Consider the following 576,716-nt stretch of genomic DNA (forward strand, 5'->3'; position numbering starts at 1 on the left):
ACCTGTATTTGCATATTAAAAGGCTAGGGTAAGTGGCCAGTTTTTTTCGTGGTCTGCATAAATGACACACCTGGTCAAACAATCCCCTGGTCCCTATGCAAATAAGATATCACCTCCTCCAGCCTCCCAATATAACTGATGACTTTTCTGCTGCACACAGGGTTTTTCTCTCCGTTAGGAGCACCCCTCCTCTGTCTCCGTAAGGAGGAGCTTTTTTCCTTCTTTCTTGCCTATTAAACTTTCCGCTCCTTAAAACCACTCCATGACTATCCAAGTGGTTTATCAAATCGGTGGTAGACAAAGAACTTTGGTGTTTCTGCAGTCATCACAGCCAAATCAATGGGGTCATCTCATTAGCATAACAAAGACATTTCTAATAGTCACAAATTTCAAGAGATTTTGAAGCTCTGAACTAGGAACCCAGGAAAATGATCAGCAATTTTTTAATTATTATACCACAGACATGATCTGCATCACAGAGGTGATCTGTATCTTTGAACATCAGCTTAAAATTTCATGAGCTTTTACAGCATACCCCACTAATTTCTAAATTATTTAAAAAATATTTTTAAATTTTAATTTATTTGTAGAGATTGGGTCTCTCTTTATTGCCCAGACTGTCCTTGAACTCCTCCTGGGCTTGAACTTCTGGGCTCAAGCAATTCATCCGCTTTGACCTCCCAAAATGCTGGAATTATAGGCATGAGCCACCACACCTGGCCCCTCAGAGATGTTTATATAGCTGGGCATGAATATAATTCTTGTGTGTGTATCAGAGTAAAATAACATTCTTTAGCTTGTCTTTTTGGAAACAAAGTAATGACAAGGAAAACTGAAGTAAGACTAAGTTACCTGAAGACTAGTTTATCAGATGCTTAGTTTGGGCATTCATATGGTTAATTATTGTATCTACTACATTGATGTGCTTCATGTTTAACTGCTGATTCTAGGGAAAGACAAAAGCTTCTAGCCACAGGTAACTAGAGGCAATGTTGAAATAGCCTTGTTTCATTTCAATTCCACTCTTTTGTGTCTTTCTGTCTATAATTTCCCTGCCAAAGAGTTGTGTTATCCAGAAGTAATGTTAGCAGATGTACATGACTTTATAATGACTGCTCAGCCATAGTCAGCATTTATGTAAGTTGCATTTCTACTATATAGGGCTTTCTGCCTTGCCTGCAGCTGTTACAATTACTGTTGCTGCTAGTACTCTTAAATTTTCATCTTGTATTCTTTAATCTTTGCAATCCCCTTGCTTTTGCATATTATTTATGCTTTTGAATATGAGATTGTCTTTGTGTTTGTTGCTCTTTGCAATTGATGTGCTGCATGGTCTGCACAGGGTTGTTTCTCCGAGATAGTTGGTTCACTGGGCAGTGTTTCTCTATTTATGCTTCTCTTTTGGCTAGGCCTTGGGGCTTCTGGTTTTCTGACTTCTTGGGCTTCTGTTTCTGAACCTATTGCCCCTTTTGACTTCTTGACGAATAATGAATTTGAACCATAACTTCCCTTAACCAGTTTATCTTTCTGATCATCTCTGACCTTTGGACCTCAGTGTCCATCTGGACTTTGTAACTGGCATTGTGGGAGTGATTTTTTATTTGTTTCACATACTTGGAGGTCAAAAGAAACAGTGGAGATTGATTCCTATATTCACATTAAATATTTTCCATAGTAGCCACTTAAAAGCTTCAAGCTAGACTTGCATCCTAGCTGCTTCTGCCATCGTCAGCATTTTCCTATTCTTTAGTTGCTTCCATATCCTTGACTATATACTATGTTTATTGAACATATGTTATGCCTGTCTAGACCCAGTTGGTTTGATAAGGATTTTGATGACATTGAAAATTTGAAATCAATTCAAATTCCACAGAAATCTATTTTCCTTTTTTTATTACCACGTGATAGCCTCCTTCATTTTTCTAAAATTCAAGGTACATCTTCATCAGTATCTCTCATCTTGGGCATTAATTAGCATGTCATGATACAGTAATTGGTACATACTTGGAAGAATGCCAGTAACATTTCAGGGAGGCTAATAAATCTGTCCAGATATTTTGAGTTGCAGTGAACAAAAAATCCAACTCAAACTAGTTTAAACAATAAAGTGAATTTAATGGCTCATTTAACTGAAAAGTCCAGGAGTAGGTGGGTTTCAGGTACAGTTTGATTGGGACTCTAGCTCCCTTTGTCTGCAGTTCCATTAAGTCTGCAATTTCTCTTTATTCGCTTTGCCCTTATGCCGACTTTCTTCATGGTAGCAAAATAGTTACAGCAGTTCTTGGTCTCATCTGTTTGCACCACAGCCTCAAATGCCCTGTGTCACTCTGAACTGGTTAAGTTTCTTGCCTTCTTCTAAAGGCTTCTCAGAATCATATGGGCATATGACCTAAGGAAATCAGGGGCTTTGGGATATAAAATGGGGAGCACACCCTGGGGGGACAACCAGCAAGGTAGCCGTGCAGTCACAGTTCTCAGTCACTTTGAAAAGAAAAGTTAAAAACCACTGAAAATAAATGAGTCACTCTAGCTAACTGCAAACTGCTGACCCTCAACTTTGCTTCAGTCACTAACTGCTGATTCCTCTTTAGTTCTTTCCAAGAACAACCTCCTTGTGACTCATCCTTAGAAGAATGACAAAAGGAACAGGCCTACCTGTAAGCCCAAGAGAGACAAAGTTGGAATGACTACCAGATGCACCAGTCATGGGTGCCATCTTATTTCTCATGTGGTCATTGTGCTTTCATGACATTTGGGAAAAAAAAAAAAAAAGTAGAATTAGTTGCAGAAAGCATAAGGACCTGTTGTATTCGTATGAACTTTTCTTGTAGTTTTACTCCTGGTGGGAGGGCAGCCTCCATCTTCACAGAAGTGGATCCTCTGATGGGCTGAATTTTGCTCCTCCCCTCAAATTCTTGTATATTGAAGTCCTAACCCCAATACCTCAGGATGTAACCTTACTTGGACATGGGGTATTTAAAAAAGTAATTAAGTTAAAATTAGGTGATTAGGGTGGGCCCTAGTTCAATATGACTAGTATCCTTATGAGAAGAGGAAATGTGGACGCAGGCACGTACGAGGGAAAACAACGTGGAAAGGCAGGGGGAAGATGGCCACCTGCAAGCCAAGGAGAAAAGCCTAGAACAACACACTCTTCCTTCATGGCCCTCAGAAGGAGCCAACCCTGCCAACACCTGAGCTCAGACTTCCAGCCTCCAGACCTGTGAAAAAATAAATTTCTGTCGTTTAAGCCCCTCAGTTTGGGGTGCTTTGTTAGGATGGCCCTAGGAAACAAATACAGGTCCCAAAAAACTCTTCAGTTTGGCCATATTTCCCTTACCTCTAGAGACTAACTTCTAAATATCAGTTGTTTTCTTGACAGCAATCATTCAAGGTGGGTGAAGAGGGTCTGACGGGGCAGGAAACCTAGTGAGAATTACTCGGCTGTTGAGGGGAACGCAGGTCTGCCGGTCAAATCATCTGTCCTCTATGAACTCAATTTCTTCAGTGGAAGAAACAGAAAAGCAACTCTTGACAGTCAAGAGTTGGCCTGTCACCAATGGCTAGACTGTGATGGTGTCTTGTTGAACATAAATAACTTTACAGAATGTTCTCAACAAACAAGGCCACTGACAAAATTATACTTGATTCCTGACAGCATGCAATCCACAACAAATGCCTGCTTCTTGGAATACCCACACTCCGGCCCCCATAATGACCCAACACAACCCCAAATGCTACAACCAGTCCTTCTACTGCTTTCTTAGGGAGATGTGTTTCCCATAGCATGCTGGCTCACTTGAGACAGTGAGCCAATAAACCTAACTCTGTTCATAGTTGTCTTTGAGACATTAACAAGATTTTCGACTTTATTTTATATATATACATCAGTCAATGGGGTACCCTCGCCCCCCACAGCTGAGCCAGCACAGCTTATACAGTTTAATCCAACTCTTACAACATTGACTCTTATTTTCATTATCATTACATGAACAATTACTAACTTTATTATCCTTGAATTTTTTCTCTTTTCATTTAATTTGGAATTAATATAGAATGTAGTAGGGGAGAGGAGGGGTCCTTTTCAAAACAGCAATAGTGGCCAGATACAATAGCTCATGCCTATAATTCCAGCATTTTGGGAGGCTGAGGTGAGAGGATCACTTTAGCTCAGGATCTCACTGTTGAGATTACAGTGAGCTATGATCGCATCACTGCGCTTCAGTCTGGGTGATAGAGTGAGACCTTGTCTCTAAAAACAAACAAACAAACATAAGCAATAGTTATGATAAAAGTTGTTTAAGAGTAAAGGACTTCAATATACATTAATTTGAGAGGAGGGACAAAATTCAGCCCATCAGAGCTATAGCGAGTTTATTTAGCTGCTTATGAGAGTGGAATGAATGTGATCCTCCCACCTACAAATAGAAGAGGTCAAGAATGTGCTTAATGTCTTATTCCCAAGGTAGTGCTTGAATGTGTTGGTTTAAACAGCATTCTGGATGCCCTTTAGGGTTTTCTGTGAAATCCTAATGAATGAGTCATTTTTGTGTAACTCATTTTTATCAGGCCCCATCAACCCGAGTGCTGCAAAACTTGGGGCATGGTCCCATCTGGGAAAAAATTGTACTCCCAAATATTGCCGCTAGGATTGACAATTGCTACACCTGTTTTGGAAAGTAATGTCAATTTCTATCTACAAAACCAAACAAAAACAAACCCAGCCAGCCCTCTCCCAGGGACAGAATCCAAGGAATGAAGCTCAATGGCAGGTGAGGGGTATGCAAAGGGTGTTCTGCCGCCCCTGGGCAGTGGCTCCATGCAGGAAACAAAGTGTGTGCTCAAATAAGCAGGCAGCAGAGAGTTTGTGAAACATTCTTACACCAGAATATTTTCCACACATTGAAAAATTGAGTCTGGTCTACAACAGTGACTTGGAAGCACTTCTCCTATGTTGAATTACATATGAAAAGCAAGAGGTGTAAGTGAAAACACTGTAAAACAAAGGTAAAAAATTCATGTTTCCATGTGATTAGGAGAAAGATAAGAAAGATAATGATGATTATTATTTTAACATTGGTTGGTTTGCTTGGGAAAGGGCAGAGATGGATAAAGGAGGAAGTACAAAGAAGAGGGCAGAATAAACATTTTAATCGTTATTAAACTTTTGAGCAAATGCAAAATTAAAAGCAGGAGGAAGAGGAAAAGTGGGAGTGGGGTGGAGAACTCAGCAATAAAGATCTCCAAGCAAAAGAGAAGACATCCAGGGGGGACCTTGGCAGCAGGAAACACACAAAATAATCCTACCTAAACTATTCCTTCAGACTCACTACTAAGTTAGCACCACTTCCTTAGGAAAAATTGGGGATTTGTCCCTCCCCTCAAATTCCTTATTTGAATTATACCACTTCCTGTGTAGCCTTTGTGTTTAACTGCATACAAATTTGTAGGGCAGCCTATATAATCAAGAAAGATCAGTCAGGAGAGAGTATTTCCCTAGTTCTATCCTGATGACAAATTTAGAAACCTTACTTCCTTTAATATTTCCCCTTCCCAACTGTAGCCAGGAATCCCTAAGTCAGAAGAATGTCTGGGTGTTGGAAGGGACTCTTAAGACCCTGCTACATCCCATCCTCTCCCTTCCAACACCCCCTGCTACATCTGGGCCCACTGATCCCCTCAACAGAGCAGGAGAACATCATCTTTGACAAACATCACCATTTTAAGTTCCAGCTCCCTTTCTAGCCTCTTGCATTTCAAGGAAATCACTTCTAACTACAAGCAGCCAGAAAAAGCAGACAGTAAAGCACAGATAAAACAGCTTGGGCACAGAGGAGGGGGGAAAGTCTCTTGGGTAACTGCCATACTTCACTCTCATATAATAGGACCCAGTAAAACAGTGGGCCTTAGTAAGCACATTCCTTTCCCTTCAGGTGCACTAAGATAGGGAAGCTAAAAGTAGACTCGAGGTATGCCCATAGCTGCAGAAAGATGTATGAAAACAAATACACAGCTCTCCCTTTCAAATAAGCACATCAAAGAGACAAAAAACAGTCCAAGCCTCGAGTAAACTCTCCCACCCTGAATCCTTAAAAACTATTAGTCTGTAAGAAAGTGGGGCTCTAACCTAACTTGGCCAAAAGCCCCTCTCATATTTGTTTTCTAAAATAAACTTGTCCTTGTTAACTGTCAAGCCACCCTTCATGTTTCTTTCCTCTTCCTTTAATTGTTATACCTCCCACATCTGTGTTTAGTCACCACTGGAAACACTTGATGCAGAGAGAACTGGAAAAGAAGATCCAAGTCAAGAAATCTGCCAAGGGGCCTAGACTTTATGGAGTAAAGGCCAAACCTTGAATTGTTCAGAACAGAGGATGGAACCATCAAGCAGCAATGGGGTGGGAACTGAACTGACACAAGCATATTTGGGGAACAAGTCGAGAATGCTTTGCTGAGTGATGTTGCTGATGTCACTGGGGCTGGCAGCTCAGTGGTGTGCTGGTCAGGGAGAGAGTGTGTTAAGACAGTTAAAAGGGGCAAGGCTGACATGGACAAACTCATATTTTAAACCTGACTTGAGTGGTCTTGGCATGCAGTTTCCCAAGTGTTTCTGCTCTTGGAGTGAATCACCCTCATTGTTCATCTGAACTGGACATCACTTGCGTTATACTTGGAGTCAAGTCGTTCTTCTCCTAATGGTGCCAGATTCAGAACTGGACTCCTGCTTTGGTCTCCCCTTTCTGTTTCTATATTGCATCCTTTCTCATTCCCAGGTTTTCTCCAAAGTGTGGAACCCTTTCTTGCTCTTAGATGCTTACCTTTGTGGAGCCAGAATCCTGTTCTAATTCCTAACCCAGGGCTGTGGTCCCTGGAAGCAGAGCTTGTGGCCACCATTCTTTCCAAGTACCCTGCCTTGGATTCTGCCTTTGTAGTCTTGATTCATCTATGGGTAGGGGAGCATCCTAATCCTTCATCATCTTCAACTTCACTTTCCTACTTCCACATTTCTGATGACTTGCTTGGAGATTGCTGTCAACTCTGGACAAACATGTATTGCCTCTTAGTCTGAACTTCTGACATTAGCCCCAGAAGTGGAATTCTTTTCTAAGATGTGAATTTGGTGCTAGAGGCCAGCTTTGCTTTCCTGCTTGATCATGCTATCAGGCCCTCACTGTGGTCCCAGTCAGCACCCCTAAGCCTTCCCCTACTGGAGAGAGCTGACATGCAGTGAGCTTCCTCAGAATTGATGAGTGGCAAAGGTCCCTAGACTGATCCTCCTAAGGCAGGACTTCTTTGGAGGATTGTAGTCACTACATAGTGATGGGTTGTATTGCTATAAAAGGCCCCTTTCCTTTCATTCTCCCTCTGCAACTTTTTCCCTTAAAGTAAAAATGGAACATTTATTGACAGACTTTCCAAGGGATTAGCTGGCCTGCCACTCAGCTAGACCCCAGGGCTTTAAACCATGCCAGTAGCACTTCAGCACTGCGTCTCTCCCTAGCCCCAGCTCTGCTTAGTTTCAAGGAAGACAGTAGATACATGGGCCTTTGAGTAGAGGAGACCAGAAAGAGAAAGAGTGATTCTCTTTCCTATGTTTATATTGAAAAGACAATGTGTTAAGGGCAGGTGAGACACTGAGATATTTTTACTAGGATCTTGTGGAGGAGGTGTGTTTTTTTCATGGAAAATGGAATGCCAGATAAGGTAGACAAAAGTGGGCAAGAGAAAAACAGAAATAAAAATAAAGGGGATCTGGCAAGATGGCCAAATAGGAACAAATCTGATCTGCAGCTCCCAGGAAGACCAATGCAGAAGGCAGGTGATTTCTGTATTTCCAACTGAGGTACCTAGTTCATCTCACTGGGACTGGTTAGACAGTGGGAGTGAAGCCCATGGAGGGCAAGCAGAAGCAGCATGGGGTGTTGCAGCACCCAAAAAGAGTGCAAGAGGCCAGGGAACTTTCTCTCCTAGACAAGAGAAGCCATGAAGGACTGTGCCCTGAGGGACAGTGCTATCCAGCCCAAATACTATGCTTTGCATATGGTTTTTGCAACCCACAGACCAGGAGATTCCCTTGGGTGCCTATACTACCAGGGCCCTGGGTTCCAAGCACAAAACTGGGCTGCTGTTTCAGCAGACACCAAGCTAGCTGCAGGAGTTTTATTTGTACTTCAGTGGTGCCTGGAAGCCCAGTGGGACAGGACCGTTCACTCCCCTGGAAAAGTGGCTGAAGCCAGGGAGCCAAGTGGGTCCCACCACCTGGAACCCAGTAAGCTTAAAATTCTACTGGCTTGAAATTCTTGCAGCCAGTACAGCAGTCTGAAGTTGACCTGAGACACTTGAGCTTGGTGGAGGAGGGGCATTCACCATTACTGAGGCTTGAGTAGGTGGTTTTCCCCTCACAGTGTAAACAAAGCTGCTGGGAAGTTCAGACGGTGTGGAATCTGCCACAGTATGGCAAAGCCACTGTAGCAAGACTTCTTCTCTAGATTTCTCCTCTCTGGGCAAGGCATCTCTGAAAGAAAGGCAGCAGCCCCATTCAGGGCTTATTGATAAAACTCCCTTCACCCTGGGACAGAGCACCTGGGGGAAGGGGAGGCTGCAGTTGCAGCTTCAGCAAACTTAAACATTCCTTTCTACCAGCTCTGAAGAGAGCAGCAGATCTCCCAGCACAGTGCTCGAGCTCTGCTAAGGGACAAACTGCCTCCCCAAGTGAGTCCCTAACATCTGTGCCTTCTGACTGGGAGACACATCCCAGCAGGTGCTGCTCTGGGATGAAGCTTACAAAGGAAGGAGCAGGCAGCAATCTTTGCTGTTCTGCAGCCTTCACTGGTGATACCCCGGCAAACAGGGTCTGGAGTAAGCCTCCAGCAAACTCCAGCAGAGCTGTAGAAGAGGGGCCTGTTAGAATGAAAACTAAGAAATGGAAAGCAATAACATCAGCATCACCAGAAAAGGATGCCCAAGAAGAAACCCCATCCAAAGGGCATCAGCTTCAAAGATCAAAGGTAGATAAATCCACAAAGATGAGGGAAACCATCAATGTGCTGTATTCAGGAGACCCATTTCATGTGCAAAGACACACATAGGCTCAAAATAAAGGGACGGAGAAATATTTACCAAGCAAATTTAAAAAAAAATAAAAAGAAAAAAAAGCAAGAGTTGCAATCCTAGTCTCTGATAAAACAGACTTTAAACTAACAAAGATCAAAAAAAAAAAAAAGAAAAGACAAAGGAGGGTATTACATAATGGTAATGGGATCAATGCAACAAGAAGAGCTAACTCTCCTAAATATATATGCACCCAATACATGAGCACCAAGATTCATAAAACAAGTTTTTAGAGACCTACAAAGAAACTTAGACTCCCACACAATAACAGTGGGAGACTTTAACATCCTACTGCCAATATTAGACAGATGAATGAGACAGGAAATTAACAAGGACATTCAGGGCTTAAACTCAGTTCTGGACCAAACAAACCTAATAGACATCTACAGAACAGTCCACCCCAATTCGACAGAATATACATTCTTCTCAGTACCACATAGCACTTATTCTAAAACCGACCAAGTAATTGGGAGTAAAACACTCCTCAGCAAATGCAAAAGAATCAAAGCTATAACAGTCTCTCGGACCACGGTGGAACCAAATTAGAACTCAGGATTAAGAAACTCACTCAAAACCGTTCAACTACATAGAAACTGAACAACCTGCTCCTGAATGACTACTTGGTAAATAATGAAATTAAAACAGAAATAAGTTCTTTGAAACCAATGAGAACAAAGACAAAATGTACCAGAATCTCTGGGACACAGCGAAAGCAGTGTTTAGAGGGAAATTTATAGCGCTAAATGCCAACATCAGAAAGCGGGAAAGATCTAAAATCAACACCCTGACATCACAATTAAAAGAACTAGAGAAGCAAGAACTTCTCTAGGCGATTTTACAGGGGATATGTAGTCAAATTAACCAAGCAGAGCCCATTAATTTCCCATCTTGTAGAGTCCCCTGAGGAGCTCCTTGGTTAAAATCTATGTGACTTTAAGTTATACAAATGTTTTGCTCAGGGAATGACTTTTTTCCAGTGAGTGCCTTCCTCTTGCTCATTGCAGTGCTGTCCTTCCCATCACCAATTCCTCTTCTCCCACCAACTTGAGAACACCAATTCGGGAAGTTCTTAAATAGAACGAGCTATCTTTTCTGAATTGTCTGGAAGTTAAAAATGGGGTGGGAGCGTCGGTGAGGGGAATTGGGGAGTGAGGAGTAAGTGAGGAAAAACTTTTAGCATGGTTAATAGGTCAGGAGAGCAGCACAGAGTGGGAACTAGGGATGCCCAATCTCTGCAGCAGGATAAATGGGCTCCTGGGCCCTGGTAGAGGGTTCACTTTTGGAAATGAGTAGAGGCAGTTTGGCCTCAGCAGCATTCAACATCCTCCCCCCACCCCACCATTTTTTCTCCAGTTTCAGATGACTATTTAATTTGTAAATATTGTACAAATTTTAATAGTTTAAATTGTGTATACAGCCAAATAAAAACTTGCATGAATAATTGGTGGGTCTTATGTCACAGAATCAGAATATTGGGCTCCTTCTTGCTGTGGCTGTAGACTTTAGAATGGCCTGGAATCTCTAGGAGTGAGGGTTGCCATGTAAGCCATCACTATCCTTGGGGACACTGTTGACCATTAACTGATTAGGAGGATGTGCCTGTAACCAGGTGTTCCAGGTTCTTGGGCCCCCTGCCCCAGGAATGTGGGAGGAGGCCCTGGAGGTGCAGTGGGCTCATTTAAGTAAATATTGGACCCAAAGAGTTTTGCAGAAAAGTGATGTATTAGGAAGAGAGAGAGAAAGAAGAGAGAGAAGTAGGGAGAGAGGCAGAGAGAGGGAACTTTCACACTATCATGGGAGGGGATCCAGAGATGGAGTCCACAAAGGTAAGGGACAGGGGAACTTTTAATCTGGGAGTTACTCCCACCCCATTCAAGTTCTTGTCCCATGAGAGGAGTTCTTTCAAACTTCTGCTGGGGTGACTGATCTTTGACTTTGATATTGAATTGGCTGCCATTTTCGCAGGCTTTCTAAACAAAGGAAGCTCATCTGGGTGGTCTACCTTCCCTCGTGCAGGAAAGTTAGACAAAGAACTCTAGGCTCCCAGATAGGGGGCGGGTGGATAGAGGTATGGCACCGGGATGTTCTTGCATTTGAAACCACGCCCCTGTGGACCTGGGAAGAGAGGTTAACATAGTCCTTCAGTCCCCTCCTGAAGAGGAAAGTCAAATAGCTATTGGGACACAGGTGTTGATTGCTCTTTAGCTACTTCCTGCTTAATTGGGGCATAGAAGGGGCCCTGCAGTTAAGGTTTCCTCTAGAGGGGAGTCTTTTAGGGGTGCAGGTTGATCTAGAGGTCCATGATAGAGCTTATGACCCAAGGACATCCGGGGTTGCAGTTGCAGGATTATTTGTGGCCTTATGGTTTTAATTCTAGAAGAAACGAATGTAACAAGAAGGTTAAAGATGAGAAGCCCAGAGGCCAACAAATATGGAATGGTTATAAATAGGCCTAGGAGAGGACAGAGCCAGGACAGTCAGTGGTAAAACAAGCTCCATGATACTGTTTCTTGAAGGATTTTAGCCCTGTGTTGAATTGATCCCTGAGTTCTTTAACTTTGTTAACTTAATTGATTTACAAAGTAGCAGCATTTCTCCCTAGAAAGAGACAGGTTCCCTCTCTTTCCCAGCTGTTAGCAGATTTAGGGCCCTTTTACTTTGAAGAGGTATGGCAGCCAAAGAGTTAAGCTGTTTTTGCAGAGTGAGCTGCCTCTGCAGAGAGAATTAACAACCTTCTCCATGTCATTATTTGGCTCCTTAGATAGCTTACATTAAAACTGAGTAGGGTCGTAACTTTCCTAATGCCAGTACCAAGGTTTTCTATTATTCTGGCTTTCCCCCCCAATATTGAAGTGATAATTGGAGTTTGAGAGATAGCAAAATTAAGAGTGATAGTCCTGTTAATGCCAGGATGTACATTAGACTCATGAATAGTTACTTTCCTGGGGGTCCTGTTGGAAGAGCAAACATATATCCTCTAATAGCTCGCAGGTATATAAAGGGTCATCTCCTTCCGGAACTTCAGGCTGTGGAGTGGAGGGCCTATGGTTTTCTTGAGGAGGTGTCCAAGGCTTCAGTCGACTGTGATGAATTCAAGAGTTAATTTCCACCCACTTAACTGCCATTGGGGCAGACAGAATAACCGAAAATGGTCTTTCCCAAGATGGGCCTAGAGAAGGGAGAGTCTGAGGGGAGAGACTTAACAAGCACCAAGCTTCCAGGGTAGAACAACTCTTTCCCTTTTTTCCTAAGGTGTCCTTTAGGTAAGGTTCTAAAAGCCTGTTGGTACTTAGCCAAGGAGGTTATATCTTATTATATCTGCTGTTTTCTTGTCTAATACAAGATTGTTAGTAAGAAAGGGCCATCCATAAAGCATCTCATAGGGTCTGAGGAGAGTTTTGAGCCCGTAAGAGTGCTATTGGTAATAGAGAAGGCCACAAGAGGTGGGTTTCCTGTGCCAGTTTCTTTAGGTGTCTCTTAAAAATTTTATTCATTTTTTCTACCTTTCCTGAGGACTAAGGCCTCCAAGCACAGTGGGGATGATACGTATTCCTAACACCCTGGAAATTCCTTAGGTTACTGCAGCTTTGAAGGCAGGGCTGTTATCACTTTGAAGACAGCGAGGGAGTCTGAATCTAGGGATTATTTCATTGATTAGGACTTTTATTACCTCTTGGGCTTTTTCTGTTTTACAGGGGAAAACCTTAACCCAGTTTGTGTTGGTACCTATGCATACTAGCAGATATTGATATCCCAGAGACTTAGGCATATGAGTAAAGTCCATTTGCCAGTCCTCACCTGGGTAATGACTGGCTCGCTGTTCCCCAGGAGAAGCTTTGCGATGTGCCAAAGGATGACTTTTCTGGCATATTTTACATCCTTTGACTATTTGTTGGACAGACTTGAAGACACCTTTTTCTGAAAATATAGATTTGGACATTCCATGTATATTCTCTCTACCCATATGGAAGGTTAGATGCAGGATTTTAAGTACTTTCCACCAGCTGGCAGCAGGTAGGAGCACTTTTCCTTCCTCAGTAGCTAGCCATTCTGAAGGAAGTTTATGTCCCTGGGAGACTGCCCACACTGCCTCTTCTGATGAGTATTGAGGTTTAGTTCCCTGGAGAGGGTTTCCCCATGTTAAAGGTCTTTCTATACATTCTTGTCTAGCTGCCCTTTTTGCTTCCAGGTCAGCTTGGCAATTGCCCTCTGCTTCCTTCTCACTTCCTTTCTGGTGACCCCAGCAATGTAAGACTGCTACCTCTTTTGGATCTTGAACAGCTTATAATAAGTCTAAAATCTCCTTATGCTATTTAATGGGAGTTCCTGCCAAGGTTAAGAACTCTCTTTCCTTCCATATGGCAGCATGAGCATGCAGAACGAGGTACGCATATTTGGAATCTGTATATGTTTACTTTTTCTTTTCCTTTCCTAATTTTAAAGCTTGAGTGAAGGCTACCAGTCTTGCCAAGTAGACACTATTCCCAGGAAGAAGGAAATTACTTTCAAGCACTGTTTGATCACTGACTACTGCATGTCCTACTCTTCAAACTCCATTTTCCATAAAGGAACTTCTGTCAGTGCATAGGTTTAAGGTCAGGATTGGCTAGAGGAGTATCTAAGAGATCTTCTCAAGCTGCATAGTTCTGAGCTATAACCTGCTGACAGTCATGTTCTGTGTCTGCTTCTTCTTCAGGAAGAAAAGTAGCTGTGTTGAGGGCTGCACATGTGTGCACTGAAGTACAAGCCCTACAAGCATTAAGGCCCAATATTTGAGTAAGCGTTTGTCAGACAGTCATAAGCCTCCTTTAGAGGCCAGAATTCCAGCTACGTTATGTGAAGTCCATACAGTTAGATCTTTTCCTTGCACTATTTTCATGGCTTTTGAGACCAGTATAGCCACGGTGACTATGACTCACAAGCAGTGTGGCCAGCCTTCTGCTACTGCATCAACTTCCTTACTTAGGTATGTCACCAGTTGTGGCGTGGTCCCCCACGTCTGGGTGAGAGCCCCCAGTGCCACTCCTGACTCTTCCATAACATATAGGGAGAAGTTGTTCCCTGTAGGAAGGCTTAGAGCTGGAGCCTGCAGTAGTGCCTGCTTTAGAGTCCAAAAGGCTTCCTCAGCTATAAGGTCTCATTGTATTAGATGGGTGTTGTTGGCTTTTTGTGTTTCCTTAATCAGAGTGTGTAGGGGTTTTGCTTTTTCACCATATCTGGGAATCCACAATCAGTGAAAACCAGTTATTCCCAAGAATTCTTGCAACTCTTTTAATGTTTTTGGATGGGGGAAAGCCAGTATGGGTTGGAGATGTTCTTTGTCAAGGATCTGAGTGCCCTTAGACAAGACAAACCCTAGGTATTATACCTTTTGCTGACAAAGTTGGGCTTTTGGCTTGGAAACATTATATCCACAGGTGGCAGAAAGTTTAGGAGGTCCTGGGTGGCCTGCTGACACTGGGTTTCCAAGTTTGCAGTTAAATCATTCAGATACTGAACAACCAGAGTACCCAGATGTGAAACACTGCTAAGGTTATGGGCAAGAGCCTGGCTTAACAGGTGGGGGTTATCTGAAAATCCCTGGGGTAACACTTTCCAAGTGAGCTGAGAACTCTGGTCTAAAGGGTTTTCAAAAGTGAAGAGAAACTGGGAGTCAGGATGTAACGGTACACAGAAAAAGGCATCCTTAAGGTCCAGGACTGTAAACCATTGTGCTTCTCCTGGTATTTGAGAGAGCCAAGGTGTAAGAGTTAGATATAGCTGGGTATAAAGGAATTACAGCTTTGTTAATAAGCCTGAGATCTTTTACCAGCCTCCATTGTCCGTTACATTTTTGTACTCCTAAAATTGGAGTATTACAAGGGCTGTTACAAGACTTTTCTAGACCCTAGGCTTTTAAGTCCTTTACAATATCCTGTAGACCCTTTTTGGCTTCCAATCTTAGGGGGTACTGTTTTTGGTAAGAAAAAGAGGTGAGATCCTTTAGCCTTATTCAAATGGGGCATGCATTTTTTGCCCGTCCAAATTGTTGGTTCATTGCCCAAACCTCAGGATTAATCCCTTCTTTAAATAATGGGCAGCAGAGAGGGATCTCCTCCCTGATGAGATTCATATAGATAATGGCTCCTGCTCTGGCTAACAGGTCCTGCCCTAGTAAGGGAGTGGGACTTTCTGACATGATGAGGAAAGCATGAGAGAAGAGCATATCTCCCCAGTTACAGCTTAGGGGCTGAGAGAAATATTGGGAGACTGCTTGTCCTAGGACTCCTTGGACAGTTACAGATTTGCAGGACAACTGTCCAGAACAGGAGAGTACAATGGAGAAGGCTGCGCCAGTGTCCAGGAGGAGATCAACCTCCTGGCCCTTTATGGTTAGCTTTACCTGGAGCTCACTGAGGGTAATGACTTGTGCTGGCACTTGCCTCAGGCACCCTCAGGCCTGCTGTTGGGTCATCTGGTTAGCCACCTCAGGCCCTGGGAACCTTCATCCCCTGGGACGGTGTGCTTTCCAGTGATCCCCTTGGTACAGTGGGCAAGGATGAGGTGGTGGTCCATTTCTCTGGGGAAAATTTCTTATAAAGTGTCCCATTAGGCCACAGTGGTAACAAGCTCTGCCAGACTGGTGGCTAACCAAAGGCTTTCCCTCTTTTGAGTGCTTGGGTCTGCTTGCCTTAAGGCCATGACTAGGACAGTGGCTTTTCTCTGGTCTCTCTGGTTTCTTTCAGCTTGTTCCTCCTGGTGTCTAACTATAAAACACTGAGGTTGCTAGGTTTAGTAATTATTCTAGACTCTGTTATGGCCCCAGGGCCAGCTTCTGGAGCTTTCTCCAAATGTCTGCTGCTGACTGTGTAATAAACTTGTCCTTTAGTATTAACTGACCCTCGAAGGAGTCTGGTGACAGGGGAGTATACTTTTTTAAGGCTTCCCATAATCACTCAAGGAAAGCTGTTGGGTTTTCTTCCTTTCCCTGAGTTATGGTGGATAACATTCCATAGTTTATGGGCTTCTTCCTAGTTCACCTTAATCCCTCAAAGCAGGTTAAGAGGTGCCTAAGACTCCAGTCCATTCTGAGTCAGGATTCCATTGGGGGTCCATGCTAAGGACTGTTTGTCTACCTGTAGGAAATCTATCTTTTTCCTCTGGTGTCATTTGATCATGTACTTGACTAAGGTACCAGGTGTCCCCAAACTCTTGAGCCACTGCTAGAGCAGCTTCTCCCTCATTACTGGTTAGGATTTGATTAAGTAATAATAAGACATCTTTCCAGTCTAATTTGAAGGACTGACTCAGGCCCTGCAGAACGTCTATGTACTTGTCTGGGTCATCTGAAAATTTTTCTAAGTCTGCCTTGATTTGCTTTAAGTCAGAAAGTGAAAAGGGCATGTACACCTTAATCGGACCAAATTCTCCTCATACTGCCTGTATAGGGCAGAGTCTGGGCATCCTAATAGCCTGAGATGCCTTGGCTGTTTCAGCCTCCCCTGGCTCTTTTTGGGTTATTGGAGCTGAGGAAGTCTGATCAGCATTGGAGGAGGCAGGAGCCCCAGAAAGTCCTAAATGTGGGGGTAGTCCTGAGGAGGGGTTAGTAGGGTATGGGGTACAGGTCTTACATGACTGAGGATTATTCCTTAGAGAAAAGAAAACTTGTACATCGGGGACCTTAAACCGTTTACTTTCACCCTTACAAAACAGATCTAATTATAGAGTGGCGTCATAACCTATACTTCCCTTAGGAGGCCAGATTTTTCTACTTGGCAGACGATATCATGGCCATGCTGTTCAGCAGAGAAAAATGAGCCACTTCTTCTTTAAAGATTTGTGTCAATTGGTCCCAGTTCTCCAGGATGCATTTTAAAGGAGACTTTATCTTGGGAAGGTAGCACTCATCTGAAATCAAACACAGAAATGTCTGCATCCCTGGTTTTTAATTACAGTCACTAGGTCTGGGGCATCCCCCATTTTATGGTGCCAACCCTGGGGTGTCCCCCAGTTATGGCACCTCATAATGTGCCCAAGATGCATGATCATCTGTTTGGGGCCTCCCATGTGCTGGGCTTAATCATGCTTACCAGTATCATGGGTACTCACACTCACTGTCTACATGCTGTTAGTGACCACCATAAAGACATGTGGAATGCTGGGATGGGTGGTTTGTACCAGTGAGTACCTGAACCAGGCCAGTGATGCTTGAGTGATGGGTACCAATATTCCCTAGCAAGAGATACATTAATATAGGCCTGGTTATAAAGCTGCCCTAGGAGTATAAACTTCGAGGGAGGGACCTCTGAGCACACAATTCAAAGAAGGCAGGGCCATGTGGCTGAGGCCAGAAACAACACCCTCAGGACCTGACCCTCCTCTCCACCCCCACTTTCCATTATAGGAAAATGCCCTAGGATTGTGGGACGTATAATTAACTATTTGAGCCTAGGACCTAGTTTGACCATGGTTTCCTAGATGTAGAAGTTTGCTGTAGGGAGAGCCAATCCTAAGCAAGACAAATTGAACATCATTAGATTTTGGCACCATTCAGTTGGATTAGGAAATTTGCGGGTGACAAAAAAATACAATATCCTATAGCCTCCAGCTTCTGGACTCCCCAAAATGTTCCCCTATTTAAGCCCCTATCAAGCCTGACTTTACTGGGGATTTGAACTGGCAGCCTTATGGTTGCCAGCCCCACACCTTAGTCACTGCACTAGCAGGCAGCTCCTATGCCAAGGGCTGCCAGGAAGAAGTCTGTCTTACAGAAGTCTGGACCCAGGAGGTGTGGGTCCAAAAGCATAAAGTACTTGCCCCTGTGATTTTGAAAGCCAGGTACATCCCACACAGGTGGAGCCTGCAGCCTCTGCTGTGCATGTGGCTTGAGGAAAGGTGCTCACCCTCATGGGGTGCCCTGGTATGCCATGGTGGATGCCAGGAACATGTATGCACGTTGGACTCCTCCCTTAAGCATTGCCTGAATGAAAAATGCTGTGCCAGGGCTGGGGGGAACCCAGCCCGCACCTGAAGGCCAGGAAGGCTCTCCTGGCACAGCATGGCCCTGCGCTCCCAAGGCAACTTTAAATTCCAGCAGCCATGCCATTTAAAAGTGGGTCTCACAGTGTGGGTGCCACCCTGCTCCGTGGGTTCAGCTTATGGCCAAGATGTGCACAGCTGGCAAGCCAGAAGGCCAGACACTCCAGGTCAGTGGGTTGCCCAGGGGAAATACCCACATGGTGCACCCCAGAGGAGCCCCTGTTTCTCCCTGCCAATCTGTGCCTGCCACACCGGTGACTGCTGCTTTTAACAGCCTGGGCCCACCTCTGGGGCTGTGCACAACGGCTCCCATGGTTCTACACAGGTCCTGTCTCCAGGACTGCTCTGCGGTTTCCATGTTCCCAGTTTATAGCTGGGACATGAGACCAGTGAGTGAATGGTTGAGGGGGAAGCACTGCCCCAGGGAGCAAATGGTATGAGTGCCAGCATGGTGGGGGGGACACCCAGGGGCAGGAGCCCTGGGCCTGGCCTGGCCATGCCCAGAGAAACAATAGAGAAAGGGAGGGAGTAGGTTTGGAGAAAGGTGGGCACTTTCTCCTTAATGGATTTTAGAAAAGTGACAGGACAGATTTTAGCAAGTGGGAGGGGTCTGATTGCACTCACCACTCTGAAATAACACAGTTTCTTACACCGTTTTCTCCTGGCTGGCTCGCCAAAGATGTAACTGGGTGTTCCAGGTTCTTGGCCTCCCAGCCCCAGGATTGGGGAAGAGGCCCTGGAGGTGCAGTAGGCTCGATCAAGTAAATATAGGACCCATAGAGTTTTGCAGAAAAGTGATTTATTAGGCAGAGAGAGAGAGAGAGAGAAAGAGAAGTAGGGAGAGAGAAGAAGGGAACTCTCATGCTGTCAAGGGAGGGGATCCAGAGATGGAGTCCACACAGGTGAGGAGCAGAGGGACTTTTCATCTGGGAGTTACTCCCACTCCATTTAAGTTCTTGTCCCATGAGAGGAGTTCTTTCAAACTTCTGCTGGAATGATTGATCTTTGACTTCGATATTGGATTGGCTGCCCTTTTCATGGGCTTTCTAAACAAAGGAAGCTCACCTGGGAAGTCTAACTTCCCATGCACAGGAAAGTTAGACAAAGAACTCTAGGCTCTTGGATGGGAGGGTGGATAGAGGTATGGCGCTGGGAAGTTCTTGCATTTGAAACCGCACCCCTTGTGGACCCTGAAAGAGAAATTAACATAGTCCTTCAGTGCCCACTTTGCATGTGGAGAAACAGCCCAGTGCTCAGTGCCCTGCCTCAGGTCAAAGACTAAGTTGGGGAGCCAGGAATTAAAATCTGTCTTAGCCAATTTGGAGTAGGTTGGGGTCTCTGGCTTTTCCATTCCTTTGGATTACATCATGTCTCTGAATCAACAGCTTTTTAAAATGAGCTTTGTTCTCAATTTTTATTCCCTTCTTCAACACTACATATGATTGGTTCACTGGCTTCCATGCTGGAAGAGTACTTACTAACACTGATGAAAAACAAATCAAGTTCTTTAAGGTATAAAATCCATTTCAAAGGATAGTCATGGCAAGTGTCACTTTTAAGTCATAATTTCTTTTCCTAAGTAATGTTCTATTTAAAAACAGACTTGATACTTAAAGAGTTAACATTTTCAACACTCCTTTTTTTTTTAATGTACTAAAGTTCCTTTAACTGAGTGCTTCAGTAACATGGTTTGCTTTTCAATTTGCATAATCCTTTAGTTTGCACAATCCTATTGCTAAAGAGATATTGAAACTATGAACAAGAAATAAATAGGTTTCACTTGAATTATTTAAAATAACAAGGATTTGGGAATCCCTTTCTTTAGAATTAAAGTATGATTTCAATGCTTCAAATAAAGAACTCTCTAAACTACATTTTAAAAAAAGAACCAATAGCTTTTCAAAATGCAAAAGAGTTGAAGAATACTGAATGCCAACAAAATCACAAAAATTCTTTAATTACTCAGTTTGGATAGCACAAATACAGAAGAGAACAATTTTATGACAACTTTAATACCAATAGGAAGACATTAGCAGCTTTGCAAGCAGTATTACACAGAACATGAGCAGGACACCCAAGACCCTCTGTTGCCTAATCCATGCTTTGTTTTAACTTTGAGTAAACATTGTTTGCACACTTATACAAAGATCCACCAAATTTTTATTTTATTATCTCTTATCAAAAGCAGTAATTTTTTTGCTATTGTTTTCAAACTCTTATTTGCAAGGATTTTTCTGGTAATAAACTTACAAACAGCCTTTTTCATGAGAAAAGGGGAACATCTTGTCTATATTATAAATACTGTGTGTTTTTGGCTATGCTGTGAAGAGGTGAGGCACTTAGATCTTTGATAATAATATGTATTTATAAATTGAGCTACTACTTTTTAATAATTATTTTTGCAGTAGATTTTGTCCTAGCACTTGAAAGTTTGCCTATAGTTTTGGAAAACACTTCAGTAGTATGTTCACACCATCATTTAAACAGCAAGATTACTGATAACATTCAGTGTGGAAAGCCATTCCAACCTCTGCCATAATTATTTTATCTTCTTTGTCTAAATTTCTGTAAATAAAATTTTTCTTGCTTTATCACTCTCTTTTGTCCTACAAATCATACATCTCTGTTTAGTCTTTAGCCTTGCTTTACTAGTTTATACACGATTTTGTTCTGTAAAAGGGCCATATATACAAATCCTGAAGGAGCCTAGAAATTAATGGAGGAGACAGATAAATTTAGTTTGTCAGTTTGGGGTAATGTATTTGGGAAACTTATAGGCAGAAGTGTGGTCTTGGGCAGCCACAAGGTAGACCTCTGCACTGCAACCCCCAGACCCAGAGCTTTACCTTGGGGAAAGCATACGTGCTCTAGAAGAAATGTGTAGGTGGTTATGGATATCATAGCCTATGATTTCTGCAGCAGCATCAATGGTTGTTTTAGAGGAAACTTACAGTGAATAGATGTTACTAATGAAGAGTAATACATAAACTAGACATTTTGAAGGTGTTCCTGGACTCAGAATTAGTCAGAAGTTACACAGCAAGATTAGCATTTAAAATAAAGTCACTGTTGCCATTGATTTTCTACTATTCTTGATGTTGAATGAACAATTGAAATATGCATAAAGCACTTAAAAATGACTTATTCCTCATGGAACACATATTCTTTATTCAGAAAATTTATCACAAAATTCACATATGCATTTTGGCATTTTGGGGTTTAAATATACAGTCCCTGACTTAAGATGGTTGGATGATTTTTTGGACTTTATAATGATGTAAAGCAATATTCATTCAGTATTAATCATATCTCAAATGTCCCATACATTTTTAAAATTATACTTTAAGTTCTAGGGTACATGTGCAGATTGTGCAGGATTGTTATGTAGGTATACACATGCCATGGTAGTTTGCTTCAGCCATCCCCCCGTTACCTACATTAGGTATTTCTCCTAATGTTAACCCTCACCAATCTTCCCACTCCCTGCTATTACCCCAGCCCCCCACCCCCAATAGGACACAGTGTATGATGTTTCCTTCCCTGTGTCCATGTGTTCTCATTGTTCAACACCTACCTGTAAGTGAGAATATGTGGTGTTTTGTTTTCTGTTCTTGTGCCAGTTTGCTGAGAATGATGGTTTCCAGGTTTATCTATGTCCCTGCAAAGAACATGAACACATCATTTTTATGGCTGCATAGTATTCCACGGTGTATTTGTGCCTCATTTTCTTTATCCAGTCTATCATCGATGGGCATTTGGGCTGGTTCCAAGTCTTTGTATTGTAAACAGTGCCGCAATGAACATACATGTGCATGTGTCTTTATAATAGAACAATTTATAATCCTTTGGGTATATAACCAGTAATGGGATTGCTGGGTCAAATTGTATTTCCATTTCTAGATCCTTGAGGAATTGCCACACTGTTTTCCACAATGTTTGAACTAATTTACACTTCCACCAACAGTGTAAAATTGTTCCTATTTCACCGCATCCTCTCCAGCATCTGTTGCCTCCAGATTTTTTAATGATCACCATTCTAACTGGCATGAGATGGTATCTCAATGTGGTTTTGATTTGCATTTCTCTAATAACTAGTGATAAAGAGTATTTTTTCATATGTTTCTTGGCTGCATAAATGTGTTCTTTGTAAAAGTGTCTGTTCATATCACTTTTAAAAGTGTCTTTGCCCACTTTTTGATGGGGTTGTTTATTTTTTTCTCATAAATTTGTTTTAGTTCTTTGTAGATTCTGGATATTAGCCCATTGTCAGTTGAGTGATCACAAAAAAATTTTCCCATTCTGTTAGTTGCTGGTTCACGCTAATGATGGTTTCTTTTGCTGTGCAGAAGCTCTGAAGTTTAATTAGATCCCATTTGTCTCTTTTGGCTTGTGTTGCCAATGCTTTTGATGTTTTAGTCATGAAGTCCTTGCCTATGCCTATGTCCTGAATGGTATTGCCTAGGTTTTCTTCTAGAATTTTTATGGTGTTAGGTCTTATGTTTAAATCTTAAATCCATCTGGACTTAATTTTTGTATAAGGTGCAAGAAAGGGGTCCAGTTTCAGCTTTCTGCATATGGCTAGCCAGTTTTCCCAGTACTGTTGGTTAAATAGGGAACCCTTTTCCCATTGCTTGTTTATGTCAGGTTTGTCAAAGATCAGATGGCTGTACATGTGTGACGTTGTTTCTGAGGCCTCTGTTCTGTTCCATTGGTGTATATCTCTGTTTTGGTACTAGTACCATGAATGTCTCTCAAAATAATAAAGGCTATTTATAGCAAACCCACAGCCAATAGCATACTAAATGGGCAAAATCTGGAGGCATTCCCCTAAAAAACTGGCACTAGACAAGAGTGCCCTCTCTCACCACTCCTATTCAATATAGTATTGGTACTTCTGGTCAGAGCAATCAGGCAAGAAAAAGAAATAAAGGGTATTCAATTAGGAAAAGAGGAAGTCAAATTGTCTCTATTTGCAGATGACATGATTGTATATTTAGAAGACCAGGTTGTCTCAGCCCAAAATCTCCTTAAGCTGATAAGCAACTTCAGCAAAGTCTTGGGGGTACAAAATCAATGTGCAAAAATCACAAGCATTCCTATACATCAATAACAGACAAAGCGCCAAATCATGAGCAAACTCCCATTCACAATTGCTACAAAGAGAATAAGATACCTAGGAATACAACTAACAAAGGATGTGAAGGACCTCTTCAAGGAGAGCTATAAACCACTGCTCAAGGAAATAAGAGAGGACACAAACAGATGCAAAAACATTCCATGCTCATAGTTAGGAAGAATCAATATCATGAAAATGGCCATACTGCTCCAAGTAATTTATAGATTGAACGCCATCCCCATCGAGCTACCATTGACCTTCTTCACAGAACTGGAAAAAACTACCTTAAACTTCATATGGAACCAAAAAAGAGCCCACATAACCAAGACGATCCTAAGCAAAAAGAACAAAGCTGGAGGCATCACGAAACCTGACTTCAAACTATACTACAAGGCTACAGTAATCAAAATAAACATTGTTTTTGACTTCAGTACAGCATTCAGTAAATTACATGAGATATTCAACACTTTATTATAAAAGAGGCTTTGTGTTAGATGATTGCCCAACTATAGGCTAATATGTAAGTCAATTTCATCTATGTTATCTATTTTATTGGCATACAATTGTTCATAGCACTCTTGTAATCCTTTTGATTTCTGTTAGGATGGTAATAAAGTCTCCACTTTAATTCTTGATTTTTTTTTCCCTCTTTCTCATTCTCTCTTCTTTTAATCAATCTAGCTAACAGTTTGTCTTCATTTTTTAAAGTAGGAATGGGGTCTCACCATGTTGCCTAGTCTGATGTGAAACTCCTGGCCTCAAGCAATTCTCCCACCTCAGCCTCCCAAAGCTCTGAGAATGCAGATGTGAGCCACCATGTTTTGCCAGCCAAATTTGCCTATTTATCAATTTTTCCAAGAATAAACATTTGGTTTTCGTTGAGTCTATCATTTTTCTGTCTTCTATTTAATTTATCTCTGCTCTAATCTTTATTATTTTTTTCCCTTCTGTTATTTGGGTTTAATTGCTTTCCTTTTACTATTTCCTTAAGATTAAAGTTCAGTTTGTTTGAATCTTTTTTCTTTTCAATGTGAGCACTTACAGCCATATATTTCTCTCTGCCTACTGCCTTTGCTGTATCTCATAGGTTTGGGTATGTTGTGTTTTTCTCGAAGTATTTTTGAGAAAATCTCTCTGTAATTTCTCTTGTTTTTTTTTTTTTTTTTTCATCCATTAATTATTTAAAAGTGTGCCATTTCATTTCCACATATTTCTAAATTTCCTTCTGTTATTGATTTCTAAGTTTATTCCACTGTGCCAAAGAAGATACTTCGTATGCCTTCGTTTGTTTCACATTTACTAAGGCTTCTTTTGTGGATTAACCTATGGTCATCCTAGAAGTTGTTCCATTAGCACTTGAAAATAATGTATGTTTTGCTGTTTGGTGAAATGCTGTATATATGTCTGTTAGATTTAATTGGTTTAAAGTATTATTCAAGTCTTGTTTCCTTGTTTATCTTTTGTTTAGTTGTTCAGTATTGGTTTTTTTTTTTTTTTTTTTTTTTTTTTTTTTTTTTTTTTTTTTTTTTGAGACGGAGTTTCGCTCTTGTTACCCAGGCTGGAGTGCAATGGCGCGATCTCGGCTCACCGCAACGTCCGCCTCCTGGGCTCAGGCAATTTTCCTGCCTCAGCCTCCTGAGTAGCTGGGATTACAGGCACGCGCCACCATGCCCAGCTAATTTTTTTGTATTTTTAGTAGAGACGGGCTTTCACCATGTTGACCAGGATGGTCTTGATCTTTTGACCTCGTGATCCACCCGCCTCGGCCTCTCAAAGTGCTGGGATTACAGACTTGAGCCACCGTGCCCGGCTGGTTTTTTTTTTTTTTTAAGACTGGGTCTCGTTCTGTCACCCAGGCTGGAGTGCAGTGGTACAATCTCTGCCTCCGTGGTTCAAGTGATTCTCCTGCTTCAGCCTTGCCAGTAGCTGGGATTTCGGACATCCACCACCACATCTGGCTAATTTCTGTATTTTTAGTAGAGATGGGGTTTCACCATGTTGTCCAGGCTGATGTCAAACTCCTGAACTTAAGTGATCCACCCACCTCGTGCTTCCAAAGTGCTGGGATTACAGGCATGATCACCGTGACTAACCATCTTCAGCTGTTCTGTTACTGAAAGGACACTTTGGATTTTTCAGCTTTTTAAATTTAACTGTCTATTTCTCGCTTCAATTCTATTAGTTTTTGCTTCATATATTTTGAGGCTCTGTTATTGAGTGCATATGTTTATAACTGATATATATCTTGTTAAATTGACCTTTTAATCATTATATAATGCCCTCTTTGCCTCTTGTAACATTTTTGTCTTAAAGTCTACTCTGTCTGATGTTAGTGGCCACTCCAGCTCTCTTTGGGTTACTATTTTCATGGAATATCTTTTGCTGTAGTCTCATTTCCAACCTGTTTGTGACTTAAAACCAAAATAAGCATCTTGTGTGTAATTGGGAAATGTTCATTCTGTTAATATCTGCCTTTAAATGAAGAGCTTAATCTATTTTTTAATGCAATTACTGATAATTACTTCTGTATTTTATTATTGTTTTCTAAATAGCTTACATATTTTTTGTTCCTCAATTCCTCTGTTATTCCCTTTTCTTGTTTAGAAATGTATTTTATTTCTTTTTTTCCTGTTGTCTGTCAGCGTGCACAGAAAGATAAATTTTCTTTCTTTCTCCTTCTTCTTCTTCTTCTTCTTCTTCTTCTTCTTCTTCTTCTTCTTCTTCTTCTTCTTCTTTTTTTTTTTTTTTTTGAGTCAGAATCTTCCTCTGTTGCCCAGGCCAGAGTGCAGTGGTGCGATCTTGGCTCACTGCAACCTCTGCCTCACAGGTTCAGGCAATTCTTCCGGCTCAGCTTCCCGAGTAGCTAGGATTATAGGTGCCTGCCACCATGCCCAGCTAATTTTTGCATTTGTGCTAGAGACGGGGTTTTACCTGTCAGATTGGTCTTGAAATCCTGACTTTGTGATCTGCTGGCTTGGCCTCCCAAAGTGCTGGGATTACAGGTGTGACCCACCACATCCAGCCACAGAAAGATTTTTTTTACAGTACCGTTTTGATTCCCTTCTCATTTCTTTTACCATGTATTTTCAGTTATTTTCTTAGTGTCTGCCCAGGGGATTACAGCTAACATAATTTATAACAATCTAGCTGAAATTATTATCAATTAAAAAAATTTTTTTTTGAGACAGGGTCTTGACTGAAGTGCCGTGGCACAATCTTGGCTCACTCAAACCACTGCTTCCTGGGTTCAAGCGATCCTCCCACCTCAGCTGGGCATGTAGCTGGTACTACAAGGTGCATGTGCCACCACGCTTGGCTAATTTTTCTATTGTTTGGTGGAGACAGGATTTCACCATGTTGGCCAAACTGGTCTTGAACTCCAGACCTCAAGTGGCCTGCCTGACTCAGCCTCCCAAAGTTCTGGGATTACCGACATGAGCCACCACATTCAGCCTCAATTTATTATTGATAGTGCATGAAAATTTTGCTCCTATATATCTCGGCTCCCTCCTTCATTTTGTTACTGTGGGAAGAGGTGAAATTGGGCTCCTTACCACTTTTATGTCTTCAAAATAACCAGTGATTACTATCAGCATATATATGTGATTGTCACTAAGACATACAGAAGTAGAGAGGGAAATCAATAGGCTCTGGGAGTTAAAAGTTTCTGTAATTATTAACTCTAAAAGCAGCAAAGCTGTAACAAGATATTTGAGGTTACTGTTCATAGTATCTAGGATTGAGTTTCACTCCAAGTAATTGAAAATTTTACTTTTAAAATTAGGCAGGTTCTGGGGGCCTATGATTACTAACTGGTTCAGTAATTCATCAGAACTTACATAACTCAGCATCAAATTATACACACTGCTAAGGTTTATTCCAAAAGATACAGTGCCAGAACAGAAAAAAAAATACACATACAGGTGAAGCCTAAAACACTCAGGAACAGGCTTTCATGCTTCTGCATGGGTTACATGGACACATTTTTTTTCCCCAGCTTTGAACAGTGGAGATATATGCAAAATATCTTTACCCAGAGAAGCTTGCTTGAGTCTCAGAATTTAAAGTTCTTAGAGCTGATCACTCAGGCACACTTCTAGTTTAAACCTGCTATGTAAGCACTTGTGTTGTGAGCCTCAAACCAGGCACCAGGTATACATCATAAAGGTTCATATTTGCTTTAAATGATGTTGATGGTTTAGTACATCCTGCCCCAGTGTACTGGGCACAGAATGAAATCATTTGTGAACATTCCAAGGTTTAGTTCTTAGAGCCTGGCTCCAGATATACTCAGAGATAAACCAGAATTAAGCAAAACAGATTTGTTGCACTGACTCTTTTCCTGCAAGGGGTTACCATTCTGTGTGTCTTAGGGGAAGAGTGTACAAATGTAACTCAAACAGACATCCTTCGAAATTAAGAAAACTGAAAAATGAAGTCGTATATATGTATAGATTTAGCAGCTGAAGTTTCCAGGCATCCGACAACTAACTCCAGTTGTCCATTATCAGAATATAGCAAAACTCCTACTTCCCCTTCTTGCAACTGGGCTTTCTGCCAATTTCCGACCCTCTAGGTAGAAATCCCTAAATAAACGGGAAGACAAGGAAGCACCTGAGCTCTAAAGGTATCTCCTGAGATTGTCTGAGTAGAATCTGGGCAGTGATGACAGTGGGAAGCCAATCGTCTTGGGTCCATTCTGAAGTCTCGCCCTTCCCAGGACTCTGCAGCTTGAACCTGGTGCAGCTGCCCTCATATTAAGGGAGTTGAGCAGTGTCCCTGGAGACGCTGCCCACCTTAGGCCAGAGGAGCACAACATCACACTTTAGGTAGGCTTGGTCTCTGCCTTCCTGTCAAATTGCTGCCCCTAATACCTTAGGCCAGATGCCTCCCTCCAGGGGGAAGTCACCTCTCTCTGTTCTTTAGGAGCAGCACTGCTGAGACCATTTTCCCTCCTCCCCCTGCTGGTCTGGACAGGGTCCATCACAGGGCTTCTGCCTCTACCTCCACTGGATGACAAGGACAAAGTCAAAGTCCTCTAGCTACCATGTGCAGTTTGTTACCACCATCTTCCCCCTTCTCCCTAGGAGGCCAGGCAGGAGCTGGGGAAGGTCTGTGTTTCCTCTTTTCCTACCCTGGAAGCACTGTGCTCTTGTGGACTCTTGCTCTTTCCCTCTTAGACCTCTGTGTGTTGGTAAGCAGCTTCCAAGCTGGGGCCTGCTAATCCCTCCTGATAATCCTGCCTGTGTGTAGTCCCCTCCACACTAAGTCATGGCTGGCCGTGTCACAGACAGAATCCTGAAGAAATGACACTGTGTGATTACTTAGTCTATATTATAAAAGATATCGAGGTTTCTGCTATGTCGTCTTGGGATCACTCACTTTGGGGGATGCCATCTGCCACATGATGAAGACACTGAAGCAGTCCTAGGGAGAGGTCCGGGTGGTAAGGAGCTGAGGCTTCCAGGCAACAGCCAGGATTAGTTTGCCAGCCACCTGCGTAAGGCACTGTAGAAGCTGATCCTCCAGCCCCAGTCAAACCTTCGGATAACTGCAGCACCACCTGATGTCTTTATTACCATCTCATGAGGGACTCCAGGCCAAAATCACTTAGCCAAACTGCCTCCGAATTTCTGAAGCATAGAAACTGTGGGAGATAAAAGATGTTTATTGTCTTTTAAGCTGCCAATTTTGGCTAATTTCACAGCAACAGGTGACTGATACTTTGCCTCATAACACATGCGCTATGGCTTCTGCCTCCTCCCTGGAGCAGCTCTGCTCCCAGCCCCAGTCAGATGCCTCGTCTGCATCCCCAGGGTGTTTCCTTTCTTGGTCACTTTGTCTAATGATCCTCTCCCTGATCTTCTTCATCCAACTCTCATAAAACCTTGGGAGTTGCTGTACAGTTTATTTCCCCATCCAAAGTTTCTCTTTGGAGTGGCTGAGAAATAAAGTCTTAACTGAAACACTCCAAAATTACCCTTTTCTTTATACGAAGGATCTAATAACATCTATTAAGCACTTGTTTATACTCCAGAATCTTTGCTATGTGTTTTCTAAGAATTGCCTTAATCAGTCCTTAAAACAATTCTGAGTATGCCGTCTTTACCTTCAGTGTTTCATATAAGAATATAAAAGTTTGGGTAGGTTAAATACCTTGAATCAGGTCACACAGCCATACACTGTGGCTATGCCTCCTTCCTCATGAACTCTCCTTAGATCTGGTGTGTCCTGATGCACATCTGAAATGTCATCCTTTTGAAAATATATTCTCTGCTTAATTTTCTTTGGGCTGGGTCTGCTGTCTATTCAATACAATTGACACCAATTCTCTAGCTTCATCTGTCTTGGAGTTGAGTCCATGGTGACCACGAAAAGATTCTCTGCCCCTTGAACAGAGAATTTTCCTCTGTGGGATGCAGGGCCCCTTAGCTAGTCTATCTTTGCCGTACAACAGCAGGACTGGTAAATGACTCACCTTGACTGCCACAAAGCCATATCACCTATCATCAGCAGACACACATCCCACCCCCAGGTGGGGAATTGTCAGATGGTGTGATCTTCACAGGCTGGCTGTAATGTTTCTTGCATTTCCTGACTACTGTTTCATAGCATCACACAGGTATTGTGGGGAGCTGCTGCCACTGACAACTTCAGACCTACTGAAGTAGATTTTTTTAAAGCTGCAGATGGGTGTAGCCCTTGGAGTTTTTGCCCCCAATGTCTATCTCAAAATAGGGGTCCATGAGTAAGTAGACCTTCTAGAGATGTGAATGAAATCAGCGTCATTGTTCCTGGTGTCATTGTGTCTATAGATTCAGGATGTTAGAGGCGGGCTCTGCAGTCTTTTTTGTTTGAGGTAAAGCATAAACAGCAGGTCCTGGAGGGTCTAGCTGTGGCTTGTCTTATGGGTGGTGTGAACCATATTGGAATTTGGAAGCCTAATGGCCAGCCAAGCCCATGGACTGAACAGTCTCTTCCTATGCATGCTGTAATATTCAGATATGCCTACAGATTCTTCAGCGTCTTCCTGGTTCACGGCACTTAAGCACCCTTGTCAAAGGGATCCAGACTTTCCTAGGTGGAAGGAAGAAAATCTACCCCATATAATTAGTTCTATAGAATGCTGAGGGGTAAATATATTAAGATGGAAGCAGAGAGAGCATATAGGATACCCATATTAGATCTAAGATCTGTGAGTGTTTTAAACCTACTTGTGGTATACTCTCTTCATCCCTTTTGTTTCCTTGTGTAGGGCCTAGAAAGATTGTCTTTCTAATGCCCTTTTGTGTCTGACTAGGATTTATGCAGCCTGGTATCCTGAAATCCCTTCCACTTTGTTCTGTTGTGATTTAGGGTGTAGTTCTTTCTGGAATTCTTTATCCTACTTGTTTTGAAGTTTTTATGTACTCTTGTTTGCTTTACTCCTCCTTACTGTAAGGATGCTAAAATAAGAAAGAAGTTGAATTGTGGAGAAAGACTGAGATTTTGCAAGTTTTAAAAGGAGTTCACACCCTTATTGGGCTGAAACACTGCACCATTTACTCCTGTATCATCACTGATGTTAAATCAAGTTAAGCCCAAAGCTGTCTCCTTACACATTTTAAGTTTGGCCGAAAGGTTTCTCTGTACAGCATGAACTGTAACCTAAATGTAGTTATAAACAAGACTGTAGCCTCATCATGTGCCATACAACAAGTCTTGGCCAAAGGGGGCCAGCTGTTTAAACCATGTTCAAATAAGGCACAAGCCAAGCCGTAACCGATCTGGTCGTTTCTGTACCTCGCTTCCATTTGCTGTACTGTCTCTTTCCATTTTCTGTCCATAAATCTTCTTCCACCACGTGGCTGCACTGGAGTCTCTGAGCCTACTCTTGCTCAGGAGGCTGCCAGATTTGTGAATCCTTTGCTCAATTAAACTCTGTTAAATTCGGCTAAAGTTTTTCTTTTAATGTTGGCCATCGTGAAACCAATAAAATCTGCTGAGAACCTAACAACTAGATTTCTTTTTGTCTTTTTCTGTTTTGTTTGTTTTTCTTTTTTGATCTTTTTTTCTTTTCTCCATTTTCTGGTTCTTCTTTGTCTCCTGGCTTAAATTTCTAGCATCATAAGGGGAAATATTTCTTTTTCTGGTATGACATTAGAAATTTGGTCTGTTTAGTCCATCTCATGCTCTCTGTGTTCTAAAATATCTTTCAGTTTTCAGTCGCAATTTGAAAGCATTATTAGTCCTGGTTATACAGATGTGCCTAGGATGTGACTCAGGTAAACCTTTCCATATTTGCTCGATTTCACTTCTGAAGCATCTCACTGGTAATGTCCAGCCAGATCTAAAAGCATCTTTCCCTGGAAGTTCTTCCTGAAGACCCCTTTGGTTTTCAGAATTAGTAGCGTTAGCCTACCCAGTCAGCCATGTGCCAGTTCTCCCATTCGAAAGATGCCTGTTGCTAAGGAATTTATCTCTTGGTAAGGTCTGATGAATTAATTTCACAACCATCTCTCTCCAGAAGTTGTCTGGTGAAGTTTTCTATAACGTATGGTTCTTGGTAACTCCTACACCCCTCCTACCCCTCTCAGAGACACAGCCTGGCTTATGAACAAAAGGCTGCAGCTCTTCTGCTAACCACCATGGATTTTAGTGGGTCTAGCTGACATCTATGCCTGGTCTTCCTGAGAAGTAAGGTCAGGAGCAGTGAGGGCAGTTGAACTTAGGCTGAGGGCTCTGTTTCTGGTCATCAGGGGAAGTACTGTAGGATCCATCAGCTCAGGCTGCTAATCTGGCCCTATCATCTCTGGACTAACTGGGGTAATGCAGATGGGCGATGTTGGACGACTGGAAGGAGGACTCAGGTAGCCCCTGCCAAAACAAAAGAGTTGAAGCATCAAAACATGCTGTTTGGCTGACATTAATGGCCAATATTTTAAAACCTTACATATCCCCTTGCCAGTTTATAGCTCTTAGATTTTTAAATATTTATTTTTTCACATGCAAATATACTTAGTGTTGTTTATATTAAAAATTCGAAGAAGATCCTATATACAACATATAAACAGACAAGACGGAAATCTACTAAAATGTTAGTGATTAAAATCTCTAGGTGGTGAGAGTATAAATGATTTTATTCTTTACAGTTTTCTTAGGTTTCCAAATTTTCTCCCAAATGAATGTGATATTTTTAGATTCTGAAATGAAAATGTAAACATAAGATTTCCATTTTCATTGTGACTATGGTGAGGCTTTTTTTGTACTTATCCTGCATTCCTTGAAATTTTCTCTGAAGAGATTTATGTTCTTATTGAAACTGTAAATTTTATAAAAATAGCTTTGTTTATGGTGTGTTTCATTGTACAGATATTTTTCCATACCATTCTATATGCTTACATTTTATACATATATACGCATGTATATATCTTTTAGTTCTTTTTTCAATATAAGTACAAATCAATATACTTTATATCATTTTTCTTACATATTGGATTTAAGATATTTTTCCAGTCACTTTTAGGTCTTTAATATTTCTGGACTTGAATGTAACGCTTTATGGATCTGGCTTTATTGTCCAAATGGATAGCTATTCATGCCAACATCATAGATTGAAAATACCATCTTTTCTGCAAATATGTGAAACCATTAGTAGGCATAAATCTTTCTTTGCCATAAATACCTGAAGTATAGGATAGAAAATGAACAGATATGCCACATACCTTTAGTATTAAACACATGACTACAGATTCACTTTTTTTTGTAGGAAAAAAAGGCCCTCATGTTTTTCACACTTTCACAAGGCTAATGATTCATCTTTTCTCCTGATGACAGTATGTAGAGTCATCAAATGCCCTTGACCTTCCAAGCCACAGTATCCTCTGTGTTCCAGAGGGGCCTCTGCCAGCCTTCCCAAAGAAGACCCTTTTGTGAATTCATTCTGGAAATTTTACAAAGCCGATAAAATTATTCAGTGCCGACTCAGTTTTTCCTAGAGTGTTCAGCATTATTTATTAATAAAATACTTATACCCTGTTAGGTAAATGTCCTCAGTAAACTAAAAATGTTTATTCTCCGGGAAAATTATACTGGAACCACAAGCAGTTTCCTTAAACTTTTTCTCTGTAGACACCTTAACTTGTGAATACAGTTTAACCGATTTGTAACTGTAGACCTAAACTGCCTTGTCACTGATATAGCTGATGAAGAATTATGGGAAGAAAATATCCTGGAACCTTCAGTTTCCGTGGAGTTGGGGCGTGGGTGATGAATCGAGAGCAGGTGGTGTATTCATTCCCTAATTGGCATGCAATCACATTGCATTCCAAGACTACATTTCTTATAGGGTTCTGCTTTACAGATGCATAGCTGCTATGTAAAAACAGAATGTTTTATAACCCTCACCAAAGTATAATTTGAAAATACAGTTATGTGAGTCAAAACAAAATCACAAAGGGAGTTCAAAAACATTTTGAACTGAATGATAATGAGAAAACAGCACATCAAAATTTGTAAGGGGCAGGTCAAGCAATACTTAGAGGGTAATTTTATAGGTATAAAGAAGGAAGAATTCTTCCCTCAGACTGGAAACTGCAACATCAACTCTGCCCTGGATCCCAGCCTGATGGCCTGACCTGAAACTTTTGGACTTGCCAGTCCCCACAGTCATGTGAGCCAATTCCTTAAAATAAATCTCTTTCTTTCTACACAAATGCGCACACACACTACTGGTTCTGTTTTGCTGGAGGACTTTGACTAATACAGATTTTACTACAGAGAGTGGTTCTAGGGAAACAGAGTCTTAAGGTTGAGTTTCTGGATTGGTTCTGGGGTTTTGAGAATTGATTCTCTAGTCTGATCAGATTTTAAGGCACTAATGACTCTATTTCCAGTAGCAAAGAGAATAGTGATCGTTTATAGCATGTGATGATAGAGATACGTAAAATATCACTATTGAATATGCTTAATTAAATATAAGATATAAGACTATGAGTAACCAGGTATGTGATACCTTAGAACATTTTTGTTAAACTAATGAGGACAAGATTGACTGGTTGCTCTGAATGTCATTGGACGATGTGGCGAGAGAAAAGGATGAGCTCAGGGATTCGAATTTTCAGCTTAAGCCTTACATAAATGATTTGAAAGCTTCTATGTAAGTCCTGAAAGAGACCTTTATCGCCTGTAGCTGCAGGGCTGAGATTGCTGAAACCCACAAAAATGATGGGGTGTTTTATCAAAGTTCCTCTACTTATTATTAGCTGTATAGCTCTGGTTTGGGGATGCAAGTCCATTCTCTGCATGCTTATTTTTAACTGCTGTGTATTATCTAACCTAAAGATAGCATGTAAGGTTAAAAAAAAATGGGGACTTTTGCCTTGATTTCACCTCTTACTGGCTTTGTGGCTCTGGTATGGTCTTAGTGAAACAGCTTCCTCATATATTCAAGATGATGAAAATATGCTAAACTTACAGAATTATTGCAAGAAAGAAATTGAGGGAACATTTTGTTAACTGTAAAATATTAATACACAACAAGTAACTCTTACTATATTATAAAATTAATTTGTAGTACCTTGCATTAGAGAGCTTGTTAGAGGCAAATATATACTCATGGTTTTGCATGTCGTCCGGGCTCAGTGGCTCACACCTGTAATTCCAGCATTTTAAGAGGCAGAGGTGGGAGGATCACCTGAGCTTAATTATCAGCTTAAGCCTGAAAATTTAAGACCAGTCTGGGCAACAGAGAGAGACCCTGTCTCTACCAAAAAAAAAAAAAAAAAAAAAAAAAAAAGTCAGGTGTAATGGCATATGTCTGTAGTCCTAGTTATTCAGGAGGCTGAGGTAGGAGGATTGATTGAGCCTGGGAGATTGAGGCTGCAGTAAGCTGTGATTGCACCATTGCACTACAGCCTAGGCAATACAATGCTATCCCATCTCAAAAAAGAAAAGGAAATGTTTGCATGCCAAAGACATTTGTAAGGCACAGGAAGAAATTTTGAAGTAGAAATTGGCCCAACCATACCGCCTGTTAAAAGTCCCCAAGATCCCAAACTCTACACCATGTAATTAGCACATATTCAGAAGCTTTTGGCCCACGCTGGAAAATTATATAAGAAATAACAGCATTATTTTCACTCCTCTAGCCATGTCTGAAAATAATTATTTTTTAAAAATCAAAACTTTTTTTCTGAATTTGGAAATAATATAAACTTTATGGCTTCAATTCCTGCTATAACTTCCCCACAAAACAAAACAAAAATCTATGGCCTTAATTTGCTTATGCAATGAAAGTAGAGAAAAAAAGTGATCATTGTCTCACTGGTCTGAAGCTGATATCAGGGGGCTGTTCATCCTGCCCGAAAAAATTGCAGTGCAAAACCAGCCCCACAAAGAATTGAACAGATAATCCAATGGACACTCCTAAATCCAAGGAGCCCAGGCCTCCACGTCCCCTCCCCTAACTGTACTCCTACTAAGCCCCCACGAAGCATTCCTGGCCATGAGTCAACCAGAAAAGACCAAAATACCTTTTCTCCCCATGTCTAAACCCATATCAGACATTCCCAATCAAAGGCATAAATCCTCTTCCCAACATCATTTGTCTCGTATGTTCCTTACAGCACACGCATTTCTCTGAATCCTCATAACTTGACTATGAGCAAATATGCGGTGTTTCCAATCCATTCAGGCAACCCAGAGACTCTCTTTGTCTTACTCTAATGGGCTGATTGGATGACAATATTGTCAGGCTACATGGCTCTCTCCACTGAAAGCAGAATGGCAGTCCTCAGATACCCTTTCTTTTACTCCATCTGTCCTTATCAGTGTCCCATGGCACGTGTTTTGCAGGATCAGCTGTGACACGGTGTGCTGCCATGGGATGGAATGAGCAGGACTGGGGCCTAGGGAATAGAAGGAACCTGGCATCAGAATGGTCAGCTCTAGCTTGCTTCTTTTAGCCCAGTTTCAACACCCTTTCACTTGGCACAAAGATTTGAGCATTTGCGGGTAGCCTTGAAGTTACCAAATTACACATGTGACAGGGTGAGGGCCTTCCCTCCGCCACCACTTCCCCGCCTTGCACCTGGGAGGAAGAGGGTCTTTCAATAAAACAAGCAGAGTGACCTCCCTTGAGGTGTAGTCAGTGGAGAAAGCAGTGCTGCCATGTAGATACCCTACTCTATGGATTTGGAAAGAACCAGGCATGCTTTTGCAGAAGACTGAGAACAGTGGGGTGCAGGCAACCAATGGATGGAACCCAGAGGGCAACAAGCATCCACTCATCCAAAGCAGACTGGAAGACTCACTGTTTGGCAGGAGCAGGGAAGACCCACTGGACCCAATCCCCTCAGCTCCACATCTTCCTGAGCAGCTTTGTTTTCTTTTTGGTAATGCACCTTGTCACTCTGTGGGTAGCCTGGCAGGCTTCCCATGCCCACGTCCAAATAGATCCCAAAGTCTCAAAGGTCATCTTTCCCTCCCCCTGCCCCACCAAGTCTCCAGGAGCACAGCACTCAATTGTCCCTCAGGAAATGTGAGTCATATTCAGTTACTAACCTGTTGTTACCCATGAGATCACAGCCAGTGATGCTGTTGGGAGTATAAAACCCTGACATTTCACCGATGGCACATATCTAGGCAGGCCCACAGCCAACAGTTCTCTGGCAGTGCCTGGGCATAGGGTAAATACTCACAAGCCCACCAGCAATCTACCAGCACACCTAATTCCCACCCTTGTGTCCACTTGCCAAGAAATTGACCTTTTGTTCTTGGCTCATCTGATGAAGAATGGTATCTCCAGTTTGGGTTGAAATCTACATTTCTTTTATTGTGAGTGTGTTTAACATATTTTCAGAAATACTTGTATATTTCAATTTATACTTTCATTGTTAACATTGAAACTGCTTAGTTTTATTGTATTTATTTTTGTGAATTCTATTTATGTTACATAAGATACTGACTCCCATTTCTGGTAGTAATAACAAATTTCTTTCAAAAATAAAATTTTTACCTAAGTTTATTTAAGTAAAACAAGTGAGCTGATTTAAACATAGATAGCAAATTTCCATTGGAAAATATGTATTGGGTACTTACCATGTTCTAGAGAGTGTCCTAGAACCTGGGATCTAGCACACACAGAAGAATCCCTGCTTTCATAGACCTTAAGCTTTAGTGGGGAAGAAAGCCAGATACTAAAGGAATAAATATGTAAATGGCAGGAGGAGCAGAGGCTGAAATCAGGAGACTGAGTTCTTTTTTTAAAAATCTGGTTGTCAATCAGTCCTGTAATGCCAGTAATGTGTAAGAGCTCAGGAAGCCAGGAGTCAGGCCCAGCGCAACTGATGTGCTGCTTAGTATACATTGGCATTGATGGTATCATCCAAGAGATGTGACTTCACAAAAACATTTCATTCTCATGTTAATTTCCTTTCCTTTTCCTCTGTGATCTGTCAGACAAACCAGAGTTAGAGTCAAGACGAGGGGAAATCTTCCTTCAAATGATGAACCTGAATCCTGCTAAATGGTCTGTTGAGAGGCCTGGTTTGTGGAAGGCATACAGAATCACACAAGTGTTTGTGTACTGGCTCCAGAGCTTGACTGCTTTCTTTATTCCAGGCTCCTGCTTCTTGCATTCTGGTTCTCTGACTTCAGGAAACTAATCTCTCTGAGCCTTAACAGACTCTACCAAAATTGAAGAAAATAATTGTCCCTCTGTGAGGATTCAACCAGAACATTCATGGAAAGCAGTCACTACAGTCTGGAAACATTGTAAATTTAGCTAAGCAAATGTTAGTATTAACCATTATTGCCTATAATGAATTTCTTTCTTAGAATTTATGTCTGAACCTAAAATGAACTTGGAAGAGGTGAAACTCTCCTCAAAAATAAAAGTGTCTGCTAGGTATTTTCTAAGTCACTTGTTTCAGAATACAAAAGCAAAAAAAAGAAAAGTGATGGACTGGGTTGAGTAATGCCCTTCCCAAATCCATGTCCTTCCTGGAACCTTAGAATGTGAACTTAATTGTAGATATAATTAGTTAGGATAAGGTCACACTGGAGCAGGATGGATCCCTAATACATTGTGATGTATATCCTTTTAAGAAGAGAAGAGGAGACACTCAAGGTAGAGGCTGGATTTGTGCTGCACAAGCCAAGGAATGCCAAGAATTGAAGCAACCACTGGAGGCTGGGTAAGAAGCATGGAACAGATTCTCTTTCTGAGATCCTTCCCAAGAAGGAACCTGTAAATACCTTGATTTGGACTTCTGGTATCTAGAACTATGAAATATATTTTGCATTTCTGTTGTCCTAAGCTACCTAGTTCAAGATACCTTGCAATATAGCAGGCTGACATGGTTTGGGTCTGTGTCCCCACTCAAATCTCATGTAGAATTGTAATCCCCAGTGTTGGAGGTGGGGCCTGGTGGGAGGTGATTGCATCATGGGGATGGTCCTTCATGAATGGTTTTAGCATCATCCCCTTGGCACTGTTCTCCTGATAGTGAGTGAGTTCTTGTAAGATCTTGTTTAAAAGTGTGTGGGACCTTCTCCTCTTTCTCTGGCCATGTGAAGCTCCTCATTCCCCCTTTTGCCTTCTGCCATGATTGAAAGTTTCCTGAGGCCTCCCCAGATATGAAGCAAGATGTCAACATCATGCTTCCTACACAGCCTGTGGAACTGTGAGCCAATTAAGCCCCTTTTCTTTATAAATTACCCAGTTCAGGTATTTCTTCATAGCAATGTGAAAAGGGACTAATACATAGCCCTAGAAAACTAATACAAGTGATAATCCATGTATTTTTAAAATAAAATTTCCTCCTTTTTAAAGTTGTAGGGTATCCTGGAAAAAGCATAGGCTGGAGAGTCAAACGGACCTGACTTTTAAAGATTTAAAAGGTAAAGATTTTGGCTTAACTTCTTTGTTTGTCTCATACTAAAATCTTGGATTTTAATGCCATTTATTGAATTATTTATTTGCTTTATATTAAAACATACATAAAAACTTTCAAAATAACAACATTACTACTAATAATAAGACTAGTGAATACCTTATAAAATTTCTCTGCAGTTCATCATTAGGCTATATTCCTAGTGAGCTATACAGTCAAAGCAATGCATTTTAAAGTGAATTGAAATAACTTTTCTTTTGTAGTTATGCCAGCAACCTGAAATAGAGGTGAGTAAATTTGTTTCAATTTGTTTTTCATCTTTAATAACTGCATTTTTTTCTGTTAGATTTAAATATTTAAGGTTACGTAAAACATTTACCAAATTCCAAAGTCAAAAATTTAAAAATAAGATCTATTTGGGGAGGGGTACCTTCCATCCTATTCCCTCCCCAGTTCTCTTAGTAACAATTTTAATTAGCTTCTGGTTTATCTGGTTTATTTTTTAAAAAATTAGGTAAATGTATACACACACAACTACATACATACATATATTCCTCCTCTCTCTCACACAAAAGGTAGGACATTTTACACACTGTTTCTTCACTTGCTTTTTTTTTTATTGTACTTTAAGATCTGGGGTACATGTGCAGATCTTGCAGGATTGTTGCATAAGTACAGAAATGCCATGGTGGTTTGCTGTCTTCATCCCCCTGTTACCTACATCAGGCATTTCTCCCAGTGTCATCCCTCCCCAACCTCCCCACTCCCCACTGTCCCTCCCCTAGTCCTCCCACCCCCAAGAGACCCCAGTGTGTGATGTTCCCCTCCCTGTACCCATGTGTTCTCATTGTTCAACACCCACCTATGAGTGAGAACATGCAGCGTTTGGTTTTCTGTTCTTGTGTTAGTTTTCTGAGATTGATGGTTTCCAGATTCATTCATGTCCCTATAAAGGACATGAACTCATCGTTTTTGATGGCTACATAGTATTCCAAGGTGTATATGTGCCACATTTTCTTTGTCCAGTCTATCATTGATGAGTATTTGAGTTGGCTCCAGGTTTTTGCTATTGTAAACAGTGCAGCAATGAACATATATGTGCATGTGTCTTTATAATAGAATGATTTATAATCCTTTGGGTATATACCCAGTCATGGGATTGCTGGGTCAAATGGTATTTCTATTTCTAGATCCTTGAGGAATCACCACACTGTCTTCCACAATGGCTGAACTAATTTACACACCCACCAACAGTGTAAAAGTGTTCCTATTTCTCAACATCCTCTCCAGCATCTGTTGTCTCCAGACTTTTTAATGATTGCCATTCTAACTGGCGTGAGATGGTATCTCAATGTGGTTTTGATTTGCATTTCTCTAATGACCAGTGATATGATGTCCTCATAAATGTCTTCTTTTGAAAACTATCCATTTATATTGTTTGCCCACTTTTGAATGGGTTTGTTTGTTTTTTTTTTTTTTCCTTGTAAATCTGCTTTAGTTCTTTGTAGATTCTGGGTATTAGCCCTTTGTCAGATGGGTAGATTGCAAAAATGTTTTCCCATTCTGTTAGCTGCTGATTCACTCTAATGATTGTTTCTTTTGCTGTGCAGAAGCTCCTAAGTTTAATTAGATCCCATTTGTCTTTTTTGGCTTTTGTTGCCATTGCTTTTGGCATTTTAGTCATGAAGTCCTTGCCTATGCCTATGTCCTGAACAGTATTGCGTAGGTTTTCTTCTAGGGTTTTTATGGTGTTAGGTCTTATGTTTAAATCTTTACTCTATCTGGAGTTAATTTTAGTGTAAGGTGTAAGGAAGGGGTCCAGTTTCAGCTTTCTATACATGGCTAGCCAGTTTTCCCAACAAGATTCATTAAACAGGGAATCCTTTCCCCATTGCTTGCTTTTGTCAGGTTTGTCAAAGATCAGATGGTTATAGGTGTGTGGTGTTGCTTCCAAGGCCTCTGTTCTGTTCCACTGGTGTATATTTCTGTTTTGGTACCAGTACTATGCTGTTTTGATTACTGTAGCCTTGTAGTATAGTTTGAAGTCAGGTAGCATGATGCCGCCTGCTTTGTTCTTTTTGCTTAGGATTGTCTTGGTGATGCAGGCCCTCTTTTGTTTCCATATGAAGTTTAAAGTGTTTTTTTCCCAGTTCTGTGAGAAAGATCATTGGTAGCTTGATGGGGATAGCGTTTAATCTATAAATTACTTTGGGCAGTATGGCCATTTTGACGATATTGATTCTTCCTAACCATGAGCATGGAATGTTTTTCCATCTGTTTGTGTCCTCTCTTATTTCCTTGAGTGGTGCTTTGTAGTTCTCCCTGAAGAGGTCCTTTACATTCTTTGTTAGTTGTTTTCCTAGGTATTTTATTCTCTTTGTAGCAATTGTGAATGGGATTTTCCTCATGATTTGGCTCTATGTTTGTCTGTTATTGGTATATAGGAATGCTTGTGATTTCTGCACATTGATTTTGTATCCCAAGACTTTGCTGAAGTTGCTTATCAGTTCAAGAAGATTTTGGGCTGAGGCAATGGAGTCTTCTAAATATACAATCATGTCATCTGCAAATAGAGACAATTTGACTTCCTCTTTTCCTAATTGAATATCTTTTATTTATTTATTTTTTTGCTTGCCTGATTGCTCTGGCTAGGACTTTCAATACCAAATTGAATAGGAGTGGCGAGAGAGGGCATCCTTGTCTTGTGCCAGTTTCAAAGGAAATGCTTCTAGTTTTTGCCTGTTCGGTATAAATAATATTGGCTGTGAGTTTGTTGTAAATAGCTTTTATTTTTTGAGGTACATTCCATCAATATCTAGTTTTTGGAGGGTTTTTAGCATAAAGGGCTGTTGAATTTTGTCAAAGGCCTTCTCTGCATCTATTGAGATAATCATGTGGTTTTTGTCTTTGGTTGTGTTTATGTGGTGGATTATGTTTACAGATTTGGGTATGTATGTTGACCCAGCCTTGCATCCCTGGGATGAAGCCTACTTGATCATAATGGATAAGCTTTTTGATGTGCTGTTGCATTCGGTTTGCCAGTATTTTATTGAAGATTTTTGCATCGATGTTCATCATGAACATTGGCCTGACCTGAAGTTTTCTTTTTTAGTTGTGTTTCTGCCAGGTTTTGGTATCAGGATGATGTTGGTCTCATAAAATGAGTTAGGGAGGATTCCCTCTTTTTGTATTATTTGGAATAGTTTCAGAAGGAATGGTACCAACTCCTCTTTGTACATCTGGTCAAATTTGGCTGTGAATCTGTCTGGACCTGGACTTTTTTTGGTTGGTAGGCTATTAATTGTTGCCTCAACTTCAGACTTTGTTATTGGTCTATTCAGGGATTCAACTTCTTCCTGGTTTAGTCTTGGGAGGTTGCAAGTGTCCAGGAATTTATCTACTTATTCCAGATTTACTGATTTATGTGCATAGAGTTGTCTGTAGTAATCTCTGATGGTAGTTTGTATTTCTGTGGAATTGGTGATGATAATCATCAAAGACCAGAATGCCTCTTCTCCTCCAAGGGATCACAACTCCTCACCAGCAAGGGAGCAAAACAGGATGGAGAGTGAGTTTGACAAATTGACAGAAGTAGGCTTCAGAAGGTAGGCAATAACAAACTTCTCTGAGCTAAAGGAACATGTTCTAACCCAACACAAAGAAACGAAATCCTTGACAAAAGTTAGACAAAATGCTAACTAGAATAACCAGCTTAGAGAAGAACATAAACAACTTGATGGAGCTGAAAATGAAAAACACAGCACAAGAACTTCACAAAGAATACACAAATTTCAATAGCTGAATCAATTAAGCAGAAGAAAGGATATCAGAGATTGAAGATCAACTCAATGAAATAAAATGAGAAGGCAATATTAGCAAAAAAAGAGTGAAAAGAAATGAACAAAGCCTCCCAGAAACATGGGATTATGTGAAAAGACCGAATCTACGCTTGATTGGTGTACCTGAATGTGATGGGGAGAATGAATCCAAGTTGGAAAACAGTCTTCAGGATATTATCCAGGAGAACTTCCCTAACCTAGCAAGGTAGGCCAACATTCAAATCCAGGAAATACAGAGAACACCACAAAGATACTCCTCAAGAAGAGCAACCCCAAGGCACATAATCATCAGATTCACCAGGGTTGAAATGAAGGAAAAAATACTAAGGGCAACCAGAGAGAAAGATCAGGTCACCCACAAAGGGAAGCCCATTGGACTCACAGCAGATCTCTCAGCAGAAACTCTACAAGCCAGAATAGAGTGGGGGCCAATATTCAACATCTGTAAAGAACTTTCAACCTAGAATTTTATATACAGCCAAACTAAGCTTCACTTTCTTTTTTAAAACAGTACCTCCCAGAGATCCCTGCATGTTACCATACATAGAGAAACCTCAGGAGGGCCCATGAACTCACATTGAGCAGCTTTATTTTGGACTAGGAATGTGTGGCTTGGAGGAGGGGCATTGGGAACAGAGCTGTCCTCAAAACTGGCTGGTCTTGCTTAGGGAAAGGCACCATTATAGTTCACAGCCTGATTGTTTCCAAGAATGGGGTGCAAGGGAGTCAGTGTGGGAGCCGCTGATGCCAGCCTGCCTGTGTGCGGATTCAGGGGGTGTGAGTGTGTGTCCCCAGCATGGGCCACTTGTGCCTGGTGGGGCCAGTGGAGGCTGGAGCGAGCCTATTTGTGTCTACTTATAGGAAGACTTTATTCTAGGGGATAAAGGGGAAGGTAGTTATGTTAGAGGTGACCCTGGAACAAAATTGTGGCTGTGTGGAGGGCAGGGCACTCCTGAGGACCACATGGTGGCTGTTTTAGAATTTATCTCTTCCCCAGACATATGTCTAGTACTTGGGGTCAGAGAAGGCAGTAAGTAAAAGCTGCCAGAATTTTCCCATTGCAACCTCTGCTCTAGGACCCTGTTCCCAAAATGACAACATAAAGGGAAGCCATATTTCCTGGATACTGTCCCCACATGCCAGCCTTCCATCCCACCCAAGGGGCTCCTTGTGGATCAGACAACGCCCAGTGGGGAGGCAGTAAAACTGCTTATGTGCATATGGGTGAAAACCCAGGTCCCTTGGGGTTGTGTCAGTGTGACAAGAAGGAGGGACTTCTTAGGCCATGTGGGAGGTGAAGGAAAACCAAAATGAAAGGAAGGAAGGGAGGAAAGGGAAGGGAAGGAAGGGAGGGAGGGAGGGAGGGAAGGAAGAGAGGGAGAAGGAAGGAACGAAGAGAGGGAAGGAGGAAGAAAAGAAGGAAGAAAGGAAGGGCCTTATCAGGGGCCTAAGGCTTGGAATAGACAGGTGAGGCCCAGGCCAGGTAAATATGAGCTATTGCCTTTACTGGGACTCTTGAAGAAGTACTCAGACTGGGGAGTACTGGGAAGCATGGGGGACACTGTAAATTAGTTTCCCAAATCATCCCATTTCTCCCTTCTCAAACCCCCACACAGCAGTCATGCCCTGTAGTGTCCTGAAAAGAAAGGACTGACTCGAGAAGCTTCAGGGTGCCACCCTCAGCTCTGACATTTTATGGTTCCATGATTTCTACAAAACACATTGAAGTGCCCCTGAGAACAGACTGTGCCTCTCCACAAAATCTTGAGCCATGGATTGTAAGATTCATGCCCCAAGCCTCGTAATGTTTGTGCCCCAGGCCTCCATAAAAACAGCCTCTGTAAAGTTTGCCAAGGCCCCCAGGCTAGTCCTGTCTTGGTAGCATGATGTATACGCATGACTTAATAGTTGTGTAAACTCTGGCTAGGCCATTTGGAGGCCTGGGTCCTCTGCCATTGAGAGCCATGTGCACTTGGGCAAGTCAGTTAACAAAAGGAAAGCTGCCAGCCAGATGCACACGGCCATGTCAAGCTCCGCAGAGCCACCGCATATGGGAATGGTCTCTCTTGCTAAGGGGTCAGCCTCTTATGCTAGGGCCAATGGTCCAGAAGTAGCAGAGTAAAGCCTGAAGCAGCTTATGGCTCCACTCTTATACTGAGAGCCTAGGACTGCAGAGACCCCCTTGGCAAACACAGATGCCACCGCCAAACCGCTGTGCATATGTGCATCCTTCTCAGAGTCCTGTGACTGCTGGTTTCCTCATGTTCCTTCTGTGGCCCAGCTGCAGAGACACTGGTTGTCAGCCCAGCCTGCCTCTGCAGGTCTTCCTTCATGCAGCTCCTCAGGGACAGTTTCCTTAGTCTGGCCCCAAGGAAGCTGGTACACCTACTTTGTGTCCTTGGACCTCTCATATATCCTATTGATAGCCTTGAAGGAGCACCCCCACAGAATGCTATTTGGGATATTACTGTATGGAGCAGCCTAGCGGTCCCTCTGATTCTGGAGAGGATGACAGTCCTGTCCTGTTATGCTGTCTGCAAGGGTGAAGCCATTGGGGAAAGGGCTGGGGAAGGATTCAGGAGGTAGGAAATGTGGCTGTGAAAAGCAGCCAGCAGTGGCTAGATGGGGCAGCAGAGAGGACACCACCTCCCTTCCAGACCTTGTGGCTGCTTTGGCACATCCTTACATAGTTCCTGTGGTGCCTCTCCCTACCCCACGTTGTGGTTCAGATATATGGGACCTGATCCCACTTGAAGCCAATCCCGGTCCTTTCCCAGAGTTAGTACAATTGGAAATGAGGAAACAGCAAGGTACTTTCTGATGGCAGAGGCTGAGGAATGTGAGGCTTGGGAACTGTTGGCTTCTGCGCTTTCTGGCTGGTGGAGGAGTGAGGTCTGACCTGAGACCTGGGCTTATGGAGAGGGTGGTCAGAGACAGTGAGAGAGAGAGAGAGAGAGAGAGAAAGAGAGAGAGAGAGAGAGAGAGAGAGAGAGAGAGAGAGAGAGAGAGACTGGTGGATTTGGATTTTGGAGCAGCTTGCCCCAGTTGTTTGACATCAGCGACACTCCTGACCTTCTGTAATTAGGATATACACATCTAAGCTGAATTTCATGAGCCAATAGATTTCCATTTTGTTACAGAGAATTCAGACTGTTTTTTACTACATTCTTGCATTGCTTAACGATGGGGTTATGTTATGAGAAATGTGTTGTTAGGTGATTTTGTCATTGTGTGAACATCACAGAGTGAACTTATACAAACCTTGATGGTACAGCCTATTACACACCTAGGCTACAAACCTGCACAGCATGTTACTGTATTCAAATACTATAGGCAATTGTAACATAAGTGTAAGTATTTGTGTATGTAAACATAGAGAAGAAATAGCAAAAATACAGTGTAAAAGATAAAAAATAGTACACCTGTACAGGACCCTCCCATGAATGGAGCTTGCAGGACTGGAAGTTGCCCTGGGTGAGTCAGTGAGTGAGTGGTGAGAGCCTGGGAGGGCCTTGGACATTACTGCACACTGCTGTAGACTTTAGAAACACTCTATACTTAGGCTACACTAAACTGATGACAAAACGCTTTTCTTTCTCCAACAATAAATTAACCTTAGCTTGCTGTGACTTTTTACTTTACAGTAAGATTACTGTAACTTCCTTACTTTATAAATTTATATTTTTTAACTTTTTGACCATTTTGTAATAATATTTTAAAACACAAGCACATTGTACAGCTATACAAAAATATTTTCTTCATATCCTTATCCTTTAAGGTTTTTCTATTTTTATAATTTCTTATTTTTTACTTTTTAAGCTTTTTTTGTTAAAAATGAAGACACAGGTTGGGCACAGTGGCTCACACCTATGATCCCAGCACTTTGTGGATCACGAGTCAAGAGATCGAGACCATCCTGGTTAACATGGTGAAACTCCATCTCTACTAAAAATACAAAAATTAGCCAGGTGTGGTGGTGCATGCCTGTAGTTCCAGCTACTCTGGAGGCTGAGGCAGGAGAATTGCTTGAACCCAGGAGGCAGAGGTTGCGGTGAGCTGAGAGCACGCCATTGCACTCCAGCCTGGGTAACAAGAGCAAAATTCCGTCTCAAAAAAACAAACAAACAAAAAAAAATGAAGACACAAAGACACATTAGCCTAGGCTTATACAGGGTCAGGATAATCAATATCACTGTCTTCCACCTTCACATCCTGTCCCACTGGAGAGTCTTAGGGGCAATAACACACATGATGATGTTGTCATCTCCTAGGCTAACACTATCTTCTTCTGGAATCTTTCTGAAGGACCTGCCTGAGGCTGTTTTACAGCTAACTTTTAAAAAAATAAGTAGGAGTACATCTAAAAGAATGATTAAAAGTATAGTAAATGCATTAACCAATAACATAATTATTTACCACTACTATCAAGTATATGTACCACTTGCACATAATTATATATGTTAGACTTTTATACAGCTGGTAGTGCAGTGGCTTTGTGTTTTTATTAACCTGGGCTCTATGGATCTGATCACAGTAGTTTGTTGACCAGCAATACCACAAACAAGTGAGTAATATGTTGGGCTATGACTTTAATACAGCAGTGATGTCACTCGGTGATATAAATTTTTCAGCTCCAATATAATCTTATGGGACCAGTGTCATACATGCAGTCTGTTGCTGACTAAAAACGTTGCTATGTGGTGCATGACTGTATTTGTAACTGAGAAAGTCCTGCCTAACATAGTCCAGGGAGCCGCATTCTATTTTTTCTCTCTCTCTTTGTGTATATGTTTCTGACTCCTTTGGAGTAAGTTGCCCTTTTACCCCTAACTACTTCAATTTGCACTTAATAACAAGAACATTCATTTAAATATCCACAGTACAACAATCAAAACTATAAAGTCAACATCGATGCAATATTATATAATCTATGTTATTTACATTTCACCTATATTCCCAATAATGTAGTAATCCCCTGTGTAGCAAGATTGAGAACCATGAAACCTAATCCCATGGTCTGAGCCCTGGCTGCACAATAGTAGAATCACCTGGGGTGGAGAGGAGCTTTTAAAAAATACAGATGCCTACCTCTAGAAATTGGATTTATTGGTCAAGTCGTGTGTGTTTGTACATCTGTGTGTGTGTGAAACTGAGCCTTTTTTTTTTTCCACTAGGTTACTCTGATATACTGTTAGTGTTGAAACCATTGATCTAAGCCAGTAGTGGTCACCTCATTTCTTTCTCATTTGTCAGTTCCCATTAGTTCTGGGTGGCTATACTGGGTTGAAAGTGTTTCCTGAAAGTTCACATTCACCTGGAATTCAGAAAGTGATCTTATTTGAAAATAGGGTTTTTGCAGATGTAATCAAGTTGGGGTGGGTCATATTGGATTAGGGAAGGCACTACTTCCTATGACCGATCTCCTTCAAGAGGAGGGAGACACAGAGACCCACAGAAAGGAAGACCATGTGATGTTGGGGCAGACTGTGAAATGATGCTGCTATAAGCCAAGTAATACCAAGGATTGCTGGGAACCACCAGAATCTAGAAAGAGGCAAGGAAGGATTCTTCTGTAGGGCCTTCAAAAGTAACAAGGAGCTGCCGAACATTTCAGATTTCTAGCCTCCAAATCTGTGAGATAATTAATTTCTGTTGTTACCTTACCAAGTTAGTGGCAATTTGTTACTGTAGGAAAATAATACAGTGGTCAAGGGACCTAGTTAAGCCAAGATGGCCCAAGGGCAATTTTACTGGGTCATTTGACAGCTTTTCCTTCCTATTAACAAAAGATTCACAGAACTGTGGTAGTCTAGTGTTGGCTGCTGGGGGCACCTGGGAGGATTACACTTCTCTGGCTTTTGGAGAGAGATGTGGCATGTAAACAGATTCTTTTGGTATCTTCCAGGATAGGTTAGATCATGCTTTATACTTCTGAGTGTACCTTTAGAAGTCCATGGGTGAGTCAAACCATGCTCTCATCCTCTGACGCAGAGACCAGTGATGCTTCAGATGGGGGTTGCTCAGATAAACAGGGCCTGGGAGTAAGATGGTTTGCTAGGACTCCCAAAATCTGTTTGCTACAGGTGAGACTTGATTCTATTCTTGCCACAAGGGGCAGGAGAGTAGAGTTTGAGGTTCTTGGATTTTAATTGGCTTTTGTTACTAAATAATATTTCTCAGTTTTATCTTTTACTAATAGAAGTTGTGAAGCAGATGCCTCTTCCAACCCTAAAAGTCCTTGAACTTGTAGATTCTATTCCCTTCTATCAATGGTTGCAAACTGGTCAATTCTTTTGTAAGCCCATCTCTTTCTTATAGCGTCTTGTCAAACTCAGGCAAAAGCAGCCAATATGCAATGCTAACCTTGTGTTTTCAGCATTTTCTCTTGGAATGATAAGTTCCAAGTTAGGTATGCTTTTGTCAAATGTTCGCCTCTTCATAAAAGGAACCGTCTTCAATTTTGGTCAACACCAGTGCTTTGGTCAACAGCATCCTCCTTGCCCCTCCCAGCCTCTAAGCCAGTGTGCCTATTTTAGTTTTTTATTTCATCAGCAACATTCTTCTAGTATCTTCCACGATTGGCTAGGTAACAAACAATCCTCAAAAAACTCTTCGTGGTTGGCCAGGCGTGGTGGCTCATGCCTGTAATCCCAGCACTTTGGGGGACCAAGGTGGGTGGATCATGATCACCTGAGGTCAGAAGTTCAAGACCAGCCTGGCCAACATGATGAAACTGTATCTCCACTAAAAATACAAAAAATTAGCCAAGCTTGGTGGTGGGTGCCTGTAATCCCAGCTACTCAGGAGTCTGAGGCAGGAGAATAGCTTGAATCCAGGGGGAGGAAGTTGCAGTGAGCCAAGATCATGCCACTGCTCTCCAGCTCAGGCAACAACAGCAAAACTCCATCTTAAGAAAAAAAAAAAATCTTAGTGGCTTCTAAGAACAGAGGTCTTTTTTTTTTTTTTTCCTCACTCAAGCTAACATTCACTTGAAAGTTAACTTAGTAACCTATCTTTTCAGTTTATAGGTCTCTGGATCAAGAGGAGCCACATCCTGACTTAACGCAGGGACCACTTTGTATCCCCCAGGGGCCTCAGACTTGATGTTGTGGAGGTGTGGGGCTTTGGCTGCCTCCCTGGAAGGGTGGAGAGAGTATTTTGCCTGTGGAAGGGAGAAGGTGACCAGAGAGGCAGACTGAATTGTCAGTATCTCTCCTTGCAGATGATTTTGAGTGTTGGCTTCCTGGGCATGTCCAGGGTGGTACTTCCGTTCCCCCACAGAGTCAGGAGTGAGCTGCTTTGTCCACTGGATTGTGAGTAGAAGTTACGTGTGTCTCTTCTACCTGAAAGCTTTAAAAGCCAGTGTGGCCACACAGTTGTGGCCATTTTGTCAGGCGGGACCTGGAGTGAGGGGTCACGGAACAGAATCCTCAGGTAGCATGAGTGAGAAATAAACTCTTGTCTTTTTAGGTGCTAAGATTTGAGGGTTGTTGGTGACCAAAGTGTATGCGAAGTCATTTTAGGGTTGGTACCATTACGCTATTTTGGCTAATATTGAAAGAAACACTCCTCTTCTGCTTTGCACAGGGTGGTGCTTGGAGCTGCAGCAACCATCTTATAACTGGGAGAAAACAAGGTTAAAAAAAAAAAGGTAAAGACTGCATATGGAGAAAGAATGGTGGAGCAGAAAGATGCCAAGGACCGGGGTCCCTGAGGCAGCTTCATCAGAGTAGCCCTTAGGGCTTTCCTACTGCCAAGCTACCTGAGGATTCTGTTCCATGATCCCTCACTCCAGGTGATGTGAGAAAACAAAGCCCCCTTTTATCATGGATGGTTAGGTATTATTACTTGCAGCTGTCTACCATAGACTGGGCAGTGTGGGGCTTTGGCTGCCTTCCTAGAAGGGCGGAGAGTGTATTTTGCCTGTGGAAGGGTGAGGGTGACCAGAGAGGCAGAGTGCGTTGTCTACCACAGCTGCAAGTAATAATACCTAATCACCCATTATAAAAGGGTGTGGTAGGCAGCGAATGGCTCACCAAAGGTGCTCGTGTTTTAATCGCTAGTACCGGAGAATGTGTTGTCTTAAATGGCAAAAGGGAGATTGCTGGTGTTATTCAGTTATGGATCTTGTGATAGAAGACTATCCTGGATTATTCCGACGGGCCCCATGTAAACAAGCCTTTTTAAGAGGGAAGTAAGAAGGTCAAAGTTAACAGAAGATGCATCAATGAAAGCAGCTTGAAGTGACGCATTTTGAAGACAGGCGAAGGGGCCAGAAGCCAAGAAATGGTGATAGCCTCTAGGAGCTAGAAGAGACAAGGAAATAATTTTTTCCCTGGAGCTTCGAGAAGGAACCCAGCTCTGCCATCACCTTGATTTTAACCCTGAAAGATCTATTTTGGACTTATGACTTCCAGAAATGTAGGAGAATAAATTGGTGCTATCTTAAACCACTCACTTTTAGGGAATTTGTCACAGCAGCCGTTGTAAGCTAATACAGATGGCATCCACTAACCCCATGACAGCAGACTACACCAGCAATCCTTATCTCCCCAACAAAGTAGTCTCTGGAAGGAACAGCTGCCATTTCCTTGAGTAAAATTAAAAGGAGAATCAATAAGGTATATGTGATTCACACAGCACAGAGGAAGGAACATTTTCCACTTGGATTATAACTCATTTCCCACCAGCCACAACAACAAAAAAAGGGGGGTCCTGGGAAATGATTATCATGTTCAGGTTGATCGCCTGGTCATGAATGCAGCTCCCAGCTACCCTGGGCTGCAGTGCTGTAGACCTGGGCCACCTTTAGATTACAGTGATATTAGAGTTCACAGTAATGCCCAATTCGGCGAAGAGCTGAGATACAGCTGAGGAGGGGCCAGAGCTGGAGCCAGGCTATCTTGGGTTGTTGGGGCCAGGCAAAGTGTCTTGAGTGGGTCAACTGGTTCAGTCCTAAGCAGCCAGGCCTCTGGTGCCCAGGTCCACCGGACCGGCACCCCTTCTAGGGATCTAATATTTGCTTTTTGTAGTCCACAAATCTGGAGGGATAATTGACCACTGGACGACAGAGTTTTGGTTCCTCGGAAAGGCGAGCGGAGGCCACCGCAGGAGCGCCCACTCTCGCAGGACCTCGTATCCAGGGAGCCAGGGCAGGGCGGGGCCGGGAGGGAGGAAACAGGAAGGTGAGGAGGGAGGAGACGAGCGCGGTGGGGTGGGGAGAAAGAGGGCGTGCGCTCCGGGCCCCACTTGCCGGGAGCTGGAGGAGGCGCGGAGCGAAGCCGGCCCCGCCAGCCGTTCAGAAAAGCAGAAACCCGTGCGCTATGGAGCCGGCGCCGAATTTGGGGCTCGGGGACTCGTCCCTGCACCGCCACCTGGACGGCGACTTCTGGAGCCTTAAGAACGAGCTGCGCAGGCTCGTGGGCGGCTGCCCTCTCTTCCGGCAAAGGTACCGCTCTGTGGCTGTCGCCCCTGCCCGCGCCCTCGAATCCGCCGAGCCTGTCCCCTCGGTCCGCGGCGCGTCGCTGCGGACACCAACCCCGGGCAGGGCGAGGTGGGGTGTGCGCTGCGCCTGTGGGCCAGGCCCCTTCGTCACCTGCAGACGACGGGCTCTCCGCCCCAGATGTGTGGGCGCAAACGGCAGCCGCCGACTTCTTCAGCCCCCTGAGAGGTGTTCCTCGCCTCCGGAGCTCCCTCCTCCACGAAGTCTGGTGCAGGGCTCGGCCTCGTGGTGGCAGGCGCGGTGTCGGCTGAGAAGGTGTGGCTGGAAGATCGGCCTTGCTTGTTTGTAAACCTGTTTCTTGAGTCCCCACCCCGCGGCGTCCTACCCTTGGTGGGGAGAAGGGGACAGGAAAACCAGGATGGGATGGGCGCACAGGGATGGAGTGGCCCTGCCTAGGGCATGTCTGGGCGTCGGGGTGGGACAGACTTACAGGGCCCCCTCGGAGTGCAGGTGTACAGAGTGGGCAGCTCCAGCTGGGCAGTTTGGTTTTAAGAGGAGCTCAGGTCTTCCTCAATGTCATCCGATGCCAGGACAGCTCTGAGAAGCAGGCAGAGGGGTCAGTGCAGCTCAAATCTGGAGATGGAGAAACAGCTCAGTCACTGGACAGTCAGGACCAGACCTCAGCACTCGTGCCTCCTGTGGGCTCTCTTTTCCATACCCATTTCAGTTAGTCTAAAAAACACAGTTAGAGCTTTGGAGTTCTAGCTTGAGAAAACCCCTATTGAAAATGTCAGTGCATGCCTGTGGAGGATTAACTGGTTAGTCATGCCCACTTAGCCCTTGTTTAATTTATTTTGCGGAAACGCGAGGGAAGGAGATGGCTTGAGTAATGTCAGGCTGTTCTTGGAGAATCTGGGGTTCTCCAAGTGCATTGGGGTTACCTAGTGGGAAGCTGGAGGCTTAGGAAAGTTGAAAAGTGACAGGTGTGGGATGCTGGGTGTTGGAAACACCCAGATGATCAGTGCCGTAAAGAAAAATTAGCGCTGAGACAAAGGATCTTTCAGCAACGCAATTTCTACTTCCTGGACTGTAGGAAGCGTACTCTCACTAGCCATTTTGCCACAGAGTACAATGAACAAAGGAAAACACACAAATTTATCCCTTAAGCATTTGTGGTCGTCCTTACTGCTGTGTCTGATCTCTGTTGGTTGGGGCCAGACCTCACAATCGAAAATAAAACCTGATTGGCTAACAACTTAAAAAATTTTAAAACAGGTAAAAGCAGTGGAGAGCTGGGACATGCCTGTGAGCACATCCAGCAAAGATATCTTGGTTAAAGTACAAGGACATAGAATGTATTATGTGCCTGTAAGCATGGCATGTCTAACAGCTACAAAGGATAGGGCTTAACAAAGTTATTAGCACACTTACTCTTTATCAAGAAAGGAAACTTTAAAAAGGAACTTTTCTACTTCCCACACTAGGTTTGTTCATCAGTGTCTCCCCCACTTTTCTTTCCCTCTCTCTCATACATAGTTCTTTAAGTTATAACCAAAGTGTGGTAGAGGGAGCCCTGGGGGTACCCAAGAGCATTTCAGGAGGTTTATGAGTTCAGACTGTTTTTATAGTAATACAAAAAATAGTATTGGCTTTTTCACTCTCATTCTCTCAATGGTGTATGGTGGTGGTTTCCAGAGACTACATGATGTGTAGTATTCTAACAGAAAAATGCAGAAGCAGATATGAGCATACAGCTGCTTTTCCATTAAGACAGACATTAAAGGGATTTGTAAAAATGTAGGACAATACTACTCTTGATAATGTTTTTTTAAAAAAATATTTTCATAAAATATACTAATAGATTAGTTATTTTCCAATGAATTAATAAACATGTGAAAACTTTTCTGTTTTAATTTCTAATGTGGTAAATATCAATGGATATAACCCACCCAAATAAAAGCTCTTTGGGGACCTCACAATTTTTTTTTTTTTTTTTTTTTTTTGAGATGGAGTCTGGCTCTGTTGTCCAGGCTGGAATGCTGTGGTGTGATCTTGGCTCACTGCAACCTCCGCCTCCTGGGTTCAAGCAATTCTCCTGTCTCAGCCTTTCTAGTAGCTGGGATTATAGGTGCCCACCACCATGCCTGGCTAATTTTTTGTATTTTTAGTAGAGATGGAGTTTCACCATGTTGGTCAGGCTGTTCTTGAACTTCTGACCTCAAGCAATCCACCTGCCTTGGCCTCCCAAAGTTCTGGGGACATCATGATTTTTAAGCGTGTTAAGAGGTCCTAAGATCAATGTTTGTGAATGACTGTTTTAAGTCATACTGAGTTCAGTCACATCCTATTAGACACACATACCCTCCTAAATTTCTCAGTCTTTTCACTTTGTTCCTGGGCTGTCACCTCTTTGTCTTTCAGTTTAGATAACGACAGTTTAAAAGATGGAACAGAATGGTAATAGCCAAACTACTGATTTGGGCCAAGCAGAAGGCACTTCCTTGTGAATTCCATAGGGACGGAGCAAAAGGCATGTCCAGATAGAGGATCCAGTGCAGCAGTTTATTTCCTGTGTGACTGCTGTCCTGTGACGTTTTTCCCCCCTTATTGACTTTATTTACATTTGCTCATCTACAAATTGCAGATAATATCAGTGCTGCTGTGTTATGAAGCTTGAATGAAAAACTGTTGAGTGGGCATGGAGTAAACACTGGTTGTGGTAGGATTCCAAAATATACATGCACACAAAGAAAAAGCGCAAGTCCCATTACCCAGACAACCATTTTTCCATTCTTTCCAGTTCTTGTTTATTTACTTTATAATTTCAGAGTTGTAGTAATGGCATGGACAGTATTTTGGTTTTTTTCCCCCTAAATGGTTAGATTCTGACATCTGTCTGAAAGCTCATATTGTACTTTCAGATTTTATCTCAGCCTATGTTAGAAGACAGTGATCTTGATTTCTGGATGTTTTAACATTCTGCTAATGTAAAATCCTCTGTAGGAGGTGACAAAGAAAACTTCCCTGAGGTGATTCCAGATCTCCTGTCACTTGTCCTCACCTTACCCCAAACAGGCCTTTGCAGGTAAAGTAGGTTTAGGGGAGAGGGTTATGGCAGCACAGTTGTGAGTGCTGTGTGTACATATTGAGAAGTTTGTACAGGGCCAGGCAATTTCAGGACATAAGAGCCCAGGAAACAGTTTTCCTCCAAAAGAGGTTGTGCAACTTCCTACACACGCGGTGGGTGGCCACTCTCCTCAGAGTAGGAGTGAACTCCCAGAGTGCTGGCCATCAGCTTCCAGGGGCAGTGTGGGCACAGCCCAGCTTCCCCTTCTAAGGAGCTTCCCCTGTCGCCCAAGGATGAGCCTGCTGGGCTGAGTCCTCGCTCCTTACTCTTCACTCTGTGAGAGTTCCGCAGACTTCGGGAGCACCCTGGCTGCTATGGCTGTCCCTGTCCTATGGTGCACCTGACCAAGTGTGCTGTTTGTTGTGACAGCGGGAGCATTCTGGGTGACTGGCAGCTCCTCATTGGGGTTTGCGGGGAAGGTTAAAAAGCAATATCTGAAGTGAGATACGCTTTTGAGATTTTTCTGAGTTTATTGGCGAAGGGAAGTTCTCTCAGAGCCTGGCTGGCAGAGGTAGGCACAGCACACACCTCTCACCCAGAGAACTGAGAAAGCCCCTCCACAGGATTCTGTTCTCCCAGGGCTTTCTCACACCCTTCCTCACAGCTTCCTTCTCCTCCCACTTGTAGCTCCTGGCTGCTTCCTTCTCCATTTCTTTCTCTTTCTCCCCTCTCTTTCCTTCCCTAGAGCAATGCACATTTCTCTTTCTGTTTTGTATGTTTAGTTTTTCCCCACAAGTGGTTCATGAACACGTTCTCAGTGGGAAGATTTGAAAGTTTCTTAAAATGTTTCCTCCTACAACCATTTTTTTATCGTGGCAAAATACACACCATATAAAATGGATCCTTTAACCATTTTTGAAGGTACAGCTCAGCGGCATTAAGTGCATTCACATTGTTGTGCAACCATCACCACTGTCCAGCTCCAACATATTTCATCTTCCCAGTCGGAAACTCTGTACCTGTTAGACACTAACGCCCCACTCCCCTATTCCCCCAGCCCCTGGCAACCGTCATTCTGCATTCTGTCTCTCAGCATCTGGTACCATATAAGTAGATTCATATAGAATTTCTTCTTTTGCAACTGGCTTACTTCACTCAGTAGAATGTCCTCGAGGTTTATCCATGTTGTAGCATGTGTCAGAATTCCCTTCTTTTTGAAGGCTGAATAATATTCCATTGTAGGTATAGACTACATTTTGATTATTCTTTTATCTGTTGATAGACATTTGGTCCCCTGGACACTTTTACTACTTTAGTGTGGTTGTTTTAGTGTCTTTTACCATGTTAGTGTGATTTTCCCACTTTTTCGATTTTTCTTTTAGTTCATACACACATGTGCACAGCACTTTGTTATATAAATAGGCTCTCACTGTATGTTTTGATCTACAGCTTTTTCTTTTAAAATTTAACTTTTATTTTCACTGATGTAATCTATGGAAATATTTAGTAAAATTATACAGTTAGGTTTATAATGAAAAACAGCCATTCCCTGCCTCACTTCTCTTCATTCCTCATTCATTTTCTTCATGGGCCACCACTCTCAATTCTCTTACTTCATTCTTATGTAATTTACCTCCATATTCCTAAATAACATTTCTAAAGGGCTACCTCCTGGTTATATAGAAAATGAATATTTCTCACTACAGCCCCATTTTCCTTTTCCTATTCTCTGAAAGTCACCATTTTTACCTATATCAGTATCCAGTGTTCACATTGTTATGGTTATAAAAATATTATTTCCAGCCATGCCCTGTGGTGTACCGTATTTTATTTTCTTCAGTCACAACCTTTTTATTTCTTCAGAGATAAGCATCTCCTTTATCCATTTTGCTTAGTTTTCTATAAACTCATCACCCACTGACCTCCACACTAGACAGATATGAAACAGAACAGATAAAACAGATTTGTTACAGAACAGAGCAATTCCACTCCTCCTAGTGTGATCAAACCTGTCAGGTAATTGGCTGTTCATCCCCTCCTGCCCCACATGGGCACATTCATCCTGGAGGCCTCCTTCAGTGGCTTCAGTCTGGTGCCTCTTCACCACCCCCTTGGGAATTTTCCTTGCATTTCTCTTTGGTCAAGTCACTGTTTTCCCAGGCTTTCTCTTTCTTGGTTACCCTTCGTAGAAGCTCAGAGAGGACTACAGATTCATTAAGGCTACTCGGGTTGAGAGGTGTGGTTTATGTCACCTCCCCTTGATCTTGGGTAGCTTTTATGACTGCTTTGATCAACAGAAGATGGCTGAGATGACAGTGTGCTAGTTTCCAGACTCAGGCCTGAAGAGACTAGGACCTTTCACTTCCCTTCTGTTGAGGCCCTGAGCTTCCATTTAAAAAGTCCTACTTGCCTGTGGCTGCCATTGCTGTGAGGAAGTCCAAGCTGATGCCTGTTGAGAGGCTGCGTGGAGAGAAGTAAAGAGATGCTAACGTTCCCAGCTGCTTCAGTGCACAGCTGTTCTGCAATGGGACCTCAGACACTGGAAAGCAGAGACAAGCCATCCCTACTTGTTTCCTGTGCAAATTCCATGGAATAATGACACACTGTTGTTTTAACTTGCTGAGTTTTGGGTACATTTTTGCATAGCCATGGATAACCAAAACAATCTATCATCTAATAGCTTCCTAAGAGAGGGTACCTGGGAATGAAGTTTTTGAAATTTTTTAAGATTTTCGTGTCTGAAAATGTTTGCTGTTGGCTGGAAGTTTTTGTGGGTATAGAATTCTAGACTGGAAATACAATTTTCCTTAGATTTTTAAAGGTACCATGCCATTACTTTCTGTATTCAACATTAGAATGAACAAATCTGACCCTTTCTGCACCTTGATCTGTTGTGTATGACTTGTTTTTGTCTCTCCCTTCTGAAAGCTTCTTTTTGGCATTGTCATATGTATTATAGAATTTCATGATGGGGTGGCTTGATGTGGGTTCTTTTAGTGTACTAGGCATGCAGTGGGCCCTTTTAATGTGGTAACTTGTGTTCAGTTATCTGCATCTGCCATCTGGAACTCTTTTTGCTCACATGCTATATCTCCTTGCCTTATCTTCTAATTATTTTTCCTTCCTTTTTTATTTTCCATGTCTTATCTTTTGGTTCTGCATCCTGGTGAGATTTTCTCAACTTTATCTTCTAACTCTTCTTGAGTTATTTTTAAATATCTGCTGTCATATTTTTAATTTTCAAAAGTTCTCTGTTCCTTTTCAGTAGGATCTGTTCTTGTTTTCTGGTTACAAAAATCTCTATTTCTGGGAATAGTTGATAGTAATTTTTGAAGTATTCCCTTCTATTCTCTGCTTTGTCTCCGTTTTCTTTGAGTTCCTTTATTCTGTATGTATTTTTGACCTTTTTTTTTTTTATGTTTGAGGCTTTCTTTAAACATCAAGTCAGTCATGGATGTTTGTTCACAATATGAGAAATGTGAACAGAATGCTGGTTGTAAATGGACGGGGTTTGTTAGGCCCAGGTTTTTTTGATGACAGAGTAACTCCTTTGGCTGGTCAGTATTGGTGTGTTGTTTAGGACGGGGTTAATTCCTCCAGTGATGAATCTTTTAGTCTCCTGAGAGGTGGATGCGTGGAGAATGAGGGGGAGATCCTAGTCCTCTGTCTTGGGACCTTAGAGCCACATAGGCTTTCCATGTACAACATGAGGTTAGTTAGAAAACCATCCTCCTTTCTCAAGACTTCCATTTGTATACTTGATTTTGTTAGAACAAATTGCTTGATGTCATATTCTGGGAAATGGTTTAGGGTGTCCAATCATGGAGGCCACCCCACATGATTGGCTGCGTCCTGTGTATTGGTAAGTGGTAGCTCTTGTTGAGAGGTCTCCTACTGGCTCTAGTGTTCCCCATGTAGATACCACAGTTACCCTCCCATGCCACCCTCTCCTAACCGTAAGCCCTCAGGCTTTGATGGATTTGGAGGGGAACTTGAGGATGCAGCTGCTTTCAGAGGTGCACGGAACCTCCACTTCCCAAGCATTTATACAACCCAGTGGCACCAGCTAGTTGGCTCCCTCAGCCCTGTGAACTTAGCATTCTCTGTTCTGCTAAGTCAGTTACTACTTGCCTGTTCACTGTCTAGCTGACAGTATGTTGCTGTTATCTTTGTGGAATGTCAGTTTCTCTTGAGTTCTTGATAGGTCCACATGGTTTGGTTTTATCCCATAAATCATTTTTTTATTGCCATTTTTTTTTTTTTTTTTTTTTGAGATGGAGTTTTCTTCTGTCGCCAGGCCGGAGTGCAGTAGTGCAATCTTGGCTCACCGCAACCTCTGCCTCCCTGGTTCAAGCAATTCTCCTGCCTCAGCCTCCTCAGTAGCTGGGACTACAGGCACGTGCCACCATGCCCAGCTAATTTTTGTATTTTTAGTAGAGACAGGATTTCACCATGTTGGCCAGGATGGTCTCAATCTCTTCATGTTGTGATCCTCCCACCTCGTCCTCCCAAAGTGCTGGGATTGTAGATGTGAGCCACCACGCCCAGGTTATTATTGCTGTTTTTATGGGTGATGAATATCCTTGTTTAAATATGTTCTGATATTTAATTTGTGGACCTAAATTTATGTGTTAGTGTAGATAGGATTGTCTCATTCTTTTTAAAGCTGCATCAGTTACGACTGTGCCATAATTTAATTATGCCATGTCCCATCGATGGACACTCAGGTTGTGTCGAGTTCATGTTATCTTAAACAATGCTGCAGGGAGTACCCTGGTATTCATGGAAGAAATTTCTCTGGATTAGGTTCTAGAGGTGATGCTGATGGAACAGAGGTATCTGCATGGAAAACACTGACCAATATTGCCAGATCATCTTCCAAAGGCTCCCGTTTTATTGCTCCCAAGACTATATGAGGCAATTTCAAATCCAGTTTAATTGTGGGTATGTAGAGCCTAATCTAAACCCCAGTGTTCATCATTTAAGATACTGCGTCAGGCCCTGGAGATGGGCTGGTGAGTGGTGAGGTGGGCCGTGACTTTCAGGAGCTTCTGCAGCACATAAACAATGACTGTCCTGTGACACTGGCAGCCTGCAGTCCCACAGTCACCTTTGGCATTCTCTTCTCCACATTAATATATATAAATATCCCAGACATCCTATTTTCTACCATTCCAAGAATTTCAAGTCTCCAAAGGAGCACAAAAAATATTTTGGCACATCAAAGGTGTGCCTTTTGTATTTGCAAACTCGAATGTTAAGTTTTATGAACATTCACTGGATGTGGGGTCCAGACTTCCAGATAGGCAGTTGAGAGGGCTAAGGATGCTCCACAATATGGCCTCTGTCATATTATGAGGTCAGGGCCTCTGTCAGCCACATTTAGGGACCTGATTCTGGGGAATCCACTGGCCCTGTCCTTTGGAAGCTACAATCTAATGTGGCCAGGTCCGGTAGGACACTGGGATGTCACTGTGTTTGGATCAGGCATCCCCAAATTTTTCACACAGGGGGCCAGTTCACTGTCCCTTAGACCGTTGGAGGGCCGCCACATACTGTGCTCCTCTCACTGACCACCAATGAAAGAGGTGCCCCTTCCTGAAGTGCGGCAGGGGGCTGGATAAATGGCCTCAGGGGGCCGCATGCGGCCCATGGGCCATAGTTTGGGGACGCCTGGTTTGGATGTTGGAATGTGGGGATTTTTCACAGTGAGAACCCTGTTGGGTTGTGGCTAACATGGACGGTTGTCCTTGATCCTATCTAGGGGCCACAGAAATATAAGCTGTTTATGTTGGAGGGGACCTTGCAGAGCTTGACCTTTTTTGAAGGGGGAAACAAAGGCTCAAGGAGGAGAAGTGACTTACTGAGGTGTCATTCTCTTTTTCCCATTAAAAAATGTAAATATCCCAGACATTTCTGGGATGTAGAATGGCTCGGAGTGGCAAAGCCAAGAATAGGACCTCTGGGCTTCTGCTAAAGCAGTGATTTCCAGTGTGTTTATCTGGAGTATGATGGTGTTGTGTTATTTTAATAGGGCTGCTGTAATAACGTACCCAGGGTGGATGGCTTAAATAACATAAATGTAGGCTGGGCACGGTGGCTGACGCCTGTAAGCCCAACACTTTGGGAGGCCAGGGTGGGTGGATCACGAGGTCAAGAGATTGAGATCATCCTGGCCAACATGGTGAAACCCTGTGTCTGTTAGAAACATAACAATTAGCTGAACATGGTGGCACACACCTGTAGTCCCAGTTACTTGGGAGGCTGAGGCAGAAGAATTGCTTGAACTCGGGAGGTGGAGGTTGCAGTGAGCTCAGATTGTGCCACTGCATTCCAGCCTGGTGACACAACAAGACTCTGTCTCAAAAAACAAAACAAAACACCAGAAATGTATTATCTCTGAGTTCTGGAGGCTAGGAGTCCAAGATCAAGGTGTCAGTTGTTGCCAGCAGGGTTGGTTGCTTCTGAGGGCTGCAAGGGAGAATCTGCTCCAGGCCTCTCTCCTGGGCTTGCTGGTGGTGTCTTTTTTCCTGTCTGCACATGGTCTTCACTCTGTAACTTACCAGTCAATATCTGAATTTTGGGGGGAGCAGGGGACACAATTCAGCTTGTAACAGGCAGTGAGTATGACAGAGTAAGAATAAGAATTTACGCACGTGTGTGTGTGTGTGTGTGTGTGTGTGTGTGTGTGTGTGAAATAGACCTCAGTTGGAAAGTCCTTTCTTGAGAAATGCTGGATCCCCAAGCCCAGCACAGTGATTTTCACTGAGTAGCATATCAGAGAGGCTGTGCTGAGTAGATGGGCAGGAATGAAGAGGTAAGAATCAAAACCCTCAGGGCTGGGAGTAATCCTAAGGAATTTAGTTTAACCACCCTCTTATCTGCGGTTTCCTTCTGTGCTATATTATACACAAGTGCTCAGAGAAAACACAGATTGAAGATGGGTGAGAAAGCGGGGGCAGGGGGTTCGCTGGTGGTTTTTCAAGTGTCTGCCACCAGCCGTGAGAGAGGAAGAGAGGGTGATGGCACATTTTCCTGAGAGTCTCACAAACCTGCAAGGGATAGCATTTTTCCAGTCCCTGTCACACTCTGTGCCCCTTAACTGTGTTAAAATTGGAAGACATTTAGTCTTCCTATTTTAGTCCTGGAAGGAAACACAGCATGCTGAGGAAAGGATCTGAGCTGGGGAGAGGGTCCCAGGGATGAGGGCAGCTATTGCTGTCTTGTCTCAGATGCCTCCGCCAGGTAAAATCATGGCAGTCTGTGGATTGAAACATAAATCAGAGGAGAATAAAGCATGTTTTTGATATGGGGAATTTTGTAAAGGATTTTTAAGTATTTGGAGACCAACTCCTCCCAGGTTCAGCATCAAGACAATTGCTATAGTGCTGCCTTGTACTCCGTCACATGACTTTATGAAAGGGCATTGTCAGCCTTTTAGATCACTTTCCTCAACCTTAAATGAATAATCGTGCACTAGAAAAATTATTGTTGACTATGCATAAGGAAAGTTTTCCTTCTTCTTCTTTCCTTGGCAAGAAATTTGGGAGTGATATATTATTATATTAATAACTTGCTTTCCTGAATGGGAGGAAAGTTTTGGTGCCCCTGGCACCTTGGGTCCTGATACCATTGAGTGGCAGAGCTCCTGGGGCCCTTCCTTACCACACTTGTCTGAATGCTGCAACCCCTTCTACAACATAGACCATGAAAAGTGAAGGACAGAAGGTGGGTGAGTTTGGGGAATTCTCTAGTTTTCTTTTGTGTCATACCAAGGCTTGGGGCTTTCCTGAACTCTCAATAATAATAGCATCATAAAATGTTTTGAGCGCATACAAAGATAACACAAAATGGTTTAGACTTAAGACCAGAAACTGTAGATCTACTAGAAAAAAACAAAGGAAAAAAGCTTCTTGACATTGGTTTGGGTAAGAATTTTTTGGAGATGATCCCAAAGCATAGGCAATAAAAACAAAAATGGATAGATGGGATTGGATCAAACTAGAAGAGGTGAAATTCACATAACATACAATTAACCATTTTAAAGTGTACAAGGCATTTAGTGTGTTCTCAATGTTGTGGAACGATTGCTTCTATCTCGTTCCAAAACTTTTTCATTACCCCAGAAAAACATGCTGTACCTATTAAATAATCACTCCCTGTTCACCCTTCGCTTATTTCCTTGGCAACCACCGTCTACTTTCTGTCTCCATGGAGTTGCCTATTCTGGACATTTCATGTAAAAGGTTATAATAGGTGACTAGTCGTATCTGGCTTCTTAGCATGCTTTTGAGGTTAATTCTGGCTGTGTACTTCTATACCTATCAACTATATAATATCAATACTTCAGTTATTTTTGTGGTTGAATTGTGCTGTGTTATATGCATACATCAGACAGATAATTTCCTGTACGGTGTGTTTTGTCCCAGGCCAGGTGGGAAGGTGGCAGTGGGCTGAGCCTTTTGGCTCCCCAGCCCCTACATTTTTTCTAGAATATGTTCCCTTTTCTTAAACAGTCATAGTGACTGTTCTGATTTATTTTCCAAAAATTTACTAATTTTTCCAGTAACTAACATTATGAAATAAGACTGCAAGGGTTTGGAAACAAAAAACAAATCCAAGTTCAGAGACTCAGGGAGAAGGGCTGGGTGGAGGTCTGTGGGTGCTGCCAGGCCTCTGGTGGGGTACAGGAGCCTCAGTTGACCAGGACTGAGGCTGGTAGAAGAACCAATGCACCGCTCAGAGCACTTCACACCCTTCCTTTGCGATCATTCACAATTTTTGTGTCTCTGCCCAACGCTTTTGGAATTTTTCCTAGCCCTTAGAACTCCACTCACCTGCCTTCCCTTGTGGTGCCTTCCAGGTCAGCCATGTTGTCACAGGGATAATTTGTATCCTTGTGAATGTGCCTACACATTTCTCCTCTTCTGCTCCTCCCAGTGAAATCCCACTGGCTGACTTGGGGCAGTAGACAGAACCTTCTATTCTATCCAGTGATTTCCTTTTGGGGTGAAATGCTCAGTCCTTTTAGGGGACTCTCTTTCTGCTGGGTACAGTTGGGGTGCTGTCTCTGGGGCCCCCCGGGCACTGACCCTGCACCCTGCAGCAAATGTCCCACTCCCAGACCCTGCCTGGCTGATAACTGCTCAGTGGATAGAGAGAGAGAGAGAGAGAGAGAGAGAGAGAGAGAGAGAGACAGAGAGACAGAGAGAGAGAGAGAGAGAGAGAACGAACAGACAGATAAGAAAATAAGAAAATGAGAGAGAGAGTGCAAGAGAGCACTGTTAAGTGAACTGAACTAAGCCCTTGCTTGTAGAAGGCCAAGAGACCCAGTGGTTCCACATTACCCTCATGGGGCTCTGGGCCCAAGGAACATAGTTGGCGGCATGATTTTTTATGTTTTATAATTTATTTGACTATTAAAGGTAGTAATAATAAAATTTAGAAAGGGAATTATTTTGGCAAAAAATGTAGAGAGGACAGAGTGAGGAGGTGGGATCTGCAGAGTCGGACATAAATTGTGTCTGCTAATCTAATTTGAGATGTTCCCTTCTCAAAAAAATTTGAGGTGAAGGAAATGGTGAGGTGAGATGATTTCTTTTGCTTCCTCAGTAGGCAGCGTATCGGTGAGGTGAGCACTGTCCTCACTTCATGCCCCCTCCCATGTTACCTACAACCTTCTTTCACAGTCAACCAGTCACCTAACACCCCTCCCACACTGCCAGAGGAACTGACTTGTAACCCCTGGAGGAAGCCACTCAGGCATAGCCACCCTCTGGCCACAGGAGTTGGTTCAGAAACAGTCATGTGACCTGACTGTAGTCAATGAAATTTGAAGAGGAGGTTTTTTGGTATGCTGGGAAAAGACACTTTCTCGCTTACTTGAGAGATTTGTCAGAGGGACACACCCTCTCATCCTGGAGAGGGTGGAGTTTGAGTATGAAGCTAGCCGTGCAGCCATTTTGTCACTTTGAGGGAGACCACCCTTAGGATAAAGTGATCCATGGAGGCAGAGTAGACTGACAGTAGGTTTTGGGGACACACTTGAGCCTCAGAATGAAACCTGCCCTGAAGCCTGCCCTAAGTTTGCCTTGCCAGTTCCCCGAGGGAGCAACTGCCCTTTACCCTTCAGGCCAATGTGAGCGCATGTGTTTTCTGTTGCTTGCAACCCTAAGCACTGTTATTAGCATAAGTAGTTGCTCTTGTTTCAGTTGCCGAGTCAGAAATGCAGCTCACAATGGCCCCAGGTGCGGAGGCTGGAATCCAGGTGCTTGGGTGGCACTTTCTCAAATCCCCTGCCCTGCTTGCTCTCCTCCTGTCCAGACAGGCCCTGTCCACCTAAGACAGAGCTATGTTGCATATGCAGCAGCTCAGCAGCCAGGCAGGAAGAGAGGGACCCTTTTTGGTTTTCAGCCTGACTGACCCAGCTGGCCATTGCCCTTCCTTATAGTGGTCACTGGGGCCAAGAGCAAGGATTAGCCCAGTCTAGTCAGTGTCTGTCCATACCAGAAGGGGTGGGGTTCGCCAACCAGCATCATGTAGTTTGGGGAGGAGTGGGTGTCTGCAAGGGAAAATGGGTGATGCAGCTCAGGAAAGGGTAACAGATGCTGTCCCTTCGTCTCTGGACCATTCCAGGGACTGAAGTAATGTCACAGATGAGAGCCTGGGAAGCCGCAGGTCAGGCATTTCTGCCTTAAATGGAAAGTTAGGTGGGTTCCTTCCTTTGCTATGACTTTGATCCGAAGGTCAGCAATACCTTTGTTTTTCTGGGAAGACTTGCTGACTGATTCCAAATGAAAATATTTCCCACGCAAGGAATCAATGTCTGACTAAAGAGATTAGGGCGTCATCAATACCCATTCCTCACTACTTCGAAGGTGGCTGCAATTCTGAGGAAATCTGGGCCAGATTTCTAGCTACAGCCATTCTTACTGTGTCTTGAGACTGCAGAACTTTGATCTGCACCCCAGATAAAGTGGCCACCTCTGCCCCTTTCTCTTCCTGCAAGGGACTGGAGAGTCTCCGGCCACCTCCTATTCCTGTGTATAATTTTTATTTTTCTTTACCCTGTTGCACTGAGTGTTGATAGTATCTCTTCTCTAAGTCTCTTCTCTGTGTCCTCTACCTTACAACGTCAAGGCTGGCAACATTTATGCTGTGTTCTCACTCTATAAATAAAGCTTTGCCAGTGGGTTGAAGCTAGGAGTTGAGAATGGTTCTTACCAAGATTACAACTATAGACAGATGCTGACTGCTGAGCTGAGTAGGGGACTCCGACTGCTGTCCTTCTCTTCATAACAATACCTTTATGTAACATATACAAACCTCTGGTTTTTGTGTTTTTTCCCCAACACTGTCTATGCGCTTATTGTGAATGCTGCAGACATCATAGAGACCCCCAGATCCCTGCTGTTCCCTCTACCCCTCCTGACAGCCATGGGAGAATACTTGACTCAACCTTTCCTTGGTCTCTCAGTGATCTCAGACCCTAAGATCCAACTACAATTCAGATTGTAGTTGGCTCTTGAGGGAATCACCGTATCCACCTTCCTACTTCATTTACTTGTAAATGGACAAGTAAGTGCGTGAATGGCTCCCAGATTCCAGCATGGTACCCGGCTCCTGGCATGTTGCCTGCCTCAGTGAAGGTGCTTTCTCTACATGTTTGTTGAATGGATTTGTTGTTGAAGATGATGAGTTTTCACTGTAGACTCCTGCAGAATTTGTGCACAGTCATGCTCTACTATGAAGGAAATAATGTATACAGTGGTCCATTTCCAAGACAAAGTACCTTAAATTGACTTCGGTCAGCAAACTACAGAAGAAACAGTATATACTAGGTTCCTGCTTAAATAGCGGATGCCTGCTTATAGGCCTCCCCTGTTCCCCCTCTTCTCCCCCTGCCCTTTAGTTGCCTTCACCCAAACTAAAAAAGTATAGTCTAAGATGAAAGTTTACTAGTTTGCAAAAGAACTCGCTTTGTCTGTTCTTATCAGCCTGCCCAGCTACTTAGGTCATAAGTCAAATATACTTGAAAAGCCCTGAGCTAACTAGGATTGCAGTGCACTGTAGGCTGCAATAAAATGCAGCAAGACAATCCTAAAAAACCATCTAAAGCCTCTACCAAACAATCAGTAGGTGACGTCCGGGAAGATTATGACCCCATAGCCTGTGAGGAACCAGCGGAGAGGCCTGCATACTAGGGGATACATTGCTTGTTGAAACTATGCCGGGTGTGCCTGCCTATCAGACACCTGATCTTGCAAGACTGTCATTAAAAGTCTCACCTTTGGCTGGGCGCAGTGGCTCACGCCTGTAATCCCAGCACTTTGGGAGGCTGAAGCGGGTGGATTACGAGGTCAAGAGATCGAGACCATCCTGGTCAACATGGTGAAACCCCGTCTCTACTAAAAATACAAAAATTAGCTGGACGTGGTGGCGTGTGCCTGTAATCCCAGCTACTCGGGAGGCTGAGGCAGGAGAATTGCCTGAACCCAGGAGGTGGAGGTTGAGGTGAGCTGAGATCGCGCCATTGCACTCCAGCCTGGGTAACAAAAGCGAAGCTCCGTCTCAAAAAAAAAAGTCTCAGCTTTGCTGTTCTCTGGGTCTCCGAGTCCATTCTTTGGGTTTGGATGGGTGAGTTTGTTTCTTACAACTAGAAACATCCTTTGGGTGACCAACTGCACACATGTATATGACAGCCAGAAACAATGAGCCCGCAAGCCAGCAGACTCAGCCATCCCATCAGCAGAATGCAGCCTCAGGAGGGAGTCAGGCCTGGTTATATCCATGGGCCACAGGACTGGGTGCCCCTCTGGTGTGTTCAACAGCTGGGGCTGCACACCCACTTTTGTTTTCTCAACTAGCCTCTTTCATGCCATTCTAGCCTCAGTGCCTCCTAAATCCACCCTATAAAAATAACCATCCCTGTTTCAAGCAACAAATCTCATTTCTAAGCTGATCACTTTCCTGGAGGTTGGGACCCTGTGATGACCTGAAACAATCAGACCTGCCCTGGGGCTGGACAGTGGAGTGACCTCAGAATCCTGGCAGGGGAGAAAGAGCCACCAGCAGTACCTGCCACAACCAACATACATTTACCTAGTGAAGGAATATTTGTATGTATTGTTTTTTTTTTTTTATGTCTTGTATTGTTGTCTTAGGAGACATCTGTTTGCATCTCTGCTCATATGGCCCTATTTCTCCCTTCACTTCCTGCCTGCTTCCCTCCAGCCCTTTCTACATTGCTACCTCCTCCCCATTCTCTCCTCCAGAGGGCCTCCTCTCTCTGCCCACAGATACCTCACTTCTTGGCACATATAGAGGGATATGGTTCTCATTCTGCCTTCGTGCCACCCCTGCAACTCATCCTGACAGTAAGTACAGGTAGTTACTGGACTAAAGGCTTTCTTCTGCAGAAAACAACCATGTCATTCTTCCAGTGGGAGGTGGCAAAGCCCCGGACACTTGGGGCTTAGTGGTAATGTGAAAACTTTCTCTCCATGCCATTCTCGGACACTCCTGTTCCTCTGTCTTCTAGAGTCTGAGCTAGAGTCTGAGATCTCTGAGGGGAGGAATGGCCCAAGGTATCCTGGATTCTTCCTATTTAGTGTGGTTCAGGTGCCTATGGAAAGCTCAAGTAAGGAGGCAATGAAACAGGAAAGATAGGAGAAAGGAAGGCTGGAGAAGGAGTCTCCCTTTTCTGCACTGCACTCCCTGTAGAACCCAAGATACAGGGTGCGGATTGGAAGTGCCTCATTGGGGATTCTTATCAGGCTTTGTCTCTGGTGCAGGGGATCTTTTCTTCTTCTCTCTCCCTTTTTTCTATCTCCTGAGTCTTTCTTCCTGCTACCTTTATGGACTTTGCCAATTAGCAATTGTACATTTCCCTGGCTGAGTGACTTCACAACTGAAATTAAACCACAGTACTTAGAAAGCCCGTTCTTCTTCGCATTTTCTCAACTTCCCTTGCTGGTTCAGAGCTTGCAGTCTTTGCCAGTTACCACAAGATGATTCAACAGTTTCTGTTTCCATTCACTGTCAGTTCATCAGGCTGTGTGGGTGGCTCCTGGGGGTGGGGTGAAGGCTTCAGCCGGAGGAGGTTGAGCTATGGGTGCAGCTGTGGTGTTTACTAGAAGGCAGATGGTTTCTTTGCTCTCTGCCTTTGGGGATTTGTTCTTCATACCCACTTGTCATTTGTGTGAGTGCTTGGCTGTGGTTTCAGCTCATTGGTGTTGGACATAAAGCGTTTTTGATTCTTGCCATTTCCGACAAGAAGAGAATGATGTGGGGAATTATCGCGGGCTGAATTGGAGGTGTTTCTGGAAGCAAACTTGCAAAAGAGACCAGGGAAAAGGGGTAGGTTATTAAAACAGAAGCATGCTCTTACAGCAGCTTGATTTTGAAGTTCATGCTGATGCTTCATTCCAGAATCTCTGTGCTACCTGGAATCATTTCATGGTCAAAGGGTAGACATCAAGGGTGTCCTTGGCCATGACAGCATTCAAATTTGGTATCTGAAGATGTGTGTTCCACTTGATTTAGATTTTGAGAAAACTACTGTTTTAAAAAATGTTTCTAGTTTTTTGTTTTCATTTTTAATGCATAAAGGTCATTTTGTTGTTTGTGTTGCCTTGGGTATTCTTTCTTATTTAAACTTTTTATTTTGGAATAATTTTTTTTTTTTTTTTTTTTTTTTTTTGAGACGGAGTTTCACTCTTGTTACCCAGGCTGGAGTGCAATGGCGCGATCTCGGCTCACCGCAACCTCTGCCTCCTGGGTTCAGGCAATTCTCCTGCCTCAGCCTCCTGAGTAGCTGGGATTACAGGCAGGCGCCACCATGCCCAGCTAATTTTTTTGTATTTTTAGTAGAGACGGGGTTTCACCATGTTAACCAGGGTGGTCTCGATCTCCTGACCTCGTGATCCACCCGCCTCGGCCTCCCAAAGTGCTGGGATTACAGGCTTGAGCCACCGCGCCCGGCCTGGAATAATTTTTAATGTATAGAAAAATTACAAAGCATAGTACGGAGAGTTGCCATATACCCTCCCCTATTGTTAGCATCTTACACAACCACAGCACATTGGTCAAAACAAAGACCGCACCATTGACAGGCCAGAGGGTAGGTGGTGGATGGCTCACATCTGTAATCCCAACTCTTTGGGAGGCTGAGGCAGGCAGATGACATGAGGTCAGGAGTTCAAGACAAGCCTGGCCAACATGGTGAAATCCCATCTCTACTAAAAATGCCAAAGAATTAGCCAGACATGGTGGCAGGCACCTTTCATTTCAGCTAATCAGGAGGCTGAGGCAAGAGATCACTTGAAACAGGGAGGTGGAGACTGCAGTGGGCTGAGATTGTGCCACTGCACTCCAGCCTGGGTAACAGAGGGAGACTCCATCTCGGAAAAACAAAGCAGCATCTATTAAACTATGGACTTTGTTTGGGTTTCTTTAGTTTTACTACTAGTGGTCGATTTCTGCTCCAGGATCCCATCCAGGATGCCACACTGGGTTTTGCTGTCACATCTCCTCAGTGTCCCCTGGTCTGTGACAGTTCTGCCTTTCATGCTTTCCATGACCTGGCTCTTTTGAAAAGTTCTGGTTAGGTGTTTGCTGAATGTCTCTCAATTTGGGTTTGTCTGTGTTTTCCTCAGGACTAGATTGGGATTATGGGTTTTGGGAAGTATACCCTGAGGAAGTGCCCTTCTGGTCACATTGTATTAGTGAGTGCGTTCCGTCAACATGGCTTATCCCTGGTGATATTTGTAGTGCTTTTCAGGTTTCTCCACTGAACAATTACTTTTTCCCTCTTTGGAAGCCAGTCATTCAATCCATCTAACATTCAAGGTGGGTGAGTGGTTAGGTGGGACTAGTTAATTAAGCTCCATGTTCTGGAGGACAGAGTATCTACACAAATTATTTCTTATAGGAGATTGATCTCTTTCCCCCTAGCTACTTATTTATTAAATCATTTACTTATATTAGTATAGACTAACATGTTTATTTTATATTTTGGGTTACAATCCAACAGCACATTTTTGTTGCTCAAATTATTCCAGCTTTGGCCATTGAGAGTTTCAGGCTCATCTTATATTTTCCCTGCCCCTGTCCTGGAATCATATAAATGTATGATTTGTATGAACTCCAAGGAGCCCTAGTTTCTTTTATTTGAGAATAGTATTAAGAAACCAGAGTTTGTGCACAAAGTTTTTACTGAAGAAAACAATGGCCCTACCGTAATTCCCTTTCTGATCATCTACTTTATTCCACTACTTTATATACACATATATATAAATTACATATTATACATATTATATATAAACATGTACATATACAAACATATACATATTATGTATAAACAAATATACATATATTTGTGTGTATATATGTGTTTATATACATATATACACACATATATACATATATACACATATATATGCACATATATACATATATACACACACATATATATACATCTATTATTATTATTATTTTATTGCATTTTAGGTTTTGGGGTACATGCGAAGAACATGCAAGATTGTTGAATAAGTATACACGTGGCAGTGTGATTTGCTGCCTTCCTCCCCCTCACCTATATCTGGCATTTCTCCCCATGCCATCTACCCCCCAACTCCCCACCCCCCACTGTCCCTCCCCTATTTCCCCCCAACAGACCCCAGTGTGCTCCCCTCCCTGTGTCCATGTGTTCTCATTGTTCAACACCTGCCTACGAGTGAGAACGTGGTGTTTGATTTTCTGCTCCTGTGTCAGTTTGCTGAGAATGATGGTTTCCAGGTTCATCCATGTCCCTACAAAGGACACAAACTCATCATTTTTGATGGCTGCATAGTATTCCATGGTGTATTTGTGCCATATTTTCCCTGTCCAGTCTATCATCAGTGGGCATTTGGGTTGGTTCCAGGTCTTTGCTATTGTAAACTGTGCTACAATGAACATTCGTGTGCATGTGTCCTTATAGTAGAACGATTTATAATCCTTTCGATATATACCCAGTAATGGGATGGCTGGGTCAAATGGAATTTCTATTTCTAGGTCCTTGAGGAATCGCCACACTGTCTTCCACAATGGTTGAACTAATTTACACTCCCACCAACAGTGTAAAAGTGTTCCTATTTCATATATATATACACATATATACATATATATACACAAATATATATACATACATATATATATACAAATATATAAAATTATTTTTTTGAGACAGGGTCTTGCTCTATTGTTCAGCTTGAAGTGCAGTGGTACAGTCATGGCTCACTGCAGCCTTGACCTTCCAGGCTGAAGTGATCCTTCCACCTCAACTTCCTGAGTAGCTGAGAGTACAGGTGCCCTGCTAATTTTTGTATTTTTTTGTAGAGATGGGGCTTCGCCATGTTGCCCAGAACTGATGTTGAACTCAGCTCAAGCAATCCACTTGCCTTGGCCTCCCAAAGTCCTGGGATTACAAGTGTGAGCCACCGTGCCTGGCCCCAACACTTTATATGTAAAAATTTAGGCCAGGCACAGTGGCTCATGCCTGTAATCCCGGCACTTTGGAAGGCCAACGTAGGTGGATCATGAGTTCAGGAGATTGAGACCATCCTGGCTAACATGGTGAAACCCTGTCTCTACTACAAATCAAAAAATTAGCTGGGCATGGTGGTGCGTGCCTATAATCCCAGCTACTCAAGAGGCTGAGGTAGGAGAATAGCTTGAACTCGGGAGGCAGAGGTTGCAGTGAGCTGAGATTGCACCACTGCACTCCAGCCTGGGTGAAGTGCAAAAAGCAAAACAAAACAAAACAAAACAAAACAAAACAAAACACAAAAAATTTAAACATGCACAAAAATGGAAAGACCTTGACATTGAGCAAGTTTATATCTACTACCTAGATTCTGCCATTAACATGCTACTATACTTGCTTTGTCATATATTTGCCTGTCTATTGATCTCACTATTCGCCATATCCCATTTTTGGGTGCATTTCAAAATTACAAACATAAATACTCTTCCTCCTAAATAACTCAGTGTGCATACCACTAACATGTACTGAACAAGACTTCAATATGCATCAGATCTTTTCAATTTGCTGTAAAACTTCATACAGTGAAGTGCAAAAATCTGAGGTGTACATTCTCAGCATTTTGCCAAATATATACACCTGTGTAACCCAGCCTCTATCAAAATACATAGAACATTATCATCTCACCCCAAAAAGTTCTCTTATACCCTTGCCAGTCCACCCCTGCCCCCACCCTCCTGGAGGTAACCACTGTTGTGTGTGTTTTTTTTCCCCCACTATTGGTTAGTTTTGTTTGTTTTAGAACTTATTATCAGAATCACACAATTTGTTAACTCAACATATTTTGTGTTATGTTAATTTAAGCCTGTATAAAGATGAAAATGAATGGATCACAACTACAACAGATACTAAAGATGACTCTGATTAGCCATGTTAAGTGAAAGAAGCCAGACACAAAAGAATACATAGTAGATAATCCCTTTTATTTATTTATTTTTTTGAGATGGAGTCTTGCTCTGTCTCACCCAGGCTGGAATGCAATGGCGCAATCTCGGCTCACTTCAGCCCCTGTCTCCTGGGTTCAAGAAAGTCTCCCTAACTGGAACTAATTAGGCGTGTACTACCACACCCAGCTAATTTTGTATTTTTAGTAGAGACAGGGTTTCACCATGTTGGCCAGGCTGGTCTTGAACTCTTGACCTCAGGTGATCCACCCACCTTGGCCTCCCAAAGTGCTGGGATTACAGGTGTGAGCTACTGCACCTGGCCTATTTCTTTAATATTCAAAAGAAGCAAAAAATATGTTGGCCGTGGTGGTGTACTCATAGTCCCAACTACTTGGGAGGCTGAGGCAAGAGGATCGCTTGAGGCCTGGAGTTCAAGACCACCCTGGGCAGCATAATGAGACCCTGTCTCAAAATAAATAAATAAAAGAAGCAAAAAGTAATTTATGAAGTTATAAGGCAGGACAGCAGCTAGCACTGTGTAGGAGAGAGAAAGTAGTGATTTGAGGGGGATCTTGTATGCTGGTTCTGTAATGTGATTTTCCTTGGCTTGGGTGTGGATTACACAGTTGAGGTTACTTTGTGGTAATTCACTGGGCTGTACATTTATGACTCATGCCTTTGTTCCTGTTGCATTGTATTTTGCTAAAGTGCTTTAAAAATAAGATACTCTGAATGCTGGGAAGATGGCCGCCTAAGAACAGCTCAGGACTTCAGCTCCCAGTGAAAGTGCAGAGGGTGAGTGGACGCCGCATTTCCAGACGAACTCTTATTGCCCACAGACCAGGAGATACCCAGGCAGAGGGGTCGCCAGTGTCGCAGTCCCAGCCGGTGTGGCTGTTTTGGCCCCTGCGGGGCTGATTCCGCCCGCGCGGCTGCTGTGACCACACCCTGTTGCTGCCTTTCTCCTTACAAAAGCCACTGGTCTGGGAGCCCTCTTAGCGGGCGAGCAGAGCCCTGAGATGGCAGAGTTGCCCACTCATCTGAAATAGCGAGTCAGGCCAGGAGATTCCTAGGCAAAAAATCCGCCAGGAGCCGGCGCCGCAGTTTGAGCCGACTCCGTGAGTCGCAGCACGGGAGATCCCGGCGCCTTTTCAACAAGCGACTGGAACGCCGGGTCGTTCAACTTAAAAGAAAAGACTCTGAGTCAGGGAGCCAGGTGATCAGGCTCGGTTGGTCCCACCCCTCCACCCCCAACAACAACGAAAACAAAAACAGTAATTGGAAACCCTCTGGGTTGAGCCCTTCAAACCAAGCACAGCTGAACCGGGACGGTCCGGCTCCGTGGGGGAGGGGCTTCCGCCATTACTGAGACTCTCCACTGCTACGGAGGCAGGCTGCCGTTGCCGAGGCAACCCGCCGTTGCCTGGGACAGAGACAGACAACAGGTGGATAAACCCACAAAAATGGGAAGAAACCAGCGCAAAAAGGATGAAAACTCCCGAAACCAGAACACCTCTCCTCCTAAAAGGGATCACAACTCCTCACCAGCAAGGGAACCAGACCGGATGGAGAAGGAGGGTGATGAAATGACAGAATCAGACTTCAGAAGGTGGGTAGTAAGAAACTACAATGAGCTAAAAGAACATGTTCTAACCCAACGCAAAGAAAATAGGAACCTTGAAAAAAGATTGGACGAACTGCTGACGAGAATGGACAGCATAGAGAGGAGTATAAGTGAATTGATGGAGCTGAAAAACGCAACACGAGAACTTCGTGAAGCATGCACAAGCTTCAACAGCCGAATTGACCAAGCAGAAGAAAGGATATCAGAGGTCGAAGATCAACTCAATGAAATAAAAAGAGAAGGCAAGAACAGAGAAAAAAGCACAAAAAGGAATGAACAAAATCTTCAAGAAATGTGGGACTATGTGAAAAGACCTAATCTAGGTCTGATAGGTGTACCTGAATGTGATGAAGAGAATGAATCCAAGCTGGAAAATACTCTTCAGGATATTATCCAGGAAAACTTCCCCAACCTAGCAAGGCAGACCAATATTCAAATCCAGGAAATACAGAGAACACCACAAAGATATTCCTCAGGAAGAGCAACCCCAAGGCACATAATCGTCAGATTCACCAGGGTTGAAATGAAAGAGAAAATGCTAAGGGCAGCCAGAGAGAAAGGTCGGGTTACCCACAAAGGGAAGCCCGTTAGACTCACAGCAGATCTCTCAGCAGAAACCCTACAAGCCAGAAGAGATTGGGGGCCAATATTCAACATCCTTAAAGAAAAGAACTTTCAACCCAGAATCTCCTATCCAGCCAAACTAAGCTTCATAAGTGAAGGAAAAATAAAATCCTTTGTGAACAAGCAAGCACTCAGAGATTTCATCACCACCAAACCTGCTCTACAAGAACTCCTGAAAGAGGCTCTACACATATAAAGGAACAACCAGTACCAGCCACTCCAAAAACACACCAAATGGTAAAAGAGCACCAACACAATCAAGAATCTGCATCAACTAACCAACAAAACAGCCAGGTAGCATCAAAATGACAGTATCAAATTCACACATAACAATACTATCCCTAAATGTCAATGGACTAAATGCCCCAATCAAAAGACACAGACTGGCAAATTGGATAAAAAGCCAAAACCCATCAGTGTGCTGTATCCAGGAAACCCATCTTACATGCAAGGATACACAAAGGCTCAAAATAAAGGGATGGAGGAAGATCTACCAAGCAAATGGAGAGCAAAAAAAGGCAGGAGTTGCAACTCTCATCTCTGATAAAATAGACTTTAAAGCAACAAAGATCAAAAGAGACAAAGAAGGACATTACATAATGGTAAAAGGATCACTGCAACAAGAAGAGCTAACGATCCTAAATATATACGCACCCAATACAGGAGCACCCAGATACATAAGGCAAGTTCTTAATGACTTACAAAGAGACTTAGACTCCCACACAATAATAGTGGGAGACTTTAACACCCCATTGTCAATATTAGACAGATCATCCAGACAGAAAATCAACAAGGATATCCAGGACCTGAATACAGACCTGGAACAAGCAAACCTAATAGACATTTACAGAACTCTCCACCCCAAATCCACAGAATATACATTCTTCTCAGCACCACATCACACCTACTCTAGAATTGACCACATAATTGGCAATAAATCACTCCTCAGCAAATGCAAAAGAACGGAAATCATAACAAACAGTCTCTCAGACCACAGTGCAATCGAGTTAGAACTCAGAATGCAGAAACTAACTCAGAACCGCACAGCTTCATGGAAACTGAACAACTTGCTCTTGAATGTTGACTGGATAAACAATGAAATGAAGGCAGAAATAAAGATGTTCTTCAAAACCAATGAGAACGAAGACACAACATACCAGAATCTCTGGGACACATTTAAAGCAGTCTCTAGAGGAAAATATATAACAATGAGTGCCCACATGAGAAGAAAGGAGAGATCTAAAATTGACACCCTATCATCAAAATTGAAAGAGCTAGAGGAGCAAGATCAAAAAAACTCAAAACCTAGCAGAAGACAGGAAATAACTAAGATCAGAGCAGAACTGAAGGAAATAGGGACACAAAAAACTCTTCAAAAAATCAATAAATCCAGGAGCTGGTTTTTTGAAAAGATCAACAAAATAGACAGACCACTAGCCAGATTAATAAAAAAGAAAAGAGAGAATAACCAAATTGATGCAATAAAAAACGATAAAGGGGATATCACCACAGATTCCACAGAAATCCAAACCATCATCAGAGATTATTACAAACAACTCTATGCACATAAACTAGTAAACCTGGAAGAAATGGATAAATTCCTGGACACCTGCATCCTCCCAAGCCTAAACCTGGAAGAAGCCGAAACCCTGAATAGACCAATAACATGGTCTGAAGTCGAGGCAGCAATAAAGAGCCTACCACCCAAAAAAAGCCCAGGTCCAGATGGGTTCACAGCTGAATTCTACCAGACATACAAAGAGGAGCTGATACCATTCCTTCTGAAACTATTCCAGACAACCAAAAAGAGGAAATTCTTCCCAAATCATTTTATGAGACAAACATCATCCTGATACCAAAACCCGGCAGAGACTCAACAAGAAAAGAAAATTTCAGGCCAATATCCATGATGAACATAGATGCAAAAATCTTCAATAAAATACTGGCAAACCGATTGCAACAGCATATCAAAAAGCTCATCCACCATGATCAAGTAGGATTCATCCTGGGGATGCAAGGCTGGTTCGACATACGCAAGTCCATAAACGTAATTCACCACATAAACAGAACCAAAGACAAAAACCACATGATTATCTCAATTGATGCAGAGAAGGCTTTTGACAAAATTCAACAACCCTTTATGCTAAAAACCCTCAATAAACTAGGTATTGATGGAACGTATCTCAAAACAATAAAAGCTATTTACGACAAACCAACAGCCAATATCATACTGAATGGGCAAAAACTGGAAGCATTCCCTTTGAAATCTGGCACTAGACAAGGGTGCCCTCTCTCACCACTCCTATTCAATATAGTACTGGAAGTTCTAGCCAGAGCAATCAGGCAAGAAAAAGGAATAAAGGGTATCCAAATTGGAAAGGAGGAAATCAAATTGTCTCTATTTGCAGATGACATGATTGTATATCTGGAAGACCCCATCATCTCAGCCCAAAATCTCCTGAAACTGATAAACAACTTCAGCAAAGTCTCAGGATACAAAATCAACGTGCAAAAATCACAAGCATTCCTATACACCAGTAATAGACTTCAAGAGAGCCAAATCAAGAACGAACTGCCATTCACAATTGCTACAAAGAGAATAAAGTACCTAGGAATACAACTAACAAGGAATGTAAAGGACCTCTTCAAGGAGAACTACAAGCCATTGCTCAACGAAATAAGAGAGGATACAAACAGATGGAGAAACATTCTATGTTCATGGTTAGGAAGAATCAACATCGTGAAAATGGCCATACTGCCCAAAGTAATTTACAGATTCAACGCTATTCCCATCAAGCTACCAATGACCTTTTTCACAGAACTGGAAAAAAACACCTTAAACTTCATATGGAACCAAAAGAGAGCCCGCATAGCCAAGTCAATTCTAAGCAAAAAGAACAAAGCAGGAGGCATCACACTACCGGACTTCAAACTATACTACAAGGCTACAGTAATCAAAACAGCATGGTACTGGTACCAAAACAGAGATATAGACCAGTGGAACAGAACAGAGGCCTCAGAGGAAATACAACATACCCACAACCATCTGATCTTCGACAAACCTGACAAAAACAAGCAATGGGGAAAGGACTCCCTGTTTAATAAATGGTGTTGGGAAAACTGGCTAGCCATGTGCAGAAAGCAGAAACAGGACCCCTTCCTGACACCTTACACCAAAATTAACTCCAGATGGATTAAAGACTTAAACATCAGACCTAATACCATAAAAACCTTAGAAGAAAATCTAGGCAAAACCATTCAGGACATAGGTGTAGGCACGGACTTCATGACCAAAACGCCAAAAGCAATGGCAACAAAAGCCAAATGAGACAAATGGGACCTAATCAAACTCCACAGCTTCTGCACGGCAAACGAAACAGTCAGTAGAGTGAATCAGCAACCAACAGAATGGGAAAAAATTTTTGCAGCCTACCCATCTGACAAGGGGCTGATATCCAGAATTTACAAAGAACTAAAGCAGATCTACAAGAAAAAAACAAACAAGCCTATTCAAAAATGGGCAAAGGATATGAACAGATACTTTACAAAAGAAGACATACAGGAGGCCAACAAACATATGAAAAAATGCTCATCATCACTGGTCATCAGAGAAATGCAAATCAAAACCACATTGAGATACCATCTCACACCAATTAGAATGGCGATCATTAAAAAATCGGGAAACAACAGATGCTGGAGAGGATGTGGAGAAATAGGAACACTTTTACACTGTTGGTGGGAATGTAAATTAATTCAACCATTGTGGAAGACAGTGTGGCGATTCCTCAAGGACCTAAAAATAGAAATCCCATTTGACCCAGTGATCCCATTACTGGGTATATATCCAAAGGATTATAAATCATTCTACTACAAGGACACTTGCACACGAATGTTCATTGCAGCACTGTTTACAATAGCAAAGACCTGGAACCAACCCAAATGCCCAACGATGATAGACTGGATAGGGAAAATGTGGTACATGTACACCATGGAATATTACGCAGCCATCAAAAACGATGAGTTCACGTCCTTTGTAGGGACATGGATGAACCTGGAAACCATCATTCTCAGCAAACTGACACAAGAACAGAAAATCAAACACCGTATATTCTCACTCATAGGTGGGTGTTGAACAATGAGAACACATGGACACAGGGAGGGGAGCACTACACACTGGGGTCCGTTGGGGGGAATGGGGGAGGGGCGGGGGGGTGGGGAGGTGGGAAGAGATAGCATGGGGAGAAATGACAGATACAGGTGAGGGGAGGGAAGGCAGCAAACCGCACTGCCAAGTGTGTACCTATGCAACAATCTTGCATGTTCATCACATGTACCCCAAAACCTAAAATGCAATAAAAAAAAAAATAAAATAAAAAAAGTAAAAATAAGATACTCCTTCGTGTCTATCAGTTTCGTGTGTGTGCGTGACACTACTGAGTATATTAACTATTACTGATATGTAACAAATGACTCCAAAATTTAGTAGCTCAAACCCCAATATATATTGTCTCACACAGTGTCTGTGGGTCAGGAATTTCAGAGCGTCTTAATTGGGTGGCGCTGGGTCAGGATCTCCCATAAGGTTGTGTTTAGGTTGTTGGCCCTGGCTTGACTGGGGCTGGAAGAACCACTTCTACAATGACTCATTGATATAGTTTGGATGTTTGTTCCTTCCAAATCTCATGTTGAAATGTTATTCCCAATGTTGGAGGTAGGACCTAGTGGGAGGTGTTTGGGTCAGGGGGTAGATTCCTCATGAATGGCTTAGTGCTGACCTCTGGGTGATGAGTGAGTTCTCACTCCATTAGTTCACTTGAGAGCTGGTAGTTTAAAAGATTCTGGCACCTCCTCTTCTCTTTTGCACCCCCTCTCTTGCCATGTGACACACCTGCTTCCCCTTTGCCTTCCACCATGAGTAGAGGCTCCCTGAGACCTCATCAGAAGCTGAGTAAATGCTGGTGCCATGCTTGTACAGCCTGCAGAACTGTGAGCCAAATAAACCTTTTATTCATAAATTACCCAGTCTCAGGTGTTCCTTCATAGCAATGTAAAATGAACTAATCACTCATTGACAGGGTTATTGGAAGGAGATCTCATTTCCTCTCCAGGTGGGCTATTTGTAAGGCTGCTTAAGTGGCCTCGCATCTTGGCAACTGGCTTTCTCCAGAGCAAGTGACCCACAAGAGCTCAGTACAATGTTTTCTAGGTAAATATATGTCATTTATTGTGTATCAGCAGTATGTTCCTTTTTATTGCTCAGTACATTCCATCCTGTGAATAGATCATAGTTTACCTATTCTATTGATGGACACCAGAGCTATTTCCAGTTTGGAGCCATTATGAATAAAGCTGATATGAATATTCTTCTATGACAATTTTTGTGGGCATGTAATTTTATTTCTCTTGGGTAAATGCCTTGGAATTTAATTGTTGGGTCATGGGATAGGTATATGTTTACTTTTATGAAATCTGTGAGATCTTTTTCCAAAGTGGTTTTACCAATTTACATTTTCATGACAAAGTATGACAATTATAATTGCTCCATGTCTTTGTCAAAATCTGGTGTTATCATTATTTTTAAAAATTTAGCTGTTTGAATAGGTATGTACTATTATTTAATTGTGGCTTTAATTTACATTTCTGTGATGCCTGATGATGTTGAGCACTTTCTTGTGTGCTTGCTGGTCATTTGTGTATCCTCTTATGTGTGTATGTGTATAGTTCTATGATTTTTTTTTTTTTTTTTTTGATATAGGGTCCTACTCTGTCAACCAGGCTGGGGTGCAGTGGCATGATTATGGCTCACTGCAGCCTCATCCTGGGGGCAGGTGACCCTCCAATCTCATCCTCCCAAGTAGCTAGGACTACAGACATGCACCACCATACCTGGGTAATTTTAAAATTTTTTTGTAGAGAAGGGGCCTCTTGTTGTCAGGCTGGTCTGGAACTCCTGGGCTCAAGCAATTCTCTTGCCCTGGCCTCTCAGTGCTGGGATTACAGGTGTGAGCCACCAGGCCCAGCCTAGTTCTATGAGAGTTTATTCCCTATGTAGTACTGTGTGACCAACACCATAATCAGGGCACACAACATAACAAAGAAACTCCCCTGTGTTTTCCCTTCAGAGTCAGACTTCCCACAGCCCTAACCCCTGGCAGCCACTGACATATTCTCCATTACCGTAATTTTTGTCATTTTGAGAATTTATAAAATTGACATTACATAATATGTAACTGTTTTGAGATTGGCTTTTTTTCACTCAACACAATGCCCTATCCAGGTTATTGTGATCTATCTAAGTTGTGTGTGTCAGTGGTTCATTCCTTTTACTTGTTGAGTAGTATTCCACTGTATGGACGTACCACAGTTTGTTTATCCATTTGCTAGTGACATTTGGATTATTTCCAGTTTTCGATGATTGCAAATAAAGCTGCTATAAACATTCATGTACAGGTTTTAAAAATAATTTTTGTAAACAAAGAATTTCTTCTAGGGTGTATACCTGGGAGCGCGATTGCATGTGAAAAGTCTATGTTTAACTTTATAGCAAACTATCGAACTTTTCTAGAGTGGTTGTTCCATTTTACATTCCTGCCTCCAGTAAATGAGAGGTCTAGTTGTTCAGCATGCTTGTTAACACTCGGTATGGTCAGCATTTGTTCTGTCACCTTGCTGGGCTTCCTGGAGAGGTCTCTCTCTCTCTCCCCACTAGTATCTTTTCCCTCGGTTCTTGCTGGTGGCCTGCTTTAGCTCAGAGGTTTGCAGGCTTGTTTTTTGTCATGGGACCATTTTACAACCTGAATCCTACACAGAACACCAATAGGAAAGTCAGATGACAGTGGAGTTGCTGAGCAGAGCTGGGCGCTCTCTGGACCTCATCACTGCCCCAGCAGCTGTCCCCAGATGTCCCTCACATGTGAGGCCTGACTCCCACCCCCAGCACTGGTGCCATGAACCTGGGGCCTCTGCCTGCAGCCTAAGGTCTAGGAACACTAATATTTGCCTGATCTCCATTTCTTAGATGCCTAAGAAGACAGAAAAGAGACATTATAGCTGAGCACATGTCAAAAAATCAGTTTATGATTTTATATGCCATTGTTAAACAGATGGTATTTGAGGAAAACTACCAAGATTGCTAAATGTGGCTAGGTTTATGTTTGAAAACAGAAAATACACAACTATGCCTGTTGCTTAGGGGATTGGAGTATAAGGACATGTTTCTAAAATCCTGATTTTTCCATGGCAGATTGTCACCTGTTTGCTCAAACAGTGTTAGCAATTTAGATATTATTATGATAAACTGATATTCAAGCTTTCAGCTAGGGAGTTGCCAGAATACTTTTTTATCCAGCTTTAATTTCTTTGTGAATTTATTATAGGAACAGTTCAAATGAGGAGCATGCTCCATCTAGTGGTTGTTTTTAACTGTACAATTTAAAATAAAATTGAAACATTTATTTAGAACAGGTGTTATTTCAACTTGATTCAAAAGTCAGAAAACATTAAAAAAAAAAAAAAACCCATACTGTTTCCCATCTACTCAGTTTTCCCACCTCCACCTCATGTATCCAAAAGGTAAAAACTGTTAGTTTCTAACGTGTCTTCAAAGAAATTTTACAAAATACACACGTATATAAGCAATGTGTGTCTTGTTAATCAGTATTTCTGCCCACATAGCATTATTCTCATCCCGGGTAGGGCATTTTGGGAGTGGGAATGAGAATAGACCCGTAATTAAAATGTCTAACAGCCGGGCGCGGTGGCTCACGCCTGTAATCCCAGCACTTTGGGAGGCCGAGACGGGTGGATCACGAGGTCAAGAGATCGAGACCATCCTGGTCAATATGGTGAAACCCCGTCTCTATTAAAAATACAAAAATTAGCTGGGCATGGTGGCGTGTGCCTGTAATCCCAGCTACTCAGGAGGCTGAGGCAGGAGAATTGCCTGAACCCAGGAGGCGGAGGTTGCGGTGAGCCGAGATCGCGCCATTGCACTCCAGCCTGGGTCGCAAGAGCGAAACTCCGTCTCAAAAAAAAAAAAAAAAAAAAAAAGTCTAACATGTCTCTGTTGAGAAATTTATTTGATATAAGGAACTCGAGTGTTAATAGTTGAGAGCTGTTTAGTAATAGCCCAGTTTACTTAAGGCCCCCTTTTTTTTTCCCCCTGAGGTGGAGTCTCCGTCTGTTGCCCAGGCTGGAGTGCAGTGGCACGATCACCGCTCATTGCAACCTCCGCCTCCTGGGTTCAAGCAATTCTCCTGTCTCAGTCTCCTGAGTAGCTGAATTACAGGCTCCCACTACCATACCCGGCTGATTGTTTCTATTTTTAGTAGAGACAGGGTTTGTTCATGTTGTCCAGGCCAGTCTCCAACTCCTGACTTCAGTTGATCTACCCGCCTTGCCCTCCCAAAGTGCTAGGATTAAAGGTGTGAGCCACTGTGCCTACCCCAGGCCTGTTTATTTTATAGCTTTTGATCATTTCTTCAGCTCTTTTGGCCGATGCATGTATTATCTGTGCATTAGTGGCTTTCATCTACAGATGTATTATGTCTTACTTTTATGCATGGATTGCACAAAATCATTACTAGGATGTGACGCCTGTGAGATGTTTATTGTTATGAGCAGGAAGCCTTGCAATGTGAGCATAGGTGTGAATTTTGGATTTTAAAATAGATGAATAACAACTATTTTATAGTAAAGTTATTGAAATGGAAATTTAAAGAAATAGCTAATAATTTGTGTTTCAGAATCTTCCCAGTAATCTACTTCATGGAACCCCACAGGCTGTGCTATCTAATTTTTGTCTTTTTGAGGTTTCTCTTGATTCACATTTTTTCTTTTTGATTACAGAATTTATAATTTAACACATCTAAGAGTGTGTATGGAGTGTATATATGTATATATACATATAATGCTCCATAGCTTGTATTGTTCCATAATAATGCATACTCCTAACATGTGTGAAGACATTCAAAGGACCATGTTTCTAGAAGAATTGCCGAGTCAAAAAGTAGGTTCAGAGCCAGGATGGCAGTGTGCACTTGAAGTTCTAGCTACTCAGAGGGCTGAGGCAGGAGTATTCCTTAAGCCTATAAGTTGGAGTCCAGCCTGAGCAACATAGTGAGACATCATCTCAAAAACAAACAACAAAACCCCCAGATGTAGATTCATTTCTAATTTTTATTGATATAATCTAATTGCCACATGTAGAGATTGTACCAATTTATACCCTGCCTTCCTTCTTCCCTCCCTCTCTCCTCTGGGCTAGCATATAAGGGCATCTGTTCCCCACAACCTTACCAACCTTGAGAGTGTGTTATGAGACTGTCTGGACTTTGTTCATTTGACAGGCAAAAACTGGTATGAGTATAATTTTAATTTGTGCTGCTTTTATTACACCTGGGAGCAGGGATTTTAAAAAGATGCTTAAATGCCATTTGTATTTCTTATTTTGTGGTGTGGACCATCTGTTCAAATAGAGCGTCCACTTGGTCTGTTTGTAATGAACTGTAGGAGCTCTTTAATTAGGAGGATTGGCCCCTTTGCAATGACACCAGTAACAAATATTTTGTCTCAGTTTACATTTGTTCTTTAACTATCTTTATGGTGTTTTTCGTCATGCAGAAATTTTTGTTATTAGTCACATTTATCAGTCTTTTCTTTATGGCTTCTAAATATTGTGTTACATTTAGAAAGATTTTTTGAATTAAAATTGTGAAATAATTATTCATGTTTTAATACTTGGTGGTTTTATTTTTCTTCATGTAAATTTTTGATCTATTTGGAATTTATTCTGGTACATTGTGTGAAATGGGGATCTGACTTAATTTTCTTTTCCAGTTGGCTACCCAGCTAAAAGTTTCAATAATGTTTGTTTTTCCTGTGATTTAATATACTAAGTTCGTCTTACATATATGAAATTTCCATATATAATTACTTCTGTTTCTCAATATTCTATTTTATTCTATCGGTCTATCTGCCTGTTTTGCATGATTTGAGTTACTAAGGCCTTATCACACATCTTTTTAAAAAAAAATTTTAAATAGAAATTTGCCCTTTTTATTTTTGTCTTCAAATTTTTTTTTTCCTTTTTTTTTTTTTTCTGAGATGGAGTTTCACTCTTGTTACCCAGGCTGGAGTGCAATGGCGCGATCTCGACTCACCGCAACCTCCGCCTCCTGGGTTCAGGCAATTCTCCTGCCTCAGCGTCCTGAGTAGCTGGGATTACAGGCACACACCACCATGCCCCGCTAATTTTTGTATTTTTAGTAGAGACAGGGTTTCACCATGTTGACCAGGATGGTTTTGATCTCTTGACCTCGTGATCCACCCGTCTCGGCCTCCCAAAGTGCTGGGATTACAGGCTTGAGCCACTGCGCCCGGCCTTCTTCAAATTTTTTTTTTTTTTTAATAAAAAAATTGTATTTACTTAGAAGCATTCAGAATGTCAACAAAACAGCTGCAACTTTTTTTTTTTTTTTTTTTTTTGCAATTACAGAGTGGTATTCAGTTAACAGAACAACAATTATTTCGTATAAGCTGCATCAGAGACCACTGAAGATGAAAAAACTACCATCCCCATATATAACTAATTTGTGCTGTGCACCAACAAGAACCTGCTTTAAATTTCCATGCCAATTTACAACCCCCATACTGTACCAGGCAAGGTTAGTGGCTATTGAAAATACCAACAGGACAGGGCTATCTAAAGACACATTCGGTAGTGTGTTAACTATACAAAAAAAGACACTGTACCGTTTAAAAACAAATCTTACACAGCCTTACATTTCCATTTTTTTCTTTAAAAGGAGTGAGTTGTGTACAGGGGGGTTAAATGCTTTATAGACAAGAAACAAAACTGCGCTAGAACCAACTTATTCATCATCATCATCTTCTTCTTCATCTTCATCTTCTTCATCTTCCTCTTCCTCCTCGTCCTCTTCATCTTCCTCATCTTCCTCCTCCTCCTTCTTTTTCTTGCTTTTTTCAGCCTTGACAACTCCCTTTTTGGCTGCATCAGGCTTTCCTTTAGCTCGATATGCAGCAATATCCTTTTCGTATTTTTCCTTCAGCTTCGCAGCCTTCTTTTCATAAGGCTGCTTGTCATCTGCAGCAGTGTTATTCCACATCTCTCCCAGTTTCTTCGCAACATCACCAATGGACAGGCCAGGATGTTCTCCTTTGATTTTTGGGCGATACTCAGAGCAGAAGAGGAAAAAGGCCGAAGGAGGCCTCTTGGGTGCATTGGGATCCTTGAACTTCTTTTTTGTCTCCCCTTTAGGAGGAGTATAGGTTTTCATTTCTCTCTCATAACGGGCCTTATCTACCTTTGCCATATCTTCAAATTTTCCTTTCTCTTTAGCAGACATGGTCTTCCACCTCTCTGAGCACTTCTTAGAAAACTCTGAGAAGTTGACTGAAGCATCTGGGTGCTGCTTCTTATGCTCCTCCCGACAAGTTTGCACAAAAAATGCATATGATGACATTTTGCCTCTCGGCTTCTTAGGATCTCCTTTGCCCATGTTTAGTTATTTTTCCTCAGTGAGGCACAGAGTCGCCCAGTGCCCGTCCGGCTCTCATTTGCCACGGCGCTGTCTCTATGGAGCTCAATGTACTGCAATGGCTGTGAGAGCGGGAGCCAGACGCAGCCTCCTCACTCTCTCCGCTCTGTCCAGATTTTTTTAAGTTCAGGGGTACATGTGCAGGATGTGCATGTTTGTTACATAGACAGATGTGGGCCATGGTGGTTTGCTATACAGATCATCTCATCATCTAGGTATTGAGCCCAGTATCCATTAGCTATTCTTCCTGATGCTCTCCCTCCCTCCAGCCCCCTACTGACAGGCTCCAATGTGTGTTGTTCCTCACCATATGTCCATATGTTCTCATCATTCAGCTCCCATGCATAAGTGAGGACATGCAGTGTTTTTGTTTTCTATTCCTGCATTAGTTTGCTAAGGATAATGGCTTCCAACTCCATCCATGTTCCTGCAAAGAACATGATCTCATTCCTTTTTATGGCTGCATGGTATTCCATGGTGTATATGTACTACATTTTCTTTATCCAGTCTATCATTGATAGGCATTTAGGTTGACTTCATGTCTTTGCTAATGCAAATAGTGCTGCAGTGAACATAGGCATGCATGTATCTTTATAATAGAATGATTTATATTCCTTTGGGTATATACCCAGTAATGGAACTGCAGGGTCAATTGGTATTTCTGCATTTAGGTCCTTGAGGAATTGCCACACTGTCTTCCACAATGGTGGAACCAATTTACACTTTTACCAACAGTGTAAAAGTGTTCCTTGTTCTCTGCAACCTCACCAACATCTGTTGTTTTCTGATTTTTAAATAATTACCATTCTGACTGATGTGAGATAGTATCTCGCTGTGGTTTGATTTGCATTTCTCTAATGCAGTGATTTTAAGACTTTTTTCATGTTTGTTGGCCACATGTATGTCTTATTTTGAGAAGTGTCTGTTCATGTCCTTTGCCAACCTTTTAATGGGGTTGTTTTTGTTTTTTGTAAATTTGTTTATGTTCCTTGTAGACTCTGGATAGTAGACCCTTGTCAGATAGATAGATTGCCCATTCTGTAGGTTGTTCACTCTGATGATAGTTTCTTTTTCTATCCAGAAGCTCTTCGGTTTAATTAGATTCCATTTGTCAAATTTTGCTTTTGTTGCAGTCACCTTGGGCACTTTTATTATAAAATATTTGCTCATACCTATGTCCTGAATGGTATTGCCTAGATTTTCTTCCAGGGTTTTTATAATTTTGGGTTTTATATTTAAATCTGTAATCCATCTTGAGTTAATTTTTATATGTGGTGTAAGGAAGGGGTCTAGTTTCAATTTTCTGCCTATAGCTAGCCAGCTCTCCCAGCACCATGTATTAAATCAGGAGTCCTTTCCCCATTGCTTGTTTTTGTGAGGTTTGTTAAAGATCAGATACTTGTAGGTGTACAGTCTTATTTCTGACGTCTTTATTCAGTTCCATTGGTCTATGTGTCTGTTCTTGTACCAGTACCATGCTATTTTAGTTACTATAGTAACTTTAGTTACTATAGTTTGAAGTTAGGTAGTGTGATGCTTCCAGCGTTGTTCCTTTTTGTCTTGGCTATCTGGGCTCTTTTTTGGTTCCATAGGAATTTCAAAATAGTTTTTTTTTTCTAATTGTGTGAAGAATGGTAATGAGAGTTTAATGTGAAAAGCATTGAATCTATACATTATTTGGTGCAGTATGGCCATTCTCTAATGGTTTGTTTGCATTTTTGTCAGTAGTGATATCCCCTTTATCATTTCTGATTGAGTTTATTTGATTCTTCTAACTTCTTTATTAGTCTAGCTAGTGGTCTATTTTATAAATTTGTTCAAAAAACTAGCTCCTGGATTCATTGATTTTTTTGAAGGGTTTTTCATGTCTCTATCTCCTTCAGTTCAGCTCTAATCTTAGTTTTTTTTCTTGTCTTCTGCTAGCTTTGGGAGTTTATTGCTCTTGATTCTCTTGTTCTTTTGGTTGAGATGTTAGGTGTTAACTTCAGATCTTTCTGCTTTTTGATGTGGGCATGTAGTGCTATAAATTTTCCTCTTAACAATGCTTTAGCTGTGTCACAGAGATTCTGGTACATCCTCCTTTTGTTCTCATTGATTTCAAAGAACTTCTTGACTTATGCCTTAATTTCGTTATTTACCCAAGAGTCATTCAGGAGGGCGTTGTTCAGTTTCCTGTAGTTGTGTGGTTTTAAGTGTATTTCTTAATCTTGAATTCTAATTTGATTGCTCTGTAGTCCGAGACACTGTTTGTTATGAGTTTAGTTCCTTTTCATTTGCTGAGGAATGTTTTCTTCCAAATATGTGATCAATTTTAGAATAAGTACCATGCAGTGTTGAGAAGAATGTATATTTTGTTGTTTTTGGGTGGAGAGTTCTGTAGATATCTATCAGGTATACTTGATCTAGAGCTGAGTTTAGGCCCTAAATATCTTTGCTAATTTTTTATCTTGATGATTTGTCGAATACTATCAGTGGAGGAGTAGTCTCCAAGTATTCTGCGTGGGAGTCTAAGTCTCTTTGTAGGTCTCTAAGAACTTGCTTTATGAATCTGGGTGCTCCTGTATTGGATGCATATATATTTTAGGATACTTAGCTCTTCTTGTTGAATTGAACCCTTTACCATTATATAATGCCCTTCTTTGTCTTTTTTTAATCTTTGTTGGTTGAAAGTCTGTTGTTGTTGTTGTTTTTCCCAGAAACTAGAATTGTAACCCCTGATTTTTTTCTGTTTTCCATTTGCTTGGTAAATTTTTCTTTATCCCTTTATTTTGAGCTTGTGTGTCTTTGTACGTGACATAGGTCTCTTGAAGACAACATACTGATGGGTCTTGGCTTTTTATCCAGCTTGCCAATCTTGCCACACATCTTATTGTCTGAAAAGATCATACTTCCCTGAGTTTAGAGTTTTCCTATTTTTCTTTCTTTTTATATATGAATTTTAAAATCACTTGTTGGCATTGTTATTTGGGTTACGTTTAATGTATGAATTAACAGAAGCATAATTGATTTTGTTATGATATTGTCTTCTTTTAAAAAACATGGCACACATTTCTGTTTGTCCAAGTCTTCTCTTGTGTTCTTTAGATGTACTTAGATGAAAGCTTTTTCTTCTAAGTTCTGTAAATTTAAAAAATGTATTCTAAACTATATTTTTATTTTGTTTTATTTCTTTTGCAAGTGGGATAGTTTCCTTCATGCATTTTCGAACTGGTTTTTAATGTATCTTTATAAAAGCTATTGATTTATTGTGTATCCTTTGTTGAATCTCTTATTTTTGTAGGAGTTGTTAGTTCATTGTCTTAGGAGCTTCCAGGTGTACAATCATATTATAGTTAGCTATAATGCAGTATATAGTAGCTCAAAATGACAGCTGTTTATTGCTGTTCATGCACCTGTGCATGACTGGGAGGACCTTCTGGTCTTAACTCATTCATGTATTTTAGTCAGCCGTGAATTGGATAGACAGTTTCTTTGACCTTGGTTGGACCCGCACGTATATGAGGGTTGCCTAGAGGTAGGTTGGTGTAGGATGGTTTTGGCCAAGACAAGTGAGCTGTTCTTACATATCGCTTACTTTATATTACCCCCAAGCAGGGTGGTATAGGCATATTTTTAGCTTAATTCAGGGATATTCCCATGAATATCACAGGATATGATGTATTTTTTTTTTTGCATTAGCATTCCCGTGGAGCAAGACAGATAGGAAAATGCATAAGCACTTACTTAAGTGTTTGCTTTTCTCAGGTCTACCAATTTAAACAGCCAAAGTATGTTGCATTGGCTAAGCCCAGATTTAAGAAGTAGGAAAGTAAACCCTGCCTCTTAAATGAGAACTGGAGTGTCAAAGGGCAAGAGTCAAGGAGAGATGAAGCACAGGTGTCATCAATAAATCAACCTGCTACGTGCATCTGCAAATAGTAATAGTGTTACTTGCTCCTTTCCAATTTTGATGTTTCTAATTTTTTCCCTTGTTTGATTGCATAGGCTAATACCACCAGAACAATATTCAACAACAACCTCTTGTGGTTGTTGCTTTCAAAGAGACAGCTTTTGGATTTATTAGTTATTACTTTTTCTGTTTTCTGATTACTTTTTTTAAAGAAAAATTTATTCTTTTTTTTTTTTAATTTAATGTGTTATTTTTTCCCTAGCTTCTTTAGTCAGCTGCTGTAGCAATTGCTGTTGACACCCAAGATCCCTTTACTAGGCTTGCATACCCATCTACTGGTTCTGAGAATGTTGATTAATATCAACCCCCAAATGAACATTTCTCCTTTGAATTGTCACTGATTATGGGAGTTACCTTCTCTGAAAATACCTGAGGTTACGCTTTCTCCTTGGGAGTACCTTGCAGTAAATGACTAACTAAGAGAGTGGGACAACTCTGTGATGCCATTTATTTTCCAGAGCTCCCCATGGAATCGGGCTGAGGCTAAACTTTATCTGAGCTTACATCTCTGCAAGCTCCCAGGTGGCCTATGTGCTCTAAAGGCCTGCTGTCCACATTGATGCCTGCCATCCTGCTATGCACCCATACCGCCAATTGCTGATGGTTTGCTTCCCCACCTGCATTTGTAAGGATGGTTTGTTGTTATCCCAGAAACTCTAGAACAACTCTGGCCTGGCCAAATCAGTTAACTTCTCTGCTGTTTGGTGGGCTGAACCATATCTTTTCTAGTGAGATCTGTATCTCTTCCAACTTTTCCCCTTTTTTAGGTGCTCTCTCTCAGTGTGAGGTTACCATGTGGAGTTTCCCTATATGTTAAAGTGATTATTTTATCATAGTAATACTTTGTATTAAACTTTATCTATTTAACCTATTGCATGATTTCTATCTTCTGATTGGTCCTAGACTGCTACATCTTACGACTTATCAGTTTTTGTTTTATATATTTTGAGGCTTTGTTGTGTGGTATGTACACATTGAGGATTGTTATGTCTTCTTTGTGGATTGGTCCTTTTATAATTATAATGTCTTTTGCTGTCTTTAGTGATGTTCTTTTTTCTGATGTCTACCCTATCTGATATAAATATACCGACTTCTATGTTTTCTTTTTGATTAGTATTCACATGGCCTTAACTTTTTTCATCTTTTAGCTTTCAACTTGCCTATGTCATTATATTTGAAATGGATTTCTTGCAGATAGCATATTTTTAGACTTTAAAAAAATTCATTTTACCAATCGTTGTCTTTTAATTGTGGTATTTAAGCCATTTAAATTTAGGGTAATTATTGATATGTCAGTGTTTAAATCTGCCACTTTATTATTTGTTTTTTCTGTTTCTCATTTATCTGTTTTTTTTTGTTTTCTTACCTTCTTGTGGGTTATTTGAACATTATTTTAGGATACCATCTTGACTTATTTATTGTGTTTTAGAGTATATCACATTCTATATTTTCTTAGTGGTTGCTTGAGGGTATTACAGTACATACATAACTTATCATAGTTTACTAGTGTTGTGCTACTACTTGAGTGAAGTATAGAAACCTAACTTTCATTTAGGTCCCTTTACCATTCCAATTTTAAAATATAATTTTTTGGTCCTTTTTTTAAAAATTTGAGACAGAGTCTCACTCTGTCACTCAGGCTGGAGTGCAGTTGTTTGATCTTGGCTCACTGCAACCTCTGCCTCCTGGGCTCAAGCAATCCTCCTACCTCAGCCTCCCGAGTAGCTGGGACTACACAGGCACACCACCACATGCAGCTGACTTTTTTGTGTTTTTAGTAAAGAAAGGATTTTGCCACATTGCCCAGGCTGGTGTCAAACTTCTGGGCTCAAGCAATCTGTCCACCTCAGCCTCCCACAGTGCTTGGATTATAGGCCATGAGTCACTGACCCTGGCCAAACTGTTTGAAGTGTTTCTTCAACCTACACAGAGCACCACATCGGATGGTTTTATAATTTTTGCTTTAGACATTAAATATTATTTCAAAAAGTCATGAATTAAAAGAAATCACTAATTAAATGGTGGGATATTCTATGTTCATGGAGAGGAAAGTCAATATTGTTAAGATATCAGTTCTGTCCAACTTGATCTATAGATTAAATGCCATCACAATCAAAATCTGAGCAAGTTATTTTATGGATATCAACAAACTGATTCTAAAGCCTAGTAGGAGAGGCAAAAGACTCACAATAGCCAATACAAAACTGAAGAAGAAGAACAAAGTTGGAGGACTGATCCTACTGGTTTCATGACTTACTACAAATCTACAGTAATTAAGACAGTATAGTGTTGATGAAAGAACAGACAAATAGATAAATGAAACAGAATAGAAAGTCCAGAAATGGACTCACATAAATATAATCAACTGACCTTTGAAAAAGGAGCAAAAGCAATATAATGGAGAAAAGATAGCTTTTTCAACCAATGCTTCTATAACAATGGGACATCAGCATACAAAAAACCCCCGCATAAATCTACACATAGACCTTACACCCTTCACAAAAAGTAGCTCAAAATGGATCACAGGCCTAAATGTAAAATGTAAAACCATAAAACTCCTAGAAGATCTAGAAGAAAGTCCATATGACTTTGTATTTGGTAATGGTTTTTTAGATACAACACCAAAGCCATGATCTATCAAAGAAAGAATTGGTAAATTAAATTTTATTAAAATGAAAATTCTCTGCTCTGTGAAAAACAATGTCAAAAGGATAAAAAGACAAGCCATGGATTGTGAGATACATCTAATAAAAGACTGTTATTCAAAATATACAAATAACATTTTAAACTCAACAATAAGAAAACAACTTCATCAAAAAATGGGCCTCATCAAAAAATGGGCCAAAGACCTTAATGGACGTCTCACCAAAAAAGATACATAACAGGCAAATGAGCATATTAAAAATGCTTAACATCATATGTCATTAGGGCAACACACATTAAAACAACAATGAGGTGCCATTACATGTCTGTTAGAAAGGCCAAAATCCAGAACACTGACAACCCTAAGTGCTGACAACAAGAAGTCTTATTCATTGATGGTAAGAATGCAAAATGGTGTAGCTATTTTGGAAGACAGTTTGGTGATTTCTTACCAAATGGTTCAGTAATCATTTTCCTTGGTATTTACCCAAAGGAATGGAAAACGTGTGTGTACACAGAAACCTGCACATGGATATTTATAGCAATTCTATTTATAATTTCCCAAACTTAGAAGTAACCAAGATGTCAATCAGTAGTTGAATGGATAAATAAATGGTGGTACCTCCAGGCAATGGAATATTATTTAGGGCTAAAAAGAAAGGAGGTATCAAGCCATGAGAAAAACAGAGACTTAAAGGTATTTACTAAGTGAATGAAGACAATCCAAAAGCCTATATACTGCATTATTTCAACTGTATGACATCTTAGACGAGGCAAAATCTATGGAGACAGTAAAAAGATCAGTGGCTGCCAGGGGTTGGGGGAGGCATGGCACAGAGGATTTTTAGGGCAGTGAAGCTACTCTGTATGATACTACAATAGTAGATACATGTCATTATAAATTTATCCAGACCCACATAATGTACAATTCCAAGAGTGAACCCTAATGCAAAGTATGAACTTGGGAGATAATGATGGGTAATGTATGTTCATCAGCTGTAATAAATATACCACTCTGGTGGGGCATTTTGACAGTAAGGGAGGCTATGCACAAGTTGGGATGGGAACTATATGGGACTCAGTTTTACAGTGAGCCAAAAATTGCTCTAAAAACAGTCTACTAAAAATGCATAATAAGTAATCTAGTTTACAATGTTTTTACTCATTCTTATGTTCTTTCTTTTCTGAACGTTCTATCCTTCTTCTCCTATCATTTCCTGTCTGTTTAGAGAACTACCTTTAGCCATTCTTTAAAAGTCACGTTGCCGGCAAACATTCTCGTAGATTTTTTTTTGCCTGAGAAGGTTTTTATTCTTCTTCTTTTTCATTCCTGAAGGATATCTTCACTGAGTATAAAATTTGTCATTGACAGTTATTTTGTCTCAGTATCTGAAAAATGTTAAGCTACTTACTTCTGGCCTCTATAGTTTCCAGTGAGAAATCTGCTGTCATTCCAATTGATTTTTCCCTATAAGTAATGGATCATTTCTCTCTACCTGCTTTCAAGATTTTTTCCCTGGCTTTAGTTTTCAGAAATTTAATTACGATGTTTCTTGACCTGGGCTTCTTTGCAGTTAGCCAATTATTTGCTCATCTTATTGAACCTGTAGGTTCATTATGTCTTTTACCAGTAGTGGAAGTTTTTAACTATTATATGACTTCCAATCTCTCTCTTTTTGCCTTCTGAAACTGAAGATAGGCATGTTGGCTCTGTTGCTATTGTCTCAAATATTCCTGAGAAATAGTTGCCTTATTTTTCAGTCTATATTTTCTTTGTTGTTAAGATCGACAAATTCTATTGATTTGTGTTCTAGTCTGTAATAAAATATCTTAGATCATGTTGCCTTTAAATAACAAATTTGTTTTTCATGTTCTGGAGGCTGGAAAGTCCAAGATCAAGATACCAGAAGCTTTAGTGTCTGGTGAGTGTTTTGATTTCTCGTTCATAAACAGTGCCTTCTTGCCATGTCCTAACATAGTGGGAGGAGCAAGGCAGCTTTCCGAGACCTCTTTTGTAAGGACATAAATCTCATTCATCAGGGTGAAGTACGCATGACCTAATCATATCCAAGAGCCCCTACTTTCTAATATAATCACCTTGGTGATTAGGATTCAACATACGAATTTTGAAGGACTTACATTTAGGCCACAGCAATCTGTCATCAGATTTGCTGATTCTATTCTGTCACTATTCTATTCACTGATTCTATCACCATTCCGTCATCTATGCTGTATTCTTGACTTCATCTAGTGAGATTTAAAAAATTTGGTTAAGCCAGATTTTAAGCCAATTTGGTTATGCCAGGAGATGAGCAGTCTTGTGGTGAACATACTTAACAATTACTCCGTTAATTCAAAGGTGTGATTTTCATATTTTTCAGTTCTACAATTTCCATTTTATTCTTTTCTATAACTTTTACTTCTTTGGTACAATTTTCTGGGGTTTTCCCCCATTTATTTCAAGAGAAATTATAATTGCTTATCGAAGCATTGTTATGATGGTTGCTTTAAAATCTTTATCAGATAATTCCAATGTCTGATTAATCTTGGTGTTGGTATCTGTTGATTTCTTTATCATTCATGTTGTGATGTTCCTTCTTGCTGTGATGGTTCCTAGTAAAGTCTTTGTATGTGTTCTGATGGTTCTTGGTATGATGTGCAATTTTTTTTATTGTGTCCTGGACATTTTGGATATTTTATTATGTGGCTCGAGACTGATTGAATATTTTTTAGCAGGGAATCCCTTGTTGAGGTATATTGGGATGTTCAGATAGCCATGTATATTCAGCTTCCTGTTGAGCTGACTTACAGTTGTTGAAAATGTATGGAGTAGGGCCGGGCGTGGTGGCTCAAGCCTGTAATCCCAGCACTTTGGGAGGCCGAGGCGGGTGGATCACGAGGTCAAGAGATTGAGACCATCCTGGTCAACATGGTGAAACCCCGTCTCTACTAAAAATACAAAAAAAATTAGCTGGGCGTGGTGGTGCATGCCTGTAATCCCAGCTACTCAGGAGGCTGAGGCAGGAGAATTGCCTGAACCCAGGAGGAGGAGGTTGCGGTGAGCCGAGATCGCACCATTGCATTCCAGCCTGGGTAACAAGAGCGAAACCCCGTCTCCAAAAAAAGAAAATGTATGGAGTAAAAATTCAGCTCCCCTCTTTGGCCCTGCTGACACCTACTCAACTGAAGTAGGGCATTGAATCTCACTGCCTCAGTTGTCTTCAAATGAGGATGTGAGATCATCCCCTCCCCACTGGGCTGAGCTGCCACAAGGAAGGGGGAAGTTGAAGGCTGACCCACATCACTTTTTGTTAACAGTTTGGGATGGAAGCTCAGTTCTCTTCTGGGCACTAATGACATCAGGGAAGGAGAGGAGTGAATCAAGTGCCAACTGACCCTCTCTCCTATCACCTCCTTTTCCCCTTGTCAATACCAAGCAGGGGTGGAGTCTCAGCTTCCCGTTGGATCCCGCTGATGGGGTGTTGGTGTGAAGCAGGGTGTGACTAGACTTACCTCGCATCTCCTTGCTAGGCCTTGTTATTGCTGGGTACAGATGGCCACCACTGGACTCCACTAATGTTACCCTGGCACCACGTGCTTTTGCTGGGCAGGAGATAGAAGATCAGCCCCCTACTCGGCCCACCAAGGTGTGCACCAGGTAGGGAACTCAGATGCTCCATCCGCTATGCAAGTCAAGAGGTGGAAGATGAACTTCCCTTTCAGCCTTGCGGAGAGGAATTGGAGCATCCCCTCCTGCTTTTGGAGGATTATGGGGTGGAGAGGAAGAGCAGTGTCCCACCGAAACTGAAGGAGAGGAAGACGGTTGTGTTTTGCTCCGGTGTTTTTCTGTTGTAGGGTGGGTATCCCCAAGGAGGTTTTCTATTGTTAATCCATCCTTTTCATATCCTCTAGCTCTGAAATCAAACCTGAGTGAGGTCGTCCAGGCTCAGGCTGTGCTTTTCATGAAACATTTTAGGTGGCTAAGGAGGAACCTCTCCTTCTATGTCAGTTTAGGTTCATTGAGAAGTAGGGGCCAAGATGGGGTTAGATGTCAAGAAATTTAATGGGAGAAAACACCTGTGAAGGATAAGTGGGAGGGAGCTAGACTGGTGGGGAGAACCCTCAGAACAAAGGCAGTCAGGTCTGGCCTCCTCGAAAAGAGAAGGGGAGGAAAGGTTTGAGCAGGGAAAGGCTCAGACCACAGTGCAGTGATGACAAAGTCTCTGCAGGAAAGTGGGGGTTCCAGAGCAGGTCATCTCCTGGGCAGGCATGGCCTGACTCTAGAAACTTGTGAAGGTCAACCATCATTAGCTGGGAGCAGCCAAGGGATGAGCAGCCTTGTGGTGAACATACTTAACAATTACTCTGTTAATTCAAAGGTGTGGTAGCTGGAGGCAGGTACTCTCAAAGGCAACCCTGAGCGGCAATTCTTACAGCCACCACGGTCCAATTCTTGTAACACGCAGGTCACTCCCTCTTCCCCATCTCCCAAATACTGCTTTAAGTCACCTCAGACAATCTTCAATGCCCTGCAGAGCAGGAGGTGCTGCAGTCTTGTTTTAAGATGGTCTTGCCCGGGTGTGGGGGTTCATGCCTATAATCCCAGCACTTTGGGAGGCCAAGGCAGGTGGATCACAAGGTTAGGAGTTTGAGACCAGTCTGGCCAATGTGTGAAACCCTGTCTCTACTAAAAATACAAACAAAAATTAGATGGGTGTGGTGGTGGGCACCTGTAGTCCAGCTACTTGGGAGGCTGAGGCAGGAGAATCACTTGAACCCAGAAGGCAGAGGTTGCTGTGAGCTGAGATCGCACTACTGCACTCCAGCCTGGGCAACAGAGGGAGACTCCATCTCAAAAAAAAAAAAAAAAAAAAAAAAAAGATGGTTTTGTTTTCTCAGAAAATCCTTCCTTCTCTCCCTCTCTGTGATGGCTGTATTGAACACCCAGTCTGTGTAACACACAGTGTGCACAGTATCAAACAAGCGCTACAATGGACACAGCTTCTCTAGATGAGCCTGGGATCAAAGCATCCACAGCTTCCTCTCAGTCACCAACTATTGGCTGTCTTATTTTGTATCTGTTCTTCACAGGTATGATTTAAGTTTGGATGAAATGAGAGCTTTGACAGTTCAGAGAGTGAAGTTTACCATGGGTCTACCTCTGTTCAAAGGTGCATTTCAGGATCTGGTAAGTGTCATTGTTATTTTGGTATCCTCATGTGTTTGTATGTGTGTGTGTGTGTGAGAGAGACAGATTTTTTTCTTTACAACTTTCATTTTAGGTTTAGAGGGTACATGTGCAGGTTTGTTACATGGGCAAATCACACATTGTGGAGGTTTGGTATACAGAGTATTTCATCACCCTGGTAGTGGGCACGGAACTCATGATAGGTAGTTTTTTGACCCTCACTCTTCTCCCTTCCTCCTCCCTCAAGTAGGCCCCTGTGCCTATTATTTTCTTCTTTGTGTCTGTGTGTACTCACTGTTTAGCTCCCACTTATAAGTAAGAACATGAGGTATTTGGTTTTCTGTTTCTGTGTTCATTTGCTTAGACATTTTGCTTTGTTCGCTTTTGTGACTTGCTAAGCCTGTTGATCTCATGCTGAGGGCAGCTGACAGACACTTCTCAGTGGAGGAGAGTGCCTTCCTCAGGCCCTTTTTCTGCCCCACTCCCCCTAACCTAATGAACCCTTCCCTCGACCCACACGTTCACTTTTCCAATCTCACAGGCTAGGGAATAGGAGTATCAGCAGAAGTAATAAAATATTTGTTCACAAAACCAACATAATTTTAGGGGTAAAGATAAATAGCTGGGAAATAGAAATAACTCATTTCAGGGGCTTTTAAGGCACTTTAGACTTAGCCAAAGTTTATGTCTCATTTGTCTAAAAATTGTCATTCTAAATTATTATTTTAGTCAATTTGGCCTCATGAAAAAAGAAAGAAGAAAGAAAAAATACATGTTAGTGAGTTCCTTTGTATGTCAGTATCAGGAGTGATATATTTTAGCCAAGTTCATTCAGCTTCATGGCTTTCTTAACATTGGACATGGGAAAAAAATATATCTCAGTGGGACTTGGTGGCTCACATCTTATATCCCAGCACTTTGGGAGGCCAGGGTAGGCTGATGGAGTTCAATACTAGCCTGGGCAATGTGGTGAAACCCTGTCTCCACAAAAAATACAAAAACTGGCCAGGCGCAGTGGCTCACGCCTGTAATCCTAGCACTTTGAGAGGCTGAGGCAGGTGGATCACTTGAGGCCAGGAGTTCGAGACCAGCCTGGGCAACATGGCAAAACATCGTTTCTACTAAAGAAAAAAAATTACAAAATTAGCCAGGTGTGGTGGTGCATGCCTGTAGTCCCAACTACTTGGGAGGCTGAGGCAAGAGAATGCCTTGAAACAGGAGGCAGAGGTTGCAGTGAGCTGAGATTGTGCCACTGTACTCCAGCCTGGGCAATAGAGTGAGACTCTGTCTCAAAAACAAACAAACAAACAAAACCAACTAAACAGAACAAAAACTAGCTAGGCATGGTGGTGCCCACCTGTACTCTGGCTACTTCTGCGGCTGAGGTGGGAGGATGGCTTGAGACCCAGGAGGTTGAGGCTGCAGTGAGCTATGAACGTACCACTGCACTCCAGCCTGAGCAACCGGAGTGAGACCCTGTCTCAAAGTGAACAAACAGAAAACCTAACACCACTTCTCCTGTGAGACCCCCGCTAGGGGAGGAGCCTGAACTGGGGTAGCTGCAGATTGGCCGCAGGCTGAAGAGCTGATCCTCTCCTGCAGCAGCCCACTACCTCTCTCCCTGCCCAGCAAGTTCTGGGAGGGAGAGTCTGAGGACTGAGGGATGGGGCCCTCCCAGTTCAGGAGACCGCAGGGGTGCCTTTCTTTGTGGAGTGTAGTTTGGAGCTAGTGGGGGCCTGGGATCCACACTTGAAAGGAGATCCTTCCCACTCCCTGACAGCCCCACCAGTCTTTGGTAGGTTGTCTAAGGAGACAAGGACCAAACCTGGAATCTTCTCAGGAAGGAATTCCAGGCAGAGCCTTGGCAGCACCTGCACTGGAGTACTGCAGCCACCTCCATGCTGATGAGGGCACTGCACTGTCAGCTGAGCTGGGGAGCGTGGGGCAGGATGTTCACTTGGCACAGGACAGCTCCCACATGGCAGAGTGGAGTGTGCTTGCAAAGTGTAAAAAATCATTTCGTACCAAGCAGTTGGCAGAGATTTTCAAGCTAGGAAATTGCCTCTTGATGGAACATCCATTTAGAGCTGTGAACACAACCAAACACACACACACACATGCACATACACACACACACACACACACACACACACACACACACACACAAACCCAACCCTCTTTGCTGTCAACCACTCTCTCTATCAGAGCCACCTCCAAGCACATTCAGCGTGGGGCTGTTTGAAGGTGAAATCTTGGCCTGTGGCCAGTTTCTTGTTTCCTTAATCAGCCCAGCATGTCTGTGGCTTAACTTAGTGTCAATACTCAAGACCTGGATGTGAGAGCTGATCCCTTAATGAGGCTTGCTAATTGCATCCTGACCTGCTGAGTCTGAAGGATTAGCCTCTGTAATCTCACTCCTGATGAAGCGTGTTGAGCTCTGGATCCAATTATATTCCCATTTTCCTGGCTTGCTTAGTGGCCTTAGGCAGCCTGGACAACTCTCTGTCCTGAGTGATTAGATATGATTCCTCTAGGAGGCACAGGATTGGCCCCAGACGATCCCTCCAGTTCATTTCTGTGAATTATCTCGGGCTGTTTGGCACCTCTCTCTGTGTGAATTCGCAAAAGCCAATAAACTTGAAGGAAATGAAACTGGCCATCAGTGCGGCAAGCTCATCTCACTGGGTGGATGTCATGAGACTCAGCGGCACATCTGTGTTTGAAGGCTCTCAAATTCTACCCTGTAAACAGCTGGAGGAGCTGTCCACATCCAGTAATTCTAGAAGAAGTGTTACATGATTCATCCTGCCTCTTAATAAAACGATTGAGTCATGGCTGTCCTGCCTGCTCAGGGAGCGTGCAAGGCCTGGATGTGTTTTTTTCCCGGGCCCCCCTTTTGTGTTGCTCTTCACTTTTGTGGATGACCCGATGAGCTCTGAGGCAGAACGCAGTGTGTAGTGTGTAATGATGATGTTCTAGGGGACAAATGAGGAGGGAGTCTCATTCACTCCAGGTCTCTATGGACAGTCTGCAGGCCAAGAGTAAGCTATTAAAATATTTCTACACTGTGTTTTTTCTCTGCCATCTGTAATAGTTTTGAGACGTTTCAATAATTTTAAAGGGAAGAAACAGTATGAGTCTGATTTCACAGTGTGCATGCACACACACACACGGATACACACACACAGTATCAGCACCATCATTGCTCTCAGTGCGGACTTCTCCTGCACCTGTTTCTAGTGACATCACCTTTGTGCACCTCAGCCAAGAGGTCTCTTGTTCCCCTGAAGTTTCCAGAATTGGATCCTGGGTTGAAGGAGTCACCAACTACCTCTATTTCCAGATGCAGAGACAGAAGACCCAGGTCTTAACATGTACTTTGTGTCAGTGTCTTGTCCTGCATGGGGGACAGCTTCCTCAGAGATGCTCATCCCTGGAAGCTGACAAGCTGACAGCCTGCACTGATCTTCACCTTACGTGACAGCTCAGGTTGACTGAGTACATGCTCTGTGCCAGTCCCAGCACTAAGAACTTTAAATGGATGATGTCATTCAGTATTCACAACATCCCTCATGGCATTCTCATTTTACAGATAAGTAAACTGAAGCCGAGTAATTGGCCTGAGGTTAGTTATACATTTAGTGAGCTGTATATATAAATGACTAGTGAACCAGGGGTTCAAACCCAGGTGCTCTGCTTCCTGAGCCCGCATCAAACAGGTGGTGCTTGTCCCTGGCTGCACAATAGAATCAGCCAGACAACTTTCAAAACTCCTGCTGTGAAGGCTTTTGCTCAGGCCAATCAAGGCAGCCTTTCCATCTCCCAGGTGGCCCACTGTGTGTCTGGGGTTGATGACTGCTGCACTATGCCTCCTTCCCTGCACCCTATCTCCCCAAAATTGTTCCCATTAAGCATTTGGTCCCTACTATTCAGGGTTTGGGGCTGGCTCAAAGGGAAACTCTATCTCAACATTACCTTTCCCCAGTGAGGAGCTAGCTGGGATCAGGCTGCTTTCAGTGTAGTGCAGGTTGGAGACATATATCTGGATAATGAAGGACCTACCCATGACTTCTTCCCCCCAACACCCTACAACCATTCTCTCTCTCGTGCAGAGCTCTGGTTTTTATCGCCATGATTCGCACAAGTGAGGAACATAGTTGCACCATCATTATCTAAACCAGTGGTTCTCGAAGTGAGGTCTGAGGACCCCTTTGTGTCCCCAAGACCTTTTCACGTGCTACCTGGAAAGTATGTTCAACTATGTGCGTGTGAGACACAGAATATTTGTCATAAACCTCAACCAAAGCAACGTATCACACAAAAGCAGATACAAAGGTGCAGCTATCTTTTACTGAGCCAGATATTAGAATGATGTGAAAATGCCATTCTTTTCATGGATTTTTTTAAAATTCTTATTTTTCATAAAAATTATGCCATATACACTAATATAATTATGCCATATACACTGATATAATTCCCAGTTTTAATTACTAATATGGTAAATTGATAGCTATAACCTGGACAAACAAAACTTCTTTGGAATCCTCAAAAAAAGGTCCAGGGACCATAAAGTTTGAGAGTCACTGATTTAAATCATCCACTATTTTCTCAGGAAGCTCAGTCTCAGCAGATCAGAGGGGAACTGGTAGAATATTGGTTGCTTTATATTTATATTACATATATTAGGATTATTGTATTTATCAGAATTTTTGATAATCTCAGTTTGAGGCGTTTTTGTATCTAGAGAAATAGCAGCTAAGTGATCAGATCTAAAATGGAAGAATGTTCTAAGGTCAGCTCACCTTAAAAGGTGTTTGGGAATGAGGGGGAGGGTGGTTACTTTTCTACTCAGATACTTTTCTACTCAGACCCTGAGCAAAGAAACAGCCTTTCCCAGGAAGCATTTACATTTAAGCCCTGAATGTGTTGCGTAAAAGGAGCTGAGCCAGGAATCTGCCAAGAGGCTGAAGATGTCTGTCCTGTCCCAGTTTCAACCCACCCAGGCCCTGCGCTGTTGCCCACCACTTCCAGTGCCAGTCCCAGTGAGTGCTGCAGACTGTGACTGCTGTACTCCCCCACCCATCCCAGGACTGGCTCCTGACCAATGGACAGAGTCTGAGCTCTTGGCTCTGCCGTCCTGGCCTTGGCTCCCCCTTGGCCCTCTGGCTTCTGTTTGTACTGGAACCCAGGCTTCTCCTAGTGGGCTGTGACAGGCTCCCCTGGCTCTTAGTCCTATGTGCTGTCTTTGGCAGGCATCCCTGTCCCAGCTCCAGCTCCATGGACTTGGACACTGGCCACTTGGCCAGCACTTCGGTGGCCAGCCCTGGCCACATGGGATATCTTGGAGGATTTGGGCAGAGACGACAGGACAGAATGGTCTGTTTATAGAAATCCCTCTGTGTAGATTGGCACCTGAATGCAGTTGTCATCTGCAATAGCCACAGGGATTACTTGAAAGTGGGGCATGCCAGGGAGTGAGCTGGAGCTGCCCTGGGACTCCAGTGCAGCTGGAATCATGGTACTATTTGTTTTTTGACACCATTCTGCGTTTTAAAAAAACCTCTTCATTTTAAGCCTTTATTATTACTCATGCAGTGAAATACTATGTAAAAAAATGATAATTATTTCTTGCTACCTTTTGCTAAGTCCCTTCCATGTGCCAGCTAAAGTGATTCATTTGTTTTTTAAGTTATTTATCGAGCAGCTGTGGTGAGCCAGGCATTGCTCAATGGGCAGTGAACAAAGCAGGCAGAAATTATCTGTCTTGATGGAGTTTACTTTTCAGTCTGGGAGGAGTCAGACTATAAACTAATAAGTACATTTCTAGTATATCAGATGGTGATGGATGCTGGGGATAAAAATTGTGGGATAAATTGGAAAAGTGGAAGTAAAATAGTCTCTGTGAGCAAATGACAGGATCTTTTATGTAGAAAACCCCAATATTCCACAAAAAGTTTGTTAGAACTAATAAATTCAGCAAAATTACAAGATAAAAATCAACATGCAGAAATCAGTTGCATTTCTATATATTAATAATGAAGAATCCAAAATGAAATTGAGAAAACAATTCTACTTATGTTAGCATCAAAAAGATAAAATACTCAGGAACAGACTTAACCAAAGAGGTGAAAACTTGTACATGGAAAAGTACAACATTGCTGAAAGTAATAAAAGGATATACAAATACATTGAAAGGCATCTGTGTTCATGAATGCGAAGACTTAATATTGTTAAGATGTCAATACTACTAAAGCAATCTACAGTTTCAGTGCTATTCCTATCCAAATCCCAAAGATGATTTTTGCAGAAATAGAAAAACTCATCCTAAAATTCACATGGAATCTCAAAGGACTCTGAATAGGCAAAGCAGTCTTGGAAAAGAAGAACAAAGTTGGAGGTCTCTCACTTCCTGATTTCAAAATTTACTGTAAAGCTACTGTAGTCAAAACAGAGTGGAACTGGCATAAAGACAGGTTTAGAGACCAATGGAATTGAAGAAAGATCCCCTAGAAATAAAACCTCACATATGTGGTCAGTGATTCCTGGCAAGGGTGCCAAGACCATTCAGTGAGGAAAGGGCAATCTTCTCAACAAAAGATGCTGGAACAACTGGATATCTACAAGCAAAAGTATGATGTTGAAAGTTTACCTTACACCATATCCAAAATTTAACTCAAAATGGATTAAAGAGCTAAATGTAAGAGTGAGAACTAATAATTCAAATAAAACATAAAGGGCTTCATAACATTGGATTTCGCAATGATTTCTTGCATAGAACACCAAAAACACAGGCTTTTGAAAAACATAGATAGATTTTCAGAATAAAAATGATCTAATTATTGAAAACAATTTTAAAAGACACTTTAGTAAACATTTGTATAAAAATAAACTGGACTACATCAAAATCAAAATCTTGTGTGTGTCAAGGGACACTATCAACAGAATGAAAAGGCAATACATGTAATGAAAAAAAATATTTGTACATTATATCTCTATTAAGGGATTGATACCCAGAATACACAAAGAACTCCTACAACTCGATAAGAAGAAAACCAAGCAACTAGATTAAAAATGGTCAAAGAGTTGAAGAGATATATCTTCAAAAACATACAAATGGCAATAAACACATGAAAAGATGCCCAACATCACTAATCATTAGGGAAATGCAAATAAAACCCCAATGAGATACCACTTCACACCCATTAGTATGGCTGTTGTCAAAAATACCTGGAAAAGAATAAGTGTTGGACAGGATGTGGAGAAATTGGAACCCATGTGCATTGCTGGTGCTGATGTGGGAATGTAAAATGATGAAGACTCTGGGAAAGGCAGTATGGCATTTCATTAAGAATCAAATGTAGAATTACAATGTAGACCAGAAATTCCACTTCTTGGTATATACCTCAAAAGAAGTGAAAGCAAAAACTCAGACAGCTATTTGTACATCCATGTTAATAGTGCCATTATTCCTAATAGCCAAAAGGTAGAAATAACCCAGATGTCTATTGGCAGATGAATGACATAATGAAACATACAAAACATGTATGTAATACATACAATGGGATATTATTCAGCCTTAAAAAGGAAGGAAATTTTAACACATCCTATAACATAGTTGAACCTGGAAGACATTATGCTGAGTGAAACAAGCCAGTCACAGAAGGACAAATAGGGTACTTACATGAAGTATTTAGAGTAGTCAAATTCATAGATATTGGAAGTGGAATGGTGGTTTTCCTAGCTCTGAGGGAAGGGAGAAGTGGGAGTTAGTGTTTAATGGGTACAGATTTTCAGTTTGAGAAGATTAAGAAGTTCTGGAGAAGGATAGTGTTGATGGTTGCATAACACTGTGAATATATACTCAGAGCCAGAGAATTGTACACCTAAAAATAGTTAAAATAGTAAATTTTGTGTTGTGTATATGTTGATTATTTTAAGTCAAGATGTCAAGGTGTTCAGGAGAGTCAGAGGGACAGCTAGGGGCCTCATGATGAGGTGACATTGGAGCAGATGCCTAAGAGGTGGGGAAGCGACACAGCTGGAGGTCAGCGAACAGCATCCAGGCAGAGGGAACAGCAGTTACAAAGAGTCTAAGGTGGGTATGTCCTGGGCTTGTTAATGGAATCATAGGTGCCATGTGGTGTGAGTAGTGTGAGTGAGGAGGAGAGAGGTGGTGACAACCAGGGAGATGGTGAGTCCCTGGAGTATGAAAGGCCTTATGAGGTATTTGATTTTCTTCAGACTGGATAAAATGGAAAGCCTTGGAGGGACTGAGTGGAACAGGACCTGTCTGACTGGGTTCCCGGCTGCTGGCTTAGGAATATGTTATAGGAGAGGCAGGACTGCAAACAGGGAGCTGAGCAGTTAACAAGGAGAGAGGTGGTAACTAGCTGGGACCACAGTGACTGCAGTCAAAGTGATGAGAAGTGGCAGGAATGGGGATTCTACTGAAAAACAATAAGTAGATAGACACTGATACATGGAAGTGGAGTGAGAGAGAGGAAAGAAAACACGATTCCCTGGTGTTTGGTCTGAGCAACTCAACTAGAAGGATGGGGTCACCATATACTGCGGTGGGAAGCCTAGAAGAGATGTGATGTTAAATCTGAAGCTAGTCTTTAGATGTGATCATCTAAACATATTTGAGATGTTTAGGGGCAAGGTACCAGGAAGCCATCAGCATGGAGATGAATTTAGAACCGTAAGGCCCCGTGGCATGAGTGTTGACAGAGAAAGGGAGACCCAAGAGCGGAGCCTGGTGGGAAGGACCAGAAAGGAAAGTGGAGAGGAGTAGCTATAGAAGTAGGGGACGAGTGGAAGAGGGCTCATAAGCCTTTTACATACTTTACTCCATTAAATGATTGTGTAGCAAATCCATAAAGTAAATATGGTGCTTGTCTTACAGGTCAGGAGACTGAAATGTAGAGAGCAAAGGTAACTTGTCTTAATTTCAGTGGTAAACAAAGCAAAGGCGAGATTCAAGCCAGTTAGCCCAATTCCACAGCTGTGTGTGGTGAAACTCTACACTGCAGAGTCTTTCTGTTGTGATGGGGAAAGAGGAGAGGGATGGGAGGATTGAGTCTTGTAACTCAGGATCTTCCTGAGTGTGAACTGTCTGGTGGGTCAGGGGCTAGAGTGCATCCATCACAGGGAAGTGGCTCTAAGAGGGGCCATTAGCACGGGCAGCCCTCCTGGGTGAGCTGGGGTTGACACTGACCACGGAGGCTGCATAGAGCCCAGCAGGCAGTGACCTCCTGTCTGTATGTGGGGTTGAGGGAGGCTGTCCTCATGACAGCACCTGGGGAGAGGCCACACTGCTTCAAAGGGTGAGACAGGTGTCCTGTTTGGGGGCTGTCCAAACATAGAATGCGGGTGGCATTAGTGCTTTCCAGTGGCTGCCTTCTTGCCACAAGACAAAGCTTGTTTTGGGCACGTGAGTGGAATTCAACCATCAGAAGCTCCCAAAGGGACTACCCAGCAGGCAGGAGTTTTGTGCAGGTGGAGAGGGCAGGGTTAGGATTCATGTTGGCAGCAGCGGCCATGCCCAGTGGGGGCTGTGACTTCTGGGCCACACTGAGCCTGAAACACTGCAGTTTTTTTTTTTTCCTTTGGTTCCTGGCACTGGGGCCAACTTGGCTCTTATCAGTGTTCCAAGTCTGCTTTTCTACCTTCTACTGATGCTATGAGGCTTGGATAGATGAGTCAGTTATAGACAGACACTATACAAAGATGCACAAACCATCACTGGGAAAAATGCTGAAAAATTTCTCACTATCCAAAGTAATATATGTTCATTACAGAAACATTAAAAATACAGGTAAACATCCACCCACAATTGCAAAATTCTTTTGTCCAAAAATAACTGGTAACAGGCTTACATATGCCAATCTGGTCTTTTAAAATATATTATATATGTATTTATACTTACATGGTTTATTTAAAAAGCATATGGAATGGTTATAATACAGTTTTCTCACCATCGTGCAATGGTTATGGGTTTCTGATTTTAGAGTCAGAACAGGGTTCGTGACTGGCCCCTTCACTGAGGAACTCTGTGGCCTTGGGCTAGTTTCTGCATTCTCTGCATCTCAGTTTCTTTCTCTGCAAAGTGTAGATGATAGCAATATTTACCTTAAAGGGTTGATGTGAGGCTCAAACGGCGTAACGCATGTTAAGTTTCCAGACAGTGTTTGGGCACATAGGAAGTGCTGAATGAACGCTCAGTGGTAGTACTGCTTGACCATCGAGTGTTTAAGTAGTCCTGTGACATATTTATCTCTCACGACATAGAATAATGGGAACAATATTTGCTCATGGGCCAAAAATTATAAGCAACCATTAATTTCCATTAAAATAAATGTAGAATGCTGCAGAAAAGTAAGCTTGTACATCAAGCTGGTAATGTCAATAAGATATGTTCATTCCACCACTATCAGTCAATTCTGTAATTACACTAGTAATTAGAAAAACTTTCAAGGTAACTAGGATTTGGTAGTAAGCCTGTGCTATCAAGGGAAGAGGTATTAAAGTTGAGGTAAGAATTTGGAAAATCCTACACTGTCAGGGTCCTGCAATAATGTCATGAAGAGAAAAATATCCTTAGAGTCATGAGAATGTCACCTTTCATCATTTCTACACTGGGCTTTCCTGGAGTAGTCAAAGGCTCTTGAAGAGAACAGAAGTACATGGATATACCCTTTGTTACAGAACACTCCCAGGATCTGTGCAGCTGGCCTACTATGTGGCCCCAGGAACCAGCAAGGAGAAAGAAGGGCCAGACATAGGGGATTTGGTGAGAGGGTTAGATTTTCTTGCAGTGGTAATTGGAGTCATTAGAGGTGTTTGCTACGATGCGGGGAGGGAAGAGGGAAAAAGGAACACAACGTGATGCTTATTTAACAAACGTTGTAGTACCTTGATCCAAATTTACAGATTGATTCAAAACATATATGGAAATGCAAAGGACCTAGAAGAGTTAAAACAATTGTAAAAACCTGTAAAGTTAGAAGACTCACTACATGACTTCAGCACTTACATTACAAAGCTGCTTAAGATCATGTGGTATTGGCATAGGGAAAGACAATGAGATCAATGGAATAGAATGGCAAGTTCTGAAAGATACTCACATATATGACCAGTTGAGTTGCCAAGGCAATTCAGTGGGAAAGCAGTGTCTTTGCAATAAACGATGCTGGAACAACTAGATAAGCATATAGATTAACTTTCATCCCTACCTCATGCTACACCAAAACTAATTTGAGGCTCTTTAGACACCTGAACAGAGACTTGAAAATTACTACATTTGTAGAGTAATAAAGGAGAATGTCCTATTAGGATAGTCAAGGATTCTTGGAGGATACTCAGAAATCACTTGAACACGTTCAAGAAAATATACTGATGAATTGGTCTACATTAAAATTAAAAACTGCTGTTCATCAAAAGACATCATTAAGAGAATAAAAATGCAATGTACAAAGTAGGAAAAAATCTGTAATGCATATATTTGATAAGAACTTATGTCCAGATATAAATAATTTGTACCCATACTATATAAAAAATCTCCAGAACTTGATGATAAAAAGACAGATAGCCCAATTTTAAAAACTAGGCAAAAGACTTTAACACTTACAAACGGCTGTTAAGCAGATGGAAATGTGCTCAGCATCTCTGGTCACCCGAGAAATACAGCTCTAAGCTATAGTGAGATAACATTATACTCCCTCCAGAATAGCTAAAAATGGAAAAGATGGACAATGCTGGTAGAATGCAGAGAAACTAAACTCTCATTCACTGTTGGGAGGAGTGTAAAATGGTACGATCATTTTCAAAAACTGTTTGGCTGTTTCCTACAAAACTAAACCTACACTTTAACCCCACACTTGCATTCCTAAGGATTTACAAAAGAGAAACAGACACATGTCACCAAAAATATTTGTGCGTACATGTTTATGTCAACTTTGTTCATCAGAGCCTGAAACTGGAAGCAACCCAAATGTTCACTAAAGAGTTTCATTTAGACAAATCATAAATTATTCATAGATGGAAACCATTCAAACAGTGAACTATGGATATCCTTAGTTTAACACAGTTGCCTCATTTGCATGGAAGAAGTCAGACCCCGAAGAGCACATACTGTTTCCTACTTGTGTAATTTCAAGAACAGGCTGAAACAGTGAATGGTGATACAAAGAGAAGTGTTAGGCTGGGGGTAATAGTGGCTCACACCTGCAATCGTAGCAATTGAGAGGCTGAGGGAGGAGGATTGCTTGAGACTAGGAGTTTAAGACCAACCTGGGCAACATAGTGAGACCCTTGTCTCCAGAAAAAAAGAAAATTAGTTGGCTGTGATGGCACACCTGTCATCCCAGCTACTCAAGAGGCTGAGGCAGGAGGATCCCTTGAGGCCAAGAGTTTGAGGCTACAGTGAGCTATGATCACACCACTGCACTCCAGCCTGAGCTATGAAGCAAGACTCCATCTCTAAAAAACAAAGAAAGAGAAGAGAACAGTGGTTGCCTGTAGAGGTGGGGACTAGCTGCAGAGGGGTGTGGGGACGCCTGCTGCGGGGAAGGGAATGCCCTGTGTTCTTGATTGATGTGATGGTTACACAGGTAGATAATTGACCATAACTCATGCGCTTAAGCTCTGTGCATTTCACTGGCTGTAAATTTTACTTTAATAATAACTAATAATAAAAAGCTCATAGTGCCTGATGTTTGGGGCAGGGTAGACACAGGAGGCCAGTCAAGAGGCTGTTATTATAGTCCAGGGCACAGGAGTGTGGTGAAGAGATGTTAAGAAGTGGCCAGACTTGGGGGGCTTTTGGTGGGAAGGCCAGGGCTGGTTAGCCCAGGAGGCATAAGTCTTGGTTAGAGCCAGCTCTGGATAACTGAATCTTTGAAACTCATTTATTTGCGCATTGTCCACTGACCTCTTCTTTGTAAAATAATTTGATGCTAGTTAGAACAAAGGACATGTATTCAGTAAGGCTGAGAATATACAACTAAAAATTGAAGCCAGAAGATAGAAGAAGCAAACATTTCAGTTTGGGAACTGCTATTAGAAAATGAAGATTGAGACCTCTCTGTACCCAGAACCCTCAGCCAGCAACATGACCTAGGCTGTCCACAGGTTGCAAAGGAAGTCGTGTGGGCTAATGTAAGGAAAGACAGCTCAGACTACATATCCAACCTGTTCTAAGTCATGGTGGTTTTAGTTGAGAAGTATATATGTCTGTTAGAGACTACTCTGTAAAAACATACACTTTTGCAGAATTTATAACAGATTATTACATCACAATGGTCTGTTACATCAAGTGCTCTTCAAAGAAAGGGGAGTGTTTTAAGAAAAGCTATCTTCTCTGTTTGAGGCCGAATTTATTAAGTATAAATGTGAATAGCTCTAATTTAGGATAAACTATAAGCTTGGGTATAGTATCCATACATTTATGGAATTATTATTATTTAAAATCACTACAAAGTTACATGCTACTATGGAGATTGAATTTGCTTTGAATATATTAAGTGTAAATGAAGACAGCTATTGATACAGTAGAATTGCTGCAAAAAATAAATGCAGAAAAGCACATAACTGTTGATTGATCATTATCATTATAGAGCATTCAGTTAGTGCTGCCATTTCAATGAGAGGTGAAACTTATCAATATTAGACATTCTTTAATTAAGAACAAGCAATCAGAAATAAAATAAGAATGAAAGAAAATAGGGAAATTATGTGTGAAAAAGAGGTTAAAAATACAGACCAGTAAGGCAGTCATTCTTATTAAGCCTATTCTCAGTTCTGGAACTTTGGTTTGGCATCTTGAAATGGATTAGTACAAATAATGCTGAAATCAACATCAGAGAATTAATGGCGAGCTCCTATTGTCATTTCCCATCAGATCTAATAGCAAAGGTCACTATCTCCTGCAGAGAAAAGAAAGGGAAGTAATTGTCATAGATAATTTGTAATGCTCTATGGTGGCTAAATTTCAGGTTGATTCTTTAGTAAATGTCCTTGCAATTATTTCAAATGGTGAGTAAAAATGACCACAGTTGAACACTGTTAATAGCAAAGTCATACACCTGCATTGACAGTGTACACGAAGAGAATGAAATATGAAGAAAGCTATGAATGGTTGGAAATTAAGGGGACAATGCTCATTCCTGATGATTTTGGTTTAGCTAAAACAGAGCTGGTGGCAATGAAGGGTTTCTTGTGATGATTCTAGAAAGGGTGACTCTCAGAAAGATGAACTGGGGGGGCCCAAGAGAGGTTGACGTCAGGTGCTCTTTGGGGACAAGGCTGGTGGTGAAAAATCGGGCCAATGAGGAAGGCTGGGCCACTCAGAGTCCCATGCCTTCCTCCGGCTTAATAATGAGGAGCAGGGAGGGCTGGTGGCAAGATGTGCTGATGAAAAACCTGAAGCTCTGGATTCCGATACTGGATACTGCTCTTTGCTTACCAGGTGACTGTGGTGAGACAAGTCATTTGACCTCCCTGAGCCTGGGATTTTCTATCTGTTATGTGACGTCAGTCTTTTCTGTCCTGTTTTAGCCTCCCAAGTAGGGTTGTTGGGAGAATCTGTGCAACAAAGGACACTTGGGCCCTCTAAAAAAGTCTGCAAATATCTGCTTTAGTTGTCTTTTATTATTTGTTGGTAATAACTTCAGCAGTGTGAGCTGAAGCTGGAGTCATGCAGGGGTTTATGCTGAAGCCTGGAGATATTTTAGGAAAAATCAATACAAGATGTATTGAGTTGGAGCCATGATAAGAGTCATCAATCTTGACAGCCTGCTGTTTGATCAAATTAATAATGCTTGAGAGAAACATCGTAAAAATCTGTGGGAGGGAAACATCTAGAGTGTGTTTGGAATAAGAGCTTTAGCCAATGTGGAAATTGAAAGACATCCAAGGAAGGTTAGTTATCATCCTGCTGCTGGTGGAGCAGTATACACACACACACATACACACACACACAGACACACAGACACGCACGTACACACATGCATACATGGACACGTGCACACAGACATACGCACACACATGTACATACACATATACACATGGGTAACAAGCACCAGATTTTTTGCCTGGGTCTCAGAAGAGACTGGCAAACAAGAACAACTAGTTCTGATTTCAACAATGGACAGCTGCACTTTGACCACTCAAGGGCCCACCACCTTCTAAGGAAATGCTGGCTGCCTCTGAATTTTTAAAATGAAACATGTACAGTGTTTTTGCCATGTCTCATTCGTCACTGGTGGAGAAGAGTATGCTCGTATAACCTTGGGATTTGTTGCTGTTGTGTACAGTGAGTGATGAGAGGGAATTGGGACCTCATAATTTTTAAATCATCAAAGCCCTGAGATGGTCTACAGATGCAAAGTAAAATTACTGCTTTTCCTGTGTCCAGAATGCTCTCGGACGTTCCCAATCCTCCATCCTTACATCAAGATTGTCACTGAAGCTGGGTGCCATGGTGCATGCCTGTAGTCCCAGCTTCTTGGGAGGCTGAGCCAGGATGATTGCTTGAGCCCAGAAGTTCATGTACAGCCTGGGCAACATAGTGATACCCTGTCGCTACAAAAAAAAAAAAAAAAAAAAAAAGAAAAAAAAAAGATTGTCAGCAGGGTTCCAGCCAGGTGTTCTCTGTTGGTTGAGACATCAGTGCAGAGAGGCTGCGGGCTGTGGCACACATTGGAGGAGCTGGAGAGAACCGTGGGGGTGCTGGCCTGTAAAGGGAACACCAGGAGCTAGGAGGGACAAACCTGGAGAAGGCAAAGCAAGGCAAGAGGTGAGTCAGTCACAGGCTGGCCTCCATGCAGATGCAGATGACTATTGTATAAGAAGAGTCATTAACACGAACATGGTTAGAGACCAGAAAGCCACATTAAAAAAAAAAAAAAAAGATGAAAATGTTTACTTCAGTAGAGCGATGGAATTATTTCTTAATTCAAAAATTGCTTTGATTGTGTTTATTTTTTCATTATAAAAGTAACATGCATTTATTATAAAGACTGTGAATTTAACAAGTCAGAAAACCATAAGGAAACCTGGATATTGAGTCTGTCATGTTTTTAGGCAGAGAAAACAAAGAATTTTGTCAGCCGAAGCCTCGTCATAGGAGAAGTCCTTTCCATGGCGGACATGGCCACAGGAGTGAAGGTGAGAGGTGTTGGCCACCTGCCCTGCACCAACTCATGCTCGCTTTGCATGCCAAGGAGTGAAAACTATAACTACGTGAACTCTCTCAGTCTATATAGTGGCACAGGTGTTGGTAAAATGGCATACCTCAAACCCCATCCCTGGCTGCTTTTTTTTTTTTTTTACCATTATATCCTATCCTGTTTTTGTTTTTAATTTGCTTTTCTTCTTTGTACAGTTTCGTTACATTGTGTCAATCAGTTATTTTCCTTTGTCTTAATTTTATAAAAACAGTATCATAATCCCTTGTCATTTTCTTTTTTCACTTGAATATTATTGCTAAGATCGATCCATATTGTTGTGTATCCCTGTATTTACTAAATTTTAAAATAAAAAACCTTTTTATTTTGAAATAATAAAGCTCACAGAAAGTTACAAAAATAGTACATCAGGTCATGAGAACCCTTTAGTCATGGTGACATCTTATATAGCCGTAATGCCATGTAAAATCAGGAAATCAATATTAGTACAGCACTGTTAAATAGGACGTAGACGCTATTCAGATTTCACTAGTTTTTACATGCACTCAATTTTGTGTGTGTGCGTGTGTGTGTATAGTTTTATGCAGTTTGACCCCATATGTAGATTCATGTAGCCACTACCACAATCAAGATATAGAACTGGAGGGGTGCGGTGGCTCACGCCTGTACTTTGGGAGGCCGAAGCGGGCGGATCACCTGAGGTCAGGAGTTTGAGACCAGCCTGGCCAACATGGTGAAACCCCGTCTCTACTGAAAATACAAAAATTAGCCAAGTGTGGTGGTACATGCCTGTAATCCCAACTACTTGGAGGGCTGAGGCAGGAGAATCATTTGAACCCAGGAGGCAGAGCTTGCAGTGAGCCCAGATCATGCCATTGCACTCCAGCCTGGGGGACAAGAGTGAGACTTCATCTCAGAAAAACAAAAAAAGAAAGAAAAGAAAAAAGAGATAGAACTGTTCCATCATCAGAAAGAAACTTCCTGGTGCTACCCCTTTACAGTTTCATTTGGCCTCCACTCCACCCCTGTCTTTTGGCAACCACTAATCTGTTCTCCATCTTTATAGTTTTGCCATTTGGGGAATGATATAGCAATGGAAGAATGTTTCGACCACTGTATAATATTCCTTTTGTGTGAATATACCACAGCATTTGTTCATCCACTTTCTGATGTTGTTTCTAGGATTTTGGTAATGTGAAAACTGCTGCTGTGAATACTCTTGTCCATGTCTGGTGTTGAACATGGGTAAAACCTTTCCTTAGGTATTCAACTAGGAATGGAATTGCTAGTTACAGGATGAATGAATGCTTAACTTTAAAGAGTAGTGTTAATCTATTCTCCAAAGTTAGTGCATCAATTCTCATTCCTACCAACAGCATGTAATCGGATTCTGTAGATCCATATCCTCTCTCATACTTGGAATTCTTAGACTTCTCCATTTTTGGCAAATTTTTATAGAATGGCATCTTACTGTCTTGAGGGAAGACAATTATCTTACATCCAGCTTACCAAAGATGGTGAACAAAATAGCTCAGGTGGGTGTGTCTCCTGCGGCCACTCATGCTACCCAGGCCTTCCAGCAGAGAGTCATTCTTGGGGGCCTCCTTTCCCTCCCTGGACACCACTGGGTCTCAGAATAATTTCTCATATCCAAACACCCAGTCCCGATGTCCCCAAAGAGGAAAAATTACACCTAGAACATGAAGACGAAATGATCGGACAAGAAGCCAGGTCAATTGGCAGTGAGTCCAATATGCTGGTGATTTCAGTTTGGTGTAGACATTGTCTATGGGTAGGTAGGAATTAAAAACAAAGGAATCTGTGAGGGTCGTCTTGGGTGGGTGTGTCCACCATCAGGTTTTTCCAGGAAGACTAGGCTTTTGTGATTTCAGCCAGGCATGATCTCCCTTCCCTCTTGGATGGGTTGGCTGTGGCTTTCAGAGAGAGCAGTTAGCTGAGATGCAACATGTAGATTCCCTCTCAGAAATACCAGAGGATTCTCATCCAGATTCCTATGATCCCAGTTTGTGCTTTTACCATACTGCACCCCCACTCCACCCTGCCACCTCCCTTCTCTTTAGCAGGCCTCTGTGGATTGTGACCATAGGGATAGCTCCACAGGTGGTGGCAGCTCTCTGGGTAGGGAGCCCTCTCCTCTGGTTTCCAGGGTCTTGCACTGAGCTTAGTCCATGGAGTTGCAAAGGGAATGTCTGAATGAATGAGGGAAGGGGCAGCATGTGGCTTAAAGCAGACTTAAGAAGCATTTTATCCAATTGCAATGTGTGTATCCTATTTACATCTTGGTTCAAACAGCAAACTATTTGTAAAAAAAAAAAAAAAAATTGTGTGTCAGTTGGGGAAGTCTGAACATTGGACATTGGATGATATTAGAGAATGATTACTAGATTTTGAGGTGGGCTAATGGTTTTAGGGCTATGTTTTAAAAAAGAATCTGCATCTTTTACATACATATTGGAAATATTCAGGGAAGACCTAATATGATGTCAGGGATAAACATCAGGATAGCCTGGGGTGTAGGAAGGGGAAGTACATGGGGGTGGCTGGGGGGAGGGAGATGAAGAAAAATGGGCCATGAGCTGGCCATCTTTGAGTTCATTGCTTCTATTTTGTTTGATTTTTTTCCATAATACATTTTTTTTTTTGAAACCTTCTGAGTATCCTAGAAGGAAATTGGCATGGACTTAAAGAAAAAGTTGTTTGAAATAACTCTGTGCACACTCCACTCTCCTGTTTAAAACCTCTTTTTCCCCATTACGCTTTAGAAACATCCTCTAATCCTTGATGTTGCCTATGGGTCCTTGCAAGTGTGGCCCTGGTCACGTCTGTTCCACTTTCCCCTTCTTCTGGTTCCCTTTACCCACCTTTGGACCACTTGCTACCAGCCCTAGCTTAGTCTTTCCCCTCCTTCACCTGGCTGACCCCTATTCATTCTTCATGTCCCAGCTAAAGTGTCCTTCCCACAGGGATGCCCCTCTCAAGCCTGCAACTTGAGTCCCATCCACTCGCTGTCACCTGTCTTTGCTTTTTCTAGTTTTCTGCCATAACCTGTACCCATTTTGAATCTATGTATTTATTCATGGAATTACTTTATTTCTCTTACTACCACTAGAGGGAAAACTCCTTGAAAACTATAACCCTTACACAATACTTGAGTATTAAATATATACACAAAAACAAAACAATATGGTGGTTTCTCAAAAAGTAGGACATAAAAGTTACTGTATAGCTCAGAATTCCATTAACTGGATACACACTCCGAAGAATTGAAAGTAGGGACTGAAGTAAATACTTGTGTGCCAATGTTCATTGCAGCATGATTCATGATAGCTAAAAGCTGGAAACAAGCCACATTTCCATCAACAGAGAAGTGGATAAACAAAATGTGGTATATACACATAATGGAATATTGTTTAGCCATAAAAAAGAATGAAGTTTAGACACATACCACAATGTGGATGAACCTTCAAATTGTTACGTGAAATAAGCCAGACATAAAAGGACAAATATTATATGAGTCTGCTTATATAAAATATCTAGAATAGAAAAATTCGTAAAGACGGAAGGTAGATTAGAGGTAATGAGAGGTGGGAGGGAGGGGAGAATGGGAGTTATTGCTTAATAGGTACAGAGTTTTTGTTTGCGATGATGAAAATGTTTTGGAAACATTTGTGATGGTTGTACAACATTGTGGCTGTACTTAATGCCACTGAATTGTATGCTTAAAAGTGGCTAAAATGGCAAACTTTATACTATATATATTTTGCCACAAATAAAAGTAACAATCAAAAAATATTAACCCTGCTGTCCCACACATCAGTAATTGTAGGCGATTTTTTTCTTTTATTTTCCTGGAGCTTGGAAACCCTAGACAATTAGAGGAAACTATAGATTGTGCAGCCCCCAGGAGGACTGTGGCTGTCTTTTCCACTGGTGATGGAGGAGATGCCAGGAGGGCATGTGGTATGCTGGAAACAGATCCTGTGAGCTCTGGGTCAGTCAGGGGTTCCCTAGATGCCGCTGCCAGCTCAAGGAGCCACTGTCTTTCACAGGAGCTGGCTGTCAATCTGAGAAAGAGGTGTCAGCATCAATTTATCAGGATCAGCTATGCCCTGCATGTTCAAGCCCCTTTTCTCTCTCTCGGTCTGTTTATCCAGTGGCTTTGCATTTCCCTAAGTACTTTGGACAAACTCATTTGTACTCACATAGTCAAGTGCTGGCAGGGCCGGGGGCTGGCTCCAAGAGTGGCTCACAGCGACAGGGGTGAGCACACTAGCGAGGTACCAAGGAAAAAGATGGTCTTTATTGGTGCTTTGAATCCCCACTGTAGCTTGTGAGCCAGCCCAAGTTTCCTGCCAAAAACATGGATGCAATCTGGAAGGACTCTAACTAAGGCTGAAAGAAACCAGTCATGCCTCCTTTCCTGCTTCTCTGTGAGTGTCTCTTTTCCCTTACTTGAATCATCCTACTATCTGTCTTAGCCTGCTTGGACTGCCATAACAAAATACCATGGGCTGGATGGCTCAAACAGCAGAAATTTATTTTCCCGCCTTTCTGGAGGCTGTAAAGTCTGAGATCGGGGTCAGGTTCTGGTAAGGGCTCTTTTCCTGGCTTGCGGACAGCCACCTTCTCATTGTGTCCTCATTGGTGGAGAGAGGTGCTGGTCTTTTTTCCTCCTCTTTAAGGGCACTAATCCCATTATGGGAGTCCTATCCTCGTGAGCTCATTTAACCTTGACCATTGCCCAAAGTTTCCATCTCCAAATACCATCACATTAGGGTTAGGGCCTCAACATATGAATTTTGTGGGGAAAAAAATTCAGTCAATTTCTGGGGTCCCACTGTCTAAAAAAACACTTCCAGTTTTCTATTTGTGGAAATTTGCTCTTGGAATCAGGAGATTCTGAATACACTTGAAGTCTCTTTAGGAGACCCTTGTTGGACTGTTGTGTAGGAATGGCCTGGCCTATTGCAGCCAGGAAGCCAGCTGGCTTCCTGCCCGTGGGATAGACCTCACTGGTCCATCATGGCAGGAGGACACTCTGTAAAGATGGCATTGCTAATGCCCATTCATAGGCTGTGTGTAGATTTAGATCAGTAATGCCTACAAGGATCCCCATGCCAAGCCTGGCTGGCAGCAGGAGCTTCATAAGTGGTGGGGACCGTAACCTCCTGGGACGTGGCTGGGGACCCAGCCCCACAGTCTTCCAGGTAGTAGCTCCGTTAGTGTGTTGAGGTGCAACCAGCCTGCCTTCCCAGCTCTAACCCAGCGGATTTCCCTTCCATTTCAGGACGTCTCCTTTTACTCTTTATTCAGAAGCTAAGAAGCCCTGCCCTAGTTCCATCCTTTAGCCTCTGTGAGCTATCCTGGCTGCACCTCCCAGCCCTCAGCTAGCTTGCACTGCGGCCTCTGGAGGCTGCCGCCGGCCCTCATTGGGCATGTTGTGACCATTACCTCATATGCTCTATGTCATAGCTGTCCTTTTTCTTCCCTTGACAAGTGAGAAAGGAGAGAGAGGGGCTTTCTCAAACAAGATGGGTGCATGTTTGAAACTGGAGTTTTCATTAGGTGTCTCCCCACCAACTCTACTTTTTCTCTCTTATCATTGATTTTCACAGTCTCTCTCAGAGCAAATGGTCCTCTCTGTGTCCTGTTCCCTGAGGTCTGCTGGGGGCAGGACGCTGGGTAATCTGACAGGAGTGCCGCAAGTGTCCTCCGAGAGGACCCTTGTGACACTCCCAGGTGATGGGTTGATGCCTACCTTCCATCAGCCTCAGTATTTCTGTTTCAAGGAGTCCATCCCCTCCTTCTGGCCCCTCCCAGCCCCTTCTCCAAGCAGTTCCACTGCAATCAATAGGTCCTCATCCTCCTGAAAACTCAGGTTACAGACCCAGGTGTCCTCCAGAGTCCTTTCTTTCCTTCTCCCAAATCCATTCCACCAGCTCCGCCTCCAGAATCTACCCCGAATCCCTCTACTTCCCCACTTCCCTGTCTGTCTCCTTCCTGGCCTGTGGGCTGGAGCCCATGCTTCTCCCAGGAGGCACCTGCTGAAAGTGTGTCAGGCCAGGGAGCCCTCCAATTCCCAGGATCTCCTCCTGCATTTGGCCTGGCTTGGTTGCATTACCTGCCATTCAGAGGATATGGATTTTCTGGGAAATGAACCCCACACTTTACCTGACTGTATGGATTGAGGTCATGCAGACGCTGCCTCTGTCAACTGCTGTAGTTTCCTGCAAACTTACAGGTTCACTTCCACAGCCCAGGGTGCCAAGACATTTCATGCATGGGGCTTTCAAAATGTGGCTAAAACACTCTAGGTTTTTTTTTTTCCCTCTTCCTAAAGAGGAGGAAAGGATTTAAAACTTATAAAAGGAATATGTTGTCAAGAGTGTATTAGGCACCAGCCAAAGAGATTTAGAGGTAGAAAACCTAACTTGTTTTAGTTTTAGAAAAATAGATTTTAAAATTTAATTCCTAAGATAACAGTTTAGGGAAAAACATGTACCATTTGGGTTGCTTCCATTTCCCATGTTGGAATTAGTAATGCAATTTGCAGTGCCCGTGATGATTCTGTAGAGAAGTGAGCTGAGTCATCAGGGTGTGAATCACCTTCCCAGGATAAATTATGATTCTCCAAATGAAAAGCACTTCACATGTCAGATGAGACTAGTGAAATTCATCTGTCCTGATGCCAGAGCATGTTAGCTGGTCCGAGCTGCTAGAATTGATCAAGTACCATTTCACAAAGTTAATACCAGGTCGTTCATACATGTGGGGAATGAACAGAGAGCTCATCTAGATGCAGTGGCCCCAGGGAAAAAAAAAAAGCCCACTCTAACCTTGCCTAAGCAAAAAAGGCACTTATTGGCTGCTGTCATTCAAGAGTTTAGGGTGCAGCAGGCTTCAGGTCTGGGTGTGCAGGACCTGGTCTCTCCCATCTCTCTACTCTGCCTCCTTCCCCCAACCTGGTCCTAAAATTTTGGCTTCACTCACCAGCTCATGGCTATGTGGCTCCAGGCTTCCATCCTCCAGATTCCATAGCATCAGAAAAGAGTCCTTTTCTTTCACAATAGCTCAGCCTTGTATCCTGGCTTGCACTCCAGGTGGACCCAACCAGATCACGAATCCATCCTGAGAGCTCCCAACTCATCCTAAAGCTGGGGGTGCTGTCAACATCATCCACAAACCACTTGGACAGATTGTAGGGGAGGAGGGCTCCCCAGGTGAAGATTAGGGTTGTATAGCTAGGACAGGAAAGGAACTCTGACCTGCAGACACAGCAAATGTCCCTACGTTCAAGTTCTTCTGTCTTTGCAGTCAGTCACCCTGCTCCTTCCAAATGGCTGTGCTCAAGCTACTCTGCCTCTTCCTGTTTCTTTTCCTTCTCCTTCTCATCCTCATCCTTTTTCTCTTCCTCTTCCTCTTTGTCAGGGATACTTTTCCAGGGTTCACAGAAGACTAGGCAGGCTGGGCATGGTGGCTCATGCCTGTAATCCCAGCCTTTCAGGAGGCTGAAGTGGGAGGATTTCTTGAGCTCAGTAGTTTGAGACCAGACTGGGCAACATAATAAAACTTCGTCTCTACTAGAAATTAAAAAAAGATAGCCAGGTGTGGTAGTGTGTGCCTGTGGTCCCTAGTCCCAGCTACTCAGGAGGCTGAGGCAGGAGGATTGCTTGAGCCTGGGAGTTTAACAGTGCTATGTGAGCTATGATCATGCCACCGCCTTCCAGCCTGGGTGAAAAAGTGGGATCCTGTCTCTTAAAAAAAAAAACCAAACTAAAAACCCACAAAAGACCAAGCAAAGGGCTTGGTGGTTGACTCACTGAATCCTCATGGCCACCATATGAAGCACTATTAGGCATTAGGCAGCTTGGGTTTCAGCCTCAGTCCTTCCCATGTTCTGAGGGTGTGGCCTTGGGTAAGACACTTTCCCTCCATGAATCCCAGTTTCCAGAATTAAATTGTGATGATGATGGTTTCTCTCCAGGGTTGTTGTGAGAGTCAACAAGCTTGTGTGTGTGTAGCTCAGTAAGCAAGTACTCTCACCATTCATTTATCAGATGAGGAAGCCGAGGCTACTATGTCTTTGTCCAAGATCCTCCAGTCAGTGAGTAGCTGACCTGGTATTAGAACCCCGGGCGCTCATCCCAAGCTGCGTGCCTGCTCGTTCTGCAGCATTGCCTCTTCCATTCTGCCTTCCTGAAAGGAAACACTGTTTCTCATGGCAGGACTCACCTCACAGACAGGGGTCAGCATCGAGGGTCATTGCACATGCACTTGTTACATGTCTTCTCCCTCAGGCCCCAAGCTAGATCATGAGAGGATAAAGCAGAATCATTCTGTGTTTCAGAGCACATTCACTTGATGGGGGGGATCTGGGAGGCCTGAGGATAGAGGACTGACTTTCTGTGGACTTGGGAGGGCCTCTCCAGGAGAGTGACTCATGAGCCACGTCGGCAGAGAGAAACAAGCTCACCAGGCAGTGAAGAGGAAGAGCAAAGAAGCGCGCCACTTGCAGGGCTTACGTAAAGCACAGGGAGATGAACAGCTGCTTCCTGAGGCGTTTGGCCATGGATTTAATTGCCTTTAGATTGTTGGTTGTTGCTAATGATGGTTTGTATTGTCCTTGTTTCCAGTGTGGAATAATTTATTGGCTATTTGGTGGTGCGATCAGGAATCTTGGCAGCCCCGAACATGTTACTAAGTGGTTTCAGCCACTCCAGGTATGATGTTTTCCTCAATATTGGTCTTCTATGGAGAGCCTTAAAAATATGTAGTAGATAGATATGCATATGCATATGTTTGAAGAAAAACAAAATAAAACAGAATTTGTGTCATCAAAAATCTTGTTGAGAATGAAAATTCCAAGACTGTCTTTTTTATATTGCATTGAGCCTGTCATGTTGTTAAACTCACATTCGCTATCATCAGACTGTGTTTTAATAATTTTCTCCCACCCACGTCTCTCTCTCACCATCTTTCTTAATGGTATGGGAGGTCTGCATTTGGAGCAACTGTCAGACCAGCTAATTCCCTTCTAACATCTGGTAAACTACAGGAGCAGAAATACACTGGGATGTTTGCAATGACCGAGAGGGGCCATGGGAGCAACGTGAGAGGGATCCAGACCGAAGCCACCTTTGACCTCTCTGCCCAGGTGAGGAATCTGTCCTTCTCCTGCCATCCAGGGCAGCAGAAAACCTGGACTGAACCAGATCTCCTTCTTTCTGTGTCCAGCTTCACACTCTGTGTGTGCTTTCTGGCCAAGAGAGCTGAGATTCAGAGTAAATGACTATGTGTTTTAATAGAGGTGGATATGTGCTCAGCCATCATGAACCCAACACCAGCCAACATTTATATGGTACGTTTGAGGCACTGGACACTGCTCCGACACTTTATGTGCACTTGTGAATGTAATCCCTTGTCATAACTCCTAGAGAAGAACACGAAAGCCATTTGGTTAGCCTTTCTTAACAGCAGCAGGAAAGGACTGGAGGAGAAGCCTGTGTTGGTTCTCTCCGTTGTGCCATGTGTCAGGAGGGCACTGACTGTGCTGGGGCTGCCTTAGCAGGAGCTGAGTCGTCTGTACTGGGATCATGTGCTGTCCCTCACCTTGACCTGCACTGATATTTTACATGACAACAGAAACAAGAGTGGCACCAAACAATCTGATTATTCCACTTTTACTACGTGTGGTCCGTGCTACGGTTTTTCCTTTTCATTCTTTTCTTTCTCTTCCTTTCCCTTTCTTTTTCTTTTCTTTGTTTTTCTTCCTTTCCCTTCCCTTCCCTTCCTGATAATTAAAAAGATGTTAACTAAGTCTCTCTACATTATCATCTGTGTCCATAGTGGCTCACAACGTATCGTGGGGACGCTGCTCTGTGACCCTCATGCCCATCTCTTTAACTCCTACACCCACCTCCTGCCCCACTGCCAACGTGGAAAAAGAAAGCACCTGTGTACTTATCTCACTCTTCTTTATAGTTTCTGGCTTAATATTGGGTGTTCCTAAGAATTACAAAGGGATAAATACATGTTGAGGTTCTTTCCAGAAATGAGGCTGTGTCAGTCTGTGTGTGCAAGCACGTGCCTGAGCATGGCTGCAGGTGCTGCCTGGCTATGCGGCGGCTCCGCTCCGTCTATTCTTTGTTTTTGCAGTTTGTCCTTGAGTGTGTGGATTTTTGTTAGCAGAGTTTCCTGACCCGCGAATGCTGGTTCGAGGCGGCCAGTGTCTGGAATGACAGACTCAGGGGCAGGGTTTACTGGAGGATGCCCTTCTTTTCCTCCTGCCCTGATGTGAGTTCTCTCCAAAAGCCATGATGTCCAAGATCATAGTAAGAACAAGAATAAGCACTGCCCTACACTGACCACTCGCGAAGCACCATGCTCTGTGTGAAACTCCCTCTGTGTAGTATTCTGTTTCCTTGCAGCAACAGTCCCAGAAACGCAACATTAAACTGATCCTGTTAACTGAGCATGGATATGCCAGGCACCAGGCTAAGCAGTCCATGTATAACATCATTTCAAATGTTCTGTGGTCTTATAAAAAGGTATTATTGTCCCTACTTTACAGATGGGGAAACGGAGACTCATAGAGGTTAAGCAGCCAACTCTGGCTATGCAGTTAATGAGTAAGTTAGGTTCAGGTGGGACTGCCCTCAGCGGCTTGGCTTTTCTGCCAGTGGCGGCATGCTGACCTAACATCCTTTGGCTTTTGGCTGGCCAATTTTTTTCCCTCTCCCAAAGCCATGGTATTGAGGTCACCTTGCTGTCATTGATGGGGGAAAACACCCACTGCTCTTATTTATTTGTTTCTTTTTACAATGATTGCTTTTTTCACAAAAATAATTTCCTGTGTTGGTCCCATTTTCCCCAAACAGCATAAATGACTTAGCTACCTAGTGTGCCTCAGCAGCTGCCACTGCCTGACAGGGGACCTGCAAAGTCTCAATCATAATGACGAGGGGCCTCTGGTGAGCACTGTCTCCCGTGGGGCTGGGAGAGAGAACAATCCCATCATAAACTCATGCCACCGAGAACTGACATAGCAGGGAATGGATTTCTCCCTTCATTGGGTTCTGTATTTTCCCCTTCATTTCCCTTTCAAAATGCTGGAGTGTATTAAATAAGTGTTCTCTCCCCCAGGGATCATTTAAACCTCTTATATATTTTGGTTTTTCATTCCTGTGGGTTGGTTGTTTTACATTTATTTTTGGGAGGTAGATTGGGAGTAGTATGGATAGTTTAGACATAAGAGACAGTTTTATTTTTATGCTTTATTCTAAATAGCCTAAATAAATGAGGTTATGAACTCTCTGGCCAAAGGCATCATTTTCAGTGCCTACAACACTGACCATTTTGCTGGGCTTCAGCAAATAATTACTACAGAAACTGACACACGTAGTGTGCATTATTTAGATGCAGCTTTTAACACCAGGGTTTTGGCTGATGCAAACTTTCCAAAGCAAGCATTTTGCCAGAAATGACAAATCTCCTTTCCCTGGGTGTAGCAGATGTTTATAGGGACGGGTGGACTTTGCTCCCTTCCCCATCCCACCACATCTTTTCTGCCAGGCCAGTGTTTCCTCTACCACTTTCCTTTCTTACCTGGGTAAGAAAGCATGCCCCCCACCCACATGGGTTGTATTTTTGTTACTGTTAATTTTCACTGCACTCAGCCTCAAGTAATGCCTCTCCTTAAGAAGCCCTGGCTGCCCTGATGAGACAAGGATGGTCTCCAGAGTCTTCTCTTAAAAAGATTCAGCGTGTCCATTTATGTTTCTGAAAGGCCCTTGCACATGTTAGAAGTTTCCCTGTGCAAACATATTTCAGAGAATGTTTTCTTAGGCTTCAAGACTGTATTTCTTGGCCAGCAGGAATGTGTTGTCTATATACTTTATAGTCTGAAATCTGAGATAATCTTTGCATGATCAATAACTTGTTGATTTAGTTCAGTCACATCTTCAATATTGTCAACTCCAATTAAATGTGCAGTTCCACTCTCTACCATTTCCTCTGGGCTCCCACATTGCCCCAGGTGCCCTGTATTCAGAGCTGGCAGCAGGGCCAGTTCCTTTTTGGCAAGAGGCTTAAAGGTAACCCACGTGGCAAGGGAGATTGGGAAGAGCCAAGAAGTGAGGGGGGCCATTTCCACTGTGACCTATGTTTCGGCTTCCAGAGCGTAGGAAAGAGAAGACGGAGTTTTGAGCCAAGCCTGAGAACAAAATCCTTGCATTTTCTTCCTGCAGCATTATGACCAGTGTTAGTTTCTGACTGTTTTGAGCTGGAATTCTTGGACATATTCAGAAACAAACTGCATGGTACATTCTAAAATTTTTCCCTCTTAAGAAAGAGACTCATTTACAAGTTCTTCTGTTTTAGGAGCTTGAACATGTGAACCTCTTTTGGGAAAGTTTAATTATGGTATACATTGGTCAGGAAAATCGAGAGGCTTTTTCAAAGGAGTAAATGAGGGATTTCTTATTATAAAAATAAAAATTGTTTGGGCTGATACTCTAAGCAATGGTGGAAATAAGTCATGGCTGTCTATCAATCTTGCTGTGTCCACGCATACAGTTTTGGCCTTTGATTACTTGGTTTTCATTTAAACAAAGACCCATGTCATGGAGGCAGGAAGGTTCGGAGCCTGGGAAAGAGTGAGGAGCCAAGAGATTTGCCCAGAAGGAGTGAACACCAGTAGACAAAATGCAACTCACAGATCGGGACCCTGGGACAAGCCATCTAAGGGTCCAGATCATTGGATGTTCCATCCTTTCTTAGAAGTCTTGCAGGTCGGGTGAGGGGTGTGGAGAGCTGAGCATAGACCACCAGGGCTTTCTGAGGTTTTGGTGTTAGATGATTTGAAGGTCAAAACTTTGCTATGAAGAAGTCTAGAGAGGTAATTGAAGAAAGACTTTGTACATTAAAGCCAGGCAGGCTCAGCCAAATAGCACACATGTCAGCCCGGTATTATAAAGAAGAGAGACTGGGAGGGAGAGAACAAACACCTTTTAAAGATTGAAAATTGGCAACTTGTTTTCTGGACTGGATTGTTCCTTGAAAAATCACTTTAATCTCCAGCCATTTTCAAAGTTGCGGTGGAGGTGAAATAAGTGAATTGAGATGATAGCACAGCCAGCCGCCTTGGTTTCAAGACCTGGAGCCAGGTGACCTTCCCGTTGTCTTCTCTTTTGCTGTGAAATTCCCTGAAAACGGCACCCTGGACAGTGTGGGTCTGTTTTCACAGTATTCATTGCCTTGAGCCAGAGAGTTGAAATGATCCATGGGAAAGGAAACACTGTTGCTCTGCTGTTTCTGTGTAGGAGTTTGTAATTGACAGGCCGTGTGAAGATGCCGAGAAGATGTATATTGGAAACGCCATGTATGGAAATTATGCAGCTGTCTTTGCCCAGCTAATCATAGATGGAAGATCTCAAGGTTTGTCACTAACATAGACAACTAGAATAATTATCTTCACTAATACTATTTACCAAAGTTGCTTTTATCTTGTAAATAATTCAGTACTAACTTTATCTCCTAAATATGCATGAAGAAATTTATCTGACATTATATGCTCTCATGTGTGTTGCACAGTTGTAGAACTGAATGAGTCTGAGGATCACAGAAATTTTATACCATTCCAGGAAATGAGTAAAGCTATAGGAAGGAGAGCTCAGTAATGATCTCTGTGTCTTCCTTAGGGCCCCACTGTTTCATCGTTCCTGTCCGGGATGAAAATGGAAGCTTGTACCCAGGAGTGACAACTATCGATATGACATACAAGGAGGGTGAGTTCCCAGGTGACCCCTCTCCTGTGCTCACTCTTTCTACCTGCTTCCCACCCTACTCAAGGACACTCTGACCTACCTTATATCACTGAAACAGTGAGCGTGGAGAAAACTTACCCAGGGAAGATGTCTGGATTTTGAAGCCTCATGAAGTCTTTTATGTAGAACTGTTCAGGAATGTTGCAGATTGCCTTTTATGAATGTGCATTGGTCTAGTTTTCCCCCACCTTCTCAAATTTCCCAGTAATGAGGCAGTTTTGCCCACAACACTGTTCTATCTTCTCTCTCCTTAGACTTGGGGGCTCTCAGAGGGGTGGCTGCAGCTCTCTTCTTTGCACCCCTGGCCACCTATTTTAGGAGCTTAAACATATGTGCTTATGAGGCCCTTGATGAGTCCTGTTGACTAATTCAGTGACTTAGTTTGCTAGGGCTGCCATAACTGGGGGGCTTAAACAATAGAAGTGTATTGTCTCACAGTTCTGGAGGCTGGAAGTCCAAGACAAAGGTATCAGCAGGGTTGGTTCTTTCTAAGAGTGGTGAGGGAAGGATTTGTTCCAGGTCTCTCTCTTTGGCTTGTAAATGGTTGTCTTCATGTTAACCTGATGTTCTCCCTCTGTGCATATCTGTCTCCAAATTGCCCCATCTTACAAAAGACAGAAGTCATTTAGATTAGAGCCCACCCCAGTGACCTCATTTTAATTTGACCACATCTGTAAAGACTCTATCTTCAAATAAGGTCACATACACAGGTATAAGGGTTAGGTTTTTAACATATGAATTTTGTGGGGACACAATTTTACCCATAGTGCTTGATGAGATCAGGACATGCCTGTATGTTCCAATGACTACTCATAGCCAAAGTCAAGCCAAGCCAAGGAAGGGAGTCTGAGAGAGAAGAAAAAAAAAGAGAAGGAAGAGCAGAAAGAGAAGAGGAAAGAAGTGGCCCATCCTTTGTTGGAAGGGACGGTCCCATCCTGGCCCTTAGTGTTTACTGCCCACTGCCACAGCTGCAGGCATGGCTGCAGGTGGGTTTGTGAGGGTTTTAGATGTATCTTCCAGGGGTGACTGAGGCCTTGGCTGGGCTGGGCTCCTTAAAAGTGCCTTGCACGTCAAATGTTGCTGAGAGCAGAGCAGTAGGCCAAGCTCTGTGAAGTTGTGCTAGACGTTGAAAACACTGGCAACAGCAGAAAGTCTCTGGTGTCCTTGTAAGCTGCTAAATGCAAGTATGTCCTTGTCAAGGGGTGAAGTTCTAAAGAAAGACATTTACTAAAGACAGATTCTTTTCCCCTAGATTCGATCTCTGTTAAGTTTTCACAAACAAAGAGAAGACCCCAGACTCTGGCAGCTGTCTTTAGGAAATGTGTCTGCCAGATTTCAGGACCACCCCCTACCCACCCCATCCCCCTACCCCCGCATCACTTCCCCCACTTCCTGCTGTCTGGGCTCTTTTCTCTTGTCTTGTAGGCATTTGCTGTCACCAGTTTGCCCTGTGTGCAGATGAGAGAACCCTGGGAGGGAGGAGGGATTTGGGCACTTGTTCCCCATTCCTGGGGAGAGCAAGCCTGCTTCCCTGCTTCTGTCTTCAGCTTCCCATTCTTTCAGTTGCTTGGAACTCCCCCTTTCTTAATCACAGTCACTGCTCGGGAGGTAGATGTGCATCCTCCATATCCCCAAATCACGCAGGCTGCACAGAAGGAAAGCCCATTCTCCATTCTTCTCATTCTTGCTAGAGAGGAAAGGGCCAGGCTGGTGGAAGAAACAGGTATAGCTCATCAAGGAAACAACATCCCCATGCCCACCCAAAAGGAAAAAGCACCAACAATTCTGAAAGTAAAATAAAGGGCTTTGTATTTTAGTGGAGACAGATGTGGAAAGTAGTAGGGAAAATATTTCTGATGCTGCATAGATTCCCCCTTTCTGTTCTTTCCAGGTCTGCATGGTGTGGACAATGGGATTTTAATATTTCACAAGGTTCGGATACCCAGGAAGAACCTGCTGGATAAGTGAGTAGTTTCGCCTTAACTCAGGTCTATGGTGCAGATGATCTCACTGCTCTCCAAAGTTGGCTTTGTTCTTGGGTCTCATGGGCTGCATGTTTGGGCTGTTTTCCTGTAACCACCCTTACAGGTTTGTTGACAACTAATTGGAAAAGATAGATCTGCAGACAGAAAAAAATGTAAAATTATTCAACATGCTATTGTCCAGATATAATGACTGTTACATTTTAATATACATCTTTCCAGACTTTTCTCTATGCCTATATGTCTAAAGAGATGTCAGATTTTTACTAAACAAGAGCCACTTCTAGATTCTATTTGTAAAATAATCCATTATTTCCATTTAACATTATATAGCAAATGTTTTTATCAAACGCTAAGAACACACATGCATTATTATCTTTAGTACTACTATGATAGACTGTTAAATAAATGCTTTACAAGTTACATCATCAATTTCTTATTGTTGGGCATTTAGGTTTTTTCCTTTTTTTTCTGCCAATTATAAACAGATGGGTGCTATTGCTTCCTTTGTGAGTGGTAGGGGATAAGGCACTATCTTTCAGCTCCCAGGTGTGTTCTGGAAGTGGAGCTCTAGGGGTTAATGATGTTCCCTTACTGAAGCTAAGAAACACCAGGTACCTTTAATTTTCTCAGCAGCGTTTCACACATCCAATAAAAATCCTGTGCCATAGTCATGTTAAATCGGTGACAAAGCCCCAATCAGGGTGCACACAACCAGCTGTCTTCCTGCCTCCCTATGGATTTTCCTTGAATGGATTTTACTCTTTTTTTTTGTTACCAGTAGATAAATGTTGTAGTGGATGCCAAAAGCTTAAGAAAATTGTATGGGAAAAAGTCTTAAAATGATTGGTACAACAAACCCCCATGACACAACTTTACCTGTGTAACAAACCTGTACTTGTACCTCTGAACTTAAAATAAAAGTTAAAAAAATGGAGGATGAAGGAGTAGAGGATAGAATAGTGGTTACCATAGCTGGGGAAGGTAGGAAGGAAGAGGGGACAGGGAGAGGTTGGTCAGTGGATACTGTTATAGTTGGATTGAAGAAGTAAGTTCTGGTGTGATACCGGACGGGTGATACAGGTAACAATAATGCGTTGTATTTTTCAAAATAGTTACAAGTTTTGAATGTCCTCATTTCAAAAAAACAATAAATGTTTCAGATGATCAATATGACAATTACCCTGATTATATTATTATACAATATATACACATATCAAAACATTATACTATACTCCATCATGTATAATTATTATATGTGAATTAAAAATAAAATAAAGCAAAAAGGAAAAGAAAAAAATTTGTTTTTAAGTTTAATGAGGAAAGAATAGTGTTTTGGACACACGGTGCTTGGACAAACTAGATAGCCATGTGCAAGAGCATGAAGTTGGACCTTTACTTCACACCATTTACAAAAGTCAACTCAAAATGGATCACAGACCTAAATGTAAGAGCTAAAACTACACAACGCTTTGAATAAAATACAGGTGTACGTTTTTGTGACCTTGGTTGAAGCGATTTAGTTAACCAAATTCTGCTTCACATTTTCCTCCTGTGAATTGATAGGAAATAAAATAGAAACAGTAAAAGCATCTTCACAGTTATCCTGGTGGGTGCTAAAGCCCCCCAGCTCCCATCAGAACCACCAGCATTTATATGGAAATACAAGAAACTCAGAATAGCCAAAACAATCTTGATAAAGAAGAACAAAGTAGGAGGACTGACACCTGTGATTTGAAAACTTACTACGAAGTAATCAAGACAGTGTGGTATTTGCATAAGGATTGATGTATGGACGTTGGAATAGAATGAAGAGTGTAGAAATAAATCCTTATAATTACTGTCAATTAATATTCCACTGCAAAGCCAAGACAATTCCATGGGGAAAGAAGAGTCTTTTCCACAAATGGTGCTGGGACAAACTGGCTAGCCATGTGCAAAAACATGAATCTGGACCTTTACTTCATACCATATACAAAAATCAACTCAAAATGGATCACAGACCTAAATGTAAGAGCTTAGAAGAAAATACAGGTATAAATTTTTGTGACCTTGGTTTAAACAATCTATTACATGTGGCACCATAAGCACAACTAACCAAATTAAAAATATAGTGGGCTTCATCAAAGTTATAAAAATACTTTTTTGCATCGAAGAACACTATGAATAAGGTGAAAACCTACAAATATATCTGATTTATAAATCATATATATTAATATCATAAGGCTGTAGTATCCAGAATATAGAAAGAACTATTACAGCTCAAGAGTTAAAAAGGCAAATAACTCAATTTTAAAATGACTAAAAACCTGAATAGACATTTCTCTAAAGATTTACAAATGACTGCTAAGCATTTGAAAAGATGCTCAACATCACTGCCATTAGGAAGAGACAAATCAAAACCACCACGAATGCCACTCTGCACCTAAGATGTCTTTTTTTTTTTTTTTTGAGATGGAGTCTTGCTCTGTTTCCCAGGCTGGAGTGCAATGGTGCGATCTTAGCTCACTGCAACCTCTGCCTCCTGGATTCAAGCAATTCTTTTGCCTCAGCCTCCCGAGTAGCTGGGATTATAGGCATGCAACACCATGCCTGGCTAATTTTTGTATTTTTAGTAGAGATGGGATTTCTCCATGTTAGCCAGGCTGGTCTTGAACTCCTGACTTCAGGTGATCCACCCACCTCGGCCTCCCAAAGTGCTAGGATTACAGATGTGAGCCACCACACACGGCCAATGTCTCTTATTAAAGGGACAGACAATAACAAGTATTGGGGAGGATGGAGCAGCTAGGACTGTTGGTTATACATTGCTGGTGGGGCTGCACAATGGTGGCATCAACTAGGAAAACAGTTTGGCCATTCCTCAAAAGTGTAAAGTTAATCATTTTATGACCCAGCAATTCTACTCCTAGGTACGCGTAAACATTGTCTACAAGAGAATTGTAAATACATATCCACACAAAAACTGCTACACAAATGTCCATAGCATAATTATTCACAATAGCAAAAAGGGGAAAATAGTCCAAATATCCATCAACTGAGGAAATAGGAAAGAAAACATGGCATATCCGTACGATGGAATATTATTCAACCATGAAAAGAATTGAAGTACTGACACATGCTATGACATAGACGAACCCTGAAAACATTATGCCAAGTGAAAGAAGCCAGACATCAAGACCACATCTGATATGTGAATTTTTTTTCCCAGAACAGGCACCGTAGAGAAAGTAGGTTAATGGTTGTCAAGGGCTGGAGGGAGAGGAGTATGAGGAGGGACTGCTAGGAGGGTGGGGTTTCTTTTTGGGGTGATAAAATGATTCGGAATAGGATCATGGTGATGGTTGTACAATTTTGTGGCTATAAGAAAATCCATTGAATTGTATACTTTGAAGGGAAAAAAATTATGGTATGTGAATTACATCTCAGTTTTAAAAAAATGGGTCAGTGTGCGGTCTCCACAGTCAGGCTCTGGTGCGGGTTTAATGTCTCAGGAAACCACTACCTCCCATGAGTCAAGCCTTTCTCAGCATCTCTTGGAGGGGACTCCCCCTGTTCTTATCTGCTTTCTGTCTCAAGGGGGAAGTTCCAGGATGGGGAAATCCTAGCGCTTCCCTGTGTGCACATGGGAGCCACCTGACTTCTTTTCTAGTGGTGCTCTGTCCTGCTTTTTTGTGAAACCCTACCTTTCTTTTTCACAGGTTTGGTTCCGTGGCTCCAGATGGCCAGTGCCGTTCTCCTATCAGGAATAAGAGCGCAAGATTCAATGCCATGCTGGCAGCACTGACCCCTTTGAGAATAGCTGTGGTTTTCCAAGCTATGGGTGTCATGGAGGTAGCTGACTCTGATTTGAATTTATCTACTGTTAATTCTCTCATGGCTCAGGAATGAGTAACAATTTCAGGAGCTGAGCTTCTCGAGCCACGATTGGTATAATATGGCCAGGGTTCCTGGTTAGATGCTGAGGAGTGCCAGGTGTCCATCCACAGGGAATATTTCTACGCCCTTCTTAAGAGGGGGTCACACCCATCTGGATCCCAGATGTGTGCTGCTAATCAAGGGGGTGGAGCACAGGCGTTGTGCAGGAGAGATGACCAGGGAGAACGGGATGTTCAGAGCAAATGCATTTGCTGGAGAAGCAGCTAAGGGCTGGCCCGTGTGGGCAGAGGTCGGCATGTCTTGGCTGAGTTCACCTAGGAGTGTTGATCCTCTTGTGTCTGTATAGGGTGTAACGTTTTCCATCACAGTCTGGAGGCAATGAGGCCAGACCTCCAGGAGCCATCTCTGCCTCCCCAACCCTGACTCTCCCATAAATTGGTTCGGACAGAGGAGCCTGGAGAGCAAAGCTCTGGAAGGGCCTCCTTCTCCGCTCTAGGGCCCCAGGCTACTTTTTTCTCTGGGCCTTCTCTGTCTCTGCATGAAGGAAAAGCCTGCTTTCAGTAAGTTCCACTGAGCTTGGTGAAGCTGGAAGAAAAATTAAGACTCCCCAGGAATATACATCTGGGGCGTGAGTCCAGCTTTTCCATCAAGAAGGAATAAATTTCATTCACCTGACTTTAGGCCTGACATCAGCCCACAGTCATCTGAATAGCAGGAAAATCTTTCTTTACTCGCTTCGAGGTCGGCCACGCTTCACAGACAGTCTGCCCTGACCCGGGCTTCCCCTTACGGTGGTGTTTCCTGCAAGGGGCCACAGCTGTGGCCATCAACATGTGTACTCGGGCCTGACTTCATGCCCGCTGGTGCACCCCAGTTCCTGTGCTTGTTTTGTGGTGGCTCTTTAAGTGGGGCCGGGTGGGTTTTCTGAAGTCCCACGTCAGGAGGGGCCCAGGTCCCTTGGCTGAACTGTCTGATATTGAGTGAGACCCCAGAGAGCCTTGTGGTGAAGGTACCAGCACAGACAGCATCAGAGTGCCGAGGAAAACTGGTTCCTCAGGTCTGCAATAGAAGCCGTTTCAGCCATCCTCAGGACTCCAGAGAGAGGCCAAAGTAGGAAAGCCAGGCAAGCCTAGAACCGCATGAAAGGGAAGATTGGTTAAACGTCGGATGCAGGTTTAGCTGAAGCCATGATAGCAGTCTCTGCACAGTATCCCCTCTAACTGCAGGAGCCTGTAGACCGTCCTGACTGAGGGGCCCTCTGAGGAGAGTGCTGGCTGTGTCTCAAAAACACATGGTGGTCAGCGGCCAGGGAGGCTGCTAGGAAACCCTGCGCTCTTGCTGGTTTTGGAGGGGGCGAAGATGCATGAAGGACGTCCAAGCCACCAGCAGCTCTGCAGGCTCATTGAGGTCCAAGGTGGGGTTGTGTGGGGCAAGGCATGGGGTGGTGCAGATCAGACCAGGCAGGGATGGGGGCCTTCGGGGAGGGCCTTGGTTTTAAATATCACCAGATCTGGAGTGGGTGGGGGTGATGTCTCAGGGAGAGGAATCAGAATGGTGATTTTGAAAAGGTTCGTGTTCTCCATTCTACTGAACATCATCACAGGCCAGCCCCTGCCAGGCCCAGCAGGGTCTTAGGGGCCACATTTGCATCAGTTTCTTTACTGGTTGTCTGACGTGCAGATTTCATTCCTGGCAACATGGAGGCGTGATCATGATTACGGGCAGGAAAGCTTTGGGCTCAAGTCTCATCCTGGCCATGACCAGCAGTGGGGCCATGGACAGGCCATAGCGCTCTCTAGGCCTCAGTTTCTTCATCTGTGAAATGAGTCTTAGGATGGTGGTGAGGCATGAGTGAAGAATGTGTGTGCAGTGCTGGTCCAGAGCAATGCTCCATAGCTCATGGCTATTATTCGTGTTGCTGTCGTTGGTGCTGCTGCTGCTGCCGTTGCTATTACTGGGAAGACAGGAGTTGGCTAAAGGAAGGGAAGACGTGGGCTTTCCCATGAAAAAAAATGCCTGGTATCCTGGCCTCCAGGTAACAAGGCAATATGCAATGTTTTGCAGAGGTGCATAGCGTCCTTTGAATTCCCAGGTGTCTGAAGCAAACCGTAGTAACCCGGAATCAGCACCAGCCCTGCCCATTAAGACCTTGCCAGGCGATGGGATTGTCAGGCAGTGGGAAGACCCTGCACAGAGCCCAGCAAGGCTGAGACTCTGCCTGGTCCAGGCACCCTGCTGACCACGACCCGCGCTGCTGTGATCTCATCTCCAGCATCTCTGGTGAGGATGATCTCACCGGCCCTCTTGGCAGCTCTTCCTCTCCTATGGCTCAGACACATGACATATGTTTTCCCGGCTGAAACCTAAGATGGTCCTTCTCCTTCTGCTCTTGCTGAAGAGTGGAAAAACGGATCCCTTTCTCCTATATGCATTCCTTGTGTATTAGAAAACTGTCACCGCGGCTCCCCACAGTGACATTCACTTAAGGCTGAGCGTGCCCAGTCATTTTAAACTTTGCCCAAATGTCTTATTTTTCGTGGTTATCTTTCATTTTCACAGCATTCCTCAGAACTTTTGGGTTTTCTCTTAAAGCTTTGACATACTGATCATCATCTAATTTGTGTCAGAAATACCAGGACAAATGAAATGATTAGCAAGAGCAGGAGGAAAAGGGAGTGAACGTGTTTGGGAGGGCTGGGAGTGGGGGCTTGGGAGACCCCTGCAGCCTGTGCCAGGAGGCTGGGAAGCCTTTTCAGAAGGAGGAGGAAGCTGGGGTGCCTGAGGGAGTGAGAAATGTAAATGAGGTCTAGCCCATTCTCTGGGGTTGATTTTGCACAGAGGTAAATATTTTAGCTAAGACAAGCTAATCCAGCAAATTGGGTGCTGCACGGTAGCTGGGTCCCACCGCCATGACGTATGATTCCACAGCTCTGGGATGGGGTGGAGAATCTGTATTTCTGGGTTCCCAGGTGGCACAGCTGCTGTGGGCTCTGCTCCTTAAGACTCCTGCAGAGAACACATGGATATGGTTGTGAAACCCCAGCACTGTCTCAGCCCCCTGGTCACCCTCTGGGCCTCCAGGATCAAGGCCCAAGTTCTGTTCCTGTATCCAGGATCCTTCGTGACCCTCACTGCACCCCCTCTCTCCATTGTCCTCTGTCCCTCTGGCCTCATTTCCGTCTTTCCCCTGTGTCACTGTAGGAGGGGGCTCACACGTGCTGCCATCCTGCTGGGGAGGCCCCCCTTTTTTATGTGCATTTCAGAGCTTGTATGACTGTCCTTTCTTCACAAAGGCCTCTGTCTGTATGTGGTTCCTCTGCCACCTGTTCCCAAGGCACTGGACTCCCCGCTTATAGCATTGATTACAACTCGTGTGTAACAACTCATGTGTAATAGGTGGGTTCTGTCTCCTTCACTAGCCTAAAAGCTCCACGCAACCAGGGCCCTGCCAGCCTCATCCACTGCTGTGTGTTCAGCTTCACACACAGAGCTGGGCACATAGTCGATACGTAGCACATAGGAGTTGAAAGAGTGAATGAGGTCTGAATCAGGATTCACATCCAAAGCCCCTGGTGTAGCTCTTAGTAGAGGGAAGCCCTCAGTACGTGTTGGTTCTTGTGCTCCCACATCCCAACCCCCCTGCCAGTTCCATGTTGTGGGAAGGAGGATGTTGCTGCGTCTTTGATCTAACTCCATTTGGCCCTTCTGTCCAGAACCAGGAGTCTCCTTTCTTTCTTCCTCTCTGTCCCAGACACTGCTCCCCACAGTATGTGCTTCAGGTTTCCTCACTCGTGCACTGTACTGTCAGCAGGCACTAGGGTCATGCTCACCTACACTTGGCAGGGTGGCCCTGGTGGTCTGGGAGTGTGCTCAGGGCTGGGGCTGCAGAGTCACAGGCAGCAGCTGAGCTGCGGGGCCGCACGCCGAGTGCAACCAGCATTCTGGGCTGTCTTTTCAGGCATGTGGGTGCTGGGCGGCAGGCACACTCAGGCAGTCCTGAGAGCCTGAACGACCATCTCCAAGTTGTACAGGGTGCCACATGTGAGTTGGGGTAGCTCTTCCCATCCTCAGGAGCTGCAGGGAGAGCAAAGGGAAGAAACTGGCTTCAGGGGATTCTCAGAACCGGCGATAGACACGCAATTTTTCCCTATAGGGTGCATTATTGGGTATGAGTGACAGGTCCCAGCAAGGCATGGGAAAGTCTCTCCTGCTGTTGATGGGGGTTTGCAATGGGATACTGTGTCCTTGAGTAACCTTTTTGTGACCACCTGACTGCAAGGGTTCATGGACGATTCCAGCAATGAAGAGGAGGTTGAGGGCATCCAAGTTGCCTTGAGAGCCAGCAGGGGTTGATCGGTGGCCAGCATGGGCCCTTCTCACCACACAGGGAGTAGCGGTGTGGCTCTGTGGGCCTATGCTGTGTTGAGTGGGCACAGCAGGCTGCATACTGCCGCTGCTGTGGGGTCTTGCTTGGGGTTGCCCCTTCACCCAAGCTCTGATACAGCGCCAGAGAGGTCCCAGTATCGGTAATCCTCACCGGGGTGTCCAGCTCCTAGTCATCTGCCTCTCCACCACTCTGCCTGTGTACTTTAGCTGCTGGCTGGAGCTTGGCAGATCAGCAGGTGTCAGAGAATGACGTTCTATCTGTCCTAATGGCCATGAACTGGGTGCCATGACACTTCCTCCTGAGCAGGTTACTCAGCCTCCTCACATTAATAATTTCAATGTTTGTAGCTACTGCCATAACACGACCAGGCTTTAGTCTGTTTTTTTTTTTTTTTTGCTTGGAGGTCACCTACTCTTATTTTCTTCTGGAATCATTTTGTGTTCATCTATTCTTGTCATCGATTGCTCTCATTTTGTATCATTACTAACACAACTTTTAGTGGGTAAGGAGTGTGGTTTTTTTTTAAAATTTAGTCTCAGTGCAAGACCTAGTAGAGCCCTACATGTCCTGGAAATCTTTTTACCCTTCTATCCTTCCTTCTATCTATTGCCCACCCATCTACCCACCTGTTCATCCACCTGTCTCTCTGTGTCCATCCACCTATCCACCCATTCACCCACCACCCATCCATCCCCTCATCCATCATCTATTCGTCATCCATGCGTCATTCATTATCTCTCCATTCATCCATCATCCACCCATCTGTCATTCACCCATCCTTCATCATTTATCCCAACAATCCATTTATCCCACCCATCCCACTAAAAAGATTCTGAACTCGAGAGTGATCAGCTCATGTATAATTTAGTAGTTAAAGGGAGTGTGTTAGTCTATTCTCACACTGCTAATAAAGACATACCTGAGACTGGTTAATTGATAAAGAAAAGATGTTTAATTGACTCAAAGTTCAGTATGGCTGGGGAGGCCTTAGGAAACTTACAGTCATGGCAGAAGGGGAAGCAAACACATCCTTCTTCATGTGACAGCAGCAAGGAGAAGGGCTGAGCAAAAACAATCGGACTTCATGGGACTCACTCACTATCACAGGAACAAGATGGGGGAAACCGCCCCCATGATTCAGTTATTTCCACCGGGTCCCTCCCATGACACGTGGGGATTATAGGAACTATAATTCAAGGTAAGATTTGGGTGGAAACACAGCCAAACCATATCGGGGAATTATGGAATGGCCTAGAGAAAACCAGTCACCTACCTGATGGACACCACACTTCACAGAAAATCCCCATGCAGGAGTGTGCAAGGACAGGCCAGAGGCATTCACCATCCTCAGAGCCTGCCTTTTGTCCTGCAGCAAAGGGGAGAGTAAGGAGCGTCTCTGTAAGGTCTGCACAGGGACTCAGTGTGGGGACTGCGTTGAATGGGATTGGTGGGAATGAAAACCCTCTGATGTGAGCACAGTGAGACCTCTGCCTCCTCGGAAAGTGTGGCATAACAGAGGGTGATGTAAGGGGAGGCTATGTAGGACATTCTCTAAAGTAATGTCCTGAAAATGTGTGGTGTTCACAGAATGTGTTTCCCTGATATTAATAAGGCAAAGCTGACTGGCTCATTCTGTTGACACTTTTGTGATGTGGCCAGGCTCAGCCATCTGCTCAGATGGAGCATGGTGTTGGGGAGTTGAAAGTGCAGCCCATCCGTTGCAGTTTTATACCTTTCCAGGCATCTTGTGTGTGTTTTGAGAAGCAGGGTTGCATTGCTCCTCCTGTTCTGCTAAGGCTGATGTTATCCTTTTTTTTTTTTTTTTTTTTTCTTCATCCTCTCACACACACAGATGCGGGGAGAAGGGAATCAGGACCTGCTTCCTTGCTGCAGAAGTCCTGTGGGATGAAGGCTCTAGCCTGAATGATCCTCAGAGAGGCCATCTGTGAAATACAGATTGTCTCCTCATGTAGAAACTTCCTGGACTTGACCACCAGAGGTCACCAAATACCAATAATGACCTGCAGATTCTGTTTTCTTTGTGTTTATTTACTTTTGTCTCTAGGAAGTGGGGAGGTTTTTGCTATTGTCATCAGTTTATTTAGCTTCTCATCAGGCATCAGTGTTGATTTTTAAAAAGTGTCAACATAAGAAGAAGGATGCATGAGCTGAGTAATTGTTGGGCTCAAGACCAAGATTGTGAATAGGATGTAGAGTTATCTTGACCACTCTTCAGGATGTAATTTGACTCCTAAATGTCTTTAAAACTTATGATTGCAGCATTTTGGGTGGGTAGAGAATGGCTAAATAACGTTTGTTTTCTGTAGCAGTTGTTTACATATTTAACAACTGAAATTTAAACATTTGTCCTTTCTGTAAACCGTTATTTTAGGTTCAGGAGTACGTGAGAAGGCTTGTTACATAGGTCAACACATGTTATGGTGGATTGTTGCACAGATGGTTTCATCATCCAGGTATTAAGCCAGCACCCAGTAGTTATCTTTTGTGCTCCTCTCCTCCTCCCACCCTCCCGCCTCAGGCAGACCCCGGTGTCTCTTGTTTTCTTCTTTGTGTCCATAAGTTCTCATTAGTTAGCTCCCACTATAGGTGATTAACATGCGGTATTTGGTTTTCTGTTTCTGCATTAGTTTGCTGAGGATAATAGCCTCCAGCTCCATCCATAAACATTTCTCCTTAAAAGATACATCTACCGCCCTTTTCCTCAAAGACCAAAGAGCCAGAGAGTACATAGTAAGTACATAGCGCAGGACATGTGTATCTGAAATGGACATTTGAAAGAATTTCCATTTTGAATTTGCTTCAATTCTGTGAACACGTGTTGAACGCCTTCCTCTCAGCACCGTGGATCATGCCAAGAGGTGACGGAGATGACCTGGAGCAGGTGTATGCCCCCCAGGGATTCATGGCACATCTAGGTAACTGCAACGCTACAATGCTATGAGGAGCCTCTGTGGTTGCAATGGCAGGAGGAGACACACAGCAGCGGGTACTGAGAGTAACATGCCATAGAGAGAGAGTTGTGGGGTTTTTGTGGTCAGAGTCCAGTGTATGTCCTTTATAGAAGCTTTTCCAAATGAGAACTCTGGGTCTCTGGCACAAAGACCTAGGGCTGACATCCAGCCCTTCCCCAATTAGTAGAATATCTGGGTCACATTCACGGATGGGCAGCCAGAAAGCTGTCTGTGGGGCAAGGAGTTTTTTTCTGTTACAGGAGAGGAAAGTCCTTGGGCATCTCTCTCCATTTGATGTGGCCCATGAATGTTAGATGCTTGTGGCTGTGACGTTTCAAGGACAGAACTCCCTTTAAGTAAGTCATCAGAGTCTACACAGGCATTGTAGGAAACCCCAGCTTCCTCAAATGTTGGGTTATGGCGGTGGCAGCTGTGAGGGACAGTGCGATGCTGCCACAAGTGTAGACTGTTTCCTAGTGCCCCAGCCTGGGTTCTGCTTGGGGGAGAGGCTTGCCTTCCTCGGCTGTAGCAGCCGGCTCACCTACAGCAGGTAAAGCAGTGCCCAGGCCGCAGCTGTGAGGAGCTTCATAGGCTTCACTCCCTGGAAGCCCTGTTGGCTGCCTCTGGGAAAAAGCATGGTCTGTGCCACCTGGGAGGTCAGATATGGATGACTGATGGCTGGCCTGCTGTCCTTAGGAGCTTTTCCACCTGAAACTTGATAGTCCATGTAGCACAGTGCTTCCGTAGGTCACTGTCCTTTTCTCTCACTCCACATCTCATTGCTCCATTCCTTTGTTCCATCCTGTAGTGGATTCCCACAGAGAAAGGCAATAACAGCTCAAGCCGTAGTCAAAACTCACTTGTATAGCGTGCTTCCTGTTCAGGGACGGTTTTCTGAGCACCTCACACATGATTGTTCATTTTGTCACCAGAGCAACCTTGTGAGTTGAGTGCTGTCCTGATTCCTATTTCCAGATGAGAAACTTGATATATAGGAAGATGTAACAGTTTGCCCAGAGCTTTCTGGGCCTCGCAGTCTGGTATTCCAGCATTGGGGTCTGGCACTTACCCAGTGCTGGAGTGGCTTTGTAGTCCTAAAGACAGATGTTCTTGGGATAAGCCCTGCTCACTGGCATTCCTTGAACCCTTTGTGCATGGTTGTATTTGCCTTGGTTAACCAAACCAAACCAAAGATTTAAAAAATTTGTTGTCCACATTGAAAATGTAAACACTTCACTCAGACTGGGATTTGGTAGATGCTAAATGGTTAGTGGCTGGGCAAGAATCCAGGTCTCCTTCCCCACTGTGACCTGAGGCCTGGCTTAATTTTTAGTGTTATTGTTGACTTTGCCTCACAGCTATGTGTCACTGTGGTTCTGAGCACTGTGTGCTGGGAGCAGGAACGAGAGGGAAAATGGGTTGGTCAGCCTTTTCACTAATGACTTTTTATGGGGAAAAGGGTCATTTAGAATGAACATTTTTTAAGTGTGTCCAATGGAATTTTCTTTAGCTTAGTTTAATGGAACGATTTTTGAATACCTCTGCCTACCATAATGAAATTTAGTAAGCAAAAAAAATTTATAATTCCTTAAATAAATTTTAAAAAGTGAACTGGGCCATTTAAATTTGCCACCACAAAACCCTTACAGGCTCTAAGAAGAGGAGCAAAATGATGGTTAGTGGAATATTTGTGGGTTATAACTTTCTGTGTTATTGTTATAAGTTTGTTATTAAGGCCAGGGCTATGAAGTGTGGTTCACTGTAGAACCATGTGGCATATGAGGATCATATTTCTTCTTTAGAAGTCTAGTGTCAAAATATCGTTGTAATTTGAACAACAATATTCCTAGCATCAAGGTCAAATGGAATCACTTTTCTTGTACTCTTTAGATTACCCAGAATCATATCATGTTTTTGTTTGCTTGATATTTTGGTTATTGTAACTTTTTAAAGCTTTTTGTTTCTCCTGGAATTTCTAATTGCCTTTTTCTTTTTCTTTTTTTTTTCTTTTTTTTTTGGTTAGGAGAAGAAACATATGCATTCATCACTGTATTAGTCTGTTCTTATGCTGCTAATAAAGACATATCCAAGACTGGATAATTAGTAAAGGAAAGGTTTAGTTGACTCACAGTTCTGCAGGGCTCACGAGGCCTCAGAAAACTTACAATCATGGTGGAAGGGGAAGCAAACATGTCCTTCTTCACATGGCAGCAAGAAGAAGTGCTGAGCAAAAGGGATAAAAGCCCCTTATTAAAACCATCAGATCTTGTAAGAACTCACTCACTATTATAAGAACAGAAATATGAGGGTAACTGCCCTCATGATTCAATTACCTTCCAATGGGTCCCTCCCACATCATGTGGAAATTATTATAACTCAAGATGAGATTTGGGTGGAAACACAGTCAAACCATATCAATCATTATAGTAGTAATATCTTCCAGTTTCTTGATTATTTTGTCTATTGTATGAAATCTATTTCATATTCTCCTTTATTAATTTGTATTTTACTAATTTGGCCTCTATCTGATGCTCATTAGTTTATTTCTCAATTTGTACAAAATTCAAATGAGGTGCCTTGAAAACTTCAATACAGGGATCTTAGAAGGAGGGGATGTTTTTCATATTTAAAATGTATGTGCTGCCATGTCCTCAGTAAGAAGCACAGTCCCCTGCTTCTGTGAAGATATGTGGCCTTTCTAGATTATTACATGGTTTAGAGTGGGGAGAATCTTGCCTACATCGTAGGGAATTCTCTCTGGGTCAGGCTTGATCTGAGTTTGGAGAGGCTGGAGCAGAAGGAGGTAAACTGAGGAGCAGGCATTCTCTCTGCCTGCAAGGTTGACCCTGAGTGGGATACCCAAGGGTTTCTGTGGAACTATATTTATTTGCCACTCATCAGACTCCAGGGTAAGAAAGTCTTGCCTGGGGTGCCTGACCTCCAAAGCTTGTCAGTGGGTATGTCAACTTCAAGAGGATAGAACCTGTGTCTTCTTGGTTATTTCTGGATATAGAACAGGGCCTGGTACTTAGTAAGCATTCAGTGAATGGATGGATGGATGATGGGTGAGTAGATGAATGGATGGAAAAATGCATATATAGATGGATGAATGGATGAATAGATTGATTAATTGATGGATGGAGGGATGGATGGGTAGATGAATAGATGGGTGAATGGATGGAAGAGTGGGTAGATGAATGGATGGGTAGGTGGATGGATGAATAAATGGATAGATGAATACATAGATACATGGATGGATAGATGGATGAATGGATGGATAGATGGGTGGGTGAATGGATGGGTAGATGGATGAATGATGGATACATGGATAGATGTATGGATAAATGAATGGATGGGTAGATGGATGCATGGATGGATGAATGAATAGATGGATGGATGGATAGATGGATAGATGGATGGATGGAGAGAGAGATAGATGAATAAATATAGTGGTAAAAAGAAGGCTTATTTGATGAAGAATAAGTCAGTCCAGATCACAGCCCTGTGGAGATTGGGTATGGGTCATCTGGTAACATTTAAATGTATTAAGGGTCCTGGAATCTGAATTGAATCTTTAGGAAAAGAAAAGTATTTTCTGTTTCTAATGTGTATATGGAGATCTTTGGGACTTGCCCACCCCAGCATATTTTCAGTTCAGGCAGGCATGTGTCTGGGCAGTGACTATTTTGTTTTTATTTCCTGCAGTGCTTACTTGCTCCTTGGCTCACCCTTGCAGATTGCTCATGGCTAAGTCTCCTGGGTCTGATGACATTGTCAGTGTGACTGGAGTGCTATTCTGGGTAGATGATACGTAGGACTGGGGATGGTCTCCTGTTCTCTAAAGACAGCCGTGTAATAGGATTAAAGCTTCAGAGAGCAGCCCTGGCCTAAAGTGTAGAGGAACTGAATTAAGGGGAATTTTAATGAATCTTATACTCCAGCAATACAGATCCAGTTGCAGCTCCTCAAACAGGCCACCCTGGTCACCTCTGGGCTCAGCACAGATTGGCCCCTCTGCCCATGACTGTCCCTGTCTTCTTCTTTTGCTCACCAGTTACCTGGGCATGGATGTTGCTTCCCTGGGAAAGCCTTATGCCTTTGGGGGCTTTTCTTAGTGCCTGACTTATTCCAGCCCCAAGTATTTACAGTCTGCCTACTTCTCCCTTAGCTACAAGAAGGCAGGAACTTCACACAGTGCGAGGTACACAGAAGGCCCTCAGTAGCTGTCTGTGAACTGAATTCAGCCCTGCACCCAGCCCATCACAAGCATCTTTGTTCTAATGTGGTCCAGGAGGAGAGAAGGGAGCTGCCACGTGCTGATGGTCTCCCGTAGGCCAGGCTCTTGACGTTCCATGTGCGTGTTCCCATTCAGTGCTCACAGCAGCTCTGCCAGGATTCCAGTTTCACAGCTGAGGAAACAGAGGCTCCATGAGGGAGGCAGCTTGGCGAGGCAGGCATCACTTCATGTGGGCAGTGCAGTGTTGTGCCCATCTGTGTCCCACTAGGATGACTTGAGGAGTGACTCAAGGATGACGGAATGACTTGAGGGTACCACAGAACCCTTCTTGTGAAAGACCCTTCATTTGGAGGCTGCACTGAAGAAGGGGTGCTGGACGTGTTGGAGCCTCAAAGTGCAGCATCTTCAATTTCTGGAAACTTCTGTGCTTCTTGCTTAGGCAACTGTGCGTCCTCTGACCTTTGGGCCAACCTGGCCCATGAGAGCTTCCAAGGATTTGATCTGTCCCCAGGGTCATGGGGTAGCCTGCGTCTCATGCTTTATTTTTCTTTCAGGGACATCTTAGGTCAGATAATTAGGGTGATGGGCATCAGCTCCAGAGTCAGCCTGTTGGGTTGTGTTTTCTTCATTAACTTTTATCTGGCAGGAGTATTGGAGAATCAACTTTTTAAAAAAAAATTTGCATATCTCATTTCCTTGTCTAATTAGTGTTGTGAGAATGATGTCCCAGTTTTCATGCTTGAATAAGTAGCTCATGGTGTAAGGCGTAAAGGGCTGGCTCACTGCGGAGCGTTCCCTTTCTTCCGTTTGCCGTCTCATCCAAGCTTTGTTTCAATCCATGCTCTTCACTTTTTGTTTTTTTTTAAAGTACTAATTCCATCAAGGTCAATGTGGGGTGGATCACCTGAGGTCAGGAGTTCAAGACCAGCCTGGCTGTATCTACTAAAAATACACAAAAATTCGCCAGGTATGGTGGCACGTGCCTATAGTCCCAGCTACTCGGGAGGCTGAGACAGGAGAATCACTTGAACCTGGGAGGCAGAGGTTGCAGTGAACCAAGATCACACCACTGCATTCCAGCCTTGGTGACAGAGCAAGACTCCGTCTCAAAAAAAAAAAAAAGTATACTCTTTGCCTATGCTCCGTTTTAAAGTAGAATTTTAAAAAAGACAAGGGATGGGGGAGATTGAGGTTAAATGTGACATGACCCCACTTTTACATATGACCTTACAAATCCTCTGGTTTATTCACTGCAGCTGGACTAAAGGCATGTAAGCCTTATAGGATGGAACATAGAAATTCCTTCCCTTGAGGGGTTTTCAGTCCTATTGGAAAAGCAGAGCGTAGACCTGAAATGATTCTGTGCCGATGTCAGCACCCTGGGAGCACACGGAAGCTCGTAATCAGCCAAGGCTAACTCAGCTACAATGCTGTAGCTAGAACTGGCCTGTTGGGCAGGCACAAAAAGGAGAGGCTGCATTCTTAGAAGTATAATTTTCAGAACACTGGAGGGCATAGTTCTTTTCAGCACCTAAAGTACTGTCTGCTTCTGGGCTTCGTTTTGAAAGAGACACCCAGGCAAATGAAGCCAGTCTGGAGATGATGTCCAAGACAGTTGAAGTGTTTTTTTTTCCCCAGACAGAATCTTGCTCTGTCACCAAGACTGGAATGCAGTGGCGTGATCTCAGTTCACTGCAACCTCTGCCTCCCAGGTTCCAACGATTCTCCTGCCTCAGCTTCCCGAGTAGCTGGGATTACAGGCACACGCCATCATGGGCTTCTAGTAGAGACAGATTTCACCTTGTTGGTCAGGCTGGTCTCGATCTCCTGACCTCGTGGTCCACCTGCCTTGGCCTCCCAAAGTGCTGGGATTATAGGTGTGAGCCACCACACCTGGCCCCAGCTGAGGGTTTTGACATGATGCCAGGCTAGGAATTGCTGGAGTATGTGTGGGTGTTAAGCTGGGAAAAGAGACCCTGGGGAGGAGAGGCCTGATAGCAACTGTCCGATAGATCGGCGCAGTCGGAAGCGGCTGGGAAGGTGGTTTGGATCAGCTAATGAAGAGATTTGGTTGCTTTGCTAAGGATTCTGCAGTTTATTCTGTTGGCAACAGGGGGCTACTGGAGGTTTCTAAGGAAGGAAGCAATGAGATTCATCATGGCTCATGAGCACCTTGGTTAAACATGGAAACTGCCTAGGAGGAACAGGTTTAGGAAAGGAGGCATGAGTTTGCCAAAGTATCAGGAAGGGTGGAGGCTCTGGGAGGCACTGACCGAAGTTGGGGAAGTAGGTGACATTGTGCAGGAATGGGGAGCTATGAGGGACTCTGGACAAAGCCTACACTTAAAAGATGAGCCCAAGAGGATTATGGGGAATGCTAGAGGTGGGTCAGAGAGGCAGGAGGACAACTAGGAGATCGTAGCTTCATAGAAGCCAGGAGGAAGGAATTTCAAGATGGAATGCATGGTTGGTAATCCTATGGAAATCATTCCATTTGAATGCCAGACATTATGCTAATCACTCTGTGCACATCATTTTCTTTAATTCTCATAGGAGCTTTACAAGGTAGCCAATAATACTGATATTCTATAGAGAAGGGGCTGAACATCTAGGAGACAGTGAAGGATTGAATGTGGGCTTCAGTGTGATACAGGCCAGCTTCCCCTGGCTCCACCTCTGCCCTGCGTAGCTATGTGAACTTGTACAAATTACTTAACCTCTCCAGGGCCCAGCTTCCTCTTCTTTGAACTAAACACAACGTCCTTGTCTCCTGAGGATGCTGATGGGATTCTGCTAGCTTGGTATCATTGTATGTAAAGTCCCTTGCACTGGCCTGACACTCCATAGACTTCTGTGTGTGTGGTTATTTCCCAACATCCCCTAGTTGGTAAGAGGCGGACGTGAGATCTGAACCCAGGTCTGTGTGGGATCATAGCCTATGCCTGGCACTGTAGCAACAGGAGCACATCTGAGCCCAGATGGGAAAGAAGAAGTGAGAGGGAGAGGCTGATGCTGCTAGGAAGAGAAAGTTAACCGAAGGGAACATCACAGGGGGCGCAGAGGGTGTGATATTAAACATAGGTGGAGAATGACTCTGAAACCAAAGCAAGTATTTTTTCCTAACAGACAGGAGGGACAGAAAGTCTGAAGACGGGAGGAGATAGAGAAGAATTTTCAACCAGGTGCAAAAAAGTTGAGGTTGTCCCAGCAGATGACTTCTGTTCTCTGAGGATTGCAGAGATAGGATGAAGGTCTGAGGAGAGGGAGTGGCGGTGGGACTAGACACTTAGGAAGAAAAGGCTCAATCTCCACAGCCACCAAGAGCAAGAGAGTGAGGAGGATAGAGGCCAGAAGAAGGAGGCTTGTGAAGACCATTGTACCCCTGGTCTTGAGTGGCATACCTCGTTCTAATTTGCATTTATGGCAGTGCCAGGCAATGTGAAGGTACAATATGATTTGTACCTGAAGACAGAGGTAGGTAAATAGGATGGTTGGATTGGCCCAGATTTGGAAATTCACCAATTGGGTTGCAGAAGGACAGGATGTGGCAGTGAAGTGACAGCTGCTGGGAAAACTCTAATCAAAAAAGCTCAGGAGATGAGGGTGGGAGAAGGTATAGGGAGGGAGACTGTGGTTGGGAAAAATGTCCTCCCTTCTGCTCTCATTGGATACCCGGAGTGTGATTTGGACCTTCCAGTGAACAACATGTATGATCCACCTTTCGATCTCATGTCCCAGCAAATATGAGGCATCTGTATGAAAAACTCTATGGCAAGAACAGCTGTCATACCTCCTAAGTTCTACCCAAACTTTAACCTCAAGCACAATTCACTGAAACTGGGCTCCCAAAGCCCATGGTACTGTGGTCACGTGGCAGGGAAGACCCTGCTGTTCCTTAGTTTGATGTCATTCTTTCCTGGATGTTGAAGGGGTGTAAGTGAAATATTTACAAGGGTAAGATCTCTTTTGAGGAGCCATTCAAGATACTTTCTCTCTTCCTTCTTACCTATTCCTGCTAGTTTCTATTCAATAATGAAGGTGCCAGGAGCTCAGTAGATCTGGAAGTCTTGAAGAAGCAGTTCCTGAACAGGCTTGTCTGGGCTCCAAAGAAGAGCTGGACCCCCAAATGCAGCAGGGCTCAGCGTTGCCTCACACCTGGGTAGACGGAGAGCCCTTCTCTGGGTGTGACTCAGAATTTGACACCTTTGAAAGTAAGAGGGACATCACTGAAATCTTTGGGGCCGAGCAGGTGCCCTGTCCATCTCTTCACCTGTCCCAGGTCAAGTAGTTGCTGACTTAAAGTGTCCAAAGAAAAATTTGTCCAGGTTCTCTACTCTAAAGTCATTCTTTTTCCCTCTTTTCATATGATCGGCCCACACTTCAGATGTGGGGAGTCATGTTCCACCTCATCGAGGGTGGAGTATCTGCAGAAATTATTTGGAATTCTTTTGCATGGGAAATTAGTCTTTTCTCCCTCATTTACTTATTTATCCAAACACTTCTTTATATAGGTATGTACTCATGGATATTTAATTTGTACTTTGGGTTATAATCTAATACTACTTTCTTCTGTTGCTCAAATTGTTTCAGCTTTGGCTCTTGGAAGCTCTTTCAATTGGCTCTGTTATCTTGGACATTCTTCTGTCATTGTGTTTGTGTGTGTGTATGTGTGTGTGCACGCATATGTGCATGTGTGTGTATATGCATGTGTGTGTATGTGCATGCGTGTGTATGAGTCTATGCATGTATACATGTGGCCGTATACAGGACGCCCCAGGCTCATCTTGTGTTTTGACTGCTCTGAGCCCTAGGATTAATCATTTCCCTGGTTCCTTTTATTAAAGAATGTTTTGAGAAACCCAAGATTTGGGTGCTAGGTGTTTCCTTCGTGTCCGGGATGTTGTTACTTCTAGGCCTTTCCAGTTGTTAAACCAAGGAAATATATGTGTATAAACCAACCTGTGAACATAACTTATCTATAAGTATGTATTCATATTAAGCTAAACATGAGTTCATACACATCTCAACTCTGATCCCTTTACAGTAGGGCATTCTAGCCCTTCTCCTTGCTTGTCTGTAGCCTCCTCCAACAGTGAGAAACATGGTTCCCACCATCTACCAACTATTTACTTAATTATTCAGTTCCAGCATTCATGTATGCCAGTTTTAGAATTTTTCAGTCATATTCCATGGCAAACAAGTTTATCATCTAGATTACAGTGCTGATGTGCAGTTTACTTTGCCCTCAGTCTTACTGCATTCCGTTCCAGAGTTACTTAGTTCAGCACCTTTGTTTCTTACCCCCTTCAGTGAGTGAGGTTGTTTCATACATTTGTCGTAAGTTACATTCTTTTATCACAGTCTGCATTCCATTCTGGGACCCCTCAATGTTTAAATGTTTTTTTTTTTAATTGCATACATTAGATTTTACCCTCTGTGCTATAACGCTCTAAGGGTTTTGACAAATGTGTAGTTTCACGTATCTCCCATTAAAGTATCATACAGAGTAATTTCACCTCCCCCAAATAATACCCTATGCTTTACCTATTTAGTCCTTCTCCCTCCCCACACCTTTGGCCACCCTTGATCTGTTCACCATCTCTATAGTTTTGCCTTTTTGAGAATGTCATATAAATAGAATCATACAGCATAGCCTTTTCAGACCGGCTTCTTTCACTTCGCAATATGCATTTAAGATTCATCTATGCTTTTTCATGACTGGATAGCTCATTCTTGCTATTGCTGAATAATATTCCACTGTAGAGATGTACCACAGTTTTTTTATCCACTCATCCATAGAAGGATATCTTGGCTGCTTCCAGTTTTCTGTGATTATGAATAAAGCTGCTATACACATTTGTATGCAGGTCTTTTGTGAACATAAGTTTTTAAAATCATTTGTGTAAATATCTAGGTGCACTATTGATGGATTATAAGGTAAGACTACGTTTAGCTTTGTAAATGGACAAACTGTCTTATGTTTCACCACCAATTAATGAGAGAGTGCTTGTCATTCTAGATCCTTGCCAGTTATGGTATTGTCAGTGTTTGCGATTTTAGCCATTCGAATAAGTATGTAGTGGCACTGCATTGTTGTTTTAATTTGCATTTCCCTGATGACAAATGATGTTGAGCATCATTTCATATGCACCTTTGCCCTCTGAATATGTTTGTTTGAATATGTTCAGATCTTTTGCCCCCCCTTTTTTTTAGTTGAGTTGCTTGTTTTCTTATTGTTAGTTTTAAGAGTTCTTTGTATGTTTTGGATATCAGTACTTTGTTAGCTATGTGTTTTGCAAAGATTTTCTTCCAATCTATGGCTTTTTATGCTCTTAACAGTGTCACAGGGCAGAAGTTTTTAATTTCAATAAAGTCTAATTTGTTGACTTATTTTTTCTTTCATGGATTGTGCTTTTGGTGCCATATCTAAAAATACACTGCAAACTCAAGGTCATATAAGTTTATCCTTTGTTTTATGGTTTTGCATTTTACATTAAGGCTCTTGACCAATTTTAAATGAATTTTATTTGAGACATAAGGTCTGTGTATATATATAACTATAATCAACTGAGTTGATTATATTTATGTGGGGATATTTCTGAGTTCTCCCTGCTGTTTCATTGACTTAGGGTGTATATTTTTTCTCCAATTTCTTGCTGACTTGATTACTATAGTCTTGAAATAATCTGAAGTGAATTCTTCTACTTTGTTCTACTTCAGCATTATTTTTTGACTTTTTGTATAAATTTTAGAATCAGTTTGCCAATATCTAAAAAATAACTTGGTGGGAACTTGATTGGGATTGTGTTAGGGTCTCAAAAAGTGACACCTTAACAACACTGAATCCTCTAATTCATCAATCCAGAATATTTCTTCATTTATATCTCCTTCGATGTTCATTTTTAAGCCTCTTTTTCTCTCTTTTGCGTAATTTATGTTAATGCCTTTTCAAGCTCACTGAATTTTCCTTTTTCATTTCTATTTTGCTGTTATGCTTATTCAGTGAACTTTTAGTTTCAGATATTTACTTTTTCATTCTAAAATGTTTGCTTGTTTCTTGTTTTTATCTTCCATTTCTCTGCTGAGATTCCCTATCTTTCCATTAATTAGAACATGTCTTCCTTGACCTCGTGGAGTATGGTAATAATATGCACTTTAAAGCCCTTATCTAGTAATTCCAACATCTGGACCATCTTCGGGTGGGCGTTTACTGATTGTCTTTTATCTTGGGAATGGGTTACATTCTCCTGATTCTTTGTAAATGAGTAATTTTGGATTGTGTCCTGTACATTGTGATTGCAGTTTTTCTCTCAGAGTTTTAGCCATTTACACTGCACTGGTCTTAACTGTGACCTGCTTTCCGGTCACAAATCAGGAAAGAACAATTAAAAAACAGGAAGGCTGCTCTGTGCCACTCTCCACTTCAAATCTGGACTCCGCTCAATACTCTATGTGCTTGGTTCTACTCTCCAGAATCTTCAGTATTCATTTTTCTTCTTTTGGCCTGACTTTATCATTGTTATTCATGGGATGGTTGGTCTGGAGGGGGCTCACACTTCTACCCCAGAAGAGGACATCCTCCTGCTTTTTTCACTGAACACTATTTCTTGGAGATTTTTTTCCGAATTAGGATACAGACAACATCGTTAATTTTTTTTCCACACACAGGGGACTTCAATGTCCTTAATCTTTTTAATAGTGCATAGTAGTCTACTATACGCAGATCCTTCTTGGTAAGTACTTATGCTGTTTGCAAAGTTACTTTTTAGAGACAGACCGCATCAAATGTCCTTGTACTCCATGCAGTGCTTTGAGGCCTTAGTGGATAAATGTCTGGGGCCCTTGGCTACAGTGGAGATTTGTCTTGGAATCCTGAAAAATACTCATTTCTTTGAGAGTGGCGTGATTTCTTCATCCTTCTGGTTGACTGGAGGCCTGGACCATGTTTCTGAGCATATCAGCAGCAGGAAGGCACGGAGGAGAGAAGAGATAACGAGGGATACTGAGTGTTCAGAGGTCTTAGTGATTGCACCAGATTGTTCAGCTGAGAGGAGCTAGGCCAGTTTGATACAGAAGGACCGTGACAGCCCCAACAAACCCCTCAAAGCTCAGTGGCTTTATTTAATTGCCTATTTCCAAATTGATTTTCTATTAGCAAATTATAAAAAGCCTCTTTGAATAAAAATATTGCACATTAAAGGAAAGCTTTGTCTTTTTGCTGCCCTCTTCCCCAGTTCCTTTTATGCAAATAGCTTTTCGGGATCATCACTGAGTGTCCTTTGTTCACATACTTTAGCATCTCCCTGTTGTCTCTAGGGTTAAAAGTTCCTAGTATTTAGTATTGTGCTCAAGGCCTGCAAGATGCCAATCCCAAATATCCCCTGGTATTCAGTCACCTTCTAGCTGCGTGACCTTAGGCAAGATAGCATGTTCTCTGAACCTTTATCACCCCATCTACAAAATGGGAAGAGTCATGCTTCCTTCTCAGAGTTGGTGGGCTTAAGTGGAGTGATGTTTCTGCAGCACTGGGCACCATGTTTGATGTGTAGAAAGTGTCCAGTGGATGCCATCCATAGGTTTGTTATTGCCCAAACTTCCTGCCTGACTCAGATTCTAATTTGAACCTTGTATTTCAGATGAATTAAATGGTCAGTTTCTGCACAGAGAGAAGCATATTTTGTTGGTGTTGGCCACTGATTCATAGCAATGCAATGGCCATATTGATGTTAGCAACATGTCAGATTTTTTCTTTTCTGTCCTTAGAAGACATCCAGGCATCCTTCTGAGATTTGGAGATGTTGCTTTGCTATTTTCTTTCTTGGTTTACCCACCCCCCTCTTCTTTTTGTTTTAAATAGCAATTAAGATTTTTGGTATACATTTCATCTGGTGTACAGTTCACCTGTACACCAGAAGATCCTAGTCTCTTCTCAGCTGGTTGGAAAGCATCTCCCACAGTTGGGTGCTCTGGTGCAGATGGGCTCACTCTCTATGGTGAGATGTGGTGTGGTGGCACCAGAACATGGGCCTTGGCGATGGCTCTTCTGCTGGCTGCCCGAGCCCAGGGGGCAAATACAGACTTCATGTGACTTAATATGCACAGACAACTACATAACCACATTAGAGAATAGAAATGAAAGAAATACAAACCTGCTAATTTTAACCAGCCTTCCCTGAGCTCCTGCTATGGTTCTGGCACTGGATGGAAGAGGCACAGCTTCCACAAGTTTGCAGAATGGTGGGAAGGGTTCTGTATACAGGCACTGACACCCACGTATGCCCTGCAGAAGTAGCCAGAGGAGGGATAGATAAAAGCCAGGGTGAGGCATGGACTCTCCCACGTCATGATGATGTCTAGGGGGTTTCTAGGATGAAGAGGAGTTTGAAAGGCAAATAAAGATAGAAGGGCATAGCAGGTGAATGAGCTGGCATGTGGTGGGCCATGGAACAGTGCACTGCATTTGGGGTCTGGGTCTGATGTGGTTTGCAGGATAGCAGTGGGGAGGTGAGGTGGCCCTGGAGTCTTGGCTTCATTATGTGGCCTTTGAGAGTCCCAGAGGGTTTTCAGTGTGATTCAGTGAGATCAGCTCCAAGTTCTCAGCTGGACGAAGGCAGCTCCTTAAGAAGCTCTTTCTGAACTTCCTGTGAGAGGGAGAAGGCAACACTCTCAGGGTATCATCAGATGAGTTAATGGAGAGGAACAGAGCAGCTTAGCTGGAGACATCAGCTGATCCTAGAAAGGAGGTTGGGCATGGGCTGAGGATGAGGGGAGGAAATGAGGGGAAAGGGAGTCACCTGTTTTACTTTCGACGTGGCTGTCACCTCCATGCAGATATGCTGATTGCTTCTGTTCTGGCTTTCCCACATTATATTACATCCCAAGCATCTTTCTCACGTTGCTAAATAATCTTCTTAACTGCAATTTTTAATAGCAACAAAATATTGAGTTAAAAGCCTTATTATTGACTTTATTATTCTCCTGTTATTATTATTATTTGAGACAGGGTCTTGCTTTGTCACCCAGGCTGGAGTGCAGTGGCATGATCTCAGCTCACTGTAACCTTCACCTCTCAGGTTCAAGTGATTCTCCTGCCTTACCCTCCCAAGTAGCTTGGACTACAGGCACATGTGATTGTGCCTGGCTAATTTTTGTGTGTTTTGAAGAGACAGTGTTTTACCATGTTGTCCAGGCTGGTTTCAAAACTCCTGGGCTCAAGCAATCTGCCCGCCTCAGCCTTTCCAAGTGCTGGGATTACAGGCATGAGTTACCACACCCGGTCTGTTTTCCTGTTATTAGTAGATATTTACATTATTTCAATTTTTACTTTTATACACTGGGTTCTAGTGTGCATATTTGGATTTTCCCTTCTTTTACATTACGTCATTAGGGACAACCTAAAGGTGTCAATACCATCCTGACTCCTCCATGCATATTGTCAAATTGTCTTTCAAAAGAGCCATGCTGATGTGTAGTGCCACCAGTTGTCTGTGAATGCACTCTGCTCACTTGCGGGCGTTGACAATCACCAGGCTGTTTTTTCTAGACTGAGTTCCTGTAAACATCAACAATGACTAAGAGACACAGTGTGAGCATTGTGCTATCCATGTGCTGAGCATTTTACATATGTCATCTCATCAGCCTTCTCAATAAGCCTGTGAGTAAGGAGCAATTGTAATACCCGTTAGACCCAGGAAATGGAAGCACAGAGAGATTGAGTCATTTGCCCAAGATCACATGGTTATTAAATGGTGGGCAGGGGTTGGAATTAAGGATGTTTCTCTGGAGGGCTCTGGGGAATCACCCACGTGTACTATCTTGCTATTCAAATGTCCATTTTGGGGGTTTTGGTTGAGGTTGAGTATTTTCCTGTATGTTTGATACTTGTTCTATTTTCCTTGTTTAGTGACTTTCTTTTCTGTCCTTTGTATTTTTATTTTTATCTTCCTCTTTTTTTTTTTTTTTTTTTTTTGAAATGGAGTTTCACTCTTGTTGCCCAGGCTGGAGTGCAGTGGCACTATCTCGGCTCACTGCAATCTCTGCCTCCCGGGTTCAAGCAATTCTCCTGCCTCAGCCTCCCAAGTAGCTGAGATTACAGGCATGCACCACCATGCCCAGCTAATTTTGTATTTGTAGTAGAGATGGGGTTTCTCCATGTTGGTTAGGCTGGTCTTGAACTCCCGACCTCAGATGATCCGCCTGCCTCGGCCTCCCAAAGTCCTGGGATTGTAGGTGTGAGTTCTATCTGCTGAACAATTCACACCCCATCCCCACCCCAGTTTGGAGTACCAGTGCATGACAGTGTAAGTTCAGGTGGTGAGGGTCTAGGTGGCAGTCAGCAGTGGTCTCCTGCCTCACTGATAGCCATGGGGTGCACTGATCTTCCCTTAGCTGTGTCACTTGACTGGGTTACTCACTGGGAAGTTGGTTCTTTCTCTTCAAAGGAAGAGAGAGCTCCTTGGAGAATTGTCCTGGAAATATTTAGAAAGCTCAGGACGTACTATCACCAAGGTAGTGTCAGGTAGTGACAGGCCATAGCAGTATCTATAAACTGTTGAGGGTGCGTTACTACAGTACGGTGGCTGCTGCTTCTCTATGTCACAGTGACCACACTTCTGTGGGACTCTTGTCTAGTTGTGCCCTGCCAGGAGCCTGGTCTGAGGCAGGGGGAGGAGGAGGAAGGCGTCCTTTATTTTCCTTGCTGAGTGTGTGTGTGTACATATCTGTTTTTGCCTCCATCATATCCATCACGTTAGACAAATTCAGTTCTCTCCCTTCAAACCTGAAGTCACCACCTTTAGATTAAACTGACCTAAAGAACCAAACCATGAAATGGAGCTATTGTGAGCATGTGTTTGGAGTGGGAGTGAGAGAATTATTTATAGAGATTGCTTCCTTGTTCTCTCAGTGTTTTCTTGAGCCCTCCTTTTGAGCATTTGTTCTTTTCATTCCATGTGAATATGAATGGAGATGGAACATATTTTAACCTGTCCCTGACAAAGCACTTGTGTTTCAGGCTAATAAAGACAGCATCTTAAGAGAAGAATTGTGTTCAGGTACACAAAAAGTCAGTGTGGTTCATAGCATTTTGCAATATAAGATTTCCCCCGTATTTTTTCTTTAGTAGAAATTTAAAATAATTATTCACTGTTACCAGCTTATCTTAAAGCATTTACATCAAACATTAGAGAAGAGAATAAAATATTAATGAGTGAAAGACTTTTTCTACCTCATCTCCTATATAACAATTTGGTATTCAGTCTTTCAGATTGCTCTCCATGTAATTATGTATGTAATTACCTAACGTCAGGTTTGACTCAACACGTATTGTACACATCTATGTTATATCTGCAGTTCCTTTCTTCCTCCCTCCCTCTCATTCTTTCTTTCCTTAAAAATACATGTCTTTTTCCACAACAAATCTACTGCACTTAAAAAGAAAAAAAAAAAAAACAGCTATGATTATACTTCATAGAAAGCTTAATCTTAGCCTGTCTTCTGTATTCCCAGTAGAAGGCTCAGGTTTTTTGGTTTGTTTTGTATACATTTTTATTGGTAAAGACTAAATAGAGAAGAAGATAAGATACAGCTATAAAAAAGGGGTTTTTAGCAATATTTGACAAAATTCAGCACCAATTCATAATTAAAACCCTCAGATAAATAGGAATAGAAGAAGGGAGTTTCCTCAACTTCATAAAGAACATCTACAAAAATCCTGCAGGTAACATTATATTTAAAGATGAAATACTGAATACTTTCCCCCTACAACTGGGAACAAGGTAAGGATATCTGCTCTCACCATTCTTAATCAACAAGTGCTGAGAGTAGTAGCCGGGACAATAAGGCAAGGAAAGAAAATAAAATGATAAAGATCAGAAGAAAGACATAAAACTGACCTTATTTGCAAATTACATGATTTCTTACATGGGAAGCCCAAGGAAACTACACCCCACATACACCTCCTAAAACTAATAATTAAGTTTCAGAAGGTTGTAGATAAGCACACAAGAATTAATTGCATTTCCAAATATTAGCAATGAACACAAATAAAAAATATAATTGCTAAAAAATACATATGATTAACTGTAGCAAAACATGTATAGATTTTGCATGCTGAAAATTATGTAATGATGACGATAAAAACCAAAGAAGATTCAAACAAATGGAGACATGTACCATGTTTATACATTGGAAGACTCCACCTGATAAAGATGTCAGTTCTCTACAAATTGATATACAGATTTAATGCAATTCAAAATCACAGCAAGGTTTTATGTAAATATATCCAGGGTTATTCCAAAATTTATATGGAGGGCTAAAGAATAGATAAACAATTCTGAAAAAGAAGAATAAAGTAGGTAGAATCAGTCTATCCAATTTCAAGATGTTTTATCTAGCTACAGAAATCAAAAACTGTGTGGTACTGGCACAAAGATCTACAAATAGATTAATGGAGCAGATTAGGCATCCCAGAAATAGACCCAAACCAATTGCCCAATTGATTCTTTACAAAAGTGCAAGAGCGATTCAATGGAGGAAAGATAGCCTTTTCCACAGTGCTGGAGTAACTGAACACCATACGTGAAAAAACAAGCCTAATACAAGTCTTACACCTTACATAAAAATGACTCAAAAGGCGCTACAGATTTAAACATAAAATTTAAAACCATAGAACTTTAAAAAAAAAAAAAAAAAAGAAACCAGCCTGAGCAACATAGTGAGACCTCCTGTCTACTTAAATAAATAAATAAAATCATCTAGGTGAGATGGCAGATACCTGTAGTCCTAGCTAATTGGGAGGAGTTTGAGACTTCAGTGAGCCATGATCATACCACTGCACTTCACTCTGTGTGACAGAGCAAGACTCTGTCGCAACAAAAAGGAGAAATTCTTTGAGGCATAGGGCTAGACAAATAATTCTTAGACATAACAGCTAAGGCTTGATTCCTTAAAGAACAAACTAGCAAGTTGGACTTCATCAAAATACTCTTTCCCTCTGTGAAATACCTTGTTTCAAAGATGAAATGACAAGTACAGACTGGGAGAAAATATTTACAAATCACATATCTGACAAAGGATTAGTATGTAGAATATATAAAGAGCTCCAAAACTCAACAGTAAAAGCTGAGCAGTCCAGTTATAAAATGGGTGAAAGAGATAAAGAGACATTTCACTGAAAAGTCATACAGATGACTAATAAGCACATGAAAAGATATTTAACATCACTATCTATTAGAGAAATGTAAATGAAACCCACAATGAGACATCACTACATACCGATCAGAATAACTCAGATTTATAAACTGATAACACCAAATGCTGGTGAGGATGTAGAAAAACAGCATTACTCATACATTTCTGGTGAGATTGTCAAGACTTTGGAAAACAAGTTGGCAGTTTCTTATAAAACTAAACGTGCAACTGCCATATAACTGAGCAATTGTACTCCTGGGCATTTTTTCAAAGAAATGAAAATGTATTTTTTTTTTCACAAATACTTGTTAATGAATGTTTATGCCAACTTTATTCATGACTAATCACTCAACTGGAAGTAACCCAGATATCTTTCAACAGGTGAAAAGTTAAACAAACTGTGATGCATCTATACCACAGAACACTACTCAGCAATAAGAAGGAATGAGCTATTGATACACGCTGTAACCTCAATGAATCTCTAGAGATTTTTTCTAAGAAAGTCCAGCCCTAAATGTTACATCCTGTGTGATTATATTTACACATAACATTCCTGAAATGACAAGACTATAGAAATGGAGAACAGATTAGTGGCCACCAGGGGCCAAGGAGTGGGCTGGGGAGGGAGGAAAGTAGGTGTGGCTACACATGAGGGTTGCTTGTGGGAATAGAGTTATTCTGTGCCTTGGCTGTATGAGGGGAGTATCCCAGTTGTGATATTGTGCTAAGTTTGTGAGCTGTTACCATTGTGAGATACTAGATAAAGGATACCTGGGATCTTTCTGTATTATTTCTCTGTATAATTTCTTAGACCTGCATGTGAGTCTACAAATATCTCAACATAAACAGCTTAATTTTAAAAAATTATTTATTTCCCTGCAACAGATTTCCTGCACTCTTTTTAGCAGTTGCTGTTGTATTTCATGTACTGTCTCATATGCTTGGGTGGAGGGTTCCTGTTTTTTTTTTTTTTTTTTTTTTTTTTTTTTTTTTTTTTTTTTTTTTTTTACTTTTGTGAATTTTGGAGGGTAAGAATTAGATCGAGGAGAAGGTAGCTGAAAACTAAGAAGGAGAAAAAGTATTTTTTTGTATTTTTAAAACTCTCTGCGGGTCATACATTGAAAAGCAATGTCCTTTCCTGGGTTTTGACTCTTGATTGTGACAGGGCCTGGGGATGAGAGTGGTCAACAGGCTGAGGTGAGGTCTCTGAGCTGCTGTGACTGACAGCCCATCAGTGGCCTTGCATGTTCCTGTATGTAATGTCCCCAAATCCACCTTGGAAATGGTCTAACGTTTTTGTTACTGACCGTGACTGAGGGTGTCATATTTATCTCCCTTGGTCCATTCACTGTTCCTTTCTTTCTCTTTGTCCTCTTCCTCCTCTTCTGGATGAATCTCCTCTGACTTAATAATCAACAGTGATATATGCCACGTAATAAGAATCACTTAAGTCATTATTTACCACTGAATGTTCCAGAGTGTGAGGTATTCTGGGACGTAAGAGACGCACAGAATCCATAGCCATTGTCATGGTAATTTCTTTTAGGTAGTTCAGCTTTCTAGGAAAACACAGTGTATGGCTTATTCATTATTATCCATTAGCCAGCCCTTCATTATCAAGAGAAGCAAAGGAACCAAAGTGCATAATTACTTGGTTTGAAACCTAAGGCCTAATAAAAATGTATTCATCGACAAGCTGTAAACACCAGAGAGGAACTGCCTGGAGTGAATTCAGTGGTTCCAGAGTTGGGTTAGCAGCCTTGCGTGTGGGGCGCACACACACACGAGTAAGCAGTCCTGTCCTGCCCTAATCCCAGTTCACTATGACAGATGATGTCCACTTAATATGACAAAGGTGACAGCCGTTGCTCCTGAAGCCCATAACCATTGCTAGGTTCTTGCTCGAGAACTTCCTACCTGCTGTCCCCTGGTTAGAGTTACCTCTCTGGAGGGGAGGTTGAGAGCAGAGGGTCCTGCAACCACTGAAGCCCCAGGCTTATGGGACTCCATCCCCGGAAAACACCCAGCAAAAGGGACCCAAGGTGCCATTGCTGCAGAGACAGCAACTCAGGACTCACAACTTTTCACGTCTGGTTATGTGGGAGACAACGCAAGTCCTTAAGTGAACTCTGCGCTTTTCAAACAGAGCTGTAACTTTTAGTCCAAAAAGTAGTGCCTGGGTCAGTCTCTTTGTAGGGAGCAGTGAGGAATAGCAGCATAATGCGTCTGAAATTTTCAGTCATTTGGGACCTAAAGACTTAAAAACAACCTGTTTCCTTAGGTTAGTGAAACAACCACTGTTTAAGTTTCAATGTTGGTTCTATATTGATTTCCATTGATTTAACAACTTGTCTTGTATATCAGCTTTTGAAAATTTCAGATATGAATTACTGGGTTTCCAGCAAATCTAGAAAGAGCCTACATATGATATTTATCTCTTGTTTTTTTTTTTAACTGAAGTGTGACTTTTTCTTTTATTTCTTTAGTTTTTTTTTTTTTTTTAATTTAATATCAAGGGATCAAGGAAGGGTAACATCGTAAAGTACACTCCATAGTGAAAATACACTGCTGCTTTTTCTCCTCTTCTCTGTCTTGTTGTGTTGTTCCTCTTTTGGTGGGATGACGGAAAGGAACACAGAAAGGTGAGGGTGCTGCAGCCTGGTGAGGGACCACGGCTCGCCCTTGGCCTTGAGGAAGCTGGCTCCGTCCTTGCTTACCAACAGTACTGTGCACTTCAGCAAAGTGCAGACACCTCTCCCTGCTGGTCTCCTATGAGCACCAGGAGGCCTCATCTCCTCCAGACCTGCCAGTGGGCCTGAACTCGTAGTGATCATGATGATGCTTGAAGTTGAGTACAGAACATTGAAATGATCGAGAGGACATAAAATACAAAAGGCATTTTATGCCTTTTTTTGGGCTGTGTCATCATTATCTGGCAGCTAATAAAAGCTTTGTCAGTAACATGGCAGGTTGCTCAGCTCTTTCCGTACAGCATCTCATTCAGTGCTTCTCAAACTTGACTCTTGTAGGACCAGGTAAAATATCCAAGTCTGTGACTCAGTAGGTCTGGGTTTGGGCCTGATAATTTGCATTTCTCACAAGTTCCTAGGGGAGACTGATACTGTTGGTCCTCATTTTTGAGGTCAAAGTAAATCTGCCTAAAACAAGCTTATGGAGTAGGTAACTTTATCCTCATTTCACAATGAAGAAGCAGACTGGAAAGGTCGGGGTTTGGCCACAAAGTTTACTGTTACTTCCACCAGCATCTCTAAGCATCATTAGCTTATCAGCAGAAATAGCAAATGCCTAAGAAAGTCCTGGGAAGACATCCGTGGCGGAAACCCAGTGAGCTGTGGTGGGTGTGATGGGGTTTGAGAGTCAGGCCCATGGAATCAGTAAGATATGGGGTGATGCCTGGGGACAACCAGTCCTGGAGGGGGCTATGGGGATGGTGTGCTAGTCTTGCTTGTTATCATGAGAGAGCAGTGCTAGAAGGAGACCTGGGAAGCGGTTACCGAAATCTGTCCTGTGGATCACTTTCTTCCAGTCCTCACATCCTTGCTGCCAGCATCTCATGGCTCTGTTTGAGTTGTATTCTGTGCTTGCTATGGTCCGGTTTAAGAGGTATTGTGTGCTTGTGGCAGCCCTGTTTGAGTGGTATTCTGTGGGTGCTGTGGCCCTGTTTGAGTGGTATTCTGTGGGTGCTGTGGCCCTGTTTGTATGGCATTCTGTGGGTTCTGTGGCCCTGTTTGAGTGGCATTTTGTGCACCCTGTTTGAGTAATATTTTGTGTGTGCTGTGGCCCTGTTTGGGTGGTATTCTTTTCATGCCATGGCTCTGTTTGTGTGATATTCTGTGGGTGCTGTGGCCCTGTTTGAGTGGCATTCTGTGGCTGCTATGGCCCTGTTTGAGTGGCATTCTGTGGGTGCCATGGCCCTGTTTGAATGGTGTTCTGTCGGTGCCGTGGCCCTGTTTGAGTGGTGTTCCGTGGGTACTGTGGCCCTGTTTGAGTTGCATTCTGTGTGTGTCATGGCCCTGTGTGAGTGTCATTCTGTGGGTGCTGTGGCCCTGTTTGAGTGGTATTCTGTGCATGCCATGACCCTGTTTGAATGATGTTCCGTGGGTGCCATGGCCCTGTTTGGTATTCTGTGCATGCTATGGTCCTGTTTGAGTGACATTCTGTGGGTGCTTTGGCCCTGTTTGAGTGCTATTCTGTGTGTGCCTTGCCACTGTTTGAGTGGTATTCTATATATGCCATGGCTCTGTTTGAGTGGTAGTCTGTGGGTGCTATGGGGGCCCTGTTTGAGTGTTTTCTGTGCATTCTGTGGCCCTGTTTGTGTGGTAGTCTGTGGGTGCCGTGGTCCTGTTTGAGTGGTATTCTGTGGGTGTCATGGCACTGTTTGAGTGGTTTCTGTGCGCTCTGTGACCCTGTTTGAGTGGTGGTCTGTGGCCCTGTTTGGGTGGTGGTCTGTGGCCCTGTTTGAGTGGTATTCTGTGTACACCATGGCCCCGTTTGCATGGTATTCTGCCCTTGTCATGCCTCTTCTTCCCTTCATGTTCCTTTTTCCATATTTTCTGTGAAAAGGGGATAGGAACAGTAAAACTATACAGAAGAGAAACAAATACCGATTTCTTGTAGTGTTTATTTTGTGATGTACAATTCTCTAGGCCTTTGACATGAAAAAAGGAAAAATAAAGAAAAACCTTCCCACAAGTTTGGGAAAGGGAGGGAAGCCTTGGAAGAAGTAGGCAGGCTCTTTCCAGATTTGTCACCTATGCATAGATTCAGATCTGTCGCCTACATATAGATTCAGATCTGCAGACCCATGTAGAGGGTTGGCAGCAGGCAGGGTGCAAGGCAAGTTGCAGGCGGGTGGCCCCCTGGCCAAATCCTGTTGACATGTTTTGCTTGGCTTGAGTCATATTTGAAAAACATTAAAATTAGTTTAAAACATAGAAATTTTCATAATAAAAACTCCATTTTCCAGCTTTCCTTGAAGAATTGGGATCAGGGTGCTGGTGGCTGGTGTCAGGGTGCTGGTGGTTTGATGGCTGCCTCCGTGAAAAGACTTGGCTCCTAGGTCATGGCCCCTCCAGCATGGGGCAGGGGCCCTGGGGTGTGCTGCTGTACCTAGCCTAGAAAGTTCTGGACTTGGACTCGGACCTGGGAGACTGGGGCTGATGCTTCCTGGTTTCTCCTCTTCACATGCTCCTGGCAGCCATGTGTGAGAGAGCACATCTTCAACAAGAGGCCCAGGGTACCTGCAAAAGATCAGGTTCCCAGTGACATTGGGACACAGGGACCCTTGGTCAAGTGGGCATTTGGGAAGTGGTGCTTAGTAGCAATCGTGCACGTAAGGGAATCTCTCTGCTGCCTTTAAGGTAGAATAAACCATTTCTTTCTTTTAAAAAAATTACAATGTGTTTTTAAAATGTGTTTTTAAAAATTATTATTATTTTACAAGATCCATGAAGTCTACGTGGTGCTTTATAGGGCATATCTGGCTACAGCTGGTGTACTTCTGGGTGTTTTATGGCAAATTATTCTCAGATTACCCTTTAATGCAGGAAGGTCTGCCTGTTGTCTGAGCTCCCTGGGTCATATGGAAACCCCTCTGACTTGATGCAAAACAGCTGCCTCAGTCAGCTGTTCCAAAAAAGGAGCATTTTCAGGCTGAAGCAGCAGGAAAAGTTTTGAAATGTTGAATTACTCTTTCCTTGCCATTAAAATGTGATTTAATTTTGATACTAACAAATTGTGTAAATCTAAAGCGAAGTACTCAGAATGGAGTTTGTTAAGTGTGTTCTGGCATTACTTACAGTATGCCCTGGGGGGACATTCCCCAGGGAGGACAGCACAAAATTTCACTGACCTCCATGTCTCAGGACCTCAGCCTGGCTGGGCGAGGGTCAGGGGCCAACCCATGGGCCTCCCCCCTCTCTCTTCTGGGTCCCTGCTGAGATAAGCAACAAAGGGGTCAATTGTCTGAGGCCTCCTTTTGTCTGAGGAGCTCCATGAGCCTCTCTGAATGCCAAAGTGTATCCATGTGCATGGATGAGCACATATGTATGAGTGTGCATGTGTGCATATGTGGTGATACACACGTGTGTGCATGTGTGCATATGCATATGTGTATGCACATGTGAATAGACATGCACACAAGCACTAATAGACTGCATATGTGCATGTGCATGTCTGAATGTGAACGAGTATACGTGTATGTGGCTGCATGTGTGCACACGTGTGAATGTGCATGTGTGCGTGCATGTGTGTGCGCACACAGGCAGTGGTGAGGCTTAAAGAGTTTTTGAGTTGCAGATACATGAGAGCAGGCGAGGGACCTTTGAAAGGATTGACCAGATGATGGAGGTTCATTCCTAAGGTAGAGGAGGAAAAGCATCTCATCTCTCAGGAGATCACACAGTTGCCTTTACCTGGCATTTGCTATGGCACAAAAAGCCTAGAGATTCTCCTGCCTCCCCTGCTTTCTCTGTAGGAATGAGGAAGAGCAGGCATATGGAAGCTTCTTACACAGGTCATTTGCCTCATTGGTCTGTTGCAACCTGAGGTTTCAAGGGAAGACCCACAAGAACTTTTCTACACTGTTCCAGCTTCTGTTCAGGCCTTCCTCATTGGACCCAGTGCATTCTATGTGAGATTTTGGCCACGTTTCCAGAATGACTGTGAAATATGTTCCCATCCATCTTGTACGTGGTTCCCATGTAGCATGGGGGTTTTCCCCCTTCCCCAGTTGTCCTGTGCCCTTGCAGGGCCTATTCATGCAGAGGCCTGCCGGGAGCCCTGGCTGCTCTGTCGTTTGGTTTGAGCCATTCCTGTCCACTGGAGTTTCCTTGATTCACACCTTCTTCCTTAACAAGCTGTCCTTTTAAGAATGACAATAAAACATATTTTATTCAGAAGCCAGGAAAAGACTCATAAAAACGCTTCATTGAAATTCATCTTTGTGAAAGATTCATCTTGCAGCCCCCTTTAACCAGCACAGCTGTCACGAGCAACTTTTTCTGTGTGTTTTTTTCTTCTTGTCCTTCCCACCCCATTTCCTCTCCCTACTCCAGCAAGGGCTTATCTTTCGACTGTGGAGAAGCCACCAATTAAACTGTACTCCAAAGCTTATCAAAATATTCAGTCAGTAAAATTATCTTATAATTAGCCTCACTGTAAGCCAGAACGTTTTAATCCCAGGAAACGTAAAGTTATCCGGCATGTGAAATCTGTAAATTGCTCATCCTGACCTTCTGGCTACAGTTTCTGCTTTTCTTTCTTTCCCAAAGTAATTTCTTCCTTGTTCTTCAAATTCTTGATTGTCTCTGAGGCATCTTCCTCTTCTGTTTGCTTAAGTTTCAAAGAAAACTTACCCCAGGTTGAGATAGAGAATTGAAAAATTCAGGTGAATCAACCTGATTTTATATATTTCTTGCCTTCACTTTTAGCTGTTCTTTTTGCAAATATGAGCCTCTGATTGCTGATGGCTCGTCCTTGTTGGTCTCGTACTTTGGATGCCTGCAGTGATATGCATGGCTGAATTTTTCTGGAGCCCTGCTATTCAAACAGCATCTGGGGGTTCTGCAGGATGTAGAGCTGGGCAGGGGTGTTGGACTTTTTTTATTTCAGCCATTTCTCTTCTCATAGCTCTCTCTCCCCATTCACCCTCCCACTGCCAGGGGACCCTCCTGTCATCTTGCACCACCTGGGACAGCACCATGAATGTTATGTCCCCGCCCCAATCCTATTCAGACCAGCATCAGAACCATAAATGATGTTTGGGGATCTTAAGGTGGCACTTAGACTTCAGCTACAGAAATGATATTCAGATGATGTTAGGTTCTTAACTATTGTAAGCTTCTTAAACCAGTCTTGCTGTAGGTATGAGTGGGCTAATGAGATTTACACAGGCATTGTTTGACCGTTCATTGCTTCTTGCATAACAGAATATTTTCGAAGTTCCCAAAACTCATTGAAAAATTAAATTTTGGAATGTACTAACATTTTGATAAATGGAGTATTGCCTGCATGTAGTGTTACTAGTGGTAGTTATTATTTACAGAGTTTTTCCTGTCTGTCACACAGTAGTCATACATATACATACACCAAGATACAAACACACAAATATATAAAAATTGCTTCATCTTTACATTCATTCTGTGAGAAAGTAATTATTTTGCCCATTTTACAGTTGGGAAAATTGAGGCTCCCACAGTTTCGATAACTTGCTGATGCAACTGAACTTGACTGGCTGGCCTGACTCTTGCTATCCCTTCTGTTAACTATCCAGGGCCCACGTCATGTGATTTGACCCCCACTTATGCTTGAGAGGTTTCTGCATACCCCCTGCAGAGTAAAGAGGAGATCACAGTTCACCTCAACCTCCGCTTGTTGCTGTGCCCAATAACTGAGTGCACCATATCTTGATGTCACATGTGAATTTCAGGCTCAATTTATTTGCTGACCTCAGAGCTGAGACTTGCCGGCCTTGAGCTTACAGGATCGGTGTGAAGGCTGTGATGATCCCGTAGGGAGACTCTGGTCCAGGTGGCCTGGGCTCCACTTGGTGCTCCTAGGGTAGGAGATAGAGAAGGGACCAGCTCCCAGGACCCCACCATGTGTGGCTGTGTTCCCCTAATGCCACCCTTGGAATCGCCGCATGCTCCAATTCCATCTTTTTGTGACTGTGTCTCAGAGGAAGAAGACCCATATTTAGGAAGGCGTTTCTATTGAGAGACACCTCCTGTCTAATCCACAAGTAAATACTTTACGCCTCTTTAAGTCTCTTTAAAAATACAAATTTTCTTTAGGAACTAAGTTGAAACTAAATATGTCATTAAAATTTGTTAATTTTGAAACATTAACTGTAGGAAATTTTAGGAAATCTTTAAAGCATAATTGTGTCAAGTTAATTTTCTTGTGAATTCTGCATATTCTTGATATTACTTAATTTGTTTTTCTCTCTTTTTAATTACAGCTTGGGTTGACGATAGCCATTCGCTACAGCCACAGGTAAAGGTTTACCTTTCTGTTTCTTTTAAGAATTATCCTTACCAGTTTTTAGCTCTTGGTTTGCTGAAGTCTCAGGTTTTGAGCTTTTTTTTTGGTGGCTGCTTCCCTGTGATGTCAGTGTCACAGATGGAATTGTTCTAGTTGCTTGATTGGCAACAGCATATTGCTATTTAGAGGAATGAGGTCTTGTGAAAACGTGGTGGTAGATAGCACATTTCTTTTTTTTTTTTTTTTTTTTTAAAAAGGGATATTCTAGGTCATGACACAGAAGCACTATCTGGATAATGTTCTCATTCTTAAAAGAGTGAGACACTCTTAGCATGTCCCTGAAAACAGGAACACCCTGCATGAGAGGTGAGTCCCAGCAGAGAGAAACCCAGCAAGAGTTTGTATGTGAAGCCCCAGCCACCCACTCCATGCTGGGCCTCTCTCTCTGTGTCTTAGGATGTCTGACAATGGCAAAAAGCCCTATTTTTGTCTTGCTTCATGATTTCTACCTTGGTCTCAACTGTATCACACCGATGAAAAATGTTTGTTTTTTGTGTTGGTATCAACCTTTTCCCCTTTGCATGCGTCAAAATGCATTGAGATGTTAAAGTAAGATCCAGCTCTAGCGGAGGGGTGATAAGCAGGGTCCTTCCTGTCCTTAGGAAAACTGTGCTCACAGCCTCCCAAAGTGCCACTCTCTGGTCATAGGCTTTGGGCTTGGAGATATCTGCTCAGCTGCCCATAAACAACCCAGAGTCACCTAATTTCAAAACAAGTTTTCCTACTAAGAATGCTCATAACAGGGGTATGCATGGTTTCAATATACATGTGAATTGGGCAATTGTAGGCAATCCCTGAGACCTAGAAAGCTGCAGGGAGCCATGTAGATTACAGCAGGAAGAAAGCAGGAGAGTTCTCAGCCCTTGGAATGAGACTGTGGGAAGAAAGTACTCATGTGGGACATTTCTGGAGACTTGTGAAAGAAACTGCTTCAGAGAGGCTCAAGGTCATGGAAGGGAAAGAAATATATTTTCCTGGCCCATTGCTAGGTACATGGCTGAGTCCCCATAGAAAAGTCAGATTAACTAGAGAAAGCATGCAAATTTATATTTAATATAAGTTTTACATAACATGGGAGCTCTCACAAGGAACTAAAGACCCAAAGTAACAGAGGAACCTGTATGTTTTTAATGTTAGTTTGATGGAGAAGTGGACAGTTGTGGAGATGGATAATTGGACAAAGTGGGTATGATCTAATGGTAATAAACTGGGCGGGAGATTGAGAACTTAACAAATTTAGCCTGTTTGTTCAGATTCTTCTCTGTGGTCCTGTGTCTTCAGAGATAAGTATTTCTCTGGGTGTATGGAGACTACCTCTCGAATGAGTTTTATGGCTTGTATCAGAGGAGGAGGGGAAGGGTAAGGTGAGAGTGACCTTCTAGCTTCTGCTGTTTTCTCAAATGTCAAGGTGCTGTTTTCTCAAATGCTGAGGTGCCTCATCAATTGCTTGTGTGTTTCCAGTTCTATGCATGCATGATGCATGCCCATGACAAAAGTGTGGCATCCTGCAGAAGGATGTTTTTCCCTTGTAAGCCCAGCTAGGCTCCTGCAGCTGCTGAGGCACATAGCTACGGCACACTTAGGAGGAAGTATGGTACGCACACAGACCTCTAACCCTAAAGCCAACTGTGTGTGTGGCATAGTGGGGTATGGTGGGTGTGAAGTGCTCTCTCCAGAACTTGGAGGAGCCTGTTTTTCTAGAATGTTCTCAAGGTAGACTGCTTCAGAAAGAAGACAGCCAAGATCTTGCTCTGGTTCAGAGACAAGCATGCTCTTCCCCATGATGTCTCACTATGTTGCAAGCGCTGGTTTTGAACTCCCAGACTCAAGCAATCATCTTGCCTCAGCCTCCCAAATTGCTGGGATTACAGGAGTGAGCCACCATGCCTGGCCAATGGAAGCTTCTGAGAGGAAGTAAGTCTTAAACCATCCTCGTTCCTCTAAAGCGTGAAAGTGGCAGGAAGCCCAGCTGACTCGGAGATGCCCCTGATAGGCTGATAACAAGCGTCTCTCAGAACACATAGTCTTTAAATTGCTGTCTGGCATTGCTGTGGAGGAGAGGAAGAATTTGGGGAGAGCATGGAGGTGTGGGGTGGATCCTGGCTGCTTCCGATTGCTTCTGTAGTCCTACTAGTTCAACCTTGACCCCAAACTTAGAAGCTTCTCCTCAAACAAGCCCTGCAGAGAATTGGACAGAATGCAAGGAGGAAGTTAGCAGCTGTCTGTTGTACATGAGTTTGTCTCTTCAGGCTCCAGCTCCAACCTTTTGTGCTCTCCTCTCAGCAGGAGCTATCCTAACACATGTGGCTTCCCTGCTGTGTTTCCAGGGTTGTTTGTCTCCAAGCTGTCTTTACCACCTTTAAGGTGTCAAGTGCAGAGCACTTAACAAATATCATGGAGTTACGTAAGTGCCACAAAAAACAAGCAGTAAGTGGGAGAAGTGACAACTGAAGGTGATGAGATTGAGGAGAAGGAAAGTGAAGACATCTGTGGAGGCTCCCTTGCAAGTTCCAAGGTCCTTCACCATCTCCCTTGGGGTCTGGGGACCAGGGAGTAGGTGGTGGGCCAGTGAAGCCAGTATTCACAAAAGGCTGCCCTCAGCAACTGATGTCATCTGTAGAGGAGTCTGAAGACTTTGGGAGCACAAAGACTGATTAGACAGTGATTGCAGTAACTCAGAGACAGCATGAGGACTTTCTAGGCTTGGCTGTGCCTCTCACAAAATGTGAGCTGTCAGACGATTCACACTAGCCAAACTGAGGGAGTTACTGAGGAGCATGTGATCTGCTTGAGGACTGACACCTTCAGTACTGCGGAAATGGAGAAGGGATGATCAAAGGGTTGTGTTTTCTAAAAATTACTTCTGAAATATAAGGAATTCTGATTTTAAAATTCTGGAAAGTACAACAGCATTTGTAAATTTGTGGTGGGACAAACCTACCTTCTGGAAAATCCCCATTTTCCCAGAATTGATGACACTTCGTGAGGCGTCACTGAAGAGCCGTTGGCAGGTCAGGCCTCTTCTTCCCCGTGGGCACAGGAGGAACTGACCTTTTCTCTTAGAAGCCTGCAGGTCACCGTGGCTCTTGTTTTTTTTTTTTTTTTTGAGACAGAGTCTTGCTCTGTCATCCAGGCTGGAATGTAGTAGTGTGATCTCAGTTCACTGCAACCTCTGCCACCTGGGTTCAAGTGATTCTCATACCTCAGCCTCCTGAGTAGCTGGGATTACAAGTGCCCACCACCATGCCCGGCTAATTTTTGTACTTTTAGTAGAGACAGGGTTTTACCATGTTAGCCAGGCTGGTCTTGAACTCCTGACCTCAAGGGATCCACCTGCCTTGGCCTCCCGAAGTGCTGGGATTACAGGCATGAGGCACCATGCCCGGCCACTGTGACTCTTCTGCTCCTTCTTATTCCTGGCCTTTCCACCTACCTCTCCCCTCATCCAGGAGGAGGGAGATGAGGGATGTAGGTTTCTGGTTGAGTTCCCTCTTTAAAAAGCCTATTTGCTTGTTTGGACTGGCTAAAACTTCTATCCTTTTGTTGATTACTTTTTATGTGTGTGGTGAAATTTGCCTAACATAAAATTAGCCATTTGTTTTAGTCTGTTTGTGCTGCTCTAACAAAATACCACAGACTGGGTAATGTATAAAGAAGAGAAATTAATTTTTTCACAGTCCTGGAGTCTGGGAGGGCCAAGACGAAGGTGCCAGCAGATTCAGTTGTCTGGTGAGGGCCTGTTCCTTGCTTCCAAGGTGTTGCCTTGTTGCTGCAGCCCGGGGAAGGGAGGAGGGCTGTGTTCTCACGTGGCAGAAGGGAGCAGTGCAGAGGGGAAGGCATCATAAAGCCTCTTTGTAAGGGTCTTCATCTCATTCATGAGAGAGGGAGCCCGCATGGCCTAATCACCTTTTAAAGGCCCCACCTCTTAATACCATCACGTTGGCCATTAAGTTTCAACACCTGTTTTTGGGGGAACACATGCAAACCCTAGCAGCACTTTAACAATTCCGAAGTGTGTAGTTTAGTGGCATTAAGTACATTTTCACTGTTGTGCCATCAACATCACTGTCTATCTCCAGAACTTCTTCAGCATTGCAAACTGTAACTCCATACCCATTAATTAAATAAGAAATTCCCTTCCCTAACCCCTCTCCAGTTCCTGAAAACCACCATTTGACTTCTTGTCTCTGTAAGCTGGACTATTCTAGGGACTTTATATTAGTGGGATAATATAGTATTCGTCTTTTGGTGCCTACCTTGTTTTACTTAGCATAATTCTTCAAGACTCGTGCATATTGTAGAATATACCGGAATTTTATTCCTTTCTAAGGCTGAATAATATTCCATAGCATGTATCGGCCACATTTTGTTTATTCATTCATCCAGCAGTGGATGCTTGGAACGCTCCCACCTCTTTGTCATTGTGAATAATGCTGCTATGAATTTGGATATACAAGTATCTCTTTGACACCCTGCTTTCGATTGTTTTGGGTACATGCCCAGAAGTGGAATTCCCAAATCACAGGGTAATTCTAAGTTTCAGTTTTTGAGGAGTGGCCATACTGTTTTCCTATCAATTATCGTTTCCCTTGTCATGTTGACCCAGAATTCAGATGCCAGAGTTGAGGGCTTTCTAGGTCTTCTTTGTATGGGCAGGGATACCTTTGGCATCAAGATTTGGGACTTTATATTCTAATGACCAGATCTACTTCCAAATTCTAACAAAGATATCGGGACCAAGAGAGATGGTGAAGAAAACCCCAGCAGACTCCTTTAGAAGATGGGAGAGGGGATGAAGGAAAGCAGGACAGGAAAACGTGGTTCCAAAATGACAGTATTGGAAAGATGGGTTTACTCTTGAAGAAGAATGGATTTGGGGGTCTTAAAGGAGATGAACATGGGGAAGAGGGAAAGAGGTCACTACAATTCTATAACCTTGGCCAGCTGGCAGTACCTCTCAGGCTGCTGCAGACACAGAGGGGCAGGATTGCGTCAGAGCTAGAGGGGCTCCTGTGTGGCGATCGAAGGCTTGAGGACTGAAGGAGGCCTGATTTTGTTTGCATGCATATACAGCGGTGCTTCAGCTGTTAAATCTCCTTTATTCAAATGAAGAGTGTTCAAGGTGAGACCATCCCCCTGCATGTGAGCCTAAGTGTACACACACACACACACACACACACACACACACACACAGTCTAACACTTGCTCACCCCAACCACTTCCACTGCTGCCCCCAGATAACTCTTGCTAGAGGAGTTATTAAAGTTATTCCAGATCTGTCTCTGGTATAGAGGGGTGTGTGTGTGTGTGTGTGTGTGTGTGTGTGTGTGTGTGTGTGAGAGAGAGAGAGAGAGACTTCATGTGGGCATGTAGGCAGGGAGCTGAAGGGTCAGGAAGTAGGGAAAAATCATATTTTGATGGTATAAATGTACCAAGCAATGACAGCCTCCGCCATGATTGCCTGTGTGTTTAACAACAGGTCCTGCTCATGTTTCATTTATTATCATGGCGTTTTAATTTATTTTTGTAAAGTCAAGCCATTTTCACAGAGTGGAAAATTGTCTCTTGATGTTCATTCCCCACTGTTTGGCTTGAGGTTTTGGGGTGGAATCCACACAGTGGTGACAGCTGGGTTACCCCCAGAAGTGCCCTTTGCAGATAACAGCTCTCAGGGCCCCATCACCCACACAGTGGGGAACAATTTCCCCACTGTGTGGGTGTTTTGTTTTTTTCTTTTTCTACAAGATTGAAAGAGAGTTTAGATGTTCTTCCTGCCTGACCCAGTGCAGCAGAGTGAAGCAGGCTGCTCCCTCCTGGTGAGTACCCCTGGGCCGAGATGAAAGAGGAAACCGGCTCAGAGGTGAGCATCTCACCTTTGGCTCTCGCTTGTCTGATACTGGAGAGAACATGTGAACTAGCACCACGGAATTTTTGCTCATGCCCCTTACGCCTGTATTTCTAAGAAGAGCTCATGAGAGTGGAGGATGAGAGCAGTGAACTAGCTCCTAAGAGAATGGCTTTGCTTTGTTTCTGTTAGTTATGTTTCTTTAATAAACGAGGAAGGAAGCAAATTTTCCATTTGGTTCTGTGATGCTTACATGCAGGTCCACAGAAGTGTGACTCTTAAGCAAAGTCTAAACGCGGTTCTTTCGCACGACTGACTTCTTTCTACTGGTTTCTCACCTAAGAAAGGCTAAATTTGGTATCCCATTCAGGGCTGTGCCCAAACCTAATATGGGAGTTACAGTCACCAGCCCCTAAGAGGCTCTGGCATCCTTCGAGGGCTGGACTAGGAGAGAGAGTTGGGGAACCTGCGTGCGATCGGACTGCGCAGTATGACTGTCCCTGACCTTGTCTATTGGGGGCCCGCCCTTACAACAAAGTACAGACCCCAGGTGATTGAGCAGTCATTCTGAGACTGTGCTCGTGTTTTTGTTTAGAATGAGCCCAGATGGCCTAGCAAGAAGTGAAGGGGGTGTGTACTTCTGTGTTCTGATTTAGATTAGAAGAGGAGTTTGAAGTTCATAGATGAATCAGAATCCTTATTGAATGGACAGGCAGCATCAATAAGCAAATGAAATTGCCGTCTTGGAAATACAAAAGGGAGGAGAAGACCAGAACCACAGCCATCAGGCCTGTTGGATTTTGATTTCAAGTGTTGGCATATAAATACCTAGCAACTTCCATTTGGGGCTGGTTTGATCTTGTGGAGACAGCTGGGGAGACTGATGTTCTCCAAATTTTGTGAAAATAAACAAAAATGCCTTTCTGCCCTTTTTTCCCCTTCCAGGGAATAGTTGTTTCTGTCACTGGGACTCTCTGGTCGACTGTTCCATCTGTCTTTTTTTCAAACTTCACAGTGAGGCTCCAACCAGATATACACAGGGTTGCCAAGAAATTATTCAACCCCAATGGTATAATCTTAAAACAAAGCCTTCTTTTGGATGGTTGTGTTCTTGATGACCTTAACACAAAATATTGCCCCTAAAGGGTGGCCTATGAATATTCATGAGGAGCCCAAGTCGTATGCTTTTCCTTGGCGAGACCCTTGAGTACTGAGGGTAGTTGTTGGTGTCTCATGGCAGTGCTTGGCATGGGGCTGTGGATTTGCTAGGAGAGGGGTAAATGCCCTTCAGGGTCCAGGGGTTAATGTAGCAGATGGATGTGTCTTTCTGTACCTCTCGTATTCCCTTTAGTCTTCTCTCTCCTTTGGGTTGGTAGCCTTGTCCTTTCAGTGCCTTCTGCTCTGACCACATGGCCATTTCCCAGTCAAACCTGCTCATGGCATGTCTGCTGCCACACCCACAGGGTGGTCTCCAGGGAGCCTCAGATCTGACCACGCCCCTCCCACTAAGAAGTGGTTTTCTTAGTGGGCTTCCCTGCTTAGGAAGCAAAATCCTGACCTTTAGCATGGGATTCAGACCTCACTCCCAACCCCTGTCTCCTCATGCTGAGCTTCCTGCCACATCCACCCCTTGCTTTTGCTGTTTCCCATGGAGGATTAACTTCCCTTCTCTCTTGCAGACCAGTGAACTCACCCTCCAACAGCCCCCTTTCATCGTCTCCTTTTCAGATCTATCAAGGAACCGTGCTCCATGCTCTTTTCTATTGCTGGGTCTCAGGGCTGCTTCTCAGGTCAGAGCCCAGCTCTATGTCTTCTCCTTCCTGTCTCCTCAGGGAGCAGATGGGAAAGGCAGGCAGCATCCCTATTCCCTCCACACATGCCCCTCTACATCCTTTGAGCCAAGGCCATTTAACAAAGCCATACTATGTCCACAGGTCTGGGAGGAACTGGTTCATCTTTCTTGAATGATAGCCTCCTGAAAAATGACCCCTCCCTTACTTTCAAAAGACTAAGACACCCACATGAAATTGATTAGGAGATTCAACACAGCTCAAATTAAAATCGCAGTAAGATTTTGTGTAGAAATTGGCAAGGTAATTCAAAAATTTTTAGGTAAAGGCAAAAGAACTAGGCTGAGCACCATGGGTCACACTTGTAATCCCAGCACTTTGGGACGCCAAGGCAGGTGGATCATCTGAGGTCAGGAGTTTGAGACCAGGCTGGCCAATATGGTAAACCTGGTCTCTACTAAAAATACAAAAATTAGCTGGGTGTGGTGGCATGTGCCTGTAATCCCAGCTACTCAGGAGGCTAAGGCAGGAGAATTGCTTGAACCTGAAAGGTGGAGGTTGCAGTGAGCTGAGATCGTGGCACTGTAATCCAGCCTGGGTGACAGAGTGAGAAAAAACCAAAACTAACAACAACGGCAGCAAACAGAACTAGACCAGCCAAGCAATTTTGAGAAAGAACAGAGTCGGAAGACTTCCAGTACCTTGTTTTCAGATTTGCTGTAAAGTTGCAGTTATCAAGAGCAGACTATAGGACAGGTAGGCAAAAGGACAGGCATATAGGCCAACGGGACATAGGAAGAGGTCGGGAGTAGACCCCACGTGTAGATTTTCCACAAAGCTACCAAAATAATTCAGCGGAGAAAGGATAATCTTTTAAATAAATGGAGCAATTGGACATCCATATAAAAACTCAAAAACCAAGAAAATCCCATACCACATAGCATGTAGCATGTACAAGGAACAAAGGTGGATCATGTCTCTAAATGTAAAACCTAAAACTGTAAACCTTCTGGAAGCAAACATAGGAGAAAATCTTTGTGCTCTTGGGTTAGAGAAAATTTTTTTCAGACACAGAAAGCATGAACTATCAAGGAAAAAGTTGGCAAAAATGGATTTTACCAAAATTAAAAACATCTGCTTTTTGAAAAACACTGCAAAGAAATAAGCCACAAATCGAGAGAAAATATTGGTAAAACACATATCTGATAAAGGAGTTGTATCCAGAGCATATAGAACTCCTACAGCCCCTTAACAAGAAAATAAAACAACCCAGTTTAATAAATGGGCACAAAATACTGGAACTGATTCTTCACCAAACAATATGTGTAGATGGCAAATGAGACCATGAAGGGATGCTCAATTTCATTAGTCATTAAGGAAATGCAAATTAAGACTAGAATGAGATACCATTACACATATATTAGAATGGCTTAAAACCTCAATGCCATCAAATTGCCCCTCACCAGACCTCCCAACGCAAACACAAATGCAAAAACACCCTGATAATATGAAGTGCTGATGAGGTCGTGGAGGAACTGCAGCTCTGATACATTGCTGGTGGGAGGCGAAATGGTACGGCCACTTTGGAAGTTTCTTATGATGTTAAACATAACTTTACCATAGACCCAAAGATTCCACTCCCGGATACTTAAATGAGAGAAAGGAAAACATTTGTGCACACCAAGACTTGTGTGCAAATATTCATAGCTTCTCTATTCATAGCCTCAAACTGAAGACAACTCCAAATGTCCTTCCAGTGGGAAGTGGGTAAACAGACTGTGTCACTTCCACATAGTGAGATACTACTCAGCAATAAAAAGCCATTCTGCTAAGTGGAAATGGAAAAAGCTGAACTCAAAAGTGCCCTTACTGTGTGATTTCATTTGTGTGACATTCTGGAAAAGTGCAAACTATAGGGAAGAGACCTGTGCTCGCCCGGGTGGCGGGCAACCTAGAAAGCAACACGAGGATTTTTGGGGGGTGACGGATTCTAAATCTTAATTATGGTGACATGATTCTACGTGTTTTCCAAAAGACATAGAACTGTGACACCGAAAATGGTTGAATTTTATTGTAATTAAATTCTACTCAGTAACTTGAATTAAAGAGAGTTAAGGTAGGGGAGTCTCTCGGGCACTTTTTGTGGTGAGAACACCTTGTCTGAGGTCATGTTGACAGTTTTTTCAAGTGCTTCTGGGTATGGTATAAGGGGTTTCTTCGTGTGGAATTATCTTGTTTTACATGCCCAGGATAAGGCCTTTGAGTTCACATTGAGCCACGTTATCATTTTCAATGAAGGCAGGTTGCAAACTGTGTGACTGCACTCAGTTTAGCTCGTTCCTATTTCTTTCTTCCTTTTTTTGTTTGAGATGGAGTCTTTCTCTTGCCCAGGCTGGAGTGCAATGGAGTGATCTCGGCTCATTACAACCTCCACCTACTGGGTTCAAGCGATTCTCCTGCCTAAGCCTCCTGAGTAGCTGGGATTACAGGTGCACACTACCACATCCTGTTGACTTTTGTATTATTATTATTTTTTTAACTAGAGCGAGTTTTCACCCTGTTGGCAAGGATGGTCTCAAACTCCTGACCTCATGATCCGTGCGCCTTGGCCTCCCAAAGTGCTGGGGTTACAGGCATGAGCCACCGCACCCAGCCCAGCCCATTCCTCTTTCTAAGGCTTTCTATGTCAACAAAGGTGCAGTCAGGTCTTCCATCAGTCCTGGACGCTCTGGACCATGTGGTGCTTCAGTGAGGCCCTCTTGCTAGGGTGGTGCAGCCCGAGGCACTCGGATTTGACGTGTTTCACTGCAAGGTGGCTGCAGAGCAGAAGCGGTGCTCTGGTCTGTGGTCCCCAGAGCCCTTGAGGGTGCTGGGATAGCATCCCTCCATGAAGTGCAGGTGCCCGAGGTCACGTTCCCAGAGGCATCGCTCATCTCAACCATCTGGAAAACTCACTGACCTGTGGGCCTCTCCCAGAGACCCAGAAAATGGGGGTTTGTTTTCAGACCTCACCATTCTGTCCCAGCAGCAGAGGTGAACATGGCCAGGGTCACTCCAACTCCCACTGGGTTGAATGCTGCTGAGTGCAGGGCAGAGAGCAGGATGGAGAGAGAATGAGCTTGGAGGAAGCCCCCAGCATATTCCCTGGAGTGCTGAGAGGAGCTGCCCTTCTGCCAGGACCAGGGGAGGCCAGCTCTATCAGCAAGGGACCCCTATGGGTGACTGTCCAGGCTGGTGTTTGTGACAGGCCTGCCAGGCGTTGGGAGGCACAGGGCGAAACTACCGTGGGGCTAGAGTCCATTGCTGCCTTCTGCATGTTCCCTTCAGTGGTGCTGTGTTGCTCTGGCCCAGTGGATCGCGAGACAGTGAGCCTGCAGCTGGTGCCCACCCATTTTATGAGGCAGTAGAGGGGGGTCTACCAAGGTCTTACTTGTATTTCTGTTGAGAGGGAAACCAGGGAGCTCTCTGGTTGGGCTGCGTGTTGGGGCCCTGGCTCCCTGGCTGATATTCTGTGGCCTGACCTGCAAGCCTGGCTTCAGGCTCTAGACTCCCTCCTGAAGGGTGTTTCTTAAGTTTGAATGAATGGCTTAAATTGGCAAGATGTAATCCAGGGGGTCTGTTAAATTAGCCACAGAAAGTTCTAGATTTGCCTCCCTCCGGTCACCAAGATACTGTATTTATAGGCAATTTTTGATGTATGAATTACATTTTGGCCTCTTAATGTGGCACAAACTACTTACAAATCAAGAACATTCTATAGCCTCTATATCACATGGAGGATGGGCCTGTGGGGGCACCGGGACATCCCCTGGAGGGGCAGCAAACACCCCGTCCGCCGTGTCCAACGCAGATGGAGTTGTGTTGAGGCCGCCTTTTTTTCTTTTTCCTGAGGTGGTTTATCACTCAGATTCTGCTTCCTGTTGAGGTTGGTAGAGCCTCAGGTGCCATGCAGAGAAGTCCATCTATAACCTTCCATTCTCTGGTCTTTCATGAGGCAGATGTGACTGCTTGTCCAAGTGCTGTACTCTGTTGTATAAGGCAATGCTCACTGTCGTTAGAGCCCATGGTGGGTGAAGATGGTATGTGGGTGCTTGGAGCGGAAAGAGAGCCACATGTATACACTCACACGTCAGCAGCCGTGGGTCTCCACAACGTTTCTCCTCTAGAGAACAAGCTGCTTTGTCTGCGTCCCCTCTAGAGCCGGCAGGTACTGGGTCCCGAGCGCCGGGCCTCGGGCAGGGTGGTCCATCTTGTGGCTATTTACTTAATATCTTCCTCCTAGACCTACGCTTCCAAACCATGGTGATTTTTGCCCTCCAGAGACATTAGGTGACATTTTTGGTTGTCCAGACTTGGGGAGGTTACCACTGACTGGCAGCTGTGGTGGAAAGGTCAGGGATGCTGTTAACCACCCTAGAATGCCTGGTTTACCTACTCACAACAAAGCATAATCTGGCCCAAAATGGGAAGAGTGCCTGGGTAGAGAAACTGCCTTGACTGAGAACTCCTGACGGTAAGCACAGTATTTATTCCTCTTTCCATCTTCAGGGCCTGGCAGGTATCATGAGCTCAGTTGGCCTAGGCTGAATCAAATCAGTGCTTCATAGGCTCACATGCGTGTTGGTTTTTGTGTTGATAAAATACTCTCAATATTCCCTGAGAATTTGTGTTCTATTTGTTTGCTTGTTTAAACATAGAAATTAAATCAGCTTTCAGTTAGTCATACTAGTGGATGAGAGAAAAGGGTAGTTCCTCCAAAATGGTAGATCCCCCAGAATCCACTTACCGTTGTCTGTGCAACGATCCAGAGACACAAATGCATAGTAGGACTCTCACCCACTAGAGCCAGCCCGAGGCCCTTTCTTGTTTGGTTTGCAGGCATGGGGAGGGTGTGCTCTGCCCTCCAGGCTCTGCAGCATGAGCTGGCGCCAGCTTCTGGGGGGAAGAAGAGAGGGGAAAGAAGAGATTTGCAGGCACACCGTGGGTAGAGGATAGCATTGTTGGTACAAATTCCAGACATCTTCTGCCTGTAGCTCTTTGTGATTGTCCAGGCAGAACCTACCGCATCTCCATGAAGGAGGCAGGATGTGGAGGTTCCATACCAGGTGCACTTGGGGATTCGAACTCAGGCCTCTGACTCTCAGCAGAAGACTTGTTCCCCAAAGTGTGTCACCAACACTACCCAGGGTGCTGGGATGGTTCCCTAGGGCTCAGAGCCTTGATTCAGCCCCAACCTCTAGGGAGGGTGCTTGTTTGCTGGCCACCAGCAGGGGGATGAAGTGGTGTTTGGAGAGGGTCAGGGCTGGAATGGCGCGCCATGCTCACGGAAAATTTCCTTGCTTAAGTAATGACTGAGAGCATTAAGGAGACTTCAGGTCGGGGGGATGATGTGGCAGAGGCCACTGAGACCCACCACCTGGCAGAGATCTGGAAAGCTCTTGTTCAACCCCACGGAGAGGTGGCCAGAGGGGCCAGTTTCTATTTCCTCCCTTGAGAATGAGAAGGGGACAGTGGCCCCTGTCCTCTGGCATAGAGTCAAGGAGCAGAGATTACTGCTCTGCTCAGCCTGGTACCTCACCCCCACCTTCTGTGGCATCTGTCCCACCTAAAAGACCAGCAGATGTCCCCGGGGAGGAAGCTACCTACCTGTGCTTTAAGAAACTCTTCCAGTTGAGAGAAATGACCTACCCCAAGGGACTTGTCTTGCTTGAAAGGACAGCTTTGAGAATCTTCTTTTAAATCACATGTTTTCTGCTATGAGTGTAGGTAGGAAGAAAGGAAACATTAGGTGCTGGAGACAAACTGCTCATAGGGAGGAGAATTCTGTTGTTTCATCCTTTGTACTTGTTACATCTCTTTTATATACCAGAAAGCAAAGGTGGAAGAAAAAAACAGTGATTCTACCAGTTGCCAACAGTTAATCCTGACCTTAAAACTGTCTTGATGTGGAGGAGACATCAGTGTGCAATGCTTTAGATGACCTACTGCTTAAATGCTTCCTCGTTTAACTGTCATAGCCCCTAAAATGGGTGTTACTAATTTCGTTTTAGAGATAAGGGCACTCATACTCAGAGAGGTTGAGGGGTTGTCCACGTAGCCACTTAATGAAGACCATGTTCTTTCTAGCGTCTTAGGAATCTCTGTTGACCTGGGCAGAGCTCTGAATAAGAGATACCATTTGAGAAAATGCACCAAACAAATCAAAAAGCAACTTTACAAGAGAAGATACAAAACTGTACCTGATTGCTTGCCAAAGAAATAAAATATATGATATGTACTGTGAAATACAGCAATTTCCCTTTATCCTTTATCCAATGCTTCACTTTCTGTGGTTTCAGTTACCTGCAGTCAACCGTGTTCTGAAAATATTAAGTGAAAAATTTCAGAAACAACTTCTTAGTTTTAAATTGTGTACCATCCTGAGTAATGTGACAAAATCTGAAGCCATCCTCCTGCATCCCATCCTGAATGGAATCCTCCTCCCGTCCAGAGTACCCACCCATTAGTCACTTAACTGTCTCAGAGATCAGGTGGATTGTCACGGTGTCACAGTGCTTGTGTTCAAGTCATCTTTATTTGACTTCATTATGTCCTCAAAACACAAGAGTCGTGATGCCGGCAATTGGGATATGCCAAAGAGAAGCCGTAAAGAGCTTCCTTTAGGTAAAAAAGTGAAAGTTCTTGACTTTGTAAGAAAAGAAAAAAAAAAATCATGTGCTGAGGTTGCTGAGATCTACAGAAAGAAGGAGTCTTCTATCCATGAAATTGTGAAGAAGGAAAAATAAATTTGTGCTAGTTTTGCTGTAACAAACTGTAAAAGGGACAGCCACAGGGTTGATAAGTACTTAATTACGATGGAAATTACATTTGTGGGTGGAAGACATGGACAGGAATGTGTCTGGTTGGCAGTTGAGTTCAGTACTGTCCCTGGTTTTAAACATTCACTGGGGTCTTGGATTGTATCACCTGTATATAAGGGAGATCTCCTGTAAAAGACAGAAGACCCTGTATGCTAAGAGAATCTGTAATGTAAATCTCAACTCTTGTATGGATTCCAAGGACATTGATTTTACTAAGACTCTGATGATGCTGTTAAGACTCTCTGCTTTGGGGTCTCATTGATTCTTTCCTTCATCCACCAAACAGTTATTTTGTATCAGGTAGGATGCCTTTAGCTATGAGGAACCGGAGACACTGGCTTAACTATTTTAAACAGGAAGTGGATTGTCTTCTCTCTTAATGATTCCGAAAGGGGGCAGTTTCAGGGTGATTATTTCAGGGGCTCAGTGACACCTCAAGGATCAGAGTGGCTTTGATCTTTCTTCTGTGCAACTCAGCATGTCAGTTTTGTCTTTGACTGACTCCCTCATGGTCACAATATGGCTGCTGAGGTTCTTGCTCTCACATGTGGATGTGTGAGATTTAGAAGAGGAGGACCCATGTTTTCTTATATGTCATTTTTTTAAGCAGTATGGAAACTTTTTTTCCAGAAACCCTTCAAGAGACTTTCCTTCATCTCTCATTGGCCAGATAAACACATCCATCCATTCTTAAGGCCATCACTGGCAAAAAGCATTGGGTGACTATGATTGGGTTAGTTAGTGGCTCCGTAGTGGAAGGTAGGTTACATGAGCAGACTTAGGACTCTATTACCAAGGATGGGGGGAGGAGGGGTTGGGCCAGCAACTGGAAATGTTGCTACACATTTTAAAAATATTTTTATTATGGAAAATTTTAAACACGAAGGAGAGAAGCATAGTGAATTTCCTATTATTTGTCTCTCAGTTTCTATGATTCTCAACATTTTGACAGTTTTAGTTCACCACCATCCTCCCTTTTAATTTCTGGCTAGAGTACTTTATTTATTTATTTTTGATAGAGTTCTTATTGATTGATTGATTGAGGCAGGGTCTGGCTCTGTTGCTCAGGCTGGAATGCAGTGACGTGATCTTGGCTCACTGCAACCTCTGCCTCCCAGGCTCAAGCCATCCTCTCACCTCAGCCTCCTGAATAGCTGGAAACATAGGCCTGTACCACCAAGTCCAGCTAAATTTTATATTTTTTGTAAAGACAGGATTTTGCCATGTTGCCCTTGAACTCCTGGGCTGGTCTTGAACTCCTGGGCTCAAGCGATCCACCTGCCTTGACCTCCTACAGTGCTGGGTTTACAGATGTAAGCCCCTGTGCCTGGATGCTGGCTAGAGTACCTTAAAGTGCATTCCAGACATATATCATTTTTTAAGGCGCTCTGGACATATATTGAGTACCTGCTATCTGCCTAGTTACCGCCAAAGAAGATATCTGTTTCGGGGATGAGAAATTAGTGAAAACTCACTGGTACTAGCTAATTTTTGCTACAAAAGACAGAATTCCCTGAAACAAAGGAAAAAGGCAATATCCAGGAAATGGCGTTTTCTCCAAAGCTTTTGTTTGTTCTGGCTGCATCTGGAGTCCTTGTGATGTTAGAGAACAGGTGTCCTGGGAAGTTCGGGTGGGGGACAGGGGATCCTTCCTGCCCCTCCCCCCTGCGCCAGACAGAGGTGGAGCTGAGTGGAAGTTCAGCATCTCGTTTGTCATTTCCTCTCTCAGGCTGATGAGGCCAATGCTTTCTAAGAGTGGGTTTTGGTTGGGTGACACCTGTTTCTGCATGTTAATAGATTTCTGGGGTAAGATAAAGCTTGGTGATGTCACCTGCAGGTGTGTGAGCCTGTGGTAGCGGTCTGCTGCTTGACATTTGTTTCACAAGGCGTTGCTAGCTACATCTGTCCTCAGCTGTGAGAGTGTATGCACCAGCAGGCTGAACAGAGAGATGTTTGTAACCAGAACAGAGAATCAGATGTAACAAGCTGACTCTGGGCTGGGTTGCAAACACATGTATTTTCCCTATGGCGTTAGCTGATTTCATTCAGTTATGGAATGAAATATGGAAAAAAATGTTATTTCTTTAAAATATCACTGTGGCAGGCAAAGTATATTTCCATGCACCCTTTTCTGAGTTTCATAAGCCCCCTGTTTTATTACAGGTTTAAAAGACCCCTCTTCCTCTGTATGTCTGAAACAGGAAGACTGCCTTCTTATTTACCTTCAGTTTAAAAATATTTAATCCTTTGAAGAGAGTTTGCATGCCTCGTGCAAGGCGGTATCTTTGTATGTAACAATAAAATTTGCCACTCACCTACCATGCTTCTTCATTTCTATATGACAATTAAAGGTCAAATTGCAAAGTTGAATCAGTTATAGCTCTGTGTTTAGGATACGTTCAACCTGAGCTGATTTTATCTGCCTGGGTTTTGTAAAATGTTAGTATTTCCATAGTGAGTTTAAAAACAGAAACCTTTTGCATAACCATATTTGAAAAATCTAAAAACAAAGAAAAAGAGAAAGAGAATGGAGTGATGATATGCAATGATGCCATTTGACTGGACACTTGTGTAGCCTGGGGGGCTTTTGTGGCAGTTACACCGCTTCTGAGCTCAGCTCTCTAGAGTGTGTAAATGGTGGTTAGGTGTGCTTTGTTTCATGTGCTGTGCATTTCGGTGCTATGTGACAATCCACGTGACCCCAGTACATTTTATTTGACATGCACAGCTGGGTCGCTGGAGGATAGTCCAGGCCGTTAGAAAGAATGCAAAAGAAAACACAGACAATCTATTCATCAGAACGCTATGAAAGGGAGACTTATTGGGGCAAGCTCTGGCAAGAGCACACCTGGAGGAAGGAGAAGGAGGAAAACCAACTGGGCGCCTAGGGAGAAGGGCGGAGAAAATGCAGCTGCTGTTGACCGCGGCCAGCCGCATGGTGAAGGGCTTTGCCAGTGGTGAAACCTGATTCCATTTCCAACTTGTGAAATTGTATTTTAGGATGCTCTGCAAACAAGAGGGTTGGATGGTAGACATGAGGTCTTATTTGCTGAGGGGTCTTTACTCACCAGGCGCTTGGTACCCCAGCAGGACCCTGGGCTAAGGAGCGTGGTGCTCACTTTGCCTCTGAGGGCAGAAGTTCCTGACCTGTGGGATCAATGCTAGGAGTCCCCAGGCATCCCTCAGACTTACCGAAGAGAGAAGAAGGATCCTCAGGAAGGATCCTAGAATCCTTGGGAAGGCATTTCCTGGTCCTTCTTCAACCACAAAGATGCCCAAATAACCTCAGCCCTGTTCTCATAACCTACCTGCTCCCAACTCTGTCTTTTCCTTCCTACTTCCTAGCTGTGGAGTTGTCACCTGAATAGCCTTGTTTTATTTTTGAGTTGGAGTCTTGCTCTATTGTCCAGCCTAACTGCAACCTCTGCCTCCCAGGATCAAGCAATTCTCCTACTTCAGCCTCCCAAGTAGCTGGGACTACAGGCACCTGCCACCACACCTGGCTAATTTTTGTAGTTTTAGTAGAGATGAGGTTTCACCATGTTGACCAGGCTAGTCCCAAACTCCTGACCTCAAGTTATCCACTCACCTCAGACTTCCAAAGTGCTGGGATTACAGGCATGAGCCACCAAGCCCAGGCTTGAATAGCCATTTTCTAATCCTGTGTAGAGACCCAGGGAGAGGTCCTACCTCAGCTACAGTAAGCGACTGGGGTGTCTGTGCATCACCTTGGTCATTTGAACCTCTGACCGTCAGGCATTCTGAGTGTAGCCTGGACTGAGACATTGGCTTGCTGTCTCCAACTTGCTCACTGGTCCTTGGGAAAAGATCAGTGTGTGTACTCAATTCACCGTGATTGACCTTGGTGCAGAACATGGAGTGCCAGGGGTACCCAAGAGCCTTCCTTTCTGGCCAGAACTCTATCCAGATCTTTAGTGCAGAGACCAGAAGCTAGAGAGAGAGAGAGAGAGAGAGAGAGAGAGAGAGAGAGAGAGACAGAGAGAGAGACAGAGACAGAGACTTGAGTTCATGTCTAGGTGATCCGGGGCAAGTCAAGCACATGCACAGAAGGGCACTCAGGAAGTGGCAGCCGGGCTTACCTCCATCTGGGAACCACAGAGGGAGCTGGTGGTTTAACATGGCTCCCTATTATCCACTGGTTCCCCGTTCTCCCAGACTGGAGTCCTGCAGGAAGTGAGTGTTACTCTATTGAGCCGAAGTCCACAATAAATCCTACAAGAGCTTCTAAGAGTAACAAGGCATATGTCTGTAATCTCAGCTATTTGAGAGGCTGAGGCATGAGAATTGCCTGAACCCTGGAGGCAGAGGTTGCAGAGAGCTGAGATGCTGCCACTGCACTCCTGCCTGGGCAACAGAGTGATACTTTGTCTCAAAAAAAAAAAGGGGTTTCATTTAAGTATTGGTTTTTACAAAATCCTGACTCCCAAATCAAACAAGTTTCCAGACTCATTAGGCATTTTCAGAAACCTTCCTTTTTGCCTGATTATAAAGCTCAATGGAAATTCTAATCATATTTAAAACAAAACAAAACAAAACAAAACAAAAAAACAAACCAAAACAACAAAATCTTGACAAATACTGCTTGACAAGATTGATTTATAAACAACTAGTACTAAAAACCCAAACCACTGGAAATGCATGTGGCTTTTCCTGGTAGGACAGAAATTGAAGGTGCCCACGTGGTTAACTGAGCTCTGGAAAGACCTGAGTGAATGCTGCTCCCTGTCGGCTTTCAAGGCTTTACTTGTCCCATTCCCTTCACTTCCCCTCACGTAGGTATTGCTTCTGGACCTGGAACGGAGAAACTCAAAATCTAACCCCAGCTATGTTATTAAATGGCGAACCTTTAAATTCACACAGGGTAGTTGATGGGAATTTCAAAACAACGGGGTTAAATTCTGCTTTTACAAAGATGGAACAAAAGCTCTCTGTCTTTTGGAGGTCACTAATCCGGTGTTTGCACCTTATTGTCAGTGCGTAATGTCTGAAAAACTTGGAATTATTTCCAATTAGTGGGTTTCAGTGGATCTTGCTCTCTGAGCTGTTGACCCTTCGTGTTTGTTTAGCAGGATTTTCTCACCGGGCTGCACCTTGCCCAGCATTGTTTTGCTGTCAGAGGGTCTGAACGGCTCTGGGTGACCCCCGCAGAAATGTCCGTGTCGTGTCGTGAGACTGGGGGAGCTGTTGTGAATTTTGTGATGACAGATGGCGGAAGCATAAAAGGCACCTCCACGGGCTTTGTGAAAGAGGATTTGCGCTCTCAGAACCTTTTTTTCTCTCTCTGTTCGGGAGGCACTTCTGTGATTGCTGACAGAGCTGCAATGCTGCCTGTGTAGAATAGTGGTGGGGCCTTCGAACCGAGAACACTCACGTGTTGGCAGGCACCTGCTCACTGGGCCACTTCTTCCTTCCCTGTCCCCATAGCCAAGCCTCAGACAGCCTGAAGGTCTCAGCCATGTGCGCTGTTGGAAAAGTTGGTGCTTCCCTGGAAGCTTGGCACCCCAGAACACTAGCGTTTAATTTGATTAGGATTTCACCTGATTTCTGGAGATTTCAGGACCAGAGTTATCAAAAGGGAGAGCATGAAGCTGAGTGCAATGGCTCACACCTGTAATCCCAGTGACTGGGAGCAGAGTAGGGGTTGGAAGCTGAGGCAGGAGGCTCGTTTAGGGACAGGAGTTTGAGACCAGCCTGGGCAACATAGCGAGACCTTGTCTCTAAAAGAGTAATTTTAAAAAATTAAAAAGAAACAGAAGAGAAAGAGAGAGAGAACAAAAAGGGGTTCTTTGGTGCTGCTTATGAAATGGGCATTTGTGATTGCTGCCTTCTGGGCTCTGGCTGAGACACAGAGGTTGGTAGAAGGTCACTTGCATGTGTTGGGCAAAAGCCCAGAGGGATACAAAAAGAAGGAATAACAGTTTTAAAATTGGTGCAAATGGCTAAATCCTGCATGTGCCCCTGGCCAATCACCCCCTGGACACTCATTATAGCTCCCTCAGCACCCCAATGGGGACCCTCATCATGGCTGAGTGAAACCCCAAAGGCTCCCAGCAGAATTGCTCTCTGAAGGGGCTGTGGCCAGCCTGGAAGGGTTAGTGGACCTCTGTTGCCAATATTTACCCATTAGTAGAAATCCTGGATTTCTGGCTTGTTTGGAAAACTGGGCAGTCTTGTGGCACCTGGGGCCCTTATCCCACAGGGAGCCACCAGCTGGGGCCCTGCAGCAGCTACCACCTTCAATGCACCCACATTCACTAGGTTCTTAATTTTACTTACACCTTGACTGCCTACTCATTTCCTTGATTAACCCCGTAGATGTTTCAGTTTGCAAATCTCTGATTTGTTCTAATTCTCTCAGAGAAACTGAAATGTAAATATGTAAAAAGGACCTTTAGAATCAATTCCAATAAGGTAATTCAAGAAGTAGAAAATGTTTCGTGAAACAAAGATGTTTCTCTCCATTATTCATAATATACAAAACTGGAAACAATACAGCAACGGGAGAGGCTTAACTACATGACGATGTGTTCTTCTGATGGAGTATTACATAACCATAAAAGTATTGCTCATGTAGACTTTTTAATAACATGGAGAGATGCTCATGATATAATATTGAGTTAAGTTTTAAAAGCTCTACATGACATTGCATGTGCAATATGCTCTGTTTTCCAAAATATAAAAGTTCTATGCGTAGAGGAAGACTGGAACAAAATTTGCCAAAATATTAGCAGTGATTGTTTTTTGGTGATGAAATTATCTGTGATTTTTTTTCTTTATTTCATTCTGGGGTTTCCTCCTTTTCTACAATGAATGTGCATAGCTTTTGTGTTCAGGAAGAAAAGTTAAAAAAAAAAAAAAAAAGGAAGAAACAGAAGTCCTGAAGATTATGTGATTTTCCCTGAACCCCCCAGCTGCTTGGTAACAGGGCAGGACTAAAACCTAAGTTCCCCGTTTCTGAGATGGGTGGGACTCATTCCATTTATTAGGGCCAGGCTGCCCACAGCTGTGCACCTGGGGTTTATGACCTCCAGAGTTCTCACTCCCAGCCCATGTGCTTTGAGTATGGTTGTCTTTATAGGGGGAGGGTGCATATATTATTTGGGTCCTTCTTTTTGCCTTTAATTTCTCTGTCACGAGCAGTCTTTAAGAACCAGACAGCTGTGCCTCTTGCATAGAAATTGAAGCGAATACAGGCATTTCTGCTAGTTTCACAACTCATGTGACTTGTGGGCGTATTTCCTTGGGGGTGTACCTAGGCTAGAGCTTCTCCAATTTCTGTTTTTCCTCCCTCTTCTGCTTCTTCTCCACTAGGGAGGAGACGTCAAAGCCATTTAGATCCCTTCACTGAGGCACAGAAGTGACACTATCCTTAGAAGAGCCCCTGACTATACCCTGTTGACTTCACACCGAAAATGATCCACGTTTCAGCAGGTGCCACGAGAGCCAAAGACCCGAGTGCCCTTTCTAACGCCTGCCACTCACTGCTTTGGTGACTTTGGTCAAATCTGTACTTTCCCAGAGCATCGATGGGAAGCGGAACATTTTTTGCTGAACGACTTTCTGCAGGGCCCGTGGAACAGGCCTGATAGGAGACACTCAGTAAAGGTTTTCATGGTCCTTGAAGGGGAGGAGTCCCTAAAACTGAACACCAGGGCTCTCCATCCACCAAGGGCAGACTCAGGCTTCACCAAGCTCATAGGGACCTGAAGCCATTTGTTCCTCTACATCCAGAAACTCAACCATCCAGTGATCCACCCTGGTAGGCATGTCCTTGGGAGGTCAAATTCTCTTTGAGGCTTGCTGAATTATGGGATCTTTAGAAGTGCCTTTTGGCTAAGGGTCTATAAGCTTTCTTATATGCTATATCTTATCTCTTATATTCCTGCATGGGGATAGCCTTTCCAAAGAGACCAAATGCTCCCTTACTTTAGCCATGACAGTCTCTCCCAAGAAGAGAGAGCTTTGCTAACATTTGCCTCGAAGATTTGGCCTTGCCTGCCTATGCTGTCGAATTAGCCAGGCTTTCACCAACTGTAATACAGTCTACTTCTTTGCCCTGTGCCTTGCAAACAAGTCAGCTCAACTGATTGGAACTCTGGGGTTGAGTGGGCTGCTGTTTTCATCCTGAGTAGCCTCATATCCAGGATGTCAGGCTGGTGTCTCCCTGGAATGTCCCGGCCAGCCAGGCTCACTGTGATCCGACACCTGTTGGCCCAGGTTCCCCAGCAAGTGGGTTGATGTGCAGGTGGGAACCCAGGGAAGCTGGCACATGAGAAGTGACAGGCAGGCTGTTGCCTGCCAACTTTGCCAGAGTTTTGTTTCTTATGTATTTCTGTATGGTGGATGATTTCTGTTTTTCCATGCGTTTGAGAGGACTTCAAAAAATCAAGGCCTTCAGGAGAATTTTCTAGTTGCTGTGAAAATGAATGCCAACAACTGGAAATGTATGTATCAATATCCAAAAGCCTCCGCTTACCTGCTGCAAAAAATGCAACTGCATGTTTTCAGTTTCAAATGTTGAAGGAAGAGATGGACCTATGTATCAATATCCAAAAGCCTCAGCTCGCCTGTTACAAAAAATGCAACTGTATGTTTTCAGTTTCAAATGTTGAAGGAAGAGATGGACCCCTTTGCCTGGGGTCCCTGTCATCTGGCTGCCTTGGATTGCAGTGGAGCACGCGGCAGGTGTGTAGGGTGGGGTTGGGCTGGAGCCAGCCCTGAGGGCTGCCTCCTCAGATCTGCCTCTCAAACCCTTTCGTTTTTACTTTGCCTTAACTTTGCATTTCTCAATCTTTGAACTATGGCCTAATTTCACATTCTGAAACTATGCATGGGTCTCAATTCTGTGAAGAATAGGATGTTTCGAAGGAGTGATGAGTCATCTTTTATTTCAAGCCAATGAGAAGCAGCCAACCCAAGAGGTATTGAGGGAAGGAGCATTTGTGATATTTCAAGGTAATTTTATCTATTTTTAAGTTTTATTTTTAATTTTACAAGGAGCACATTCTTATTATAAACCTCAGAGTCCATGCTGCCTCCTCCACTCTGCCCCTTGCAGAGGCCAGCACTGCCATGGATTTAATGTGTGCATTTCCAGGTGATTTATGTGCATTTATGTAGGTGTGTACAAAGAGACAAATATGTAGTTTTATTTGCATGTTTATTTTTGCATGTAAATGATAGCATAATCCATACCTTGTCCTACAACTTGTTTTTTTTTTCCCCTCAAAACTAAATAAAGATTTGCCTTATTTTTAACTGCTGACCCCTATTCCATGGTAGGTTTATTTAGCTTTATTTACCCTTCCTGATAGACAGAAGATAGATTGCATTTCTCAGTGTGTGTCAGTGAAGCTCTGTTTCAATGATAAAATGAAATACACTTTTATTTCCTTCCCCAAGTGGTAAATACTATTTTTAAAAAGAAGGAAACACAAAAGGAAAAGTGATTTGGAAGGCAGGGAGGTCAGGCAGCTTGCCCACCACTGGAGCGTCCCGGCCTGTGGCGTGCTGCGTACCTCATTTGTGGCCAGCGGGATGTGGGGATAGCAGTGTCAGGGAGGGGCCATGGGGCAAGCCAGGCCTGGGGTGGGAGAAGCACTGCTTTGGAAGTCCCACAGCTGGAGGCAGGAGAGGAGGGGCCGAGGGCGGGAGAAGAGCCTGGACAGTGGTATTAGAAAGGAGTGTGTGGACTGATGCCTGCTCTCAAAAGCAGGGAGGGGAACCCGAGGGAGGGGACGGACTTTTGAAGGGCTTCTCAGGGTGATGAAGTAGGGTTAGCTCAGACTCAGTTAAGTGAGTCATTGGGAACAAAGGCATGAAGACTAGATAGAGCCACATGCCCAGGGAGGAGGTGGACCAAGCAAGGCAAGGTGAAGCCAGGGATAAGATTTGAATCAGGAAGATCAGAGAAGAGGAAGGATCCAGAGGTCTTGGTGAAGACAAAGAACTGCTTTGGAAGAGGGGAAGTACAGGGGAGATGCCAGTGGAGGGAGCCAGGGGCAGAGTCGTAGCATTGCTTGGGTGACTCAAACAGTGGTGAAAGTGTTTGGGTGGAGGCAGAAACTCGAGGCACCCCTGGGTCCATTTGTCTGTCTCTGTGTTCACTCGCTCACCCATTCATGCAGTCACTTGGTAGCTCACCCACCTCCCCACCTCCACGCTCACTCACTCACTGACTCACGGAGCATAAACAATGCCCCAAGCACAGGCTGGATGCTCGGGAACCCGCTGTGCTAGAAACAAGACTCCTTTCCTTTGGGGCCTCCTGTCTGGTCTGGTTTGGGAGAAAGATGCACAAAGATGAAGTGCAGAAGGGGCTGCCCCAGAGTCTGGCCAGGGTACAAGGGGCCACAGGGCTTCCCCGTCTGGCTGTCTGATGCATCAGGGCAGGAAGGCCCTGCAGACATTGGTCAGGCCTTCAGGGATAGACTGTGCTTGGCTGAGTGGAGGCGGGAAGGGACAGCATTCCTGTACAAGGGTCCAGCAGTGCCCTGGGTGCTGGGAAGTTAGGTGTGACTGGAGAATAAGGTGCTGTGGGGATTGGGGGATGAGGGAGGTGAGGAAGGGAGTGGACAGGAGTGAAGCTTGGATGGGCATGGAGCTGGGCTTCTGTCTCTAGCAGATGTCAGTATGTTAGCCGGTGAGGACTAGTGCCTGATTGATTTCTGGATGAAGAGGCCTGGGGGTGTGGTAATGGGTATGCTGGAGCCAGGAGGCTGAGGCAGGCACTGACTGGGGACATAGCTCCTTCTGCAGCTTTCTGTGTCTATCCATCCTTCTGTCTACTCTTTGGCGCTTCCAGAGAACTTGTTCTTTTCCAGACTGTGAAAGTCAGTAACTAATAAGACGTGGCCCCTGATCACCAGCATCTGTAGGCTGCTGAATGGTGTCTTGGATAAAGTATGGGTCGTGTATTTTTCATGCATGTTGAATCAATCAGTCTGAAAGGAAACAAAGTTCTATTTGGGCAGGGCTCAGGAAGGTGAGAAGGTCTGGATGGGGACTGGAGAGCCGATACGGACTTCTTTTGAATTCCAGGTGTCAAACGAGTCTTTGCATTTTAGAAATTAGAAGATCAACATTAAATACCTTTCGGTGTGTATCAAAAAGTCGACATGAAAAACGACTCAAAAATTTCTATTCTTGATAGAAACTCAGGGGAACTGATTATTCACACTTGTATTTTTTTTTTTGCAGACTACATTTTTGTGTAACAAATTTCATGTAGTCAATGGAGAAAAGGTAGTTAAGCTTTGGAAACATTTCAGGTATAAATAAAGTGAGAGCCACTCTATAAAGGGAGTTTCCAAATGAAACTTATTTTAGAAGTTTGATTTTTTTTTGTGGCTGCTCTGTCTGGTATGATTGTTTTCCCTGATTCCTGCAGAGATTGTCATTTGTGGCACCAGAACCTTTTCTCTGGAGCTGGGTGCTTTGGTTTCTGGCTGAGGATTGGCTGACGCACCTTTCCTTCCTAGGATAAGAAGCCCACCATCAACAGTGCCTGTGAACAATTGATTCCTTTGGCGAGAATGCTCTTCTATATTGATCCACATGAATCCTGGAAGGAATCTCACTTGCTATCGGTTTTCAGATCACAACCAGCTCGCCTGGTCTTTGTTTTCCATTCTCTTCTCCTAGTGCACACATCCTATTCATTTTTCTCACCATTGCTCTGTTAGAATTTCTTTTCTTTTTTCTTTTTTTTCAAAACAGGGCCTCACTCTGTTGCTAGGATGGAGTGCAGTGGCGCTACTCCAGCTCACTGCAGCCTCAACTTCCCAGGCTCAGATGATTCTTTCACCTCAGCCTCCTGAGTAGCTGGTACTATAGCCGTGTGCCACAATGCCTGGTTAAATGTTTTATATTTTTAGCAGAGATGAGGTTTTACCATGTTGCCCAGGTTGGTCACGAATTCCTGGGTTCAAGCAATCCTCCCGACTCAGCTTCCTAGTGTGTTGGGATTGGAAGCGTGAGCCACTGCTTCCAACCTGGAGTTTCTTGCACTGCTAGTATACAGGCAAGGCTGAAGTATTTTCCAAAATGCTTTCTCTGGGAAATGCACCCTCATGGTCATGGGGGCGACATTGTGACAGTGGCAGCTAACATTTTCTGGGTGCTTGGCATGGTCCCGGTTCTACTCCAAGCACCTTACCTATATTATTTACTTTTATCATCACAACAATTCTGGGAGTAGGTACTGTTTGCCCACTTTGTAGCTGAAGCCACTGAAGCACAAAGAGGGTGGGCCACATGGCCAAGGTCACACAGCTAGGAGATGGTGAGCTTCTTCCCTGCTTGTGCCCTCACTCTCAACCCAGGGGTCCGCCGGCATTGTGAAGACTCAGCATGTCAAGACTCATCCCTGGGGTAGGCTGTGTTAGTGTAAACCCGTATCAATGCAGGCGTTGTTGGCATTGTTTAGTCATGTATTGGAGCCGCACACACTTCCCGACCGTGTGATGAAAGGTTCCAGGAAACTGCATGTCTGTATTCTGTCACCCCAAAGGCCTAGCTGAGTACGTAGCTTCACCTTTTGTTTAACCTTCTCTTTGGAGGGTCACTGGCCACAATGGTGAATACATAATGGGTCAGCTTGCTGGCGGGGACGTATTCTCTCCTGCTCCCAGGGGCACACACCAGCACTCAGCAGGGCTGTGGCTCGTGTCTCTTCCAGCGAGGCCGGGCGAGGCTCTGAGTGAATCTGTGTCATGTTGGAGTCCCTGCACGCCCTGTGCTTGCCTGGATGGCCCTCCCCTTATTCATTGGCCACAAAGGGGCAAAGTAGCTAGCGAGTCATTCAAACCCTTGGCGTCTGTCTCCAGAGCGCACATCCTGAGTCACTGTGCTCTCCTGGCCCTCAGCCACCTTGCAGAGCTGCCACTGCTCCTTGCCATCCTCCTGGCCACAGAAGACCCCTCTCTAGAGGAAGAGCAGTTGGTGCCCCTTCCTGTGCAAACCTAGTCACTGCCAGTCCCTATCCAGATCCCATCAGTTGTCAGATGGACCTAACCTTCTCATCAAAAGTCTGGGTGGGATCTCTCAGGGCCACCTTCAGGCAGGTGGCTTGTAACAGATGTACCAAATATGTGGGTTTCACGGAGCCTTTTAGAAAGTGTGAGTGATTCCTTCACAGCCTGTTTAAACCCATGGTGGAGTGGGGAGGGCGAAGGACTAGTTTTCCTATGCCTGGGGGAAAATGAGGCTGTTTCCTTGGTTTTCTAGGTATTTAGGGCTGAGTCTGCCCTGCAGGGCATTTCCCAGAGTCCCACCTGGGGTGGTTCAAGGTCCAGCGGCCACACCAGCCACTGCCTACCTGCTGGTCAGCACAGAGCACCCCATCTTTGTAGAAGGCTCTTTAGGCAGAACTGCCCTAGTCAGCTGTTGCTGGGCAAACTTTGTGTAGCACCATCTACTTGCTTTTCAAGGGAAGCCCTAGACTTCATTATATTTTTTTAAAGCCTGGTTCAACATCTGCAAATCTGTAAATATAATCCAGCACATAAACAGAACCAAAGATAAAAACCAAAGATATGATTATCTCAATAGATGCAGAGAAGGCCTTCGACAAAATTCAACAACCTTTATGCTAAAAACTCTCAATAAACTAGGTATTGATGGATTGTATCTCAAAATAATAAGAGCTATTTATGACAGACCCACAGCCAGTATCATAGTGAATGGGCAAAAACTGGAAGCATTCCCTTTGAAAATTTGCACAAGACAAGGATACCCTCTCTCACCACTCCCATTCAACATAGTATTGGAAGTTCTGGCTAGGGCCATCAGGCAAGAGAAATAAATAAAGGGTATTCAAATAGGAAGAAAGGATGTCAAAGTGCCTCTGTTGCAGATGACATGATTGTATATTTAGAAAACCCCATCATCTCAGCCCAAAATCTCCTTAAGCTGATAAGCAACTTCAAAGTCTGAGGATACAAAATCAATGTGCAGAAATCACAAGCATTCCTATGCACCAATAATAGCCAAATCATGAGTGAACTCCCATTGACAATTGCTACAAAGAGAATAAAATACCTAGGTATACAACTAGCAAGGGATGTGAAGGACCTCTTCGAGGAGAACTACAAACCACTGCTCAAGGAAATAAGAGAGGACACAAACAGATCGAAAAACATTCCATGCTCATGGTTAGGAAGAATCAATATTGCAAAAATGGCCATATTGCCCAAAGTAAAACAAAGCTAGAAGCCTCATGCTACTTGACTTTAAACTACATTACAAGGCTATTGTAATCAAAACAGTATGGTACTGGTACCAAAACAGAGATATAAACCAATTGAACAGAACAGAGGACTCAGAAAGAATGCCACACATCTACAACCATCTGATCTTTTACAAACCTAACAAAAACTAGCAGTAGGGAAAGGATTCCCTATTTAATGAAGGGTGTTGGGAAAACTGGCTAGCAATATGCAGAAAGCTGAAACTGGATCCCTTCCTTACACCTTATACAAAAATTAACTCTAGATGGATTAAATATTTAAACATGAGGCCTAACACCATAAAAACTCTAGAAGAAAACCTAGGCAAAACCATTCAGGACATAGGCATGGGTAAGGACTTCATGACTAAAACACCAAAAGCATTGGCAACAAAAGCCAAAGTAGACAAATGGATCTAATTAAACTTAAGAGCTTCTGCACAGCAAAAGAAACTGTCAATAGAGTGAATAGGCAACCAACAGAATGGTAAAAAATTTTTGCAATCTACCCATCTGACAAAGAGCTAATATCCGGAATCTACAGAGAATTTAAACAAATTTACAAGAAAAAAAATGCTGTCAAAAAGTGGGCGAAGGATATACACAGACGCTTTTTAAAAGAAAATGTTTATGCAGCCAACAAACATGAAAAAAAGATCATCATCATCGATCATTAGAGAAATGCAAATCAAAACTACATTAAGATACCACCTCTCACAGTTATAATGGCGATCATTAAAAATTCGGGAAACAACAGATGCTGGAGAGGATGTGGAGAAAAAGGAACACTTTTACACTGTTGGTGGGAGTGTCAATTAATTCACCATTGTGGAAGACAGTGTAGTGATTCCTCAAGGATCTAGAAATAGAAATACCATTTGACCTAGCAATCTCATTACTGGATATATACCCAAAGGATTATAAATTGTTTTTTTATAAAGACACATGCACACGTGTGATTATTGTGGCATTGTTCACAATAGCAAAGACTTGGAACCCACCCAAATGCCCACCAATGATAGACTAGATAAAGAAAATGTGGCACATATACACCATGGAATACTATGCAGCCATAAAAAAGGATGAGTTCATGTCCTTTGTGGGGGCATGGATGAAACTGGAAACCATTATTCTCAGCAAATTGCTACAAGAACAGAAAACCAAACACCACATGTTTTCACTCATAAGTGGGTGTTGAACAATGAGAACACATGACACAAGGAGGGAAACATCACACACCAGGGTCACATCACACACCAGGGTCTGGGGGTTGGGGGACTAGGGAAGGAATAACGGGTTGAGGGGATTGGTGAGGGATAGCATTAGGAGAAATACCTGATGTAGATGACAGGGTGTTGGATGCAGCCAACCACCACCATGGCGTGTGTATACCTATGTAACAGACCTGCATGATCTGCGCATGTACTCCAGAACTTAAAGTATAATAAATAAATAAAGAAGTAAAATGTTCTAAATTTTAACTTTTTGTGACACATTCAAATGTTAAGCGGTTGGGGTATAGGTTGAACAGAACATAGAAGTGGACTGAATTCTTGGGGTAGGAAGAAGGGAAGGGCATTAATCTGTGTTGTGACAAGCCTTCTAGATGGTTCTGGTGTGGGATGAAGTTTAAAAATCATCAGCCAAAGCCATTTAGTTTGTCCGCAGTTATGCCAGGGAAAGTCAGGGCTATAACTCAGGCATTCTGATTTGCAGCCAACATCACCCTCATGGGTAACGCCAAATCTTTAGGGCTGTTCCTTACCGTAGACACCTGGTCACCACCCAGCCCACACCTGGGCTCCCACATGCCGTCTGTGGATGACTCTGAAATTTTTCTAGATATGATGCTTTCCTTTTCCTTTGTAATTTCCAATCAAAACTGTCTTCCCGTCTCAGAGGGCAGGATTTCTCCTTGGCTCCTGGGAAATAGTGGGGAGAGGAACCCAGGTAGGGGTCACCAAGCCTGCTGACTGTGACGGGTGGAGTTTTGGTTTGAATGAGGTCAAAGTTGTGGTCAGAATCAAGGGAGAGGTCAGGCCTTGGTGGAGTGCTCAGGAGGGACCCCTGACCCACTGTTTAAATCACCCCAGTGCTGAAAAAATCGGTTATTTACTGTGTGGGATTAATTTCCTAGAGTCAGACTAGTAAAGACCTTATTACACCCGTTTCAGAATTTGAAACTGATATTTACAAGTTGGAGAGTGTGGTACCAAGCAGACACTGCTTATCGAAACTTTACTGGATGTCATTTGAGAGGAAATATTTTGCATTCCTGGAGTGAGATATTACATATTGGGAAAATCCATTTCTGTGTGCCTGCCTGGACGGGGCAACCCATGGGGACCTGGCTTTGTTCGGTAGTCTGGGGAAGGTCTCCAGTGGTTTCTACTGTGGAGGAGTCATCCTGTTCACTTTGGGCCGAGAACCATTTGGTAATAGAACTATGACACCCCATAGACCTTGCTGAACTCTTCTTCCAGGAGAGAAGTAGGTAATAATGCAGAAGCATCAGCCACTGGTCCCAGCCCAGTGGAGAAACAAACACCCTGAAGCTTGCACAGTGGAACACTTAAAATTGAGAGTTATTAATGCCGTTTGTCTCAGGGGGCTGCGGATTTGATTGATCAAATCCTTGCCATAATCTTAGTGGTTGGGGATGCGACTCGACAGGAATCTTCAGTTAACTATGTGGAAGAATGCAGTGGGTCTTACATTACTGCTACTAAGATGAAGTTCCAGTTCAAGGTCAAAATCACTGGTGGTAAGATGGAAGTCAAGAAAAGCAGCAGCTCTGTCTCCCTGGGAGCCAGGATCAGCAGTCTCCACTTAACCTGTGGTCGCAGATGAGACCACCATAGCACGCTGAGACATCTCCCCGACCCCAGCTCCAGGCATCGTTTGGAGACCAACACTCATAGTGACCTGGGAGTGAGGGCGCTCTCCCTTTGGATGCCTGCGTCCTGCCGAGTCATTCTGAGACTGACTTCTCCCACAGGCTTGTCCTGCCTCCTGTCTGTTTCATATGGCCTGGTGTTTCAGTCATCCACCTGTGTGTGAAAAACCACTCCAAAACTTAATGCAAACAACTATAATCATTATCATTGTTCACAAAACGTGTGTCAGGAATTTGGAAGGTTGTCATCAGGGGTTGTTCACCCAAGCTGCATGGCAGCCAGGAGCTCAGCTGAGGCTGCAACATCTGAGCTGGTCTCTCGTCCTTCAGGGCTTCTCTGCTGGCCTCAAACCGTCACATCATCAAGGTTGGACTTCCTGGGATTGTAGTCCCTGGGTTTCAAGAAGGAGCACATGGAAGCTGCCAGGCCCTCTGAGGGATAGGCCAGTGAAAAGTCTCCCAGGAGAGAAGGGAGTGACACCCCACCGGACTGCGGGAACATGACTAGCTTGTCCAGTTATGATCAAAATCGATTTTACTTTTATAGTAAAAACTTGTATAGCATTTCTATTTTGCTTTTGCTGCCTGCAGTTTTTTTTTTTTTGTTTTTTGTTTTGTTTTGTTTTGTTTTTTAACACAAAACAAATGTTTTATGAGTCACATTGGCACTCTAGGCAGATGTGCTGGGTTCCCCAGTCACACACACACCCCAGGCTGCCGGTCCCTGCAGAGGGCGACAAAACTGGGGAAGTTCTTGTCACAAAACTGAGTTGTCCACACCATAGGTCACACTGGCGGTGACATTCTCCTAGGACTCTGTCTGTGGCTAATGGGAGGGTCCTCGGGCGACAAGGGGCTGGTGGATTGGGCGCCCAGGCAGGCCAGTCAGTGTTTGATGCCTGTGAGTCCAGTGGGAGATGTGGGAGGAGACTTGGCAGCCACACAGCCTGGCCCCAGATAGGGTCCAGTGTGGACTCAACCTCAGCTCTAGGGAAACAGTGTGTTGGGAGTTGGGGGGTGGTCCACAGGATGCCACGAGCCCCAGGTAGCAGGAGGTTTGCTGAGCCTGCTCTTACAAGTTCTAAAGTATTATCTTACGTATGGCTCTCAACAACGCTGTGGCAGAGGTGCTGGAATTATCCCTGTCACTCTTTTGGGTACCTCGTGGGTGGGAAGGGGGCTGTAATTTGCCCCAGGTGCCTCCTTGACCACTGGCTCCACTGCCCAGCTTCAGAGTAAATGGAGTAGAGCCAGGGGAGGCCGTGAGCCTCCCTGCTCATCCCTCAGATTGCCCTGGCTCCTGCCATGGGAGAGGGTGAAGGGGCTCCCCTTGGGAGGGGCCAGGAGGGGCACAGGCCTCCTAGAGTGAATCTGTTCAATTGCATTTTCTGCATCTGTCCAGGAGGGCAGGTTTATATACAGGGAGACAGGCCATCCAAGAAAACCACTGGGCCACCCCAGGTTGTGAGATGTTTTTGAGGAAGTTCATGCAGCCCTTTCCTCATAGTGTATGAGGCTGAGGATGGGGAACAGGGTAACTCTGTGGTCCTGGCATCCACTGTGTGGCATCAGCCAGCCTTAGGGCCCTATCCGTGCCCTGGTCCTCTGGGTGAGAGATCTGAGGCCCAGAGCACTGTGCTGGGCGGAAAACAGCAACCCCACCCCAGAGCAAAAGCCATGGAAGATGCCAAGAGGGCAGGTGGGCACTGCTTGCCTCCGGAGATGGGGCAGCAAAAGGGAGACCAGCTCCCACCCTCAGCTGCCTGTGGGGCTCCGCAAGGCAGCAGGAGGCATCAGAAGCAAACAGTGCTTTTAGGTGGTGGTGACGGGCTGCCCTGCAGCAGGGAGAGTGGGCACAACCTTTGTGTGGCCCACGTTGGTCGGCATCATCACGACAAGAGATTGTTTAATTCTGTGGGTTCAGGCTCACTGCAAAATACCTCTCTCCCACCCCCACCCCAGCCCCTGGTTTCCCTTCCAGCCACACCTGACATCCCTCAGTCAGAGCTGGGCCTAGAGGCTGCAGAGCGAAGCAAGGCAGATGAAGGCGGGTCTCTGGGAAGTGGAATAAGCAGAGAAATTGGAGTCGAGAGGCCCCAAGAGCCCCTCTGCCACTTAGCCTGACCTTGAGCAAACCCATCACTGTCCTCATTAGAAGGTGAGGGAGGACGAGATTAGCATTTCTGCACATGACTCTGGATGGCCTCCTGTAGCACAGGGGAGGGGAGTGGTTGTTAAAATAGTAATAATGGTGCTACCACATAACCGTGCCCACCTCCTCTGGGTGTTGTGAGGGTTTAACAAGTTAGAGCAGAGCAGAGCTCACGGTGGAGGCCGTGAGGGCTGTGCTGCTGGTGTTTTAGAATGATTGGGTTTATTATTTGCATCATTTTCTGAATTTGGGGAGGATTCTCAGGCTCCGTCCCAGATCTCGTGAATCAACATCCCTGGGGGTGGGAGGCGGGAATCTGCCTTTTATGAAACACGTGCTTCGGGTCTCAGAGCCCTGAACTGGGAGGTCACTGAGGTCTCTCCTGTGTTCTCTGGGAGCAGGATTCTCACTGACATTGTTCCCTTGTTCTGCCCCTGGCAGGATTATAAGCTGTGATCAGGTGCAGCTCTAAACCCAAGCACTGACACTAGCCTGCCACGTGGCTCTGCTCCGTAACCCGATGGCAGCCTCTGAGCCGGTCCCTTGTCTGCACGCAGGCCAATGAGGCAGCACAGTTAGAGTGAGGGAGACTGACTTCCCACGTGCCTACCTAAGCCAGGATGTATACTTGGTTTGACAGGGACAGAGGATGGCTGGACATGATAAGTGGAAACTGCCACCTTTTTTTTTTTAGGTGGAGTCTTGCTCTGTTGCCCAGGCTGGAGTGCAATGGCGTGATCTTGGCTAACTGCAGCCTCTACCTCCTGGGTTTAAGCAATTCTCCCGCCTCTCCCGAGTAGCTGGGATTACAAGCACCTGCCATCATGCCTGGCTAATTGTTGTATTTTTGCAGAGACAGGGTTTCACCATGTTGACCAGGCTGGTTTTGAACTCCTGATCTCAGGTGTTCCCTCCACCTTGGCCTCTCAAAGTGCTGGGATTTTAGGTATGAGCCACCGTGCCTAGCCAAAACTGCTACCTTTGAGAATATTTTTCTTGACTCTTGAAGAGGGAAGGACCACGGAGAACATTACTTCAGGGTTCTGTGAGTCACCACACACTTCTACTTTCTTTATTAAGTATAATTTTTGGACAAAGAAGAATGCAACTTTGAACACTGTGTCACTGCAAGCTACACAATTGTAAGACTCTCCTCTTTACGCCTTTGATACGCAAGATATGGGGAGGTGTGAGGCGTGGAGCCCCAGAATCACCAACCCAGCAGACAGGCTCATGCTGTGCCCATGGTTGTGGGCTTAGGGGTGTGAGTGTGTGGTCCTGGTGTGTGGGTGCACAAGTGTGGCTTCTGGCTGAATTTTCTGGCCTCCCTTTCCTCCAGGAGCCCTTTGCTGCCCACCTCTATCCTATCCTTCCAAGAGGAAAGCTACTTTTCTAGCACCCAGGCGGAATTGCATCCTGCAGCGGGCCCAGCTCTGCCTGGGCTGGAGGCCAGGCAGCGTTCTCCCTGATCTTGGTGCTGTGGGATCTGGGGAAGGCTGCCTGACCTCTTTGAGCCTTGGCTTCCTCAATGTCAAATGGGGCTAGTGAATTCCATCCTCATGGCACCTCAGGTGAGGCTGTTGAAAGATATTCGGGATGTAACCTCTACAAGGGATGAGGAGGTTAGGGCACACAGACTCACCTGCAGGTGAGTCCCTGGCTCAAGGACACCCAGGAAAGAAACGGCAGAACCACTTCTGGGGCCCTGGAGCCTGTGCAGATCCACTCTACTGTATTTTATAAAGCACCAGCTGCAATCCTCAGAGAAAAGTGGGGATCCGGGGTGCCTCTGCTTTCAAGGAGACTGGACACACCATTGTATCTGGCTTCTTTCCACTGACTGTGTGGTACTTTATAAACGTCTCTCTCAGTCATAAGGCTTGGGCGCATCCTCTGTGATAGCGTGCCTTGGCCCCAGAGCTGTATTTCTGGAACTTGAAAGCCAACTTGTAATGCTCCATCTTGGCATCTAAACCCAGGCAACCCCAGGGTGGCAGCTTTTTTCTTGAGGGGAGGCACCTTGGGAGACTCAGCCGCAGAGAAAGGCAGGTAGAGACATGAGGTGGGCCAGCCATGGTGCCAGGGGGGATTCCGGGCTGTGCAGGCAGAGAGAGCTTCTCCCCGTGCACGTCGTGTGTCATGCCCAGGGGATGGGTCTGCTGGCTGGGTCAGAGGGGCTGGGGTGCTCTGGGAGGGAGGGAGCAGGCTGGGCAGCGGGACCAGGCCTGTGCTGGGAGCCCGTCTGGGGTAGATCGCATTGTACTGTATGCAGGGTGTCACTCCAGCTCGCTCAGGACCCCTGCCTCGTGTGGCTTGTGGCTAACAGGTGCTTCCCCACAGGCACCGTGGGGCCTCTGCAGCCAGATGTTAAGACAGAGTGACGGTGGCTCAGTGTCAGGTCTCACTGTGTGATGGCATGGCAACGAATTTAACACACTGGCACAGACGGGTCCGAGCCAATGAAACGATTCTAAAGGTATTTTTGGTCCATTTGTTTATCCTTTCAGCAATGTTTGTTGAGCGCCCCCTAGGTTCCAAACCCTGCTCTAGGCATTCAGGGATATCATGGTAAACAAAACGGATGAAAATCTCACCCTTTGGGAGCTGACAGTCTAGTGGAGGAAATAGGAAAAAGATAAGTCAATACGATATGAATTACATCAGTGATATTGAAACTGAGCCTGGAAAGCCGGAACTTAAGTCTGTCTACTACTCCCCCTCTGTGCTCGGATGGCCTCTTATAACCTGCCTGTGCCTACTGGTGGCCCTGTTGCCCACCATATCATAGATCCTCAGGAGATGCCCAGTAGGTGACAGCTGAATGAAAGCGGAATGCTCAGGAAAGTTTCCTGGTTGCTGTGAGGGACCCTCCTTCTCTGGCACAGCCAGCAGCAGCAGAGGGCGTGGCTGTCTCACAGTTCCTGCCCTCTCTGGGGCAGCGTGCAGAGGGTCCTGCTGGCTGCCTGGAAACTTCTGCCACCCTCCACCTCATTGACTGTCCTCGGCCTGCCCTCTGCTCTGCAGGCAGCAGGGCGTCTCTAGTCTTGATGCAAACCGCCCTTCACTTCAGCAGCTCTGAATTGCCAGACACTCTACTGACACTGAGACTGTGCATTTCTGGAAACCCTGGAGGCCAGAAAGGCCCACTGGGATGAGACTGGTCACCTGGAGGGCGAAGACAGAGAGGAAGGGAGGGAAGCAGTGCCTGGCTTCACCGCCTGCTGGCGTCTCGCCCACTGGTAATAATGACTCTGCACCTGAACGCCATGGTGCCTCGCATCTGGGGAGAGCACTGCCTCCCACAGCCATGCAGCAATCCTTCTTCCTGAGCAGACGCTTCGAACCCTAGACCCGGAGCGGCACAGGCACCGAGTGCTCCCTCAGGCACTGGAAGGTTGCGGGTGTGAGCACCAGGAAGCACTCTTGAATTACTTCTCAATGTTTCGAAGCATGCTCGTTCTAAGTATTGTCAATCTCATTTCAAAATTTAAAACAATCCCCATGCTGTCTGAAAATCACAGGCCTTTCCTGAGTCTATTAAAAAAAAAACAACAACAGTAAAAGACCTAGGTTTGATAAGCAGTTTCAGTTTGGATTTTCAAAACTTTTTTTTTGTCAATATGTTCTTTGTAATTATCCATCATGGCTAAGAGAGAAGAGCAGCAGAAAGGATCAACACGCCCATTCCACAGACTGGGAAAATCAATATGAAATAGAGGAAGTATTTTCTTTGCAGGCATTTTCTAGTTAAGGGGTTGGCAATCCTTTTCCTTAAAGGCCAGATGGTAAATATTTCATGATTTGAAGCCCATGGGGTTTCTGTTGCAGGTACTCAACTCTGCTGCCGTAGCTGAAGAGCAGCCATGGATAATACCTCAATAAATGAGCATGGCTGGCTTCACTTAAACAATATTAATATTAACAGGCAACCAGCTTACTGTCCCTACCCTAACCGATGGGGAAATAGGAGCTAATCCTCAGACTTTGTGAGTATCCAGACCTAAATGCTCTCCTATAGTTCGTTTTTCCTCCTTTGAAAACAAAATTCCATTTGGGTGAATAGCAGCCAACATACCACAAGTAGCCCTTCCAGCAAGTACAGAATACCTAAAAATGTGGGATAAAAATATAAAAAGCATCTTGTTTTTCCATGCTTTAGTAAGCAGACAGATAAAGTGAGGTGAAGTGGTAAGAAAACACCACTCCAGGGATGTAGCTGTAAATGGAAGCTTGTGGTGTCCTGGGGGCTTCTGTAATCTCAGTGCACCTCAAGCTTCCAGATTTACAAGGCCATTGCTTTAGGATGGGATAACCAGGGCTGACACAAAGTAGGCAATTGGTTTGAGAATTGTGTGTGAAGCTGGGACCTGGTGACGTTGTCAGTGAAATGTAGGACTTGGATAAAAGATGAGGATGATAAGGGAACTTTGCTATCTTGACCTTAGATCCAGTGGAGGGGCCAAGAAACCTAAATGGAGTCTGGGGCCAATACATTTCCCATATCTGTATGTTCTGGAATTCCCCAGCCGAGAATTTAGTTTAAGGCCACTATGGGCTGAAAATACCATCAAGCCCTAGGAACCCATCTAAAATCTTCTCTGGAGGAAGCACATTAAGGCTGGATTTCCCAAGAAAATGTCAAAAGGAACACGAGCTCACAATCTAAACTCACATTGTTCACAAGTAAATAAGCTGTCGTGGACAGGTCAGCAGAAATAATGAATGGTGGTATCATATCTACAAAGACTGCAGATATTACCAAATGGAGAAAACGAAGCATATTTAGTAAATTCAAAGAGGCAAAAGAAGGTGTCAGAAGAATGACCAAGGAATAAGAGGCTCTGAGAAATGACCAAGAACATAAAAAATAAAGAGGACTTTTACAAGTGAAAAATGCAATAATAAAAAATGAACTCAAAAGAGAGATTAAATAGATTAGACACAACTAGAAAGAAACAGTAAATTAGAAGTTCTATCAGAAGAAATTATGCCTAATACATGGAGAGAAAGAAATGGAAAATATTCAAGAGGAGTTAGAAAATGTACAGGAAAGAATGAACAGCTTTAACATATGCTGAATTGATATGCCAGAAATAGGAAGTGCAGGCTGGGCGCAGTGGCTTATGCCTGTAATTCTAGCACTTTGGGAGGCCAATGTGGGTGGATCACTTGAGGTCAGGAGTTCAAGACTAGCCTTATCAACATGGTAAATCCCTTCTCTACTAAAAATATAAAAATTAGCTGGGCGTGGTGGTGCACGCCTGTAATCCCAGCTCCTCGAGAGACTGAGGCAGAAGAATCCCTTGAACCTGGAAGGCGGAGGCTGCAGTGAGCTGGGAACGTGCCACTGCACTCCAGCCTGGATGACAGAGAGGGACTCCATCTCAAAAAATTAAAACAAAACAAAACAAAAACAAAGAAATAGGAAATGCAGAGAAATGAGAGGAGGACCCACTAAAATAAGTATTGGTTGAGAATGTTTCAGAATTGATGATGGACACAATTTCTGAGTCAGAAGCCCAATCAAATCCAAAGAAAATGCATTTAAAAAGCCCACACCCAGACACCCAGTCCCATTGTATTAACTGAAGAGCAGCTTGCCCAAGAGAGGTGATACATTTCCCTCACCAGGACAGCAGCTGGACTGAGAGCACCTCTTCAGCAACAGCTCAAGCCAGATGTCCATGCCATGGCATCTTCACATTGTTGAAGGAAAAGTTCTACTTAGAGAAATCCTCTTTTGAGAAAGTAAAATGAAGACACCTCGGAGGATAAACTGAGAACATTTGTTACCAACAATCTCTCCCCCCAAAAAACTGAAGAACATTCTCCGGGAATAAAGAAAATAATCTTCAAAGAATGAGATGGCTTGCAAGAAGACATGAACAGAGAAATTGGTTAATGTGTATTTAATCTACACTGCTGTCAAATGTGGGAAACAGTAGCAGTATTGGCTGATCTGTGGAAGGGTAGAACGTAAACACCCTGGAGCGGTTGTGTGAGGTGAGTGTCTCCAGCCAAGCCCTTATAGCCTTTGTTTTGCTCAGTTACAAGGGCAACTGAGGTTCCATAAGGTTAAATATGCATGCTGAAATGTCTATGGTGAGCACTAGAAGAATAAAAACGGACTATATATTTCCAAGTGAATAGAGGAGAAGACATAGATTGAAAGGAAAAAAGGACCAGGTGCGGTGGCTCAGGCCTGTAACCCCAGCACTTTGGGAGGCCGAGGCGGGTGGATCACCTGAAGTCAGGAGTTTAAGACCAGCCTGGCCAAAATGGTGAAACCCCATCTCTACTAAAAATACAAAAATTTGGCCAGGCACGGTGGCTCAAGCCTGTAATCCCAGCACTTTGGGAGGCTGAGGTGGGTGGATCACGAGGTCAAGAGATCGAGACCATCCTGGTCAACATGGTGAAACCCCGTCTCTACTAAAAATACAAAAAATTAGCTGGGCATGGTGGCACGTGCCTGTAATCCCAGCTACTCAGGAGGCTGAGGCAGGAGAATTGCTTGAACCCAGGAGGCGGAGGTTGCGGTGAGCCGAGATCGCGCCATTGCACTCCAGCCTGGGTAACAAGAGCGAAACTCCATCTCAAAAAAAAAAAATACAAAAATTAGCAGGGCATGGAGGTGGGCACTTGTAATCCCAGCTACTCAGGAGGCGGAGGCAGAATTGCTTGAACCTGGGAGGTGGAGGTTGCAGTGACTGAGGTCGCATCAGTGCATTCCAGCCTGGGTGACAGAGTGAAACTCTTGTTTCACACACACACACACACACACACACACACGCACACACGGGAAAAAAGAATGGATGTTGTAAAAGATACAAAGAATGCAGATATAGAGTGAAGAGCACTCTTCCTGTCCCCTCCCTGTCCCCATTCACCTTCCCAGCATGATAGTCCCAATCCCAGGGAGCAAGTATCGTTCCCACCTAGGACAGTAGATATGTGCACCTCAATAATGCGTTTAATTTGAACTGTAAGAATTGTTCCACCAGTTTTTTTTTTTTTGTTTTTTTTGTTTTTTTTTTTTTTAGCTTAGCAGTATGTCTTAGAAATCTTTCACTGGGTTGAATTTATGTAACCATTCTTCTACTGACAGACACTTCTGTTTTTATGCTTTTTGTTCCACCATTACACAAACAAGCCTGTGGTGAGTGACTTCATACATGTGTGTCAGTGTCCATGTGTGACTGTTTCTGTAGGATGGATTCCTGGAGCTAGAGTTGTTACATACGACTGTCACAATTTAAACATTGCCAGACTGCTCTGCAAAACACTCCATTGACCGGGTGTGGTAGCTTATGTCTGTAATCTCAGCACTTTGGGAGGCTGAGGTGAGAGGATTACTTGAGCCTGGGAAATCGAGGTTGCAGTGAGCTGTGATGGTGCCATTGCAACCTGGGTAAGAGAGTGAGACCCTGTCTCAATGACAATAACAACAACAACAAGACTCCATCAGTTAAACTCCTGAGATTGAAAAGGCTCCTTTCCCCACCTTCACTAACATCGGGTATGGCCAATCTGGTTTAGTTTTGCTTTCCTCATTGTTTCTGGATTTTTAATCTCATAGGAAGAGCTTCCTCATGTGGGACTATACAAATGTGGGACTATACAAATATCTTTGAATTTTTCTTTCTAAAATTTTTCATGCTTTTTTTCTACATTTGACTTTTGAGATCGTTAGAAAATTATTTTTAAGTTTCTGATATGTTTTTTCAAAGTGGATAGCCAGTTTTCCCTATACCATTTTATTGAACGGTTCATATATATGTATATGTATGTGTGTATATATACACACACATAAATATATCAAATATATCACATATATATTATATATAGGAGATTGTTTCAGAGTTCTCTAGTGAATTCCATAGATCTAAGACTTTTCCTGTAAAACATGAATTACTTCTTTCTTGAGGGTTTTTCAAGATTTACTTGTGAAATTATGAAATTATTTGTGTCTGATACTCTTTAGGGATAAATCTCTGATAACTTAAAAATTTTATCATGAATTAATATCCAAAAATTATTTTGTTAACTATTTTAATGTAACCTATTTTCTTTGTAATCTTATATATGTGTGTGTGTATATGTATATATATATATATATATATGCTTTATTAAGGCATGATTAACACACAATAAGTATGCTTGTTTATAATGTACAATTGATAGTTTTTACATTCATGAAAGCATTACCATAATCAAAATAATCAATATATTCATCACCCTCAAAAGTTTCCTTATGTCTCTCATAATCCCTCTCTTCCATCCTCTCGCTTTTCTCTCCCATCCCCAGACAACCAATAATCTGCTTTCCATAACTATCAGTTCCCTTGCATTTTCTAGAGTTTTATGTGGGTGGAATAATACAGTATATATTCATTTCAGTCTGATTGATTCTTCTTTTAATCAGTGTAATTATTTTGAGATCCATTCATATATAGTTAATTCCTTTTCATTACAGAGTCATATTCAGTTACATGGATGTATCACAATTTGTTTACCCATTTACCTGATGACATTGTTTTTTGTTTTTTGTTTTTTTTTTATTTGGGAGCTATGTCCAATAAAGCTGCTAGGAACATTTGCATTTAAGTCTTTTTTAGGGACATATGCTATCTTTTCTCTCAGGCAAATAAGAATAGAATGGGCTAGATCATGTAGTAGATGGATGTTTAACTTTCTGAGAAACCACAACAGTTTTAAGTGGTTGTACCATGTTACTTTTCCAGCAGCAGCTTGTGAGAGTTCCAGTTGCTCCACACTTTCAACAATCCTTAGTGTGATCAGTCTTTTTAATTTTAGTGATTCCCATGGGTGTGTAGTGGTATCTCATTGTGGGTTTCATTTTCATTTCCCTGAGACAAATGATATTGAACATCTTTTCTTTGCTTGTTTGCTATCCATTTATTTTCTTTAGTTAATTATCTATTCAAATATTTCACCATTTTAAAAAATTGGATTTTTTTCCATATTGGTGAGTTTTGATAATTCTTTACATATTTTGCATACAAGTGCTTTATCAGATATTTCTTCTACAAATATTTTCTCCCAGTGTGCAGCTTGTCTTTTTGTTCTCTTAACGGTGTTTTTCAAAGGGCAGAAGTTTTTAATTTTCATAAAACTCAACATATTTTTTTTCTTTTATGGATCATAAAAGGTCTTTTAATTTTGTGTCTAAGAAATGTCTTTTTAACCCAAGGCCACAAAGATTATCTTCTATTTATTTTCTAGAGTTTATATAGTTTTAGGTTTCACATTTAAGTTAATGGCTGCTTTTTTTTTTTCTTAATTTTTACATATAGTGTAAGGTATGGGTCAAAATTCACTTCGTTGCATGTGGGTGTCCAACTATTCCAGGTCCCGTTATTGAAAAGACTATCATTCCTCCATGGAATGTCCTGTGTTCCTTTTTGATGACCTTTTCAGCCTTTTCTTGGTCATTGATTTAGTCAGTTTACTCTTTGTTTTGGTTAAATTTTGATAATGCTTCTTAGAATATCATTCAGCAATCCCCAGCTATCAGAGTAAAAGACTCATTGTTAACAAAGTTGTTTGCCTGTGTTTCAAAGACCCTTTTGCATATTATGGTTCATTTATCAGTTTCTGGCTCAGCTTTCTCTGGGTAGACCCCCACTAATGTAATTGTACCTTTCCACAAGAACTTTGTGCAGGTTTCCAAACAGTGTCCCATTCTGCCATTCACTTTTACGTGAGTCTCTGTAGAAGGCATTCCATGTCCTTTCAGTCACTGGGTTTGTTTGTTTGTTTTTGAGACAGTCTCACTCTGTTGCCCAGGCTGGAGTGCAGTAACACCATCTTGGCTCATTGCAACCTCCATCTCTTGAGTTCAGGCAATTCTCATGAGTTAGACTCCCAAGAAATAGGGATCGCAGGCATGCGCCACCATGCCTAGCTAATTTTTGTGTTTTTGGTAGAGACAGGTTTTGGCCATGTTGGCCAGACTGGTCTCAAACTCCTAGCCTCAAGCAATCCTTCTGCCTCAGCATCCCAAAATGCTGGGATTACAGGGGTAACCCATCATGCTGGCCCCCTCTCTGTCACTCTTAATAGTCATTCCTAAACTCAGGATACGCATTTGTCTGTTACGCATAGGATAGTCCTGGTTTCCTCCTGTTGGTGATAATAATTTTTAGTTAAGTGTCCTAATTTTGGAGAACAACATTTTTTTCTCAGAAGGTCTTTCATTATCTGGCCTCTGCCTGCCTCTCCAGTGTCATCTTGGGCTACTTTCCTAAGCAGTCCATTCCAGCCATACCAGCCTTCTTAACACACGTAACTCTGAGTGTGATTTTATGTTTAGGAATGAGTAATACTTCCTATCTGCTTTAAATAGATCTTATTATTTCAATAATCTCTTAATTTTTAATATTTATGAAAATCATTAATACATGCTGCCTTGAAATAGAAATTTCTTTTCTAGAAATGCACTTAAAGATACGCTCCATCCTTTATATGAGAGAAAAAAGTATGTATATTAAAGGATAGCATTACTTATTATAGAGACATACAGTACACCCTTTAAATGTTAGGGAAAGTTGGTTAAAGAAAAAGTAGTTAATTCATGTGATGGAGTACAATGTGGTGTTACAAAAAGTGATAGGATGCAGCCATAAAAAACAATGAGTTTGTGTCCTTTGTAGGGACATGGATGAATCTGGAAACCATCATTCTCAGCAAACTGACCCAAGAACAGAAAATCAAACACCGCATGTTCTCACTCATAGGCGGGTGTTGAACAGTGAGAACACATGGACACAGGGAGGGGAGCATCACACACTGGGGTGTACTGGGGGGAGCTAGGGGAGGGACAGCAGGGGGTGGGGAGGTTGGGGAGAGATAACATGGGGAGAAATGCCAGATATAGGTGACAGGGAGACGGAGGCAGCAAACCACCTTGGCATGTATGTACCTGTGCAACAATCCTGCATTATCTGCACATGTACTCCATAACCTAAAATATAATTTTTAAAAAAGAAAAAAAATTAGAATGGGAAAAAAAGTGATAGGATGGGTAATAGGAACTGCAGAGGAGGCAACGTTTTACTTCTACCGTCTTAAGATTTTTAGCTGGGCTTGATAATTAAGTTGAGACAACACAGATTAACAGGAGCAAAGCCTACACATTTATTTAAGTTTTATGTAACCTGGGAACCCACATAAGGAGAAGACCCAAAAAAGAGGAAAAACCCAAATGCCTTTATACTAGGTTAAGCAAAGAGGCAGTTGTGGAAAATTAAGTATGTGGGGAGGCTAAAGAAGAGAAGAATTATCTTAACAAGATGGTTTGTTCAGAATTCTCTGAGTTCTTACTCCTTGTCAAATAATGTTTTCTTTCTCCTGGTACAGGGAGGGTGTCTTTCACATGAGAGTTTTTAATCTTCTGTTTTTAGAAAGAAAAGAGATGCCCTTCTTACATCTTCTATTTTTCCAGGGCCTTTTACTCAATATAATACTTTTACCAAAGTGGCATGTTTGGGGCTTACATATTCTGCCACCCTTAAGCACTGACATGAAAGGAGCTCAGAGAGATGTTATTAAGTGAAAAACTGAGATACAGAAGAGTAGGTGCTGCATATTCTTTTGTGTAGAGAGAGGGATGGGTGGATATAAATATATGTTAACGACCGTAACCTCAAAAGACAATCCCAAATGCCATAACCCCAGATGCTGAAATCTTTAGAGATCAAAATTCCTGAAGTCTAAATCTCTGAAGTCTAAAATACCCAATATCTAATTGAATCCCCATGCCATAATGACAGATTTGGAGTTAGGTTCAATAAAAGCTTGTAAAAGTGAATTTCAGGTTGTTACCAATAAAGTTTGTCTTTTGCTTTCAGCCAATGCATTTGGCAGAAAATTCAGATCAGTAGATTTGCCACAAGATACAGCAACAATTGAAACTTCAGTTTAAAAATGTTTCATTTATCTGTGCTCGCATTCTTTCCAACTGATGTAATTTCCAGAGTTTTTAATGAATTAGAGCCACGTTCCCCTGAAGAAGACATGGAAGTTATTCACTGGTTCAAAAATAATTATGTGTGTGGTAGGATAAGAAGACATGCAACAGTGTTGCTTGTGCCAAATTTGTGGTCTGTATATGAGTGCATGGGGAATGGATTTCTGCTTACCCAAAACAACATAGAAGCATGGCAAAGGAGATGGGAACATTTAATAGGGATGCTCACATCAGTGTATATCGAATTATAAAAGAATTCCAAAAAGAGCAAGACCAAGTAGAAAATGAATGTGAAATTATCCTCTGAGGAGAGCCAGACCCTAAAACAAACAAACGAACAAACCAACAGCAGCTATTTCTCTTGATGCAAGTCTTCAAAGTATAGCTAATGATTAGTTCTTATTCTGTGCACTTTCCCATAATTGATTCCTATAATGCACTTTTTCACATATCAAATTTTCTTTTTAGTTGTTTTTGTTTAGTCACCACTATTTTAAATTGTCAGTATTTTTTTAACGATTTGCTATGCTTTGTATTTCATATTTGCATCATTTTAATACTGGAAGTATAATTTGTGTAAAGGCTTTTGGAGATGTCTAGTTTGCTTTACACATTTTTTGCAAATTCAACTCCACAAAAGCACATTATCACAACATTAGCTTCATGTGTAACACTGTGTATGTACATAAAAATGTTGAAACTTCCTTAGTGAATGAAGCGATATCCTTTTTGTACCTCTATATTTGTGAAAGATGAAGTTCCTCAAGATCTCAGCTCTTTGGGTGTGGTGGTGACCCACGGAGGTTTTTGATCAATCTCATCAAAAAACTTAGATTGTGTGTCACGGTATTTCAGATGTATGCAGTTGTATAAGCTATTTCTTTTTGAATATGGCTGAGCTGCTCATAGCTGTTATACCCTTGCAAATGTTGTTAGTGTATCTGAGTGTCTATACAAAAAGATATATGTTATTATTGCCTATTTTATTGTGTAAAGTAGCCTATGAAATATTCTGTCATGTTTTAATGTTTCTCAAATCAATTCCCTTTTAAAAATATAAATCAATATCTTTTAAATAATTTTTAAAATCATTCTGTCCAGAAGTATATTTTTGGCATTTTGATCTTTTGGGACTATGGCCCAAACCCATGTATATACATGCACATGCTTGTGGGTGTGGGGGTGTGTGTGTGTGTGCGCATGAAGGCACATGTGCTGTCTGTTAAGATATGTAATATAGGGAGTTAGCAGGGATGGAGAAGTAGGGTATTTCTTCTTTTCATGCCAATTTTTAAGCCATACATATGGATCATTTCAATATTAAAGACTAGTTTGGCATTTTTAACCATCGGTTGGCCACACTGAACAGGCATTTTCTCTGATGGTCACAGCATTCTTCCCCACCAGCTTGGACTCTGGACCTTCCCCTAGCCATCTTTTTTTTTTTTTGAGAGAAGTCTCTCTCTGTCACTCAGGCTGGAGTGCAGTGGCGCTATCGTGGCTCACTGCAGCCTCCACCTCCTGGGTTCAAGCGATTTTCCTGCCTCAGCCTCCTGAGTAGCTGGAATTACAGGTGCGTGCCACCACACCCGGCTACTGTTTTTTGTATTTCTACTAGAGATGGGGGTTTTACCCTGTTGGCCAGGCTGGTCTCGAACTCCTAACCTCAGGTGATCCACCCGCCTTGACCTCCCAAAGTGCTAGGATTACAGGCGTGAGCCACTGTACCTGGCCTTCCCCTATCCTTCTGAATGCCAACTTTCAGCCTTCAACTGGAGTTAGCCTTGCAGAAGAACTGAATTTGTGCCATCTCAGTTTTCTGTCCCTTTTTCCAGGCCCGGAATCGTCTCCCAGAACCGCTGTTACTGCTGTTCAGTTCCAGCTGGTCTTTATTGAACTCCTATTGCAGGCCAGGCTCATTTCCGGAAAACTGGTTTTGCTAATGTTTCTTATACTTGTGAAATCAGCCACTTCCTGTGCTGGTTTTTCCCATGACAGATCTCTATATGCTTCTCAGTGCATTACCCCAGGCTTTTTATCCTGAGAATATTGTGTGGCAAGATGTCCGCAGAGTGCAGCCTAGGAGATGCTGGCCTGGTGTCCACAGGTCTGCTCTGTATGTCTCTCCAGGCAGATGGCTTGTCTCTGCCTTCCAAGGATGATCTGGGGTGGGTAAACTCTGATCTGAAAGTGAAATCATCGACTCCATTAGCATGTTCTGAATTTCAGGATCTCCCTGATATGAAAAGTGAAAATTGGCTTCTATTAAACAGTGCATCAAAATGCTTGTGTACAGGACCAGGCCACTGACATGAAGGGCAGGGCATTGACTTTCAGTTCCTCTGCATCCCTTGGTTGTGTTCCCACCTTTCAATGGGAACAAAGAATAAAAATTCCAGCCCTAGGGCCCAGCCTGGTGACCACCTCTCATGGACAGACCTCCGACTGCTCAGTTTTATCCAATTAATAGAGGCCATTCCTAGCATTTTAACTTGGAGAATTAATTTACTATTACTTTATTTTGATCTTTAGAGACAGCGTCTTGCTCTGTCACCCAGGCTGGAATGTAGTAGCATGATCATAGTTTACTGCAGCCTTGATCTCCTGAGCTCAAGAGATCCTCCTGCCACAGCCACCTGAGTAGCTGGAACTACAGGCATGTACCACCATGCCCAGCTAATTTTATTTTTATTTCTATTGTAGAGATGGAGCCTTACCATATTGCCCAGGCTGGTCTCTGACCCCTGGCCTCTAGTGATCCTCCTACCTTGGCCTCCCAAAGTGCTAGGATTACAGGCAAGAGCCGACATGCTTGGCCCCATTATTGATTGTTACTCTGAAGTGTGTGTTGCCTTTCTAGTTTGAGTAGAAAGTCCAGCATTCTCTTTATGGATAATATCCAGGTTTTGCTGTTTCTTTATTTTTTATAATGAGAAGATTTGCTCTCTTGCTCACTGACACTGGAGGGCACCTATTTACTTCTCCTGTAGGCATATACAATTCCCAACATTCATTTGAAGAGAAAGACAATTATTTGAATAATTTGAATAAATAAATATTTTAAGTGATTCCCAAAAGACTTTCTCTGCTGATAAATATTTAGTGTACTTTTAATAATTAGTCTGCATTTGTTTTCTTTCTTTTTGACTATAGAAGCCTGGGCTTCTATAGTCAACCAAATCTTAGGCATTTGCTTTCTTTGAGAGTAAATGGCCTCAAGGCTGACCCAAACCCAACCCCCATCACCTTGGGCCCTGGTCAGTGGGTCCTGTACCATCACAAAATTACCCCAGTGTGGAACTGGAAGGGACGGGAAGTATTTAGGATCAAGTTCCAACATGACCTAGGCTTGTCCTGGGACTTCAGGCAAATGATTTTGCTTTACTGAGACTTGGTTTCTGCTATAATAGAAATTTGGGTTTACTAATGCCTCCCTCAAAGGATTATTTTGCAGACTCACTGCTGTATCCCATGAATGCACCCAACAGAAGGCCCACACGTGACAGACAGAGCATTGCTCCATAAATCCTCATTTCCTTTCTTTATCTCAGGTACACTTAAACACAACACTCCATGATAACCAGAATCTTCTTCACTCCTGCCTTCCTAGACCCTAAGGAAAAGTCAATGGACCCAGACTAATAGGGCCCATATTCTCATAGGACACTGCACGGATGTCCTTCTGATTTATTTTGCCCTATTTGTCTTGACATTAGTGCTAGAGGTTGGTGGTATGGATTTCAATCTGTATGAGTCTTAAATCCTTTTCTGCTTCCCCATACTTGGGCTGGTGATTATCTAAAGTCACAGCTATACTTGCGGGACAGGGAGGAAAAGCAACGATCTCACTTGAACTTAAGGTACTTTTGTGGTTTGCTTAGGAGGAGGAAATTGCAGATTCAAATTATAATGCAACTTGAAAGAAGTTTTTAGTATCTGGGGGAAAACTGTGACAGAAGGTGCCATTTAAGACTTATGAATAATGTATAAGCAAAAGAAAATTTATAGTTAGGAGAGCAAACCTGTCTGTCTAAAGAGAATTGCAGGAAAAACCAAAGACGCCAGCCCAGTAGCTTTTGTTCAACAGATTAGTTCAATAACATAACTAAATTTGGAATACCTTCTGCATGGAGCGTTCCTGAAGTGAGTTTTGTCTTGCATTTCAGAAGTCTTCTAATTTATCATCAGAATGAACATTCGGGGACATTTTAATTGCTATTTTGCACTCAACTCTATAGAACCTTCAAGCACTCTATGCATTTACCACACGACCGCACAAAGTGCCACGTGGATGTCCAAACTCCTGTGATGCGATGCAGGCAGTGCTTCATCAGTAGCAGCAGGTGGAAATTCAGGAGCCCATGATGAAGTAAAATTAACCACTCCAACTAATTATTTAAAACAACAGCTTTATTGATATATCATCCACATTGTGTAAAATTGTTTCATTTAAACTATACCATACAATGGCTTTTAGTGTCTTCAATGAGTTGTGCAGCCATCACCATAATCTAAATTTACAGCATTTTTGTAAACCCTTGAAAGAAATCCTGTATCCTTTAGTAGTCACTCCTGATTACCCCTCCCTGCAACCTTAAGCAAGAACAAATCCACTTTCTGTCTCTGTAGATTTACCAATTATAGCCATTTCATATTAATAACGTCTTATAATAGGTGGTCTTTTGGGACTGATGTCATTCACTTGGCATACTGTTTTCCAGATTCATGTGTGTCATAGCATGTATTAGATTTTCATTCCTTTTTATATTCCAAATAACATTCCTTTACTTGCCTGAACCACATTTTATTTATCCATTTGTCAACTGATCAACATTGGGTTGCTTCCACTTTTTGGTTAGTGTGAATAATGCTCCTATCAACATTATTTCTTTATGGGAGAAATAATGCATATTTTTATTTATCTACCTTATAATAGAATTGCTGTGTCAAATGATAACTCTATGTTTAACATTTTGAGGAATTACCAAACTTATTTTCAGTGTGGCTGTACCATTATATATTCTCACCAGCAGTATGTAGGGGTTTCAGTTTCTCCACATCCTCACCAACACTTGCTATTATCTGTCTTTTATAACCATTTCAGTGGATGTGCAGTGGTATCTGATTGGGATTTTGATTTGCATTTTCCTAATGACTAATTATATTGAACATCTTTTTATGTGCTTATTAGCCATTTGTATACCTTCTCTGGAGAAAGATCTGTTCAGATCCTTTAGCCAGGTTTAAACTTTTATTATTGATCTTTTTGTTAGTGAGTTGCTTGAGTTCTTTCTATATTCTAGATATCATTCCCTGATGAGACATATGATTTGCAATATTTTTTCCCATACTGTAGATTGTCTTTTCACTTTCTTGATGATTTTCTTTCACTTTCTTGATGATTTTCTTTGAAGCACAAAAGTTTTAAATTTTCATGAAGTCTAGCTTTTCTTTGCTTTGGTATCATATCTAAGGAACCATTGCTTATCCAAGGTCATGAGGATTTACTGCTACTCTGTCTTCTAAGAGTGTTATAGTTTTAGTTCCTACATTAGGTCTGTGATCCCTTTTGAGTTAATTTTGTGGATAGTGTGATGAAGGGCTCAAACTTCTTTCTTTTTCAAGTGGATATTCAGTTATTTCAGTACTGTTCATTGAAAAGACTATTCTTTCACCATTTATTTATTTTGACATCCTTGGGGAAAAACCAATGGAAATAAATATAAGGATATATTTCTAGACTCTCAATTCTATTCCATTAATCTATATGTCTGTCCTATGCCAGTGTCACGTTTTCTCAATTACTGTAGCTGTGTATCAAGTTTTCAAAGTGATAGGTGTGAGTCTTTCAACATTATTTCTTTTTCCAAGATTGCTCTGGCTATCCTGGGTCCTTTCTAATTCCCATGTGAATTTTGGTGCATCATGTCGATATCCGAAAAATTAGGACACTTGGATTCTGATGGGGATTTCATTGAATTTGCAGCTCAGTTGGGGAAGTATTGCCATTTTAGTAAAATATCTTTCCATTTATTTAGATCTTCCTTAGTTTCTTTCAACAACATTTTTGTTGTTGTTGTTTTTAGTACACAAATCTTACATTTCTTTTGTTAATTTGTTCTGAGTCTTTTACTTTGGAGCTATTATAAATGGAATTGCTATTTACTTTTGGATTGTTTATTGTTAGTGTATAGAAATACAGTTAATTTTGTATATTTATCTTGTATCCTACAACCTTGCTGAAATTGTTTTTTAATTCTAATAGATTTTAGTGGATTCCTTTGGATTTCCTATATACAAGATCATGTCATCTGCAAGTAGAGATAGTGTTACTTCTTTTGCAAATAGAAATAGCTTTCTGGATACCTAAAGGATAATTATGCACTATTCCTCATTATAGTTATAAATATTTTTAAAGTCCATCTTATATGATATTAATATATTCAACTTATCTCTTATGGTTGCTATTTAAATGATACATCCTTTTTCCATCATTTTACTTTGAAATTATTTGTGTCTTTGAATCTAAAGTGTGTCTCTTATGTAGAGAATACATTTAGATCTTGTTTTTAAAATCTAACATGACAATATCTGCCTATTTAATGCTAAATTTATTCAAATTTAATGATGAGGTTGGATTTACATCTGCGTTTGCTTTTTATTTTCTGTATCTCATGTTCTGTTCTTCTCTGACTACCTTCTTTTACATTAAATGAGTATTTTCTAATATTCTAATATGACATTTTAATTCATTTAATAATTTTGAAATCATTTGAAAACATATTTTTATGTTCTTTATTTAGTGATTGTTCTAGAGCTTATGGTAAAAGTATTGATGAAATTGATTTACAGCTACTATTTTGCTTTTTGTTTTTTGTATTTTCTCTTCTGTTCATGTTCCCTCCCACCCCCGGTCCTCTTTGAAGAAAGAATTTAAATTTCTATATGTTGTAGTTTCACAATAAAGTTATATTCATATTGTAATATTCAGATTTTTTAAAAAATCAAAAAAATATGCAATTATAATCTCTTTTATAATTGTCTACATAATTACCTTTACTAATGCTTGTTTTTTTGTGTGTGTATGGATTTTAATTACTGTCTATTGTAACTTGTTTACAGCTTGATAAATATTCTTTAGTATTTCTTGTAAGGTGGGTCTGCCAGCAATTAATTGTCTGTTTTGGCTTTTATTTGGGAATGTCATTATTTTACCTTAATTGCTGAACAGTAGTTTTGCTAGATATATGATTCTAGTTTGATGGTTGTTTCTGTTTTCCAGCACTTTGAACCGCTTTGTGCCTTCATTGTTCCTGATGAGAAGTCAGCTGTTAATCTTGTTGGTATTTCTTTGTATATGATGAACCATTTTTCTCCCGTGTTAAGGTTTTGTCTTTGTTTTTGATGTCAACATTTTCATTATGTCTCTTTGTGTATCTCTTCACATTTATTCTACTGGAGTTCATTGAGCTCTTTGGGTGTATATTACGTATATTGTAAGATTTGTTGAGTTTTCAGCCATTATTTCTTTAAAAAAAATTTTTTTTTTGAGACAGAGTCTCACTGTCACTCAGGCTGGAGTGCAGTGATGTGATCTTGGCTCACTGCAACCTCCACCCCTGCCCCCAGTTCAAGTCATTCTCCTGCCTCAGCCTCCCAAGTAGGCTAGTGAGTGCCTGAGACTATAGGCGCACACCACCACGCCTGACTAATTTATGTGTTTTTAGTAGAGACAGGGTTTTACCATGTTGACAAGGCTGATCTTGAACTTCTGACCTCAAGTGAATTTTTTGTTCTTTCTTCTCTTGCCTTTCTTTTGGTATTCCCTTACATATATGCCAATATGCTTAATGGTGTCTTTCATTATTCTGAGGCTCTAGTCACTTTTCTGTATTCTTTTTTCACTCTGTTTTTCAGATTGCATAATCTCTATTGATTTATGTTCAAATTCAGTCATTCTTTTTCTCTACTGGCTCAAATCTATTGATCTTCTGTGAAATTTTATTTCAGTTATTTGTTTTTGAACTCCAAAATTTGCAGTTGTTTCTTTTTTTATATATAATTTGTATCTCTTTATTGGTATTCTTCATTTGATTAAACATTGTTATACCTACTTTAAATCTTTAAAGATAATTTTATTTGACATGTTTGAACATACTTATAAATTGCTTTGAAGTCATTGTTTCCCAAATCCAGTAGCTAGGTAACCTCAAAGACAGTGTTTATTGCTTACATCATTTTTCCTATTTATGGGTCACACTTATTTCTTTGTATTTTTATTAGCTAGACATTTTAAGTAATATATTGTAGCAACTCTGGATACTGATTCTACCTTCTGGGGCTTGTTGTTGTTTACTTGTTTATTCATTTAGTAACTTGGGTGGACTATTTCATGAAATGTATTTCTCCTATAGTGTGCCGTCTCTGATGTTGTTTCTGAGAGGGTGCAGCCTTGAGCATCCGACTATCTCCCTGAGTGCCAGGAATGACTATGATGTTAGCTTGGCTCTGTTTGACTGTCTGTTTTCCTCATCTCCCCCATAAGCATTTGGTTGGTCTTCCACTGTTGATATTATACCAGTTGTTAGCCCCCATTGATAACCATTTGGTTACTATAGTTTATTCAGCATTGCCTTGGAGCATGTATTATGCCACAGTCTTCTCCAATTAAAATGGTGTTCATTTGAAAGGACAGGATATTGTTAGTCTTTTGAGGCTGCTCCAACCCCAGAGGACCCTTCTTAGCTGTCTTTTCCCCTGTGTGTGTGTGTGTGTGTGTGTGTGTGTGTGTGTGTGGTTTTTTTTTCTGTTTAACTTCTAGCTGTTCTACCATTTCATTGAAATACCATCTTTTGGCTTGTTACTAAAAGAATGAGAGCTGCCAGCAACTCTCCATTGCTGACATCAAGATCTCCTTCAGTTGTAACAACACTCATAAGCATGATCCTCCATATGCTTTGTTCCAGATAAAGTTGATCTTCTTAGGCAAACCCAGAGAGCAATCTGTTCCTATGACCTGTCTCTCTTCTGAGCAGAATCACTGCACCACTGCGTCAGAGCTGGAGGTAGGACAGTGGCTTGCTGCCCCTGAGGTAACAGCCTGTTTTCTAAGCAGGACTCCATAAGGATGGTAGTTCCTGGTCTTATCAGTGTGTTCTTCCTAGTATGAGAATTTCATCCTAGTGAGCTGGGGCAGAATATTCAGAATTTAGTATTCTCAACATCCTATATCTAGAGTAGAGCTTCTGCCCTATGAATGGGGGCCGGGTAGAAACAAGGAGTCCCAGTTCTCTTGGCTGTAACTGCCTGGAATAAAGCACTTCTGTAATATAAAGCTGGGGGTGGTGGAGTGGAAAGTAAGAGATGCTAGTGACCTACTTCTATCAGAGTGAAGTCATAGTGCTAGCTGGGAGCTAAGGCGGGAGGGAACCTTATACTTTTGACCACACCTACCCAAAGAAGACCTTCTGTCACACTGAGCTATTGAGGTGAGGTGGGGAGTGTGATATAAGTGGATTGTGGCTTAAACACTACAGACTCTCATTGTTTTTACTGAAATTTAGATCTTCCTCCATTTGCTGTATGCCTTGGAAAAGTTTCCAGAGACTTTAAATGTTTTAGAAATCAATTTTAGCAATTAAATGGAAAGTGCTTTGGTATCAGTACTATCTTATACAGGTCAGCAAAAGCAGTGGAACTCGGCATGAAAATTGGGTTTTCTTTTTGAGCAAAGTTCAGAAGTGAGCTCCTATCTCAGGTCCAGTCCATGACAAAGGTGGTACCAGGACCGTGGCCTCCTGGCTCTTGGCAGGTTCTCTAGCTTCCACTTCCCTCCTCAGCCTTTTTGAAATGCATTCACTCAGTCTACCATCTTGTGTTGCTTTCTTTGACATTCCATGATTTGGATAATTTCCGGTATCTGGAGATCTTACACAGAAACTCAAATGAACCAGTGGAAGTTTATTCCTGAGCCGTATCTCTGCAAATCAGATAAATTGCTTTTTTCACGGGCATAATACATTGTTAATTTTGGAAATGCTTTTTGTAAATAAAATAGAAAACAAGTCAGGCTATTTTCTTTTTAATTTTGATTATGTGTAAGGATACATCAATACCAAGATATGAAATGGGCTCATCATAACCCAGATGATGGTACTGCCCTTTGGGATGGTGCCAGAGATTAGGCAGACAATGGATGATGGTGAAATCTAGGTGGCAAAGGAAGAATGCCCTGAAATGAAGTCCTGGGAAACCTGCAGCTGTATTAGGTACCATGCAGATTAATCTGTGGCTGCCCGGCAGCAAACCAGTCGGGGGCCTGTTGGCTGGCTCCAGCTGAGAGGATTTCTCATTGCTGTGCTCTGGGCCTTGATGACAGATGTGTTCATCCAACACCTGACATCCAGATGTTGGACATAAATGGCACTCAACAACTGGGTCACCAGAAAGTTTTAAATGGAGGATGTAGTGTTTAGTTTTTGCTTGGAGGGGTGGTTATTATAATAGATCCACCCAAGGATTTTTTTCCCTTTAGAAAAATATTCTTGTGCACTGAAGACACATATTCTATTGCCAGCAGAACAGCAAAGTTTGCTTTTACTTATTTTTTGAATTGTAAAATCAAAGATGAAAAAGGGATGCCTGAAAAAAACTATATCTAGGGAGGCTCAGGACTTGTATTAATTTCCTGGCAGATTAGAGAATAAAGTGCGAGAGAGGTTAAAGCAAGGACTTGTCTGTCAAGTCGATTGGAAGGAGAAAGATCAAGGGAATTGTCTGGGAAGAGGGGATGGCTATTTTAAGCAGATATAAACAGGAGCCTGTTCACCTTCATAGATCTTTCTTGGGTCAGCCTGGTGGCACTTGCTGCAGTTAACTGTGTTGGTAGATTTATTCCATATCCCACTGGGGTAGACCTACATCTCTCACCTCTGCTCGTCTTTAAAAGTTAAAAGCAACCACAGAGTGACATAGGCAAAGTAAAATAACTGACCCATCATTTCATGCAGTTAAAAAATGCTTCTAATAGAAAAAAATCCCAAAGCAAAAGTATTAGGTTAAATTGTTTATATAAAAATTAAAAATGTACATATTTCAAAACCAAAGCTAGAATATATCAGAGTAGAGACATATCTAAACAAATATGACTACCAATGGTTTAATTTCCGTAATATATACAGAGTTTCTGTAAATAAATAGGAAAAATGCTAATACAGTAGATAAGTGGGCAAGCTATAGACAATTTGAAGAAGACATATACATAGCTAATAAATATGTATATAAGATAGAAAAAGTATTAATAATCAAAGAAAGGCAAATTAAAATGAGATAATATTTTACTTCGTCGAATTTCCAAAGTCATTTGAAATGATAACAGTCAGCTTTGGTACGAATGTATTAAGATTGGCAAGGTTATATACTAGGAGAAGGAATAAAAATGATAAAATCTTTCTGGAGAGTGAATTGGTGATGTGTGTCAAGGGCTTTAAAAAAAGTTTACATTTTTTGATATAGTAATATTTTTCTACAAATTTACCTAAGGAAATAATCATGAAAATTATGCCTTCAAGTATATTTGATGACATGGGGAATTGCATACAAATGGATATTAGGTAAACAGAAAAGCAGGATATAGAACTCTTCATGATAGAGTTCTAATTGAATATGTTAATATATGTTGGAGATATTCATTATCCCTTGATTGTAACATATGCACCTGTCTGTTTTTCTTATGTTGACATTGGGATGTCTGTAATTGTGCACACATTTACTATGTAATATTTTCTTTTTTCTGATAGACTATTATTATATTAGTAGTACACCTTTGAGAGATTTTCTTTTAAGGGAGAAAATATGACATGTATTATATATTAACATCTATGTATGACCTCCCTTTGTCTCTGTCTCTGTTGTTTATCTTTATTTACTTATATGGAAGCTAAATACATTTGACATTATCAGTCAATTTTCACACTTCTGCCAGGTGAACTTTCTAAAATTCATATCTAAGTATATCATATTTGAAACCTGCATTAGAACTTACTTCCGGGAAGATGGAGTAGGTATACTTTTCTCTTTTCCTTCCATGACAACTAAAAAGCCTGGACGTCATAAATAGAACAAATCTAAGAAGACTTTGAAAGGTGGAGACAAGAAGACAGCCCAGCTAGGATCTAGGGAATGATGTAATAGAGAGCTCTCTGGTTTTCTTTTTGGCTCATTTTTCCTAGACAAGGTATTGGTGAAGCTGACCACCCACAATCACCAACAGGAACAGACAAAACAAACAAAAAAAGCCAGCCGGGTGCGGTGGCTCACACCTGTAATCCCAGCACTTTGGGAGGCTGAGGTGGGAGGATCATGAGGTCAAGAGATCGAGACCATCCTGGTCAACATGGTGAAACCCTGTCTCTACTAAAGAATGCAAAAATTAGCCGGGCATGGTGGCGTACCTGTAGTCTCAGCTACTCGAGAGGGCTAAGGCAAGAGAATTGCTTGAACCCTGGAGGTGGAGGTTGCAGTGAGCCAAGATTGCACCACTGTACTCCAGCCTGGCGCCTGGTGACAAAGTGAGACACTGTCTCAAAAAAAAAAAAAAAAAAAAAAAAAGGCCTCAATTAGCCTGCTTTCTATAGCCAGAGGACCAGAAATGGGACACCGACCAAGACACAAAACTTTTAGCCAAATGCTCTACTTCAGACAAACACCACAGAAAAAACTGGGGTTTCACCCCCCATGCGTGCCAACGAAAGCTAAGTGAAGAGTATAGGCTTCTGCCGTCCCTAGGCTGTAATGAGTTTCCCTAACTCCATTATCAGGATGGTGTCAAAGAAAGGCCAACAGGGAGCTGGGACTTGTATCCCTGCCCTGCTAGGAAGTAACAGGCCCTAGCACCTGTGGTTTCAGGAGAAACCATGCGGGGAACCTGGACACCTACCTCCGCCTAGACAACTCCTGCCGCCTCCTGCCATGGTGGTGTGAGAGGAGTCCAGCGAGAGTTAGAACTGTCACTGCTCTTCAGCAGCTATGACACTGTACCCACTGCTGTGCCAGTGAAGACTATACGGGGAGCCAGAACCTCTGCCCCTCTCCAGCAGTACTGAGGTGCCCACCCCCATCACTTGGGTAACGGAGAACAAGTGAGGAACCTTGACCTCTATCTCTGCCTGTCAGTACTGACGCCTTTCCCTGCCACAATACTGTCAGAAAAGCCAGATGTTTAAATAAGATCCAGCCGGGTGCGGTGGCTCAAGCCTGTAATCCCAGCACTTTGGGAGGCCGAGGCGGGTGGATCACGAGGTCAAGAGATCAAGACCATCCTGGTCAACATGGTGAAACCCCGTCTCTACTAAAAATACAAAAAAAATTAGCTGGGCATGGTGGCACATGCCTGTAATCCCAGCTACTCAGGAGGCTGAGGCAGGAGAATTGCCTGAACCCAGGAGGCGGAGGTTGCGGTGAGCCGAGATCGTGCCATTGCACTCCAGCCTGGGTAACAAGAGCGAAACTCCGTCTCAAAAAAAAATAAAATAAAATAAAATAAAATAAAATAAATAAATAAATAAATAAGATCCAGAGTCTCACAATATAACATGAAAATATACGGTTTCACATGAAAATCACTTGCTCTATTAAGAATCAGTTATATCTCAAACTGAATGAGAAAACCAATAGGTGCTAACACCAAAATAACAGAGATGTTAGAGTAATCTGAAAAATATTTTAAAGCAACCATCATAAAAATGTTTCAAAAAAAAGAAATTACAAACATGCTGAAACATGAAAAAAAAATCTCAACAACAACAAAAAAATCTCAAGTCTAAGCAAAGGAGTAGAAGATATAAAAGAGAACCAAGTGAAAATTTTCAAGTAGAAAAATATAAACACCTAAAGAGAAAACTCACTGGATGGGTCTCAACAGAAAAACGAAGAGGACAGAGGAAAGAATCAGTGAATGGGAAGATAGAGCACTAGAAATTACCAAATCTAAACAGAAAATAGCCTGGGGGAAAAAAATAGGAAATGAAGAAAAAGCCTCAGGGACCTGTAGAACTTTAACAAACGATCTAACATTTGTATCTTTAATGTCTCAGGGAAAAAAAAAATGAAATAGGCAGGAGGGCTAAAAAATGCTCAAAGAAATAATTTAACAAAAGACATATTTAACAAAAGACATACTATGGATTAAAGAAGCTGAGCAAACCCCAAACAGGATAAACCCAGAGCAAGTTACACCAACAGACATCATAGTGGAACATCCAAAAACTAAAGACAAAGAAAAAATCTTGAAAACAGTAGAGAGAGAAACAATTGGAATCATAGCATATTTTACATGAAAAACCATGGAGGCCAGAAAAAAAGTGGCATGATATGTTTCAGGCACCAAAAGAACTATCGAGTTGGAATTCTACCTCCAGTAAAAATGTCATTCAGGAATGAAAAGGAAATCAGGACACTTTCAGGTGAAGGAAAACTAAAAGAATTTGTCACTAGCAGACGTATCCTAAAAGAATTGCTAGGGAACTTGGAACACCAAAGTTCCATAGTAGGCAAAAAAGTTACAGATAAGTACAATAGACTTTTCATCTCCTCTTGAGTTCTCTAAATTATGTTTGACAGGAAGCATAAGTTAGTACACTGCTTGATATGGTTCTAAATGAATAGAAGAAATATTTAAGACAATTATACACAGGGGAGAGAAAATGGATATGAAAGAGTTAAGTTTTCTATACTTGGTTTGAACTGGTAAACTGTTGCCACAAGTAGTCTGTAATGAGTTACGTATATAACACTGGAATAGCTAGAGCAACCAGGGAAAACCCTATACAGTGAGATACTCTCACAAATATAGATGCATCAAAATAGAATTTTAAAAAATGTTTAAGTAACCTTAAAAAAGGCAAGGAAAATAAAACAGAGAAATGAAAAACAGAAAACAATTTTTAAAAGTCAGACTTAAGCCCTAACATATCAATAATTACATTAAATGTAAATGGTCAATTAATTCAGTTAAAAAATAGACCTTGACAAAGTAGATTTAAAAACGTAACTGAACCCTATGCTGTCTATAGGAAACTCACTTCAAATATAACAATATAGGCAGGTTAAATGTCAAAGAGTGAAAAAAGACATATCATGCAAAGATTTTCCCCCAGAAAGGTGGCTATTTCAATTTCATGTAAAGTAGACTTTGGGGGAAAGTATCAGAGATAAAAAAGGACATTCACTAATGATAAAAAGGGTAACTTCATTAAGAAGATATGACAGTCGTAAATGTCTATGTAAAACACAGCACAGGCTGCAAAATATGCGAAGTGAAAACTAGCAGAAGTGAAAGGAGATATAGACCCACCCACAGTAATAATAGGAGTCCTTTCTCAACAATTGATGGAAGTAGGCAGAAAGTCAGCATGAATATAGAAAAACTCAACAATACTATCAACTAATAGGATGGAATTGACGTTTATAGAACACTCCATCCAACAAAAGTAGAGTATGCATTCTTTTAAAGTGCTCACTTAATATTACCAAGATACACCATATCCTGTCCTGAAAAAAAAAAAACAAAAAAAAAAAACAAACAAAAAAAACTGCTACAAATTTTTTAAGATTGAAGTCATTCAGAGTGAGTTCTCTATGATGTATTCAAACTGGAGCTCTGTAACAAAGATAAAAGGAAAACTTACTGACACTTGCTAACCTAAACAACACACTTCTAAATAATAGTAAAAAGAGGAACTCTCAAGAAAATTTTTTTAAAATATGAAAATTATGTTGAACAAGATGGAATTGAAAATATGTATCAAAATTTGTGGGGCACAGCTAAAGCAGTGCTGAAAGGAAAATTTTGTAACACCGTGTCACACAGTGTGCTAAATGCATACATTAGAAATGAGGAAAAGTCTCAAATCAATATCTAAGCTCTCACTTCAGGAATGGTCTTTTTAGTCCATTTTGTGCTGTTATAACAATACCACAGACTGAGTGATTTATAAAGAACAGAAATTTATTTCTTATAGTTCTGGAGGCTGGGAAGTCCAAGATCAAGGCTCTGGCATCTTTTAAGCGTCTTCCTGCTGTGTCTCCAAAAGGGAGGAAAGCCAAGTTCTCACATGGCAGAAGGCAGAAGAGCAAGAGAGGTCAAAATAGAGCGCACTCCTCTCATCAGGCCCTTTACAACAGCATTAACCTATTAATGAGGGCAGAGCCCTTATGAACTAAACACCACTTGTTAGGCGTCACCTCTGAACACTGTTGCATTGGGGATTACGTTTCTAACACATGACTTTTGGGGTACATATTCAAACAATAGCAAGAACCTAGAAAAAGAAGAACAAAATACATTGAAAGGAAGCAGAAAGAATAAAATAATAAAGATAAGAGCAGAAATCAATGAAATGGAAAACAGAACAGTAGAGAATATCAGTGCACAAAGAAATGGTCCTTTGAAAAGATTAATAAAATTGACAAACCTCTAGTGAGACTGTCAAAGAAAAAAAGAGACTACACAAATTACTAGTATCAGGAATGATACAGGGCATGTTATTATAGACACTGAGAATGTCAAAATAATAATAAGGGAATACTAGGAACAGCTCAGTAAACATAAACTTGAAAACTTAGACTAAGGAATGAATTCCTTAAAAACAACAATAACAACAAAATATCACAACTCCTTCACCCAGTGTGATATTTTAATAACCTAACTACTAAGGAAATTGAATTCATGATTTTAAAACTCCTAAGAAAATCTCCAGGCCAGATGTTTTCACTGGAAAATCCTAAATGTTTCCAGAAGAATTATTAATAGCAACAGTTCTGTGCAACTCTTTTAGAAAATAGAAGTAGAAAGAACACTTTCTAGTTCATTTTTTTTAAGTTAGCCATATACTGATCCCAAACCAAATAAAGAAAATATAATAAAAGGAGAATGCAAGACAATATTCCTTATGAATATAGACACAAAAATTTTTAGCAAAATATTAGAAAATTAAATTTGGCAATATAAAAAAATACAGATCACAGCCAAGTGGGATTTATTCCAGAGATGGAATGCTAGTTTAATATTTAAAAACCAGTCTATTTGGCTGGACATAGTGGCTCGCACCTGTAATCCCAGCACTTTGGGAGGCTGAAGCAGGCAGATCACAAGGTCAAGAGATCGAGACCAGCTGGGCCAACATGGTGAAACCCTGCCTTTACTAAAAATACAAAAATTAGCTGAGCATTGTGGCATGCACCTGTAGTCCCAGCTACTTGGAAGGCTGAGGCAAGATAATTGCCTGAACCTAGGAGGTGGACGTTGCAGTGAGCCAAGATCATACCACTGCACTCCAGCCTGGCAGCAGAGTGAGACTCTGTCTCAAAAAAAAAAAAAAAGTCTATTTAATCTACCATATTGACATGCTAAAGAAGAAAAATCTCATAATCATTTTAATGGATACAGAGAAAAGTGTCTGAAAAAGTCAGTATACATCCATGTTAAAAAACTCATTCAAGGAAGACTAACAGGGAACATCCTTGACTGAATAATCAGCACCTACCAAAACTGTACAGTCGACATTATACATTATGGTGAAGGACTGAATTACTTCCCTTTAAAATGAGGAATAAGGCAAAGATGTCTCCTCTTGCTACTCCTATTCAATATAGGGCTGGAAGTTGTAATCAGTGCAATAGGCAAGAAAAGGAAATGAAAAGCATATAGATTGGAAAAGGAGCAATAAAACTGTTTTTGTATTCAGATGACATGATTATTTATGTAGAAAACCCCAAGATATCTACAAAAAATCCTAGAACTAAGAAGTGAATTCAGCAAAGTCATATGGTATAAAAATAACCATACAAAAATCAATTATATTTTTATATACCAGCAATGAATATAAGGGTATCAGAATTAATAATACTGTATCATTTATAATTGCTCAAAAAGTTGAAAACTTAGGTGAAAATTTAATAAAAACATGTGTAAGACTCCTGAAAACACAAGACTGATGAAAGAAATCAAGATCTAAATAAATGGAGAGACATACCATGTTTATAGATGGAAAGATTCTGCTGTTGTTTTAAGAGCCTATGAGCCTTACCTTTGAGACTGTAGCTTGAGAGAAGTGAAGGCTGCAGCTCTTAACTGCTTGGGCAATTTCCATTGCCAAGAACAGTCTAAAGACAACCTAGAGCATGAAGAAATGGATGCACACTCTGAAGCACACTTCGTCACCTGACTATTGACTCATGATGCTCAACCTCAGTGACAGGGAAACCTGGAGAATGTGGGGGCTCTGCATTTATCTCCTTGTTCACACGTGGTGGTCAGGCTTGTTACCTCCAAGATGACAGCAAGTTCTGGATGGTTGTTGGGGCACACAGGATGCACAGAGACTCCACATCTGCCATAGAACGGAGGGGAAAAAGGAGAGAAGGCCTGGATCTGGAGAGTCTTGGCCCTCTTTCTTCCTTACTTTTATGGCTGAAGTGCTGGGGCTTCTGCAGGATCTCTGCAGTGGCACTAATGATGGAAGGTGTTTCTTCGTACTATTTTTTAAAACATGAAATTAATACAACAGTGAAATAATTAGCTCACCCCAGGCAGCTTCAGCTATAATTTATGGCTCCATGTCTCCCATTATAATTTTGTTTTGCATTCATTAGTATACATTTTTAAAAAAAAAATCTCAAGGAATCACAGTTCTGACGACTAACATTAACCATTCTGTCACTCACAGATATTGCTAAGGCTATCATTCTGAAAAGTAAATTAATTTCCCTTGGGTGAGAACCATCTGAAAAGCATTCAGCCTCCTCTCTAGTGTTGGCTGATTGTCTCTGGTAGGAATCTGCGGGTTTTGTGGCAACACGATATGCTGGGAGGCCCTGCCCATACCACCTTCCAGGGTTTTTGTTTTGTCCACCCTGTTTCTACCTGGAATTTGGGAAGAAGAAAATTGGCTGGTGTTTTGGGGTATGTGCAGGTGCTGTTAGAAAGCTTTCCAACACACACACACACACACACACACACACACACACACACTTTTTTTCCTAACACATCAGTAGACTTACCTTGTTTTCTTCCCTCTCAGCAATCTCATTATCTTTAAGGTTGGATAGAAGAGACTTTTAACCCTGAAACTCTTTTTTACAATAGTTTTAGTGATGCAGAGTAAGTTACTGCTTTGTTTGGGTTAAAGAAACAGAAAGAGTGCTTTTTGGGGAAATTTTAAAATGTCTTTCCTAGATCAAAGGTGAGCAGAATAGCAGGTAATTTTAGGGACTCCAGAGGTAATGGTAATCACTGCATAGATGCCTGCTATGCCTTGAACACCTGCTACCTGTCAGGCATCACTTAGTCCTCATGCTCATTATCAGCCTCAGTTAATGGTTGAGGAACCTGAGGCTTAGAGGGTTTCTGTTACTTGCCCAAGATAACACACTGGCAGGTGCTAGAGTCTGAATTTCTAACCATTCTATCTTGTGCTGGTGATGCAGGTGGGGATGTGATGTTGACTTGGTCCCAGGGTAGTCTCCTATGGGCAGCATGAGTCACCAGAGAGGACAAAAACAAACTCAGTGCAAAGGCAGCCAGGTTCCTTGGTATTTATTTTAAGTAGGTTTGAACCACAGTGTGACGGGTTAGACCCACTTTTGTTTGTGTAATTGAACCCTCAAACAAAAATCTGAAATTGGCCAATCTCAGATCCAGGGTGACCCTACTGGTCCTTGTCAGTCAGGGTTATAATACTGGCCAGAAATGACCCATTAACTGGAAATATAGAGCCAGGCCTGCAGGTTTATTGTGGGATGCATTGTCTCTTATCTGAGGGGCTTCTGCGGTATCCATTGGGGTCATCCCTCAGCTTGTGGGAGGAAGCAGCCTAACCCTAATCCCCTGCGGATCTGCAGCCTGCTCCATTCAGCATTGGTCTTGCAGTGTTAATAGACGGGGTAGACGGTCTTTGCAGTCTCCAGTAGCAGAGTGTCAGCCCCTGCTGGATACTGGCCACAACTTTAAATCCATGGACCCTGCTGGGGAGGACCTTTATGATCTCCAGGTTTTTGATCTGGCACGAATTTTGCAAAAGGAAAAGAATAATTGGCAAGGGCTTCTTCTCTGAAGAGCTACACTCTCTGGCCAAGGAAATCTGAGCTTTAATGTCTGTGCTTGCAGGTTTTGGGGTACTCTTTCTGCTCTCTATGTATACTAAGTGACGTTGACACCAAAGCCAAAAACCCTCATCTCTTTCCATATCAGAAATATTCCCATGTTTAAAAATTATCATTGTCATTGAACTCATCACAACCATTGAGAATTATCTATTCTATTCTAGGGTGGTTGGATTGATAGACCATTGAGAGTTGGGAGGAAAAGAGGTGACTAGAAGGTGCCAAAATTATTTGTTGAGATTTCTTAAAACTCTGAAAGGCACTTTGAGAACTCTTTCTTGAGGCTATTTTGTGTATTTAATCACAGTCTACTATCAGAGAAGCACACATACACATGCACTGTCTATACCACACACACACTCATTCACTTACTCATACACATGCGTTTCTTCCGTCTCCTCTATAGATGGATTGAAAGTTGCCCTTTGGGCTGGGTGTGGTGGCTCACACCTGTAATCCCAGCACTTTAGGAGGCCAAGGTGTGCAGATCACTTGAAGCCAGGAGTTTGAGACCAGCCTAGTCAATATGACAAAACCCCATCTCTACTAAAAATATAAAAACTCAGCCAGGTGTGGTGGAATGGGTCTGTAATCCCAGCTACTCAGGAGGCTGAAGCAGGAGAACTGCTTGAACCCAATAGGCAGAGGTTGCCATGAGTCGAGATTGCACCACTACACTCTAGCGTGGGTGACAGAGTGCAACTCTGTCTCAAAACAGAAAGAAAGAAAGCTGCCCATGGGAAGAATGACAGCTAAAACACGGCAGATGTAACATGTTAAGCTGATGCTTCAATGTTTCAATGTAGGATTGATCCGGCCCAAAGGGCAAACTTTTGTATGTGCAACTTAAAAACAAAACAAAACAAAAAACTAGCAGAGCTACCACGGTGGCTACGCCTGTAATCCCACCACTTTTCCCACCACTTTGGGAGGTTGAGGTGGGTGAATCACTTGAAGTCATGAGTTTGAGACCAGCCTGGGCAACATGGTGAAACCTCCATCTCTACTGAAATTACAAAAATTAGTCGAGCATGATGGCACAGGCCTGTAGTCCCAACTACTCAAGAGGCTGAAGCAGGAGAATCACTAGAACCTAGGAGAAGGAGGTTGCAGTGAGCCAAGATCGCACAACTTCACTCCAGCCTGGACAACAGAATGAGACTCTGTCTCAAAAACAAACAAAGAACAAAAAAACAAAAGAAAACAAAAAACCAGCAGGAGTTGTATGCAGCCTGGCCCCTTCCACGATCCTAAGGTGGAGGGTGAGATCACCTGGGATTGGAGGTGGCGAGGCTGGGGGCTGAGGGTCAGAGTGTCTGACTCCCATACATTTTTATTGATAAGAAGAAGCCAGATGTTTACATCGTGGCTGGCTGGCTGAGCCAAATATTCTAAGTTCAATTGGTGGCATTACAAATATCCTGCTTTGTAAAATATTTGCCCTCTGAGTTTGTATGTCCAGGAGTGCCCCAGAGAAGGGAGAGAAACAGGACAGATGGGCTGTGGACTCTATGAGAGGTCGGAGGGTTTCTGTGGAGGCCACTGTGAATGGGGTGCAGTGGTTCAGCTGCCAGGCACTGACAAGCTCTCTTGAATTCTGCCTGTGGTCTGGTTATTAATGAAGGAAGGTGGATGCAGAGGAAGGTAGCCTGAGCCCAGGAAGGAACCGAGCGTTTGTCTACAAAGGTCAGCACCTTGACAGTGGAGGAGGGTTACGTTCCCCCTTCTTCTGGTTGCAGGGATGCCTGCAAACCAGCTTGTACCCCAAGAATTCTCAGAGTCCAGGACAAGGCTTAGCCCCAAAGCTTCTCTCCTTCTAAGTTGACTGGATGCAATGGTACTGCAGAGCAGGAAACATGGGAAGTAATTATCTTTTTAGTAGGTCACTGGCCTCCTTTGGGAGAAGAGACCAGAGGGAGAGGGAAGAAGGCAGGCAGCATGGCTCCCCCAGAGGCTGCGCCTGCAGTAGCTGCCTTGGTGATTAATAGCCGTGTCATATCCCACGAATGTTGCCTTAAGCAGCCGTGTTCAAAATTGAGTGGGAATGAAATAAAACAACTCAAAATGAATGTTTCCTCTCTTCCTTAGGAGTTGCTGGAATCTAGAAATAGCTTTTCACATCTATAATTTTAAATGGCATCATTCACAGCACTCTCTGAGCCTGGCTTTATTCTCACATGGATATCGTTGTACACATACACACACCAATTTTTTATTTTAAAGATCACAAAAAATTTGAGCTAAGTGACTTGGTTTTTTTCGGGGAGGAAGTACTGAAATAAAAATTATATTTACAGAGAAAAATATAGCCTTTGTATCTGTTTTTAAAGAAAAATAGTAACCCAGTTGGGGAAAAGGATGGGAAGAATATTGTGTCCATATAGATCATAAACTAGAACAATAAAAACGTCTGGCAGGCGGTAACTGCTGGCCAGCTGCAGGGATTACAGTCCTGTGAGCTGTGTTCAGGGCAGTGTGCCAGGATGCTGGCAACCAGAGTCCAGGCCTGGACTGTCATGGCCCTTGGTAAGGCCGATGGGGCCTCAGAGCATAAATAAGGCGGAGACCGCAGCATGCCAGGGCAGGGTCTCTCAGGGGGCAGGCCCTCTGGGAACCCCAAGTCTTGAGGACTTTGGTCTCTGTTGCCTCTGCTGCTGCAGGCTGCCCACATGGGGGCTGATGGTGGCGGTCACAGGCCTGACCTCTTGCTGCATCTTTGGGTGGGAGGAGCCTCAGTAGCCCTCAGTGTCGTTCCTCCTTGGAGAAGCCAGAGAGCACACCTGATGATCGAGAAGCCAGAGGAAACTCCCTGCTCGGTGCTTGGGGATTGTCAGGGTCTTGGGCCAGAGGTAGGGAAAGAAAGAGTTGGGTGGTACCTACCTTCTGCCCACCCACCTGTTTACCTCTGGCCCCTGGCAGAAAAGCCTATGGTGGAGTGGGCTGTTGAGCACAGGGGAGGCTCCTTCCTTTCATTCCTCTCATCCCTGTCCTAACTGCCTCGGCTCCCAGCCAGCACTCCAGTGTCTGAGAACTGAGTTTTGTTCAGAGCGTCTAATGACAAGCAAACGGTCCAAGGAGAAGCGGGAGAGGGTGAGTGAAGGGGTTGATGTGGAGCTGCTGGGAGCTGGCAGAACATTCATCTGCCCTCTTGCCTCTGTCTTTCCTGGGTATATATGTCAGGGCAGGCTGGGGCGCCAGAAGACTGAGCGGGCCTTCCCTCAGCAGGCTGAGACCAATGAAAGGTGCCGTTTTAAAATGTAGGTTGTATTATTACTCAGTATGGTGAAGCTGGCAGATCAGGAGAGAAGAGCCATGGAAAGCACAGTTTGTTACTTATAGTTCCCAAAAGCAGGGGCACATCATACCACGCAGGGCCACGTGGGGAAACACTAGCATTGGTTAGAAGGCAGAGAGCCTCAAGCGAAAATGTGGGCAAGAGCCTTTATTGTGGTTTCCACAGGAAGAAATGGGCAGGGCAGGTAAGCAGGTTTAAGACTGGCTAGTATGAATGATATCAGAAGGCTCCAAGGCATAGGATCTGTCCTGAGTTGTCTGGTACATGGCCCTGGGGAGAAGAGGGTAGGCCCTGAGTAGAAGAGCCAGATAAAAGAAGCAGCAGGGATGGGGTCCTGGACTGATTTGTTTATTTTGAAAAATGCACTCAAAGGGAAGTCATTTGCTGTCTTTAGGAATTAGCTGGCCCTGGGAACCCTGTCCCTCCAGGGTCAGCAAAGTCCCTGATGTCAAAGCGTCAGAGGCACATGGTTACCACAGGTACACATGGTGCCAACTGGAGAGGGAAGGTGCTGGGCAATGCAGGAGGGGCAACATGAAATGCTCAGCATTCTGGGGAGAAGCAGCTTCTTGCTTTGGTTGGTTTGGTTCTGTTCTGTTTTTGATGGAGTGTGCCAAGGAGAAGGGGAGAATCAGGGAAGTATCAATTTGGGGAAAGGGCATTTGGCAGAGTCCAGCAAAAATGAGTCCAGTTAGACACTGACAGTTAGGGGTGGGGTCTGCTGCAGGCAGGTAGCCCTGTTTGGACAGAGGCCCAGGATGGGGAAGAGCATCTGAAGGGGCTTAGTGGGAGAAAAGGCTGGAACACTCAAGTCAGGCTGAAGGGGGCTCTTGAATACCAAGCTGAGGCATTTGAATTTTATTCCCTACAAGCTGGCCAGATCCATTTTGCTCCCTAGAAGTTCTTCCAGTAAATTCATAGACTTACGTAGAATGTCTATGCTTGGCTGTATATCACAGTTATAGAATGTAATTAACAAGTTAGGATGCCGATGTCAATTTATTCTAGATGGAAAAAAAAATGCAATGTGGCTAAAAACTCAATGCCCCCCTGGGCCAGCAGGTAATGTCAGGGAGTGGAAAGGGCTCTGGGGCCCTCAGGGGACCACCATTCTCTGCCTAGAGCATCGGGCTTCTGAGTTCCAGCAGATCGCATTATGGGAATAGGGTCCAGAGCTGCCAGATCTTCCTATTTTTAAAGAAAGTGTGGACATTCAGATTCTTGTGAACACTCCTGATTTTTGTGAAATTACCTGGGAACTCAACAGTGGATTAGGAAAACTTAACTCCTCTCTATCAGCACAGTGAAAGGCATTGCAAGGCCTGCCACATGGACCCCTGATGGCCTCTTTCTACTCTTCACCCATCACCCTAATTGAACATGAGAGTCAAAGAGGAAATGGCACTACTATAAGGTGTACCTCCATCGAGAAACTGAGGCACAACAGATTGGGGTCAGATCTGGCATCCAGAGACATTTCCTGAGGTCTCCAGAGGCCACTCTGCTGTGATTCATTTGCATTTCCTCATTTGCAAAACAAATTCATTCTTTCATTCATTAAATGGATATTGAGTGTATGGTGGCCAAGACAAAGAGTTCGCCATAGAAACAGAAATTGTGATGGGATACTGTTTAAAATTGCATTATTATCATAGTTATTTTTCAGCAAAAAAAAAAAAAAACACAATAACAACAACAACAATAAAACTGAAAGTTGTGATCAATCACTGCTTTTGCTGTCACTGTGTAAGTAAAATGTCCTGAAGTGAAGCTCTGGAGCATGGGGCCGTGCCTAAGGCTCTCTTTGCACATGTCACCTTGTCCGGGTTTTCTCCATGTCCCAGGCTCTGGGCTCAGTGGCTGGGACTCAGCCTTCTTGACTTGAACACCCAGTGCCTAGCATGGAGCTGGGCATAGAGCAGACGCACAGACATCCCCAGTGAACTGCATGTGGCCATTATCTGGTTTGGGTGGATAAGACAATAGCCACAACAATGACAGATAGAGCTACAGTATAATCACAGCATGTAAAAAATGCAAGTTAAGTGGGAGGAACACATGGAATTTGTAAAATGATCATATTAATCAGCTTTGGCTGCTGTAACCAAATACCATAGACTGGGTGGCTTAAATAATAAAAGTTTATTTCTCATAGTTCTGGAGACTGCAAGCCCAAAATCAAGGCACTGACAGATCTGGTGAGGGTGTTCTTCCTGGCTGGCAGACGGCTGCTGGCCGCCATCTTGCTGTGTCTTCATAGGGTCTTTCTCAGTGCATGGGTGTGGGGAGGGAAGGAACTTTCTCTTCTCTTTTTATATCGGCCACCAATCCTATCAGATTAGGACCCATATGACCTAATTCAAGCTTAATTGCCTCCTAAGAGCCCTGTCTCCAAATAGTCACATTAGAGCTTCAGTGTGTGAATTCTGGGGGGACACAATTCAGTCCTTATCAATGACCCAACGTCATGATGACACCGTTACCAGCTTTGTGATTTTTTGGTTGGTTTCACCATGATCCAGCAAAAACTGAGATATTTCCCTGTAGACTGACAGCCCTTTCGTCTGGAGCTATGAGCCTGCTGTGGTAGGGTATGAACTAGGATGGAGGGGCAGGCACGGAAGAAGGGCAGGGTGGACTGGTGCTTTTGAAACCGTTATCCGTGGGGTGGTTAGGCTGTGCCTAGGGGAAGTCTGTGCTCTTAGAAAACAAGGCTGTGCTCATAGTGCGGCCTTCCTCGTGTGTGCTTGTCATTTGTCCTCACCACCCCCATGACGGCTCTAGGATATGAATTCCAGATGCCTTACACACTAAAAAGATTATGGTGCCCTTGTTGTAATTACAAATAAACACAATATTTAAGTATAAAAGTATGTTTAACGAAGTCTTTATCATATGTAAGATTTTTTAAACAGTTGTTCCTTCTCTTCTCTTTGAGTGGTTGATGGATGTCCTCAGCCCACTGGCGTGTGAAGCAAAGGTTTGCCCACCGTGTTTGATAACATAGCAGTGTGTATGCCTGTGTGCGTGAGTGAAATGCTGTTCTTTCAGAAACCAACGTTAAACTAAGAGCTGTTCAAAGACAGGATGCTGCCAAATGTAGGATGTAGAGCATCAGGCTGCGTGGGGCAGAGGGTGACCTCTACGTAAAGCCTGGGCTCTTTGTGGTCTACAACTATGAGATTCTGGGAGACTTGTCCCTGGGCATTGCCTGTGGGGACAATCCCACACCACTTTATAGATTGCTCCAAGTAAAGCCATGGTTCACCTGACAGAGCAGCCTCAGAGTGCAATGCAGATGCTGTCTGCAGGGCACAGGGATTTAAGGTGGGGTGTGGAGAACACCTTTTCCACGGAGGATCGCAAGGGGGTTGAGGTGGGCTGAAAGTAATGACCCGCCTGTGAATCTGACAGGGGCACTAGGGTTGATGTCACCCTCCTTGTTGAGAATGTCCTTTTGAAATATGTTCTAGGGTATCCCTCCTGTCTTATTAATTATGTCACAAACTTAGTAAAGCTGAATAATTAATGATCATGGGGCACTTGGAACTATAAAATGTCATGTAAATGTTAAGGAGTAAAAATTTACTGGTGTTAGATAGATGTGCTGCTTTAAAAATGTTCCATGCTGGGAAGGTTAACTTCTAGGAGAGCTGAAAAGCTTCCTGCTGGACTTTCTTCAGAAACTTAGGATATCTTGTCCTAACCACATTTTAGGAAATTCAGATTTCTGCGTTCTGGAGGCTTTGGAAGGCGAATGGCTAGCCAGCACTTTTAGCTCTGGAAATGAAGTTGCCTCCTGGATTTGGGTAACAGTGGTGTCTGTTGATTCCCTCTAGCCGGAGGCAGTTTGGGCCCAAAGCCAAGGAAGAGGTGAAGATCATTGAGCACCAAACACAGACCCTGCGGCTAATGCCCCACCTGGCCACAGCCTTGGCCCTGACCTTCACCAGCAGGTGAGATGGCTCTCAGGGTTTGCTCTGTCAAGGTAAGTGTGACGCCCTGTCATGAGTAAGAATTCAGAGGAGAAGCAGGCACGGGATGTCATTTTCTAACTGTGATCAGGAAAGAGTCTGTTGTTAAATTCAGATGCCCAGGTTAAAAGCATTCTTGGATGCTTAAACCTCTGTAGATGCTTTTAATCTGGACATCCAATTTTAAAGGATGCCAAGGTCCAAATCTTGATTTTCTCTGTATTCAGATAAATGGCGGCCATAGAGAATTTGAGAAGGCAGGAGCCAACATTTCTCCAGAATTTTAAAAGTAGCAGACTTGAACAGTTAAAAGTTCTTTACCTTCTGATAAAGGTTCTAATTTACAGTAAAGTTTTCAAAAATAGGTCCAGATGTTTGTGTATATTTGGCGGGTGGAGGTGGGGAGTGAGGACTTTGAATAAAATGTGTATTTTCACCTGGAAATTCACATTCTACCATAGGCTTTCATTTCTGCCTCAGCTCTTCCTCCCCAAGTGCTACGCCGTTGTCCAGCAGTTGGGTGTCATGTTATCATCATCCCTGCATTATAAAGAAAAGAAACTTAGCACTTATCTCAGATCACAGAGCCTAGAAGTAGTGGACTGGGAGTGGAACTCCAGACTTTGGGCTCTATTCTGTGTTCTTTCCTCCCTCCATAAGCAATTTTGCTTTTCAGTGTTAACTCCAATCATTCATTTCTGAATAATTTAGAATTAGCTTGTGTTTGAAATTTAACATGATGATGAGGAAGCTAGTGCCAGCTTTTATAAAAGGATGATAATTAGAGAGCTCTTGCATATCTAGTGTGCTGCTGACAGGGTTGCCCAGCCCCTGCTGGCATGGCTGGGAGGGGTTGGGTGGGTGCACCTGTGTTCTTATTGCGAGGCTGACAAGTGGAATGCCAGTGTTCCAAGGTGCAAGGACACTGAAGTCTGCAGGCTGAGCTGCAGGTAACAACAGTAAGATCTATCCATGCCACCTAAAAGAATATTTAAAGCACTTGCATCCAACATCTCTTACCTAAAATGTTTCTGAATTTTTTTTTGAGGTTAAATTTGCCTACAGCAAAATACATAGATTTTAGTTTTTAGTGGAGTGAGTTTTGACGCACATATGCTCTTCTTGTGTAACGAACGCTAACACCAAATATACAATATTTCCATCATCCCCAAAAGTTTCCTTGGACCGCTTTGCAGTTGACCCCCACCTCTCCACCACAGCAGAGACAGTTTTCTGATTTCTATTCCCATAGCTTAGTTTTGCCTGTTTTTGAACTTGATGTAAATGGAGTCATGCCACATGTATTCTTTTATGTCCAGTTTATTTCATTCAACAGAAGGTCTTGATGTACCTCAATGTCATAGACAGTTTGTTAATTTTTATTGCTGAATAGTAACATGAAATGACTAAATCACAGTTAGTTTATCTGTCGTACTGATGGACATTTGAATTGTTTCCAGGCTTGTAGTTACTATGAAAAGGGTGAAGTGAATATTCTTGTTCAAGTTTTTTTTTTTCAAGAAAAATGAAAAACTTGAACAAGAATATTCACTTTGCCTAGAGAAGACTTGCTGGATAATTGGGTAAATGGATTTTTAACTTTGTAAGAAATTGCCAGTTTTTCAAAGAAGTGGTACTGCCGTTTTACATGCTCTTAAGCAGTATGTGAGAGTTTCAGTTGTTCTTGATCCTGACCAACATTTGTTTCAGTTCTTTATTAACCATATTCACTCTAGTAGGTATGAAATGTTATCAGATTGTGGTTTAAATTTACACTTATCTGGTAGCTAATGACATTGAGCACTTTTTCGTGTGCACATTGGCCATTGTATACGTTCTCTGTGAAAGATCTGTTTAAATCCCTTGCGTATTTTTCTAAATTGAGTTGCTTGTCTTTTTATCATTGACTTACAAGAGTTTATTTAAAATAAAAACAAGTTCTTTTTTAGATATACTTATTTTAAATATTTTGGGTCAGCGTGGATTTTGCCTTTTTATTTTCTTAATAGTGTTATTTGGGGGAGCAGAAAATTTTAATACTGCTTAAGTCTAATTTATCTTTTTCTTCTTTTATGATTATTCCTTTCTGTGTCTTTTCTAAGACATTGTTATAACTGTAGCTTCATAGTAGGTCTTGGAGTCAGGCAGTAGTCTGACCTTACAGAAATAAAGAGGAATATAAGAGAATATTGTGAACAACGGTACGCAAAAAAAAAAAAAAAAAAAAAAAAATCTACATTAAATGGATGAAGTCCTAGAAGGAAACAAACTACCAAAATTGAATAAAGAATAAATAGAAAATCTTAATAAACCAATAATAGGATATTAGATTAATAATTTCAAAACTTCCCACAATGAAAAGCCCAGGCCTAAACAGCTTTAATAGCAAATTCTACCAAACATTTAAAGAAGAATTAACATCAGTCCTCCACAAACTCTTCCAGAACACAGAAGAGGAGGGAACACTTCCCAACTTATCCCATGCAGCCAGTATTACTTAATACCAAAATGAGGCAGAGACATTAGAAGAAAACCATTGAGCAACATCACTTATGAATATAGATGTAAAAATCTTTAACCAAATACTAGTAAACTGAATCCAGTTTGGTTAAACATAGCAAAAAACAATGTACTACACTATGTTAATAGATTATATTTAAAAACATGATCATCCCCATAGGTGCAGAAAAAGCATTAGACAAAATCATGTACCTTTTCATGGTAAAAACACTTGACAAACTAGGACTGTAAGAAAACTTTCTTTACCTGATGAAAGTCATCTATGAAAAACCCAAAGTTACCATCACATGTAATGTTTAAAGACTGAATGCTTTCTACCTAAAATTAGGAACAAAACAAGGATGTCTATTTTTTCCATGTCTATTCAACATCATGTTGAGGTTCTAGCCAAGGCAAGTAGGCAAGGAAAATAATAAAAGTCATGTAAATTGGAGAGGAAGAAGTAAGCTATCCCTTTTTGCAGATGATGTGCCTTCATATGTAGAAAATCTTACAGAATCTACCAAAAATGTATTAGAAATAACATTTTCAGCAAGATTGCAGGATGGATCAATAAATAAAAATCAATTGTATTTCTATAGGCTAGCAATGAACAATCCAGAAATGAAATTAAGAAAATAACTCAATTTATAATAGCATCAAAAAGAATAAAATACTTAAGGGTAAGTTTAACAAAGAAGTTAAAGACGATGTGAATATATGGAATATATATGTTCATGGATCAGAAGATGTAATGTTGTCAAGGTGACAATACTCCCCAAATTAATCTACAGATACAATGCAATCTCTGTCAAAACCCCAGAAGCCTGTCTTTTTTAGAAATTGACAAGCCGATCCTAAAATTTGTGGAAATATAAAGGATCCGGTATAGGCACAACAATCTTGAGAAAGAGTAACAAAGTTGGAAGACTCAGATTTCTCAATTCAATTACTTAATACAAAACTACAATAATTAAGACAGTGTGGTACTGGAATTGAATAGATATGTAGGTCAATGAAATTAAATCAAGAGTACAGAAATAAATCCCTAAATTTGTGGCCAATCTATTTTTTACAAAGATGCTAAGACAATTCAATGAAAGAATGGTCTTTTCAATAAATGGTGCTAGCGCAACTGGATATTGATATGCAAAAAATGAAGTTGGACCCCTATGCAGCAGTTAAAATGGAGCACAGGCCTAAATTTAAGACATAAGACAATAAACCTCTTAGAGGAAAACAGGAGCAAATCTTTGCAACTGTAGGTTAGGCAGTGGTTTCTTAGATAGAATACCAAAAGCACAATTACAAAAGAAAAAAAGTATATACCTTGGACTTCATAAAAAGTAAGATATTTTTTGTGCTTCAAAAGTCACCTTCAAGAAAGTGAAAGATAATCTATAGAATAGGTGAAAATATTTTCAAATTATATATCTGGTATATACATCTAGACTTGCATCTAGAACATATATGAATTCTTGCAATTCAACAATAAAATGGCAAATAATTCAATTGAAAAATGGACAAATATCCAAAGATATTTCTCCAGAGAAGATGTACAAATAACCAAAAAGCACATGAAAAAGTACTAAAAATCATTCAAGGAAGTAAAAAGCAAAACAACAATCAGAGAAAACTTCATGTCCACTAGGATGGCTATAATGGAAAAGATAATAACAAGTGTTAACAACTATGTAGTGAAATAGAAACCTCAGACACTGCTAGTGGGTATGTAAAATGGTATAGTCACTTTGGAAAAGAGTTTGGCAGTTCTCCAAAATACTAAACATGAAATTACCATGTAACACAGCAATTCTACTCCTAGGTATATACCCCAGAGAAATGAAAACATATATGCACACAAAAATGTGCACATGAATGTTCATAGTGACATTTTTTATAATAATGAAAATGCAGAAACAATTCAGATGTCCATGGATTAACAGATCAGGTACACAAAACATGGCACATTCACATAGTGGAATGTTATTTGGCAATAAAAAAATGAAGTACTGATACATGCTATAACATGGATAAACCTTGAAAACATTATGCTAAGTGAAAGGAGCTAGTAACAAAAATCATGCAATATAATTCTATTGATAAAAAATTTCCAGAATAGTCAGATTGATAGAGATGAAAAGTAAATCAGTGGATGCTAGGGACCGAAGGGTAAAGGAGGTGTAATAGGCCAGTCTTGAATTGCTATAAAGAAACACCTGACGCTGGGTAATTAATGAAGAAAACAGGTTTCATTGGCTCATGGTTCTCAGGCTATGCGAGCATGGCACAGGCATCTGCTCTGCTCCTGGGTAGGCCTCAGGGAGCTTTTATTCATGGTAGAAGGTGAAGTAGGAGCAGCCATGTCACATGGTGAAAGCGGGAGCAAGAGAGAGTAGGGGAGGTGCCACACACTTGAAACAATTAGATCTTGTGAGAACCCACTACAGTGAGGACAGCATATAGCCAGGAGGAATCCACCCCCATGACCCAAATACCTCCTGCCATGTCCCACCTCCAAAATTGGGGATTACAATATGAGATGTGGAGGGGACATCCAAACTGTATCAGAAGAAAATGAGGAGTAATTGCTAATAGGTATAGGCTTTCTCTTTTGAGTGATGAAAATATTCTAAAATTATATGGTGATAGTTACACAACTCCCTAAATATATTAGAAACCACTGAATTGTACACTTTAAAAGTACGAATGCTGTGATATGTGAAATATATCTAATAAAACTGTTGAGAAGGGCAAAGTAGAAAAAAGGAAATCAGATGGTATGAGTCCTCTAAGTATTTTGTTTTCCTCTCAAGATCGTCTTGCTATTCTAGATTCTTTGCAAGTCTGTTTAGATTTATTTGTGATGGCATGGAACCTATAAAGCACTTTGGGCAGGATTGTGTCTTTTAGATAAATGAAGCTGATATATCTGTTCTAAGTAATGTTCCATAATTTACGGTGTAGAAATCTTGTGCATTTTCCACTAAATGTAGTTAAAAGGCATTGATTTTTAATTCCCAATTGTTTATTAATATTTAATGGAAATATAACTCATTATTGTGTATTAACCCTTATACACAATAAAAAACCCTTATTTACTTGTTAGTAATTTCTTTATAGACCATTTAGAATTTTTTACATATGCAATGTATCACAGTTGAGTAAAGAGAGTTTTCTCATTTTTTCCACTATTTATGATTTTTTTATTTTGATTTTGTTTTGGTTTTGCCTTATTAGACTGGACAAAACCTTCACCACGATGTCAAGTAACAATGGTGAGAGAGGACATCCTATATTATTCTTGACGTCAAGTGAAAATGCGTACAGTATTTCACCGTTAACATGAATGTTCACTGCAGATTGCTATTGTCTTTCTTGTTTGTTTTAATTTTTAACTTTTGTGGGTATATACAAGGTGTTATATACTAGGTGTTATATTTAAGGGGTAGGTGAGATGTTTGCCATTTGAAATAAGCACATCATAGAGAATGGAGTATCCATCCCCTCAAGCATTTATTCTTTGTGTTACAAACAATCCAATGACATTCTTTTAGTTATTTAAAAATGTTCAGTTAAGTTATTACTGACTATAGTCACCCTGTTTTACTATTAAATAGTAGGTCTATTCATTCTTTATATATTTTTTTGTTATTGTTGATGCCCTTTATTAGACTGAGGAAATTCCCTTTAATTCCCAACAGGCTGTTTTGTTCATGTATGTTCAATTTTGACACAATTTTTCTTTCTCCATTTAGATGGTCTTAGGATTTTTCTCCTTTATTCTATTAAATGAGTTACATTACTTTTCAAATTTTGAGCCAATTTGCATTCTTTAAAATCTTTTGTCGTGTGCCATATATATATATATATATATATATATATATATATATATATTTTTTTTTTTTTTTTTTTTTTTTAGATGGAGTTTTACTCTTGTTGCTGAGGCTGGAGTGCAATGAGGTAATCTTGGCTCACTGCAACCTCCACTTCCTGGGTTCAAACGATTCTCCTGCCTCAGCCTCCCAAGTAGCTGGGATTACAGGCATGCACCACCACACCCAGCTAATTTTTTGTAGTTTTAGTAGAGACACGGTTTCACCATGTTGGTCAGGCTCGTCTGGAACTCTTGACCTCAGGTGATCCGCCCACCTCGGCCTCCCAAAGTGCTGGGATTGCAGGCATCAGCCACCGTGCCTGATCTTTTTTCTTTTTCTTTTTTCTTTTCTTTTCTTTTTTTCTTTTTCTTTCTTTCTTTCTTTTTTTTTTTTTTTTTTTTTTTTTTTTTTTTTTTTTTTTTGCTACTGAGTCTTGCCCTGTCGCCCAGGCGGATTGCAATGGTGGGATCTTAGCTCACTGCAACCTCTGCCTTCCAGGTTCAAACAATTCTCCTCCCTTGGCCTCTTGAATAGCTGGGATTACAGGCGCCTGCCACCATGACTGGCTAATTTATTTTTTATTTTTATTTTTTGAGATGGAATTTCACTCTTGTTGCCCAAGTTGGAGTGCAATGGCATGATCTTGGCTCACTGCAACCTCCGCCTCCCAGGTTCAAGCGATTCTTCTGCCTCAGCCTCCCAAATAGCTGGGATTACAGGCGTGTACCACCACGCTCAGCTAATTTTTTGTATTTTTAGTAGAGACAGGTTTGTCCATGTTGGTTAGGCTGGTCTCGAACTCCCGACCTCGTGTAATCCACCCACCTTGGCCACGCAAAGTGCTGGGATTATAGGTGTGAGCCACTGTGCCTGGCCGCATTATATATTTTTTATGTTAGAGTTAATTGACAAATGTTTTTGATAAGGATTTTTGTATGTATGTTCATATGGAATGTTGATTTATAATTCTTTTACTTGAAATTTTCTTGAAAGTTTTTGATATCTTACAAGAAAAATGTTATATTGCCTTTATAAAAGAAATAGGAAAGTTGTCTCTTCTCCTCTAATTTTTTTAAGGAGTTTGTGTAAGATTGCTCTTATTTCTGTCTTAAATGCCTGATAGTATTTACTAAGATGGTATGGATATGGGATTTTTGATTTTTTTATTGGAAAGTTTTTAATGACTTTATTCATTTCTTTAACAAATACGAGTCTTTAGTCTTGCCAATTTCTTCTCTTGCCAGTTTTTTCTCTTGTCAGTTTTGTTACCCTGTATTTTTTTTTTTTTTTTTGTATTTTTAGTAGAGACGGGGTTTCACCATGTTGACCAGGATGGTCTCGATCTCTCGACCTCGTGATCCACCCGCCCCGGCCTCCCAAAGTGCTGGGATTACAGGCTTGAGCCACCGCGCCCGGCCTACCCTGTATTTTTTGAGGAATTTGTTCATTTCTTTACTAATTTGTAAAACATAAACATTAATAATTTTCCTTATTATAATATTAATGTCTGTAAGATCTGTGTCAATGTTACTTCTTTTATTTGGAAAAAAAATTTTTTTTGGCTTCTTTTTTTTTTATCTGCCAATTTTGCTAGGTATTTATCACCTAGTTAATCTTTTTAAATAACCTACTTTGCCTTGGATGCTTTTCTTAATTTTTTTTTTTCATACTTTAAGTTCTGAGTACATGTGCAGATCTTGCAGGACTGTTGCATAGGTATACACATGCTGTGGTGGTTTACTGCCTCCATTGCCCCGTCACCTACATCAGGCATTTCTCCTAGTGTTATAAAGATGTTCTTCAAAACCAATGAGAAGGAAGACACAATGTACCAGAATCTTTGGGACACATTTAAAGCAGTGTCTAGAGGGAAATTTATAGCTTTTCTTAAATTTTTGTTCATTTTCTGTGTTACTGATCTAAGTCCTTGTCTATTCTTTTTTCACTTTTATTTTCTTGGATTCTATTTCTGGCTTCTGAAAGTGGAAGCTTAAGTTATTGATCTTAAACATTTCGTTCTTTGTAAAATAAAAATTTAATACTATGTATTTCATATATCATAATTTCGTAAGTCAAATATTTTTCTATTGTTTTTAGTTCTTCTTTGACCTATGAGCTATTTAGAAGTGTGTGATTTAATTTTCCAATAGTAAGGCATTTTCCAGATACTATTTTGTTACTGATTTCTAACTTATTTCTACTTTAGTCAGAAAACAAACCCTCTGTTATTTCCCTCTATGGAAAATAGATACTTGTTTTATCTTCAGGTGTGATCTATGTTGGTAAATATTCCATGTGTACTTAAGAGCACATAATAAACCCTTGTTGGATGTAAGTTCTACAAATATAAAGTAGATCGAGTGCTTAAACTGTTTTTGGAATATTCTATATGCTAACTGATTTTTTGTATTTTTTATATCCTTACTGATTTTTTTGTTTGCTTACTATAACTGTGAGAAGAATGTTAACATTTCTAACACTGATTGTGATCTTGTTTATTGTTTTCTATTTTTGTTATTTTTCCTTTGTGTACTTTTAAACTTCATTACTTAGCATATACAGATTTTGAATTGTTGTGTTTTCTAGAGGAATTTAGCTTCTCATATTTGTTAAATGTCTAATAATTTCTCTCTTTTCTTGAAGGCTACATTCTTTGCTATTGATATAGATGTACCATTTTTCTTATGCCTCATCTTTTCATGGTATATCTTTTAATTTTAATAAAAGAAATTTTAATAAACAGCACGTGATAAGATTTTGCTGTTTACTCAGTCTGATAATCTTTTAATCTGGAATGTTTAGCGCATTTTAATTTACTGTAAATTCTCATTTCGTTGGATTAGGTCTACCAATTTTCTCCTTGCTTGGCATTTGTTCTGTATTTTCATAGTTTAATCATTTTTTCTTTTTGTTCCTTTTTAGGGATTATTGAGTATTTTTAGAATTCTATTTTATCTTCTCTCTTGGCTTTTGTATTTTATTTTTTTAAGATATAGCATCTTGCTGTATTGCCCAGGCTGATCTCAAAATTCTGGCCTTAAATGATTCTGTTGCCTTAGCTTCCTGAATAGCTGGGATTGTAGATGTGAGCCATCCCACCCAGCTCTCTTGCCTTTTACTTGTACTTCTCTGCTTTTTCTTTTTCCTAGTGAATACTCTAAGTATTGTAATATTCATATTGTCATTATCCACCTTTAATTGATATTTTACCACTTTATATACATTGCAAACTTAAAAGAATAGAATTTCATTGATTGCTTTCCATTCTTTGTGCTACTATTGTCATATATTTTTCTTCTACATATATTAAAAACCACATAGTACATTGTTATTGTTTTTATTTTAAGCAATCATCTTCGCTTTAACATCTTATTTTGAAATACTTTTAGTCTTATAGAGTAATTGCAAAGAATACAGAAGGGTTCCATATATTCTTCACTCAGCTTCTCTAATGTTATCATTTTACACAAACATGGTACAATTATCAAAACAAGGAAATTAACATTTATACAATATATTAACTTAATTACAGTGTTGATTTGGATTTCCCCAGTTTTTCCACTAATGCTACTTTTCTATCCCAGGATCCCATACAGAATATAACTTTACATTTAGTTGTCAGGTGTCCTTAGTCTCCTCTAATCTGGAAAAAAATCTTATTCTTTTACTGTTTTTCATTGTCTTAACACAATCTTTTTTTAATTTAAAATTTTTGTGGTTTATATATATATATATACACACACACACACACATATATTTACAGATTACATGAGATATTTTGATACAGGCATGCAATGTACAATAACACATTAGGGCAAATAGGCCATCCATCACCTCAAGCATTTATCCTTTATGTAGCAAACAATTCAATTATACTCTTTTAGTTATTTTTAAATGAACAATTAATTTTTTTTTTTTTACTGTAGCCACCTTGTTGTGCTAGCAAATACTACATCATATTTATTTATTTATTTTTGCCTTACCCCTTTGAAGTGTACTGGCAAGGTATTTTGTTTGGACCTATGTGGTGTTTTCTCATCAATCAAACTGAGATTATGAATATTTGGAAGGAAAAGCACAAAAATGATATGCCCTTCTTATCACTTCATATTCTGGATACATGATATCAGAGTGTCTTATTACTGGTGTTAAACTTGATCACTTGGTTAAGGCAGTGTCAGCTAGCTTTATTCATTGAAAAGTTACGATTTCCCTGTTTCTATACTCTATTTTTTAAAAAATAAGTAACTAACTCTAGCCCAAACTAAAAAAGAATTAAGCTCCATATCCCAAAGAGAGGAGTGTCAAAATTTTTGTGGCAACAAATTAAAACCACTATGGTAATTAATAGTATTTTGGGGGAAATATTTTAATGCTATACAAGCATTCTGTTTCTCTTTAAAGTCATACCCAATAATTTAAGCATCCATCAATGGAACTTACCTGAACAGATTATTATCAGTACTTTAATGATAATTTTCTGTTTCTCAACAGCAGACACCTACACACACACACACACACACACACACACACACACAAACTCATGCACAAACAAGGGGGAAGAGAGAAGAGAAAGAGAGATTCTTCTGTAATAAAGAGTCGTCTCTTTTTTCTATTTATTTAATCATTTATTTATATCAGTTTGGATTCATGGATATTTATCTTACTCTTTGAATTACAATTCATTACTATCATTACTTATTTAGTTTGTTTAATTTTTACAGCTTTGGCCATTGGGAGCTCTGCTCAGTTGACTCCTATATCCTTTTGATATGACCACTTTGTTTTAAGCATTTCTTTGCTGTGTAACCACAGAAGTTGCTTCAGGGTCATGTATTTTTCCTACCCCACTCCTAGAATTTCTGCTTCCTTTTATTGGAAATGGTATTTAGAAACCAAAATCTGGGTGCTAGCTGCTATTGGGGTATCACTCTTCTAGTCCTCTAAGAGGACACAGCTAGAAAATGTATCTATGAGGATATATAGTAAACTTTAAAAAATGAATTCATAGTCATGCTCATACCTCAAGATTTATCCTAGCAGTTTCCTCTATTGCTTATTTGTAACTTCTTTCTCTGACTGTGAGAAACTTAGTATTTACAATATATTTTCTTGTTTAATCATAGCATGCATGTAAGTTAGTTTCAGAATTACTAATCTGTACCATCGTGAATAAAAAGTCACCAACTAGATTTTAGTGTTAGTCTACAGTTCTTGTTTCTTCATGCTTAAAAGATCTACTCAAACTACTGTTTTCCTAAATATTTTAGATTAGACCCTTTCTTCTCTACTTGAGTGTGATCGTGTCAAATGTTTGTAATATAGTTAGCTTCATTTGTCACAATCTCCATTCCATCTTGTGTTTCCCTGACATTGGGGGAGTTACTTTAAAAGTTGTATACAATTAAAATCTTACATTGTGTTGTATGGTTCTATAGTCTCTGACAAAGACAGAGTTCTTCTTCTTCAGTATCAAACAAAATTGTCTACCACTTGAGTATCAAACAAAATTGTTCCACCTCCCCGCAAATTCCCTTGTGCTGTCTCTTTATAGTCAGCTCCTTCCCACAGTCTTACCCTCAGCAACCTGTTTTTCATACCTATAGTTTTTCCTTTCTAGAATGTCATACACACAGAATTGTATGATATGTAGCCTTTTGGATCTACCTTCTTTCACTTAACAAAATGCATTTCAGATTCATCCATGTCATTGTGTGAGCCAATAATTTCCTACTTTTTATTGCTGAAGAGTATTCCATTGTGTAGATGTACCATAGGTTGTTTATCTATTCACCTGGTGAGAAATATGTGGTTGTTTCTACTTTTCACAATTATAAATAACTACTAAAAACTATTCTTAACAAGTTTTTGTGTGAATATAAGGTTTTGATTCACTAGGGCAAATACATAGAAGTAGGACTGGGTAGGTCAAATGTTAAGTGTATGTTTAACTTTCTAAGAAATTGCTAACGTGTTTTCCAAAGTGGTTGTATTATTTTGTGTTTTTTCAGTGATGTATAAGAGTTGCCGTTGTCCTGCATCCTTGCCAGCCATTTTTATTGTTAGATTTAGTTTGATTTTTATTTTCTGTCTTTCTGATAGTTATCTCTAATAGTTTGTAGTTTTACATTTTTATTACACTGGTAACTAATAATGTTTAGTGTCTTTTCATGTACTTATTTGCCATCTATATATCTTCATTAGTGAAGCATCTGTTCAGGTCTTTTACCAATTTTTCATTTGAGTTGTTTGTTTTCTTATTGTTAAGTGTAAGAATTCTTTATAGGTTATCAATAGAGTTTTTTGCATCATATTTTTATTTTTATTTGCAAATGTTTTCTCCAAGTTTATCACTTTTCTCTTAAGAGTGCCTTCATAAGAGCAGTAGTTTTAAATTTTGGTTTGGTTTAACAGCTTTAAATTTCGATTTGTCTTGAAATTGGGTAGTGTCAGTTCTCTAACATTGTTCTTTTATGGGAATTGTTTTGGCTATTCTTTTTTTTTGTCTTTGTTTATATATTTTAGAATCATCTTGTTAATATCTACCAAAAAGGTAGCTGATGTTTTTCTTGGGACAGCACTGATGTGGAAATCAAAGTGGGGATCATGTTGGTCGCAGCATTCCCTTTTCTTTTGAATGTCCGTGGGATCAGTGTGATCTCTCCCCTTTCCTTCCTGTTTTGTGTCCTCTTTCCTTGTCTCCGTTGCTTTGTCTCTCTCACATCAGTTTGGATAGAGTCCTATCAATTATATTGGCTTTTCCATATTGTATGTGATTGATTTTCCTTATTTTTATAATTTCAATTTCATTGATATCTGCTCCAATTTTTCTTTTCTCCTTCTTGCTTGAAGTTCTCCCTTGCATTCCCTCTCTTTGTCTCTGTATATCCACCCACCTCTCTTAAGCTGAAAGGTGAGGTTACTGCTTTGAGACATTGCTCCTTGCCTAATATAATGAATTAATACTAAAATTTCTCTTTCAGCCTTGCTTTAGCTTCGTCTTTCTCATTTCGATATGTTACATTTTCATTTAGTTAAAAATTGTTTAAATTTTTCCTTCAGACTTCCCCTTCAGCCCATGAATTATTTATAAGTGCTGTCATGGTCCAATAACACCCTTTGTAAGAATTTTAGTCTTTGAAATATATGGCTTAGTATAAACAATGTTCTAGGTACACTTAAAAAGAATGTGTAGTCTATTGCAGTTGGGAGGAGAGTGTTATAAATGTCAATTAGGTCAAGTCAGTTAATTGTGCTTTGCAGATCATGTATATCATTATTGGTTTTCTGCTTACTTGTTTCTCAAAGACTGCAAGAAAAGGGTTGGCATTTCCACCTATAATTATGAATTTGTTTATTTCTTCTTTAAGTTTTATCAGTTTTTACCGCAAATATTTTGAAAGTTTTGGTTGCTGTTTTTGGGACATACGCATACAGTTTTATTTCTTCTTAGAGAATTGATTCCTTTGTCATTATGTAATTTCTCTCTTTATCCCTGAAAGTATTCTAGTCCTGAAGTCTATTTTGTCATATTAGTATAGTTACTCTGAGTTTGCTAAGTGTTTTTATGGTACACCTTTCTTCATAGTTTTATTTTAACCTGCCTGTATCATGACAGTGGATTACTTGTAAACAGCAAGTAATTGAGTATTGCCTTTTTATTTCCTTATGTTTGACAATGTCTGACTTTTAAATGGTTTGTTTAGACATATTGCCTTTAAAGGGTTTGTTGGTATGTTTGGATTAAAATCTGTTATATTGATAGCTGATTTTTATTTTTCTCTGTTTATGTATTTTTCTTCTCATTTTTCTGCTTGCTCGTAGTTGAGTTGAAGCTAAGTTATTATTCCATTTTATCACTTTTATTGACTTATTTATATACTTTCAGAAAACAAACTTTGATTGTTGACCCAAGGCTTATAATGTACATCTTTAATAAATCATAGACTACCTTCAAATAATACTATTCTACTTCCGAAGTATCGTAAGAATCTTCCATGGCGTATTCCCAATTCTTCCTTCCCAGCCTTTGTGCTGTATGTTATTTTTAAATCTAGGGTGTGTCTCAGGAATCCATTGTGTGTGTATTAGCTCCCTAGGTGATTCTAATGAGCAGCTATAGTTGAGACTCACAGGATCTTTTTAGGTAGCTTCCTAGCATGCCCTGGAATTTACACAAATAGAAAAGAGGCGGCAGTGTCCAATTAGCATGAAAGTTTAAATTGGATCAAAATAACTTGATGATGAAACCTGAAAATTCTTCATATGCATGCCAAAGGAAAACAAATTTTTTGCTTTCAGTTTTGCCCAGTAGGACTTGTAACTGTTACAGAGGCAAGACTACTCATTTGTGATCAATAGAAATTAACTCATTGATAAAGAAAGAACCCCAGAGTCCTTACCATGGGCTATTCATGAGTGCCGCCGTTCGAGCAGGACAGGTCGACACTTGCCTTCACCAGCTGTCAGTCTAGTTGTCCCCAAGGACCTTCTAGTTTTCTTGACTTGGTTCTCTTTGCACCCTCCATGGTCTCTGGCCCAGCTCAGTGTCCCTATTGTAGCTCTGCAGCTTCTTTCCTTTCCTCCTGCTTCTTTCATGCCCTGTCTCCTCCCTTCACAGTAGGGGGTTGACCCATGGAAAATCTGGTCATAGGAATCCCTAGGAAGGCAGAGTCCCAATTACGGGAAAGAGGCTGCCTTTATTTGAACACAAACCCAGGAAAAAGTTGGCACATTCTTTGACAGTATTCTGGCTTTCTAGTTTCTTCCTAGTTTACTGTCCCTGCTACCTCTTCTCCAATTTGTAAAAAAATAGCTTCATAAAATTGGTTGAAACATGACAAACGTTTGTGCTAACTACTTACCCTCAACACGCTTCTTTTTCTTTTTCTCTACTAAGGGTATCAAGTCTTGGTTATAGGGCCCATCGCCTAACTTTCCATGAATTTAGGCTGCCAGTCAGTTGGTTTCAAGGTTCAGGGTCTGGGTAAGTGGAGGTTTGACTGGTTAGATGTTTATTCAATGCATTTAGTTCTACTCAAGTACAAGAAGAGTATACATCTTTAGGTGTACAGGTCTGGAGTTAGGTGAGCAGGAAGCGGACAGTTTCCAGACTATTCTGAGTTCAAATTCCAGTCTCTCCACTTACCATTCATATGAGCAACCACTTAAATTATCTGGATGTGCATTCCCTCATTAGAAACAGAGCATGAGGCCTGGTGTGGTGGCTTATGCCTGTAATCTCAGCACTTTGGGAGGCCGAGGCAAGTGGATCACTTGAGGCCCGGAGTTTGAGACCAGCCAGACCAACATGGTGAAACCCCATCTCTGCTAAAAATACAAAAGAATTAGCCGGGCATAGTGGTGGGTGCCTGGAATCCCAGCTACTCGGTAGGCTGAGGCAGGAGAATCGCTTAAACTCAGGAGTCAAGAGGTTGCAGTGAGATCACGCCATTGCACTCTAGCCTGGGTGACAAGAGCAAAACTACGAAAAAAGAAAGAAAGAAAAGGAAAGAGAAAGAAAGAAAGAAAAAAAACAGAGCATGAATGTCAGTACAGGTATATCTCAGAGACATTGCACTTTGGTTCTAGACCACTGCAATAAAGTGAATATTGCAATAACGTGAGTCACATTTTTTTTGTTTACCACTGTATATAAAAGTTATATTTACACTATACTGCAGCCTATTAAGTGTGCAACATCTTTATGTCTAAAAATACACATACCTTTGTTAAAAAAAACTTTATACTAAAAAATGCTAATGACATCTGAGACTTCAGCGAGTCAATTTTTTTGCTGGTAGAGGGTCTTGACTTGATGTTGATAGGTACTTACTGATCAGGTTGGTAATTGCTGAAAGTTGGGGTGGCTGTGGCAATGTCTTAAGATAACAGTGAAGTTTGCTGCATCAATTGACTCTTCTTTTATGAAACATTTTTCTGTAGCATGTGGTACTGTTTGGTAGCATTTTACCCACAGCAGAACTTTTTTCCAAAATTGGAGTCGATCCTCTCAAATCGTGCTGCTGCTTTATCAACTAAGTTTACATGATATTTTAAATCTTCTCTTGTTATTTCAACAATATTCACAGTATTTTCACCAGGAGTAGATTACATCTCAAGAAACCACTTTATTTGCTCATCCATGAGAAGCAACTCCTCATCCGTGAAAGTTTTATCATGAGATTACAGCAATTCAGTCACACCTTCAAGCTCCACTTCTAATTCTCATTCTCTTCTTGTTTCCCCCACATCAGTAACTTCCTCTACTGAAGTCTTGAACCCCTCAAAGTCATCCATGAGGGTTGGAACATCAACTTCTTCCAAACGCCGGCTGATGTTGATATTTTGGCCACCTCCCATGAATCATGAATGTTTTTTTTTTTTTTTGAGACGGAGTTTCACTTTTGTTATCCAGGCTGGAGTGCGATGGCGCAATCTCGGCTCACCGCAACCTCCGCCTCCTGGGTTCAAGCAATTCTCCTGCCTCAGCCTCCCGAGTAGCTGGGACTACAGGTGTGCACCACCATGCCCAGCTAATTTTTGTATTTTTAGTAGAGACGGGGTTTCACCATGTTGACCAGGATGGTCTCGATCTCTTGACCTCGTGATCCACCCGCCTCGTCCTCCCAAAGTGCTGGGATTACAGGCTTGAGCCACCGCACCCGGCATAAGAATGTTCTTAATGGTCTTTAGAATGGTGAATTTTTTCCAGAAGGTTTTCAATTTACTTTGCCCAGGTCCACCAGAAGAATCACTATCTGTGACAGCCATAGCCTTATGAAATGTATTTATTAAATAATAAGATTTTCAAGTCAAAATTACTCATTGTCCATGGGCTGCAGAGTGGTGGTTGTATTCGCAGGCATGAAAACAACATGCATCTCCTTGTACATCTCCCTCAGAGCTCCTGGATGATCAGGTGCACTGTCAATGAGCAGTAACATTTTGAAAAAAATCCTTATTTCTGAGCAATAGGTCTCAACCACAGGCTTAAAATGTTCAGTAAACTCTGTTGTAAACAGATGTGCTATCCACCATGTGCTGTAGTTCCATTTCTAGAGCATAGGCAGAGTAGATTCAGCATAATTCTTAATGATCGTAGGATTTTTTAAATAGTACATGAGCATTGGCTTCAACTTAAAGCCACTGGCAGCATTAGTCCCTAACAAGAGATTCTGTCTGTTCTTTGAAGTTTCGAAGCAGGTACTGATGAAAGTCCTAGATGGCAATGTCTTCCAAGGCTGTTTCACCTACATTGAAAATATGTTGTTGAGTGTAGCCATCATAATCACTGATCTTAGCCAGATCTTCTGAATAACTTGCTACTTAAGCAGCACTTGCTGCTTCACCTTGCACTTTTATGCTATAGACATGGTGTCTTTCTTTAAAATTCAAGAACAAATTTAACTAGCCTCAAACTTTTCTTCTGTAGCTTCCTCACTTCTCTCAGCATTGGTAGAATTGAAGAGAGTTATGACCTTATTCTGGATTAGGCTTTGGCTTAAGGGAATGTCGTGATTGGTTTAATCTTCCATTCAGATCACTAAAACTTTTTCTATATTGGCAAAAGTCTGTTGTTTTCTTATCATTTGTGTGTTCATTGCAGTAGCACTTTTAATTTCCTTCAAGAAGTTTCCCTTTGCATTCACAACTTGGTTAACATTTTGGAACAAGAGGCCTAACTTTCAACCTATCTCAGTTTTCAGCATGCCTTCCTCACTGGGCTTAATTATTTCTAGCTTTAAAAAAAAAAAGTGTTTCTAGCTTTTGATTTAGAAAGACATGCTACTCTTCCTTTCACTTGAACACTCAGAGGCCACTGTAGGGTTATTGGCCTAATTTTAACATAGTTGTGTTTCAGGGAAGAGAGAGGCCTGAGGAGGGGGAGAGAGATGGGAGAATGATACATCAGGGTTGCAGTCAGCACACACAATATTTACCAATTAAGTTCACTGTCTTATGTGAGTGTGGTTTGTGACCCCTCCACAAAGAATTACAATAGTAACGTCAAAGATAGTGATCACCATAACAGATATAATAATAATGAAAAAGTTTGAAATATTCCGAGAATTACCAAAATGTACAGAGACACCAAGTGAGCATGTGCAGTGGAGAAAGCGCTCTGATAGACTTATTCAATACAGGGTTACCACAAATCTTGAATTTTTAAAAAGTATAATATCTGCAAAATGCAATTAGATGAGGTATTTCTGTGCCTACTTTGATTTGTCAACAGATTAAATGAATTAACACATGAAATGAACTTAGGACATGGCCCGGTATATCCTACATGCTCTAGTGTGGCAGCAAAGAGCAGGCCCTCTGTGACCCTACTTTTGGGGACCTAATCCTGATCTTGCCATTCACTAAATGTATAATATGGAGAAAGAAAGCTGCTGACATCCTGTACCTCAGTTTCCCCATCTATAAAATAGGAATACTAATACCTGAGTTAGAGGTTTATTACAAGAATTGAATGAGTGAATATTTGAACATGCTTAGATTAGGGTCTGGAGGATAATAAATGCCCAATAAATGTTAGTTGCTATTGCCATCCCCCCAGAACTCAAACTTTCTATCCCCCTATCCTACCAGTGACCGCATTGTGATGATTTTTCCTCCTACACTGAAATTACTCAAAGCCTGCCTTCTTTGTCTTCTCTCTCAGACCATCCCTGGTTGCACACTCCCACCCCATTCAGCCTGACCCTTGTCAAATCTGTCCCCCAGGAATCACCAGCCCCTGGCTTGAAATGAAGTCTGAATTCCTACTTGCCAGCTGCCACCCTCCTGGGTCCCTCCAGCATCTTCTGTACTGGGTTATGTTAGTTTGTTCCTTCGCTGCCACAAAGAACTACCTGAGATTGGGTGATTTATGAGGAAAAGAGGTTTAATTGACTCACAGTTCTACAGGCTTAACGGGAAGCATGACCGAGAGTCTTCCGGGAACTTGCAGTCATGGTGGAAGGCAACGGGGAAGCAAGCAGCTTCTTCACATGGCAGCAAGAGAGAGGAAACAAAGGGGCAAGTGTCACACACTTTCAACCAACCAGATCTTGTGAGAACCCACTCACTAGCTTGAGACTAGCAAGGAGGAAGTCCGCCCCCATGATTCAGTCACCTCCCACCAGGCCCCTTACCTGACATGTGGGGATTACAATTTGAGATGAGATTTGGGTAGCGACACAGAACCAAATCAAATCATGAGTCAAACTCAAGCTCCCACATGTGGCCCTGGGGTGCCTTCCACCCACCTGGCCTTCCCGCCTCTACCCACTCCCACCTCTCTGCCCTCTACTGAGGCCTCCACACCCATCCTGTGCTCCTGCTATGGCCTTTCTTGAGGCCCCTCACACTCTTGCTTCCCCTCACACTCTTGCTTCCCTTATCTGATAAGTTATACTTATCTTTTGATACCCAGTTCGGGTTGCCAACTTGTCTAAGACACTCTCACAGAGCCCCTTGTGGAATAAGGAGCCCCTATATAAGTTTGCTAGAGCAGGAGCGTGGGTCCCTCTTGTCATTGCACTGTAACTTTTGGTTTGTGATTGTAAATTCTGTGAGTACAGAAGTTGTGGATCCATAATTTGGTATCATCACACCTAGTAGCATCTGGCTCTCTGCATAGGTTGCTTCACCTGATTAAATGAAATTGTAACTATATCACACTTAGCTGTGGGATTGGTTGAAATTTTGCTTTTAAATCATGTGATTGTCTTTGAAACATAGATTTCTGAAGGGTCCATCAGGTAACTGGCCAAGGAAGCTGGGAGCTAGTATCTCCCTTTGTAATAATCTAGTGGGATTTGCTGCAGGGATGAATTTCCTAGCTTACAAAATGACTAACAATTTTAAAAAATCAATATTTGCAGTGCTCCTGCCAAAGTGAGTATTTTAGGGTCTGCCTTTCCTCTTTATTCTGGGCCAAATGGGCAGCTCAAGTAGTCCAGGATGGATCCCAGGCAAGGAGGGGCCGCAGCACTGTCTGTGCTGCTGCCTTTCAACTGGATTCACTTTTTCTTTTGGGAAATCTCCATTTACCCAATACCTGTAAGGGTAAAATTAAGAAAACAGTTAACACATAGTAAAGTGCTCACCATTAACCAGCACTGTCCTAATATTTCATGTATAGTAACTCATTTAATGTCTCAAGACAAATCAGCAGGACAGATATTTTTTTCTCTTTGTTTTTTGATTGATGTTTAAATAGCACCTGTAATGGTGCCTTGCACAAAGTTAGACTTTATGAATATTTATTGAATAAATGAATGAGTGTAACAACCCTTGACAATTTGCAGAAACACACCAAGTCTTCTCTTTGTCAAAAAATGAAGTTCAGGATAGTTAAGCACCTGAGACATTACTCATCAAATGGATACTGCAATTTGTGCACTGGATTTTTTTTTTTTAAATATGATTCTAATAGCTTATTGACAAAAAGTCTTGTTTGGTCTTTTTATGCTAAATAAACTTTGATATATAGAATCCTGCCATCTCATTGACTTTATGGTTTTAGATATATTGTGGTATTTCTCATGAATCTTACCATGATGGTGGGTTCTTGATATTGTTTGGCTGTGTCCCCACCCAAATCTCATCTTGAACTGTAGCTCCCATAATTCCCATGTGTTGTGGGAGTGATCTAGTGGGATATAATTGAATCATGGGGGCAGTTTTCCCCATACTGTGATAGTGAATAAATCTCACAAGATCTGATGGTTTTATAAGGGGAAACCCCTTTCACTTGTCTTCCATTCTCTTGTTACCTGCCACCATGTAAGATATGCTTTTCACCTCCCACCATGATTGTGAGGCCTCCCCAGCCACATGGAACTGTGAGTCCATTAAACCTGTTTTTCTTTATAAATTACCTAGTCTTGGGCATGTCTTTATCAGTGGCATGAAAATTGACTAGTACAGTAAATTGGTACCAATAGAATGTTGTGCTGCTGTAAACACATCCAATGACTATGGAACTGGGTAACAGGCAGAGGGTGGAACAGTTTGGAAAGCTCAGAAGAAGAAAGGAAAATGGGGGAAAGTTTGGAACTTCCTGGCGACTTCTTAAAAAGCTTTGACAAAAATGCTAATAATGATAGAGACAATGAAATCCAGGCTGAGGTGGGCTCAGATGGAGATGAGGAACCTATTGGAAACTGAAATAAAAGTGACTCTTTCTATGTTTTAGCAAAGAGACTGGCGGCATTTTGCCCCTGCCCTAAAGATCTGTAGAACTTTGAACTTGAGGAAGATGATTTAGGGTATCTAGCAGAAGAAATTTCTAAGCAGCAAAGCATTCAAGATGTGATTTAGGTGCTGTTAAGAGCACTCTGTTTTAAAAGGTAAACAGTATACTTGTTCAGAAAATTTACAGCCTAAAGATGCAATAGAAAAGAAAAACTCATTTTCTGAGGAAAAATTCAAGCCTGCTGGAGAAATTTGCATAAGTAATGAGGAACCAAATGCTTATCCCCAAGACAATGAGGAAAATGTTTCCAGAGCATGTCAGAGACCTTTGCAGCAGCCCCTTCCGTCATGAGCTGGGAGGCCTAGGAGGAAAAAATGATTTCCTGGGCCAGGCTCAGGGCCCTCCTGCTGTGTGCAGCCTACAGATTTTGTGCCCTGCATCCCAGTTGCTCTAGCCATGGCTAAAAAGGGCCAAGGTACATCTGGAGGCATGGCTTCAAAGAGTGTAAGCCCTAAGCCTTGGCTGCTTCCATGTGGTGGTGAGCCTGCAGGTGCACAGAACTTAAGAATTGAGGTTTGGGAACCTCTGCCTAGATTTCAGAAGATGTATGGAAATGTCTGGATGTCCAGGCATAAGTTTGCTGCAGGGGCGGGGCCCTCATGGAGAACCTTTGCTAGGGTAGTGTGAAAGGGAAATGTGGGGTTGAAGCCCCTACACAGACTCCCCACTGGAATACTGCCTAGTGGAGCTTTGAGAAGATGGCCACCATCCTCCAGACCTAATAATGGTAGATCCACTGACAGCTTGCACCATGTACTGGGAAAAGCCATCCTCACTGCCAGCCTGTGAAAACAGCTGGGAGTGGGGGCTGTACCCTACAAAGCCAGAGGGGTGGAGCTACCAAAGACCATGGAAACCCACCTCTTGCATCAGTGTGACCTGGATGTGAGACACGGAGTCAAAGGAGACCATTTTGGAGCTTTAAGATTTGACTGCCCTACTGGATTTTGAACTTGCATTGGACCTGTAGCCTCTTTGTTTTAGCCAATTTCTCCCATTTGGAACAGCTATATTTACCCAATGCCTGTACCCCCACTGTATCTAGGAACTAACTAACTTGCTTTTGACTTTCTTTGACTTGCTTTGTCTGAGATGAGACTTTGGACTGTGAGCTTTTGAGTTAATGCTGAAATGACTTAAGACTTTGGGGGACTGTTGGGAAGGCGTGATTAGTTTTTAAATGTGAGGACATGAGACTCGGAAGGGGCCAAGAGTGGAATGATGCAGTTTGGCTGTGTACACACCCAAATCTCATCTTGAATTATAGCTCTCATAATTCCCACATGTTATGAGAGAGACTCAGTGGGGGCTAATTGAATCATGGGGTTGCTTTTCCCTGTACTACTCTTGTTGTAGTAAGACTTATTCACTACCACAAGAACAGTATAGAGAAAAAACCACCCCCATGAGATCTGATTGTTTTATAAGGGGTTTCCCCTTTCTCTTAGGTTTCATTCTCTCTTGCCTGCTACCATGTAAAATGTGCCTTTTGCATTCCACCATGATTTTGAGTCCATCCCAGCTATGTGAAACTGTGAGTCCATTAAACTTCTTTGCTTTATAAATTACCCAGTCTCAGGTATGTCTTTATCAGCATGTAAAAGCAGACTAATACAGTTCTAATACTTTGTTTAACCTCTTCTTTGAGTGGATGCAACCCATAAACAAATACCTTTCATTTCTTGAGACATTACCTATTAAGTAAACATGTTTAGAAATGAGAAATAATTTTGCCTCAAAAATTTCTATTTCCTAATTTGTCTTTTGGGCCACCAAGGGTTTCTTATATCAGAATTTCCTAAGACATGCTCCTTCTGTTCTCTAAAACACACTGAACATGGAAGACTTCACAGACTCCTTTGTTAAACAAATATAAGGGTACAACAAAGAGCAAGAGCCACTGGTACACCTGTCCACATGGCAGTTGGAAGCTTGTCTGAGGTTTCTCACAATCCTTTTCTCAAAGACTATTTATTTCTTATTTCCCACCTATTTCCATCCCTGGGGAATGGGGAGAAATGGATGTGTGTGAGACTGGAGAGATGAGTGGGGAATTATGTATACATTTTTAAAAATGCCCATTTCTGAGATTCTCTGAGAGTCATTGTATTATAGTCACAGCCCGGATCATGGGTGATGATACTATAGCATAGATAAAAATGCCACAAACTCAAGCCTGTAATCCCAGCACTTTGGGAGGGTGAGGCAGGTGGATCACAAAGTCAAGAGATAGAGACCATCTTGGCCAGCATGATGAAACCCTGTCTCTACTAAAAAATACAAAAAATTAGCTAGGTGTGGTGGTATGCACCTGTAGTCCCAGCTACTCAGGAGTCTGAGGCAGGAGAATTGCTTGATCCCGGGAGGCAAAGGTTGCAGTGAGCTGAGATCGCACCACTGCACTCCAGCCTGGTGCCTGGCGACACCGTGAGACTCTGTCTCAAAAAAAAAAAAAATGCTACAAACTTGCTTAGGGCACTGACAGGAACATTATTTATAATGAAAAGAGCAAGCTATGTAGGAATAGAGAGCCCTGGGTTTAAATTCTAGCTCTACCCTCATGCGTGTGGCACCTTGACCGAGGTATGTCTACCTCAGTTGAGCCTCAGTTTTCTCAGCAACCCTATGAAACAGGAAATTCTATTTCCATTTTTCCATAAGGAGATACCATTACATATACACTAGAATGACTAACATTTAAAACACTGTAAAGACCCATTTTTGGCAGGAATGTAGAACAACTAGAATGTTTGTACACCATTGGTAAGAATGTAAAATTGCATTACCACTTTGGAAAATTATTTGACAGTTTCTTACAAAGTTCACAATGCATCTACCGTATGATTGAGACATTTTACTTCAATATATTTATTCAAGAAAAATGAAGAAATGTATTTTCTCTGAGAATTGTACGTTAATTTTCCTAACAGTTTTATTTGCAATAGTCCCAAACTGGAAACAACCAAAATGTTCATCAACAAGTGAATGCATAAATGAATGTGATGAGTGCGTTCCGTAGACTAGATTCCTGCTAGCAACAAAAAGCAACAACTACAAATACATATTGTAATGTGGGTGAATATCAAAACAGCATGCTGATTGAAAGAAGCAAGACACAACACATAATCTGCAATTCCATTTACGTAAAATACATCTCATCTATAGTATCAGAGAACAGATCAGTAGTTTAGGGTGGGAGTAAAGAAAGAAATGGACTGCAAAAAGCATAAGGCATTTTGTTCTGTAGCTTGATTGCAATACTATTCTCCTGGGTATGTATCGTTGTCAAAACTCTTCAAGTGGTGCACTTTGAATGAATGTGTCATTGTTTTGTTATTCCTTAACAATGTTGATTAGGGAAAAGTGTAAGCTGTTTAAAGCAAAAGTAGCAATGAGGTTTATAACACATGTAGAAGATCTGTGTTGAGATATATATATATATATATATATATATATATATATATATATACACACACACACACACATACACACACACATATCTTTATATATAAAATCTCAACAGTACCAAAGTGGATGGGGTAGTGGAATTGAGGTATACTGTATCGTTGTAAGGTGCAGAATTTCCAATGGAAGTGGAATTAAAAAGTTACAAATACAAGAGGCATGTGAAACTTTTTTGTGTCTGGATGAAAGAAAATAATTTGGAACATGATCCTATGTGTGTAGACCAAAAGAAGAGGAGAGTTGAGCATAGGGCCCACTTTTTGCTGGGTCAAGGGATGCCTAGACAGATGTCAGTGTAAGTGGTGAGGCCTATAAATGAACTGGAAGAAAAGTAAACTTGGACAGAAAGTAGAGGAGAGAATGTTGTGGTGGAGACTCATGGTGGCTTTGTCCCGCAGGTATGCTGGGGCCCTCCTGGATGAGGATGTCTTCCAGGGAAAGGAGCTGGTCAGCCGTCGCTCGCTGCAGGCTCTGGTGGCGGGGCTGAAGGCCTACAGCACCTGGGAGCACATCCGCTGCCTGCAGGCCTGCCGCGAGTGCACCGGAGGAATGGTGAGCCCCAAGGCCTGCAGCCCTGCGGGTCTCTACCATACGGGACACCCTGGGGGAGCACTGTGGGGCGGGCAGAGAACATGCTTCAGAGTCAAATGGAAATCCCAACTAGCGGTGACTCCAGATTCCTTCCTTACCAGCCTTGCAGTCTTTCCTGTCTCCCTCATATGATGCTAGAGCTCGTGTTTGTAAAACGGCTGGCCTGTGGAGGCAGGAAATACGTGTGATGAAACTTGGTAGGGCAAAGGTAGTCCACCAAAACTTGATGGACAGAGTGGGAAAGGGCCACTGAAGGTTCAGACGCTCAAAGCTCCGCTCCAGTGTTTGAATCCCTTGGGGCGAACACAGGAAATGACCTCGAGGGTTTCCCACCCCAGGTGAGGACGCAGCAGGCGGAACATTCAGAGACTTCCTGGTGTGCCCCCAGCCCCAGTCTCAGAGTGGATTGTGCGATGAGAAGCACGAGGTGTGAGAAATTCCAATATGAACATTTGGGGGAGTTGAAGGGGTTTCTGAGAGCAGCTGGATTTGTGTGCAATCATGAGAGCAGAGGCCCTACAGGACTCTGCAGGTTTCCGCACCCATGCAGGGGTCTAGAGCCCATCACAAAGTGAACCCAAGTTGAGTGTCTGAGAACAGGGCAAGCAGCATGAGGCTGTGGGCCTGTGACGCAGTGGCACAGCGGGACTGCAGTCCCTGCTCTGCGCCTCATTCCAGTGCAGGCCAGAGGCAGCCCCTCCCGGAACTCCAGACCACGCCCCAGAAGAGGATGGGAGGAGGGAGCCCCTGTTGGCTTTTGGTCTGAATTTAATGCTGAACTTGGTCAACTATTTGCCTAAAAACAGCACCTCTGAACATGAAGTGGGAGATGAAGAGTTTTAGCCTCAGTAGAAAATGGGTCAAGGGCAGCTGTAGAAAATCAAAGGGGAAGGATAAATTTCAGAAAAGCCAATTCCCTTAGTGTGGAGCTAACAGATTGTACAGAGGGGCCGTGGTGAAGATGGGCTAAGCCTTCATAAGAGGCAGAGCTGAGGGCAGAGCCTAAGGGACTCTTCCATGTGATCCATGGTGTTTGTCCATCTGAAAGCCAGTGTGATCATTTCTTTTAGGTGGCTGAGTGAAGATGTGTCCCTGACGATGGTGGCAGGTGGGGCATGCCTGCTTCATTCCTATGGGGATGCTGCATGGGGTCCATGTGGAAAAGAAAGGGAAAGGAGAAGAAAATAATAGCTGGCGTAGGGTGCAGCTGGCCAGGAACTGAGGCTCTCCAAGGCAGTTGGGGCAGTGGTTCAATGTGACTCTCCTTAGCTGAGGAGTGCCCTGCCAGGGAGTTAGTTTCCGTCTGCATCTCCAGGAGGTGGCTGTCCCTTCAATCAGCAGGCTGGCAGTAGCTGGGAACACAGCCTAGGGATTCGGGGGTAGAGTAAGAAGGTTAGGTCAGCAGGTGGGGGGTTTGATCTGAAGTGGCCCTGCAGGCAGGGGCAGCCCACATAGTGGGGAGTTGGGGCATTGCTGTGGGCCCTGAGCTCAGAAACTGTAGTCTTGACAAGTGACTCAGCCTGAGGGCTCGCTCAGAACCCCCTGCAGGCTCCTGGTCCTCTGGGCTCCTCATAGCCCAATTACCTGGGGGTAATTCTCTTACCCCCAGGCCTTTATAGCCTCCCTGCACAGAGATCCTCCTGTGTGCCTCTTGTCATCCTAACCCTCGTCTCTCCGTCCTGGCTCCAGTGCTCATTATGGGAGGCCATATTTCCCCAGGGTCAATGCCGAGCCCTGGAAATACCACCCGGAACAATCACCCTTGCCTGCTCTCCAGTGGTCTGGCCTGTCATGCTTACCTGTGCTGCCCAGGACCACCCAGCAGTGCAGAAATGGCCCCACCTTGTTAGAGAAGACACATCTGCATGCTGGAATGCCAGGCCCCCGGGCATGCTGCCTCACAGAGCTCTGCACCCGGCAGCTTCTAAGCAACCTAGGGCAGAGGACCCTAAAAGGCAAATGCTGTGTCCTCTGCTCACAATACTTCCAACACCAGATGTGTGGCTTCTCCGTAACAAGCAGTTCTCTAATTCTCTGTGGACAATAATGGAGTGCTCTACAATAGTAGCCTTCAACCTTTTTGGCATCAGGGAATGGTTTTGTGGAAGACAGTTTTTCCATAGGTGGTGTTGGGGGTCTGGGGGGGGCAAGGTAGAGGGGATGGTTTCGGGATGAAACTGTTCCACCTCAGATCATCAGGCATTAGATTCTCATAAGGAGTGCACAACCTAGATCCCTCATGTGTGCGGTTCACAATAGGGTTCATGCTCCCATGAGAATCTAATGGTGCCACTGATCTGACAGGAGATGGAACTCAGGCAGTGATCCTTGCTCCCACCGCTCACCTCTTGCTGTGTGGCCTGGTTCCTGACAGGCCACGGTCTGGTACGATTTGTGGCCTGGGGACTGGGGACCCCTGCTCTACAATTTAATTCATTCTGACACTGGCTACCTGGAGTACATGCAGACTCCACAGATTAAGGCCTAAGTTCCATAAATCTTCCCCCAACTTTGGATGCTAGTCGCAAATAGTGTTTCTCTAGGTTACCCTCACTGGTTTTATTGTTATTGAGACAGGGTCTCACTGTCACCCAAGCTGGAGTACACTGGCACAATCACAGCTCACTGTAGCCTCAAACTCCTTGGCTCAAAGAGTCTTCCCTCAGCCTCCCAAGTAGCTGGGACTACAGGTGCACACTACTATATCTGGCTAATTTATTTTTGGTAGAGAGAGGGATCTTACTATGTTGCCCAGGCTGGTCTCAAACTCCTGGCCTCAAGTCATCCTCCCAACACACCCTCCCAAAATGCTGGAATTACAGGTGTGAGACATTGTTCCAGGTCTACCCACAGTTTTGCCTATTTGTCTATAATTTAGGAATTCCCATGACCCTCTCCTTAGGTTCAATAATTTGCTATAACAGCTCACAGTACTCAGGGACACACTTAAATGTTTACTGGAAATAATTAAGGATACAGATAAACAGCCAGATCGGCTGAGGTTCAGAAAGATTCTGAGCACGGGAGCTTCTGTGCATCTGGAGTTGGTGTGCACCACCCCACCCAGTACAAGAATGTGTTCACCAACCTGGAAGCTCTCTGAACCACATATTTTAGGGATTTTTATAGAGGCTTCTTCACATAGGCATGATCAATTAATAACTCAATCTCTAACTCCCCTCTCCTTCCTGGAGGATGGTGGGGGTTTCAGGGAGGGCATAAAAACTCTGAGCTTCTAACCATGGCTTGGCATTTCTGATGACCAGGCCCCATCCTGAAGCTGTCCACGTGCCCACTAGGAGTTGCCTCATTAGAACAAAAGATGCTCCAACACCCAGGAAATTCCAAGAGGTTTAAGAGCTCTGTGTCAGGAACCAGGATCAAAGAGCAAATTTAGAACAAAGAATGCTTCTAGCATCCCTCCAGAAATTACAAAAGTTTTAGGAGCTCTGTGCCAGGAACAAGGGATGAAACAAAATGTGCATTTCTTATTAGATCGCAGTATCACAGTATCATCACCCTGATTTCTTTGTTCCTTCCCTTCTCCTCCCCACCCCCAATCCACCTGGCACCTAGCAAGGGGATATTTGTAGAGACACAAATATTTGTTGAAAGAAAAGAATAAGCATCTTCTAGTTGTTTTAAGCTCATATGCACACACACTGCATATTTTTCAGGCTGGAACTCCCTGGGAGTGAAGTCTATGCTTGAATCTGGGGCTACTGAGAGGATACTGAAGACCATCTCTCCCTGGTTTTTTGTTTTGTTTTGTTTTGTTTTCGTTTGTTTTTTTTTTTGGCTTGTAGTACTAGGTAGATCTTGCTTCAAAAAAAAGTATTTCAACACATATTTACTGTCTTTGAAGCCAGTAATCCTGGGTGTGACTTTGGGCCAGTTATTCCCACCCTGTTCCTCAGTTTTTCCGTACGTAATATGGAGATAAGCCTTTCCTTGTAGAGGTTGTGGGAGTTAAATTCTATGAGACAAAGAGCATAAAATGCGTTCTCATTTTATGCTCTTTGTCTCATAGAATTTAACTCCCACAACCTCTACAAGGGAAGGCTTATACATGGACACAGGGAGGGGAGCACTACACACTGGGGTCCGTTGGGGGGAAATGGGGGAGGGACGGGGGGGTGGGGAGGTGGGAAGAGATAGCATGGGGAGAAATGACAGATACAGGTGAGGGGAAGGAAGGCAGCAAACCACACTGCCATGTGTGTACCTATGCAACAATCTTGCATGTTCTTCACATGTACCCCAAAACCTAAAATGCAATAAAAAAAAAAGAGCATAAAATGCGTAACACATGGACTCAGGAAGTAGGAGTTGATGTTTCCTTGATGTGCCCAGGCTGGGGATTTGGAGAAAAAAGATGCCACATGGTCTCTATTGCTTGCCATTGTACAAGGTAGACAGGTGGTGGCAGAGCCCAGCACAATGAGACAGGCCCTGTGCGGTAGCAGGGGCTCAGAGTACTCAGCGTGAAGTAGAGAGTCCCCAAGCAACGCCACTTAAGCAACTTAAAGAATGAGCAAGAGCCTTCCAGGTGGGGCTGGAGGACCTGCCAGGCAGGGGAACCTGAACACAGGATGAGGGTGTGGGAGTTTGTGGTACACTGAGGGACACATGATGGGCATGGCTGGGTCTCAGTGAGGATGCAGGGGAGGAAAGGAATAAAGGGAAAAAGCAGGAACCAGACCTAGAGAAGGGGCGAACCCTGTCTGCACAGCTGCCTGCAGCAGGTGCTCTGGGGTGCTGTCAGGCCCAGCACCATGTAGTGCAGCTGACTGGGTGCAGAGGCTCAGCCTGCAGCACTGCAGCACAATGCCTGGCACTTACGGACACTTCATGTCAGCTATTCTCACTTATTGCCATTTTACAAATGAGTAAACTGAGGCTAGACTATGAGGGCAGTTAGGGCAGGGACCAAGTCCTTGATCACTACAGCCTAAGTCTGACTGTTAGGTGGAATATTCAGAAGGTAGTTGTGGACTGAGTGGTGACCAGCTGACAGACAAATGGACAGATAGACTGATGGGCAGAGAGAAAGAAAGAATGAATGAATGAATGAATGCCCTGTGCATCTGTTTTCTTTCTTACCCTTAGAACTTGGAATTAATCCACAAAACTTGGCTCGCTGATCTTTTCTTGCTTTATTATTTTTTTTTACCCTGAATGCTTTTTTTAAAAACAAAAAACATAATTTTGTTACTTTTGGAGGGAAAAAGAACACTGATTTTGCCTACAGACTACTCAGAAACAGGGCAGTGATGATATTCATTAGCTCTAAAACCTGCATAACCCATCTTGACAGCTCATTTGTTGGGGACAAGTTTTTACGTCAGTGTGTCTAGTTTAGGAGACGGGGGACTTGAGAAGAGGGAGCATGAGAAATCACTGCACAGTTTGCCAATGTAGGGGCGCCTCTTGCACCTGATTTTTGCTGCTACTCTAACCGTAGGCTTCAGTGAAACCCTTTTCCTCTCAACTGTTAACTTCAGTGTTTGTTACCTTTGCCTGAAGTGATCTTCATCCGTGGAAGGCAGCTGCTTTGCTGCGCAAAGTCTGTTTGAAATCACATTTCTCGCAATATTTTTATCAATTACAAAAATAATGCATATCCACCGTAGAAATTTTTGAGAATAAAGAAAAGCACAAAAAAGTAAAGATATCCCAAAATTATGCTTCTCAGAGATGATTCTTATTGTCTGCAGTATATTCTTTCTGTGGTGTGTGTGTGTGTGTATTTGAAATGTTATAACCTCCCCTCTTCACCTAAGACTTGATATGGATATTGCTTCAGCTCTTTCCTACCACCTAACCTTGAAGTAAAACTTTCAAAGCTGGTACCATTTATCTTGAAGGTATACCATAATGCATTCAATCAGTCCCTCAGCTTATGTCAAATTGTTTCATTACTATAAACAACACAATAGAAAACATTCTAGTACCTTGGTACCTAACTTATTTGGCGGATACCTGGGATTGTGTTTTGGGAGTCAAGTATTTAAATCAAGCATGTCCATTCCACGGCCCTCAGGCCTCATGTAGCCCAGGATTGCTTTGAATGCAGCCCAATGCAAATTCATAAACTTTCTTAAAACATTTGAGATCTTTTTGAATTTTAAAAAAATCTCATCAGCTATCATTAGTATTTGTGTGTTTTATGTGTGGCCCAAGACAATTCTTCTTCCACTGTGGCCCAGGGAAGCCAAAAGATTGGACACCCCTGATTTAAATGATGAGTGGCATTGTCAATATAGGTTAAACCAGTGTCCACTCCCACCAGCAGCTGAACACAGAATGCTTAATTAGTTTCTAGACCAGTGGTTTTCAAATTCTTTTGACCTTAGCCCAAAGTAAAAGGTATGCTTTTCTTTACAAATCTTTACAACCTAGCATTTACAAGCACACATATATGAAATTGAAAAAAAAAATTTTATGAAACAGTACTACCTTACTATTGTGAGGCACTCTCATGTTTTCTTATTTTGTGTCATTCTTTAAAAAGCAAGTCATGATACAGTAAACTGATTTCATGACTTGCTCATGTGTTGTAGCCTACTGTTTGTAAAACACAGCCCAGACTCACTGATCAAACAGAAAGGGCCTTGCTATATATAGTTGAGAGCTGCAGGTCATCAGAGTGTGTCTGTGGTGATCAAAAGAAGCTGGAGTTTCCAGGACATACATTTTCTAGCCCTGCTAGAAACCAAAATCTGGCTTCTGTTGAGACCAAAATATGATAACTTAGTTTTCACTGGAATGTTATTAATTCGGCCCTTGAGACTTAAGATTTTATATTTGAAAGTGGGAAAGAGACAAAGGCCTGCAAATGTCTCTGAGCACTGACACAGAAAGTGATCAGTTCTTTCTAACTGCTTGGTTTATCTTGGATCTGGAAGGAATGAGTGCACACAGCAGCCCTGCAAGTTTGGCCTCACTGAGAACTCATGATCCCAGCACTGTTGCTCTTGAACTGCTCTGTGGTTTCAAACCTTTGCATTCTAGGATTCTTTCTCTTCACAAATTGATGTTTCCATAACACTTGGCGGTCAGTTTAATAACATTATCACTCTGTGTTAGGAAATCACAGGACCGTCTTAAACTGGCTATTTCTACAGGAATCTTGCAATTTGTGCTTTCTTTGGGCAGTGGGCTCAATGTTACAAGAGTAATATTCTGTTACTTAAAGAACATTCTTAGCAGCGAGGTAGACATATGCAGAGTACAAATAGAAGGGAAACTTTGGAATTAAATCATATTTTAGTCTTTTACTCCTTTGTTTCTGAGTTATAATTTTTCTATCTTTACCTTTGTGGTTATAATCTGTTTCTTTTTGTGCATAAAACCTGGGATAAATGAGATTTTACACAAAAAAGAAAACTTGTTCACAATATGATCATTAAATGGACGGTACTGGTTCAAATTTCCATAATTTTCATGCAAGCACTTCGAAGCCTCAATGATTGCTGATTAAGAATCATTGCTAAGTATCGCTAAGTTCTCTTTATGTACAGAACAGTGTGCTAGGTACATGTTCCTAGGAAGCCAGGTAATGTGAGGCGGCACTGTATGCTGTACGTGGGATTGAGAGGAGGCCCTGAGGTTTCAGCATTAGGAGACTTCTGATCAAGATGCAGTAACAGGCGGCAGATCTACCCTCTTGAAAGAAACAATAAAATAATGGACTGTATATTTAGGCTAAATAGTTTGCAAGACACTAGATATTAGGCATTGAAGGACACTGATCTTTGAGACAAAGGAAATAAGTCAGATGAGACTATGACTGCCTCAGTTTACTGCCTTAAGAGAGTTTATATTTTATATATGTGTATATAAATATATTACATATAATTTATAATTTTATTTTTTAACTTTTTAAAGTATTTTCTAGGTTCAGGGGTACATTTGCAGGTTTGTCATAGAGGTTAATTGTGTGTTATGGGGGTTTGGTGTACAGCTAATTTCATCACCCAGGTAATAAGCATAGTACTTGATACATAGTTTTTTTTTTTTGTTTTTTTTGTTTTTTTTGTTTTTTTTTTTTTTTTTTGAGACGGAGTTTTCGCACTTGTTACCCAGGCTGGAGTGCAATGGCACGATCTCGGCTCATGGCAACCTCCGCCTCCTGGGTTCAGGCAATTCTCCTGCCTCAGCCTCCTGAGTAGCTGGGATTACAGGCACGTGCCACCATGCCCAGCTAATGTTTTGTATTTTTAGTAGAGACGGGGTTTCACCATGTTGACCAGGATGGTCTCGATCTCTCGACCTCGTGATCCACCCGCCTCGGCCTCCCAAAGTGCTGGGATCACAGATACGTAGTTTTTTGATCCTCACCCTCCTCCTGCCCTCCATCCTCAAGTATGCCCCAGTGTCTGTTGTTCCCCTGTATGTGTCCATGTGTACTCAGTGTTTAGCTCCCACTTATAAGTGAGAACATGTGGTATTCGGTTTTCTGTTTCTGTGTTAGTTCACTTAGGATAATGGCCTCCAGCTCCATCCTTGTTGCTGCAAAGGACATGATCTCATTCCTCTTTATGGCTGTGTAGAATTCCATGGTGTATATGTACTGCATTTTCTTTATCCAGTCTATTACTGATGGGCATTTAGGTTGATTTTATGTCTTTGTTATTGTAAATATTGCTGCCATGAACATATGTGTGCATGTGTCTTGATGGTAGAATGATTTATATTTATTTGGGCATATATTCATTAATGAGATTTCTAGGTCAAACGGTAATTCTGTTTTAAGTTCTGTGATAAATTACTAAACTGCTTTTCACAGTGGCTGAGCCAATTTACATTCCCACCAGCAGTATATAAGTGTTCCCTTTTCTCTGCAACCTTGCCAATATCTGTTACTTTTTTACTTTTTAGTAATAGCCATTCTGACTTGTGTGAGATGGTATCTCATTGTAATTTTAATTTGCATTTCTCTAATGATTAGTGATGTTGAGCATTTTTTCGTATGTTTGTTAGCTGCCTATATGCCTTCTTTGAAAAGTGTCTTGTTCATGTTCTTTGCCCACTTTATAATAGAATTGTTTGTTTTCTTCTTGTTAATTGTTTAAGCTCCTTTTGGGTATTAGACCTTTGTTGGATGCGTAGTTGGCAAATATTTTCTCCCATTCTGTAGGTTGTCTGTTTATTCTGTTGATAGTTTCCTTTGCTGTGCAAATACCCTTTCATTCAATTAGGTCTCATTTGTCAATTTTTTTTTTTTTTTTTTTTTTGCAATTGCTTTGGCTTCTTTGTCATGAAATCTGTGCTAGGGCCTATGTCCGGAATGGTATTTCCTAGGTCATCTTCCAGGGTTTTTATAGTTTTAGGTTTTATATTTAAATCTGTAATCCATCTTGAGTTAATTTTTGTATATGGTATAAGGAACGGTTCCAGTTCCAATCTTCTGCATATGGCTAGCCAGTTATTCCAGGACCATTCACTGAATAGAGAGTCTTTTCCCCATTGCCTGTGTTTGTCATCTTTGGCGAAGATCAGGTGATTATAGGTGTGTGGCTTTATTTCTGGGCTCTCTATTCTGTTGCATTGGTCTATGTGTCTGTTCTTGTACCAGTATCTTGCTGCTTTGGTTACTGTAGCCTTGTAGTATTGTTTGAAATTAAATAATGTGATATCTTCCACTTTGTTCATTTTGCTCAGGATTGCTTTAGCTATTCAGGCTCTTTTTGGTTCTGTATGAATTTTAAAATAGTTTCTAATTCTGTGAAGAATGCCATTGGTAGTTTGATAGGAATAGCATTGAATCCATAAATTGCTCTAGGCAGTATGGCCATTTTAACAATATAGATTCTTTCAATTCATGAACATGGATTGTTTTTCCAATTGTTTGTGTCATCTATGATTTCTTTGAGCAGTGTTTTGTAATTCTCACTGTAGAGATCTTTCACCTTCCTGGTTATCTGTATTCCTAAGTATTTTATTTATTTTGTGGCAATTGTAAATGGAATTGCCTTTCTGATTTGGCTCTCAATTTGGACATTGCTGGTGTATAGATGCTACTGATTTTTGTACATCAATTTTCTATCCTGAAACTTTGCCAAAGTTGTTTATCAGCTCTAAGAGCTTTGGGGTAAATACGATAAGGTTTTATACATCTAGAATTATGTCATCTGCAAACAGAGATAGTTTGACTTCTGCCCTTTCTATTTGGATGCCTTCTATTTATTTCTCTCGTCTGATTGCTCTGGTTAGGATTTCCAGTACTATGTTGAATATGAGTGGTGAGAGTGGCATTCTTGTCTTGTTCTGGTTCTCAAGGAGAATAGTTTCAGCTTTTGCCCACTCAGTATGAAATTGAAAGCCATGTCTTGAACCCAGAGACTATGTCCAGAGTTCATGCTCTAAACCACTCTGCCATATGCAGCAAATGTTAGTATATGTTAATAGAGGGCATGGAATAGAAGTCAGAGACCACTCTGCCATATGCAAATTGAGCTGTGCTGGCTTCTGCCCTCTCTGCTTCAGAAAATAACAGAGTTCTCCTTAAAGGGATGAGCACAGTTTGGATCTAACTTGTAACTTTCCAACTATGTGAATCTGGGTAGGTCCTCACTTCCCAAGACTCAGTGTCCATAGACATGTCTTGCTGAGCTGCCCAGTGGTTAGCATTAGTTAGAATGGACCTTCCCATGGTGGTGGAAGTCAGCTACCAGGACCAGACCCATCTTTTCCTATGAGTCTTTCTGTCATTTCCTGCTGTTTCCCCTGTTGTACAGTCGAGACAAGTGAGGTGGGATTTGGTTAAATTACTCACCCCAATTCCCTTAGGTGAGTCAAGGAGAGGCTGGAACAGGAGTTGGCAGAGCTCTGCTCTTGGCATGCAGCTGTGACATTCCCAGTGGCCACTGCTTCATGCTTACATATGTTCTGCATTTCAGCCTCTAATCTCAGTTTGTAAGGAGAGAATCAAACTGGCCTCATTTGAACGTGATGAAAACCCTTCACCTGCCTATGTGGGAATTCTGCCTGAAAGCCGAATTCTGCTGACTCTGATTAGTCATGTGACGCAGGCCTGGCAGCTTCGCTTGGATTCCCACCTTCTTGCTTTAAGGATTGGGTGGGGTCAACCAAGTTCTTCGGACTGTTGATATTTAGTTCTGCTTTCACATTGCCTCTTTCTCCATATTCAAGCAAACCTAGATTGAATTTCTAAACTCCTCTGAGAGAGTAATAGGGGAAGCAGCCCTGGATCTTGCATTTCTGCCTTACAACGGAGAGGGGGCGTTCTGAGAGACAAGAGGTTCCTTGACATGGAAAGGGAGCTGCTGGCTTTGGTGTGGTTAGAATCTCGTGGTCAGGGCTCTGTGACCTTGGACTTTACCACTGGGAGCCTCAGTTTCCTTCTCTCTTAAAGGCCCAGAACATCGTAGATATTCAATAAAGCTTGATTCGCCTTTCCTTGCCTTTTGCTGAATGTAGTAACAGATCGTAGTGAAAGATCTGAACTCTCTCCCCTTCTCTTCTCCCGCCTCTGCCACCAGGACCCATTAGACACACATGGGAGCTGCCTGGTTGGGGTTCCTCGGGGTGTGGCTTTGGACCATGGAGGAAAGCCACCTTCTCAGCCACTGCTGACACCAAAGCATGGGGGTCTACAGGCCCGGGACCTAAACACACCACAGGGTCTCTACCAGCCCTCCACTGGGGGAGAGCCGGAGCTCAGCTGATGGCCGTGGCCCTGCAGAGCCACACTCATCACAGGGACCTCCTGCAGTGTCTCCTGGCCCTTGCGTTACCTGAGCCCGGATGCCCATGGCCAGGGCCTGTGCCCTCCATTTAGCTCCTTTGAAACTAACTCCAGAAGTTGCCTCTCTCGTGTCACCATGCCCTCAGGGCCAGTCTTCACAGCCGGACTTTATGTTTCCCCACATCAGTGGAGGGCCTTCTCTTATCTGGCCCCAGCTTTCCTGTTTCTCCTCAGCGTGTTCCAGAATTTTATGAAGAAGAACAGAAACAGCTAAAGCAGAGTGAAAAAAAATATCTACAAACTTGGAGTGCAGCGAAGTCTCAAAAAAGCTCTGCAACCTGGCACAACGATAAGGTTATCAGCAAACACGTGCTGATCCTTCCTTTCACATTAGATGCGGAGCTGCTCTTTGCTGCTTGGAGATGTAATCCAGCCAGGCAGTGACTGAGCAATTATATTTAATGATTGCATAAGGGAACACTGAAACAATTGCAAGTGTTTGTAAATTTTTTCAGAAAGTGATGTGAGGCAGAGCCCCCTGCTTATTCAGTAGACTTTGTCCCAGGACTAACTCCTCAGGGAGATTCACCACCACCTCATTTATCTGGCATCAACCAACCCTTGGAACAGAGCCAAGGCCTAAAATAAACAAATCAGATCTCTGGGAATCCCAAAGAGATGTTGCAAAGCCTGCATGCTGGAGCTCAAGCCCTTACTCCACTCCTGAAGGAGCTCGTGGCCTCTGTTCCTGCTTGTTCCATGTGGCTCCTGGTTTCTGTGGGCTGCAGAGGAAGGGCACAGGGATTGTGAATGTAAACAGCTAAGAGCACTCAGGAGCCAAAGACCAAGGAAGATCCAGAAGAACTATGAAAAAAAGAAAAAAAAAAAAAAAAAGACCAGATTGAGGCCAGGCACAGTGGCTCATGCCTGTAATCCCAGCACTTTGGGAGGCTGAGGCAGGCAGATCACGAGGTCAGGAGATCAAGACCATTCTGGCCAACACGGTAAAACCCCGTCTCTACTAAAAATATAAAAATTAATTGGGTGTGGCAGTGTGCACCTGTAGTCCCAGCTTCTTGGAAAGCTGAGGCAGGAGAATTCCTTGAACCCAGGAGGCAGAGGTTGCAGTGAGCTGAGATTGTGCCACTGTGCCTGTGTGACCAAGTGAGACTCTGTCTGGAAAAAACAAACAAACAAAACAAAAAAACCTCTAGCCAAACAAACAAAAAAACAGACTGAAAAATGCAAGAGCACAGTGGGCTCCTGCCCAGCCCTAGGTGGGTCTCAAAGCTCATCTGCAACAGTCCTTCAGGCAAAGTGGGCACCAGGCAGGCAGCAGGCTGGTGCGAGCAGAGACAGTCACTCGAAGATCTCCCCTCCAACCTTGATGCTGCAGACTTACTGTTCCCTGGAATAACAGAGATGGTGTTTGTTTAAATACTTAGCTTCTCACAGCAAACCCCGAGACATGTACATTTCACTGCAGACCGGTAGGTCAGCCTGACATAGATCTGATGTGGCAGAGGCCCTTTTGCTTCCTATACAGTTTCTTAAGCTGCAGAACCATGAAAAATTCTGGCTAGTGCTTGGGTCATGGATAGCTGAGTCCAGCTGGCTGGGATTGCATTTGTGGGCAGGACAGGGTTGAGTTGAGCTTCACCATAATGCCAAATGACTTGTGGGTAGGTGGAAGGAGTTCAGGCACTGTCCGTACTCAGAGAGTCCAAGGCTGGATCTGGCAAACTTCCCATGAAGGATCTGTCTGAGGTCCAAGTGTCAATATGGCCCCCTAGTAGAAGGGCCTTCTCAGTGGTTACTAAGACAACTTTATCACACAGACTCTTTGCTCAAGAGCCTCATTTTTCCAGGGCATCAACTGGTTTCTGACCAACTCCCTTTCTTTTTATTTTATTGGTCAGAGATATGTTTCTCTGGAAGGGTCGAGACCCTTCAAGAAAAATCCCAAAGTTCTGGGGTTTTGGATTAAAGCCTAGGCTTCTCTCCTCTGCTGTCACTTTCTGAGCATTCTGCTGACCCTAACCTATTTGGCTGTAGGGATTTACAAAGACAGCACAATAAAAATCACCTTGTGATTATAAATGATTCAACTTTGAAAGAACCTTGCTCCAAGATTAGAGGAATCAGCTCTTATTTTTTGGAAAAAAAAAAAATCATTTTTGACTCCTTGACATTCTCTGAGTCCCTGCTGTGAAGAAGCCCTAGGGACATGTATAGATGTTGTCACCTTTAATTCTCCAATAGTCCCGTGGGTAGGAGTTATTTTCCCATGGAAGGACAAACAAGGCCAGAAGTAAGATGTTATTTCTCCAGATCTACTAAAAGGCAGAGGCAAAGGTTCTACAGGCCTTCCAAATGAAGGCTATTATCCCTAATTCAGGACTTTGCCCCCATTTTTTGGCAGGTGATAACTTTCTTCCCTGGCGCTCTGGGTTCCATGTTAATGAATGTTCTACACTTAACCCTCATTTAACATAAGACCATGGCTTTTAAACAAGCCTCTGTCTTTTGATGTTAATCTGTGGTTACTGGAAAAAATCGCTCCCCAGTGAGAAAGTCCATATGTCATCTTTGTGAGTGTCCTAGGTTAGTAGGTCCTATCTTGTCAGGCAAATTAGAGGGGGAGAATAGCCAGCAGTAAAACTGACGCTCATCACTGATAAGGAAAAGAGAGATTGCTAAAATGACCCAGGGATAATCCATTTTATTTGGCAACATTCCTTTGAGGGTCTCAGCCCAAAATTTTTAAGGGCATAAACAAGGAGATTATAAATTTCATAAGGAATGGATAGCAGCCAGACATATGAGAGAATAATGGACAGAACTGGCATAGATCTTGGGCCAATTTGCCAAATTTTGAATCCACTGTATGTTGTTTAACTTTCTCATTTTACTCTCCCTTGAGACAGTTCATAACTCTCCAGAATGATTCACCCCATATCCCAGCAAGAAACACAAAGGTTGGTGGTGAGGAGATGAAGTTTTACAAGTTGGCTTCTCAATGTGTGTCCTTCTTAGTTAAGATTATTTTGGATCCAGGTAAAAGAGGTCAATTATAAACTTTCTCCAGCAAGAATGAAGAATCAATTGTAAGAAGGAAGGGCAGAGAGGGAGAGTGAGAAATGGAGAGAGAGAGAGAGGGAGATAGAAGTTCTGGAATTTAGGTCTCATGAGAATCAGGGACTGGGAAGGGGTCTGGAGTCCCTGAATCTGTGCTAGGGAGTCTCTCCATCTCTTGGGACCCATAGTCTCAGCCTTTGCATCTCTTGGTGTCTGCCCATTCTCCTTGCTCTTCTCTGCATTTGAGACTGTCTGTCTATTGCTATGGAATTTATAGCATCTCTTTTCCAGCTACACTCTGAGATGGTGTTTCTCAGATCAAATGCTGAATTCCCGTCTCAGTTGAATCAGAGTCCTTCCCAACTCAGCCATTTCTGGTTAGGGAATGGGGTCACATGTTATGAACGTGTTGGTGGATGCCCCATCTCTGTGGGGGCTAAGAGAGTTCCCAAAGAATAGCAGCTGAGCAGGTATCTATTATAATGTGTGTGGTAGTTTTTAAAATATTTTCTAATATTTTGAAGCTGGCATATAGAAAAGGAGTTTGATTTTATATGTTGATCTTATATTCAACAACCTAGTTAAATTGCCACATTAATTCTAACAATCTATTTGTAGCTCTTTTGAGTTTCCTATGAAGATAGTCTTATCATCTGAGAAAAATATTAGCTTTGCTTCTTCCTTTTCAATCATTTACATTTGTTTCTTTATCTATATTATTGAAGTGCCAAGAACTTCCAGTGCAATGGTTAAAGGAAGTGGTTCGTAACAGGCACCTGTATTTTATCATTGATGTTACTATTTCACCATCAAAGATATTATCTGGTGTGGGACTTGTGCAGATCATCTTTATTATGTTAAGGAAAAGCGTATTTTACTCTTCATTTATAAATAGTTTTGTGCATGTGTATATTTATTTGATTGGTTTTAAAATGTAAATACATTCATTTTATGGAATTATTTATCTGCATTTATTTTATTGAGGTGATTGCACATTTTCTTCCCTTTAATCTGATAATGTGGTGAATTTACATTAACAGATTTTCCAATGTTAACAATTCTTGAGTTTCGGGATATATACCACTCAGTCATGATGTATGTTTGTGTATTTAAAAAGCTGCTGATTTCACTTGCTCATATTTGTTTAGGGTTTTCTGCTCTATGATTATGAATGAAGTTGGCCTCCGCTATTCTTTTCTAGGTGTGTGCTTAATCTAGTTTGGATATCCAGGCTATATCATCCTCATTAACTGACTTAAAAGTGTTCCTTATTCTTCTGTTCTCTGGAAGAGTTTGTATAGAATTGAATTATCTCTTCCTTGAATATTTGGTACAAATATAACTACAAGGCTAAACAGACCTTGTGGTTTCTTTCTGAGAACATGTAAAGTGATTGGTTCTGTTTCATTCGTGGTTATAAGCTACTCAGATTTTCTGTTCTTCTTGAGTCTGTTTTGCCAATTTTTACTTTCCTAGTAATTTGTACATTTCTTCTTGGTTTTAAAATGTTTCAACCATAAAGTCTATGATACCCTTTTCTCTTTTTAACCCTTGCTGTATAGTTAGTGACGCTCCTTTGCCATTCCTAATATTGTTTATTTTCCACAGCTGTCTTGTCACTTGATCTGTTTTGTATATTTTTTTAAATAATAAACTTTTGGCTTTGTTCATCGTCTCCACTATATCTGGCTTTTCTAGTTTATTGAAATTTATTACTTCTTTTCTTTTGAAACAAGGTTTCACTGTGTCACCCAGGTTAGAGTGCAATAGCACAATCACAGCTCACTGCAACCTGGACTTCTTAGGCTCAAGTGATCCTCCCACCTCAGCCTCCTGAGTAGCTGGAATTACAGATGCATGCTATCATGCCCAGCTAATTTTTTAAATTTGTGTAGAAATTGAGGTCTCACTTTGTTGTCCAGGCTAGCCTCAAACTCCTGGGCTAAAACTATCCTCCTGCTTCAGTCTCCCAAAATGGTGGGATTACAGGCGTGAGCCACCATGCCTGGCCATTACTTATTTTCTACTACTTTCTTTGGGTTTATCCTCCGGGTCCTCCTATAATATCTTAATTTGAATGTTATCTCATTTTCTCCATTTCTCTTTTTCTATTATAAGCATTTAAAGTGATAACTTTTCTTTTTAAATGCTGCTTTGGTTATATCAACCATGATTTGATATATAAGATTTTCAGTTTATTGATTCTAAATTTATTTTAATTTTTATGGTGGCTCATTTGACCCACAAATTAGCTGAGTATGTTTTTCAGTTTTCTCATGTCTGGTGTTTAAAAAAATAGCCAACATTTGTTGAATTCTTATAACATGTCATATATTTGTCTTTACACTTTACATTCATCAACATAAATTCTCACAACGGCCCTATAGAGAAGGACTGTTCTGACCCCAATATTATGTATGTGAAAAGTGGGACACTGGGAGTTTAAGCAAGTTGCCCAAGATCACACAGCTTCTGAGTTGGCGGAGCTGAGCTTCAAATCCAGGCTGTTTGGCAAGGGAGTATAACTACTGTATAGTAGTGACTTTTTTTAAGTTACAGTTCTTGTTGTTATAATTACTGATACATATATTCAGTTAATTTCACATAGTCAGAGGAAATGGCTGATGTCATAAAGATTTTTTGAAAATTTTTTATGTCCTGTTCTGTGGTCTAAAGCCTGGTCAATTTCCATGTGTGCCTCAAAAGAGTGTGTCTTCTGTAATTGGATGCAGGGTTTCAAATGTGACCAATAGATCAAGCTTTTTAGTCACATTATTCAAATATGCCCTGTTCTTACTGAGGTTTTGGCCTGTCTGATCTATCAATTATTGAGAGATATGTGCTGAACTCTCCCACTGTTGATAGTGGATTTGTCAGTGTATTAGTCCATTTTTACACTTCTATAAGGAACTACCAGATACTGGATAATTTATGAAAAAAAAAAAAGGTTTAATTAACTCACAGTTCTACAGGCTCTACAAGAAGCATGGGTTGGGTGGCCTCAGGAAACGTATAATCATGGCAGAAGGTGAAGGGGAAGCAATCGTGTCTTAACATGGCAGAGCAAGGGTGACAGAAGTTGTGGGGGAGCCACACACTTTTAGATGATCAGATCTCATAAGAACTCACTTGTTATCACAAAAACAACAAGGGGAAATCCACCCCATGACCCAGTCACTTCCCACCTGACCTCTGTTCCAGTTGGATGTGAGATTTGGGTAGGGACACAAATCCAGACCATTTCAGTGTCTCTTTGTAATTTTATCAATTTCAGTCTCATTATTTTGACGTTGCATTATTAGATATTTATAAGCTTAAAATTGTTATATTTTCCTAGTGAATTGAGTCTTCAATCTTTATTTAGTGACTCTTTTTATCAATAGCAATGCCTTAACATTTATTTTGTCTGATATTAATATAAGGACAAAAGCCTCCATTTGATTGGTATTTACCTGTTATATCCTTATACTTTCAACTTTTCTGTGTTTATGTGTCTTATAAACAACATTTGCCTATTTTTAAAATTAAATTTACCTTGACAATCTCATTGATACTTTGGCAATCAATCAGTGTGTTTAGTCTAAGTAATTATTGTCATCACTGATACATTTGAATTCATGTTTTCCATCTTACTCTTATTTTCTGTTTATTGAGTCTTATCTTTGCTTCTTTGGACTTACAGCTTTCAGCCTTATGGTGTTTATGTTTCCTTTCCATTTTTCCCTTTTCTGGTTTTCACTCTACTTATGCTCATTTTGTGGTCACCCTAGCAATTTTAACATGCACGTTTAACTTACAAAGCCTAAAGTTAATTATTAGCATTCTTTTCCCCCAACAACAGAGGAGCTTAGATTGCTTTAACTAATCACCAGCTCCCATCCTCTAAACTATTGTCCACTACTTCAGTACTGTTTTTGCTTTCCACAGTTTTCAGTACTGTGTTTTTTAATCCCACAAATTACTATCATATTTATTATTATATGGAATCATTTTTTCTTTAGAGTTACCACCGTTTACCAGTTTATTTGCTCACAATTCCTTCTTGCATCTCTGTAGTCATTTCCTGGTTTCTGGAGCACTTTCTTCTAAACACCAATTCTCGTGGGTCTGTAGTTTTTGTCTGAATCTGTCTGTTTCATCTAAATCTAGAAAGGTTACATATTGTTCAGTATAGAATTCATTGTTGATAGTTATTATCTCTCAGCATGTTGAAGTTTTGCCTCTGGATTTTCTTGTTGCTGAGGAATCCAACTCTAACAGTAATTTTTCATGGCAATCTATTTTTTCTTTCTGTTTCTTTTAAGATATTTTATTTGCTGTCATGACCTAAGGTTTCACTACAATATTTATAAATATAAATTTGGTTGTATTCTTCTTGGATTCATTTGAGGTTCATATGTGGATTTGTGTCACTAACAATTCTGTAACATTTTATTCAAAACATTTTATTCAGAATATTCAAAATGACATTCTGCTACTGTGATTTTGAATATTGTTTTCCATGTTCTTTGCATTATCTCCTTCTAGGTATATTAGGCTATATCAATATCTGCTGCCTTTGCAGTTTTGATTCTGTTGATTTTTTAATCTTCTGCTCATCTTTTATTTGCTCTTGTGAATAAGTAGGTGAATAAGCCTGTGAATAAGTAGGTGGATGGTGGAGTGCTGACTGCCTCTTTCATTCTCAGCCCTCAGTAAGCCCTTCATAGTAAGCCCTTCACCTCCCCACCCCCAGCTAATCCATCCCTCTCCTTCTCTCTCTGTCTCTCTCTGTCTCTGTGTCTCTCTCTCTCTCTCTCTCTCTCTCTCTCTCTCACACCACCTATGGTCTGTGCTCCACTCAGCAGCTGGAGTCGTCTTTTAAAATCACAAATAATCTTACTCCAAAGCTTACAATTTATTTTTAACTTTACATTGCACCTAAACTAACATCAAATAAATCCCCAAGATGGCTGCTGAGGCCCTGGGTGACTAGACCCCTGTCTGCTCCCAAAGTCTTTTCTTTGGGCCCCTCCCCCTCACTCACCATCTCCAGCCCAGCCTTCTTTCCAGACCCTGGACATTCTGTGCCCCTTCATGCCTCAGGGCTCGTGCACAGGCTGCTCCCTCCGCTGGAACAAGAGTCCTCCCATTCCCAGATGGGCTGAATTCCTTCTTTACATTTCCAAATTAAGCAGGCCCTCTGAAAACCTTCTCTGGCATCCAGGTTGGAGGTGGTTTCTCTTAATATATATTTTTTTCTCACAGAACCTCCCTGTCTCCTCCTTTTCCTTTCTGGAACTTGCCACAGATTTTTAATTGCTTATTATATTTGTCTACCTGACCCATGCCTGTCTCTCTCATGAGGACAGGGCCATGGCTGTAGTTCACTATGGGTAGTATAGTGCCTAAGATGAAGGGAGCCTTGGTATGCATTTGGGGACAGGACCCATGAAGGAACTCCCTCCTGTCCTGCCCACTCTGTCCAGTGAATAAATCCCGAGAGCGCAGGACAGCAGCGACAGGGTCCCCTCAAAGCATGCAGCAGGGTGGGGCAACCTGCCATCGCTCCACTGGACTCAGAATTCTGAATTCATGAGACCCAACCCAGATCTCAGCCATCACAGGACAGGTGACAGTGAATCTCCATGCTCACAGGTCCCGCCGCATATGGGTTGTGCACCGCTGGGCACGGTGGAGGTCATAGGCGTAAAGTTAGTGCAACTCAGAGACACGGTGCTTCGTGGTTGATGGGTCAGTCTCTGTATTTTTAATTGGCATCCTCTAACAAATAAGATATGATTGATTTCATCTCTTTCATCTTCTTCAGATTAACAGAATATACTCTCATTTGTTTAAAAAGGGGAAAGAACGCCTGTTTCTAATTTGTTCGGATACATTTATTAAATGTAATCATATAGTAAAAAATTCAGCAATGTTAAAAACAGCAGGAAAATATTAAACTTTCCACGTACAAAGTTTGGATCATAAAATATGTTTCGTGGGGCTCTCACTGAAATGGGACACAACCTTAATGACATTCACAATTAGTTGCTAAGAGGCTCGATGTAACCCAGAAGGCAGAGCCCGGAGGAGCTGTCTACTAAGCCTGCGCCTGCTTCCCAGAGCCCAGGCTCTGGCTGCTTCCCTCTCTGAGGATTCTGCTGGCGTTTGGAACACGGGTTTAGAGTTCCCTCTGTCTAGCCTGTATTTCTTTCTCTCCTGCTTAGGAATAAAGTAAGCTCACGGAAAATCTTAATCACTTTTTTTTCCAGATGAAACCTGTTTCTTCTACTACTGCCCTTTTGTTCCCCACCACCCATCGACCCCACCAAGAGTATACATATGAATATCCCCACTCAGGAGTCCAACGTAGGAGAGAGAAAAATTTCATTTTGTGGTGAAAACCTAAGGTGCTGCTTACTGAGTGCCTTGAGTTGATGGCTTAGATTCCAAAAGATTTGTTCATATTGGAGGAGCAGTTAACATTGATTTACTTCTGGTCATGAGCAGACATGGTTTGAGATAATACCTCCCACACTCTGTATTCATCTGTGCTGGCTGCTATACAAAGTGCCATAGACTGGGTGGATTAAACAATAGGAATTTCTTTTCTCATGACTCTGGAGCTGAAGCCTGGGATCCAGGTGTGGATAGGGTTGGTCTCTTCTGAGGCTCTCTTCTTGGCTTGTGGATGACCATCTCTTGCCTGTGTCACGTCCCTCCATGTGTGTCTGGGTCCTGATGTCCTCTTATAAGGACACCAGTCAATCTTGGATTAGGGCTGCCCATTTACCTCCTTTAATCTTAACTACCCCTTTTAAGGTCCTGTTTTGAAATACAGCCAATTCTGAGGTTGCAGGGGTTAGCATTTCAACATAAGAATTTTGTGGGGGGCCAGGGTAGTGGCTCATGCTGGTAATCTCAGCACTTTGTGGGGGCCAAGGTGGGCAGATCACCTGAAGTCACTAGTTTGAGACCAGCCTGGCCAACATGTTGAAATCCCGTCTCTACTAAAAATACAAAAAAAGCCCAGCACAGTTGCAGGTGATTATAATCCCAGTTACTTTGGAGACTGAGGCAGGAGAATCTCTTGAACTTGGGAGGCGAAGGTTGCAGTAAGCCGAGATTGTGCCACTGCACTCTAGCCTGGGTGACAGAGCAAGACTTCATCTCAAAAAAAAAATTTTTTTTTTGAGGGGACACAATGTAACCCATAGTACCTGTGTAAGTGCACGCACGCACACACACACAGACTCTCTCTCTCTCTCTCTCTCTCATGCATATGCTCTATGCTTTTCTATAGGTCTCTTCCAACTACATGTTTAGTTTTAATCTGAGATATAGCAAGGCCCCAGTGATTAGGTCTTGCAATGAAGAGATTCCCTACAGAGACATATGAGGTGAGAGCCCCATGTACCATTAGCAAGGCATCACTGGCCACGTGTCAGCCCTGGGGAGACCTGGTTAGCCCAGCACACAGGCCAGTCTGTGTGTGGAATGGTCCCTGACAACTGGAACAACCGCTTTTGGTTCAGGGGCCCTCACGCTGTAATCAGCACCACCTCAGCTGGGAAGGACAGGGATGTGCTTTTAGGGAACTGAACCCCCAGGCTTCCATTCAGTTGGCAGCTCCAAATGGACACAGAAGCCTGTGGATCATGTGTGATGTGGCAGCCTCTGCTGAGCAGGCATCCGTGGCACCCTGGTTAAAGCCAAGACAATTCAGAGGCTGAGAGAAATGAAGCCGAATCCCCAGGGGAATGTGGGAGCCCGTGGGCCACAGATGGAAAGAAAATGCCTTATAGCAGGAGTGGGAATGGAGAGCATGAAATGCAAGCATGGCAATTTCACCAGAATGCTTCGGATTCCTCTGGACAATGCCATGGAGGACCCTGGGCATCCTGGGACACCAAGGAGCCTGCGCCTCCTCCGGGACAGATGCAGGTTCTCATCTGTTGACTCCTGGAGGGCTGCACTGGAGAGGAAAACATTTGGCAGCTGGCCTGACTCCCTGCGGAGCAGTCCCTGCCCTGCCCTATCCTGCCCTGGGAGCTAGTGGGTCTTTTCTACCTGTGGCAAAAAATAGACTTGATCGAGAAACCTCATCCTGAGATTGGCTTGCCCAGGCCTACATGGCCCCTTCAGGCAGACAAGACCCCTCATGTGTTGCCTCGGAATCAAACACAGCGCCCAGGCAGATGGAGCTCCAGGGACAAGAGTAGGGGAAACCTTGGAATCTTGCTTGGCTGAGTGTGGATGGCCTTTTGGGTTGACTCAAGGTTTGAGGGAGATGGCAGAGGGTTAATGGAGGACCGTAGGGCAACTCCATGTGGCTCTGCACTCAGCCCTCTCTCTACTGAGCCTGAGGCCACAGCTCTGCCCTGCACCCTGAGCCCCAGGCAGGAGCCGGTCTGCTCTTGACTCAGCTCCCCTGGGGCCTGGGCTGACGTTCAGCTTCAGAGGTCACCCTGTTTTTCTTGGGCATTGGCTCAAAGTCCCTTTAAGTGCAAAGTCTTTATTCCTTGTTTTCTCCTTCTCCACTTCCTCCCCATGAAAAGAGCTGATGGCCAATTGTCACCAGGCCCAGGAGAGGCTTCTTTCCCTCTCACCTCTTTGTCCTTAGCTGCGCCTGTCCTGGTCTTTATGAGGTGTGGCCATCTCCATGCTGGGCTGATTAGAGGTTCACTTCACATCCTTTGGGAGAGCTTGAGTTACCCCTAGTTGCCATTTCTAGCCTACCTCCCCATCACGCCTGAGAATCAGGGATGCTGGGACACTGCTCAGTATCAGCATTCAGCACCCCAGGCTATAGAAGCCGAGGCAAGGTTTACATTTACCGTTCTCCACCCACTCTTTTTTCAGCCATGACTGCATATGTCATTAGCTGTGTTCCGTAAGGGCCAAGCAATACCAGGATCTCAGAGTCAAAGTTGGGCACCACGTAAGGCCAGAGAAGCACACGGCAGGGGTTGGGGACAGGTGGGAAAATTGCTACCCAAGGCCACAGGTGATCCCAGCCCAGATCCACGGGCTAGAAGGGAGGAATATAAGGCTGCCTGTCTTAAATAAAGGACAAGGGGCTAGAAAGTGAAGGTGGTGGGTGGGACAGCTGTTTTAAGCAGAGGGGTAGGGACACTTTCCTTGCAGTAAAACTACTTTGGACCTGAGATGAAAATGAAACCAGGGAGCCCCATGGAGGTCTGAGGGCAGTGTTCCAGACAGAGGGAACAGGATTGCAAAACCCCAGAGAAATAGGCAAGCCAGTGTGGCCAGAATGAACCCCAACAAGGTTCAGGGAAACCTCACTGAACTTCAGCTTTCTCATCCTGAAAACTGGAGTGATGCGATGTGAAAAGTAGAAATGACACACTGTGTGTGGCGCATATGAAAGCTGACCCTGGGTAATGTCCTCCATGACCGTGCTTCTCTGGGCACACGCTGTGATGCTGGTCTGTAAAGACTTGTGACGGTCTTCTCTAACTGTCCCTTCCATGTGCAGTCATGGCCTCCTCCTCTCAGAACATTCCATGGCTCCCTTTTACCCAGATCAGCTCCATTGTTGGCTTCTGGGGCTTTCATTTCCTCCCCCACCAGTCCTGCCAACTCCTTCCTCCATCCTTGTGATCCTTGGTCCCATCCCGAGCACCTTTCTTGGGGTTTTTCTCAGACGCCCATTTACCTTCTGCCTTGGAAGGTTGTGCATGACATTTTTTAAAAATAAATTTTCTGGTTGTTGTTGTTGTTGTTTTTACAGTGCTGTGTATTGCTTTTAGTAATTAATTTCTAAAAATCAAAAAGTTCATTTTTTTTTTCATAAATGAGACTTTTTATTTGCCACTAGTATAAGTTGAACTTTAAACAGATTCTTGGACTGGTGGTTCATATCTATTAGCTCTTTCAGCTCTAGCACCTTTCTCGTCCCCAGTGGCTTTTCCAGAACTACTGCCTTCACCATGAAGCTCCATAAGTTTCCCCAATTCAAACTTGGGCTTCTTCAGCATTTTTGCTTTTCTAACGAACACATGATGGAGAGAGTAAATAGATTGGCAAGCCTTTTCTATGTCTTTTCCAGTGCTGTCTGGAATCAGTTTATTGACCACTTCTTTCAAGTCATTTGTCTGCACCTCTCGGGTCATGATTTCCATCATCTTCTTCCAGATTTGGCAGACCTGTTGGTGCGGAGCATAACAGGTCTTCTGCATCTGATTCTTGCGTTTTTTAGTAAAACCAACACAAAACAGATGAAGCAAGTAACCATCGGTAGTCTTGACATCATCATGAGCTTCAATCACTGTCTGCCATTTTTTGACCATGGAACACATTTTGTCAGGGGTAAGATCCATACCTGAAGTTAGTCAGGCACTTTTTGCCCGGAACCTCTTCAGTAATCAGCTTGAATTTCCTAAATGTAACTTGATCATTCTGCAAATCAGCAAGACTAACTTCAAATACATGACCCTTGAGGCCCTCAAATGCAATTTTGGCTCCTTGGGTCCTGATGACTAGCGTCTTTCCAATCTTTCTTATATTGAACATAGCGGGCGATTTCACATCATAGCAATCTTTCTTAGAAAATGGATCAACCACTTTCTTTTTGCTTCCCTTTTGCTGCCTTTCATAAGGCAGTTGTTCTTGCCAACCGCCACGGTGCTGCTCCAAAAAGTTCATTTTTAATCAAAAAACGATGCAGACACACATGCACAAACTGTTTATAATCATTTGTCCCCAAAGAATTCAAAGCCTCAATTGTAGAATTTAAGTCACTCAGGAAGATGGCTGCAAGCCCCGTGAAGTGACTGCTCTATGCCCTGGGTCTTTCTGTAAGCCGCATACACATTTACCCAGGACATGAATTCTAGGACTTTCTGAGCCTGGCTAGTTTCTAAATGGGTCACCTCAGGGTCCCAAGGATTGAGACTTCTGTGAGGCCAGGCGTTTCTGGCTTATTCCAGAGAAATTAGATCATAAATACACCTTGTTGTTTTCAGGAGGTGGGAAGCAACATGACAACCACAACCCTGCCTCACGCGTGGTTGGACTTTTATTTTTCTTGTAACTGTTTCATTTTCAGTTGCCCACAAACTGTTTGAGAGCTGTGAGCCTTGTTACCTCAGCTCTCAAGGGCCAGGTAGAGTCCAGAATCAACACACAGTTTCACTTGACTTTCAAACTAGAAGAGGAGATCGGAGCGGAGTTTCACCACGTAGGAGAGAAATTAATTATATTTCATGTGAAGAGCTGATACAGAACATCTTTGTGCTCCTGGAAATCCATTGCCTGTTTTCTGAGAGACTGTTTTCTGAGTGTCTTTTTGCTGGTTCTGCCACTTGAGTAGATTCTCTCTCCTGTCATGTTAAAGCCCAGCTGCCTGGCTTTCAGGGCAGGGTGCGAGTAAGTTTAAAAAGTGTCAGAGAACAACAAAGAGCCTGGTGCCCTCTCCCCTGCTGGAGGAGAGCAGAGCAAAATGCTAAGAAAAAAAAAAGCGCTTTGTTTCTTCAACGTTAGTATTTTGAGTGTTTTGCAGCTGGGCTTCTTGAGTATAACCTCTGCTTCTCAACACTGAGGTGGTATATTAGTCTGTTCTCACACTGCTTAATAAAGACATATCCGAGACTGGGTAATGCATAAAGGAAAGAGGTTTAATGGACTCACAGTTCCACATGGCTGGGGAGGCCCCACAATCATGGTGGAAGATTAAGGAAGAGCAAAGTCACATCTTACACGATGGCAGACAAGAAGGCATGTGGCGGGGAACTACCCTTTATAAAACCATCAGATCGTAAGACTTATTCACTACTGTGAGAGCAGGGCAGGAAAAACCTGCCGCCATGATTCAGCTACCTCCCACTGGTTCCCTCCCGTGACATGTGGGGATTATTACAATTTAATATGAGATTTGGGTGGGGACACAGAGCCCAACCATGTCAGGTGGTATATTTAGTGTTCTTCTACATCAGAACTTGACAGATGATTCAAGAACATTCCAACACAATCCTGAACCTCACTTGCTTCATCTGTAAAATGGGAATAATGCCTACTTCACAGGGCCATTGTGAGGATAAAAGGGATTCTGCGAGTTAAAGGAAGTCTGTGTGAAGTCCCAACACAGTATCTAGCATAGATAGGATGAGAAGGGTGAAAATGACTCCACTGCAGCCTTATGGGGAAATCACTCTGTGGCAGGACCACACTTCATCAGAACCTGATTCTATGTGGTTTGCCCACAAGGCAGTTTTAATTCTGTGATTATTATGGGGTGGGGGAAGTAAACTAATGGTTGGAAATGTTACTGATTTACTTATCCATAAACAAAATCAGTTTAACCTTATGAAGGTAATTAAGGCTTCTGCTGGGAACTCCTTTGCTTCTGTCAACTGCAGGTGGTAACACAGCCCAGATAGCCTTGACGGGAAAGAGGGAAAGGTGGCCGGGCCTTCCAGGGTGGCTCTCCCCACAGGATCAGGGCAGATGCTCACAAGGTTTCAGGGCTCTGAGGGTGGCAGGACCCCAGAAATCTAGGATTCTAGGACTCCTATGGCTATTTTCAGAAGTGAAGCAGGTCTCCCAGGCATGAAGGGTACCCATGGGCCTCTATGGCTTGAAAATGTTATTGGGGAAAAAACTTGTCATTCCGCATTCAGAGCTGAAGTGCTTACTGCACATACTCCTGGGAGAAGTAACAGTACAGTCAGCTTTGGCGTGAGGGACAGCGGCAGAAGTGATTTATGGAAGCAGGCTTGGACAGTGGGAACAATTCTGGAGATTTCACGGAGAAGACAAAGAGCTGGAAGAAGGAGGTAGTACAGAGGCCCTCAGAAGGGGAAGGGCCTGGGGCCATACAAAGACAGGCTTTGCTTCCTTCTTGTTTTGCTTGGGGCTGAACTTACTTTCTCCTGTGTAGCTGATTCTCTGATTTGTGTGCAAAAACACTGCCAACGCTGCCATTTAAATAAGGATTTCAGGAAGTAAAAGAAAAAAAAAACTGCAGGAGTGAGAATTTATGGTGCAGAGTATTTAATGATATTAAGATGCAGAGTGGCAATTTAAGATGTTTATGCTGCCTCCCAAGGACTTTTTAGCTATACAGGCTAATTTTCAGAAGGGTTACTGGGGGTGGGGAAGCATCTTTCCCCTACATACAGCGAGGTATAATCACTAGAACCTTGACATTTATTAGAATTTGGAAGAGGGATGGAAAAAACTCAGTCGACTTTATTGAAATCTTTTGCAGAAATATGACATGACCACTTTCAAATTGTTTTGTTGTTTTTTTTTTTTTACCACCAAAATAATATTCTTGAACCAAAAGTTAATGTAAGGAATCAAAATTCTTACAGTGGTTATTCTGGCTAGGAAAAATATGATTGTTTTCCTCTTTTCAATTTTCTGTATATTTTTTAATTTTAAAGAAAATGTGAGTCCTGTATAATGATGGGGTTGCAAATGTGAAATGTGTTCTTTTTTTCTTTTTTTTTGCAACAGGGTTACATGATGGAAGATCGAATCTCGGGCTTAAAGTGTGACACTGATGTGCTTGCCACTTTTGAAGGTGACAATGTTGTTATGCTTCAGGTAAGATTCTGGAAATGTTTTCAAGATCAAAAATTATCCAGAAGTCTGAAGTGTTTCACAGGGTTGATCTTTATCTGACGGCTTTATTTAATTGGCAGGTGCTTCCTATTAGGCACTTGATATTTGTTGCAGCTGAACAGGGGATTAAATTATTTCTCTTAGCTGATCTTTGACTTTGAATTATATCTTTTTGGTTGAAGAAAACCACTTGAGGCCGGGCGCGGTGGCTCAAGCCTGTAATCCCAGCACTTTGGGAGGCCGAGGCGGGTGGATCACGAGGTCAAGAGATCGAGACCGTCCCGGTCAACATGGTGAAACCCCATCTCTACTAAAAATACAAAAAATTAGCTGCGCATGGTGGCTCATGCCTGTAATCCCAGCTACTCAGGAGGCTGAGGCAGCAGAATTGCCTGAACCCAGGAGGCAGAGGTTGCGGTGAGCCGAGATCGCGCCATTGCACTCCAGCCTGGGTAACAAGAGCGAAACTCCCTCTCATAAAAAAAAAAAAAAAGAAAAAAAAAAGAAAACCACTTGAACATAGTGAGTAAGATTCTTCTACTAGGAAGGCTATGCCCCAGAAGATGAACAAGCAAAAGACATGAAAACCCAATTTACAAAAGAACGAGAATGGGTTAGCCTCCTTATGATCTAGTAAATGCATTTTAGACTGTTCTGCAAATACTGTTTTCCATTCTCAATCAAATTGGCTCATGTTTTAAAGTATGTTGAAGTCCCCATGTTGGCACAGTGGGGTCCTCTTGCATGTTGCTGTTGAACTGTGTATAATTCTACTTCTGGGCTGTATTTTAAGTTAATAACAACCTGAAATACAGAAAACTTTGAGGCACAAACATTTTCACCAGTATATTATTTATTACAGCAATAATGTTGGAATCTAAATTTTCAACAATAGGAAAATTATTATGCAGTATAAATCATGTTCTGGCCACTCAGTGGGGAATTATATAGCTTTTAAAATGGTGCTTTCAAAGAGTGCTATTTTCTAACAGAAATTAAAAACTTATGATATGGTAAGTAAAAATGATATAAAAATGTACAGTCATGCGTTGCTTAACCACAGGAACATATTCTGAGACATTTGTTTTTAGGCCGTTTCATTGTTGTGAACATCGTAGAGTTCACTAACGTAAACCTAGATGGCACAGCCTACTCCACACCTAGGCTATGTGGTGGAGGCTGTTACTCCTAAGCTAACACCTATACAGCCTGATGCAGGACTGAACACCATAGGCTACTGCAACATAATTTTTGTTTTTTATTGATACATAATATTTGTACATATATAAGGGATACATGTGATGTTTTGTTGCATGGCTTGAATGTGTAATGATCAAGTCATCACCTTGAGTATTTATCATTTCTATGTGTTGGGAACATTTCAAGTCCTCTCTTCTATGTATTTTGAAATATGCAATATAATGTTAACTATAGACACTCTACTCTGCTATCAGACATTAGAACTTATTCCTTCTGTCTGACTGTATCTTTGTACTGATTAATCAACTTCTGTTCATCCCCACAACCTCTCCCACACTCCTTTCCCTGCCTCTTGTATGTATCATTCAACTCTTCACTGTGATAAGATCAACTTTTTTAGCTCTCATGTATAAGTTTAAAACAAACACTCCATATTTGTCTTTCTGTGCCTGACTTATTTCACTTAATGTAATGACCTCCAGTTCCATTCATGTAGCTGCAAATGCAATGATTTCATTTTTTATGGCCAAATGGTATTCTATTATGTATATATACCGTATTTTCTTTATCTGTTTCTCTGTGTGATGGGTATTTAGGCTGATTCCACATCTTTGCTATTATGAATAGTGCTGCAGTAAACATGTGGGTGCAGGTATACCTTTGACATATTGATTTATTTTTCCTTTGGCTAAATACCCACTCATGGAATTACTGGATCAAAGAGTAATTCTATTTTTAGGTTTTTTTTTTTAGTGTTTGAGAAACCTCCATCCTGCTTTTTATAGTGGCTATACTAATTTACATCCCCACCAACAGTGCCTAACACAATTTTTATGTTTAAGTATTTTCACATGGAAGCATACTGAAGCATAGAAAAGGTAATGTGTTGTGCTATGACATCACGATGGCAAAGATATTCCTAGGTGATAGGAAATTTTTAGCTGGGGCACATGACTGTATAAAGAATGTGATCGTGATTTGGGGTTTTTAAAAAAGGAGAATAGGGACTTCTAGCCTGCCAAGATGGAATAGCCCAATTCTTTACATATCTTCCTCTTCACAATTAAACTTCCTGGACAAAACACAGCAGACAAGCATGGGAGGAGACGACCCTGGAAGGGGGAAAGAAGAAGGAGGCCACCTAGGGACTTTGGGGCTTGAAGAATGAAACAGAAGTAAGGTCTCTGGATTTCCTTGTTGCCTCCCAGGCAGGATACACATCTCCTGAATCTCTAACAGGTGCACACAAAATATGTTCCAAGAAAAGCCCAATCCCCTAGCCACCACAGGAAGATGGTGGCCTGATGACAGAAAATCTTTCTGGTAATAACCATGCTACACCAGCCAGACACAACAAAAAACATAACCACTCTCCCCACCCCCATTGACAATTTCAGCCTCACTGAGAGCTGATCTTCCCCTGGATCCCTGACGTAAGGAAGCAGGCAGAAGCAGGGGTAGTACTCCCATCCCCTAACCAGTGGCCTTAGTGGGGCTGAGCAGGGAGCTCATCTTTACTCCCTCTCCTGGTGGAAGCGGGTGGCGCTCAGATGCCCCACCAGAGTAGTGTCAGCAAGGCCCAGTGGTGAATCTACTTCCACTCAGCAGCAACAAGAGCCAGTGAAGTGGCTTACGGTGGAGCCCATCACCAGTGTGCGTCAGCTCCCGTCTTGGGTCAGCAGGGGTCCAGCAGGGAGCTGAGTCCCTACTCCCACCTGACATTGACTAGACTAACCAGGAAGTATGAGTAGGGACGAGTCACCACTCTGTGTTCTCACCACCCCTTGTGTCAGTGGACACAGTAAGGAGCTGAAGCTCTACACCCACGTGACGACAAGAAACTAGAGCTAGTGGATGCTCTTCCCTCCCTGCCCCCCTCAACCTCCAAAGGGGATTTAGTGGGGAGTTGAGCCTCTAGCCTCACCTGGCATCAACGGAATGAAATAGGATGAAGTGGGGGAGTTAATGTCCTTCTTCCTCCTCCCCTGTTTTAGCAGAAGCCAGTGAGCAGTGGAGCTTTCACCCCATCCAGCATCAGTGAGGCACAGTGAGGTGGTGGGAAATGGGGACAGTTGGCCCTCTGCTTCCCCACTCCCTTTTCTGATGTCAGCAGGGCCAGGAGGGAACTGAACTTGCACCTCACCTGTCTGCAGCAAGGCAATGTGAGTCAGCACTCCTTTTTCTCCAGCATGGTGTTGATGAGACCCAATAGGAAGGTGAACATATACCCAACAGGACCTTTTACTACACTGCACAATTAAATATCATCTCATAATATTAGAGCTAAATACACTGGGATACAACAAAACATCACTTATTATAAAGGAACCAAGAAAATCACAACTTAAATGAGAAAATTAATAGATGCTGATACCAAGAAGAATCCAATGTTGGAATTATTTGATAAGGATTTTAAAGTACCTGCTATAAAAGTGCTTCAAAAGTACATAAAATGCTAAAAATGATCTTAAAACAAATTTTAAAATGGAAAAAATATAAACAAGTAAAAGGGGACCAAATTCAAATGATAGAATTAAAAATATAATAACTGAATTAACAAACTTGCAGTTTGACCCTAATAATAAAGTAGATATGATAGAGAGTGGAATGAGTGAATTTGAGGCCAGATCAACAGAATTTACCCAATCTGAACAATAGAGAAGAAAGAAAATGAACAGAATCACAGGGATCAGTGGAGCAATACCAAAAGAGTTAGCATTTGGTATCATTAAAGTCTCAGAAGGAGAGAATTGTGTTGCTCAATGTGTGTAAAGGAAATATTTCAGACAACTATATTTAAAAAGTTAGGAGGGCAAAGAAACCTAACTCAAAGTAGTAAAACACCACTACCACCAGACTGTGATGACATATATTACAAATTTTTACACGTAAAAAATAATAGTGTGATACTGTGATGTTCCGGGGGACAACCTGATAGAAATGAGAGGAGAAATAGACAAATCAATAATTATAGTTAGGTATTTCAACACATTTCTTTCAATGGCTAACAAAACTACTAGACAGCAAATCAGAAAGGATATGAAAAATGAAAAATGGGCACTGCTGGGCCTTCAGGTCCCTGTCAAGCAGCGGACATGCATCTCTGTTCTGCAGGATGGGGTGTGTTAAAGTTGTTAAGAATAAAGCCTACTTTTAGAGATACCGAGTGAAATTTGGAAGACAACGAGAGGGTGAAACTGATGACTATGCTCGGAAACACTTGTCGATACAGCATAAAAATAAATACAGCACACCCAAATACAGAATGATGGTTCGTGTAACAAACAGAGATATCATTTGTCAGATTGCTTATGCCCATATAGAGGGGGATACGACAGTCTGCGCAGCATCTGCACACGAACTGCCAAAATACGGTGTGAAGGTTGGCCTGACAAATGACGCTGCAGCGTATTGTACTGGCCCTCAGGCTTCTCAGTAGGTTTGGCATGAACAAGATCTATGAAGACCAAGTGGAGGTAACTGGCAATGAATACAATGTGAAAAGCCTGGCACCTTTACCTGCTATTTGGATGCAGACCTTGCTAGAACTACCACTGGCAATAAAGTTTTTGGCTCCTTGAAGGGAGCTGTGGATGGAGGCTTTTCTATCCCTCACGATTCCCTGATTATGATTCTGAAAAGCAAGGAATTTAATGCAGAAGTACACCAGGAGCACATCATGGGCCAGAATGTTGCAGATTACATGCACTGCTTAATAGAAGAAGATGAAGATGCTTACAAGAACAGTTCTCTCCACACATAAAGAACAGCATAGCTCCAGACGTGATGGAGGAGATGTCTAAGAAGCTCATGCTGCTATACAAGAGAATCCAGCCTATGAAAAGAAGCCCAAGAAAGAAGTTAAAATGAAGAGGTGGAACCATCCCAAAATGTCCCTTGCTCAGAAGAAAGATGGGGTAGCTCAAAAGAAGGCAAGCCTCCTCAGAGCTCAGGAGTGGGCTGCTGAGAGCTAAACCGAACAACTTTCTATGAGGATTTTTCAGATAAAGACAATAAACTTATGGACAGAAAAAAAAAAAAAGAAGAAGAAAGAGAAAGAAAGAAAGAAAGAAACCGAAAGAACTGAAAAACATAAGCAACAGGATTTAATTAACATGTATGGAACACTATTCAGCAGGAATAGTATACATGGTTTTCAAGCACTTGTGGAACTTCCTTCAAGATGGACTATATCGTGGGCCATTTTTTTAAAAATTGGCAAATTTAAAAGAATTAAAAAGATACATAATATGTTTTCTAGTCATAATAGAATGAAATGAGAAATCAAGAACTGAAAGAAGAATATCTCTAAATATTCGGTGTTGATGTGACTTCAAATAATCCATATGTTTATAGGAAATTTTAATGGAACTTAAAAAATACATGGAAATGAGTGAGCATGAACACACAACACATGGGATGCAGATAAAATAGTGCTGAAAGGAAAATTCATAGTTCTAAATGCTTATTTTAGAAAAGAGGAAAGATTTCAACTTATTCATCTAGATGTCTACCTCATGAAAATTGAAAGAGAAGAGAAAAATAAGTAGAAACCAAGTATAAGAAAGGAAATAATAAATGTAAGATTGTAAATGAATGCAATTGAAGCCAGGAGAACAATAGAGAAAATCCATGGCTCTGAAAATCCAATGCACACAGTTGACAACGCTCTAGCAAAAATGACAAAGATAGATAAAAATTAAGAAGGCTCAAATCACCAGTATCAGGTATGAAACATAATATATTTCTAGAGTTTATGCAGTCATTAAAAAAAAAAATGAGGTTGCCAGACATGGTAACCTCTAATCCCAGCACTTTGGGAGGCTGAGGTGGGTAGATTAACTGAGGTCAGGAGTTCAAACCTGCCTGAGCAACATGGTAAAACCCCATTTCTACTAAAAACTACAAAAATTAGCCAGGCGTGATGGTGCACATCTGTAATACCAGCTTCTCAGGAAGCTGAGGCAGAAGAATCACTTGAACTTGGGACTCAGAGGCTGCGGTGAGCTGAGATCACGCCACTGCACTCCAGTCTGGGTGACAGAGTGAGACTTTCTCTTAAAAAAAAAAAAAAAAAAAGGAATACTAGAAAATAGCTTTATATTTATAAATTGAGAACTTAGAAAAAAATGGACCAGTTCATCAAAAACTGGAAACTATCTGACTCAACAAAGTTGAAATAGACAAACTGAATGATCTTAAATCTTAAATCCTATAATAAGATTATAAGCCTATATCTTAAACAAATTAAACCCTTTATAATAATATAAAAGTTCCTGAAAAAGAAACCTCCTGGCCTTGAAAGCTTGGAGAATTCTATTTACCATTTAAAGGAGAATTTTACACTCTCCTCTTCTGTTTCCAGAAAATTCTATTTCCAGAAAATAGAAGAAGAGAGGGTACTCCTTAATCATTTTAGAAAGCTAGCATTACTCTGATACTGAAAGTAGACAAAGATAGAAGAAAAAAACAATAAAGCTACATACTAGTGTTACTCATGAATGTAGATATAGAAATGTTCAATAAAATATTAACAAATCAAATCTGGTAATGTATAAAATGAATTACACTTGGCAACCTAGTAGAATTGGTCTCTGATATGCAAGTATGCTTCAACGTTCAAAAATCAATCAAATGCAATCCACCACATGAACAGCTAAAGGAGAAAAAGTCATAGGATCATGTCAGTTTACACAGGAAATGCATTTGACAAAATCCAACAACCATTCATGATAATCAGCAAACTAGGAAAGAAGGGAATTTCCTCAACTTCAAAAAAAGGGTCTACAAAAATTATAGCTAACATCATGCTTAATCGTGGAGCTATTAATAGTGAATGCTTTTCCCCTGAGATTAAGAAAAAGGCAAGAATGTCCACTATTATTCAACTAGTGCTAAAAGTTTTGCTAGTGCTATAAGGCAGTGAAAATAAATTTAAAACATAGAGATTAGAAAGGAAGGAATAAAAACTGTAGCTTTCTGACAAAGTTGCAAAAGCAGTCCAGTGGAGGAAGGCTAGCCTTTTAAGCAAATAGTTCTAGAGTAATTGGACATCCACAGGCAATAAACTGAACCTCAACCTATGTCTCACACATTATAAAGAAATCTAACTCAAAATGAATTACTAACTTAAATATAAAACATAAAATTGTAAAGCTTTTAGAAAAAAAGGAGAAAATCCTTGAGACCTAGGGATAGGGACAAAGTTCACAGGCTTGACATCAAAAACACATTTCGTAAAAGGAAAAATTGGTAAGCTGGATTTCATGAAAACTAAAAGTTTTTGTTTTGTGAAAGACCCTGTGAAGAGGATGAAAAGACAAGCTACAGCCAGGGAGAGCATATTTGCAAATGATACCTTCAACAAAGGACTTGAGTCTAGAATATGTAAAGAACTCTCAAACCTTAACAGTGAAAAACAATCCAATTAGAAAGTGATCAAAAAACATCAACAGACATTTCACTGAAGAGAATATACCCATGGCAAATAAGCACATGAAAATAGGTACATCATTGTAGCCATTATGGAAAGGCAAATCAAAACTCCTGTGAGATATGACTACATTTCTATTAGAATGGCTAAAGTAAATATTAATAACATGAAAATTGAATAAGCTTGGTGGATTGCACCAACATTGTTTTTTCTGGTTGGGATTCTGTTAAATGTTGTGTAAAGTGCAAGAGCAGAAAATCAGACACCGCATGTTCTCACTCATAGGCGGGTGTTGAACAGTGAGAACACATGGACACAGGGAGGGGAGCACTACACACTGGGGTCCATTGGGGGGAAATGGGGGAGACATGGGGGGTGGGGAGGTGGGAAGAGATAGCATGGGGAGAAATGACAGATACAGGTGAGGGGAAGGAAGGCAGCAAACCACACTGCCATGTGTGTACCTATGCAACAATCTTGCATGTTCTTGACATGTACCCGCAAACCTAAAATGCAATAAAAAAAGATGAATATTCACGATGTTATTAAAAAAAAAAAACGTTGTGTAAAGTGTTACCTGTGGGAGATAATAGATAAAGCGTGCATAGGATCTCTCTGCATTATTTCTTCTGCTTCATTGCTACCGTTGCATTCATGCAAATCCTGTAATTGTATTTAAAGAACTTTTTAAAAAAGATATAAAACAAAAACTTATGCATGAGTAAGTTTAGAAAGAAATAGGGCAACAATATTGGTATCTCTATGTTGTAAGGGCTCTTGATTAAAAAAGATCATTCTTTCCATTGTTATGTTTCTTAAAAAGTGTATTCGAATGAGGATAGCTGCATGGTATTTAGTGAAAGCTCCTCCTTCCCTCTTAGCTTTTAGCAATATCTATAGGAAAGTACATTATTTGGGGAGAATTGAGACTCATAATTTAACTTGGGCTACAATAAAAGTTGTCTGGCTTCTTTGTCTCCCTCCTGTTTAAATGTTGTAACAAAAACACTTCTTAAGAATAGTCAGTAATTCAGATATTACACTAATTCACATTCTCCATCTCAGCTTGTGATCCAAGTGAGATTTTTTGACAACTTACTCTTTGGGAGTATATTTTAAACACAAGCATGTGATTCAACAGCACTTGACCCCGAAGCTGTGATTTAGTGCTTTAATTGCAAGCTCTAGCTTGGGAGCATTATGGAAAGGTTGCTTAGTGTGTTGTGGGAATGCTCACAATTTCTAACTGAGAACTCCATTGGAAGCATGGGGAAAAACAGGGACTTGTTTATCACGTAAGTGGGAGTGTGAAAGGAGGAACTCTGGACCACGAAGAGCAGGAATGTGCAGTGATGCTGGACTGTAGGGAGGCTGACACGTGGTTGGGAGAATGGATATCAGCACAGAAAGCAGGGCACCCTATACACTAAGAACACACACAAGTGCTCCAAGGCCTATGCTGAGGAAGGAACCAGGGCATGGTCCAGTTTCATGGTCTGCTAAGAAAGAGATCACCAGAGACCTTACGTCCAGACTGCAAGCCTTTTTTTCACCATTTTGCCAGACAGATATCTTCCAGACACATACTGGAAAAATGCTACCTCAAGCCATGGTCCAGCTGGAAACACTTCTTATATAAGTGGTATGTGTCAAGGGTCCCCAAGTTCACCCCCAGGATTGATGATTCGCTAGGAGAACTTGCAGGACTTGACATATAGTTGTACTCATGGCTATGATTTATTACAGCAAAATCATATGTAAAATACACACATATATACACACATACATTTCTCTCTCTCTCACACACACACCCCACCCCACCCCACCCCCGCTCCCACACACACACACACACACACACACACACACACACACAATGCAAGATCAACTAAGGAAAAAGTCACATGGACTGAAGTCCATAGGAAGCCAGAAGCAAGCTTCCAAGAGTCGTCTCTCAATGGAGTCATGAAGGTCATGCTTAATTCCCCCAGCAACAAATTGTAGTAGTAACATGTGAAATGTTTACCAAAAAAGCTCAGTAGAGACTTGGTGTCCAAGGTTTTTGTTGGAGGCTGGTCATGTAGATACCCTCTGCCTAGCACATATCAATGAAGACTTTCAGAAGGAAAGCTAGTGTTCAGCATAAACCACATTGTGTGCTCAAATGGTTTAGGCACAGTGAGCCACCCTTATCAGTCAGGGAATGGTGGGATCTTCCCAAACCCAAGTTCCCAGATGGAGTCTCAGGATAGCAGTCTCAGGCCTTTCATGTTAACTTTATTTTGCACATGGTGTCATAAGATAAAGTATATGCCCTTCCTGATTGGCATTAGTGCTCTTCCCTCTTTAAGGTCAAATAACTAGAAAGAATAAAAAGCAGGAATAAGTAAATGACAATTTACTTATTCAATGACAATGGCATTGACAGTGGGAGAGGAACCATCAGATGAGCAAGTATCTTATGGTGTCATAAGATAAAGTATATGCCCTTCCTGATTGGCATTAGTGCTCTTCCATCTTTAAGGTCAAATAACTAGAAGGAATAAAAAGCAGGAATAAGTAAATGACAATTTACTTATTCAATGTCAATGACATCGACAGTGAGAGAAGAACCATCAGATGAGCAAGTATTTTTCTACTTTCTGCAGAATGCAAACCGTGGAATGAAATTGAAATGAAATTGACAGGTCAACCTTCTACAGTCTGAATGTTTATGTCTCTTCATGATTAATGTGTCAAAATCTACCAAGGTGATGGTATTAGGAGGTGGGGCCTTTGAGAGCTGATTAGGTTACCATGGCTTTGCCCTCACAGTTGGGGTTAGTGTCTTATCAAAGAGAGCTGCCTTGCTTCTTACACCATCTGCAGACCCAGCAAGAAAGTACAATCCATGAACAAGGCAATGAGCCCTCACCAGACACTGAATCTTCCAGTACCTTGATCTTGGACTTCCCAGACTCCAGAACTGTGAGAAATCAATTTCTGTTGTTTATAAGCCACCAAGTTTATGGTATTTTGTTATAGCAGCCTGAGGTGACTAAGATACAAACTGAGTTGACACAGCTAGAGGTGGGGGGTTGTTTCTTCTGGATGACTCTGGAGAGACACTGGGTCACAAGGATTGAGAGCAGGAGAAGGATTCAGACAGAGAGCCATGCATTCCCATAAAGGCCTGTTTAATAGCAGGATGCCCTGTTCCCCACATCAGAACACCTGACTACAGTAATAGCATCTGCCACAGCTCCAGAAACCTGCACTGGGAAGAAAACTTAACAGCCTGGCTATGCAATGCTTGGTCCACTGGGGTGAGAGACTGAGACCCCTGAATGCATAGCTTAGTGCTGGGGAGGGTCAGCCTGCTTGTTTGCCGTCAGTCAGCACCTGCTCATAGGAAACCTGCCAGATGATTGCCCTGTGTTGGACCCAGAGTTTTCTGCTGCTGAGCATCCAGGGGTGATGCTTCCACAGTGATGGGAGGTGGTGTTGGCTACTTGTATTCATCCACTTGACCTTCCACTTGTGCCTTGGAATCTCCCCATTTTGGGGAGGCCATTTTTCTCTGGGCTGGATCCTGCTTTGATTCTCCTTATTGAAGTAGAGGTGGAAAGTTCAGATGACACAGGGGAGAAACTGGCCAGTGAGTTTCACAATATTCTGATATTACCTACAGTGCTTTCAGCTCTCTACTGGAAGGTGAAACTCTCTTGAGATCCTGAAGGTGCTGGGTTGCTGTCCCATGATTGAGGGGATGTGCTGTCGCATTTCTGCAGGCTTTCCATGTTTCCCTTTAAGCAAGATGGAAAGTTTTCTGACCCTTTTATTATTTGCCAGGGCAGAGGTTGTAGCCCCTTGGTGAAATTTAATTACACCCTCCACCAAATCCAATTACTACCCATACCCATGAAATCCCATTATAACTTTCTTTTGCTTCATTAGAGATACACCAAGACGGGTCCCTTCCTAATTCATTCTGGCAGATTCCCTAAAGAATGTTAGTTAGAGATTTTGCTTATATTGTTTGTTACCTTGCAGCGCAAATATGCAAAGATTCAAATGACCTGCCATTAACTTGCTTAAAGGCCAGGCAAGGGTGTCCACTTCCTGACTGGTCTGGGTGGCTTCTGTCACAGAGACTTCTGTCTCGGAACTGCCCGTGGCAAGATGTGTGCCTGCTGACGGGAAGCCTGGCAGTAATACCATCAAGCCTTGTGTCCAGAAGAGCACAAAATATTTCTCCAATCAAAAGGGAGCGTTGGGTTGTTTTGGTGCCAGGCTGTGGCGGGTGGCCAAGAGAACAAAACCCCTTCTGTACTTTTTCTGTGCTTAAAACACTAAACTCAGCTGAGATGTGGTTTGGGGTAGGACAGACCTTTCCTGCAGGGGTTGGGGAGCCCAGCTGTTCTTCCCCTGGCAGGAATGCCTGAGCTGTGCTGTGGGGCTGGCCGGCTGATGTGTGCCGCATACCAGCAGTGGGATATCAGCCCAGTGTAGTTTCTATCAAATTTGAACTAAGGGAGAAAATAAAAGAGACCAAGTACATACCAGTTTTACTGTAATAAAGCCGATTCCTTAGGGATTTCAGACTCCTGAGGGCATTTTTCTAAGGATAACCAGAGAATGAACAATCAAGCATCATCACACATTTTTGTTTTGTTTTTATTTTCTACTTTTACAATCAAAAATTTCAAACAGAAATTTCAAAACAGAAGTTGAAAGACTAGTACAGAAACGTCTGGGCACACCGTCGACCTGGTTTCATCACATGCTAACACTTTGCCATATCAAAATTTCTCTTTTACCCTCTGTGCATATATTTATATGAGTGTGTATGTGTGCATGAAATCATTTGAGAGTAAGTTGCAGGCATCAAAACACTTCATCCCTAAAAACGTCAATGTTCATTTTCTAAAAATAAGGATCTTTTCTTATAAAATCATAATAACCATCATCACACCTAAAAAATGAACAATAATTTTCTAGTATTATCTAAAAAAAACTTAGAGACAATCAACAGCATGAAAAAGAAGAAGCAAGAGGAACAAACATAACAACAGGCACTGGAGGAAGCAAAATAGAGAGACAAAAACTAATTAGTAACCCTAGGGACGTGTGGCCACATTGCATCCGTAAAGCAGGAACAACCTGCTATGAGAAACAAGCATTCAGAGATCCATAAAGTGCCTGGAAAATTAAAAGTATACATTTACAAAAAAAAAAAAAAAATCCAATGTAAGGGCTAAAGAACAAATTTGAGAAAACTTCCCCGAATAAAGATTAGAAAGATTAAAAAAAGGAGCGGGGGTAGGATATTGATGGAACTCCCTCCATCAGAATAAAGGGAAATTTCCATTCCGTCCATTTTTTTTATGGATAATCAGTCTAAAATCTGTAACATTTCCAAGAAAGGGAACAGAGAATACAGAGAAGCAGGTAAATCAGAGAAATAGAAGAAAATTCTAGAGATCTGAAGAAAGGCAAAAAAGTCTGGAGATTGGCAGGACCCATTGGAAAAGATTAGAGCCTGAAAACAACCTGGAGAATTTCAGAACATCAAGCAAGGACAAAGAAAGGCCTCAAAACCCTCAGGCTGAAAAACATGGGATTATTTACTAAGGGCTAAGAGTCAGATTGACCACAGATCTCTCAGGAAGCACTGAAGGAGGCAACAGCTCCTTAACTGTAATGTACCCTTATATCCCTGGAGGTCTTGTTCAATTTCAGATTCTGGGTGGGGGAATTCTATATTTCTAGCAATCTCTTAGGTGATATTATGGCTGCTGGTCTATGGACCACACTGAGTGGCAAGGGCCTACAGATTTACAGTAAAATGGAATCATGCCTTTAAAGTTCTGAAGAAGGTTGCTTTGAATGTAAAATTTCACAGCTAGCCAAATTATTGATCAAGCATGAGGCAAGCTAAAGACGGATATTCAAATGCACAATACGTTTATTTGCCATGCATTTTCTGAAAAATGTTTCTTGTCGCTGAACTACAGAAAGCATTAAAGAAATGAAGAATTTAAAAGACATGGATGCTTTCTGGAGCTAACCCAAGGGGAGTAGGTATAGAGAAAAATCTGGGTGGTAGTGACATGACAAGCCCAGAAAACAATTAGTCCAAATTTGAACAGGAAGTCAGAGGGGTTCAAAAGAATGACTTCAAAAAGGAAAAAAAAAAATCTGTTCAACAAAAAGAAACAGAAGATTCTAGTGATATGATGGAAAAGGCATGTTTCTTCTTGAAACAAGAGAAGCAAGAGTCCATTAAGACTCCAGGAAAAACAAAACCACTCAAGAAAAGCATGCTCCAACTACAGGCAAACTAAAGCATGGCATGAGAACTTATTTGACCTTCACACTGGGAAGCTTCTCCAAGCAGAACAAAAACTACTTAAAGATGGTTATTTCTGGAGTGACTTATAAAGGTAAAAGATTAGGTAGAGATTTTTGCTTTTTATTTAAGACTATTTAGTAGGGCTTTTACTTTTTAAAGATCCAAGGATATTTAAAACCATGAAAAATATTCTCTCCCTTTGACATAAAAAGTCAGGGAGGGAAGAAAAGGAATAAAAAGTGACAAAGGAAGGGCTCTTCAAGAGAACAAACCAACTCATGATACACACAAACCTACCCCATCCTCCAACGTAACAACCCCCTTCACTCCCACAACTGGGAAGAATTCCAAATTATTCCCCAAGGCAAGCAGGACATCAAGTATTAGAATGAGACTCTGGGACCAGCCTGTGAAAGGCAGTGGGTATGGATATGGACTTGACCTTGGGCTAAAGAGCTTGGACTCCCTGTGCTCCAGCAAGGAGCCACGTAGTGGACCTAAAAGAACATTCTCACTGAAGCCCTAGCCTTCTGGCTGTAGGGTGAGCCCCAGTGATCAGCAGGTGAAGATGTTGAGATGCCAGAAGGAGAAAGTGCAGATAGCCCTAAAGTCAGAGGTGGAGGTTGGGTCCACCCAATCGTGGGACATAAAGCGTCAATTTTAAGGCCTGAGATTTGAATGGCAGCAGCAGCAGGGGATGAAGGAGTGACTGGTGCAGGAGTGACAGGGCTGTGGGTAACAACAGCTCTGCTTCCCTGGAAGAGCAGCTGCCTTCCTCTTCTGAGGGCCTCCTGAAGAGGGAGAGCAAGCAGAGGGCTGAGGGCCTCACCCAGCAGAACCGGGGCAAACAGCTCAATGGACCTTCCCTGAGACCGGCAGACAGGAACTTACACCCAAAATCACCTCTGAGGATGGCAGAAAAAAAAATTACAGGGAGGTGTATAGGTGTGCGAAATGAGGCCAGAGAGGCAGGCGGAGGCCTGGTGAGTGAAGGCTGTCGAGGCTATGGGAGATAGGGGGGCAGCCAAGCATGGGCCTGGGCCCAACTCTCAGCCTGGAGGAGGATGGTGGTGCCCAGGCCAGGGTGGTAGCACTGGAAATGAAGTGTAGAGGAGGGCTGGAAGATCAGTTGGGGGACAGAATTGAACAATGCATTCCCAAAATGTGAGCCTTCTATTTTGGGGATGTGGAGGAACTTTTGATTTTAGAAAAGCTGACCAAGGTAGTTTGAACAGACAAGTTCTGTTTTTCTCTTTCCAAATCCCTTGACCCATATGCAAAGCTGGCATTAATTTTTTCAACACCAGAGGTTGCAGCATCTAAATATTTAAATTTTTCCTCAGGATTCCATGTCTGAGATTCTGGAGACGGGAGCCTTCTGGATCTGGGGCTTTGTTTGTCTTTTCTTCTCTGCTCCCCAGAATTTGATTTTAATGTAGTTTTTCAAATTGGGGACTCTGAGTTCTTGATAAGAATGTGTTAATTTGGTGTCTTAATTTTGATGATCATCTAAACAGATGTAGCCTAGGCAGTATATGCAGATCATCAGGATGACAACCACATGACCAGAGATTGCTGTGGGGGTTCCAGCCCTTGTCTTGCACTGCTAAGCCTGTCAGCACCAGAGAACACCTTCTTGATCACCAGGAACCAACCAGGAAAGAACAGATGTAGGTTTTCTAGGATTAAAAAATATGTGTTTAGTGAAGGGCAAAGATTGGTATGATGTGTTTGCTGCCTGAAAAGGTGTCTTAGTCCATGTCTTCTTCTGTAACAGAATACCGCTGGGCAATTGATAAAGAACAGACCTTTATTTCTCACAGTTCTGGAGGCTGGGGAGTCCCAAGCTCAAGATGCTGGCCTCTGGTGAGAGCTACTCTCTGCTTCCAATATGGCACCTTGAATATTGTGTCCTCACATGGCAGAAGGCAGAAGGGCAGAAATGGGTGAAGCCCCTCCATCAATACTTTTCTAAGGGCACCTAATCCCATCCACAAGGGAGGGGCCCTCATGGCTTAATCACCTCTGAAAGTCTCTACCTTTCAATACTATGACATTGGCTGTACCTAAATTTTGGAGGAGACAAATTCAAATTTATAAACCACGGAGAGATGTGGGAGAGAAACCTCTGCCCAGCCCTCAGAGGTATGAGTATAACTCCCCCAAAGGAACTGGCACCGGCTGGAAAGGACCAAGTTCATGCTGCAAAACGCAGTCTGCCACGTGTTATTAGGGCTGTTGATTTGAATCTTATTGGTTTTGTAGTTTTGCTTGTATTTAATTTCATAGTTTAGAGTTGAATAAGAGCTATAAACGTAAGGTGTTTATATCTAGTTTTATGCTTGAACATGTTTGAGTAATGTGATAATTTGAAACTACTTAAAACAACATTGGGAGTTAAAGAGAATTGTTTTTCTTTCAGAAAGGGTTTGCACGGTACTCCATTTATATATAAAAAAAAAACTTTTGTAGGGTTTCTTTTTTAACATTCTGCCCATTGCCATTTAATTCTTTATTTTGTCACAGATTTAAGACCGGTTACTTTCTCTTTTCAATTGAAAAAAATTCCACAAGTAACACGTGTTCCAACAACACTGGACAGTTTGTTGTCATCAGGGCTTGTGTATATGAGGAAGCTTGCTGGAAATGAGGGCAATATGGGTTGAGGGAGAGGGCAGAGGGAGGCCAGGGGAGGTGAGAATGGGATGGGAAAACTCTTGGGAACAACAGCCCCGCCCCGCACTAGCGAAGGTGGACACATCCCCTTCCTGGAGTTCAGTTCAGACCCAGTCGCTAGTGGGGTTAGCAGTCAGGACGTGTCTGTGTGTAATAAATACACATCTGAAGTGGCTGAAACCGTAAGTCACCAACCATGCTCCTTGGTGACTCCACAGCTGGGCCTGTCTGCCCTTGAGTCCCTTGCTTCTGTCCAGCGTCTGGTTCTACTGACACTGGAGTGGTTTCTGGGTTGTCTTATCAGTGTCTTAAAACAACTGACACAATTCTGGGGAAGACAGCACAAGGGAAAACCTTCCCCAGAAACCTTCAGCTGAACTCCTTGGAGGTCCCATTGGCCAGGACAGTGCCTGTGGCCCAGCTGTATGAGAGCTGGCATTTCTACCTCTTTAGTGAGAAGTTTGGGCCAGAATGAAAAGTCTATGTGGGAGGTGAGGGCCGGGCTGCTTGCAGGAGTGCTGAGCTTCTGAGCTGGACTCCACTGGGCCAGCTATAGATGGTGTCAGGAAGGGCGCACGGTGTAGCGCAAGGGTGGTTTGCTCTGCCACAGTAGATAGGAACAGGGACTTTTATATAGGCTCTTAATACCATCTGCATGGGATCCATGGACTGGGCCCACAACAGGGATCGCCAAATGAGTCACCTTCAGGGCCAGGAAGAGGTCTTAATAACTGTCACGGTCCCCTGAGTCTCAGAGCATGGGGACTGGTGCCAACGGAGGACCTTTGCCCTTTCCGAGGGGCTGTAGCTGCTCCTCACTTCCCACTCACCATTGCGTTGGGAGAGCATTGGTTCAGGCTTCCCACAAATTCTAAGTTTTCAACAGAAGGTAAAACAATTTGTTTTTAATGTGAAATGGAGATTGCAGGGGATATATTTAACAAAACCGGTCTGTGGCATGGGGTGAGCCGCAGAGCCTTGCACACAATAGGTTGCAAAGGAGGGGACTCTGGAGGAAGATGCGTGCTCAGGCCAGGGTGGCTTTGTGGCCAGATAGCCCAGGCTCTGTTTCACTCACATTGAGGAACTGTGAAATCCTGTGCTTAGCCTCTCTGAGGGTTACAGCCCTCACTTGTAAAACTGGGAGCATCACCTATACCTTGTAAGACTGTTAGTTTCTCCTGTAGAGCAGTCCGCACACAATAGGGGCTCAATTAAGGCTGTGTTGTGGCCATTAGAATACGCTCTGGGTTCTGCATATGGTGATGGTTTGATTGCCAGACACCGGGGCCTAGTGTGTCATGAAGTAGCCTGGGCAAGTTCCAGCTAGGAGAGCTAAAACGTGTGCAGGAGGCTGATTTAATGTGGTGCAAGTGTGTGGGATGGGAAGTGAAGAGAAGAAGAGACAAGAAGGGAGACAGGGACCGGAAGAGCTCCCTGTTCCTGTCTACTGTGGCAGAGCAAACCACCCCAAACTTCCAAACTTTCAAACTTAAGGGCAGATAACCACAACCACCTTGCTGGGCCTGTGGGCTCTGCTTCCGGTCAGAAATTCTAATAGGAAATCTCAGAGGTGGCTCATCTGGCATCCTCCTGTGTCTCCATGCCAAGCTCCAGGTGCTGACCCTGTCACTCAGTTCCCCAAAGCACCTGGATAAAGGCAGCTGTTCAGACAGCAGCCAAGGCCCTGGTGTCTAGCCCTGCCCCTGCCCCTGACTCTTCCTGCTGCACACCTTGCCCAGGCTTCTCCATGCTGCTGTATCTTTAAAGGTGCTTTGCCCACAGCCCTGAAAGCCTTTGCTGCTGCTATTTTTCCTTTTTGGATTCAGAATTTATGTCAAGTGTGAGTGTGCAGCCCTTCTCTGTGCCTACTGAGCTTTGCATTCACCTGTCACCTCATCACATTATCCTGACATGCTCTCTGCTCTGCTCTTGCCATCCCCCTCCCCCCAGCACACCAGGGTCCCTACATTCTCTTTGTATCCTCGGTGACTACGCAGAGGCTGGCATACAGTAGGTGCAGTTTAGGTGTGGTATTATTGAAAGCATGGACTCTGGGCTGGGTGTACGGGTTCACACTTGTAATCCCAGCACTTTGGGAGGCTGAGGTGGGTGGATCATTTGAGGTCAGGAGTTCAAGACCAGCACTGTCAACATGGTGAAACCCCATCCCTACTAAAATACAAAACTTAGCCAGGTGTGTTGGCAGGTGCCTGTAATCCCAGCTACTTGGGAAGCTGAGGCAGGAGAAACACTTGAACCCAAGATGTGGTGGTTGCAGTGAGTCAAGATTGCTGAACCTCTCTATCCTTGGTTGTCTCATGTGGACAGTGGGGTGAGTGATTCCACGAACTACTCCCAAAGTTGTCATGAAGACTAAATTAGGTATTTCACCTAAAGAGTCTGGAACAGAGCTTAGCCTTAGTAAATAGATACTCAAAGAAAATGAGTAGTTACTGCTATTAGGTGTTGTATAAATAGATCAACAAATGAATGAAGCTCATTTATTCCTTAAGGCTCAGGTCAAAAGCTCTCCGGTTGCAGGAAGCTTTCCCTGATCCTCATAGTAAGGGATGTACTTTTGACTTGCTTCTGTGCCTGTTGAGTTCCTTACAGATCCCCCTGAGTACAGCTGAGTGTGCATAGGCTGATGTCTCCATGTGCACTGGAAGACCCCGAGGGATGGCTGTATCTTATTCATCTTTTTAATGTTCCCTATACTCAGTATAAATAGTAGGTGCCTTGTACATAGAAAGTGCTCCATAAATGTGGCTGGAATGAAGGAGGGAAACCAGAAAGGGGAAACCACTTTATATCTAACTGAAAAGAGACACTAAGAAGATAAGTTAAACTTGGCCCAGATTTAACTGAGAACCACAAAAGTAAACACTCTTAAGTTAAATTGAACTGTGCATGAATTTTTGCTGGGCCTAAACTACTGCTTCAAATCCATCCATCCTTCCTGGTTTGAAGTTCAAATTCATGTTTTTTTGTTTTGGTTTTGTTTGGTGTTTTTTTTTTTTTTTTTTTTTGAGATTGAGTCTCGTGCTGCGCCCGGGCTAGAGTGCAGTGCTGCAATCTCAGCTCACTGCAACCTCTGCCTCCCAGGTTCCAGGGTCAAATCCATGTTTAAGGCCCAGCAATTACTTAGAGCTGCTTACATGTTGGTTTCTGTGCTAAAGTAGTCCTTCCCCTTCACTTTCCCCTCCCCTCTCTTCTCTCGCTTCTCCTTCTCCTCTAGTCTCTCCCCTCTCTTCCTCTCCTCTATTCGCCTTCTCTCCTCTTCCCTCCCTTCTTCTTCTGTCATCCCCTCCATCCCTGTCTCTTATTTCTTCTAGCCAGGGAATTTTTAAAGATTCTCCTCAAAGAAATCTTGCCTTGATGGAATGTCCAGCATCTAAAAGAGGTAAAGAATTAAAATGCATGATGGTGGAAATTCATATCCACTTGGTCTTTTCTTCATTCTCATACCCCTAGGTGACCTCTGAAATGCCCTTAGGAACCTAGGCTTGCCAGATGTAGGAAATAGAAATATAGGATGCCCAGCTACATTTGTATTTCAGGTAAACATGAATATTATTTTTGTGTAAGTATCTCCCATGCAATATTTGGGTGTCCAAATATAAACTGGGTGTCCTCTCTTTTATCTGGCAATCCTATTAGAATCCCTAGGGCCAGGGCCAGCTTCATGGGGTGAGATTTGTGCAGTGGTGCAGAACCCTGCACTCAGAAGGGACCATGCTTGGTTCAGTGCTCTGTTCTCACCATCATACAATTCTTAATAACTTCTGAACATGAGGGCCTGCATTTTCATTTTGTGCTGGGCCCCAAATTATGTAGACAGTCTACCGAGAGCTCTTTGGGGCATGATTTCAGGCCCACTACCATAAGTACTGATACTTTGAGTGAATCTACCACTCTATGGTACAAACCCGCGTGCGGCCCCACTGCCTGGACTCATAATGTATATCTGGTGGATTTTCCTTAGAAATCACATTTTTCTATTATAATTGGCTCTAAGTGTTTCTGCCTTGGCAGCAGCTTCTACTTGTCAGGCTCTTTAATCCAAGTTTCATTGTACCTAGCATAAATCAGTGAACTATTTAGTGTGTGGAAATGCTGGTTGCTTCATAGATGCCTTGAAAAGCGTTTTGACCTAAAAAATAACTTTTATTGGTATTACATAATCATGTTGCATGATGCCTATGATATTTATTGCAAATGCATGTTGATGATGTCATCATTCTGCACAATTGCTAAGACTCATAGTTTCCAAATGTTCGCTGTAGATTTGCTTGATTCCTCCTCTGAATGGGATCTTTTTTAAAAGAAAAGAACATGAATGTTTTGACTGCTCACTCACCCTAGAGTTCTACTAAGAAAGGGGACCCTGAGCAGGTGTATATGAAAATAAAGAGTGCAAGACCAGCAGAACATGCAGAACCAGAGAACAGCAGAAGAGCCACAGAAACACCACCCACAATCACCTATCACAAGTTGTCTTAAGAAAATCTGGAATAAGTAAAACACCAGACTTTACAACTTCTGTGAGTCTACAATTATTTTTAAATATAATTAAAAATTATACACATACACACACACACATATATATATTACATAATATAATATGTTCAGGAGCACATCTATGAGATTAAACAAGCACATCTTCATTGCCCACTCAGTCTAGGTGGTGACTGATCTATCTTTGCCTCTGCCTGGTAATTTATAAAATAAAGTACTGGATCTGGAGACTGTAATGCTCAAATCCCATGGTAGCTGATAGCTTCAATCACTTAATCTTTCATCAAGGGGACATCAACAGCAGAAAATAAACTCATTTTTAAAATCACGTTTCCTTGTCTCATGACCTAGAAAAGGAGCAAAGATCCAAAGTGAGTAATCTGCTTTTGTGTTGTTAGTCAGGACTGTGTTTATCTCCCTTGTCTTTCTTAAGTTTAGCACCTGAACTTGATTATTGTATCATTCTAATTTTGATCCTAATTAGAGTGAGTTAGTTTTACCCAATTTTAGTTGCTTAAATGGAAAAAGTGGAAGTAGTGACTGAAGTTAAAGGAGATTATCAAGGAATTGGACGTATTGGATGAGATATGGAGAACAGGAAGGGAATGTACTTATTCATTCACTCATTCAAGGGTGAGTCCGCACCTCCGGGCTCTGTGCAGTACATTGCCTGATGGCACAAGGATGGACACACTTTGACCCCTGGCACTTGCTTTCCAGGCTGCAGGAAGACAGCAAGCCAGTAAACAAGTTGTGGTCTGTAGCACCAAGAAGCCATAAATACTATGGAGAAAATAGAGTAAGGGAAAGCTGTAGGGGTGGGGGTGGGAATCAGAGAAAGCGATTTGTTCATACTTGGAATGACAGCACTTCTGCAGCGAGAGTGAGATAGTGTTACAACTATCATAAATTTTATAGATTAGCAAAAACATAGGTCAATCTTAATCCTGGTGTTGTGTTAGTGAAATGGAATTGGATTGCTGTATCGTTTTAATTTTAATTCTAGTTATAGTTAGTTTATTTTCCCCACTTTTCCAATCCTGGCAGAGTTTGATTCTCACACTTAGTTCGTATAGCAGCAGTCATAAAAATTATATGTTCTTTGACCCATAATGCAGTGGATCACATAACCTATCTAGAGACATAATTGCAGGAATTCAAGACAATACTTAAGGAAACCAAAGGGAAGTTATTTATATTACAAATATATTATTAAATATATTTCTTCAGTAATAAAGTAAACACAAATACACCAAGACATACAATTCCTGCATCTATACTCAGAATTACTGTTTCTGTGTTGAATGCAGATGCCCAAGCTTATGGACCAGTCACACCTGGGAGCATTGCAGGTTGCCATGGTGATGGGAAAGGAGAGTAAGGTGTGTCACTTGTGTGCTGGCCTAAAGCACCTCTAATTTCAGGGGAGCAGGGTTTAATTTTTCCATACACCTGGGACTTGGAAAACCTGAAAGCTTTGGTGTAACTAAGTTCAGGGCTGTTAACTGCCTGAATGTATTTGACCACATGGCATTTCACAGGACATGGGATATGGCACAGTCTTCTGTTGGTTGAGACTGTCCCATGCATTTCACACCTGGCTCTGCCCATCAACACCAGTAAAGCTCCCCTAGGCAAAAACGTCTTGAAAGTTTTCAGCATCCCTCTTACTGGCAGGGTGGCCCTCTTTCAGAACCTCTGTATCAATCAAGTTCACGGGGATTTATTCTCAGGTAATAATACAAAATAGGACTGTGCTCTATATCTGCCTATATTGCTATCAAGGTTATTATGATAATGTAAAACTGGAAACAACCTAAGTATTCAACCAAATGGAAATGTTTCATTAGCTATGATTTATCAAAACAAAGTTATACAGCCAGTAAATAAACAAATAAAATTCTACGTAATAGTGCAAACCAAAAATGTCATTTATGATATACTCTTGATTGAAAGCATACATAACATTTTAGATGATCTATATAAAAACATGCATTCATATATAGCAAGAAATATTCTGAAATTGGTAGTTGAAAGAGAATGAATAAGGTATCCACTCTTAAAACTTAGTGCTTTGAGACAACAGTTTGTTAGCATGATTCTGTAGGATCAGCAGTTTGTGCTGGGCTCACACCCTGTGGTTTCTGCTGGTCTTTCCTGGGCACTCATGCTGTGGCAGCAGCATGTCGGGGCTTGGTGGGGGCACACTGGTCCAAGGTGACTTCACTCACATGTCTAGTGGTTGTTGCTAACCATCAACTGAGTTTCTGCAGCGGACTAGCCATAGACATCTTCTTTGAACCACCGCAGAAAAGCAGGCAGTATTTTAGGCCCAAATTATAACTTTAAAGCTGCTGAAGTAGACGATTGATAGAGGATAGAGATTGTTTTATTTGTGCATTTCAATACTATTCCCCAAAGGGCTAATTGACCAGAGAATGTCAGGGGTGAAAAAGAGAATGGACCAGCCATCTGGTTCACGAAGGCAAACGGGTTTTACTAAAGTGTCAGCTAAAATAGTTGATCCCAGGGCCAGTGTTAGAGACTGATACAGGCAAGAAGAGAGAGTGAACAGTAAGTAGTTAGTGAAGTCCACCACAGGGGAGGATGGGGAATAGTGTGGTAAATGCTCCACATTTGCCTTGGGGAAATAGAGGCCCTTGTAAGAATCGGGTCTTGTATTTGATTCCTTCCAAGGAGTTCTCTAAGCGATAAATACATGTTATCAGATTGCAGTATTAAGGACACTGTCATTTTTTACACTGCTGAGACTGATGAGTGATAAACTCTTTGTACAGATTGTGGGGCGGGAACTGCCGGCCCAATACGCCAAACAGTATGAAGAAAAACCACTCTTCGGCCTGCTCCAAAACTGGGCTGAGTCTGTGGGGGACAAGCTGAGAACCAGGTACGTATGACTGGAGCCGTCATTGTCATCTGCCTTCAGTGGCTTATCATGAAGCCTGAATTCATAGAGCCTTGGTGTAATTCACTCTTGCTTGAAATGTTTAATACTTGCTATATGCAAAAAATCTGTGAATATGTAAAATTAATGCTCATTCACTCACTACCAATTTAAAAACTAAAATATTGCTCATTCTGTCCTTTCTGCTTGAATTTCTTTTTTATTTCATGTTCAGTGTTCTAAGCACTTTACAGGTTTTAATCCTAAAAACCCCATGAGGTAAGTTCTTATTTCCATTTCACAGATGAGGAAACTGAGGTACCAAGGTTAAGTATCTTGCTCAAGGTTACACGGCTAGTGAGTGGCAGAGGTAAGATTTGAGCCCAGACAGTCTGGTTTCAAGATCCATGCTTTTGGTTGTTTGTATTGATCTTTCAGTATTGTCTGTTAACTTTATAAATAAAGCATAATATATGTAGTATTCTGTAACTTTGTTTTCACTTGATATTTTGTTTCTTAGAATCATTCAAATTGTTATGTATAGCTGTAGAACTCTTCTTCACAGTATTCTGTAATATTCTGAGTTGTGTACAGTTTTTTGATATTTTGCATGATGCTGTTATGAAAAACCCTATACATGTTTTCTGGGGAATGTGCACAAGAGTTATTATAGGACTTCCAAACTTAATTGACATTACTTAGAATAAGAAATATACCTTAAATCACTGTGGACACCCGTGTATCCATGGGGCCTCCACCTCAAATGCAACCGAAGCAAACAGTTCATGGAGCAGTGGCCACCTCCCTATTTATTACTAATGATGCTCTCTGATATTTTTAAATTTTATTTTTAAAGAATACTGATCTTAGCAGAATACTGATTTCAGCCAGATATGGTGGCTCATGCCTGTGATCCTAGCACTTTGGGAGACCAGGACAGAAGGGATTGCTCAAGCCCAGGAGTGAAACCAGCTTGAGCAGTATGATGAGACCCTTGTCTCTACAAAAATAATACCAAAATTAGTCAGGCATGGTAGCACATGACTGTGGTCCCAGCTACTTGGGAGGCTAAGGCAGGAGGATCGCTTGAGCCTGGGAGGCGTAGATTACAATGAACTGAGATCATGCCACTGCACTGGAGCCTGGGCAACAGAGTGAGAACCTGCCTAAAAAAAAAAAAATACTGACCCCAATCCTTAAACTGATTTTATGACCTATTAGTTATTTGCAATCTCTTGTTTGAAAAACTCTCCCCTATGGACTGTATTACCTACGAGTGGAATTACTGTGTTATGGAATAATGTTCAACTTTACTAGACAGTGACAAATGACTTTTCACGGTGGTTGTATACATTTATACCTCCATTAGCAGCATGTATCTTGTGGACCCATATTCTGTTCTCACCAACACTTGGTACTATCAGACTTCTTAATTTTTGTCAATACAGTATAAGAAATGATCCCTCACCCTGACTTTAAACTGAATTTTCCTGATTGCTATTAAGGATGAGCATGATTTCAAATGTCTGTTTGCCATTTGTATTTCTTCCTATGTGAAATGCCTGTTCATGTTTTCTGCCTATTTTTATTGTGTGTGTGTGTGTGTGTGTGTGTGTGTGTGTGTGTGTGTGTGTGTCTTGTTCTTATTGATTTTTAAGGGATCTTTATCCTTTGTTATTATAAATGCTTTAATTATCTTTTATATGTGTGTGGCTTGTCTCATATTTTCTTTTCTTTTCTTTTCTTTTTTTTTTTTTTTTTTTTTTGAGACAGAGTTTTGCTCTTGTCACCCAAGCTGGACTGGAATGGAGCGATCTTGCAACCTCTGCCTCCCAGGTTCAAGTGATTCTCTTGCCTCAGCCTCCCAAGTAGCTGGGATGGTAGGCACCCACCACCAAACGTGGCTAATTTTGTATTTTTTTAGTAGAGACAGGGTTTCTCCATGTTGGTCAGACTGGTCTCAATCTCCCAACCTCAGGTGATCTACCTGCCTCAGCCTCCCAAAGTGCTGTGATTACAGGCGTGAGCCACCACATCCAGCCTATATTTTCTTTCTTTTTTTTTCTTTTTCTTTTTCCTTTTTTTTTTTTTTGAGAGAGAGTCTCACTTTGTTGCCCAGGCTAGAGTGCAGTGGTGCGATCTCGGCTCACTGCAACCTCCACCTTTTGGGTTCAAGTGATTCTTCTGCCTCAGCCTCCCAAGTAGCTGGGACTACAAGCACATGCCACCATGCCTGGCTAATTTATTTATTTATTTATTTTTTATTTTTAGTAGAGTGGCGTTTCACCATATTAGCCAGGATTGTTTCAATCTCCTGACCTCGTGATCCACCTGCCTCGGCCTCCCAAAGTGCTGGGAATACAGATGTGAGCCACTGTGCCCAGCCTTGTCATATTTTCTTTACGATCTTTTGATTGAGATAAATTCATTACTTATACTCAGACTTACCGATATTTTCTTTTATATCCAACACTTTCTGCATCATCTATTCCGAGGTCATGAAATCTATATCTTTAAAAGTTTGAAAGTATCACCTTTTATATTTAATTATTGAATACATAAACATTTTTGTGCATGGTTTGAGGAAGGGATCTAATTTTATTTTTTACCTTTAGGGACAGTCATTTGTTCTGGCACCATTTACTGAATTGGACATTCTTTCCTAGTAATCTGCAAGGTCTCCTCTGGCATTTATTAAATCTCCATCTATTAGGGAGTTCATTCTGGGACTATTCTTTTCTTAGTCTTTTTGTATATTTTTGATCCAACAATACACTGTTATAATCACTCTGACTTTAAAACAAAATATTACTATAGTATTACATTATATTATTATATTAGAAATGTAATTCAGAATTGTGTTGGCTATTCAGGATCTTTGGCCATTTAAGTTTTGTAATCAGTTTGTCAAGTTTCTTAGAAATAAAACAAAGGGTGAATATTGTAGCATTGTACTTGTATGACATATCCACAGTAGTCCAATTTGTAGAGATAGAAAGTAGAATGTTGGTTCCCAGGGACTAATAAGAGAAGAGAATTGGTAGTTATTGTTTCATAGGTACAGAGTTTCAGTCTGAGAAGATGAAAAAGTTGTGGAAATGGATAGTGGTGTTGGTTGTACAATGATGTGAATGTACTTAATATCACCGAGTTGTACACTTAAAAATAGTTAAAATGGGCTGGCCACAGTGGCTCACACATGTAATCTCAGCACTTTGGGAGGCTGAGATAGGTGGATCACCTGAGGTTGAGATAGGTGTATCACCTGAAGTTCGAGACCAGCCTGGGCAACATGGTGAAACCCCATCTCTACTAAAAATACAAAATTAGCTGGGCATGGTGGCACATACCTGTAATCCCAGCTAATTGGGAGGCTGAAGCAGGAGAATTTCTTGAACTCAGGAGTCAGAAGTTAGTGAGCTGAGATTGCACCATTGCAATCCAGCCTGGGCAACAAGAGTGAAACTCCATCTCAAAAAAAGAAGTAGTGAAAATGATAAATGTTTTGTTATTTGTATTTTACCACAGGCCTGAAAACCTGCTGAAAGTTTCTGTGAAAGTATACTAAATCTATAGATTTGCAAAAAAATTGACAATTTATAAAGTAGGTCTTCCTCTGAAAGATTTTCATCTTCCAAGTGTCCTTCAGGGTTTTATAATTTTTTCCATACATAGTGTATCCTTTCATAGACTTATTACTAGTTACTTTATTATTTTGGTGTTAAAAGAATATTTTTAACTTACGATTTTTGTAGTTAATGGTTTATTATACATGCAGTTGGCTATTTGTATAAAGCTGACTGTACAGAAATTTCTTTTAAATGTGTCTATAGATTCTTTGGAGGTTTTTTCCATAGATAATCATTTATAAATTATGAATTTTTATTTCTTCCTTTCCAACTGTTGTTCCTTTTATTCTTTTCATGTCTCACAGCAAGAGCTAGGACCACCAACACAATTTGAATAGAAGCCATCTTACAGGGTGTTCTTTTGTCTTATTGCTGATTTTAATTTTAGAGAGACGGCCTTACTCTGTCCTCCAGGCTAGAGTGCAGTGGCATGAATGTCATAGCTCACTGTAACCTCCAACTCCTGAGCTCAAGCTATCCTTCTACCTCAGCCTCTTGGGTAGCTAGGATGACAGGCATACACTACCACACCCAGCTAATGTTTTTTTATTTTTATTTTTGGAGTCAGTGTCAGTCTTCATTGCCCAGGCTGGTCTTGAACTGTTGACCTCAAGCAATCTCTTTTCCTTGGCCTCCCAAAGTGCTAGAATTCAGGCATGAATCACCTCTCCCAGACTTGTATTGCTAGTTTCCTAGATAATTAGTTTAATATTTCACAACAAAAAATGATGTTTGCTGAAATTTTTGATTGACACACTTTACGTCCTAAAGAGGCTTATACATTTAAAGGTATTTTTGTCATTACCAGATTCATGTTATCAAATTACGTTTTTCTGTATCTGTTGAAATGATTGTATATTTCTTCTTTATTTTGTTAGTTTGATGAATAACTTTTGCAAATCATCTAATGTTAAACTACCCTTGCATGCTTAAGAAACATTCAATTTTATTTTGCTGTATTATCATATTTATATTTTCCTGGATTTGTCTTGCTAGTTTTTTGGGGGAATTTTATTGTATATTTATAATTTTCCATTCTTGTACATTGTTGATTTAGATTTACATCAGTGTCACAACTCTCATAGAGTTATTTTGGGAGTGGTTTCTTATTCTGTGGACGAGTTTGATAAGTTATTTGAAAATAATCTGGGCTTAGGAGTATTTTAAATTGTTTAATTAGCTTAATTAGGGTTTAAAGACTAGGCTTTTCTTTTCATGTCAGTTTAAGTAAATTGTATTTTGCGAGGAACTTATTGACTTGGTTTTGATTTTATTGGTGTAAAATTTTTTGTGTACTATTCTATCATTATCTTTTTAACTTCTCCTAGATCTGTAGTAGTGTCTCATTTGTCATTTCTAAGATGCTTCCTTGTGCCTTCTTTTTTAGGTATTGTTCAGTCTCAGCAGATGTTTGTCTGGTTTATTATTTTTCAAATAACCAACTTTTCCCTTTGATCCTTTCTGTTGTTCCTTTGTTTTCTGTTTCACTGATTTATGCTTATGAATGTATTGTCTCCTTTATTACTTTTAAAGAGCTTATTATGCTTTTTTCTTTTGCATATTTTTAAATTATTATTTGTATTTGGAATGCGATTATTGGTCCCCCAAATCCAAATGTATTGAACTAGTTTCTGAGGAAACTAATCATTAAAAAATATAATCTCACAATCCTAATTAAACACATGGAAAACACAGTAAATGATGGTCTGGGATTTTTTATAGCCATTGGGATGAAGTAAAATTGAGAAATCTGTAATCTATCTTTTTTTTTCTTTTTTTATTGCTGCCCAGGACCTGTTTATTCAAACTGTGGTCCATCTTAAAGCTTAAAAACACAAGCTCCTACATGTTAGGACTGTTTCACTGGAGTCTCTCTTAGTTTTAATGTCTCCATTTGTCCTCACACTCTAGAGTTAGTGGGTCTTCCTAGTATTTCTAGCTCTGAGGGGGAAGTGTATAGTATGGATAGCTTTTCCCCCAATGTGTTAGTTTGAAAATTATCCAATATATTAAGGAATTGAAAGAATAGTACAACTCCCCACCAGAATCAGTTCCATCCTTGCAGGAAACTTGTTCCCCAACTGGCCGCAAATCATCTACCCTTTCATTTCTTTTTCAGATAGCAGAGCAGGGCTTGTTTCCATCATTTTGGAAGCATGACATGCTCTCACCCATATGCAAATCTATATTCCTAGCACATTTTCCAGGACGGAGTTGAGATGTGCCAAAGGCAGTATTCCAATTGTAAATATTTGGAAAGTTCCAGTCCATTTATTTTTGTCTCAGTTATTAACCTCCAAAACAGTATACATCTCTCTCCCACACATCTAGGTTTTACTGATTCAGTCTCTATGTTTATCCACTTAAATCCCAAAACTTTACTCACTCTGACTTTTATGTGAAAGAAGCCTTTGTCATCAGTGTATTTTCAGCACTCACTTTGTATTGGGCACTTCTTAACACATTGGTGATCAGCAGTTACTAGGGGTTCTGCCTTCAAGGAGTCTGTACTCCGAGAGCAGTAGGATGGTAGACATAGTGACAGCCCTGAGAAAAGTACTCTTGAGCAGGTGGGGACCTGAGGAAAGATGGGCTGAGAACTTATTAGTACCCTCAAATCCATCCAGTGCGCACCCATTTGTCCATACAGCAACTACCCCTCATTTGGGCCTGGGAGGAGTCAGTCAGGGTACTGAAAAGCTTCCATGAGACCAGATAAGGCAGATGGAACATGGCAGGAAGACGAGCCCTGGAAGTGGCTCTGAGAGGGGGCTGTACCTGGCTCTGCAGACAGTCCCATTCAGCCTTGGCTTGTCCCTGTAAGGGCTGCCTCACTCCCTACCACATGGAGGCCTGCCACTGGGGCCCTTCCTGTTCTCATTAGCCTGTGGACCTTTAGGAGGTGGTGGTAGGTGTCCAGAAAAGTCAAGATTTTGCCTTGCACCCAAGATGTTTTTCTACATTATGCTGTAAAATTTACAGATATTCAGCAAAGTTGAAATAATTTTATAGGAAGCATTTAAGTACAAACCATGGAGATTATATTAACCTATTACTGTACCTGACCTATCACTATCACATCTATGGATTCATGTATGGAACTCACCCATCCATTCATCTTCTCTTTTTGATCCATTTCAAAGTAACCTGTAGACATCAGCATATTTCTAAATAATTTAGCATGAACATCTTTAGAGTTAGATATTTAGTTATAATTCTTTTTCTTCTTATGTAGAAATCACATACAATAAAATACATAAATCTTAAGTGTACGTTCACTGAGTTTTGACAAATGCATATACCTTTGTAACCAAACTCGTATTAAGATATGGACCATCACTCCAGAAAGTTCTTTCAGGTCCTTTCTTGGCCAATCTTACCACCCAGATACAGCCACTGTTCTGATATTTTCCTACTACAGATGAGTTTTTCTGCACTAGAACTTCACATAAATGGAACCATGCAGTATGTACTCTTTTGTAGTTCCCTCGTGAACTTGGCATAGTACTCTCTGACATTCACCCATGTTGTTGTGTGGATTAGCTTGTTCCTTTTCATTATTGCAGTACTTTACTTTATGGATACAGTAGAATTTGTTTTCCATTCTCTTATTGATGAGTAGACACCTGGGATGTTTGCAGTTTTTCACTTCTGTGAGTAGAACTGCTATGAGCATTCTTATATAAACCTTTTGGTAAATATATGTTTTTATATTTCTTAGGCAAATAGTAGGAGTGGAACTGCTAGATCATATGGTATGTGTGCGTTTAGTTTTATGAGAAACTGTGACAACTTTTTGCAAAGTAATTTTACCATTTTACACTCCCATCAGCAAGCATGAGAGTTCTGTTTTCTCCAGATCCTCGGCAACACTTCATGTCAGTGTATTTAATTTTAGTCATTCTGGTGGATGTATAGGCCATCTCACCGTGGTTGCCATTTGGATTTCCCTGATGACTAATGAGATACATTTTAATGTAAACTTTATTTAAAAATAGAGTCATTTGGATCTTCTCATAAAATACGCAGTTACAAGGAGATTGCCTTTAGTGATGTTCCTGTTTTTAAAGAGAGTCCGCACACTCTTCTGCAGTGGGCGGGTTCCTAGAGCTATGTGACATGTGACTCACGTGACTCGGTGAGTGGGTGAGATCCCCTTCCTGCAGCACGTGCAGTTCACAGCCTCAGGTTGACAAACATGTTCTACCGTCTGCATTCCAGGAAAGCTAGTTTCCAATAATGGCCCCTGGATGACTAAAACATACTTTTCAATAATAATATATTGAAGTTCTTTACATCTTTTATTAAGTAGGCGGAGGCAGAAACCCAACCTTCTTAAAGCCCAGATGCAGAATAAACATTGACATCATTTAAATTTCTTGGTAATTGGTATGTAAATACCTCCCTCTTCCCTGTCTAAATGGAGGGTGATTATTAATTCAGCACTTGGTGTTCTCAAAAGCACTACATCAGTTGCTTCTTAACGTTTCTCTCATGCCTTCTGATTAAGCAACAACAGCCACTTGGGTTTTTTATTTTTAGTTAATGTGAATTTAAGTTACTTGGGTCTTATAATAACTTATTTCCTCAGGAAGTGGGGAAAGGGGAGGGCAAGAGGCGGCTGCACTATGGGAAACCCTAAGTGTGAATTAACCCTTCCCCTGATTGTCTGTGTTATCTAAAGGTTCATGGTGGGGCCAGAAAGTCAGCATGAAATACAGAGTTTCATGATGAAAAGCTGACAAGCTTTTAAGCAGAACTTGCTTGCTTTGAGTCTGTGCTTACATCTCTTAACTCCTCTGTGCCTCAGTTTTCTCATTTGCCAAATGGGAAAGATGGGAATTGCTGCCTGCTGAAGAAAGCTGCCGTCTCTGTGGCACACCCTTCCCTGTGCTTGCCCACAGCCCTCTCACTTCCCTCCGGGGTGCCTCTTGCTTTAAATACTGATGTTCCTTAACAAAATCTGAGCTTGACTGAGTTCTGCCTGTGTGACCTTGAGCAAGTTACCAAATCTTGCTGAGCCTCAGTTTCCTGAACTTTACATTGGATAATTATAGTATTCTAGAATTATTGAGAAAATTGAATAATTCACAGCAAATAATGAGCCAAATTCCTGATATATATATTTAATAAATAACCATTGACAAATACTTTGTAACAGATATATTTGATTATTAATATCCAGTTATAATAATGATAATAAATACCCAGCAGTGGTTATTATAGTCTCACTTGACAGAATTGTATGGTGGGGACTGGGCATGATGGCTCATGCCTGTAATCCAAGCACTTTGGGAGACCAAGGTGGGCAGATCACTTGAGGTCAGGGGTTCAAGACCAGCCTGGCCAACATGGTAAAACCCCGTCTCTACTAAAAATACAAAAATTAGCCAGGCATGGTGGCTCATGCCTGTAATCCCCACTATATGGGAGGCTTTGAGGGAGGAGAATTGCTTGAACCTAGGAGGTAGAGGTGGTAATAAGCTGAGATCATGCCACTATAGTCCAGCCTGGGGAACAGAGTAAGATGCTGTCTGAAAAAAAAAAAAAAAAAGAAAGAAAGAATTGTATAATGGTTGAGTTATACATGAATTATATAATGACTGAGTTATACTTCATAGAAATTGTATAGCTATTAATTAAGAAAGATTATGTATAATATTGAACACTACTTATAATACAATAGTAAGTGGAAAAATTAGGAAACTAAACGATCTCTATACGAGGACACAGGACAATCACTTAGAATAAACTTGAGCTAAGCATTTATCAGAAAATTACTGAAAAGAATTATGAATACAGTCAGTGAGAGATGGCAGGATTATGTATCTTGACACTATTTTTCTATAGAAAAAAATATTTTTGAAAAAACAAACCCACTCTATTTCTTTCAAATGAAATTCTTTGGTAAGGCCAAAATGATAATGATGGTCACTGTGCTTTTCCTCCAGTTTCCTGGCATTTAACACGAACACAGTCTATAATCTCGCCTTCCTGTTGAAAGCAGTGAAATTTCGTGAACAGGTTCTTCAGCGGAGTTTGGTGACCAGAATTTATTATAAGGTAAAGATAAACTGTGTTATATTTTTCCTTTTAACATGTGCTTAAGGGATATCCTTGCTGGTGAACTATCTGTTAAATTTAGTAAAAGATGAGTCAGCTTAATGACAAGCTTCTGGAAGGGCCTAGAGCTCCTACAGGCCATTTTGCATGATACTGTTGCTTGCTGCAGAGGCCAGGATGCTTCTGTTTAACTGCCCTTAGATCGTCTAGTAGAATTCCACCTGTAAACATCGTGTGGCTGCCATGGGAGTTGATGAGTGGTATAATTTTCAGCCCTTATCAGAATTGAAAAATAATTGTTTTTTATCGACGAAGAGCACATTGTTCTCTAAGGCAGGGAGGGGAACTGCATCAGGCATATGTAAAAATTGACATTGGGTTGGTCTAAGATGCATTCTATCTCCTATTAAAATCCCCACGAAGCTCTGCAAAAGCATAAAACCGTGTGTCAGCATTGATAGAAATATAGAGGGAATTTCCACCAAGTTTAGTGCCAGTGGGGTTGGTTTGAAGGATCACTGTCCACCCTAGCAATATCTATTTCATCTTCTGATCCAGCACAGAATAGCCAATGGGATCTCAGGAAAAGGCTTTACTCCTCCCACTCTCTGTCCAGGCCAGGGGTTCAGGGCTGCTATAACCAGAGTCCAGATTGCTTCTCTCCTTCTGCATGTGAATTAGGTGCCAAGAAGGCCAGAATTAGGTTCCTGCAACTCTCCCCCTCCAATTCACCCCTTTTTATATCAACTTCAAGGTCACGTCTCCAAGTACAACATAGCAGAGGTAGAAGGGAAGAGGATGGATGGTACATAGGGATGGATATTCTCTTAGCAAATGCTCTGGAAACAGAAGTGCCCCTAGAAGCAGAAAGCTGCCAAGATCCACCTTTGTGGAATGCAGCTACACTGGATGAGAACCTGCAGGAAGCCAGGGTAGGAATTGTGTAAATCAGTTTATCCCTCAGGCAAAGATCTGAGGTAAGGCTCCACCAGACCCCAAGAACACATTCAGGTGGGTTTAAATCATTCCACATATCCTCCACATATCAAACATGGAGCCAGCCAAAATAAGAGATGGATATATCCAAAAGGAAAAATGCACAGTTGCAGTAAAGAACAGAATTAACGATGCAGTCTGGGAACTGTTTTCTAAGACTGTAGAAGAAAAGGCTGAGAATGACATGGTAGGAGAAGAACATAGAGGCAGAGTGAAGTGGCAGAAATCTAACTTATGGATAACAAGTATTTCTGGAAGTGCTGGAACAAAAGGAGCAGAAATAGTAATTGCAAACATAGTAGAAAAAGAATTTCCCTTATGTTAAAAAAAATCCTATGCTAATGGAAAAAAAAGGCTTATGCTTGGACATAGATGAAAAATCTAGAAAAAAGAGAACAGTATGTGAGCAACAAGACAGAAAATAATAGTTTACTCAAAAAGAGAAAAAATTAGGCTACCTGCTGTCATTCACTAGCTCCAAATAGTAAAAAGTATTCCTCTAAAGAGGAATCTTCGTTATCTAAGCATATTATTACAAGCCAAATTTAATCCCTGAGTACAGGCTATGGAAAGATATTTTTAGATATTTAAGAATCAGAAGCAATTTCACTAATATAGCCTTCCTTAAAAAGTTATTTTAAAACTTGTTCCATAGGACATAGAATCAAAATGAATAACTCAAAAATAAGGAAGTCAAGATATAAAAGGATTGGTGGTCCCTGTGAAGTCAATACTATGTGTTTTCAAAAAATAGTCACAAAATTGCCTGGGCACGGTGGCTCATGCCTGCAATTTCAGCACTTTGGGAGGCCAGGGCAGGGCAAATTGCTTGAGCTCAGAAGTTTGAGAGCAGCCTGGACAATATGGCAAAACTAGCTGAGTAGTCCCAGCTACTCAGGAGTCTGAGGCAGGAAAATCGCTTGAGCCTGGGAGGTAGTGGTTGCAGTGAGCTGAGATTGCACCACTGCACTCCAGCATGAGCAACAGAGAGAGAACTTGTCTCAAAAAAAATTTTTTTTTAAGTCCTAAAATTAAATATGGAAGCTGAAAATATTTTTTTGGAAAAAAATTATTTTTTTAGAAAAAATGGATAAACTGGTTCTGTAATAGTCTATACTATTTTTTAAGGTAAGATGAAAGACAAAGTGAAAACATGCTGAATTTCTTACTTTAATTACAGAGTAAGCAAAAGACCTTGTTTTGTTCTGACTTTAGTAATTAGAGAAACGTAGGTTATGTTTCTCTAGTTACTAGAGAAATAGATACGTTTTATTACATTGAAAGCTAACCTAACTACTGAACACAGAATGCTTGTTTTCCAAATCACTGCAGCAGACAAAGCAGAGAAGATAAACAGGTGTCCAGAAGTTTGTGTAATCAGAGCAGAGCAAAGAACAAATCAGAAAGCATGTTCTTAGGAGACTCAAAGACACTCCAGTGCGGCTCCTTTAAGTGAACCCACACCGAGGCCAGGAGAGCTGGTTAAAAAGTTCCCACTCAGAATTGCTCCTTGGTTTGAGAATTTCTCTGGGACTGCTTCCCTAAATCTGTTTCCCATTAATTGTGATATCCCCTTTGTCTCTTCTAATTTGGCTCAATTCAAGACCCCTCTCTCTGGCCCCAAAAGATTAATGCTTTGATCTTGAACTAAGTTGATCTGGTAATTCTTTGAAAACAACATTTCCATTACAATATGATCCCTTAAGTCAGTCCACAATAAGCAGTGGAGAGGCAGCTTTTGATACATTTTCATTCTAGAGAGCCATAAATCCCTCCAGCTCCCACCTCTGGAAAGTGGGGGATTAGATTTAAAATGGACTATAATATGAAATGAAAGAGGTTTCAATCCTCCTAGTAAAAGCACAGACTCTCAGATTAGATTAGATTACACACTGTGTATAGAAACAAATCTAATTATATGCATTGATGTATAACTATACATATCAAAACAAAAATGATATTTTAAAAGATTTTCAAAAGTAAACGATGAGTAAATGTGTGTTGGCAAAAGCAGGGTATTTTCAGGTGTCTCTCAAAAGATTGTTGTATTGGTTAGCTAGGGCTGCCAGGACAAAATGCCACAGACTGAGCCCCTTAAACAACAGAAATTTATTTTCTCACAGTTCTGGGGCTGGAAGTTCAAGATCAAGTTTCCCGAGGGGTTGGTTTTCTTGGAGCCTCTCTCCTTGGCTTGCAGTGGCTGCCCCCTTGCTACCTCTCATGGCCATCCATTCATGTACCCACACCCCTGGTGCCCTTCTTCTTACAAGAGTACTGTCATATCGCATTAGGGCCCCACTCTAACAGGTTCGTTTTAACTGAATCACCTCTCTCAAGACTCCCATCTCTAAATGTTGTCACATCCTGACGTACTAGGAGTTGGGACATCAATGTTTGAATTTAGATAACACAACCCAGCCTCTACCAGTTGGTAAGATTAATCTTATCAAAAGCATTAACCAGAAAAGCAAAATGATGACCCCATAACCATGAGCCTGTGTGTGCAGAATACATTTTGTCCTCCAAGACGAACCCCGCCAAGAATCCCTCCTCCTGATATTTGCACCCTTGAGTGTTCTCTCCCATGCTGTACCAGAGCTGATCTGTGTGACATACAGCAGAAATAATGGCATGTTTCTTCCATCTTGGTCACTCTGTTGCACTCTCTCTCTTTCCCTATCTCTAATAACTCTGGGCAAAACCATGTCATAAACATGCCCTATGGGGAGGCCCAGGTGGCAAGGAACTGAAGCTTCCTGCCCACAACTACGTGGGTAACCTTGGAAGCATAACCTGCAGCCCCAGTCACAGCTTCACAGACTGCAAGCATGGGACAGTCGACACTCGCTGCAACCTCATGAGAGTCCCTGAGCCAGAGCCACACCGTCAAGCAGCTTCTGGATTCCCAGACTTTGGAAACTGTGTGCATAATGAATGCTTGGTGTTTTAATCCACTAGGTTTGGGGCAGGTTGTTACACAGCAGCAGATACCTAATCCAGATTTGGGTACCCAAAAGTTGAGTGCTGACATAACAAAAGCCTCAGTGGGGGTGTGGCTTTGCAACTGTGCAGTGAGCTTTGAGAAGAGTCCTAGTGGAAGCCTAAAATGACTTTCAGAAAGTATTACCAGAAACCTTTATGGTCTTAAACTGTAGGTGAGCATTTGTGGGAAAGTGAGGTAAAATTATTGGAAAATGAAGGAAGAGGATCCTGTTACGTAGTGGCAGAGCTGTAGCAACACTGTTGCCTGAAGTCATGTGGAAAGTCAAAAATGTATCCAATCAATGAAGTGATCCAGCGAAGGAGATGTCCATCCTGAAAGTTGAAGATGCTGCCTGCCTTCTTATTGCAGCTTATAGTGACGTGCAAGAAGAGAGAGAGAACCTCAAGGAAAGAGCTCTTAACATGAAGGACCTGGCACTTAATATGGTTTTGAAGATCCACAAGCTCTCCATATGGTCAATGTGTTCATTTATTAGGGCTGTTGTGACAAAGCACGACAGACTAGGTGGCTTAAAATAACAGAGATTTATTTTCTCACAGCTCTGGAAGCCAGAAGTCTGAAATCATGGAGGCAGCAGAGCCATGCGCCCTCTGAGACACTGGGTAGAGTCCTTCCTTGCCCTTCCTGGCTTCTGGTTGCTGCTGGCAGTCCTTGACTTGCAGCCACATCTCTCCAGTCTCCCCCTCTGTCATCACACAACATGCCCATGATGTCTCCCCATATGTCTCTGTTGTCTCTTCTTTTTATCAGGGCACTAGTCATATTGGATCAGGATCCACCCTGATTACCTCATTTTAACTTGATTACCTCTGCAAAGACCCTATTTCCCAATAAGGTCACATTCACAGGTACCAGGAATTAGTACTTCAACATATCCTTTTGGAGGACACAGTTTAACCACAGCAGCAGAACATGCTAAAATTAAAATGGCTTCAGAGCAAAAATATAATCCAGGATGTTCCCAGAAATGCGTAATCTAAGGATAAAGCCCAGGACACGATTGTACAATTCTTTAAGAACCAAAAAAGATTAAAGGTAAGTCTTGCTGGGTGCAGTGGCTCACACCTGTAATCCCAGCACTTTGGGAGGCTGAGGCGGGCAGATCACAAGGTCAAGAGATTGAGACCATCCTGGCCAACACAGTGAAACCCCATCTCTACTAAAAATGCCAAAGAATTTAGCTGGGTGTAGTGGCCAGCACCTGTAGTCCCAACTGCTTGAGAGGCTGAGGCAGGAGAATCTTGAACCTGGGAGGCAGAAGTTGCAGTGAACTGAGATGGCGCAACAGAGCGAGATTCTGTGTCAAAAAAAAAAAAAAAATTAATAAAAGGTAAGTCTTGAGTCATGCAAAAGGCCTTCTGAGATTACAAGTATGTCTTTCAGACTCTCTTAATTATACAATAAAGCTTCTAGAAAGCTTGAGGGCATCCTCTGTCAGCCTTGTCAACACCCCCTAAGGGCCTATGTCAAAGAGATTTGTGGGTGTGGCTTTTGTCTAATGGAATAAACCTCCTCAAAGATTCACAGGAAATGCACAAAGTTTTTAAAAGAATTATATCAGCCAAAGGTCTTTCAGCTTATTCTGAAAGGTACAGAGACAATACAAAATGAATAGAGTCACTAAGCTTCTATAATCGGGGAACAAGTGGAGAAAAAGAAGCACCCAGCTACAAACAAGTACTACCTTTCATGAAAAGTCTCAGAGGATGCCTCAGAGGAACAAGCAAGAACCCAGAGGGTGGAGCCAAGGGTCACAGAGAATCGAACCACCTGAGTGTGCAGAGCACTGTGCCCTTATCAAGGAACTTCCAGTGTTTGTTCAGCTGGATGTCAGAATTTATATGGACCACTGATTCCTGCATTTTTCCCATTTTCCTCCTTTTGGAGTAAGAGTGTACATAGCAGTTATCCTGTCCTATCCCACCATTGCATATTAGAGGACAACTTGTCTCCTTAGTTAACAACCTTCAAACGGAGAGGATCTGTACTTAAGGAATAACACCTGAGAAGCCTCGTTTGCATCTAGACTGAATTTAGATGAGGGGATTATGGACTGTGAGCTGATGCCATAATGAGGTGAAACTTTTGTGGGCCTTGGAAGCTGTATGTTTTTAGAGGAATGTGAATCATTAAGGATGATTAGGATGGGCTATGAGAGCCAAGCTCCAAGACAGCTTTCAATGATCCCTGCCTCCTGTAGTCACACCCTCACAGACTGCCCATATCATATCAAAATTGGCCTGAAGTTGAAATTGTCTTATAAAAGGCACTGTGGCTTGTGCCTTAGTCTCAGTCTCTCTCTCTCTCTCTCTCTCTCTCTCTCTCTCTCTCTCTCTATATATATATATATATATATATATATATATATATACAGATACACAGATATATATATATATCTGTATATCTGTCTCTCTCTGTCTCTCTCTCTAACCAAAGCTTCAGAGACTACAAGTCTTGACTGTAATCTCATGAGAGAATCTGAGCCAACCATGCAGCCAAGATATGTCCAGTTTCCTAACCTTCATAGACTGCGTGAGATGATCATATTTTTTGTTTTAAGATGCTAAATTTGGGAATAGTTTGTTACACAGCAATAGATAACTAACATAGCATCTAAAACCAAAAAAAAAAAAAAACTGTTCAAAAGTGTTGGCATTAATATACACATTTTTGGAGCAAAATATAAAGGGGAATTATAATATTTTTCACCCAGGATTTCCATTTAATAATATAATGTGGCTATCTTTCTATGTCAATAAGAACATGATTGTACAAGGTTCTGATGCTTCTAGGTTTTTAGTTATATGGACAATGTCATAATGAATATCCTTAACTGTATGGCTTTTAGACTTTATATACTACAAAATTGTTTTTTATAAATGTTGAACCAAATTGTACTTTTCCAGCATGGTATTAGAATCCACAATTCTCCACTAACACTTTATTTCTCCAACTTTCTAAGTTTTTACTGTTACGGTTTAGGAGTCTATCATCTGCTTTTCATATTTTCATTTTATTTTTCCCATTCCTCTACTCTGCATATTTTTATTTTATTAATACAGGTTAAATGCTTTGGACAAGAAGTGTTTCCAATTGCAGATCTTTTCTGACTTTGGAGTATCTGCGTTATACTTGTGAGCATCTCACATCTGAAAATCTGAAATCCAAAAAGCTCTAATGAACATTTTCTTTGAGCATCATGTCAGTGCTCAAAAACTTTTGGATTTTGAAGCATTTCAGATTTTGTATTTTTTGGATTTAGGATGTTCGATCCATATTAGAAAAATAGGTCCACTCTAAAATGTCTGCCTTTAATTTTATTTTCAGCCTGATGTTAGATGCTGTCTGGTAGTTCTTAAATATTCCGAAGTATTTTCTGCTCATAGTTCTTCTTTGCCAGAGACCAAATTCTTCATTTTCTCCTGTGTGTATTTTCTGATTTCAAGAGAAGAAAACATTTACACACACATAAGTATGTTTCCCAAACATAAAATAAACGTTAGGCATGTGGGGTAGTGAACAAGGGTTTTAGAATCACAGAACTAGCTTTTACCACTCTCAGGCTTCGGTTCTCATATCTATAATTTGGGAAAACAAGAGTCGGTCAGGTGATACAAACTTGTTAAAAGGATGTATTAAGATAAAATATATTTTTAAAAGCACTAAAAATTATAAACCTTGCACTTATGTTAAATATCTTGGTTACTACCATTCATGTAACCACCTTTATGGTCAATTCAAATAAATATTCTTTGAGCACAGATAGTTTTCTAGGGCCTGGCAGGGGAAGACCACAAAGATTTAGAAAATATGCTCGTGCCTTGAGATAAGTCCACCTCTGGTTTTAGCCCAAGGCAAAATAAAATATACGCTAAATTAAGGCAAAACCTACAAACTTAGAGGAAAGAATACCGACTTCTGCATTTTAGTTTGTATTTTTGGCTCAGCTTTTTACTCAGCTAGCTGTATGTTGGCTCATGTCTACCTGCATTACTTTGGTGTATCTTGACATAAAAGGATTCTGTTTAGCAATTTGAACATCTGACCCAAACAGAGTCTGGGCAATAGTGTTTGGACACTGTCCAAGAGAGGGTGATTTCATCTAGAATTCTGAGATCTTCTAAAAATAACCCTGTGATTTAGTTCAGAATCTTTAAAGTAAAAAGGCAAAAACACAAGTGGGTTTCAGAACCCTGCTTTTCTTCTCAGCTTTTTAGTAATGATCTTTAATTTTCTTCAAAAGCTCATTTTACTTAAGAGATGCTTGGTCAATCCTTCTAAGCACATGGGAAGCCCGTCTGCCCCCAACTCCGGAGCAAGTACAAAGGGCTACCAGTTCACAGTCAGAGAGTCGAGAAGACCACTGAGTTACCATGAAAGAGCAAGCCCTTGCTATCATTTGATAATGCATTCCCCTGCTTGGTGTAGCCAGAATTTCACTTAAAATGGAGCCAGGAAATCCCCTTACTACAATGTGTTGGTGGCCACAGGGGGAGTCCAGGCCCCTAGCTTCCTTTGCCTGCCTTGCTCTCCATTTTTACAAAATCTTGTTGCAAACAACTCTCCATCACAGTTGCTGCATGATTTCCACATTAGTGGGAAGAAAAAATAAACCAAGAAACAATGGCTTGTCATCCAGGAGCATTCTGGTAGGCTTTTGTCATTCTATGATATAAGTCTATGGAGAAAAAAAGAGATTCTCAGTAATGAATCTGTTTAACAAATGACTGTTTCTTTTCCTTTCTTTTTTTCTTTGTTTGTTTTTTTGAGACAAAGTCTCACTCTTGTCCCCTAGGCTGGAGTGCAATGGCATGATCTCAGCTCACTGCAACCGGGTTCTGCCTCCCGAGTTCAAGCTATTCTCCTGCCTCAGCCTCCCAAGTAGCTAGCTGGGATTGGAGGCACCTAACACCACACCTGGCTAATTTTTATATTTTCAGTAGAGACGGGGTTTTGCCATGTTGGCCAGGCTAGTCTCCAACTCCTGACCTCAGGTGATCCTCCTGCCTCGGCCTCCCAAAGTGCTGGGATTATAGGCATGAGCCACCACATCCAGCCGATTGTTTATTTTCAAATGTGCTTAACAGAAATTGGGGGAAGTGGAAGGATGAGAATACAGATGGACTTAAAATAGTTCTAATTCTCCAAGGGCTGATTCCTGTTTGGTCTCTCATCACCTGTAGCATTCTCCCACCACACTGATGGTGCCCCCCACTTCAGGGTATATAAAAATAACCTGGGAAAGACTAGTTTTCAAAATCTGATACAGGTTGCCCTCCATCACACTGCGAGGCTGAGTCCCAAGCAAAAGGCAAGTCATTTGCAAATGAACACCATGAATGATCCTCAAAATCCCTCAAAATCCAGGAGGAAATTTCCAAACTCTTTGGAAACAACTGCTCTAAGTTATTTTTCCTTATTCAGATTTGGAGGTTTGGATGGAGAATTGGTGGAGGCTGGAAAAAAGATTATTAGAAACATAACTTTCTAGATCTTCCTGTGTAGAAAACTGCCGCCCACAGTTTTTATTGTTGTGGTCAGTGTGCAACCTGACTACTCGTGTGTGTGTGTGTGTGTGTGTGTGTGACTTTAAAGCTCTTAGCTTAGGTATTTAAAACATAATAAACCACAGTACTTTGCTAAAGCCCATCTTTCTAACAGATGCCACCTATTCTGTTTGTTACAGTTTTAGACTGACAGTGTCTTTGCTCAGGTCACCTGCTTGGGGTTTGGAGTCTCACCTTAGTTCTCTTTTGTTGAAAGTGCAAGCTGTGTATGTTGGCACCTGGATGGCACATATATATCAAGTGCCTGGGAAAAGGACAATAGGATGTCCACCAGTCAGGAATATTGATCTAATAGCTTTGGTCAGGTGGTAGCTGAAAAGCCATTGATGATGAATCCAGACAGAGAAAATCCCTCGTGCTGGTTGGCTGGTACTGCTCTGAGACTTTGAGGGTAGGGACAGGGAACGGAGAGTGATAGCAGCTACTTTGCGTTTGTAAAGTTTTTAGAAACCAATACAGTGGCCCGAATGGCAGATGTTTTACAACAATCTCATGGCACAGAAGTATCAAGAGCTTTGTTCCAGAGACAGATCATCAAAGACAGGAAGTAATATTGGTAACCAGATATTCTAAGTTCATAGTTTGCATTGAGCTTGATATATCTTCTTACTCCTGTGGTTGAGTTGAGTTGGGAAGATGACCTGATAGAGGGGCCCTCTTTGTATCTTCTGAGCATTGTTGGCTGCCTGTGCAAAGGCCACCTCGTACAAAAGTAAGGCTCCCTCTCTGCTCACTGGGGCTTGAAAGTCCTGTACAGGGGGACTATATTCCCATTGCTCAGTGAGAGATAAGGCTTAAAACACTGAAACTCCAGAGAGAGGGAAAGGATGATGTCGTAGCAAGCTATGTGTGGTGGTTCAGGAAGGGATAGCTGGTGGTCTGAGGAGACCCAGGAGTGGACAAGCAGGAAATCCAAGGCCAATCGTGACCACCTCCCGGGATTACAGTGCTCCCAAGCCTTAGCTTTGTTGTGGCTGGTCACAGGAATGATCTTGTTTTGTTTTGCGTTGTTTACCTCTTTATTTTTCTTTCCTTTTCTTTTTTTTTGAGATGAATCTTGTTCTGTCAGTCAAGCTGGAGTGCAGTGGCATGATCTCAGCTCACTGCAACCTCCATCTCCAGGGTTCAGGTTTCCTCAATATCCTGGTTGATTTTAGTTATTCACTTTTTGGCTATGTGAAATATTACTAAATTTCTAACACTCAATGCTGTACACAAAATTGTCCCTGCTTCTAGGACTACCCAAAGCTATTCTCCTACCTTAGCCTCCCAAGTAGCTGGAATTACAGGTATGCACCACCACGTCTGGCTAATTTTTATATTTTTAGTAGAGATGGGATTTCACCATGTTGGTCAGGCTGGTCTCAAACTCCTGACCTAAGTGATCTGCCTGCCTCAGCCTCACAAAGTGCTGGGATTACAGGCGTGAGCCACCACACCCAGCCTGCAAGATTCATTTTTAAAATCCAAAGAATGCTTAATAATCATTTTACCTTTCAGTGTGATTTTGTTATTTATAACAAGTTAGGTTCATTTGTAACTAATTGCATTCTACTTTGGATTTCCTCAATATCCTGGTTGATTTTAGTTATTCACTTATTAGCTATGTGAAATATTACTAAATTTCTAACACTCAACGCTATACACAAAAGTGTACTCAGAGAGCTACCACTCTTTTCTCATTCCACCCCCCCTTCCATCTATTCCCTTTTTTTCTACAGACCTCATGTAGGTGGCAATGTATCTTTAATTTCTGGCTTATCCTTCCTGTATTTCTTTCACACATAGAGATCTACTTCATTCATTTTTTATAGCCACAGAAGAATCTACATTATAGATACACTGTACCTTACTCCACCTATCTCTTATGTATTTAATTCTTCTTCCCAACATTTGGTCATTACAAACAACATTATAGTGGATAACCTTATTATATAAATTTTAGTATTGTTTGAGTTATATCTTCAGGGTAGGTTTCCAGAAATATAGTTGTTAGGCCCAAAGGTAAATACATTTGTGGTTTTGTTAGATATTGCCAAATTCTCCTCCCGAGGATTTGCACAGTTTTCATTCCACTAAGTGAAATTTGTTTCTTCAAAGTCTCATCAGTAGAATGTGTTCTCATACTTTTTAATTTTTGCCAGTTTGATAGTGGTAACTTCACGTGACCCTAATTATGAGTAACTTTGAACAGTTTTTCATCTGTACAAGGGTCATTTTAATATGTTTTCAATGTATTGTCTGTTCACATTATTTTCCCATTTTTCCATAAGGTTGTGGTATTTGGGCCATCAATTTTAAGAGTACTTTCTACATTAAGAATTGCACCCTTTTGTCATATTGCAAGGATTTTCTCCCAGTTTGTCACCTGTTATTGACTTTGTTCATGATGCTTTTTGCTGTGCAAATTAAAAAAAAATTTTTTTATGTAGTCAAATTCGGTAATCTATTTTTTTTTATTGCATCTGGAGTTTAACTCACAGTTAGAAAAAATCCTTTCTCTTCACTTAGGTTAATGATAAATTCATTTCATGAAACCTCAGTATTGTTTTAGGGAGTCAGAAAATGGAGTTTGAGGGCATGCATGGTGGCTCACATCTGTAATCCTAGCACTTTGAAAGGCCGAGGTGGACAGATTACTTGAGGTCAAGAGACCAGCCTGGCTAACGTGGTGAAACCCCGTCTCTACTAAAAATATGAAAATTAGCCTAGCTTGGTGGTATGCACCTATAATCCCAGCTACTCAGGAGGCTGAGAATTGCTTGCACCTGGGAGGTGGAGGTTGCAGTGAGCCAAGATAGTACCACTGCACTCCAGCCTGGGTGACAGAGCGAGAGTCCATCTTATATTTAAAAAAAAAAAAAAGAAATTGGAGTTTGAGACTGCCAAAATTAGTGAAAACGAAGGCGGAATATCAAAAAAATAAAGAAGCCACAGAGAAGGAAGCTTCAAAATACGTGTATGAATACCACTCAAATCTGTGACTGGGCTGGGTGTGATGGCTCATGCCTGTAATCCCAGCACTTTGAGGGTGGATCACCTGCAGTTGGGAGTTCAAGGATGAGCCCCAGGAAGCAGGGCCCCAGCAAGATGCTGAGGAAGGGCCATTCATGGACGTGAGGCAAGTTAGCCAGCAAGACAGAGCTCTGTTTCAGAAACAGGCAAATCTATGGGGACATGTGACAAGCTCTGGGCTCATGACTGAAGAGCATACAATTGAAGTGACATTTTCTAGCTTACCCTACACCAGTTGCTTGTGACTTTGACTTGGCGTAAGTGACTGGACACCATACTACAGTTTCTCAAAGTTCCCCCTGATTAGGGAGGGGACTTGCCCTGGGGTGAGGCATTACTGAAGATGGTGGTATTCGGGTGTGCAGAAATGAGCCTGTTATTCTGTTTTGCCCTGTCTGCACAAGGCCAGTGAGCAGGCCCTCCTGGTAAGCTGGGATCACAGACGTATGTGTTGAGTTCCTACATAGCGAGGAGCCATCCAGAGCCCATTGTCTTGCCACATAACCAGCAATCTTGCCACATAACTGGGAAAAGGGACTCCACAAAGTTATCAGACCACACATCCTCACCATTTCTGCACAAGCTCAGCCGTGGCAGTCAGATTTCTGCCTCCAGCAGCACAGTAGGGTGGGGATATTTCTGCCACTAGAAGCCAAGTGAAGAACAGTGGACTTTATTGGGGACAGGGCATTTAGAGCCAAGCATGCAGGTGACATGCATGATTAGGACATAGCAGAGAAGGGAGAGAAGGGAGTCAGATCCATCCCTATCAACGCCTTCACCCTCTCTCGGGGCAGTGCTAACTGCAGCCTGCCCACTTGTCAGCTTAGTGGCTTGGTGGTGGGAACCTATGGCCACTTACTGACCTAGAATTCCATGTGGCAGCTCTCGGTGACCCGCTCAGATTTCTGCCCCTCCCTCCCTGCTTGCCAGCACCTTGGGCAGTTAGGTAGTCTGGTGCTAGCTTAGTTATTGTTGTTATTGTTGTTTAATCCCTGATACAGTTTCACCCCTTACTGGCAAGTATCTCAAACCTCTCTCCCTGCTGTGTGCAAAGATGCTCACAAGTTTTCTCCAAGTTCTCAAAAGTGGGCAGACTTTAGTATTCCTAAGGGCTTAGCCAAAAATATAATTCCCTTAGTGACAGTAAAATACATAAAAATGCTTAGTTGAAACTTCAGATACACACCTAAATAAAAAAATAAGGAACAAAATCACCTGTAAACACTTATTTTTTCTAAGTCCTTTTAAAAAAATGCCGCTTCCCAGTGGCTCTCTCTGTGCCAGGCACTGTAGCAGTTCTGGGGTGTGAGGATGACCAAGACACAATTCTTGTCCCCGAGGAACTCTGGGGGAGAAGGGTGGCAGGGGAAGTGCAGGGAGAGGAGATGGAGGAGGGAGCAGGGGGGCGTGAGGAGGCACACACCATGGGGTGGGCTTGGTGCATTGGGGCTGGGATGGCCGTGAGATTGGAACTGAATCTGGAATGACAAATGGCAGAGCACGCCCTGTGCTGTCATCCCCAGGCAGGAGTGGGACTGACCTTTCAGGCAAGGCATATGGATGTCATTGAGAGACTGGTAAGTTCAGCCTGAGCATCAAGCCAGTCAGTATCCCATTGGGTCACAGGCTAGAGAGGCTGGTGGACAGGGTGACTGGGTGACAGGTGGGCCCACAGCCTTGTGTGCCCTGCGTGGGGCTGAGGACCTTCCATTTCTGTCTTCCCTGCAGGGGCGGTGGCCTGATCACATGGGAGTCCTAGGGAGAGCCTTCTGTAGTCAGTGCTGAGAGAGTAACCATTTGAAGGCCATAGTAACTAAGGGCCAAGAAGAGTGAGGATGCAACCTGAGCTGGGGTGGTAGCAGAGAGGCTGGGGAGCTGTTGGTGGGACTTCGAGCATTGTGATGGGGAGCAAGCTGAGGGAGGCGTCAAAGCTGGGAAGACAGGATGCCATAGTGGAGTTGGAGACACAAAGCCCCGAGGAGCCCCAAATTGCACTGGGGTTAGTGCTTCCCTTGCCAGTCCCTTCTTTGCTGGATTTGCCCCAAATCCCTTATGGGTAGGTTTTCTGCATGCTATACCCATCACCTCCCACTTGCAGCCCCAAGAAGGCCTCCTGCAACTGCCTCTCGAGCCCAGCACCAGCTGAGCTGCTGCAGAGATTCAGGAAACAAAGATCTTGAGGCCTAATTTCTTTCCCATATTAAATGTACATTTTTCTGCCTTATGTCAGCTTTAAGCAGTCACTAAGGGCAGTCAGGTTCCATAACATAGTCTTCAGCTGAATGTGAAGATCACATTATTGAAACAAGATCTTTCTAGCTGACCATACTCCAAATGCATGCTTTGGTGCCTGTAAAATATATTTAAGGCCTCCTGATTTTCCCCTTTCTATTCCTCCATCCACCAGGACAGTTAAGGAGGAACTTTCAAAATGAGGAAACTGTTCAGAAAGGGAGAAAGTATCAAACATTTATTTACACATCTGTTGTTGGAAATTACCAAGATCAATTTCAGGAGAGTGGAGTCCAAATGTATGCTAAATGACCAAAGAGAATGAATCATCCGACAATCATTTTCTATTCCAAAAGCTCAGTAATGAAAAGCGGACTTTTCATTTGACATGAAAGGAAAGAAGGAGGAGAAATTAGAAAGTAATATATTCAATTATAGAAGCCCTTTGCCAAGGCTCTGTTGATTTCATGTTCTGACAATTTCAGTTAAGCCTCAGCAGGAAAAAGTTTCAGAAACAGGTCAGATCAAACACGTATAGGTTCCCACTCCTGGAATTCTAATGTGTGACAAAAACGATTGAGTCTTCGCTAGGCATGGACTTTGTCTTTGGGGTCTGTTTATATTGCCAGGGCCCAGACCAGAGCTTAGAAGACAGTGTGGGTGAAACAAGAGGCTACAGAGATCCTGTCAGGCCCTGTGACTGCGTGCAGTGAGTGGCTGACCCTCTTTGCTGAATTTGCTCTATTTCTCTGCCCTCTAAATCCACTTTCTTTTGCTTTTTCTTTCTTTCTTTTTTTTCTTTCTTTTCTTTTCTTTTCTTTTTTTTTTTTTTTGAGACAGTCTCCCTCTGTTGCCCAGGCTGGAGTGCAGTGCCACAATCCAGCTGACTGCATCCTCCACCTCCTCCCTGGTTCAAGCGATTCTCCTGTCTCAGCCTTGTGAGTAGCTGGGATTACAGGCATGTGACACCACACCTGGCTAATTTTGTATTTTTAGTAGAGATGGGGTTTCACCATGTTGGCCAGTCTGGTCGCGAACTCCTGACCTCAAGTGATCCACCTGCCTCAGCCTCCCAAAGTGCTGGGATTACAGGCGTAAGCCACTGTGCCTGGCCAAATCCATTTTCTTCTCCACTCCCACCTAGTGCATCTACTTCTACTCTCACCACCCATCTGCGGAAGGGGCGTCTTTCATGTAGTCATTGATTGACCAGTCTCCCATGCTATGCTGGGTGCTGGGGTGGTCACAGTCCTGCCCTGATCAGAGTAGAACTCACATGGCAGCATGGCAAGTCTCTGTGGTGGACCCGCCAGCTTGGTGGAAGCCCAGAGGAGGACATCTGAACTGCTTTGGGGGATGGGGAGCTGGTGGGAGGCTTTCTGATGAGGTGTCTTACGTTCTTGAAACCAGGTGGTGGTAGTCAGGTGGTGGAGGGTATTCTGGTGGAGAGAATTGCATGTACAAGTATCTGAAGCAAGAGAGTGGCATGTGTCTTGGATACGGTTCAGGATGGAGAGCCGTGTGTGTGTGCACATGTGTCTGTGCACGTGTATGTGTATCTTTGAATGTACATTTACTGAGACCCTACCCTGTACCAAGCACCATTAAGCAAGACGGTATTTTTGCTGCTGTGAACAAGATGGTCTGGTAGGAGCTCCCTTTGTGAACAATGATGTGGGCTCTCATGCAGCTGTGCTGAACCAGCTGTGTTGGAGCGTGGGGACCAGGAGGGCCAGACAGATCGTATTCTTTGCTGCTATATTTATCTGGGTTCCAGTATGCGACCTGGAGACAGAAATGGAACTCTTCTGAGACTCCCCTGTGAATGCAGAATGTCTTTCTTATACAGGTCTTCAGTGCAGGGCTTGGCACATGGAATGTCCTGGTTGCCGGACCCATTCATAGCATTATCAATGCCATCGATAATTTTGGCATTGTGTTTTTAGGAAAAATGTGTTGTGAATTCCAGCCTTGCACCTCAGGGGCACACCTCCCCAGACAGGGACTTTCTCGCCTGCTCCACCCTGCAGAACTGCTACCTGTCATGTTTTGAGCAAAGGGAGATTCTGGTGCAGAGGAGGCTGGGACAGGCAAGGGCAGGAGGGGTATAGGTAGAGGAGGGGGCAATGGAGAAAAGCACCGTGGACTTAAACTCTGATCCAGGATGCAGTCCTGTCTGAGGCATTGGAAGGACATTTCCTTTTCTTTCTCCATGGGAAACAAACTGGAAACTGTGGACGTCGGTTTGCCCTCTGTGTCCTTTCTCCCATATTTCCTTCCTCTCATATGTAGCAGGATGTTGAAGGAGATTTGTTTACTCTCCTGTCTTGGAATTGTAGCTCAGGTTCAAAGCTTAGGGCAAAGGTGCCAAGAATCCCACATTGTCATTTAGAAGCCACCAGTGAACCGCCGGCTGCTAGGCCCAGCCCCCTTGCTGTCTGGGAGACTCTCCTTGAGGACCAGCCCCATCTGCCCCATGGTACAGAAAGAGGGCGTCTCAGAGCCCAGGAAGAGAGGCTGAGGGTGGAGAGGGGAGGACCCTCTTCCCAGAGCCAAGCAAACGAAACCAAGTTTAATAGAGAAAGTATCTAAAGATGAAAGGGAGGAATAATTGGGGGTACAAATACATGAGAGAAGAGCGAAAGTGGAGACAGTTGAATTAACCTAGGAAACAAGATAGAAAGAACACAAGGAAAAAGAGATAGAAATACCGGAATAAAAAGAAAAAGGAGATCTCTTTCTAGGGAATGTAAAAAAGAAAAAAACTTGGAAGGACCAAAGAATACAGAAAGACAGAAAAACACAGTAAGAATGAAACACAGTAAGAATGAAAACGTGGTTATGTAAGCCCAGAAAAAAAGACAGGAAGAACTCGTCTAGACCAGAGAGAGACAGAGAGAGAGAGAGAGAGAGAGAGAGAGAGAGAGAGAGAGAGAGAGAGGAAAAAATGCACAATAGAGAACAATGTAAAGACATAATACAGAAAGAAAAATACAGGAAGGCTGGGCGCAGTGGCTCATGCCTGTCATTCTAGCACTTTGGAAGGCCAAGGTGGGCGGATCACCTGAGGTCAGAAGTTCAAGACCAGCCTGGCCAACATTAGTCAACATGGCGAAACCCTGTCTCCCCTTAAATAAAAATACAAAAATTAGCTGAGCATGGTAGCAGACACCTGTAATCCCAGCTTTTCGGAAGGCTGAGGCAGGGGAATCGCTTGAACCTGGGAGGCAGAGGTTGCAATGAGCCAATATCATGCCACTGCACTTCATTTTGGGCAACAAGAGCGAAATTCCATCTCAAAAACCAAAAATGAAAAAGAAAAATACAAATATATAAAGACCCCCCCTACACACACATACACACACGAAAGAAAGTCAAACAGGAAGAGAGACAGGAAGGTGGAGATGGGGCTGAGCAGATGAGGGATGGTCCCTTCCTGACCCTGGTGCAGGCAAGGGTGGGATTACATCTGTCAGGATACCCCTGAGGCAAGCAATTCCATCTGGAGGTGCTTCTGGGGACTCTGAGGAAGGCAGCCTTGTGTTCTTTCCGCATCATCCAGTGCAGTCACAGAGAGGTATGGGCAGGACCCCCAGGGAACCCCAGGCCTCCCAGCCAGAGCCAACCAGGAGGCTGAGAGGGCTCCCAGGGGCCTGCAGCAGAGGGAGACGAGGCCAGGTGTCACTGCACTGGAGGTGACTATGGTGGAAGCCCAGGCCACAGGCGACACTTACTACAGAAAGGAAAGAGAAGAAAATGAGAAGGAGAACAAAAACAACAACAACAACAACAACAAAAAAAAAAAAAAAAAAAAAAAGATTCTGTGTCCTGGGAAGATCTGGCTTGCAACATTTCCCATGACTCTGCGAGGTGGTTACTGGCTGGGCAGTTCAGGGCTCACCCCCAAGAGCAGAAAGTGGGGAAGAAGCAATCATTGTGTTGACCTACTTATCTATAACAATATTTTAGTGTAGGCGCACACTCCATATCTGTTGTTGAACTCCACATCTGATGGGCGTAATGTAAGAGGGCCCGCACCTGATGTGTGTCATAGCTGACATCTGAGTGCGAAGATGCCCTTCTATCTACCAGGTGGGAATGAAGTTATTGATCAGTACTGGACTCTTTCCTGCTGATGCCACCTTTATGCACAGGGAGAAGAGAGGAAAAAGGAGAGATTTAGGAATAGACACAGTCAAATAATTCCAAGGACATAGAAATGAATCTGGGGCTAAGTACAAGGGAAGGAATGTTTTAAACGTTGCCTAGGGCAGGAGCCTGAAGAACTCAGAACGTGAAGGCAGAAATGTTGGCACTGAAAAGGCTTGATGCATTCTGCAGAGGATCGTGCACTCCCTCAGGTTTCTGCTCATCCTGTTTTAATTTAAAAAATGGAATGTCCAGGGAGATATCTGTAGCTCTTGGACGAGGTATTGGGCTGGAAGTCTAGCATGAGAAAGGGGCCATCTCTGGGTCCAGATGGGTGTGGGGATGTGTGGGAGGAGGGGCCCATGGGAATTAACAGTGAGATGCAGAACATGGTGCTGAGCTTTAGACGGTCCTGGGTATGGAGAAGGATGGAGGATAATTGCCAAGAGAGATACTGAGCCCCTCAGCGTGGTAGAGGGCAGAGTGGGCACAGAACACAGTGCTGGAGGAAGACATGGGCCAGACAGGGAAACTGAGGCTGTTGCAGCTGGGGAAGCCACCGCAGGGGCCTTAAAATGGTGTGCTTGGAAGAAGGACGAGGAAACCCAAGACTTAGCAGACAAAGGAGGGACAGTCCTAGGCTGTGATGGTGGAAGGGATGTGGCTGGGCCCAGAGAACCTGGCAAGGACGATCTGAACCCTCAGTCAGTGAATGTCACCTCAGGCCCAGCATTTTGCCAGTGCTGGGCACCCTGTCCTCCTGTTGAACAGGTCAAGGAGGGACTGTGATCTCCTTCAATAATTAGGGGAGGAAGAATGTATCAGCTAAAGTGCTTTACTGCAGTGGTTTAAATAAATAGGGGCTTGCTGTTCTCCCTAATGAGAAGACATAGGCAGCCCAGGGCTCACGCTGTGGCTCCATGACACAGTAGGGACGGGACTCTTACTGTCTGCCCTCTCTGTCTCCAGGTTGTAGATTGAATTCTGTCCTTGAAAAAGATATGTTCAAGTCCTAACCCCCAGTACTTGTGAATGTGACCCTGTTGAAAACACGGTCTTTGCAGATGGAATCAAGTTGACGAGGTCACCCTGGAGTAGGGTAGCCTTTAACACAATGTGATTGCTGTCCTTATAAGAAAAAGAGCAAAGACTCAGGGAAGAAAGCCTTATGCCGGTGGAGGCAGCGAGGGGAATGAAGCAGCTGCAAGCCAAGGAATGCTGACAGCCACCAGAGGCCGGAAGGGGAAGGAAAGAGCCTTCAGAGGTGCCATAGCCCTGCTGACACCTTGATTTCAGACTTCTAGCCTTCAGAACTGCGAGAGAATACATTTCTGTTTTTAGCCACCAGGATTGTGGTAGCAGTTACAGCAGCCTCAGGGAACCAATACACCTCCATAGTGCAGCCTGTAAAACTGTTCCCAAGGTCACAAGGTGGCTGAGTTCCGGGCAGGTAGGTGCAGAAAGCACAAAGAGAAAAAAGGCAATTTCTTGTTACTAGGAAAACAGTAGCTTTTACAGAAGGGCTGCCCAGTAGACAACTGCCTATTCTCATTGGCCAGAGAGGTTACATGTCTAACTCTAGCGGCTAGAGTATGGGGAGGTGAGCTTTTTAAAAAAATAATAATAATAAATTTATATATATAAATTATATAATATATAAATGTATAATAATGTATATTATATGTAATTTACATGAATTAAAATTAACCAATTTTAAATATACAATTAACCAGTTTTGACAAATGCATATGTCATATGACCACCACCAGTATCTGGATATAGGACATTTCTGTCACCCACAAAGTTCCTTTGTGCAACTTTGCAGCCAATCCCTTCCCCCGTCCCCAACTCCTGGAAACGACTTATCTTTCTTTCATTGCAAATTTCCCTTTTTTATAATTTAATAGAAACGGACCAGCATGGGTTTGTTCCTCTTTATTATGAAGTGGTACTCCTTGTGTAGATGTATACAATTTGTTTACCCATTAACCAGGTGGTTAGATATAGGCACTGATTCCAGCCATTTTGGCTATTATGAATGAAGCTTCTGTGAACAATTTTATATTCAACTTCATGTGTGACATATGTTTTTATTTATCTTGTGTAAATACCGAGGGGTGGAATGGCTGGGTTCTTCTGTAGGTATAGGTTTAACTTTATCAGGAATTGCTCAGCTGTTTCTAAAGTGGCTGTACATTTTACGCTCCTACCAGTGATGATTTTGAGTTGCTCCACATTCTCACCAATGCTCCCTTTTGCAAATCTTACTCATTTTAGCTATTTTAGTGGGTGTGTGGTGCCTTCTCATTGTCCTCTTAATTTGCATTTCTCAGATCTTTTTCATGTGTTTATTTGCCATTCATTTTATCTTCTTTGATGAAGTGTTTGTTCAGATTTTTTGCCCATCTATTAAACTGGGTTTTGTTTTCCTACTACTGAGTTGTAGATGTCTTCATAAATTCTGTACAGCAATCCTTTATTATATGAGATTGCACATATTTTTGCCTAATCCATTACCTGCCTTTTCATTTTTTTAATAGTGTATTTAAAAATCAGATTTTTAAATTTTGAAAAAATTCAAAAGTTTTGTCTTATCTCACAAAATCTAAACCAAGGTCACTAAGACTTTCTATGTTTTCATCTAGAAACTTTGTAGATTTAGTGTTTGCATTTAGGTCCATAATTCACTTTGGGCTAACTTTTGTATATGGTATGAAGTAAGGGATAAGGTTCATTTATTTCTTCGTTTTTTCATATGGATGTTCAATTGTTTTAGTGCCATTTGTTGAAAAGATTGTTATTCCCTCATTCAATTACCTTGGTACCTCTGTAGAAAATCAGTAGACCATACACATGTAGGTCGATTTCTGAACTATCTACTTTGTTCTATTCACCTATGTTTCTATCCTTACCCCGATACCATACCACTGTGTTTACTATAGCTTTATAGTAAGCCTTAAAATCAGGCACTGTGAATCCTTCAACGCTTCTTTTCTCAAAATGTCTTTGACTATTCTAGGTCCTCTGTACTCTCATACAAATTTTCTAATTAGCTTGTACAGTTCTACCATACACACACAAAATAAAGTCTGCTGGCGTGCATTTTGATTGGCATCGTGTTGCATTTATAGATCAATGTGAGGAGAAGTGACTTCTTAGCAATATTGCGTTCTCTGGCCTGTGAATGCAGTATATAGTTCTCCTTTCTTTAAGTGGTCTTTTTAAAATTTTCTTCTGCAAGATTTTTTCATTTTCATGTATAGATCTTGTACTTTATAAAATACATTTTATAATGTATTTTTATATATCCATCTTGTACTTTGGGCCTTTGTTTAAATCAGTAGTTTCAGTAGCTTTGTTGACAGAAAGTGGTTTGGGGTCTTGGATTGTGCAGAAAGGAATTCAAGGCAAATCACAGTGCAGTGAGAAGAGATCATTAATTGAAATCTACTCAGCTTCGGAATAAGGCATCCTCAGAAAACAAGAGGAGTGTGCCGTCTTTGTTTTTTGTTGTTGGTGTTTGTGTGTGTGTGTGTGAGGGTGTGTGAGATAAGGTCTCCCTCTGTTGTTTAGGCTGGACTGCAGTGATGTGATCATAGCTCACTGCACCTTGACCCTCCCAGGCCAGGTGATACTTCCACTTCTGCCTCCTGAGTAGCTGGGACTACAGGCACACACTACCATGCCCAGATAATTTTTGTATTTTTTGTAGAGATGCGGTTTCACCATGTTGCCCAGACTGGTCTTGAACTCCTGGACTCAAGTGATCCACTCACCTCAGCCTCCCAAAGTACTGGGATTATAGGTGTGCGCCACCATGCCTATAATGGCCCAGCCCATCTTAGTTTTAAACTCTTCTTATATAGGGGTCTTATCTTTGTAAAGGCTAAGCTAAGCTGTGTCTACGTGTGGGTGGGCTGATAGCATGGCAAAATTTACTCTTCTGTTGATTTAAAGAAAATTATCCTTGTATTTTTAGTGAATAAGTACATCAAAGCCTAAATATAATTATCTTTAAATCATATATTGTTATGGATATTGAGACATCTGGACTTTCCATTGTTGTAAGATTGTGTCCTTTTAGGTACATTCAGGCTGTTTTCTCAACTGTAGACATCTTATGATTGTGGTTTGTGACTGGCAAGGAATGTGCCTTGTTAGTTTTAAGATGGAGTTTATTTTAAAATGATGTCACCTTGGCTCTTCTGTGCTCCGATTTCTCTAACAGCTTTGTTATATATTTCTTAGGCTGGGTGCAGTGGCTCACAACTGTAATCCCAACAACTTTGGGAGGCCAAATCTGGCAGATCACTTGAGCCCAGGAGTTTGAGACCAGCTCCAGCAACACAGCAAGACCTTGTCTCTACTGAAAATTCAAAAGAGTTAGCCATGTATGGTGTTGTGCACCTGTAGTCCCAGCTACTCGGGACACTGAGGTTGGGAGGTTTGCTTGGTTTGCTTGAGCCCAGGAGATTAAGGCTGTAGTGAGCCATAACCACACCACTGCAGTTGAGCCTGGGTGACAGGGGTGAGACCCTGTCTCAAAAATAAATAAATAAATAAGTATTTCTTAAGATTTTTCTACATAGACAATCATGTCTTTTTGGATGAAGTCAGTTTTACTTACTCCTTTTTGTTTGTTTCGGAGTTTTTTTGATACAGGGACTCACTGTGTTACCCAGGCTAGAGTGCAATGGCATGATCATGGCTCAGTATACCCAGGCTCAAGTAATCCTCCCACTTCAGCCCTCTGAGGTCTTTGGCCTCCCTAAGTGCTGGGTTTATAGGCTTGAGCCACTATACCTAGCCTACTTATTCCTTTTTAATCTCTGCCTTTAATTTCCTTTTCTTGCCTTATTGCCCTGGCTAGAATCTCCATTTCAGTGTTGAAAGGAAATGCTGATAACAGACCCTCATCTTCTTCTTGAACTTAGGGGGAAAGCACTCAACCTTTTACCTTTAAGTATGATGTTAGCTGAGATTTTTTGCAGATCTTCTGCAGGAAAGTGTTTTTAATTGGCTATATTGCTGCCCAAATCTATTTGAGGCTTTTTAGGAAAAGAAGGGTGAATGAATATGGGGAAGGTACTTCTTTATGCATTCAGCTCTGTGTGTTATCTGTGTGATGCTTTATCTGGACACAGGCATATCTTTTAATTCAAAGAGCTAAGTATGGGCTGTTGTTGATATTAAATGCTACCATGTGTGATCAGGCATCTTTATAAACAGCATGCTTGGGAGGGGCAGGTTTTGCCAGGGAACTAACTCACTCTCAGTCCATTGGGAGGCAGTGTAGCCCATGGTTAGGGATGTGGGCTCAGAGGCCTGGGTGCCCTGTTCCAACGCAGCTCTGCAACCCTGGGCAAGTTAGTGAACATTTCTGTGTTGCAATTTCCTACCTATAAAATGAAGATCTTGATAAAATCTACTGCCACAGCTTCTGAAGACTTAGTAAGCAAATACAATTAAGTGCTTAAAACACAGCCTGTCTTCTGGTGCATTTTTAAGGAGGACTTAGTTTGCATAAGGCCGTATTTACATACAGGTTTTCGGTAGCAGGCTTACTGTCTGAAGCAAAGAACAACTATATCATTTTTTAAATCCTCTCCTGGCACTTCATATTAAGGTTTTTTAAGATGAGAGGGTTGATTTCTATTGTTTTACAATATTGTTTGTCTAATACATCTATTTTAAAAGCTTGTGCATTGCATGGGCGATTAGAGTGTTATGATGGTTGCCAGCAATATTCTCGAAGTTAATGCTGTCTCTGTACTTGGAGGCCAAGCCAGAATTTGACCTTCTGATGTGCTCATTTTGACTACTAGACAACAGAATGGTGTGTAGAGCCTACACTGCTCCATCAGTCCATTGGATGTGAGGACCACTGTGAAGCCCCCAGTCGGCTTTAGCCTCTTATTTCCTACAAATAAATTCTAATTCAAGGGGACAGAAGCTTCTCAGAGTTGGTTTCCTATTCTAGGAATGCTGCCTTTCCATCAGCATGCCCCAAGACCTGGGTGCTCTCCTTCCTGCCTGGGGTGGGTCTGAAGGTGGGGCCAGGGAGCCTTTTGCCAGCAGGGTTGAGGTTGCACTCGGCCTGTTCCAATGTCATACGGGAGCACCAAGATATTGACATATAAGGAAAAGCACTTAGGAGCTGGCTGGCAGGGCTTCAAGGGGGCTTCCTCGTCACTTGAACTTGTTTTGTTCCCCCCCCACCCTTTTTCCTCATACTCTTTGAGGAGTGTAGTCACAGCAAGCTTTGCACAGGGCTTTCGGCAAGGTTTCCCACCTGACGTCCCTTCTTCAGGCAGGGGTCTGCATTGTACAGCTAGTTGTCTGTCCCTGGTTTTCTTTTGATCAGGCCAACGAAAATCTTACTCTACACATTGAGTTAAAAAAAGGTAATTAAAAAGTGCCTTTGATTCTATTTGTACACATCAGCACAGTGTTTTATTCTTCTCTGCTGCCCATGCAATGGTGGGGGATATTTGGTGCATGATTAGGAGATTAAACCATATTAATTGGGATTTCCTCCTGGTGTCCTTTACAGTGGGATGAGTAGAGCTTCAGCATCTCCTTCCAGAACTTCCAGGAGTGTCTAGCCAGCTTTTGTCCTCCCCCTGCCAAGATGTTCTCAGGCTGTTCCCTCAGAGTTGCATGCATCTGCCCACACTCTTTCAGTTGCAACTGTGACACCAGCACAGAGAGATATTGATTCAGGGAGCAGACATTATCCTTTCCCTCGATTGTCATGAGATGTCCCAGTTAGGTGTGGAACCCGAGGCGCCCATGACATTGTCCTCCACACTGTGCCTGCAGCCCCAGGTGATGTTGCTGAATTATACATGGGTAGAGGCTTTCGGCAGCGCTGTTTTTCCACTGGAGCACAAAGCACTGTGTTACAGGAGGGATTTTACATGTGGATCTCCGGGCCCTGCAGAAACCGCAGAGCTACAGGGAAGCAGGTCATTATTTAACTGAGAGAGCCCATCAGGGTGTGAGTTTAGATGAGAAGCAGATACATTGAGTGTAACTTTCTTTTTGAGTTATTTCCTTGAGAAAAAAAAAAAGCTAAAAGTTTAAATATTAAACCCATGCGGTTTTCAAAACAAAGAAAGGCAAGAAGGAATAAAGAGAAGTCTTACGGGCCACATTTAACTCTCCTCTCTGATCAGAAAAGAATCTGAGACCTTCACCTCCTCCTAAATGACTGTAATTACTAGTTTTGTGGTTTGGTATCTTTCTGTTCTATGCATCTTCTTCATTCTTATTTTACTCCAGTTATATTAGTGTTTCCTCACTTACCTTCAACTAAAACAGAAAGCAAAGAAATAAGACTCCCTTCATTAGAGTGATTGAAAGCTCATCTCGCACAGAGTAGATGCAGAAAAGCTATTTGTCAGATGCATAAATGACATCCCTTCGTTGTGGATCCTGTCTCTGGGTTTATGTTAATTCCTCACATACATCAAACATGGCGGCTACCCGGTGCCAATTCTTGAGACATAGCAGATGTTCAAGAAATGCTTTGGAAACACATGGAAACTCTTGACTGCAAGGGAAAGAAAGAAGGAAGGTGGGCTGGTCATGTTGAGGATTAGATTCAAGTGGTTCGCTCTGGCATTTTGAATTCTTCAGGCAGTAAGTGACCCAATCAGAACAGCCTCACTTCATCTGCGATGTGTCCCCCTTCACGTGTTTCTCCAACTTGTGACCTCCATTAGTATAAATTAATGTAAGCATGGAAACAGGACTTGCTCTACACGTATGACATTTATTCATCTAACAAGCAGCTTCTGCAGGTCACAGAGGCCAGCCTACAGAAGGTTCTGCACTATGTCCATGCTTAATGTTGTACTGAACATTTGGATATTTGCCATCTGTCTTGCTACTAAGTTAGACTCTGTCGCAATATCCTCAGTGGTGATTTTTCTTCTGTCAATTGGACAGGTGATGACCAAGAAGGAAGATTTTTTCCATGCCTGGAACTCATGTCTGCACCACGTGGCTTCTCTGTCTCTGGCACACACTCACCGAGGTCAGTTGGTTCCTCTTGAATATTTGTAATTGAGTGACTCAGGGGTCTGCAGGTCCCTGAAGACAGCTCTGCAGGGAAAGGACAGTCCCCACACACAGGGAAAGGACAGTCTTTGTGTTGAATACAGGGCCCCAAATGACTTACAGAGATGTGAAGCTTGTGGTAAATCAACTTTCAGCTTACTAGAAACATTGACCATATGACACCCTCAAAGCCTGATGCTAAACCAGTTGGGAACTGCTCACTTAGCACAACCTGACAATCACACACAGCACTTGAGAGGAGCCAGTTGGCAAAATGCCTGGCCCTCAGAAGTGGCCCTCTACCCGACCACGATCTCATTCCTAAATGGGAGGGGTGTGCACTCAGATAAAGTGAGGGCGTTTTAACAGGGGCCCTGCCTGAAGAATTTTAAGTACCAGAATTACTTAAACCTAATCCTCAGATTAGCAGGAAAGTGGGTCAACCTTCTAAAGCAGTGGTTCTCAACCAGGGGCAATTTTGCAATGTTTGGATACTTGGCAATGTTTAGAGACATTTTTGGTTGTCACACTGAGAGGGGCAGTGCCACTGGTGTGTAGTGGATGGAGGCCAGGGATGCTGCTGAACATCCTACAGGGCACAGGGCACTCCTCTGCAACCAAAAATTATCCAGCCCCAAATGACAGTAATGCTGAGACTGAGAAACTTGAATATTCATTTTGGCTTCAGTAGACCAAAATAGCAAAATAAAATGAAACACTTAAAACCAAGTGAGATCCATGACAGCTTATCATTGAAATTATTGTTTAATTTCAAGAATCCTCTTTTTGTTTATCATCATGCCCTGACTGCGTGGGGGGAAAGTGTTAAAAGAGAAAGGCCAGGCATTTGCCGAGTTGATAGCTTTATGGGGTTTTCAGCACACTGGGTCGCTGCTGACCCTGGGAGGGCTGGGTCTGGTCCCTCCACAGCTTGCGTCTCGGGCACAATCTCATGGGGTAGAGATGGGGGCTCCTCAGTGGGATCAGGGCAGGTGTTACGGCCAGGAACCTAGGAACGTGCCTGCATCCAACACAACCTCCCAGCTTGGCCATCTGCCTTCCTCCCTAACTGGGCAGTCCCAAAAGTGCCTGTGATTCACTGCCATGTGACTATAGCTGCAGGAAGGTATGGGAGCCTTTCTAAGAGCTCTGATGAGAGCTGGAATTGAATGGGTGGTTTGGGCTCAAACTGGGCCCAGCTTCTTCCTTCCTTCTGAGGACCAGCTCTTGGGACCTTGCACCTTTGGATGAGCCTCCTAACAGAGGGCTCTGGAGTAAATGTGCTGAGAGCACAGGTTTCTCATAGGGACGGGAAGCAGGGGGTTCACGGGAATACCGCCCCAGAGACTGGTCTCTTCACACAGTGACCACACTCTGTGATGACCATGACCACATTAGCCTTCCTGATTCTGATGGAGTTCCACTTTCTGCTTCCTGGGACATGGAGGGGAGCAAGGAGAGGGACCAGGAGCATCAGGGACAGGATGAAAGGTTCCCTCCCCTATGGGTCATGAAGCCACAGGATTGGGTTCCCTCATTTACAGACTCAAAAATTTTAATTTATTGCCCACCCACAGTATACTAGGCTTAAGGAAACTGACTTATCTTAATTGAACTCAAAAATAAGTAATATATAAATCTGAATGCCAGTTTATTCATAAGAAATAAAATCCAACACCAAGGCATCAGTACACGCCCTATCTGTTCTATGGGCATATCTTCAGACAGAATTCAATTATAATCAGGTCACACTACCAGGACAGCTCATGCCCTCAGGCCTGACTGGAGATCTGAGTGACCCCTGTGACCTGCTCCAGACCCTGGAGCCCAGAGGGTCTGTACTTCCCTGGACTATCTTGATGCACCCAGCATCAACCTCACTCCTTTAAGAAATTAACGTAAACCATGCTGCTTCTGTTGGTGGGTTGTTTCTTCAGATTTGCTGATCAGCCTGAAACATGTCTGGGGTATGAAACAGCACTTGAGACACCCGTTTGAAGGCGAGTGTGTCTCGGGCCTTCTCATTCACTTTGAGTAGACTTATGCTGGCTTCACTCTCAGGGATGTTTTGGCCCAAGCTCCTCCCTCTGGGCCCTTGTGTACTGACCACAAATATCATCCTTCCAGGGGCATGAGAATGAACTCTGTGGGCTCCAGGTAAAAACCTTCTGAACATTCAGGGAAGTGAAAAAGGGAGGTGGAAGTCAAAGAATCACTCCACAATTAACTTCACCTTAGAAACGCGATCGTTCAGGCTGCACAGCCTGGTTGCTGAGAGCATAATGGAGCTTAGTGAGGACTGAGGATGTGGGCTCTGGAGTCAGGTCACCGGGTTCTGATCCTGGCTTTACTTCTATCACATGTGTGACTGTGAGTGGGTTACACACCCTCTCTGAGTTTCGGTTTTCTCCTTGTTTACAAAATGTAGAGAACATGATATTTACCTCGTCGGCACAATGCCCCGAAGCTCTTACCTTTGTATCTGGCTCATCGTTAGCGTTTTAATAAAACCTTTTTGTTACTGCTAATCACTACTCTGTGAAAACCTTAGTTCTTATCACCAGAGTAGAACATTTCAACCTTGTCCCTTAAAGGAAAGAAAAAGAGGAGAAAAATGAAACAGATTAAGTCTGAATGTATGAGGTCTTCACACCAGGAGGAAATATTAAGGATTTGATGATGCCACAGTACAAAATAAATCCAGATAAACTCTGAACCCTTTATTGGTGCATAACCACAGTAGCACAAATGATTATTTTCAGGAAATTGGCTTCTCGTTCAGTGTCAGATAAAGAGGACTTAGAAGTATAAAGAAAATAATGGAAGAAAACCCATAAGAATTGGTTTAATGACAGCCTTTAGAAGGCCCAGGAATGTTTTGAAATCGAGAAATCCATCTGTAATGAGGAGGTCTGTACAGATACAGGACAGGTCCTAAAGATAAGGAGGCACTGAACATAACACTAGCCAGCAAAATTTCACCAGCGTGTCATTACATTCAAATGGCATGTTACCCTCTGGCAGAGGCCTCCAGGGCACGGGAGAAAATAGAAGGAGCCCATCTGTCTTCAGTGACCAGACCTGGATGTCGCCTTTGGATCCTTTCGAAGGAAGAGAGCATAGGAAGGAAGAGAAGGATCAGTCTGTTAAAGCACAGTCTTAACATCACCCCAGATGACAATGAACTCAGAATTTGTCCATTTTTATTAGGAACGAATGGAAACAAGCCTTCTGGCATCTGTCTCCATTTGTCACCTGAAGACTAGGGAAAACCATGTTTGAAATAAAAACATTAAGCAGTCTCTAGTGGTTTCTGTAGTGGGATGTAACTATTACAATGATAAATCGTTAGTTTTCTGTGATACACATTTTTATCTTGCCCTAGAAAGTGCAGTTCTGAAGGGTGGTGCTGTCTGAACCCCTAAGGTTGTACCAATCATAAACAAAAAAGGGAGAAAGGAGGCACTTTTCCATCCACCACTTTCCAGCTCTGTGCAGAACTGTCTCTTGCTTTTCTCATTCTCGAAGCATGTGAGTAGTTTTCATTATGCAGCGGAAAGTCCCCTTTCTGGTTCTTAACAAAGTGACTAATAATTTAGAATGTTCACATTAAGAGCAGGTTGTAATTATAACTAGAATATATAATAATGTGGATTTCTGCCTATCGGGGATTAATTTCAGACTCCTCTCAAGGATGTATTTGTTTTGAAACAAGACTTTCTTTGTTAATAAAAACATGATTGCATGCATTATTAAAGCATTATTTCTGTATTTTATCCATCAGTGCTTGTTCCAGTATTCTTCCTGGGGTCAGCTGGGGCTATTCTTTATGTAAACAACATTCACCTCGATTTAGTTTTGGCTTTGGCATTCATCTTCTAGGAAATGATAGGACCATCCCTGCCACCTCCTTGAATGTGCATTACATTATGTGAGCTCGGGTAAACAAAATGCTCAACATCAACCACTAGTCCTGAGTGAATCAAGGTACTTGCCCCCTTTTACTCAACTAAACCCAAGATTGTGGAGGGCAAACCCGACTTGGGGTAGAACCAGAAGTTGCAAGTCAGCACTTCTCATTCTTTGACTCTTGGGTTTCTGTGGTGTTTTTCTGTTACTTCTGGAGGTGGAGGCCTGGAGGGGAGGGGAAGAGTGGGAGGACCAGAGATGCTAGTTGGCTGTGACACCTGTGTGCCGTCCTCTCCCCCAGCACCCATCTGCTGGTGTGTCTAGCTTTCGAGCAGTCTCATATGGCCCCACACAAGTGGCCTGAGGGAGGGAGAGAGCCTTGGGCACCACTGCTCCTGCTTCTGCCCCTGTCTTTGTCTAGCACCCATTAAATATGTGGGCAGTGGAAGCCAGTAAGAAGGTCTGTTGAGTCAAGAATAGGCAGATGGAATCCACTGCTGGATCTCAGAGGCCCCAACATTGGGGAAGGGAAGGAATATCCCCTGGCTTCATTTTCTCTACCTCAATTGCATGGCTGAATCCTAGGCCTATGAGCACTTGCTGTGGGCAAAAGGTGAGCCTAGGAGTTGAGGGTCACCATTTCACAGAGCGTGTGATGGCTGGGAGCAGCCTGGGAAGTCAAGGGAGTTCAGGGACACTGGGTCTCTGAAGTTTGAGGTCTGGAAATTCAGGAGCTGGCAGGACATGGAGGAACCCGAAAGTGATAACTCACCTGACTACACTCAAGCACAATATTGCTTCGAGGGAGAGAGATGAAGGTGGTGGCCGATTGGAAGTCCGAGGGAGGTGCCTGGTGAAACGGAGACTGGCAGAAGTAGGAGCGTGGAGGTTCCTCGTGCTGACATCAAGGAGGGCTCTTAGATAAAAAACATGAGGACATTTGACTGGATGGAAGCACTGTAGTATGTAAAAATTTGCCACGTGTCATGGCTCATTGGCCAAGAGACATGGGAAGAGAAGGTTGAAGAACGCAGAGCACCCGGCAGGATAGTTGCTCTGCGGAGAGCTGTCCTCTGGCATCCCGCAGGTTGCGTCCACTGGTCATCATGCTGGGGTTTCCTCCCGAGCTTCTCCATCTCCCCACATCCATGTAGTTGAACTTCAGGTTTGGGTCAGCTGGGCCCTAAGAAGACCCCAAATGCTGTTTTCTGAAAAAGTGCTGTCACACCCCTGAACTTGCGAGCTTGTCCCTGGGGAAAGCTGTCTTTAGAGACTTTACTGACTCACTCTCCTTTGAAGGAAGTGACAAATTCTGGGGTAGTTTTTATCACCAATGACCCGAGGACTCTGTTGCAGTGGAGAGAGGGGGAAGAAAGGCAAAAGCAAACTCTTGACACCCCAGTGATGTGTGTTTTATGGAGGACTCTCAAGAACAGAAGTTAGTGGCTGTACTTGACCTTATGCTAATGAAATGTCACCCTTTGAGTCAAGTCTGATGGCCGACACACAGCCATCTGTGTACTCATCACAGCCACCACAGCCGTCTCCATCTATAGAGCATTTTCTCTTTGCTAAAGTTTCACCAAGTGCTTGGCCCTTGTAATTTGTTTAATTTCCACAACAACCCTGCAAAGCCCACTGAGAAAACTGAGGCTCAGAGGGGTGAACAACTGCCCGGGGTCACACACTAGTAAGCTGTGGCATTTTGACTTTGCCCCCAGGGCCGGCTAACCCTACAGCTTTACCCAGACAGGTGGTGGAGCTCCTCAGCCTCATCCTTTAGGGCTTTCCTTCCCACAGATGAATCCCAGAGAACGGAATTTCTGGTGTTCTTGAGTTTTTGGAAGTCTTTCTTTGTGTATTTATTTATAGTAAAGTTAGCATGTACTGCTTCCTACTACTTTACTGGGTTTGCCTCTGAGCAATGCTTCTTATTTTTTTCTATTTCACAGAGTTTCTAGGAGGATTAAATGAAATTACAAGTGTGAAAGCCCTAGGGCCATATAGCGTAAAGGAGGCCCTGTGCAAAATGTTAGGGAAAGAGCAACTCTAATCCCTCACTAGGCAGTGAGGAAGGACCCACTGCCTCTTCAGCTTTCATCTGAGGAAACTGAGGCACAGAGAGGTTACTAAGTTGTCCAAGGTCACACAGGTAAAAGAGGCAGAAGGAAGACTCAAATCCCAGCAGACTGTTACCATCTGCCCATGTTGCAGGGCTCCTAGGGCTTGTTGGAGCTGAATTTGGAAGCTCATCATTTCTAAAGAAGCAAAAGATAAAATAAAATAAGCCCTTCCCACTTTTTAAATGTGTTTTTGCTCTTTTTTTTTTTTTGCACTCTGTGATTTAAAAAAAAAAATTGTACCTTGTATGATGTACTGCAGAGATCTAGTCTATAGCCCCTGCTTATTTAACATCTTCCAATATCTAAGTAGTTTCAAAATATGGTTACATTAGTACCCAAGTTGATGAGCAAAAGTAACACAAAAAGTAAAAAAAAGAAACGACTTGCACCAAGTATACTGTATTTGTGAGTTTTCCACTGGGAACAGGATGGAAAATAAGACCTTCTAAACTGTGAATAAAAATAGAAGCATAGGAACTCTTGACTTATCATAGACACTGTAGATATAATTTTGTATTTAAAAATATTATTCCATACCACATATTGTAAAGTTAAACATATTTGCAATAAACATAAATTTAAATGTAGGTTTTAAAGGACAACATGTTCTAATCTCACAAAACATTTAGCAAATAACCTTTGAGCTCACATGATCCACCCACACAAAAACCAAAATGAACTACAGAAAAAAAAAAACAGAAAAAGCAACTGTCTGTTGACAACCAGAGTTTCTTTCAGCTCTTCCAGTTTTTCTTCTATAAATAATCTGTATGTTTCAATGTGGCCATTTTCTTTAAAGGTGCCTCCTGGCATGTTCTTATTTCAATGTGTCTTAAAAACAAGAATCAAATGTGTAAATCATGGAAACTATTGAGTTTTTGGAGAGGAGATCTTTAAGATACATGCTATTTAGATACCAAAAGTGTCAAAATGAAGCATTAAGATGATGTATTCTTTCTTCAATGTATCTGTTTATCTTTTGTGAAATCTCGAGTTTGATAAATCACCAGAGTTAAAAACATCATTTTTAAGCTATCATAGATCCCAAGTGCCAGGAGGAAAAATAGTGCTTTGTCTCCTCTTTATGAATTTACTTCTCTCTTTGCCTGTGACTTATGAGCTTTTATTTGCAGAGAAAACATAATGCTCTATTAACTTGAAAATGATGGCTTTTACTTAGAAACATGAGAACCAGAAAGAAAAAAAAAAGCAGCATTTGTCCTCTGAGATGTAATCATTTAGCAAGTTTTGATATCTACTGAAAGTGGCACAGAATGTTAGAGGGGGAAAATGATCACAAGGTAACTAAAAGTGAGATTTTCACCAGTATTTCACCTTTGTCTACTGACATGTAGAATCTCAGCTCTGGCATATCAAAATGGATATTGAATACTTGGTGGGGAAATTTTATGTAACATTAGTGTAAGTAGAGATTGGTGGCATCTATCTCCTGCAATTCTTTTTTGTTCCTGAAAATCACTCAGAAGTTCTCTCTTTATTGGCCACCTGGAAAATAAAGTAATTCTCATGGATTTTTATAATTATGGGTGAAAATTCATCTGCATCCAGGAGTGCAGCAAAAAAGGACTTGTAGAGATGGCTTCTAACCAGTTCTTTCTGTGAGCTGGAAGATTAAAGTCCATGAATCACATAAATTGGTTAGTCTAGAAAACATAACATAGCAGAAAAAAACAGCTTTTAAAAATGTTCAAAACAGCTGTTTCTCGGTATGTAAACCAGTTTCTTGGTAGAATAGATATTAGAGTTTGTTGCCTTGTGCATATCTTATCATTCTTTAATCCTAAGCAGTTTACGACTGAATAAGTTTTATGCAAACCCATTCCAGGCCATGGGCATGCAGTTGAGTTTTTCTAGTAGTTGTGCTATTTTAAGGAGACACCCAGGTTCTGCCCTGACACCAGAGGTGCCTGATGTCCCAGCTGCATAGGACCTCTGGCAGCTGTGGGCAGCTGAGCTCAGTTTGCTCTGTTCTTTCTTCTTGCAAAAAGCACGCAGACCGCATTGGTCCTGAAGAATAGAATCAAGGTATTGCCTCAGACCACAGGACCAATGCAGCAGAAGGCCCTGGAGAAGCTGCGGCTTGCTTCATCTCTCAGCCTCCTACTGCTGCAGGAAAAACAAACACTGAAACGATGGCCCTGCCTCTCCCGAATCTGGCATCTACTGTTATCCTTCAGAAACAGTCCTGATGTGGAACACCCTTCCTTCATTCCCTTATCCAGCCTTCTCGCCCCAAATTTGTTGAAGGCCTGCCATGTGCCAGGGACTGTGTTACATTCCGGGAATAAAAGGTCCAGTACAAAACAGCCCCTGCTCCCAAGGAGCACTGGTCAGAAGTGAGATGAGAGCTGGCATGGACTAGGAGGCCCCGAGAGAGCACGGAAGAGACACAAGTTGGGCAGGGGGTGCAGGGTCCACGCGGCTCCCAGTGAAGTTCCAGTGAGGCAAGCAGCATTTGAGACTTTGCCTTTTGCAAGACAGGTAGGATTTAGCTGTCAGGAAGGTGGAGAGGACATTCTGCACAGATGGAAGAGCAAGGAGGGAGGCATGAAGTGCACAGGTGATTGGGGAAAGTGCTTTGGTGTGGCCAGGGTATAGGGCCAATGTGAGGGTGAAAGCAGGGTCCCACAGAGCCTGAGTGCCCAGGCCAACAGCTGGCATTGTCAACACCCACTGTCAGTGTGGAGTCTGGGGAAAAGCTTTGGGAAGATGTCTTCAGGTGTGGAGGTGAACAGCTCTGAGGACAGGAACTGAGGAGCAACAGCAGGAGGCCTGGGTGGAGGGGTGGGTTCTGGAGGTGTGCGGGCAAAGGAGCCTGGAGGGCCTCCATGTGAAGGGTGAGGTAGGAGGAAAAGCCAAGAGTGACGAGGGAAGCGCTGGTTCTGGGCACCAGGTGGAAAAGAGAGAACTGGGCCCACCTCAGCTTGAGCGTGTGGTGCATGTGTGACCTGGGCCCACCCATGTAGATGCCGAGAGGGGCACATGGCAGAGAGGATGGCAAGGCCTCCCGACATCCAGGTCCTGAGCCTGCGCACTGTATTAAATGGGAGAGTGAATCCCTGCAGGGTGGAAAACAGGGTCAATGCACCTGAGGCAATTGCAGCTCTCCTATCCATTATCTTCCCAATTTAAGTGTGACACTGGAGGCCACAGCTGTTTGATTCCCAAAATTGGTTGACTCTTGTTCCGCTGATGGGACAGTTGTGATGGTGGTGGCCTCCAGCTGAGTAAAGTTGTCCTTCTGTGCAGGTGAAAGGGGATCTGCAGGTGGGACAGAGCCAGGCCATGGGGAGGCTCACGCTGGCTGCTGGGGAAGACAATGGAGAAGCGATGCGGTAACAGTGGCTGCTGCCTCTGGCCCTAACCTTCCTCTTGGCTAAGACTGAAGCAGGCCCCAGGAGGCAGCCTTTGGCCATGCTGAGCCAAGGCCATGTCAAATAGGGGAGTGCATACCACTGTCCACCTGGAGAAGGGCAGCCCCCTGCACCCAGGGAGCCCATGGGTCCAGAAGGGGTCCAGACGAGCCGTTCTGTCATCTCTTCCAGTGTGAATGGCACATTTCCCCCAAGCTGAAAGGGCTCTGCCATTCAGGAAAGCAGGCGACCACTGTGAGTGAAGGGCTTGAACGGGGAATGGCAAGGGGCCTGCCTTGTCAGAAACAAGGTGTTTGGGAGAAAGGCCAAGAAACACCATTGAGAGAACGAGCCTGGAAAAGTGGGCCAGGTGGGTCACCGGGAGCGCTGGCTGCTGCTTCCTGGAGGCTGGCCTCTGCTGGGCAGCAATAGGTGGTCTAGGAAAGGAAGGAGCTGGAGAGTGACTGGCACAACCAGATTCCCTGGACGGAAGGTTTCCTGACTTCAGGGGACATGGTGCTTTGGAGAAAGAGATCAAGAGTGGAGCTGGGTGGACAATGGAGACCAAAACAAGTGAGTGTGACCCGCAAGTCAGGGGACAAAGATCTGCAAAGAGGTGGCGGCAGTGGGGGTCAAAAGGAGGGTTGGCATTGTAGAAGCAGTGGCCCATCGCCATCCTGGAGGAGGCTGTCCCTTGGGAAGTGCTAAGATCCCAGTGTTCCAGGCAGAAAACATGTTGAGACTTAGTTACAGACCAAGAGCTTGTCAGAGAAGAGATGCATGCTGGCTCCTGTGGGCTCCCAGGTGTGGGGCCAAAGAAGGGATGGCCACACATGTTATGCTCTGCCACTTTCTGGAACAGAGGCGCTCTCTGACAGGACAGGCTTGGTGGAGGACAGGACAGTGAGCAGAGCTCTCACCCTCTTGTGGAGGTCCCCCGAGGGCGAGCTCCTCACCACCCACCACATCTCAACATGCAGGAGACCGGCTGCACCGTGACTGCTGATTGCCAAGAAGTTAAACCCCTGTCAACTCTCTGTGTTGATTCTGAAAACAAAGCCAGAGTTCTTCCTACAAAACGAGGCTTTTTGGTTCTCTCTCTCTCTTTCAACATTTCTCTGTTGTGTTATGAAAAAGAGGTGGGTGGGGGACTTCAGAAGCTGTCTGGAGTGGCAGACAGCTCTGTGTGACAAGCCGAGAGCACTGCTGTCACCCACAAGTGGGAGGAGAGGTCTGAGAGACGGTGGCCGCGGTGTCCCACCTCCTGCTGTAGTCAGTGGAGAAGGAGTCACCAATAAGGGGCCTCTGGCCAGGAGCCTCAGATACGGGTACTGGGGAGCCTGACCCTCAAGGCTCCCAGGGAGAAGCTGGTGAGGAGACGCAGGGCCCGCTGCTCCTGGTGCCAGGCAAGCCTCAGTAAGGGAGGCTCCTGCCTCTGGAGAAACCTGATTCCCAGAGGTGCTCAGCCATCAAACTCCTCCCGAGGAACTCTCCATGGAGCGGTAGGTGTCAGCCTCCACATTTCTGCCACCCCTATGAGGAAGCTGTCTTCCTCGTCTTCACTATAGGTACCTGAGGTGAGAGCCACATTCCCCTACCAGACTGACGACTCAGCTGGTACAATCTCCTCTTTCCAGGGACAGAGGGCTTGGATATGGAAAAGGTCTGGATGAACCTGGTATTTTAGTCTCCAGGGCTTCTTTCCCTACCAGGAGTCTGCCCTTCCCATGTGGGGCCCAGGGCAGAATTACAAAGCAAGCTTACACATGTTGAAGAAAATCTACTGTGCCCTCCTGCCCTGACAAATGTAACTTCATTCATCCAGGAGGCCAGATTCGAATTTAGAATGCCCAGACTCCTAGCAGTTGTGTGAACCCTGCAGCACAGTGAGAAGCAGCCCCTCAACCCACCTCTCTCTCACTGCGCCTCCAGCTCCACCCCATACCGTGCAGATCCTCTGGTCTAGACACTCAAGGTCTGTCCACACCCCTGCAATTGGCTGCCCCTTGGTCACCCCACGGGTCTAGAGTAGACACGGCAGTGGTGTGGCTCACTAGTAACAACACATCGAAGAAAAGAGGCTTAAGGTCAGGAAACCAGAGTATTGGTCCCTGGAGGAGTGAGTGCAGGCTCCAGGTGGGCAGTCCCTGTAGCCCCGTGGGCAGGGTCCTCTAAAGCTTAGCCTCAGAGGCAGGGTTCCTGTTACCCTGGGCCCTGGCACAAAGATTGAGAAAGAAGCTGAAAGAACATCCTGAGACAGGATTTCTGAGCACTGTAGCCCCGGGTGCAGGTTATGGGTCAGGGTCAATTGTACCTGCTAACTTAGTGATAGGTGCCCAGACTGACCAGCAATATTTCGAAGTGGAAAATCAGTACAGTGGTATTGTGTGTTTTGATTTGAAACAGCATGTTATAATGAAATTTATTCTAGGTGCAACCATTTCCTTGAGTTTTAGGTATCTCCCATTTTGTAAGGTTCTACCTTGCAGCAGTGACTGCAGGGGATGAGGCCATTGTAGGTAATTTACTGCTGATTGCAGCACATACAACAAAGAGGAAACCTATTTCATGCTGCTCCGTATTTTTTTCTCCAAAGTGACCCTTTTTTACTTGAATCAGGTGGTTATTTCCCTATGCTTCCTCTTCCTGATCCCAACCTCAAAGCTACTTGATATCTAAAAGTCTCTTGTTCTCCCTTTTGTCACACAAAGGTAGAAAGGTTCAACCAAGGAGAACATGATTCTACTCAGACAGGTGGAAGCTTCGGCCTCCCACTACCGCCATGAATGGTACTAGAACACTTTAGAGCAGTTGAGACGATAAATGTTGAAGCAAGAAGGTGATTCCGCTGAGAGTCCCTTAGGGAGGCTCATGTCCCAGGGAGACCTTACATTTTGTCGGCACTTGCTTGGCTGCGTATCTTATTTTCATTAGGCAGTCCGCCCCTTGAATCAGCAGCAAAGGTAGAGAAAAGCAAATACAACAAATGCTTTCATTTTCAGGTTTTTTTCCCTTCTATTTAAAAGTTGGGGAGGAAGAAGGGAGGGGATGTGAAATGTCAGCCTGTCATGAGGCTTCTCTTGCAAGTTGTCAGTGAATCAGCTATCAGGGAAAGTGGCCACACAGACCTGTCCTCATGACAGTGAGTGAGTTCTCATGAGCGCTGATGATTTTATAAGGGGCTTTTCCCCCTTTTACTCGGCACTTATCCTTCCTGCCACCATGTGAAGAAGTATGTGTTTGTTTCCCTTTCTGCCATGATTATAAGTTTCCTGAGGCCTCCCCAAACCTGCAGAACCATGAGCCAGTTAAACTTTCCTTTATAAATTACCCAGTCTTGGGTATGTCTTTATGCAAACCTAATGGTTTTCACCCCTTCTTCTCTCTTGTGATTCGATAGAAACGAGAGTGGGATGAGCGGAGAGAGAAACCTGTACCGGCATAGGAGCCTGTGTCACACCGACACCTGGGGTTGGGAGAAAAGCTGAGACATAGGGGCATGCTGCTTTTGTGGGGCCTCTGTTCCCAAGGTTGGTTCTTGTCATTTGTGTAGAAATGGCTGTAGGCTGCTAGTCACGTGATGCTCAGCTAGCCCATTGAAGGGAACTGGACCAAAGTCTGGCCTTGTGTTCCTACTTCAGTCCAGTTCTACAAAATGGGGTCATGGTTGTGGACATGCTGGACATGATGGGGACAGGATAGAGTCTGGAATAGGACCCAAGTCCATCTCCTGAGCCCTCTCCTGAGGCCAGGGCAGCCCAGACATCTAAACACTAGAGACCGATTGGGAAAGAGAAACCCCATGTGCCATGTGTCACATCAAGACATCAAACAGGGAAGAGGGGAGACTTAGAGAAGGCTTTGTACAGGAACCTGAGATGGAGTGCAGACTCACTGTCAGCATCATTTCTTCATACACAGCCTCACACCTGCTCCAGCAAGTGGGCTCCAGGCTCCACACATCACTGATGAGGAAGTGAGGCTTAGCAAGGCTGTGACTTGTCCAAGAACATGCAGCTGGAGGTGGCAGAGGGAAGGTTTAAAGTCAGCTCTCTCTGATCCCAGGCCTGTGTTCACCCTTCCCATCATGGCCCTGGAGAAGGGTGATGTATTAGTTCTTTCTCACACTGCTAATAAAGACATACCCAAGACTGGGTAATTTATAAAGGAAAGAGGTTTAATTGACTCACAGTTCTGCAGGGTTGGGAAGGCCTCAAGAAATTTACAATCATGGCGGAAGAAGCAGCAAACACGTCCTTCTTCACATGGCAGCAGGAAGGAAAAGTGCCAAGCAGAAGGGGAAATGCCCCTTATAGAACCATCAGATCTCATGAGAACTCACTACCATGAGAACATTATGGAGGGTAACCACCCCCATGATTCAATCACCTCCCACTGGGTCCCCTCCTGCAACATGTGGGGATAATGGGAACTACAATTCAAGAGGAGATTTTGTTAGGGACACAACCAAACCGTATCAGGTGAGATCCTGGCCAACCTGCAGATACAGGGAGGGAGCACATGGCACAAGATGGAACCCTGCGTGAGTGAGAGTCAGGAGCCATCAGGGTAGTTTGCTTCGGGGAGAGGGGCTAGGCCTGGAGTGGTGAGGAGGAATGCAGGGCATAGGCATAGGGCTCCAGCAGGGCCAGGCTCAGAGTGGTGGCAGCGGTGGGCATGGAGGCTAGGAATGAGCAAGAAGTTTCTCCAGGGATCAAAGTGACAGTGCTGCTGTGGAAAGGGATGCATCCAAGTGACATCATTGTACAAGAGTCAGCAGACATGGGGTCCTGAGGAAGGAATCAAAGAATCAGGCTCAGTGGGCTAGTGGCTGGAGGATGACGGTCCCACAGAAATGGAAAAATGCTGGAAAGGGCTATCTTGGTATGGATGTCATTTGGTTTGGATTAGATGCACAGAGTTCAAGGTAACTTGAAGTGGTTGCTATGTCTGTGACAATGAAAAGTATTACAGTGGAGTCCAGTGCACAGGAAGTGAGAAGCATGAATGCAGGGTCACCAAAGAGAGGAGAGAGCTGTTGGTAAGAATCCAGTAACTCTAAGGAAGCAAGTCAAGTGTTTCAATTTCCCTGACCTGCAGTAAGTAAGATTCTAAGTTATAGCATACACCTTTATCAAATAAAATAGCTGCCTTAAAATGGTGAGCTGAAGAAAACCTAGCACTTGAATTCGTAGATTATTCTTTAGCCATCCTCAGAGATCAATATGTTGTCACACCAAATCAGGTCACAGCAAAAGTCCAAAACTGAGGACAGAGTTGGGGGAGAGAGGTCTTACCTACAGGGTCTTTCCCAGGCTGGTGTATTCTGAACGGGTGAGAGCAAAAGCATTCATGTAAATTTAACACAGCATGGGCCCTTATCTCCCTGTACAAGTTTCTGCTGAGCCCCTTTTATTGGCAAAGTTAATTTTAAAAAAGATTCAATTGATGGTTCTGTGTAATTAACACTGGCTTCAGCCAATTGAAGACTGGGTGGGTATATGCATTGGAGAGGCTGTGGAAGGCAACATTGATCTCTCTATGGATCCTAAGTATGTCTTGACTGGGTAAGAGCAAAATTTAGACTTGGAAGAAATAAACAGCACCAGGTATGACTGATAGCAGTCAAGACTGCATGGTGTAATTTAGTCAGAGATGAAAGCGGTCTAAGGAATTGTATTTTAGAGTAGCATTGAAAACTACAAACAAACCTACCCAGACAATATTTTCTTGATGAAAATTCAGTATTGCTGATATCATTCTCTTTAAAATATCTGTATTTGTAGACAAGACATCCAGACATGCTTGAGGCCAAATCATTGGAACCCAATTGTCCCTCAGTCTTGAGGCTGAGTTTAGCTCTGCCCACCTTTGTGGGATCTGTAGGGGTTGCATAGGACCAGAGGGCAGTAAATGGCTTTATTGGCTGGATGCATGGGCTTGGGATGTTCAAGTGGAGGACTGAGTTTTGCTCTACTCAAAGATAAGAGGCCCAGCTGTTCCCAGCAGACAGGAATGAAAGGTTACAGCGGGCAAAGAGAGAATGCAGCTTTGAATATAGCAATCAGAGGCTAATCTGGATGGGTTAACTTGGTAAAAGCCTTAATGCCTGTCAAATAAGTGGATTTAAATCTGACAGTGGCAGAGAATTGTGGGAGCATTTTCAAGCATGAAATAATATAGTCAACACATCCTATAGGGAGGGCAGCCTGTGGCTTATACCAAAATAAAAATTGGTGACCACATAAGTGAGCCTTTGATGAGAACCCGGCCACAAATATGAGAAGGGGAATGTAATTTGTGTAAATTTTCTAGATTAACATTCCTGGAGCTTTCATGGCCAATTTCAATGTCTGATTAAAACTTTTTTTTTCCCCATAAGCCTTCTTAGGTTTCTCTTCCCTATTCTCCTTGAGAAGGCTGGTTGGAGAAAGATGACTTGATATATTTGGGGGAGTTTGTGGGGTTTGAGTCAACATTTGGGGCCATAAACCAAGAGAGGAGTTAAACCCATGGAAGTCATGATGGAAGACTGAGATTTTAAAAATTAGCACTGTCAAACTTAGAGAGGCAGGTGCAGTCCTCTCAGTGAAGGTCCCAGGAAATGGGGATACAGTGTCATCTCTGGGGACAAGATGGCCCACAAGGAAGCTGAACCCAGGACCTCCTGGCGGCTTAGGAAGGAGCTTTGCTGATGGGAATGGCCTTGTACTCTGATATAATGACTCTAGCTGATGGGGTGGAGAAGTCACTGTGTGGGGGCCCCTGACCCATGCATGGGACAGCTGGGGAGCTCTGCCATGTCACCAAGGAAGAACGAGCAGCATGCCATTTACGTCTGTTGTAACCACACTGTCCTCCTTCATATCAGAAGGGCTCAGAGTAGGAAGTGAAGTAGTCACCATTTCTATTTCTTTCCTTCCAGTTGCCTTAAAGCAGTTCTCCCTGGCAGTGAAGAGCTGTCCCGACCAAGGGGACCAGACTTTGTTAATGAAGGTGGGTTATCAGATAAAGAACTTATTTCCTAAAGGCTCAGAGTGTTTTTATTGCCCCGAGGAGAGTTTCATTTTTATAAGCGGGAGTAAATTTATCATCTCTGAATCGTGTGCTCCAGGGGGATAAGCTTGTCATCGGCGAGTTGGCGGGTTGCTGGTTAATGAGCACCACTGCTGCCTGCAGAGCGCGAGAAAGTGACAGGAGAGTGGGTGTCCACACGAGTGGGGAATCTATTTAACTCTCCAGAGGGCTCCTTTGGTTCTAGTTAAACTTATCTGACAGAGTCTTGATGCTTTTTTAGCAGATTTATGAGGCTTGGCCAAATTCCACATCTCCCACTATATTTTTAATTAAGACAAAGGATTCCATACGTTCCCAGTCTGCTGCTTCCTACTTTTGTTACCTTAAGGAATGCTACACAAATTACACTGTTCATATTCACCACCAGAATGAGCATCTTAGTCATAGATTCCTTGCCCTTGTGTGGAAGAAAAACTCTTTTTCCCTGCGGTAACAATTGTTTTTTTTTTTACCTTGCGAATGACAGGAGCACAGGTATTTCCAAATGGCATAACCTACACTTAGGCTGCACACCCAGGTGAGCCAAAAGTGTGGAGAACTCTGGCAATCTGCCCGCCTGGATTTAATTAAAACTTTGTCTTTGAAGCAGAGAGCAGTAAACAGCAGCAGATCACAAAGGTACACAAACATACTTTCCCACCAGTGACTAAGACTCATGCTTTCACCCAGAAACCCTGCAGACTGACCTTGAGGCACAAACATTTCCATGATGTCACTTCAGTGCAGTACCACCAGGAAACCGCGTGCATCAGGAATTGCATTACTTTACCTAAAAACCAGTTTCTTCACCAGGTGTCCTCTGACTTTAGAAATGGGTGGAAAAAGATAGGGTGTCACTCTGAGGGATTTTCAACTCATTTGCCTAAGATGTGATATTTTTGGTCTTTAAAAAAAAAAAGGTTTCAGTGATGTTAGTTTTATAATAAAGAAGTGCTGCCCAAACCAAGTGTTGGGTTTGCCTGGGAAACCTGATTTGTCAGAGTCCTGGGCGTCTGATACACTGACTTAGAATGACATAGATTCAGACACATAGGCATTTCTTGTTTTGCACACTCAATTCTCCATTTCCTGCTTTAAGTTCCGTTCTGCAAGGACCTTTCCTTCCAGGTGCAGGCTGGCTTTCCATCGCTCCATGACCTTGAAGCAGCTCTTAGGCCCTGGGTGCTCACCTCTTTTCTCTGCTCACTATTCAAGGTGATGAGGACACAGGGCCTTTGGTCTTTCTTCCCTCCATCCAGTGTTTTCTCCTACCATCTGCTTCTTTTTTCTCCTCTCTTGTTCTTCTGCTACTGTCCATCCCTCACTATTTTCAGGAGGTGAAACTCCTGGGTTCCCATGTAGGTTACATGGGCATCTCAGAAGTATTGTGGGGCAGAGAGGGCAGCGACGGAGCCCAGCCCCAGAGACCACACCTCCAGGCCTGTTTTTAGCGGTCCTCATGGCCTTCATAACCTGGGATGCCATAGCCCCCTCTGAGTTTCTTCACATCTAGAGCGAGAGCTGAAAAGAGATGCTATCCAAAGGCCCCTCCTCCTCTTACCATGTCACCTTGTTGCTGATTTTATAATGTCCTGGCTGGCTTCTCTAGCACATTTGGTGAGAAACTAACAGTTTGGGGTTGGGACAGGAAGCCTCAGATGGCCTGAGGTGTCCTGGAATTTGTGTGATCTCCAGTGGCATTCAGTATTTTGTGTCTTACCTGTTGGTTTCTGCAGACTGTGTGGCCTGAGCAACAGAGGATGATTTCTGTGTGTGTTTTCTCAATATTCGCAAATATTTGAACAGGCATCATCAAAGAAAGAAGTTTCACTGAACAAAAACGTGTGCTGAGTTCATATATACAGAAACTATTTTATGATTTTTTTTTTCAGGAGATTGAGGTTTTCTAATGTCACATATCAGAAGGCACTGTGTGTGTGACAATGGTATGCTGGGTTTTTGTAGATGTTATGTGAGAAAATCTATGCAGGGTGACAGTAGATTATTTTGACTACAGTCAGCCTGAAGGTGATTGTATGTTTGCTCTAGTGAGCTATCCAGTTTGCAGACTGTCTGCAATAATTTCACATATTTAACTTAACCTCATGAAAACTTGTTGGAGGCAAAAAACAGATCTTGGCCAAATATGATATATATTTTTTGAGACAGAGTGTTGCTCTGTCCCCCAGGCTGGAGTGCAGTGGCAGTCTCGGCTCACTGAAACCTCTGCCTCCTGTGTTCAAGCAATTATCCTGTCTCAGCCTCCTGGCTAGCTGGGATTACAGGTGTCCACCACCACACCTGGCTAATTTTTTGTATTTTTAGTAGAGAGGGGGTTTCATCATACTGGTCAAGCTGGTCTTGAAATCCTTACCTCAGGTGATTCACCTGCCTCGGCCTTCCAAAGTGCTGGGATTACAGGCATGAACCACTGCACCCAGCTGATATTTTTAAAAATTATGTTTTGCATGCATATTTTTGCATTCCTACATTGTCAAAGGTAATCAAGACCTGAGGACAAATATTTAAAGGGGCACCATTAAAAATACAGCTTGTATAGCAGGCATGGTCCATGATTGTCCCAGGCAGCCTAATTTTGAATCAAGTCAAAAGTCCCTCCCTCGATCGCATGGCTGCACCTTGCCTAACCTGTGAAGATGCTCTATAGACAGATTGCCAAGAAGATGCAAGAGATGAACTCACAGCTAAACAGATGGTTGAACCAAGGTCAGATCCCCCTGCAAAGACAAAAGCATTGAGACTTTTTAAAGCCAGAACCTTTATCTGACAACCAGGAAGAGCAGGAGGGACAGGAAGAGGAGTGACTAGCCACCATTGCACAGCTCATCTGCTGGCAATAGGATTAGGACCAGAAAGCAGGATCCCCAGACTCTCATGCTCGACTTCTTCCTGGGGAGGCCCCACTGAGATGAGCAAATTCATAGAAAAATCTACCACCCCACCCCTTCACCACCACAAGGGCACACACAGGAGGTGTGACTGCCATGGGACCATGAGGGCTACTGGGGTGGCAGGCTTGTGGAGTCAGCTCTCAAGTCTTGTTAATCACACCCTTCTTGCTGAGGGTCCTGTAAGATCGGAGAAAGCCAGCTTCTCTGTGACTCAGTTTCCCATCTATCAGGCAGAGGTAGAAGTTGTTACTGGTTTAAGGTTTGCCCACCACTGCAGACCTGAGAAGGGGCTAGAGAAGCGATATCCAAGGGTAAGGCAGCTGTTATCGGGGGTTGCATCTCAGTGAGATTTCGCTACAGTTTGAACCATAGAACAGTATTAGATTCCATAAATTACTCATTTGACCCTGTTGGTGTTTGATCTCCATACCTACCTCTTTCTTCACTGATTCTTAGTTCTATTGCCAATTAATTGCTTCAGTGCCTCTTAGTCGATACCTTGGAAAGCCCATTTGCCCTTGGCTCCACCTGCACTCCGCTGTGACTCCAGGTGTCACCTGAGCGCATGTCCAAGCAAGCTCAGCAAGTCTAAACCTCACCAGTCCTTGCCCTCCCACCCCCTGTCTAGGAACTGTGGGGTAGTCTGTGGTGCTTCCCTGTCCTAGAGCTTCCGTGGAAGGTCCCATGTGTCTGTTCATTCTCTACGGCCTCTTTCAGTGTCCTCTGTCTCCCTCTGTCCCAGCAAAGAGTACCTGGACCTGATCCCTTAAGGACAAGTTTCTATCCCCACTCTGCCAGCAACCAGAATGTAACCTTGGGCGAGTCACTTTTATCTTTTACCCTAATGTCCTCTTCCAGTAAAAGAGAAGGTAAATTAGACCATCCCAAAGACCCTTCCAGCATCACACTTCCCAAAGTCATGAGTGGACATTGCTGACAAGGCTGTAATTCTAAATATGCTTGAGAAGGAACCAACCTGGTCCTTTATCACTCGTCTCTCTCCTCCAGGCACTACCAGGTAAACTTCTTGGGGTCCCACATCCTACATGTCACTCTGCAGATGCATTTCTAGCCTAACTCCTTCTCATCTTTGGAATAGGGTAATCACAGAACTTATCCTCTAAACATGGACTTTTCTTGTGAGTGAAAGGGGCACTATTAAAAATGCAACTTGGATGGCAGGCATACTCCATGGCTGTTCCAGGCAAACCAGGGTATTGGGTCAGCCTAGTTTTGAATCAAGGCCAAAGCCCCTCCCTCAATCAATCACATGGCTTGACTTGCCTAGCAGGCCTCTTTCTCAGTGCTTGGTCCAGACCCTCCCTGTCCCCACTCCCACCAGGACTGTCCCCTCTTAAAAATCCTAGCCTGTTTTGGGTGGAAATTGGCAGGAAGACAGATCTCTCTGTGACAGTCTGCACTCGCACCATCATTTACTGAATGTAAACGATCACACCTGATTTTGTTCTGGCACATCTGAGTTTCTTATATGTCTGGCAGCAGCTGCCTCCAATTTGGGTGGGAGATAACAGCCCCAGCCAGGGGCCTCCATGGGACTAAAACTTCCTGAAGCCATCATCTGCAGGGCCTCCCTGCCTCCCTCAGATAAGCTGGAAAATATTTAAATAGAATGTGCAGAGGAAGGTGGCCCTTGCTGGTAAACATTTCTGACCAGGTCAGAAGATGAGAGCTAGTATTGAAGGAGGTTTGGCTGATGGGTTATACCTGGAGCAAGACAGTAGAACAAGGGTTGGCTTCCCTAATCTAGTGATGTTGAGTGACTGCCTGGAACATTCCCCATGCTACAGCCACCACTGTGGCCTGGCTTGGCCACCTTGCCAAAGGCACCTGACTAGAGGCACCATGGGAGGCTCCAGGCAGGACTGTCTGTGGGTGGATCTGATATCTACCACATTTACGACAGCAAACAGTAGCAAAAACCAAGCTGACTGTAGGAAAATAAAACTCGGCTTATTTATAGCACTGCCTTGAATCTCTGATCTTAAGTTGCAACCTTTGGCAGGGCTGTCACACATGAGCAGCCACCATGCTCCCTCTTGTTCTTGGTGGAGGGCTGGCTGAGGTGGGCAGGCTGTCTGGTGGTGCAACAGATGATACCTTGATCTGAGAAGACATGTAGAATGGTTTTCATAGCTGCTCTCTATCCAGCGGGACGTGCAGGGGCCCATCGGGGTTGGTGGGCACAGCTGCCAAAAGCTGCGGCCCAGGTAGAGCAAACCTCAGAGACAGCTCCCTAGGAAGGCTCCACTGATTGGGAGGTGTGGGAGGCTGAATGCTGCTGGAAGCTTCCTTGGCATTTCTTTTTGTTTGTTTGTTTTGTTTTGTTTTATTCTGAGACCCGGAGTATCTGCCTTTGTGACCCAGACTTTTTTTTTTTTAATTTTTTACATTTTAGGTTTTGGGGTACATGTGAAGAATAGGCAGGAATGTTGCATAGGTACACACATGGCAGTGTGATTTGCTGCCTTCCTCCCCATCACCTATATCTGGCATTTCTCCCTTAGCATTTCTTAACCAGCCAAGTATGAATGCTGTCCCCAAAAAGAAGCCTGGACGGGCGTGGAAGGAGGGACTCCAGGCCTCCTTCCACCATAGTCTGGCCAGATGCAACCCTTTCTCTGTCTAATTACATTTTAAGAAATCAGACACATTTGAATCCTCCTTGAAACCAAAAATCTCCAAGAGACCGACATGACTCAACCTTTCAGTCCTCCACGCTTACCGAATACAACTTCTTCCCAGGCACAGGCATTTTCTCCTGGCCTGATGGAATCCTGTCAGGAATGAGGGTTTTCACACACACACACAAACAATGCCTTTCCCTCAGCTTGGGAACGGCCGTGCACGGAGGAGAAAGGGAATTTTCCACATGACCGCTCCACCGCTTCACCTCCCCGCAGAAGGGTTAGAAGCACCCCAGCAAGCTGGCTGTCTAGTGTTTCTTAAATTGTCATTTTCACAAAGATTCTTTCTGCTTCACTTCTCCCAAAGTTTTCCTCCTCACCACCCCCCTCCCACCTTGGTCCAAGGCACAGTAATTGAGCCATTCAGTATCCAGCATGGGGACCGGTCCTGCAGGACCAGGCAGGTGCCTTTGTCTGTCTTTGTGCTCAGAGAAGGACTTCGCGCCTTGCGTTCTCATAAGGTGCTCGCCACGGCAACCCAAGTGTCTAAGCAGGGCATGTGCAGGGGACTGTCCCGGCCTCACAGGCGGTTAGCAGCAGCAGTTTGAGCCTGTCAAGTGGGCGAGGTGGGGTTTTTCCCTCTTTCCTGCATTCTAACTGCTTATTCTTCCTTTTTCTCACCTATGTAGGTGGTTGCTAGTTTAAGCACCAAACCTAGCAGCCAATAATTAACTACACGCACCTCCCATCACACACAGTGCAAACCATGATGTCCTCCCTTCTGCAGGTGGCCCTTGTCATGCCCAAGGACCTCATCTTGGCCCCATGCCATTGGGAGAGTCCTAGGTCCCAAACAGCAAGGGCTTCCCTCTGCCTCTCGAGTGGAGGCACTTGAGGGCTGCCCGTTGTGGCCACATGCCCTGGGCATGTACCACATGTACCCACATCACCACTCAATCATCTGGGGCTGGGCATGGGATTGGGCCTGTCACATGGGAAAAAGGGGATTCTTTTCTGGGGTGTGACTCCATTTCCAAACCCAGTGGAGGATGAATAGTGTCAGTCCTTGTTCTGAATTCCCATCACGTAGGTGATAAAGTGTGGCAGAGTTCCCATAATACAGGTAAAAAAGAGTGGCAGATAAAGAGTCGGGGGTGAGCTGTGGTTTGGAATCCAGCCCTGGCCACTTCTACCTTTCCCTCCACCTTCTCTTATCTTTGCAAGTTAGAGCCACACAGAAAGAAGTAAGAGTATGGCTGGTAGTGTGCCTAAGATAAGTTGTTCAACAAATGTTTACTAAGTTCCTATTGTGTGACAGATGTGTTTTTCTAGTAGCTGGCTCACTTGAAGAGTATGTTCTAATGTTTCTATGCTTAGTAAGGGAAAAGGCTGAGAGGCTAAGGCAGGAGGACTATTTGAGCTCAGGAGTTCAAGATGGCAGTGAGCTATGATTACACCATTGTCTCCCAGCCAGTGCGACAGAGCAAGACCAGATTATGTTTCAGACCTACACTTCCAGGAACAAATGGTTTTCTCTCATTCCTATGCCACTGAGGCCCAGGAACACCTCTCTCTGTCTTCACTCCTACAGATCCCCTGCAGGTGCCAAGCCTGTGTCAAGTATTTTGGAAAGCTCAGCTTGAACCAACCCCCCAAAATATCAGTAACAGCTATCCCTCCTAATGAAACTTCAGTTATGGAAAGGGATCTTTGAGGCCCCAAGACTAACTTTTTAACTCAAAAAAATATACATATTTAATGGTAGGGTGCCAGGCTCCATAATAAGGGAAGAGAGCCTGGCATTCAAGAAGAGTCATTTTGGTGACTGTCTGCACACAGTTACCACTGTCACTCTGGGAAAACATTTATGATTGCCTACTCTGTGTCCAGCACTCTGCTAGGCACAGAGGGTGCAAATATCCATAAAACATGTCCCTCACCCTCAGGTAGCACCCTGACAAATAGGTGAGACAGAAACATTAGCACTTTGGAGTAGGCTAAGTGCTGAGAGGGAAGGAATTTGGGAAGCTAGTAGAGCACTCAGTTGGGCACTCAACTCAACATGGGTTTAGGGAAGACTCCCCGAGGAAGTGACATTTGAGCTAAGTCTCCATGTCTCTGCAGGAAATTAAATTTAACAAACTGTGTGGGTTCCACTGTGCATACTGGTGGTGTCGATGTGACACGCTGTGTTCTGAGTTTTCCATTTATAGAGTGTTTCAGGTGCATTGATGCATGCCTTGAGAGCTGACTGCCAAAATAGGGGGCCCAGACAGCTGCCTCCCCAGGGGAGGCAGAAGCTTCCATTCTTGTTGTACACATTTCCCCAGATGACCTATCACTGTCTTGAAATTATAGCATTCAATATTTCTTTCTTGGCTTGGAAGACTTTATGGGTCTTCCGGTAGCTAATGTCAAAGTTAGATGTCTCTGGGAGGGAATGCTGCAGCAGCCATCACCAGCTAATAGTTGCTCTAGAATTGTTCTGAAAGCATAGTGTCTAGGCCAAGGGCCAGAAGTAAAGGGGAGGAGGGGTGGCAGGGGATTAGGAGGGAGAAGGGAGGAGGTGCTCCCTCTCTTGCAACAAACAGATCTGCTCTGCTGTCTGTGCATAGGCACTTCCCCTAGCTCCTCCACAAAGTTCTCCTATCAGGAGAAATGAGCCAATGTCTTTCTAATCCAAATGCCATCAGAAGCAAGCTCAACTTGTGCTGGATCACCTAAGAGGAGCATATGAGCACACAGATGGCAGCGTATATGAAGACATTACACCTGCTCTGCCCCTTGATACTTCATTGTCAAGTATCTAAATAAATATCTAAATGTAGAACCAGCTAGGAAGCACAAATCCTGGTGTTCAGACAAGCGCTCTGCCCAGGCGTGGAGAGTACCACGCTTTGGGGATGCCTACCCGTGTGAGTCTAGCACTGGGCTTGCGGGTAGGGTGTTCCTTCTTGAATGCTCTGTTTCCTATTTCCTCCATGCACAGCTCTGGGGGCAGATTTCATTTCAGACACTTTAGAAAACAGGAAAGCAGGAGAGGAAATTACCAGAGACCAAAGAAAATTAGAAGGTCTTGGTATAAGTCATACATGAAAAACAGAGCAAAATTTGGCCCTCAAGAGACTAAAGTTAGTGGGAGGAGAAAACAGGGTCTGGCCAACACTTGTCATTTCACCATTTAAATAGAGGTCAAGATGCTGAAGTGCCCAGGATACATCTCTTTTGTGACTTGCCCAGAACATGGAGAAATTTCATCAGGGAGCTTCTGAGATATGGGTCCAGACTAGCAGACATTAACAGAATCACCAGGTGTCAGACTACCAGCATTACCAGAGGGATCCCAGACCTTTCAGCACACAGTGAGGAGTATGCAAACACCAGAGTTATATGGGAAGTCATGCTGGATGGATTGACAAAGGCAGCAAAGCCCAGTACTCACACTGAGGCAGCTCCCTGCCCACAACCAACAACATTTGCACCCTCATTAAAAACTGGACATATTAAGACTTGAAGATTTCTTCTCTTTGCACCTACTTAACTCTTCCTCTTGCCCTTGCTAAATTTTAGCTGCTTTCTTTTTGGTTAATTTCACAATGTTCAAAAGTCTATTAGAAAAAAAGAAACCCATGAAGCACCATAGATAAAAACTTTTGAGATGGGGGAAAAAGAAAAACATTGGTTTCATCTACTCTCTTCCTCTCCCAGAACCCAGGAAAATGCCTGGTACACAAGACATAAGGAAGGGAAGAATAAAAAAAGGAGGAGAAAATTAGTTCTGGACGAAATGTCAGAAAAATGGCCACCAGGAAGGCCCCAATCTACCAATCACTCCCTCTTTTTGGGTCTCCTGATGGAATGTGTTTCATCTTTGGGAAAATATTTCCACCTTTATGTCTTTTAGGAATGTAAAAACAACAGAATGAGCCAGGGCAGTGACTTATGCCTATAATCCTAGCACTTTGGGAGGCTGAGGCAGAAGAATTACTTGAGGCCAGGAGTTCAAGACCAGCCTGGGCAACATAAATCTCTATAAAGGATTAAAAAAATAAATTACCCAGGCAAGGTGATACATGCCTGTAGTTCCAGTTATTCAGGAGGTTGAGGATGGAGAATCACCTGAACCTAGAAATTTGAGGTTACAGTGAAATATGATTGAACCAGTGCACTCTAGCCTGGGCAATACAGCAAGACTCTGTTTCTATAAAATAATAATAATAGTAAAAAACAGTGGAATGGGATGGGAACAAGGCAACTTGGTGTGTTCCTAAAATCCTTGCCTTATGGAAAGGGCAGCTAAGAACAGCCAATTGATAATTGATTAATGTGTTACATTTTGAAAGTACACAAAACTTAACATTCAGTGTCAGGATTAATATTAATTATGTAAGTGAGACAAACCTCCTAATAAAAGTGAGAGGCTCTTAGATTAGATGAAAAATAACGCCCAACCAAACAATATATATATTTTTAAATGCACATTTTTTGCTCCCAGGAAGATGCAGAAGATATACTCATTCCTACTCCTTCTGCTAAGTCCAACTAAACACACTGCACATTATGTTTAAAACAAACATAAAAGACTCTGAAATGTGAAAATTAGAAAGTAGACCAGCTAGGAACCTCAGGACCCAGTGACTGACACAGCAGCAACTCCCTGAATTTTCTTTGTGCCTCATACATTCCAGATTTAGAGCTCAAAAAGCTGGCAACCTGGAAACAGCTAATGCACACAAAAGAATTTAAAAAGAGAGAAGAAGGTGGAGAAGGAGGAGGAGGAGAAAAAGGAAGAGGAGGAGAAGAGGAGGAAGATAAATGAGAATAAAAAGGAGAAAGAGAAGAAAAAGGAAGAGGAAGAGGGAAAGGGGTAGGGGAAGCAGAAGACTCCTCCAGCCAGGCATCACAGAAAAATCTGTGGCCCCACCTTCACCCATACCAGAAAAGGCTCGGTGGAGAGTGCAGAGTCCACACTCACCAGGCTATGATGAGACAATGCAACTCACCACTAGGGTTATGTCAGAGGAGGCCTAGTAGGGAGCTGGGGTTTTCATCACCACTTGGCAGTAATGCAGCCTCCCTTTCCCTTCTGCCTCACTACAGTGTCACTGGAAACCACCTGGGGAGCCTGGACTTCTTCCTCCACCCAGCAATAAGTCAGTCTGCCCCCTCTTCACTCTGGTGATAACAGAGAAGGCCAGATGGAAAGAGTCAAGACTATAACCACTGCTCCTGGTAGTCATGAGACCACCTCCTGGTAGTGTCAGTGGAGACCATGTGGGGAGCAGAAATGAGGCACCTCTACCCTTCCCAACCTGAGTGGGATCAGCAGGGGCCTAGTGGGAGCCAGAGCTGCCTCCCAGCGCAGCAGCAATGAGCAGCACCTCCCAACCTTGGTTGTCACAGAGGTTGTAGTGTATCACCCTCCCCTGGTGGTGCAGCATCACAGGAAGTTACCTAAGACCAGGTTTAAATAAGATCTAGTGTCTCATCATAGAATACCACAATACATAATTTTTAATAAAAAATCACTCACAATACCAAGAACCAGGAAAATAGCAAACTGAATGTAAAAAGCCATCAGTAGACACCAACGTCAAGATGACAGTGATGCTAAAATTATCTGGAAAAGGTTTTAAAGCAGTCATTATAAAAATGCTTCAATGAGTGATAGTGAACATGCTTGAAACAAATAAAATGATAAAAATATCACCAAGAAAGTCATCTCAGCAAAGAATAGAAAATATAAACAACCAAACGGAAATGCAAAAACTGAAAAATATACAACTGAAATAAGAATCTCAGTAAATGGGCTCAACAGCAGAATGGAGAGAACAGAGGAAAGAACAAGCGAACTGGAAGACACGATGGAAATGACTGAGTCTGAACAACAGAAAGACGATGAAGCGAAAAACAGAGAGAGAAGCGCCTCAGGGACCTGTAACAAAAGATCTAAATTTATATCATTTGGGAATCCAGGAAAAGATAAAAAAGAAGGTGGAGTTTAAAAAGTACAAAAGAAATAATAATTGAAAAATCCCCCAATTTGACAAAACACATAAACCTGCAGATTCAGAAAGATGAGTGACCAATAGGCTACATCAAAGAAATTCACACCAAAACTATCAAAATTAAAGTTCTGAAAACTAAAGACAAAGAAAGTCTTGAAAGCAGTGAGAGAAACAACACCTTATCTCTAAGAGAAAACTAATTCAAATGACAGCAAATTTGTTATCAGAAACCGTAGAGGTCAGAAGGAAGGACACAACATTTTTTAAGTGTTAGAAAAAAAGGAACTATTAACCAGAAACCTGTGTCCAGTGCAAATATCCTTTAGGAATTAGGAGGCAATCAAGCTATTCTCAGATTAGCTTGATTACGCAAATAAGTACACTAACAAAGTGGAAAGAAATTCTCAAAACAGAAGGGACATGATGAGAGAAGGAATCAAGAAACATCAGGAAAGAAGAAAGAATTTGGTAAGTGAAGATAGTAAATTCAATTGGCTTTCCTTCTTTTGAATTTTCTCAATTATGTTTGACAATTGAATTGAAAATTATAACATGGATGTGATTCTAAATAGATGTAGAGAAAACATCTTAGGCTATTATATTGTAAACAAGGAAGGGGAATAGGATGCAAAGGATGGTGCAGTTTTCCTACTTCACTCAAACTGTTGATGTGTGTAGACCATGATTAGTTATGTATACAAAATGTAATAACTGGAATAACTGCTAAAAAACTACTCAGATAGATGCACACCAAAACACCATGTATAAACCAAAACTCTAAAAAAAGGAAAGGAAAACAGAAATGAAAAAAACAAGGAGAACAAAGAGAAAACAAGAAATACAATAACAGTCTTAAACCTAATATATTAATAATTATATGAATTCTGAATAATGTAAAGGCATCAGTTTAAAGATAAGGATAGCCAGAGTGGATTAAAAACATGAACTGATTATATGCTGTGTATAGAGTGATATAGATAGGTTGTATAGGGTGATATAGGTAGGTTAAAAGCAAAAGGATCAAAAATAACATCATGCATATATTTATAACATATATTTAATTAAAATATAGCAAGAGTGGCTATATTAATATCAAATAAAGTGACATCAGAGCAAATAAAATAATTGAGACAGAGAAAGACATTACATATAAACAAAAGTGTCAATCCACCAAGAAGATATGGCAGTGCTAAAGGTATGCACCAAACATGAGAGCTACAAAATAAGTGACATGAAAACTGATAGAACTAAGAGGAGAAACAGACAAATCCACAATCATAGTTAGAGACTTCAGCACTCCTCTCTCAACAACTGACAGAACAACTAGACAGAAAATCAAATCACATAGAAAAACTCAACACCATTAACACATAGAAAAACTCAACACCATTAACACATAGGATCTATAGACATTTATGGAACACTCTACCCAACAACAGCAGAATGCATTATTTTCAAGTGCCCATAGAACATAAACCAAGATGGATTATAACATGGAACATAAAGCAAACCTCAATAAATTTAAATACCTCAAAATAAAAATACATTGAACAGAATGAAAATGAAAATACAGCATGTAAAATTGGTGGAACATAGCCAAAACAGTGCTGAGAGGGAAACTTACAGCTTATTTTAAGAAACAGAAAAGTTTCAAATCAGTGACCTAAGCTCCCACCTCAAGAATCTGGAAAATATGAAAAGAAAAATAAATTCAAAGAATGCAGAAGTAAGTAAATAATAAAGATAGGAACAGGAATCAATGAAATTGAAAACAAAACAAAAAAATAAGAAAATACCAATGAAACAAAAAGCTAGATTTTTTTGAAAGATCAATAAAAGTGACAACCCTCTGGCAAGACTAACAAGGAGAAGACACAGGTTACCAGTATTAGGAGTGAAACAGATTATATTAGTAAATACTCTGTAAACATCAAAATGACAGAAAGATAATACTAAGAAAAATTCTATGCACATAAATTTGACAATTTAGATGAAATAGATGATTACTCAAAAACACACAATACCACAACTTCCTTAACATGAAATAATTTGGATAGCCTTATAACTAACTATTGAGTAAATTAAATTTACAATTTAAAAAATTCAGAAAAAGGAAACTCCAGGCCCAGATACTTTCACTGGTTAATTCTACTAAACATTTAGAGAAGAATCAGCATCAATTCTTCACAATATTTTCCAAAAAGTAGAACAGGAGAGAACTTTTACCAATTCATTTCTTGAAGTTAGTATTCTCCTGATACCAAATATAAGACAAAGAACAATAAAAAACTACAGACCACTACACCTTATAAACATAGACATAAAAATCCCTAACAAAATATTAATGGGTAGAATTTAGCAGTATATAAAAAGAATTATGCACTTACCAAGTGTGGTTTACTCTGAAGATGCAAATTCAATTTTTACAGATAAACCAATCTAATTATTCATATTAACAGGCAAAAGAGAAAAAAAGGTCACATTATCATTTCAATTGATGCAGAAAAAAGCATTTGACAAAATTCAACACTTACTCATGATAATAACTCCTAGACATATAGGAAGGAAGTGGAACTTCCCCAACTTGGAAAACAGTATCTACAAAAATCTTATACCTAACATTATACTTAGTGGTGAAAGATTGAATTCTTTCCTCCTAACGCTAGAAACAAGGCAAGGTTTGGTCTTTCTATTTCTATTCAATATGGTACTAGGAGTTCTAGCCAGTGCAATAAGGCAAGATACAGAAATAAAAGACATTTTCTTTTAGATAAGAAAGGGAGACAAGAATAGCCCTGTTTATAGATAACATAATTGTTTATGTAGAAAATTCCAAGGACTCCACCTGTAATCCCAGCACTTTGGGAAGTGAACCCGGCAGATCATGAAGTCAGGGGTTCGAGACCAGCCTGACCAATATGGTGAAACTCCGTATCTACTATAAAATAGAAAAATTAGCTGGGCGTGGTGGTGGGCACCTGTGGTCCTAGCTACTCAGGAGGCTGAGACAGGAGAATTGCTCGAACCCAGGAGGCGGAGGTTCCAGTGAGTTGAGATCGCACCACTGCACTCCAGCCTGGGGGACGGAATGAGACCTCTGTCTAAAGAAAAAAAAGAAAAGAAAAGAAAGAAAAAGAAAAGTCCAAGGGGAAGGGAAGGAGGGAGAAGAAAGAAAAGAACGAGAGAGATAGAAGGAAGGAAAGCAGGCAGGCAAGGAAAGGAATACTTAGAACTTCTAAGTGACTTCAGCAAGGTTGCAGATACAAGGTCAACATTAATTCACTGTATTTCTATATACAATTGTCCCAAGGTATCTGTGGGGGATTGGTTTCAGGATCACCCCTCAGATACCAAAATCTATGGATGCACAAGTCCCTTATATAAAATTATGTAGTATTTACATATAATTTATGCACAAATATATATACTTTTCATCTCTAAATTACTTACAATATATAATACAATGTAAATGTTATGTAAGTAGTTGTTATAGTGTATTCTTTAGGGAATAATGACAAGAGAAAAGAATGTACCTGTTCAGTACAGACACAACCATCCTTTTGTCTCCTAAATATTTTTGATCTGTGATTGACTGAATCCATGGATGCAGAATTCATGGATATGGAGGACTGATTTTACTAGTATTGGACACCTGGAAATGAAAATTTCAAAGAATACCATGCACAATTTCTCAAAAAATTAGAAATAGTTAGGTATAAACCTAACAAAATATGTATAGGACTTGTATGCTAAGCACTACAAAATGCTAATGAATCAAATCAAAGTAGCGCTATAAAATGGAGAGAGATACCATATTCATCAATTGAAAGATTCAGCATAGTAAAGATATTATTCTTCGCCATTTTGATATACAAGTTAAATTTCTATCAAAATTTCAGCAAGATTTTTTATTCCTGTAGACAAAATTATACTAAAATTTTTAGAGAAAGGAAAGGAACTAGAATAGCTAAAACAATTTTGAAAAAGAATAAAGTGAGAGGAATCAGTCTTTCCAATTTTAAGACATATAACTATAGTAATCAAGACTGTATTGATTACTACATTGATTATTGACAGGTTAATGCACACATAGAACAATGAATAAAAATACGGAGTGCAAAAATAGACCCATACCAACGCACCCAACTTATTTTTTATGAAATGGCAAGAGCAACTCCAATGGAAGTAAGATAGCCTTTTCAACAGATGGTGCTGGAATAACTGAACATCCATAGGCAAAATAAAGAAAAAAAAAAAAGAAACTTAATCTAAGTTTCACATTTTAAACAAAATTTAACTCAAAATAGATCATGGACTTAAATGTACACAAAATGTAACACTACAAAAACTTTAGAAATAAACATATAGAAGAAAACCTTTGGCAACTATGGTTAGACAATTAGTTCTTACGCTTCACACCAAAAGCGTGATTCATAAAAGGAAAAACTGATAAACAGGACCTCATCAAAATTAAAAGCATTTGTTCTGTGAAAGACTATGTTCAGAGGCTGAAAAGACAAGCTACAGTCTGGGATATGTGTGCAAACCACATATCACACTAAGGAGTAGTACCTACAATATACAAAGAATAATCAAATGTAAACAGTTTTTTTAAAAAATCCAATTAGGAAATGGGCAAAAGATACAAACAGGCATTTCACTGATGAGGCTAGAGATGACAATGAATGAAAAGACATTTAACATCATTAGCCATTAGGGAAATGCAAATTAAAGCCAAAATAAAATGAACTCTTTCCTCCAACACTATTGACCTATCAGAATGTCTAAAATAAACAACAGTGATAACACCTAATGCAAGTGAGAATGCAGAGAAACTGGATCATTCATACATTGCTGGTGGGAATATAAAATGGTACAGCCACTCTGGAAAAGAGTATGGCAACTTCTTAGAAGACTAAATGCTTACCATACAGCCCATACATTACACTCTTGGGTATTTATCCCCTACAAAATGAAAACCTGTGTTCATACAAAAACTTGTATATTAATGTACATAGCTGCTTTATTCACAATAACAAATAAAAAACTGGAAACAAACCCAATTGTCCTTTAATGGAGGAATGATTAAGGAACTGTGGTGTGTTCATACCATGAAATATTCCTTTGCAATAAGAAAGAATGCACTATTGATACATTCACATGGGGAATCACCAGAAAATTTTGCTGAGTGGGAGAAAATAATACCAAAAGGTTACATACCATGATTCTGCTGATATAGAAGTCTTGACATGACAAAATTATAGAGAGAGACAACAGATTAGTGGGGGACAGTAGTAAGGATGGGAAGATGTTTACAGAAAGAGGAAGAAAGTAGGTGTGGCTGTAAAAGGGCAACATAAGGGATCTGTGTGGTGATGGAGATGTTCTGGATCTCTCTGTGTCAGTGCCTATGCTGGTTGTGACGATGTACTATAGTTTTTTAAGATGTTACCGTTGGGTGAAACCGGGTAAAAGATACCCTACATATCTCTGTTAATTTCTTAGAATTGCACAAAAATCTACAGTTATCTTGAAATTTTCATTTAATTAAAAAAAAAAAAGCTTAAAAATGCACTGAAAACAAAGTGGCTCAGAAAAGTTCAAAGAACAAATAATGATCAAGTAAATAATAATAATAACAAAATCAGGGTTATTATATTAAATACCGAGCCAGGGTTGAATTCAAGACAATAAAAACAACTGAATGAGAAAAGATATGAGTATAAAGGTCATAGTCTATAATGGGGATTTAACTCTCATATGTTTTGTGCGTGATATGAAATAATACAATGATACATAAAACAAGACACCACTCTAGGAAAATCCAGGAGAAATCCCAGAAACTGCAGAGTTCTATGAGCATTTTAACTCATCTCTCACCAAGCCATGAAGAAACTTTGAATAGTAAGAATAAAGTTGTCTATATATGTCTATTACTAATAGACATATATTGAATTTGGTTCCTGACAGTAGACACTGCATCTTCTTTACAGAGTCTCATGAAACTTATAAAACTGGATCATCTATTAGTCTATAATGAAAAGCTCAGTAAATTCCACAAAGTAAAAATAGCTTGAGTGGCATTCTTTGCACTGATGAGATGACACAAGAAATAATAAAAAAGAACCAAAAAACCCACCTTAGTCACTTACAAATTTAACAGTCTTTTAAAACTCATATTTGATCAAAGAAGAAACTAAAATAGAAAATTCTAAATAAGAAGTAATGATAATGGAAATGTTAAACAAGCAGAAAATAAAACATACCTTCAAACTTTGAGAAAGGATGAATCAAGTATCCAATTTAAGGTGCATTTTTATAAGTGCTATGAAAAAAAATATGAAAAAGATAAATTTGAAAACGGTAGATTAGATTTTTTAAAATCAAACTAATTCTCTGGAAGATAAATGAGCAGATAATGAACTAGAGAAACCACTGACTTGCTTAGTCAAGAGAAGAAGGTGAGAGGACACATATACTCTGAAGTAGAAACAAAAAGGTGGAGATAAATACAGATAGGTCGAGACTAATAAGTAATATAGAAGAGTATTCTATAGCATTATTTACAATCAAAATTCAGATGTTGGGTGCAACGAGCGGTTGCTTTAGGAAAATATAAGTAGCTGGAAAAAATGGAAAATTAAAAATTTATTAACAATGGAATCAGAGTATCAAACCAAAGTATCAACGAACAGTGCATTGGACAAATATTTATTGAGTCTCTGTTATATGCCAGGGCCCTGAGAATTCCAGGGGAGGGGGAAATGGCCCTGCTTTCAGGGTGCTCCTGTAAGTTGGGAGTGCAGGAAAAATAAAGAAGCCCTCAGGGTCAAAAGAGCCCAGTGACCAGGGGCCAGATGGAGGTGGGAGAGGGAGAAGCCTGTGTGCTGTGATGCTGGTAGATGGGTTTTCTATAATTCTGATTTCCTATCACTTGAAGAGGCCAGGATACAGCTATGTTTCATCTTTTCAGTAAGACGGAAAATAGCATGTGCCTTGGGTCTGGCTGTCTGTGGCCTGTTCCTGCTTTCCATGGTGGCCTGTTTGTTTGATCCATTTCATCAGCACATGGCCCACTGTCGCCTGACTGTGATACTGAGCTCCCCAACCCAGGAAAAGAAACAGTCACCTCTGCTCCAGAACATGGTGGTGAAGAGAGGGGCATCTTGAGCTCCTGAGAGTCCCGATTCTTAGAAGGAAAAACTCACATTCATTCTCGACCCTCCTTTTGTCAGAACCCTTGGCTACCAGAAAGATCTGGCTGCCACTGTCTGACTGTATGTCACCTTTCTGAAGGAGCATAGTTTTGTCTCCCCCCCTCCCCCGACCTACTGCTGAGACAGAGCGCAATGGCACCATCTCGGCTCACTGCAACCTCCACCCTCTGGGTTAAAGCAGTTCTCCTGCCTCAGCCTCCTGAGTAGCTGAAATTACAGGTGTATGCCACCACGCCTGGCTAATTTTTTTGTATTTTAGTAGAAACAGGGTTTCACCATGTTGGCCAGACTAGCTTTGAACTCCTGACCTCATGGTCTACCTGCCTCGGCCTCCCAAAATACTGAGCTTACAGTCGTGAACCACCACACCCAGCCAAAGAGGCATAGTTTTTAAGACACAAGACTGTTGAGCAGGTTGGATTTTAAAAATTGGGAAACTTCTCCAAGCAGTTTGGAAGGAAAAGAGACTTCGAGGAGGCTGAGGCAGGAGAATTGCCTGAACCCAGGAGGCGGAGGTTGCGGTGAGCCGAGATCGTGCCATTGTACTCCAGCCTGGGTAGCAAGAGCGAAACTCCGTCTCAAAAAAAAAAAAAAGAGAGAGACTTTGATCTTGAACAACCTCTGTAGGGGATCAAAGAAAAAGACCCACTAAGATGAATATTACCCCTCCTGCCCCATTCAGGTTAAGTATAAATATGACTTCCTCACTTTCCAAGACCTCAGCTCACACCTGCTGCTGATAACACGGAGGAGACTGAGCAGGGGAGCCACAAGGATTAGATATGGGCATTGTTCCAGTCTGGCCCAATTTTTAGTCACTTTCCTATTGCAAAGAATGCCCTTAGAAATTGCAAAGCCAATGCTTTTTGCTAATGATAACAGAAATTCCTTAAACTAGGAGATGGTGCCACTGCCCATCAATTTTACAAAGCAATAATGCAGATCCCAAGCGGCTAAAGTCTGAGGCAGAAGGCAGAGCACTTCATCACAGTGAGAGAACTGGGTTGTTGCTGGGGGAAGCTGTTCTGATATCACGCTGGTATTACCATGCATTAATAAGCTTTGTTCATCTTCTCTGACACTGGAGGACCAACTCAGTCCTTTTGCTTCATCTTCCTGCTTATTATGCAGCTCAGGCCATTGAGATGGGCTGCCTGCTTGTCATAAATTGTAGGCAACCTCCCTTCTTTCTGTTGGTGGTCCCAGTGGGCTTGAGCTCCTGGGAACCGAGGCTTTCAGTTCCAAAAATGCACACTGAGCCCTGATGCCAGGCTAGGCACTGTGGGGACCTCCAAGATACATGAGCCACAGTTCCTGCCTTTGTGATCATGTTTTGGTCAGGGAGAAAGTCACATGGCCTAATAATTACACCAACTGGCAGAATATGTAACAGATGGGAAAACACACAGCTGTGGGAACTCAGGAAGGGAAGGAGTAACTTTCAGTGAAGGAACAGGGACATCCTTGGACAAGGTTTCAGTACACAGACACTTAGAGGATGCAGCCATTTCAGCCTGGAATTTGCCATAGCAAAGAAGGGGGATCCCAGAAATAAGAGGAAGACACATGAAATGTTATGTGTATGTAACCAGAACAATTTAACCATCCTAAAATAATCCCTTATGCTATGGCTCTATAATCGTTCTCTGCCTTTCAGTAGCCCCTGTTAATGATCTGTTATTCTCCATTACTATATAATTTTGTCTTTTTGACAAAATTCCATGTAAGTGGAATCATGCAATCTGTAAACTTTTGATATTGACTTCCTTCACTCAGCATGATGTCTTTGAGATTCAGCCAAGTGGTTGCATTCATCAACAATGAATCATTTTCATCGCTGAGTAGTGGTCCATCATGTGGAATGTAGCACAGTTTGTTTGTCCATTCCCTTTGAAGGGCATTTGGGTTGTGTCCAGTTTTTGACAATTGTGAGTAGAGCTGCTGTAAGTATTCATGTACGGGTTATTATGTGAACATAAATCTTCATTTCTCAAGAACTGAGTTTCTTACCTCAGTCTTGGCACTACCAATCTTGACAACTGGGGCCAGATACTTTGTTGTGAGGAACTGCCATGTGCATTGCAGACTGTTTAGTATATCCCTGACCCCTACTGATGCCAGTAGAACTCTCCCAATTGTGACAACCAAAATGTCTGTAGACATTGAGAAATGCAAATATCGTCCACACCCCAGAACCATTGCTCTTGGTTAAATAGCCAGGAATGAATTTACTGGATTATATGGCAAGCATATAACTTTGTAAGAAACTTTATGTTACTAATATATGAGAGATCCAGTTGCTCAGCATCCTAGCCAACACTCAGTATTGTGTGTTTTTTATTTTGCCATTCCAATAGGTATACAGAGGCATATTATTGTGGTTTTAGTTTGCATCTCCCCAGTAGCTGATACTGTTGAAAATCTTTCTGTGTGTTTATTCACCATATGTATCCTCTTTAGTGAAACCTGTTCAAATCATTTACCATTTTTAATTGGATTTGTTTTCCTACTGTTGAGCATTGAGAGTTCTTTATAGATTCTAAATACAAATTCTCTCTTAGATATGTGATTTTTCCAAATATTTTCTCCCAATCTATAGTATGTACTTTTATTTCCTTATTGGTTCCTTTTACAGAGAAGTTTTTTATTTTGATGAAGTCCAATTTATCCATTTTTCTCTTTTATAAGTTATGCTTTTGGTGCTATGCCTAAGAACTCTTTGTTAAACCTGAAGTCATGAATCTCGTTATTTTTCTAAAGGTTTAAGAGTTTTATGTTTTACATTTAGATTTATAATTTTTATCTGATTTGTCCATAAGATCTGAAGTTTAGGCCAAGATTTGTTTATGTTTTGACTATCGTGATATCCAATTGTTTCAGTATCATCTGTTGAAAATACTTTCCTTTCTTCATTGAATTTCTTTTGCATCTTTGTGAAAAAATTATTTGGACATATTTGTGTAGAACTATTTCTGGATTTTTCTATTTTGTTCCCATTGAGCTATGTGTATATTTGTCGACCACACTATCTTGATTACTGTAACTTTATACTAAGCCTTAAAATCAAATAAGATGATTCCTATGATTTTATTCATCTTCAGCAAATTGTTTTAGTCACTCTAGTTTCTTTTCTTTACATACAAATTTTACAGTCTGTCTCTACAGAAAATTCGGCTGTGATTTTGATTGAAATTATGAAAAATCTATGGATCAGTTTGGGAAGAATTAACAAATGTACTATATTGACTCTTCCAATCCATTTTATTAGTTCCTCTTTGACATCTTTAATCTTAATTTTTTATTTTCAGTGTAAAGATGATGTACATGTTTTTGTAGGTTTATAACTAAGTATTTCATTTTTGGGGGAGCTATGGTAAAAAAGTATATTGTTTTAAGTTTTGCTTTCTAATTATATGTTGCTAGTATTTAGAAATATAATCAATGTTTTAATGTGTTGATCTGTGTCCGGTGATCTTGCTAAGTTCACTATTAATTCTAGAGGATTTAGGGCGTGTGGGACATTTACTGTGTTTATTTTTTTCTGTGTAAGCAATCATGCTGTCTGTGAATAGTAACAGTTTTATTGTTTCCTTTCCAATGTCCATGCCTTTGTTTTCTTGCCTTGTTGCATTGGCTAGGATTTTCAGTATGTGATGAATAAGAGTGATAAGAATTGACATCCTGACTTTGTTCCAGATCTTAGGCAGAAAGCATTCAGCCTTTTGCCACTAGACATGATATTCTCTGCAGGATTTTCTGTGTGTATGTGCGTTTTTCTCTTGTAATTGTCCTTAATCAGGATAAGACAGTTCCCTTCTATTCCTAGATTCCTAAGAAATTTTTTTAAATCATGAATTAATGTTAAATTTTGCCAAATGCTTTTTTCCTGTATCAATCGATGTGATTATGTTCTTTTTTTTCTTTTCTAGGTTGTTAATATGATGACTAACAATGTCTTATTTTGATGTATGTTTTGCAGGGGAGGGGAGAGACAAGGTCTCATACTGTCTCCCTTGCTGCAGTGCAGTGGTGCCATCACAGCTCACTGCAGCCTTGACCTCTCGGGCTCAAGTCATTCTTCCACCTCAGCCTCTCAAGTACCTGGGACTATGGACATGTGCCACCATGCTTAGCTAATTTCTGTATGTTTTGTAGAGACAGGGTTTCACCACATTGTTTCGGCTTGTCTCAAACTCCTGTGTTCAAGTGATCTGCCCACCTCGGCCTCCCAAAGTGCTGGGACTACAAGTGTGACCTGGCTAATGGCTTATTTTTGACTATGCAACTGACCTTGCATTTCTAGGATAAAGTCCACTTGGTCATGATGTATTATTCTTTTTATATATTGCTGCATTCAATTTGCTAATATTTTTGTAGGGGATTTTTGCATCTATGTTCCTGAGAAATCTTGGTCTGTAGTTTTTTTCTTCCTGTACAATCTTTGTCTAGTTTTGGTATCATAGTAACGTTGGCCTCATAAAATGAGTTGGGAAGAGTTCCTCTTCTATTTCCTGGAAGAGATTGTGTAGAATAGGTGATATCTTTTTATTTAAATGTTGGGTAGAATTCACCAGTGAAACCAGTAAGGCCTAGAGATTTCCCTTTTTTAAACAATCTTTTAACTATGAATTACATTTCTTTAAACTTTAATAAGACCATTCTTGTTACATATTTCATTTTGTATGATTCTTGGTAGCATGAAATATTCAAGGAATTGCTTCATTTCAGCTATTATCAAATTATGTGTGTAAAGTTGTTCACAGTATTTTCTTTTATACTTTTGATTTCTGTGAGGCTGTAGTGCTTTCCCATCTTTCATTTTAGATTTTAGTAATTTGTGTCTATTTTTGCCTTTGTAAATTTGTTAGAACTTTGTCAATTATCTTTTTAAAGAACAAGCTTTACTTTTACATTTATTTTTCTCTATTGTATTTCTATTTTTATTGATTTCTGTTTTTATATTTATTATTTCTTTTCTTCCAGTTACTTTGGGTTTATTTCACTCGTTTTTCTAGTTTCTTGAGGTAAACTTAGATTATTAATTTTAGACTTTTCTTATTTTCTCTTGTAAGCATTTCATAAGTTTGCCTCTGAGCACTACTTTCCTGCACCCCACAACAATATATATGTTGCATTTTCATTGTTTGCCACTTCTAATTTCGCTTGAGACTTACTTCTTGACCCATGAATTATATATAGAAGTGTGGGGCTTAATTTTTAAGTGTCTAGAGTTTGTCCTGTTACCTTAATGTTACCGATTTCAAATGTATTTCTATTATAATTAGAGAAGATGCCATGTCTGATTTACATTTAAGATTCTTTTAATTGTCAGAATTTGTCTTATGACCCAGGATGTGGTCTGTCTTGGTGGATATTTCATTTGTCCTTAAAAAATGTGTATTTGCGACTGTTGAATAGAAAGTTATGTCAAGTAAATCTAGTTGGTTGATAATGTTCTTCAGTTCTTTGCATCCTTGCTGATCTTCTTTGACTCTATCAACTGATAATCTCATTCTATCAACTGATAATCTCATTCTGTCAACTGATAATCTCAGTTCTATCTATTACTGAATGAGTAATGTTGACATATTTGACTATGCCTGTGGATCTGTCTACTTATCCTTTCCATTCTGGCTAGTTTTTGCTTAATGTATTTTAAAGTGTTGTATGTGCATTCACATTTAGCATTTTTACATCTTCTTGCTTCATTAATCTTTTTATCATTATGTAATTTATTCCTGGAAGTTTTCTTTTCTCTGAAGTCGACTTTGTCTGATATTAATGTAAATACTACAGGCTTCTTTGGATTCGTTTTTGCTTTGCACTTTTTTGTCCTCTAGTTTTATATCTATTGTTATATTTAGATTTATTTTCTTGCATACAGCTTAGGTCTTTTAAAAATATTATTCTGAAAATTTGTCTCCATTAGTATGTTTAAATTATTTACATTTAATGTGATTATTGATAGGTTTGAATGAGGTCTATCATTTTATTTATTTTCTGTTTTCTCTGCCTTTCATTCCTCTGTTTCCTCTTATTCATTGTATTAGTTTCCTATGGCTGCTGTAACAAATTACCACAAGGTTGGTTAAATGAAACAAGAAGATATTATTCTTTCACAGTTTTAGAGGTCAGAAGTCTGCAATTGGTATCAGTGATCCAAAATCAAGATGTTGGCAGGATTGTGCTGCCTTTGGAGGCTTCAGAGAAGAATCCATTCCTTGCCTCTTTCTGGAATTCCTTAACTGTGGTCAACTCATTCCAGTCTCTCTCACTGGTCACATTGCCTCCTCCTCTTCTGTCTGTGAAATCCTCTCTTATAAAGATGCATGTGATTGCATTTAGACCCACCTGAATAATCAAAAGGATTATAAGTGTTTTAATTTAATCACACCTGTAAAGGTCCTTTTTCCTTATAAAATAATATTTGCAGATTCCAGGAATTAGGATCTGATATCTTTGGAAGGCTGTCATTCAGCCTGCAACACATACCTTCTTTTGAATTACTTGAACATTCTTTCGAATTTCATTTAAAAGAAATTTATCTGTATCTCTTTGTACATGTGTTTTTCTGTTTAGTAGTTGCTATAAGAACTACAATATATATACTTAACTTGACAATTTACTTAGAATCAATATTGTATCTCTTCAAGTGGAATGTGGAAACCTTACAACCATAGTGTTTCTCTCATTTCTTTCTGTCATAGAAATCTTATCAGTACATCTACATACCCTGGAAACCACATCAGACAATATTTTGCTTTCGAATTTTGCTTTCAATAATTTAACATCATTTAAAAGAATTATGAGAAGAAATAGTCTGTCATATTTATTCACATGTTTACCTTTCTGTTGCTCTTCCTTCATTCCTGATTGGTAGTTACCATTTCCGTTGTTCCTTCCTTCATTTTGCTTCTGACCAAAAAACTGCTATTAACAACTATTTTAGAGCAGATTTGCTGGTAACAAATTCTATTTTCTCACTGGTAATTTTTTAAAATCTCACCCTAATTTCTAAACAATCATTTACTGGATATATAATTCTGGATTAATGGTTGTTTCTTCCAGTACATGAAAAATCTTTCTGGTCTCTACAGTTTCTGATGACAAATTCAGTCATTCAGATTGTTTTTCTCCTAGAGGTAATGCCTCAGTTTTTCTTCAGCTGCTTTCAAGATATTTTTCTTTGTCTTTAGATTCCAGATGTTTGACTATGAAGTGTCTGGGCAAAAATTTATTTGTGTTTATCGATACTGTTTGGGGTTCACTAAACTTCTGAAACCTGCACATTTGTGGGCTTGTGCCAAATGTAGGGAGTCTTTTGCCATTATATCTTCAAGTACTGCCTTCTTTTTCCTCTCCTTCCATGATTCCAATGGCATGAATATTTTGTCACAGTCCCACAGGTCCCAGAGGCTCTGTTTTCTGTGCCAGTCTATCTTCTCTCTGCTGTTCAGATAGGATAATTTCTATTATTCTATCTTCTAGTTTACTCCGTCTTTCCTCTGTCTCCATAATTCCACTGTGGAGCTCATTTTTCTTTTAATGAGTTTATTTTTCAGTTCTAGAATGTCTACTTGATTCTAGAACTTGATTCTAGAATGTCTACTTGATTCTCTTTTATATTATACATATATAATATATAATATAAATATTGTATATAATATATATGCTTAATATGTAATATATTAATAATATTGGCTGGGCATGGTGGTTCACACCTGTAATCCCAGAACTTTGGGAGGATGAGGTGGGCGGATCACAAGGTTAAGAGATCAAGACCATCCTGGCCAACATGGTGAAACCCTGTCTCTACTAAAAATTCAAAAATCAGCTGGCGTGGTGGTGTGCCTCTGTAGTCCCAGCTACTTGGGAGGCTGAGGCAGGAGAATTGCTTGAACCCAGGAAGTGGAGGTTACAGTGAGCCAAGATCACACCACTGCACTCCAGCCTGGTGCCTGGTGACAGAGTGAGACTCTGTCTCAAAAAAATAATTTTATATATATATAATATATATTTATATACACAATTATATATTATATATAATATATAAATTTATATATATTAAATTTATATTTATATATGACATATAATTATATATATAAATATATATGATATATAATTATATATAAATATATATGATATATAATTATATATAAATATATATTTTCATATAAATATTTTATATAAATATATGTACTTTTTTTTTTGAGACAGAGTCTTGCTCTGTCACCCAGGCTGGAGTGCAGTGGCATCATCTCAGCTCACTGCAACCTCTGCCTCCCATGTTCAAGTGATTCTCATGCCTCAGCCTCCCAAGTAGCTGGGATTATAGGCACCCACCACCATAACTGGCTATTTTTTATATTCTTAGTAGAGACAAGGTTTTACCCTGTTGGCCAAGCTGGTCTTGAACTCCTGACCTCAAGTGGTCTGCCCACCTCAGCCCCTCAACATGCTGGGATTACAGGCATGAGCTACCACACCTGGCCTGTATTTACTATTTCTTTACTGAAACTTGCTATTCTATCATTTGTTTCAAGAGGGTTTGTGATTGTTCATTTGATAATTTTTATAATGGCTACTTTAAAGCTTGTGGCAGATAATTCTAACATCTGTGTCATTTTGCTGTTGACATCTGTTGATTGCCATTTTTATGCAAGTTACATTTCTCTTTTCCTTTGTATGCTGAAAAATCTTGGATTATTTCCTAGACCTTTTGAATATTGTGTTATGAGATTCTGGATGTTGCTTAAAACCTATGGAGAATGTTTATGTCTTTGTTTTAGTAGGCAATGTTCCTGGTTATGCTTGGGCTGCAAATTTCAATGCACCTTCTGTTGATTGTGATTCCAATGTTGGTTTAGCCTTCAAAGCTTTTGCAACACTATTTAGCTATGTCCATGTATGCACCACTCACAGGCCAATCTGGCATCTGAATTCTCATCTGTCTACTAGTTCAGTTCTCAAGACCTTTTTTTTTAAAGCTGTATATTTATTTATTTATTTTTAAATTTTTTCATAAATTTATGGAATATAGTGCAATTTTGTTAATACATACATATATTGCATAGTGGTAAATTCAGGGATATTAGGGTATTCATCACCCAAATAATGTACATTGTCCCCACTAAGTAATTTCTCATCATCTATCCCCCCAGCCACTCACCCTAGTATATACATTATTCAGTTCCCACTCATAAGTGGCAACATGTATTAATGGTCTTTCTGTGTCTATTCAAAGTCTTTTGTATGCCAATTAGCATCAAATCCATGCATGAAGGTCTCAGGCTGCATTCAACATTTCATAAGCATTTCATAAACAACTTTCTGGGGCTGCTTTCCCAAGTCCTACCTCTCCATGACCATCGTGATACTTTCTGGTTCCCTGGGGCTTTTTTCCTCATCCTCCAGCCAGACAGCTGAGGTTTAGTTATCCCACTCTGCTACACATGCTTCCAGGGACATGAGAAGCATGAGGAAAAAGAGTTAAACTCACTGCCAGTTTTGCAGCACTTTGAATTCTGATCTTCTTCCCTAATGTACCTGCCACTATTTGTTTTTCAGAATTCTCAAGTAGATTCTCCATGCACTCTGTCCAGAAATTATGGCTACATTCAGTGAGAAAGATGGGGGAAGTCATCTACTCTATGTTACCCAGAACCAGAACCTATAGCCTATATCTTTAATGAGTTATCTGTTTTGATTTTTATTTTAATTTTGTAAAATGGAGGTGCTACAGTGCGATACATCAAACACACACACACACACACACACACACATTGATTTCTGAAAGAATTAATTCCAACTTTTGCTCTATCATTTAACTTTCTTTAAGCCTCTTGTTTCTTCATGTGTAAAATGGGGGCTGTGCCAGGGGTCCCCAAGACTATCCTCAGGTTCAGAGATTTGCTAGAAGGGCTCACAGGATGCAGATAAGTTGTTATATTCATAGTTATAGCTGATTACAGCAAAAAAAAAAAAAAAAAAAGATTAAAATCAGCAAAGGGAGAAGGTACAGGGAATAAAGTCCAGGAGAGGTCAGCAAGCTCCCAATTGTCTACTTCCAGTGGCATCTATAGACAGCACTTAATTCTCCCAAAAATGATATGTGATGACACATACAAGGTAGTGGAGATCACTCCAAACCTTGGAATCAAGGGTTTTTTCTAGATCAGTCACATAAGCGTGTAGCACTCATATAACTGACCTCAGCTCCTCAGACCATATCCCCTGACTGCCCCAGAGGTAAAACTGATGTGCCATGGCCAAAGGCCCAGGCATATAAACACATTCATACCAGGCAAGATACTACAAGAGCTCGAAAGTCCATCTCCCAAGAGCCAGGCAAGGTCCAGTCTTGAAAACTCTGGGGCTGTGCAGGATTTGAGCAGCCCAGACCTGTTGAGTTAACTCTTTCCTGCACAGGTATACAACTTTTAGCTTTCAGAATTATGATGAGGACTAAATGAAATGGATGTAAAATACCTTGTAGTGTCTAACACATAGTAGGTGTTTGATAAATATCAGCTATTAGACTCTACTGACAGAGATTTCAAAGAGGCATATGGACTTGAGAGGAAGAGAAACAGAAACATCATTCTGACAATACATCCAGAAAAAAAAGTGATTTGGGGCCAGGAGTGGTGGCTCATACCTGCAATCCCAGCACTTTAGGAGGCCAAGGGGGCAGGATTGCTTGAGTCCAGGAGTTCAAGACCAGCCTGGGCAAGATGGCAAGACCCCAGCTCTTAAAAAAAAAAAAGTTATGATTTTAGTCAACTTGAGTCATATTTATAGAAACCAGAGTAGGAGTAGAGGGACACCAATCTAAGGAATATATATACACACACACAGTGAGAAGTGGAAAGATGCTGAGGGAGACATTTGTCCAAATATAAACACAAAACATTTAATAAATGTCAGTTGGGCCAAATCCCAACATAACATGAGGCTTGAGAAATAATCTTACAAAAATTTAAAAGGCCATTTTTAGCTACATTCAGGATTTGAAGAGATGGGCTCTTGGTTTAGGCAAGAAAACTTTGGTATTAATGCATGGCAAAAACAAAGCAAAGCTACTTATTTCCTATTATGTTCCCATCTTCTCTCTGAAGCAATGTTGTCCTCAATTGGAGAAGACTTGTGATTGACAAAGATTTAAAACCAAGGAGGACAAAAGAAATGCCAGAAAATTATAAATGAGCAAATGTCCACCTTTTCCAAGACAGCTAACAACACAATGACGGGATCAAATCCACACACAGCAGCACTAATCTTGAGTGTAAATGGGCTAAATGCCCTAATTAAAAGGTGAGTGGCAAGCTGGATAAAGAAGCAAGACCCATTAGTATGCTGTCTTCAAGAAATGCATCTCACATGCAGTGACACTCATAGGCTCAAAATGAAGGGATGGAGAAAAATCTACCAAGCAAATGGAAAACAGAAAAAAAAAAAAAGCAGAGGTGACAATCTTAATTTCAGACAAAACATATTTTAAACCAACCAAGATTTTAAAAGACAAAAAAGGACATTAAATAATAGTAAAGGATTAAATGCAACAAGACCTAACTACCCTAAATGTATATGCACCCAACACAAGAACACTCAGATTCATAAAACACGTTCTTAGAGACCTGTGAAGAGACTTACATTTTCACACAATAATAGTAGGAAACATCAACACCCCACTGACAGTATTAGACAGATCACTGAGGCCGAAAATTAACAAAAATATTCAGGACCTGAACTCAGCAGTGGATCAAATGGACCTGATAGACATCTACACAACTCCCCACCCAAATACAACAGAATATACATTCATCTCATTGCTACATGGCACATGCTCTAAAATTGACCACACAATTGGACATAAAAAACATTCAGCAAATTCAAAAAAACTGAAGTCATACCAACCATGCTCTTAGACCACAGAGCAATAAAAGTAGAAATCAAGACTAAGAAAATTGCTCAAAACCATACAATTATGTTGAAATTAAACAACCTGCTCTAAATGACTTCTGAGTAGACAGCGAAATTAAGGCAGAAACCAATTCTTTGAAAGTTCTTTGAAACTAATGAGAACAAAGATACAATATAGTAGAGTATCTGAGACACAGGTAAGGTACTGTTAAGAGGGAAATTTATATCACCAAAAGCCCACATCACAAAGTTGGAAAGATCTGAAATTATTTACCTAACATTACAACTAGAGGAAATAAAGAAGCAAGAGCAAACCAACCCCTAAGCTAGCAGAAGACAAGAAATAACCAAAATCAAAGCAGAACTGAAGGAGACTGAGACATTAAAAAACATGCAAAAGATCAACAAATGGGAAAGTTGTTTCTTTGAAAAAATTAATAAGATAGAACACTAGCTAGACTAATAAAGAAGAAAAGAGAGAAGGTCTAAATAAACACAATTAGAAATGACAAAGGGGACATTACTACTGACTCCACAGAAATACAAATGCAAATAACCATCAGAGACTACTATGAATACCTGTATACACACAAACCAGGAAATCTAGAAAAAATGGTTAAGTTCCTGGATACATACAATCTCCCAGGGCTGAACCAGGAAGTAACCAAATCCATCAGCAGACCAATAATGAGCTCCAAAATGGAATCAGTAATAAATAGCCTACCAAACAAAAATAACCCAGCACCAGATGGATTCACAGCCAAATTCTACCCACTATACAACAAAGAGCTGGTATCATTTCTACTGAAACTATTTCAAAACACTGAGTATTTGGGACACTTCCCCAACTCATTCTGTGAGGCTGGCATCATCCTGATACCAAAGCCTGGCAGAGACACAACAAAAAGAGAAAACTTTAGGGCAACATCCTTGATGAGCAAAGATGCAAAAATACTCAACAAAATCCTAGCAAATCAAATCCAGCACCACATAAAAAGCTCCCCCATGATCAAGTAGTTTTTATCCTTGGGAAGCTAGGTTGGTTAAACGTATACAAGTTAATTCATCACATAGAGCCAAAGACAAAAACCATAAGATTATTTCAATAGATGCAGATTGAATTCAATAGATAGATGTGAATGGGATTGCATTCCTGATTTGGCTCTCAGCCCGGATGTTGTTGGTGTATAGAGGGTTGGTTGTTGGTTTATTGGGGGTTTTTAACATGAAGGAATGTTGAATTTTATCAAACATCTTTGATAAAAGGCACTGAAGGGACATACTTGAAAATGGTGAGAGTCATCTATGAAAAACCCACAGTCAATATCATACTGAATGACAAAAGCTGGAAGCATTTCCCTTGAAAACCAGCATAGGACAAGGATTCCCTCTCTCACTACTCCTGACTAACATAATCCTGGCCAGAGCAATGAGGCAAGATAAATAAATAAAAGGCATCCAACTAGCAAGAGAGGAAGTCAAACTATTCCTGTTTGCAGATGACATGATTCTATGTCTAGAAAAACCCTATATCTCTACCCAAAAGCTCCTTGAGCTAATAAACAACTTTGGCAAATTTCTGGATACAAAATCAACATACAAAAATCAGTAGCATTCTGATACACCAATAATATCCAAGTTCAGAGCCAAATCAGGAATGCAATCCCACTCACAGCTGACACAAAAAGAAGAAAATACCTAGAAGTAAAATAACCATAAACGTGAAAGATCTCTGCAATGAAAATCATAAAACACTGCTCAAAGAAAGCAGAGATGACACAAACAAATGTAAAAATGTTCCATGCTCATGGATAGGAAGAATCAATATTGTTAAAAATGGGCATCCTGACCAAAGCAATTTACAGATTTCATGCTATTCCTATCAAACTGTCAATGACATTCTTCACAGAACTAGAAAAAGCTGTTTTAAAATTCATATGGAACCAAAAAAGAGTCCAAATAGCCATGGCAATCCTAAGCAAAAAGAACTAAGCTGGAGACATCATATTACTCAACTTCAAGTTATATTACAGATACAGTAACCAAAATAGCATGCTACTGGTACAAAAACAGACACATAGACCAATGGAGCAGAATAGAGAGCCGAGAAATAATGCTGCACATCTACAACCAACTGATCTTTGTCAAAGCTAACCAAAAAAAGCAGTGAGGAGAGGACTCCCTATTCAATAAATGGTGCTGGAATAACTGACTAGCCATATGCCGAAGATTGAAACTGGACCCCTTCCTTATGCCATATACAAAAATCAACTCAAAATGGATTGTAAAACCTAAACCTATAAAAACCCTGGAAGATGACCTGGGAAATACTATTCCAGATGTAGGAATGGGCAAAGATTTCATGACAAAGATGCCAAAAGCAATTAAAACAGAAGCAAAAATTAACAAATGGGATCTAACTAAACAAACGAGCTTCTGCACAGCAAAAGAAACTGTCAATAGAGTGAACAACCAACCTACAGAATGGGAGAAAATATTTGCAAACTACACATCTGACAAAGGTCTAATATCCAGCATCTGTAAGGAATTTAAACAACTTATAAGTCAAAAACAACCCCATTGAAGAGTAGACAAAGAACATGAACAGACACTTCAAACGAAGACAGACATGCGGCCAAAAAGCATATGAAAAAATGCTCAATATCACTAATCATCAGGGAAATGCAAATCAAAACCACAATGAGATACCGTCTTACACCAGTCAAAATGGCTATTATTAAAAAGTCAAAAAATAACAGATGCTGACATGATTGCAGAAAAAGGGGAACACCTATATACTGCTGGTGGGAGTGTAAATTCATTCAAACATTGCTGAAAGCAGTGTGTCAATTCCTCAAAGAACTAAAAGCAGAATTACCATTTAACCCAGCAATCCTACTATGGGATATATACCCAAAGGAATATAAATCATTCTACCATAAGGACACACACATGCCTGCATTCATTGCAGCACTGTTCACAATTGCAAAGACATGCAATCAACTTAAATGCCCATTAATGGTAGACTTCATAAGAAAATGTGGTATATATACTATGTAGCCATGAAAAAAAAAATGAGATCATGTCCTTTGCAGGAACATGGATAGAGCTGGAGGCATTATCCTGAACAAGCCAACACAGGAACAGAAAACTAAGTACTGCTTGTTCTCACCTTCAAATGGGAGCTAAATAATGAGAACACATGGACAAACAAAGGGGAACAACAGACACTGGGGCCAACCTGAGGGTTTAGGGTGGGAAAAGGGAGAGGATCAGGAAAAACAACTGTTGGGTACTAGGCTTGGTACATGGGTGATGAAATAATCTGTACACTATACTCCCATGACATCAGTTGAACTATATGCATACATATACTTTTGAACCTAAAATAAAAGTTAAAACAAAAACAAGAAAAAAGTAGATATGGGAAACTATAGAACCTGAGATTACTATAAATCCAAGGTAAAATTCTAAAAAAGACTATTCTAGATAGTTTATGTACCAATACAAGAGACACCATCACTAGGAGGCTGTCTAGTTAAGTAAGAATAAGTAAAGATTAGTTAAGTAAGGATAAGCCTTACTTAAGTAGGCTTAAGATTAAGTAAGGATAAGTCTTACTTAACTAATCATTACTTCCTTTCTTAATCAGGTTACTAGAAGAGAAAATCTGGAAAAATTGGTGATGTGTCTTGATTTTGCCCAACATTCTGCCAAACTCTCAGGATCTCCTATAGACCAGCTAGAGAAATAAGAGTTAGGTAATATCCCATTAAATATGTTTCCAGATAGCTTGAATCAAATCTCAGATAACTTGAATTAAGCTGGTGTAGACCTATCAGCTGACAAGACTTTACAAACTTATAAATGACACAACACATCAGGTGACTTAACCAAGATTCATAAAGATTTTGGGGAGGTCATTGTGGGACATACCAAGAAGATGACTTTAAAATAAATTTAAAATTAAAATCATCCCCTTAGGGATTTATATATGTATGTATGGGTTAGTTGAAAATAGTTTATTGGGGGAAAGGCTTAGTTAGGAATGTCAAATGATCAAATGCTTGATATAAACCAAATGTGCATGGTATTCTTTCACTCATTTATTCAAAAATACTATATACCAGCTGTAAAAGCATGTTCTGTCTTGCTTTGCATGTAGTATAGAATCCAAACCTAGGGCAGTAATGGTGCTGCAGATGCCAGGGTGATGAGACAACAGTGGATATTGCATTTAGTTTTATAAGACATCCTGGAGAAGATAATTAACCATCCAGATGAGGCCACCAGTTTCAGGGTGGCCCAACAGTTAAGAAAGGGTGTGAAAAGGAGGATGACAATCTGTCGAGGCTGATCATCTCGAAGGATAGAAGACTACATGGAGATGTGAAAAATGTCTTTAAATTTCTTAAAGGCTATTGTCTGGAAGCTTTCATTGACTGCTGCTCAGTTCCTTAGGCAGCAGAAGTTATAACATCAATTGCTATGAGTTATAGGAAATTGGGTTTCTGCTAATATCATACACTTTGTCAGCTCCTTTACCAGACAGTAGGTATACAGAGATGAGCAGAACAAGATCCCCTTCCTCACAGTTGATCCATAAATTCATATTCTGCATAGAGAAGTAGCTTCAGACATAATGGCTCTTCCAACAGTGAGATTCACTAGGAAACTGGATGTCTTTTAACATCCTGAGCTTCCATCTCTGGAACACAAAAGAAAAGACATTTCAGGTACTGTTTGAGGGACTGAGATGGGGCTAATGGTATTTGTGCCTAGCTGTGGTGTTCTGGTAGCTGCCAAGAACTAGGACTCCTATTTACCAGGACAAGCAAAGGGCTAGTCCAAGGAATGTCTGAGCTGTGTTCCTGGAGGAAGGCAAAGAATTCAAGCCCAAAAAGTGGCCCTGAGTATCAGGTACACAAAAGACACAGACTATCAACAGGAGAGCAATTCTAGAGTCCAAAGAAGAGAAGAGAAAGCATAGCCAGGATTCATGGTGTGAGCCTGGGGAAAGCCATCAGTTGGGAACAGCCTGGGAATGCCAGCCAGTTGGTGGCTTGTTGGGAGCTCTCTGTGACCAAGCAGGCTTTGGCTTGGATCAGATGGCCCTGGAAAAGACACTGTCAGGGATGTTAGAGATGGGGCTTGTGATGGATGTCTCCCATTTGCCTCTCTAAGCTCTGCTCACCAGTCTTCTGTACCCTGTGTGATCTACGAAGTTGACCTACGTCACTTGCATCTATGGAATCCTCACCCTCTGGATCCAGTTTGGTTTAGATAACAGCTAGAGCAGTGGTTTGGAGTCCTTGAAGAGGTCCTTCACATCCCTTGTTAGCTGAGAACAGCTAGAGATTAAAGAGGGGGGAAGAGAGAGGAGTTAGGATCCCCCTGCCCCCTGCTTGCCTCGCTGTGGGGTCACCTTGGGATTGCTGTTTTTCTTAGCTGAGGGTCATAGCTCCGCTTAAAGTGTCCCTGTTTACATAGTTTTTTTCTTCCAGGATCCAGCAGCCACTCCCTGCCCTCTACCCTCTAAGCCTAGAAGGTAGTAACAGCTCCAGAGTTACCAGCTCCAGGGTACTGCACTATCTCTTAGGGGCTTCCTACATCGTGTCCATCTTACTTAAATGCTTCTTAGATTATACTAATGTAAATGTGTCTTCTGTTTCTTGGTTGAACCCTGGCTGATACAGGATTCTGGATTGAGTAAGAAGATGGACTAGATTATTTCTAAGAATTCTTATGCTTCTAGAGCTCTGGATTTCTTGTCACTGATCTTAGATTTTTGCATACCTGAGTGATGAGGATTAAATTTCCACACCCAAAAACTCACAGCAAATATTTCTGTAGCACTTATGAAGTTCATCTAGAGATTTGTGACTTGGCTTAACCACATATACATGTTATTATTTTTTAAAGAATTTGTGTTTTCAGTATGAATTGCTGATCATAGTCTCAGTTGCTCACACTCTGTCTGTAGGGTCAGGTAACATCTTTATTGGTGTCATGTAAAAGAGCCAAAGGGTACTTAAACTGGCCAAGCAACTACTGTTCAGACTTCAGAAATTTCATAAAACAGCTGAAGTTAGTCTTAAATACCTTTCATAAATAAGTTGCTCAGCCACACTGTGATGCTTCCTGGGAAGACCGAGTAGTTAAGCCTCCTCATAATGATGCTGTTCGAAGGCTATCCAGAACCTCAAGAAAAGAATGAGGAGACCGCAGGCCTGCATGACTGTGGAGCACATGACTTCTGAGTCTGATAAGCCATGGAAGGCAAATTGTCATCTGGCGTGAAGTTCATTGCTATTTGACTCAGAATAAGAGGGTTTTGTTTTTACTCGGTTTGGTTTTGAGGCTGTCTTACTTCTAAGGAGTCATTACCTTTTGGAGATACACAGTGAGACGTTTGTGAATGAAATGATATGACAGGTCTGCTTTGCAGTGATACAGAGAGGGCGAAGAATAGGTGGGAGCCATCACAATATGATTCACAGTGAGTGGATAACTACTGAAACTGGGTGGTGGACATGTGAGGTTCATTAGACTATGCTCTCTATTTTTGTGTGATTTGGGGATTATTGAATATTAAGAGTTGTGTGAATAAACAGTTAAATAAAAAGTGACTTCTTCCTAAAGGGAAACTCATTTATTGTTGCTTTGTGCCCATGATGTGATGCAGAAGCTCTGTATGTAGGTTTCAGAAACATAACAAGAAAAAACATATTGAAACAAAATATAAATGAGGAATGCTATTTTTTTGTGTGAAAGTTTACCCAAACCATGCTCAATGGAAAATATCAAGATGTTATTATTCAGAATGTACATTTAGAGTATCTTTCATGTGGACTTTGCTGTATGGACTTTGCTTCTAAATAACTTGGGGTAAAGGAGAACCAGGTAAGTTACAGATGAAATAAAATTGGTTGTGAGTTAACATTTCTTCAGTTTTGGGAGAAGAGACATGGGAGTTTATTATACTATTTGTTCTACTTTTGTATATGCTTTAAATTTTCCATAGAATTATTTTAAAAAATTAAACCTAGACTGGGTATGGTGGCTCATGCCTGCAATCTCAGCACTTTGGGAGGCCAACGTGGGCAGATCATGAGGTCAAGAGATCGATACCATCCTCGCCAACATGGTGAAACCTCGTGTCTCCTAAAAATACAAAAATTAGCTGGGCATTGTGTGTGTGCCCAGCTATTTGGGAGGCTGAAGCAGGATGGCTTGAATCCATGTGGCGGAGGTTGCAGTGAGCAGAGGCTACAGTGAGCAGAGATTGTACCACTGCACTCCAGCCTGGCAACAGAGCAAGACTCTGTCTCAAAAAAATAAAAAATAAATAAAAACTATACTGCACATCCAAAACATGGCCACTTTATATTAAGAAAGTATAAACTTTCAGGATTTTATGAAATGTAATGTTATATTATTTTCTCTTTCACCTCCTTGTATTCTGTGTTTTCCAATCCATTTCTTTTCTCTTCCCCCACCCTATAGTTTTGTCTGTTGTATGGAACCAAGCTGGTGTTTCAGGAGTGGGCCTGGTATTTAGAACATAAATACTTGACTTCTGTGGCCAGCATGAGGATCAGGAATCAGGTAAGGACCCTGGGGTACAGAAAAACCCTTTGTACATTAGCTCTGGGCTCTGCTTTCTTAGAAAACAGTCAGTCCTGCCAATCTTCTATCAGTTTCCACTCATGGATTTTTATGCCTCTGGGGCTTCACCTGTATGTTTTCATTACCTATCTTGATCGTATTACACTTCAGAGTTTAGGTGACAAATGACTCACTGTACATGAGCTTTCTAACGTGAAAAGGAGAGGAAGGTGTCAAAGTGTTTTCCTTGTCTTGGCAAAAAAAAAGTATTAATGATTTTTTTTCTGCTTCTTACCAAAGCCTATTAACGCATTCTTCATATTAAGAAGAAAGAGCCATGATACTTTTATGTCAGTGGTAGCCATGGGGAATTCAGTACAATAGCTACAGAGCACCTGAAAAAGGTGAGGCCAGTATTCACCACTAAACTGCTACTCCAAAGAAAAAGAATGTGAAACAGCATACTCATCAGTAAAACACATTTCTGATTACATCCTTTCTGCAGGAGAGGTGCTGAAACACAAACAAGTATAAGACAAAGTCTCCACATAAAGGGAGCTCATATCCAAGGACACAAAACCAACTTTAAAAACATAAATACTGGCCTGGCGCAGTGGCTTGCGCCTGTAATCCTACTGCTTGGGGAGGCTGAAGTGGGTAGGTCTCCTGAGCTCAGGAGTTTGACACCACCCTGGGCACCTTGTCTCTACTAAAATACAAAAAAATTAGCAGGGCTTGGTGGCACGTGCCTCTAGTCCCAGCTACTCCAGAGGCTGAGGCATGAGAATCACTTAAGCCCCAGAGGTGGAGGTTGCAGTGAGCTGAAATCACGCCACTGCACTCCAGCTTGGGCTACAGAGTAAGACTCTGTCAAAAAAAACAAAAACAAAAACAAAAAAACTCTCACAGGGTCATGGAGGTTTTTGAATGAACTTGGTCATAAGAATAAATTCAGAGTTGACAGAACAGATGTCTTAAGAATGAATGCCATTCTTATGCTAGACATTGAAGAGTAGAAAATTAAGACAAAGTAGAGGTGGCAGTCTGATTGAGAGGGGAAAATGCAGTTAAAACTTCAGTGTTGATAAAGTGAGCACAATCATAGAAATGGAGTACTTAGACATATTAAGAAACAATAAAGACTTTACCTGTCTAATGGAAAACCTGGAGAAGTCTCTGGGAACCAGACTACAGTGGACCCTGGAGAAACTTGAAGAATCTTTTTCCTTTTCAGGAAAATAGAGATTATAGAGAAAAGTATATGTAATGATGCTTCAGTAATGTATTTCTGTATAACAAATGACTGCAAACTTATGACTTACAACAACCACCACTTATTATTTGTCTTGGTCCATTTTTTGCTGCTGTAACAGAATACCACAGTCTGGGTAATTTATAACGAAGAGTCATGTATTGCTTACAGTTCTGGAAGATGGAAAGTCTAAGGTCAAGGGGCCCACATCTGGCAAGGGCCTACGTGTAGCCCCATCCCATGGAAGGGAAGGGCAAGAGAGGGCAAAAGCAAGAGAGAAGGAAGGGAGGGGTTGAAATTATTCTTCTATTAGGAACCCACTCCTGAGATAACAGCATTAATCCATTCATAAGGGCAGAGCCTTCATGGCCTATTTGCCTTTTAAAGGTCATACCTCTCATCACTGTTGCATTGGGAATTAAGTTTTCAACACATAAACTTTGGGGGACACATTCAAGCCACAGCGTCATTTCTCATGATTTTGCATTCTAGACAGAGTTCAGCTATTAATAGCTATTAACAGCTATTCTTCTGCTCCATGTGGTGTCTGCTGGGGCTAATTGTTCACAATGCCTTCTTTACTCATGGCTGGCACCTCAGCTAGGATGACATGAAACTCAGCCAGGATGACAGGAACAGATGGGCAATTGTCTCCTTCCAGGTAGCCTAGTTTGGGCTTTTGCACAGTAGACTAGTCTCAGGATGGTCGAATGTTTCATTTGATGGCTTCCAGGAAAGAGAAAGTGGAAGATGCCAGTCTTCTTAAAGGACAGGCCCAGAACTAACATAGTGTTACTTCTGCTGAATTCTGTCAGTCGGAGGAAGTCACAATGCCAGCACAGATTCAGAGCTGGAGGAGAGACTTTGCTTCTGGATGCATGCATATGCTGAGAAGGGAAGAATTGATGGCAGCTATTGTTGGAGACTATTCCCACAAAGAGAGTGCCTACTTTGGGAAGATAGAAGAATACTTTTTATTTAGAGAAAAAAAAAATCTACATAAGGGAAAATTTTAAATCTGTGCCACCAGGTATTTCAGAGACACAGAATTAGATAAACAGTACATCAGAGGAATATTTAGTGGAGGAAATAAACTTTCATATAAAACATTGAAGTGCTTTTGTATTTTTTTTTTTTTGAGATGGAGTTTCGCTCTTGTTACCCAGGCTGGAGTGCAATGGCGCGATCTCGGCTCACCGCAACCTCTGCCTCCTGGGTTCAGGCAATTCTCCTGCCTCAGCCTCCTGAGTAGCTGGGATTACAGGCATGTGCCACTATGCCCAGCTAATTTTTTGTATTTTTTTAGTAGAGATGGGGTTTCACTACGTTGACTAAGATGGTCTCGATCTCTTGACCTCGTGATCCACCCTCCTTGGCTTCCCAAAGTGCTGGGATTACAGGCTTGAGTCACTGCGCCTGGCATTTTTTTTTTTTTTTTTTTTTGAGATTCAGTCTTGCTCTGCCACTCAGGCTAGAGTGCAGTGGCATGATCTCAATTCAGTGCAACCTCGGCCTCCCAAGCTCAAGTGATTCTCTTGCCTCAGCTTCCTGAGTAGCTGGGATTACAGGCACCTACCACCACACCTGGCTAATTTTTGTATTTTTAGTATAGACAGGGTTTCACCATGTTGGCCAGGCTGGTCTTGAACTCCTGACCTCAGGTGATCCACCTGCTTCAGCCTCCCAAAGTGCTGGGATTACAGGCATGAGCCGCCACACCAGCCTGCTTTTATGTTCTTACAGTGCAACATGCTTTCCACACTTCTCACTTACTGGATCCTCTTAAAAGCCTGGGGGATAAGCAGGCAGGAGCCAGCCACTTTGGAACAAGCTTTCTCTGTAGGGCTGTAGGACATCTGAAAGCCTTTTTTTGTCACATCGCTGATCTGCCAACCTTGAGCATCATCCCCTTTGTGGGTGTCCCCAAAGGAGAGAGGATAGTGTTCAGGGAAAATGCAATTTTCTTGTTTATTTCTCTGGGTTCCCACATACATTTTGGCTTTATTGTTTTGTCAGATCATTGATGCTTTGAAGATATTTCCTGTATTTTCTTCAAATATTTTGGTTGTTTTCTGCAGAAAAGTTAGAAAAAAAAATCTAGCCCTCTATTTTCAGAAATAGAAATTTCCTTACATGTTATTCTACATGACCCCACAACAACCTGGTGAATAATTTTCATTACTCTTACACGTGGATGAGAAAACTGAGGCCCAAAGTTGGCCAAGTAATTCACTCAAAGTAACACAGCTATTAAAAACTCCTATCTCTCTGACTGCAAACACGTTCATTTATTTTATTTGGATAAAAATCAGCATCAGAACAACCATATCCAGCACCCAGTTCTTGGCTTCTGGCACCATCCTCCAATAAAAGGAACAGGGCCCTTAGAGAAATGGCTGATTTTAGGGCTGGGCAGTGAATATACAAGATAAGCCTGGAGCATCTTCTAATGTCAGAAAGTAAGAAAGCGTTTGGAAAACAAACAAAAGCCTGCGATGATGGCAGCATGTTCACGGGACACAGGAAGGAGCCAAGTGAAAAGAGCTCTCTCCCAGTGGCCAAGGTTGGAACAATTTGAGCAACAAAATAATGTAATATTGGGGGTTATAACTCCAAGCATGTAGTAATTAAGCTTAAGTCCATAATGATATGAATAAATGATTAAACAAATAAATAAATGGGGAAAAGACAAGTCTTCCTTGTAGAAGAATCCCAAATAAAATGTGTAGCTACTTCTCCCTCCACGAAGTAAAGCTTAATTCCCCTTCTCTTTAGTGTGGGTCGGACTTTAGTAACTTGCTTTTATTTTAAAGACTAGATTATGGAAAAAAGAAATCCTTATTTTACAATGAAGAAACCTGGTAGATCCTACCCTAACCATGTGACGAAGGTACATATCACCTGTGATACATCATGTTGATAGCATGTACTCTGGTATGATATGAGGAAAAGAACACTTCCCTCTTTCCTGAAGCCCATAACCCAAACCTAATCAAGAAAAAACACATCAGACAAAACTAAATGGAGGAATGATCTACAATTCAAAGGTGTCCAATCTTTTGGCTTCCTTGCCTGGGCCACATTGGAAGAGGAAGAATTATCTTGGGCCACACATAAAATACACTAACACTAATGACAGCTGATGAGCTAAAAATAAAAATCACAAAAACATTTCATAATGTTTTAAAACAGTTTATGAATTTGTGTTGGGCCATATTCAAAGCCATCCTGAGCCTCATGAGGCCCACTGGGCTGTGGATTTGCCAAGCTTGTCCATAATAGCTGCCTTGTACCCATCAAAACTGATGATGCAGGAAAGATGAGAAAAGCTGAAACCATCAAAGAGCAGGAGACATGATGACTAAATACAATGAAGTATCCTATTTTGAGTCCTGGGACAGAAGAACATGAGTAGAAAAACCAGTAAAATCTGAATAAAGTCTGTAGTTTAGTTATTAGTAATACATTAATATTGGTTTCCTAGTTTTTATAATGAGCCATAGTTATGCAGAAACTGGGTGAAGGACATATGAGAACTCTTGTTATCTTTGAAACTTTTCTATAAATCTGAAAGTATTCCCAAATAAAAAGTTTACTAAAAAAAAAAAAAATCAACATAAGGAGATAGCAGTCACCCCAAACTATTTCTAAATAAATAAAACTTTCCAGAACACCCAGGACTTACACTGATGCTCCAGTCTAATGAAAATTACAAATTGCATGTTACACATATTTAAAAATGATCTTGATTTCATTCTCATTAAGATCTTCAAGGAAAGTAAGGCTGACATATTCCCCATTCAACAAATGAGTAAAACTAAGAAAGACAGACATTAAATGACTGTCCAAGATTCTAGTTGGATCCGGAAACCAGAACTCTGAATCCCAAATGGGGTGGATTAAGCTCCAGGCATCGCTCATTTGTAGCCTGGCTCGTTCCCTTGGTGCACTATAGGCCACTAGATGCACTGAGGAGTTCACACACTTCCCCAAAACAGACAAAATCCATCCGCATATGGAGAAGGCAGCACAAGTGCCCAGTTGTTCAACCAAGGACCACAAGAGAGGGGGTTGGGTTGAGGTTTATTTTTTAAATTCCAATTTCCTGAAATCCTTCAGATCAGAAAACTAACGCCCATTCTTTTGTCTGGAACGTCAGTGTTGTCAGAGCAGGTCCATATTCATTCTCATATCATCCTCACAAGTACCCTTTAGTGTGAACAGCTGTTACTCCCTTGTAGGCACTGGGGATCTGAGGTTGATGTGCTGCTCAGTGAGCAAACAGCAAGCTGAGGCTTCTGTGGCAGGTTTTGGACTCCACTCCACTGCTGTCCTAGTGTCTCCAGGGCTGAGGAGGAGGATGAGCTGCTCCCCCTTGATGCCCTCTCTATTAGACCTTGGCTCGAGGGCCAGTGATGGTGCCTCTGGGGCTCCATCATAACAAGGTCTCTAAGTATACAAGATTCCTGTGTCCTGGCCATTAAGCATTTTTGCAGGGATATGTAGAGAACAATTGTGTTCTTTGTTCTTGGAGAATTTTGTGTCCAGGCATTATCCTGTTTCAGTCTTCATTAACCCAGACATTTGTATTTATTTTGCTTCAGATAATTATCAGCATTAGTGAGTAGCTATCAGCTGAGGCTCATTTTAAGGAAGAAAGCCTTTCAAAATGACCCAACAGTTAGCAATTGTATATCTCCAGTAAAACGACTTCATTTTGCTTATAGAATAAAGCAAAGATATCAGCTTCTTAAAGTAGAGAATTTTAATGCAAATGACAATTATTAGTCTCTTACCTTATTTTATACCATCCCTTGAAATTGACTGAAGTTACAGTAGCCTTATTTTGCTCCCTGAACTGCTGGGCGAAGGACTTGCTCCCTGAACTCCTGGGCACAGCTGTCCTGCTCTGCCAGTGCCTGCCTGCAGTAGGACATATGGAGAAGAACAAGTACTTGTGAGCATGTGGTCAGCCCATGCTGAGAAATCAATGCAGGAAGAAGCTTTTCAGCCTATGTGTGTTGAGAGAACCACAGCCCAGCTGTGGGTTGCAGATCAAAAAAGGACCCTATTCAGTGTGATGAAAATAATACATAGCAAAATGTTGAATCAGGTTCTATTTCCTGCCATGAACTCAAATAATGGAATCATGTGAGCATGCAGGTGATGAAGGACCTGCAGGGAAGTGAGGCGGGCTGTGTAACCCTGGCACAGCAGGGAGGAAGGCCACTCTACCTCCCAGAGGCCGTAGTGAATTGCCTGTAAAATTAGCAGAGTTTAAAAACCAAAACCTCTTCACTAAGAGAGAAAATAAATACTGATTGTAACCATGCCAAGAAATCTGGACACCTCCCCCATATTAGATTATATTTATACCCATAGCTGCTACTCTCACCCAAATGTCGCCAAAATGTCCTATTTGAGTCATGACCATCAATTCCTAGATGCACTGTTTCTGTTAACACCTTAGTGCATTTGAGGCTTTCTCCCATGCCACTAAGGCTGTTTTCATTTTGGTGCCCCCACTGATGTGCTAGGTGAAGCCCAGATTCACCAGCACAAGCGCAAACCCTGTTTTGTACCCTTGCTGTTAAGTGGACACAGGGGCAGCTGCACCAGCCAGCAGCCTTCGTCTGCCCTGCTGAAATGAGCCATTCGTTTTCTCCCTGAGTCAGGGAGAGCTGCCCAGGAGCCCAGCTGCAATAAGGAGGCCAAGGAGGGCCTGTCGATGACATGTGATTGGGACTCTGGCTATATATCTGCTCAAGTCTAAAATGACCACTAGAGTTTGGGTGTTAGTTTCAGTTCAGTCAATCAAACGGTTGAATCACAGAGGAAGAAGAGCATTCAAGCCCATTGATTGATGAGTCATTCAAGCAGTTCTGAGTAGACACAGCCAATGGCATATTGCTTTATTTTCAGGAGACATGGCTTGGAGTAAGAACGTGCAGAAGTATGGTAGACACCAGGCTCCAAAGCCAGGATGCTCCTTGGCTCCTTTTAATTTAGAAGATGGATTACACTTGTTTACTATTTTAATCTAAAGCATAAAATATGAAGGTAGTCACTGCTTAGTACCACAAAGGCTTGGGATTAAAGAACACAAGGAAAAAAATCAGGAGAGAGTTCTAAGCTGGAAAGATGGTGCTGGAATATTAGCCCTTCTCAAATCTGAACTACAAGAAAAACAGATATCCCACACCTACACCCATCGGGCTTAGAAACAGTACATGTGCCTGGAACTTCCTACAAATGCGGTGTTGGCTGTTTTCCATGCCACATTGAATGTTTGTTTTGAATGAACACTCGGATTTCCCACCCTTCTATTTCTCCTTCCCCAGACCACCTGGATCAAGAGAAACATTCAGACGCTAGAATCGAATGCAACATGAACTAAGGTTTAGGCACAGCATATTGAAAGCATTCATTGGAGTGGGGAAGAGAGATGGGGTTTCTCAGTCATTCACCTGCTACTCGTAGACTTTTGCTTTTCTCTGCAATAAATTTGAGGGAAAAAAAAGTCCCTGTTTCCCTCACCTCCACCTCATTCAGCCCACCCAGTAAGGCCCATCCGATTTGGCTTCAAGGCAGTAATAAGGCTGTGAGAACCCCTGGTTGTGTCATCCTGGCTGAAGCTGGTGTGAGGTGTAAGAACAGGGTCCTACTCTGCCAAAGTGGAAAGGGACCACTCCTGGCCGTGGTCAGTGAGTTGAGGATGTTATTGAAATGACATTGGAATGGAGTGGTCATAGCAGAAATGCAACTGGGAGTCAAATTTTTTAATCCTCTTTGATTTGAAAGCATCCCCAGAACTGGTTTTAACCTAGCTTCACATCTGTAGGACTCCTGGTTCATCTCCTGGAAACAGCAGGGACCAACTAGAATGTGGGTGTCTCCTGCTCCACCTACTCCTCTCAGTGCAAAAGACTCTAAAACAGGGAAACAGGAAAAATATTAGTATAAATAGTGTCTTGCTAAAAGACAGGAAAATCTCTTTTCCCTTACCCCTTCCCTTTACTGACCTTGCATGCTCCTCAGTGGTATAAAATACAATGTTGAACCTATAAATGCAGGCCATTCAAGTCAGGTTAAGAAAATCTAAATGGGATTTGGTTTCTGCAGTTTGGCCAGTAAAAGGGACCCTGAGGTCACCCCGCTGCAATCCCAGTTTCCGCATGGCAGCCACCTGGTCAGCCCTCATGATGCCTCACAGTACAGCTTTGTGTATCTGGGGACTGAGCTGGGATCATTCTATTTTCTTCATTCAAGGGTAACTTATAACCAAAAGAGAGAGCAAATTATTTTGCTGAGCTCTAGCCTCTGAGTTTTTCTGGCAGCTGCATTATCCTGGGCTCCTTGGGGAGGTACTTAAAATGGGGTTCCCTTCTCCATGAGTGTCTTTGGGTTCATACCCTTGGACCAGGATGCACAGTGAGAATTTCCGACTTGTGAAACTTGTACCTAAGAATAGCTGTGTTGCACAAAAAAGGACCTCTCAGGAGATGAGATTCATCTGAGTCCAATCAGACTCCAGTAGTGTAGTTAAGGACAGTAGATTTTATTATGATTCCAGGGAATTTAAATAAATTATTGAACCTGAACTAGAAATGACCCCTAGTATATCCATTTTGGTATAAATTAAATTAATATTCTGGTTAAAAATCAATAATTTTTATAATATAAAATGTGTTTGTAGTTACTTTTCATTTTTCTGATGGTAAGTTACCTTTTCCCTTTGATTTTACAGACAAGACATTGCTGTGGCCTATTCCATTTCACTTTTCTTCCCTTCTTTGGGGAACTCAAGTGCTTGGTACTTAGTAACCATTAAAAGATAGCACATAGGGGCCGGGTGCTGTGGCTCACACCTGTAATCCCAGCCCTTTGGGAGGTTGAGACGGGCCGATCACTTGAGGCCAGGAGTTCAAGACCAGCCTGGCCAACACAGTAAAACCCCGTTTCTACTAAAACAAACAAACAAACAAAAACATGAAAAATTAGCCAGGCATGGTGGCATATGCCTGTAATTCCACCTACCAGGGAGGCTGAGGCATGAGAATCAATTGAACCTGGGAAATAGGGGTTGCAGGGAACCACAATTGGGCCACTGCATTCCAGCCTGGGCACAGAGCTAGACTCTGTCTCAAAAAAAAAAAAAAAAAAAAAAAAAAAAAAAAAAAAAGGAGCACATAGGGCTGGCCACATTTTAAGACACAGAGAAGGGACAGGACTTAACTTGTGAGAGCTGATACATCTATGGAAGGAAATTAGGGACTCTTTGCAACTTCCTTTCCTGGACAGTTAGTCATTCACATCACAGATTGTGGCCTTGAACCATTAGACATTAATTCCATTAACCTAACTGGTTATTGCTGAGACAACATAAGTAAAAAAGGTCCAGTTCAAATGTATGGCCTTTTTGGGACTTTGGGAATGAAGGTGTTCTATAAATTTGCATAACCGTTCCATGACTGAGTTCATTTAGTGATAATTTAGCAAGCTGCTGTATACCTAATATGCTTCACCTAAAAAGAATAAAAGGAAATAGAAAATAATAATCTCCTAGTGCTTATATGAAACATTTTTGTTAAAACCTAACTTGAAAGTTACTCTGTGATTTTTTTTTTGGTTGTTTTTTAATGAAGGTCTTTTTTGAGAGAATCATAAATTCACATGCAATAATGCAGATATTTCATGTCCCTTTACTTAGTTTCCCTCATTGGTAACATTTAATACAACTGTACTTCTACAGTATCACACCCAGGATTTTGACACAGTGACATCGATAAAGTGAAGATACAGAGCATTTTTGTCACCACTTGTTGCTCTTATAGCCACAGCCTCTGCCCTTCCTTCACCCTCTCTTTAATCTCAGGTGACTACTAAGATGTTCTCCATTTTTATAATTTTGTCATTTTAAGAATGTTGTATAGACGAAATAACATCATATGCAACCTTTGGAATTGGCTGTTTTCACTCAACATTATTTTCTGACGATTCATCCAGGTTGTTGCACATATTAGTGGTCTGTTCCTTTTTATTGCTAAGTAGTATTCCACATTACAGATGGACTGCAGTTTGTTTAACCAGTCACATATTGAAGGATATGTGGATTGTTTGTAGTGTCTGGCATTTAAAAATAGAATAAATAAATATTCGCATACAGGATTTTGTGTGAATATAGGTTTTAATTTCTCTGTAGTAGATGTTCAGGGATGCCATTGCTGGGTCACATGGTAGGTACATGTTGACATGTTTAAGAAATTGCCAAAGTTTTTTTTAGAGTGGCTGTAACAGTTTACATTGTTACCATCAGTGCAGAAGTGATCCAGTTTCTTCACATTATCACTAGCATTTGGTGTTGTCATTATTTTCTATGTTAGCCATTCTGATATGTGTGTAGTATATTTCACTGCAGCTTTATTTTGCAGTTATTTAATCGCTAATGATGTTGAGTAACTCTTCATATACTTATTTACCATCTGTATGTTCTCTTTGTTGAAAAATTTGTTCACCTCATTTGCCCATTTCTAATTAGATTTTTTAAAATTTTTATATGTTCTAGGTACTAGTCCTTTTTCAGATGTAGCTTTCAAATGTTTTCTCCTAATTTATAGCTTGCCTTCTTACTATTTTAACATGATCTTTAATAGAGCAAAAGTTTTTAATTTAATAAAGTCTAATTTATCAATTTTTCCTTTTATGGATTGTAATGAACTTTTACTGTCAAGTCTAAAAATTTTCACCCAGTCCTAGATCTTGCAGATATTATCCTATGAGCTTTATCTAAAAGTTTTATACTTTTACATTTTTCATTGAGCCATGATCCATTTTTAGTTACTTTTTATATAAGGTAGGAAACTTAGGTTGAGATTCCTTATTGTTTGTTGGTTTTTTGTGTGTACTCATGTCCAATTGCTCCAATACTATTAGTCGAAAAGGCTATACTCCCCATGTTAAATTGCTTTAACACCTTTAAAAATTACTTGGTCATATTTGTATGGTTCTATTTCTTCATTTTCCTATTTTATCTATGCATCTATGTGTCTATCCCTCCACCAATACCACATAGTCTTAATTACTGTAGTTACGTAAGTCTTGAAATATGGTAGTTCGATTCTACCTCTTTATTATTTTACAAAATCACTTTAGGCTATTCTAATTCCTTTGCCTTTTCATAGAAATTTTAGAAAAATCTTGCCTAAATTTTTTTTTTTACAATTTTACAAAGAATTTTTATAATTTTACAAAAAATCTTGCTGGAATTTTGAGAGATATTGCATTAAACTGTAAGTTAATTTGAAGAGAAATTACATATTATTATGCTGAATCTTCCAGTCTATGAATGTGGTATGTCTCTCTACTTATATAGATTATACTACTTAAATAAATCTATACCGATTTATTTCATCAGTATTTTATTGTGTTCAGCACACAAGTCCTAGTCCTAGTCCTGTTTTGTTGGATTACATCTATGTATTTCTTTTGAGTGATTGTAAATGGTGTTGCATATTTTAGTGTCTACACATCCATTACTATTATATGGGAAAAAAAACTATTTTTATATGTCAATTGTTCATCCTTTGACCTTGCTCAACTTCTTAAATCTAGAAGTTCTTGTAGATTCCTTGGAATTTGTCATATAGACAAACATATAATCTGCATATAAGGACAGTATTTCACTGGATAAAAGATTCTGTGTTGGCAATTCTTTTTTTTTAAGCACCTGAACACATTTTTGGCTTCCATGGTTTCTAATGAAAATCTGCTGCCAAAGAGTTTCCTCCCTCCCCCCTTATAAGTAAAATGTCATTTCTCTTTCTCTGCTTTTAAGATTAAAAACTCTTTATGATGTGCCTTTGAATAAATTTCTTTAGATTTATCCTATTTGGGGTGGGCTTAGCTTCTTGAATTTGTAGGTTTATGTATTTTACTGGTTTATGTCTTTTGCCAAATTTTGGGAGTTTTCAGTCATTACTTTAAGTACTTTTCTGCCCAGCCCACTTTCTCTTCTCTTTCCAGAACACTGATGACACTTAGGTCGAATCATTTTTAAAAAATAATTAATTACACAGGTTCCTGATCCTCTGTTCATTATATTTTCAGTCCATTTTCTGTCTATTATTGAGATTCAGTAATTTTTATTGTTCCATATTTCAGTTCACCAGTTATTTCCTCTGTCTTCTCCACTTTGCTGTTAAAACTGTCCACTAAGTTTTTCATTTGGGTCATTGTACATTTCAGTTCTAAAATTTCTATTTGGGCTCCTTTTTTTATCTCTTTTTCATTGCTAACATTGTGTTTCTTTGCTGAAACTTCTTTTTTCCATTGATTTCAAGTGTGCTTATAATTGCTCATTGAAGCATTTTTATAGTGGCTGCTTTAAAAACTTTGTCAAATAATCCCACCGTCTCTGTTATGTTGGCATTGACACCTATTGATTATCTTTTTTTACCCAGTTTGACATCTTCTTGTTTCTTGATATGAAGTGACTTTTGATTGAAACATGAATATTTTGGATATAAAATTATGAAACTCTGGATCTTACTTAAACCTTCTGTTTTAGCTGGTTTCCTTTAACACTGTTCCAGTGGGGAAAAGAGGGTGCATCACCTCATTACTGCCTTATAGGGATAGAGTCTAGGTTCTCCATTTAGTTTCTATTGACATTCAAAGGGCTGGGGACTCCTTGTTATTTCTGGGTGGAAGTGGGAGTTTTAGTTACTAACAAGGCCTCCGCTGACATCTCACTGGTGGAGAGGACAGGAAAGCCACATTACCGTTTCCTAAGCGGCCTTCACTGACACTGGCAGTGACTTTGTTACTGCCATGTGATGGCTAAGTCTTGACTCTCACTAGGCCTTCTCTGACAATGTCCCATCTGGTAAAGGGAAGGATGCCTCTCCACTGCCAGGTTGAGGTGGAGGTAATGGCTCACCATGTGGTCTCCATTGACACCGTGGTGGGCACTTCACTATAGCATGCTGTTGCTGTAAGACTAAGCTTCCCCATTTAGCCTTTAGAGCCATGGCAGGCAGGGGTGGAGGCGTGGAACACACAGTTTGTTCAAAGTAGGCTTTTGTTAGGATTTTTGTGTACATCTGTTGGTGTTTCCAGGTTGCCAGCTTTTTTAGCTCCAGTGTGGGATATATGAGGCAAAAAGAAAATGCAAGAAATTCACCACTGTGTCATTCCTTGAATCCTATGATTCCTAGATAGGCTAATTTCTCTTCACCTTTCATAGTCTTCAAAGATTTGTTTTATACATAGTATCCAAGGATTTCAATTATGCTTAGTAGGAGAAATAGGAAAAAGCATATCCATCTTCTTAGAAGTGGCTTTGACTACAGTTTTTGAGAAGAAAAAAATGGTATCTGAAAGGACTGGAGAGCTTTCTGAGTTCATTTGACCCCAGATCAGTGTTTTCCATGGAACTTCCATTTTTTCAGCCCCATTTCACTAGAACCACCCCTGACCCTCTGTTCTCACGATAAAAAGTCTGCCTTTAACTGTTTCTTCCAGCAGCACTACTTGACTTTATGTAGAGAATCCTTTCTAGTCTTTGCTGGTTTGAGAACCATTCAGTCTTAATTCCTGTAAGTCCAAGCCAGGAATTTTCCTAGGGAAAGAGTTGACCATTCTATGACAAAATTTGGGAAATGAAATGTATCAGGTTTTTCATAATGCAAAATAAGTTTTCAATAAGAAATTATATTATTATGTTCTCCCTATATTTTAGATGCTGAAAGTTTCCCTTTCCATAAAATAACGATTATAGACAGTTCTTTTTTGTTACCCTTATTTGACAAAATAGAAAAGTTGGCAATTGCATGTTGGTTACCCCCAAATTGCTTTGTTTCCCTTTATTTTTCTTTCAATTTTAAAAATGGAGGTTTATTTATATACATTGAAGTACACAAATCTTAATGGTGCAGTTCAGCAAGTTTTGACAAATAGCAGACTGTATAATGCAGATCTCAGTCATGTTAAAGGAGGTGTCTATCACCCGATAAATTCCTCTCAGACACTTATCCATCATTTCCTCACCCTGGCCCCTGAATTTCAAACTTTGTTAGAAGGGCTCAGTTTGCCTGCTCCAGAGCTTCATAGGAATGGAAGCAGATAGATGTATGTTTCTTTTGCTCAGTATAATGTTTCTGAGATATTTGATGATTCGTTCCTTTTTAAAATTAATTTATTTTTGCTGAGTAGTATTTCATTCTATAGGCCCAGCCCCTCTCTCCTCCCAAATGCTCATCTCTCTAGAACTCACCTGGTCAGATTCTCCAGGAACTGGCCTTGTTACCTCCAGCTGACCTCAGTTGCATGATTCCATAGGTATTAAGGTGCAGTGTTATTTATACTCACCTGTGGGAAGAAAAAATGAATGAAGACTTAAGACCCACTTTTTTTTTCTTTGATTAACACAGTTTGTATTGAAAAAAATTGTTTATTCTCCTGTTGATGGACATTTAAGGTGTTTATGGACTGATGTTTGAATAAGATTGTCAAGAATGTTTTGTGGAAGATGTTTTATTATCTTAAATTTAGAAACATTCCAACCATTATATCTTCAAGTGTTTTATGTCCCATTCTTTCTGACATCTGAAATTCCAATGGCATGTATGTTAGATTGCCAATATAATCCCACAGGGTACTGACATTCTTTTCATTTTTTTCTCTTTTCCCCATTTGAAATAATTTCTATGAATCTGTTTTCAATATTATCGATTTTTGTTCTTCAGTACTTACTCTGCTGTTAAACTCATTAGTGAATTTTTATCTCATATATATCTCATTTTACAGATCTAGAATTTTCCTTTCATTCTTTCTTAGAAGTTACATACATCTCTTAAAATATCCCATGTTAATCTATTATATCCATTTTTCTCCTTTTTTTTTTTTTTTTGAGAAAGAGTCTGACTCTTTTGCTCATGCTGGAGTGCAGTGGCATGATCTTGGCTCACTGCAACCTCTGCCTCCCAAGTTCCAGCAATTATTGTGTCTCAGCCTCCCAAGGAGCTGGGATTACAGACATGCACCACCATGCCCAGCTAAGTACTGTATTTTTAGTAGTGGCAGGGTTTCACTATGTTGGCCAGGGTGGTCTCAAACTCCTGGCTTCAAGCAATCCACCTGCCTCAGCTTCCCAAAGTGCTGGAATTACAGGCATGAGCCACCATGGCTGGCCTTCTCCTTGTAAGTTCTTGAACACATTTATAATAGTTGTTTTTAAATCTTTGTCTGTTAATTCCAATAACTGGTCATCTCTAAGTCTGCTTTTACTGATTGTGCTTTGTTTAGATTTTAGATCACATTTTCCTGTTTCTTTGCAGGTCTTGTAACTTATTGTACTTCAAACATTGTCTATAACAGATTTTGCTTTCTTTCGTTTATTTTCCTTTCTTGTGTCTGGTGGTTACGGTCAAGGACTGATCATTAAGATTCCTCCTAGAGTCAGGTTGAGCAGGAGCTGCTCTAGTTAGACTAAGTTCACTATGCTTAGTCCACCCACCCCACTGCACTACCCTTTTTATTCTTTCAGAGTTTGAACTGTGAAGATGGTGAACTACAGTTTCAGATATCTTTAATTCACCTTTGAGTTCAACTCCAGCACAGCTCCAAAGTCTACGTACCATAAGGATGCATAGACCATTCGAATTTCCTCTGCTCTTTGGTTTCCATGAACTGTTGCTTTCATAGCAAAATTCTGGGTTGAGAGTAAAGAATTGCTAGGCCAAGGGTTTGTTTCTGTGCTAGGGGTTCTTCCCAATTCCAGTCCATCTGGCCATTTTTCTCATCCCTTCAATGTCTCTCCATCTCTGTTAGGCTCATTCTTCTGTCCATCTGTTTCCAAAATAGGCACCTAGCCCATGTATGGAAGCTGCTGTGGCTGTTGGCTTACCTAGAAAGAGCTCATCTCTCGGAAATCACTTCATTAATAGTAATTTCTTATGTATTGTGCTTTTCAGTAGCCCCATAAAATGTCTGATTTTTACTTTGTTCAGATTCATCAATTTGTTACCATGAAGCAAAATTCTCTTGAATCCTTCTACCTTTTAACTAGGAGCCTTCCCAATTAATTTTCAGATCATTTGGGTCCATGAAGCTGAACATCCCAGGATCCACTTACACAGAATTTCTCCATAATAACTTTGTACTCTTACTGCATTTTTAGTTTTGGCAGTTTGTGGGGATTCTGCCTCTTGAAAGTTTTTGACTGGAGATTATTCCTTCTTGGGTGTGTTCACTTATTTGGGTCTGTAAGTTGATTAAGATGCTTTTTTGTGTGTGTTGGGGGGGGGGGTACAGGATCTCACTCTGTCACCCAGGTTGGAGTGCAGTGGCATGAACTTGACTTACTATATCTTCCACCTCCTGGGCTCAAGCAATCCTCTTCCTTCAGCCTCCCGAGTAGCTGGGACTACAGGCATGAGCCACCACTTCTGGCTAATTTTTATATTTTTTGTAGAGATGGGTTTTACCATGTTCCCCAGACTGGTCTCAATCTCCTGAGCTCAAGAGATCCACCTGCCTCAGTCTCCCAAAAGGCTGAAATTACATGCATGAGCCACTGTGATGCCATATTTTTCATATGAGAAGTGTTCAGCTAATACTGAAGCTTTATTATAATAACTACCTAATTGAATATTCTTTCTTGTGTCATGTAAATGCCTTTGTCTGTAGAAAATGTCTAAGAGCAGCATTGTGGTTACTTTAATTTCATTGCCAAAACTTTTATATGGTTTCCTGTATTCTAAAGGGAAAGGTATATGCACTTGTCTTCTTTTTAAACTTTTCCTCTTATGAATCAGTAGCAGCATGAATAAATGTCAGAAGTTCTTATTAAGTGGTTAATGTTGATGCCTCTGTCTTAGCATTCTTGTTTTAGATAATGATGATTAAGCAGACTTTGTCATGAAAATGCCACAGCTGTAAAGAAATTGTATGTATTACTAACTAGAGAACCCACGATAATAACAATAATATTTATAAAGAATCAACCTGTGCCAAGTTCACTAAATCCTTCCATCTTAGCAATAAGGAAGGTTTTGTGGGTTGGAAGTGGCAATGTCAGAGTTCAAAGCCCTTCTTCTTTACTGAAGTGGGCATTGCCAACAATACTTAGTAAACAGCCAAATTGTGTACTCTTTAGTTGAAGAAAATTGCAATGAAAAGAACATTTTAAAGGTAAATTTTCTTCAAGTTTAATTATTTAGTGAGGCTATCAAAGATAGATGATTTTGTTGTTGTTAGGTAAGGAAGACAATTTATTCTAACATTTCAGATTAAGCTAAATATTTTTTATTAACTGAAGAACAAATCAACATAAAATATAATTTAAATTGATTCAAGGAAAATATTAAGCTGGAGTCCTGATTATTTAATAGACCCTTGGAATGTCATTTTATGCTAATGAAACTTGGTTGTAGAGGAAACCAATGAGAAGGTATATGTCCCTGGGACCAGGAGACCCAGCAAGCTAAGGTCTGACCCTCCCTTGAGGAGCCAGCCAGTAGGCAATGAAAACAGGAATGGAGCTCCCCTTTCTAGTAGTTGTTAGGAGACAACTACTAGAAAGAAATTTGAGAAAAGAAAATTGAGAGAAGTAGAATCACAGCACACGCTGTGAAATTATGCCTTGTGTGAGTGTTTCAGGTTTATTTTTCTTTCATTCGCTGCTTAGTCAGGCATAAGGACTAAGATGGGAAATTACCTGCCACAGACCTATCATCTGATCCTTTACAGAATGTTTGTCTAAAGGGAAAGCAATTCTTCAGAAGCGAGTGAGGAGGAGATAAGTCAGGCCAAGGCCTCTGTGCATTCAGCAAGTTTGGAAGTCTGAAAAAAGTGGGAATAGGTGCAGATTAACTACTTGATTGTGCCCATTTTCACTGGTCACGATTTGCCAGTCAACGTGTTGCTCTTTTGAAGGCACTTGAATTGTTTGACTTAAGGTAGTGATCCGAAGGAGCAGGGAGGGCCTGTCAACCAGCGCAGAAAAGTACTCCCAACTTCCTGAAGGAGAATCTGCAGAGCAGAGTTGAAGCCTTGTCCTTCTGCAGGAAAACGTCCTTACAAGTCATCAAGCTGCACTTTTCACATCATGGTAGCTGGCTCTGAAGCCGATGTCCTTGGCATCTTCCTCTGGTGGCAACATCATAGAGTACCCCTGGACCCCAGTACTGCCCTGGTCCTCTCAGGGAATCCGAGCCAGTGTGGCTGGGCAGATTCATGTTCTCCACACTAGGCACACACAGAATACAGATTCTGACTTAGGGAGAACATCCAGGGTCACACATCTGCCACAGTGGTAGAGGCATTTCCTCAGTGCAACACCCCATAACCTCCAGCAACTGGAAGCAGTGAGGCACTGGGGGAAAAGATGGAGGCAGAAGGGCAGACAAGGCTGTAGAAACAAAAAGCCCCGGATTAAAACTCTAGTTGCAGCAGTTACAAGGTATGTAACTTGAAACAAGGTATGTGACTTCAATTTTAAGCCTTGGTTTTCTCATCTGTAAATGGATTGATATCTGATAGAGTTATTATGAATACCAAATAAGACAGTGAACATAAAGCCCTCCTCTGTAATCTGGCACACAGTAGTTGTCCAGCAAATGTCAGCATGGGGTAGAACACAGAAGACCTTGCTTATAAATGTAAAGTGCCACATGTTGCTACATAGCATTGTTATAAAAATGCTGGAGATGCAGCAGACTGACAAGTCAGGGACAGCTAAGCAGCGCCCTTCTGTACCTCATTTCCTTTACCTGCCTGCCCCTCCAGGATGGAATGTGGAAAGCACAGATACTGCATGGTGGAGATGGATCCTTGGCAAAGGCTGGAGTAAACAAGCTATGAATTGTTGATTGGGGACTAGGGTTGGGCGAGACAAGCATGGAATAAATGTGGCCCGAGGCACCGGCCAGAATGCCAGTTATGTCACAGCAGAAGCAAAGGTGACAAATGACAGCCACAAGTAACACAGAAACCTCATTTTACCAACAACTTTAATCTTATTCCCTCATCACATCTTTTAGATTAAAAGATGATGATTAAGGTTCCCCTTCTTGTAAAGTTCCTAGCTCAACATCTATAATCTAAAATGAAGTCAACTGAAAAAGAATGGACAGGAAATTACATTAATAGCTCACCAATATCTAACAATCACTTAGAAAGTAATAGTTGGCTACATAGAGATTCTTTTTGGAAAGGAGGTGGAGTTGATGCCTTATAGCAAGATTATTTGTTGTTTTGCTTAGTCACATTTAAAGTTTCTATTTCTGTGCATTAACGAGTAATAATGACTAATACTAATTCTGTAGGTAGGCAGCCTGGACAGTTCTTTGGCTAGTCTTACTTGGGATCACTCCTGTGGCTGCAGTCATCTGAGTTCAACAGGACTAGGATGTCCAAGACGGCCTCTCTTTCATATCTGGCAGTAGGTGCTGGCTGTTGGCCAAGGCACCTTGGTCCATCTCTATATGGCCTTTTGTCCTCCACCAGGCTAGACTAGGCTTCTGCACAGCAGATGTTCTCAGGGTTATAGAATAGTGATAACGGGGGATTCAAAGTTTCTTAAAGCCTAAGGTCTGGAATTCACTCTGTGACGTGTTCCCCATATTCTATTAGCAAAGCAAGTCATAACTCAGCCCAGATTTAAGGGATGGAGAAAAAGACTCTACCAAGGTAGCCAGACAAGAAATGGGCTAACGAAGAGACATTTCAAATTGGGATAAGGGATTTTTCCCATAAAACAGCATGTAGTCATCCTTTGCTGAGAATAGAGGTGAGGCATATGAGAAGAGGCAGGAAACCCTTCTGCATGGAGTCCTAGGAAAGCTGAGGTGTCCTTGCAAGTGCACTGGGCACTTCCCACCTTGAACATCCATTGTATGATTAACATCAGGCCATGCTGGGAAAAATGGTTTGTTTAGAAGACTGCAAAGCTTAGTCATTGCCCATCCTTGGCCATCCTATTCTCCCAACTGAAATAAGGAAAATATAGGGAAAGTCAAAAAAGAGCAGAAAAACAAATTGAGTACTGCAACTAGATGGAAGTGGGAAGCCAAACTGACATTACAATTTTTCCCTCCCTCCCAAGTACACATATTAACATAATCAAACACAGTGTCATCGCTTGAGGGCTGAGTGCTTCTGCTTTCTTTAAAGCAGATATTCTCAAATTTCATTCACTGGCTATTTCCAGTTGACTGTACATTCTTACTGCTTGTAGAATGATAGTGCCTATGTTTAGGTTTGACCTTAAAAACATTTTTTTTTACAAGAACCTATAATTTGTTCATGCTCTTTTATTTTTAAAGTATACCTATTCATTTGTGTTTTTCAAAAGCTGATGAATTTTCTTTGTAAAGATATGGGCAAGCTTGAGGTACTTTATCCAGCATAAATGAGTCATAAACTGGCAGGACAGGGGACCCCTACAGTATGTGCAATTTTTATGTTTATAGTATGGAAGCATGTTTGGTAACAAAACTAAACTTTAATAACACGCTGCTTAGCCCCAAATAAAATTAATCCCTAGTCATAAAAATACTATACGTAATAATCAATGCTATATTATCTACTCGTTTATTTTGTATTAAAGAGATCATGTATTTTTTAAAGTCTTTAAAACACCTCAACAGCTTCGTGATATGAGACCCATTCCTGCAGCGTATACCATTAAACCTCTAAAGTCCAGCATTGTACCTAACACTGGGTAGGAATCCAGCACACGTTGTGAGTGAAAGGATGTTAATTATTATTGTTATCCTGACAGCCAGGAACAGAGGTGGGTGGGTACCTGGAATCAGAGTCAAACATTAACAGGAATGATGCCAGATCTGTCCATCGAGACAATAATCATTTGGGGGTTTCTGTTGCAATGTATGAAGAATGGAGAAGGGTAGGAGGAGTTATTTTAGGCTGCCCCAGAAGTTTAGATTTAGAAAGGATGTTGGCAGTCAACTCCTCTTCATAGCCAGTTCATTGTTCCTCCCTAGCGTGCCATTGGAGGGGACACTCCCTGAACATTTATGAGTGAAGAAACCCTCTTTTTCACTAGCCATTGGGTTCCTTTATACTTTTTAAAAGTTTTCTTTATATTGAAATCTGCCTCCTTTAATTCCTACCTCTGGCCCTACATTCTGTATTTGACACTAGATAGACAAAACCCATACTCTATTTTACACTCATTCAAATTGTTGTGTTTCCCCCACTGGTGAATATATTACCAAAGTTGGTTGAGTTTCATAATGCAAACCCAAAGGGAAAATTATCTTGAATAATCGTATGACAATATGTGGAAAGTTTTTAGGGGCTGTGTACTCCACCTCATGGTTTTGAACTGTGTGGTTAAAGACATTGAGAGTCAACAGATTAGTCAGGGATTTCTCAAGAGTATTAATTATAAACTTTGAAATCTTGGTCAGTGAAAGTTCATTTTAGTGCATCTTGCAAATATGATCAAAGGTGTTTTCAGTACTGATTTGATGATGCTTAACCACATGGTTAAGAATGAACTTTTTCATTAGAAATTACAGATGTAATAGAGCACATTTTCAGGGAAGATGTATTGTTGGGACTACTACAATTCATGTTCTTCCCCCACCATATCCCTACCCTCCACATCCCCCATCCCCTAAGCCCCACCCTCCTTCTTGGGACCTCACTGTGTCTGAAAACCTGAAATGGCATTTTGGTTTGCTGCAAAGGAAACTGTGATCTAAACAACATCATTGCGGCTCAGAGATGACCACCACGTGCGGGCAAACACGAGGCTGGCCTAAGTGATGTTGTTAAACTCATAAAAATAAACCATGAAAACCTGGGGATTTACTGTGATTTGGGCAGTGAAACAAATTTACGACTGGCTGAAAATTTGAAAAATGGAGTACAATGTGTAGTAGATTAGAAGAAAGTAAGCTGTCCCTCTGCCCTTGTGTAGTTTTAGAAAAGTAATATTATTTTGGTAACTTTCTTTTTTTCTGGGAATAAAAAAATACACTGGCACCTAAGCTACGGAAAATGAAATAAAAATACACTAGTGCAGCTTCCAAAACACTGGCTTGCATCTCCCTTCTCCTATCTGCCAGGAATGTCTTATCCCTGCCTTCCAATGGCTGCCAGAACAAGCGAGGGCATCCATGGCGTTCCTTGGCATTAGCATTAACAGCAGATCGATTTTCCGCAGCAGCCAGGTGGAAGGTGCTTAGCGTTGGTGCGCCGTCTCACCGTACTGAATTTTCAAGAATCGTGGCCTACTGCCAGCCAGGTCCGAAGGCGCTAGTCTGGGGAGACTGGAGCTCGTCTCCTCTGGTTCACCTGTTCTAAGGCTCTTCCTGTTCAGTTGCCTCTGCGCGCCAGAGGGTGGCACCCCAGGCACTCCAGAGGTGGATTGGAGGGGATAGCAGGGGAAGAAGAGGGAGAGGAGCGGACTTTAGAACCAGGAAGGAAGGACCTAGGAGGGACGGGGAGGGAACATTAATAAATTCTCAGACCATGGTCTCGAGTTCCCGACTAATTTAGGGGCAGAGCCGCCCCCACGTTCACGCCCACCCCTTTACGGAAAAAACCTGGGTTTCCATTGGGCTAGGTGTCAGAATTGGGAATTTCTAAAATAAAAAAGGTTTCCGAGCGTTATTCATGGCCAACAGTTGCCACGGAAGAATCCAAAGGGAAACTAGTTTCTGGGGCCTCTGGGTGTGCGGGTGCTTGGGGATGGGCGGAAAGCCGTGGCACTTAATCGCTGTGAGTGCGCCAACATCTGACCTGTCCTTTTGTGTCGTGTTTTGCAGTTGCTGGATTTGTGTGACTCGTTGAAGGATGATGCCCTGAGGGTGATCGCCGCCTTTAACATTCCACACACCAACCTTCACGCACCAATCGCTGGAATCTCCAACCCGCGGGCCGCTTGGGCCTTCTACCCTGCACCGCTGCAGCCCGTGGCGCGGGAAGGGGCGCGCTCCCAGCTGCCCAAGCTGGGAGCCAAGCTCTAACGGGTGTGGCGGGAAGTGTGGTGGCCCGCCTGCAGCTGCCACTACGCTCGCTACACTGACGCCTGGAGCTGGGGCCGAGGCCGGGCTGGCACACGCTGGGCCGCCGCTCTCCGAGAGATTGTGGTGGCAGAGCGAAGGTCCCGCCCGCCGAGGCTGGCTGCTAGGAAAGAGATCCAGAGGGTCGCCTGGTGCGCTGGATCCCTGTGCCCTTTCCCTGAAACCTAGCTTGGCCCGGCTGCAACCCCTCCCAGCTTTGGTGCCCGATCGCCTAGACAATCAGGGTGGGCTCACCCTTGCGAGCGCGCCCCACAGCCGGGTGCCGCCAAAGGTCTCCTGCTGTCAGCGGTGACTCAGATTCCCAGTGATTTAGAAAAGCTGCGGTGCCAAGTGAAAGAAAAAAAAAGCAAACACCCTTAGACAAAAGCAAAAACTCCACTCCTTCCGCAAGCGGGCAAAAAGGTTGGGTTCAGCAAGTGATGCTTTTCCAGTGAATCAGACGTTGTGGGGCTCTGCGAGGAAACGCAAGGACGGGGAGAAGGAAGTGGCAGCCTGGAGTTTTGCTCTAGGCAAAGCAAGAACTCGCCTTGTCCTCCCAGGTCGGTGGTTTCCGGACGGCAAGACAAGGCGCGGAAAACATTTTTACCAACTGACGCTGTAATCTGTCCTTTAGAAGAGCATAGGTGAAACGTTTAATAAAGAAATTAAGCGATGTGGAAGTCGTTCCCGCTGCTGGCAGAGGGCAGTGAGGCGGGCCTGAGCAATTTCGGAACTAGGAGAGACCACTTCAGCAATGCCTGTGGCCCCGGGCAAGGGCCATGGATTTCCCATTTCTCAGATCCCGGCTGCCCGACTTCATTCTTGTTTCTTTCAGCCCAAGCCATCCTCCCTTCTCCCTCCCTTAGTCTCTTGGCAGAGGCAGAAAGGGACACCGCTGCCCGCGTCCACTGCAAGGGAGGTGACCTAAAACCCATGGGCCCTCACACACTGCATTCTCTGCGCTCCGGCCCGGTTCCGGGAGAACCTCCCTATGCCGCCGGAGAAGGCCGCAAGGGCTCGCGGCCCCCGACGCTGCCCATGTCTCGGGGGCGCACGAACCGCCAACTCTGGCCGGCTGCCTTTTAGTGCCCCAAGTAGCGCTTCGTGCGTTGCTTCCCCCGACTCCTTTGTTTTTCAAAGTGTTCACAGGGTCGCCAGAGCTAGCTACGCGGGGGCGGTGAGGCAGCAAGGCTGCACAGGAACAGACAACAAGAAACAGGGCTTTCTTCTGCGTGGTTCTTTTCCGGTCCCTGTCTGCACCACCCGACCCCGAGGCGAGCGCGGAGCATTGCTGCGTGGGGCGGACTTGGGGCTCTCAGCCCGTGCAGCAGGTTGCGTTGCTTTTCCCCGGGTACAAAACCGGATGGCCAAAGAGCAGTGTTCTTCGGCGGTAGGAACTTCGAGGCCGGGTCAGGGCAGATCTCCGGCCTGCGAGTCTACTTAGCCGCGTCCACACCCGTGCCTTTTCCCTCTTGCAGCGAAATAACTGGGTGGGGCCCGGCGCGCCTCCTCCAGCGGCTCCGGGAACCCATGGCCTTCATCACTTAGCTCAGAACTCACCTGAGACTGCGCTGAGACTTGGACCTGGGGCTGTGCTGTATCCCACTGACGTTACAGATGTGCTTAAGAATTTAAAAACTGATCCAGGCGGCCCGACGGCGGGACAACGCCTCCTCACTTGCTCCTCTGCGACAAGGCCCCGTCCTTCTCCATGCAGGCTGGGGTGCTGGGTAGGGTGGCCCCTTTCCTTAATCCAACTAGCCTGACCTCCCCCGCGGGATGTTCAATTTCCTGACCCACCTCATACACACCCCCGCCCCTGCAGTTGTCTAGAAGCCGGGGCTGGGGAAACTGAGGCGCTCGGGAGCAGAGAGGAGAGGAGAGGTTGGGGGCGGCAGCCACGCGTTGAGAGAGCAAACCCAGGGGCAGACTTAAGAGGACTGGAGGGGCGGCATGGAGTTTGGTCTCTGGGGAGGAAGAGAGTGTGGTGCCACGGACTTCAAGGAGGAAAGGGATGGGGGCGCGAGGGGAGGAGGGACAGGGTGTTTTGCGCCCCCGCACCGGGGCCTGAACTCTGCTGTTCTGCCTTCACCGGCCTCAGCCCATCGAAGGACAGCTCCTGCGAGCTTATCTGCAAGCCCAACAAAATCTCCGGGGTGCTAGCCGAGTGTAGGGCACAACCTTCTCTCTCACTTTGAGGCCGCCACTCACCTCGGCTTTTTTCTTTTCCTAAAAGGATTTTTTTCTGAGACCTTTTTTTCATTTCCCTATTTTACCTGCTCTGCACTGGGACCACGCCTGGCCATTTTCTGGGCACCTCCTGTCCCCACAGGCTGTGTCTGTTAGGGAGACTGGGCGAGGAAGAAAAGCTGGAGACACCCTGAGAGGTGGCAGGAGGAGGGTGCCTGAGTTCCGCGACAGGAGTGGGCAAGGAAGATGCGCAGCCTGCTGATCTGCGTCCCGCCCGGCGCTAGGGACCCTCGGAGGGAGGAGAGCTCAAAGACCTCGCCCTGCGCCTTCTTGAGGACCAACAGAGTCTCCGTGCCTGCCCCGGAGTGGCTTACAAACTCTGGGCACAGTGAGGGTGCAGTGCACCTCCTGAAGCTTTCCTCGGCCGGCCGGGCCAGCGGAAGCTGTGACCGGAGCGCCCCCATCTGTGCCGCGCACGCCGCGGCGGCCACTGGGTTGGGGGAGGTTAACGGGAAGCTAGGGTACACTTCAGGGTGGGGGATGGGCGCGCACATGGCCGCGAGCAAGCCCAGTCACTCCGGTAAACAAGCCAGGGTCGCAGGCGCTCGCGGTAGGCAACCCGGTGGGGCCACCCCGCCTTTACCTGTCCGAGCCTGCACGCGCCGACGGCCGCGGCGCCGCGGGGGCGGAGCTTGCTAGCCTGCGCGCCGGGGCGGGACCTAGCGGGGGCGGGGTCCGCAGTGATTGGGCGCGGGCGTGGGGCCGCCAGCCAGAGCTGGGCTGCAGGGCTGCGCAGGTTTCACTTCGCTCCGCGCAGCCGCCAGGTCTGCAGTTTGTTGGAGTTCTGCATCTGGCGCCGGCGCTGCCACTACCACCACTCAATTTTTGCAGCCGCTCTGCGAACCCTGCCACGCTGCGATCGCATCGTCGTATTCGGTTCGCTGCGCTCCTGCCGCCACCGCCTCGGCGCCCTTCCCTTGGCCCTTGTTCCCCCAATGTCTGACGCTGACTCTCGGACTGAGAAACGCAAGGTAAGTAACTCCAAATCCCGAGGAGCGGGTCGGGCACGGATGGAAGACACGCGCTGGAGCCCGAACGGCAGCATCTACTGCCCGCTTACCGTGCACGTGCAACCGAGACGCTTGCATCGGCCCTGCTTGTCGCCAGCGGGAGGCGGCGATCCGTGTGGGTCGGGTTCCTTCTCGGGCAGGTTCTTTTTAGGGAAAGGTCTTTCACGCGGAACCTGCGGGCTCTTGGCCGAAGTGCGGCTTGGGCCGGGATGCTGCGCGCAGGCCTGGTGAAGGGTCGCAGGCCCGGGGAGGGGGAGGAGCAGCGCTTGCTTTCGGCGCCGGCCGGGGGGTTGGTAACCGGCCCTTGCAGTACGGGGCTGTGCGCCCAGTCTGGAAGTCTCGCCGGCGGGCCTGGTGAAGGGTGGCAAGCCCGCGGAGGGGGAGAGGCAGCGCGTGCTTTCGGCGCTGGCCCGGGAGTTGGGGACCGGCCCGGAAAGTCTTGCCGCGCGCGGGCCTGGTGAAGGGTCTCAGGCCCAGAGAGTGGGAGAGGCAGCGCGTGCTTTCGGCTTCGGCCCGGGAGTTGGGGACCGGCTCCACAGTACCAGGCTGTGCGCCCAGCCGGAAAGTCTTGCCGCCGGCTCCGGCGCCCTGAGAGTAGTTGCCGCGCAGTGTGAGCGAGTTTCGCGTCTTGGATTTTTTTGGGCGCGCAGGCCTGTTGCGCAGGATTTGGGGAACTGCGGTGTGATTTAACTAACAAAACGGGGCTTTTCCTTTTACTCATTCAGGCCAAGGTTTCGGGGCTGCTGCTGGTTCGTCTTCTCTAGCGTACGTGGGGCCCCTGCTTGCTCTGCAGGAATCGTGCGGACAGTGCCATGCGCACTATCCACTGGCAGCGAGAGATTTAGGCCCTCCCCTGACCACCTGGACCGCGCAGGGAACTAGCCGCGACCAGCAGAACCTGCCTGGTCCCTGGGGCCGAGCTATCTCAACTACTTACGCGTGCCCAAGCACATCGACCCTGTTCGCGGTGCAGGCTGGTGGCGCCGTGGCCTCCGAGACCTGTTGCCCCAGGGTGGGCGCTACTGGTGGAGGGCCCGACCGATGCCTGGGCGGAGGGTGTGGATTTAATGGATGATCGCGGACCTGCACGTCTGTGGCCAGGGGAGGCTCTTCGGCTTTGCCTCGTGTCTGCGGCGCACAAGGAGAAAGGGAGGAAGTTGTTGGAGAATAATTGCAGCAGCTAGGGCTGTGACGGCCGTTGGGGTCTGCCCCCGACGGTCCAAAACAAGGACCAGTGGCGAGGACTGGGCCTGGGGATGGCCCTGTGGGTGCGGGCGCGGCGCAAGTCCTGCTTTGTCTACAGGTGACCCGCTGCCCCGAGCGGCGGGAGCCGCTGGGGCGTCTGTCCAGAAGGAGCACAGGGATGGGGCAGGGTAGCCGGGACAGCCGGTCCCCAAATCCTCCCGCGAAGCCGCCGCCACAGCCACGGCCCGAGCCGCGCTCCGAGGCGAGTTTGTCAACAATCGCCGCGCCTTTGGCGGCCTGACCCGTAGGCGCCGCCCCCACCGTGGCTGCCGATTGGCTGCGGCACGGAGCCACCGTGCGCGGACCAATTGGGAGCGCGGGCACCCGGCGCCAGCGGCGCGGGGAGGTCGGCGGTGCCGGCGGCGGCGGGCGCAGAGCGCAAGGGGAGGAGCGGGAGGAGGCGGAGGATGTTCCCGGCGGCTGCGACCGGGGCCGCGCGGGCCAGAGGCGCAGCGCGCGGAGCCGTCGGCTGCCCGGCGGAGCGCAGCGGCGGGCTGGCCGGAAGGCGTGGGCTCTGTGCTGCGCCGGGGACTCTGAACCCGAGTCCCGGGCTTTGTCTCCTGCGCTGGCTTCGTGGTGACGGTCAGGGGCCACCGGCTAGGCGAAGGGCGCGGGTCGGACGCCGCGGGGCCCGGTCCCGGACCAGGACGCTGCGCTCTGAAGGGAAGGCTCGGACGTGAGTTTCGGCGTGATTGCCTTCTGAGGGGAGGGTCTGTGGGGTGAAGGAGGTGCGCACCAGTGTTGCCTAGCATTCGGACCTAGTTGTGGACTTGGTAGGGGTTGGCTTCGGGGGGACCACCCCAAATTTGGAGGTGTGCACCTCACCCTGCGGCTGCACCTCGGAGAAGTTCTGCCTGATTCGGTGCGGCGCGCAGTAAGGGAGCGGGAGGGAGGGACCACGGCTGGAGAGCCCGGAGCCCGGCCGAGCCGCGCTGGAGTTACAAACTCTATTGTGACGCACTTACTACGACTGACGGCCGCTGCCAAACCTTCCCCAGACTTGCTGTCCTCAGCATTTTCGGCAAACAATGGGGCCGGAGCAGGGAACACGGCCAGCCTCCTGCAGTCGCTGCATCTGCACCTTCTCCTATGCTGCAGCCTCCTATCTAACCAACCCCGGGAAATCAGAGCCGCAAGGAATTTCTGACTTAAGTCTGTTATGGGCAGAGAGCACACATGAATAGACTTGAGATAAACTACTACTTTGGAAATGCGCGCGCGTGTGTGTGTGTGTGCACCAGTTTTTCTCAAGCTGTTGACATTGTTGCTGTATTTTGTTTGGGGTTACGAAGTTTAGTCCCACCCTCTACCAAAAAAAAATTATGTCTTTATTATTTTAGTTACATTTTTATTATGTGGGCGATTGTCAGAAAAGTATAGAACATAAAGTATTGAGGATTAGCCCTAAGAATTTTTAATGATTAGGTGAGAGCTAATTTGTTTATTCATTGATTTATTTTTTTTCATTTATTTTATTTTATTTTATTTTTTTGCTCAAAATAATCTTAGTTTCTATTTTGCTTGCAGAAAAAAAGACCAAATGGCAAAGCAACCTTCCGATGTAAGTTCTGAGTGTGACCGAGAAGGTAGACAGTTGCAGCCTGCGGAGAGACCTCCCCAGCTCAGACCTGGGGCCCCTACCTCCCTACAGACAGAGCCACAAGGTAATCCCGAAGGCAATCACGGAGGTGAAGGGGACAGCTGCCCCCACGGCAGCCCTCAGGGCCCGCTGGCCCCACCGGCCAGCCCTGGCCCTTTTGCTACCAGATCCCCGCTTTTCATCTTTGTGAGAAGATCCTCCGTGCTGTCTCGATCCTCCAGTGGGTATTTCTCTTTTGACACAGACAGGAGCCCAGCACCCATGAGTTGTGACAAATCAACACAAACCCCAAGTCCTCCTTGCCAGGCCTTCAACCACTATCTCAGTGCAATGGGTAAGCAATGCCCGGGTAAGAGGCACTTGATGTGTGGATGATTGAATCTGCTTGAAGGCTGTGTGTGGCAACTAAAATCCCCTTTTAAAACCCTGTAACTGATGTATTCCATGTTTTGATGGGAGTGGAGGATGTGTCAAACTATCAAACCAACATTTTTTAAAAGTTAATTAAATTTTGTGGCAGTGATGAGTTCGGGTCAAAACATTAGCTTTCAGGCGTGACTTCATTTTAAGCTAAAGTGTGTAACCACGACATGTTGTTTTAACCACCAGACTTTATATAGTAATGGTATTTTGCTTGAAAGGGACCTGATCATTTATAGAAAATTAATAGCTTAATCAAAAGTGTGGAGAGATGACAATTATTTTTGAAAATGACACTTTTAAAAAAAATGAACTAGTTCATAAAAGCAGTACCACCATAGAACCATGAAAATGGTTTGTTTTCTGCTTAAATTCCTCTTTGGACTTACTGCTCAAAGGGTTCAGCAGAGTACTGATCAGATTAGGTTGTAGGATTTTATTTCAGGGATTAAAGGCAGTTGTAGGGTTTGAACCAAGAGTGGCTGACATAAATACAGAGAGGCCCACAGCAAAATCATGGAAGGAACGGACCTGGTGGAGGCCGGTAAACTGGAGAGTATTTGCCCCTCCCTGTATGGGCCATGCCTAATTGTGGCTGTGAGGGCATGTGGTCTCAGGGTGGTGGGTTTTCCTATATTGCAAGATAACCCAGGAATGCAAAATTGATGCCAGATACCCTGTTTCAACATTGACAACTAATTTAGATCTTTGAAAACATTGTACAAGCTGAAAAGAAATACCTGCAGGCTTGATTTGGCCCTTGAGCCTGTGACTTTGGGTACATACAGTCCTGGTAACCCTGGTGAGGAGCTGAGTCTGTGTTGATTAACTTGCTGTTCCCCACCAATGGAAAAGGGTCATGTCTTGATCATTAGTCAGCACAATCACATTGACCATTTGTCCAGATTAGCTTGCCGTACATGAACAAGATAAAAGTAATTTGGTAGTTATCAGGAAATCCAGTACAGAGTCTTTTAAGTTTAGATTGTGCTTCATGATGAAGGCTAACTCAACAAAGTCATCAAACTTGACAGTGGAGCAGAATGATATTTCTAAATTCCATTCAGCTCTGTCTTCATAGGCTTCAGTGAGGTAAATCAGGTGGACCGTTGCCAATGTTACAGAATTGGAAGGAACCTCGGGGTGATGGTCACTTGTCAGAGGTTGGGCACGCCTGTGAAGTGGTGGGCAGAAGTGACAGACGTCCCAGCAGCTGCACAGGTGGGCTGCACATCTGCTACCTTCTGGCTCCTTTCCCTTAAAAGTACTTTTTTAGGGCCCATCCTTAGGGAAAGGAGCTGGAAGTTTTATTATTGCTGGTACTACTGCTCATGAACTAATTTCAGCCTTAGAAGTTCTTAGTGCTTGTAAATGTTCCACTCATGAAAATGTTACCCCATATATATGAACTTGCTTGCTTACTAAATGAGTCAACAGGGCTCTGTGGTGTGTACCTTAAATATATGGTTTTTAAAGATCTTCTGGAAGCTATTATCGCTTTTCACACTTTCACAGCAGAAGCTTCACACTTGTGGTTATTAAGCTGTTTTCTCTAAATAATCAGGTCCTTTTCAAGCAAAATGCATACACTGGTCTCTGTAGGTGGTGGCTTAATGCATGGAAATAGTTTCTCCTTCCCTGGAACTAGGAATAGTGGGTGAGATAGTGTATTTTTTTAATGTAAAGACAGGCAGGAATGCTTTCTTGGTGATAAATACTATTTTACAAGCTAATTATAAGTTAAGTACTGTTACTTGAGATGAAAGATAGGGCTTCAAAGATCATAATCTAAATTTTTATGCACAGCTAATGGTTATATCTGTGAAGTAAAGTCATGGATCCTGAGGTATAATTTTATAGTATTAGCTACATTTCAGTAGATGGTGTGATGAAGAGTTTAATGCATAGGATTAAATGAGAAGTTACAAAGAGTGTGTTTAAAGTTAATGTACCGAGGTAAGTTTTCAGTGTTAAGTGTTTGGGAGATTTGTTTTGGAAGAGGATGAGCTGGAGTTCGGGGAGGGAAAGACGTATCCAGATGTGAGTTTCTTAATTTGAAGCATAAAATTTGCAATTTTTGTAGTATGTAATTAACTTTTCTTTGGCCATTCTACAGTCTTAGCTCATGCCTGAAGACCACTGAAATAATGCTAACTTAATAAGTGGTTCTCTTGACTTTGTTTAGTATTTTTACTCAGCCCTATCCATGAAGTTCTTCAATGAAGCTTTTGATAATTTATTGCAAAATACATTTTCCACAAAGAAGTCATTATGATTGGTTTGAACTAGTGGAACACAAATGTGAGGTTATAAAGAGGTTCGCCTTAGCCAAGGGCTCCTTTAGCCACAAAATAGTTTTTTTGCTCAGCAACTTGGGGTAGAGAGTGCATCTTGAAGTTTTGTTCTTGCATCTGTGTTCTAATGAGAAAGTAAAGTCCTATGTGGAATGCATAGTAGTTAAGTGTACTAACAGTGTCTTCATATTTTCCTTTATGTCTCTAATTCTTCTGAAGACAGGTTCAAAGAATATGTTTATCTGTGGAGCAACAGATACAGTTTTTACACTTCTCAATATTAGTCTCTTTACACTCTGGGAGGATTAACTTGAAAAATGATGTCTTAGCGAATAACTGATTATTTTTATCAAAATCACTCATGTGTCCATTTACTGAGTGTCTTTTTGGATGAATGTTTTATGCCATATGTGTTAATGCAAATTAAAGTGTAGTCATTACACTAGGTGTAGTCAGTACAATTTGGAAATACGAGTTGAGAAAGGTCAGGTTATAGAGAAATGCGCCCTCATGTCATGTTAGTAAATGCCTTAAACTTTATACTTGTTCCCTGGCACATCGGAATTCACAGATGGAAGATAATGGCTTTCTTTTTTGCACCCCTCAGAGTCTTGTGGGTACTTCTCTTATAGCTGGTAATTGTCTGACCCCTCTCTTAGTTTGTGAGCTCCCTGGGCGGGGCATGATGTCTTGTAAATGCTAGTGAGTGCCTGACAAAGAGAAGCCCAGGAGATGTTGCAAGTCAATCCAGCTCTGCCTGTTAGCCTTTCCAAGGAGCTCAGTTAAAAACGGAGGACAAATAAAGTTTAAGCAGCCAAGTACCAAGAGAAAGATCCTGACCTCTGCCCTGCCAAAATGTTTTTCATAACCTGGATCTAGCTGTAAGTTTTGCCACGTAGGGATGACAGTTAAGGTCTAGCTCAGCACAGCCCAGCAGGAAAGCCACACATGCATTAAGCACTTGACATAGGACTAGTCTGAACTAAGTTGTGCTGTCAGTGTTGATACATACTAGATTTTGAGGACATAAAAAAGAATGAAAAATAGTTGAATTGTTTTCACGTGGGTTACATGTTGAAATGATATTTTAAATATGTAAGTTAAATATAAACTTGTATTGCAATTTAAAAAAATACAAAGCATATAATTTACCATGTAAACCATTTATTTCTAAGTGTGCTGTTCAGAATGTTAAGTGCACTCATTTTGTTGTGCAGCCAGTCTCCAGAACTTCTTCACCTTGCGAAACAGAAATGCCATGCTCATTAAACAACTCCCCATTTCCCCCCTCCCCCGCAGCTTCTGACAACCATCATTCTATTTTCTGTCTATTAATTTGACAACTTTAGGTACCTTATATAAGTGAAATTTATACAGTATTCCCTTCTATGACTGGCTTATTTCACAATGACCTCAAGTTTGTTTTATCTTGTAGCATGTCAGAATTTCCTTCCTTTTTAAGGATGAAAGGTTGTTCCAGTGTGTGTCTATCATACATTTCGTTCATCCATCCGTTCATCCATCAGGGGACACTTGCATTGCTTCCACTTTTTGGTTATATTATGAGTAGTGCTGCTATGAACATGGGTATGAAAATATCTTTTGGGGATTCTGTTTTGAATTTTTTTGGATATATACTTGGAAGTGGAATTGCTGGATCATGTAATTCTCTTTTTAATTTTACGGGGAACCGTCATCCATCATGCTGTTTTCCATAGAGGCTGTGCCATTTTACATTCCCACCAACAGTGCACAACGGTTCTAATTTCTCCACCTACTCACCAACACTGTTTTTTTTTTTTGTTTGTTTTTGTTTTTAACAGTAGTCATCCGAATGGATATGAGGTGATATTTCATTGTGGTTTAGGTTTATATTTACCTTCTTTGATTTGTATGGCTACCACCACAGTCAAGGTACAGAACAACTCCACCACAAGTATGTCTCATGATACCTTTTGATAGCCACAGCCACCTCTCTCCCTCTTGCTTGAGCATCTTGTCATATGCTCATTGGTGATTAAATAAAATATATTTCAATATTGACTTTCTCTGTTTCTTTTTACCTTTTTAAACGTGGCTACTAGAAAAATGCAAAATTAGGTCCATAGCTGGTGTTCTGTTTCATCTAAACAGGCTGGCCTCACAGAGAGAGGAGCTGGAGTGTACAGCGCTGCTCTAGCAAGCAGGAGTTGACCCTTCCCACTCAGGCCACGTAATTTCCATGAAGCTTACTCCTTGAGTTGTTTGATTGACTTAGGAGAAAGAAAGTGATTAGCCAAATCTTGTGAGCATTTTAAACATTGAATAAGCATTATAAACAGCAGTATACTGACTTTTGTTTTACCTCTAAACTCCATCGTGTATTTGGACTTCAAAAAGTAGATGGTAGAGCACATGCTTCCTCAGCACCTCCAGGCTACCCAGAACCTCACAATAGAGGTGTTTTTGAGAGAGTCCTAGCTCTGTCTCTGAAGCCCCATAGTCACTTGTTTGACACCAGGAGAAATAAGGAAACTTCTTAGGTCCTAAGTGGGGAGAGAAAATGCTGAAAGAGAAAGATGTTTTTTTTTTCTTTTTACCACTTCCAAACACAATTTAGTAATTGTTAGTTTCCCAGTTTTAAATTTATATCTTTCAAAAATTTTTTGCAAGTAATTATAGATTGACATACATTTACGGGAAATAACACAAAGAAATCATATATGCCATTTACCCGGTTTCCCACAATGGTAACATCTTGCCTAGTTACAGTATACAGTCACAACCAGCAGTCGACATTAACAGAATCCATCTACCATGTTCAGATTTCTTCAGTTTCACATTTAGTCCATTTTATTTGTGTGTGTATGTGTAGATGCTACTATTAAGTTTTATCAAATGTGTGGATTTGTATGGCTACCACCACAGTCAAGATACAGAACAACACAACAAGGATTTCTCATGATACCTTTTCATAGCCACAGCCACCTCTCCCTCTTCCTTAACCCTGATAACCACTCATCTGATTGACATGTCTGTACTTTCGTCATTTCAAGGATGCTATATAAGTACAATCATACTATATATGACCTTTTGAGATTGGCTTTTTTCACTTAGCATAATTCCCTTGAAATTAATCTGAGAGTTGTGTATTAATAGTGCCTTCTTTTTTATTGCTAAGTAGTATTCCATAGCATGATGCACTACAATTTGTTTATGCACCTGTTGAAGCATACTGTGTTTGCATGTTCTGGCAAGGCCCTGGCACAGATGGAACTTAGGGGGAGGATTAAAAGTGTTTATTGTAATTGTACTTTATTTTTATTTTTATATATGTTTTTTGAGATGGAGTCTCACTCTGTTGCCCAGGCTGGAGTATGCTTTTGGGATCTTGGCTCCCTGCAACCTCCAACTCCTTGGTTCAAGCGATTCTCCTGCCTCAACCTCCCAAGTAGCTGTGATTACAGACATGCACCACCACACCTTGCTAATTTTTGTATTTTTAGTAGAGATGGGGTTTCCCCATGTTGGTGAGGCTGGTCTCGAATTCCTAACCTCAGGTGGTCTGTCTGCCTTGGTCTCCCAAAGTGCTGGGATTACAGGAGTGAGCCACCGCACCTGGCCCTACTTTTAATATTTATGTGTTTGCTTGTAGTGTACAAGCAAATAGAAATACAATTGATTTTTGTGTGTTCGTCTTCTGTTTGTGCAGTTTGCTCAACTCCTTAATTCTAAGAGTTTTTCCATACATGTCCTGGGAGATGTATACAGTCATGTGATCTGCAATAGGGACAGTTTTATGTCTTCTTTCTGATCTGTGTACATTTTTTTTTCTTGCCCAATTGCACCTGATAAAACTTCTAGTGTTTATGTTCACTGGGAGTGCTGAGAGCAAACATCCACACCTTGTCCCCAATCTTAGAGGGAAAGCCTTCTGTTTTTAATAATTAAATATGATGTTAAGTATAGGTTTCATATGGATGCTTTTTAAAAGAATGAGGAAGTTTTAACCTGTATTCCCAGAATGCTGAGTTTTTGTCATTCATAGATGGTGGTTAGATTTTATAAAATGCTTCTGTATCAGTTGATATGATCCCATGATGTTAATTTATGTTAACCTATTGATATGGTGCATTGCATTGATTTGCAATGTTAAGTCTCTCTTGGATGTCTGAGACAAATCCTGCTTGGGCATGGTCTGTAATTCTTTTCATCCATTGTGGGATTGAATTGCTGATGTTTTGCTTAGAGTATTTGTGCTTAAGTTCTTGAAAGGTGTCTGCCACTTTTTTTAAAGACTGGTTTTTACATCAGGATCTTAATTAGGAAGGGTTCCCTCTTTTATTTTCAGGAAGAGATTGTGTTAAAATTGGTATTGATTCTTCTCGCAATGTTTATAGAATTCTGTAGTCAAACCATCTAGGCCAGGAGATTTTTTGGTGGGGGGCATTTAGATTATAGATTTTTTTTCTTTGTTTTTTTAGGACTGTTCAGGTTGTCTGTTTCATCCCAGTTGAGTTTTCATAGTTTATAACTTTTGAGGAATTGGTTCATTTCTTCTAAGTTACTGAATTTATGAATGTGAAAAGTATTTGTTGTAGTTTCATATATTTAATGCATGCAGGATCTGTTGTGAATAGCTCCTGCTTTATTTCTGATATTGATAATTTGTGTCTTTTTTATCTCTATCAGTCTTTCTGAAAGTTTATCAGTTTTAATGATTTTTAAACCAGGTTTTTGTTGCACTGATTTTTCTCCACTTTCCTATTTTTAATTTTATTATTATTTCCTTCTGCTTGTTTTATGCTAGGTTCTTTTTCTAGTTTCTTGAGGGAGAAACTTAGAATCATGTTTTGAGACCCTTCCTCTCTTATTTTTTACTCAGAAACATTTAATAGATATTTACAAACAGAAACCCTATCTTGGGCAGCCTCAAGATGGGGGGTAACCATGGTTACCCTCCCCAGACCCAGGGCTTATGTGCCATAGGAAAAGAGTATATATGCCTCAGAAGGGATGTATAGGACAGTTGCTTAAGGGCAGGAATTATGATAAGTAAGATAATATTAAAGTTGTTTCGACCTGAGAACAGGATGGATGGTAGGTATATGCTTGTACCCAAGGAACAGTAGATAAAACAGAAATCTCGGAGGCATTCCTAAAACCAGAGTTAATCAGAAGTCAATACAGCAGATTAGCATCCAAGATGGAGTTGCTTTGGCTTCCACACTCCAGCCCCCAACCTGGCTCTTATAGTCTCATGTGCCTTGCTCTTCTGCCATGGTCCTTGAGCCTTCAGCGGGTGTGCTTCATATTGTATAGCTTTACCAGTAGTGCCTTGGCAGTGGAAAATAGATCGGGCACAGTGGGACTCCAAATGAGGGAGATTCTCAGGCTTTGTCACATCATCTGTAGTCCTCAGAATACCAGAATTCTGGTTTTCTTGGAAGAAGTAAAATGAGATAAACACTGTTAATATGTGTACAAAGATTATAATGAAAAAGAATATGAAGAAAATTGGAACTCGGTTCTTCCTTAGAGACTTGTAGCTGGGAAATAATTCAGGATGCATTTTGAATTACAGGCAAATAATAAAAACTCAAAAATAGTGGTTAGGGCTAGAATTTGATAACAGGTATACAATAGTTTTCTTTGGAACATATTTTTTTCTCTCCAGTTTCCCCATTTCTACCAAGGACCAATTTATTTGCAAAATAAATTTTAGTCTCAGTATACTTAGCCTGATTAGTTGGATAAAGTGCAGCAAGAATAGCGATTGGCCATATAGGCTTTTGTTAAGTTGGCTTTGTTGGAATGTTTTTCATAAGGAATCTCAGATTAGACTTTTATAAGCTTCCATGCTAAAAAGCCAAGCTGAAAATTTGCCTCCAAACATTGCCTGTAAAACCTCCGAATTGGATGAATTCCTTTCTTCTGGAGATCCTAAAGTATCCTTGAGGTTCCTGGGCCTGTCAGAAAATGATATTCTTTACTTATCCAAGGTCAGGAACCTTGTAAGGGAACTGTGTAGACAAGTTACCAGGCCTGTCTTTTAAAGGGGATTTTTATTCTTTAAAGCAATCTAGGCATTTCTGAAAATACGCCATTTGAGTCAAAGCCTTGGTAAAATAACCAGTGTCTCCAATTGCATATGGAATGTAGTCTATGCAATTTCAGTTCTTTTAAATGTGTCAAGGTTTGTTTTGCAGCTCAGGATATGGTCTATTTTGGTGACTATTACAAAAGAAAACAGAGTGTTACTGAACTGATGCAAATAATTCTATTGCCATAAAGTAAGAATACTCATAAGGAGTCTCCAAATTTTGGAGCACTCAGAGAGAGGCAAATTTTGCTCACAGAAGTATACTTTACTCAGTCATAAGCTGTAAATAGCTCAAAAGCAAAAGGATTTTCTTCGATTGACTTTACAAGCAGGATGCTGTCCATTCGCCTTAGAACTGCCATCCACAAACCAAATAGTTCTTGGTCAGTCAGGTGAGAGCTGTCTTTCAGGTGCTGTAGAATACAGCAGCTCCTCACACAGTTCCAGAGTTGACTGAACAGAAGTCACATCTCAGGAGCAGAGGTGGTAGATTTTTACCCCCTTTTGCTTTTCTAAAGTAAGCGTTTAGTGCTAGAAATTTCCTTTTCACCACTGCTTAGCTGCATCCCACATGTTTTGGTATGTTGTGTTTTCATTTTTATTGAGTTCTCTCTCTATATTTTTAAATTTCCTTTGACACTTCCTCTTTGACCCTAGGTTATTTAGAAGTGTACTTTAGTCCTAAATCTGTGGAGACCGTCCTGTTTTCTGTCTGCTACTGTTTTCTTTCTGATTCTTTTATGGTCAGAGAACATATTTTATACTATTTCAGTTTTATAAATGTGTGAAGATTTGTTTTGTAGCTCAGGATATAGTCTATTTTGGTGACTGATCCATGCATTGGTACTTGGAAAAAATCTGTATTCTGCTGCTATTGGTTAGAGTGTTCATTATATATCAGTCAAACCTTATTGGTTGATAGTGTTGTTTAGTTCTTCTCTGTCCTTGCTGATTTTTCTGTCTTGTTCTGTCAGTTGCTGAGAGTATGGTGCTGAAATCCCTAGCTCTTTCCTTTCAGCTCTATCAGAGTTTGCTTCATGTCTTTTGAGGTGCTGTTGTTTGGAGTTTACACATTTAAAATCATGATGTCTTCATGTTGGATCTGATCTTTTATCATTCCTTATAAAATGTACTTTATCTGGTATTAATAGCACCTCTGCTTTTTTAAACATTAATCTGCTAATGTTAACATAGTATTATCTTTTTCCATCCTTTCACTTTCAATCTTCATAAGTTGTGTTTGAGGTAAGTTTTTTATATATGGCATGTCTTTAGGTAAACCTGTTTTTTCTAGTCTGCCAAATGTGTGTCTTACATGTTCTAGACCATTTACATTTAAGATAATATATAAATCGAAACACCTTTTCATTATTTGTGTTTTGTTCTCTTTGTTCCTTGTTTTTTTGTTTTGTTTTTTAACCTTACTGTGGGTTATGTGAACCCTCAAGAATGTTCACATAACCCACAGTTAGATTAAAAATCTGGAAGTTCAGATTCCTCCTTGGATTTGCTGGAGGAATTTTGATTTGTTGTATTTTAAAATACTGATCTGGATCATTTTCTTAGTTGCCATTCCAGGTATTACAATACATCTGTGAAATATATTCTAAATCTACTGGTGTCAGTGGTCCCAGCATTTTATGACTAGACTCAAGAGTAGAAATCTTACTTTTCTAGATTCCTTTGGCCCCATGTTTCAAATAAAATTGTCTTAAGTATTTCCTCCACTTGCATTGAGCACTCGTATGAGCTAGTGTTGTCATTTTTGCTTCAGCCGTATGATTTAAGAAGTCGTAAGAAGTAGGCTAGTCTACTAATAGCCACTCCCATTTTTCCCATTCCAGTTTCCTTTCTGAAGTTCTAAGTTTTCTTCTTTTATCATTTCCTTTCTGTTTAGATAACTTCCTTAGCTCTTTAATGATAGGGTTTTTTTTAACTAACAAATCCTTGTAAGTTTTCCTTTTTGGAATGTCTTTATATCCCCTTCAGTCCAGAAGGGTATCTTCACTGAAGATAGAATTCACAGTTGATGATTTTCTTTCAATACTTGGAAAACATGCCTCTTTCTTCTGTCCTCCATGGTTTTAGATGAGAAATCCCCTGTCATTTGATTTGGTATTCTCAGCTAAGTTATGTGTCTTTCCTATGTGATTGCTTTCAAGATTGTTTTAGTATTAAGAAGTTTAATTGTGATTTAATTTTTATATATGGCATGTCTTTAGATAAACCTGTCATGAGTTTTTTGGGGTTTATCCTTTTTGGGGTATATTCAGCATCTTGAATCTGGTGTTTCATGTTTTATGCCAGGTTTGGGAAGCTTTCAGCCATTATGTCTTTAAATACTTTTCCAGTCTCTTCCTCTTTCTCTTTTGGAATTCTGATGATAAGGATTTAATTGCTTTGCTTAGTCCTGTAAGTCCCTGAGACTGTTCATTTTTTTCCAGTATATTTTCTCTCTTCAGATTGTAAATTCTTCAGAGTAAATTTTATTGATCTGGCCTTGTATTCACTGATTGTTTTTAGAATTCTATTTAATTATATTTCTCAATTCTAAGATTTCTGCCTGTTTCTTTAGCTAAGCTGGAAGTTCAGATTCCTCCTTGGCTTTGCTGGTACTTTCCAAGCAAAAGTGGGGCCCGAATGCACACTGCTTCATTGTGTCCAATTGTTGGGGGAGCTGTGCAAGCTTGAGCCTAGGCCACTCTGACATCAGGAAGCAGGGAGACCGTGGAGGGCTGCCTCACACCTTGTTTCTGCAGGGTAGAGGCCAGAACTCAGCTACCCTCTGTCCCCTGTTGACACTGGGGGTCAGGGAGCAGGTACAGCATGCCAACCAGCCCCACTTTCCACTACCTGATTCTCTCTCTTTGATGCTTGGTGGGGGAGTTCCCTTTTGTTCTCCCTAATTAGCCAGATGGGGCAGAGACTCAGTACCCACCGGGTGCCCAGACACCCAGGGCTGGGGCTGGGAGAGCCAGTGGGCCCATGAACCCTGTTTTCACTGTCTGGTTCAGTGGGTGTATGTAATGTCTTGTCAACTAACCCCACCTTGTACCCATTCCTTGCCGTTTAGTAGAGGTGGAGCCTTAGCTCACTGCTCAGCCCCACTAAGGTTACCCTGGTGGGGGGGGGGGCGGGGGCGGGGATATTAGATAACTGCACGTGCACCTACTACTAACACTTGCTCTGGCAGGGCAGCTGATCACCTCTGACTGCCAGGCAGGGTTTGGGAGATCGGTCTGCTGACACCATCTGGTGGTGGAATCAGAGCACCTCCTGTTTCCCCTGGGCTGGGGATGGACTGGAAGATCAACACCCCACTCTGGCCATGCTGAAGCTGTGGGGCTGCTGCCAGGGTAGTGGTGGTTTTTCCCATTGCTGCTTGGCTGGAGTAGGGCAGGAATCATGAAATCACTTTCTGTTGTTAGGTCACCCTCTTCTCAGTTCCTTGGCAATGGAGAACAGGCCTCCAATGGAGCTTTTATTTATGCCTCTTGGAGAAGCCCAGTTCAAGGCTTCTGCAGTGTGCTGTCCAGAATACACGGGAGTGAGGAAAATGACATACTCCCTGTCGGTCATCCCTCAAGTCCTAAAGGTCCCCAGCAGCCTGCCCTCATTCCCCCTTCAGTTTTCCTGGGCCTGCTTGTTGTGTTGTGTCTAGATTTGTCTAGGGTTCTGTCTTGGGTCTTGGGTTGGGTGAGGAAGGACCTGGAGAGATGGCTCCTCCACCTTAATGGAACTAGAGCTCTACCACTTCCTTTAAAAAGTGTTTATGGTGGCTATCTGTCTTATTCCCTTTAAGCTGCTCTGATGAAATACCTGAGATTGGGTGGCTTATAATAACAGAAGTTTATTTCTCACAATTCTGGAGGCTAAGTCTAAGATGAAAGCAGCTTTGGTGTATGATGAGAGCCACTTAGATGGCACCTTCAGGCTGTGTCCTCGAATGATAGAAAGGGTGAGGGTTTCTCTGGGGTCTCTTGTGAGAGCACTAATCCCATTCCATTGACCCCAATTCCTGACACTCATCACCTTCAAGGTTAGATTTCAGCAAGAGTTTTTGGGGATGTAACGTTCATACCATAGCAATATCGATTGGCTTTGGCTACAAAGACTACTATGAATTTTGAAGTTACTTCTTTCACCCCTTCTTTTTACTTGCTATGTGGAATAATAGATTTATAATGATGCAAAGAGATTTAGCCATGATCCAGGCCACCTTTTTCAGAAGATAACCATAATATCTATTGCTGTAACACTACTGTGTGTGACTCTCATGGTGTGCCCATAGGTGTGTTCTGTGCTGTTTTCAAACATCACTACTGAAAATGTCTGAGTAACCCAAATCCAATTTTCCATGCTTTAGGGGGACTTCTTACTAAAGATTCTGACTTGTTTTTATTTAGGGTACTTGTAGTAGGTTTAGAGATATACACGTAATGCCAGTTGAATGCTGTACATTCTGATGGCTTGCTGCTTGACCTACTTTAAAACCATTAAATCTGATCATTGGCCCAGTCTCCACACACCCCAGGTCTGCCTGTCACGGGACTCCCGGTGAACCACCACCTCTCCCTGCCCCTGTCTCCACCTCCCATACCCAAATTAAGTTGTCTCCATTCCTTCTTTGTTAGGCCAGCCTCAGTCTCTTGCCATATTCCTCCTGTGATGAAAAAATTTCTAGTCTTGTTCACCTCTGGTCACTGCTTGGTCAATGGCTGAGACTTGTGCTGGGGCAGCTGACTTCAGACTGCTTTCCTTCTCTGCAGGTCTCATCACACTGTGGACCCATGCCAAACACATGTCCTCTGAGACCTCACAGGCTTGATCCTGTGCTGGCTGTAAGCTCTGTCACCTAGTCTATATCTCTCTGACCCTGCACTGCAGGCACAGAGCAGAAGACCTGGCATTCCCCCCCCCTTTTTTTTTTTTTTTCAGGAAGTGCTAGCAGAAACATTTGTGCAAGGGGGTTCATCACAGCATTGTTTATACACCCGGACTGGTGCTGTCTTCGTGGTGGTAAAAAGAATAATGGCATGGGGGAAATGCCTCTGGCCTGATACTAAGTTTTAAAAAGCTGCAAGATTATTTGTGGTAGTCTAGTTTGGTATTAAAGAAGTTCATAGGCACATCAAAAACATAAGAGAATACATTAAACTGTTTTAGTAGTGGGTATTGTCGTATTCAGGTTACAGGTGGTCTCTGTCTCTGTCTCTCTCTCACTTGCTCATTTGCTCTTTTTTTTTTTTTTTTTGGAGGTAGAGTCTCACTGTTGCCCGGGGTGGAGTGCAATGGTACGATCTTAGCTCACTGCAACATCCACCTCCCAGGTTCAAGTGATTGTCCAGCCTCAGCCTCCCGAGTAGCTGGGATTACAGGCACCCACCACAATGCCCAACTAATTTTTATATTTTTAGTAGAGACAGGGTTTCACCATGTTGGCCAGGCTGGTCTCAAACTCCTAAACTCAAGTGATCTGCCCACCTTAGCCTCCCAAAGTGTTGAGATTGCAGGCGTGAGCCACTACTCCTGACCACAGGTGGTCTTTTCTATGTGCCTTTTTGTATGTACAAAATTGTTATAAATAGTATTATGTTTATAATCAGAACAATTTTGATAAATAATACATATTAAAAGTTTGCTCTTAATAATTTTAATCTTTGTTTTTGGCATACCTAGCAGCCTGTCAGTGGGCATGCATGCCTTGCTTGTGTGATTCAGTGTTAACCATTGTGTCTTTTGCATTGGTAAAGATTTTGTCCAGGCTGATCAAGTTTGGGGTCCATCATGACCATCACCGGAAGTACTCTAGGTGAACATTAGTCCCTGATTTACTCTCTGGGGGTCTGCCTTTTTATTTTTTGCAAAGTGAGTAATCTCTCAGGGAACATTGCCATCGGTGGGATCATGGATGGATTTGGTGCTGGCAGGTTGCTCTTGGTAGCTGTCTCCCCCACCAGGTTGCTCTTGGGTCTGGGGAAGGTTCTCGGTTGAGTCTTGCCTGCTGGGTGGATCAGTGAGTCTGTCTGAGCTTCAGCTTCCTCAGCCATCAAGCAAAGACATAATGCTCACCTCTGAGGATCATGGGGAGTTTTGCCATAAGCAAATTGACAGAAAGCACCTGGTAGAAACTTGAAAAGGAATCTTTCCTTGCTCCTCAATGAGTCCTCATCCCTGGTAGGTTAGTGAACATGGCTGTAATGAAATGCTGTCTGCTGCTCTCCGTGGAAAGGAGCTGTCATTCCAGGAGTATAGGAAACTCACAGGGAAGTGAATTCATCTGGAAATGTTACTATAATTCAAATCCCCTGGGTCCCAGAACAAACAAGCAAGCAAAAAAGAACGTCTTTTCTAGAAACCACCTGGAGGCAGTGGGGAGAAGAGGTCTGAATCAGCCCTTACCTGCCAGTGAACCGAACAACATCCTGAGAAGAACCTCGAGACATCTGGAAACCCGACCCACCCCAGCTTTGTCTGGATTGGGGCTGAGTTGGGGACACTTGCCAGAGATGGCTCATTTGATTTGGCAGAAACTTGACTGTACAAATTGTGTCTTAAGGGCTGGGTGCGGTGGCTTACGCTTGTAATCCCAGCACTTTGAGAGGCTGAGGTGGGAGGATCACAAGGTCAGGAGTTCGAGACCAGGCTGGCCAGGATGGGGAAACCCTGTCTCTACTAAAAATACAAAAATTAGCTGGGTGCTGTGGCAGGCACCTGTAATCCTGGGAGGCTGACAAAAATTAGCTGGGCGCTGTGGCAGGCACCTGTAATCCTGGGAGGCTGAGGTAGGAGAATCGCTTGAACCCATGAGGCAGAGGTTGCAGTGATCCGAGATCACACCATTGCACTCTAACCTGGGCAGCAGAGCAAGACCCCATCTGAAAAAATAAAATAAAAACAAAAACAAAATGTGTCATGAGACATAGACTGAACTACTTTTTCTTGCAATCCAAAGTTATGTAACTTTTTCCCAAAATAAGGGGTACATAGGTTGCTCATTGATTTAACATTAGCAGTGTTCATCCTGTGACTGAGATCAAGACTTTGACAACTGCTTTTTCCTTCTTTTCCCTGAGGTAATTAAATTCCTTTAGTGAGAAGACAATTTAGACAGACTATTGGCCATCGGTAATCAAAATTTTGCTATTTCTAAGTGAACGATTTATGGATCCTTCTTCTTCGTAACCTTTGTTCACATACTATGAGGTAACGGAAGTAAACAGTCAGTATAAACAACATTTACCCAGTTTAACCCCTGTTTGTAAGAGGCCAGGCCTTCATGGTTTTAGGTATTTGCCTAGAATGAATTGGTATCCCCAGTGTCCTCTGGGAACCAAAATTCACTTTGTATTTTCTCTTTTCTGCCTTGGACCAAATCCACAAGGTTGGCAAGTAAAGTTGTGCTTTGCCAAGACAGGTGTGGCAAGAAATAGCCCTGAGACAGGGCTCCTGGCAGGCAGCTCTCCTCCTGTTCTGCCCTTCTGTGTGAACCACGAGGCAGGAGTGAGGGCTTCCCATGGAGCGTGTCTCCCTTTCAGTCACACATCTGTGCTCACAGTCAGTGGCCAGCCAGTTGACTGCCTGGGCTGTGTCTGCAGACCTTAGAGTTGGGGCTTGACATTGTTTTCAGAGTGAGGAAACTGAACTTGGGGATTTGGGCATGAGTGTGGGCTGTGCTTAGTGCTGGTGCCCCAGCTTGAACTCGGGTCTTTGGTGCTGGCAGACTGCCCTCTGCACAGTACATAATGCTTGGTTTAGTTTGGGCTTCCCTTGCTTAGGAGTGAAATGGTTTTGAAGCTTAAATTAGAAAAAAAAAATAGTATCAACCATTTCAATCTGATAAGAGTATGTGTGTTAAATGGAAACACGTTCAATGTAAGAATTTCAACTATTTGAATTACCTTGGGGCCTTTTCCCCCGAAAATATATTGTATTCCTGAGTCATAGCATACTTCCCATTCCAGTTCCTAAAACATTTACTATTAGCAATTTATAGGAGTGATTTGATACTTTTTTTAAAAGGAGGCAGCTTAAGTGGATGGAATCTGTTTTTCTCTTAGGCACATGCATCTGTGAAAGTGTCTGAGGTGAGCCAAGCTTGATAACCTGATTTTGTTAGTGAGTTACTTTGCTGTGGGATAAGTGTGCTGGAGAAAAGACTAAAAGTTTATTTTCTTGTTGATTTGTCTGTTACTTGGTCCCTTGAGAAATGCGTAAATCTAAAGTAGTCTAGTAGTGAATTCTGAATAGATACAATGTTGGTATATATGTGAGTTTATACCTCAATATTACTGATACTTGAGCATAAATTCTAAATTAGTCAAAACAACTTACCAACTTAAGAAAAACTTTGGTACATAGCAGGAGTGCAGTATTTGTTGATTTAAAGAGAATCTAAGTGGTGTTTAATGCAGTGTATGAGTGCCAGCAGTTCCTTCTCTCTTCACTTGGGTTTCACCAGTGTGCTCATTTGAAGCTTAGAACTCTCTTCTCTCCAAAGAAAGCCTGGCATACACAGTACATGGTGTTGACTCACGTTTGTGTTCCTCTCCTCCTCTCTCATAGTGTAGTGTGACATAAGGAGTGGGAGGTTCCAGCAGATGACCCACCCCAGTCTTGGTCCTCCCACTGGCCTGTTAACAGCCCTGGGGCAAATGCCTCAGCCTGCTTGGAAATCTCAGGGTGTTAGGGCCATGGCCCTTTGCAATGGTCATAGCATTATAGGGAGTTGGTGCCAGTGGGGAACTGGCTTACACTGAGTTAGAACAATCCCACTTCTTTTTCTTCTTCTGAGATGGAGTTTCACTATTGCTGGCCAGGCTGGAGTACAGTGGTGCGATTTTGGTGCACTACAACCTCTGCCTCACAGGTTCATGGGATTCTCCTGCCTCAGCCTCCCAAGTAGCTGGAATTACAGGCAGGTACCACTATGCCTAGCTAATTTTTGTGTTTTTTTAGTAGAGATGAGTATCTCACCATGTTGGCCAGGCTGGTCTTGAACTCCTGACCTCAAGTGATCTGCCTGCCTCAGCCTCCCAAAGTGCTAGGATTACAGGCATGAGCCACTGCCAGCACAATCCTGACTCTATGTATCACACAGTCTGTTTCTCACCTAGGATGCAGACTCACTGGTCAGCAGTCGTGTCTGCCCTGGAAAGTGAGGGGCATCGGGGAGGAGCAGGAAGAATGTGTGAACCCAAACACATGGGAGACCTTCAAAAGCACCAGAACACACAGTCTTTCAGCACATAATTCTATACATCCTTAACTTGCACTTGCGCTAATGGAGACCTCCTGTTCCTTTCCTTTTGTCACGAAAGAGGTCATCTGTCTGGGAAGACATGGCACAATTTACTTATTCAATATTTTTATGGTTTACAGATGAGGCCACTGGATCCTCCCTTGTGCCCTTCGTAGGGAGGTTCAGTGCCCACTTGAGTGGTTAGCAAAATCAAGGTGAAAAGTTTTTCTTTTTATTCAAAATTGGATAAAAAGCAGCAGCTACCTTTTGTGACTTTAAATGAGAAGCTTTTATTTATGTCTCAGCCCTGAAGTGTGTTATCGATTACCATGTATCTGTTAAATTGTACTTCACTTTGTATATAGCTATTGTTGTAAGTTTTAACCATGTAAATAAAATTGATAGGCTTTTTCCATGTTTTATTTTAAAAACTGTTTAAGGTGTAGCTTTTTAGGATTTTGTTTTTGCTCTTATTTTTGACCTGTGTCTTGGTCTTCCCTATCATGGAGGTGAAAACGGTAATACCTGAGACCTTAATGTAGGTTTAGGAGAAAAGATGCTCGTGACCAATTTCCTGCTACTGGTTTTAAATTACATAGAGGAAGCCATACTTATTATGTCATCAGAAACTTATATTTATAGTTTAAATTCTCGTTTCCCTCCTCTCTTGCCCAGATCTGGTTTTTTGACTAGAAACAACTATAGTAACTTCAAATTAAGCATTTTAATTCTAAGGAATGGTCTTAAGTGAATCAATGTATATAGAGTTGTATCTTTACTTTTAAAAGGTCTCTAAAGCATTTTTCTTCATGTGGCAAAATTAACTGGATAATTTACATTGTCAGTAGAAGAAATACAGGAGTTGGTGTTTTTGCACTAAAGTTAGTTCAGGGTTGGTCTTCATTTAGGTGTCCTTACTTTGGGGGTTATTTTTGTTTTTCAGAATGAAATGGCACAGATACTTTTAATCTTCTGAAAGTAATCTAAAGCTATAGAAACGGACCTGTAGCTGTCCCAGAGACTTACTAGAATGAAGGTCAGTGTAGAAAAATTAAGGAGCAGTAGCAGTTTCCAGTGTCCTGTGTCCTTCTCTGAGAGAACACTGTTACACACTATCCAGAGCAGCAATTTCAGGAGCATACCAAGGTGGGCCAGGTGGTCAAGGGACTTCCCAGGGGATGTCATAAAAGGCTCATGGAAGGAACTGGTATAGGACCAGATTTGGTGCAGGTTCATTGACAAAAGTGGGGTAATGATTGAGAGGGATTATAGATTTCCTTTTTATAGTCGCAGGGGCAGAATCAAGATATTCTATGAGGAGTAACTTTGTAGCACTCAGTGTTCTTCAGAGAGGACAGCAGTGCCTTAGGAAATGTGCATCTGTCCCAGGAAGTAGGCATGCAGGCTGGGAGGTGCAGAGGGCTCCTGCCCAGGTCTCCACACGGTGGAAGATGCTGTTGTGACTCAGCTGGGAATGTCCTTGAATATAGGGATTACAACTCAGTCTGGGTTTGCTCCTGGCATGTTCCCAGCTGCTAGTAAATATGTTAATGTGTGTGTCAGGGACAGCTCTGGTGACATAGATAATTAGTTCTGATGTTGAATGAGAAATGAGTAAAAAGACATAATATGTTAATTTTAATGTCTTTAGACTTGTACTTTTATTATAAGAGACAGATAATAGTGAAAGAGGGAAAACTCTCATGAAAACTAGTTTCCAGACTTCTGTCCAACTTCACAGCGTTGGTTTACTGGCAGTTTCGAAATGGTGAGGCTGGAAATTGATGAAATCAGTTTCTTTTGACCATGGCCACATAAAGGCAATGGGCAATGCACGTTGAAGGACTAAGTATGAAAACATTGGCCTCATCTCATAAACTTTATTATTGATAGTATTTTATCCTAACAGCTGTTTTTAAAGCACTGTCTTGAATTCATATGACTGCCCAGGCTTGACACAAATATGTTCCAGGGTGACAGATTGAAGAAACTTTGAGTACTAATGCCGTCACTTTATTTCTCATGGCTTTTCTTTTCATCCAGTGGCTCAGTGGAATTGATTGGGATTGCCAAAAAATAAAATGATACAAGTGAGAAATAGACCTGGAGGGAGGTGTATGTGTGTGTCATTGGTTTCTTGCTTATTTTGTTTCTGAGAACCATCAGAGTTGAGGATTTCAAACACATGATTCTGATAGCATTTACCACAAATAGTGATGGCAGTTGCTCCCTTTTGCCTTGTAGCTGACTGGGACTAGAAACAGCTCCATCACTTAGGTGGGTTTCATAAGGAAACATTAGTGGATGGTCTGTTGCTTCCCTCCTCCTGTAAGCTTTGAATGACTCTGAATGTAGAAATATTTCTGAAAATACTTAAAGTAGGAGACTTAACAGAGTTGAATAAACATCCTGAAATTTTTCTTTCTCTAAATGAATGCCAGCTTCAGAAAGCCCACCTGCAGACAGAGACAGTGTCTCTTCTGAACATTTTTGGAGTATCTAGTGGAATTGGTTTAAAGCTGGTTTCAGAGTCCACAGAGAAATGGCCCTTTACAGGATCCTTTATTGCTTTTGGTGGTTAAAGCAGAATCTCTCCAGAGAGTAAAGGTGGACAGCCCTGCATGTCTGAAGGACAGGCATTCTCTCTCCTCACAGCCCTGCAATTCCTGGCTGTGCTTGGCTGCTTCCCACAAGTGCCGGACAGAACGTGCACTTTTTGGCTAAGTATGTTCTATTATGTATATAAAATCCTCTGTCAGTTCTGAGTTGAATATTGATTCAAAGCTTAATTCATGCTGATTACTTGAAAATCTAATCTTAATTCTACCCAAGTGTTTGTACATAATCTGAACATCTGAAAACAGTGCAGAGTGAAGTGTTCCTGTGAATTTTAATTTGGTTTCTGGTGCTACACTTGAAACTCCAGAAATGATAAGATAGGAACTAAAACAGCAGCTGCCCCTCAGAAATGAGGGTTGTACAAACCTTGTTCCCAGACTGACGCTGCAGTTGAGAATGCTTGTGTGTGATATGCCCAGCCTCCCAGTACACATGCCTGAGTCATTAGATGTCACTTTACAGCATCATCACAGAGAACAGCTGTGTTTTGGAGCAAGAACGTCATGATGAGATTTCAGTTCCTTTGAGCACTAGGGTAGAGGCTCTTGATGTACAATCTCTTGTACATTAAAGAGAAATCAGAAGCTCTAGCCTGACTGATACCGAGCTCATTATGAATTGACAGTCTCTCTTTAAAAAAAAATTTTCCTGCCTTGGCTGCTGGCACTACAGAAAGTCCTCTGTGAAAGCCCCAGCCTGATTTCACTATCAACCACTTAACCACGCTATTAATTTTTCAGTTGTTGAACTTTTAAGGTTTTAGAGTTTGGAAATGGTTGCTGAACCAGAATAGTTTGTTAAGAAACATGAATCTTTGAGTAGAACTAAAGTTCCTTGGTATTGGAAGATACCCACCTCCAAAAATGGATTAAGTATATACTTCATGGTATTTTCTCATAGGGAATAATGTTACCAGTAAGTTCTGGACTTCGAAAATCATTTCTAAGAAGTGTGAAGATTCAGTGGACGTATCACACCTTTGGCAAAAATTGCTTGTGTCTGACATGTTGCATTATAAAAGTTTTGATTCGTTCTTTTTTTTAAGTACAAGTAAAGAGAAGGACAATGTGGATCTACCAAGGAAGTCCCTTCTGCCTGAGTCTGCTTCTTGCAGGATTGGCATTTGTGCTGCAGATTATAGCTTTGGCATTGCTTTACCTCAACAGCAGTTTACATTTTATTGTGCTTTTAAAAAAAATAAAGGTTTATGGAATGAAATGCTTTCATAAATGCTGAAACTACATTTTCTGTGGGTAAAAATGCACCTCATCAGAATTTCCCCTTTGAAGAATTTTTTCATGTTCACATAAAATTGCCAAATTAAAAATGTGATCTCCCTACAGAGTAAGAGCTTTCATCTCAAATAAAGCCATTTTATTGACCACATACCAACATTTACAGTAGTCAAGACACATTGCAGATAATAAAACATTTATGCTTGGTACTTACTTTTCTTATAAACTAGAAATGTTAACCTAAGTTATCTTTTTGATACCTCAACTCTGTTAGGATGGTAGGAATTGGGTTGAGTATCCAGGTGGGATTACAGGGGTGAGGGTAGAACAGCAAATGTTTGGAAATTGCTGTATCCCAAACCCCACAGATTCCAGGCACACTTTTGGAAGACTATACCGATGTATTGCTTTGCCATCATGGTGGCAAAGCAAACTGATGCTAACATAAATAGAAACCTTAATTTTGGTGCTGTTTGGTGCCACTGGGGGGCTGATAGACCCCATTCATTTGTCCTGGTAGATGTCATGTGGTGTGAGACCAAATACAACTCTCACTAACATTAAATTAGTGATGAAGTTAAGGAGAGGCTTTCTTTATCCTCGAAGAAGGCATTTTGTCACTTAAGAAATAATTGAACTTTATGTCGCACTGTATTAATGGATTAAAACTACCTTTTAAAAATACTGGAATAGGGTTCCTTTTAAAATAGTAAAAATAGGGTTTTTGTCATTTAATCTTCATAACCATATACTGCTGTGTACATACTAGCTAGGTCTTACTGCAGGATGAGTGTTTGCCCTTACTTTTAGCTTTTTACATTCAAGGAATAAAAACTATTTGTATTCTCAAAAAAACAAACTGGTTTTTAAAAAAATAATGATAGGTGCTTGTTAGAGTAGCCCCAACAGGTCAGTCTCTTTTGCAAAATGTAATTTATAGTATCTATTTCCATAATAACTTTTTAAAACTACACCTAAGTACAGTTGCTAGCTGTCTTAGTAATCTGTGGCTATTGCCAATTCCAGTATATGCAATTCCAGCATAAGCCTAGTCTCTAAACCATTATCTTTGGTTAATACAACTCTCCTAATTCTTAAATGCTCAAGATACATCTCAGGGCTCCAGGGCATTGCCATGGTTTCTTACCTTGCCCACTAGGGTCTGGTTGGGAAACCATCTGCACTGGAGTTGGTTGGTAACTTACAAGAGTACAGCCTCCTCCTGTGACCTCCCGCTGCAGCACATACCCTCACACCCTCCATTTCTCTCTACCAGAGCTTAGGGATGTATTTATATCTCTGAATTTATTTAGGCTAATTAAATTTAGCTACTGAAATTTTCTTTTTGTAAAACAGGCCATTTGCTTATTTGCTTCCCCGAAAGCTAGCAGGGCATTTATCTCTTAAGATGTAAGTTAAAATTGTCCACCACGTTTCCTTATTTATCTCCTTGCTGCTTGCTAGGTTGAATGCATTCACTAAGTGCTAGTTTTGATAGGTTGGCTTCTGACAGAGACTGCCCCTTTGATGGTATTTGGTGGTGTTTGCAGTTGCCAGCCCAAGCACAAGCCACGTGGAACCTTCTAAACCACAGACACAAGTCAAGGGGTTAAAGGGAATCCAGTGGACTTCATCTACAAGTTGAGGGAAATTGATAGGGGGAGTTATATTTGCTTTTTGTCTTACGAAAAGTATAAAATACTTCTCCTTATCCAAAAGAAATTTTGCAGTTAGTTGAAATCAAGCAGTTAATCCACAAGAATGTAAGCCCCATGGAAGCAGGGCATGGCCTCCTTTGATGCTGTACCCAGAGCACCTCCTAGAACAATGTCTGGCATGTGAGTGTTTGTGTTTGTTGAGTGGTTTTGTGACTAACATTGATTTATTAAGTATTGGGTAACTTAGCCAGCAATTTTTACCAGTCTGCCAACTTTATAAAACATCAATCTGTATTTCACGGATGTCCTTTTGATAACTGGCCATTTTCTTCACTTCTGACCCCAGGGCTGAAGGCAGTTTTCTCTCTCAGTCATGTGTAGTGAGAAACAGGTGGAGCCTGAAGCTCAGGAGAGGTGGGTGATGATGTCTTGCTGGCTGGATGTTCACCTGTGCATATGGGTAGGTGCATCTCCTTTAGGAGGATTGCATGAGACCCTTGTGCAGTGGGTGCCCAAACAAAAACTTTTCTTCTTCCCTTAAGGGTAAATTAACTTGTTAAAAGCTTCTAAATCAGGAAAGAAGACTTAAAAACAGTAACTCTTTAAAGGGCTATAAGCCCAGGAAAAGGAGCTATGACATTAGCATCACCTGATATCACATCTACCCAGAAATTTTGTTTTCTCCCAGTTCAGTTGTTCAAAATTAATTTTAAGACGTTTTATAGATTGGTTAGAAATATTTGTGTGACACAGGTACGATCAAAGTAAATTTTACATGATTGGATGTATTCAGAGGCCGTGCCTTTCATCAGCCTTTGCGTTTCTCCACCAGGGCTTCTTACAGCCTTTCCTCCCTCTGGCTTATCCTCTCCACCACCCGCACAGGGTGGTGTGATATTCTGCCTCTCTTAGGCCATCAGTCTTTGTGGGATTATTGTTAAATTCACTTGGGTAGGGGTTAGGGGACAGAGAAGAGGAGGCAAGGGTTTTTAGAGGAATTGGCAAAAACTCTTCAAAGTGTTCACTTTTAAGTGCTTTTATAGAGCTGTAAATCAGTATCAGTTTTACCAGCCTTTTACAAAGAAAAAAAACAGGAAGTTATGTTCATGTTATTACAAAATCCTATTATCGTAGGTTTTTACATGTTTTGTTCTGGCAAAAACTTAATACGTATGTTTAATTGTGAGTACAGTATGCCCATTTGTATAGTAAGTTAGCATAAGTCACACATGACTAGCAGTGAAAATCCAAGAATCTTATCTCTTTTCCTGTACACATGTTACTGAACTGTTCGCCTCTGAGTATAATGCTTTCCTGGTGGCATATGGAGAATATAATCTTCCTAATGCATAATGGGATCTTTTGACAACTCACATTTGTGTTCTCCTTCGTTTTTGGCTGTCACATGGCTTTTAATGGTTTCATTAGTAAACAGATGAATGTAGTGGGTGTGAATGTTAGTGACAGCTTAATGAAAGGGCAGTCCTCCCTCTTTCTTCTCCTTTCAAAAATGCCTTTGCTCTTAGACCCCAAAACATTTTTTCTCTCCATGTGGTGTTTGCAGACTTGAGCCCATCTTGATTGGCTGCATTAATATTGAGACAAAACATGCAATTACACTTTCATTTGGCCCTGGGGTAACCCTTCTGAAGACAGCTGTCTGTATCATTGTACATACTTTCGTAGAAACCATCTCATTCAGGTTTCTCAGGGTTTCACTTACTTTGCTTTGAATGGGGCAACCATTTTACCTCATATTTTTCTGTGATGTTTGAAAGTTATAGGAATTTTTACCTTGTAATAATATCAGAATGGTCATTTTACTGAAAAGCCAAATTGTTATGCTCTATGTTTCAAGCACATTTCTTTTGCAGTATTTTCCTTTTTTTTTTTTTTTTTTTTTTTTTTGAGTAACTTCTTGAAATGGAAGTGTGTATGAATGGGTAGGGATGCTTTCAGTTCTTGCAATTCTGAATCTCCAGTTTTGAAAAAGGAAATTATTCTATATCTCTTATTACTTAGCCAAAGTTATATAGTGGACTCTGCTACTCTAATCTTTAATAGATGGCTATAGTTTTTATAGTCAGGGAGCTCCCAGAAACATGAAAGAGTGTGTGAGATAGGCTTGCCTCTAGAGACTTATCTTTGGAAATCCGAGTGATCCATGAACCACAAAGTGATTGTTGTTTTGTTTGTTCTAATGCAGCTTCCATGAGGCAATCTCAGGCTGAACCTGCAGGTATGCGCCCGGAGATATGGATCGCCCAAGAGTTGCGGCGTATCGGAGACGAGTTTAACGCTTATTATCCAAGGAGGGTAATGATATTTTCTTTACCCCCTTTCTGCTCACCCCTCCCCCTCCACACCGTATTTTTTTTAAAAAAGACAAAGTGACTTGTCATAACTACATGCTAATTCTGGAAATGAATACTGTTGCCTAGTTGTGACCTTTCATTGTTTCTCCTTTCCCATTTTTCATTTGTTTTATGGCTGAGTTTAAGTAATGACACTTAAATAAAATACAGTAGGAGGCAGCAAAGGAATTTTATGAGCGCAGACTTTAAAACAATGCTTAAAAAGGGATTATTTATAGGTTTTGAGGGAGTCCCACCTAAATATTATTAACATAGGTTTCAATCCATATAGTGTGTTTCTGTACTCCCCCTTGTGCAGTTTACATCAAAGTTAAAAGAAATTTTTTAAAACATCTTTTGTTACTTAGCGCACAGGAGCGATGCCAGCACTCATGTAGAAGACTCTCCTGCAATTTGCAGGGTGACCGGGGTAAGAGCAGGGAGCCATTGCCCTTGCAGAGCCATTGCTGTCTTTGGACATTTAGTTATTGTAATATATTAGAAGGCCACTAATCAATAGCCTGTAATTTGGGCTGTAAAAACCATGTTGTAGACAATTGACTGCCACTTATTTTTAGCTATGTTCTTGGTTTTTAAAACATTTTAGCCTCTGTCATCTTCTGTAGTTAGTAGAAGTAGAAGCAGTGTTTTTTGTGTGTTTGTTTTACCTGGGGGCAATATAGGTGATCATTTGGACACCTTTTTCACGTGGGAGACATTTTTAAATGTGTAGGCTATAACTCCAGGAGTTAGTACCATTAGGAACAGCTGTGACTACTTCCGCTAAAGGGCACACTACTAGCAAATGTTTGATATAGTATAACTTGTTCACTGAGTTTTAAACCCCTCATACAAAAGTATCTCAGTTGATTCATTCAAAAGGAAGACACTAATTCTTATTTTGTGGACAGTGTTACAGTTGTTAATATCATTTATTCTTAGCACTTCTCTTCTAGCTCTATTTTTTTTTCTGAACATTGTTGTTTCATATAAGTACCTCTTAAAGATTTTTTTTTTAAATCTGTTTTCTGGGGGAGGTCATGCTTAGTTAACTGTTGCTATGTAAATGGATTTTACCTTTGAATTATTATTTTTCTGTCTGTGTACAATGTTTTTTAGACTTCTTTTAGACAAATATAGAGACATTTTCCTGTTACAAAAGAGTTTCAATTCTTCAGTATGGAATTTCTGTAAGAGTCAAGGATGTTTTATAATACACATCAGATCTTCCTACCCTTCTGTGGGGGTGTGTGTTTGAGGAGTGTGCTGTAGTAATGATTCTGTTGTAAAATGGGAAGTGTGACATTGATGGGCTTAAGCATTTCTTAAAATACTGTCTTTAGCTGGCAAAACTCTTGGCATCCTCTATCTGACATAAAACAGTTCATAGAACGTATGTTCCTTTCCAGCCTGTATCTGAAATGGTAATATTTTTTGCATCTTTGATTGGTTTTATAATTTGTCACTGAAGTTACCATTCCCTCCAGTTCCTCTGCCTTGGTTTTCCTAAAGGAATTTCCGTGTTCCTGTATGTGACTGGACATGGCTGTCTCTTGGTTGACTAGAAGGAATTGGTGAGAGGTGGGACGACAGTGTATTGAGGATGGAGGTGGGGAGGAAATGGGTCCCTTTAAGAGAGTAGGTGAATACACTCAAGTCCAGATTCTGGGATTGTGTCCAGAATCCAACAGGACAGATCATTTCTGATGGGTATGGAGACACCTCTAAAGCTGGACTATCAATTGACCATCCCCTTGGCCTCTTTTCTTCCCGTCTGGAAGGGGCTTTGTAGACACCCTTGGGGCAGGATCTGCCTTAGATGGGGCTGCCTGAGAGAAAGGCTGCAGTAGGCCATGCCTGGTGCCCACAGTGTCTCCCTGCTGCCAGGAGCTCTGGGTACTGAGATGACCTCGCACATTCTCGGGGATTCTGTTAGTGATTTTGACCACAGAGCTGGATGTGTTTAAGGATATTATACAAGTTTCTCTTTAAACCATGCAATATGAATGCATGACTCCACAAGGCTTTCCTGTGGTCCTGCCCAGATGGACCTTGTGGGTGCACCTCCTTCATGGTCTCCATGAGTGGTCCGTGACAAGACATGGGCTAACGCTGGCATGGGGACTAGAGTGCCCTCAGTCCCCGGCCATCCCCTTGTGAAGGCTGTCAAGGTGGGGAATAGTTTGAGTCACATGCCAATGAAACCTAGGCTGCTGGGTTGTCTTTGTTACTTTGCCTCTCTGTTAAGGATATAATGGCAGCACCTAACAGGTTCATAGCCTGCCTGCCCTTCTCTTCTCCCAGTGTCATTTCACAGTTGAATGTTCACGCCTATGTTTAAGATGGTCATTTCTGTGTATCCAATGAGATGCGACCTATTGTTCCATGCTTTTGGTGGTAAAATAAATTTGGCTGATTGCAGTATTTATGAGATTTTGTCATTGTGCATCTTGTTTTGCATATCTTAAATAATTCAGTGCAAAAATACAGTCACAAATAATTAAAGGACTTTAGCTTTCTTAGTATGCTGGGATATTGGGTGGAAGGAGTAGGGACAGATTCTAGGTTATAACCCAATTTTTCTGAAAGAAAAAAAAAAAAGATAAATATATTCAGATTTTGTAAATTTTTCAAAACACTGGATAATATTCTGAATAGCGACACAGTGACCTTCAAAGCCATAGATACCCGTCTTGATACTTGTTAGATTTAAAACAGTCCCTTGTCTGGAATCACACTTAATGGTCCAGTGTTAAATATTGGGGGCAGAAGTCCGGGGAGGAAATGGGAGGCTGCTTCAGGAAATAATGAATTCAGATTACCTGCTGTCTTCACAAGGGAATTATCTTCTCTTGGCAACCAGTGTACCTCACTGGACTGCTTTAGGATGGATATTAGCCTTTTAAATATTGACTGTCTTTATTTGCTTGATGCTATTACAATGCCTTGTCTAAAGTGTTAGTCTTTTATTACCATGAGCCTTGCAAAGCCTGACAGGATATTTTCCCGTTTTTCCAGTTAGAGAAATAGAGGAAGTTGTCGTGTAGTTGTCATGTATTCAGTCCACTTAAGGGCAGTGGGGAAGCGTTTGAGACGGAGCTGTGGAGGCTGAATCCTTGAAGGAGGAGGTGAGAGAGGCACAGGTGAGCGCAAAGTCCCAGTGCATGTCCCCTCTTCTCTTCCGATGCTGTGCCATTCCCAGATGACCCTGCCCGGCTGAATGACCTGACTCCTCTGTTCAGTCAGACTTTTACTACTACAGAGGATTTTGGTAACTTTATTTTGAAATAATTTCAGACTTACAAAAATGTTGCAAGAATGACACAAAGAACCACCCTTTTATATCTGCCCCATCTGTTTCAATGTTTTCCCTCTTTGCACACAGGTACAGTTTATTTCAGAATAAACTGCAGACATGATACTTCAGTGTGTATTTCCCAAAAATAGGAGTAATCCCTTACATAACCACAGTGTAATTATGAAAATTGGCAAATAGTGTTACAGAACTGTTAATCTGATCTATGGACCTTATTCGAATTTTACCAATTGTCCCAACAATGTCTTTCTCAGAAAAAAGAAAAGAAAACATATTTCCTGACTCAAGAGCCAATGTAGGATTACACATTGAATTTAGGTGTGTTAGCTCTGGCTCTGTTAATTTGGAACTGTTCCTCTGTCTTTGTCTTTTATGACAGTGACATCTTTTAAGGATCAGGGCAGTTGTAATTTACAGACTCCCTGAATTTGATTTATCTAATGTTTCTACATGAGACTCACTTTTTGCATTTCTGACAGAAGTGCTCCAGAGGTGATGTGTCTGTCCTCAGTTTGGTACAGCAGGAGACAAACCATATCCGTTTGTCCTGTTACCCGTGAGGTTCACTTCGATCCAAGGTGGTGTCTTCCACTGTGAAGTTAGTACTTCTCCATTTGTAATAGAAGGACGTCCTTATAAAGGACGAAGAGCTTTCCTTTTTCCCTTATATAGTTATTTAGTGTACCAACTTGGATTCATGGATTCCTGTTTTATTCAATGGACTACAATCCATTACTGTCAATGTTTATTTTGATGCTCAGTATCTTTTTTTAAATACATATACTTTAAGTTCTGGGGTATATGTGCAGATCTTGCATGATTGTTACATAGGTATACACATGCCATAGTGGTTTGCTGCCTCCATCCCCCCACCCACCTACATTAAATATTTCTCCTAATGTTATCCCTCCCCAGTCTCCCCACCCCTTGCTATCAGATTCTTAAAGATTTGGTAGGAGGCACCAGTAGTACAGGCACAGGGAGAACCAGTTGTGGGACAAAGCCCAGGGACTGTGGAGGTGATGGAGCTCTTAAAAGGCATTTGTTGCTGAATGAATATGGCCAGGGGGCTGCTGACCCTCTCAGCTCCTCCTATGCAAGTCTGCTTTGCAGGGCATTCTTATAAGAAGCTTACGAGACTCCTAGTGGAGAGTGGGGAAGCTACTGGTAAAGGCTGAGTAGCACAGGGAAGATAGTGGGGGCAGAAAAGAGAAGTTCTTTAAGAAGCAAAATCTTTATTTTAGAATTTGTGAGGAGGTGAGCAGCTTGCCTTTACCTGAGTGGAACGGTGTTCGTGCACCTTTTCTTCCTTGTGGGCCAGGGCTGCAGTCAGAAGCCCTTGGAATGTAATGCTTGCTCTTGGAGTAACTGGACCCATTCTGCAACCAGCATTCCTCCCCTTTTCCCCTCCATCCCTTCCACCACCCCTAATACTGAAGCTGGAGTCGTTTGTACTTTCTGTGGCTTCTTCAGTTCTTTGCAGTCAGGTTGTCCAACTCAAGTCACTTTGAATGCAGGTACAATGCTCTTGGCTAACAGTGACCTGGGCATGTCCTGGTGGTGGGCTGCAGTGGAAAGCAGCACATGAATCTGCTCTCCAGATGAGGCAGGCAGTGAATGAAAACCCTTTCATTGTTTGATCATGAGAAACAGTGATCTTTTGTTTACATTGCCTACTTCCTTCTCTGTCCAGAACATGTGCAGACATGAATTGATTGAAGTGCATGTAGACCCAGTCTAGCCTTGAATCAAAGTAGAGTTGTGAAGGTGGCTTGCAGACTGGTTTTAATGGAAAGAATTTAACGTAAGTGTCATTACATTAGCATTTTCCTGTACTGTGTATAAATTTGAAATACTTACATGCTCTCCCTCTTGAGAAGTGAAATCCCCAGTGCTATCTCATTCTCATTTTTATAAATGGTAGTCATTCTTCTGGGAATAATGTACAAAGGTGAGGACTAAAGTTTAGCCTGTTTGGTAATTGCACAAACTGAACACAAAGCCAGAGATGTTATGTTCTCAGCATTCTTTGGAGGCCTTCGTTAATTGAATGTTGGATTTAGTAAAATAAGTTGCTTTCTGTTACTGGCTATGAAAAGAATCGTGGAAATCTGCATATCAGTTATTTAATGCCCCCACACTTCACTCACATGAGTTGATAGAACGTAAGTTTTCATAACAAGCAGTCATGAGGAGCTTAGATAAATTGATACTTGCCATTGATCAGTGGCACAGTTTTGAGGTTCAGCAAGCGTTTTCATTAGAGCTGGAGGGGAGGCAGCTCAGTGTTGGGGTTTAGGAGCCTTCCTTGCCTGTCTCAGACCACACCATTTCCATCCCACAAGTACAATAGCCAGAGGTGATGAGCTGCTTGGTTCTTCCCCTTAGACTGTCAGGAGAACGTGTGGCTGTGATTTTGTGGACTATGGATTGCTGGTTTTCCAAACAAAGGCATTCCGTTACTCATTGAGGCCAGAATGTGATCTTGTAGGCAAACACAACTCACAGGGAAGTATGGGGACTTTGGGGTCAGACCTAGTACCCTGGCTGTACCCTTAACTTTTAGGAGGCCCATTTTCTGGTCTATCCTTTAGGCATATAGTGAAGATTAAGTAAGATAATTTAGAGATGGAGTTAGAAAATTCTTATCATCCATTATCATCATTATGTTTTCTCTTACTTTGAACTATAATTGAAACATTTTTCAGTGGATCTTCGGCGTTTAGAAAGGGAGATGCCAGGAACTCTCTTCACTTGTCTGTCTTTTAAATACTCTGGAACTGCTTTTTAAACAAGTTGTGTGTTTGACCCTACTGCGTGTGCTATGTCTGGGTGTAGGCAAATACGAGCTGAGGCTGAGGCACTGGTGTGTGTTTAAATGGCTGGGTGGGCATCAGACTAAAGGGTTTGTCTTGTTTGCACCACGTGTGAGTGCTCATCTGTCTGGCAGGTGCCTACCTACACCTGCAGGGCTGCCTTGCAGCTCTGGATCAAGGCCATTAACACATGTAACCATGAAGAGATGCAGGTGCCTGGAAGGGGACTTCAGGAGGTCTAACTGGGGTTTTTTTTTTTTTTTTTTTTTTTTTTTTAAATCTCCTGAGGAGGAAACGAAGACGCACACAAACTAAGGCTTGGTCCTGCTGCAGACTTTCAAAAATAAAAAGCTTCTCATATCACCCTTCACTAGACTTCTACCACCTGAAACAAAGTGGAGAGGTTTTAGTTGTGGTTAATCTAGGTTACATCTCACTTAACATTTTTCTGAGGCTGGAACATTTTGGAACAAGTGTGTTTCTGCTATGAATCTAATATTCCAGCTACTGGTGCCTCACACGGATGTCAGAACAATCTGTCTTCTCTGTGGTTGGCCATAGAACAGTGACGACTTCAGAAGTGATGGGTGGGAGTTATTCACTGTATTTAGCACCGGGTCTGGAGTCTGACAGGCTAGAGGCCTGCCAAGTGGAGGGATATGCCGTGCTGCCTGAAGAGCATCAGTGCACAGCCTCACCTGGACATTCACTGGAGAAGGGATTAGTCTCACAAGAAGCCTTAACTATCGTAATTTGTTTGAAATGGTCCGTCAAAAATAGGATAAAAGTTTGGTTTATGCAAATGTAGTTTTTATCTGACTTATGAAGACCACATTGTCACCATAGCAGATCAACTGCAGTACCCATAGCTTTGCAGCGCTGGGGGAGCGCACTCTCCTGATTTGGGGTGAAGGTACCATGCATCCAGAAGAGAACTTCCCAGTGCGCTTTCCCCAGCTGTGGTGACCTCTAAGTGCATAGGCATAAGCTATGCAAATATCCCTGTTGCCTTGGTGTTGAATAGAAAGTGGATTTGGTGTTGGGCAGTATTGCAGCAGCTTCCTCTGACACCTGAAAACAGCAGTGCATATGGAACCAGTGCTGAAATAAAACTGAGCTGCAGTTTGACTGTGGTTGTTGGTCTGAAAGCGGAGAGAGACGAGGTCTTTCTGAAGAGCTCCGCATTGAGCTTACCATGTGCTGGGCCTTTTTCTCTCTGACCTCTGTGTCACTCAGTTGCCAGTTAAAATGCTGTTTAGACTGCTGGATTATGAATGGGTAGTGGGGTGGTATTCTTCTAACAGAATCAGGGCGGTGACTCCTAGTCCCCTCTCCCACCCTGCCACCTTTGATTATAGCAGCACTCAGCAGTGTCCCTGAAGGGGCTGTGACAGCCCCTGCATATTCTCAGGCTCTTGGATGCCCATTCCAGGCCCTTTTCTGCAGCCTGTGGGGATCAGACACCAGCCAGAGAGACACTGCTTCCTCAGTTGCCTGAGCTTGGAGCAGATTCCCTCTGTCCTTCCTGCTCTCACAGTCCAAAATTCAGTCTCCTACAACATGTTGACACTTAAATATATATATATTTTTAAAGTTTCAGAACATCTTATACATTCAGTGTTGAAATTCTATAAGAAACAGATTTTTGAGTAAGTTAAATTCCCCTGCATCTCAGAGTTCTATAGGTATACCTTGCTTTTTGAATGCCTCTTAGAATTAGGAATTAAGCTTGCTTTGATAGAACAATGAAATTGTCATTTTTTCCTTGTTACTTTGACTGCAGGAAACTCTTAACTAAACTGCGGCTCTCTTACAGCATATCTCACCCCTGGTTCCCAGGATAACTCCTTGATGTCATTTCTGATCTCAGCCTTTTTAAAAATTGCATCACACACATTTGTGCTTTTTTTGAGTCCCCCCTTGAATGATGCCGTGTCTGTGTCTGTGTTGTACTCACTGAATTCTTTGGCCCAATGGGTGTGGGCCCTGCCTTTGAAGCATGGGTGGATGGGCTGTTTTGTGAGCTGTGTTGTAGGAATCACTTCATGATTCTCAGTTCTCACTCTAGAAGCTCTGTGACGTCAGCTCAGCCTGAAACAAGGCCCCTTCAGGTCTTAGGAGCAATGAACCTGGCACAGGCACAGGGCATTCGAGGAGGTGAGGTGCTGGCCTGCAAGGCCTTATTTAACTTCCGTCCTGCTTCTGGCATTCCATCTTCGTATGGGCCAAGAGTACCCATCCTGTCCTACCACTGTTTTGCACTGCCCCTCCAGTCATTTGCCTGGCCCCTGTGTCACTGGCTGCAAAACAGTATAGGGATTGCTGTCCTGGCACTCAGGGTCGTTGTGGAGACTGAAAAGCATGGACTAGGTCATTTCATTTAGTGATGGCCTTGGCAATTCTGTCCCCAAGCTTGGACACAGAAAGTCCAAAGGCCTGGAGTGCCCTAAGCAGCTTTACAGAGGCTGGACTCCTTTCTCTCTCTCTCTGCCGGAGAGTGAAGCTAAATCCAAAGCTGCATTCTATAGGTGTCTGGTGGTCAACCCGACCAGTTCCCTGGGGCCAGGGCCTCTTTCGTTTTCCAAACATCTGCTTCCCTGGACTGAGCAAGAGAACGTTGTTCTGCTGTGATTATTTTGGCATTAGAGTGTCATTAAATTCCCTGATACTTCCTTGGTTATCTCAAGTGTAAATTGAAGATGCTCCTGCCTTGCACTCAGTGTTCCTTGCTTCAGTGGCAGCACCAGTCCCTGGCAAGGCAGCAAGAACCCCACGCTGGGGCATGCCTGTGGCACAGCTCCTCCCCAGCTGCTACCCAGATGAGCTTGTGCCATCTGGTATCACGGGGATATGTGAAGAACTATTTAGGAATTCCCTGTCAAATGGTCTTGACACCATCTTAGAGACCATTCTTCACATCTTCAGAGAAAGGGTGCCTATGTCTATACTGAGGAAACTTGTAGACACAGAATCCTATGTCTTTCCACTTAGGGGGCACAGTGTATGGGGGAGCAGTCCTACAACTTGGAATAATTTTTCCTTCTGGTTTTGATAATATGCCCTATTTAGATTATCTTTACTGAACTGCTGGCCCCTTGTGCCTGTTGGCCTTGCTGCCTCTGCCCAGCTTTTCTCTCCACCTCCAGGCCCATTCTTCTCTTGTCTTTCCAAGAAACTCTCCTCTTCCTTAGGAGCTTGGTGTGATGATTCACCCTCCTGCCTTCCTGCCCTGGTGCCCCCACTTCCTCTCTGGCCAGTGCTTTTTTTCTGTCTCATTTTATTTGCTTCTGTATTATCCTTGCCTTACTATCATGTTTACTATCTTGTGCTGGCAACTGGCGACACAACTATCACCGTCAGACTTAATGGGTACACAGACATGTGCCTTGAAATCAGGCCTTTCACTTGATGCCAGCCAGCATCAGGGCCACTGGAGCCTCTTACCTTGAGAGGTGCAGGGGCTGTCAGGAACCGGTTCCTGGAGGGACACGCAAGGTTGTGAATTTTGAAGGAGTCATCTTCTGGACACATGGAATGGCCACAAAAGGCAGTTACCTCCCGGTAACCCAGACTTCATATAGCTCCTGATTGAGACCGTGGCGATTACAGTACCCGACTGGATGGGGCCCTCCTCTTTGTGTGCTTGTGATTGTGTGCTTTGTGTGTGTGGAGAGAAAGAGTGAGAGAGGAGAGAACTGTAGTATATGGTCACTTAAATTGTAACTTAGTAGCATATTTAGTCTTTAAAAATAATCTCCGTCACCCAAATGAGTTATTATATCTTTCCAAAGTATTTTTGCAATTTAGACTAAAAGAGAGTTACCCAACTCTGTAAAAAGGTTTATTTTCACATAAAAGGTGAAAGACTGAGGATTATAGATAAGTATCAGTGAAAGGGTGTAGTCATCAGCTAGGGTTGTTGTACAGAGTTCAGAGAGACTGGGTGGCTCACACAGCAAGAATTTATTTTTCCCGGTTCTGGAGGCTGGAAGTCTGTGATCGTGGTGCAGACTTAGCCTCCATCATCCCCCTTGTCTTCATATGGTCTTCCCCGGTGGGTTTCTGTGTCCTGATTGTCTCTTACAAGGGCACCTTGGATTAGAGCCCACCCCAGTGACCTCATTTTAACTTAATTACCTTATTGATGACCCCATCTGCACCTACAGTCATAGTTTGGGGTCTTGGAGATGAGGACTGCAACAGATGAATTGAAGGGACACAGTTCAGCCCATGAAGAGGAGGACACCCAGAAGTTTCAGGAGGGAGTAGAATGTCTTCCCTGATTGTATTTATTTTAGTTTTCTTTAGAAATGCTTTTAATCAGGAATGCCTCCAAAAAAGACAGTATGTCTTTTTTGTATTATCCACTCTAGGCATGGCAGAACTTAAATGCACTTTTGATACATAGATATCTCTTCCACCTGATTGAGAATCACTGTAGCAGACACAGACTTAATTGGACGCTAGGTGGGAGGCCAGCTCTGCAGACACAGCAGGCCTCAGGAAGATGGTCCAGGCATCACTGTGGAGGCTTCTCTTACGGGTGTTTATTCTTTTAGCCCGCATCAAATGCAAGGGACCACTCACATGGCAAATGACATTGCTTGGCTCAGTCTTAGTGTCATACTTGCCTTTAACTAATAGCTCCCCAATAATGCAGGGATTGTCATTTTTAGTCCTGAATTTGCAGTTCCATCTTTGACGTAATACCCATCCCAGAAGCCACTGGGTATGCCCTTACTTTGACCTTTCACCAGTGCATTCCATCTTAGGGGGCTTTCTCTAGTTGCTTCAGACTCCCTCCCGACTTCTAACACCACCCCAAAACCAAAGGCCCTTGTTCAGGATCTGAATTGTAGCAGCTGTTCCTCACGTATCTAGATCAGAGGGAGATCTCACTGGAGCTGGCTGAAACTATTGGTGCTTTGAGCAGCATTGAGCCATCAGTCCTAGTTCTACATCTTCACCCCACTGCAGCTTTTGGCCACTTGCCCCAGTTTAGTGTCACCCAGGTCCCGGCCCTAAGCCGCAGTAATTTTTATGGCTGCAGATATTAGAGGGCAGCCAGTCTGCCCATTTTCCAGCTGTCTTCCGCAGGATGGGTGTACGCTTCGAGCCAACAGCAGCTCCAGCCGGCCGTGCCAGCTGTCAAGTGCTTTCTGGGCTGGCATGGCTCTTTGAATCAGTGGTAATGGCTTCCTCTGTTGAATGTCATCCAAAAGCAGTTGCTTTTCAGCTTAAGAGTGTATGCCATGTTGTCATGCCCACTGTCTAAGAGGGCAGGCATCCTTGTGCCCTTGCAGACTGGAAATGCCGTAGCATCTTCTCATGGGTCAGGGATCAGGTGTTCCTTTTGCCAAAGTTTCCTGCATCTTCCCCACCCTCTCCAGCATGTCTTTGAAACACCCCATATCCTTTACGTTTAAGATGAAAGCAGAACTCTTAAAAAAACTTGGAAAGAAAGATTGTCTCATGAAGTGACTTCTACTTAAGCTTGGTCACGGCCTCCTGCTGTCCTCAAAGAGTGAGTGGGAGATTTCTTCCCTCGAACGCTGCCAGTGCTGGAATATGAAACTTCCCAAGTGTCAGCAGTTGGGGTCTGCCCTTCACATGACCCAGTCCCCTGTTGACTGTGAACATCCAGTCAGCCCCATTTTCTGGCCACGCTGAGTATGGCAGTGACACCAGATTGGCACAGAACTTCCCTGCCTGGATTGGTTACTTAGCACATCATAGCATACACTTTCTTCATTTTGGTAAGTTGTGGTTTTATTTTGAATAAGTCTCTTTCAACCTATTAATATTAGTCTACACTAAAATTAACCTTCCCCTAAATTATTCTCACACAGAGGCAGCAAAGTAATTTTGAAAGTTAAATCAAAACAAAGCAATCTTCTGTGTAAAACAGATAAAAATCACAGACTGTGGTTACAGAGTGCCTCTACAGGAATCGCTTACATAAAGCTGATTTCCTCCAATCTTGTTATGGAAAGGAAAAGGGGAAATGCCCTGGCCTTATCACAATCCCATTCTGTCAAACAAGCGCGGCAGAGCTTGTGTAAACAGTGGAGCTGCAGCTGCAGCTGGTGTCTGTGGGGGCTATTCAGGGTCTGAGGGGACAGTTGTCTCAGTCTGATTCATGGCCGGTGGTTCCCGCGCCGGTGTGTTGCATCCCGCACCCAGTGAGAAGGGGGTTTGTGGAGAGACAGTCACGTAGCCCGGTCTCATGTGGATTAGTCATTAAGAAATGGCCAGGGCAGATTTCAGACTTGAACAATGAACCAGGTTGTAGCTCGTGGCATTGAGGGTGATGTGTTGTATTGCCACCTTTGGCGACTCCGAATTGATACCTGGCACCACCCACAGAATGGATTAGAACCAGAAGGTGGGCGCTACGGAAGACCTGAGGACACTGAAACCAGTGAATAAGTTGGTGATTTCCTTTTGAACAGTTTCACAGCTTGTAACAAACATATGCTGGTCACTGGCACAGAGGCTTTTTTATGTTCTGAATTGCTCTTTCCTCCCCACACTGGGAGGGTGGGAGGATAGGGGTTGACATTGCCTGTGTCTGTGACCATAGGCACCCCTCTGGGTCACAGTGTTTATCACAGCCTAGCAGCTAGAGGCACAATGGCGAATCACTGCACCACTTTATTTAGCTTTTTAGGGCAGATTCCTCCAAATCACTGGTTTCTCAAATAAATTACAGCTACCAGAAATTCACCCCACGGGGAAGCTGCAGCATGTTTGAATGTCAATTAACGTGGGTGGTAAGATAGTTTCTTACATCCTCTTTGAATTTTCCAAACATTCTTTTGGGTACTTTTTTTTTTTTTTTTCTATTTTTAGGAGTAAATCATTGGTATGCCTGCCCTTCAGGGATGTCTTCCCCTTTGCAGGGAAAGGAAATGAGTTTTCCTCATAATCTCAGGGAGGAATCGTGCTTTGTGACAGTGCTCTTGAAGAGAAGAGGGCCTTTCGTGGTGATTAAGATGGGATTGGTTGTTCACTTAAATATGGGCACTCTCCCTTCCCTACCCCCAAATTAGGGCGAAACTAAGAAGCTTTCCTTTTGTTGTTGCAGGTATTTTTGAATAATTACCAAGCAGCCGAAGACCACCCGCACATGGTTATCTTACGACTGTTACGTTACATTGTCCGCCTGGTGTGGAGAATGCATTGACGGGTTCTTTGTGGAGCCGAGATACGTGCAGACATTTCGCTTGTTCAGACCACCAAGCCCCAGTGCCACAGTCTCCTGGTGCCATTCTTACGCAGCCAGCGGTTCTCTCGTGGAGGGGCAGGTGACGTGTTCAGAAAACACTGAGCTGGATGGGGACTTGACCTTTCTGTTTATCACCACACAGCAGAATTTCTAATGGAAGTTTGTTGTGAATGTAAAGGAGGGAGCATTCTTGGCTTTTTAATGTACAAACCATGGTTTTTTAGAGCAGGATTTTGTGTAAGAATGGTGTTTACATGCAGTGTGTCTTCCTCTCACCTTCTTTAATGAGAACAGGTTTGTCAAAAAGGAAATGAAACTTTTTAACCAACTTGTGAATGATTTTTGTATTAAAATTTTAAGAACCTATTGCCTATTCTCAGAGGATTATGTAAACTCTGCAGTAGAAACTGAGCCAGCTAAATTATAAAGCTGCCTTAGTTTATTTTTAGAGATTACTGTACAGAATTTTTAAACAGGGAGAGGTGTGATATACTCCCTCCCTTCCCTACTATTGCCTCTTTGACCTTTTTAAATTATTTTTATTAATACCAAAAGAGTTCTTTTGAAATGGAACTGATTAAAGGGGAAGAGGGTCTGTTGTCAGCCTGCATCAATATGCCAGTCCCATTTGTAAATATTTACATACCTTTATAAATTCAGTTGCATCTGTGGCAAAATTTCCGACTATTTTTGTGTCTTTCCTCATCACTTTTTGTGATGCGCCTCCCATCTGGACTCAGATGCACAGATTTGGTCCAGTGTGTTTTTATGATCAAATGAAACTGAGTCAGAACAAGAGTTAATATCTGCCTGTATCATGCACAGTTCAATCGATCTATTATTAGCTGACTGGGAAGCATTTGGTGTTGGTTTTTGTTCCATTTTGATGGGCATGTTATTTGGAAGTATTCTGAAGAGGAGGCAATAGCAGTAATAACAGCAGACTTAAGTGCTGTGCCCTTTGTGCTGCTGGCTTTTCTGGTTGCAGGCTTTCCCATGGTCACAGGATGCACTGTCAGCATCAGGTCCCAAAGGGTCAACATGCCCAGTACCGCAGAGTCCAGCTGCAGCATCCAGCTCATGCCCTCATGGGAATTGGCACAGGCTTGGGACAGGGCTTTTGATGCCCATTTGCTTGGCCTCTTAACAATTTAGTCTAACTCAGAGCCCACTGGCCTTCACTCCTCTAAATTCACTTTGAAACATAAGCTTCATCCCACTTCCACCAGCACCATAAAAGAAGTCTCCTGGGCAAAAGTCTGTTTTTTTTCCATTCTTGCAGGACAGTTGGATATTGTCAGGCCACTGGTGCCGCCAGCCTTGCAGTGAGGGTGTCCTTTCTCTGTGCCTGCTCCTAGGAGTGCAGTGGAAGGAAGCCAGCCACACACTGGTCAGTCATTTCAGAGGCAGCAGACACCCAGGGAGACCTAAGAAAGAGACATATTAGGGAGCAGTGAAAGTGAGGAGTGAAGGCAATTCTGTGAACTCTGTAACTCTTACACTTGTTGAAAACGCCAATCATTAAACAACTTTTAAAAGAAATAACTAAATTTTCAAATGAGTCACCAGTGCCAGCAACTAGTGTGTTTAGTTTTGCCCAATAGAAGGGCTAGTATGTTCATGTTATTTAAATTAGGTGGAAAAATCTAAACATTTGTGTCTTCATAATTTAAGAAAGATATGTGTATGTACAGCATATACATATACACTTTTTCCTTTAGGTAGAGATGATTTAATTCCAAATACTCTTCATGTAAAAAATTTCCTTTCCTCAAGAATCTCCTTGGGACTTGGACTTACTTGTAAAGCTGTTGGAGCTCAGCTTGTTCCCTGATGTGTCTCCAGCCTATTTGTAGGATCACACAAAGCCCACAGTTGTAAGCGGTGGTAGGATTGCAGTCGTGGGCCTGCTGGACACACACACACACACCAAAGACATATTTGGTTCTGGGCGCCCCCTCCCAGGATCCCTGTACTCATGTGCCAGTCTCCTGACTAGAGCACTTTACTCTGTTTCCTCAGTCCTGCAGCCCCTGGGAGCACACGGTGGGGGCAGCCCTGGGCCAGGCGCCGGAGGCCCTGCCCAGCGCTGCCCAGTGGCCATGTGCACCACGGCCTCCAGGCTGGCTGTGGAAACAGTTCCTGAGGAAATTAGAGATTCTATGAATTGTAGGAGCATTAAAGAACAGGCTGTTGGCACCGGAACTTTAAGTGATGACTGGATGTCTCTGTACTGTATGTATCTGGTTATCAAGATGCCTCTGTGCAGAAAGTATGCCTCCCGTGGGTATACATTTTACCTTTTTAAAAATTTTTTGTAGAAAAAATAATTAAATCCCCTTTTTGGAAACTTAATGCGGGTTTTGTGCCTTGACAACCTCTCCCCATGTGAGGTCTGTAAAAAGTGTCCTGTGACTTAACACAAATGCAATAAACACATAAAAAATAGCTTCATGAGTTATTCTTGAGATGTCCTTCCCAGAAACAAGTTGATCAAGAAATTTGGGGGTGGGGATTGTGGAGAAATCAAGTTTAAAATTCCTTCCGATTTAAAAAAAAAAAAAACAGTGGAATACAATTGTTTGCCATTCCCCCTTCTTAATGTATATATTGTGACTATTTATTAGATTAGTAGGTCATATTTTACTTATCAACTGAGCCAAATGTCTGTGTGCAATTATGTTTCCTTTACCTTTCTTGTAAAAATTTGTACAGCATAAATGAGGAAGAAAAAAAAAAATCACTGTTTTTCTAAACTTTTTCCGAATCAAGGATTTGTAAATATTGTAGATTCTTTTTCTGTGTGATGTGTCCTACTGTTTCATAATGCTGTAACTTGTAGAAATATTGTATATTTATTTTCTGCTTATTTAATGTCTTAAGTTCTGGAAAGTATTAACATCCCTGTCTCCCACAGCCCCCACCATCCCACGAAGTTAACTCCCAAGAGGTGTGGGGGTGACTGGACACCTCACTGCAGGCCACATGGTCCCTCCACGGTGGCTCTCCAGCTTTGGGTCCTGGTATTTCCAGTCAAGTGGGTTTCAATTCTTGGGCTTTGCTGCCCTTATAATGAAGGGTATGTTTGATGCCAATGAGAAATTCAGTCTGGCAGGCTACAAAAATCTACTCGAAGAAATACCCAGCAACCTTGTGTTTGTTCCAAAGCAGCTATCTTCTCATACAAGCAAATTTTGCTGACTCCAGGCTTTATCTTTAGGAAAACAAACAAACAAACAAAACCAAAGTATTATCAGCAGGTGGGAAAGATTTTTCTATTGGAAATTTATCCCTGAAAACTCAGTGTTTTTAAAAAAAATAAAAATGTGCCACTTCCAGAGGTGCTGCCTTGCAGTTGTTCAGGGCTGGGACCGGGCCGGACAAGGGGACAAGGTGGGGCTGGTGGCTTCTGCCTCAGGACCACCTCGGGCCACTAACCCCTTGTGAGTAGGGGTTGTAAATAGTTGGGTTTTCCCCCACCTGCTGTGTGACTTCTATGCTTTGAGGTTGGACTAAATTGTCTTCAGGAGCTAATTCACTGTACAGTCCTCCCCACACCCTACCGATCTGCTCACTGCATTTGATCAGCCTGCTTCTTCAGGTCAATGCCCTCCTTCCGATTCTCCATCTCCTTCAAGGAAGGTTGGGGCCCCACTGGCCTGGGTGTCAAGATGTGAAAGCTCATGGAAGCTTTAAGAAGAATTCTTAGTAGTTCTATGCAGGTGGTTCTGCCATCCCTACTAATTTAGCCTGGTGCTTGTGTGTGTCCACTCACATACACATGTGTGTTTGGGGGTGTGTCTACACATGACGCTAAATCAATTAGGGTCTACTCTAAACAGCATTGTGTGTTAGAAGCATCCTCAAGCTCCCAGCTAAGTAACTTGACTACTTTTATTTGGGAATTTCAGACTGTAGAAGTTGTTTTATGTTTTATGTCCAGATTCTGTGACCACTAGTTACTGTATCGGAACTCATCAGGTACCCACTTATAAATAGCACTGATCTGTCTGTATACTGATCCATCACTAACCTGTTTTCTAGGACCCAGCATATGTAGCATTTGTATTGCAGTTTCCCTGGCTTACTTGTGTTTTGCACTGATGAATTTTGACAGGGTAATTGCCACTTTACTTGTGCAATACTGCTGTAAATAACTGCAGATTTTTAAAGAAACTCAATCTTTTATGTTCTTAATGAATTTTATATAAATAAAACTTTCAACTAGTTTTGTTGAGCTGCTTGATTTGTTTGCACAAAATGTCAGAGAAACAGCTGAAATTATATACAAACATGTACATGCCCACACATCTGCCGTTATCAGTCATAAAATGTAACTGCGTGTAGCTCTTATTTATTTTTGCTCGAAGATGAATCTGTGCAGTACACTTAAAAGCAAACCAGTCTTTAAAGTTTTGATGTGGCTGGTGCTACTGCCAGCAAAGTATTCTGCCTGTATAGTCAGCTGTGACTCAGCACTTGGGTGGGGAGTGTGGGGGAAGGGGAGGTGTACTAGGAGCCGGCTCTGCACCGTGTTGGTGGCAGCTGTGCAGCCATCTTACCCCATCCACCCCATAGAAAGGGCTTGTCTGCAGCACCTGCTCAGAGTCAAAGGGGTCACGCAAACGTACCTAGACCCTGGGTGTGAAGTGATGACCAGGAACTGCTAAGTTCCCAGCCCTGTCATACAGCGTGGAAGGGAATTGCCTTAGGAATGAGTGAGAGAAATTAAAGCCTGGTTTGCGGATACAGGTGATAAAAATCTAGTAAGAAAGTGCTTATTTGCCACGTTTATTCTTAGTGCTAGGAAAGTGAAAAACAGACTCAGCTTCGTTTTAGACTAATAATTTGTTAATGCATTTAATCAGGTGAGCAGTACATGAATATGGTCTTGTAAATTTATTTCAAATTGTATTTGTTTCAAATCAAGTTGTTCTTAATCCTACCTCCTGAGGCAGCAGTTTGCATTTTCCTGGACCCTTAATCTGCAGAGAGAGAGAGAGAGAGAGAGAGTGTGTGTGTGTGTGTGTGTGTGTGTGTGTGTGTGTGTGTATGTGTTTCTAAGACAGCTGTTTTGTTTTTCTGTAAGTGCCATGTGGATAACCCCTCTTCTGGGACCCTTAATCTGCAGAGATAGAGAGAAAGAGTGTGTGTGTATACTTACACAGCAGTTTTGCTTTTCTGTAAGTGCCATGTGGGTAACCCCTCTTCTGGGCACCAAGGAAGGAGAGCTAGGCAGACTCCCAGAGCTATTAGAGCCTAAAGAATAGTTTACTGCTCATTTATTTCCCTCTATATAATCCTTTTATATAATCATATCTTTGTTAATTGGAGGAGTATCTAGAGCAGACACGGTACAGAGCACAAACTAGGGAAAAACAGCCATACCAAGAGAACAAGAATCAATGGCCCAGGCGGTAGTGCCTCTGCTTGAAAGGGCATGCACTACATGGCAGGCCGGCCCAGGCGTAAAGATACCCGCTGTATGGCAGTCTTGGAGCAAGAGTCACTTCTCCTGTAAGGGAGTTACAGTATTTCGTGTCCAGTTCTTGTGGAAAGCTGGCCTCAGGCTGGCAATCCCTCGAACATCCGAGGGCTTAAAACCCCTCTGGTATAATCGTGACTCGGTGGCTGTATACCCTGTTAGCTCTCGCTCCTGTGCTGACTCGAAACACCCTCCCATAGAAAACCTTAGAAGTTGCCTGCCCCTGGATAAGAGATGTTGCACACTGCACCCTCCTTGCTGCACACTGCCCACCTCCTTCTCTCGGTGACCTAATGGGGATGGGCCCCTTGTTTATTGCTCACGTGATTGTCTTGACCGTATCACTGTTCTTAAGATGACCTCACTCACTACCCTTCCCCCCAACCCTATACCAAATAAATACAGACACGCCTGGATGCTCCGGGCCTCAGCTGTTTCTGCTTGTAAGTGGTGTTGGCCCCTCTGAACCCAGCCGCTCTTATCCAGTCCTTTCGTGTCTTGTCTCCTTATTTCTTGGATCCAGCGCCTCAACACAGTGAAAGGGGACACCCCATGACCCTAGTATGTCTGGACCCTACATGCCATGGCTCTGTATGTGGTTCTGTCTTAGCAATAGGTCACATGTCTTTCCATAGTGACTCCACACTAACTACTGCAGCAAGTGCCAGAGCACAAGCAGAGTTTGCTCTATGAGATGCCTTTTCCCCCCAACCTTTTATTATAAAAACTTTCAAACATTCAGAAAAGCCAAAATGAGTTTTACAGAGAACACCCAATACCCTCACCCCCTAGCTTCTACCTTTAACTTTTACCACCTTTGCATTATCATGTATTCATCTATTAATCTGGCTTATTTTTTGGTGCCTTTCAAAGTAAGTTGTAGTCACCAGTACTCTTATCCCCAAATACTTCAGCATCATTTAGAGTTCATTAGTTTTTTTTTTTCTAATTTTTGTTTCCAAAGATAAAATTTACATAAAGTAAAACAAATCCTATGTGTGCATTTGTTAAATTTGACCAAGAATACAGCTGTCTCTCAAACCCTTGTCAAGATAAAGAACACTACGATAACTTCCAGAAAGTTACCACCTTCTCCTTCCCAGGTAATCCCTCCTCTCCTGTCCCCAGGGGTAAGTAACTTCTGTTCTGAGGTTCTTTTCCATCAAAAATTAGTTTTTCCTCTTTCTGAACTTTGTATTAATGGAAGCATACAGTATATGGCCTTTTGTTTCATGTCTGGTTTCTTTGGCTCAGCATATGAGATCCATGTTACAATTATCAGTAATGTTTTCCTTTTTATTACTGAGTAGTAGTCTATTGTGTGAACAAACCCTGCTTTGTCTATTGTCTTATTAATGAACACCTGAGTTCTTACTAGTTTGGGGCTATGTTGAATTAAGTTGCTGTGAATACTCTCATACAAAGCATGTGAGTCTTTTTTGTGAACATATGTTTTTATTCTGCTGCATGTTTTTTAATTGCTTGTGGTGTACTTTATGTAGAAGTTGTCACCTTAGAAGTCAAATTTATCAATCTTTGGTTTCTGTATTTTGTGTCTTGTTTAAGACGACAACTCCATGCTGAAGTTTTAAATATCTTTTCTTATGTTTTATTCATATAACCAGTATAGTTTAGGGTTTTTTAAAAATCTTAATCCACCTGGAATTTATTTTTTAGTGATTTTTCCCCCCACAGACAGCCAGCACTGCTGTCTTTTTGTCCAGCAGTCTAAACTGATCCTTTGACAGTATACCAAATTCTCATACATACAGTTCTGTGTCTCAACTCTTCCCTTGTCATTTGATCCTTTTGTTTAATGTACATTATTTTAATTACTAGAGTTTTACCTGTTTTGAATTTCTTGTCTTTATTTTTCAAAATCATTGTGACTATCTTACATTGTATTTTTATTTGCATCTTAGAATTAGTTGAAGCTTCTCGGAAAGTTCTTTGGAGGTCTCATTTAAGATTACAGTGACCCTTGATTTAGGGAAGAATTGCCATTTTTTCCAAATGTTTTCCAAGGTGTGTAATATTTTTATCCATTGATTACGTTTGATTTTGGATGCTTTTAGTACACTTGATTTCTCTTCCTATAAATCCCGCACGTTTCCAGTTTGCTTTTTTGGGGAAGGAGGGGAGGATGTCTGGCATCCAGCCCTTATATCCACCGCGGTTTCCCTTTGTGTGCCTGCCTGCCCCTGCTTCTGCCACCTCTGAAACTCTCTCTCCCTGCCCGAGGTACGGCTGAGGGCAGGCCCGCGGCCTAATGCTTGGCTGATAAAACGCACTTCCCAGCACTTTGACCCTGGAGCAACCGAGGCAAGGAGGGGCCCTCTGGAGGGCAGCATCCTTGAAGCTGCAGGAGGACGTTAGTGATCTTGGCCACGGTAACCAGCTGCCCAGCCACCGGCACCCTGGGCCCTGTCTCTGAGCTGCCTGCTGGACTATGCAACGGGCGCCCACCCTCCAGTATGTTTCTTCTCTTTGTGCTAAATAGCTAGGGCTGGTTTTTGTTGCTGCACTGACTCATTCCTACCTGTCAGAAGGACCAAATAAAAAGGTTGCATGAAGTTCTCTTTAAACAAGATGAATTAGAAGGTGTAGGGTGATGGACTGATTATGACGGTCTCCCTTGGCGAGACCAGAATTGGGCTGTGAGGAGAGCAGAAATAACAAGGAAAAAAGTGGTCTCTAATCTTTTTCGGTGACTTAAACCACTTACTGTTTTTTCCTGGAAACTATGTTTCCTGAGGTAACCCCTAAGTCCTTAGAAGTTTGTATTACCGAGGAGAAGATATATTAGAATATTAAAGGCCCTTGTTTCTGGACATGTTATAGAATGATTACATGTATTATAGAAAAGGACCCAGGAAGGCATGATTATAATAACTACTCTGTCTCCATAAAGTAGATTTGGGAAGAGTTAGCTCTTACAATAACCCCCTTATCCAATAGCTAAACAAGATCAAACTTGGCCCACTACTCTTAACAGCACACCATAAGGCTGTCATGTTTCATTGCAGATATCAGAGAACTTATGCAACTCCATTAAAAATATATTTTAGGTGATCATTTTCCTAAAATCTCCATCCGAGTATTAAGGTCCTACCACATACTAGACACAGATGAGAATATTAAAATGCTTAAAACCAGGGCACAATAAAGAGGCTGTTTTCTTCAAGGTCTCACAGTTAGAAAACTTCTCTAATGCAGTTCCCAGGGGGAGAGCCCTTTCAGGAGCTTAGAGAAGTGAGAGCGGTGGGCCTGCAGCGCCATGGGCTGTCTCACCCACTTCCTCCTCATCTCAGGGTCTTCTGTAATGATGCTATACCATTAGGCAGCTAACCATTAGGCACTTGCTACATGTGAAGTACTGTTCAAAGCATCTCATAATTCATTTTCATCTCAGAACAACAGCCCTTTGAAGCAGCTGCTATTACTATCCCAAGTGTCCAGACAGGCAAACCAAGTCATGACATGGTTGAGCCACTTGCCCAAGGGCATCACGCTCCTCAATGGCAAAGCTAGGATGTGAGGCCAGGCAGTGTGGCCCTACCAGAGCACGGATGTCTGACCACTGCCCTGTTGCCTTGCAGGGCCCATCGGAGCAGAAGCAGCAGAGGGCTGAGGCTAGCCAGCCAGAGTCTGCCCCAGGCAGGATGCCTGTGCTGCAGCCTTGAATCTGCATAGCTGCCAGCACTCGGGGGACTTAAAACTCCATGGCCTGGTCCAGATGCAACATGAGAATGTGAGCGCACAGGCGCAGGTCTCACTTGCATCTCCAGCCACCGGAGCATTTCAGCTTTGCCAGTGGCTCTTCTCACTGTGGGGCCCTAGTCCTGCACTTATCATGGATTCTTTTGACCTAACCTGAGGGCCTCCTGTGGACATGTGGGCTGTCCCAAGAGTTCCTGGTTTTCCCCAAGCCTGCTAATTGCCACGCAGACCCCTGACAGGTGTGGCCTCTCTGTGATGGAGGGTGTGGACACCCCTCCTGCCCACTGCCCCAGCCTCACTCTGCCACTGGGGTGGAGCAGCTCCCCAGGCATTTGTTGGGATTTAAGTCCATTTTAATGGAACCATTGCAGTGCTAAGGTGATGGAGCAAAGGGGTCAGAAGCCCTTGGGAGTGGTCTTCCCAGCTAGGAGCCTAGAATGAGGTCGAGTGAGAAGGAGCTGGTCAGTATCCATCAGGAGCAGAACCCCCAACCCCCAATGCCATTCCTTTCTGGGTCTTGAAATATTTTCTCTCCGGACTGGGAGCAGGGAATTGTTCTGAACCCAGATCCTTCCAAGCCCTCCACATCTTACCCCACCTGCCAGGCACATACTGCCTATGGCTCTACACTGTGTCTGAGATGCAGCCCCAGCTGGGTGCACATGTTCCTTTTGCTTGTCTCAACCTGGTGCTCACCTTCCCTAGGGTGCCAGTGTAGGGCAGGGCTTGGGGTTCAAATCTTTGAGTACCCCATGGACCCAACTTTGCAGTGAATTCTGTAGAGAGCAGGCAGGACTGGACTCCCTGGGGGCTCAGGAAGGCCATCATCCCCAGGAGCTGCTGTTTGCTTTCAAAGAGCTGGAGCTGCTCCAGTTTTCTTCTTTCCCTTATAAAAAAAAATGTAATGAGGTACAAGTATACACAGGGAAGCACGCAGCCTGCATGGCGGACTTTATGCATTTCTACAGCCAAGGATTTGTCTCCCCAGTGAAGATGCAGAACCTTCCCAAGTTTAAGCGAGAGCAACTCGGTCCTGCCTGCCCAGGCTTGACCCTGACCTCCTGAGACTGAGCCTGGAGGCCCCGCAGGACAAGCTGGGGATGCAGGCCTCTAACCTCATCACAGGTAGGTCCTCCAGGGCACTCGAAGGCCCCTCAAGGCCCTTCTAACATGAAAGGGAGCCATCTCCGTTCATGGAGTAGGGTCCAAGGAGTCTCTGACTCAGTCAGAAACTCACCTCAATGTTAATCACAACCTTCAGGCCAATATGTGTCACTTTTTTCTGCTGAGACGCCAGCTACAAAAAGCCCTGACCGTAGGCGATCCGGTACATTTTCTTAAAAAGTAAATCAATTCTATTACTTTGAATTCTGAACCCTTAAAAGAAGAAAGTGATGGGTCAACGGTTCCTCAGGCATTGGATGACAGACACTTTGGAAGTCTTTCCGAGGGGAAAAAAATTTTTTTTCTCTTCAGTCAGTGCCTATAGAATCTCCTTCTCATTTAAGTATTGGTGAAGGGATTATATTGTCTCTAACCCAAATAGGCTAAAAGACTTGCATTCATTCATGTATTCACTCACTCAGCAAAAGTTCATTGAGCGTCTATTATATATCAGGTACAATTTATTCTAATTGCTTAGGAATTAGCAAGGACAAGCCCCTGCCCTCATGGGGCTGATGTTCAGTGGAGGTCGGAGGCATAAGATAACACGCAGGAGAACCAGTGACCAAAACATGAAAAGTGCACGAAATAAACAAGGCAGAGTATGGTGAGCCAGGTGTGGTGGTGGGACCAGAGAAAGGAAGGCCTCTCCTCTGAGACCTCAGGGTGATCAGGAGCAGCCAGAGAAGAGTGGTCCAGACTGAGCCACTAGAGATGTAAAGCCCAGTACAGCAAGTGGGGAGGAAGGGGCTGCATAGAAAACATGAGAGGGAGGAAGCCCTGGATGGGGGAGATGGGCTTGAGAATTAAGCTGGACTGCAGGGCAAGGGGGTGTGCCCAAGAGAGGGCTGGCTATACATTCCCAGGACAGTGGAGGGCTCTCATCATAGAAGCAACATAATCTGATAGAAACTCCAGATTACGGGAGACCAAGGGGATGTGGTGACTGAATGCAATATACTATCTGGAATTTTCTGTCTCTATAAAACACATGATAGGGGCAAGTGGTCAAATCTGAAGGAAATAGGTAGATGTAATAATAATATTGCATCCATGTTAATTTCCTGATTTTGATCACTGAACTCTGGTTATGAAAGAGGATGTCCTCATTTTGGGGGTTACACGCTGAAGTATTTGGGGGAAAGGGGCGCCACATAATTTACTCTCAATGTTCAGGAAAAAAAAATCTGATGAGAAGGTGGCAGTTGGAAGGGAGAAGGATAGAGCAAAATGTGGCCCAATGGTAACATCTGGAAACTCTGGGTAAAGGCTATCAGGAAAGTATCTCTACTATTTTGCAAACTTTTTATGTGTCTGAAACTATTTCAAATTAAAAATTAAAAAATTAAGAGCTGTGCTTGGATTGTTGCTGTGCCCGGATTGCGGTCGGGAGCAGAAGTCAGGAGTCCACACTGGAAGACCTGGGATGTGAACAGGGGAGACAGGCTTGGGAGGAAGAGGGGAGGTAGGGCTTCCTGATGTGGAAAGTGAGGGAACAGAAGGAATCAAGGATTCTAAAGGATGATTTGGGTCACAGCAATTGGCAGGGTGGCACTTCCTGAGACTAGAAGCAGGAGTGGGAAGTGGGTTAGGTCAGGAAGGGGCTGGGGTGGAGGAAGAGTGAATGGCGAGTTCCGTTTTGCTGTACCACACTCTCGTAAAACACACCAGGGAAACGGCCTTGAGCGTCTGTGAGAGGTGGATGATGGCCCAGTGGCCTGTATGGAGCATCCATGAACACAGGCCAGACAGGGCGCAGGAGGGAGGTCCTCAACCCTGGAGGATGTTAGACTTCCCCAGGAGCTTTTACAAAATACCCACACCAGAGGCCCACCTCTCGGAGTCTCTGGTGGGACTACAGTGTCATATTATTTAAGGCTTCTTAAGTGACTCCAGTGTGCGGCTGGGTTTGGAGGGTGCTGAATGACAGCTTGCTCCAAGCTGCCAGGAATGACTCCAACAATGGTACAGCAGCCACAGCAACATCGGTCCAGCGAGCCTCCCTGGGGAGAATGCTCTGAAGGATAGCACTCAGCAAGGTGCCTTCTGCCTGTTTAAATTTCTGTTGTAGCTGCAAAATGATCAATTCTTATTTCTGCTTCCCCCTGCCAATTTGCCCTGGCATAGGCATCCATGCCTCCAGCCAAATTCAAGGTGAGTAGAGGACAGAGTGGACTGCAGGGCCCAAGGCCATGGCAGAGTGGAGGTGAGGTGGCGTCAGGTTGTGAGCCTGGGGCGAGTCCAGTCATCATCTGGTGAGTCACAGGCTGCTGTTGACAAACCCAAAGAACTCGGCGAGGTCGGAGACGAGAGGCGGAGCTGTGGTGTGGGCACCAGGAGGGCAAGAGGCGGAACTGAATCTGTGTGTGGCGCAGTCAGTGAACTCGGGTGGATCATGCTGTGCTTGAGCCTGGCTTTCCATAGCTCAGGAGAGTGTGGAGTGTGAGGGGAATCTCATAATTATGAGAAAAGTGTCATCCTCGTCCCCTGAAAAACAAGGACAGGAGGACACATGGGGCAGGCTCTGCACGTGGGCATTCAGGTGTGAACACTTAAAGGGGAAAATTATTATTTATATTGGGGAACAGACCACAATGCACATTGACCCCAGTTAGACACCAAACTCTTCCAGGGGAGCTTCCACTTCTGATTGCTCAATACTGTGCAGAAATGCCCTCCATGGAAGCCTCCACAGGCCTACCCTTTCCCCTCCACATCCCTCTCAGGGCCAGACTGCCTACCCCTGCCCCAGCCAGCAAAGCTCAGAACAGTGGCTGCTCCCAGGTAACTCTCAGCCGGACTCCAGCTCCAGTCACCAAGCTCTGGGGATGGCCTTCTGATGGCTTGCAGGTAAATGCTCTCACCCCTGCTGGAAGATCTTAATAATAATATTTTAAATTGTGTCTCTCTGTCTGTGGGGCTGCAAGCATTAGCCAGTGTCCCTCTCACTCAGCAGGATCCAGCAGTGCCTGGCACCTAGTAGGCACCCCACACACAGTTGTTGGGTGGGTAAGTGACAACTGTCTGATGAGGACTCTGGTAAATCGTCTTCTGTGAAAGCCCAGCCTGTTCTTGGCCGCCTGTCCTTCATCATCTGTATATACTGTTTGCCGTTTTCAAGAGTAGTGAGAACACGGAGCCTATTCAAATGACAGACCTCTTTATACAGCAGGTCCAGCCCTTTAGCACAATAGCTCTCCCATTTAGAGCCCCCTTTTTGCTTCACGGTAGCCCCTTCCTCCTCCCTCATCTCACCTGTTCAGGCTCTGGGGACACTACTTCTCCTCTCCTTTTTAAAAGCTACTGCCCAGAGCCGTAGTGCTGCCAGGATTCTGATAAATATTTTCCCCTGAAGAAAATAACTGACCATGTCGTGATGAATGTACTGTCACTGGCTGCTCTGGGTGGCGTGTGCATTTCGGACAATTTAGTTGCTCCTAAACTTGGTGGCTGGTATAAAGCAGAAGTCTTCAAGAGTCAAAGAAAAAGGACACATTGGGGAAACAAATGTCAATATCATGGGCTCTTTCATGGAGTGTGCCATTTGCCGTTCCTTAGAACAAGCCAAGCTCACTCTCGCCTAAGGCTGCAGCTGCCCGCCTTTTCTAAATCGCCCTTCCCTCGATAGCCACAGGGCTGGCGTCTTCAGCAGTCAGGGCTCTGCTTGAATGTCACTTTCCAGTGGTGCCTTTCCTGGTCGCCCCCTCAATCCCACCTTCACTCTTACTATCTGGGCAGCAGGCTTTGCAAACACTCTGGGAGCCCCAGGTCTAATGTGTGCTAGAAACTGGGATGACTAGACGTGGGGGTGGCTATGGGATGACTGACAGGGAAGGACTCAGGTCCTAATCTCTGGGGGTCTTGTGGTTGGCAGGGCCTGGACTATGTGCTCCATGAGAACAAGAGCTGTGTGAATGTCATCCTTGTGTCCCTAGCATTGACACATAGTAGGTGCTCAGCGAACGTCTATGGGATGACATGGCTCTCGCTTCTGGAAGAGTGTGCCTACCCTAGCAGCCTGGACAAGGTAAAGAAATACTAAATTGGGTGGGAATGAGAGAGGCTCCCCATCTTCTTCCAGACCCCTGATATCATCCCTCTGTGGGACCCTGTCATATATGGCCTTTCACAGTGTACCCATAGGCAGCACCCAGACAGAAGTTGCTCAAAACTTCCCTCCGGAGGAAATCAGGCCTAAAGTCCTTGCTGGCCATCAGGCCATGGCAGCCCTGGGGCACAGTGGCTGTTTTCCGATGGTGTCTGGGAAGAGGCCTCTGGGAGCTCTTTCTCAATGGAAGCATGCTCTCACATCATTACAGGTCACATCCCTGTCGCTTCAACCGGTTCAACCCACAGGACTGACCTGCTTAGCAGGGCTGTTAAGGTTTAGGCAGACAGACAGACAGACAGACAAAGGGCCTAAGGTGTAAGGGAGTACACTTACCCTTGTGACCAAAAGCCTATGTGTGGCCAGCGTGGCCGATTACTCATGGTCTGGGGAGGAGGGACTGTCGGATCTAGAGGTAAAGTGTAATCCATGGAGTCCGAAGCAATGAGAAAGTAGCCCCATGTGGGTTAAATAAACACATTCCCACCTGTAGATCCCCTTCTCTAAATGCATAAGGCAGATGTACAAGCTGAAGGACTTTGGACTCAGTGAGTTGTGGCTTATGTAAACAATACGACACTGACTTAAAAATAATCCACGAGGCAGGGAAAAAAACTACTTTCATTGTTATAAAACTGAATTAAGACTACATTCCCCACCCCCCACCGTAATTGCTTCTCAGGTCCATAAATAGACCTTATTATAAAGAGTTGGGGAGGGGAACAGCAAATCAAGATAAAGTAGAACCTTTTTTTACATTATTTATGGGTTTTTTTTTTTTTTGTGGTCTTAACTCTTTGAAAAACTGAAGGACTATACCAAGCAAGTTAAATGGTTTCATTCTAACAAATATCAAATAAAACCCTAATTTCAGAGAGGCAGAACTCTACCAGTGATCCCAAATGACAAGAACCTTCTATGTCATGTTTTCTGGGACTTAAGTTATTCTCCTTAAACCTGCCATGATTTTGTTGAAAAATATCCAAAGTGGATGCAAGCCTTGCCCAAGGAGAGTATCCTGAATGTGTGATTCCCATTTTCTACAACTCAGTGAGAGAGGAAGACCCTGACCAAGAGGAGAACAATGATCACTGCTCAGCAGAGAGCAGCTTCTCAGGGACTTGGCATTTGAAACTGACAAGACATTGACCTCAGTTGGTCAGCTGAATTACCTAGTCTTTTTGGCTGCCTCTTCCCCATTCTAGCAACTCTCTGTGAATTTAGTGTTTTTTTGTTTTTTTGTTTTTTTTTTTTGAGAGGGTCTCGCTCTGTCACCTAGGCTGCAGTGCAGTGGTGTGATCTCAATTCACTGCAGCCTCTGCCTCCCAGGCTCATGCAATACTCCCACCTCAGCCCCCCAAGTAGATGGGACTATAGGCATGCGCCACCATGCACAGCTAATTATAAAAAAAATATTTTGTAGACATAGGGTCTATTCTATTCCCCAGGCTAGTCCTAGATCTCCTGGCTCAAGCAGTTCTCCTGCCTGAACCCCCCAAAGTGCTGGTCTGTGAGTTTAGTTCTGATGACTGAGTCTAGCTGTCTGAAGATGCTGAACTGCTGAGCTCCAAAGAGGGCTGGCCTTCTTCAGCACCTGTGAGGGGCCCAGCTGAGCCTGTGGCCAGCAGAGGAAGGGGAACCTTCTCCCTCATATGGTCCCACAAGGGACCACAGGAGGTCTGAAGACATTCCGCCAATTCTCTGACATTATCATGTCTGGTGTTGGTGGCCACTCTGGACACTTGCCCTCTCACATTTCATATACGCCCATGGATTTGTGCCATCCACATAGCTCTGATGGCTGGCGGCAGTATCTGACTGCATCCCAACTCTGCTGAGCAAGGGGTATACATAAGACAATAGTAGCCAGAAGCACAAAGCAACATTTAGGCCAAAAGAACGCGCATGTGTGTGAAGGTCTGTGTGTACTCATGCCTGTGATGGAAGTTGGGAAGCATGCCCCGATATTCATTAGTCACCTTCCTTGTACCTGCAGTTTTTATACATCTTGTTTCTTAGTGCCCATGTCAGCTTCCAAATGTTAAGATTATTGAGGTCCAAGCACATGAGGGCTACTTCAGTTTCCTAGAGTTACCGTCACAAGTTGTCACAAATTTAGTGGCTTAAGACAACAGACATTTATTTGTTTACAGTTTTAGAGACTTGAAATTCACAGTCAGGGTGTCGGCAGGCCATACTCCCTCCAAAGGCTGTTTTGCGGCAAGTCCTTCTTTGTCATTTCCATCCGGTGGCTCCAGGATTCCTTGACATGTGGCTGCAACACTCCAATCTCTTCCTCCATTCTCCCATGGCATTCTCTCCTGTGTGTGTGTGTGTGCATGCATGTGTGTGGGGTCATTTAGAATCTGTGTCCTCTCTTCTTCTGTTTCTTATAAGAACACTTGTCATTGAATTTAAGCTCACTAAGATAATCCAAAATGATGTCACCTTCAGATCCTTAACCCAGCACTTGGGGATCCCAAGGTGGGTAGATCACTTGAGGTCATGAGTTGGAGACCCACCTGCCCAACATGGTGAAATCTCATCTTTACTAAAAAGACAAAAATTAGCTGGGTGTGGTGGTGCATGCCAGTAATCCCAGCTACTCAGGAGGCTGAGGTACGAGAATCTCTTGAACCCAGGAGGCAGGGGTTGCAATTTGCTGACCTTGTACCACTGTACTCTAGCCTGGGCGACAGAGTCTCTCGCTCTCTCTATATATAAAAAGCCAACAACAACAACAACAACCAACAGATCCTTAACCCCACAAATGTCACATTTACAGGTTCAGGGTGTTGGGTGTGGGCCAGTCGTTCAGGGTGCCACAGTTTATTTCACTACAAAAGGCGACTTATGGCATTGTTTTTGGGTACTTTGCCTGAATTATTTCCATTAGTCTTCAAACAACTTTAAGAGGCATGTGCAAGTTATTCCCCATTTTTACAAGTAAAGAACCAAAATGCAGAGAGGGGAAATAAGCCTCCACGGTCGCACATCTAGAAAGGGACAGAACCTGGCCAGGGGTGCTCCAGAGCCTGCTGTAGCCACTGGGTATCTTGCCTGGCTCATAGAGCTGGTCAAGGGCCGCATTGTCACCTCCCGGTCACTGTCTTCACCTCCACCTCCTGATGTGTCATCATCCCCAGTGGCGTTTATATCCAGTCAGACAAACCATGCAGCACCATTGAGGCCTCTCCCTCCTGGGGTCTTCAGGTGCCCATTCCTGCAGTCACACCTGGACCATCCCATCCTCAAATCTGGATTCCAAACACCTCTCTCCATCCTCCCCGCCCTGCAGGTCAAGATTCTCCATTGCCTCAGTTTCTTGGCTTCCTCGAGAATTTCAATGCAGTGATGCCCCCTCCTCCCTCTTGAGCCTCCTTCCCAGCTCCTCTTCCTTCTTTCCTTCCTTCTCTGTCCAGCCTCTGCCCCATGATTCCTCATCATTATTCTAGTATGAATTTTCTCAGCAACTCTGCCTTTTTATCCTTTGTCACAGCCCCTTGGCAAAATCCCAACCCTGAAGGAACCCTCCCATCCGCTGTCTCCATGCCTGCTCCAGAACTGTTGCCCGTTCTTGGAGATAATCACACAATAGAGCTGGCTGATTTAGTTCTAAATTCATGATCTTGGCCCACGCACTGGCCCTCAAGACTGCCAGGCAACCCACCACCCTCTCTAGTAGGCCACTGCCCGCTCCTAGATGACAATGTTACTTCTTCTCTTTGTCCTCTCACCTTCTCTTCCACCCTGCTCTCTCCCTCTGCTTCCAAGGGACCCCATGACTTCGCTCAATTCTCATCTTCCCAATACCAGACTAGGACCCACCCTGGCTGCTCCTCTCTTCTGCTTCTTCCTGTGCTGATGGAGAAAGTCCCTCCACCTGTGCTCTGCATTCATCCCCTCCAGCTCCTCGGGAACTTCTTGCCCTCATTGTCCCTCTCTGGTTCTCTCGCCAATCTCTTCCTTTTTCTAGGCAAATCCAGTCAGCACCTGCCATGCTCCTCCCACCTCCAGTTCCTCCTACCTCCAGCCCCTCCCCTTGACAGCTACTTCCCAATCCCTCTATTTTCTTTTAGAGTCAAATTTCTCTAAAGAATATCATTTGTTTGCAGTCGCCATCTCTTAACTCGCATGCACTCTTGGACCCACTGAAGCCTGGCTTTGCTCCCCAGTACTGAGACTGCTCAGGAAAGGTCACCAATGCCTCCATCTAGCCAGGCCCAGCCCACTCTTGGACTTTGTCTTAGTCTCGTGACAATATTGACCCCTCTTTCTGCAAACCCTTGCCTCTCTCAGTTTTGACCACATGCTGTTCTCCAGGCTCTCCTCACACTTCACTGGCTGGTCCTCCTTTCCAGCCTTCCTCCTTTTTCTGACTTCTCCTTGGTCTTCCTTAGGCCCTCTTGGGTCCTCTTTCTTCACTTCACAGGTGAGTTCATGAAATTCCATGGATTTAAATACTGTCCTTACGCGGATGATCCCAAGTCTATATCCCCAACCTGGGCTTACTCGAGCTTCCTTCTGACTTGCAGATCCTATTACCTGCTGAAATTTCTACCTAGAGATCTCAGATACCCCCAAACTAGCACACCGAGAGCAGACTTTCCATCCCCCGAGCTCCACCTTTGCCATTCCAGTAAAGGGCATGGTGCTCTCACCCCAGGGGACTTGAGCTTCTCTTCTTGATTGGGTCCTCTTCTCTCTTTATCTAAACCATCAAAAAGTCGTTCTGGTTTGCGCTCTAAAGTCCATCTTGAATCGGTCTCCTGAAATAGCCTGGAAAACACAGCTCTGCCCTCCACCCCCAGCTCAGGATACTCCCCAGAGACATTCCTCTTCCTTCAGTTCCGAACTTTACCCACCCAAGCCTTTTCCTACCTTTCCTACTTAAAAGTCTTGTGCCTGCCATGTTTTTTTCGTGCCTGTAATGCTCTTCCCTTTTATTTATAGAGTAGCTTTTCTTCCTCCTTGTACACCACAGTTTTAAATGCTGCCCATTCAAAGAGGCAGTTATTGATCAACCTCATCTAAAGTAGGTCCTTCTGATATTCTTTATCTCAGCCCCTTGGTTATTTTCTTGATTTCCAGCATCACAACTTACTTTCCTGTTTGCGTGTTTGGTTTTGTGATTGCTGTTGTTGACTGTCTCTCTCTCCCTCACTCGCACAGAGGATCCAAGAGCACCCAGGTCTTGAAGATGAACACATTTGCAGGATGTAGAACAGTGCCTGGCATGCTACAGATATTGAATTAATGACTAGATGATTACAGATAGGATTTGAACGCCCTCGGTCTAACTTTAGAGCCCTGCTGTCTTCTCACACTCCACCTGCCTTCCCTCAGCAGACGGAATTCTGGAGTTCAGGGTAGGAGAGGGCCCTCTGGGTGGGAGGGTCAGAGAAGGCTTCCTGGACGAGGGAAGCTGGATTTAGAAAGGGGCGATCCAGCTGTCCGCCGTGTCCTGCCTTCTGATCCCACCAGGCCCAGTGACACTCTGCCCCAATCATGGTGAAATGACACTTGAGTCTGATTTGAACTTGCTCCTCGCATACATCTAGCCTACGGAAGAACACTGAATACCAGCTCTTCTGCTGGCACCTTCTTTTCAGACGTTCAGAAGTCTTTCAAGACACCTGTGCCTTCCACTCACTCCCCACCTCTAGCTATCTCCATTCCTTACCACCCTCCAAATCCTGCTGACTTCAAGGTCCAGCCCCAGCCCTCCTCCAGGAGCCCTTACCCAGCCCTTCTGCAGACCCTTCACTCCTCAATGTTTCCTCTTCATCTGCTGTCTCAGGACTCTACTTTTCTCTCATGCCCTGGCATTGCCTTGCTGGCTTCTAAGGGTGAGTTAGGTTGCATGGCAGGAACAAACCAACCCAGCTGTCAGTGGCCAAGTGGTGGACACTCTCAGGGCAAGGGGCAAGGCCTCGTGCCACAAGCCCACCCTGGTTTGGTGGGAGTCTCTGCTCGCCATCATCCTCCTTGGAGGATATTCGCTGATAGAGCCTCTGCCATCTGGAGCGTTGCCAGGCATCAGGGGAGGAGGAAGGGAATGTGGGAAATTCTACATCAGCTCTTCTAGAAGCACCCATCAAGCGCTTCATGGTTCTTCTGCTCACATTGTGTAGGCTAGAGCAATCACATGGCCATGCTTAACCTGAAAGGTGAGGAGAGGTGGGAAGTAGTTAGTGCAATCCTGTAATGCAGTCAGAAGCAGAAGTGAGGGAAACATTGGTGGATAGTACTTGTGGCTACCACACCACATTAAAGTTCCAAAATGTTGGCCGCTGTGTTTCTTCTTATGCTTTCTCTTCAATGCGGTGCTTAGCCAGCTTGGGCCAAGATGCTGAGTGAGCTAGGACCCCCCCTCCAAGCCTGGCAAAGACTTCCTTTCCTCTAAGAGAGGCTGTGATGCAAGAGGTCGTTGAGAATTTTTGAGAATTTTGGCTGAAGCTATCAAAACTCTGGCAGGGTTTTGTATAAAATTTATGGAAGCTGACCTTTCCTTGAGCTTTATTTTTGAGCCTCAAGCCCCTTTTCTTTTTCTGTTAGTGTTCAACCCCCTCCACCTTCACCCCCATCTTCTAGGTCTCTCTAGAACCAGCTGTGGTTTGAATGTTCAGGTTGAATGATCTTCTGCCTGACCCGGAGAATACATTGGCTGGAATGTATGGAGGCTGAGCACTTCTCAAAGGCCAGCACTGAGTTCAATGCTCTCTCAGATCACTGGATTAATTCTTGTTACAAATCGGCTGGTGGAAGCTCCATTGTTCAGGGGATTTCACAGAGGAAAACTCTAAGGTTTAACAACTGACCCGAGGCGCTTGGCTGGTGGGCAGTGTCTCTGGGCACCTCCCTCGCTGACTCCCCCACGCCACCTGCCTCGTGACTGGGCGCCCGGCTGAAGGGGTGAGTGGGTGCCAAAGGTCAACCGGGAAGCGTGTGGCCAGTTCCCTGGGGAACTAAGTGTTCTGTGTGGGGGCTGAAGTGCAGAGATAATGGTGGAATTTACCTCTCAAGACGGCAGGGCTAAGTGTGACTTTTGTTTGATAAGCTTGGGTTTTATGTCTTTAGGAGCAAACAAACAAACCATAAAGTGGCAGTCTGTTGGAGTGAGTCCCAGCTGAGCTTGCAGGAAGGGAGAGGCTCTGGGCTCTGCCCCTGGGGAAGAGTGAGAGGGGCAGGTACAGTGATCGTGTAGGGAACTCATAAAACTTCCCTTTCCTCACGTGAAAAGTAAGTCAGATTCTGTGGTAATGACCCAAAGCCCACTTAAAAGGCTCATTAATGAGGAAAACACTAGTAGTAAGAACAATGGCTGTATTACACCGATGCCACGTGCCAGACAAGAGAACTTTCTACGTATCGCCCGTTTTAGATATGAGGAAAGTGAGGCCTAGGTAAGTTTAAAATGTGCCCAAGCTTGTACAGTGAGTGAGTGATGGAGCTAGGTTAGAAGCCCAGCAAGCCGTCCAGACCCCGTGCCCAGCCACTAAGCTTTACTGTGGAGTGTTGACAGTGATGATGTAAGAGGGAGTGGTGATGATAAAGATGACGATGACGATGATGATGATGATGATGATGATGATGATGATGATGATGCCGAACTCCTTACTAACTGGTTACTCCATTCTTCACCTCTTCCAGAAGTGCAAGCCTTTCCTGGCTGCCCAGCCATAGGGGATAAGTGGCTTTACTTGTACGGGAGAGGTACCGGCTGAGCATGAGCCCTCTCTTATCTGTTCAGTTCCATTTCCAGGGCACACGGTGCAGCGCCAGCCTGGGAGACCACCCGTGCAGACGTGCTGAAGGAAGACATTTTCCAGGGCCGAGTTGATGCAAACTCTGTGGAGCACAGCTCCCCTGCCCTGAGGTGTTTTTCTGGCCCTAGGCTCTGGCCAGCCCTTTTCTCTCCAACTTAGCATGGTTCCCTCTGCTCCATCTCATCTTCCCAGCCTAGAATGCGCTGTCTTGACCTTTCCACCTGCTTAAAGCCTACTCATCTTTTAGGGCCCAGCTCAAGAACGTGGTTGGTTGCTTCATTCTTTCATACATTCATTCATCCGTTCATATTTTTCAGTCATGTTTGTGAATTTTCTGCGACGTGTCAAGTATGTGTGGTGTAGAGGGCCGCGTGCCCTGAGCTTCAGTTTTCCCCTCTGTAAAATATGGATAATCAGTGAGACTGTGTGAGCTGAAAGAACCATAAGCACTAACTTTCTCCCCCAAGTGCCCTCTCTCACGCCCTCTCACACCCTCCCTGCATCCCCAGCTCCCCCAGCCACTGCTTGAGTGGGAGCAGGCTAATTCAGCAAGTCAATCAATGATCACAAGGAAGACACCGGGACCAGGGCTGGCCTTCTCTTGACTGTAGCATTAAGACCATGACTAGATTCAAGGCAAAGTCTCAACAAGAGCTGGTTGGCTCCCCAGACCACTGTGCAGTTCCGTGGAACACAGGCCTTCCTGGGTGTCCAGATCAGAGTTGGGGAAGGCATGCAGGCCTTCAGGTCTTAAGGGCCAACCTGCTAAAGACTTGCCAAGAGAACGGAGCACAGCTCCTTCCTGCTCCAATCTGAGCCAGCCTAGGCAGAGCCAGCATTTGGTGATGGTGACACGTCCCAGCCAGGCTGGATGAGGACACCTGGGCTCCCTCCATGTTCCAGCAGGGACTCCATGTTCATCCTGATGGGGACCGGCCCTCTGAAGGAAAAGGAGCCCACCTTGGAGGCCCTGCTGTTGGCTGCTGGAGGCTTTTCCTCCTTAGGGGCTGACTCAGCCTCATGAGCATGGACGAGCTTCTCAGGAAGGGACCCCAACCACCAAGACTGAAACCCATTTTCGTCCCGTATTGGCGATCATTCTCATTTACATTGGACACATTGGTCGCTAATTGCCCACTCATTCTAATATGCTTGCCCTCTCCTCTGTGTTAGCCATGCAGGACAAATGCAAAGGGCAGCTAAGAACCTATTTTAAAAGCCTGCAGGCAAAAGGACAGTGGACTGAGAAACCAGTGCCTGCTCCCCCTGACAATGCACTTACCTCGTCTGAGAATTTCTTCCCAAATGAGAGGAAGAGGCAGGGCTACAAATGAAGGGAGGGAGAAAAAGGAAAGCTCACCACAGGGAGAGACTGAGAACGGGGGAAAGTAGGCCCTGTGGGTACAGCCCTATCCGGCTCACGTGGGCGGTGATGACAGAGCAGAGGATTTGCCTTTTGCTCATGAAGAGAGGAAGGGAGGGGGCTTCAGGGCTGCTCTGGGGCTGCAGAGTCAGAGCCCAAGCCCCTAGCAAGGTTCCCCAGCCCAAGAGGCAGAATGTGCAGCCAGGGCAGCCTCTGGACATCATCAAATCACACACAAAAACCCGGGGCCTCCATGGGAACTGCAGATTCTACAGAGTGTGTGGGTAGGAGGGTTGGGGGTTGAAATTTTATTCTTTCGTCCTCCTTCCTTGAAAACTCTGATCACACACATACTCATTCATGCACTCACTCACCCATGCGCAGCCTCTTCAATACCTGACCTATTCCATCTTTGTCAAAAAGAACCAAGATGTTACCTGTGAGGTATGTCTTCATTGAACGTAGACAAGACCAAACTTACCTCCTCTCTCTTGGCAAAAACAAATTGCATTTACTTTTCTTCCAAATCCAACAAAAATAAATTTAAAATGTTGTAAATAGTTACTGAGCTTCTAGGCATTGTTACAGTACTGAAAGTGAGAAAATTAATTGTTACCTGGCCCTTAGGCTAAAGTGAAGTACACTTTAGCCTAAGCCCAAATTAAAGTGGATTTTTCTCTTCCAGTGATCTATTGATGTATAGTGAGCCATCTCAAACTCAGTAGCTTAAACCATAACACCAATCCTTTTTTATCAGGTCTCATAGTTCTGGGGGCGGTCTGAGCTCAGACGGGCCACCTGGGGTGCCTTTTGTAGTTGTGGTCAGGCTAGGCTGGAGTCACCTGAAGGCTTCTGTACTGGCAGGGTTGGTGGTGGATGGTGGTTGATGTTGTCGGTCAGTGAAATCTCAGCTGGGGCTGTTGGCTGAAACACCTCCGTATGACCTCTTCCTGTGGCCTGAGCTTCCTAACAGCATGGCGGATGGGTTCCAAATGGGAGTGTCCCAATATGATCAGGAGGAAGCCATACTGCCTTTCATAACCTGGCCTCAGAAGTCACAGGATGTCACTTCTGCCATAGTTGCAATTCCATCCAGATTCAAGGGGATGGACAATGAACCCCACCTCTCTTTGGGAGGAGTGAGAAGACCATTTGGATAGGAGATCTTATTGCAGTCATCTTGGCTAATACATTTTTTCTATGTTTTTAGAGTAAGGAGGTAGTATTCTTTTTAAAAATTATCACCCTCATTATCACACTGCATCAGTGTACATGGGTCATGGGTTCCTCAGGCCAGCCCTACCCTTTGCAAACCTCTTCTGACTTCCAGCTGCACTAACTTCTCCCCCTCCAGTCCAGGCCCCAGGGTGTTCAACCCAGAGCCCAGAGGCCTGTGCCCTCCTGCCTTGGGTCCCACAGGGCAGGGCGCCAGTATTGTCACTGTTGTCCTCATTCCACTCTCCCACTTATCAGTACAGTGAAAATTACTTGCAGTCTGCAGACTTGGGTGTAAATCTCAGGTCTGCATTTACTCCTTACCATCCTTCTTCATCAAATGAAGATGAAATTCTCTTCCCCTCAGGACCACCAGGTAGGTAGAATGAGAAGTGGCAAATCACTCAGTATATGGAGAGTTTCTAATGCTGATGGCCAAACTGGCCAATCGCCCTCCCGCTTTGTAAAGCAGACCAAGCAGCCTTTACCATTATATCACATGCATGGTGTGCATGAGGAAAGCAGCCTTTGCGGGACTGCCAGAGTTGTCCTAGGTGTTCTCTCCACCCAGTCAGCAGCCCAGCTGCTCTGCTCCATCCCATGTGCTGGGCATTGTGCTGGGAGCTCCATGAACAACCAGAAAGCTGCCTGTCTTCTGCATGCTGAGCACACACCATGCCAGTTTGCCTAGCCCATAGAAAAGGCTGGGCATGGTGGCTGATTCCTGTAATCCCAGCACTTTGGGAGGCTGAGGCAGGTGGATTACCTGAGTTTAGGAGTTTGAGGCCAGCATGGCCAACATGGTAAAACTTCGTCTCTACTAAAAAGACAAAAATTAGCTGGGCATGGCAGTGCGTGCCTGTAATCCCAGGAATCTGAGGCAGGAGAATCCCTTGAACCCAGGAGGTGGAGGTTGTAGTAAGCAGTGATCGTGTCACTGCACTCCAGCCTGGGTGACAGAGTGAGACTCCATCTCAAACAAACAAAACAAACAAACAAAACGGAAAAGGCTTAATACAAGTGTGTTGGACGGAAGAGCTAAGTGCTTTGAGGCAAAGATGCCTCCTGGGGAGCTCTTGGGCTCTGTAAGTAGCTGTTGGAGAGATGTTCCCAGAACTGGCTCCCCTAGTAGCCTCAGGCTTTGATTCACAGGCCACAGTTGCTATATACCCAGGTCTTTTCAGGAACATGTCTGTGTCCAGGTAGGTCCGTGCAGAAGCTATAGTCCAGCTTTAGTCCTAAAAATGCTAATTACCTTTGTGTGGTGTGCCACATTGAATCAGTTAGAGATTCCTACAAGTATCCTCAGATCCTGATTCAGCAGGGGTGTATGAGGACATCTGCATGTCAAATCTCCCAGGGAGTGCTGGGGCAGCCAGGCCAGGGACCCCTAGAAGCTCCACCCCATGTAGGAGCACAGCAGCCTGGTAGAGTGGTTACAACTGTGGGCTCTGGTGCTGATAGCTGGGGTTTATATTCTGGGTCCTGCACATTCAGTAACTGTGGCATCTTGGCTTGTTTAACTTAGACATCCTCTGCCTCAGTTTCCCCATCCTTAAAATGGAGATAATGGTGGTGGTGGAATCGGGATGCTGTGACAAGGATTAAATGAGTTGCTGCTCCAGAACCTCAGCTTATACCAGGCATCCCACAAAGCAGGGTGGATGGGTGGGGTGTCTAGTTTTTGGCTACCTGTTGTGAGTTCCTTGAGTGTTGGTTCTAACGAAGCCAGAGCCTTGGCCTGGCTTGCAGGGGAAAGGCAGGAGCCTCCCTCAAACTCCCCTCCAACAAATAGATCCTTTCCCCCTGGGAGCCCACAATTCAATGGAGACAACATAAGCCAGACATACACACAAGAGGGATTTTTTTCCAAAACACAAATGAGTGCAAAAGACGGTTTCTATGGCTACTACACACACCTTAAAAAAAAAAAGGAGAGAGATGTATGTGTGTGCTTAACACAAGACAGAACCCAAAGACAACTTTGAGATTGCTTGCAGTAGACAGGCAGGCAGAGGGAGGGTGGGGAGAGGGATAGGCTGCCCACCACATGCCCTTGGCGTGGCCTTGACCTACAGCCACTTCTGTGGCTGAACCAGGAAGCAAGAAGCCTCCGGTGGTTGTCAGCCACACAGTGCCAAGGGCCAGTCCCTTCCAGGTCAAACCAGAGACAAGGATGTGATTCTCCAGTTAATTGTAGTCAGCTATGAAGTCTCAGTCTTGTTTCAGCGGTAGGGAAAGAGATCAGTATCTGTGTGGCCTGCAAACGTCACACATTTCCTAAAATGTAACATGTTCACTGCTTTGCTCTTCAGCTTAAGTGACCGAATGAAGATTCCTTTTCCCTGGAATCGCTCTGTGACTGTCAGGGCTTTCCGGGAGCGAGAAGCTCACTGGAGGATACTGCGTATTTGTGAATTTATCTTCTCTTTAAGATACAGGCCCCAGTTCTGACCCTGGGCAATTTTCCTGTATTGTCTTGAGTCTGGAGCTTTCCACTTGGGTGGGTCTCAGAAATCTTATTGATTTCTGCTTCTCTGCCCTCTAAAGGAGATAATTTTACTCCTAAATGGGTTGAATTATCTTCTGAGGATGGGCCTAAATTCTTGCTAAATATACCTGAACTAACTGTGTCACTGTCTAAATGTTTGTGTGTCCCTATAAATTCCTATGTTGAAATCCTAACCCCCCAGGTGATGGTATTGGAGGTGGGGCTTTGGGGAGGTAAAGAGGTCATGAGAGTGGAGTCCTCATGAATGGGATTAGCGTCCTTATCAAAGAGGCCCGGAGCTCGCTTTTGCCTCTTCTGCCATGTGAGGACACAGTGAGAAGACAGCTGACTACCAACCAGGAAGAGGACCCCCACCTTCATCTCTGACTCCTCAGCTTCTAGAACTGTGAGAAACAAATGTTTGTTGCTGAAGTCACTCAGCTTGTGATATTTTTGTTATAGGAGCCCCAACTGACTAAGACAAAGTCCTTCAGTGGAGATCTTGGGAGAGCTGCACATCAGCGTCTTCCCTATTTCCATTCCCTCCATTTCTTATTTTCTGCAAATTGCACACCCACTAATTCACTGGGTATCTAAGTTGCTTCATAGATAAGCCGGAGATGTGTGGCTCTCCATCAGATCCATAAAGAGTAGTGGGAGTGTAGACACGGCTCTGTGAATTCAAAGATGCTGGCATCTTTCAGGATGCCTGGACACTCCATGAGAACAGCTGTGCTCTCACCTCCTGGGGTGCCCGCCTCCTTTTGCACTGTCTCATTATATTCTGAACAGCCCTGTGAGGTTGGCAGGGTGGTCACCATCCCCACTTTGCAGATGGGGAAGTGGAGGCTCAGAGGGGGTGTGCAACTGGGCCAAGGTTGCAGTGCCAGTGAGTGATGGAGAGCCACACTGCACCCAGCCTGTCGGTCTCCGTGAGCCCTAACCTCTGGGGCTCTTATCTTTGTGGCTCTGCACAGAGATCATGACCATCTATGGGCTCAATCTGAGTGTGCTCAGTACAGATCTCTGCCACTGATACCATAAGACAGTAGATCTCAACCCTAGCTGCTCATATAAACCATCTGGGGAGTTTAAAAAATTTCCAGTGCCCTGAACTGTTCAGCAAACCATTTAACTCAGAGTCTCTGGGAGGGGGAATCAGGGATAGATTATTTTTAAAGCTCTCCAGGTGATTTCAGCAAGATTAAGAACCACACCTCTGGGCTGAATCAGCAAGAATCAGAGGCTCTCCGTAGGGGGCTGTCCTACATTTTAGTAAGCTGATTTGATTTCTGCTTGATTGATTACCCTTATAGGTAAACTGGATACTGCCCTCTTGCCGTTGGAAGAAAGAGTGTCTTGATGCATTCCTGGTTTTACCATCGAAAGCCAGCCACAGTGCTTGTTGGACCACAATCAGAGATTGTTCAATCAATACTTGCTGTGACAAAGCCCAAAGAATGATTTCTGGTAATATTCTCCAATCTGTGGCCAGATGGTGCTAAATGATGTTGACTCCACAGCTGTACTTGGTTCTCAAGGATGGTGGCCCCGTGGTCAAATCTGCTTTAAAACTGCCCTGGTTCCACTCTCCAGTGGCATGAAACCAGGAGCCTGAGGGTCCTCCCAGAGCAGGGAGAGTGGGCAGTGATGGCAGATCCCTCTCTTGAGACCCATGTAATATGCTTGAGTGCCTTGTATAGCTGCCATGCCTGTGCCTTCAGGATAAGAGGCATGTGAGTTCTTATTTATGTAAGGCAAAACAAACAAACAAACAAACAAACAAACAAACAAACAAACGCTGAGATATTGAAGGAGCCAAGATCCCTAGGGCAATAAGCCAGCTAGCACATCTGCCCTACTGTGATTTGAAAGCCCAGCCTCTCAGGTAGGCAAGGCCTAATGTATGTCAGTCTAATTTGGTTGAGTTTTTTTTGGTTAAATAGATTGTGATGACAAAAATTAGAGGAAAAAAATACATAAACCCTCTATCCTTCCAGGCTTTACCCAAAACCGTTGGACTCCTTATATACTAACACCTTCACTTCCTGCTTTTTTAACTCCCTACTTTGCCAACCTGCTACACAGGCCTCAGGAAACACAAGTTGTGCGACCATCCATTAAGACTGCATTCATTTCTTCACTGTTATTTTTCAATGAACATTTTCTGCATGTGATTTTTTTTTCTGGACTGTTTGTTTAACATAAATTTACAGAACTAGAATTACTGAGTAGGAACTTTTAAATGACTCTATTACCAAATTGCTTTCCAAAGAGTTATACTGATATATGTTGCCATCACTAGTAGATACCTGTCAGATCCCATAAAACTTCACCAGGATTTTTTGTATTTTGTAAGTACAAAACACAGCTTACTACTAAAAACCAGTAAGCTGTTGTTTCGTTTTGGGTTTTTTTTTTTTGGTTTTTTTTTTTTTTTTTTTTTTGGTGGCTTAAAATACAAAATGATAACATGGTGGTGTTGTTATGTGGGCTTCTTTGATTTCTAGCAATTTCCATTCCTTTATTGATTCATGCATTCAATGATGGATATGTTTATTGAATGCTTATTCTGTGCCAGACACCTTTCTAGGCACTAGGACACAGTGAGCAAAACATAAAAATCCTAACCCCTGAAGAAGTTACTTAATATGTATATTTTTTCTGTACTCTAGCAACCACATGGCTTGATAAGAGTAGCGGCATGGCACTCAGGCAATTTCCATGCACACATTTAATTTATACAGCTTAGTGCTACAGAGACTTCACAAAACCCTTTTGTCAGGTGATGAAGTGTGGGCTTGCCTTGCCTGACGTCCCTCACTGGACCCAGAACCCTGGGTCCCCAGTCCCTGACTATTTGGCACTGTTCACCCTCCCTGCACAGGGGAAAGTCAGGCAGAGCTCGAGGAAGGCTGGGCTGGGCACTGACCAAAGTGCCAGGGTGTGAGGGGCACCATACAACCCTGTCAATCTCCCGAAGGCCACAACTATGCCTTCCCAGAAACAAACTCTCCTCCAGATAAAAGCTAAATAGTGAAAACTGTCTGTTTCCAGGGCACTAAGGATTAGCTTGCTAGGGTAGCCAATTCTGTCCTGCCTGGATGCAAGCTGGAGGATTCTTGATCTCCTGGCCTAAGTGGACCACCAATTCCAGTGTCTAGTTCTGAACCTGCCAATTCTATAGCTGTGCTTTCTCTTGAGAAATAGAGTCTCAAAAACATCAAGAATATTCTCCATAACTGCGGTTAAACATTACAGCCCATAGGATGTGTCCTGCCAGATGCCCTCACATCTGTGCTTGGGGTGGGAGCAAGAGGCACCCCCCCTGTAGTGTGGCCTGTCTGAGAGGCTATGATTTCAAATCACAGTAGGGCAGATGTGCTGGCTGGTTTATTCCCCTGGGGATCTTAGCTCCTTCAATATTTCTTGTGGTCTTTTTATAAAATTTTAGACTTACACAAGTAAGAATTCACACAGCTCTTATTCAAAACCTAGAAAATGAATACAAACAAAAAAAAAGGAGGCCAGGTGCGGTGGCTCACACCTGTAATTCCAGCACTTTGGGAGGCCTAGGCCAGCAGATCACCAGGTCAAGAGATCGAGACCATCCTGTCCAACATGGTGAAACCCCATCTCTACTAAAAATACCAAAATTAGCTGGGCATGGTGGCACACTCTTGCAGTCCCAGCTACTTGGGAGGCTGAGGCAGGATAATTGCTTGAACCTTGGAGGCGGAGGTTTCCGTGAGCGGAGATTGCACCACTGCATTCCAGCCTGGCAATAGAGTGAGACTCTGTCTCAAAAAACAAAAAGCGTAAATAAACACTGAGAGATGGCTACTGTGGACGTTTTGCTTTACCTTTTTAAAGGTATTGTGTATGCATGTGTGTATGTAGGACAAGAAATAGACAGTGCTATGGTCTGAAAGTGTACCTCCAAGATTCACACCTTGAAACTTAATTGCCAATAGGTGAAGAAGCCATGAGGGCAGAGCCCTTACAAATGGGATTCATCACTTTCCAAAAGATGTGTGAGGGAGCTAGATGTTCATGCTTTCCACCATGTGAGGATGCCGCAAGAGGCGCCATCTATGAAGCAGAGGGAGCCTTCATAGAACTGAATCTGCGGACACTCTCATCTTGGACTTCTCACGCTCCAGAACTATGAGCAATACATTTCCATGGTTTATACATTCCCCAGTCTGAGGTATTTTGTTATAGCAACTCAAATGGACTAAGACAGATGGCTAGCTAGCTCGATATGCAAAATGGGACAATTACGTTGCATACTTTTTGTAATATACTTCTTTTCTGCTCAGAATTCTACAGTGATCATCTTTCCATGTTCTTGAGTATTTGTATACAATGTTTTCATGGGTGCATGGTATCTGTGGAATGGAAAACCAGCATATTCATCCAGGTCACTTCACCGACACTTATTAAGGAAAGTATATCTGACAGCTTTATCCAAAAAGAGAGATTGATTTCAATCAAGAGCCATTTAATTTTGTTCCCAATTTTCATGGGACCCAAAAAATGCTGATGATGGTTACTGACTAGTAAATTTCTTTTTTGGCAGGGTCTAATTTTCATACACAGTGGATTTGTCATAGAAACACTGAGGATGTGCACAAGAGCCCTCTTGGATCTAAAAAAGGGAGGAACTTTGAAAATGCATCACACTGCTTAGGTACTAGTGACTTTACTAGTGGGGAGATATCATGTTGTCACCACAGACAAAATATGGTTGTTCCTTACTAATCTTTTTGAGTAAACCAGTGCCTTGGACTGATGCCCTTTTTCCTTTAGGAAACAGTGTCTCTTGATAAGAAAAAAAAAATCCTTTTTTTTCTGTCTTTCTGCAAAGAACATGACACTCCAACATTGCTACAAAGTATTTGTGTTTTGTTTCAATCTTTCTCCAAATGCAAGTATAGACGGAACATGAATTTGGAGTGAAAAGTAAAGTTTGTACTTGTTTTGAAAATATCTTTAAAAAATAAGAGTTTTTGAACAATGAAACTATTGATAAAATCACGCGTCTAAAGTTCAACACACTCTCAATCACCTCACTCATGTTTCCTGTTTTGGTTAACACATTTTCATTGACTTTGGTCTTCCCACTGTCGCTCTTCCACCTGCAACTCTGGACTGAGTGCCATGCATTGTCTGGGAACTCAGAGCCAGGAACTTCCGGCAGAGTCTGGAGTTGTTACCTGCTGATGGGTACGAACCATCTCCACCAGTTCTTATGAGGAGCTGCCTGGCAGAGAATTCAATGTAGACCTGAGCCAGCTTAGCGAGCTCATAGAGACAACTGCGCTGCTTATTCCTCTGGGCCACTGGTTATTACTCCTGGTTGTTCATTAGTCATCAGGGGAATTTTTGAAAAGTATGGGAGCCTCTCCACATCCAGGGATTTGGCTCTAATGGGTCCTCCGTGAGCCAGGACATTGGTTGGGACTTCACTGGTTTAGTTCCCCTCTTCAGGACTTTTACTCTGGAACATGCTGCATTTTCCCAGGCCCAGGGCAAAGAAAAACGTCCTCCATGGATGGTTGATCAGAATTTAAGGGATTGTTTGTTATGCTGCTTTACTAACTGACTGTTCACCTAGTCTTTTTTTTTTTTTAAGGTAATACGTGAAAAGTTTATCTCTCTCAAAAAATAGATACAATAATGTTAATGATAATAGCAGTTGTGGCTCATGGAGGTGGTTCCATTGGCAAGCCCTGGCTCCCTTCAGTCAAGGCTCATAGGCTGCTAAGGCCGGACTTCCATTTTCCAGTAGATAAAGGAGCTTGGCGAGCTAGAATCACAATGGCAGAAACTGCTTTCATCAAGCTTAAAGATGCACTCTGTCTTTCTCCTGCCTCTGCATGGTCTTTAATAGTTTTTTTTTTTTTTTTATCTTATCTTGATGGAAACACTATATTTCTGTAATACATTCATTGAAAGCTACTGCGTATCCTCTTTGGAAGTGAACAGAGACTACATTGCAAATGAACATATTTATTCCCAAATTGACATAAATAACATAACGATGTTTACGTATCATTGGATTTCTCAAGGCAAAAAGGGGAAATCTATTTGGTGTGGCTGAGTTTCCAAAGATGGTCACTGTCCATTCATTCTCTCCTCTATGCACTTGCCACTACCCACTGAGGGGTGGAATCTACCCCATGCCCAGCCCTGCCTCTGGCCCTGAGCCTGGACTGGCCCTGGAACTGCTCTGCCTGAGAAAATCCTGTAGAATTACATTCTGGGACTTTTGAGCCAAGGCCTTAAGTGACCTGGCAGCTTCTGCTTTCTTCCTTCCCTTGGGCCCCAGCCTCCATAAGAAGCCTGGGCCACATACAGAGGCATGTGAAAGAGAATCTAGGTACCATGGTGACAGCCCCAGCACGAGCTGGGGTCCCAGCCAGCAGGTAGCACCTACCATCAGCCACATCAAGGGGGACTGCTTGGAGGCTCTAGCCCAGTTGAGCCCCAAATGACTGTAGCCCCCGCCAATGTTACATAAAAAAGGAAACTTGCCAAGGAGTCAACCCACAGAAATAATAAAATGACTGTTGTTTTTAACCACTACATTTGGGGGTGGTGGCAATAGATTAAAAACAACAATGACAATAAGACACTTGGTGCTGTGGCTCGCTCATAGCAATTGTATGAATCAGGGTTCTCCAGAGAAAGTGAACTAACAGGATGGAGAGAGAGTGAGAGAGCACCTGAAGGCTGCAGGGCAGGCTGACAGGCTGGAACTTCTGGCAGGAGTTAATGTTGCATCCTTGGATCCTAAATCCAGAAAACTCGGGCAGGATTTCTGTGTCGTAGGCTGGTGGAGAATTCTCACTTCCTTGGAGGACCTCAGTCTTTTCTCTTTAGAGCTCCGACTGATGGAATGAGGCCCGCCCATGTTAGAGGGGTCATCTGCTCTCCTTTACTCAAAGTCTGTTGATCTCAATATTAATGACATCTAAAAAATGCCTTCACAGAAACATGGAGACTGGTGTTTGAGCAAACAGCTGGGTACCATGGCCTAGCCAAGCTGCCACATAAAGTTAGCCACCGCAGCAGTGAACCCTGGGAGTTGCCCTGGCTTTCAGGCCTGCACACGGGGCCATCACTCCTTGGCTACTGCTGGAGACAGTAAACGAACTGGACATGCCCAGGGCCAGCCACGAGCCAGGTGCCATGGGACAGCCTAGCTTCAACCCCTCCAGTGGAGGAAAGATGACCACAGTCAGCACCATCTCTGCTTCCCTCTGGATGAGTTCAGCCCTGAAAAGAGAGAAGGGTTTTTTTTTTGCTTCTACACCAGAGGTGTAAGGAAACCCAGATTCTGAACTCACCCCTGAAAGTGAGGAACGTGGGGACCAGGTGGGACTCAAGCCGGCCACACATAACCAAATGGTGCTTTGTACCAAATGGCCATTTCCACCGTTCCCAGGTGGCTGGTAATACCGAGCTGCTTCTAGAAAGGGATGCCCAATTTAGTTTTATGTGGAATTTAGTTTCAAGGACAACTAAATAAAAAAGAGCAACTCTGTACAGGGTTTGTAAAAATAGACAGCAGATGGACTGCCCTCTCCTCTGGCCTGGTCCTCTTCCAGCCCCTTGACCCCCTCTCATCAGACTGGTCTTTTCAAAGCACAAATCGGATCATACGATTCCCTTGCTGAAAATCCTTTCTTGGCTCCTTGTTGCTCATGGCAGTTTCTCAAAATATGATGTATGACACATCAGGTGGCTTTAGGTGGCATACAAGTGGATGCTCTTTATTTTGATAGTGACATTTTGGTTTTTGTGGTCATCTTCTATTTAGGACACGTAACATGGTTTTGCATTTTTAGTAGTGGAATTAAATGGATTTACTTCTCCATTGGTCTGAAGAACAGTGTTAGGTTAACAGCGATTTGGATGGTGGGAAATGGCTGAGTCACAGAGACGGACTCAGACCTGGGGAGTAGCATGGCCTGGGGGCCCTGCCGGGTCTGCCTGCTGCCTCCTCTCCTTTCGTCTCTCCACTGGAGGCCTCACCTTGATCTCCCACATAGCAAAGAGCCAGCAATTCCCAGGACCACACCTCATGACACTGCTAATCCCACTGTCTAGAATGCTCTGCCCCCAAGCCCCACTGCATGGAAAATTCCTATTTATCTTTGACATCCCAGCTCAGTAGTCACCGCTTTCACAAGGCTTTCTCCAGATTGTTTTCTTCCATGGTCCCCGCAGCACAGACCTTCCCCTGTGTGTCTCCCTCCAGGAGTAGGGACTGTGTTGGGGATGTCCTCAGAAGCTTGGATGCTTCTGCAGGCCTCAGGATGGGAGGAAAAGACCCTGTTATACTGCTAGATGGGCACTGTCAGCTGATGTCTGAGGGCAGGGTATAAAAGAAAAGGCGGCTACCTGCTTTTTGCCATAAGTGCCAGGGCAGCTGGGCGCTGTCTGAAGGGGTCCTTTCCCAGGCCCAATTTCCCAAACCCAGGCAGAACACCTCCCATTTTCCCCACTCCCCTCCCTGCCCGCTAACTTCTATTTTCCAGAGAGTGAAGACAAGAAGAGGCCTGGGTGTGATATGTCAGGGCGCCTCTCCCAGCCCCGTGTTTCCCTCACAGCAGGGAGATCCTTCCTGTATAGCCCCCTCCAGAAGGGAACATGTCCCCCTGCCTTCACCCACAGCCAGATCAGTATCATTGTTTGCACAGAGAGAAACCCTCCTACTGTGATTGCCAGCGATAGCAGTATGGGTTGTGGAAAGCAGGGCAGGGGGGCAGGGCGGCAGTCTGGACTGGGACTGTCTGCTCCATGGCTTCTGTCTTGGTGGAGCAAGAGTGCCACAAGCTGTAAGTATGAGGCCAGTCCCTTATGTGAAAGTGGGAGGCAGACAGGGTTCTGGGGGTGTCCGGTTTCTGCACCTTGACACCTGACAGGCAGCTGGTCTCAAAGCTCAGTTCTACCACTTAGGACTACCATAGCTGGGCTCTGGCCCTTGGCTGCCTGTCTGTGAAGTGGGTGTCTGGATGGACACTGGTAACCTCTCCGCATGTGTGGCTTTGCTTTCTTTTTGACTCTGCCCTTCCTTTGCTGCAAGGGAGTGGGACTGTCAGCCAAGGGCGTGCCTATCACCTGGCTGGCCAGAGTCTATGCCCCCAGCCACAGTGATTAGTCCTCGAGTGGCCCAATTACAGTCCTCTTTGGGTACCTGGTGTGAGCCCTGGGAGAGAGATCTCTTATTCTGAACTTGACAGTGTAAGGACGAGGCAAGAAATAAATCTAGAGAATAAAGTGAGCACAGGAGAAAGTACAGCTGAGGAGAGTGGGGAGGACACAGGAAGGAAGGAGGGATCTGAACCCAGGAACACAGCCCCCTGGAGTGAGTGGCCCCTCTGCTTGGGGTGAGAAATCTTACTTACATTGGGGCTTAAGGAATCAGTGGATGGGAAAGAGAGCATTTAATTAGATGCTTGGGCCAGATTAGCCCAAGAAAGAATGGTCCCCACTGTCTCCCAGTCTGCCTTGAAAGACAGGCAAGGGCAAGTGGGTCTGTCACTGTTCAGAGTCTCAAAGAAAGCCTGCCTCTCCACTGAGGGGTCACCCTGGTGCCGTTGAATTATGGCTGGGCATGGAGAGTCCCCGGGGCTGTGGTTAGGGTGCTACTGATGCCTTCTGACACCTGTAGAGGCTGATGGAGGAAGCCAGGCACCCTGTGAAAGAGGGTATGGATATTCTAGTACTTTCTACAGAGAAGCTGTTTCCACTTGTAGGCTGCCAAGCTGGGACTGAGCTGCTCTGCAAGTGGAGAGAGGCCCTCCTCCCAGCTGCTGGAGGAAAGACCATCCAGACCTTGGTTCTAAGCTGGTTCTGGACCTGTGGGAATTCTCTAACTTCCTGTAGTCTCAGCCCTTCCAGAAGTGCTCCTTTTTGGCACATGGGAGAAAAATGGAAAAAGCATAGCTCCCTGCTCTCCTCTTTATTTTGCTCTACAGTTTAAAAATTAAGATATAAATCACATAGAATAAAATCTGTATACAAAAAGCAAGTTTTATTTATGTATAGCCCCATGCAACCATCACCCACACCAGGATCCAGAGCATTTCTGCCACCCCAGAGGAGAGAGTCCTCTCCTGTCCCATCCAGCAAAACCCCCTCCTCAGGGGTAACCACTACTCTGACTACTCTGACATCTATCATCACAGGTTAATTTTACCTCTTCTTAAACTTCATAGAAATGGAATCATACAGTACACAGTCTTTTTTTTCTTTTCTTTTCTTTTTTTTTTTGAGACAGAGTTTTGCTCTTGTTACCCAGGCTGGAGTGCAATGGCACGATCTCGGCTCACCGCAACCTCCACCTCCTGGCTTCAAGCAATTCTCCTGCCTCAGCCTCCCGAGTAGCTGGGACTACAGGCGTGGACCACCGTGCTCGGCTAATTTTTTTGTATGTTTAGTAGAGACGGGGTTTCACCATGTTGACCAGGATGGTCTCGATCTCTTGACCTCGTGATCCACCCACCTCGGCCTCCCAAAGTGCTGGGATTATAGGCGTGAGCCACCGCGCCCGGCCACAGTACACATTCTTTTTGAGCAGTTCCTTTCATCCAGAATGTTTTCGCAATTCATCCAAGTTTATGTATCAGCAGTTTGTTCCTTTTCATTGCTGAGTAGTCTTTCATTGTGTGTCTACACAGTGACAGTCACGTCTATTGTGATGTGGATACACTCCAAGAAGTGCATTGTTAGGTAATTTTGCATTGTGTGAACATCGTAGAGTGTACTTGCACAATTCACGGTAGATGGTGCAGCCTACCACACACCCAGGCTGTATGGCCTCTTGCTTTTAGGCTACAAACGTTTGCAGCATGTTATTGCACTGAATACTGTAGGCAACTGTAACCCAGTGGTAAGAATTTGTGTATCTAAACATACCTAAAAGTAAAAAAAGGTATGATAAAAATATGGTATAAAAGATAAACATGGGATGCCTGTGTAGGGCACGTCCATGAATGGAGCTTGCAGGACTGGAAGCTGCTCTGCGTGAGTCAGTGAGTGAGTGGTGAGTGAATGTGAAGGCGCAGGATGTTATGGTACACTACCGTAGCCTTTATAAACAGTGTGCACTGGGGTGATAGGAATTTTTCATTCCATTATAATTTCGTGGAACCATGATTATGCAGTGCATGACTGTATTACATTTGGATTGTGTCTAGATAAACATTTAATAGGAATTCGGGTTGTGTCTTGTTTTAGCTTTTACAAATAAAGCTCATGAGCATGTTGATGGATATTTGCACATACTCTTGCTTGATAAAAACCTGGAGTAGAATTCCTGAGTGATCTGAGAGGTGAATGTTTAATTTTGCTAGAAAATCCCAAACATTTGTCCAATGTTACTGGATCATTTTGCATTTCTACCAAAAGTGAGAGCTCCATTTGCTCTGTTTACTTTCCAACACATTCAGTATAGTCAATCTCTTTAGACACTTAAATGGGTGTGCTATGGTATCTTTTTGTGGTTTTAATGTGCATTTCCTTGACAAATAATGGTTTGAGAACATTTTCGTGTTTATCTGCCATTTAGATATCCTCTTTTGTGAAGCACTTGGCCAGTCAAGTCTTTTGCTTATTAAAAAAAATTTTTTTTGCCAGAATAAATTGGAGTGTTTATAACTTTTCTACAGGCAGCAATATGGAAATTACTAGGAGTTATACTTTTATTACTTTTGATTATTTGCATTAAGACCATAAGTTTTCAAGTGAGTGGCACAAAAGATAAGAAACAAAATTGTGTTAAAAAATCCTTGAGGCAATCAAGTATCAAAAATGACACTAATTTATTCTATTATGATGAGAAGAAATAAGATATAGTTTAAGCATGATATGAGATAAGAATTTCAATTCTTTAACCAGGCAAAACATCAAAAGTTAATCCAAATAATTTTCAGATACAGAATACCATTTCTGGGTTTTTTTGTTTTTTTGATTTTTGGTTTTTGAGACAGTCTCGCTCTGTCACCCAGGCTGGAGTGCAGTGGTGTGATCTCAGCTCACTGCAGCCTCCACCTCCAGGGTTCAAGCAATTCTCCTGCCTCAGCCTCCCGAGTAGCTGGATTACAAGTGCCTACCACCACGTCTGGCTAATTTTTGTAGTTTTAGTAGAGACAAGGTTACTTCATGTTGGTCAGGCTGGCCTCAAACTCCTGACCTTAAGTGATCTGCCTGTCTCGGCCTCCCAAAGTGCTGGGATTACAGGCATAAGCCACCATGCCCCTCCCCATTTGTGCATTTTTAAGGTCCATTATCATAGCTACATTTGCAGAAAATGAAGAAAATTCTGAGATATAATATCAAATGGAATTTGGCAAGCAGCTCGTAATACCACTTTCATTTAGCATGCGTTAGACACCTACAGTGCAGGTGAGGATCACTGTTAGGTGTCCACTTGAGACAGCACCATCAGCAAGCATGCATCAAATCCCGAAGTATTTTCTCTGTGGGGCTTCTTGAGTTTTCTTTGCAGCTGTTTTTCTTTTTCCTTATTTGTTGGTGTTCTGCTAGAACCAGGTTAAATTGAATGTTGTCTTCACTATACTTTAATATTCTTTTTCTGAGCTGGCATCGCTAGACTATCCAGTTGTCTTGATTGCAGGACTCTAAATCCATTGGTCCTTCCCCCTTAATCTACCTAATTCACACAATCTTTCAGCTACAGGAGCACATCTTGCAAGATGAGAAGTGTCTTTTCTAGTAGTTGCAATCTGCTTGAACTTAAGACATTTGCTGCCTGGCAAAGATATTGTGAGCTTGCTGAATCACTGCTGTGTTGCTCATAGCTGCGTCCAAACTGTAAAAATTGCTCAGTCTCTGATCATGTCTCTCCTTGGTGGGTACAGGTCAATAGCACACTTGGTATGATGGTTCATTTTAAGAGTCATATGTGGGCAAACATTATTTCAGATGTTTCTGTAGGTGTTTTGGATGAGATTTTTACATTTAAATGGATGGGCTTTGAGTAAAGCAGATCACCCTCCATAATGAGGATTGGCCTCATCTAATCAACTGAAAGACTGAATAAATAAAAAACTAAGCAAGAAGAGATTCTGCAGCCTATGGCCTTCAGACTTTCCCAGTCACCTTTGTGAATTACTACTTTGAAGTTTTATGTTGCCACAAAACCTTGTTTTTTTGCTGTCAAATATCCAAGGTGCTTGACCCTTCCCTGCCACAGTTCCCTTATCAGTAAAATGTATAATGGCAATAACTGATGCATGGGGCTGTTGCAGGATCAGTGGGGTCACAAATGCAATGAGAACACTCACTATTGCCTGTTTCCTCCTCACCACTATGAGCTCCTTGAGAGCAGAGACCATGTTTTATGAATCTCTGCATTTCAGTGCTTGAAAAGATACCTGGCATATGGCAAGTGTTTATTAAATATATGGAGAATAAACAAGGTTCTTTTAGATGGCTTAGATAGAACCATTTGTATGGCAGCCTACTGTCCTTTATTCCTACCAAATCCAGGGGACTTGTCTGTCTTCATCTTATTTGACACAGTTGACTGCACTTTCCTGAAGCCCTTTATTCTCTTTGCTTCTGGAATATCATACACTCTTTGCTCTCCTCCTGCTGTACTGAACACTTTTTCTGAGCCTTCTTAGTCATGCCTGTTGCCTCTGCTCTAAAGGCTTTTCTGCCCAGTGGTCATTTACCACCCCTTTTCTTCTCTGTGCCACACTGGCTCTCTTGGTGACCCCTTCTACTCTCATGGCTTTATGTGCTATTTGCTCACAACCCCTGAATGTCTGTATCCATCCCGAGCCCACATTCATCTACACCATGACCTACTCTACTTAGACTCAACAAGCACTTACATTCAGAGTTGTCCAAAACAAAGCACCAGATCTTCCCACATGTGATTTCAATTCACCCTGTCTTGGGTTCTCAAGTTTCTCAGGACAAAAACTTCCGAGTCAGTCACGGTTCTTCTCTTTATCCTCAGTCTGCTCCTCTAGTCCTTTATCAGGTCCGGTCTGACTCTACCTCTAAAACCATTTCTAAATGTCTCAATTTCTTTCATTGTAACTGGCTCTACTAAAGTCCAAGTCACCATCCTCTCTTCACCAGCTACTGCAGTGGACTCTGGCCTGGTCTCTCGGGTTTCTTTCTTGAAGGATCTGTTCATACTACTACCTGTGTAAAACCCTGTCATAGAGCGAAGTCCAAGGTTGGTACTCTAGCCTTAAAAGCCCCATGGCAAGGGCATCTGCCTGCCTCCTCGACTTTATGGGAAAATGGTTTTATCTGTGGGGAAATCTGGATAATAAGAACGCCACATTCTGGACATCGTGGAGGCCCTGGCTTCTATCCAGAGTTATATAACATCTTGGAAGATTACAAAGGCATTAAGTCAAGTCCAGGTTGGTCAGTTTCTCCAAAAGATGTCAATGAAAACTGCATATGTCTTGCAGCTGAACATCTAAAGTATCAATGACCTGAAAAATACTGATGAGTGAAATCCACTGGTGGTTATAAAAGTGATTGTAACGCAGTATCACACTGAGTTCAGGAAAGCTTGTGGGCATTCTGGCCAGACTGGCTTAGGTTCAAATACTTACTGTGCCCTGTCCTAGTGAGTCCCAGGGAATGGTAGCTGCTGAAGCTCTCCGGGCTTTATCCATAAACAAGGGGTGATTTTGCCCTTAGAAGTTTGCTAGAAGATTCTCTGACAGAGTGTCCTTTTCGGCAAGGAACAGAAATGCAGTAGGTGGGGTCTCTTTCTCTGTCTGCCCCTAGAGATGCAAAGGAACAGGAGCTGATGAGAGGCTCTAGAAGCCTAGGCCAGTTGGTGTCTTACCCTTTCTACCCTACCTCACCATTATATGATTCATTCTGGAAAAGGCTCTGCAGAGGTACGAGATTTTTCTGGCCAAGAAGCAGATTGCTGCTTTAGATGGCTGTGTCCTGGCAAGACCACCTTAATGACCTGTCTTGGCACTTTTAGGGTGTCAAGAACAGCCCTTAAATCTGGACCCTTTCACAGCTCAGAAGAGCCTGAGCATGATGTAGAAGTTATTCTCTAGTGAGAACAAGATCCACAGGGTGAAAAAATAGCAATCTTAAAAGTTAAGAAACAACAAGAACAGAAAAGCAGTGTACCTTATAGATTATTTTTAAATGACCAAATTAAAGACCATGGGATTTCTTTTCTTTTCTTTTTTTTTTTTTAAACAAACAACCTGGGAGACAGTGGTTAGTTTTGACATTGATGTAGTTGTAGGGAACTCTAGTTTGTGGTCACCCAAGGTACTTTCCATGCACATGAATCATCACATGCACTTAACTTGGGCAGAGCTCAATTTCAGATTATTTAAACCAAAGTGAAAAGCCCCAAGTCGGGTTAACTGGCAGGCACATATAATAGACAGCCCAGATCTGGGAAGAAAAAAAAAGTGTGTGGAAACAAACATATTTTGGTGGTTTTTTAACATACTTGTCTCTTTCTCACAGTGATTTGCATAATGTTGCAGAGGTGTTGCCTGGCAAGCTCCAGATAAAGATGTAGGTTTTGTGTGTACTTGTTTGCAGGCTAGATAGAGAACAGTCATATGCAAGCAAAATCTTGGTACCCTTCATTGCTTTATTTACTTTTTTGAGCAGGGTTATTGCTGTGTAAGTCACATTAAAAAATCCACACATTTAAAGTGTAGAATATGTTTTTGCATATGTATATATCCATGAAACAATTGTAACAATCAATATAGTGAATATTTCTATCATTCCCAAAAGTTGCCTCATGTATCTTTGTAATTTCCCTCTCTTCCTCACTATTAGTTTGTTTTATATCACTAAAGCTTTCATTTTCTATAGTTTCATTAAAATGGAATAAACAGTATATAGTCTTTCTGGTCTGGCTTCTTTTACTCAATATAATTATTTCTGAGATTCATCCATGCTATGTTTATCTATTATTATTTTTTCTTTTTTTCTCTTTTTTACTGAGTAATAGTCAATTGTATGAATATACCACAGTTTATTTATCTATTCATCTGTTGATGAACATTTGAGGTTTTTCCAGTTGGTGGCTATTTACCAATAAAAGTACCATGAAGATTTATGTACAAGGCTCTGTATGGATATCTGCTTTCTTTTCTGAGAGGCTGGGACATGTGGTAGGTGCGTGTTTAACTTTTTAAGAAACTTTGATCTGTTTTCCAAAGTGATTGTTTGATTTTACATTCCCAATAGCATTGTATGAGAATTTCAGTTCCTCCATATCCACACCAACATTTGATATGGTCTTCTCAATTTTAGCAATTCTAAAATACGTGTAGTGGTATCACGTGGTGGTTTTAATTTGCACTTCCCTAATGGTGTTGACTTCTCTTCATGTGCTTATTGCCATCCATAGATCTTTCAGGAAATGTCTGTTTAAATCTTTTGTCTATTTCATTTTTAATCGGGCTGTTTTCTTATAACTGAGTTTTAAGAATTATTTATATATTCTGGATATAAGTGCATTATCAGATGTATCCTTGGCAAAAATATTCTCTTAATCTGTGGCTTACTTTTGAATCTCTTCATAGTATCTCTCAAAGACTGGAAATTGTAAAATTTGATAAAGTTGAATTTATCAATTTATTTTTTATGGATTGTGTGTTTGATGTCATACCTAAAAACTTTGCCTAATCCAAGGTCATGAAGATTTTCTTTTAGGCTTTCTTCTAAAGGTTTATAATTTTAGATTTTACATTGAGATCTGCAATCCATTTGAATCACTTCTTTTTATATGATGCAAGTTTGTGCCCAAGTTCATTGCTTCTGTTTGTTTCTGCATATAGGAAACTAATTTTTCCAGTACCGTTTGTTGGAAAGGCTATCCCTTCTTCATTGAATTGCTTTTGCACTATTGTCAAAAATCAGTTATCCATATTTTTGAGTGTCTGTGTCTATTTGTGGACTCTATTTGGCTCATTGAATCTTTTCCTCTATCTTGCTGCTAGTACTAGAATATTTGGATCACCTGTAGCTTTATAATAAATCTTGAAAGCAGATAGTTTTAGAACTCCAATTTTTCTCTTTTTCAAAGTTATATTGGCTCTTTTGTTTTGTTTTGCACTTTCATATGAAGTTTAAATCTGCTTTTCAATTTCTACAAAAAGTCTGCTAGAAATGTGATCAACACTGCATTGGGAAGAGTTCTCATTTTAGCAATACTGAGTCTTCTGACTGCTAAACAGAGTACATCTCCCTGATCATGTTTTTCAGTTTTTAGTGTACAGGTCTTACACATATTTTGTAAGATTTACCCACAAATCTTCCTTCCTTCCTTCCTTCCTTCCTTCCTTATTTCCCTCCCTCTCTCCCTCCCTCCTTCCCTCTCTTCTTCCTTTTATGTTTTTTGGCAGAATCTCAGTTTGTTCTCCAGGTTGGAGTGCAGTGGCGCCATCTCACTGCAACCTCTGCTGCCCAGGTTCAAGTGATTCTTGTGCCTCAGCATCTCATGTAGCTGGGATTACAGGTACGGGCCACAATACCTGGCTAATTTTTTGTATTTTTAGTAGAGATGAGGTTTTGCCATGTTGGCCGTGATGGTCTTGAACTCCTGGCCTCAAAGTGATCCACCTATCTCAGTCTCCCAAAGCATTGGGATTACAGGTGTGATCCACTCGGCCAATGTTTCGTATTTTTGATGCTATTGTAAGAAATTGAATTTTAAGCTCTGACAGTTCCTTACTAGTACATAGAAATATAGTGATATTTTATATTTTTTTCTGTGTTCTGCAATGTTGCTGATGTGGTTTGGCTCTGTGTCCCCCCACCCAAATCTCATCTTGTAGCTCCCATAATTCCCACGTGGTGTGGGAGGGACCTGATGGGAGATGATTGAATCATGGGGGTGGGTCTTCTCATGTTGTTCTCCTGATAGTGAATGGATGTCACGAGATCTGATTTTTTTTTTTTTTTTTTTTTTTTTTTTAGGCAGAGTCTCGCTCTTGCCACCCAGGCTGGAGTGCAATGGTGCAGTCTAGGCTCACTGCAACCTCCGCCTTCTGAGTTCAAGTGATTCTCCTGCCTTAACCTGGAATTACTGGTGCCTGCCACTACACCTGACTAATTTTTGTATTTTTAGTAAAGACAGGGTTTTACCATGTTGGCCAGGCTGGTCTTGAACTCCTCATTTCAGGTGATCCACTGGCCTTGGCCTCCCAAAGTGCTAGGATTACAGGCGTGAGCCACCATGCCTGGCAGATCTGATGGTTTTAAAAACAGGAGTTTCTCTGCACAAGCTCTCTCTTTATCTGCTACCATTCACATATGATGTGACTTGCTCCTCCTTGCCTTCCACCATGATTGTCAGCCTTCCCCAGCCATGTGGAACTATAAGTCCAATAAACCTCCTTCTTTTGTAAATTGCCTAGTCTCAGGTATGTCTTTATCAGCAGCATGAAAACGAACTAATACAATTGCTAAACTTACTTTTGAGTTCTAGTATTTGAAGTGTACATCAATAAGAATTTTGTATATACATAATTGTGCCAACTACAAATCTTTCCAGTCTATGACATTAATTTTTTTTTCTTTTTCTGTTTTGCTGGCTGGTATTTTCAGTACTGTTAAATAGCGTGGTGAGAGCAGACACTTTTCCCCAATTCCTGATTTTAGAGGAAGAAAACTCCATCTTTTATCATTATATGTGATATTAGCTGTAGGTTTTTCATAGCTATCCTTCAATTGGTTGAGGAAATGTTCTTCCACTCCTAGTTTTCTAATAGTTTTTAATCAGGAATGGGTGTTGGGTTTTCTCAAAAATTTTTTTTCTACATCTAGTTAGATGATCATATGGCTTTTATTTTGTAGTTAATGGTGATTTTCATTGATTGGGTTTTAAATATCAAAACCAATCAATGCATTCTTGGGATAAACCCTTCTTGTTCACCATGTTTTATGGTTTTTATATATTGTTGGATGAGATTTCTAAATTTCTGTAGAAATGTTGCATTTATGTTCATGAGAGTTACTCATCTATAGTTTTCTTTGTTTCGCTCTAGAATCAGAGCAATAATAGGCTCATAAAATAATTTGAAATTATTCTCGTCTTTTCAATTTTCAGAAAACGTTTGTAAGGACTACTATTCTTTCTTCTCTTAATGTTTGGTAGAGTTCACTAGTGAAGCCATGTCAACCTGGAATTTTCTTCATGTGTGCATTTTAAACTAAACATTCAATTTATTCCATAAATAGAGGACTGTCTAGGTTATTTCTTTCTTTTTGAGTGAGCTCTGGTAGGTTGTGCCTTTCTAGGAATTCATCCATTTTACAATTTATAGGCATAAAATTCATAACAATTTCTTACTATCTTTTTAATATCCATAGAATCTGAGTGATCTCACCTCTATAATTCCTAATATTGATTAATTTGTGTCTTAATTTTTTCCTGATCAATCTACTTAGAAGTTTTTAAATTTTATTCATCTACTCAAAGAAGTAGCTTTTGGTTTTATTGATTTTTTTTCTATTGTTTTTCTGTCTTCTATTTTATTGATTTTTAATTCTGATCTTTATTATTTTCCTTTTAATGCTTACTTTGACTTAATTTGCTCTTCTTTTCTAATTTTTAAAGTGTGAGCTGCGGTCATTGGCTTGAGAGCTTTTCTTTTTTCTAAAGTAGAAATTCAGTGCTATGTATTTCCTTCTACATATTGCTATAATGGCATCCTACTAGTGTTGATATATTGCGTTTTCATTTTAATCTTCTTCAAGATATTTTCTTTTTTTTTTTTTTTTGAGACGGAGTTCCGCTCTTGTTACCCAGGCTGGAGTGCAATGGCGCAATCTCGGCTCACCGCAACCTCCGCCTCCTGGGTTCAGGCAATTCTCCTGCCTCAGCCTCCTGAGTGGCTGGGATTACAGGCACGCGCCACCACGCCCAGCTAATTTCTTGTATTTTTAGTGGAGACGGGGTTTCACCATGTTGACCAGGATGGTCTCGATCTCTTGACCTTATGATCCACCCGCCTCAGCCTCCCAAAGTGCTGGGATTACAGGCTTGAGCCACCGCGCCCGGCCTTCAAGATATTTTCTATTTTTCCTTTTGATTTCTTATTTTACCCCTGGTTATAGACAAATACCTTACTTGTTTCCAAACTTTTGTGAATTTTCCAGATAGATTTCTGCTAGTAATTTCCATTTTAATTCCAGATTGTTCAGAAAATATATTTTGTTTTACTTGAATACTTTAAAATTAATTATGCACTGCTATGCCTCAGAATAGAGACTATATCTTAGCAAATGTTTCATGTGCCCTTGTAAACAATGTATTCTGTTATTTCTGCACGATGTGTTCCATAAATGCCAAGTAGCTATATTTTATTAGTAGTGTTGTTCAGGTCATCTACATCATTGGTGATTTTTTAATTTACTCATTCTATAAATTATTGAGAGATATACTAGAATATCTAATATAAATATGTATTTATTGAGAGAGGTATTAAAATATCTAATATAAATATGTATTTGTTAATTCCTCTTTATAGTTTTATCAATTTCTGTTTTATGTACTTTGGAGATCTGTTATTAGTTGCATAAACATTTAGGATTATTATGGTTTCTTGGCCAATTGACCTTTTTATCATTTTTAAATGTCCTTCTCTATGCTTGATAATATTGCTTGAAATCTACTTTTATATTAATATAGCCACACTAGATTCTTTATTAGTGTTTACATTGTATCTTTTTCCCATCCTTTTTCTTTAATGTATGTCTATATTTAAAGCACATTTTTGGTTGGTAAAAAGCACATAGTTGGATTATAATTTTAAAAAATGTAATTTGACAAACTGCCTTTTACTGGTGTTGTTTAGGCCATTTAAATTAAATGTAATTATTAATATGGTTAGGTTTAATTCCTGTCATCTTACTGTTTTTCTTCAGTTTATTACATATGTTTTTGCTCTTGTTTCTCTTTTCCTCTGACTTTTTTCAGATTGAGTGTTTTTATGATACAGCTTTACCTCTTTTGTCGTCTTATTTGCTATAACTCTTTGTTATTGTGTTATTTTCATATTTCTCAGGGTTAACAGAACACATCTTTAACTTATTATAGCCTACGTTCAAATGATATGACACATTAGCAGTTGACATACAGCGCAAAAAGCTTACAACAGTATACTTCCATTTCTCCCCTCTGACCTTTATATTGTTGCTGTCATGCCTTTTACTTACATATATGTTAACATCACTTTACATTGTTATTATTTTTGTTTAAACAATTCATTGAATTTTATGGTCATACCCACTTTTCCTTCTTTCTTCCTGAGGTCCTGAAGTCTTTCGTTATTATTTCCTTTCTCTTTTGCACATTTGCTTTCGTTATTCCTTAAGGCCAAGTCTTCTGCTGACATATTCTTCTAGTTTTCTGTCATCTGAAAATGTCTTTATTTCCCCTTCATTTCTAAAGAGCAGTTGACTTCTGGTTTGGAGTCCAGTATGTAAGGAACATGAAAGTTGTCACTACATTCAAACAACAAATAAGAAGCTGAAGAAACTGATGAATTAACAACTCTTCTTAGATCCATCAGAGAAGTGAGGTTGACTGCCCCCAAATTGGAAAGACTGACTTGCTGGAGCAGAAACCCCTGAACATAAACCTTTGTGGGAACCAGTATTGGGATAGGAAAACCTGAACTATAATTGATGAATTGCTGGGTGTCAGAGTAAACAAGTATGAAAGTTAAACACTCCAGGGGGACCCATTCAAAGCGGTGGGGGGCCCACACTTTTGTGAGTTCTGGTTTTAGGAGTTCAACTAGGTTCTTACAGTGAATATCAGAAAAAAAAAAATTCTTATACTTCTGGTAAGGAGAGGGAGGCATTATTTGAAGTAAGCCAAAGCATTCTGTTCTAGTTAAAAAGGCCTGGCCTCAAGAGAAATTATTTTACCAGAGCCTAAACTATTGGGATTTTATCAGAGCCTAACCAACCTGGAAATAGGAAATAGCATACTCCAGCATGCTTTAACCTTCTACATAGGGGAAGAGAAAATCAACTTCAGTGCATTCTAGCCGTCTTGTCCCACCTAAGGCGAGTGTTGGGGGACTGAAAAGCACCATTTGAAGTTCAGTTTAGAGGCACAGGCTCATGAAAAGACTGAGATACAGGACTATAAAACACTTCTCCCCTTCCCACACTGTTAATGGATCTCTGGGGTGTTGATTTTCTGGTCAGAAACCTCTGTAACTGGTGGCGTCTTTGCCTTAGTTCATGTCTTGTGCCCAGAAGAATGAGATATGCAGACAAGTCAAGGGTGAACAAAAGGAAGAAAAGCTTTACTAAATGTTAGAACAGCTCAGAGGAGACCATCAGTGGGTGGCTCCTCTCTCTAGGCAGATCATTCTCTCTATAAGCAGATCTTCCCATTGAGTGCTCAGCTCTCAGCAAAGAGAAGGCCCTGGAGAGGGTAGCTCCTTTCTGCTGCTGGTTGTCAACCCAACATCTACTGCTCTCAGCAGAAAGGAGGTCCTGGAGAAAGTTGCTCCTCTCTGCAGCTGGTAGTCCCTATGTCTCTGTAGGTCTCTGAAGCTCTCAGCAGAGAAAGTAACTCCTCTCTGCAGCTGACCACCTGTCTTCCTCCGTCTTCTGTCCTCCCTGCTGCTCTGGCTGAGCCCAGGGCTTTTTTGGACCTCCGAGGGAGAAAGTGCCTGTTGATTAGTTGATGGGCAGTCACGGGCAGCCCAGAAAAGGCACCATAATTCCCCACTCCATTCTGCTAGTCTGGCAGCCTGGCCTGAAGGCGGGGTCTTATCAGGGACCCACCCCCTTCCACCCAAGAGCCTGTCTGCCTTCTGTAGCTGTCTCTGGCCCCCTGGCTGCTGGTACTAAGAAGCACCTGCAGGCTAGCACTAAGCAGCCCTCAGCACTCCCCTCTGCTTCCCCATCTATTCTCCTTGGCACCCAAAGTCTGGAGAGGCCCGGGCAGCAGGGCACTGGCTTGCCAGCCTTCCTCCAAGTATGCCCTGACCCTGCCAAGCTGTGACAGCACACAGGCTTGGCCCCAACTCCCCTCTGAAATGTGAGCCTGTGCCGGGAGCAGTGAGAGGCCAGGCAACTGACGAAGACACCCCGGGCCTGTGGGGACCAGGGTCGGGGGCCTTCCCTGGCCCCTAAGGGTGCAGATTTCAGAGATAACTGGGTCTTGCACCTTGGAGGGTGGTTGCAGCTGCACCCAGGGAGCTCCTACCGTGCAAACTCAGAAAGGGTGGGGTTCCTGCTTGTCCTTGGCTGCTGCCAGCATGGTGGAGTGGAGGCCCAGGGCTGCAGCTGTGGATCTAGCAGTTGCACATGCACCTGGGAGAGCAGGGATCCTTCCTGTTCCTGGTACCTGCAAGAGCACAGGGAAACTCTAATCGGCAGCCACAACTTGAGTAGCTACAGCCTTACTCAGGAAGGTAGGGTTCCTGCCTGCTCCATGGAGCAGGAGGCCTGGGTCTGTAGCTGCAGCAGCACCCAGGAGGGCAGGGATCCTCTCTGCTCCATGAAGCAGGAGGCCTAGGTCCACAGCCGTCATTTGAGCAGCTGTATAGGTACCTGGGGAGCTGCTGTCCCAGCTCAGAAGGGGCAGCGCTCCAGCTTGTCCTGGCTTCCAGGCTCCACGAAGTGTGCAGCCTAGGTCATGCCTCCCTGCTGCAACTGGCATGATGGTAGCACCACTGCCATCAACACCCTCACTACCACATCACTAAAGGCCTACTTACTACAGTTCCTTTTTTCCAGTAACTTATATCTGGCTATTAAAAAACACAAGGCACACTAAAAGACAAAAAAAAAAAAAATAGTTTGAGGGCACAGCACAAGCATCAGAATTAAACTGATGTAACAAGAGTAGTCTTACTAGATATAGCATTCAGAGTTGACAATTTTTTTTTTCTATCACTACTTATAAAATGCTATGCTACTTCCTTCTGGCCTAAGTTTTACAAGTAATGTATTGTTTAACCTCTCTTAAGACCTTTTGACCATCTTTAATTTTCAGAAATTTGAATACAATTTGTCTTGGCATGGATTTCTTTGGGTTTATCCTATTTGGTATTTGTTCTACTTTATTCTTTTGGAATCAGTGAATTTAATGCTTTTTGCCAAATTTGGGGAAATTTTAGTCATAATTTATTTGATTATTTTTTTCAGCCAAACAGTTTTTCTCTTTACTTCTAGAACTGTGATGATACAAATATTAGATTTTTTGTTATCATTCATAGATCTCTCAAACCGTTAATTTTTGTCTAGCCTATTTTCTCTATATTGTTTACATTGAGTAATTTCTAATTATCTGTCTTCAAGTTTGCTGATTCATTCATTGTTGTCTCCAAACTACTTTTGAGGCTATCTGCTGAGTATTTCAGTTATTGTATTTTTTTAGGTTTATAATTTCTAGCTCATTATTTATTCAATATCTTATATTCCTTTACTTATATTTTTAAAATTCTGTTTCAAGAGTGCTTTTCATTGCTCATTTAAAAATTTTTTTACACTTGATCTTAGCCAAAAGGCCAAGAAGCAATCATTTAATAGTTTCTGGTAACTTTGTATATGTTTGAAACCTCACAATAAAAAGTGAAAACAAATGCAATTTCTCTGATCTAGAGAAGATGCTGACCACTTTCTTTATCTGTAGGAAAAAACAAAACAAGAAGGAAATGAGACTAAATGGTTATAGGAGAGAGTAGAGCCAGCTTAACTAGGAAGATATTTAACTATTAGGAAAACTTCCCATGCAAAGTGCATCCTAGTGCCTGGTCATCTCTCAAATGTAATCTTTATTAGTTTTAATTGCAAGAGTAATAAGTAAAAACTAATGATTCTTTTTGCAGGATAATAGGTATACTGTAATTCTGGTTCTCACACACTGGAGAAAAACAAAATTTAGAAAATGAAATTCCTCTGTAGTAACAGCCCTATTTATTACCACTCTCAACGGTTTTGTAAACCACTCAGATTTTTTCACGTGTGACTACAACTGGCATTATAGTATACCTATTCTTCTTCCTCTTCCTATTTGTCTTCTCCTCCTTCTCCTTCTCCTTTTCCTTCTTCTTTGCCTAAATATTCTGCTAAGAGATCTTTGTGAAACAGAATAAACAGCTGTTTAGATAGAAAAGCTAAAAACAGTTGAAAACAGCTAAAAGTAGCTTCTTTTGTTGAGATTCCAAGATTACGCCAATTTTATCCATATTTTAACATCTGGCATAATCTTTTTTACCTAAGGACATAATTTTACACAATTATTATGTTTTTACCTTAGGACAAAAAAAAAAATACAGTTGTGAAAATAACCCAAAAACCAAATCCTGAAGTTCCGTGCTTGTAGTTGGCTGGCCCTCTGTGCCTCTGGTGGGCAGGTGGCCTCTGGGCTTCGTATCTGAGAGGCTGCATAGTAGAATGACTCAGCAAAGCAGTGACATGCTGAGCATAGAGGAGGCTGACTAAGATTATGAGCTTTCAGGGGAGAATTCTTTGTAGCTGGCAAATTTCTCTTTTAAGATAATGAAAGTGTTTCAGGTTCCTCTTTGTCCATTTGCAAATAAACTGGTGAGTTAATATCACTCCCAGTGCAAATGAGAATGTAGTGCATACATCATGAAGATGAAATGTTTTCCCCTTAATTTTGCATATTTTCTTGTCTGCTTTTAACTCTAGAAGATATTTGCCTTCATCTAATTTACAGTCAGGTTCGTTTCTTGCATCGTAGATTGACTCTTCTCCGTTGTCATCACAAATTATTCATTGTGCCCGTTTAAAATATGATGCCCCTGATTTTGTAGCATTGGCCCTAATAGAGTATTAGACAAAACTCAAGGAGGAGAAACTACATGTGGGGTAGGGAAATACATGGGTGCCCTTTGTAGAATAAAACTCTGTCTTGGGCTTCTTTATTTATCCGATCAGGCTTAACTGTAAGAAGCTCACGGTGTCTCCATACATGCCTTCTGCTTGATTGACAAGTATTTTCAGCAGGAATTATTTAAGAAAACAGATCTCAGTGTTTCTAAGAGCTAGTTGCAGTGATTCATGGTGAACAGACAACTATGATTGGACAGTGTTGGAGCCAGTTGAGACCATGTTATTGCACCCCAATACTTGGCAAAAAGCCTCATGCATTCACCTGTTCATTCATCCATTGTTCAGCTAGCTCTTACTACATAAAATCACGATATGAAGCTCTGTGCCACGTGTGTACTCCATACGCCTATCCCAATGACTCCTTCAACTCGAGCTTGCTCTTTGAGGAGAAAGTCATGAACACATCCCCAAAGCCACAGGAAGACCAGAATTCCTTTTCCAGTTCCCCCAAGCCCAGGCACTGTGACTGTCATCTGCCCTTGGGAGCCCCTAAGCCACTCCCTTAGCCCCCATCCTGTTCCTTGGTCTCCTTCCTCCTCAGCATCTTGGAGCCTCTTCAGAGTTGATATTATTTCTTCCTCAGGTCCCCCTGGAGTCCTCATGGGCCCTCACAGGCTTGTTTAAAGATTGCTCCTTTTAGAGACTGAAGGCATCCCAAAGAACTCACTGTGAGGTTTCCAAATTTTCCCAAATTGAAACTAGCTTGTCTCTTCTGCCCAGGTGAGGAGGCTCATGCCTGTAATCCCAGCACTTTGGGAGGCTAAGGCTGGCAGATCATCTGAGGTCAGGAGTTCAAGACCAGCCTGACCAACATGGTGAAACTCTGTCTCTACTAAAAATACAAAAATTAGCTGGGCATGGTGGTGGCTGCCTGTAATCACAGCAACTCAGGAAGCTGGGGCAGGACAATTGCCTGAACCCCAGAGGCGGAGGTTGCAGTGAGCCAAGATCGTACTACTGTACTTCAGCCTGGGTGACAAGTGCAAAACTCCATCTCAAAAACAAACAAACAAACAAACAAACAAACAAAAAGATGAACTTGTCTCTTCCATGCTGGGGAGTAAAGGCTTCTCTGCTTCCATGCCCAGCTTCCACCCCTGCCCCGTCCAAAATAAAGCAAAGTCCAGTCCCAGCTGGCTCCTCCCTGCCACCTGGGGAGTATTCTCACTTACCCTTTATATCTCTGCTTGGCACCCTCAAGCCTCAAAAAGAGGTTTTATTGTAATATCATATTATACTACATTTGAAAAAGAAAAAGTAACACCCACTCACTACCACATTCCAAAACAGCCACAGTTATTTTGGTGGGTTTGACTGGGGTCTCCTTTCTTGTAATGGTTGTCATAGTTATATGCATGCAATGCTGTGCCCTGCTCTTGTGAGAAGCATGCCTCCATGTTGCTACATGAACAGCAGTCATCATTGACATGCATAACACAACATTAAAACATTTATAATAAACTAATTTTAGCACTGCATACACCTATCAAAATGACAATTAACACTGAAGTGATACTTTCCCCCATATTTTGGATTTTTTTTTTTGGTAGAGAGGGTTAAGAACCCTCTTGCAATTCTTAACACATCATGATGAATTGCTCTCCATGGGAAACTGTACAAATGCATACTGTCAAGAGCAATGTGAGAAGACAGCAGTTTTACCACATCCTTTCCAGCATCGGGAATTGCAGTGAAAATGTTAATTTTTGTTAATGAAGATGGTTCTTCATTGACATTTCAATTTGATTATGAATGTTGTTGTTGAATTGTTTTCCACAGACCAGTTATATCATCATGGCTGTATGCCAGCTAAGTGCTATTGTCTTTCCCTTTGGTTTGTATACTATGGAAAGCTGTTGTTCACAGAGCTTTGGCAAGCTTGTCACCTCTGCCATTGATGCCAGGCACACCATATTTTATAGAGCCAGCTTTAGTTTTATTTTCAAGTGGCTTCCCCCTTTCTGAAAATGGACTTGGCCAGAGTTCCGTTATGTCACAGTGAATTAGACACCAACTTCCCTTGTCAACAGGAGTTGGCCTGTTGGGCTAGACTTGGGCACCAGGTGCCACCTCCTGCTTGGCTGCCCTCTCAGTGACATTGTTTCTACCTGGAATGCCCAGGATGGACTAGGAACGAATCTGACCTGCCTATACCGTGTCTGGGTGCAGGTCAGTGGAATCTGAGGAGTGACACAGTGGCAAAGCCCAGCAAGGACTGGCGGCCTGACCCAAGGAGGCTCTAAACCATTCATCCCCTTCCACTGCCACACCACCATGCCTGGTCCCTCAGTGCTGAGAAGGTGAGCCAAGTGAGGACCAGTGTGTCACTAAGTCAAGCATGATGAGGCAGAAGGAAAGGGGGCAGCATACAAAATGTGCCCTCTGTCTTGAGGCATAGCCATTCCTTTTGTATGCTCAGTCAACATATTTGTGGCATTTTTTCACTGTTCAACCACCCGCCCGAGGATGTTCATGGCAAAACAGACCCTCCCCACAGGCCCACATTCCCTTGCCCTGGCAGCAGCCTCCTTGAACGGAGTCCCAGGGAAGCAGAATAATCAAAATTACATCTTCCTCTATCAGGAGGAAGACTGCACCCTCCTGCTGATTGTCTTTGCCTGGAAAGTTGCTTGGCCACTCTGTGGCTCCTTGGGTTTTTGGGGATCACTGTGGAGCTGTCTGTCCTTCTCTCCAGCACATACACATTTAAGTTCTTCACTGAGACATCATGAGCTGAGATTTTGTTATTCTCTCTATCAAAACTTTATTGAATGTCCATCCTGTGCTAGACTTTGCAGCAAAGCCAAGTCACACTTGGCTTGCCCTCTAGGAACTCACAGACAACAAAGTTCATAGTCAAAGTAATGTCAACTAAGAATTTTACTAGCTAAGCACAGAACACATAGGAAAGATGAGGTCAGGGCAGGTTTCCCAGAAGCCATGAAGCCTGAGCTGAATTTGGGGGCTCAAAACAAACAAACAAACAAACAAACAAACAAAAACAAAAAAAACACCAGAAGATGTAAAATTGCAAAAGATCCTGTGTTCTCAAAATGTTGTCTTAAAAGCTCTGAGCTTCCTGAAAGATTTCAAGCAAGTCAGGGAAGGGAAGGCAGGCATGGCTAACTCTGCATTTAGGATACATCCCCTTGGCAACCATGTTTGGCATAGACTGTAAGATAGGAAGGCCAGGGGAATGGTCGTACCCGATGAAGAAGTAGTGAGTGCCTGGGCTCAAGCAGGATCCATGGGGTGTGGGGGGACACAGTGGTTTTCAGAGGCAGTAAAGAGGAGGGGCTCCCCAGCTTGGATTTGGTGGTGGTGGGACAGGGAGGATTTAAGATGATATCCAGTCTCCTAGTTCAAGCAGTGGACACGCGTTTGAGGGAAAGAGGACAAGTTCAGTTTCCAGAGGCTGTGTTCTAGACATGCAGGAGACATTCGAGTGTGTCCTGAGTGGCCCAAATGCCGGACAAGGACCCAAGACTCCAAGGCAACATGTGGTTAAGTCCATGGCTGAGTCTATCACTGAGTGGGTCCACCTAGGGCTTGCTAGAGAAGAGATGAGTCCCAAGGCCAAAGCTGGGATCCCCGACCTCTAAGAGGGTAACAGGAGAGAAGGACAACACAAAGACTGAGAAGTCCTGGCCAGAGCAGGTAGACACAAAAAGAGTTTCTAAAGGATGTATTTACTGTGTCAAACATTCCAAAAAGGTTTAAGTAAGAAAAAGACAAGAAGTGTTCACTGGTTGGGACAAAGAAGAGGCAGCAACTGTCAGTAGCTGGTATAGGAAGACTGGCTGTGAGAGAAAGGTGGGATGAGAGGGCAAAATGGGGTAGAGAGGTTTTGTCACGATGGAGGACTTTAGCACATGTAAAGCACGGAGGATTGCTCTAAGTTGCACTTTACAGAAATGCAGCAGACTTTTCTGTCTCAGGTGAATGGCATAGTTTCTTTTGTACCTTCTTAAGCTTGTATAGCTCTGGAAGGTGAGTTTTCTCCATCACCACGTGGGAATAGAGGGCAGGACAGGGTAAGCGGAGTTGGACAAGAAAACAACAGGAAGATTGAAGGGGAACCAACGGGAGGGAGGAGGCATGAGCAGGAAGGAGGTGGAGCTCAAAAGGGAGAAGAGAGAGGACCTGAGAACGTGTGAAAGAAGAGAGGTCACGAGAACTTCCCAGGGCAGCCAGGCATGGCTTGGCAGACTGGGGATGACTAAGATTCCACCTGAAGTTACCTGCTTAGCCAGGTAACCTCAAAGTCCAGTAAACATCAGTCATGCCCAATCACTTTTGTGTGAGTAGAGTTTGGAGGTCTTTATTAGGGACAAAGGTTTAGATCAATATGTGGACAAGAGAAGAAAACAGTCATAAGAATTAGAATAGGAATGAGAAAGAGAACTCTGCTTGAGTCAGTGCAGGGGTAGATAAGTGTCTATTTCCACCTGACTGTGAGGAGGGTCTGTCCATTTCATTGGCTATATCAGGAGGGAGCCTGGCAGGTTTCGGGTTCCAGATATCTGATTTTTGGTTAACAGAGGGAAAAACCGTGGAAAAATGGAAAGGTTGAAGAAATGGATCCGTTTCTTCTGTCTTTGTGCTGCTCCTTCTGTCTTTCCTCCCACAGCTGGAGGACAGCATCACCCACCCCCACACAACAAGTTCCACTGCAGCTTTCAGATGCTCCCTGTCTGCCCTGGAGGCAGCATCAGACCCTGCAGGTGACTGGGTGCAGGTGATTTGATAATTTTGCCAAATTACCAATCACTATTTCCCAAAAGCCAATTAATTGAAAAACAATTGGCTGGAAATTAATTTTCTAAATTATCAATTTCCTTTCATGATCTCTGGAATTCACCCAAAAGTTGTTTTGGTTAATTTTTTTAAAAATTACAGTGATTTCTATGCTCTGGTTTCTAAAACACCGAGGATTTCCTCCCAAGTTTGGTTTTCTATTTCACTTATATTTAGCAGTTTAGCTTACAAGTGTCAGGTATATTTTCATCAGCCGTTTTGCTGTGGATTTCTCAGTCGCTGGTAAATGTCAATTTTATGTGGGTTTCCACATTTAAGGAGTGGGACACTTCTCAAACACACAGTATTTTTTTGGTGCCAATAGATGGGTTTTCCCTCAACCACATTTATTGTCAATTCCAATTTTAGAATTGTGTCCAAATTGGACTATCGTTCCCACTTTTGGATTTTGTCATTGGGAAAGTTGTCATGGATATGTGAAAATTAACATGCAAGAAAAACTTATTTGGCTGACTACCAAACCACTTAAAAAAAAAAGATGATGATGAAAATTGGTGTAAAATTGCACTTGAAGGGCAAAACCATCTTTTCTGAAAACCAAAGGTTAGAATATAAAAAGTCTCATGAATTGCCAAAACCTTTATAGTAACTACTGAGGAGTAGTCAGCTTCTGAAATATGAACCACATGCCCATAAATCTGATAGAAGACTGCGGTAGAGAAACCAAAAATGCAACATCTCAACTAGATATAACCAAAGGCCAAAATGTTGGGAAAAAATCATTAACAGATTTTGAAACTTTCTGTGAAACACGTATTGTTACACATTTTATAAATAATTACTAGAAAGAAGTTTTTAGTGACTTGGAAATCTGTTAAATTCATCATTTTGCAAACTGATTTTTAACACAGTGGCTTTTGGGCAATCAGTCACTGTGAGAGTGACCTTTTGGCAAATGTTCTTGAGATTAGGAGTTCGAGACCAGCCTGGCCAGCATGATGAAACCCCATCTCTACCAAAAAATGCAAAAATTAGCTGTGCGTGGTGGTGTGTGCTTGCAGTCCCAGCTACTGAGGAAGCTGAGGTACGAGAATGACATGAACCTTGGAGGCGAAGGTTGCAGTGAGTCAAGATGATGCCACTACATTCCAGCCTGGGCAACAGAAAAAAAAAAATTACTAGCATGGATCTGGAAAGGGTGAAACATTAAGCCAGCACCACACCTTCAATTCTTGTGGCTCCCTCCTGTTTTGAGCAGTCTGGGGATGCAACTGGGGCCAACCCAGTGGGCAGTGCGTTGAATGCAGTGACATTACTCACACCTGATTCTGACCCATACTTCTGCTATGACTCTTATGTGGTCTCCTCTGCTCTCAGGCTGAAATCCAGGCACCTTGTGGAACCCTCCAGGCCTCACGGATCTGGCTCCTCTACTCTATGATCCCAGCGAACATCTCTCATTTGCAGGCTCCAATGTCCGACCTGCTCTTGAGATGCACCCCACCACACTGCCATCTGTGTCCTGTGCATTCCTCTCTAGTGTGCTACGTTTGAGAGGTGGGCACCACCCAACCCTGGTTGTCATTCATAGTAGCACAGGTAAACTGGATCATTAATGATGTTTAAAGTTCAATACTTTGAGACTTCTGCTTCTGGAAAGATGGAGTAGATACACTTTTCCTTATTCTTCTCACTAAGTACAACTAAGGCATTGTATAAAACAAACATAAGAAGACTCCGAAAGATGTAGAGAAGGCAGCCTGACTAGGGACCTTAGCCTCCCAACCCTGGCTCCCCAGGTGGCGTCAGGAAGGCCAAGTGCAGAGTCCAGATGGATGAGACTTTTGTTCCTACCTGGAGATAATGAGCTGCTGACCCTCCTCCATGCAGTGTGAATGGAGAACATGCAGGAAGCTTGGCCTGCCTCCTGACGAGGAGGAGGCACCCCAAAGATGTACGGTAAAAGCCAACAGAACTGAGAGGAAAAATAGACAAAGTCCTGATTATCATTGGGCATTTTGCTACCATTTCCCTCCCTTTCTCTACAACCAATATAAAACCAAGCAGAAAATCAGCAAGGATGTCGAAGAACTCAACAACATCTTCAATCAACAGGATCGAATTGACATTTCTAGAACAATTTACCCAAAACCTGCAGAATACACATTCTTTTCATGTGTCCAAAGACCATATACTAGGATACATTGTATCTTGAGCTGTAAAGCAGACCTCAGCAAAGGTAAAATAATTGAAATTATACAGAGCACGTTCTTGGACTACAATGGAACCAAACAAGAAATCAAAAGAAATATAGCAGGAGAATCTCAAATACTTACAAATTAAAATAACACATTCTAAGTAACCCATGGTTTAAAGAGAAAGTTTCAAGAAAGGTAAAAACTGAACTGAATAAAAATGAAAATATAAGTATCAAAATTTGTGGGATGCACTAAAACAGTACTGAGGAAAATGTATACTATTGATACCTACACTAGAAAAGAGGAAATTCTTCAAATTAATAAGCTAAGCTCTCGCTTCAAGATACTAGAAAAAGAAAAGCAAAATAAACCCAATGCAAGCAGAAGGAAATAAAAAGATTTCAACAGGATGCAGTGAAATGAAAACAAAGAAATAATAGAGAAAATCCATGAAACAAAAGCTGGTCCTTGAAAAGGTCAATAAAGTTGACTGACCTGTAGCAAGACTAGCAAAGAAGAAAAGAACACACAGATTGCCAACATCAGGAATCAGGGGATGTCACTAAAGACCCTGCAGGCATCAAAAGTTTAGTAAGAAAATACTATGAATAACTCTACATACATAAAATTTGAGAACTTAGATGAAATGAACCAACTGCTTGAAAAGTACAAACTACCACAATTTATCTAAAATGGAATAGGTCATTTGAATAGCCTTATAACTATTAAGGAAATTTAATTTATGATTTTAAAAAGCCCTAGAAAGAAATTTTTCGGCTCAGTAGGTTTTGCTGGAGAATTATACCAAATGTTTATAGAACAATTAACACCAATTTTATACAGTGTCATCCAGAAAATAGTGGAAGAAGGAAAGGTCATTTCCTAATTCATTTTATGAGGTCAGTATTACCCTGATGCTAAAACTAGGCAAGGACAGTATAAAAAATGAAAATTACAGTCCAATGTCCCTCATGAATATAGACATAAAAATCCATAAAAAAATTAAGAAATAGAATTCTTCAGTATAAAAATAATTATATAACATAACCAAGTGGGGTTTATCCCAGGAATACAAGGCTGGTTTAATATTCTAAAATCAGTCAATATAATCCACCATATTAACAGGCCTAAAAAAGAAAAATCATGTGATTATTTCAATTGCTGCAGAAAAGACAAACACAAAACTTAATACTCATTCATTATGAAACCACTGAAAACTTTGGAGTTGAGGCTGGGTGCAATGGCTCACATTTGTAATCCTAGCACTTTGGGAGACCGAGGAGGGTGGATCACCTGAGGTTGGGAGTTTGAGACCAGCCTGACCAACATGGAGAAAACCCATCTCTAATAAAAATACAAAATTGGCTGGGCGTGATGGCACAGACTTAGATGTAAAGTGTAAAACTATAAAGCTTTCAGGAAAATACAGACAAAATTTTCAGGAGCTCCTGCTAGGCTAGGCTTGGCACCAAAACATGTTGTATAAACTGAAAACTGATAAATTGAACTTTATAAAAATTAAAAACATTTGCTGGTAGAAATATCCTATTAAGAGAATGCAAAGACAAGGTACAGATTAGGAAAAAGTATTTCCAAATAATTCTGATATCTGATATTCAATAAAGGACTCATATCTAGAATTTGTTTAAAGAATTATTGAATATCATCAATAACAAATGAACAGTCTAATTAGATATTGGACAAAAACATGAAGAGGCATTTTACCAAAGATGGAAAATAAGCATATGAAAAGATGCCCAACACCACTGCCCACTAAGGAAATGTGAATTAAGATTCTCACTATATGTCACCACACAACTATCAGAGCAGCAAAAATAAAATTTAAAATAAGATGTATATCAAATGTTGACTCAGATGCTAAGAAATTAGGTCGACATTGCTGGTAAGAATGTAAAATGGTACACCCACTTTGGGAAATAGTTGGGCAGTTTCTTAAGAGTGTCTTAGGCCATTTGGGCTGCTATGACAAAATATCATAAACTGGTTGGCTTAAACCAGAAAACTTACTTCTTACAGTTCTGGGGAATAGGGAGTCTAAGATCTGGGCACTGGCAGGGTTAGTATCTGATGAGAGCTGGTTTCCTGGTTCACAGGTGGCACCTTCTTGCTATATCCTCACACGGTGGAAGAGGCAAAGCAGCTCTCTAGGGCCTCTTTCATCAAGGCATTTATAAAATCCTATTTAAATAGGCCCTGCCCCTATGACCTAATCAACTCCCAAAGGCCCAATCTCCTAACACCATCACATTGGGGATTCGGTTTCAACATAGAGATTTCAGGGACAACACAAAATTAACACTCTAGCACTAGGATACACTTTTCATATGATCTAGCAATTATATGCATGAGGACATTTATTTCAGAGAAATGGAAACATGCACACAAAAACTTGTATATGATTCTTTACGGCAGCTTTATATGCAATAACCCAAACCTATTAACAACCAAACTGTTCTACAATAGAAGAATGGTTAAACAAACTGTGGTATATCCATACCATGGAATACTACTCAATAACAAAAAGAAACAAAGTATTGATACATACAACTTGGATGGGTCTCAAGGGCACTATATTGATGAAAAAAAGTCATTCTAAAATAGGTCACATATTGTATAATTCCATTTATGTAAAAATGCTCAATATTACAAAATTGTAGAAGTGGAGACCAGAGTAATGGTTGCCAGGGGTTAGTGACTGGTGGGGTCATGGGGGAACAGTGGGTGTGACTTTAAAGGGACAGCATGAGGGAGAACTTTGTTGTGATGGCACAGTTCTGTATCTTGATCGTGACTGAACATGCATCAATCTACATCTATGATAAAATGGCATAGACCTTCATACACACATGCACACACACGCACATTGTGCCAACATTGATTTCCTGGTTTTGATATTATACTACAGTTAAGTAAGATGTTAATCACTAGGGAAAATCAGAGAAAGAACATGAGATATTCCGAATCTTTAATGTTTTCCCAACATAAGGCTTTTTGAAATATTGTTAATTCAATTGCATTCTGGCCTCTATGTCTGCCTTCCCTTCCCCTCCCTTCCCCTTCCTTCCTCCCTCTTTCCCTCTCTGCCTTCCTTCGTTCCTTCTTTCCTTGCCTCCTCTCTCCTCCCCTTCCTTCCTTCTTTCCTTTCTTCCTTCCTTCCTTTCTCTCTCTCTCTTCTTCCTTCCTTCTTTTTCCCTCCCTCCCTCCCTCCCTCCCTCCCTTCCTTCCTTCCTTCCTCCCTCCCTCCCTTCCTTCCTTCCCTTTCTTTCCTTTCTCTGTCAGCTGGGCTGGAGTGCAATGGTGCGATCTCTGCTCACTGCAACCTCCACCTCCCAGGTTCAAACAATTCTCCTGTCTCAGCCTCCTGAGCACCTGGAATTACAGGCACAAACCATCACACTTGACTGATTTCTGTATTTTTCAGTAGAGACAGCCTTTTGCCCAGGATTTGCCCAGGCTGGTCTCAAACTCCTGACCTCAAGTGATCCACCAGCCGGGGCCTCCCAAAGTGCTGGGATTACAGCATGAGCCACCATGCCCAGCCGGGCCTCTATGGTTTCTAATGAGAATTCTATAACCCTTTAAATAATTGTAATTTTATAAATAATGTCTTTGTTGTTGCTGCTTTCAAGATAATTCCTTTGTTTCTAGTTTTCAGCAGTTTCCTTGTGATGTCTCTAAGTGTAAATCTCTTTGAGCTTATTCTGTTTGGGATTCTCTGAGCTTCTCAAATCTACAAGTTTATGCCTTTTGCCAAATTTAAAAATATTTTTAGCCATAATTTTTTCAAATATTTCCCAGTCCCTCACTCATTATCTTTTCCTCTTGGGATTTTAATGTTACAAATATTAAGCCATCATTTTCTGTTACTATGGATCCTTCTGAGAGACATGTTTGCTTTCCTAGAATTGTCAACTTTTTGTCAGATCTGCATTGTTAATCCCCAACCTGGAGTAACACCTGTACACACTCACCTTCTCTGCATTGATTCTTTCTTGGGTTCCCAAACATGGCTAGTAACTGGTTAAAATGGGATTCCCTGGGTGTGTAGCCAGTTATACTTCCAGGCTTCTATCACTTTCAGCATCAACCTCTTGTTGAAAAAATTTCACATTCCCAGCAGCGACTTCTCTATTCAAGGTCTCACATCCGTCCCCCAGAGCAATGTGCTCACCGTCTGCTGGTAGCACAGTCAGAAGCACTCCATACAAAGTGGCTAGGCACCTCACCACCACCTTTTCTTTCTTCCTAGTCTCCCAGTGATCCTCCTTTTCCCAACTAAGCTCGGGGTTACTTGCCTTAGGATCCTGTTGCTTCCTTGAGAATCTTGCTCCAAGCTTTACCTTCCCCACCCTCCACTCCAGTGGCTTCTTTTCTTCCACTTGCAGACATCCTCAGGCAACTCCAAGACTTGAACATCTGCCTCCAGAATCTCCTGTAACCTTGCTCTTTCTTCAGGTTGAAGCTATCCTGTTGAAATTTTTCCGTCACAACGGAATCTCTTGGTTATCCAATCCAAGAGTCTCTCTACGTTGGCCCAGAGCGTCTCCCTGTTATTAAAATGCTTCCCTCAGCTTCTCATATGTCTCATTCTCTTTCTGAGCCTTGGATCCTTTCCCACTGACTCCTTATCACCTTTATCAATTTTATAAGGTTTTTATTGAGGTATAACATGCCATATCAGTCTGTTTTGTTTTGCTACAAGGGAATATCTGAGAGTAGGCAATTTCTAAAGGAAAGATGTATATTTGGCTCATTGTTCTGCAGGCTGTACAGAAAGCATGGCACCAGCATCTGCATCTGGTGAAGCCTCAGGAAGCTTCCACTTATGGCAGAAGGCAAAGGGAGAGCAAGTACATCACAAGGTGAGAGAGGAGGAGGAGGAAGAAGAGAGGTGGGAGGAGTGCTACGCTCTTAAACAACCAGCTACAGCCTGAACTAATGGAGAGAACTCACTGATCACTGCGGAGAAGGCACCAAGCCATTCCTGAGCTATCCGCCTCCATGACCCAAACACCTCCCACCAGGCCCCACCTCCAACATTGGGGTCACATCTCAGAATGAGACTTGGAGGGGCCAGTATCCAAACTACATCACATGCATACAGTAAAGAACCGGGGGAATTTTTGCACACATACAGAGGTGTAACTACCATCGCGAATGAGGTACAGGCCACTGCCAGAAGAGCTCTGTGTCAATCCACATTCTCCCTTGCTCTTCGATAACCACTACTCTCATCCCTATCCACATAGATTATTTCTGCCAGTTCTGAAACTTCATATAAATGGAATGCGTTGTTTCAAGTCTGCTTTCTTTTGCACAGCATGGCGCCCGATGGATTCACCCACGTTTCTGTGTGCATCTGCCGTTCATTCCTTTTTACTGGAAGGTAGTATTCCATTGTGTGAACGCACCACGATTTGTTTACTCATTCCACTCCTGATGGACATTTGAGGTTTTTACCCTTAGGCTTTTGTAGATTCAGCACTCTTCCATATTTTGTCTTCATCTTTCTCCAGGGTATCTCTTTTTTTTTTTTTTTCTCAAAATGATCCAGGACAATACACATTAGGCCTTCCCTGGAACTGGCCTTTTCCTGCTGCCAGTTTCTGGCATCAGGAGGTCAAGTCCAAGTTATCAGTCAAAACACAGCAGGGGAGAAAGTGGAAATGGGTAGGCAGCAGCTTATAATCAAACATTTGGGGCCACCCTCTCAGCTGTCAGGTTCTGCAGGTAGGATCCCTTACAAGGGAGGTGGCAGGCACAGCAAACAGCCTGTCACTGTAGCTCTCGGAGCCCTGCAAGTCTCTAGGCTGGGGCTGGGCTCCCTGGCCTTCTGCCTGGAGCCTTTAGGCAACCAAAATGAGAGCCCAAGAGAGCCAAGAGCCACAAGGTTATTTTTCTAAGACATAAAGTGAATTATGTCATCCACCCAGACCTCTTTGTCCAAGAGAAGAACCTCGGGTCTCCTCCTTCAGGATGCTCAGAAAAGGAGTAGGGGAAAGACAGAGGAGGAGACACTGGAGCCACAGGGCTGGAGCAGCTGGACCGGCCTCCGACAGCAGATCGAGGGGTGATAGCATAGGGAAACAGAGAGGGACAAAGTGAGCTCTGCCTGGAAGAGCTTGAGCGCTACAAAGCTGAATGTTTATGTGAATATAATCAAAGGAAAGGGGAAAGATTTGGGAGAGAGACACCCGAGAAAACCTCAAGAAGCCACAAGACCTAGACAACAGCTGCCAGTCTAGTAATGACCGGGTGTGCTGTGGAGTTGGTGTTTATCCCAGACAAAGCCAGTGCTTTCCCGAGATCTGGTGACAATTTGAAGCACATATATTTAGGAAGGAGGACAAGCCCTGGGAAGAGGTTTTGAGTCAGGAGACCTGGGCTTGGGCCTCAGCCATGTGGTCCGCTGCTCTCTAGCTCTGACAGCAGAGTTCCTTCTGCTGGCAGAGTCTCTGCCTGTGAGTAACAGCAGGCCGGCCCAGCTCCAGTGGCCCTTCTGGGTCTAAGAGGTCTGGCTTCTCAGGTCCAGGCTTGCAAGGGCTCTGGCTGGACTTCGCAGTAACCTGGCCAGCACACACCTGAGCCACATCTCATTGCTTTCGAGTATACCTGAACCTCAGGCAAGGTTTGGTTTTATTCCTAACCTCTTACTGCAGAGCAGAGGAAGTCAGTTTAGAGTCAGAGCCTCACTAGGCTTCTCTTATTCTAGGGTATTTATTTGCTTGATGATTTTGAACCATTTATTTGGACACACAAAGTCCTATCTGGGAAAGAACCATTGGCTCCAACGTTCTCAAATAATGCTAGTTTGAGATGCTGATAGGGTCTCCAACAGGAGGCAAAGAAACATAACACCCAGCCAGGTGATGGCAAGGTTGAATATGGGATTCTAGCTTTTTGAGAATCCTTCTAAAAGCCATGCGATAAGGGACTGTCACAGAGAGGATAACAAATGCACATCTGAAGGATGAAGGTAAAACTTACCCCAATGCTCTGCAAATGGCTGTGAGGGGTTGCTTTTCCTGGGAAGCACCCCTCAGACTCGGAGTTGCTGCATTCTACGTGATTTAACTGAAGAAAAGGTGATGAATTCATCAACAAACAAAATAATAAAAAAGAGATCTGGGGAAACAGATCTCTTTTTTCCAAACTCATGTAGTATTTTATTTTATATTTTATTTTTTGAGACGAAGTGTCTCTCTGTCACCCAGGCTGAAGTGCAATGGTGCAATTTCAGCTCACTGCAACCTCTGCCTCTTGGGTTCAAGTCATTCTCCTGCCTCAGCCTCCCAAGTAGCTGGGATTACAGGCATGCATCACCACATCCAGCCAATGTTTTGTATTTAGTAGAGACGGCATTTCACCATGTCAGTCAGACTGGTCTCAAACTCCTAACCTCAGGTGGTCTGGCTGCCTCGGCTGCCCAAAGGGCTGGGATTACAGGCGTAAGCCACTGCACAGGGCTTATTTTGTTTCATTTTTTGAGATGTGGTCTCACTCTGTCACCCAGGAGTGCAGCAGTGCAATCTCAGCTTACTGCAACCTTTGCCTCCTGGGTTACACCTCAGCTTCCCAAGTAGCTGGGACTATAGGCGCCTGCCACCACACCTGGCTAATTTTTTGTATTTTGGTATAGAGTAAGGGTTTCACCATGTTGTTCAAAGTGGTCTCAAACTGAACTTAGGCGATCCGCCTACCTCGGCCTCCCAAAATGCTAAGATTACAGGCATGAGCAACTGCGCTCGGCTGTACTCATGTAGTATTTTAAATATGCATGAGTAACTGTATTGCTAGTAAAATAGATATTTGACTATTCTCTCTGCATGACAAAAATTGTTTAGAATATCACTTAAAATTTTTCTCTTTGAAAAAATCACATGGCTGGGCATGGTGGCTCATGCTTGTAATCCCAGCACTTTGGGAGGCCAAGGCGGGCAGATCACAAGGTCAGGAGATTGAGACCATCCTGGCTAACATGGTGAAACATGGTTTCTACTAAAAGAATCTGAAAAATTAACTGGATGTGGTGGCACGAGCCTTTAGTCCCAGCTACTTGGGAGGCTGAGACAGGAGAATCGCTTGAACCCAGGAGGCAGAGGTTGCAGTGAGCCAAGATTGTGCCACTGCACTTCAGCCTGGGTGACAGAGTGAGACTCTGTCTCAAAAAAAAAAAAAAGTCACATACACATTTATATTAAAATCAGCATATGCTATATTTTCTAATCTAGAAACAGAAAATGTCCAAGGTAGTATTTATCTAGACCGAGGCTGTGAAGTTCTCTGGAATCCCCCTGAATCAGCTGCTACTCTGAAGAAGACCATCACACATAAGGTGGACCCAGCCCACCCTTGGCCCAGACCCTGGTGCACCTAACTTCAGTGCAGACCCACCCCTTCATCAACTGCAGTAGAGTGGTTCTTCAGTCATGTCCCATGGTCTCTGTGGCAGATGACACACAGGTTGCAGTGGAAGATCTTCAGATGACTTGGTGACAGGTTCATGACCATCTTGTTTCAAGGGGAGCTGGCAGGCAGGCACCAAACAGGCTCTGTGAGGTCAGAGTGTGGTCGTGTGCGTGTGAGGTTGAAGGTGGTCAAAGGAAAGCAGAGTGACTGTCCCCATGGTGTTGGCAACCAAGAGTGGCAAACCCATATTTGGGGTCTCTCCTCTTCTTTTACCTTCCTCACTGGCTACTGTCATCTGTAAAGAGCTCCAAGTCTTCATGTATAGAAAACATTCAATGGGCAAGGAAGGCCCAGTCCCCACACTGGGGAATCTTCTGGCTCTACAGTTAGAGGCCCACAGCTGGAAGGACAAGGTTTGCCCTCTAGTGATTTCTTCATCATCAGCCAGTTTTCCTTGAAGTGTGACTGACTGATTTGCAGAGGAGCTGATATTCTAGTTGGAAAGGGGGAAGGGCAGACAGGACTGTGAGGAAGATTGTTCTCCATTTTCAAAATAAATACTGCACTTCCCCAAATGAGGCTTTCCCTCCAGGCACATCTTCTGGTTCACAAGCTGCTCAAGAAGGACAGAAAGGGTCACCTCAAATCCCATCCCATTGTTCCTATAGATCCAGCTTCCCAGAGATTAGAGCTGGCTCATCTGGAAAGGAGCCTGCAGGATCAGCAAAGTCCTAGTTTAACACACTCCAAGGAACACCTCTGATTCCTTACTCTTTGGAGACTGGATCCCATTAGCAGTTACTGGAAATAATGGCTGCCCACGGAGCATGGCCAGGAGTGTGCAATGCAGTGAGGGCATCCTAGGGGAGACCACTGATGTGCGGAATGCAGGAGCCCACAAAGGCAACAGCTATGGGCCTGGGAGGATCTGAATATTTCTCCACCAATGGCCCCTGGTAGTACTAAGGCTCCCCGCACTGGTTTGTGTGTCTACATCCTCAGCATTGAGAGTGTCCAGCTGGGATTAGTGTCTCCCTCAAATCTTGGGTTCCTGGTTCATCAAAGGTGCATAGTAACTCCAGCAGCAGAAAACATGGGGGAGGAGCTGCATGACAGGTCACAACGAGCTCTCTGGAAATATCCCCAGCTGCTCTCTTCTGAAAAGAAAAGCTTCTCTCTCAAACCAGGGCTCCCAGTGGGTCCCTGGGCCTTCCTGTGTAAGCTGGGCCCTGGGTATCTACACCAGCCTTGTGGGCACATCCCTGCCAAGTGCCGAGAGGGTGTTTACAGCAGGGCTGTGCATCCTTTCTGAGGCCAAAACTGAAACAACAACAGAAACAACATAAAATCCCCTTTCTGAACCACAGCTCTGGTTTGGCTGTAATTTTTGAGAACTTCTCCATTCCTTGAATAGTTACCTTTGTGTTTACGGTCCTGCTATTTATGTGCCCTGAGAACTCTCCAGAAACTTTTTTTCCAAGAAATGAGCTAGGCTTTCAGTGGCCATGTTTACTGAATTTCCTGTTTTCATCGTATCTGGAAGGGACCAAACTTTGGAACCTTCCGAAATAATCAGGGTTTCTGACAAAGCTTGTGGGTCAATGTTACTGCATTCCAACTATGTGCAAACTACCTGTCACATCCAAACCTCAAAGCTTCACCCAATTCCTTACTCTTTAGTTATTTCCTTCCCTTCCTTTCTGATGCTGTAGCTATGGGGTGAGTATGGAGTTTCCACTCCGCAGCTGAGATCTGAAGTTAGGGTGGAGGAAGGTGGAATAAGTGGCCCTCTCCCCTGTAGACATAAGTATGTATGTACATATCCCCAGGCCCATTTGAGGACAAGCCTTCCACTATCAAGGAGGTAATAGGTGGCACCCCAGGCCTGGTGAGTGTTGTGGTACAGTGGGAGAAAAAAAGATTGCTTGGGCCATAAGGACCAGAATCCTGGCTCCATTAGTTGTGAGAAGTGGTCATGTGCTCACTGAGTCTGTTTCTTCATCTGTGAAATGGATTGTTGTGAGGACAGAGATAACATGTGATCACATGTTATGAGATCAGTTGATGGGAGCAGCTATTGGTGATGATGATATCATTGTCATCATCATTATTAGCACCATTGTCATTGCTAGTAAGCCTACAGATAGTTTAAAAATAGCTCCTGGCCTATAAACTAATTTCCAGCTAACATTCTTACTGGGCCAAAGTAATGTTAGGTCTAAATTTTTCAGGTTCTGGGTCTGAGCTACAGAGATTTGTACACTGCATGCTGTTATCAGCAAAGATTGTAGGCGCCGCCCATGTGTGAGTGCACATGTGTATGTCCACAAGGCCTCCTGTAGACAATGCACTATCTACTGTGCCACAGAGCCAGCTAGATCTACTATAGAGAATGAAGTCAACCTATTCCTGCACCTTCATGGGTTAAAAACAGCAGGGTGAAAATGTTTATTCTCTCTTTTTCAGGATCTCACCATCAGATAAGCCACCCTTTGACTGCTGAGACATTTAAGAGTTTGAAAACACACACACCCACACACACATGCACATAGGACAACTACTTGGAGGCAAATAAAGCAGGCAGATTCTGGAGGAGAGTCAACACTTACAAAAGGAGAATGGTGGATGACCCAGATGTTGGAATTAGGGAAGAATTTTATCTATGCTCAGTCATGTAAAGAAAAAGATGCTCCTATTGAACAAAAAATTGTAAAATTTCATCAGGAAAACACAAACTACACAAAGCAACCAAATTCAACTGTAGTCCCAGCTACTCAGGAGGCTGAGGCAGGAGAATTGCTTGAACTCGGGAGGCGGAGATTGCAGTGAGCCGAGATCCTGCCACTGCACCCCAGCCTGGTGACAGAGCAAGACTCCATCTCAAAAAGAAAAAAAAAAAGGAACCAAATAAATATTCTAGACTAAAAAGTAAAATATTTGAAATAAAAATTCATCCTCTAGCAGAATAGCGACAACATAGGGAAAAGTCCATGAACTTGAAAAGGGATCAAATGAAAAGGATCCAATCTAAAGAAAAGAGAGAGGAAAAGGGCACAGAAAAAATCGAACAGTCTCAAGGACTGGTTCAAAAGTATGAAAATGTCTAATGTAGGAGTAATTGGAGTTCTAGTTACTCTAGTAATAGTACTCTCACTTCTAGGAGGGAAGAGAATAAATGGAGCAGAAATAAATTCTCAAATATGTGAAAGGTATAAAACTTTTGATCAAGTACTCGCCGGACCCGGTGGTGGTCCGCGGCTCTGGTCACGTCACCGTATTTGGACTGAGCAACAAATTTGAATCAGAATTCCCTTCTTCGTTAACTGGAAAAGTTATTTTCATCGTACTCCAAGCAGAATAATACCTAGGGACATCATAGTTATACTGATGAATTAATAAGGGGAAAAATTGAAATTAGCTAAATAAGAATGGCACATCACATGAAACAAAAAGAGCAATATTTGCTGATTTCTGATAAACAATGGAGGCCAAAAGGTAGTGAAACAACATCTTTAATGTGCCAAAAAAATGTGAATCCAGAATTCTCTATATAGCAAAATTGTCCCTCAAGAACGAAGGCAAAATAAAGACATTTCAGGAGGCTAAGAGAATTCCTCACCAGTAGACCTTTACTGTAAGAAATACTAAAGGAAATTCCTTTAGTATTTCCTGAAGGGAAATGATATTATAGGAAATAGTGAATTTCTAGATAAATATAAAACACTGGTATTTTTTCTCTTAATTTATTTAAAATACATGTGATTGTTTAAAGAAAAATTTGTGTCTTACCATTCAGGACATATGCATGAGCAAAGACTTAGTGACTAAAATACCAAAAGCAATGGCAACAAAAGCCAGAATTGACAAATGGAATCTAAAAAGCTTCTGCACAGCAAAATAAACTATCGTCAAAGTGAACAGGCAACCTACAGAATGGGAGAAAATTTTTGCAATCTATCCATCTGACAAAGGACTAATATCCAGAATCTAGAGAGAAACTAAACAAATTTATAAGAAAAAAGCAAAAAAAAAAAAAAAAAAAACTCCATCAAAAAGTGGGCAAAGGATATGAACAGACACTTCTCAATAGAAGACATTTATGTGGCAACAAATATATGACAAAAAGTTCATCATTGCTGGTCATTAGAGAAATGCAAATCAAGACTACAATGAGATAACATCTCACGCCAGTTAGAACGGCTATCATTAAAAAGTCAGAAAACAGCTGGGCGCAGTGGCTCATGCTTGTAATCCCAGCATTTTGGGAGGCTGAGGTGGGTAGATCATGAGGCCAGGAGTTCTAGACCAGCCTGACCAATGTGGTGAAACCCCGTCTCTACTAAAAATACAAAAATTAGCCTGGTATGGTGGTGCACACCTGTAATCCCAGCTACTCAGGAGGCTGAGGCAAGAGAATTGTTTGAACCCAGGAGGCAGAGGTTGCAGTGAGTTGAGATCATGCCACAGCACTCCAGCCTGAGTGGCACAGTGAGACCCCATCTCAAAAAAGAAAGAAAGAAAGAAAAAAAGGCAAGAAACAACAGATGCTGGAGAGGATGTGGAGAAATAGGAATGCTTCTACACCGTTGGTAGGAGTGTAAGTTAGTTCAACCATTGTGAAAGACAGTGTGACAATTCCTCAAAGATCTAGAACCAGAAATACCATTTGACCCAGCAATCCCATTACTGGGTATATACTCAAAAGATTATAAATCATTCTAAAGACACATGTACACGTATGTTTATTGCAGCACTGTTCACAATAGCAAAGACTTGGGACCAACCCAAATACCCATCAATGATAGACTGGATAAAAAAATGTGGCACATATACATCATGGAATACTATGCAGCCATAAAAAAGGATGAGTTCATGTCCTGCAGGGACATGCATGAAGCTGGAAACCATCATTCTTACTAAACTAACACAGGAACAGACAACCAAACACCGCATGTTCTTACTCACAGTGGGAGTTGAACAATGAGAACACATGGATACAGGGAGGGAAACATCACACACTGGGGCCCTTCGGGGGGTGGGAGGCTAGAGGAGGGATAGCATTAGGAGAAATACCTAATATAGATGATGGGTTGATAGGTGAAGCAAAATACCATGGCACATGTATTCCTTTGTAACAAATCTGCATGCTCTGCACATGTGTCCCAGAACTTAAAGTATAATAATTTTTAAAAATTAAAACAGACACACAGAGTATCATTTTTGCAGATTGGAAGACTCAATGTTGTTGAGATGTCAGTTCTCTGCAAATTGATCTGTAGAGTTATTGCAATTCCAGTAATAATGCTAGCAGGAATCTGTTGTCAAAATTTACAGATTGACTCTAAAATTTATATAGACATACAGGGAATCTTTTGTATCCATAACAATCTTGAAAAAGGAAAATAAATATGGAGTTTTCAAACTGTGACCTTTAAAACATTATAATACCAACATTGTTGATTTGATAATCAAGACAGTATGATGCAAGCATAGGCATTGACAAATAGATCAACGGGTCTGAGAAGAGCACTGGAAATAGGCCCGTGCTTACATGGCCATTTGTTTGGCAAAAGTGCCAAAGCAATCCATGGGGGAAGAAAAGCCTTTTCAAAAAATGGTGCTGTATTAACTGAATGTTCAGATGGAAACACACAAACAAACAATACCTTAACTTATTTCTCACATCATATACAAAATAATTCTACGTTATTGCAGAGCTAAATATAAAACCATAGAACTTCAGAGGAAATACAGGAGAATATCTTCATAACCTGGAGATAGGCAAGTGTTTGATAGACAAACAGGCCACAGAAAATAATAAACGTAAAAGAAAATGAACAAATTTGTCTCTGCCAGAGTTAAATGCTTCTGCTGATAAGTGATAACCATGAAGAAAATAAATAGGCAAGCCATAGATTAGGAGAAAATATTTGCAAAACATCTGAAAAAGGATTGAAATCCCGGGTTTATAAAGATCTCTTTTAACTCAATAATAAAAAGATAAACAATCAATCAGCAATGAATGAAACAGTTTGACGAGACAGTTCACAGAAAGATACATAAATAGCCATTAGGGATATAAAGAGACACTTATCATTACTCATGAGGGAGACAAAAATTAAAACCACCATAAGACACCACTACACATTTAACTTAAAATTAAAGAATAATTATCACCAAATATTAGTAAGGATGTGGCAACTTCTTATAAAACTATACAAACACCTACCCACTTGACGCAGCACTTCCACTCCTAGGTGTTTTCCCGAGAGAAATGAAAACATGTTTACAAGAAGACTCATGCAGGAATGTCTATTCCTTGGAGAGGAAAAGGGGAAATATCAGATGTTCATCAACAGGAGAATGTATAAGCAAACTGAGCTTCATAAAATGGAATGTCACTCAGCAATTTAAGAAAAAAGTAGTTCAAGTGATTCTCGTGCCTCAGCCTCTTGAGTAGCTGGGATTACAGGCATGCACCACCATGACTAGCTACTTTTTGTATTTTTAGTAGAGACAAGGTTTTGCTATGTTGGTCAGGCTGGTCTCAAACTCCTGGCCTCAAGTGATCCTCCTACTTTGGCTTCCCAAAGGGCTGGAATTATAGGCGTAAGTCACTGTGTCCGGCCTACACATAATTTTTTAAAATTAGAAATGTGGTTCCCAGATGCATATACAGTGCATGTGCTTTGCCCAAATCACATAAAAATAGTAAGACATTATTAGAGTATCAGGTATCCTTTGATTCATTTACTAATATTTATTGATTGCCTAAGAGGTAAGGCACAGTGAAGCTGTCAGATACACACGTATCTCCTCACCTTCAAGGAACTTAAATTGGCACGAAAAGTGGTCCACAGGAAACTGAAACCATGAAAGGGATTTTAAATAATGGACTTTACAAATATATATGCATATGTTATAGACAAAAACCCAAACAGCCTTCTCTCTTTCTCTCTCTCTCTCCCCTTTCTATCCCATTCCCTCCCATCTACCCAGCATCACCCAGACTCTATACTATTTCTCTAACTTATGATACAGGGAAGTCAGGTGCAGTGAGTGTGGCCAGGGTGGGTGGACATTTGAATGGACTCGGCCTGTCTCCGGGAACATGTTAGGGTCTTAGAGGAGCCTTCTGAGCCTTGCGTCCACATGCAAGGTCACAACTACAGTGCAGCCTGTGGCTTTCCTGAGCCTGCCTGCAGCTGGTATGCGGAATGGCCCCTGGTAAACATGTTTTTCTTGGTTCCAGACGTGCTTTTCCCCACAGCTGTTCTCGTCTGGCATCCAGGTTCAAAAGCATGACCTTTGTTTTCTCCCTCTCTGGGGCCCCCAATGCAGGGCAGTGTGGTTCTTAGACCCTCGGGCTGCCTTCCACCAGAGGCTGCCTTGCTCTTCGCATGAGGAAGCAGATACGTGTAGAGGGCCTGAGACAGCACAGGAGCCACCGAGGGAGCTTCCTCCCAGGGCTCCTGTGGTCGAGGGCAGATGAGGAAGCTGAAGGCCAGGGATGAGGGATCCTTGCAGGTCCCCTCCATGAGATATCTGTCCATCCTTCTCTTCTTCCCGTGATGTGGGCAGGCCCAAGCTCAAATGCAATGATTTTGATACCCTGAGATTAATTTTCCATTGCAAGAAAATGGGACTCAAAGCGCAAATTATGTTGTTACTCACCAAAGGAAGGATATGATCTTATACCATGGAGCCGCTGACTCAGATTTCTACACCCTACTCCTACCTGATGGAAGCTTCATTAAAAAAAAAAAAGTACACAAATCAAAACAAGCAAACAAACAAACGAACAGAATACCCGAGACAGAATAGATGAAATCAACAAAAGAATAGGGATAAAAACAAAAATCCCTCTAGTTTCCTTTTTGACTGTATTTTCTTGTCCTATGGGAGACCGACAGCCAGTTGTAGTGGAAAGAGGTTGTCAGTGGGACAGCCCCTCCTTTCTCACTGTGGGATCCCAGGCAGATCACAGCCCTTCCTGGGACTCCCACCTCCTCCTCTTCTGTTCCAGCTCCCTTGAGAAGCCATGATTGATGAACCTGCCTTGGCCATCATGTGGGACACATCTGTGGGGTTAAAGAAGGAGTCTCACAGGAAGGGTGAAGAGTCATAGCAGCTGAGCACTTTCTGCATACCGGGCCTTGGATAACTGCCTGTGTGAGATAAGAATGCCGTTTTGCAGATGAGAAAACCGAGACTTAGAATGTTAAGTACCATGCCTGAGTGAATCAGGATTTGAATCCACGTGGACATCAGACTTTCGCATACATTGGTCCAGGCACAGTTTAAGACTGAAATTAAGAAACTGCCTTTCACACCATTTTTTGTTGGTTCGGTGGTCATAACTGCTGTTTTTCTGCCATAATTAGAATCCTGCTGGAACCATACCCACCGCACTTGAAAGGTATTATCTAGTGCACTTCAGTGTTTGCTCCTGAGGAACGAGTTATACCTCTGGGAGGCAAGACGCTTTAACAAAAAAGCACAACTTAAAAAAGAATGTGTGTTGCTTTCTGGATAAAGTATCAATCATTTGATTCCAGTTTGCTAATCTTAAATGTAACTTTTAAAATGTACTCGTGATTTATTTTCTTTTTGAGAGTCAGGTGGAGTCCCACATGTGTGGGACTTCATTTTTGTTTGCAAATACAATACCTTGAATAAAAATGTGATGGGGAGGAGGCACAATGCCCTAACCAGTGTAGCCAAAGACATGGGCTGTTGTCCGTGGGTCTCCTTTCTGGCTTGCCTATGGAAGAAGGGGTGGAGGTCAATGCGGGGCTGAGCGCCAGGGTCTGGACATGAGGAGGGTTGGTAAGGGAGTCATCCAGCGGATCCAGGTCTTGGAAGAGAAACAGGCAAAATTCGGAGGAACTGATTATCACTCAGTAGCATATTCCTGGTGAGGACGTGGAGTTTATTCAATTATCCAGAACTGAATAAATCAGTTCCCTCCCAGGGTGATCAACTCAGCTTTGCTTACCTGGGACTTTCCTGGCTTTAAAACCCAAAGTCCTGCATCCTGGGAAACTTCTCTGGTCAGGCAAACTGGGATGGTTAGTCACCTTACCTGGGACCCAGGCTTGGCCACTGAATCTCCAGCTACACCTATTCACCTGTTTTACAGTGAGGCAATTGAGGGAGCCTTGTGTTGAAGTTAGAGTTGTGAACATGGTGACTTGAGCTGTAATTTTGTCTCTGGGGCCATGGGGTTGTTTCAGTCACTGGACTTGGGACCCTCATGGACCCCATCTCTTTCTAACCTGTAGGAGCTGTCAGCCCCTGCTGTAGGCTTGGGCATGAGCCTAAAGCTCCTTTCTGGTTAAACAATGAAGATAGACAGGGCATAGAGTAGCCTCCTGGTCCCCGCAGCCAGTGTGCAGAAGACGGTCTTGAACCTCACGGTGCTCCTCATTTGTGACCTCGAGCAGAGGCCATCCTACAGACAGGAGTTTGGAGCCCCAGCTGGAATAGGGTTGGGTGCCCCACCTCTACTCCTTGGTTCTAGAAAAGTCAATCCAAGAGTTAGGCATGTTGTATAGCACCCATTCCCCATACAGTCATATAAGTGTCTATTTTCAGCACAAGACAGACCCTTTTTCCACTCTGTTCCATGAGGGCCAATTCCCCCATTCTCTAAGCTCCCCTGAGAGAGGCAAAGGCCCCTGTGAGAAGCTGAGCTTTGAGGATGTCCCTTTCCTGGGAGAGCCATTCTGCATCAGTGGAAGCAGAAAACACCAGCTGGGGAAAAAAGAGATTTAAGTGGGCCTGCCTAAACACGGCACATTAATACACGTGGATATGATGTTAATCTAAAAGAGACCCTGTTCATAGAGTGTCTGTGCAGCACTAAAAGAATCTAAGATTTTAGTCCTCAATTTAACTATTTTTTTTAAGTTGTCATTGTTGTTGTTGTTATTGTTTTGTTCCGAGACAGGGTCTGGCTCTGTTACCCTGGTGGGAGTGCAGTGGTGTGATCCCTGCTCACTGCAACCTCTGCCTCCTGGGGTCAACTGACTCTCCAGCCTCAGCCTCCCAAGCAGCTGGGACCACAGGCGTGCACCACCACACTTGATTAATTTTTGTATACATATATATTTTGGTAGAGACTGGTTTCGCCATGTTGGCCAGGCTTATCTTGAACTCCTGGGCTCAAGTGATCTGCCCACCTCAACCTCCCAAAGTGCTGGGATTACAGGTGTGAGCCACTGTGCCCCTCAATTTAACTCTTGAAAAATGCAAAGATACTCTGTTCAGGAAGAGGCGGGTAGAGAAGGGTTGACATTTAAATGAACTTAAAAGGTGAAAATTGCATCCACGACACTAACAACAATTGAAAGCTTAATAGAAAGAACATTGGCTTCACTTCCCAAAGTGAAAGACAGCACTAGCAGGGATCCTTGATAACACAAAATGGAAGGCAATATAATTTAAAACCATCCTATCAGTATTATTGGTTATAGTTCAGATTATGAAATCATGGCACTATTGAGAAAAAACAGCCACCAGATTCTCTTCTTTATGGGCCTGTGGGGCCGGGATGAGGAGAGACAGTAAATCATAACACAAGGTTAGTTTTGATTTTCCATTTTCAGACTGACAAAAGTATATAGAGTTTGATGTTTGTTTTGGCTGAACCAAATGCTTTTTCAGTAAAATTAATGTTGAATGAATTATAAACAGGCTTTAATATTGAGGATTGTTGCAAGGAGGTAAAAGGAAGAAGAAAAGTCACATCCAAGGTACCTGGGACAATTTTCAGTGCACGGAACTTAACATGGAATAGGCACTTAAACCATGTTTGCTGATTAGATGAAGGCAGTCTTGTGCTTCTAATTTGGAGACAGAGGTATAGTGCTAAGCACACAGTAGGCATTCAAATAAGTCCTTTTTGTACTGAACTGCAAGCTTGATTGAACAAGTCTTGCCAGCTTTTGCTCCCTCTGAACTCTCTTTCCTAATCTATTTTTGTCTAATTGATACTTTAGACATGAGAAGCAAGTTACCTTATGTCATTAGAGCACAAAGAATATTACTGCTGCTAACGCCTAAGAAATTTGGTCTCTCTCCTAGACCATCACTCACACACACAGAAGAAGTGCAAACTGCACATCAACCCAAGTCCAAGGTCATACACTCCTGGCTCAAGAGGAAGGTTCTCAGGCACAAACACCAACCTCCACCATGCGGGTGGAGTGCACTGTCTGCTGCTGTTCTGCTCAAGACTCTCAACACTGGCTTAATTTGTCTGTAATCCTCTGGCTTCCTTGGAAGTTTAAACCATCTTTCTTCTCCCTGATACAATTCCCTTAGGGTTGCTGAGTCACTCAGCTCTTTCACTGTCTCACTAACCACACTCTTAGCCCTTAGCTGCATCTCCTGTCCCTCATCCACTGAACCCTCTTTTAGATTCACTGTGGTCACAGTAATAATGCATCCTGGGTGTTAGCTGCGCCTTTTCTTCTGTATCCTGCATGCATGGGATCAGTCTGTTTTTAATCACATGCTGGACTCAAGACAGAGCTCAAACCCTCTTGAAGACAAACAAAAAGGTACACTTTCCCAAAACCGTTAGTGAGAAGCACAGATTTTACAGAAGATAACATAAAGAGACCACAAAAAGGGTTAACATTGCACATTCAAAGACAAAAAGTTAATTCCCCACTGAATAATTGTTCTTCTTTCCCAAAGTTCTTTGTCTTTTGAGGCCTCATTTCTGACCCTCTTCCCATTAGAATCTCCATCCTCACCCATGAAAATCAACTCCCTATCCACTCTTACTCAGAGTAGCTTCTCTCTCCTTCTGAAGCTTAGGTGTCTAGCCTTGGCTTTTACTCAAATCAAGCTTAATTGAGGTTAGTTCTTTCAGAGTGGAGTTTGCCCTAGAGGAGTCTCTTAAAATCTTCCTTGGGACATCACCATGACTATTATCACCACCACCACTGCCATCATCATCACCATCATTACTACCACCATCACCACCACCACTGCCATCATCATCACCACCATCATTATCACCACCATCACCACCATCACTGCCATGATCTCCATCATCACCACCACCACCATCACCACTATCACTACTATCACCACCACCTCCATCACCACCACCATCAGTGCCATCACCACCCCCATTATCACCACTACCACCGCTATCACTACCACCATCACCACCACCAGCACCATCACTACCACCACCATCACCGTCACCACCACCATCACCATCACCACCACCACCACCACCATCACCACCACCACCAGCACTACAAGCACCACCCGCACCACAAGCACCACCATCACTGCCATCACCACCATCACCACCACCACCAGCACCACCACCACTATCACCACCAGCACCACCAGAAGCACCAGCACCACCATCACCATTACCACCATTATTGCCACCACCACCATCGCCACCACCACCATCACCACCAACACCACCATCACCACCACCAGCACCATCACCACCACCACCAACACTACCACTGCCAGCACCATAATCACTACCACCATGACCATCACCACCAACACCACCACCAGCACCATCACCAGCACTATCACCACCATAACCACTACCACCATCACCACCACAACCACCATCATCACCATTACCACCACTATCACCACCACCACCATCACCATCACCACCACTGTCACCATCACTGCCACCACCATCATACCACCACCATCACTACCATCACTGCCACCACCACCACCCTCACCACCAATACTACCATCACCATCACCAGCCCTACCAACACCACCACCAGCACCACCAGAAGCACCATCACCACCATCACTACCACCATCATTGCTGCCACCACCATCACCAACACCACTGTCACCACCACCACCGCCACTGCCATCAATCACCACTACCACCATCATCACCACCACCATCACTGCCACCAGCACCATCACCACCATCACCACCACTGCCTCCATCACTGCCACCATTACCATCAGCACCACCACCAGCACCATCACCACCATCACCATCATTATTACAACCATCATTTATTGAGTTATCTTGGGCCAGGCAAAGCATTCAGCATTTACAAATGCTATTGCAATAATCTTATGAGATAGGTAGTATAATTACTTCCATTTAAAGGGTGAGAACACCAGAGTTCAGAGAATCATTTTTCAATAGGCAGAGTTCACTGGGATTCTCTGGTCTCAAATGGGCTCTTGTTGCAGCTGCCACATTGTTGGTTTCTTCCCAGGGGACTCCTTGTTGCATTTTCAATGGTTGCCCTAGACAATCATCAGGCCCTTAATCCCAGGCCAGATGACCTCTGTGGTTTCTGTAAAATAGTTTCCTCGATGGGCCTTCTCTTTTATAAACAGCTGTTTTGCTCCACCCTCTCATTGCTAAGACCAAGACTTCTTGAACAGCACCTGTTCTAAGCATGTTTGGTGCATGACTGCATTATTTCATTTAATCCTCTCCACAAAGGGCTGAAAGCTGTGAAGTTGGTTCTGATAACATCCAGAACCTCCTCACTTGATTCTGCGTCTCCAGACTTAAAACCCCACAGCATCTTTGACTGTCACCTTCCATGACCCCATCCAAGTGAGAAGCTCCTGTAGAGCCTGGTCTGTTGTTCTACTGGAAAGAGGGACCTGCCATATCTGCATGCTACTGGCACTGATGGTGTCAGGGCTTAGAACGACCATCACTGTGAAATGCCTGGAAAGCCCACTGAGAAAATTGCTCAAGGTGCATGTCCTACTAACTTCATAACCAAAGAATGAGACAGTTGAGGACCCTTCATGTAGAAGCACCAACAGGAACAACAGTAGCCAGGCTGCAGAGAAGAGAGACGGACCTACGGAAGCTCCTTATCAGTGGATTTTATATGAAAATCTCTACGATACCAACAAACAAATGAACACACAAACAAACAAAACAAGCTCAAGACCTCAATTCTCTAAGAGTTTCAGGAGACAAGCACAGTATTAGCAAATGCCACACTGTAACCAACGCCTGCTAACTGTCATCCTGCTAACTCTCGGTTTCCAAGGTTTCTGGTAAGAAGTCAGCTGTCATTCTAATTGAGGATTGCTTCTGTGGAATGAGTCACTTCTCTCCTGCTGCTTTCAAGATTCTCTTTGTTGTTAACTTTTGATATTTAAATAATGATATGTCTAGGTGTGGATATTTTTGAATGTATCTTACTTGGAGTCCATTGGGGTTTTTTTGGGGATGTGTAGTTTAACGTTTTATATATAATTTGGTAAGTTTACACACATTAATTCTTCACATATTTTTATATACCTTTCCGTTTTTTTGCTCCTTTGGAGACTCCCCATCATGCATATGTTGGTATGTTTCATAGAGATCTATAGGTTTCTGAGGTTCTGTTCATCATTATTCATTATTTTTTTTCTTTCTGTTTCTTAGTCTGGATAATCTCAAATGAACTATGATCCAAATTGCTGATTATATATTCCACCTGATCATGTCTGCTGCTGAGCCCCTCTTGAAATGCTTTTTTAGTTATTTAGCTTTTTAATTCTAGTGTTCCTATTTGGTTTTTTTTAATCATTCCTATCTCTTTACTGATATTCTGTATTATATGAAACACCATTCTCATACTTTATTTAGATTTGATTTTCTTTAACCCTTTGAACTAAGTTTAAAGACTTTTTCTTTCTTTCTTTCTTTCTTTCTTTCTTTCTTTCTTTCTTTCTTTCTTTCTTTCTTTCTATCTCTTTCTTTTTAAGATGGATTCTCACTCTGTTGCCCAGGCTGGAGTGCAGTGGTGCAATCTCAGCTCACTGCAACCTCCATTTGCCAGATTCAAGCAATTCTCCTGCCTTAGCCTCCTAAGTCACTGAGACTTCAGGCACATGCCACCATGCCCAGCTAAATTTTTGTATTTTTAGTAGAGACAGGGTTTCACCACACTGGCCAGGCTGGTCTCTAACTCCTGACCTTGTAATCTGCCCACCTCAGCCTCCCAAAGTGCTGGGATTACAGGTGTGAGCCACCATGCCTGGCCCCTAGAGACTTTTTCTAATAAGTTTTATATCTGGGATCTTCTGGGACAGTTTCTATTAATTGGTCTTTGTCCTGTGTATGAACCATATTTTCTTGTTTTTTTTTACATGTCTTGTAATTTTCTGTTAAGACTAGACATTAAAAATCATGTAATTTTAAAAAATCAGATTCTTTCTCCACTCCTCAGGTTATGTTGTTTTTACAGTTTGTTGGTATTTTTGTTTTTTTAGTAACTTTTCTGATGTAATTCTAAGTCTGTATTCTCTGTCCTATGTAGCCACTAATGTCTCTGCTTTGTTAGCTTCATAGTCATCTAATGATTGCATAGAAATTTCTTTAAGGATCAGGAACCAGTAAGTCTCTGTCAATGAAAGAGAGTCATACTCTGTAAAATATTTAAAGAGAGTTATTCTGAGCCAAATATGAGTGACCAATGACCCATGGCACAGCACTTAGGAGATCCTGAGAACATGTGCCCAAAGTGGTTGGGCAACAACTTGTATTACACATTTTAGGGAGACATAAGACATAAGTCAATACATGGAAGATGTAAATTGGTTCAGTCCAGGAAGTGGGACAACTGGAAGTGGGGGTTTCCATATCATAGGCAGATTCAAAGATTTTTCTGATCGGTAATTGGTTGAAAGAGTTACTGTCAATAGAAAGGAATGTCTAGGTTACGACAAAGGGTTATGGAGACTAAGATTTTTATCATGTAGATGAAGCCTCCATGTAGCAGGCTTCAGACAGAATAGACTGTAAATGTTTCTTTTCATATTTAGAGTCTGTTCTATTAGAAACTCCAAAAGGGAGGAGGGTATTACCAGGTATGTCCAGCTCTGCCTTCCCATCATGGCTTGAACTTCTTTTTCAGGTTAACTTTGGAATGCCCTTGACAGAGAGGATGGGTCCATTCAGATGACTGCGGGGGTCCTTAGATTTTTACTTGTGGTTCGCATCTCCATGTCTTTGCTGAGGTGCTCTACATGCATGTTGGGGTATGTCTTCCACACTCATCCAAGCAGTTGACAATTCTACCTGAAACTTAGATTTCGACAATATCTGCTTATCCGGAACTTTAAGGGAGCAATAGATGAGGGCTTAGGACCTTCTAAGATCTTTTCTGAGTCTGCACACAGATCTGTGCATGTACAAAGCCTTTCTTACTCCTGCTCATGGCCTTCCAGATTTCCTAGAATATGTCAGAGCTTTTCAATGCCCCTATGAAGAGCCATTCTCCAGCTTTGACTTTAAGCTTTTTAATTAGCCCATTGTTTGCTGCAACTATTATCCACTATCTCAAGCATCTGTGAAGTTAAACAATTGCCTCTAAATGTTTTTAACAAATGCCCGTGAAGAAATGGCTTTTCACACTGGGGAAACTCCAAGTCAGATTAAATAAAGATAGTGTGGCAAGTGGGGTCTTTCAGAGAACCGCTAGACAGGTTTTCTCTATGATTGGGGGCAGCTGGTTCTGAAGGCTACTTTGCTGGAGAGAGGGTGATGGGAATGGGGCAAGTTAAGATATCACAAACCTCTCTACTCTTCGTGAAATTCAGTTGTTTTGCTTATGTAAACAATTCTTGGATGGCTACAACACTTTGGTAAATATCTAGAGTTCTAAAAAGTTTATTTTGATTATTTTTGTCACTTTTCTCATTGCTTTTATAAAGGAAAGAATCTATAAAATCTGACATCATGAGGTTGCATTATCTTTTCTGCTCACATCACCAGATTCCATTATTAATATTGTCTAAATAAAATTAAAATGTTAAATTATAGCCGGGCGCGGTGGCTCACGCCTGTAATCCCAGCACTTTGGGAGGCTGAGGCGGGTGGATCACGAGGTCAAGAGATCGAGACCATCCTGGTCAACGTGGTGAAACGCCGTCTCTACTAAAAATACAAAAAAAATTAGCTGGGCATGGTGGCACGTGCCTGTAATCCCAGCTACTCAGGAGGCTGAGGCAGGAGAATTGCCTGAACCCAGGAGGCGGAGGTTGCGGTGAGCCGAGATCGCGCCATTGCACTCCAGCCTGGGTAACAAGAGCGAAACTCCGTCTCAAAAAAAAAAAAAAAATGTTAAATTATAAAGGCACGTAACAAACCATCTTACTAAAATGATTTGTCCATATAAACAAATTCCTTTGGATTTAAGTAGTCAGTCAAGTGACCCATACACCTTTTCTGACTGGCATTCTTTGGCTGTTCTGGCAGACTCTAAAGTCTGGGCTGTAGTGGAACTGTATCCCCACTCCTTCCTCTGGGTGCTCAGCAAGTGACACCAAGCCTGCAGGATGCTTTCACTCAGCAGTTAGCCTCGAACTCTCTCAGGTAGTAAACTCTTCTGAGGATATAATATGGGAAAGTTCACCAAACATTCAAGAACATTTCATGGACAGGTGCTTTCATTAGAGGGACACACTCCTAATTGTTATCAGGGTTAGAATTTCACACCTACGGTGGCTGCAACATCCTCACTCTTGGGGAAATGGGTACCCAGGAGGGCTTCAAGGTCCACCTTCTAACTCCTTAGTCACACTTCACTACTTTGATGCACATGCACTGTACCAATCTTTTCACCACTTTGATGCACATGCGCTGTACCAATCTACAAAGCATTACTTGAGGGCAACTTGCCATGGAACTCGTGCTCCGCTATTAAAAGGTCCCATCCCAACCTTTGCCATGGGTCCCTTCTTTAATAAAATGCAGGCTACCAAAAACTTGCATGGATTAATGATTAATTAATTTTGTTTTACATCAATTGTAATGAATTCATATGGACTATATCACCTACATACATTTTTATTGAACTAAATAAAACCTAATGAGGTTTCTGATCAAGGTAAACAGGCCTCTCTTCAGTTCTAGAGAAAGAAACGTGGCAGTAAGCTGTACCACATTCGTAGGGTTAAAGTCATATTTTCTGTTGGCATTTTTTAATGTAGTATTTCAAACATATATAAAAATGAACCTACCATCTATTTCTGTTGCTTGACACCAATCTTCTATATTACCTTTGCATCTATGTCACACACACTTTTCACCTCACTCTTGCTTTACCTTGAAGCCAATTTCAGTTCTTAGATAATTTTATTGGTAAGACTTTCAGCATGTATCTCCAGAAAATAAGGGTCCTTTTTCCTTGACAGCTTTATTGAAGTGCAATGGCCACATAATAAATTGTACATAATTGAAGTGTGTATTTGAGAATTTTTGTTATGTTTATTTCTCTGAAACTATCATAACAATTAAATATACCCAAGAGTTTCCTTGTACTATTTTATAGCCCAAAATGCATGCTAAATGTTTTAAAAATAAAATGTTACTTTAACCCTCCCCATGCTGCTGTCTAACTCCTCCCCAGCAACTACTGATCTGCTTGCTGTTACTGTAGATTAGTACATTTCCTAGAATTTTATGTAACTAAAATCATATAGTATGCACTCTGTCTGTCTTCTTTTATTTAGCATCATTATATTGAGATTCAATCATGCTGTTATGGGTGTCAATTTTTCTTCTTTTAATTATTGGGTGGCATTCCATTATATGGCTATGTCACAACTGGTTAACCCATTCACCTGCTGGGGTACAATTGGGTGATTTCAGCTTTTGGCAGTTACAAATAAAGCTATTATGAACACTTGTTTAAAAGCCTTTGTGTGAATATATAATTTTATTTTTGTGTGGGGTGTAAATAACCAACTGTGGAATGAGTGAGTCATATGGTAGATATATTTTTAACTTTTAAAAATAAACAAAATGCTCTTCAGCATGGTCAAACCATTTTCCATTCCCACTAGCTGTGAGTGAGAGTTCCTGTCAATTCCACATCCTTGCAAACACTTGATATGGTCAGACTTTTCAATTTCATCCATTCTCGTGGGTGTTTAGTATCTCACTGTGGTTGTAATTTTCATTTCTCTAATGACGAAAGGTGTTGGGCCTCTTCTTTTGCTTACTTGCCAGTCCTACATATGATTTGGTGAAATGTCTTTTTCAGACCTTCTGCCAATTAAAAAATTGTTGCTTGTCTTCTTAAAATAACTTCTTTATAAATTCTGGATTCAAGACCTTTATTATACATATGTTTTGCAAATATTTTCCCTCAGTCTGGAGCTTTCCTTTTCATTTTCCTAAATGTCTTTTCAAGGACAGAAGTTTATGTTTCATTTTTATGAGGTTCAGTCAATAGATTATTTCTAATTTGTGCTTTATCTATTGAATTTAACAAATCACTGCCAAAACCAAGATCATCAAGATTTTCTCTGTTTTCTCATGTTTTCATTTAGTAGTTTTATGGTCTTAGCTCCTACATTTTTGTCTATGATCTATTTTGAGTTGATTTTTTATATGGTGTGAAGTAATGATGGAAGTAATTTATATGAATGAAGTAATTTTTTTTCTTTTTTCTTTCTTTCTTCTTCTTCGTCTTTTTTTTTTTTTTTTTTTTTGCATATAATCATTCAGTTTTTTCCAGCACCATTTGATGAAGATGATACTTTCTATACTGAATTTTTTGGTGCCTTTGCAAAAAATAAATTGACCGTGTAAACATGGGTCTATTTCTGGATTTTCAATTCTTTTCTACCCATCTGTGTACCTATCTTGACACCAATCCTACTGACTGCAGTTGCTTTATAATTAAAAAGTAAATTGTAAAGTTTTATAATTAGTTTTATAATAAGAATACAGGACTTGAGAGGTTCCTAGTGTGATCTGAGAGACCAAAATAGACACCCCTTTACCAACGAAGACAGATCTTAAGGTTAGGAAAACAAAAGTTACCTATGAGCCCAGTGTTCAGGGGTTGGCTGGCATGAACCTCCTCCCTCTATGGACATTGTCCGCAGGAGATGAGAGCTGGCCTCTCTCAGCTAACTACAACCTGATTCAGGCTCTCTGGCAGTGCCCCATTCTCAGATCTCATGGGTTGTCTCTGCTGGCCCTATTATTGAAGGTTCCTGGCCTTCGCCAGAGGCCTTGCTGAAGGTCACCATTGTGCACGCACATTGTACACTCACCACCCCTCCTTTCCTTGCTGCTTACCTGCCCCACAAGCCAGTGAATGGACTAAAACATGGGCACTGTTTAGCTAAAACTTGGGAGATTCTGGCCTGAAGCCTGTTTGGTTTATAAAGCCCAGGTCAGCAAGGGCCTCATTACTGCATGTGCCAGAACTGGGGCTAGAGTCGAGTGCCCCAGTGCCCGACTCCCTGGGGTAGCCACCTCCAAACCTGAAGTCTCCAGTCAAGCTGAGGCCACTTACCATGACCAAGCACCTGTTCCATGTCTCAGGGTGTGACTGAACCATTTCAGAGGCAAAAGGCATCAGGACAATCCTGTAGCAATTGGCCATGGCCTGCCACAAGGAAGAATACACTGGGCCCAGCTTCCTCAACTCTCCCCTGTCAAACAGTAGAATTCTCAAAGTTTTTCAAGGAGGTAGATTTTTGTCTCATTTTCTCTTTTTGTTTTAGACAAAATCACTCTTGAAAAAGTTTCATGTTGTAGGGGTTAAGGGAAAACTCCTATGACCTCTGAGGGTTTGCTAAAAAAAAACCAGTGGAGAAAAAGGCATATAAATTTAAGTGCATTGCATAGAGGAATTACAGGAGAAGAATTACTCTATAACTCAGTAGGGTCCAGATACTTATATAACTTTCTTTATAGGAGGGAGAGGAGGTGGAATGCAGGTAATTTTTTTTAGGGGCCATGAATAAGTATTAGGGAGAATGAATGAACTCAGGGGACAGAAACTAACCTGTAAATGATTCTCTTTGGAATTTGAATGAGCCTGAGAGACAGACATTATCTTGTGAAAAGGTCCATCCAGGTATGAGATTTTAGGGAACAGATGGAAAGCAACTGCTATCCCTGGTGGGACCAGTCTATACAGATAAACAAAAAGCCTCTTCCAGCATCTGCTTGTCTCTGAGGGCCTTTAATTCAAAATGGTCATCAGGCCAGTGTGCTATATCTTGGCATAAAATTATCCTAATGTAAAACAGTGGAGGGTTCAGATTCCCTTCCTTTGAGCAAAACTTGCAGAAGTAATGACCTAAGGATATTCACCAAACTCATGTTTCCAGGTGCAGGCTGGTTTCAGGCCAATGTTTCCCAGCTTTCTGATATGGGCTTGCATTCCAGGAGCTGCTTTTGCTAGCTTGGCTCCATGGTCCAATGGATTTAGGAACTGCTGACCACTGTGTCCCTTTTTGAAGATTTGTGAAAAAATCAACATATCGAAGGCCCTGAACCCATGGAAAGATGCTCGAAATAATTAGTTATTAGGGAAACACATATCAAAATCACAATTAGGTACCATTTTACACCCAGGGGGATGGCTATAACAGAAGGGACAGACAATCATAAGGCTTGGAGAGAATGTAGGGAAATTTGAACTCTAGTGTACTGCTGATGCAAATGCAAAACAGTGCAGCTGCTTTGGAAAACATTCTGGGGGTTCCTCTGAAAGCTAAAGGTAAAGTTACCATATGACCCAGCAATTCCACTCCTCTGTATAGACCCAAGAGAACTGAAAACATACAGTCAAATCAAACTTGCTCACGAATGTTTATAACAACATTATTTATGATAGCCAAAAAGTGGAAACAACTTCAATGTCCATCAGTGGATACATGTAACAATGTGGATGAACCTTGAAAACATTAAGTAACGTGAAAGAAACTGGTCGTAAAAGGTCGCACAGTAAATAATTCCATCTAAACGAAATGCCCAGTATGAGGCAAATGGTAAATTACTGGTTGTCAGGGACTAGGAAAAAAGGGATGAGAAATGACTGCAAACGGCATGAGGTTTCCTTTTGAGGTGACGGAAATGTTCTGCAGTTATATTGTGGTGACGGCTGTACAATCCTATACTAAAAGCCAATGACTTGTTTAGTTAAAATGGGTGAACTTTAAGACATATAAATTATATTTCAATAGAGATTCTTGTAAAGTCTTCAGGAAGCTCTCTGGTAAAGAAATCAACCTAACCTAGCCCTGAACTCATCTATCCACCAAAGCTTTTCCTCACATTGACACCCTGAGAAACTGGTATTCTCAAGATTATGTTTTAGGAAAAACTGTTTTAGAAAACAGGAGGCCGGGCGCAGTGGCTCATGCCTGTAATCCCAGCACTTTGGGAGGCTGAAGCAGGTGGATCACGAGGTCAAGAGATGGAGACCATCCTGGCCAGCATGGTGAAACCCTGTCTGTACTTAAAAAAAAAAAAAATAGCTGGGTGTGGTAGCATATGCCTGTAGTCCCAGTTACTCAGGAGGTTGAGGCAGGAGAATTGCTTGAATCCAGGAGACGGAGGTTGCAGTGAGCTGAGATTGTGCCACTGCACTCCAGCCTGGTGCCTGGTGACAGAGCCAGACTCTGTCTCAAAGAAAAAAGAAAACAGGAATTTGGCAAGAGGGACTTTGTTTCTGTGAACACATATTTGGCACATCAGGGTACATCCTTTCGTATTTTATTTATATGTGTCATGTCTTGTCTTCTTGGTGGCTTTATAAGCATTTGGGGAAAGGAAGGAATGATTTTGTCTCTTTGAATTCCTATTTCTCACCCATACCACCATAATGTAGTGCAGACATAAATAATCTGTAAGTATGCAGTTGGGACTTTGCATTCCTAATGAGTTAAACTTTTCAACAAAGCCAGAAATATGTATCATGGGCCCCCCCAAGTGCCAAGCACAGCTTTGGGCATGGGGACACAAAAATGAGGGAGCATATGATCCAGGCTGAGACCAGGCCAGGAGCCACACAGTAAAGGCATCTCTCCCTGGGGCGTTAAGTTCTGAAGTAATTCCCAAGGCATATTTTTCATGCAATTGAAATTCTTGAACACCTTAATGGAGGCATCATGTTTGAGACTCACCCTCTTGCTGTTGGAAAGCAGACGCAACCAATTTCTTCTTCACTGTTGAAAAAGGTTGCTTTCCCTTTGGATAGGCACCAGTTGAAAACTTGTCCTTAAGAACTATTTTCGCCCAAACTGTGTCTCCTCAAAGGTGAGTCCCACTGGGGCAAATCCAGGTGATCCCGGGCTGAGCAGCCTGTAGGAAGGACAGGCACAGACAGAGCAGGCGATGTACTCCTCTACCCTCTGCTCCCCATCCACACGGGGCTAGAGCTAGGATCATGCGCAGAAGGACTCGCACTGTCTAAATAACCTTTTTCTTTATTTAAAAACATGTGCTGCCTTCACTTACACACTTATTATGAGCTTGTTCTGTGACCACAATCCTGAAGCTCAGCCTAAAGTCCCAAAACTGGGCACTGAAGGAAGAAAGTGACCCTGGAGACCAGAAGGACAGCTGGCTCATGGCCAAGTAAAACTGGAGGACAGAGAAACACACTAGGCTTGGATAATACAGTTTGGATGTCGTCCCCTCCAAATCTCATGTTGAAATGGGATCCCCAGTGTTGGAGGTGCGCCCTGGTGGGGGGTATTTGGGTCACATCCCTCATGAAGGACAGAGTGTCCTCCCTACAGTACTAAGCCTTGTTCTACTTGCTCCTGCAAAATTGGATATTTAATCTGGCACCTCCGTCTTTTTCTCTTCTCCCTCTCTCACGTGTGACACGCCTGCTTCCCTTTGGCCATGACTAAAAGCTTTCTGGGTCCTTACCAGAAGCAGATGCTGGCGCCATGCTTCTTACGCAGCCTTCAGTACCACGAGCCAAATAAACCTCTTTTCTTGATGAATACCCAGACTCAGGTATTCCCACCAACACAAACGGACTAACGCATTGGGTGTCCCAAGATAATACACTGCAAATGTGGGAAAGGAGCCTGGAAAGAACCGTGGAAAAGAAGCTGATGTGAACAGAACAGCTCCACTGAGGGCAGGTGCTCAGCAGCGCCCGTCTCTCTGGGTTAACAGCAGCAGGAAGCCTCCTCCGGGAGATGCTGGCTGAGGGTACGGCTGCCAGCCTCTACTGGGATACCTGGGAGCCTGTCTTGCTGGCTTCTGTCAGGGCAAAGGGCAGTCTTCCCAGCAGGCCACTGGCTCTCTGGAGGCTTCTGGGGCCCATCCTACCCTCAGGGACCTGGGCAGGAAGTATCAGCTGACTGCGTTCCTGGGTCATTCATGGATGCCTCTTTTCATGCCCCAAAACGAATCCAAAGAGAAGAAAACCTAGCCTCTGCCAAGCCTTAACACCCAGCCTTGCAGCATGAGCACATCCAAGGGGCCTGATGAATAGCACCTGATGAATAGTCTCCCACTGGCTCAGACATTTGAAGCTACTGAATTTACATGTAATTAAAGACCCCAGTTCAGACCACATTTCAAAACAGACACTTGGTTAGAGATAGGAGGCCTTCCTTGTCAGATGGTTTCGTTTTGTGTTTCCTCTGCATATGGGCCTTACAATTTTCCAGAGAAAGATTATAGGAGCCATAGTTGTTTTGTTTGGAGATGAGAAAGCTCAAAGAATGACCTAACTACTGTCTTCAAATATGCAAAGCATTTATTACAAAGAGGGAATGGCTGGCTGTTTTCTTCTTAAACTGCAGGAAAAGGCAGCTTGCCTGAAATCCTAAATATCTGCACACATGGCCCTCCACACTCAGCCCTCCTGCAGAGCACCTTGCACATGGGAAGCGCTTCTTGTCATAAAACCCAGGACTGCCTGCCTTTGAGAAGGAACCTTAGGCCTTGACCGTGGTTGAGGAAGGAGGCCCCGTATCTATTTTAGAAAAGTCTAGTAGGTCCTGCCTGGTGGCTGGCAGCCAGGACACTGACTTTATGGCAGAAGCGTGACAGGATCCTCAGTGAGGGAGGCCTTGTTGACGGCAGGGCCCTTTGTGTGGCTGTTAGGTGGGGCATCAAAGCTGTGGCACAGACGTGACTGGGCTGAACTCCTCTAAATAATAGAGGTTGGCAACATGGAAGCCTACAGCTATGAGGAAGGCCAGGAGGAGATGGGAGAAGCTGGGGAGGCTGGGGCTGCTGCTGGAAGGCAGGTCGGAGAGGAATGATGATAAAAAATTCCAGTGGGCCGTTGAGAAAGAACTTTGAACCACAAATGTTTAATAGGAATTGCAGCAGTATGATGCAGTCCCCAGCTTCGATGTCCTGCTCCACACAGGATCTTAGGGAACTGTTTCCAGTTATTATGCCTCAGCTCCATGTAGTTCCAGATCCTTCCCTGAGAGCGGATTTGCTTTGGACAGAAGAGGAAAGACTTATGTGGAGGTGGGCGCTTGGCTGCCACCACCATCGTGGCCATCTGGAAAGGGCTAATCCTTGAGAGGAGAACCCAGTGGCGGCTGTGCATTGCCTGGGACATCCATACACCTAATTCTGATCAGACAGAAGCCCCTGATCAGATGAAGAAGAGCAAAGACCTTGTCTGTCCTGGCTGCCCTGCAGGTGGAGCTGCCCTGCAGCCAGCTGCCCTGCAGCCTGGCATAGGGGAGGGGCTCAGTGCAGTAGCCAGGGTTGCTGGCCCTACTGGGAGGAGGCGGATGGGGGGTAAAAGTGAGCACCGGGCCTTCCTGATGTGAGGTGAGGATGTGGATCCAGAAGAAAAGCCAAGTGAAGAAGCAGGTGGACAGCTTGGGTGGCCAGGCCAAAGGGCTGGTCAGGCACAGCCCCAGCTGGGCTCCAGGTGGGGCCTGAGCTAAAGTGACCCTTTTACATTGGTTTCCTTCTCTGTGTACCTACAACTGCTAACAGACGAGGGCTGAGCCCCCAGACATCCTTCTTATCTGGGGTTCAGTCTGTGCCACCCTCTCCAATTCACCTGCTCTCTGTTTTCCATCTGCACCAAGACCTTGTGAACCACCCTTAAAAATGCTTCTCATTTCCAGTCCCAGGAGAGGTGGAGACCCGCAGTAGAATGTTGTGGAAGGAGAGGTGGCTTCTAGCTGTGAATGTGGGGGCTGGCCCTTAAGCAGGACTTTGGAGGATGGGGTGAACATTTGTTGCTATATATTCTCCTGGTGCTGTGCTGGAGGTTAGGAACCCCCTACCATTCCAGGAATAAAGCCCATCCCTTGCCAAGCACTCACAGTCCAGGAGGCACCCAGGTGAGTGGCAGTCAGGGCCAACAGCGTGTGGTGGCAGGACTGGTGTGGGAGCTTCAGCTCGGCTTTCTCATGTACATTTTCCTCATGATGTTCCCCCATAACCTTGGCGATTTCTTGAGATTTTTGTCAGTCCTTCCTGTTTTACCAGTTGATCATTTTGGCCCTTTAGTTTTTAGATTTTTATGAAAAGACGTTTTCTCATCCTGCTTTATATCCTTTCAGATCTGTCCAAAGGCACATCTCTGACCCATTCCTACTCTGGCCATCTGACCCGTGCTGGATCACGAGGGC

General features: G+C 42.5%; 2 protein-coding genes and 2 pseudogenes across 9 annotated transcripts; 3 read left to right on the forward strand and 1 right to left on the reverse strand.

Moving 5' to 3' along the window:
* The first annotated feature begins 52,183 nt into the window (after nucleotides 1–52,183).
* Nucleotides 52,184–436,935, forward strand: ACOXL (acyl-CoA oxidase like). 3 transcript variants are annotated; one of them, XM_003926733.4, is made up of 19 exons: nucleotides 52,184–52,407; nucleotides 99,429–99,525; nucleotides 115,609–115,692; nucleotides 124,367–124,453; nucleotides 124,789–124,887; nucleotides 129,053–129,167; nucleotides 129,431–129,517; nucleotides 131,448–131,520; nucleotides 135,240–135,372; nucleotides 170,184–170,218; nucleotides 243,344–243,460; nucleotides 268,969–269,122; nucleotides 297,417–297,506; nucleotides 321,484–321,593; nucleotides 331,171–331,282; nucleotides 358,202–358,289; nucleotides 374,644–374,714; nucleotides 412,985–413,086; nucleotides 436,139–436,935. In XM_003926733.4, exons 1-19 carry the CDS (start codon nucleotides 52,283–52,285, stop codon nucleotides 436,337–436,339), a joined length of 1,980 nt encoding a protein of 659 aa, XP_003926782.1. In that variant the 5' UTR covers nucleotides 52,184–52,282; the 3' UTR covers nucleotides 436,340–436,935. The 3 variants fall into 3 exon arrangements, with proteins under 3 accessions (XP_003926782.1, XP_074253064.1, XP_074253062.1); XM_074396963.1 differs by lacking the exon at nucleotides 243,344–243,460; XM_074396961.1 differs by lacking the exon at nucleotides 115,609–115,692.
* On the reverse strand, nucleotides 86,579–87,847 carry LOC120368328 (high mobility group protein B1 pseudogene; annotated as a pseudogene).
* LOC141584084 (large ribosomal subunit protein uL18 pseudogene) lies at nucleotides 297,581–305,487 on the forward strand (annotated as a pseudogene).
* Nucleotides 436,936–441,276: 4,341 nt separating the features above from the next.
* On the forward strand, nucleotides 441,277–485,972 carry BCL2L11 (BCL2 like 11). Of its 6 annotated transcripts, XM_039461538.2 has the most exons (5): nucleotides 441,277–441,556; nucleotides 442,408–442,544; nucleotides 442,725–442,814; nucleotides 468,236–468,345; nucleotides 481,603–485,972. In XM_039461538.2, the coding sequence occupies exons 1-5, from the start codon at nucleotides 441,288–441,290 to the stop codon at nucleotides 481,699–481,701; spliced, it is 705 nt and encodes a 234-aa protein (XP_039317472.1). In that variant the 5' UTR covers nucleotides 441,277–441,287; the 3' UTR covers nucleotides 481,702–485,972. The 6 variants fall into 6 exon arrangements, with proteins under 6 accessions (XP_039317472.1, XP_039317487.1, XP_074253075.1 ...); XM_039461553.2 differs by lacking the exon at nucleotides 442,725–442,814; XM_074396974.1 differs by lacking the exon at nucleotides 481,603–485,972 and adding an exon at nucleotides 471,402–481,596 and having other exon boundaries at nucleotides 442,408–442,814.
* Nucleotides 485,973–576,716: the final 90,744 nt, after the last annotated feature.

The sequence above is a fragment of the Saimiri boliviensis genome, chromosome 1 (genome assembly GCF_048565385.1).
Source record: "Saimiri boliviensis isolate mSaiBol1 chromosome 1, mSaiBol1.pri, whole genome shotgun sequence".
Classification (NCBI taxonomy): Eukaryota; Metazoa; Chordata; class Mammalia; order Primates; family Cebidae; genus Saimiri; species Saimiri boliviensis.

What these genes read in the sequence shown, in the direction of transcription:
- ACOXL (XM_003926733.4), top strand. Translation starts at nt 52,283, where the DNA reads ATGGAGCCGGCGCCGAATTTGGGGCTCGGGGACTCGTCCCTGCACCGC. An exon ending in AGTGGTTTCAGCCACTCCAG is followed by an intron (nt 124,454 to 124,788) that starts GTATGATGTTTT and finishes GGTAAACTACAG; the next exon opens with GAGCAGAAATACACTGGGAT. An exon ending in TCTGGCACACACTCACCGAG is followed by an intron (nt 358,290 to 374,643) that starts GTCAGTTGGTTC and finishes CTTTCCTTCCAG; the next exon opens with TTGCCTTAAAGCAGTTCTCC.
- BCL2L11 (XM_039461534.2), top strand. Translation starts at nt 441,288, where the DNA reads ATGTTCCCGGCGGCTGCGACCGGGGCCGCGCGGGCCAGAGGCGCAGCG. An exon ending in CCACTATCTCAGTGCAATGG is followed by an intron (nt 442,815 to 468,235) that starts GTAAGCAATGCC and finishes GTTCTAATGCAG; the next exon opens with CTTCCATGAGGCAATCTCAG. An exon ending in ACGCTTATTATCCAAGGAGG is followed by an intron (nt 468,346 to 481,602) that starts GTAATGATATTT and finishes TTGTTGTTGCAG; the next exon opens with GTATTTTTGAATAATTACCA.